At 41.2% G+C, this 570941-nt stretch overlaps 3 protein-coding genes across 8 annotated transcripts; 1 reads left to right on the top strand and 2 right to left on the bottom strand.

Annotated features, from left to right (window-relative positions):
- Window positions 1–53641: 53641 nt before the first annotated feature.
- C5H1orf105 (chromosome 5 C1orf105 homolog) lies at window positions 53642–83297 on the bottom strand (the record flags this gene model as incomplete). Its single annotated transcript, XM_057769130.1, has 7 exons — window positions 53642–53925; window positions 56621–56685; window positions 59093–59160; window positions 71594–71671; window positions 79406–79493; window positions 82256–82341; window positions 83247–83297. Coding segments are annotated over 7 exons (582 nt in total), but the record flags the coding sequence as incomplete, so codon positions are not given.
- A 246-nt stretch (window positions 83298–83543) lies between these two features.
- Pigc (phosphatidylinositol glycan anchor biosynthesis class C) lies at window positions 83544–85952 on the top strand. Of its 2 annotated transcripts, none has more exons than XM_057770137.1 (2): window positions 83544–83691; window positions 84543–85952. In XM_057770137.1, the coding sequence occupies exon 2, from the start codon at window positions 84758–84760 to the stop codon at window positions 85649–85651; it is 894 nt and encodes a 297-aa protein (XP_057626120.1). In that variant the 5' UTR covers window positions 83544–83691; window positions 84543–84757; the 3' UTR covers window positions 85652–85952. The 2 variants fall into 2 exon arrangements, with proteins under 2 accessions (XP_057626120.1, XP_057626121.1); XM_057770138.1 differs by lacking the exon at window positions 83544–83691 and adding an exon at window positions 83793–83943.
- A 13588-nt stretch (window positions 85953–99540) lies between these two features.
- Window positions 99541–562240, bottom strand: Dnm3 (dynamin 3). Of its 5 annotated transcripts, none has more exons than XM_057769381.1 (21): window positions 561912–562240; window positions 484323–484396; window positions 444762–444911; window positions 443528–443731; window positions 416551–416649; window positions 415815–415975; window positions 411540–411682; window positions 406198–406333; window positions 403967–404034; window positions 400805–400943; window positions 387048–387134; window positions 377659–377729; window positions 364812–364863; window positions 363962–363991; window positions 331975–332088; window positions 234779–234888; window positions 189099–189210; window positions 135862–136026; window positions 128188–128414; window positions 127088–127324; window positions 99541–99679 (listed from the first exon to the last, which is right to left on the bottom strand). In XM_057769381.1, the coding sequence occupies exons 1-21, from the start codon at window positions 562070–562072 to the stop codon at window positions 99643–99645; spliced, it is 2577 nt and encodes an 858-aa protein (XP_057625364.1). In that variant the 5' UTR covers window positions 562073–562240; the 3' UTR covers window positions 99541–99642. The 5 variants fall into 5 exon arrangements, with proteins under 5 accessions (XP_057625364.1, XP_057625361.1, XP_057625362.1 ...); XM_057769378.1 differs by lacking the exon at window positions 99541–99679 and adding an exon at window positions 103837–108487; XM_057769380.1 differs by lacking the exon at window positions 99541–99679 and adding an exon at window positions 122502–122771.
- Between the last annotated feature and the right edge of the window lie 8701 nt (window positions 562241–570941).

The following is a 570941-nucleotide window of genomic DNA, read 5'->3' as shown; positions in this document are numbered from 1 at the left end:
GTTCTGTTGTGTCCCTCCTGCACAGCATGTAATTGCTTCCTAAAACTTTGCCTCCATCCTGCCTTGATTTCATTCAAAATCTCCTATTGGCCTAAATGGCCAATAATAAATAAATAAAAAGCCTGCTTCAAGACCTTCTATAATTCAACGTATCTGATGGTTCAAGACTAATCTACCATTTTTTTTTCCTTTTAAAACTCAATTTTCTCACTGAAGCAAACTGTTTTCCATGCCATGAAATACTTGGCCCTTGTAAGACCATTTTATTTAATGCTCATTTGTTTGTGTTCTATCTTCACAAACAGTGCATAAATTTCTTATGAGATTGTGCATTTTATAACACAATAACTTTTTTAACAAGAGCACAAGGAATCCTTTTTACTTTATGATTTATGTAATCACACTAAATATAATCTGCTCTATGACTGAAATTCTTAGAAATAGTAAGATGTTACTAATTCCCAGAGGCCCTACCCAGCCAACTAGCTCTTCCTCAACTAATGACCACGAGGTTTTATTTGTATAATATAGTTTGATTTGGGTTTGGCTAGATTGTTCTGAGTTCCAGTTACCCTTGTACAACATGGAAAACTAAATTGTTTTTTTTTTTTTTTTGGTTTTTCGAGACAGGGTTTCTCTGCGGCTTTGGAGCCTGTCCTGGAACTAGCTCTTGTAGACCAGGCTGGTCTCGAACTCACAGAGATCCGCCTGCCTCTGCCTCCCGAGTGCTGGGATTAAAGGCGTGCGCCACCATCGCCCGGCGGAAAACTAAATTGTTTAAGAAATATTTATTAATTCTTCATTATGTAAAAAATACTAAGACAGAGACCTACTTATAGAGAGGGAGTCTTAGCATATTTCTGGACAGTGGTTTAGTGAAGTTGAATTGCAGAAAGTTTATAAAGGCATAGAATGAATAGCATAACAGAAAAGCCAATCATGGAATGCAATAATCAAAAGGAATTCACAGTATACTAACTATTCTTTGAACTAATGCATAATTAACAGCATCCAGCAGCAGCATATTTCAGGATACCTACAATATACTTCATGTGGTGTGAACATGTGTACTATTTCTATTGGTGACAATATATATCCTGATAATATTGCCACAGTCTGTTACCTACATTCATATAATAAAACAAAAGTGTAAATTTTAGTCAGAAGTTAGTGAAAGTGAAAGTGTAATTGTGTTTTCACCCAAGTTTTTAGAGTTGTAAAGGATGCTTACATGTCTCAAATTAAGACACTTTACAACAGATTGGGTCACAATTCCTTAGAGGGTCAAGAGGTCGATGTTGAGGAAGCCTAGCAGCAGTTTTTAGAAAGTAAATGGTGCCAGGCAGGGTGGTTCATGCCACAACATATGCTACCAACGATGAGACAGAAGGATTGCCTGAGAGTCTGAAGCCACCTAAGCTCCAAAATGAATTCTAGATCAGCTGGAATTAAAGAATGAAAAACAATCCAGAAGCATAAAATAATCATCTTTTTTAAAAGATCAGAGTACGTCTTCGTAATGGAGATGATTTTTCTTGGCACTCCTATTTCAGTTGTGTGTGTGTTCTGTTATATATATATATATATATATATATATATATATATATATATATACATATATATATATATTCATGAAACTGGGTTGCAATGTAAAATACGTCTAAATATGGATTGCACTCAAAATAATGTGAAAGTATCTTCACTAGGAGAAATGAGATGCAAAAGCCATGTTGAATAAAGGCCAAATAATGTTAATAGCTAGTGCCACGAGGTTAAGGGAAAAATGAATTTACGTTTTATTTGAGGGAAGAAGTAGATATATGATTGGGATATACAAAAGATGGTCTACATAAAAAGATGGGATGTATAAAAGACAGTACAGGGCTGGAGACACAGTGAAGACAGTAAAGTATTTGACTTCAACCATGAGGGCTGAACCTGACTTCCAGAACCCATGTTTTCAAAAACAGAAATTAGTGGTGTGGCAAGGCTTGTTTTCCAGCACTGGGAGCAGAGCCAGGCGTGTTGCTAGAGGCCACTATCTAGCCAGCCTAGCCTACTCATTCGCAGGCCAGTGAGAAATTCAATTTAAAAGGGGCGGGGGGGGTGGGGAGGGGGGTGCGACACCTAATGAAGTAAATCCAAAGTTGTTCTTTAGCCTACACACACACACCCCCACAGTGCCGGGAGGGGAAGAGAGAGAAAGAAAGGAGGGAAGAAAAGAGGGAGGGAGGGAGGGAGGGAGGGAGGGAGGGAGGAACCAAACAAGGATTTTCAAAGAGATAAGAATACAAAGAATATAGTTTCTTAGATACAGGGGACAGTCAGCCTTAGAACTGAACACAAGGCAACTTTAATCATCTGTATCACAAATCTTTTAATTTCAGTCTGTTGGTACCTATTGCTTGAAAGAAGTAGTGCTGGTGAACAGTAATACACCATTTATTGTGCACCTTGCATAAAAGATTTTAAGTCATAGGAAGGTTTTAAAGATACCATCTTCTATTAGAATAGACAAAAATATTTAAATTAAAAAATGTGACCCTTACAAAGGAATCCAAAGTAAGTTAAAAATAATTAAGCTCGGAAAAAGAGTACATTCACTGAACCTGTGTAATTACTGTACTCACAAGCCCCACGAAACTATAGGAGATGGGTTTTGTTGTTTAATACACAAGGTTTCAAAATTGGAAGATCAGGTGACGGGACCATAAGAATACACCCTTGAAGCAGGAAGGCGATTAAGGAATGAAGAGTCCCTAAAGTGCCTACATGCTGCTCTGGCAAGCCTGCTTTACCCTATTAATAATTCTGGCATAACTAATAATGATGCCAACTTTTACTCTCAAATATGCTCCAGATTGCACAGTAAGCAATATAGTCATCTTTAATACACCAGACACCTGAAAGCAGAACTCCAGCTTAGCAACAATGAAGGGCAAAATTTGATCCAATACGTGGCATGGAATTTTCACAAAGCCAGTTTAGGAAATGGGACCAAATTGTGTGTGTACACATGTTTGGTGCCAATGACAATGGGAACAAACTGTAACTTAGTAAATCTCCTCCCCCATCTACATGACTAGATAACACTGTAGAAGCTGGCGAGATGGCTAAACAGGTAAAGGTGCTTGCTGTGCAAGCCTGTAAACCTGAGTTTGACTGCCCCCCCCTCCCAGAAGCCATAGAGAGGTGTAGGTAGCTGTGTGGGCCTGAGTTTGACCCCCAGAACCCATAAAGAGGTATAAGGAGGAAAGCTGACCTCTGACCTCTGCATGCACATGGAGACCTCCCACTATCTTTCATCAGTTGCCAGACTCGTGGTTTATACTGGAAATTGGAAGACAGCTTATCTGAGGAAATATGATCATTCCAAGGTGTTGGTGGGTGGGTGGAGAGAGAGAGAGAAGACATGGAGATCTGATGTTTTTAACCAGTTCATTCTCCAGGCAGTTACATAGTCAAACGTCACACCTGACTCAGAGATAGTCAGTGAGCATCTTTAGGTTCACTGGGTCTCTCTCTGAAAGCAAATCTAAGCAGTGAGGATTTGGTGTGGGAAGTCCTTCTGTATATGTGTTGCTTTCATTGGTTAATGAACAAAGCTGCTTTGGCCGGAGGAAGGGCAGAATAGAGTAAGGCAAGAATTCCAAGCAGATATAGGAGGAAAGAAGGAGGAATCAGAGAGATGCCATGTAGCTGTCAAAGGAGACAGATGCCTGAGAACCTTACTGGTAAACCACGAGCCTCATGGTGATACATAGATTAATAGAAATGGTTTAATTCAAGATGTAAGAGTTAGCTAGAAGTATGTATGAGCTAACTGGCTGAACAGTATTGTAATTAATATCATTTCTATGTGATTATTTCAGGTCTGGGTAGCCAGAAACAAACAAGCAGTCTGTGCCTACAAGGACTACTGGAGGTTTCCTTTGTTTCCAAGTATGTGGTCAATTTTTGAGAAGGTTCCATGAGCTGCAGAGAAGAAGGTATATTCTTTCTTATTTGGATGGAGTGTTCTATAGATGTCTGTTAAGTCCATTTGCTTCATTACCTCCAGCAATTCTCTTAATTCTCTATTAGGTTTCTGTCTGATTGATCTGTCCATTGGTGAGAGAGGTGTGTTGAAGTCTCCTAATACTAGTGTGTGTGGTTTGATGTCTGCCTTGAGTTCTAGTAATATTTCCTTTACATAAGTGGGTGCTTTTATATTAGGGGCATAGATATTCAGAACTGAGACTTCATCCTGATGAATTGTTCCTGTTATGAGTATAAAGTGTCCATCTCGATCTCTTCTGATTGATTTTAGTTTGAAGTCAGTTTTGTTAAAAATTAGTATGGCCACACCTGCTTTTTTCTTAGGACCATTTGCTTGAAAAACCTTTTCCCAACCCTTTACTCTAAGTAGATGCCTGTCTTTGTGGTTGAGATGTGTTTCTTGCAAACAACAGAATGTTGGATCCTGTTTTCGTATCCAATCTCTTAGCCTGTGCCTTTTTATAGGTGAATTGAGACCATTAATATTAAGTGATATTAATGACCAGTGGTTGTTTACTCCGGTTATTCCTATTGTTTTTGGTAGTAGAGTTTGTATGTCTCCCTTCTTTGAGTCGTGCTGGTGAAGGGTCGCTACATGCCTGAGTTATTGTAGGCAGTGTTGGCTATGTTGGATTCCTTGGGTTGTGATTTTCCTTCTATTACTTTCTGTAGGGCTGGATTTGTGGCTATGTATTGTTTAAATTTGTTCTTATCCTGGAATGTCTTGTTTTCTCCATTGATAGTGAACGATAGCTTGGCTGGGTATAGTAGTTTGGGTTTGCATCCATGGTCTCTTAGTTTCTGCAGCACCTCTATCCAGGACCTTCTGGCTTTCATGGTTTCCATAGAGAAGTCAGGTGTAAGTCTGATTGGTTTCCCTTTATAAGTTACTTGCCCTTTTTCCTTTGCAGCTCTTAATATGCTTTCTTTAATCTGTATATTTTGTGTTTTGATTATTATATGGCGAGGGGATGTTTTTTGTTTTTTGTTTTTTGTTTTTTTTGATCCAGTCTGTTTGGTGTTCTGTATGCTTCTTGAATATTCAAAGGGAAACACCAAAGTATAAGCTCAGCTGCCTCCAAGACTTTCAGTCAAGCTGGACAGCCAACAAGAGTCTCAATCCAGTAGAACTTCATTGAAAGGACACTCTCCCACTGTTAAACTACCTGCAAACTACACTTCTCTCCGAGTTTCCAGGATTCATAGGCCATCACCCATGTCGGGGTGGGCTTTTGGTGATGAAGTTGTCGTTGAATAATTTCTGCTCTTTAAGCAACTCCAATAAAATTCATTGGTTCACCAAGTAAGACTTTGGTGATATCCTTACTTAAGTGTGTCATTGGTTCCTTTTCTGGGGTGAGTATACTTTTATTCACATCTTCCCATGAATAGTGACACACAAAACACATGTAAAGAGATTTTTTTCCCCTGAGGAGGCAAACAGACTTAATCACCTTCTGAGGAACCGTACACAAATACTATCATCTTGAAGAGTAGGATTTCAATATATAAACAAGGTGTGGAAAACAAAGAAAATCAGACCACTGAAGCAGCCATCTAGAAAACAAACGTAATCTGAAAACAGCTCTGCATGACAGGTATGTCTGTGAAAAGCAGTTACATACTCAATATAAACACTGAAGATTCATCAAAACTGTGATGTAATTACATCAAGAAAGTGAGGAATGGAGAAGAGCATAGATCTCATGGGACTTGCTAGTCCATGGAAGAAAAAGCAAATCCTTGGCCTCCTGTAGTAGGAAGGCTGCTTGTTTGTTCCCGACTGCCCAGACTCCCAAAATAACCACACAGAAACTGTATTAATTAAATCACTGCTTGGCCCATTAGCTCTAGTTTCTTATTGGCTAACTATTACATTTTAATTTAACCCATTTCTATTAATCTGTGTATTGCCACATGGCTGTGGCTTACTGGGTAAAGTTCTGTCTGGTGTTTGCCTCCTGCAGGGGCTCCATGGCTTCTCCCTGACTCTGCCTTCTTTCTCCCAACATTCAGTTTAGTTTTCCCTGCCTAGCTCTGCTCTACCCTATCACAGGCTCAAAACAGCTTCTTTATTAACCAATGGTATTCACAGCATACAGAGGGGAATCCCACATTTGCCTCCCTTGAAGTCAATAGTGTATACAATTTAAAACACAAAATAAGGAATAATTAGCTACTGTTTAAGACATGGAGCAAATGTCAGAATTGACTATAAGGGATGAAAGCAGTTGAACAGTGAGAAGCAGTAAGGTTAAGAAACTTATTTTTTATAATCTTACTGGAAAGATTTGATTCTTAGGTGTACATATAGCTGAATTTAGGAGAATATTTTGTCATCGTCATCAGGTTCTTGCTATTTATGGAAAAATAATATTTTAATAATGCTCTCCATCTTTGTATACCTTTGTACTGAGTATGTGGGACAAACCATACTATCTGCTATGATATATATATTATATTATATAATATATTATATATACATATAATATGCATGTAGGCCAGGTAATGGTGCCTTTAATCCCAGAACTCAGGAGGTAGAGGCAGGTAAATCTCTGAGGTTGAGGTCAACCTAGTCTGCAGAGCAAATTCCAAGACAGTCAAGAGTACACAGAGAAGCCCTGTCTTGAAAAACAAAACACAAGAAACAAGTGGAGATATAAAGCAAAAGAACATTTCCCTACTGACTCTTGTATTTTAGGGTTTTAGAATTCTCACTGCCATATGTAGTTTCAGAACTTCAACTTGCCTTAAGTTTCCTTTCTTGCCCATTATCTGCACGACCATCTTTGACAGTCTTTCTAACGGTTAAGTATTTAGCTGGTGATTGAGGAAAAGTCCCTCTGCTTTAGCAATTTAGTCATTATCACAGTTTGAGGCCTAAGTTGCGAACATCATTACATAGATCAGCCATTTCATCTTATCTTTTCTCCCAGGAAGATAATGTGGTGTTAAAGTGTGCCCATCTGTAAGCGTTAAAGTGTCAACGGGAAAGTGAGGATATTCAAGGTCAACTGGCATTGAGTTACTTTGCAATTTCTCTCTACTTTACAGCTGTCATTTACTTACACATAAGTGACTCAAACAACTTAGTCGAATTCATTGGGGAAGTCCGTTCCATAGGAAAGCATTAAATATTAATTATCTCTCATCACTAAATAATTGATGAAGAGTAACAGTGACGCTCTCCAGTAAGGTTGAGGGCTGTTGGCAATGCAGCCTTTTAATTGGATCTATTGGCAAGCTCAAAAGCCACTTTCTCCAGAAGGTTTTCCCCTCTGACAGAGCACTCCTTCACAAGGCCTCTACTTTGTGAGCTTCCACACTATGAATCATCACATCCTTACCCTCTGGTCAGTGTGTCCTCAACTGGAAAGGCAGGGATTGTATGTTATCTCACATCTATATCCATACAGTGCTCCGCACTATCCCCGCACAAAGGGGCATTCACTCAAGCCTATACGGAGAATGCTAATGACGGCAATTTGGAGAAAGGCATGTTTGTGTCTTAAGTATGTGTGATATTAAGTTGGAGCTTTGTGTTCACTGAAAAACGAGAAGTGAAGAAATACAGCCAAGCAATATAATCCTCATTATGTTGTTTGTGAACTGGAACATTAAAGGCGGACTTTTCAGAAACATTTGGCTTTTATTATGATTGCAAGCACTTAGTTTCATCTTCCAAGATAATACTGGAAAGCAAATTTCATCTAAGAAGTTTTAAATATCCAAGTGTTCCGGAGGTGGAGGCAGGAAGACAGCTAAAAGTGGAAGCCTCAGCTATGTAGTGAGTTCCTGGCCAGTGTAAGGCTCCGTGTGCAACTTTGTGTCAAAAGAAAACTGAAAGAAAAATTAAAAGTTTACTACTCAAGTATAGGAATGAGAAAGAGACTTGCCATCACTAATCAGAACTTAACTTTTGTTGGTTTGGTTTGGTAGCCTTAACAGTCCTGGAATTCACTTTGTAGACCAGGCTGGCCTTGAACTCAGAGATCTAGTTACTACTCCTGCTTCCCAAGTGCTGGGATTACAGGTGTGCACCACCACTGCCCAACTCAGAACTTAACTTTCAATGAAACATTTTAAATTACCATACAGTGACAGAGTTCATGATCACATTTTTCAAGCAGAATTTGCTTTTGTTCCTTCTCCATTCCCCCAGCCCTCCTCATCCCCTTTCCTTCTACCTCCTCCTCTCCACTTTCAACTCACTTTTGTCCACCCCACCTTGCTTCCTCAGCACCTTGTTTCTCCCTTTTATGGTAATTTTGTTTTTCTAGTCAGAATTTAAAGCCTTCTTTTTAACTACATGTATGTACGTGTCCGTGTGAGGACATGTCACATGAGGGAGGGGGTCTCACAAAAGTCAGAAGAGAGTATCAGATCCCCCTGGAAGTGGGGTTACAGGTGCCTTTGCCTGCGTCCAGCCTTGTGGGTGCTGGGAAGCAAACTCAAGTCTTCTGGAAGAGCAGCAAGTGTTCTCAGCCATCCCTTCAGTCCCCTCTACTCAGAATTGAATTTTTAGTCCCAATTTATCTTTTAGATCATTTTGGTTAACTTTAAAATTTGTGTGTTTCTAATTTTACCACTTCCAGGGTCTACTTATATGCTGAGAAATTCAATATGATGCATGTATTTGCGTGACTGCAATTCACTGAGCCTGCTTTTAAATCAAACACAGCTGCTGGAAATATTTTCCTAACTGAGCAGGATATTTAAATTTTTTTAATTATACCTCTTTGCAATGTTGCCAACGAAGAGGGGATTGGGAAAGGTTCACAAAGCAGCTCATTGTCTTTGCATATAATGTTCTTTGTGTGTTCACCTCCCCATGATCACAAGGCATTTCTTCTACATAGATCAAATCCATCTTCACACTCAGTTCCTTACTATTATGCTGTAGCCACAGAACAGGCAACTCCAGAAAGAACTCTGGGATCTGTACCTTACGGTGGCTTTTATTGTCGGCTATGTTTAGAAACTGTTCTAGAACACTCTTCTCCCGCTCCTTGATGCATTGTGTTTACAAGAGGAAATAAGATATCTCTATTGCACTATATTCAAGGTGTGGCTGTAAGAAACCTGATAAAATTCTTTCTGTTTTAATTCTAGTTAATGTTTAAGTTCTGCCACAGGGACAATTCGTATTCCCATTCTGGTGTGGAAAAACAGAACATAGTATATGTCACTGTTGGAATTATAACATCTGATATAACCATGATAATGCCTAGCATATATGAGGATACATAGATGATAGAGATTCCATCTAGTTATATATCAGATATTGCTGTATTATAGTATTTATGTCACTTAACTATTCTACTGGGTCTCTTTCCCTCATCAAGAAAAGTTCTAGGCCAGATTTTTTTCTTTTTTCTTTTTCTTTCTTTTCTTTTCAGTTTTTCAAGACAAGGTTCCTCTGTGAAGCTTTGGAACCTGTCCTGAATTTCCTCTGTTGACAAGCTGGCCTGGAACTCACAGAGCTCTGACACCTGCCTCTACTTCCTGAGTGCTAGGATTAAAAGCATGCACTACCATCACCCAGCAACCTAGGCCAGATTCTTATTTTCTGGTTTACTTATGCTTCTCATAGGTACACAAGAAATGGAAACTGTGTGATAGTTAGTTTAAATAAATCAAAGTTTAAATCCTGTAAGCCAGAAGCTCAGGGTAACGATATCGACACAGTCCTTTCTCTGTGTTATTGCTTGGAGAGTGTTCTGTCTTCAGTCCACCAAGATGCAAGCATCATGGCTCATGCTTCTAATTTAGCAGACACCAATGGAAGATATTAGGAAGCTCTTCCCACCAAGCTTCTCTCCCTAGAGTCTAACATCCCTTCTTTCTCTGCTCTTTTTCCAAGCTCCCTCTGTTGACCCTGGTTTGTGTTTCCATCTTTTGTATGCAAAAGCTTTCTCTCCGTGTTTATAATATACAACCTAGAATGTAAACGTCAATGAGGCAGACACTCCCAAAAGAGCTTTCTGATGCTGGTCAAAACGTTAATAGAATAAACAGCAGGCCCCAGGCTATAAACTGACCTATTTCAATAATCAAGCTGGGACTTTAGTAGGAAAGCATACCATGTGGGATCACTGAGCCTAGGTGCCTTTCCCTCTACCATGAAACAGTTCTGGGACCGAAATTCTGTGGCCCAACAGACACTACCCAATCAAATGTACATAACACTTATACATTGCAATCCTCAGATGTTTGTTGGAAAACAGAAACTTGAGGAAGAAAGAAGAAAGAAAGGAGGGAGAAATGAACAGAGAAAAAGAAAGAAACTTTTTAACACAGTTGATGTTTATTTCTGAGTTCTGTCATCTCAAAACTACAAATTATCAGTCATCATAAGTTTGGTATGTGTCTGGCCACAAATATATAAAAAGGAGGATGTATAAATATCTTTAGTGTTTTGTTTGGAAAAGGTATGGGAAAGTCTACTTTTGTGATCACAAATATGTCTGTTAGAGAAGAAATACTGGACACTCAAAAATGCTTTTCAGAGTTACATTTTATTTCCAGGTTGTATTATTACTCTGCTGTGAGAACATACATGTACATGACAAGAGAACAAAAGTTAAATGAGAAATAAGTATATCTGGGGTTTGGCTGACGTTTGAAGGCTCTGGTGAGCTGAAAACTGCAGAAGGAATTGGGGCTTGCTGGGCCTAAATATCAGACCATTCTTTAGGAAAATACATACAGGAAAAAAGAAGGAAATAAGCTTTTCCTAAGAAAGAAAAGTCCCAGCCAGCTCTGTTACTGAAATAGGTCAGTTTCGAGCCTGGGGCCTGCTCTTTAGTTTATTAGCATTTTGACCAGCATCAGAAAGCTCAGAGGTCACTAGAATGCTTAGATGTTCTTTCTTAATATTTTTACAACACCAGAAATCTGTTGAGATGAAAGGGTACAAAGAGAGAAGGGAGGGAGTGGGCTACGAGTGAACAAGAGACAGAAAGACAAGAGAGCATGGCGCTGGGATAATGAATGTGGCAAGCCTCAAGCTTTGAGTTTATCAGGGACCTAGGAGCCATTTCTCTCTCCTTCACAGGGACTCAGATGAGAGGCCTTTTGAAGAATCGATCTGTAACAGAAGGCAGCCTAATGACCATGGGAAGAGCTACATGACTTTTGCTGTCACCATCGATTGGGCAGGCAGCAGTCAATGGATAATTTTTGGTGTAAACTTTTATTCTTTTCTTTTTCTTTCTTTTCTTATAGATGAGTGCTTTGGGAGGAGTTAGGGGAGGAAAACTGTAATCAGAATCAAAAATACCTAAGCCGTGCAGTGGTGGCACACACCTTTAATCCCAGCACTCAGGTGGCAGAGGCAGGCGGATCTCTGTGAGTTCTGGGTTCGAGGCCAACCTGGTCTGCAAAAAAGAGTTCCAGGACAGACTACAAAGCTACACAGAGAAACCCTGCCTTGAAAAACAACAAACAAAGGAATGCCTAGAATTCGTGATCCTGGAGAAACTAAATAAGAAGGTGAACCCAAAGAAAAACATATAGGTATCCTCCTGGATACTGGAAGTAGACAAGATTGCCAGGCAAAATTTGGGAGCTTTTTGGGTGGGGGTAGGGTGGAGGTAAGGGTAGATGGGGAGAGAAAAGTGAGAAGGAGAGGAAGGGGAGAGCTTGGGGGAATGGGACAGTTGGGATAAAGGAGGGTTGGATATGGGAGCAGGGAAGTATATATCTTAAGTAAGGGAGCCATTTTAGGGTTGGCAAGAGACTTGACTCTAGAGGTGTTCCCAGGTGTCCATGGAGATGTCCCCAGCTTGTTCCTTGGGCAGCTGAGGAGAGGGAGCCTGAAATGGCCCTATCCTATAGCCATACTAATGAATATCTTGCATATCACCATAGAACCTTCATCTGGCAATGGATGGAGATAGTGACAGAGACCCACATTGGAGCATCGGACTGAGCTACCAAGGTCCAAAATAGGAGCAGAAGGAGAAAGAACATGAGCAAGGAAGTTAGGACTGTGGGATGCGTCCACCCACTGAGACAGTGGGGCTTATCTAATGGGAACTCAACAAGGCTAGCTGGACTGGGACTGATGGAGCATGTGATCAAACTGGACTCTCTGAACGTGGTGGACAATGAGGGATGAATGAAAAGCCAAGGACAATGGCACTGGGTTTTGATCCTACTGCACGTACTGGCTTTGTGGGAGCCTAGACAGTTTGGATGCTCTCCTTCCTAGACCTGGATGGAGGGGGGAGGACCTTGGACTTCCCACAGGGCAGGGAACCCTGACTACTTTTTGGACTAGAGAGGGGGGTGTAGTGAGGGGAAGGGGAGGGAATTGGGAGGAGGTGGGAATTTTTAATAAGAATAATAATAATAATAAAAAAAGAAAAGAAGTCTACAAACTGAAAAAAAGAAAAACAAGCAAACAAACAGAAAACAAAAAATGTGGAATGAGATAGAAGCTGAACTGTTAACTAGAATAGTTAGCAGATAAGAAAATCAAGTAACATATCCTAGGAAATAGTCAGGCCTCAGGCCTTCCTGTTAGAGTTGCCTAAGAAACCGAAAACACAGTCAAGAAGCAAACGCTGGCTTCTTCCTTTAGCAGCAGAGCTGACCGGGCAGAGTGGGGCTAGAAAGAAGTGTTTCTTCCGTAGTACGCTTGCTGTGTTCTAAGTGTGCTTGCTGGAACATCCAAACACTATCTGAGCTGCATAAAACAATTACAGAACTGAGTGTCATTGTCCTAAAAATGAAGGACAGGCTAGGCAGTCCCACCCTTACTGCCCCTTATCGGAGGAGACTTAAGTGATGGTCTCCAGACAGCCATGCCCCCATGAAGGGAATATACAGATATGAAATTAGCTTTATTATTAAAAGAATGTGCACAGGTATAATTAATTTTTCCTCCTTTTCAATCCATATTTAATTTTGGGTCAAAGTTCTCACCATTTCTACCCTATATTTCTTCCAAAGTTCTGTGCTTGCCAAACGGGCATTTCACATGAAGTTTGCAAACGGCTCTTGATTTCGGCCAGCTTTGTGGAGGAAAGCTTATCTTTAGGTCACACATGGCTCCATGACCCTCTCACATCACTAGGGAGAGTGCTTCTTCAAGATAAACCTGCTTTCGGTCGTGTACTACCTAAAGCTTTTTGTGTAAATAAAGCTCCAGGAGTAGACAGCTAGCCGGCCCTGTACCTCCTGCAATCCAAATGGGCGTGTTTTACTTTCTCTGCTTTTCTACAATGCAGTGAGCTTGCTTACACTACTCAACTCAAATACACACACACACACACACACACACCACCGCCGCCGCCGCCGCCGCCACCACCACCACCAAAGGGAACAGACGGTTTTATATCTTGTCTCTTTGCAGTTTCAATTATGGATTCCTTATTCTCTATTATTTCTATATAATTTTTCTGTTCATAAAAATCAAAGCAGTGAAAGAATATTATTCTCTTCACTTTCTACTCTATTGTCACTTATTATTAAACTCAGGTGCAGCTCTTTGACAGACAAATAGAGAGAGCAGAGGTAGAAAGAAGGAGCACATTATGCCATCAGAAAACAAAGCTGGCCTATCGGCTGGTGAGATGATTTAGCTGGCAAAGTGCTTGTCACAGAAGTCTGACAATTGAGGACTAGAACCCACAGTGGAAGGAGAACTGACTTCCACAGGTTTCTTCTCTATCTTCTGCAATGTGCTGTGGCACACACACACACACACACACACGCAATAATAATATAATATTTTAAAATGACAGACTAGAATTTTCAGAACCCATGCTGGCTACTCATGTCATATGTGACCTTAGGAAAAGTGCATAGATCAGTGGTTGTCCACCTTCCTAATGCTGTGTTCCTTTAATATAGTTCCTCAGGATGTAGGGACCTCCAAACATGAAACTATTTCATTGCTACTTCATAACTGTAATTTCGATATCATTATAAATCAGAATGTAAATATATGATATGCGACCCTTTGGGGGTCATGACCCACATGTTGAGAACTTTTTGCCTTGTTGTTTTTGAGACGGAGTTTCATTCTGGAACTCAACAACAATCCTCCTGCCTCAGGCTTCTAAGTAATGGACTTTCAGATGCCAGCTACCGACTCCCAGCAATACTTTTATAAAAGCTAAAGCTGAGAGATACAGAGCAAAAGCAGGCTGTCCTTATTTGAAAGTATCTAGATGTTTGTATTCTTCCTCGGGGCTACAGAGGAAACAGGTCCTTTATTTAATCCAGCGTGGCAGAGGAAATGATAGCACAGAGGTTTGTGTCAGCGAGTTCCTCCTTCCCTGCTCTCTCATCATGACACTACAGGTGGGGTTCTCCCTGAGATCACCATGAATAATCCAGGTGAAGGCAAGTCTGGGGCAAGCAGAAGCTTGCTGGCCCAAGGAGAATTTCCTGTGAGTTTCTGTGAGAAGAAAGAAGTTAACTTTTAAACATAGGCTCAGAGCTGCCCAGAGGTTTTTTGAGGATATAATCAGCAATGAACTTCTAATCAGACACCTCAGTTTATAAAGAAGCCAACCTGGAAACCAGTAACAATTACAACCGAAACCAACTCCTGCGTTTAACTCAGTACCTAGAATGATTTAGCCCCGAAGTGGAAAACAAGAATCTGAGTCTGTTATTAGTTCTGACTCAGACTCTTTGAGGTAATTTTCTTGTTAAAAGAAGTTTTTACAGTTATTTATTGTGTGTGTGTGTGTATGTGTACGTGCAATGGTGTACATCTGAAGTTCAGAGTACAATTTGTGAGAGTCGATTCTCTCCTTCCACCACGTGGGTTCCAGAGAAGGGACTAAGAGCATTATCAGGTCTGGTGGCATGTGCCTTTACCAAGGAGCCACCTCACCAGCCCCATGAATTAATCTCCTAACATTCCTGTGCTTTACTTTCCCCATGTGCAAAACAAGAGACTACCCAAGGGCAGTGGATAGAGACTGTATCACCGGCCTTCCTAAGACTAGCCGCTCTAACCCAGCCAATCTGCTGTGGGTCCCCTTTTGCCTAAACCAGCTCAAGTTCAGATTCTGATCCTTCAAAGAGTTCCATTTATATAACTATTCAGAGATGTTCAGCTCCTTAGCAAAAAGGAGTTCCATAAGTTGTTTTTCTATAATAGAGGCAGATAGTTTTTCATTGTTTTTTTTAATATTTATTTATTTGTTTATTATGTATACAGTATTCTTCCTGCAGGCCTCATTCCAGATGGTTGTGAGCCACCATGTGGTTGCTGGGAATTGAACTCAGGACCTTTGGAAGAGCAGGCAATGCTCTTAACCACTGAGCCATCTCTCCAGCCCAGTTTTTCATTGTTAAATCCGTTTCTATAGAATGATTAGAAATGACAAGTGCATGCTGTTGACTCTGCCCAACAGGGCAAGTAAGTAACTCGCGAGCAGCGGAGCGTTTGTTAACGGCTGACTTCCTTTTCAAACAACACTATGTCCTAATCATCAAGTCCAGGGATCACTTTGTTTCTCCTCTTGCACTGCAAGGTACTTACTGCGGCAGCTACCAAAGCCCTTTCTGTTCCTTGGGGGAATTTTATCTCACCGATCGCATGTTTCCATCAAACCAGAGTTGATCTTTGCATATCTCCCACCTACATCTCCACCACTGCTTTCTCAGCGGCTCACGTATATCCTCTTATCTTCTATGTCTTAACAGAAAAGAACTTCCCCTAACAGCATTTTCCTTATGAAAGAAAGATGAAATTATTTCTTTCTTGTTACCCAGATAAACCTCTTTCAAAAAAACAAGCAATCTAGTGAGGCGTTGAACAGATGGAACTCCAAATATGAGCCATCTAATGTAGTAAATTAACAAGTACATTACTGGCTGGTCTGGATGAAAAATTTCAAATCTATAAAATAATAATTACTATTACAAATATAGAATTATTATTAAATATAAAATTTTTATTATTATACATGCTGTGTTGGAGTTTCTACAGCTGTGAAGATATACTATGATCATGGCAACTCTTATAAAGGAAAACAATAAATTGGAGGCTGGCATACAGTTCAGAGGTTTAGTACATCGTCATGATGGTGGGAAGTATGGCAGCATGCAGGCAGGCATGGTGCTGGAGAAGTAGCTGAGAGTTCTAGATTGGATCTGAAGGTGCATTTCAGAATCACACACACACACAAAATAAACCAACAAAACAAAACAAAAAACAGGTGGAATCTGACAAAGGAGCACTCCAGAAAAAGGTGACACCACTCAGGAAGGGCCAGCATCCGAGGGGAAATACCTGATATTCTAATCTTCCTATCTTTTTAAAATTCCTACATGATCTATTAGCAAAGGTAGTTGTGGGGGATTGACTTTATGTAAATTTGACCATGGTGTGGGGGAATGAGGGAAGGTCATTTGTTACCCATAACCTCTGCTGAGGAATATTTGAGGGTGAATCCCATTTTGAAGGGGAGAAGAGTCATGGCTTCACAAGGTTTCTACAGAATTGACAGCAACTTATCCAAAAGATGTGTTCCTGAAGCTCTGCAAAAATGGGTTTTTCATAAGCTGTACGCTTGCAGGTCTAAGAATCTGTCATTTGTACGTTCATTGTAGAGTCTTGTGGGCCTGTGACAGGCACTTTAAAAGAAAATTCAGAGTTGGTAATACATCGGCCAAAACTTGGCATGCATCTCAAGGTTAGGTTTTTACAGGCTTCTGTTAAGGTCACTTTCACATTCTAATAACTGGTTCTCTTCTTCCACCACGTGGACTCTGGGGATTACACTCAGATCATCAGACTTAGTATAAGGTGTGTGGGCCAGAGAGGAAAAATTCCTCGTTTAAAAAGAGCCACAAGCTTTTCCTATACTTGAGGAAAATAGTTTTTGCAACAAAATGAGTTACAGCTTATTTCTTAGTTGATATGGTAACCCATGGTACCTCTCTGATGATAGACTACCTTGTGGTTTTCCAACCACCTGTTTTTATATTTTTCTAGTTCTCACTACAATTTTATTTTTAATTATATCCCACTGTAATCTTGATTGTTCACACCTAAAAGAAATTTTAAAGACTCATATATACAATATAGTTCAAAAGTTCTGATACCAAGGAATGATAGAAAGTGGCAATGCTTTCTGTCATTAAAATTTTCCATTAAAATGTATTATATCCAATAAAAAATATAAAACTTATTATATGCAAAAAAATAAAATTAATAACTCTCAGAGTCTTGAATCTGAGACAAGACAGCCTTGCTCTGGCATGTCATGACAGCCTGTACAGTACACAGTGCTCAAGTAGTGCGCACAGAACCAGGACTGGAGTGACATCACAGGAAACAGCAGCAGTGAGTACCCAGAGACACCTTAGATTCATTAGACGTTTGAATTAGTTCCCTCAACTTCAGAGACCCTTTGCTACTGTCAGATCCTTAGTGATCCCACAACCAGTCACCCTGTAGGTCAAGGAGCTGAGCTTTATGCCAACCTCTCTGTGAGGTAAGCAGATTAGATACAACGTATTCCATCAACTAAGAAGCCTAAAGCTTAAAGGATCAAGAGAATTCTGTAAGATGTTTCTGATAGTGACAGGAAAAAATATTAGCAGTCAAGGGTCTTGGCTCATATCCAGTTATGAATATTAGAGTGGCCACTGTCATAACCTTTAGGGCATGGCTCTCCTTACGTTCATGTGTGACAATGGATGTAAGGGAACTTTCTCGTATATTATCTATTTTCAGCACAGAAATGAGCCACCAGGATACCAGCTCTGCCACTCAGCAAGCGATTTCCCTAGCAAATAATATGCTGGCCTGACCATACTCATCCTACATCCCAGTAACTTCTCAGTATAGAGTTTCTCTAAAATTTTTCATGGGTTTATTAGGGGGAAAGTGTTTGTGTCCAAACCCCACAACAACGATTTGATCCCACAAGCAGGCAACCTCTATGGTTAAACAAGTTCTGATTTAGAATGCCCATTTTAACACTACAAACTTCTCAGATAGATGATTTCCCTCCTCCCACTGGGCCTATAGACAAGTTTATATATCGTCCTCAGTTCCCCTTAACTCTGCCCAATACATAATCAACATTAAGCAACTAAGCGAATGATTTCAGTCATCCTCAGACACCTCTTTCCCACAGATCCAACAGGACAGCCTCTTCAGCACCTTCAATCTTAGTTTTACCATTGCCTGTGATCCTGGAACCCACATCTAAGACTATTGTAATCTACTGCAGAAAAGCTGAAAGATCCAACAGCAGACTAAGAAGCATTAGATTAGAACACTAAGGAGGGTTAATCTGCACCTAAGACGTAAAACAAGTCACAGATAACCTGGTGACGTGCCTACTGAGAGAAAACAGAAAGAGTGCTGGTGTCCTGGCTCTCAGCGAGCTATGAGATTGGTATGAGCTTTCTGCCTTAGGAGAGTGTGACAATTCTAGTTGGCACATTCCCTCCTGCTTTGCTACGGGGTGGGGGATGGGGTGAGATTTTCATGACTTGGTTTAGGGTCTATTTGTGCTTGATGTTTCCAGAAGTTGGTGTCAGAAATGAGACAATGTCCTCAGCCGTGGTGGGAAATTCAAATTTCATGCAAGTCAATACAAGCTTAATTTCTGTTTTTGTAAGAAAAAGTTCCCTAAGGAACAAGAAGAAACATCCCTGATCTGATTGCTCATGAAGGAAGCATGAAGAAGAGTCGGGGGCCTGTAGTCTGCCCTGCCCCTCTGAGGAGCACCGCCAGGAAGGTGAGGAGATCTCTGAGACGCTGGCCACTTCCGGCATGGATTGAACCTTTCTGTGCCTATGGCTGAGTGGGGGTGGGGGATGGGTTAATAACTTTCCCGGGCCTTATCTTTGCCATCAAAAGCAGCCTGTTCTTTCCTCCTACCTCAACAGAGAAACCGTTTCCAGCTTGTCCTGAGTCCAGACCTGCTTTCTAAGCAACCCCTGCGTGGTAAGGAAGTTTAGGTCGTGCTGGAATCTTTTGTTTGCTTTGTAAGCCACCAACCTATTTGTCTAAACAGACGTCAGTGGAATATTAACTCTTGTTAAGACTTTAGTGCGAGTTCCTGGGAATTCAAACCATTTGCCTAAGTCTATTTTTTTTTTCCAGTGGATGTTCGACCTGCTTTTGAACAGTGCAGTAATTTAGTCTAATCTAATCATGCCTGCTAGAGTCACAGTCAAGTCACAGAATATTCTCTTGTAGGCGGCTTTGAATTATCTTTCCTTTTCAGGCTTAATCAATCCTGCCAAATAGACATCAGAGCTAACAAATGTGCATTGAGATTGGTAATGCATTCTCATAACCATGTGTGACAGTTCATTACTATCACCTCTTAAAAAATCATTTCATTATTTCTAGATGTATTTATTTTATGTGTATGAGTGTTTTTCTTGCATGCATGAGTGTATGTGTATGTATGTACACCATGTGTGTGCCTGATGCTTCACGGAGGACATCAGAAGAGGATGTCAGATCCCCAGAGATGGAGTTAGAGATGGTTATGGGATACCATGTGGATGCTGGGAATGGAACTCAGGGCCTCTACAAGAGTAATAAACGCTCTTAACCCCTGAGCCATCTCTCTAGCCCCAGTATTTACTTCTTATCCCCAAACACAATGCTAAGTACCTACTAGCAGCCAATACATTCCAGGCACCGTGGTAGACTCCGGAAATACAGAAACAAAAGGTATCATCCCCGCCTTTGAGATGCATCTGCAGCATAATTGGAGGAAAGAAGAGTTCTGTGACAAAGGCGCGGGAGCCACAGCCTGGAATCAGATCTGAACTTTAATTCTGAGCCTAAGCATATACAAATCCTTCCTAAGCTTCTTTTTTCACACATATAAAGTGGGACTAAGAGTCCTCTTTTACAAGGTTGATATGAGAACTAACGCTCTAAGTATCATACCTGGAATATGTTAAGAAAGAGCATGTTATCATCTGGGGTAAGCCTAGGGAACTGCTGGCACAATATCATGTCTTGTGCCTGAGGACAGAGGGTGGACATATAAGAACATGGTGTATATTTATTTAGGTATCATTCGGTTCTAGCTTAGTTTTTTTGTTGTTTAACTTTCAATTTTTATGTGCATTGGTGTTTGACCTGCATGTCTTTGTATGGAAAGTCGGATTCACTGGAACTTGAGTTACAGAGAGTTGTGAGCTACCATGTGGGTTCTGGAATTGAACCCAGGTCTTCTGGAAGAGCAAGCAATGCTCTTAACTGCTGAGTCATCTCTCCAGCCCATGACTTAGTTCTTAAACACTATGATTTAATTTTAGGCACCACGAGAAACACTTGTGACACTAAATCTAATCAGCCCATCTTCCCAAGGGATGAGGTCATGACATGACTTTGAATCTATCACAATTAATTGCCTGCAAGAGATAAACATTTAGAAGTCAACAAGATGACTTGATCTGTTAAGGCTTCTGCCACCAACCTTGGTGACATGATATGAAATCAGTTCCCAGTGCTCCACATGTTGGAAGAAGAGAAGTGATGTCTACAAGTTGTCTTCCGACTGCCACAAAGGAATAGCAGCACTTGAGCCACTCCCACTGAGAATAATTAAGTAAATAAAATATATTTTTTAAGTCTTGAAAAAAAGAGAAACACCTATAGTTATACTGAATAGGAATTGGGAGCGTCTGTACACATTTATAGGCACAGTGGGCTCTAGAAGAGGAAGCCTACATAGAGTAAGTACATTTCAGACCAGCTGTCTAACTTGGCTCACTTCGGGGGTGCAGAATTCAGAAACCTCACTGCCATCTATTGGGTGAAGATACTGCTGCCTCTCTGTTTCTGCTTCCCAGAATGTCTGAAATGACAAGTCTGTAACAAAAGTATGAATTGAGGGCCAAGAGAGACGGCTCAGCAGTTACGAGTACTTGCTGCTCTTGTAGAAGAGCAAGGTTCTGCTCCCAGAACCCATATGGTGGCTCACAACCCACCATAACTCCAATGCCAGGAGGATCCAACACCCTCTTCCGAGTTCCAAAGTCATTGCATGTATGTGGTGTAGTTACATACATGAAGGCATAATACTAACTCACATAAAGTAAAAATGTTTAAAATCTTTAAAAAAGAAATATGGGTTGAGATCTTTAAATGAAATAACCCCCCATTCTGCACGTATGTGGTTTTTACATTATTACTTAATTACTTCATCACAAAAAAGCCATGCTTGGGGAAGCTTACCAGTCATTTTGATATTAATTTCTGACCACCATTTCCTTCCTTAATTTCTCCCTGTACAGATAGATTAGTTAATCTAGAGATCCACTGTCTTCATGGAACCTCCAGTTCACTGAAAAAGACCTGAGTATTCCGACCTTTGAGTCTGCGATTACGTCATAGCTCTGGCATGTCCTTCCTCCTTCTCTTCCTCTACTTTTCTAAATGGAGCCTATTCTTAAAGAGAAAGATGACTTTCTCTTTCCTTACTCAGCAAACACCATCAATAAATAACTGTTGAGAACCTCCAGCTATTCAGAGTCTGCTGGGACACAGCCCTAGATCACTGCCTCTGCTTGTAAGGAGCACAAGGGCTAACCCGCGATTCCGTTCTTAACTGACATAACAAGCACATTTTACAGTGGAAACCATTGTCCACGTATATGTGTGTGGATGGTTTAAAATGTGCACATATAAAAGTTTCATACTGTCATATTACATATGATACATGCTGTCTTCTAGAATCTTCTTTTTTTTTTTGTTTTAAATGATGCTTCGTTTGACTCGCTACTATCATTTCATAGCCAGAGAGTGCATCTTACAGTTGGGAAAAAAATCAGTCTTGCTGAGATACAGGTATTGTGTAAACAGGTAATGACACTATGCTAATAGAAGTATGCCCTGTTTTTTCTATTGCTCATCATTGTTCATCTATGGGACTCATGGTACCTAGTCAATGAATGGCTTCCTGGTGGAAAAAACCAAGATTTGTTTCTCTTAATATTCTTTCTCTACCCTTCACTTCTGGTAGTATCTTTAATAGAAAAATATAATTACTAGATTATTGTTGATGATAATCACACACAGTTTTCATTGAACATGTTAGTTCAGGTTTCTGAGAAGTTGTTCTTAGTGTAAGAGATTTATTGGAATCAAAGCCAGTGAGAAAGATAAAGAGGGATGGGACACAGGAGAAGGTAAATAGAACAAGCAGACTATGATCTCAGGCTTACCAACCTAGTAGGGGCAAAGGAAGAGAAGTCAGAAAGATCTTTGAACTAAAAACAGTTTTTGGTCAAATTGATAGGCTGCTGTCAAGCCAAACTCACCTACAGGGAGAGTCCTTCATCTTACATGGAATGAGTGGGCCGTAATGGTCCCTGCATGGTTCATCAGTCAATGGCTAGGGGCTGCCTCCAGGAAGCATGGTCTCCTTGTGCATATGCTAGAAGATCCAAGAACAGCAGCTGAGTTAAGATCCCTACACAAGTCTAAGCGGTTCAGGTTCAAGTCCACAGCAGCATACTAGTGCTATTCTCACAGGCTGGGTTTTCTTTTAAAGTTAAAGAAAAAAGGATACATACATGCAGTGTTCCTGCTTTACCTTGTTCTGGGTTTCCCCCACTAACCTTCTTAGGCTATGTGGGCAGGTCTCGCTGGCTGCCATTCTTTAGGCTCTAACTGTCCTACCTCATGAGGAGATTTAGGATACTATTATTCCAGTTGATGTTTCTTAGGAGATACGGATGAGTGTTCCAGAAAATATGCATAGAAAAGCTGCTGACACTAGTGAGTCTCCATAGGAAGTGCTGTTGCTTGAGCCTTGAACTCCCCTCAAAGGCCTGTGTTTTTACAGATCTGGTCTCCAGAGCGGTAGCAATTGTGAGATGTTGAAAAGTGGGGCCTAATGAGAGGCATTTAGGCCACTGAGGCCTGCATCCTTGGACAGGCTAGAGAAACCAAACCCTTCCATTCCTGTTTTGCTTCCTGCTATCAAGATGAGTAGTTTTGCTCCGGAGTGCATTCTAGCCCATGCTGTACTGCTTCACCAGAGACCGAGAGCAGCAGAGGTCAATCAGGTACAGAACTACCAAGACAACTTTACACACTGATATTGCAGGTATCTGTTATAGGTATAAAAAGTTGACTAATAAAAGATTTCAAATCTTGACATCCCTATACCCAGAGACTTTGAATAAATCATTCTTTGTTAGTGACTCAATTTCTTCTTCCCCTCTCCCACTTTCAAATTCACTGAAGCCTGTAAGGCAAATTTTGGCACTTAGGAAACCTCAACTAATTTTATTTATTACTTTTTTTGAGACAGGGTCTTTTTGTGTAGTCTCATCTGTCTTGGTACTAGCTCTGTATGCCAGACTGCCCTCAAACTCAGAGATCTGCCTGCCTCTACCACCACCACCTGGCTACCTCAACTTATTCTTGAACCCAAATGGTATAATCAACAAAATAAAAACTTCCTTTTCTTAACAGACTGTGCAATTAATGATAGAGTCTGGGGTCAAATTTATTTTGGGGGTTCTTTTTGTCTAATGTCTAAAAGTAGAGCTGCCCACTGGGTTATTCCTGGAACATTCTGTGATAGGCATTCAGGTAGAGAAGTGAACATCCCACCTACCAGTAACAAGCTCTCTGAAGGAGACCATCATAAGTGTGCCTAGCTAGCCATAATTGGAGAGATCTGTGTCTGAGACTGCATTTTAGCTTGAGGGGCCACTTTGCCTTTTTGGCTGGATAGTTCACAGCCCTATCTGTTTCAAGCCTAGTTCTCTTCGCTATTCACGAGGAACTGTTAGGACTGTCAGTCAGGTTGATGGCTACAAAATTCTCTTAGTTCAACATCTTGCTTTAGCAGGCACTCAAAGTGCTACTCACGTGTAGTATCAGGAACTCTCACAGCGGGTGTGTGAAATATTTGCCAAATGCGTCTGTTTTGCCAGTGTGGAGGAAAATGCCTGTGTCTGCCAGCTTTCTGTTGCTGTAACAAAACACCCAGGAAACACCCGCTTTAAAACAGGATGCTTTATTTTGGCTCATAATTTCAGTGTTTTCAGCACATGACTGACCCAGAAGCTCTGGACCTACAGTGAGGTAGCTCATCACGGCAGAAGCATAGAACAGCGGAAATTACTCATCTCCACTGGCCAGGAAGTAAAGGCTTGGAGCCCGGAGGCAGGGGTAAAATGTACCCTTCAGGTTCTTGCCTTCAATGGCCTGCTTCTCTCTTCCCATACTTCCTTGGGTTTCTACCACCTCTCAATTTCCCATTAAGAATCCATAAATGGACCAAACCATTAATAACATCAGAACTCTCATGATCCAGTTACCTCCCAAAGGTCCCATCTTTGAACACTCTGAATGCCACTGTGTTAGAGACCAAATCTTCTATACACGAGCTGTAGGAGTCACTGGGGGGGGGGGTCTTAATTATAACAGTCTTACAAATAAAGAACACCTCAACCACTCAGACAATGTTCCTCAGCCTGAAGAGATTGTCCCTACCTCTCCAGGTCCCTAAATGAAGTAGTCTCTGGCTACAATGCATTCAGCTTTAGCAAGGTTGGCTATGGCTAGACTTTGCCTCAGGTCATTTTGAAGCTCATCCACTTGAAAGAGAACCCATACTTCAAGAGTCAGGCTTGAAAGGGTGCATGCTACACGCATGGCTGCTCTTATAATGGACTGGCTTGGTGGACAATCGACTTCAGAAGAGTAGCTGCTCTTTGGGACAAAGGTACAACTCCCACAGAGTGGAAAGGCCATCTAAAATACCTCCCCCTTCAAGTTAGATAAGACCCTGTTTCACAGTAACTCAGGAAATCTATAAGGATCTGTTTTAGTTCAATCCAACTGAATCTCACCCAAGGTTTATAGAAAACACAATGACCTAACCATTGGTATGTTGAAGGGCTCTATTCTATGTGTTCTCTCTCCTAAAGTTAATTTTCCAGTTAGTAGCCGGACTAACTAAATGTCCCCAGACTTCCATGAGACACTTTCCATACTATACAGATGGATTCTCCAATACTTGGCTCCAAAGACTTAACTTGTGTGTACTCTGTGATCACACCATTCTTTGGAGAATTTGTCCTTGGTCTGGTTTTATGATTTAGGGACACTCCCTGACACTTCTGTAGTCTCTACTCCTACCTGCTTGCTCATTCTTTGGCCTTTATTATCCACTTCGCAGCTAGTATGGCTGGAGTTTTTCTAGACAGGGCCGATGGTTTTCTTATTCTTCAGTGAAAAAGGATATTTTGCTTAGTGGTCAGGTTCTTGGCTGAGTGTTTCTAGAATTTTGGTATCTTATTTAAGAAGTCAATAAGAGTACATGTGATGGCAAAGTAGCAGGAAACCTTTATTCAGAGTGAAATAATAGTACAAATTAGACAGCCTGACCACAAGCCACATGCGTGAAGGCACCATGACTGCTGTTCAGTGTTTCCTTCACTAGGATTCAAGAGTCTGGGAACTTGGTTGTAACAGCTGAGGCATAGTGTGAGCAACTCACTAATTTGATTGGCAGATAGTTATGTAATCTTTTTTTCCTGTGCATGTCTCTTTCCATAATGCATCTAATGTTAATCATATGAATGCCCAATTATGCATAAGGATAATAAGGTAAATGGGGATTTTCCCTTAAGTTTATTATGAGGCCATAGTTTGCCTTGTGCCTAATTTCAAAAGTAGTTCACGGGGTGGAGAGATGGCTCAGCGGTTAAGAGCACTAACTGTTCTTCCAGAGGACTTGAGTTTCATTCTAACGCCCACATGGTAGCTCACAACCATCTGTAACTAGAGACCTAATGTCCTATTCTGGCCTCTGTGGACACTGTACACATGTAGTGCACAGACATACATGCAGGCAAAACACCTATACACATAAAGTAAAAAAAAATGAATCTTTAAAAAAAACTAAAACAAAAAAACAAAAACAAACAAAAGCCACAGTTCAGGCCAATTGGCCTTCCTACTCACTTACCTTGACGTAAACACAGTATAATTGAATAGAATCTATGTTTGATGGTCATTAAGGGGAAGAGAAACTTTTCCATTGCTTAGAGTAAGATGTGCATGCAGCTGACACAGGTCGGGGTTCTAGGTTGCTAACAGTAACTAGATACATTGTTTGGAGTGAGGTGTTTGCCCATAGTACATGTAGATAAGGGTCTCGGACTTCTAAGTGCATTAAGAGAGGAAGAATGCATTGCATCATCCAAACCAAGTGGGGCCTGAGGCTTCTAGATTATTCCCTATGACTGTGTCCTTCCTATTGAAGCTATATACAAATATTCTTCTGATAAGAGTCTTTTATTTTCAGCTTATCATGTTTGGACAGCAAGTGCTTCATCCACTCAGTCCTCTCCCTAGTCCAAATTCAATTCTTGTTTTTTTAATTTTTTTATTATTTTTATTGAGCTATATTTTTTCTAATCCCCCTCCCCCTTCTGTCCTCTTTCAAGATCCCTATGCTTCCAATTTTCTCAGGATTTCTTGTGTTTTTCTATTTCCCATGTAGATTAGATCCATGTATGTCTCTTAGGGTCCTCATTTTCGTCTAGGTTCTCTGGGATTGTGAATGGTATGGTTTTTTTTTTTTTGCTTTATGTCTAAAAGCCACTTATGAGTGAGTACAGATGATATTTATCCTTCTGGGTCTTAGTTACCTTACTATGATGCTTCCTAGATTTATCCATTTGCCTACAAATTTCAAGATGTCCAGGGAAAAGAGAGAGTGGCTGCAAGAAACTGATCAGCAACACGAGGTAATCCTTCATTCTATGACCAGACACCTCTTGCCACTGACTCAGTCAAACACTGCCACATGCATCTTCTCAGTGGAATTTGGCACCTACTGCTTTCCCATTCATCAGGTGACAATGACACATGCAGCCCTGTGCAAGGGAGCATCCAGAGGAAGGTGGCAAAGTCCAGTCTCCCAGGACTGTTACGTCAGCCCTGACAGAGGTCTAAGTAAGAGTGCTCAGGACAGCATTAATAGACTCAGTTATTAATAACAAAAATAAGAAAAGAGAAAAAGAAAATATGAATCTGGAAGGGATATAGGGTAGGGGCACTAGGAGGAGTTGGTGGTAGTGGAGAAATATGATCAGCATGCATTGGATAAATGTATACATTTTCAAAGACAAAAATAATAGTTAAAATAATGGTGGCATCCAGTCATTGCAGAGCCTCCCTGGTCCTGGGAGTTGAGTCAGGCTCTGGCTGCCTTCCCTCTCAAGGGGAAATGGGCAGCAAACATGACATTGTGGCTTCAGGGAGGGATATTTCATTTTCTGGCTGACATTTCATCGGCGGAGGCTGGGTAGGCAGGTACAACCCGCTCCACCCTTTCCTGGCACACAATCAGAGGCTGCCCACCAAGTCTTGCCCTGTGGGCATTTTACAAAGGGAGGGAGGATTCTGGTTTTTCCTGGGAGAAGGTCTATCAGTGCCATTGCATTTCTCCCTGGGAGACCTGAAGGCAAATGTCAAAGTTTCCAGAAAGCTGCCAGCTCACCTCCCCCTGACAAATGGAAGTACTACTGATTAAAGGCAAATTGCCTAAGAGGGAATTGTTCTTAGGTGACATCAGGTCTCCTTGCTTCACCAGGTGTGTGTCTATGGAAAGCAAGCAATGACGCTCATCTGCCCGTTTTACAGAATAGGAGCATCGAGTCAGCCCTTCCCAGAGAGGCTGACTAGTCACATGACCCTGATCTTAGGGCAGCTCGTACTGCACAAAGGATCCATGACCCATAATCACTCTGGTTGCTTTCTGCATAGTGGAAATGCCAGCCACAGGTCACTCTTGTCACTGGACAATGGAATGCCTCATCTCTCTGTACTAAGCCACCTTTAAAACTAAATATGTGAAGGAAAAAATCATATTCTCCCCTGTTTGGTAGTCTAATAAAACTGGTACGGATATAAAGGACTCTTGTGATCTGGACCAAGGTCTAAGAAAAAGCTGTTTTTCTCCAGAGAGAATTTGAATAAATGGTTCCTTTTACCAGGTCAGATATAGTCCTGATGAGGTCTTGGGGGCAGATGGGGGGAGGGGGGAAGGCTAATTAAAACCTGAGGGCTCCTCAGAGTCAATGGCCAGTGGGGTTTCCCTAAGCAAGACTAGGGGCAGTAGAAGTTAGTCCTGTATTCAGCCCCCTTTGGTACCTTTACCAAAGCAAAGGAAAAATAGGTTGAAGACAGTAATAAAGCAGTGGGGGGGGGGGGGGAACCCAGAGCCAAATTCACCTGTGGAGCCTGGTGTGTAGTAGGCATGAGGGAGTAGAAAACCTGGAGCCTGGACCGGGACTTCTGCTAATCAGTGTTTCTCAGACTGCCCCGGGGGCTTGTGAATCCATGGTAGACTTAAACATGGTAGAGCCTGTGTTCCACATCTTGTAGCTCTGTGGAGGGTCTAGGCACAAACATTTTTAACCAGCTCCTGGGTTGTTACTAGGGGACACATTGAGAGAGCCAGAGGTAGCGGGAACTAGCCAGAGGGATTCCTGGCGTCTGTTTAGCGACTCATTGGTTCCTCTTTGGTTTCGCTGTAGAGCAGGGGGCCAACGAGGGGGAGATAGGGAAAGGAGGACAGCGGGTGGAGGGGGAGAAGGACTTGGGGGGATAGGAGACGACAACACTGCTATTAAGAAAGCTGGATGGTGGTGACTCATGCCTTTAATCCCAGCACTCAGGCAGAGACAGGACGATCTCTGAGTTAGAGGCCAGCCTGGTCTACAGAGTCAGTTTCAGGACAGGTTCCAAAAAGCTACAGAGAAACCCTATCTCGAAAATAAAAAAAAAAAAAAAGAAGCAGATGTTGAGATCCACATACCTAAGTCAGTCTTGGCCTCATTTTACCTGCTGTATGATTCTGGCCTAATTGTGGGGTATTCATTATTTAGTTGCTGATGCCTACATGACTGTTAGAAGCTACAACCCCCAGTTTATAGTGAGAAAATTCAGAGAGAGCAGGACAATAACAAACACTATAAGATTACTGTGTGGGTTATGTGCTATCATCCATGCTAAATGTTAACCTGGACACCTAAAAATGCTATTTACTTTCTATGTGACCAAGGATCTGAAATCTGCTCTCATATACTAAAATTTTCAAGGGATTGCCTAAAATGATGAACTATCTTTCCCTCCTAAAGCTTACAGGGGAGAGAAATCTACTAGCCACACCCTCATTTGTCCTTTCCCCCACCCCATAGATGGACTCCCTTCTTGCAAACTTTCTGTCTCCAAAGAGCTGTGCAGCTCTAAGGGGCCCAGGGCATCGTGGGTGGGGCAGGGAGAATATACTGTGGAGAAGGATTCATGAAAGCAGTGGTACGCTTGCTTGCACTTGGTTAAGCTGCGGGTTGGGTATGAGACCTGACATCTCAAGAGAAAGCAGGCTGTTTGCAAACTCACCAGACCAAAAGAAAAGAGAGCTGGGAGAATGCCCAGCCCCAGAGCTGCACCAGCACATTCCTGCATGATTGACACTTGCTGGTGGCCTTTGTTTTTCCACCAGAGTTGGAAAGCAGGCAGTAGAAACTTGGCTAGTACTTTTTCTGACCTTGATGTTTTTTAAGCTTGCTTTTCATAGATCAGGACAGGCGGCTTACGGTAAACTTTCTTTAACCTAATTGATATTTAATCATCACCAATGAGTTGAGTAAAAAGTTGACGATTCAGTCTTTAGACCTTTCTGGATGAAAGTAAAATATTCTGATACAGGAATCATTATTCAGTTCTGGTCCGTCTATTCTCCTTGCAGCCCTTTTACTTTGGCTGCTGAACTTCCTTGTTGGTCCCCACACTGTGCCTTTGCTTTGGATCAGTAAGCACCTGCCAAGTCCTTGGTATGTTATAGCCCCTAGATCGGTGTTTCTTTCACCCAACCCCACCCCTCAGCCAGATGGATTAGGTTGAAATTGGTCTCAGAGCTCCTGCTTTCTCCCACTGTTCCCTGGGGGTTTGTTTAGCTGTTTCCCTTCTTCTCTTCAGTAAGAAATGACAAGCTTCAGATTCTCCTCTGATTTCCCAGTTCCAAGCATAGTGCCTTCTTGCTGATAACGCATCACTAAATCTGATGGCTATTTACTGCTTACTCAACCTGCTGGGGTGATTCTGTTGGTGTCTGTGGGACTGTGCATATGGGAGAAATGTGTCCTGTGCTGACAGAGAACTAAGAAAAAGGCAGAAAACACTGGGCCAGTCAGTTATGGTAAACACTGGGGTAAAAATCTGCTTATCACACTCCAGCATAAACTAGATCTTTATTTCTGGCTGTGTCTTGCCTTCTCCAGATTGCTTGAATGCTTCTGACGTCCCTTTTCAGAGAGCCTGAAGTGTGCCTTTGTCCTCTGATGTACAGGGTGACACACGCCTTCAAGGGCAGGATATCACTTTCTGTATCTTGAAAAATTCAAAGTTGTTTTTTGACTTTGAAGCTAAGCTTAAATCTTTAATCTTGACAAATGAGTGTGGCTGCATCCTTAAAGGACATCCAGATGTGAAAAATCTGGGTGGCATCTACCGTATTTTAGAAGTTTGGCTCTTTACCAGGCATACATGGTGAAAAATGAGGAAGTCAGGGTTCAAGGATTCCAGGCTGATCTTCAATTGGAAGTAGTGCAAGAGGCCATCTTGCCAGTCTCTGGCTTGGCCCCTCAGAAAGAAAATAAACTATGAAGTGATTTTATTAACATCACCATCTCTATGGCCATTATTTATTTTTAAAGGCCAAGACTTTAATTTAATTGATCTTAATTTAATTTTTAGAATTTAATTAATTTTCACATAAAAATTTAAAAATTAATTTAAGAAGTTAATTGATAATTACTAAATATAAGTCAAAAGATGCATATTTTCTACACAAATGTCAGCAATAATAACAAAACATATAGGAATTAAAAAGTTGTTACTGCTAGGCAATAGTGATTCCTGCCTGGAACACCAGGACTGAGGAGGCAGAGGAAGAAGGATTATGAATTCCAGATGAGCTGAGACTACATAGAAATACCCTGGCATTAAGAATTTTCTTAACTAAGGCAGGCTCATAGGATATCTCAAGGAGCAAGGGAAAATTATTACCTAGTTCGATTTGCTAGGAGGCAAGTTTAACAACATTGTCTTCAGTATCTTGTTATACATTAAACATTTCTCAGTGCTTTATCAAGGGATTGTGACTGCAGGGTCATGTTTGGTACAGATAGGCTGGGGTTAAAGTTGTAAGAATCATCCAGGTTCCTTGATATAAGATTATGCCATGAAAACTCCACTTCTACTGATACCAATAATAATATCAATGTCAAAAGTAGCATTATAGAAAGCTAATAGATATTCAGCTCCTGTCACGGAGACATTGGCTAAGAACCTGACAAAGTTGTTGTTTTCAAGTAACAGGCTAAGCATTCATAGTAACTTCATTTTGTAGATGTAGAAGGTGAGGCTTAGAGAGGTCCCATCACTTCCTTAATGCCATAGCCAGCAATGGAAGAAGACAAGGCACAAAACTAGACAACCTGATTTATCACGCGCTGCTGTCAACTCTTTAACTATAAGAAGCCAATCCATGGCAGAAGGGAAAGCAAACACAGTATGGGGACTCCGAAAAAATGAGTTTAGAAAAAAAAAGTAGAGAACCATTAGCAAAGAGAACATTAAGAAAAGCAAGTGTATATGTAAACAATTAGGCCGAGACCTGTCTTTTGTACCATTCCTGTGGGCCCCCTGACTCCTCTCCAAGCAAAACTCCTGCCTTTCAGAGATGGCAGTCCAGTGAGGGAAGTGAGCAGATGTGCTTGAGGTGGAGCCTGGGCCCCAGGTGGTCTGCAGTCCACAGCCATGTCCAGGACTTCTTGGCATAAAGGAATCGTACTAGGCTGAAAGGTGTCTTGCAAGAACACATACCATAGGATACATCCTTCCTAAGCATGCCTGAGCAGGAACCCTATCCATCCTAGCAGCGTAATAAATGGACAAGGTTTTGGTTGTGTTTTCAACTAATGGATGGTCTAAATCGTGGGAGAGTGGAAATAATGATCTACTTACCTTTATGTTTATTGCCCACACCCTGGCCAAAAAAAAAAAAGTGTTTTTGGCATGACACAAATAATAAATGTTCAAGTAATTAGAAATAATCCTCTTTGCTCTCAAGTATGTATGCGCCAGTCTGTGAGTGCACACATATGTGTGTGTGTACACCAGGCTTCTTCCTTTGGGTCACCAACCAGCTCCCAAATTATGACCCAGAGACTTATTATTAATTTTGAATGCTCATCTTAGCTTAGGCACGTTTCTAGCTAGCTCTTTTGACATTATTTAATCTGTTTCTCTTTATCTACCTTTGTCTCTCGCCTTTTTACCTTTCTTACTTCTGTGTATCTTATTTTCACTGCTTCTCTGTCTGTCTGTCTAGTGTCTGCCTGGCTTCTTGCCCTGGGTATGTTCCTTTTCCTTGCCTTCTCTTATTCCTCCTGCAGTCTAGATTTCTCCTCCTACTTAGTCTCTCTGCCTGCTATCCTGTTTATCCTTTTTCCTGCCTAGCTATTGGCCATTCAGCTCTTTATTAGACCAATCAGGTGCCTTAGGCAGTCAGGGTGAAACAAACGCAACACGTCTTTACATAATTAAACACACATCCTTATATCATTAAATAAGTGTATCATAGACAAAAGTAGCACACCTTCACACAGTTAAAGTAATGTTCTACAGCATGAACCAATGCAACACATATTTACATAGTTAAAATAATATTCTACAACATGTATGTGTGTTTTCACATGTGTATAAAGGCCAGAGGCTGATGTCAAAGTATTGTGCTCTATCTTCTGCACCTTGTCTTTTGAAGTGGTTTCCACAGGTCTCTCTGCTTGTCTCTAGACCTCCAGCCTGCAGGTGTACACCACCTGATTTTTTATGTGACTATAGAGATCCAAACCCAGGTCCTCTTGCTCATGGGGCAAGTGGTTTCCTGGACTGAACCCACCTTAAAATTTTTCTTCCTCTTTTTCTCCTAATATTACTTTTGGATTTTTTTCCGGGGGAGGCTTTTAAATGCCAAAGAAAGAAACGGGGATTCCCTTGGGTAGCTTGGGGCTTCTGTTTGTGCTAAGTTACTGGCAGCTTGTGGGAACAAGTTGGTAAAGATTTTACGAAGGTCACTCATGACTTGTTCACTGTAAAATCTTACTCAGATGTGGGATTTCTGTCTTTAGCTGGCCTATTGATCCACTTTTGATGTTTTTTCTGTGGTCAGACTGGAAAATACCAAAGCACAAAAGAGAATAAGGAGAAGCAGAAACAGCAGCTGCTTGCTAGTGTTCTGGGACCCCAGCACCTGTTGGCTGGAGCTCCTTTGGGTTCCTACTTCTACCCTGAGGAGCTGATTGACCCTGAACTATCAAGTTTCTAATCAGTGTGTAGCTCATTGGTGTTTCCATCATGGGGTACTTAAAGGATTACCTGGGGCCCTGTGGACTGTTTAGGGGCTGGAAAGACAGGGAGTATAGTAATCCAGGGTTGCTAGTCAGACCCACAGGCTCTGCATTGTCTAGATCAGGAAAACCGTGGCATCGCTTACCACTGAGCATCCTAAACTGCTTAGAAAGACCTAAGATCTTGACTACCCAGAATTTCCTGCTGAGGATCAGACTCAGCCTAATGGGTGCTCACAGGAAATGCAGCAGGATCATGTGACAGCCTCACAACCTAGGTCACTGAAGAATGTGACTCCTGACATTTTCTCACTCACTGTGGGAGAGCTGGAGAAATAGAAAGGAAGTGAGTCCAGGCCCTCACATGGGTAGGGGGGAGAGAAGGGCCCGGGAGGGGGGCCCTAAGAGGGACTCCCAAGAGGGTGGAGACACGATGGAAGCCCAGATTGCTTTTATTTGGGCCCCAATTCTTTACTATGCTGAATCTTGTAGATCACTTCATTTTTAAGACCCTTCAGTTTTAGAAATCGTTATATTTGTGTAAATGTGTATGGTGTGCTTATATGTGTGTAGGTACACATGTGTGAGTCAGAGAGTTTATGCTACATGTGTGCCCATAGATGTGGAGGCCTGAGGTCAACATTCAGTTTCTTTGACAATGGTACTCTGCTTTACTTATTGAGGAATAGTGTCTCTGTTGAACCCAGGGTTCACCAATGAGCTAGTCTAGTAGGCAGCTTGCCTCATGATACTCCTGAATCTTCTCCTGAATGTCAGGATTACAGGCAGCTGGCATGCCTGCACAGCTTTTATGTGGAGATCTGAACTCTGGTCCTCATACTTTCCAGGCGAGCATTTTACCCACTGAACCGTCTCTCCAGCCATTGTCCTCTCATCTTAAAGTCTCCTCATCTTTTAAAGCTCTCATTTTAAAAGTTTCTAAAAGTCCAAGAATTTGCTTTTGCAGCATCTCTCTTGATACTTATGATATTTTGGAGGAAGAAAAAGATGCTGTGGGATGAGAAGGAGAAGGAAAACGTGTTGGTGAAATTAGATAAGGGATATGGTGCAGAGGGACATGGCAAGTAAGAGCCTGTGGGAGGGGTACCTAAGCCAAGCTGATCCTGTTAGGGGAGGGAGGGAAACTCTCGGGAGAGGTGATGTCTGAGCATATCTATGGACAAGTAGCTATCAGCCAGGCAAGGAGGGGGAAGGGTTTCCTGATCCTTCGGGGTTCCTGCTTTATGAAAGAGTCTGCGAGACATTCTGCAGGATACAGAAGAAAGTGACTGAACTGTCTTTAATTTTTCCTGCTTCATGGAAAAGTCTGCTGGATACTAGGGGCCTGTAGGCTGGAAATGGATGCCCCAACGGTACAGAAGAACTTTGGGTGACTGTCCAGGAAGCAAGATGTCTCTGTCAATTCTAGAATTTTGGAAGTTGCTTACAATGCACTTCCTGTTTACTTAGGTAATATTATATCCTTCTGGAGTCTTTGATGGAGTTGAAGAATTTATAGTTATAGTTGTCCTTAGTTATGATAAAAGATAAAGTAGATATAAATGTTGTAACTGCAATTCTTGCTTGATAACTGTTTTGTTATATGTAATTTTAGTATGTTAAAGCCTTCATTTTTGTTTAAACAGAAAAGGGGAAATGGTGTAGGAGATCCTTCTGTTTATGTGTTGCTTTCATTGGTGAATGAATAAAGAAACTGCCTGGGCCTTTTGATAGGGCAGAACTTAGGTAGGCGGAGAAGACATAACTACATTCTGGGAGGAAGAAAGCAGAGTCAGGAGATGCCATGGATCCGCTGCCGGATATAGACGTACTAGACCTTTGCTGATAGGCCACAACCTTGTGGTGATACACAGATTAATAGAAATGGGTTAAAGCAAGATATGAAAGTTAGCCAATAAGATGCTAGAGATAATGGGTCAAGCAGTACTTTAATTAATACAATTTCTGAGTAGTTATTGGGGTGTAAGCTAGCCAGGTTGCTCCAACAAGCAGCCCCTCCTTACTACAGTTTCCAGCAGAAGGAAGAGGATGTGTATAGTGGTATGGTGATGTAAGTGTAGAGTGTATAGTGATGTAAGTGGATAATGCATAGAGTGTATAGTGATGTAAGAGGATAATGCACAGAGTGTATAGTGATGTAAGAGGATAATGCATAGAGTGTATAGTGATGTAAGAGGATAATGCACAGAGTGTATAGTGATGTAAGAGGATAATGCATAGAGTGTTAGTGATGTAAGAGGATAATGCATAGAGTGTATAGTGATGTAAGAGGATAATGCATAGAGTGTATAGTGATGTAAGAGGATAATGCATAGAGTGTATAGTGATGTAAGAGGATAATGCAGAGTGTATAGTGATGTAAGAGGATAATGCACAGAGTGTATAGTGATGTAAGAGGATAATGCACAGAGTGTATAGTGATGTAAGAGGATAATGCATAGAGTGTTAGTGATGTAAGAGGATAATGCACAGAGTGTATAGTGATGTAAGAGGATAATGCACAGAGTGTATAGTGATGTAAGAGGATAATGCATAGAGTGTTAGTGATGTAAGAGGATAATGCACAGAGTGTATAGTGATGTAAGAGGATAATGCACAGAGTGTACAGTGATGTAAGAGGATAATGCACAGAGTGTATAGTGATGTAAAAGAAGTTACCTCAAAGAGCCTTAAGTGAAGCTGGAGCTCTATGGGAGTTTGAGCAGAGTGATGGGGAGAGAAGAGGCCATCTGGAATTCCCCAGTGGGATGTGCTTAAGAACTTGAAGTTCTTGGGGGTAAATGAGGAATTACTGAAGTATTTTAAGCAAATATTAGCCTTGTTAGAACTTCAAGAGAAAATTTAAAAATAGTAACAATAGTAGCATAAGTTGGTATTTATTGAGCACTTCTTATATACCAGGCAATGTTTTAAGCATTTTTTTTTTCAATATGAGACATGTGGTCTCACAGAAGCCTTGCCCTAAACCACATAGTAGTACTAAGGGATAGGGTCAAGGTACAAACCACATGGACTTCCACCACCAACCTTGCTCTCAGCCACTAAACTATAAACATACCCACATAGCTGCATGTCTCCCATTGTTCTTTATCAGTAACACGCTAAACCCCAGCGCTTACCTCTTCCTTACTGTCCCAGTGTTAAACTAGCATGTTTGAACTTCTCGTGCCTACACTAGGGCTGTGACTTTGCAATCCTCTCCTCCCTCCAGGTTTCAACTCTATGTTTGGAGGGCTAGGAAATTCCGAATGAGCTGGATTTCTGTTTCCACCCTTCAGTGGCAGTTGTGTGCTCCCTCAAGAAGGCCAGCTCTGCAAGGTACTTTCCTTTGTCTCAGTGCTGACCTTTGATAATCTGCTAATGTCCCTAGTTAGGCTCAGTCCCCAGATTCCAGAATAATCTGTCTTCTTTTTTAATAGGGCAATAAAATGGGAAAATAATTTTATCTCACTTGGAGCCAGTTGTTTTGAAATAAATTTCCAGTTAATATGGAGCACTACTCTGAAAAATCAAATCATGGTTACATGAGAACTCATTAAAATTAAAAAAAAAAAGGATTTTTTTTATTCCTGGAGGGCAAATTTTGTGCCATTAGGAATCATAGGGATATCCTTAGCTCCTGAGATACATTCATGAATCTCGAATATTTTTATTCAATCATTTAATGATAATTTGCTGAACACCTGCTATATGCCAGGTGCCATGCTAGTTAGAGACGGAGGCATGCTTAAGTGTGAGGTGCTCACTTCCGGACAAATGGCGAATCTCAAGGTCATTTGTATTCTTTCAATGCAGTGTGTAGTGCTTTCATCTCTTGGAACACTTCTGTCTCCCCTAGGCTGACAACCTACATATAATTTTTAAAATTACTTTTGATTTAGTGTGTGTCCATGCACCTGTGCCCATGAATGTGCGAGCTGGGGTTCGTGGCTGTTAGTAGACACACATGTGGAGGTTACAAGATAGCTTGCAGGAATCAAGTCTCTCTTTCCACTGTGTAGGTCCCGAGGACCAAACTCAGGCCATCAGGGTTGGAGACAAGCACCTTTACCAGCCAAGTCATTTTGCCAGCCCAACTTGCAGGTGATCTGAAAACACAATTTCCCTTGAAATCCTTCAGCACTGGCTGGCTAGCTGCTTTGACTCTCCTGTTGGGCCACCTGACTGAGGCAATTTGCCACAGTTATCACTTCCTCCTACTCCTGAACCCCTTTGACTAACAAATGAGTCTTTCTTTGGCTCATATTATTACAGGTCTACTCGGGAATTACTGAACTGTGGTAACTTTCTTAAGCGAAAGCAAGCATTTTTGCTTTTAACAATATCCAAAGAATCACATCACTCAGAGAATCGGGAACAGAAATATTTCTAAAAGAAACATCAGTTTTTAGAGATTCTCTAAAAAGTCTATTTATTACTTGTTCATGACCCAGTGCCGTTTGCTCTACACACCTACCTGTCTAAAGAATGTATATGTTCTCCTAGTATACATTAAGAGCTCAGAGCCAATGCCTGAGGAGGAGTTACTGTGGAGATGAAGCTGGAGTGGAAGTCGCTCGTTCAGTCTGAAAACCCCTTGCGATCAGGCATTTTTATAGATAAAGTAAGACTACACTTTCAAAATAATAACTATAGGAGAGAAAGAAGGGAGTGGACACTGGCAGAGGAAGTGGAATAAGTTGTGTTCAGCATCATAGACTGAAGAGCATTGTTCTCTGTGACTGTCAGGACCCATCGTTCTCATTCCTAGGTGGAGCACTGCACGGAGAGCCACAGGAAGCGAGATTTGTAGTTATTTCCACATGTGCTCCCATGACTGCATTCTTCTTCGGGTCTACGTTTCCTTTCTTCCTCTTCTTCTCTCTACTTAGCACGCATCTTGTTTCCGACTTCACTCTGCTTATCCCCAATAGTGCAATCCTGACCTCCTTTCCTGTGCTCCCAAGAGTTGACAAACCAGTTCCTTGACTGACACCAGCACCTCAGTCATCACTTACCCCTCTAGTGACAGTCAGGCCACTTGAACTGGAAAGACAGGATGTACCTTTCACAAAGGTTTCAAAGGGAGATGCCAATCTTAGCTGCTCCTAAGCTCGCATCATTCAGACTTTCTGAAGATATCATTTATAGCGTTTTTGCATAGGGCAGCAGCAATGACACCTTTGTTTTACAGGACAAAGCTTTAGTCATCTCTGTCTCATCGCTTTCCCACACAGTGCCAGGCCGTGATGAACACGGTAGTACTGACTGCTCAGGCTTGCACAGTAACAGCCCAAACTGTGTGTCTCCCTGCCCACCCCTTCACCCCCTTCGCTGACTGTTTGGTGGTAGGTACATTTTCATTTCACAGCAGGTGTCCTCGGATGTTTGAGGCTTGGTACCACAAGTGGCCCCAGACTTAGAGGCTACCCTTAGTCAGATCTTCAATTATGAGGCAATAGGATGCTTCTGACTTCTAACTTCAAAAATAATGTCTTAAATCTTTAATTTCTTTCCATTTTTCAAATCACTTACAAGCTATTTCTATCTTTCATCGTTCCTCTTTATTTTTGATTAATATCACATAGGTCCCCTAATGGTGACACAATTATTTCCCCGGAATAGAATCTTATAAAGGGACATATAAGGTACAGTCATGCAGCAAATAGCTATCTGGAGCTGTGCATACATAGGTACGAAGCTAAGAGCTCTGACACTAGAGCAAATTTGCCTATTCCTCAGAGAAAATGAAACCTAAGCAAGCACGGTGTAAACGTCACATCAAGAAATTTAACTTTTCTGAAATTAAAATAAATAGCTGCCATTTTTATGTTCTTTGCTGATTTGTTCTCCACTTACTCATTCACAAATATTTTGGGGTCAGGTACTGTTTTGGCTAGGTTCATAGACCTGAACCAGGTCCTTGTCTTCCTTGTCTTAACAGTTCACTGATGACTTCAGGCAGCTTTAGTGATAAGCACTATGACTAAGACACGTAGACTAAGGGAGGAAGCATCCGAGATAGGTGGGTTATTACAAATAAATTGCCAAGTGGCTTCTCTGAGGTCATAACAACAGGTACCTGAGTTATGCAAAGGCATGAGCCATACCAACCTCTAGAGAGCTCGCAGTCCTTCCAGACAGTCATTGGGAATTTCACTGGATGATCCCTGCAGTTCCTACATAGAAGAATCTAGAATTTTACACTTTCCATCTAGGTCTTGCTTTCCAGCACCTTTTTGTCCCCTCTCACACTGCAGCATTTGTTTTTAGTGTATTGAGTCAGGGTTTCACTGTGTAGCTCTGGCTGCCCTGGAACTCACTGCTGGACCAGGCTAGCTTCAAACTCAGAGATCCTCCTGCCTTTGCCTTTGATTTCCAGTATTAAACCATCACCACAGCTGGCAAGCATTTGTCATTTCTAGCTACAAAGACTAGAATTAGCCTAGGAGCTTTCAGACGGTTCTCCCTATATTCAAGGCTCAGATCGCCAACAGTGTATGATCATATCTATAGATGTCCTGATGGCGCTTGGTAAAAGCTACCATCCAAGAAGGGTGACCCTAAGCTGCCAAAGAGTTCTCATCTGTCAGGGAGTTAGATGAGCACCCTGGTGTTATGGTTGATTTGTTAATGTCTAAGCCTCCATTCTTTGATCTAGAGCACAAGAGTACTCATAATAGATACTGTGCTGTTCTCGAATCTAGACACACAAAAGGGAGATCACAGCCCAAACCTCTCCACAATGAAATCTTACAGATGGCTGGCGTCTGACTGTGTTAGACATGAAAGGCTTTGACTGTAGCTAGAGGAAGGAGTTTATTGTGTGGGCAATGTAAACCTTTGTTTTGAGGACTTGCTTTTACTTCTACCCGCCGTTCTGACATTCTGAGACCACTTCATATTAAGTTGAAGATCTTTAACCTAGATCTATAAACTTTACTACCCATATGAATGGTGGGCTATTTTTTTAAAAAATACTTTTCTTTTGGTTTTGCTAGGCCAGTGGTCAGACCTGGGGCCTTGTACCCACTAGGTAGGCACTCTACCAATGAGCTCCATCCTTAGCCATGAATGACAGCTTGTAACTTAAATTCTCAGATGGAGACACACAAGATGTTCTTTTCTGTCCTTTGGTAAGTTTCTCTCTCATATTATGTACATACGTATCCATATATTATGGGCATAGATTTCAGATTTCTAAGCTTTATATAAGATCTCTTACTAAATTTGTCATCTTGGGCATTTTTCTTCACTAGCAACAAAATAATATTGCATATTTTAATTGATGGAATGCTAGATTGAGCAATACATGACAATGATTTGGAAAGCATGGCATTTAGATCTGAAAAGCAAGATGGGTGCAAATCAAGATGTCACGGCAATGGGAAAAGTAACTGAAAAGAGATATGGAAGGAGACCATTTTAGAAAGGAACGAGACACTGATTTGACTGATAGGCATACCAATTATTATTGGCTGATTTATAGTCTGAGTGGGGAATAATCTCTGGAGATACTAGAAGTGGGAGCCAAGTCAACAGTGGTGCCAAGTGGGTCAGAAAGGAGGAAGCTGATGAGTAAGGGGAAGGGAGCAGGCAAGGGGTGGATGCTAGGAAAAAGCCTAGAGCTAAAGGGCAGGCTTTGCTTCATTCCTTCTTGGTACCTGCAACATGTCTATGGGCGTGACAAAGGCAGGGAGAGGAGCCTGCACACGGTGAGCAGAGAGGTTTCAGGTTGATGCTGGAGATACACTTTAAAAAATGCTATGGATGAGGTTTCTAAACCATAAAAAGTCTTTACAAAGACTTGAACCAGTCTCTGTGCTATTTGCCCTGGATGTATACTTGATGAGTACCTTGGGTCTTGGAAAGCAACCTCCTCTTTCTGGAATTTCCCCACCCCTGATTTAGGTGCTTACATAGGCATTTTTCCCCTAAGGCCTAGCTAGAAGGTTACCTTAATAAAACCTTGCCAGTTACACAGTGTCAATCATATCTGGAATGGTACCTGTACCCTGATACAGTGTTCGTGTTGTGATGCATCTTATGTCTCTCTCCTTAGGCTGTCAGCTGCAAAGGAAAAACATCATGTAAAAGTCATCTTTGTAGGCCTGCCATGAAACATAGTATCTGGTGTATCCGAGGAACTCAAATGCTGATGCAGTGAGTCAATGGATGAATGAGAGCACAGGCTAGAAGTCTCTCTTATTGTCCTGTACTGCCTTTACCACTGTGCTCACATTTCATTATGGCTATCCTTAGCTTACAGTGGCTCAGTTAGAGCACAGACTTCTGAAGGACAGAACATGGCTGTATTCAGTATTGTACAATATCAATAGCTCCCAGAGCAATGCCTGTCGCTTAAGAGGTTTTTGGTGGATGCTTGAAGTGCAGCGTGGTTGGTATAACTTCTTGTTAAACTACACACACACACACACACACACACTAATAATAATAATAATCAAAACAATCTTATAGCTAGGCATAGGGGTTCCTTATCATAATTCAAGCCCTCTGGAGACTGAGGTAGGAGGTTAGTCAAGTTTGAGGTTAGCCTGGGCTATAGAGGAAATGCCAGGCTAGCCTAGGCAAAAGAGTAAGACTATATATAAAAAATACCTGCACAGGTTCAAGCCAGATGGGGTTCCAGCACTGAGACAGGGAGTAGACATGGGTCCCACCCCTAAACCAAGAAGCTATCTGCAATTAATACTGACTGACAAAAAAAAAAAAAAAAGATACCAGTTTTCTCCAGTGAGTCTCACTGAGTATACCAACCACATGGTAGGGTAGGCCCCATACCCAAGAGTGGTTGGCTAAAGCAAAAAGATCTAGATGATATTTTTGTAAACTTTTCATCTCATTTTGCTTTTGGGGGGGGCACGTGTCTTATTGATCTTTTCCTTGTTTAAGTTATGTTTTGTGGGATTTTGTGTGTGTGCTTTTATATATTTATTTATTTATCTTTTTTTTTTAGGAGAGAGAGGGAAAAATAAAACTAAGTGGGTAGGGAAGTGATGAGGATTTGAGAAGGGAAAATCATAATCAAAATACATTGTGTGAGTTGGGTAGTGGTGGCACATGTCTTTAATCCCAGCACTTGGGAGGCAGAGTGGATCTTTGTGAATTCGAGGCCAGCCTGGTCTACAGAGCAAGTTTCAGGACAGTCTGGGCTGTTACACAGAGAAATTTTGTCTTTAAAAAAAAACCCCAATATCTATCTATCTATCTATCTATCTATCTATCTATCTATCTATCTATCTATCTATTAAAAATAGAAGAAAATATTGTCACCGAACAAATTTTTAAAGCATCACCTTATTGTCTAGTAGCCTACAGGATGAGGAGATCAAAGGCCTTCTGATAACCCAGGAAGGGAATAATCTAAACATAGGGAACATCATAATTAAGTTATCTTCAAATATAATTTTAGATCCATCAGGGTAAATCATATTTAAGATAAAGAATTTATATTAACTTAGAGTTAAGTACCAAGTTCTATATAGTTTGGATCCAGAACTTACCCCCAATACCTGTGTATTAAGTGAAGTCTTTTTTTTTTTTTAGCTGCTGGGACATGGTAGAACCTTTAGTATTCAAAGTTGGAGGAAGTTAGGCCACTGGGAACATGACACTGAACTCTGGCCCTTCTTTCTGTCTCCTGGTTACTGTGAGAAGAGCATTTTTATTTCTATTGATCCTCACCACAGGCAGGAGGACGATGGGACCATAGAGACTGAACCTTTCTTTTCTTATGTTGGAGCCTGGGTATCACTCACAGTAGAGGAAAGTTAATTCAAAGGTAATTTATAAAATAGTCATTCTATTTAATCCTCAGGGTACTCCTATGAGTTAGGTGTTATATTGCATTCTTGATGTTATGAATGAAAACATTAAGCTGAAAAGCAGAATGTCGTTGGCCAGAGAGTGTACCATCTCTACTGGAACTTAGCTTGGAGCAGACCTAAGCTTATAGCCGGTGTGGCTCACCAGTTCTGATTAACCTGCTCCTTTGAACCATATCCAATTCAAGTACTCCTTAAAATTTGTTTATGGACTTCCAGGAAGTGACTCTGCTTTCCCTGTCTCTGTACACAGGCTAGACAGTAAGTACTCTCTGCTGCCGCACTGCCTCGATGACAGCATTTCTCACATTTATTATGGCTGTCTGTTAACTCACCTTTACCATCCAGTTAGACCACACGCGTCTCAAGGGTAGAAAATGTCTGTATTTGTTATTGTGTAATGTCAACAGTACAATGCCTTCTGCATTTGTTTTCAGTAAAGGATGAGTTAACTCAGATGGAGAGAAACCATAGACTAACTCATTGTCCTTTCTGACAGCTAAGTTTGCCCTAAAATACCAACTTTCCTTTATTATTTTCAAGCGAATCTGAATATTGCAACCAAATGACTTATTTTAGAAATTTCATGAGCTGTTTAAAAAAACACTAATATGTAAAAATAATTAATAGTTTTTAGTTCTAATTCATTTTCTGTAATCCTACTAGCTAAAACTAATTTGTTCAGATCTTCTTTTGTCATGTTAGATGCTGAACATAAGAATTTTTTAATATACATATATTTACATTGAAAACAATAACTGCATATCCCTTTTCTATAGATCATGATATGGTCACACTAAGAACCTCCAGGCTTACTATTTTTCTGTTACCAGACTCTCCTCCTCAGGTAGAATTTATTGTTTTGAACCCTGTCCAGACAGTGGCCTATACTACAGCTAAATATATGTCCAATATTATAAATTCCTGTCTTCCACGCTTCCAAACACCCTTTGTCATATGTACATTCCTCCACTTGGTTTTGGTTCAAAGCCTACCAGACTGTTTGGTAAAAGAAACCATAACTTTGCCATTCTATTGGTCACCCTAGCCTCTATTTTCCTCCCTCAGGCCTTGTCTGTCTGAATGGCAGTTATCATGCCAATACCATGCTTCATCTCACCCCTCCTGGCCTTCCCATTCCAAAGACATGAGATACTCTGGTAAGCCTGAGGATCTGACAGGCTGAAAGAACAGGGAGACATTTGACTGCAGCAAGCATGTGGTGTTTCCCACCCTGGGAAAAACCAACAAGATGAGGCTTGGTTTGCCTTGGCGTGTGACCAGTCTTATCCCATAGAAGGAGGAGGAGTCAAAAGAATGAATTACTCCTTTGGATGTAACTCCAACGGGGATGAGCTGATTGGTGAATAGGACATTTTAGATATTATATTGTACACACAAAATTGGTACTATTCACAACTAGAGAGAGTAGGAGCTCCAGATAAGTACTCATAACACTTAAATTCATATTGTAACATTGTGTGAGCCTGGGAATGTATTTCATCTTTTCAAGATTCAGTTTCCCTCAAAGCGATCCTACTGAAGTGAGGAACAAGACAAGGTTATCCACTCTCTTCATATTTATTCAGTATAGTACTTGAGGTTCTAGCTAGAGCAGTAAGACAACAAAAAGTGTTCAAGAGGATACAAATCAGAAAAGGAGTCAAACTCTATTTGCTGATGATATGATAGTTTACATAAGTGACCTCAAAAATTCTACCAAGGAACTTCTACAACTCATAAACACCTTCAGTAAAGTAGAAGGATACAAGATTAACTCAAAAAATCAATAGCCCTCCTTTACTCAAATGATAAATGGGCCAAGAAAGAAATCAAAGAAATATCACCCTTCACAATAGCCACAAATAACATAAAATGTCTTGGAGTAACTTTAACCAAACAAGTGGAAGACCTGTAAGACAAGAACTTTAAATCTTTGAAGAAAGAAATTAAAGAAGACACCAGAAAATACAAAGATCTCCCAGGCTCTTAGGTAGGTAGAATTAACAGAGTAAAAATGGCAATCTTACCAAAAGCAATCTACAGATTCAATGCAATGCCCATTGAAAGAACAATACTCAACTTCATATGGAAAAGCAAAAAACAATAAACCTAGGAGAGCCAAAACAATCCTGTACAATAAAGAAACTTCTGGAGGCATCACAATACCTGACTTCAAACTCTACTACAGAGCTGCAGTACTGAAAACATCCAGGTATTGGCATAAAAACAGACAGGAGGACCAATGGAACCAAATCGAAGATCCAGATATTAATCCATACACCTACGAACACCTGATTTTTGACAAAGAAACTATATATATATATATATGAAAAAAAAGCATATTCAACAAATGGTGCTGGCATAACTGAATATCAGCATGTAGAAAAATGCGAATATATCCATATCTATCGTCATGCAGAAAATTCAAGTCTAAATGGATCAAAGACCTCAACATAAAGCCGACCATGCTGAACCTCATAGAAGAGAAAGTGGTAAGTACACTTGAATCCATTGGCACAGAGACCACTTCCTAAATATAACCCCAGCAGCACAGACACTGAGAGAAACAATTAATAAATGGGACCTCCTGAAACTGAGAAACTTCTGTAAAGCAAAGGTCACGGTCAACAAGACAAAACGGCAGCCTACAGAATGGGAAAAGATCTTCACCAACCCCATATCGGACAGAGGGTTGATCTCCAAAATATACAAAAAAAAAAAACCTCAAGAAATTAGTCATCAAAAGAACAAATAATCCAATAAAAAATGAGGTACAGACCTAAGCAGAGAACTTTCTGTTTAGATGAATCTAAAATGGCTGAAAGACACTTAAGGAAATGATCAACATTTTGAGCCATCAGAGAAATGCAAACCAAAACAACTCTGAGATTCTATCTTACACCAAAATCAAAAACACTGATGACAACGTATGCTGGAGAGGATGTGGGATAAAGTGAACACTCCTCCACTGATAGTGTGAGTGCAAACTGGTACAGCCACTTTGGATATCAGTATGGCAATTTCTCAGAAAATTAGGAAATAACCCAGCAGTACCACTTTTGGGTATATTCTCAAAGCATGCTCAATCATACCACAAGGTCATGTGCTCAACTATGTTCATAGCATTATTTGTCATAGCCAGAACCTGGAAAAAACCTAAATGCCCCTCGACTGAAGAATGAATAAGGAAAATGTGGTATATTTACACAATGGAGTATTACACAGCAGAAAAAATAATGACATCTTGAAATTTGTAGGCCAATGGATAGATCTAGAAAACATAATATTGAGTGGGATAACCCAGACCCAGATGGACAAATATAATTGTACTCATTCATAAGTGGTTTTTATATATAAAGCAATCAAACACCAGCCTACAATTCACAATCCTAAAGAACCTAGACAACAATGAGGACCCTAAGAGAGACACACATAGATCGAATCTACATGGAAAGTAGAAAAAGACAAGATCTCCTGAGAAAATTGGGAGCATGGGGACCACAGAAGAGGATAGAAGGGGAGGGGAGAGGAAGGGAGGGGAGTGGGAAAATGTATAGCTCAATAAAATCAATATAAAAGGATTCGGTTTCCTCATTTATACTATAAGGATAATGATACTATTCTGTAGAGTAACATAAGGATGAAATGTGAATTCACTGATGGTGGATGCAGTATAAAGTATTCAATAAATGTCTATCTTACCACTTTTTGGGGATGTGTATGTGTGTGTTTATCTATGTCCATATACACGAGAGTGGAGACCAGAGATTAGCATCGAGCATCTTCCTTGATGGTTTTCAACATAGGATCTCTCACTAAACCCAGGGTTCACCAATTGGCAAGACTGACTAGCCAGTGAGCCCCAGGGATCTACCTGTCTCCCTCAAACCCCTAGCCGGTGCTGGCGTTATCAGCTGTTTATCTGGGTGTGTGAGTGCTGGCAATCAGAACTCTGGTATTCAAGCTTGCATGGCAGGCATTGCTCTGCTGAGCCATCTCCCAGGCTGCAATAACTTAAAAAAAAAAAAAAAACCCACCACATGGATTTGACATTAACTTAAAGGGTCATATTTCCTAATGTTATATGAAAATATGTTTGCTCCAATGGTAAGAGGTTTCAAACAGAAGTCTTGAGTGCTTTGTTGTATATATCCTTATAGAACCTTACTATTGAGGCAGATACTTTTTATCCGTTTTATATATTACAAGAAACAAAGCCCCATCAAGGTAGTTGAATCAGCTACACAAGTATGCAGTATCAAAACTGTGGTATGACCCTTGTGACTGTGTTAACCCATGATAATAATATTCCTTCATACCCACTGGAGACTCTAAATGATAGTTATATATGACTATATAGTCACATGAAGAGGGGTACTATTTAAAGAGGTCTTTAGTATTATTTATTTATGTGTGTGTGTCTCTGTGTGTGTATGAGCACACGTGTATGCGCACGTGTATGTATCATGTGTGCAGTCAGGGGCCTGACATATTGTTTGTGTGTTGGTCAGAAGACAACTTTGGGGTGTCAGTTCTCTTTCCACTATTGGTTCTAGAATCCAAACTTGGGCTGTCAGGCCTGGAGGGCAAGCACTTTAACTCAGTGACTCATATCTCTGGCTCAGTCATGAGCATTTTGCAGAACAATTGTCTTAATCTCTTCAACAAGTCAATGTCATGGAAATAGATTGAAGTACAGTTCTAGTTTAAGTAATGAGGCAAATACACACTGCTAATGACACATTTTAATTTTAATTTAATTTAATTTGAACTTAAAGACAGGAGCTGTTGTACAGGACTATCTTTTATGTCAGACATAGAGCATTTTCAGGAATTCAGCTGGACATGCTTGCAAAAGATCATCAAAGCCTAGCTTGATGACAACTGTTTTTTCCTCACAGAGGGGAAGACAGAAAGGGCCATGGAGTCCTCAGCTGAGTATCTAGCCATCCCTCCCAAGCACTTGTCTCTAATTCTGCCGTAGGTGCACATGGGGCTAGAGGAATAGGCTGGCAATGCTTGGAGAATGGGCTCCTTCTACAAAGCTACGGGGGGGTCCCCATCAAGAGTTGGTGCAGATCTTCCAGTGTGGCCTCTTTGAGGGTACACACAGTCCTGCCCACTGCTCTGGAAGGAAGTCTAATAAACTCATCGGTTCTCCAGAGTGAATTTGGTGGACTCATACCTAGGTTTGTGGTTGGGACCTTACGAAGAGGGAGTAGACACTGTTTGCACCTTCCCCAGGAAAGGAAATTTAGCAGCACTTGTTGTAATAGTCATGTTGAAGAATTTGAATAGGGATCAATGAGAGAAAACAAAGACTTTTTTATAATTCTTAAGTAAGACAAAAGTGATATGTGTTAAAGGAATTTGCTTTGGATTTTTGAGTCATATTACTTAGTATAAAACGTCAGTGTCTTTAAGATGGTAGCAAGTGCTGCAGTTGGAGTAGATTTGACAAAGTCTGGACAAGGGTGTGTTTGAGTGGGAGGAGTCATCAGTGCTTGTGTGCTATTTCTGCTCCTATGCGTACGTACATTTTTTCTATAATTAAATGAAGGTTAAATACAAGGCCTTTGGGATCTCTGATCTAATGGAGTGCTGTGCTGTGGTGAGTCTTGGGGTTTGAGTTCTGATTCTATTCTCTTCTACAAGTGTATCACAGAAAGAAAGAAAAACAAGTGATCAAATACAGACTAGTGAATGACAAAGTCCAGATTCAGAAAGATGGAGGCTGTCTGGGATCTAGCTAGAGTGTTGGTAATAAAGAAGAATACAAGTTCATGCATATGACTTCAAAAATACACAAAAAGCCAGGCATGGTGGTATACACCTTTAATCCCATTATTTGGTAGGAAGAGGCTGGCAGATCTCTGTGAGTTGGAGGCCAGCCTGGTCTACAGAGCTAATTCTAAAACAGCCAGAGCTACACAGAGAAACCTTGTCTTGAAAAAAAAAGAAAGAAAGAAAGAAAGAAAGAAAGAAAGAAAGAAAGAAAGAAAGAAAACCAAGTATGTCTATCATTCTTGGTATGACGTTGCATGCCTTTAATCCCTGCGCTTGGGAGGAAAAGGCAGGTAGAACTCTATGACTTCCTTGCTGGCCAGTGTTGCACCGTGAGACCCTGTCACAGAGCACACACAGCTGCAGAGGAAAACTTTATGATCAATTCTCACTTGAATGACAGAGCATCTTTAGTTGGCGGCAAGGCCATGACAGAGAGTGAATTAGGAATTTGACCGCTGAGGGAAACACTACAATGTCAGCCCATGCTTCAAGAAGCAGGACATCTAAAATGAGGTGTTTGGTTCCCAAAGCCACAGCCTGGGCTTTAGATTTCACTCTGAGTGGTGCAGTGGGCTGGGTACAAATGGAATGGCTGGAGTCATATCATTAGCCATAAAAATGCAACAACGACAACAACAACAACAACAATGAAAAAGCAAAGAAAACCAGGCACATCTATGTCAGTGGAATGAAGAATTTCTGTGGCATTACCCTGGGGAAGGGAGAATGAACACCTTGCAAAGCACTCTTGTTTAATGGTAAGAGAAGAAGAGCACAGATGATACAGAGAAAGAGGAATTGTCAAATGCCGAATGAGCATGGAACATTTGTTATTGGGTACCCAAACTTGACTTTAATGGCAAAACTTCCTGAGGGCCAGAGAGAAAATGTATTCTTTCAACTGAATACTTGCCTGAACTTGATAGGACTCAAGGTTTATGTCTGCCTGAGTGTCAGCAAGACAATTATGCAGACAGCTCATTGGGTTTCCAATGTCAAAGCTAGATTATCTCCTTGGCACCTTCAAAAGGTCTTTTGTTTCATCCTGTTCTGTTTTTGAGTCAGTGGAACTCTGAAGTAGTTCAAAATCCCAAGAGAACTGAAGGGTAGAGTTTGCAGAATCCTCTCTGCCACCTTCTGGCCTCTAGCCACTCAGTTCAACGTTTCGGAGCTTACCAATGTTATCACAAACTCTTTCTTGATTTTATACATTTTATTCTTTATACATTTTTTTCAAGGTGAGAATCTAGAGAATAAAGTTCCCTAACTTCTTTTCCCACGTTGGAATCACCAAGGAATGGCCCTTATTTATCGTCCAGTAAAATTTCCCTGAGATAGCAGATACCTGTGCCTCACTTAGCTTTTCTGCACTTTCCCAAACAGGTGACTAAGTGCCTTGCCAAAGACTTCACAAAGAACAAGCGCTAGCACACTGTGTGAGTGAGCACAGCTATTACCCTTCCAGTCTGCCTTGCTGATGACGTTCAATGATTGCTTCTTTGTTCCTGTCCAGACAGTAGGATGGTTGGTACTATGGAGAGCGTTATTACTGAAATTGCTGGGTGTTCCTTTGTAACTCATGTGCCATGCACTTTGTGTGTGTGTGTGTGTGTGCGTGCACGTGCACGTGTGTGTATTGTGTGTGTCTCTATCTGTGTGTGTATGTTTCTCCAAATAAAATGATAACTTCTTCAAAGGCGGAATCACAACACCTAACAAAGTCTACCTTCAAAGCCCCAAATTTATGGATCTTAGTTTGTGGTTTTCCAGATTAGTTAGTAAACCAAGACTGGCCTTGCCTTTATTTTATTTTAAATACATTTGAAATATGCCGGGTAGCTCCTATATGGATACAGTACAGCAGGAGATGTTGCTCACCTTGTTAGGTTTACACATTTTAAAAGAAATCAAACAGAGTTACAATTCCATGTATGAAATAACTGTTTAATAAAGTGCCAGATTAAGTTGGTTTTAAGAAGAACATAGTTGAAGACATGATTGATTAGCCTAGTTTGTGCCAGGGGTTAGTTTATCTTTTTTTTTTCCACTGCCTTCTTCCTCTGGATACTCAAGATTTCCCCCATGGCCTCCTGTATGAAAGTCAAGCACCAGATATTTAACACAATCTTGGTTATTTCTCCTTCCTGGTCTCTCCGTTGGTGTGTGTGTGGGTGCACGTGCAGATACCGTCCACCTTGTTTTGTGAGACAGGGTCTTTCGCTGACCTGGGCTGACTGTTCAGCGACCCCCAGGGATCTGTCTCCACCTTCCCAGCTCTAGGACTACAGATGTCTGCTGTCATACCCAGACTGTTTCAGTAGCTTCTGAGGCTTCAATGCCAAGCTTTCAAGGCAAGCATATTACTGTCTGCCCAAGCCCTATATCTTGATGCTTAATAGTTTTGTTTTTAGGTTTGTTTACAAGCAGTAATCCCATGGTTCTTCCTTTGTTGGGCAATACCACTCTTATCCCTGTAACACCCATCCACCCGAACAGCTGGAGCTGAGGGAGACCTTCTGAACAGGGCACCCCTGGGGCTCCCTGGAATTGTGCATGAAGACAACGAACACGAGCTGTGCACACAGAAGACGGTTAGGCCAGGCCAGCCAGCTACTAAGTTTCAGTTTCCCTCCCTGCCCCCATCTCTCCTTGTCTCCTTCCCCACCTGGTAGTCCTGAGCCAGGGGAAAGGACAAGTGGTCCTGATGAGAGGTAATGCCAGTAGAGCCTGCCAGACAGTCCAGAATTAAAACTGGGACCAGGTGTGACCATGGTTCTGTATTATAGAAAGTGAATAAAAAAACACAATACAAACTATAGCACAGATTTTTTGCTAAATGCAGCATTTCTTCCCATTTCTAATATAAAGGAATTATACGGATTGATTGTTTATTTGTAGATTTCCTGTTGGAGTATGGGAGGGTAAGAGAGGAGTATCTATGACTAATTCTGTAGACTTAAGTTAAGGAAGTTAAGAGCTTGTGTGTGTTTGCTTTTTTTCTTTTTCTTTTCTTTTTTTCTTTTCTTTCTTTCTTTTTTTTTTTTTTTTTTTTTTTTTTTTTTTTTAGCAGAATCAGGCTTTTATACTGAAATAAAAACATCTGCCCAGGATTATCCAATTTTCAAAATTAATCTGAGAGAGGGAGAAAGAGGAAGAAAAGACTGGTGAGAAGGAGGAAGAGAGGGAGAAAAGAGTTGGGGAGAGGAAGAGAGAACACAAGAGGGTCCCATCATCCTACTCAAGGCCCCCAACGGACAGAACCTCCTCCTTCTTGACTCCATTTCTTAAGGATGATGCTACCTCCTGGTAGTGTCTTAAGCTGCTGGCCAAGTCTTCATTCAATATGTGACCACTGTGGGGAGCATTTAAGATCTAAACCATAGCATACTGTCAACATACTGGTAAGTACTAAGATGTTCTTCTTAATGTAGTTCTTAATGTAGTTTGGAGAGCTCTAGATGAGTCCATCTTTATGAGATTTTGGAAGCATTTTATCTCCTAAACTACACAATGTCCAGATTACCTCCAAAGCCCTATATAATTGTGCAGGAGGTTAAGTAGTTCCCCTAAGTCACAAGCGCAGGCAACCTAAGTTCTTTTGCTGAAGCATGCATAAACAACAAACAGTAACTACAGAAAACTTTTCTGCGCTTGTTAAATTGTCTGAAATGATATTAGAATTCATGGATACTTTTTTTTTGAAGTTCCTGAAGTCTAATTGCAGTGAAAATAAGAATCATAGCCTACCAGAAACATAAGACAATGAAGCAGGTTTTGTTGTTTTTGTTCGCTTTGTTTTTCTTTGTTTTGGTTGAGTTCAATTTGAACTGGCTCATTTATCTGAGATCTCTTAATTTCATTCTTCAAAAGCTGTTGGCACAGGTTGAGTCTCATAGGTTGGTCTAGCATCCACTTAGTCAGGGGGGTAGGATTCCACTAGGCAGTTGCTTCCTAAGAAACAGAAGGGCTTTTTTTTAAATACAAAACCTCTTGAAACTTGATTTGGAACATATATGACCATGGATATAAAAAATCTGAAAGTTTAGGATTATTTTTTTTGTATTCCACACACTGTGTACATACAGATCAGCACAGATCTGGAAGCATACATTTTCATATAAAAATAACCTCACTATAAAATACAATCCAAGACTGGCTGAACACTTTATCAATTTGCAAGGCAATAACAGAGGTGTTGCAAGAAGGCAAGGTCCCAGCCACTTGAGATTGCAACCAGCAATCATTTGCCATTTTCCAGTTATTACTATCTGTGACATTAACTGATAGAAAAAAAGGAGATTTTCTCCCTTTTCTCCTTGATTCCTAATAAGATAAAGACATACAGGGCTCTAGGAGTTATCCCTGGTCCTCTTGCCTGAAAGAATAGGCTAAATACTTCCATTGAAAACCCATGACGTATAAGGAGAAGATTGTCATTTATTATAACATGCATTAAAACCTTCAGCAAAATAACAAAAGACACATATCATGTTCTGTGTTAATCAATAAATCTTTATATTTATGTAAAGTAAATCATTTTCTCTTTAGGAAAAAGTGGGAAGAGCTAGAATAGCAGCATGTAGGAAGGAAAGGGTGAATCATCTTTTGGGAGATGCGAGACTACGGGAAGGCACCAGCATCAGGACAGCTTGGAGAGGTGGCCTTTTCCCTGACAGTTTGGGGTAATTAGCTCTGACCACTCACTGCTTCACGGTCTTGTTCATTAGCTTCTTTCTGGGGAAGGAGAGGTCTTGAGTCTCCTGAGGAGTTTTGTAGGCACTGGACAACAGCCTGTGGAAGATAGCAGTCCTGGGGCCCATGATGGGCAGTCTGTAGCGAATGCTCTCTAGAACACAGTGCAAGAAGGGTACAGAATAAGGGGTTGAACACTGTTCTTTCAAAACCACAGAGTATCGATGGGCCACCAGAGACTCCTCCAGCCTTAGCAAATACTCAAAATTCACATAAGCATTTCTTTTAATAGAACCATCTCGTGCCAACAACATTAAACTTTTCTAAATCCGATTGAAGATGCCAAGTGAAATTTAGAAATAACACCCAAGAGTCAGGAGTATTGCCAACTACATTGAAGATAAAGCATATGTGGAGTTGTAATATTAATTCAAGGGGGAAGAGGGCTCATTCTCAGGAGACTGTTCCAGGACGCATGTGTCCATAGTCCTGTGTTTGAGAAAATAAACAGCCATGATTTTACAAACAGGCTACAGGAGGAAAAGGTTTAGTATTTCAAAAGGAACTTCAAGTTGCAAATAATTCTAAAGTCCTTACCATCCTGACCTCTTCTTCAAACAGGATTGGATTTAAAAAAAAAATGTTTACACTTAACTTTTCCAAAACACACTGCTTAGAGGAGATAAATCGTGCATGCAACAACACCTCCCCATTGGGAGCAACTGAATGACTATGGGGGTTGAAGCCCTGAATTCTCAAGTTTGCTTGATCAAGCCAAATGGGTGCTAAAGTGATTACATGTGTGAGAGTCTGGAGTGCAGTTCAGGCTTCTCATTGCCATTCAAACACAGCAACATTTCAGGTGGACAGACACAAACAGGTTGAGGACCAGCATTAGCTCCCCTTAGTCTCAACTGAGTACTCTTTGTATCCTGTCACACTTCTCTGCCAGGCGCTAAACACATGTTAGGTGGGTAACATAACACCAGGGCTCATCAAGAATAAAGGTCTGCAGGTCTCATGGGATCAAGGCAAAGAGAAATGAATTCAAAGTAACCTCCAGATACCATTTCTGATCCTGATGATAAAGTTTGGGTGAATTTAGGAAAATGTTAGAAATCACTGTTTTGACCTACAAATGAACTAGATAACCGTGTGCAGTGAAAACACCGGGATTCTGTATTCATAGCATGTTTGCACGTGGGCGGCAGCTTAGGCAATAAGTCGCAAGTACTGAAGTTCTGATATGACTAAGCTTGGCCTGCCAGTAGCTGTGGCTTGGTTCAGCTTATATTGTGTGAAACAAAATGCTGTTCTAGCTTTTAAAGTGGGAACACAGACACCAAACCCACAGAAAAAGACCAGAATCTGGGAGCAGGCATTTCTGGTCCTGGGCTACACTTTCCCCTATGCTTTGGAGGACACACATAACAACAAAGCCTAGCTCAGAGAGGTTTTAGCTGGCATCACATAGAGATCCCCCAACGTTCAGCCCCTAAACAGTTCTGCATCCACGTTCTCTACAGCTCCATCTCCAGTATTATTGTCTTAGATTAGACTCTATGGGCAAGAAAATGCCATGCTGATCCCATGTGCCCTCAGCTAGTTTTTATGCTAATAATTGAAGCATTCCCAGGGTTTACAAATTAGTGTTGCAAAATAATCTTGATGAGGGAAGAAGATATAAGTGTGTGTGTGTGTGTGTGTACAGACATGTGTATTTGATTCATTACTTTCCAAGACAAATTTGAGGGGAAAAAAAACCAGGTCCAAGAAAAATTCAAAATAAGTATGTCATTAGCGCAGACGACACAGACCGGTTGGGTGCGCGTATCTCCCAGTGTTCCCTTGGCTAGGGAGAAAGCTGAGCAGAGAACATTGGTGGTTTTTCATTGGGCGGATGCTTTTAAGCTTAGATCTCCATTGCTCCCTTTGGCCTAATCAAAATCATGACTTAGGCCACTAGTTTAGGATGTATGAGAAGAAATTCATGGGAACTGGGTCACCCTCTTTCACTGCAATGGAGTTGGATTTCCCACACTGGTCATTGTTTTGGGGACTCTGGTCTTTCCTTTGGCATTTGCCTGAGACATCCCTTTTGTTCTCAACTTTTCTTTCTAGGTGGCTTCTCAGTTCAGTTCTGGTTATGAACCTCTGCAACTTCCTAGGATAAAATAGCAACCATAACTTTATTTCTTTTACTGTACAAATCTAATGAAACAAAAGTTTCAAGTAGTTCCAGTTATTTGGGATCCATTTGATAGAAAAAAAAATCACTGACGCTTGGGCTTAGTTGTATATTTGTCAGTCCATTGCCCCCCGTCTCTAAGGGGTGGGACATAACTCAGTGTTGCAGTCTGGGATATGCTACTGTCTTTTTTGTTTGTTTGTTTTATAAGTAGTACTGGAACTTGGAATAGCACTGGGCGGATCTGGGGGAGGCAGTGCTTTAGGACCCTGTGGCTTTGTAGTGAGGCCATTTCAGGAACGCTGTGAGGCACTTGCCTTTCCACTTGGACTTGTGGCACCGGGACTGGGGGGGGGGAGCCTTCTAAACTGTGTCCCATCTTTATGGAAATTTCTTTAGCAAGTGGCTCATTAGTCAGAATTATGTGATATAAAAAGACCTTGGAGAAAACATGAAAACATGTGAGACCCTTGGAGTGGACAGAGTGAGCTGGAAGTTAAAAGGAGGAGGAGGAGGCTGTGCAATGATTCTAACACATCCAAAGGAAAAAAGGGACAGAGAACGGAGTTTGCCCAGAAAATATAGAAACTAAGTTTTCCATTCTCTGGCCCCGGTAGAGCATGTATCACACTGGAAGCACTTATTCTAAGAGAAAACAAACCTGTTGGGATGTCATTGCAGGGATGACTAAACTGCTGGACATTGGAATGACGAAGGAGCATCACTCTGATCGGAAGATTCAAGAAAACACAGTAGTCAGTTGACTAGACCTTAGTGAAGAGGAATTAAAGGGACTCTAGCTGGCCTGGACTGGCAAACAATGGCGCTGTTAGGCCTTGCCCTTCTGCATTCCCTCTGCCTTGCTGAAAAACCATTAGGTTACATTCCTAAAGCTAGGCCTATTCCCTTATTCGCTCACTTGCTCCTCCTGAGCCCAACTACCACGGTCCAGGATCAAAGTTTTGAAGGCCGGAAATCAAAAGCCCCTTCTGGCTACCCTAACACACCTAATCAAAAGAAATCAACTCATTATAACACAAGGTTTCCCTGTTTCCCTTCATAAACTGCCATTTTCCTACATGCGTGCAGTGACTGTTTCCTCTCTATCCAGAGGCAGGACAAATACCCCTGCCCCTTTCCTTTACTCCCTTTTCCTTCCCCCTCATCCTCTATCTCTTATTCCCTGCCCTCTGTCCCTCTGGGACAAATAAACCTCCTTTGTGCTGAGAACTTGGTCTTGGGGTTCCTGAGCCGACAGTTTTCCTCTCAGGATCTGTCTTTACACATACAACAGAGGCAGTCTCCACCCTAACATTTGCTGAACTACCTCCAGCCCCCCAGCAGCAGGGCAAAAGAGTTAATTGCCCAAAACTCACTAATTCTCTAGTGCCTTTCCTTGGTAGTATCTTAATGAGTTCTGATAAAACCTTCATTTCAAAAGTATTTTATTCTACTATAAGAACATGTAGAGTCTAAAACTAGTAAGGATTAAGGAAATATTCTCTAATTTCCATAAAAAGTAAGAAATCTTTCAAGTCAGTCATTTGCCCCTGAAAAGCAAACCTTGTTATGTTTTGGTTGGAGATTTCATGAGTTCTCCATTTCTCCTGGTAGCCAAGGCTGTGGGGAGGAAAGCCTTTTAAATTGTATCCCATTTTCATGGAAAGTTCTTTAGCAAGTGGCTAAATAAGTTCAAGTCCGTATTGTATAGTCATTCTACGTAAGTATCAGACAGAAGTGGTAGGCTTTCTTTCACTATTATGTGGAAAATGAAACCAACAAAAGTTTGAGAATTTTAAGATGATTCAATTCTTGGCCATAGTTTAAAGTAATGAGAACTGCTTGCTTAAAATAAAACCAATTAATGATTTAAGGATTAAGTGCTTCACTTAAAGTACAAAATATTCTCAATAAACCAGGGCAACAGGCTTCCAAGTCTCTTTCACAGAAAAATTAACTTCTGCTCAGAAATCCTTGATTCAAAAAGTTTCCTATTCACACTTTGCAGAGTATCAGAATTACTTTTATCATGATAAAAAGTATGAGTAAATGTTATTAGTGTTGGAACTTGGACTGCCCGGACACATGTTCCCTCTGTGACCTTTGTGTACCTGAGCCAGCGCTGCATGGTTTCAGGGCACCTGACTTGTGTCACGGTCTGGAACAAAAGACTGTAATGTCATAAAAGCAATCAGAACATTTGCTTCTGAGCCACATAAGATTACAGAAAGACTTGCTAGTTTCTCCCATCTTTCTCTCTACATAAGGGAGAGAATTAAATGTTGCCTTAGCATCGTATATAACTATTTTGTAAAGATGAGTCTGTGCTCACATTCCACCGTCTATTACAAGGCATTCAGAACACTGAAGCCTTAGCCAGAGTGAGTCCATGTTTGTTGTTGTTTTTAAGCTTTGATTGTTTTAGTTACTGTATAAAACAATGAGTTTCATTATGATGTTTCATACATGTTTAGCATCATATTTGGGCCTGGAGGTTGTTTTACTGAGGTTTTCATAATGAGGACATTATTATTTGTACACAGCCCCCCATGCCCCCAACTCCTTCCATGTTCTCCCTAGAGCTTTAAAAAATGAAGAAGTAAATTCTTCACTGTTGATAGTCAAATACAAGAAAAAGCTTAAAAACTCCAACTAATGAGAATTTGACTTGATTTCATTTTTGTTATATCTTTTGTATCCTGTGGTATTGTAGCAAACAACAAAATAGAATAGATAAGTAGAATTTAAATAGGATTTTCATTTAAATTGATGAAGACGATGCCTTGAGCTTGGAACAAATTGTGTGTCATCTCCCATATTTTGTGAATTTAGATATATATTATCAATATAAGAATTGTTATCTGCTTGAGGGCAATGAAGAAATAGCCTACCCACTCCTCATGCAGTTCTTAAGTTGGTGAAAAGGAAGGCTGTGCTAAGAGTAACTTTAATCATTCCTGTAAAGAAGTGAAATCATTTAATATATTGAACTTCTTGGCTCCAACAGAAGATACAACCACTATAATGTTCATTCCCAGGGTGTTCTGTCTACTGTCCTTTCAATCCCAATCCTGTGTCCCAAACAGAAAGGACCAGAGTATAAGTCAGATCCCAGCTTACATCTTTGGCTCACCTGGGATTCACAGAATTCTGGAAGGATGGTTTCTCATGGTCTGGGATTATGAAATTTTTCGGCTGTACCTGAGAAAAAAGGCCTGATTCAATATGTTGGCTGTAACTACACTCTGATCTAAACAACGAACTTTAGCAAACCTGAATTGTGTCTGAAACTGTTCACGGATCTCCTGGTTCTTGGTGTTTCTCTCCCTCATGGTCTAAGGCCTGCTGAGATCTTGTTGTACTCCCTTGCTTAAGGATATCCACCTTTCCTGATAAACTTGCATCTTCATGAGGTTAGGCTACATCGCTACGCTGCGGTGTTTGTACTTCTAGCTCCTAAATTGCCCATTTAAGACATTTTTAGAATTACTGAGCAAATGATGCTGATTTGAAGCACATTTGAAAACATGTGCCTCCTGCACAGGCTAGAATCAGCAGACTCGCGGCTTCTCTGGTTAGGAAACCACACTCTTGAGCTACTTTAGCTTGGATCCCAGCACTCCACGCTGGCTTCCTTCAGGAGTGTGTCCATCCACTCAGAACCCTCCCACTGAAGATGATTGGACCTATGTCATTGACATGGCAGTAACGAAACATGGGTGCAGGTGTTCACTCAGCCTACTAACTGAATGACTTGGGACTTAAATTCATGACACAATAAAACTACAAATCGTTATACGTCCAATACTGGTATAGGAGGTTCTTCTATTCATGTGTTGCTTTCATTGGCTAATGAATAAAGAAACTGCTTTAGGCCTGATAGGGCAGAACTTAGTAGGTAGGTGGAGAAGACAGAACTGAATACTGGGAAGAAGGTCAGAATGAGAGATGCCATGATCTCCTGCCTGAGATGGACGCTGGTTAGAATCTTGCCGGTAAGCCACAGTCACCTGGCGATACACAGATTAATAGAAATGGGTTAAATTAAGATGTAAGAATTAGCCAATAAGAAACTAGAGCTAATGGGCCAAGCAATGTTTTAATGAATACAGTTTCTGTGTGGTTACTTTGGGGCTAAGCTAGCTGGGTGGCTGGGAAGAACAAGCAGGCCCTCCCCTTGTAACACAATACCTCTAGAGATGCCTGAAAACCAAAAAATTCAATGCCACCTCTACCTGAAGGGTCTAGCATTTTTATTCAGATTGTTCTGAATCATTGACAGAGGGGAGATGAAAGAGGAAAAAGAAGAAAACGATCAGGAGTCAAGGAGTAGCTGGGGAGGTGAGAGCAGCAATGGCTTCAGTAAGGACCTACGGGGAGAAGGGGAGAGAATATGCCAGAAACAGGCCTTGTCTTTTCCTTAGATTTCATCTACATTCGACTCCAAAGGGAGGAGCAGGGAGCTTTCTATCCCTGTGGAGTTGCATGACCCACTCTGGCTGGTAGTATTTTATGCATAGTGCAGAGTCTAGAGGCACACAGAGCAAAGTTGCCAATGATGCCATTTTTGTGTCCGAGACAAATTGCATCTGGGTGAATCTAGTCATTCTTTCCACCATTATTGATTTCCTTAAACTTTAAGTGTACAGATTGATGGACATCACTTGATATGGGTATATAGTGTGATGATCAAATCAGGGTAGATAAATATTTCTCTATCCTGAAGTTTTAAAAAAGGTGACAAGCACATGCTTGCACTACTTTATTCAGTACAGTGTGCCAGGTTTGGTACTTAACACTTTCCTCTGCTAATTATTACTTTGTATTTGGAGTTTTCCAGTTCCTTGCTTTCACTGCACACAAACTAGCAGGGTGTCGTGAAGTGAAGCCATCCCACTGTGCTATAGACTTATAGGACTTTTCAGCTGCATCCATGCTTTGGCACCCATTACTCAAGCTCACTTTATTCTCGTCCACCCTTCTCAACTTTTAGTCATCTCTATTGGATATCCTGACCAACTTTTTAAAAATCTACATTTGAGAAAACAGGTGATAATTGTGTTTCTGCACCTGACTTATTTCATTTAATTACTGCAGTGACATCAGGTTGTTTAAGATTTTGTTGCAAATGAGAAGATTCTATTATGTTGCTGAATAATATTCCATTATGCATGTCCCACCTATTCTCTATCCTTTTATCCCCTTATAGGTTTCAAGGATGGATACATATTTTAGCTACTGTGAACAATATAGTAAGCAGCTTGCTTGTTCAAATGCCTTTTTGATGTGCTGCTATAAAATTCCTTTGACTCTATATTAGAAGAGGAATGGCTGGATCACATAGTAGTTCTCCTTTGAGTGTTTGAGGAATCACCATGCTATGCTGTTCTCCATAAATCATTAATTGCCAATCCCAACAATCACAAACATTCCCTTTCCTTCACCTATTTGCCAGTATTCATTATTTATGGACATTTTGGTAATAACTATTCTAATCAGAACAAGATCTGCCTTCACTACTTCCTAGTGAGGTAGAGATTTCCCCCCATAATTTGCTTGCCCTTCAAATTTATCCCTCTGAGAAATGACTGCCCATATCCTTTGTTCATTTATATTAGATTTTTTATTATTGAAATGTTAAGTTCCTTATATATTCTAGATATTAGCCCATTGGAAATGAGTAGTTTGCAATCCACCCATCCTCCAGGTGTCTCTTCACTGTTTCTTTTGTCATTCAGATATTTAGCTTACATAAAGATAAATATCAGTTAAGCCTATATAGTTACATAATCTCATGCATTTATGTTTGTTTTGTTTTCTGTTCTTTGGGTGTCTTACACCCTCCTCCAAATCACAGCTTATGAATATCTTAAGTAACTTTCCTGTTTCCTTCTAGTAGGTCTTTAATCTATTTTTCCTTTTCTTTTTGTAAGACAAGAGGAGTCACTCTTTTCTCTTTTCCTCATGAGTACCTGGTTCCCTGAGCAATGCCGATGAAGAGGCTGTCTTTTCTCCCAGTGCATACTTCCAGTTTCCAATTTTGCAGAATTCAATGCTGCAAAATCATGGGGCACTCTGTGCTGCTCACCAGTCTGTGTGTCTGCTGTGTGCTGACACCTTGCTCTTCTTGTTACCATGGCTTTGTTGTATATTTTGAAGTCAGAGAGCTTTTGTTTTGTTTGGTTTTGTTTTTTGTTTGTTTGCTTGCTTGTTTGCTCAAGATAACTTTTGCTCTTTGGAGTTCTTTAAGATTTCATATGAATTTAAAGTTTTTTTCTAGCTTGTTTAGAATGCCATCAGCAGTTCGGTGAAGATTATATTGAATTTGAAGTTTGTTTTAAGTAGAATGGATATTTTAACTGTTTTAACTCTTACAACTAATGACCTCTTTAATTTCATTAATATTTAGTTAAATTAAAATTATATTCATTAATTTTTATTGTAGATGTCGTTTTTATTATAGCTGTTGTGAATAGAATTCCTTCGATGATTTTTTTCAACAATTGTATGTTATTGTTGATAACAAAATACTGATTCTGTATGCTGATTTTGTATCCTGAACTTTTCCTGACTGTATCAGTTCAAATAGTATCTTAATGGTCTTTAACTTCCTCTCTCTCATTACATATATGTAGATATATACACATACATATATTTTATGGGAATACATATATATATGTATTCTTATCACCTACAAGTAGCAATAACTGTACTTCTTCCCTCCTTATCTGTATCCTATCTTTCTTTTTCTTACCCAGTTGGTTTGGCTAAACCCTCTGGGCATTAAAGAGCCGTGAGAGGGCATTCAAGGCTCTTCATTTTGTTATTTCATTGTCATTTTTTTGTATCGTGCTATAGTCTCTTATTTTGCTTTGAATTTTGTTGTTCCTTTTTTCTTTTTCTTTCTTTTATTATTATTATTATTGTTGTTGTTATTATTATTTTGTTGTTTTCAAAACAGGGTTTCTCTGACTAGACTGGTCTCGAACCCATAGAAATCCACCCACATGTCTATACTTCCTGAGTGATAAGATTAAACACCTGGGCCACCACCCCTTGGCTGTTACTCCTATTAGTAATCTGGAGGTTGGTTTTCTCATTCCTTGAGATATGTAATCTCAAGGAGGTTGTTTATTTGAAATCAGATCCCCTCCTCATCTAAAAATATAAGTGCTTATTAGTGTAAACTCCCCTCGTAGTATTGCTCCTGTTGTGTTGCTATATATTTTGATATGTTTGGTATATAATGGTGCTTCCATTTGCAGTTACTTAAAACTTTTGTAAATTTCCTTTTTATTTCTTCAGTAATCTATTGCTTATTCAATATTCTGTTAGTATATTTCCATGAATTTATACAATTTCTGAAACTTACTCTTTGTTTAAGAGTTTATTTTATTATAGCTAGAAAAAATATATCCAATCAGTTCAGTTTTCAATTTTTTTGAGTCTTGTTTTATGGCAAAACATATAATTCATCTTGAAGGGTAGGCATCACATTGTCTGAAAAAGAACCTTGGATGAAGGGTTCTGTAGTTTGGTTTTGTGAGAGAGACCTTCACAGGTGCAGATGACTTCGGATCCCAGTTCCCATGAGACTTTGACGTAAAGATGAAAGTTATAATGCTTAGAGTTGTTTCCTCATAAATTCAATATTTCTTGAAAAAACTGGAAGCAAGGAGCAAAGAGCAGGAGTGTGGGAGTGGTTTCCTGAGATTCCTCGAGAGATTTAAGGACTGCACTGGTGGACACTACCTAAAAGGAACTCACAGTGGCTTTTCTTCTTTACTAAAATAACTCTGTACCAATTAACCTGTGATGTCCACAACACCTGCTGTGCAATTGCGCTTTCAAATATGGTTTATTTTCTATACTATTGTAACATATTTGTTTTTGTACATTCTTAAAGTGTTCACTGTGAATTTTTAAGAAAATACATGATTTTTTTTTGTTTTTTTTGTTTTGTTTTGTTTTTTTGTTTTTTTTTTTTTTTGTTTTTCGAGACAGGGTTTCTCTGTGGTTTTGGAGCCTGTCCTGGAACTAGCTCTTGTAGACCAGGCTGGTCTTGAACTCACAGAGATCCGCCTGCCTCTGCCTCCTGAGTGCTGGGATTAAAGGCGTGCGCCACCACCGCCCGGCTTACATGAATTTTTATATGTAGACATGAGCTTGTTTAAGGAAAATGCTTTGACTTAGAATCTTTGACTCATTTTCCATTTATATAGGAACTCTGACTGCTCCTTGGACTGGAGACGGGGGGATGGGGGTTGGGGAGGAGGTGGAAATTTTTAATAAAAAAAAAAAGTAAAAAAAAAGAAATTTTCAATGTACAAACATAAAAAATAGACTTTTATTTTAACAAAATAATGAGAATATTTTAGAAAAAAATAAAATTTAAATGCGACTGTAATTATAATGTAATTATAATTATTACCAAATTCTGTAACAACTGTTAGGTCCACTTACTTATACTATAGTTTAATTCTTGTATTTCTTTCTAGCTATTCACTGATGAAAGCTGTGCCTTAAAGTTCTCATTATGACTGCATTGGGTCCTGTGTCTTCCCATAGATATACTGCTTGTTGAAAAAGAAGGATTCTTCACTGTCAGATGTATATACACAGATACATATACATACACACATCTCTGCACACACATGTACAATTGTGACATCTGTTAAAGTGATTACAGTGACCTTTGTCTGTTTTCACAGTCTCTCGTTGGGATCTCTGTTGGGATTGAATAGGTTTTTTTGTTGTTGTTGTTGTTCACTTTTGTGTTCTTTGTGTGGAAGATCATTTTCTATCTATTCATTCCCAGTCTATTTTAGTGATGAAGTGAATTTCTTGTACATGCTGTGTCAGTAGGTCTTATTTTTGTAGCGTGTAGCCAGTCTGTATCTTAATTAAGAAATAACATTCTTCCCAAGGGGGGGGGAACACAGTGAAGAAGAAATAGAGTAGATTTTGTGGGTAGACTGGGGGCTGGTGGGGATGGGAGCAGGAGGATTAGATGGGGGGTTGTAGAGGGAGGGAGTGCTGGGAGAGACGACTGGAATTGGGGGGCATTTCAGAGGCAAGGTAGAAATCTAGTGCAATGGAAACTCCCAGAAGTCCACCAGGGTGACCCTAGTGAAGATTCCTAGTGGTGGGGGCTATGGAACCTAAACCGGCCTTCTTCTGTAACCAGGCAAGGTTTCCAGTGGAGGGATTGGGAAACCAACCCAACTACAAAACCTCTGACCTACGGTTAGTCCTACCTGCAAGATGTGCTAGGGTAAAGGTGGCACTGAGCTTGCAGAAGCAGTCAGCCAATGACTGGTCCAAATTGAGACCCGTGCCACGAGAGGGAGTTCATGCTAGACACTGCCTGGAAAACCAGGAGCCAGTGTGTGGATGGCCCAGAGACCCAGGATAGAACCAACCACAACTGGAAATAAAAAAGTTACTGAAATGATTCCTAAAATATTCTGCTAAACCTGTAGACCAGAGTCTGAGAAGCATCATCAGAGAGACTTCATCTAACAACTGATGAGAACAGATGCAGAGAACCACAGCCAAATATTAGGCAGAATCCTGCAGAAGAAGGCTAGGCAGGATTATAGGAGCCAGTGGGGTCGAGGATACCATGAGAGCATGGCCCACAGAGTCAACTAAGCAGGACACACAGGGGCTCACAGAGACTAAACCAACAATCAAGGAAACGGTAGGGGTCTAACCTACATCCTCTATGTTTATGGTATGATTGTGTAGCTTGATGTTCTTGTGGAACTCTTAGCAGTGGGAGCAAAACTGTCTCTGTTTTACCTGTCCTGGGACCCTTTTCCTCCTACCAGTTACCTTATCCAGCTTTAAAATGAGGGCATGTGCCTAGTTTTATTGTAACTGGGCATGCCATGTTTGGTTGATATCCCTGGGATGCCTGCCATTTTCTGAAGAGAAAGGAGGAGGTGTGGACCTGGGTGCGGGGAGAGACTGTGAGGAGAGGAGGGAGGAAATATCATGGTCCAAATGCATTATATGAGTGAAGAATAATATTTTTGTAGAAAGAAATGCCATTTTTACAGTCAGAATTATTGAAAAGATTTGTTCATGCTATTTTATAAAACTCTTCCGATTATTTTGACTGCCATTTAAAAAATTTCAAAAGTGTATCATTACTGTGTATGGGTGTGCACACGTGTCACAGCATGCATGGGGGTGGGGGGGAAAACGCTGTGGAGTCAGTTCACCCCTTCCCTTTTCTGTGGGTTCTGGGAATCGAACTCAAGGTGCCAGACTTGTGCTTTACCATGGAGATATCTCACTGCGCTGTGACATGCTCTGTTCTAGTCTGCTTCCCTTACTGTGCAGAGTGGCAAGCTTGATCATTCTTTACTTCTCTTTTGGATATTTGATTTTTCCAATTGTTTTTTATGTCTTTATGACTGTGGTTGCTTTTCTCTTCCTCTTGGCATAGGATGCCCTTAAGCATTGTTTCTAATTCCAGCCTGGTGGTGATGAATTCCTTACTTCTTGCTGCTCTTGAAGTCTTTATTCTTAAAGGATAGCTTTGCTGAGTATAGTATTTTTTGGTTGACTGTTCTTCAGAACTTAGTATGTGTCATTCCATTTCTTCCTGGTCTACAATTTTACTGCTAAGAAATTTGATATCAGTCTAGAGGACTTTCCCTTAAATATTACTGAGTGGCTTTCTTGAAGTTTCTGTCCAATACAGTTGGCATATAGCATACCATGGTGAAGATCCTTCCTAGTAATTGTGTGTGGAGACCTGTGGCCCTTCTTCTGTAACTGGATGGCCACATTCCCCAAGATAGAGAATTTTTAGTAATTATTTTACTGAACAGGGTTTCTATGTCTCTTTCCCTTTTCTTATCATCCAGTTACTCAAAAGTGTGATATTTATTTAATAATTTCTCAAAGGTTTCAGTTTTCGTATTTCTTTATCCCCACCTTCCTCTCCTTTTTCTGTCTTATTTACTTCTCCTTCCTTCCCATCTTTTTCATTTTTATTGGCTGGGATATTTTAGGTTATTTTATTAGAAACATTTATTTTATGTGTATGTGTATTTTGCCTTCATGTATGCATGTGCACTACATTCATGCTTGATACCCCAAAAGGCAACAAGAGGGCATTCAATCTCCTGAGACTGGGGTTATAGACAGTTGAGAGCTGCCGTGTGGGTGCTAGAAATTGAACCCGGGTCCTCTGCAAGAGTAGCCAGTGCTCTTAACCACTGAGTTGTCTCTCCATGGCTGGGATATTTTTAAAGACCTATTTTTAAGTTTAGAAATTATTCAAGTAGAATAATTTTAGTCCAGTGTTAAGGTTTAGACTATTTAAAATCCATCTTATTGAACTCTTCTTTTCCACAAATTCTATTAGCTTTTAAAAATATCTCTGCTAAATTTTGTATTCACATCATTCATTGTTTCCCCAATTTCATTCACTTCTCTATATCTTCTTGATATGAGTGAGCTTTTTTATAGCCACTCTTTGAGGTTCTTCAGCAGGCATTTCATCAGCCTAGTTCTTTACCTATTGCTAGAATATTACTGTGCTCTTTTGGAAGCATCCACTTACCTTGCTTTATTAATAGTCATCATGATTCTGTTAAAATTTGAGTATCTTCCTAAGGGGCTTTCTCTAGAACAGTGGCTCTCAGCCTTTGTAATTCTATGCTCCTTTAATACAATTGCTCGTGATGTGGTGACAACACCCAACTATAAAATTATTCCATTACTACTTTATATCTGTAATTTTGCTACTATTATGAATCTCAATGTAAATATCTGATATGCAACCCCCAGAGGAGCCATGACCCACAGGTTGAGAATCGCTACTCTAGAAGATGTGTCAAGGAATGCCAGGTTGGCTTTGGGACTGATGGGAGCTATTGCATAATCTCCCTATAAATTCTTTGACGATAATCAGAAGCTTTGAGTGCAAGGTGTGCTGGATTGGGGTTCAAAAGAACTTGGGCTGGGGACACGGAGTAGGTGTGGTATATACAACAGTTATGGTGGCATGTCCCTCTATGTGGTCATAAAAACTACAGGAGTGGTAGCAACAATGGTAGCTTTGTGAAACACTGCTGGAGCAGCTCTGCTGCCTTCAAGGACCTCTGACTTTCATTGGCAATGGGGATCATGCAGCATGTGCCTCCAGTCTTGGTGGTGGCATGGGCCCATAAACGACTGGGCATAGGAGAAGAAGGTGATGGGTAACTACTTTGTCTTTCTTGGCCCCAGTGCAGTAGAGGCCCACAAGCAGTTGCTTTGCCCAGTGGTGACTGGAGCCCATACCCAGTTATATACACAGAGATACAGTGACAAGGGACCTCAGCACTAAGCCTATTCTCGTCTCAGACTGAATGGAGGCGTGGGCCTATAACCAGCCACTTGTTGGGGTTCAGCAGAAACGGAGGACTACAGCATACTGCCTGCCTCCAGGAGCTGCCAATGCCTTAGGTCTCTGGGGCTAGGACTCTTGTTGTCTCAGTTTTTGAGAGTGGTACCCTTGTCCCCCTCCATGGTAAAACATACGTGTTCTTTAGTGTAGGGTCTTATATGGGCTTGGTACTGTGGTCACATCAGAATCAAGTCGGTTTGTGAGTTTTCAGGTCCTTGTGCTGGTTTGGTAGAATGGCCAGTAAGTCATCAGAATTGGGATAATCTGAGATTTTTAATCCCTTGAGTATGACGAAGTTTGAACACTATCTCCTTTTTCAGGATGGGACCTAGTTATAGCAACCTTGTAGGTTGGGTTTGATGGAGAGATGTTTTCTTCTCAAAAATTAAGTAAATATACAGATTTGAGATTGTTCCCCTAGTTGGTCTCCAAGCTTGGAGGACTATGAAGCTTTCTGGTGACCAGGACTGCAAGGGTTTGTACTGATACGTTATTTATATTTTTCTTGTGGCTTTGTGTTGCATTATATATATATATATATATATATATATATATATGAAACAATTGGCTTACCAACAGCTACAAAAATTTTCACTCAAGTTTCTTTGTAAGAGTTTTATGGTTTCACTCATATTAAGGCTCTGATGTACTGTGAGAATTTGTTTTCAATATGTTATAAGGGAAAGGTACCCTTTCATTATTTTGCATATTTATATGCAACTGTCCCAGTGCTTTTATTGAGATGAATTTTCCTGATTATGATAGCATCCTTGTTCTAACAGGTCAATTGTTATGAAATGCAGGGATTTAATTATGAAATCTCAATTTCATTCCAGTGCTCAACATGTTTATTCTTGTATCAATACCACATTGTCCTAACTGTAACCTTGTAGTGGGTTTTAAAATTAGGCTGTGAGCCCACAAACTTTGTTATTCTGTTTCAAGACTGTTTTGGCTATTTTGCATCTCTTTAATTTTTACATAAACTTTTATATCTGCTTGTCAGTTTCTATAAAGAGGCTGTTTAGGTTTTAAGTGGTCACAACTATAGATAAATTTGAGGAGAATCACCATCTTTATAATAGTAAATGCTCTAATCCATGAAGATGGTATTTTTTTTTTCATTTAGTAGGTCTTCCTTAATTACTTTACATAGTTTAAAAAAAATTTAATGTGCTGATCTCATCTATTTTTCTTTAGTGTATTTTACTTTCATTTTGATACTCTTGTAAATGAGAATATTATTTTGGAATTGCTATTAGTGTATAGAAACAATTTGGTATTTGCATACAGACTTTGTGTTCATAAACCATATTATACTAATTTATTAGTTGTCATAGGTGTGTGTGTGTGTGTGCGTGCGTCTGTCTGTCTGTCTGTCTTGGGGGTGTTTTCTATATAGAATGACATCATCTGTAAATAGAAATAGTTTTGCTTTTTCGTTTCTGATGTATGGCTCTTATTTAGCAACTGTGACAGACCATTGTAGCTTTTCTTGTTGCCCCAGCTAGAATGTGCAGCACAGTCTTGACAAGGAAGAATCAGTGTAGATGGACATCCTGTCATGTCTGCTCTTAGGAAATCATCTAGTGTTGGGTCCTTAAGCATGATGTTATGTGTGTGTGTTGTGGTGGATACCTTTCACTATGCTGATAAAGTTCTCCTAGGGGTCGTCACATCCTCCCCTGCTGTCTTCATTGAAGGAGCTGTTAAGGCAGCGTGGGTGAAAGAGAAGCTACAGCAGTCAACAGTCCCTTTCCACGGCACAGCGAGGCTAGCATACCAGGCGTGCTTGCTGTCTTTCTCTGGTTTCTCAGCCAGCTCTGACAGCAGTCGGGAAGAGTTCCTAGGCACCATTTTGTTGGAAGGCTATGACTGTAGCAGCTGTAGCCAGCAGGGAAGCCATGGGCACATGGGTCTGCTCCTCTCAGGCCTGAGCTGGGGCAAAGTTCAGGGAAGGGGTCTTGAGAACAGGAGCTTCTGAAGTCCCAAGTGTTCCCGTTGGCCGTGGCCAGTTTAGCCTGAGGTCAGGGTACTCTAAATGTGATTTCAGGAATGAAAGCAGGAGAAATCCCAGCCCAGACCACAGGCAATGCTCACGTTGAACACTGATCTGTGGCGTGAGGAAAACCAACAGATGGCAACCCCAAGGGCAGCGTTTGCCACGAGCTGCGGCCATACGGAGGTTCACTCAACTCACCTTCACTTGTCACTCAGCTCAGAGTCCTTCCTTATCCGTTTGGTCCCTGGGCCCCTCATCCTTTAACCCTTCATCTTATAACCTTAGCCCTGGCTTTCTCAAGTCGAAGGAGCATTAGTAGATATCAGACTTAAAATGGTCCTTTATCACCTGCACTTTACAGTTAGCTAAATCACCCTTAAATCAAGTCATATCCCTATTCTAATCCTAATAGCCATGCTACCCTAATCCTAATCCTCTTTTCTGTAGCAACTCCGACACGTGGCAGCACTGCCCTTTTCCTCTCAGATCTCCTTTCCCATAGCATCCCTCCTTCCCACTATTTTCCATTACAAATTATAGTTATTCAGGCCAAGGGGCAGCTCTGGCTGGCCAAAGCTACTGCAGAACCTCTCTCCAGCCTTCTTCTGAGGCTCAGACTGAATTAATGACTAACTCCAAAGCAAGCAGCTTATTTCATAATTACAATGGTGGAGATGACTTTGTGTATGTGTGCGCGTGCATGTGTGTGCATGTACATATGTGTGTGTCCATTGTGTGTACAAGTATGTGTGTGCATGTACATGTATGTGTGCGTTGTGTGTATGTGTATGTGTTGTGTGCATTTTCATGCATGTGTGCATTGTGTGTATGTGTGTGTTATGTGTGTGCATGTGCATGCGTGTGTGTGCATGTGTGTATGTGTGTGTGTGCATGTGTGTATGTGTGAGTGCGTGTGTGTATTGTGGTGATATCATGATGAGGAACAGCTCCACATCCCTCAGAATCTCTGTGTTTGTGTAGCTAATGACAAGCCCCAGAGTGGCTCATCTCATCTCTACCTATCCTGGTTCACTTTTGGCTTCTTGAAATGGAAAGAGTGGCTTATATTGTATTAATAGATTCTGTTCTCAGGACCCACCGCCTCCTTTCTTGGCTCTGTCAGAGCTTTCTCTGTAAAGGGCCCCATCACTATTTCTTTGTACAGAGCTTCAGTGGAGGGAGGGGGAGTTCTGTACCTGGGAACTTCCTCTCTGTTTGCCTACCGTTTTCATTTCTCGACATGTGGAGTGGTACAGTTGCTTGTTCCTGGGCGACAGATTTTCATGCTCGTATTTTCTGGCCTACGGGGAAAGAGGACAAATATGAGTGAGGAGAGGATAAGATAGATACTCAGGGCAGAAAAGAGTTAAAAACAGGGAGAGGGGGGAACTTCCTTTCATAAAAATGAAATGGGTATTCTTATTTTAGCTGCTCTAGAGTGGCTGCTTAGTCTGGGATTTGCTGTACCTTACAGCTTCAGAAAGGGCTTAAGCAGGAGAGAGCCAATACAGACCAGGTGGTGGCCTCGGGGCCGCGTGCACAGTGACAGAAGTGCAAGGGCAGCTGGCACTGGGGATTCGGAGATAAAATACAGCAGGATCTCTGCCTTTCAGCCTGTGCATACGTGGCGGAAGGGCTGTGTTTCCCTACAGGCAGCACATTCCCCCATTTTTAAACAAGTTTCACCAAGTGACCCGGGACCTTTTGACTCCATGAAGACTTCCCATAAGTCTTTCTGCAGTCCCTCTGTGCAGCGAGCATCAAGACACAGCGGAACTAGAGCTGTATGTGTGTTGTGAGCCCCTCATTGGGAAAGCGAGGCTGTGCCAACCAAGGCAAAGGGACAGCTAGTGGAAGGAGGATGGGACGCCCTTCTGTTCCCTGTACAGACTGCTTTCTTTCTGACTTCCTGAAGAATGGGCGAGAGCCTCAGAGCATTTATACCTGAACAGAGGGCTCTAATGTGCATGTCTGGAGAGGTTTCCTTAGGAGGCAGATGAGAGTTTGGATCTAAAATTATATTGGAGATTTGATCTAACACCTTCTGTTGCACACTGGCTTCAGAGTAATGCAGTTCACCCACAGAAAGTATAGGGCATAGGTGGGAGGAGCGCCACAAAGACAAGCAAACAAGACTGTCACCTCAAGCTTTCTCCTTCCCGTCGAGCCGTGTATGCCCTGACTCATTCCTGTTGCCTGTGAGGTGTGGGAGACAGGAAAGGATGAACACATCTACTCAGCATGGTTAGTGTGCGCTGAAGGTAACTTTCATCCTGAGAGGTACATGGCGTTTGGAGTTTGAAGACTGAATACTACTAACAAAAGTTGGATTCTTCGGACAAATATTTAAAATACGTTTCGTCTTTATAGGACACGAGAAAGAATCAGCTCAGTGATTTGGCAGGTAAGAGCATGAATGCAAATGAATAGACTCAGTAATTTAAGAACCAATACTTCTTGTGAGGTCACTATATATGGGGTGGTGCCATATATAATACAGGAAGATGTGAAGACAATACAAATTCACTATTCATTAGGTACCCCTAGGTAAATAAGACACAGCTTCTTGTGTTAAGCTGCTCGTCGTCCAGCAATTAGCACGCCAAGTACCGCTGCTGTATTAGTTACCTTGCTCTGCACGATGACAAAACACCCTACAGAAATGGGTAAGGAAAAGGTTTATTCTGTTTAATATTTTGGGGATTTCAGTTCATCACGGTTGGGGAGACAGAACAGAGCCATTTGGTCCACGACAGCAAGAGATATTGGTAGCAACAAGTTCTCATGACAGTGGACCAGGAAGCAGACAGCTCATGCAGAACCATGGGTAGGTGTAACTCTCAAAGTTCAGTCCCAAGTGCTCTGACTTCCAGCTGGGACTGACTTTCTAAAGGCTCCGCAGCTTTCCCTGTGGTGCCATAAACTGAAGCACTGGACCCCAAACTTCTGGGGGGGGTCACTTCAGAGTCAGACTCTAGCAGTGTTGATGGTTCTAGGAAAGAAACAACTGCAGGAGGCCCCAGTGAAGCTGGGGGTCACTGCTGAGTTCTCTGGGAGTAATAAGCAGAGGGGAGGGTCTGAGAAGAGGAACAGGTCAACAGATGTGGCATTTTCCGGTACATGAGAAAAGGGGAAGGCACTGCAGGCCCAGAAAACAGTGTGCAAAACCTGGGAGAGTAACCAAGCAAATCATCCTTGGGGGTTAGAACATTCTAGTTGCCTGGTGGGAGAAAGGCTTGGGTGAGAAGAGGGACTGGACAGTAAGCTCTCTGTGTATGCTCCTTGGCTTTGAACTGAATCAACTCTCTGCCATGATTCCCAGGCACTCAGAGGTGCTCTACCTTGTAGCTAAGGCTCCACCATCTATTTCCCAGATTTCTGAGGTCTTCAGACCTCTCAAAAACTGCTACCCAAAGCATCAATGATGTCTCTGGGACCTTAGAAAGAAAACAGGGAACAAAGAGAAGGGACACTGGTGGTGGCTTGAGGTTTAAGAAGACTTGAATGGAGGGTAGCAGCTATGAGGAAATCTTTGGGCTGGCTCACTTGGAATAGAAGCATATATATATATATATATATATATATATATATATATATGTATGTATATATATTATCTTCTCTGTTATCAGTTACTCCCATATTTAAAGCCTTCTCGCCACCTCATAGAATACTACTAGGCCATTCATGGGTTGGGATCAGAGTTGGTGACAAGCCATGGGGCAAATATATTAGTGAAGTCCCCAAGGAGCAATTACTACCCACCCTGGCAATGCTTATATAGTCCCAGAACAAGGGCAGCTATAATCTTTGACATCAAAAGAATTAAACTATTCTCTAGATTCTTGATCTGTCCTTGTTAATTCATTACCCTTTAAGGCACAGCTTTTCCCCCACTGCTGTGATAAAATACACTGATGAACACAATGGAAGGGTTTCTTCTGGCCCACAGTTCCAAGGTGCAGTCAGCCATGGCAGAGAGTCAAGATGACAGGGAGCTGAAGCAGTGGAGGATACTGCATTGAGAGTCAGGAAGCAGAGCTCAGTGCATGCTTGCATGCTAGTGCTCCGTTCGGGATCCCCTCCTCACAATCAGCAGGTGTCCCCATCTTTATTAACACAGTGGGTAAACACGGTCTTCAGGTGATTCTAGATTCTGACCAGTTGACAACATTAGCTCTCACACTTTCTCAGAAAGCCCGCATCCTTCTCTGTCTTTTATCACCCTCTTAGATTGAGTTGGATGCCTACCTCTTTATTCCAGTATAGACTTGGTGAAACTTTCTTGACAGTTTGATTTATTCAAAACAATCTTTTTGTTCCCACCACCCGCTAAGAGTTACTTAGCTGCAAGAACTATGCCTCGTACACTGTTTCTAAAGACTGTAATGGGCACAGGTGTACAACTTAAATATTGAATGAATGAGTCATGATAAGTTATTTGAATTAACAGATGCAAATATAGACATATACATAAAGATTGCTGTTACGACATTGTATCACAGAGATCTTACAGGATAGTAGTGTTATTCTTTGTGTAAGGTGCTGCAGAGAAGCACAGGCCAGGAGACTGAAAGGCTCCATTCTAGACCGAGTTCTGCTACTTGGGTGATGTCAGCCAATACTGAAAGTTCTCTGGGCCCCACAGTCCCTCCTGATGGTCCCTGTGACTAAAAGGACAGAAATGGATTGCTAACCCGCCACCTCAGTGCCTGAAGAGCAAAGCTAATCTTGGCCATGCCTCAGCTCAGACCCACAATCAGCCAGTTTTGCTTCCAAGAAGAGTTGCTCTGTTCCTCTTTATCTGGAGGGTAAGTAGGCTCAGAGTTCCAGGAGGCAGCAGCACCAGGCAAATCTAAAGCTGACGTAAACCATTTTGGATTCCATGTGTGAGAGGGATCCTTTTCTTTGGTCATGCTTTCTTTCCCAGCCATGGAACCAAGGTCTTTCCCACCTGCACCATCCCCACCTCACTCTCCTTCCTAAGGCTGGCAGAGCAGCAGGAGCAGCAAGAGAGAGAGAACTGGCCAGGCTCATCGCCAAGCTCCTGGTGATATCTTCTCCCCAGTGAGAGACACTGAAACATTAAAGTGTCTCTTGCTCCTGAGCAGCTATCCTCAAGACGACAGACAGAAGTAGGAACAGGAAGATGACAACAACCTGAGGAAGCCCGAAAAGGTGTAACCAGAAGAGGTGTAACCAGAAGAGGTGTAACCAGAAGAGGTGTAACCAGATGTCAACCAGCCCCCGATGTTTAAGACTCTTCTTCATATTTCACAACTGTAAGATCTTATTTTAGGACAGTGTTTCCTGAGGTTCCTAAAATGTTGCTCAAGGCCCAAGATTTTGGCTTGATAAATAACTTGAAGTTTATTTCATTCTTCCCATCCTTACACACACACACACACACACACACACACACACACACACCTGTTTACATAACAAAAACTGAAAATGTAAGTGCCAGATGGTGGTTTTAAAAATAGACAGCTTGATTTCGGGATAACGATAATTTGCCTACATCCTTTCTGCTCTTCACCACATACAGCTTTCCCTTGCTTACTCCGGACTGAGCTGACAGGGACCTTTCTGGTTTACTCCTGACTGAGCTTACAGGGACCTTTCTGGTTTACTCCTGACTTAGCTGACAGGGACCTTTCTGGTTTACTCCTGACTTAGCTGACAGGGACCTTTCTGGTTTACTCCTGACTTAGCTGACAGGGACCTTGTTTACTCCTGACTTAGCTGACAGGGACCTTTCTGGTTTCCTCTCTCAAGTAAGCCACTGAGGAAACAGGAGCCCATAAAGTCTAAGAGGCCTATCTGGTAACTCATTCACTTAGGTGCAGAGGTAGAAAATTTTGTCTTTTCTTTTTTATAAAAGGGTCAAAGACAGATTATTTCTTCCCCTCAGGGTAACAGTGGATCCTTAGAGTCTACTTGAGGGCATACTTGTCTGAATACCTTTTAAAGACGGAAAGGGCTGTCGGTTTATTGTTCCAGAAAACCCATAAAAATAATTACACCTTTCCCCTCTATCTGAAAATATCCATGATTGCCATCAAAGAGTGAGTACAAAAGTTTCCCCCACTATTCACTAGAAAAAAAATTAAACATATAATAAAGAACCAGGTATCTATTATCCAGATTTACTATTATTCAAATTTAAGTTCTGTGACCACCATCATTTTATAGCAATCAGACTCATTATTCTAAAATTGTTTTTATAGTTGCATGTTCGATAAATATAAACAGGAAAAGGACTTAGGACCATATGAGGTAGTTTTCTTGGTGGCCATGACTTTCAAAATTTAGAATCAAGGAGAAATAACTGCTAAAGAGTTCTTAGTGGTGAGAAAATGGGATTCATTTTTTACTGTTTCCTAGCTCACCCTCTGAAATTGAGCAATGGCTTTGGCCAAAGCTTTTTGTCACAGCCCTGCTAAAAGCAAAATAAATAATACTGTCATGTTTAATCTGACTTCATTAGGTCAGAAAAGCAAAGTCGGATCAAAGAGAGTGGAGAGCCAGTGGGGGAAAGTACTGAGAGCGGGAATCAGTGTGTAGCCTGCAAGTCCTGGCTAGTTCATACTCGGCCCCACAGGTTGGCAGAGGAGGCTGAGAGCCTCCAGGTGCCTTAGCCCAGTTCACCCATGCACTTCCTTTCCCTCAACGTATAGTAAGTGAGCTTCTGGCACCTTCACAAGGTGAAATGCTAGACGAGTGTGGCTAGTGAAAATTCTGCTTGGTAAACATCTGAGGGAATGTTTAGGTTCCATTCCCTGCCTTCATTTGAAAGCTTTCCCCATTCTCCACCCCATGGGCATTGCTTTAGACCCCTCTCTCTCCATACATCCTATTCTTGCTGTCTGCCGCCCACTCCCACTCCCAGACTGCCCTGCCTGTCTTTGCTCTCTGTCTGCTTCTGGCACACTTGTACCTGCAGCTGCTGCATGGCCCCTGCAAGGCAAGTGCGGAATGCTCCTGTGGAATGTGGGAGTTCAAATCGTGCCCCTTGACTCTTGATGGAGAAGAGGAAGGGAGCCAGGTGTCAGAACCTTTGCACCTATACAGTGCCCAGGGCCTCTGGTTGGCATCACAATGATCAGCAGTTTCTTGGCAGGTCCCTGGCTTAGGGATAAAGAAGAATATCCAGTGTCCACAAAACATTCCACTCCCTTGAGGCACCACATAGCTTCTGTCTGGGAAGGAGCAGCTGCTGAGCCTGCATACATGTGGCAAGGATTGGTAGCTCATAGCATACTCTGGAGGTCTGACTTCAGGCACTGCGTGGTGCCTAACAGAACAAGGATCCTAGACTCCTCAGAGACCCTTCCAACCTTTCTCTCACGCACAGCAGTGAAGGGGCAGACCATAGTAAGACGAAAATGAGGGCAAACCCCATGGATTTCTCACTGTTGCTGGAAGAAGGGTTTTTGGGATTCCTCTTAGGTCTGCCCAGAGACTGGTCTTTCAGAACTAGTGTTGGTCAGGCTGCTGAAGGTTGTTGCTCCTAACTGCTCTCTAGTGGCCAGACACCAGTATTGCATACACCAAATGCTAGGCACTGCGAGAGGAAGGCTTCTAGTCATCTTTAGGAAAGCCACCTGGTGCATTGGTGTCTTAGTGTCTAGGCTGTACACTGAGACGCCGAGCAGACCTCTGCAGAGTGGAACAGGCAACTGAGAGCAGCTGAGAGCTTGCCTAAATAGCTTAGATTTGGGGGAGTGAAAGCTTCCTGTCTGTGGTCAGTCTCTGCTCTCTTCTCTCCTCAGGCTGTCATAGCAGCCTGGCTAGTTCAGGGTGTGAGGGGGACTACTGGAATGTCTGCTCACAGTTAGTGGCTTTATGGGTTGGCTGTGCTCTGGCTGGGCACAGCAGCCTTGCTCCCCTTCCATGGAGCTCTGACTAATTCTTGGGTATTCTTCAAGCATTTCCTGCACTCTCGGGCTCCACATCTTTCTGATATTCCTTCCTTTCCCTGAGTCTCTTTTGCTCTTTCTCTAAGCTGGCTCAGGATTATAGGTGTAAATGTGTTACCTTCAAGCCATACAGGCTCCACTTCCTCCCTTCCTCCGCACCCCTCCCAGCCTGGAGTGACCATCCCTACGACCTTCTCAAGCACTTTGCCCACTCTCTGATATTTCCGTACCACCAGTCTCATCTCATCTAGCCTGCCCCTGCTCTATTTCTGTGGGCAGCAAATGAGCTACTCTTTTCTGTATCATGTTAGAATAAATAAAAAGGGTTCAGTTAGCATTCAGGGACGACATGAGGGCTCCTAATAATTGTTGCTTATGGTAACTGAGTGCATGCTACGTGCTGGGCACTTGGCCCAGTGCTGTGGGAACTCTCCCTCAGGCACGACCCTGCGAGAGCCCTGAGGACGCCTATAGTCTTACAAGTGGAAGAATTCCTAACATCACCAGGTGTGTCCTCCCTCCCTCCACAAGTGCTGACAGCTCCAGCACCTCGGCTCAGACGCCTCTGTGCTGCACAGTGACTCTAGGGGCCACCAGCAATCAGTTGGATGGGATTTCTGCGGGAGGAGGGGAAGTGTGGGAGTTTTAAACCGAAAGCCCCACAGGTGTAGGGATTAGTTTGGGGAAGACATACATAATTCCTGTGGGCTGGGAAGAGGCTGGGTTAGTGTCTCTAGAAACCAGAAACGATTTCATTAGATGCTGAGAAGCTGTCTCTGAAGGACTTCTGGAAGACTCTTCCATCATTTCTGCTTTCCCTTTTTGGCATTTCTAACATTATTTATTTTTAGTTATAGCATGCTGAAATACTAAAATACCTGAGTCAGGGTAAGAACAAATAAAACCTGGTTTTATTTGTGGTGATACAAATTCATGTAATTAAACAGATAAATATTCATTGAACACTGATGATGTGCCAGGCACGGACTCATGTTAAGGCGACAGGAAATACTTTCACAGTCTATATTAGGGATCAAGGAAGAGATATAGTGTTCACAAAACATTCTACGCTCGAGGCAAGACAACACTGGGATTTAATTAAAACGTTCTGAGTACCTTCAACATGACATCTGGAACCTGAAGCAAATTTGGCAAATCCATATCCTTCTTGGATAAAGTCAGAACAGTGGCAGAGGCATGATATCTGAGTGATGAAAGCAAAAGGAAGTTAGAATCAGAGTCCATGGCTTGGAGACGCAGGCCCCAGCTCTTTCAGAGACAAGGCTTGGGGACTTGCACTGCCTTCTGCTCCAGTTCTATATATAGTCCTGCATAGCTCGGGCCATCAAGACTCAGGCCATGCAGGCTCTGGCCATGGTGGCTCAGGCCATGGAGCACTCCCACATGCACTCAGTCCTCTTAGGCCACTTTGGCTTCTCTCTCCTCTCTCTTTCTCTCTCTCTCGCTCGCTCGCTCGCTCGCTCTCTCACCAACTACAGTCCTAGATGGAATACAAGTAAATCAGGGAAAGATTGCCCCTGAAAGCAAAAGTGCACGTGATGAAATGCACCTTAGGTTTCTTCTTCAACGTGTCTGCATAGCTGTGAAATCTTTAACAGAGACCAAGCACGGATCCTTTCACGCCTGGCTGGGTTGCCTGGACTTTATGCCCCTGCACACTCAAAAATTTCCCTCTTTCCCCCACAGGCTATCTTTCACTGGCACATTCCTCCCAGCTGTCAGGTGACGTGGACATATGGCAGGGCCACACCAGTTGTCTCCGCAGGATTCCCTACCCTCCCACTGTTAGGGGCTGAGGCCTTGGTGTGGGGGTGGTGAGACACTGGGCATGCCCCAGCCATCCAAGGAATGGAAACGGAGTGCGATGCCCTGCCAAGAACACCTCTCTTCTTCAGGGAGAAGGGCTTCATTGTTCATTGTTCATGTGAAAGGAGCGTGGCGCTCATCAAGTAGCCATTGTTTCTTTTTCCTGCCACCTCCCTGGTCCTGGGAGGGGAGGTGAGCTGATGTGAGTTCCTCCACAGGCTTCTCTGCTATGGGAATGGGCTGCCTTGGATTTATTATCCCAAAAGTGACCAGGAAAGATAAGAGGGCCAGGTCAGTCCTGCTTCAGCACACGATAATCTCTCATTAACAGGACCTCTGTGTCCTGAGCGGCTTTGGACTGTGAGTGTGGTTCCAGCACAGTCGGGCCAAGCTGGGAGAGCGGTCCTGGGAGGAAGTGGCTTTGTACAGGCCCTTCCCCATCACTTCCTGGGGTCTTACAGGTCTCACCTCCATCCTCATAGCTGCGTTTCCAGAGTGTTTTTGAAGCTGGAATGTTCTGAGACGTATTTCACTAAACATTCCTTTACCTTTTCTAAACCATAATACTTTGAGTGCTTTCAACTATTCCCCTAAGGTGTTAGGGAAGTCACTGCCAAACAAATATTCTGGGACCTGAAACTCCAGACAAATGAAGAGTTTCTGTCCTTATAGACAGCTAAACATCAATTTTCCTCTTTCTGTTCCCAATAAGCTATGTTCCTGCCCTGTCCTCGAGAGCTGAGGACACTTCACAGGTCCCGTCCAGCCCGAGTTTGGTGAGGTAAGTAGACTGATTTCTCCAATCAGAGATTGAGATTGCTGCCTCCGTCTTAGAGCATAGCTGAGAAGAATTTCTCTTACTGCCATATGGAGCATCTAATCACTAAATGTGGCCTAAATGTGCTCAGTAGAGGAAGGGGCGGGGGTTAACTTATTAGGTGTCAAGCACTAGCAACGGAACATTTCCAGATTTTAGGAAACCCAGCATATCTGGGCCCCAGACTCACACATCAGAGACAACACTGACTCAGGCAGAAGGCAGGATGTCACCTTTCGTCAGTTTTCCCATTCATTGCCACCTCTACCTGACCAGCCTTCTCAGTGTGGCCTCCATGTGACTGTCACCAGCATATGAACTAATGACATAGCACAATTTAAAAAGATGAGTTGTCATTACTCACGATGATTCTTGAGGCACTGTCAGCCCTTAATACGTATATTACTTTGTTACTTCCAAAGCAAACCTTTGACTTATTGAACCTTTGATTGCTCATGCCAGATAAACACACACACCCCACAACACACCTGAACAATAGGCACTCAAGCGTTTGCTTTGAAGATACACAAATCCATCTATCAGCTTGTTGAGAATTATTTTAACGTGCAGACAAAGGGACGTCCCTACTGCAGTCATGTGTTTACAGACTTAAGAATGCACGAGAATGATCAACAGGAAAGGAAGCTCTCGAAAGCGTGCTTTTCCTAGCTACGACAAGCCTATGAACCAGCCTCTGTGCCTTCCTTGCTTATCCCCCCATGCCTTCCTCCCCTCCCTCCATCATATCTCAACCTACCTTTCTTCCGCCAGAGCAGCCCCTTATCATAACAACTAGGGACAATTTCATTACGAAAAGGGGCAGGGATTAATGAAGAACCCAATTATTTTAAATGGAAGCTGAAATGTCCCCTACATTCAAATCTTCAGTTTTCAGAAACAGAAATACGCTCTGTATTGATTTTGGGCATGCGGTGGGGTGGGGTGGGAGGCTCATGAAACTGGAGAAGGCCCCAAGTGAAAAACAGCAGCTACTCCTCTTTAAAGACAGGATGTTATAGCTCTAGACTTTTGATAGTTAACAGTTTGAAGACTGGAAACTAAACCAGGGGAGGAAAATGTGGAAGTATTTTGAAAGATAGTGTCTAGGTTTGAATAGTGGGGTCAGGAAGGAAGGTTATGTGGGTCTCATTTCCTCTAGCAAGGCTTTTACATAGCATAAGCTTTGTCCGAAAACTCCAGGGGCATTTCTAATTTCCATGACTTGACCTGGTTTCTCCAATGATCACATGCACCTCTCCCCCTTGAGGAGACGCCCACTGAGGTCTCTCTCACATATTTTGTCCCCCAAAGCTGGGCATTACCTTCCAGGGATGCTGAGTACCAGAGGCTTGTTTACCAGGCTGGCCTCACTAAGCCAAGGAACCTTGTCAAATTTTGGAACAAAGGCCTAAAGAGAAGGGGGAAGAGACAATTTTGCAGAGGTTATCACACTTAGAAAAAATAAAGATAAATCTTAAAAGAGGTCACAGGGCTGGAGAGATGGCTCAGCGGTTAGAAGCACTCTCTCCTCTTTGAGACAACCCAAGTTCAGTTCATAACTCACTCCTATCAGCTCACAATTGCCTGTGACTATAGCTGCAAGGGATCTAGAACCTTTCTATGGCCTCCACAGGTACATGCTTTTAGGAGCACATGCCTACACACAGACGCATGTGTAGATAAAATTAAAAATAAAATATTAAAACAGTTATAACACTTGACTAGTGCTGGCAAGACGATAAGCGAAGTGAGCTAATAACAACCACACAGCAATCAACACTCGACAAGGCATTTTTACACCCGAGTCTTTCCACCACTCTGTAAGTGGCCAAGAACTAATACGTGCCTTCTCTGGTTTACAAACCAAGAGTTCAAAGGGAAAATGGTGCTACTTCCTCAAAGCGACACAGTTAATAAATGGGTTCATGCTTTCTGACTTTTGTGTCCACTACATCCTGTAATCTATATATTTTCAGCTCTTTGAACTTACACCTATTCATAATTCTGTAATATTTCCAGCAATCTCTTGTCCTGATCTTCTAGCCCTGTTTCCAGACCCCAGGCACTCCACCCTCACCCTTTTTAGGTGGCAAAGTCTAGTTAAGAATCGAGCCTTGGAATCATCCACATTTGGGTATTTGATCTAGTTGCAATCAATATCTAGCTGCTTGACTTTGGACAAATAAAAGCGTATGATCACATCGTCTCTGTGAAGACCAGTGCCCAGAAAGCTCCGTGAGATCTGAGATATGTTTCCCCTGTGTAGTTACTGAAGTCTCTACCATAGCTCCAGGCCCGGGCAGGCACCTGTACCTGTAGGAAGGTTTGAATGCATGGAAAGTCCCTTGGCTGAGGCCTGACAATAACACAAGTTCAACAACTGCGGTTGTTCTCCCTCTTCCACGGCCCAGAATCTATCCCTGGCTTCTCCTCCCTTGGAGCCCCCAAAGGCGCTCCCCAGGCTCAGAGGACTCCATTTTTGAGCAGATCTCCGGAAGAGAAGCCGCCAGTAGAGGGCAGCAGCGTCTCCGTGCCGGACGCTGGGGCGGGGGAGCCCTGTCCACCCGGAAGTGCTCCTCCACAGAGTACCCTCCAACCCCGCGCCCCGGATGTAGAAATCGCTGGGCGGCTGCCCATCTCAGTCGTGCACCCCTAGGAGCTCGGTGCGGGTGGGTTCCGGCATCCATCACGTCGGGTCGGTCCCGCCGAGCCGAGGCTGGGAGAGGGGCGGCGGCGGCGGGCCGGGCAGGCCGGCTGGGTGAGTGGCAGCACCAGACGGGACCATTCCCCGTCTGGTGACGCGGACCCCTCAAACCCAGAAGTCCCAGTGCGTGAGGGCAGATTCCAGGGTGTCTGGCTTTTGGAGCAAAATTCTAGCCTGGCCTCCATGGAATAAAGACGGTCCGGCAGGTTTCTTTTTTCTTTCTCATTTCCTGAATGACCTTCATGTTTCTGACTCTTTTGAGTTTTCCTTGCCGTTTCAGTTAAGGTGATATAACACTGAAGGATGGTAAGCTCAGCTAATGAACAAGGGAGGTTTGAGTTCTTGGTTTGGGCTAAAACTGTAGATAAACTTTTCTGTATTGTGCAGATTATTGTTGTCATGAGACCGATAATTTACTCCGATGCCTTTGGGAACCTGGTAACAACTTTGTGTATTTGCATAACTTGCAAATAGAATCATGCAAAAATAGTACATAGCTTAGGTGTATGAATGCCAGAGTTAAGACTGTATTAGAGGAGATAACGAGAAGCACAAACTTTGATATTAGACTTCTGTTGGAATTTTGGCTCCACTTTGTTACCCTGGGACAAAAATACCCAACCAATGTGAAACTCAGCTGTTTTACTAGGTAAAGTGGGACGGGTACTAACTTGTAAGTTTGTGATGGTTAAATGCTAAATTTAGCGTTCTGAGTCAGTGATGTCATGCAGATATCAATTGTTAAGATTATATTTTAAAATTTGGGGTGTGATTTTAATGCCTCAAATTAGGTCACTGTGCACAATTGATTTAGGCTTTCAGTAGACAGAGTTGTTTTGATTGTAACAGAGTCCTACCATGACCTTCCCAGGCCTTCATGTATTCACAGACATCTCTTTTTCTAGGAATTCAGCCGAGTTGTCGTTCCTCACAGAACAAACCCATCTATTTCAGGCCTAGCCTGAATCGCAGCCTTTGTAAACAAGAAAGAAGCGCCTGTAGGGCATCAAGCATGGCATTTCCAGAGAAGTGTTAATTTGCAGCTTTGTCTAGAGAGAGAATCGCTTGGACTTCTCTGAGGGAGACTGAACCGGCCTGGACTCGGGGAGAGGATGAGATAATGTGTGCTCAACATGTCACGGACACCAAAGAAGTCAAGTGGCAGAAGGTTTTATATGAGCGGCAGCCCTTCCCTGATAATTATGTCGACCAAAGATTCCTGGAAGAACTCCGGAAGAACATCTACGCCCGGAAATACCAGTACTGGGCTGTGGTGTTCGAGTCCAGCGTGGTGGTCCAGCAGCTCTGCAGTGTCTGTGTTTTTGTGGTGATCTGGTGGTACATGGATGAGGGGCTTCTGGCCCCCCAGTGGCTCTTTGGGACTGGGCTGGCGTCCTCACTGCTTGGGTATATTTTATTTGATCTCATCGATGGAGGCGATGGACGGAAGAAGAGTGGGCGGACCCGGTGGGCTGACCTGAAGAGTACTTTGGTCTTCATTACTTTCACTTACGGTTTTTCACCCGTGCTGAAGACCCTGACAGAGTCTGTCAGTACTGACACCATCTACGCCATGTCCGTTTTTATGCTGTTAGGCCATCTCATCTTCTTTGATTACGGTGCCAATGCCGCGATTGTATCCAGCACACTGTCCTTGAACATGGCCATCTTTGCTTCTGTTTGTCTGGCTTCACGTCTCCCCCGGTCACTGCACGCCTTCATTATGGTGACATTTGCCATCCAGATTTTTGCACTGTGGCCCATGTTACAGAAGAAACTGAAGGCATATACCCCACGAAGCTATGTAGGGGTCACCCTGCTTTTTGCATTTTCAGCTTTTGGGGGTCTTTTGTCCATTAGTGGTGTGGGAGCCATACTCTTTGCCCTTCTACTGATTTCCATTTCATGTCTTTGCCCTTACTACCTCATCCGCCTGCAGCTCTTTAAGGAAAATATTCACGGGCCTTGGGATGAGGCTGAAATTAAAGAAGACTTGTCTAGGTTTCTTAGCTAAGCTGGGGACCTTCATTGCAGTATTAAGAAAGCTGAAAGACTTAGAACCTAACCAGTATAACATTTAAAGGCAGAGTTCCACTCTTGAAGCAGAGGGCTGTTCTGGGTGGTATAACAGAGATCAGAAGAAAGCATTTTTTAACCAAGGGCTTAGTGAAGGTGTTTGTCCTTCAGTTATTTTGTGAAAAAGCTTTCTGGTGCCATCATGAATTATTGTCCCTCTTTATTCCTTGTAACAAATAATGTAATGAGGGTTCTGCTTATTAAAAATAACACCCACTGAATTGTCTCATATTAAAAAATACCTGTATTTATGTGTATATGAGAGAGAGATAGTGTCTATGTATCAGTGTGTGTGTGTGTGTTCTCTTTCCCGTATGCATCTCCTAGGGATTCAACTCAGGCCTTGGCAGCAAATGTCTTTACCAGCTGGGCCAGAACACTGGCCCCGTCTCATGGTTTTTCTGAAAGCATAAGACAGACAAAAAGTGGTGTAAAGAATAGTAGGTGTGTGTAATCAGTTATCTAGCCTTTTCTATATACTAAGGGACACATTTATCTAGAGTAGTAGGTGTGTGTAACCAGTTATCTAGCCTTTTCTGTACACTAAGGGGACACCTTTACATATCTAGAGTAGTAGGTGTGTGTAACCAGTTATCTAGCCTTTTCTGTACACTAAGGGGACACCTTTACATATCTAGAGCCCGAATTTGAGAGTCCAGGATGGTGGTCTCCAGTTGTCCAATACCACAGAAGTCGTTTTAGTTCTTAGTGGATCGTACATATAGCCAATCAAGGAGAATTATGTGTCACAGAAACACAATGTTAGAGAGAGACATTGAGAGAAGCTGGAGAGAGTTCATCTGGAACCACTAGGCAACAAGAGGTGACATTTACTCTTGGAGGATGGCTGGTGAAAGCCCCTGAGAGCAGATAAGTGATGTCAGCAAGAACTGGAAGTGATGGAGCGAGCAGCTGTGTCCAGGAGGGCAGCTGCTACTGCTCCCAAAGTCGCTGCTTCTACTCAGTCTGGGCTTAATGCCTGTGGAATTTCTGAAAAAAAAAAAAAAATGAATACTTCGATAGCTGTGAATATGCTTTGTATTGTGGAATGAGCCTTGTGAGCTGTCTCAAATTTAATCCAGGTTACAAGCACATTTGCAAAACATGACTACATTTGATGCCACATCTGTTTGCCACGGCACAAAGGTGGGAACGTGATAGGGATTTAGAGTTACAGACATCTGGAGGAGGAAAGAAGGCCAGGGGGAAAATGAATGGTTCAGCTTGTTGATACAGTCACTTGGGCTCTCTGTAGCCCACTATGAGCACTCCAGTTTGTCTAAAGATGGGGCAAGCTGTGACGTCTCGAGTTAGCTGATTGTTCAGCTCTCAGTTTTCATCTTTAAGAATTGTGGCAATTAGATGAGCTGCGTGTGAAGTGTCTTGAAGAATGCCCAGCAGGATGCATGGTACTAATGCTGAATATCTCAAATGCAAAATTCTGAAACCAAAAATGTTCCAAATCGTAAAAGTTTTGAGCATCAGTGTTTTTTTTGTTTTTTGTTTTTTTTTGGTTTTTCGAGACAGGGTTTCTCTGTGGTTTTGGAGCCTGTCCTGGAACTAGCTCTGTAGACCAGGCTGGTCTCGAACTCACAGAGATCCGCCTGCCTCTGCCTCCCAAGTGCTGGGATTAAAGGCGTGCGCCACCACCGCCCGGCTCTGAGCATCAGTGTTATACCCTGTCAAAAATTCCACATTCTATACATTCTACACTGGGCATGAAATCTTCATGCCCAAATTTTTTAAGAAACATAAAATTGTCTTCATACTGTATATAAGGTGTACATAAAATAAGTGAATTTTGTATTTGGATAGGTTTCACTCTCAAGCTATTTTACGTAAAAAATTCAGAATTCGAGGAAAGAAAAGTCCAAAAATATTTCTGGTCCTAAGCACATTGGATAAGGGACACTGGGTGTGTCATGATAATTGGAATGTAGGGAAATTTGCAGAGGGCTGTGGCACAAAGTGAATCAGGTTCTTTCCAGAGTGGCTGGCTCCAGCTGTGAGAGCACACGTACTCTGCTGAAAGTCATTCCAGCTTGGCAAGCGAGAGCAGCACACTGTGCGGTGATGCTTCATGGTTTTCTCATTTTTCACAAATGTCTTGAAAAGGTTTTGAACTAAAGTCTGCAGCTACCATCCCATTCTTTTTCTGATGTTTGCTGTGATTGGTGAAGATTGTTTCACGATAAAAACATAAGTGAGTGATTGTCCCCCAAGATCATTTACACCGTTTCCTGAAACTTAAGGGCCCTTGGTGATGGGGCAAAAAAGAAGCAGGAACTACCGCGTGGAGCCAGCCCCAAAGCGTCCATCCACTGTAATGGACTGCGCATTTTGTGCCTTGACAGTGACCCAAATATTCCGTAGTCCACACGAATGGATGATAGGTGGATGTAGCAAAGAACTGTGAAGGCTGTAGTGTGCTTCATGTTTTAAGACATTGATTTATCTGAATAGGTTTCCAGTTGTCAGCTTTAGGAAACTCATGGCTGTGAACAGAACGCTTCCAAAGACTGAACCACTTGGAAGAATAGTGGGGCGAATGAATATGTCTGCTGTTTTTTCTAGCTCTTTTTGGTGACTTTTATTTGGACTCACCCATAACTCCATATTACTCATATTTGTGGTCCTGGAAAGTCAGTGTGGAGGTGATGGGAAATGGAGAGTTTGGGGTGCCCTTGAATTTGAGAAAGAAGGTGCAGCAGAGACTGTGTACTAATGGAGCTGTAGGAAGAAGTGGTACCTGTGGTGGTCTGAATGGAATTGGTCCTCATAATCTCATAGGGAGTGGCACTATTAGGAAGTATGGCTTTGTTGGCGTGCATATGGCTTTTTTGGAAGAAGTGTGTCACTGTGGGGATGGTCTTTGGGGTTTCCTATGATTAGGATACCACCCAGTGTCTCAGTTGACTTCCTGTTGCATGAAAGTGTAGAACTTTTAGCTACTCCAGTACCAGGTCTGCCTGCATGCCGCCATGCTCCCTGCCATGGTGATAATGGACTGAACCTCTGAAACTACAAGCAAGCCCCCTCAATTAAATGTTTTCCTTATAAGAGTTGCCATGGTCATGCTGTTGCTTCACAGCAAGAGAAACCCCAACTAAGACAGTACCAGGAGAATCCAGGGTGGGTAGTATTGTGTGTTCCAAAGGAACCTACTGCATTCTGGTGGTGGACAGAAGCCCAGGATGAAATGGACTGTAAATGACAGGGAGTGAGGTCACAGAGAACATACTATGTCCTGCAGTATCCTGTACTCAGCGGGAAACTCAGGGACTTTCCAAAAGAGGTAAGCTAAGCTACTATATATAAGTATTAGGAAACCTTGTATGCAAGTGAAGTCTAAAGACTGGCAGTAGTTTGGAGGCTGAACTAGGAGGCTGAGCATGGAGAGCCCTTGTGGCAATACTGGAGAAAAGTGGGGGTCTGGATGGAGAGTATGCAATGGACTTTGGAATGAGTGGATTTGGTGATTTTTTTTTTTTAAAAAAAGAAATTTGCTAACTTCACGTAGAGAGGAAGCAGAGGTGAGGAGGCAGGATAAGTACAGATACTCAAGCACGAGCGGACTGGTGTGTCTATTAACTGCCATGGGCTAAGCAGTGAGCCTGGGCATGGGGCAGATAATAACAACGGGATAGGCCACGTTTGGGGTTCTTGAGATGCCATATCCATGCTGAGGATGAGCGCTGTGTACTGCACCCCGAGCCTACTGGCTCAAAATCCTAAGCATGCTCTAGATGGATATTGAGACAAATAGAACCACGTGCTCTTTGTTTTGGAACTGGTTTTTACAGTTTAGTTGCGCCACAAGTGGGCAGTAGTGGAACTGGAAACAGGTGACAGATGGCAAATTAAGTAACTGGAATGATGAAAATCAAAGGACGGGAGGTGGCCTTCTGAACATGGATTAGCACTGGAACTCAGCCCAGGAGGAATAGTCAAAGGAGGTGTGACCATGGCCTCTAGCATCACTCAGGAGAGGGCTATATAGTTCACTAGTAGAGATTTACCAAGCATTCCTCAAACTCTGGAAAAAGTGTCAGAAAGTAAAAGTAAGTAGGAATTTGTTCACTGGATCATGACTTACAGTAAGTAGAGAAAACACTGAAGTGGCCTCAGTGTAAATTTGGGTCAAATGAAAATCCAATTTTACCAAATTTCTGCATTTTCTCCAAGAAAGTCTCACAGGCCAGGACTATAAATAAATTCTAAAAAGGATTAGGGAGAATGAAAAAAAAAGTCAAGCTCTGTTTGCTTTTTAATCCTGAGAAATCCTGAGCCCTTACCTGCTGCCATTGGGATGGCAGGACTAACTTGTGGCATGCCCATTGCCGGTGACTGATGGGAATTCACGCCCAGAAAACGATCCATCTGACCTAGTACAGCCATTGTTGGGAACACTCTTCATCCCTTAAACCCAGTACTGCAGCCAGCCTCAACTCAAGCCATATGTTCAAGATTCAGATTTCTAAAGTAAATATTCTATTCAGGAGGACACAACAGGAGAAGGAGTTCAGTAGTGTTATAATTTTTTTTATCTCAAGCTGTCGAATTCTTGTTTATATCAAAAGCCACCAGCTTGCTTTTCTACCATTTCACTCCTCTCTCTGAGCACCGCTTCTTGTCATTTGTTGTAAGGTACAAGGAAGGCTAGAGAGGGACTGTGCAAGTGAGAGCAAGTAGAGGAGGAGGAGAAGGAGGAGGAGGAGGAGGAGGAGGAGGAGGAGGAGGAGGAGGCGGCCGCCCTTTTGCCTACCTTGTTCAAATGGAGCTGCTATACTTTGGATCTTACCTGTCTGCCAAAGGCTCATGTGCTAAGTGCATGATCCCACCGGTAGTGCTAGATCTTTCAGGGACTAAAGGCAGGGAAGGAGGTGGAGTCTCTAAGAGTATGCCTTGGAAGGCATATTGGACTTCCCAGTAACTGCTTCCCAGTAACTCAAGATAAGCAGCTTTGTTCCTCCCTGGGCTCCCTACCGTGGCGTGCTGCTACTGCACAGGCAGAGAGTCAACCAGCCACGAGCTGCACCCTCTGAAACCGAGTCAAGGGAATTCCTTTCTCCTTCAGCTTGACTACCACAGGGATTTTTTTTCCCCAGCTGTGGAAAATTAAGTAACACAGGTGTCAGGCATTGAAATTGGGGTGGAGAGGATCAAGGAAGAATAGAACTGCAGGGGAGTTAAAAAATAAATAAATAAACCTACTAATTTTGTGTTGTGCTGTAGCCAATTTATGCCAAGCAGGGATCTGGAAGATGCGTGTTTGTGTGTGCCGTGTGACTCCCCTTGATAAGCAGGTTTATGTCAGTGTTGTGCTGTTTGAAAATCTATGGGCTGTGAACGTGTCAGAAAATTTTGGGGACAGCTCTGGCTTTAAACATTCATGCTGAGCATACATGAGGACACAAGGCTATCATTTACAACTTCCAAGCACAAAAAGGCCCAAGGACAAGAAAAAGTAAACAAGTCGGCAGAGGGCATCAGCTACACAATTATGTAGTATTTCAAATCCCTGGGATTCAGTGACATAGGCCTGGGGCACAGTGCCCTCTTGTGGAAGTTACAGTTATACCTCTGCAGTAGCGATTGTGGCTTGGAATTCTTACTGACTTGTGAATCATGAAAAAGGTCTGAGCCCCCCCCCCCCCCATAAACTCAGGAGGCAAATAGTAAACGGGGTCTTGATTAATAATAATCCCTACATCTGAGAGCACACCACAGTGTGCTGTGTTCCGGACGCTGTGCTATGCACTGTGTGTAGGTTATTTTATTCTCATAACAGTCCTGTGACGGAGATCCATTTTATAATTTAGGCGATCAAGAATCAAAGTGAGTAGCAGGAAACTGTCTAAGGCCATGTTGATAGGTTAGGCCCATGCTCTGCATTTCTCTCTAAGGCTATGTTGATAGGTTAGGCCCATGCTCTGCATTTCTGGAAGCTGAGTTGTCTCAAGGGCTAAAGGCTGACTAACAGGCTTTAAATCCCTCATCATCCCTGTACCCTATATCCCCCTCTTAGCAGTAATAAGATATTTAACGACTACTATGGCTATCTCTATGCACTTTATACCATTGGCAATTTATGATATTTGCCCTGGGAATTGATTCAGTCAACAAATACTTTTCATGTACTTAGTATATGACAAGTATTTTTAAATGTGCCTTGGGTAGATCTATAAATTAAAATGCTTAAAGATCCTCAACTTACAACAGTTTAGCAGGAGGAGACATATAATGGATGTAAACAGAAGGCAATGTGTGCTGCAAGAAGGTGAATGATGGCAAAGCCATGGAGGCAAGAGCAAAATTAAGAGGGTTGGGTCCTAGAAATCAAGGGCAAAAAAGTGACCCGCGGGAGCAAAGGGTGACCAACTGTGGTCAGTTGGAATCTAAGAACTAAGATCATGCCAGGCAGTGGTGGTGCACACCTTTAATCTCAGCACTTGGGAGGCAGAGGCAGGTGGATCTCTGTGAGTTCGAGGTCAGCCTGGTCTACAAGAGCTAGTTCCAGGACAGGAACCAAAGCTACAGAGAAACCCTGTTCAAAAACCAAAACAAAACCAACAAAACCAATAACAACAACAAAACAAAAAAAACCCAACCAAACAAAAAAGATAATACCATGTGGGATGAGATCATGTCCTTGAAAAGAACAGGACTTCGGTGGCTGAATTAACTTACTTGGAGTGGGTTTGAAAATAGAGAAATTGTAGCAGTAAAGCTTCCAAGACCAGCCAAGGACTAGTATAGAAAAGGAGGGAGAGATTAATAAAGCCTCAAAGCCCTGTAAGGTGCAGCTACTTGGGGTGGGGGAGTTACTGGAGTAGTATTCCTGGGTACGTGGGCGAGAGGAGATGGGATCTAACTGGCGAATGGAAGGACGGACGGAAAGAGAGTTGCGCCATGGTTCCGAGAGGGAAGGTAGGGTGCAGGACACGGATGTGGAGAAGCAGAAGATGAGGTGAGGAAATTCTTTTCTCGAGAGAACGGATGGTGAGAATGAGAGTGAGGCGGAGTGCAGGAGTGGGTTGCATTGGGGCAGCCGAGGGTTTGGGGAGAGCAGATCACACTGGTTATCCGGTAATATTTAGTGCTTCTGCAGTGGTTTGAATGCCCACCCCCCAACCCATAGGCTCACATATTTGGATGCTTGGTCCCTGTTGATGGACTGTTTAGGAAGGACAAGGAAGTGCTCCCATGTTGGAGGAGGTGTGTCACAGGGGGTGGGGCTTTCAAAAGCTCACTCTATGCCCAGCTGGTCTTCCCCTCTTCTGTTTGCCTCCTGCCTGTGAATCCTTCCGCTAGTGCTCCAGAGACTCACCTGCTGGCCTGTCACCATGCTCCCCTCCATGATGATCGCGAACTAGCCCTCTGAAACCGTAAGCCAGCCTCCAGTTAGTCTTTTACAAGCTGGCTTGGCCATGGCGTTTAACCACAGAAAAAGAGCAACAAGACGGCTCCTTTGTGTGTGGTGCTGATGAACTGAAAAGAAACCTTTCCACTTTACACGTATGTTTATGTTTTTCAGGCCATGTTTCCTCGGGTGTCACAAACCAGGGTAGGTAGAGTGTTGTTTATATTTAGAGTGGTAGATGAATCAAATGGCATGCCCCGGAGAGCAGACTGCACATACCATGGATTTTATTGTCTGGGCAGGGAGTTAGGCATTTGGGCACAGTGCAACAATTTCATAAAGCTTGAGGTTCCAGGGAGAAGGGGATGACTGTAGAGAAGCATATGGAGGTAACAGTGCAGGGTAGACCTAGGTGTCTAGGGGTTCTGGAATGACTCATCTTGACTTGGATAAAGACAAATGATACAATTATCAGTGATTTCAAGGCGGATAGTGTGCTAAGAGCGTTAGGGTAGAGTTGGACTTTGGGGCCCATCTCTTTATCTTGAAGCAGGTTTGTTCTCAGGATAGGGAGGTGTTATGATGGTTCACTAACAGGATTTATGGGCTCATTTTCTGGGTGACATGTATTTTGACTAGAGCCCTTTGGGGATAATCACAAAGACTTCCTAAGAACTATGAAAAACTCAACAACAGGCAGTGTGTTGTGAAGGTTCTAGAAACTGATTCTGGCAAGGGAACAGCTTAGCTGGGAGCCAAGGTGAAGAACCTTGCAAGGATTGTGGGGCCCTGAGGTAAGACATTCCTGCCTCCAGTGGGAGGTTACAGGCAAAAGGAGGCACAATAGAACCCACAGGAGGTCTGCTGGGGTCTGCTTAGGCCAGGCCAATACTTTTGGAGGCTCTTTCAGTCCTCAGCTCCCAGTGCCATCCCTGTTGGTTTACCTTGGGAAACAGCTGCGGTTACCAAACAAATGAGAGTGCCACTTCCCTCCCGAGTGTGTTTGTGTGTGAAACAGGAGGACTGCCAAAAGCTAGAGCTATGAAGCAGCTGTTTCCCAATGGCCTCACATATGCACAGCCTCTCAGGCCTAGCTCCTCTCTCTCATCCCACAATGGAGGTAAGAAAGGAGGGGGCTTGGAAAAATCCGTTGGTACTTTGCTTCCCAGGGCATCCAGGAGCAGCCTGAAGTTTTCTGCCCTGAGGTTTGCTTTGCCCACACTGGTACTGATTTCCTCAGTGCTGAAAAAGACATCGTCCCTTGGGGCTACTTAAAAAGCTGCTTCTGCTTTCCCAAGCTTGCTGGCAACTGCTCACCACCCCAGGATGGCCTGTGGCCTCGTGCTGGGCCCAAGTCACATTTGGACTCCGGTAAGTGAGAACTCTGTAGGCCTCCCACTCTTTTAAAATTACCAAATAAACAGATCCTTAAGGCCCCGGGCAGCCTTTGTGTACATAGCTGAGAATACTTTTTTGTGTTTAAAAGAGAAAAAGGCAGACAGAAGAAACTATTTCTTGGCTCAAACTTGTTCTGTTCTTTCTACAATGTTCACTCAGGCGAGAATCAGGAGAGGAGACTACAGTGCTGAAGAGTCCAGAAGACCAGCTTAAAGTCGTGGATGGCAGTTCAAAATGGTACTTTTTAAAATGTGCGTGGGAAGAGCCCTGAGCCCCCCCCCCCCCTTCATGGTGACCATCCTTACCTTCTGGGGCAGATGAAAACCTGTTGCATTTGTTCATGATTAACATAGTCATGAGTTCCACTGAAGTTGTTAACAGGCTGAAAATTGGATATGATATTAAGTGCCATGAAATTGAATTAAAAACAATATGGAAGTGGTAGTGTGTAGTCCTTACTCCCTAGTAGCCTGCCACCTGTTGGTTGTCTTAGCATTTGATCTTAAGGTGTTGACACTTGAAATGTAATCGTGGCTTGCAGTCTTAAGCAACAACAGTGATGAAAACAACCGGCGTATTCTATAACATGGAGGCAGCTGGCTGTGCCCTTCAAATCGGGGGCGGGGGCACGTTTCAAGGTGCAATGGTCTAAGTTCAAGGTGATTTACACAGATACAGGCTGTAGTTAGAATATAAAGAGCACAAAATTGGTTTTGGTTTTGCCATCCTGGTGTGTGTGTGTGTGTGTGTGTGTGTTCGTTCATGCAGGGGCCACAGGTCAATGTTGGATATCTTTCTCAGTTCCTCTCACCTTCATTTAAGGTAGATCGTCCACTGCTGTAGAGCTCACAAGCTGAGTAGACTGACTGGCTGGCATGTCCAGGGCTATTCCTGCTTCTGCTTCCATAGCGCTGGCACGATAGGATCTTTCCTCACGTGGGTTGTGAGGATATGAAGTGTGGTCATCATGTTTGCACAGCATCTCCCCCAGCCTGGTTTGAGTCATCTTAACTTTTCTGTGTGTTTCATTTTTAAATAAATAGATTTATAGCTAGACAAGTTTGCCTGAGACTCTCAGGAAACTGGATGAAAGAATTCAGTAAACTGTATCATACTTACTTGCTCAGTTATGAAATACATGTTGGCAAGCACAACATTTTTTTTTCAAGTCATGGGATAAGGAACCTTGAAATCTACCATGCTCGTTAAAATGTCCTTGCCTGTACACGAACAGCAGTGCTTTCTTTGTTGTCTTTGTTATGGTTTGAACGTGAAGTGTCCCCACAGGCTCATGCGAGGATTCAGTGTCTAGATGTCTGTTGGGATTTGAAGAAGTCATTGGCTCCTTCTATTGAGCTAATCAATAGATCAGTTCCTTGATTCATAATCTGATGGCCTTATTAGAAGCTGGTGAGGAGTAGGATATGAGGGAGTAGTGGCATATGCCACGGAGAGATAGATGCATGCTGTTGCCTGTCCCTTCTGTGCTTCCTGGTCTCCACATTGGAAGATGAAGGTTGGGACAAAGAGTTAAGGAGTTAGTTGAGGAAGTGCATCTTATGAAGCAGCTACATACTATCAACAGTATAGACACATTACCAAGCCTTAGCATAGTTCAATGCTATCTATCAACAGTATGAACACATTGGCAAGCCTTAGCATAGTTCAATACTATTTTGCCTCAACTCAGGCCCAAAGCAATGGATTCCCACACTTGTTCTGAAATCTTTTCCTCAATTGTATATATGGTCCCCGAGGTTGACATACGATTATTTAGTGGTGAAACTCTAAGAGAACTATTGGATATTTTAATATTTCCTACCTTTAGCTCTCTTTTTTCCATCTTGGGTGTTCTCAGTTTGTTGAGCTGTGGACCGCAGAACAATTGCCTCTCTGAGCTGGCAAGAGGAGTCTGCTGTAGTACCTCTTGGTTAGGCACCAAAGCAGGTGGGGGACTCTTTCATAATTTCAGTAACAGGACGCCCCCCTTTTCTCTCCAACACTTGAATGACTGAGAATCTTGCACCATGCATTCTTTTAGGAATGAAAAGTTTGGGTTTTGATTGGCTGGCGTGAATTCCATTCTCTCTTTGTCAGAAGTCACAATTGGTACCTTATGGAACATTAGGTCATGGTTGGAACAAGTGAATGAATGTTCTCAAGATCTCAAGAACATCAGCACTGGAATCATTAATGGTTTTCCCCAGAAAGATGACCAAACCTTTTATCATAACAATATGTGATAACTGCTGATTTGGTTATTTTAAAGCTGTTTTGATTCTGTTACTTCTTTGGTGCTCCTGCTGACTAAGACATTCTTATGAATCCCAGAGACATCTGATGCTTAAAGAAAGGAGTGGATACAAGGATCAGCTTTAAAAGGAAACACTAACTCCTCTTGACCATGCTGAGTTGTGATCAGTCTTGAAGACTGTAGTATCTTTCCTACTCTGTCTACCTGGTCATTGGGGGTCAATTCAGGTTGTAAATACCAAATTGTGAAGTAGTAGGGTAACACCATATCTGTATTTAGGTTTTAGACAAAGTGAAAAAATACCAAGTGTTTGAAAAAACAAAATCAACGGGAGGAGACCCCTCGCACTAACAACCTCACTTTGCTTGGCAAAGAGGTATAAAATAATCAGGAAATATTGTGTCTGGTATTATCCAGATCTGTCTAGTAAGAATACTGATTGAAAATTCAAGGGGCTGGAAAGATGGCTCAATGTATAACAGTATTTGCTTCAGTAACTTGAGGGCATGAGGTTATAGCTCAGCACCCATGTAAAAAGCCAAGTGTGGCCACATGTTTGCATGTAACCCTAGTGCTGTGTAGAGCAGAGGCAGGGGGTGCTTGGGCCTTGCTGGCCAAGTTCAGTGAGAAACCCTAACTCAAAGGAGTAAGGTAGATATTGATAGAGCAGAATATTGGGATATCCTCTGGCCTCTGGGAGTTCATAAACAGATGCATACTTGCACACCATGTGTGAGGATACACACATACACACGCAAACATAAAAACACTATTACATGAGGACTGAGGTAAGGAAAAGGCTGTATGGTGTGCATCATGTCGCACCAGCTCAGTTGCCCCGGGGCACAGGAGAACCAGTGGAATGACTTGCTTTAGAGTCTTTGAACTTTGTTGCCTGTAACCATATTCATCACCGAACCTTGGATATAGTAAAAAGGGAGGTGACATAGGATATGCAACTTGAAATCGAGAAGCTGGCTTGTATTTTTGAATGGAGAATTTAATATTTAAAAAAATGATTTAAATGGTTTCCATGATGGAAAGGAAATGGTTTTAATGAGGGGTCTTCTTTTAGAATAAGGAGGTCCTGCCCAGATCTTCCTCTTGCCTTCCTTTGCCCAGACTCCTCCAGGTCAAATGTAAGTGGGATTCTAGTGAAGTAGGTGGAACACAGAGTCCCAGAGAGGGGAGCAGTATTCTATTTAAACAGTGAAATGCGTTTTCATAAGAGCTCTCATCCGAGAAGTGCTAGCTGCTTTTCAGTTCAAATTCAGCCCCCGTGCATCTTCAAAACAGAAAGTCACAAATTAAATTAAAAATCTTTTGGTGCAAAGCTGCCAAACAGTTGGCATAATGTATTACATAACCCCCAAAGTAAGCATTCTATTTGTATAAATTTGGGGGATAGTAAAACAAAATTCAAAGCCTAAAATTTCAGTATTGGCATTATTTAAGTACTGATGCGTTAACAAGCTTCCTCATCCCTCAAACTTCTATTAACCCTGTTTCTTTGGCATTTTGCTGACATCCTAAAGAAAGTTGCTGAGGTGGCAACATTTCCATGCTTTATTGCACATGAATTTTAAGTGATATAATTTTTCTTTTTACCCCCAAATTTGTCAAATACATTTTGTGAGCTTATTGTTTCAGCTGTGCAGTTTCCTCTGTAATTGTAGTTGGTTGTTTTTACTCTTTGGTCTTTGACTTTTTGGGCCCTGCCACCTGGCTTTCAAATAAATACACAGAGAATTATTCTTACTTATGAATGCCTGGCCTTAGCTTGGCTTATTTCTAGCCATATTTTCTTAACTGAAATTATCTCATCTACCTTTTGCCTCTGGGCTTTCTACCTTTCTCTATTTTTGTATATCTTTTCTTTCCTTTTTATTCTGCATCTGGCTGTGTGGCTGGGTTACTGGTCCCCAGCATCCTTATCTCCTTGTATCACTCCCCTCTCTTCTCTTTTTCTTCTTCTATTTATTTTCTCTGCTTCATAGCCCCGCCTATCCCTCTCTGCCTTGCTATTGGCCATTCAGTTCTTTATTAGTCCATTCAGGTGTGTTAGGCAGTAACACAGCTTCACAGAGTTAAACAAATGACTGTTGGGTTAGGCACCGATCTATGAGTATAACAGACTCTCGTTAGGAATCATTCACTGACATTTTGTCATGTTTGGTTCTATCCTGGGTCTCTGGGCTGACCTGGCTCTAGCTCCTGGCCATCCAGGCAGTGTCAGATGTGGGCTCCCTCTTGTGGCTTGGGCCACAAGTTGTACCAGTCATGGATTGGACACTCTTGCAAGTTCTGTGCCACCATTGTTCTAGCACATCTTATAAGATTGCAGTGTAAAGGCTTTGTGGCTGGGCTGATGATGTCCTCGTTCCACTGCTAGGAACCTTGCCTGGGTAGAGAAGATGGCCACTTTGGGCTCTGAATCCCCCATTGCTAGGAGGCTTCATTAGGTCCACTCCTGTAGATTCCAGGGAGTTTCCACTGCACTGGGTCTCTGTATCGCCACTCAGATGCCCCCCAGTTCCAGTCATTTCTCCCAGTACTCTTTCCTGGCATCCCTTCCACCCCACCTGATCCCTCCTTTTCCCATCCCACCTGCCCCAAGTCTGCCAAAAAATCTATTTCCTCTTCTTAAAAAAAATATAGATAAATGAGATAAATGCATTTTCACCTTACTTGGCATTAACTTATATGAATTATTTTAATTTGGGTTATTTTTCTACAGGAAAAGAAATGAACACATGTAATTTTTTAATATAGAATAAACTTTATTTTTTAATTAAAGACACAGATCAAAAATAAAAGTTTTATGTACATATGACATAGTGCAAACAAAAGACCTTAAACACCATGGGTAGACACATTGTTGGAAACAAAAGGATGATAGGGTGGGGGGATGGGCTTAGGAAGGTCGGCCTGGAACTGCAGGAGGGGGTCGCCTAGTAAAAACAAAACAAAATAATAAAAAAAGAAAAACATGTAGAGGGAGAAGACAATGTTTAAATTATGAAATAAATCCAAATAATGGCATGCAAAAATATTCCACAAAAGTCTAATTCAAACTAAAGAATAAATAAACAAGCAAAAACCCAAATAAAGCAAGAGACCAGGCAGTCATGCAGGAGAAATAAGAGCACACCGCATGGCAGAGCTAGCAGCATTCCGGACTCTCCCAAGGCACTAGCAGCATGCTAAGGCATTTGTGCCTGTTCAAAAATGTTACCCTGTTAGACCGTGGCATTATAAATCCTTGTAATCAAACTTAGGTGAATTAGGATCAGTATTAAATATATCTTTTAGATTGCATACTTGATTTCTAACCCTAATTTTATGACTCTCCCAAGTTATTTCTGAAGATGTAAATGGTGGACAGGAATTGCTATAGGGTTCTGTTGACTGAAATCAGTTCACTCCCTCAGGCCTTCAGCTGGCACCTGACTAGTGAATTAGTTTTCAAAGTGAGGAAATTTATAGGTCTCAAGATCAAATGAGCAACATCATCCCAGCACAGCTGGGGAGCTAATTTACAGTTAGGAATTTGTAACTGAGAATCTGAGGTTGTGCGGTACGGCAGCCGAGGGCCAGTCTAGGAAACATAGTGGCCCGGGCTGGTTCTTGGTGGCCCCAGGATTTGTACGAATTCCCTCTGTCTTAGAGCAAGGAATAGTGAAAATCCTGATCTATTGGGAAGCAAGTCCAGGGTATACAGACTCTGGTTTTCTGGATACTTCTCCAGATTCCTAGCCTGCTTCATTTCTCATGAGTTGGGGAGTTGGGGTCCAGAGTTGTGCTGCTGCCTGGCATAAGCTGCTGGAATTTGAGATGATTTCCACCTCCAGGGGATACAGAAACCTCTATGTTGTAAGGGACAGCTTTGTAGCAGACAAAGGACAGGACAAAGAAGGACCGCCCAGTGGGTTCCAGCAGAAGTTTGCACTTCATTTCCCTCTTTCTAACTGAGTCACCGTGAACTGACTCTCGTGGCCCTGAGAGATCATCTCAAACCCATCCCTCTGTGCAACTTCACCTTGAACTACCTGGCCAGATATCGAGCAACATACTTCCTTCTTGTTAAGACAATAGTTGGGTCTATAAAAAGCAAAACCCCAAATGCTTCCTTTTGCTTTTTTTTTGAAATCTTCTGTGAGATGTTAATGGAACCAAACTGAGGGCACTTTTTCTTGAGGAGCGGTTACCTTTCCCAAAGTCCTGAATCAATTTTTCTCCAGTCCAATTCAATCTGGCTACGCTAAGGAGGCCTCCCATCTATTTAAATGATGAAAAACTTGTTTTTAGTTCCTGACCTTCCAACTGTGGGGGGCCTGCAAGCCTTGGGCTTTGAGAGATCTCGGTAATGGTATCCCTGGTGTTTTCATGAAGAAAGTGTAATTGCGTTTCTGTCAGGCTGAATGAGATTTATCACCTGCCCAGCAAACGAACTATTTTTGAGTTCTGAAGGGGCTGTAGAACACTCTAATTACCTCAGCATGGTGGGGAGGTGAGCCATTAAACCTAACAGCAAGTCCACAGTGCTGAAGAGACATTCTGTGAGCAGATGCCAAGAACACCTTCCCATGGGAGCTAGTTTGGTGTTCCAACCCAGAAACAGGATCAGACATATTATGCCCTAAAACAGACTTCACTGGCAGCAGGAAAATTTGCTTTAGACATCATGGTGACATTCCCTCAGCAGCTCCTTTCTTTTCAACTTCACTTACCCTGTATTGAACGTTCCTGTTGCTGTCAGGAAAGCACCATTGATAATAACAGCGTCACTGGATCTGTTAGTTCCACCATGGATCATGACAGGGTTTTTTTGTTTGTTTGTTTTTGTTTTTATTCCCTTTTCAGAATTCTATATTTATTGTTTGAAGGTAAGTGCTGAACATGTATGGTTTACATGGAAAGACTACAAAAGTCCTGGAGTACTGAATTAACAAATTTCAGAGCTCAATAAATATATTCACAGACCCATATAATGTAGTCGAGATTATACGTGCAGGTTATATTTTCTTAAATGTTCAGAAAAATAACTTCACAGATACGTTTTCCCAAACACAAAGAAAAAAGAGATGAAAACGTCATTAAAAATTACTGGTAAGAATGGATGACACCCTCCCAGCTCTGCCCCATTGCTACAATTTAGGCTGGTGGTGCCCTCGCCCTGGGATGAACTCTTGGACGGTTTTCTTTCTATGCTCTCTCTTGTCTGTGGAATCTCACCAAACAAACTCTGCTTGCTTGCTTTGCCAATCTTTTAGGTAGCTTAGCATCCCAGCAAAGATGGGTGAGCCGGAAACATGGGGAAGTGAGGAAAGAAAGGCAACAGGAATGGGGTGTCCTCACATCTTCTCTGGGGAAGTTTAACTTTAAACAGACCTGGCTTCTTCGTTCACCATAACCTCATAAGTATAATGAAATTAGCCAACACAGTTTTTTTTTTCCCCTGGAAAGGGGAGGAGAGAAAGTAAGGTAAGAAATGACGAGTTTCCACCCAAGGTTTGGTAAGAATCGGTGCCCGTGTGCACCTCTTCTGTTTCCATGCACCTGGTCTTTCGGGATCTCTGACACTTGAACTCATCACACAACTTTTTGTTGGTGTCAGTAACTGTAAAGTAATCATCACGTCCAATGGCTTTGCCTTGTGCCTAGTGTCCCCAAAGTGCTGTTTCCTGAAGCAGGTGACTTAGAACACTAGTTCTGTGGGACGGTGCATGAATGAAGCTTTTCTGATCAAGGAAGTTGGAGAAGCTTGTAGACACGATCACTCCAAGAGTCACAGTGTAATCTTATTTATTTTCTTTCAGTAAAAGCCATCTACATTGTAGCTGCCATCTCCCAAAGTATACCCACAAAATCACTCTTAGTGTCTGTGTACGAGCTTTATTACAAGCTCAGGAGAGGCACTTTGGAAGGCTTTGAATTAAGTCAGTAATTTTAGTCAATATCTCTTGCATATATACTAATTACTATGTCACTCCAGCACCAATAGACCACCCATTGTGTGACAGTCTCAAGAGTTGGGAGAAGAATGTGGGTGGAGTCAGGTTGAGTCTCATGAGACCAGATACTAGATGCGTTTCTCAAAGTGCAATTGAAAGGTTGCGGCAGAAAGATGGGAATCTTGAAACAAATCAAGCAGAGATTTACAATGATGACAGAATTGCTTTGAAAAAAACAAATGGAAAGGTGCCAAAGAGTGACAATACTGTCCTTTGGGTTTTTAGAAATTATTCTGAATATTATTAGCATACGTTAGAATAGTGTGCTTAAAACCAAACACAAGTGACTAGCCTGGTTCCTGCCCACGATCTCCCCCAGTAGGCCCCGTCCATTGAAGGCATGGCTTCTCCATTTGTGGGAAATGGATGGAGAAGGATACTGCAGCTGAGAAGAGCAATCTGTCCAGCTCTCTTTCCTATGATTATATAATCCTGCTCGTGCCTGGCAAATTAAACCAATATTTCTCTTTCTTAACCCCTTTATTGTCTTCACTTTGGTGGCACAGCCTAGAACCATGCATGGTTAGGAAGCTACCATCAGAACTAGTAACCAAGAGTGTTTATTATCTGGAAACACAACTAGGAAAAGGATTGTCTGTACCTACTGAGCACTTATCTTTTCTTCTTACTGGACACATTGCAGGTTCACTTCCTCTTTTGTGCCCCGTGAGCAGGTAACACACACTAGCCAGGTTCTCAGTGTTTGTCTTCTGTTGACCTAACACATAAGTAGGCTATCCTTGCTCCTACTTCCTGGTTTTTCCCACAAAGACTTCTTTTCCAGCTGCAAACTGTCACATGACTTCTTGGCAAAGGTTATACTGGGCTGCTGTCTGAGGCTAGAATCCTACGACCTATTATTTCAAATCAGTAGGAAGTCTCTCCCCCCACCCCCCGCCCGCTCCCTTCCTTTGATTTACCTGATCTGCTCTAGAAATCTCCTTCTCTTAAGGACAAGAATGCAAAACCCTATCACTCTCCACTTTAGTAAAGCTGGACGAATCTGAGCAAAGGGGCAATAGGAATTTACTTGCAGGTGTTTCTGAAATGCACAGGCTCAAATGTATACAAGAATGAGGAATTGGGGATTCCTTCAAAGGTAATAATTTATTTCAGGTTCGAAATACAGTTTCACATTTTCACAATAGGTACATGACCTTCAAGGATGATACAGGCTTTAGGAATTTGCTTCAAAAATCCCATTCACAGAATCCATATTAATCCAACATTAAGAAATTCCAAAAGTGCCAAAAGAGAGAGAGAGAAACAGTGAAAAGTATTTTGGCTCATGTTAATTAAAGAATAGACAGAGAAGACAATATTTGACTAATACATACTCATGATTCCTAAAAAAGCAAAAAAGAAATTTGACTCAGAACAGGGAGAGAAGAGGAATACACACAAGTCTATGAAACAAAAGCAGTGTATATGGGCTCAAACACCCAAGGTCAGAGTGTTAGGGTTTCTGAGAAATGATTTCCACAGATTGGCAGCAGTCAGTATAAGACAGTGGGGTAATTTTTGTATAATTTGAAAATATTATAAGTAAAGTTTGGGGAATTTAAAGGTAAAGGCAATAAGAAAAGTCATGCCTTGAGCGGAGTCACATGTGAAGCCCTTGACCAGAGGAATGCGAAGTCACTCCAGTACACCAGCACGAACAGACCTTAAACAGGAGATTCTCTGAGGTTCCCGTCTCTTGCTCTCACACACACAAATATTTTTACATGTATTTATATATACACAACTAACAATGCATATACTATATATACTTCAAAAACATCGTTAAAGTTTCACATACAGAGCACCACAAATTTAAACGTATCTGCTAGACAGACAGCCTATTTTTTGAAAGACAAATTGAGTTCTTTAGGAAAGCCTAAATGATCTGATGAATTATCCATTGTTTCTCTAAAACTGGCTTCATTCACAGGAACTCTGAGTTCACAGCTAGTAGTCCTAGACGAAATGACATAAAACTCATGACTTGAGTCTTATACACAATCATCTCTCACTGAACTAAGATAGTTTGGAGATCTGTTTAAGCTTTATTCTCCATCATACAGGGATCCCCATTGATTTAAAGTTATTCTACAGTTTTCCAAATGCAAAAGGTTCACCTGAAAGAGTAGCTAGCATGCCTCCAAGGAATTAAACAACCTGTTCCCTGCATGTGTGACAGTTTTGCTTGGAAAGATACATTTTTTTCATTATGCAGCTGACTCTCTATATTCTTTTAACTTTTACTGCAGAGAACAAACGAGCACACAGATCAACTTAGCTTCTTAAGAGTCAGCTCAACAATCCTCAAATATCAGAGTTTAGAGAAAAGCTTCCAAACCTTATCCTTTTTAGCAGAGTATTGCTAAAGGGTAATTCCTTTAGGCAGCAGTGCTGTGGGTTTCAATACTAATGACTATAGATATTACTCTACCTTATCATGGTCATCATAAGCTTTGTGCCCCTCAGGATATAGACAGTATGAGTTATAAAATCTTGTATATCTCATGTATGTTATGAGAAATGAACTACTGTAATCACAAGTTATGGCAGATCTTACCAACGTAGATCATACATTAGCACAGTTAAAAAATATATTCATATTCTTACATACTGAGCACAGATTTACACTGATATTTATGCTCATACATATACATATATATAATGCACATGTTATCACATTCATGCTTAATGGCACTTCTGCAAGTGCTTTTGAACCTACTTACTCAAAAAGGACACAGATACATGTTTACTATGTATGTAGTGTATTGCTGGAGACATGCAGAGAAAATGAGTACAGAGAAAACATCGACACTCATCATATACTGGTATCAGGTCCCATTTTGTATTTTAGAGTTATGACTACAGTCTAGAAATCACAGATTAATCTATGTAGCTACTTAATTCTAAGTTCAGAGTGCTTATACCACAAGAATTGTTTATTATGCTTTTGGATAGAATGAGTATGTATCTGCATGAACAGCAGAATTGCCAATGAATAGACCCTACTGCTCTTCTATATGCTATAAACACATCTAAAAGCAATAGTTAAGAAGGTTTTGTTAGATGATTTTTGAGAATGTATCTGTTCTAAATCAATACTATTTCATAGTTCATCAACAACTGAGTAAATGGCTACTCCAGTTAGCCAACATGCATGCAGAATTTAGCATGTGACAGTAAAACTGCGTTTACTTATCAAACGAGTACAGTTAATTTTTTTCAAATCCTAAAAACACTGGGCTTATTACGATGATGATGCTAGACAAGATAGAGCAACATCTATTGTGCTGATATCAGAAGCATCAGTCAGGAGATGAGAAATGGGATGGGAACTGGAAGGCCCTTCAGTCTTACATTCCCATCTTAAGGCCTGATGCGCACGCCACTCCGCAAACTCTGCACACACTAGAATGTCAGGCTCCACTGACGCTGCTGTCTCCTCTTAGCAGGATGAAAACCCTCCAAACAGAAAATATTCTGGAATGCATTGCTGAAATTCTGGGGGTGGGGTGGGCTGGGGAGTGCTGGGTGCCACCAGATATAACACAGTGGCAAAGAGACCAAAACTGTCCAGACAAATGGAGACATTTGGGACAGGGCATCTGTGGATCAAGAAGCAAAAGCCAAAGTTGACAAATGCCATTGTTTATGACCGTCTGAGATCAGCGGGAAGAAACTTGGAGAGACAAATCCCCAGTTTGCCTTGACATCGGTTTGTGCTGATCTGAGACCACACCAGTGGTTTTCTGCAAGACTTTCCTCTGACAGAAGGAAAATTTTGAAAGACAGCAAGATGCAAAACCACAGTAAGTACACAGCCAAACCCTGAAGCATGTGATTTGTTAGTTGCTTATTTTAGAGAACTCAAAGGAAGAAGCAGAGCAAAACCCAAGAGGAGGGAGTTTTGTTTGATTATGAAGGTTTGCTTAATGTTTTTCCATTTAGCTGGGTCACCTTTTTCAAAGACAATATGCATCTTGTATATGAGTTCCATTCACGGAGATTTTTTTTTCCAGTGGGAAAAATGAGAGAAGTGAAGAGTGATGATATTATGTCCCTTTTGTATGCCAAATATAAGTGGAATATAGCCCATTAGAATAAGTTCAATGCAGTGCCATTTAACTTGGAATTATTTTCTTTTTAAAATAATGGTTAAAAGTTTTTATGTCATACTTTAGGGCTACCTGCTTTGGCTAGAAACTGCACAGGAAATTAAAATGAAGTTCACATACAAATCATGTTTGCTGCTTTCAAAGGGAGACACCACAGTTAGTAAAACCTGATTTACTTCTGTGACTGCGGAATAATGTCATGGGACGCACAATTCAGTGAATGCTCATTCGGCTATCTGGGAGCAGTTAGCTGACAGCATCCCAGTTGGCTTCTAGCTGTTTCCTACATGTGAATCATCTGGCCATATGTAGTAGTTCAAAACTTAGCCTCAAGGCTAAACTACTAGCCTCTGGGCTAGACTGCTCTTGTAAGTTTTAGAAATCCTGCCCATTCAAAATTTGTTCTGCAGATCAATATTGCAAAGGCATTTTGGGGAGCAAGTTGGAGCAGGGCATCTGTAAACATGTGAGCTGTGCTCTTAAACCATGGTATCCCTGAATTTCCATACCAGGGATGACACTTTCAATGCAACTGTGTCATTACGCTGCAGGAGTTAAGAGAGGCTGGAATGGGTAGAGACATTAAAGTTATTTTAAAGGGACCCTTGCATACTCATCTATATGTAAACCATAGGAATCATGTATTAACTTACATTTAACTTTGCTCCAGTCAAAACAATAATCATAAAAACTAAATGGAGTTAGTTACCCATGTCAAAAAATCAACTGTAAAATTAAATATTTTTAATGTCAGCCTTCCTTCATTAGAGTCTATTAATTAAATACATAAGATAATAAATTATGTTTCCCCAGACACTTTTAGAAAGGTGATATTTTTGTTTCTTCCTTGAACTCTGAAAGTAGCCATATCTATTGACTTATTTTTGGTTCTTACCAAAAAACCCAGGCCCCAGGCATTGCTTCACTGTTGCTTGAGCTTCTAGCATGAAGCACACTCTACTGGTTCTGGGAGCCGCTCCCTAGAGCAAACCCTGCAGGCGTTCCCTCTACTTACTGCCTCATGCTCCTGAAAAGCTTCCACCTTCTGTAGCCCTAATTTTAAAACCTCGTTTCCTAGCAGTCTTATGAAATAAGGAGAAGAATTCTAAATAGGTGATTGTGGAGTAGGTAGTGACATTAATATCAGACAACAGAGTCTCTGCCATACTAAACAGAGAAACTTGTGCGGCTCGAAGCTTATTCTTATGTCTGTTAAGAATTGTTATAACTGCTCTGTAGACATCTGAGAAAACTTTTCAGACATATGTTGAGTAGATAAATGGTACCAAAGTATAGGGCTGCTATACAAAACTACCTTGGTCAGTTAAGGTTAACAGTTAACATGTTAAGTCTTTCTACAGGTTAGCAGTTCTTCATGTCAAACCCCAAAGGTCTGGCATACCATGAGCAATGAAGATGGGTGATGGATACATTAGTAAAACTGGCTACTTGCCTATGGATGTCCACACATGCACGTACTCATGGTTGACCGCAAAGCTTACAGAATATGTTGCTTTTGCAGAAATCGTTAGTGATTAATTGCCATGCCAGACACTCCATTTAGTCTAACAGTGAGGATTCTAGCGGACGGATTATAGTGGGGCGAGTTGGCGATGGGGGTGGCCTCCGGCTAGAAAAAGAGAAAGAGACAGGTAAAGAAACAGGTATAATAGCAGAACTGTTCTTTCAGGACACTGACAAAGAGCCATTGTGTGCATGCGCATGCAATTCAGGTCAAGAGGAGTAGTCCCCATCTGCAGAGACCTAAGATTGTCACCTTTGAGTCCTCCAGCTATCCTAACTTTCAATGGAGATTGTTTATTTTTCATTATGCAAATATTTATTAAAACCAAAGAGATTTCTTCCGATACTAATACAAATATGGAATAATTTGTAAGCCACTGGGGAACATACTGCACAGATCTCAGACAGTTGAGAAAAATAGTTACAGAGCAGTGATTCTCAAACTGTGGGTCACAGCCCCTTTGGCAAATCTCTATCTCCAAAAATATTTACATCACGGTTTATAACAGTAGCAAAATTACAGTTGTGAAGTCACACCAAAAATAATTTTATGTTTGGCGAGGGGTCACTACAACATGAGGAACTATATCAAAGGGTTCCGGTTTTGAAGGCTAAGAACCACTGTTCCAGAAGGTCTGTGCTGAGGTGTGCCCCCTCCAGGAACTAATGAGGCATATCAAGTGTCAACAATGGTTTTGAATCTTCGTCTCTGTCAGGATGTTAGTTACCACTTCTCACTGCTCTTAGCAGTGGCTTCCCCTAATTTTGCTCTATTTTGCATCTAATTGCAGACCATAGAAAATCAGAAATCAAGGCTTTTTTTTCTTTTCTGCAGGGGTTATGAACAGGCTAGGTGTGAGCACCCACGTAAGCTGCATGAGTGACAGCTCTATTTGGAGTCTTCCAGGGCTCATCAGGATTTGTAGTGGTATTAGCTACTATCTGGTTGGCCATGGCGTTTCTGAAAACCATCCACGTGATTAAATGTTATTGTACTTGAGAAATTCAACATTATGAAGTCATATTATTTATTCTTTGAACACATGTATGTTGCAACTGTGCTAATGAGCTTACTCTGTATGTACTATATACTTATATAGTGCTATATACTATATACTTTGGAATAGTGTTTTATATTTCTCTAATTCAACACATGACCTAAGTGGAATTTTTTTTTTTTTTGACTAATCTTCCCAGCTGAGATTTTTTTTTCAAAAGACTATTTTTAGAATTTTAGTCATGTTTCTGAACTGAAAGCACTCAGTTGATCGATTGGATACCCGTTTTCTGGGGTGAAACACCACAGTTGGAAAAGTTGAAGAAAATGATGGGGTGCCTCAAAACCACACCCTGTTTCCTGGTGGTTAGAGCTGGTCCTGACATTTGTGAAGGTCCTGATCTTGACAACTGTCATTTCTCAGTTAAATAACACACACACACACACACACACACACACACACACACACACACACACACACACAAGCTATAAGATAAAAGTCAAAGCCCAGAAGAAAGCAGAACAGAAGGGATATTGTTGATTTAATAGTGAGACTATTGACCACTTAGCATGAAGTCATGGACAGTCCCCTTTTCCTCCTATACCTAAAAATTGGCCAGGAAACACCAGTACATTCTACGTTAATGTCCTGTGCTAGTTTTACTCTTCAGCAGTGACTAGATTTTAAAAGGATACCTATTGGCAGAGGAGCAAGCATAATGGATGCTAGCTGTGCAGTGAACAAGCCCTTTTGCAGAAAGGCTTCTATGACCACCTGAACTGTTTGGCAATTCTCCACTGGAAAAAAGCAAGTTTCTTCATACGACTATGCAAAAACAATTTCCCTTTTGTTAGCATTATTCTCCCATGTTTGAGATGGCCATCATCCGTATTCTTTGAGCTTACATTCCAAGTCTTGAACCTGTACCAGTTTCTCTTTTGATGGGGAGGTCAGAGGTCCTACGGGTGTCATGCAGCGTTTACTGGGGTGTTATATGTATTATTGTTCACACTGACTGTTCAACTTTCTAGACTCTTCTCAGGGAAGGAGGCCCTCTCTGACCTACATTCCCCTTCCACTTGCTCCAGTGACAGTGTGGTCAGTCATCACACTAGATTCTGACTAGGGTCACATTTCCATCTTTACTGGTTACTCATCTCAGTATTCCCGAAGTGCCTGGTCCACAGCTTACCATCCACTTAGTGAGTATTGGGAGCTGGATAAATAGAAAAATAACCCTGGAAGTCAATAACACCTGATGTTATATCATCCCTTGGTCTCATCACATAGAAACAGTGTTTATTAATAGTTACAGTAGCCTACATGTTTTCCAATTTTTTAATTTAGATTGTATGGTTTTAAATTGTTTGTGTGTGTGTGTGTGTGTGTGTGTGTGTGTGTACACTTATGAATGTAGGTACCTGCAGAGGCCAGAAGAAGGTGTTGAATTCTCAGAGCTGAAGTTTCATCAGTTGTGAGTTACATTAGGAATAAAACTTGGGTCCTGTGGAATAGCGGTATGTGTTATCAACCACTGTGCTATCTCCCCCTCCCATGTTGTGTGTGTGTAGGATTGAAAATTGGAGATTATTCCTATGAATTATTTTATTATTCAGTACTTTAGTGTTTGGAATAGCACTAAACAATAGCATTGATCAGGCGGTGGTAGTGCATGGCTTTAATCCCAGCACTTGGGAGGCAGAGGCAGGTGGATCTCTATGAGTTCAAGACAAGCCTGGTCTACAGACCAAATTTCAGGACAGATTCCAAAGCTACACAGAGAAACCCTGTCTTGAAAAACAAAACAAACAAAAAGTATAAACAGAAAACAAATAAACAAACAAACAAAACCCTAAAACAATATCATCTTATCTCTAAGGAGTTTGACAAACAACCTATGGAGATGTATTTTTAGTAACTAAACAGTTATAAAATATAGGAATTGATAGCCAGAATTGAGACTTGAAGGATGAAGACTCTGCTGGGGTGTAATAATACGCTGATTTAGGGGATGTCAGGCTATGAATTCAGTGAGACTCAGGATACAGAAGAGCAGATTGGATTGTTATATGCAAACATGAGAGGTTAGACAAAGGCTTGTAACCCAGAGAGAAAGGAATGCAACTGAGATTTCCTGATCCTTTTGTTCTTGTCTTATATGTCACTTGCCAGCACTTTACTGCCTGAACTCTCAATACATTTAAAGTTCCTGGAGAATAGAGAATGCACATGCTGTTTTACTGTGTATATTAAGCATTTAGTACATTGAGATTCAGGAGCAATGAATACCATACTTGCTGAACTATAGACAGATGAGTGTGTAACTGAAAAGTGCCTAAACAAGATAGCCATTGAGGTTGGAGTCCAAGCTAGGTCAAGGTGAGCAGGTCCCATGAGGCCATGTGTATAACACTTTGGTGTTAGAGGCTTATATTTGAGACAATATGTTCCATAGAAAAAAATCCTAGAGTGTAGTAAGGAGCGGCCCAGCTAGCTTTACCCAAAATAATTACATGGAAACTGTATTCTTTTAAACACTGTTTGGCCCATTAGCTCTAGTCTCTTACTGGCTAGCTCTCACATCTTTGATTAACCCATTTCTAATAATCTGTGTAGCACCATGAGCTGGCTTACCAGGAAAGATCTTAACCTGTGTCTGTCTGGAGTGAGAGAACCATGGCGACTGACTGACTCGGCTTCTTTCTCCCAGCATTCTGTTCTGACTACTCCGACTACCTAAGGGTTGGCCTATCAAATGGGCCAAGGTAGTTTATTAATTAACCAATGAAAGCAACAGATTAGAAAGAAATCACTCCCACATCACTAGAGCAGAAGTTAAAAAATACATCAAGTACAGCTATAATTGCTCAATTATGTGGGTTTTATTTCTTATGGCCTGTCTGTAGGCTTTGTGTTTTTTTTTTTTTTCATTTGTAACTCAGTCAGAGAATACAACAAAGTGTATTCATACATTTGTGCATCATTCATCAGTTACTATGTGGAGCTGACTGTGCCATTCAGAAGCTTGGAATCTACTCTTGAGGGGCAGGGCAAGTGAACTGAGACAAACGTGCATGAGGTCTTCACGGTAGCACTGCATTTTAAATATGGAACAGCGAGTTGGGATTCTGTAGCTCGGCACCCGAGTGTACACTCTGATAGGCTTGCAACTGTGACAATATGGTTACAGCAAGGGCAACGGTGATTTGGAAGACTACACACAGAGTTTGCCGGTGGTAAGGGAGTGTAGACCCATGACAACCAAAGGGGACTCGAATTATGCGTGTCAGAGGGAAGAGTTTGATGATGGGAACGGAGAATAGAAAAAAAACTGAGGATTTTGATGGCAGAGAAGATTCTCATTAATCTCGTCAGCCTTGGACCGGACTTGGGGTGGGGGTAGCGGCGAACAGTGGTGGGCAGAGAGAAGACTAGGAAGATACAACTTTTCCTAGCTGTCAGGTCTGTTATTCATTCTGCCTACCATACTCCAGAAATTAGCATGATCTTTGGTTTGGTTCATAGTAAGTTTGCTTTTTTTCCCCCAAATGAATAAATTAGGAAAACCTGCTTACTTGTGAGCTCATTAAGGATGTCCCTGGGGCCATTAACTGAAAAAAAAAAAGGTGTAGTAGTGTGGTGAATTAATGACAGAAGAAAAAAATGGAAGGATAAGATACCACTATGGGCCTTCCAAATGATTTGGACATCTTTGGAATATACCCAGTTTCATATGAAAGGAATCCATATATGTGTAATATGTGCAATTAAAAATCCTGAAGAGTCTTGACCCACTTACTCTTTTGAAAGAAATGAATATTATTCTATTTCTAAAACAATAAGAAAAGCAGACTGTATTGTAAAACACTGCTAGGAAGAAACTTCAGACAAATTCTAAGATGTGTGCCAACTTCAGCACCAAGAAGGTATGTAAGGTTTACTGTTTAAATCTATTTCACTGGTCTGAATCCCAACCATTTCCATTTCCAAAGACATTTACCTCACAAGACAGTTTGTTTGGGGCAAACTTATTTGTTTTGTACCAAATATTCCTCAGTTGCTTTGTTAAGCGATGGGCTCCATTAAGTAATCCATTACATTGAAATGGAGCATCTTGTATCATTTAACATTTATTGAAACACTGTGTTGTGTGTGGGCGGTTTATGGTTATGATAGAAGAGCCATGTTTCTGCTTTCAAATCAAAGGGAAAGATGTAAGGCTTGAAGCTGTGGCTGCAGGGATGGCCCGTTTACAGGATTTTGGACAATGACAGTTTTTGTAAGAAAGTCCGGTGCTCATGCAGGGTGGGTGGCATTTTGGGCAGAAGCCTTCACTGATAAGGTCGAGAAGCCACCATTTGTTTCCTTCTCTTACTTTATTGTCTTTTAAGAATAGAAGTCTAATTCCAGCTGGCTTTCTTTTTGTTATCTGGCCTTGAGTGTTCATGATGTGAGGCCAGTCTTAATGGGTTCAGGGAGACTCCACCAGGATAGACTACATTGTTCACCAGCTTTGGGGTGGTGTGTGTGCGTGTGTGCAAGTGTGTGTGTGTGTGTGTTTAGGCAGGCCAGAGGTTGATGTTGGAGTCTTCCTCAATCACTTTTTACCTTAAATTTTTAGACAAGGAGTTCGTGGCTTTAGCTAGAAGGGCTGGCCAGTAAGCTCCAGGGATCCTCCTGTCTCCCCTTTCCCAACACTGGAATCATATTTCCAACACACATACCATTTTTGAATTTTTTTCCCCTTAAGTGTGGGTGCTGGGTACCCAAAAGCAGGTTTTTTTTGCCTTTTGTGGCTTAAGGAATGTCACCATGAAAGTAGAGAAAAGTATAGAAAGCCTGGGGTCTATTTGAAGGGTCTAAAGATAATATGATTCACTACATCTAAGAGATGACATATAGTCTAGCGTCAGAATAACAGAATATCCCAGCACTCGGGAGGCAGAGGCAGGCAGATCACTGTGAGTTCGAGGCCCGCCTGCTCTAAAAGAGCTAGTTTCAGGACAGCTAGGACGGTTACACAGGGAAACCCTGCCTCGGAAAACAAAACAAAGCAACCCCAAAAACCAAAAAAGAAAAGAAAAAGAATGACAGAATAAACTCTTGATTTTATATATATACAAATTTATCACTATGAAAGTAAGAATCAATTTATGGTACTTGAAATGAGAGCATAAGGAGAAAATTGGATACAATATTTGGTGACAATAAGTTAGTCTCTGAGGCAAATAGAAATTAAATGTGCTTTGTTAGTTTATTTAGACTGCTCTATAGATCTGATTTATGTTTCCCTGGCAGGTCTGATGGAATATGCCTACAGCAACAAAAGCAACCCAGCTTTTCAGTGATGGCTCATTCCCATTAAGTCTGTCTCAGTTGAAGATGAGGAAAAGGATTTTACAACAACATTGACTCAGATTATTTCAGGAGATTTACTGAAAGAAAGTGTATTTTTATCGGTTTATAAAATACACTGCGTGGCCCTACTTGCACTGGGTTGCCTTGCCGAAACTTAACACATAGGGAGGGTGCTTAGTCTTAGCACAACTTAATATGCCATGTTTTGTTGTTGCTCATGGAAGACCTGCCCTTTCCTAAACAGAAACAGAGGAGGAGTGGACTGGGTGGAGGGCAAACTGGTTGGGATGTAAAATAAACACACACACACACACACACACACACACACACACACACACACACACACACACATATATATATTTAAAAGTACACTGCATGGGGGCCAGCCTCCAAAGTAAATTTTGAGTAAGCATTGCAGGTCAACTCATTTTGCACTCTTTCTTTCCCCGTGTATACACAAGGCGCTCTGTTGACAGACATGCAAAGAAATATCATCACTGTTTGGAAGGCTCTTTTGTTAGGACTGAGACAGGTTAGTGGCGACAACAGCAGGTAAGTGCTAGCAGAGGGGAAGGGGCACTTGGAGTTCTGGCTGAGAGAGAGAGAGAGCGAGCGAGCGAGCGAGAGAGAGAGAGAGAGAGACTTCTAGAGCACAGGAAAAGTTGAGGGTCTGGTGTTCCAGGAATGGGAATAGGCGTCTGTAAAGGAAAGGAAGTCCGGAAGAGTGCTACTGTTTAGAAGAGCAAGTATCTCCCATCCTTTATCACAAGCATCACGTGACTTGTTTTTACCTCACATCCCAACAAAGTGATGAAACAAGTTGGAGAGCTTAGAGGGTGTTTCAGTGTGTGAAACTATGTTTAAAAGACTAGTTGTGATACTGTTTTTTTCTATGTTGGCCTCTGTCCTGTATCATTACCAACAGGTAAGCTGAGGAGAGGAAGGGGCTAAAGAAGATGGAGAGAAGTAAATACAAGAACAGACACTGAGAAAACAGAGGTAGGACATGGTTTTCCAGAGATTTACGGCATACTGCTATTGAGTTAAGTCAAATGACATTCCTTCCAGTGAATCTCTCCCTCCTTTCCTCTCCTGTCTCCTTCTTCCTTACAGTTCTTCTTCTCTCGCTCCCTCTCTCTCCTGGAAAGAGGTCTCCTGGGACTCTGTTCCATAGAACCCATTTCCATCAATGGTAGAGTACTAGACTCTTTCCTGTCTCTCTTCCTCCTCTGCCCTAACCTTCCCTGGTCTTCACCTCCCTCTCACCTCCGGCTCCAGGAGAGGGAGAATCTGCTTTTGTAGTCTGGAGGAAGGAAGTGAGGCTCGGAAGTAGGTAACCCGGAAGCGGCTAAGGGAATCAGAAGCTTCCACTTTTGGGATATGCAGTCCCTTGGCATTTGAAATCATGGAAAAGAGAAAAGCAGGAGCAGGGAGGGAAAAGACAGAAATCTGTTCCTCTGGTTGAAACAGTAAAACTCACATCTGCTTTAGAAAGGTGAGAGAGACCTTGAATGTGTTTCAGGGAGAGGGGTAGGGCTTGGGGCCATTGTTCAGAGAAGGTAACTGTAACTGGAAAGGTGAGCAGGCCAATTTCTTCTTGAAAAATTGTTTTACTGGAACAAAAAAATCAATCTGAATCGGAAGATTTAGAAAAGACCAGGCTGCAGCAACATTTTACTCCTGCCTGGTGACACCTGGTCAGTCAAGAGGTCAGTTTTAAATGCACCACACAATACTTTTCTTGCCCTTTGACTGGCAAAATGGAGACAAAGAATTGCCATGCACTCATGGCCTACTCAATAGTGTTCTTAAAAAATCCAGCAGGGGGAGCTCTAATATGCCTTAGAACTCAAAATTTAAAAACAAAAGAAAAAAATTAAAGCAAACAGAAAAACAGAGAGGCATTGTGCCTTGTGAGCTGCCATGTCAGTTAACAAGTATGTGAGGAAGAGAAATTAAATGCTCACTGAGAGGCCAAGTGACAGCACTTGGAGTGTGAGTGTGTGTGTGTGTGTGTGTGTGTGTGTGTGTGCACAGAGGGTCCCTGTCTTTTCTCTTTCCACAGCCTATTGCTGTGAAGCAGTTAAACAGGGCTAGGGTTCTTACAAAAGAGGGAGCGAAGCTGACTTCTGGGCAAGCCGAGAAGTTATTCTTTCCTTCTGAAAGGATCTTATTGTTTCTAGAGCAGCCTTGAACACTGGCTCAGAAACCACATTTGAAAACAGAATTTTCATTGTTGCTAGAAGGAGCTACCGAAATACTAAATGGTCGAGTCCCTTGCTCAGTGGCTTGTTAGTTTTTTTTTTTCCTTCAAGTCAGAAAAATGCAGTGTTTGTAAAAATTGGTGCTAAAAGGGCAAGAAATCATAGGTCCCCTGGGCCATGTAAAGAAAGAATTAGAGCTTACACACACACACACACACACACACACACACACACACACACACACACACCTACTGGAAACACAAAGAATTTTCTCAGGAAAACATTGAGGGGTGTATGGACTTAGCCGTAGTGAGACTAATAGTTAGCCTCCATTCAGGATGGCGGTTGGGGGTGGAATGGGTGAGCGGCCATTCAACATGATCGGAATGACTTAACCTAAAGGAAAACGTTCAGTCATCCCTTCTACTTTCTTGCCAATACAAAGTCAAAGCTTTTGTCTTACGCCTTGATGGTGTGCCCACACCTAAAATTTTTATACAAGCTCCTGCAGAAACTTTAACTAGACCAATTCAGATCAAGAGTCACTAAATAAAGCCAGTCTAGACAGAAAATCTATGGAAACCATATGTCCTTCAGGCGTCTGTCTTACAGAGACGGCCATCGCCCTGGATAAATCCTTCACAAAATATGCTCTTAGGAAACCAGAGCTGTACAGCCACATGGAGAAGAGCTTAAGATGACGACTGGACTTAGCGAAAATAGAGCCAAAATGTTTATAAATGCGAGGGTCTTGTTTCCGTGCACATCTGTGTGTAAACAGTTTGGAAGGATGGGCCAAGGTAGATATCATTTATATTTCCATTATTCTGGAAGGATCAAAAACGTTTACAGTTTTCTTCTTCCAGGCTCCCACAGAATGTTAGACAGAAGGATCTCAAAGCCTCTCTGTTCTCACCCGCAGAGAGCTGTTTTGAGTAAAACTGTACGTGGATGCGGCTAAAGAACCAGAACATTCTCTTCTGATTATTACCTCATCCTGCTGGCCTGCCAAGCCCAACTAGAAGGCAGGTGTCCACCATAAGTAACTAGCGGAAGACTGCTCTACATAATGTTGTGTGGGGCCAGAGTGACAAAGGAAATCAGATCAGGGATAAATAAAGGAGGGGGGGCTGTAAGGGATTTGCAATAAGAAGGGATGTTCCTAAACCTTGTTTTCCAATCTGACTTTGCCCTCTGGATGAGAGACAACAGTATGACCTTCCCTACTCTCACAGGATTGATTACACTGGAAGATGTACTTTCATTTTAACCAAAGGTAGAGATTCTGCAGGGGAAAAAGTAAAATATGCAAATTCCTATGATAAAAATAGCATTTCAAACGAGAACTGCAAACACTAGGGAGACCATGAAACACTTGTAAATTGCAAAGGTTCATTGGGCTCTCCCTAGACTTTCACTGAAATCCCCATTCTGCAGGGAAGGGCACTGGGGAACAATATAGTAGGACTGGTAAGTGGCACTGACATGAATGTCCCTATGTAATATCCCCTCATCCAGAAGACTATGAATTATCAGTATGTACCAAATAGACTCAAGGAGAAAAGGCCTTGAGTAAAAACAGAGCAAAAGCTGTGAGGCCATAATTGGAAAAAAGTCAAAAAGCAGCATCAGCTCAATGTGCGAGTTCACAAAAAACCATGTTTTTAAAAGCTAAAGATTATGACTCTCTTTCAAGTATTAAATATTAAGATGTTGACAGAGTCATTGGAAGTATTAAGGCAATGTAAACAATTACATTGTGGGGCAGAACACTAACCATTGTACATTATAGACAAACAATTATATCAACATCTACTCATTACGGATTCCTGAACTGAACCATAGAGCATCTCACTAGGTTGACTGAAGTCTCCTGATGAGTTTCAGGGATTTTTCTGAGTGCTGCTATTTATTGGTAGTTCTAAAACTTGAAGTTGGCTCTCATGCCAGTGGTTTACATACAGAATATGGATTCAGAATATGGATTTTATTTTGCTTTCAGTCCTAGGTAAGTAAAGGGAAATTCTTCCCATGCTTTGTCTAGTTAACACATTCACTAATGTTTCCTTAATTCTTTACCCCAGAAGCCAATAATTAAGATACTGTAAAACTTGCCTCACATGAAGGTTTATTATTTTAGTTATGAAAATAATTTGACACTATAAGGAGTGTTTTTTTTTTTTTTTAAAAAAAAACAGTGGCTATTTGGCTCAGTTTCTGCAGATTTTCCTCGTGAATGCAATCAGAGTAGCAGAGAGTGGGAATGTCTTATGCAGGCCCTGGGGCATGGTACTTAAAGGAAGGTTTACTTGAAGGAAAAATTTCATTTAGTCTTAAAATTAGCTCTGAGAATAATCACACTATGAAGTTAAAAAAATATAAATATATAAGAATGCATCTTATATAAGTATCCATTGTCAAGCAAACAACCCAAAAGATTACAAAATGCCCCAAATGTCTTTGTCACTGGGAACTGTATGGTATACTGCTATAATCATGTGGCTCTGATGCCTGGAGATGGAGATGGAGGCAAGATTAGGAATTCAAGGCTGGAGGGGGCTGGCTACATAGTAATTTCAAGGAAAGCATGGAAAACATTACAAAACAAAATAGCCAAATAAAAGGCTTTCTCTTCTCTATCATAAGAGTTCTCATGCTAGATGTAATATACAATACTCATAAGTACTTGCAAATGAATGCTAGAATGTAGTATGCAGATGAAGGATACATCCAAACTGTTGCTTCTGAATATCTAAAACCAAATGTGAGTGTTTACGTGGTGGAAGCAAATGGTATACTTGGTTGTAGAATAAGATCACTTCCCAGATTATACTACCTCATACTGCCCACCTCTTTTGTTGGAAGGAGTGTGATGGAGATGAGAGAGGATCTTACTCTATAGCTCTTGATGACCTGAACTCACTATGTAGCCCAGGTTGGTTTCAAACTCATGATCCTTCTGCCTCAGCCTCCTAAGTTATGGGGCTATAGGTATATGCTGTCATGTCCACCTTTGTTTTAACTTCTTTTAGTTTTCAAATTTCCCACTAAAGCCTTGGATATGTTTGTGGTAGAGTCTCTATGATGATCTAGTCTTTATTTTCTTCTCTCTCTGTTTTTCTACCAGCTTTCCCATCAAGGAAACAGGAAAAGGAGGGTGCTTATTGGTGCTTAATCTCTTTTTACCTGTACATTCATGGGGTTCCCACAAGAGCAGGGAGGAGAGTAACTATACTTTGTCTCGCTTTCTGGTGTTTATATCATCTCCATTATGAACAATTTCCTCTCTCTGAGTAATTGAAATCAGGGGGTTCTGCCCTGCCCCAATGATGTGGAGACATGGAGAATTTGGCTAATTGCCATTTCCATTACGCCCCTTCCCCCAGGCCTGTGGATGGAATGAGTTCATATGATTCGTGTGAACTGATTATTTTGACTGAAAAACAAGAGTGGATATTTCTCCGTGCTTATGGGAACGGTTAAAAATAAGACATTGGAGCATTTGGTATTTGTGGTTTTGCCTATCATGTGGCTCTGATGCCTGAAGAGCAGCCAGATGTGAAGAATGAACCATGCCATGGAGGGGGGTTCCTGAAAACCTAGTGGCAAGTGACAATATCCTATGTTGGAATTCCATTTTGGGTTAGAGTTGCCATGTGATCTACACATACAAATACTCAAGTGATGTGGCGTCTACAAACATGTACTGTCTCTCAGACCCAGAGCCTTCTCAGAAACCTTTGCTCTGGCACTGAAAACTCCAGCCTGACCAAAAGTATAATACCCCTTTGGCAGCAACATCAGTGAGCCAGATGGAGTCCATTTGGCAACTAAAGGGTGTAAATATGTGTTTAGATTCAGAGGGTCCCCCTGACAATGCTTACAATATGTTGGCATGAGTAAGCTAAGGAATTTCAATATCAGGCACTTTGGAAATTCTATGTTTAAGCAGCAGTAGAAGTATGACAAGCAGACAAAGCCATCCAACCCGCAGCTAAGTCCTCCCCTCCTTTCTTCTACTGCTGGAGTTAGGTGTCCCGAGCACATCCGTAGAGCAAGATGCTGCATTTACGGTTTTATTTTGAATTTCCTGGCTGTATAGCAAGGTTTGTCTAAATCTCACTTTTAATCTCTCATAGTAGCTGCTGAGTTGGAGGAATGGAAAAAAAAAAAAGCCTGTTCTCATAATTTGCTGCCTGGCTGAAAGTTAGACATAAAAGAGCCACGGAGTCATACATCATGAGTCTCTGAAGCCTTTGAAAATATCTATGCAGGAGTGTCTGAGTGTGGAGGTTTCTTGAAAATCATCCTTTTCTTCCAGAGAGGGGAATGAGAGACCGTGGTGACGAGACTCGAGTCCTAGCTGGCTTAAGTGTGTCCATGAGTCTGGCGTGTCTGCTTACACTGGGTGGGGTATTTTTCCCCTTTTCTCTGAGCTGACATCAACTTGTATATAGGAACATTAAGCAGATTCCAGCTGCTGACTAGCCACAGGAAAAATAATCCCAACTGTGCGCTCTCTCTGCCCAGTGCCTCCTTGGCCAGACTCCTGTCTTGGCTGTCTTCCTCTATCAATCGGGTGAAGCCCAGGGCACAACTGGGCACCCTAAAATGCAGAAGGGCTTGCATTACAGTGACCGAGCTTAGCAACCTAGAGTTATTTGTTATTGACATGGGACATGGAAGCAGTTGTGTTTGCTTAACTGAATGCCTGGCACCACTCCTGGGCCAAGCAGCTTAGGGTAGGATGAGGTGTCTCCTGTCTGCATTTATGTTATTTGTGTTTTGCATTAGGTAAGTCTTATTTTCCATTTTTGTTCTTACTCTCCTGCGGCCTAGGATATGTAAAATAGATGAGGGACACAATGAAAACAGAAAGGCAAACTGATGTCTGCCTAGACACTTGCACAAAGTTCACAAATTCTGACCTTTGGGACACTTGTGTGGTGTATGTGGGTCTCACCTAAACAGACTGCCAGTCATTTGGTCTGTGGCAGGATGGAAACGTCTGTATAAAATACATTCTACTTTGTTAGACCCAAGGAGGAACCCGCCAAGATAATCTAACCTTAAGCCATATTAGAAACAGGCTCTGAAGAGTGAAAACCTTTGACATTAACCATTGCTTCATTTCAGTACATTGTCATAAGAATTGAAACAGGACACTGGAATACGAATCATCACGTAAACAGAACGGGCTCTTGGCAGTACACATAATAGAGGCCTTAAATTAAAGTGGACGTTTGCTTTAGTGAACAGTGGTTGAAATTTTCGTTTCATTAAAGTACCATGAGCTCATCATTACAACTCATGTTGAACCTTTAGCAAATTATTAATTACATTTGGAGGTTCCAGTACCAGATTTTTTTTTTATATTATGGTTGCCTCACAAAATACCTGGAAAATAAGGATTTGTTACAATGACTCAAAGTTGTTCTGTTCTTAGCAATTATAGTTTTGAATAATATGAGTTTTAAAAAACTTTTAGATCCAGTTGCTAAAAATAAAAAATAGTTCCCTGACAAATCATAATATCTGATTATAATTTTTATTTTTTATTAAAGGAAGAAGGCTAGGGGGGAGAACAGAATGCTCACAGCTGACATCACAAATCACAAGGTGATTTCATCCTTTATCCAAACGACACTTGGCTGCTAAAAAATATCAGTTTTAGAGGGCTATTCAGGAGAAGAGCGGGAAAGTCAGGATGTTTCCATGTGTGATCAGAGGGGAGTGACACCCAGGCTAGTCACACGGGTTGTTTAATCTCCATGTACGCTGAGCCCCACGACTTCAAGGCTCGGCAGCTTCCTCCTTCACGGCGCCAAACCTTGACGTGCAGGGGATGCAAAGATATAAGAATGACGGGTTTGTGGTTTGTCCTGAAGTTCAGGGGGCTGGCTAATGAAACCCCCAAATAAAACGGATGTTGTATTAACTGTAATGTCTAACAGCCAATGGAATGGAAGAGTTGGGATTAGGGTTAGACAAGGCGGGCCACAGAGATCAAACATTGAAAAGTAAATTATGATGAAAGCCAATTGGCCTTAACTTCTGCAATATGAAGGTATCTGTAATGTCTTTGGAAAGAGATTTATACATCTTTCTGCATAGCTGGCTTAGTCATGAGGATGCTGAGATGTGGGGCTTCCCTGTGTGCTATCTTAAGTCAGGAAATCATAGAAGACACCAGTGAGAACCTCTGGTCAAGTCTTGATGTTGCCCTGAGGGCTGCCCACACACTATGGGGGCTTTACTTTGTCTTTACTTTGGGAATTCCCAAAGGACCATTTCTTGATTTCTGTCACCTAGGTGAGCTGAAGTAAAAACCAAATAGAAACCAGGCTGGGCCATTTTGAAAAAGAAGCCATCAGGGATGGTGAATGAGGGTCGGTCAAAGAAAGGGCTTCTCTAGTTCAACTTTTTTTTTTTTTTAAAGTGGAAGATTGAGTGATGAGGTAAATGAAGTCTCTTCATCCTTGGCTATAGGTCCCTCCCCTCCCCTTCTCTCCTTTGACCAGCAAAACAGCTTTGTCTGTAGCTTGGTCCAAGGGAATGGGGAGATGACAAGGGAAACCGGGCCGGGGTTCGCTGTTGCCAGGAAACACACACTCCGATTCAGCTCATTAGTTCTCTTAATGTCAAAGGCTGTGAGCTCCAATTAACTAATACCGCTTTTAAGAAGCAGTAACTGAAAATAGCTATGCTAACCCTGACGTTGGTGTCTGATGATGACTGGGATCTGCAATGAGAAGTGGGACTCCAAAGAGGTGGTGCTGTTTGCTTGAGACATTCTAAATAGAGCCCTGGCTGACGTGTATTTTCAAACAGAGAACTTGAATGGAGATAGTCAAGCCATGAGAAAAAACGTCCCAAAGATCACGGATTTGCATATACTCAGCTTAGCAATGACAGAAGCCTGCGTGCTAGTGAGTCTCCCTGGGATGCTCCCCAGTTCGGGTGGAATTGATTAAAACAGGCGTGCAGTTTGCAGTATTTCCTGCTCTCCCACCAAAAGGCTCCAAACACAGAGACCAGAACAGCCGACTGGAGAAGCTGAGCATAGCTGAGCCAAAATGACTCCAACACCTTGCCCCTGCCTCTCCCTCTGTACTAAAATGGAAATATACAGTAAAGACTCTGGTTAAAAACACAGTGCATTCAAGGTTCCTGAGCTACGCCAAGGGCTTGATGACCTTGAAATAGGGTGAAAATAAGTCACTCAAAATATCAGAAGGAAAACTGCCCAGGCACATAGTAGGGTGGCTGAGGTTTTGCCTCTAGAAATTCAGTTATCGTCTTTGTAACATGAAAGGCCCGCAGGAAGCCAGAAGGTGACCTTTTGTGTCCTGTTGTAAGTTCCTGGTTGAAAAGGAAGAAGGTCCCTTAAGAAAGCAAAGAACTTTGTAGGTAGGGAGGGTGGGGAGATTGGATTTTCTACTCGAAAAGCTGAACATTATTTTCCTGGAGATGATGGATAGGGGGCTTTCTTTCTTTCTTTCTTTCTTTCTTTCTTTCTTTCTTTCTTTCTTTCTTCTTTCTTTCTTTCTTTCTTTTTTTTTTTTGAGAAAATGGAAGCAAATTATGGAAGGAAAAGAATAATATATAGACAGTAGAGCACGGAGTTTCAATAAGAGCTTTCTTCATTTTCTCCCTCCCCCTTTCTTTTTTCTTTTTCTTTTTTGTTTTTTGAAATCTTAAACCTCATTTCTGGCTTGCATTTGGTAGGATTCCTGCTCTGGCTTTTATTAAAAACAGGCATGTGTTCAGAATCTTCCATCTAAAGCAAGGCTTTAATAGGCATCGGGACCCTGCCCGGCCTCCAGCTCTGCTCAGGTGACTCCCACCACAGGGATTCCCTCCCAGCCTGCTTTGCTGGCCCTCAATCTTGAGGGCTCAGCACAAAACAACCAGCTTTCCCTCTTTCAATTCAAACTCTTCGTTTCTGTTTTAAATTTGGGGCGGTACACAAAGTCAGATCAAGTTAAGTCTGGCTTTAACTTGAGAGCATTCTAAAAATTTTGAATAGCTCAACTGTTGCCCTACAAATTCCCCTATGAGCAAGTAAGGTCTTCTTAAACCTGGTGGCTCCCCCTCCTTGGCAATTCAGCCCGACTTACTGACTCCCACCCTTCTGCCTGCGTGCAAGCTCAGAAATACCAAAGCTAACTCCACCCTGCTTAGCAGATCAGTTTAGCATCCGAAAGCTGATTTTTCTGAAGAGCACTGGCAAGCTGGCTTGTTGGAAACCAAGAAGGAAAGCGGTCAAGCGAGCAGGCAAGACATGCACACTCATTCCCAAGTGCTGCACCGCCACAGGTCCTTCTGGCTCCTTCTCATAGCAAAACAGACAAAACAGTAGAGTTCAAGGCTCCCTCTGGACTCTGCCTTTGCACTCTCACACCCCTTCCCTCCCCTCCCCTCCCCCTTTCCCTCACAGCCTCCATACCATCCTGGCTCAGCAGCAGACGGCAGACACTTTCCCAGTCAATTTGAGGTTTTCTAAAACAATAAACTCGATCTTGCTTGTAGCAACATTCAATGTTGAAATGCATGTTTTTGATGTGGAAAGGAAATTCTTCTGCACACTGCAGAGCAGTGGTTGACAAGGAGAGTAGGGGTTTATTTCCCTGAGGGACAGCAGCCTGTCTGTATTTTCAGTTGTCACAACTGGGAGGAGGACACAACTGACAGCCAGTGACTGGAGGCCAGGGATGCTGTTAATCATCCTCCAAAGCACAGGAGAGCCACCATAGCAGAAATATCAGGCTCTGAGAGCCCCGGGTACCAACCTCTACTGTGGCGGTTGACCTTGGGCTCTCAAGTCAGGCTGCTAAGGATTGGAGCCTGGTGGAATGACACTGGGCAAGCTGTTTCACCCCATTGTCTATGTGTAAAATATAAATAATAGTCTATTTTATTGGATGCTTGAGATATAAAGGTATGTGGGAAACTTTTAGGATAACACTTATATTGAGAGTAAAATAGATATTACTTAAAATTTAGATCAGTTTCAGACAAATCAGAAGTCTACTACTATTGTCTCATCTTGAGATCTGAGCAGTAATACCCCCGTTTTCTTTATTTCCTTGATGAGGAACTTATATCTTGGGGGTGAATGCATCACCCAGATCTCACGGCTTCAAAGCTAAGTTATTCTTGCACACCCTTTTGTCTAGCAGTTTGGGGTTCTCTTTCCTCTGTCCATTACCACTGAAGCCTTGAGGATCAAAACACAAGCGCCACAGCAATAAAGATGCTTCGTGGGTGGGTGGGCAGCGCTGTGTGTTACAGCTCTCTTCAGGTTTTACTGAATGGGGCATGTGAATATTCTAATTCTTTGAACTACAATGTTTAACTTCATGCATGGGACACTTTTGTCTTTACATTTTCTGATTTTGTGGGGGGTAAAACTCCATCATACCTATGTCCTTGGAAAATGTCAGGAATGACTGTATATTGACCGCATGGATGAAGGTAAGAATCTAGCTTTAACTCGGGACATTTCAGGCTCCATTACTGATTAGTTTATATTGTTTGACAACTAGACCAGAAAATCTGCTTAGAGTTGTCAAAATTATTCAATTACACAGCCGTCTATCTGATACATAATCCTTAGGTCTACATTACAATCTCTGTAGATCAATTGGCTAGACTATTCTTAGTTTACATTAAAGTTAGTGATATTGGGGTCATAGTGCAGAGAGCAGACGGATAAAGTTCCTTGAGTCAATGGTTTTCTAGATTGCTTTGGGTAATGGAGAAGTCAAGATCTTAGTCCATGCACCCCTCATGACTTACACACAGCTGTTTCTTTCAAAGCCCTGGGTCGGGCTCTCCTACCCAGCTGGTAAAACACCATTCACCAGGTCCCATTTGCTTTGGTCTCAAAAATGAGAGATTCAAGTCTGTGCCAGTTGGTAAATGAGAGGCTCCAATGATCACACGGGGCTTCTAATAGGCTTAGGCACCATAATTTGTCTTGTGCTCACTGCCCCAACTGCCAGTGTAAAAATCACTAATATGTACAGTAAGATGTTTGCAAAGTTTTTTGGTTTTGTTTTGTTTTTCAAATAAATATGTCTGTTACACTGAGAAGAGAACCAGGGAGGACCTTGGGGAGCGCCTGCAGAACAATTTGCTTACCTCGGAACGCTAGGGGGCGCCCTCGTAGGTCTGGATGGAACTTGAGGAGGGGTTCCGAAGGAGTCGCTGCTGCTGGGAAAAGGAGGTAATGGGCCAGGGCGGAATGGGACTGGAGGAGCCCCAGAGTGGGGACCTGGAGAGGGAATGGCAGGGGCTGGTCCGCGGCCAGATGTGGGCCTTGTGAGGGGAGCACTTAGAGTTGGCCGCCTCTGGGTGGTGGGACTTGGAGGAGGTGACCTGAGAAAAGAGACAGTTTTCAATTGTGCAGTCTTTCTTTTGAAATTAACCTTTTAAAAAGCAGTTTTGTAATTTCCTGGTTGCCTTTTAAAATTAATTTATTTTTGGCTATATAACTTTGCTATATGTTATAAGATGACCATGTACAGGAAAGGATAAATACTGAGATTTTGGTTTACTTCCCCTCTTTCTGGAAACAACCAATAGCAGTTGCTGGTGTTTCTTTTAAACATATAGGTATGTGAATATTTTCTCATGTATATCTATATGATATATATATCATAATCCACACTCTTATCTTTCCATCTGGGAAAACTCAGCACTATTTTACTCTTTTAATAACCATGTGATGGTTTGAAAGAAAATGACCAAAGGGAGTGACACTACACTATTAGGAGGCGTGGCCTTGTTGGAGGAAGTGTGTCACTGTGGGGGTGGGCTTTCAGGTCTCTTTTGCTAGAGCTTCCCGCAGTGTGGCAGACCAACCATTTCCTGTTGCCTTATGATCAAGATGTAGCCAGCACCATGTCTTCTGCACACTGCCATGCTCCCCACCATGATGATATGAACTGAATCTCTGAACTGTAAGTTGCCACCTCAGTGAAATGGTTTCCTTTAAAAGAGTTGCTATGGTCATGGTATCTTTTTACAGCAAAAACAACAACAACAACAACAACAACAACAACAACAACAACAACAAAACTGTCAAGTTTCATTGTAAGGATTCATTAAACTTGTTCATGAAGGGAGCTGGCACACTTTGACCCCTGCTGAACTTTTCCTTTTTCCTTTAAGGTCTGTATCCTTAGAAACAGAGTGGACACAGCCAGTAGAACTCAGGTGCCATGGAGCTTCCTCCCTACCTGCGGGAATGCTGGAGCCAGGAGTCATCTACTGGAGGTGGGGCTGGGGTTGACACAGTGGCTGTGTTGATGTCACCAATAATCACAAGGGCTTCTTTCAGGGCTTGGTACATTCGGAGCATCTCATCTCGGCGCTGAGCCTGCTCAGCAGACTCCTCCATCAGAGTGTTTTGGTCCTCAGAAGAATAGAGCTGTGCTAGGAGCTCAGAGTTGATGAAGTCTTTAACCTGTAAGGAAGATTAAAATGAGAAGGAATAGACACAGACTCTGTGGCTATAGCCCAGATATGTGGAGAAGAGGGAAATGGCATACAACTATCTTATTTGCCTCTGTACTGGTGCACAGAAAGGTTTCCCCTCTGCCTTTGGACTTTCAAAACAATGATGGCATGATAGCTGAAGAAAGGACAAACCTTGCTACCACAAGAGTAGGGCTCGTTAGCTGTGGGAAGGTCTCGTGAGGCTGCTAGAAGCCATTTGACTTATGTAACAGGAAGGTCCCGTGAGGTGAGCAGCATTACTTTCAGTAGAAGACGCAAAGTAAGCTTTGTAGTTCAATAAATTTTCTATTCTGTAGCAGTCCTAATCCTTTAGCTAGATTTTTTTTAACCAAAATAATCAAACATTATTGAAGTTTTCAGGATATGGTAAAAGCAAAATTAGTACATATAAGTGGATATTAAATATTGATTATAGTTGCATATATATATATACGCAGATATATAACACTTATAATGTAAGTTGATTTTCAGGAAAGTAAACATTGTGTTTTCTAGAAGTTTACAAGCAAAGTCAGTTAACTGTCCAGAGGACTGGACATGAGGCTTCATCGATGCAACAGATACATAAACAAGCACATAAGTCTTAGTTGAACAATAACTTGTAGCAGGATGGGAATAGAAAGGGTATATAACAGAGAAGGAAAGAGGTCCAGTCCCCATGTATTATTAGATCTAAGCATCAGCCAACTGCTTTATATGACAGGAAGGAGGCTATATCAGCTGACCTATGATAAGATGTCCAGATATCATTGAATATAATTGCATGTCCATACTAAATATGAGAGAATGAATGTGCAAATCAATGAAATACATTTTCCAAATTCCTTTAAAGGTTATATGACTTAATTCACCACGTAGTGATTAAATAAAACTTCACAGATGCAGAAACAAACATAGGAAATATTTCAGTGACTTTTCCAAGGTCATACAGCTGTAAGTTCAGCCTAAAATCTTCTAACCAAATTCCTGAAAACATATATCATGAGGTTTAAATGCTGAGAAAAGACAATTTATATTTCTTCGTCTTCTCTTTGTCTTCATTTTGTTTATTTGTTTTTTGTTTTTCAAGAGAGGGTTTTTCTATGTAACCTTGGCTGTCCTGGAATTTGCTCTGTGGACCACGCTGGTCTCAACCTCAGAGATCTGCCTGCTTCCTCTGTGCTGGGATTAAAGGCATGTGCCACCACTGCCTGACTCTTTCTTTATCTTCTTATCATGTTGGTCATCCAGGGCCTTTTGTGTAAATGTAGACTCCACCATTGATCTATACAACCAGCTTTATGTTGATAGTTTAGAGCAGCTAGCAAGTATGATAATTAATTTAAACTAAGAAAAATAAGCCAATTTAAAGTTTCTAGTTCTTCTGTTATTTGAGAAAGCTACGATTTATCTGAATTACTTATATCTAGATAAAATGCCAAAACATTTTTGTTTAAAATTCAGAATGATGACAGGACACTAATCAGGTGCTCAGTTAAGATTCCTGGATTGTAGTTAAGATTATTATTCAATCTAAAACGCGGTTTCATGTTTTTTAATGGATTGTTTTTTAAATTGAGAACACTGGAAGAGGGCAAAAAGCGCAGGGCTGCAGGCAGGTTAGCTCCTACAGTTGAAGTCAATGGGTCACGTGGGTCAAGAGGACGGAATGTCTTCCTGTGTTCTTTTTTGTGTAGCAGTTGGGTATGTAGTTCATACCGTTGGAAGGAGGGCAGTCCAGTTTAGCTGGTATATAACCCTTAGATGTTAGTATAGTCAATCACTATGAATATAACTTCCAGTCCTGGTCCAAGACTTAAGATCACAGAGAGCTGGGTTGCATGTAGCTCTGTGGGGTCAATCCTGTCTGACCTTCATGATTTTCTGAGCAGTTTGGGGATTTGCAAAGACAGACTGCCTGAGAATATGTGTTGATGAGCCTTCAAGATGGTCTTATTGTGGGGAAATCAACAGAGTTCCCTGTAAACCAAGAGTGAATCAAAGGTGGTAGCGATGTAATGCACACTGTTCAGGGGACTGTCTGGAGGGTATAAAAAGTAAATTTGATCAGCAAATTTAGGGCAAAATATAAGATCTCTGGTATTAATGAAAAGTGTCTAAACTTTATCCATTTGGCAGTATGAGACCATGCAAGACTTTTGACAAGTAAGTGAAATAAATTATTAGAAAAATTAATCTGGTTTTAATTAAAAAAAATCACAAGCTTAGCAGTAGAGATAGACCCAATAGGAGGCTATGGTTTAATTCGTGGAATGATGATCGGTGCCCCAGAATGGAAAAGATGGGTACCTGTGAACAACATTACAAAGGAAAAGCCATCTGGTGGGGTCTGCATGAGAAGAGCAAGGGAGGTAATAACCAGTGGCAGGTGGCTCTGGCCTGGATAACTGACCCTCAAGTGGCAAAAAGGAAAGTCAGATTTTGAAGAAAGGGAGACAATTTGGCCTTAGGAATATTTCATGGTCTTTGAAGGTTTATTCCTTTCTAAACACACATGCATGTGTCCATGGAGGCAGAGACATTTGTACAGACCTTCCATGGTGGGGTGTGTGTGCGCACACTTGGATAAAAGGTGCAACTTAAAACTCAAAACCAGATGATTTCTCTGGCCTCAATGATCAGTGGGGTTGAGCTCTTTTAAAGCTTTACATCTTGCTGGAATACCACTAAGGTCCTATTAAATACAATTTTAAACCATGTTCCAAAAATAGTTCCTAAGCAGATCTGAAGTCTGAATCAACAGTTCAATTGTGGAATGAAATAATGAACCCTGATACTATACACTACAGCTTACCTGCTGGCCATCATGTCTTCATTTGTCAAGAAATGCTTAAAGACCCAGAATTGGTTAATGTTCTTTTTTTTTGAGGGGGGGGATGTAAGGAAAGGTTTAGGTTGTCTTCTAGGTAGCCTAGCTTACCCTTACCTTTCAATGCTACAACTAGATTTTGGAACAACAATCCCAGGTGATGAGGGTGGGAACATTGCAGGGGGGGGGGGTTCCAGATACTTTAGGGGTTTTCTGAGCCATCTGGGTGTCAAATATTTAAATCAAGGATTCTGCAATGCAATTAGAGACTGAGTAGACTTTCCTTATATAATAGCATTTGGAAAATACCTCAGCGAACAGAGCAGACCAATTATACTTGGACGGGATATTTGGAGCAATATTTATGCTTTTAATTATAACACCTTATAACCTATACATCTTTGTGTGGCTCACAAAAATTCTCACACACAGAATCCCTTTCCAGCTCAAACTCTGCAGGCTAAATAAACAGGCATTACCACACCATGTCCCAGTGCTCACTGTAAAGGAATGTGAGGTCATTAAAACGTTCCACATGTTTCCCTCCTAACTTTTAACCCTTCCCTAGTCCCCTGAAGATGTTTGGCTCTTTATCTTAAACTTCCTTTGTTATGACTGAGCCATTTTAACACTTTCACCAGGAGACAGTTGGGTTGCCTGGGAGACAGTTTCACTGAAATCCTGTCTCTACAGGGTAGTCTCTGCATGGAGCAGGGCGTTGTGGCTCATCACGTGTATAAAATTTTTCACTGAGTAATTTCACTCTGTTCATCTGGGGATATGCCACCCAGGTCATCACCCTCCTACCTCCCTTCCTTCTGCTCCCCCTGCCCCCGCCCCGTGGATTTGGTTCTGTCATTTTTCTTCTACAAAATACAAACTCAATGGATTCAAAATGCTGGGCAAAGGAGGCCAGAAAGATGTACATGCTGAGAGATCCAAAGTTTGGAGACGGGCAAAATATAAGAAAGAGGGGAGTGTTCCTTGGTAGGGGCTGAAGGTACGGAGAGCCTCTTGTGAACGTTTTGGTGGGGAAGGGGCAGTTGCTGGGTTTAGCCTCCCCACACGGATCATGGTCTGAATGCTAGAACAACGGTTTGGTGTTAAGGCAGTTTTGAAGCTAGGGCACCTACTATTACTTTCCCACCAAAGAGCGGATGACTAGGAGGGTCATGGTGCAGCTGCAGGGGCCCTGGGGCCTCTGCAGCACCCTTCAGAGTGTGACGTGCCTCTGGGTTTCACGACTTCAGTGTTCTGGTTTTAAAGAATTCATATGAACTTTTACATTCCACTGCGTATTCTGTGAGTCTGTTTGGATGAGAGACAGTGCTTTAAGGTTCAAGGCATTGTTTCTCATGTTCAAATGAACACTAATTAAATCTTTGAGTCATGGGAACTGCCCAGGGAGATCATCCTGTGGGGATACTGGGTGGGGGCAGGAGCTCTCTGAGTAGGACTGACTTAGAGATGCCCCCAGCCCCTTGCACCTTCTCTGCTGCTGGATTAGAGACAGCATCAGACTGAACTGTGCAGTCTTGGGCAAGGCGCTTAACCTTTCTGTGCCTCAGTTTTCCATGTATAAGATGTGGAAGAGAACAAATGTCCCTGGGGTTCAAACAAAAATAAAACCTGCCGTGCATGTTTTAGAATAAAGCTGGATTCCCACATTCTGTGATGGAGCACTCCTGGCGGGGTGAGCTACGGGGGCGACACCGTCGTCATGGGCCGTTATGTGCGCTGGTCTTAAAGTCCCACGCAACTTTGCTGCTGTGACTTTAACTCATGGCCGCCTGTCATAAACTCGCTGTTCCTTTGTGCCGCTGTTACCTGGTATGTTTAAGTAATGAAACAGCTGCTGGGTTTCAATAGACAAAGGCTTACAGTATGTCTGAGGCCAGGCATTTATTGCCTGGCTTTAAACTTCTTAAACAATTCCATATGGAGAGCTGAGTGGCAGAACACTTAATGTAAACTTTCAAAGGAAACTGCCCACTGAATCCTGAACTTTATGAAAGCTGGCTGAAACATATTCTTTTTCAGGAGGCCAGACAGCCATTCCCGCTTCCAGGGTGAAAGGCCATGGGCTAGGAAGACAGAGAGAGCCCATCTTCAGCATTTATTCATTCTGATGGAATATCAGTTCACAGAATAGGTAGAATTTAGGCTACTTTTCTTAGTTGTGGTTCTATTACTAATTCTTTCATTTCATCGATTCAAACTGAATTTAAAAAGCCCAGCTTCCCTGCATGGTATAGAGCAGTTGATTTATTGGGCCTGTTTCTTTGTGCCTTGAGCATTGAGATGCCAGGAGAATGTAAGTACATTGTTTTAAGAAGATTCCATTCTCTATTTGAAAAAGACATAATTTAGAAATATAGATACAAAATGTTTTTATCCATAGGAAAAATACAGGCACGATAATAATATTCAAGAAAAGTCATCGTCTGCCACTTGTTTCTCGTAGATGCAAAAGCTAAATGTCTAGCAGAGACTGCCATTACTTCCTAAGAGTGCTGCACGTCCTGATAGCTGGTTTTCTCCACACTCCTATTAGTCTCTGACCTTGGAGTTCAGGTCTTAATTGAAGTCTCCTTTCCCATGACTCTTATGTGAGGTCTCTCTCGAGATAACTGGCAGAGCTTTCCCTCCAAGAATAATATCTGTAGGTGGGTGTTTGGGTATTTCATTAAAGTAAGCAAATTCAGCAATGAGGAGCTGGGGAAATGACAATTACCCGTGTGGAGTGCGTTGTATGTTTTCATTTAATGTTTAAGGTGAAAGTAGAATAGATTTGCAGTAGGATTTTTTTTTCCTTCCTTTTAACTAATTTGTGTCAAGCTACTACTCGGAGCCACAGGCAGGAAGTATGATTTCCGGTGCTGATGACTTAATATAACGCAGAGCAAAGCGAGCTGGAGCCGAAGGCAGGACTAATGACTCTTGCTAAAACAGTGGAAAGATAAATGATCCCTAATCAGGAAAATGTTTAAATAAGCAAGTGCCTGATATACCACAGCAAAACAACCCGAATTCCTTTATGCGAAGTGAAGAGGGTAATTTTCAAGGCACACAGACTATGTGTTCAGGACTTCAGATTTGTCTAAACGGCTAGCAGCCACATCTGTCACACTGTCTGGTGGTTCTGCGAGGTCCCTTCACTTGCCCACTCAAGTTCCAGAAGAGACGGACTTCAGCTCAGTGGGACTGAAAAGCTGGACTTCAGGTCAGACGGCTGGCCCCTGAGCAGCCGTGGTGATATTTATAGTTTCTCCTTTTCCAGCTCATTGCTTACCTGCTGCGTGGACTTCAAAGTATCCTGTTTCTCTTACATGGATACACAAATATAGTCAAATATAAGGTTGGCCGCCTGAGAGCTCAGGGCTTCTTAAAATCAAGGCATACACAACTAGAGGTTATAGACAAGCCGGTCACGAAGAAGTTTAGAAACAATAATTCTCTGTGTTTCAAGATTTAATAGTGCTTAAATAAACAGCCATAATATTTCCTTACATTTGCCACAGCACCTTGGCTTACCTATCCTTTTGGAACAAATCCTTAAGGAAGACACCAACCCATAGCAGCCAATTGGTCACATTAGGTCAAGAGCCCAAGAACCAGGCTTAGTGCTCAGGTTTCTCCTGAATTTCAGTTTAGGGCTCTTTCAGCTTTGCAATCTGATTTTTTACTTCTCACAAGCCGCATTCATAATATATTTAAAACAAAAAACATAGGCACTTATGTAGATACAGAAAGTGAAGATACAGAAAGTGCTTGGTGTCCTATTTAACAAGATTCAGAAAAGGGTATTTTCTCTATTAACTGTTTTGTCGTTTGTACCTTGAAAAGTAAACTACCAAAAGAACAAAGCCAGACTGCACAGGTTAAGTACCACATCCAGACTGCCACCAACCAAAGAAGAAGAGGCCCAGACAAAACGAATGGCTACAATCTCTGAAAGATTGGTGGTTATAGCATCCTTACCTTAGAAAGCCAAGCTGAACTGGGCACAGTGGTTCACACTTGGAATCCCAGCACTTGGGAGGTTAAGGCAGGAAGGGTCCCCTGAGTTCCAGGTCAGCCTGGCCTACAGAGGGAAACCCTGTCTCAAAAAATGATAAAAGCAAAACAAAACAAAAACCCAGTATATCTGACTGCACAGTTAGGAAATGAGTAGTCAGTCCTTTCCTAGGTGAAAAGAACATTCCATAGTCTACAGGCGACAACAATGACCATATTGTTATAAATTCTCTCTGCGTGTGAGAAAGTATTAAAGCATTATCTTTGACTTTTAATCTCAAGGTCAAGTGTGGACATCTGATCTCATTGCTTACTTTGCAAGTCCATGAATATGGTATTCTTTACTCTTTTCTAGAAGAGAGCCAATTAGAAGAAACTTGGTGCTGTGGCTGGAAGTTTCCTCTGTGTTCTCTCTCATCCATTACCCACTTAGAGCGGCAGAACCACACACCTGGGCAGTAAATGCTTTGGTTATGCAGAAAATATCAGAGACACTCAAGAAAAGGTGATCAATTTCCAGATGGGGAAGGGGTTGAGATTTAAAAGGGGAGAGTTTAGAGTCACTTACATTATTGATCATAAGATGCATTATTGTTTTTGGAATTAGGTCTCGGATGCATTTGTTGATGATGGACATGTAGGAGTCCACGAGGTTGCGGATGGTCTCCACTTGCCTCTCCAGCTGCGGATCCATGGAGAAGTTTTCTGCTTGGCCATTTTCGTCATTTTCATTCTAACAGAAGGGGGAAAAATGCAGATTCTCTCATAGTCTCTCAGTATGAAAACAATACCAAACATCAAATGATGGATTTCTGCTCAAATCAGTCAGAACCTCACGGTTATCATTCTGCTTTGAACTCAGCGTGTTCGAACAAAAGCAAACATTCTGATGCTGAATGAACGTTGAGATGAATAACCAAATAAACAGCGCACCTAATGAGATACCTTGGGAGAATGACCTATGCTTAAGCCATTGGCAAGCTGCTAGAGGCCTGAGTCCAAACAGCAGATGCAGATGCAAACCTTTGGGAGCAGCCTCCAGGGATCCTATCGGTTAGAATGACCTTGATGTAGCTCTGGCTCTTCTGGCTTTGCTCTGTATTAGATCAGCCCAGATTCAAACCTCAGTCCCCTAGGACTGGCCAGGAGTCCAAATTTGAGATCTGGAAGATAATTCATTCTTTCATGCACTTTCTGGAATTTGCTGTATAAATGCTTGCCTCTGTCACCACTGTGGAGGGCTGGCCCCATTGTGGAAAAGCAGCCATTTTAACTTCCAATGTGTTATTCTTTGAATAAAGCAGAACCCTTTCATACACAAAGAATTTATTTGTGCAACATGAGCAAAGCATCTGTTTTCTATACTCTACGACTTGAGTTAATTAATTTTGGCTTATCCACCCAGAGGCTGGGCTGGAATGGCATCTTCATCATTAAGAGCTGACCTATTGCCTTGGCATTGAAATCAATTTAGAACAAATGGTCTCTATTTCAAGTCAGGTTGAACCATCTAAACCTCAAAACATCACACAGATATTGTTAGTGGTCTGGCTACTTTCTCCTATTTGGAAAGATTTAATTATGAATGTAAAGGGAGGTGATAATTTATTGCTTCTAACATTGGCTTGGAGTACTTTCCTTTGGAAATGTACGGACTTTGATCTGCCGGGTTTTCAATCAGCTCCAGGCCGAAGAACTGTACTCAATAACTGGATCTATAAACGGCAGTACATGTATGAAACTCAAATTTTTAGGCTACAAAATTATCAATAATAATTTCTATATCAGAAGTATCTCTTTGAAAATGTTAAAATATCGTATGCTTGCTCTAAGAATTAGTGGTCCTTTTCTGCTCTGAGATTGTGACCCCATCCTTTGCTGTGGGCTAACAGAAGAAGAGGATTTCTGGGGTAGCTGGGATACTGCTGTTCCATTTTTTTAAAAGTGGTATCTGGTCATGAAAGAATTAAATCGGTATAATAGTTATTTCTTTTTTTAAATAACAAGTTTGTGACAAACTAATATTTTAGATGTAAAGAGTCTAAAATCTTTCTAGCTAAAACCTTACGTATAAAAGCTTAACTACTGCTCCAACTACGCATGCCCCTCTGTTATCTGCAGAAGCCCCCTTCCCGGAAGCCCTCTCTTCTAGCTTGTGCAAATTCCTTTGTACTTCCTATCTGCGCCACCACTACCTCTTCAGCAAGCTCCGCCGCCCTCAGATCCTGCTCTGCTCCTTCCTCTGAACTCACATTCGCATGTGCTTACACTGTCTGCCATTCATCCTATATCTGTGCTCCTCCCACTAGAGTCTCAGATCATATTTCTCTATCCTTCACACAGGTCTCCGTGTTATCGGAGGCAGGGGGAGGTGGTTCATGCTATAGATGGGTGTACCTAAGTCAACAAAGATGCCCTAATGCACAGAACCTAGGCTTTTGTGGAGAAGGAGAAGTTTCCCATGTAAAGTAACGTAAGGTCCGCAAAATGACAGTACAATCCAGTTTGTTTCTCTGACCTACAAGATTCATGGAAACAATGGCAGTGATAATGTTTCATTGTCAACCTGGTCCCTCCCCCGGAGCCTACTTCCAGCATTCATTGTGTTTTATACACCATTATAAACACTCTGTGCAGAAGAGCTTCACCTCAGTGCTAGGCACTGGGCACCAGGGCTATTGGTCCTCACAGAGGAGCATGATAGAGCTAGAAGCTCTGACATCCATTCAACTAATGTAAAATGAGTTAGATTTCAAAAGCAGGAAGTATAAAATAACTATTATATCAATTCAGTTTTATACATAAAATAATACAGAATTTAAAGATTTCTAGGAAAATGTCATTAAAATACTGAGATTCTCAAACCAAATGATTGTCTAAAAAAGGAAAGCTTGAATGAACAAGACACACTGAACCTCTAGGAACAAAACTCTATTATTTGATTTCATATAGAAATGCGGAACCTCCCTATTCCGCACTACACTTAATGAACATTTTACTTTGCTTTTGTGCGTTTTGAAATCATAAGCAATAATGAAAGTATCAGAATGGACAGCAGACACGGGGCTAGGGGAGAAAACATCCCAGGACAGAGGCATAGGCTAGGACTGTGAATAGGACCCCAATGGCGCACGGAATAAAACCAAGAGTTGGCAAGTGGGTGTGCGTGAAACGAAGGAGCTTCTGAAGAGGAGGGAAGCAAAGCCACAGCCTACAAAATAGAAGACAATCTTTACCAGCTACACATCTGACAAGAGATTGATATCTAGAATCTATAAAGAGCTAAGAAACTCAAATGCTAAAATGCCCCAAATCCTCCAACCAACAAATGGACAAATGAACAAGATACTTCTAAAACAATGAAACTTCTAAAGCTACTAGTACAAGTGGCCAATACCTACATGACAAACTTCCTTAGCCACCAAAGAAAGGTGAACCTACACTGAGATAACATATTACCCTGTGAGAATGCTTGTTCCTACGGCAAAAACAAAACCCACAATAGACTTTGCTGGACCCTTGCACATTGCTCTGCCACTGTGGAAATCAGGATGGGGTTTCCTAAAAAAAAAAATTTAAACCATATATATATATCATATATATATATCATATATATATCATACACCCATACACACACATATATATACACGTGTATATATATATACATATATACATACATATATATGTGTGTGTGTGTGTCTTTTATTCTACCATAAAGAAGAATCAAATTATGCCTTTTGCAAGAAAATAGATGAAACTGGTGCACTCTATTAAGGGAGTAAACCAGACACAAACAGATAAGTATCACATTATCTCATGAAGAACTTTGGTTTTACATATACACTCATAAACACACACACACAGGAAAATACGGGGGGGGGGCTATTGAGTAAGAGGGACTGAAGAAAACTAGGGGATAGGAGAGGAGTCATGGAGTCAACATGGCCAAAGCACATGATAAACCTGAACAAGAACATCCTGGAATCCACTGATTCCAATGACAAATATTACATGAATTTTTTTAAAAGGTCAAATTCTGAACATTAAACATTAAAGAAATTCCCAAACAGCCAGTGAGATAATCTGACATTCTACTCAGCTTTTGGGAGTCTAGTAGACTTGTGGCCTCACACAAATCCTAGCTACTCTGGGAACACAATGGACACATTAGAGAAATCACGAAATCCAGAAGGCAGATTGATGTTGATTTCACACTGAAGCAGGAACTGGCCTCTCTGTTGTGTCCCAGGTGAGCGGGAAAGAGTCTGTAGGTGGGATTTTATTTTATTTTATTTTTTAAACCGAGCACTAGCAGCAAGCGAATGCTCCTTTTCTCTACCCCGACCCCAGCTCAAAACCTCTCGCCTCTTTCTGGCTGTGTGCTGTGTATGAGTTTGTATTTTTTTTCTTTGTTTAAATTATAGGATTGCAATTGGATTCTTTGCAGTCAGAGCACTGAAGTGACAGCTGTTTGTCATTATCCTCATCAAGGGAATGTAAAATAAAAATAGTAATTTGTCTCTGATCTTTGGGGCAAAACCAGAGTGGTCTGCAAACATTTAACCTTTTGTGTGCAGGTTCATTGATGCTGTTTACAAAATGTGGAGAAATACCGTAGAAACCTTCTTTCCTGGAAAACGCAACGGGTAGACTGTCTTGCTGCGTGTTTTTTTCTAAATAACTTTTGAGAAATCTAACTACAGCAATGAAAACAATCTTACAAATATGAAATTTATAAAGTTTCAATAACTTTTTTATATAAGTTAGTCACACAGTATTTAAGAAAGTCTTTTTTTTAAACAAAAGTTTATCTGAAGAAATAATGCCATATCTTTACGTAGCTTAGGGACAGTGTGTGGGTATCTTTCAGGAGCCCAGCCGCCTCTTCCACTGTGTGGGTCCCAGTGATTGAACCTGGGCTGCCTGGCTTGGTGGTAAGCAGTTTTACCCCCAGCCACCTCGGTGGCCCCCAGTTTTTAGTATAGAAGTTGTAAAGTATACTACTTTAACAGGGGAGGGAGTGAAATATTAAATGGGGATAATTTTCATTAAATCTTAAAGGCTCCATTATGGAAAGCTTGACTGGAACACCTAATTTTCATGTCTTTTTCATTTTCTTTTGAAAAATTTCTAAATTATGTCATAAGATTGAGGACCACTAGAACTATGCAGAGAGTAATGTTGAGATCAGCCCTTGAAAAGTGGAATGGTGGGTATTAAAAGTATCTAAGTAGTAATGTGTACATAAAAATACCAAGGCCAGGGACTCACTGCATCTTTTCTCAACAGTGGAGAACACAGGACAATATCCTACAGATTTATACACATTTTTTTCCAGATAACCAACAGTTGCCCTCTTTAAAACACTTAGTATGATTATACAGTTCACTACTACTTTAAACAAAGAGCAAAAAATACATATGATTGGACTTTTCCTTAGAGAACCCAGTCACCGTTATGAAAACACTGTTACCATGGAAACGCACCTTCAGTGTTTTCCAGGCCCACATTATTGGAAATGTTTTCACTGAAAACTTTCCCTACTTCCAGTTATTTGCCTCTAAGTTACGGCTTTCAAGGTTTGCAGCCACGCTTGTGCAAAGCAGACTGTGGACTATAATCCAGAAAGCCTATAGGAGGGTGGTCTAGGTGTCAGTCTGGCAACGAACAAGTATCACTGAATATTTAGTGTGTGGCATGGAACGGTGAAAGGCATGAAGTAGAAAAGCAGAGGCCCACATGCAAGTTCCAAGCGGACAGAAAGAAAAACGGAAGCCTGAGTCAAAGGCTGTGCTCAAGGGGCTAAGGGCACAGAGGACCTTAGGGTATATTTATGGATGGGAACGTTTGAAAAATGATCTCAGAACTTGGATGAGATTTTGGGCACTGCGATTGCAGGGCATGCCCGCCGTTATCCCTCGAGTCTTTTGCAGGAGCTTACTGGATATGGGGGGAATTTTCTGAGGAGCTGGGTTTTTGTTTCAGAAGACACCTGAGACACTGAGCCTGAGTGTCACCATGGGGGAAATGAAGGCAATCTTTTGCAGTCCTAGAAGTGAGTTCTCCAGGTAGAGCCCTTAATCCAAAAACCAGATAAAGAACCACCTACACCCAGCTCTGCTTTTGGCTAGCAAGAAAGTTTGACTACTACTGAAGGTATTCAGAGATTTGAATTGTGGTTGCAAACAAAATCTCTAGCAGCAGCAGGACACACATCTGCTAGAGGCATTCCCCAGTGCCCCAATGCAGGAGGAAACCCCAGCCCAACTGGACTCAGGTTACCAGCTTGTACTGACATCGACAGGCTAGACCAAGCTCTGTCCTGTCGTTTCATTTCCATTCTTCTTGAACTTTTTTTCAATTATTTTACCTCACTATTAGTCTTTGTTCTCCATGGAATGTTAAACACATTTCTAAGTAACACCATAATAAACATTTTAAAACCATGTTATTAATGTGAAATTCAACTGCTATTAAAATCCGTTGAATTTTAAAGACTTACTTAATTGAAAACAACAATAGCAACACAACAACAAGAAAACAACAGCAACAAATGACATTTTTAACTGACAAATGGCTTTGTGTCCTTTAACTTTCTCCAGCTCAAAGCTTCCTGAATATATTTTTGTATACTGCCAACATATATTTATCTGTCTAATAAATAGCTTGGATGATAGCAGAAGTGACTAACTGGAAAAGGGAGAGAGAAGGGTGGAGACTTTGGGTTCATAATGACATTCACATTTAATATCAGTAAAATTGTTCTTATAAGTAAAAGGAAATGAGGGATCTTCATACAACCTAAAAATCTTATACAACCTATCCTGAAATTCTCTTAGACATAATTCTTGTGTAGCTTTTAATCTAGCTCAATGCTTCTCAACCTTCCTAATGCTATAACCCTTTAATACAGTTACTCACGTGTGGTGATCCCCAGACATAGAATTACCTCATGCTACTTTATAACTGCAATTTTGCTACTGTTATAAATCGTAATGTAGATATCTGTGTTTTCTGAGGGTCTTAGGCAAACCTTGGGAAAGGGTTGTTCGACCTGCAAATGGGTCTTGACCTATAGGCTGAGAACCACTGATTTAGCTAGAAGTCTCTATTGCTTTAGGCAACAAATAGCTCATGGATATGAAAAGTTCATGTCAAGTATTTTTTAAATTTTAATTTATACATGTGTGTGCCATATCTGCCAGAGCTAGAGTTCTAAGTGGTTATGAGCCACCTGATATAAGCACTAGTAACCAGGCTGCAGTCTTCTGGAAGAACAGCTAGTGTTTAACTAGTGAGCTATCTCTCCAGCCCCTCATGCTAAGTATTTTAAACTGTAAATATTTATTTTGGGGCAATCTCAGTCCTTACAAACTGACTTTGCTTGCCATAAATTAACAACTTTTCATATAAACAATTGATAGTTGAGACCAAGTGTAAATACATGCTTTGAGAATTTATTCTCAATATCTTTATCTAAAGTGCACAATTGTAGGAAAATTTAAAGAAAGATGCATATGCTCTTTAACACACACACAGACATTTGCTGTTTGAGACAAGGCTATGTGATACAGCCATGGTGCCCAGGTTTACCTTAAATTCTCGATCCCCCTGTCTTCATCTCCCAAGTATGCCACTATGCCCAGTTAGCTGGCATTCTTAACCCTCACTAAGAAATGGATATAAGGGTCTACAATTTTGTACAGTAAAAAGTTAGTCTTGTTACAAAGTTTGAAATGAAGAAAAAAATATAAATTGTAAAAGAAAGCCTAGCAACAGATAACTGTTTTGTCCTTTAAAATATTTATATGGATGAGCTGTAAATTTAAAGAACTTATGGACAATAAAATTTGAATATTAAGAAAGCAGCATTGGAGCTATGGGAGCTCATAATAAATAAACTGTACTAAAATAGCACTGTAGCTATGCAGTTGGTATTACTTGATGCTTTCTGTATAAGGCAGACAATCTTTCAAAGTTCAATGTACATGAATTAACGTTTTTGCACACAAAAATTCTAAGCAAAAAGTGTTTTTTTTTGTTTTTGTTTTTTTTTTTTTTTTTTACAATGTTTGATTTTAATGGTGGCCACTCAGAGCAAGAATTTCAAACAAGCAAGGGACCCCTGACACCCTCCCCTCCCCTTCTTGTGACCTCGATGCCTGGTCCGTCTGACACTCAGCCCCGGGTCACCCCCAGCCCACCTTGGCATGCGTCTCTGGAGGCTGCACGAGTCCACAGAAGATGCAGAGCTTCACCAGGTGTCACAGCTCCTGACCTAGCGTCTCTTATGACCGAAGTGCCTGGCCTGTGCTGCACCTGGCGTAGCTGCCACCTTCATTGATCCAGCCTCTGAGACCTGTGTCGCAATATATCGGGGGTTGGAGAGATGGCTCGGTGGTTAAGAGTACTGGTTGCTAATTCAGAGGTCCTGAGTTCAATTCCCAGTAACCATATGGTGGCTCACAGCCATCTAGAGTGGGATCTGACACCCTCTCTGGTGTGCAGGCATACAGTCAGACTCATGTACATAAAATAAATCTTTTTTTTTTTAAAAAAAAATCAATGCATTAAATTAAAAGTACGCGATGGTGTGGAGTCAGATTCATGTTGTCCTAAAGTGTAGGAAAGAGCGACAATGCTTCAGTCCTAAATGAACATCCGTGTCACATCCCCTCCTCCGAGGCTCAGAGAACATCATGGAAGGTGGGGCATCGAGACTGTAAGAGCCAGAAGATGCGAAAGACTTCAACCATAGTATCTCTCACTCATAGCAGATGTGACTGCTTGCACAGGTCCTGCAAAAGACTCCAACAGAGAGGTGGAGGGAGGGGCATAAGAGGCCCTGCCCACTAGTCAGGAGCTATTGGCAGTTGACCACTGCTGGGGAAAGGGGGGGTCAGTTTTCTTCAGGGCCTTGGCCTCTGCTGGGTGGCCTATGTTTCAGAGGACGATGCTCTACACCTATGCAGGCATGATCAGCACAAGTCAGACTCATCTATGTATAAAGAGGACATGAAGTTTATACGGGGTAGGACATTGGAAGAACACTCCATGTGTATGAAAAGGTCAACACTTAAAATGTTTTTAAAATCTCATAAAAAGTGATGAAACTTTTTCAAAAGTTGTATAGCGGATTACCGGGAAGCCTAGGCTACACGATAAGAACATCTTAGTTATTATTATTATTATTTTCTTTAAGCACGAACTACTTGAAGAGCATAAGAGAAAGTATATTTCTTAGTGTCTCTATGTAGTCCTGGCTGTCCTGGACTATGCTATGTGGCCCCTAGCTTGTTTTAAAAGTAGTTTAGAAAACAGATTGTAACTTCTAAAAAAAATACTATCGTGTTTATGATTCTAAATAATTAGTTTTACAGCCAAGATCAAGACTTTTAAAAGAATAACTGGGTAATGTTATAGGTGCAAATGCTGAGTTAGTGGGTAGAGTCTTTGTCCAGCATATACAAGGTACACTTAGACCAGATGTGGAGGTGTATAGTCCACGCCACTTGTACTGGACTCTCAGAGTGGGCCATGTAGATGCCTTATCCTCCTGTTTCTACCTGCTAAGTATTAGGATTACAGGGATACCCTAGACCACTTGACAAATCTTCCGTGGAACTACTGAGTCTTCCCCCGGTCAATGATACAAACAGATTTCCACCTCATGAAGTGTTACAGCTCTGACTGAAAACGTTCCCCTTAGAATAGATCTCAGAGTATAGTCTACTGCCACTGCTTTATTTCTGGAGGACAGCCAGAGTCATGAAGCCACAGGATGTAAAGACTAACTTCCCCCAAGACCTCTCCAATGATCTGGGAGATGCCTACACCAGTGTCACCAGCAGTCACGGTTCTAGAGCTCCAGGCTGCTCTGATATGAGCACAGGTCTTTGTCACCAGTAGCTTCAGACTTGACCCGCCCTATGATATGTGCACCAGTTGATGTCATTCACAAAACTAATTAGGGACAAAGCTATGATAGGTTGTCTGATTCCGTTGCTCATACTCTGTTCTAAATGTCACTCAAATGGAAGTGACTCCGACATTCAAGGTTGTCCAGACCAGCTGTTTCTAGTGGGTTTGCCTAAAGTTGTACTTTAGGATTGCTACAGATAGGTGCTTAATGTTTTCAGTTTTATAATGTTCTCAGATATAAGTGCTTGAAGCATGGAGCCTTGAAATCAAATGAGTCAGAAAGATGCTACATCTCTTTCGGATTCATCTGAACACCCATATATTATGACCATGTAGCATGACTGATTTGTAAGAAAGATGACATTTCTAAGAAAACGAACCTATCCAATCTTTCATTTCTCTTTACTTCAAAATCATTTTGTTTAATTTGAATGAACTCATTATGCAAGCTAGAAAAGGGAAATCATAGTATTCATTAATAATACACCCAGAATTTTTAAAGCATTGCTTTAAGAAAGAAGAAACTTTAGAACTAATTGTAAATATATGTGAATATATGTAAATATATGCAAAATATATGCTTTCTTTGCAGGATTTTGATTCTTTTCTTTTCTCTGATAGCATTTCCAATAGGCCAGCCTGGTCTCAAACTCACATGCAAATAAGATGACCTTTTTATGCCTGCAAAACACTGGTGAAGACACACACAAACTTAGGATAAAAGAAGGAAATGTCATTTCAAAGAGGACTAGAAAGCATGCATGTCTAACTATATTGATATGTGATAAGACAGAATTCAGACCAAAATTAGTCAGAATACATAAGTATTTCATACTGATGAAAGGTGGAGTCAAGAGGGTAGTATAGTTCTAAACACATGCACGAAAACATGGGCACAGCCAAGGAATAGAAATTTAAAATATATAAATACAAAAAATTATAAACAGGAAAGGAAGAAGTCAATAATCACAGATATAGATACTATGATTTTGTGTATAAGCCCTAAAGATGGCACCATAAATCTCTTAAAATTAATAAATGCTTTTAACAAATTATCAGGATGTAAAACGAACACTCAAAAAATGAGTCTTTCCTCTATATAAACAATGAACTAATTGAGAAAGAAACCAGGAAGACAAACAGCCCCATTCACAATTGCTTAAAAGCCACACAGGAATAAATCTAACTAAGCAAGTGAATGACCTTTAAACTGAAAAGTTTAAACCACCAAATAAAGACTTGGAAGAAGACATTAGATGACAGAGAGGCCTCTTGTACGTTTGGGTTGGTAGAATCAATACTGTAAAAACAGTGATACTTTCAAACTGACCTATAATCTCAATGTGGCGCCCACTAAAATTCCATATAATTCTTCATAACATTATAAAAGGAAGTCTAAAATTCATATGGTCACACCAAAGGCCTGGGTTTTCCAAAATAATCCTTAGTAACAAGAAGCATGCTGAAAGTATCCCCTTACCTAGCTTCAAGCTATATCACAGAGTCACAGTGATAAAACAGCATGGCACAGAAAACAGACATGTAGACCAATGGGATAGAACAGAGGGTCCAGAATTAAAGTCATGTAGCTATAGCCACCTAGTTTTTGACAGAAATGAAAAACATGCACTTTTGAGAAAAGACAGCCTCCTTGACAAATTGTGCTGGGAAACATCAAAGCTCGCTTGTAGAAAAATGAAACCAAATCCCTCTCTCACCTGGAATAAAAAACAATTCAAATGGGTCAAAGATTTTAATGTAAGACTTGAAAATATGAAACGATTAGAGAAAAACACTTCAAGATAAACGCATAGGCGAAGAATTTCCGAAAATAACCTTCAGAGGCTTGAGAAGTTAAATCGATAATTTACTAATGAGATTACATTAAGCTTCTACACCCAAAAGGAGATAATCAGGTGACAAAGAGTCAATCTACAGAATGGGACAAAAACTCTTCGCCAGCTATGTATCTGATAAGATGTCAATATCAAGACTACCTAAATAATCCAACCCCCAAACAATGAAACCAATAAAGGACCAATGGCATGAACAGACAGTTCTCAAAGGACGAAGAACAAGCAGCCAAGAAACACACCACCCTGGATAAATGCCGAAAGGACTGTAAACTGGACATTCCACGGAGATCCTTACCTGTCCATGATTATTACAGCACCATTCACAATAACCCAGGTTTTGATTCAGTAGGTGGATGAATACAGAATATTTGGCACTTGGGCTGGCAATGCTGTCCCGAAGAACCATAGAGCAGCAGGAACCCTAGCTAGCAGTCATGAGACACCTCCTTTGGAGTGGTTGGTCAGAATACACCAAATTACTCCCAAGACAATGCAGGCAGGTTGGTTACCTGGAATGTCTTCACAGAGAAGTTGAAGGTAAGCCCATATTGCGGAAGACGTCACACACTTAGGACACAGGACTTGGGTTATTCAAAAGCTGTCTAACCTAAAAGCTTCCTTCCAGAAGTCTAAGTTCCATAGTTACCAGAGAGTACTATGCAAGTAGCAGGGGAGGAGAGCAATAAATACTCCTAGCCAGCATGTGAGCACTGCTATTAACTCTCACGGCTATCTTGTCAGGCTAGCCATTGTGGCTCAGGGGTGTCACAGAACAGAAGTAGCATTTTTCTTCATAAAGACTTGAATAATTAGAAGAGAATGGTATGAGAATGCTCAGTGGGACCAGGCAGAGTAATATGTATATACAATATGCATATATAAGCCCAGTACCTAGGAGCTGAGCAGGGTAATCATAAATTCAAGATCAGACTGAGATCCTAACTTAGACATAAGAGCTGGGACAGAGCTTAGTGGGAGAGGACTTGCAAAGCATGTGTAAGTCTCATGTGAAGGGGCTCGAGAAAAGAAAAAGAATGCTTTCTGGGAGCAATGATAGGGTATCTGGGAGTTTTCCACTGTTTGGCTTGAATGTGGTTGGAGTTCCCACCCAGAGCAGGTCACAGAGTAGAAGACCAAGAGATGTGTAGAGGCCAGTGAAAGTTCTGTGAGCATGGGCACCATGAATTTGGAATGAGTCCGTATATTCCCTATACTGGGTCTTTGTAGTTAGGATAGAGAAGGCAGACAGTAGAAAGACTCAGCGCTGTTGCTGGCTACAAGGAGCCTTGTTACAGTCTCTTAACAACTACTCAACACGACAAGGGGAGGCATTGTAGAAAGATGCCCGAGAGCACCGAGACCCAGAAAAGAGGGGAACTACCAGAGGAACTGCTCTACCTGTCAGATCTGGACCCCAGCCTGGTTGCTGGGAGAATCACCAGAGCGATACTGAAGAAAGCAGGATACTGGGGCCCCATCTACTGATCCTTTGATAAGTGGTCTGGGTGAAGCCTAGAGCATCTGCGTTTCTCAAAAGTGCTCCAGTGTGAGAACCTCTCCAGTAGGAGGACAGCCTGGGAAGGCAAAGAGCTTAAGTTACTGGAGGGTCTGCTGAAGATTTTATAGGGTGGAATAAAAATTTCTATTAATGATCTTGGGCCAAAAAAAAAAAAAATCCTCAGGAAAAAGAAGGGTCTGAGTTAACATAAAAGTTAGGATCTATGGTTTAAAACCCAAATGTGAGCTCAGCTAATTTCCACTGGGCAGGCGTCACCATTCCCAGACAGTCAAACTTGGCACCACAGCAGGCAGACGACTGAACAGAAAAGGGAAAGTCACCAAGTTTTCAAGAGAGAGCTGCCTTCCCCAGAACAGGTTGTGTGTGTGTGTGTGTGTGTGTGTGTGTGTAGTCTCTCTAAGACCCAGTGAGACTAAGGACAAGTGCCAAGAAGACACAGGGTGCTCAGGAAATCTCAATGTGGGCCATATCCGTGTTCAATCATCCAGAGAGGTCTCCAGAGAGGACCATGGGAGGGCCTGAGGCAGCTGTGGGATTTCAGTTGTAAAAGTTGGTCACAGCCCTGGTTTTCAGAGTAGCCATTTATGGCTCTTTTTCATAAATCTGGGTAAAATGTTTTTGAATTCCTTTACACTTCCTGCCAGGACCACCTTTTGAAACTAATGAGTTCCGCAAGTTTATAACCTGCTGGTTGATGTAGGTTTCCCTTCGCTTGCCCTGAACTTACTTCACTCTGTTCTGAAGAGTACCCGCCTTGCCCTTAAGAAGAAAGAGTAAACAGGATTATGAGGATGAGAACAGATTGGCTGAAGTAAATAGGGCAGAGAAGGAGCCAGGTGTCATGAGGGACTGCCGTCTACCTCAAATCCATAGCCTAGTTAAAACGGCAGGCTGAGTGGAGGCCAAGAGGGAGCAGTGTTCTTCAGGACAATGGTTCTGTTGTTCTCCTGCCCAGACCCTCCTGGGGGTCCTGCTTCCTGTTTGGAGCTCTACTGCTTAAATGAAAGAGAGAGTTTAAATGTTTAGCATATATCAAGAAAAATGGTGACATATCAAAAGCAGAACCCACAGGAAAAATAAGACAAAGTTGGACTTTTTTCTTTATAATTAGACATCTATTTCATATGAGAATACCTAGGTCTCTATGTATAAAAAGCAGAGATGACTGTCCCATGCTGACAATTATTAGCAAGACTGGAGACAGAAAATGAGGTCTTTTATTTTTGTTACGTTTCTATTTCTGAAATAATTTGGGGTTTATCTGTCCTTTGAACATGTCTCCCTGGACCATAAGTGAGGCCAAATGAGTTATTTGCTCAGAAGCATGTCATCATTTTGGTCTCGGTAAAAGGATGAGACATGAAATAAACACCTTACAAAAGAAGAGGTCCGACTGTCATAACGTTAATATGTGTCCTGTTTTAAAACTAAAAATAACAACAATTTTAAAAGGTTGATTTTTAAGGGCTGGAGGGCGGACTGAGGTATCAGTTGCCCCCTCCCCCCAGTCACCATCTAAGGTTTGTTATAGGAAAGTCTTGCATTTAATGGCAGATAGGGCAAAGGTATGTGCGGCAGGAATCTAGCCCTGCAGAACGTGCAGGAGGCAGGTTGGGTTATAAAACTGCTCATGAAAAAACTCTGTACCGAAGCAGAAGCAAATACATGAGCTCAGGGAAAAGAGCCACAGAAACTGTCTAGAAATATTTCCGTGAAAGACTGTGAAAACAGCCCTCCCCAGTCACGAGCAATGCACAGTTGCTGCTTGTACAAACAGCTTCACTTAAACGACTTTTAAATACCTTCCCTGCAAGGCTGCTGGCTTTGACCGACTGCCAAGAGCTACTTAATGCTGTTCATGTTCTTTTCTTTTAATTTTTCTGGATGGTCTGTACGACGCACACCAAGTCAGACGGCTCATACGCTAGAAGCTTCTGAAACAGCTTGCGAGGGAGTTTGGTTACTAACCCTCCATCCCGAATCCCACTTTAAAGCGCCTGAGTTCGGGACTGGGTTCCAATGTCAACCCAAATAATAGAAAGGGAGGCGGGTGGGGAAAGGCATTCAACAATTGGTAGGGCGATGACTGTCCACACTTTGATATCTTACTGAACAGAAAGTGTAGACGGAGGAATTCAAAGCTAATAATAGTAATGGCTCACTGACTAAATAATGAGAGGCAAGAGGACTTCTAAGAAGGCAGTTAGCCCCAGAGCGGTTCAGACAGACTTGCTTACACAACGGCTGGCTGCTCTAGGAGGCCACGAGCCAAAACCAACATCAACACCCCAGAACGCCAGTCGCTCAGAGGGGGCTGTGGAGCCCAATGCTGATGAGATGCATTGTGGGAATGAATGAGGAGTCAAGACCCCCATCCCACTTTGTGAATCTTGTGATGCCCCAGACCCTGTCTGAACCACCAGAGGGGCACCCTGCTGGACTCTGCTTGGGCCCTGTGATTAATGGGAGTGACAGGTAGCCAGGCTTTTCTAGAAAATAGGCTGGAGGTGAACCGTAGACAGTGAATCATTAGCTCCTAATACCCCCCCCGCCCCCCGTGGAGTCTCTCACCATTTCCACGGTATGGGTTGGGGTTGGGATGAGGGACCTAATGACGATTGCATGTGGAAATGGCTATTTTATATTTTATTTCAAGGAAAGAGTTACAGACGGTTTGATTCATTCTCACTCCTAAGTCTTGTGTTATCTTATAAAGGCAGTCTGGAGATGCTTGCGAGAAACCGGGAATCAAAGCGAGAGAGACTCCCTGCTAAAAGCAAAGTTGGAAGGTCGCAACAGGCTGCCAGCCAACGTCTTGGGCTGCCTTGGCCAGGTGTGGTCTTGCCAGTTGTCGCTGCTGCTTGCTGGTGGGGGAGGGAGCTGAGAATCACGCAGACATTTGTCTAGAATACAAATGCAAAGCTGTGTTGCACAGCTAAACCCAGTCTCACATGCTGTGAGATAGCTTGGGCAACACTGAAGGCATCGTGGCAGCCCCAGGGAGGACTTCCTCCTTTCCCCAGCTGTGAGCAAACAAACAAAACAAAACAGAAGCTGTGACTCTTTCCCCTCACTCCTAATACATTTCATTCCGGAATAACGATTTCTGTTATGTTAATAGATATTTTAGAAATTGGCATGGTCCTTTCTAGAGTTGCAGCTTACATTTTTACCCCTTCCTGGTTTTGCCAGCCATTTCTTCTGTGATCGGCACATTTACCGTCTTACTATGTAGATGCTGCTGTGTAGTGTGCAAGCCCAATGTAGTGGGTTTGCACACGGAACTCGGTCCCTTTGCAGACAGGGTGGTAAGGCGGCACAGCAAGGAGGTGGGGCGATTATTAGGCACGGGCTCCTGGGTGCGGCTCTGGGACTCAGGGCAGCAAATAACTACCAAGGAGAAGGAAGGAGTTCAAGAATTTACGACCGGCATAGCTGCTCATATGAGCCATAGGCTGATAGGAGTCTGGCTCAAGGCAATGTCTCCTTTCCACTCCTGATATCTTGTTCTCTGAGATTGGTGCAAATGCAGCAATGAATCACCTCTGCGAGGACTCTCTCAATATAGTAGCCTCCTGATTCAAGTGCAACTCTAGCCACGTCCTCCCTTTAGCAGGAAGGAGTTAGGATGTGCTGATAGGCTGAGGGGGTGGGAAAAGGCCTTCTCCTAGGAGGCCTGCTGTTGCTGGGGTTCAGTTTCAAGCACTGAAGGGTGCTTTGGTCTGGCAGAAAGATATGTGAAAAAAAAAAAACTTATGCCACATGTCAAAATAACTTTAGTTATCCTGATGAGATCACTTTCACACACACACACACACACACACACACACACACACACACACACACACACGTGAGATTTAAAGCCCCTCATTTTTATTCCTGAATCCCTGGAAAGGAAACTGTTATTCATGTGCCAAGGAACACAGCCATTCATTATTATTATTTCTTTCTTTCTCCCTATGTACCCTCCCAATAGGATTCAAAGCAGTCTGGGATGTGGGCAGCAAGCTGAGGGAGGAAAGGGAGGCAGAAAAGGATGGCCTTTTAATAGCCTCCACCACACTCATTCAACACAGCAGGAACCTTGTGTTTCAGACTCAACTCTTTCCTTCCTCTTAAACCTTTACTTGACTGTCTCCTGAAGCCATGCACTGAGGTCTCTGGACAGAGTTGGGAGAGGTGGCAAGTCAACAACTGACCTTTCTGAGAGGGATGAAGGAGAGGCCGAAGGAAAGTGCAGTGAGCTTGATTTGTAAATGAGCAAGCAAGCCAACAAACGAAACGAACGTCTTGGAGTAATTGTCTTATCAATAGTCTCCAGCATCAGCACCGAGTTTCTGTGCGTCTCTTCACACATGAACACCTTGCAGAACTCCATCACCAGGTCAAGCTCAGGAAACTGACATCCTGACTGTCCTGCACTCAGGATCTGGTTCTGGATGCATACCCACACATATTAGCTGTGTGTGCTTCAACTGTAGTTATTCTGCAGGGTTTTTTTTCCCCCCAGAATCACACTTGGGAAGAGGAGCGATCATTTGTTTCTTCCAGTGCCCCTTGCTTGGAATTCAGTTTCCTTGGCATTAATTTCAGTTAGTAAAATTGTTTTTTGTTGTCGAGAAAAATCACAGGAATGATGTATTCTTCTCAGTGCTGTGTCAGGAGACATGTGGTGTCCATCTGTCCTACCGCTACCAGAAACTTTTGTGATTTGGTTAAGATGGTGCTTTTTGAGGTTTCTCTACGATAGAGTTTCTATTTTGTCCTCTTGGGAACCTATAAGTATCTTCCGGGTCGTGTTTTGAGAGATGAACTTCCTCCTCTTATTTGACGTTTGCCTACTCACTTTAGCATTTCATGTATAACTGGGATAGTTTGTAAATGGCGATTCTTAAGTTTCTTTTCGAAGTTTATGAATGGATTAGCTTTGGTGACTAGGAGCTTCCCTTCTTACCATTTAATTTTCAGCTGTTTATTTATGTGGGTGCTCATGCTTATAGCTGCTGGGTCATAATCCACAGTGATGGCCACCCTGTTAGTGAGGTCACCCCAGATCTAGTCACTAGGAACCTCCCTCCAGGTTGTCTCCTGTATCCTTTTCACGTTTCTCCTATAAATGTTTGAGCACTTCCTTATTTTCTAGTACCGTGAGATAGTCCAGGCCTGTCTTGGACTCCTCAGCTCTACTCCTGGAATGCCTCCAAGGACTGCTGGCTTCTTTTATTGGAGACAAAGATAAAATAATCTTATCTTTTCCTGTGACTCATAGAGAGTACATAGTCCTCCCAGTGGAAAACAGAAAGATACTAGTACAGGCCCAGGGAGGAACAAGGACCCCGAACTTTCCGTGTTTGCAGGGAAACATTTTTACAACCATTCAGTACCAATCTGGGCACGATGGTAAACACCTGTAATTTAAGCACCCAGAAGGTCGAAACAGGGTGATAGCTGCCAGAATGCCAGTCTGCTCTACACAGCCAGACCCAGATGCTCAAAAACAAAACCAAAACAAGAAATAACTTCAAACTCTTCTAAGCCTAAGGAAGGATGGGGTGGAAAGCTTTAGGGAATCTAGTGATGGGAATAAGGGCCATGAAGGGCCACCTTCTGAGCCTAGCGTAGCCAGTACAAACTTGCAGCAGCTAGTTAGAAGCTTGTACTGGGCCGACATGCAGTAGAGCTGGTCAGTAGTCAGCCATGGATTGTGAGAGTGTTCATGGAGGGGGTTGTGGGAAATTATTGTCTACTGATGGATGCTGGGAGAGGGTGAGTCAGTATCTTTAGTTTGTGTACCTCTTACTGAATGCAACATGCTCCACTGAACAGTTTCACACCCAGGGGCAGTCACACAGAGAGCTCTGGTTAAACTCACTGGGTCCCAAGACAAGCCAAAAAGACAGAAAGGTGGAAAAGGACTTTTAGAGAGGAGGGACGGAGTTGACAGGGGTGGATGGGGATAGGTGAGAGCAGGATGTTTTCATATAACATGCTTCTATCTATGTGCTCCTAGATCTTTACCATTCACAAATATAATCTGTTCTAGAAAACTGCCATGTTCTCATTGTCTTCTGATGGTTTAAATAATAATTAAAAGTATACTAGACATTCCCTTCCTATCCTTTATGCCTCATATATATTTCCTATATCTTTGTCTGTATTTTATGTTGCATTTGAGTAGATTGCTCTAGTATATAGCACCTGGGTATCATCTATCTGTCTGTTTATCTATCTATCTATGTATCTATGTATCTATGTATCTATCTATCTATCTATCTATCTATCTATCTATCTATCTATCTATCATCTATCTATCATCTATCTATCTATCTATCTATCTATCTAATCTGTTTAATCTATCACATTCTGTCACTCTCATGCAAGCTCTCGCTCTCATTCATTTTCGTGCATGCTCTCTCTCTCTCTCTCTCTCTCTCACACACACACACACACACACACACACTCACTCATGGAGGATTTTGTTTATTTCACCTCAGAAGAACCGTGTTAACTGACATTTCATTGGTAACTCTAAGTCACTCACAGTGGGATTGCTGGCACTATCAAGCTTGTGGAATTGTTTCTGCTGAAGGGTTACTGAACATCTATCAGTATACCATTCTACATAACCCATTTCATTTAGATTCTCTTCAGCTCTATTAATGCAGTTTAATTTTTAGTGATTGCCTTTCTATTCGTAAAAGGTCCATTTGATTGCTCATAAAATATGTCTTTAAAATACAGTGCTCCTTATTATTTGTGATGGGCAAACTGCACCTTTAAACACTCAAGCCAAGTCCAAAGTTTCTCTCATATTTGCTGTCTTTTTGACACACGGGTGATGCCTTTTTCAGTGTTGGGCTGTGTGTTTATGTTCAGCTGGGTGGTAGTAGAACTATACCTCTTAGGGCTGACGAGGGTATGTTTTGTCGGGGAGTACATTATGGTTTTACAGTGCCCAGAGCCGTTCTAATGTGTGCCCATGTCAAAGCCCCTGTTCAGCTTCATTTCGGGTCATCTGTGCAACTCTGAGACCTGAATCACATGATGGGAAAACTATAAAGAGTGAATTCTTGAGGATGTTTTCTTTCCATTCAAACGCAGGCTGAGAGGAACAGCTTTCCTCGTTCTCTTTATCGGCAAGCGGACATTTGCTGATCTATCATTTCCGCTGGAGGTGGAGCTCTGGGAAGGCCCTGACTTACAATCTGTCAGTTCCTGCTATTGGTGCCTTTTCTGTTCTCACTATAGGACCCAAAGCTCTTGGGTATAGAGGTAGCAAATACCCCAACATCAGCTCTGTCTTCAGTGTTGGTTTAGCTTTTCTCTATGTTCTATGGTTTCTTCACTTGGGAATTTCTCATCTTCTCAAAGAAAAATTGTAACGCACACTTCTCACTTTTCCTTAGCATTTCTACCTGTCCTGAAGTCAAAAAGCTATTCTTCAAACAAAACAACACTTGCCATACATCAAGGTCTACATGTTTTTATTAATGAACCATAGTTTAGAATAATTATAACTTGGATGCTTCAATTGATGCTCATTCTTCAGATATTCTAAATAAAAAAATCTCAGTAGCACAAATATGCACACACATGAAGATATGTACTGAATACTATATTACAGTCAAAATGCTATATTAAGATGTGTTATTGCTAACACAACAGAAGAATTATTGATACTTACAAAATGTATTATAAACCATAAATAAAAAAATCAGAAGTTGAAATAAAAAGGAATTACATCATTTATTTTCGCAGATAGGATTTCTCTCTGTGTAGCTTTGGGGGTTCCTGGAACTCTCTCTGTAGGCCAGAATGGTCTCAAACTCATAGAAATCCACCTGCCTCTGCCTCCTAAGTGCTGGGATTAAAGGCATCTGCCACCACTGCCTGGCTGTAATTACATCTTTTTTTGTTTTGTTTTGTTTTTTTTATTATTTTATTTATTTATTTTTTGTTGAAAAAATGTCCGCCTCCTCCCCGCCTCCCATTTCCCTCCCCCTCCTCCCACTCCTCTCCCTGTCTCCCTGCTCCTCTCCCTCCACTCCATTCCCCCTCCCTCTCGAGTCTGAAGAGCAGTCCGGATTCCCTGCCCTGTGGGAAGTCCAAGGTCCTCCCCCCTCCACTGTAATTACATCTTAATCATCATTTTCTGGTCAAATTTAATTTGCGTTTCATATACTATAGACTTTCAATTGTCTTTGTGGCTAATAATCATTAGCATGTACTTTTTATATGAATCTATACTTTATATAAGTATGGGAGAATATAGTTTTCATATTTTACTATTGTAAGTTGTTCTGATATTTAGATCAACTTTGTCATACAATAGATTTATTGTTTTCTAAAAAAAATTAAAGGTAAAATCCTAGCATAAGTTTTGAAAGTCATATAAGTTGAAATGCTTATCTCTAAGACTTAAGTTTAGTGATCAGGGACTGGAGAGATGGCTCAGTGGTTAAGGGCACTGATTACTTCTTCCAGAGGACCTGGGTTCAATTCCCAGCACTCACATGGAAGCTAACAACTGTCTGCAACTACAAGATCTGTCACCCTCACACAGACATACATGCAGGCAAAACACTAATGCACATAAAATAAAAATAAATTAATTAAAAAACACAAGAACAAAAGTCTTTGCTCCAAAGCTACAGAGAAACCCTGTCTTGAAAAACAAAACAAAAAGTTTAGTGATCAATAATACAATCAGGAAAATTGAGATGCTTATGTCTACAGAGAGAGGAAGCCCACTGAAGCTTGTGATGATATCAGTGACCACATGATGTGTTTCAACTAAGGACACTTTTGCATATATTTTGATTTTGTCTTTCAGCATTAGATTAAGAAATGAATACATCTATGGAGAAAAATCTTGGGCTCCTGAATGCATATAATGCTTCCTCTATTATTTTCAGTCTGTGAATCTTCATTTCATTGGGAGACAGTGATACTAATGATGCCCACGACTGTCCTCACTTTTTCAGGATCACGTGAAAAGTGAAAATAAATTTCAATTATAAATTAACAGTGCTCAAATCTCTACATTTTAAGAGATGTACAAAGGGCCTACACACTTGCTAGTGTGATAGATTCAAATAGGAAGGTGTTCTCTAAGCACAGAACTAATTTGAGCATCTTCCGGGCAGGGGGACTATGTAGGTCAAGGGACAGAATGTGACAGAGCCTGGTGCATGTCTGGTTTGGGGAGGTAGAAGTGGCTGTTGGGCAGCTTGAGAATCAGGACTGTGGGTAGTAGGGGAAGGCAAGCAGAAAGAGATTGAGATGAGGGGTTGTTCCAGAAATGCAGAGATGCAACCTACCTCAAAGGTCTCCACTATGCTGCCTAAGAAGACATGGTGCATTTTTAGGGAGGTCAAATGGTCAGATCCCTACTTTGTCCCCTACTTCCTTCCTCATCTATCCTCCCTTTCTCCTTGCTTTGCTTTCTTATATTTATTAGAAGGTATTTTCAGGACTATTTGATCAACACTTAGTATTGACTCTTTTTAAGTCCTCCAAAGGATCGGAGTCACTCCAGGTTCAGAGTCGTCAGGCCCACCAGGAGCCAGAGGCCCAGAGCATGGTTTGTGTCTGGCAGGGTCTCCGAAGAACAAAGGCAATGCTGTTTTCCTTAGTACTGTGACTGAAGTTGAGTCGCCCAGATGAATTCTGTGTATGGTCAGAAGAACATCCACCCGTATTGGTTAGAGAATTCTGTGAGCAACAGCTGAGCACGTGCCCAAGGTGTCCCGCAGCTCCATCTTAGTGCACTTTCAACAGTTTGTGTGTTCTTCAGTGAACCCAGAGTGTCTTTAGGTCAGCAAAGGTCTTTACAAATAACTGGTGTGGAGGACTGAACAGGGGCTGACTAGATGCTGAAGGCCCGCTCAGGCCTTGCCTCTCTATTTCTAATTAGTACTGCTGTGAGAAGGGAAAAATGTTCATATTACAAATACAGCTTCTACTCAGTTTTTGACTGGGTTACATCCCAATCAACTCACCATGAGTTCAAATTACGGGGGCAAACCTCATGGAATGTGCCTAGCCTATGATACATTACGGTTTCCTCTTGTGTGGCTAAGGAGGAGGTGCATCCTGCCACTGCAGAGCATCATGGGTGGGGGGAGGTCCTGGTGCATATTTCTAGCCTGAGAGAAGCTCCTAATTCAGAATCCCAGGTATGGTTTCTACCAAGTGCACTATTACACTGACGGCGTAGCCAAGAGGCAAAATAGAACTGTTAGCCGGGAGGCTTCTGTAGCTAACTAAAAGCTACCCAGACTTCATTCACTGAAACAATCTTTCCATCTTGAATGAATTGAGAATTTCAAGATCCGGTCTCTCTAGCGTCGGTGGCAAGTTCTTGCACAAAGAATAATCAGGGATACTTTGTGAATTTTTACACTCACAGTGAGATCGGTAGGGGCAGCTTTCGGTTCAAAAGTGCATCCCCATTGTTCAGCGGACTATACGGGACCAACTGGGGAAGTCCAGTATCTCTTTCACACAGATGGACTCTGAGAAGTAATCTTAGACACCGGGGTGGTGCATGTCAAAGCTGTGCAAAACCGCAAGCCACTGGTGTGTATGATACCTTCTGGCAGACTGCTGGTCGCTGTCTTAGCTTCCTGCGCCTGTGTAATGATCTGGGAAGCTGGAGGGTTGGAATTTGTCGCTTAAGCTCTTCACCCTCAGCTGCCAAGAGGTGGACACACGCTGACCTCTACTAACACAGTTGGACCATGTTCCATACACGGTCCCGCTAAGCATGTGGCCACGCAGTTCTGATGAGGACATCCTGTCTCAGGAATGCAGTGTGAGGAAAACTTCACCACCCTCGACTTGTTTGGGTATTTTCTGTTCCTCTCAGTTCGGCTGAAGCTGGTTTTCCTTTTAGCCAGGGCTAAAACAGAAGGGTGTCTTGAAATGTTATGATTACATATCTCCCCCTTTGGCTTTCACTGGAAGAAAACAGATCTTATTTTCCTGAAAGCACACAAAACCTCCTGAGCGGAGACCTGGCAGCTCAAGTTTCAGCCCGAAGAATGCTTGTAGCTCATGGTTTATGCTAAAGATGCTGACAGATGTTGCCCAGCCTCAGGGAAAGCGGTCTGGTGAGGGAGTTCCGGGTGACAGACCATGTGGCTGCTTTGTAAATGCTAAATTCTTGTTGCTGAAAAATTTTACTTTAAGTGAAACTCCAACATCCACCGTATTAAAATTTTAACAGATATTTGATGAAAATCATTGCATTCCTCTGAAGCCTAGGCCTCAGAAATCACTAAGTCCGATTTTGCATTTTTTTTTTTTTTTTTTTTTTGCGACACAAGGAATTGTGCTTGTTCCCTGTAAAGGGTCAGATAAAGGCCAGACTTCCGGGATGATGATACTGAAAGCATTAAGTGAAATGTGAGTTCTGAAAACCGTTACAGGAATGCAATGTTGAACTTCTGATACATTTATTTCTGACGGCAAGTTTTCTTTGCCGATATACTAAAGTCTGAGTCGGGGGAATGGATGGCAACACAGGTCTGATCAGAAGCAGTGGAGTGTTTGAAGTGCTCTAGAGGGGCCGAGGGATTTTCTGGGAGGGTAATAATTCAAAGGGTGCAGTAGGTGCAAATGAGTCTTGGCTATCAGAAGGAGAAAGAGGTGAATGACACTTTTGTCTCTGGGAAACTTAGAATTTCAGACAGACTCCATTTTGGATAATTCTGGTCAGCCTGTCTCCTTTTCTGATGTTTATTCAGTTGGGAACGATAGAATGATATCCCCCATCTCCTAGTACGAGACTGCTCGGGACTACACTAAGCAGCTAGCGGTTGCTGCTCTCCACATACATGCAGATATAAGGGTTTCCTGCTGTAATAAATTCTGTCTAATATGAAAGAGAGCAAACCCTGTTTTTACAGGACCCTTTTCTTTTCTTTTTGGTCTTGCCTGGAATTCTAAAAGATTGCCTAGAAGCATTACTGCATAGCTGGGCTCCCGGCAGAATTGCTTTCCTCCAAAGTGAACTACTTCCTTTTTTCTGCTAAAGATAGCATCACAGGTAAGCAATCCTCTAAAAGGCCAAATGCAGAAACAATCAAGAGTCATACAGTGGCTGGTTCGCAAAAGGAAATTGAGCTCTCCAGACTCAATAGCTCATTAAATCATTATCGCAGAAGTATCCTCCAAAAAATAAACACACAAATGAGACAGTGTGCAATAGTATGGAGGATGGGAGTGGCTTCATAACGCCGCTGCTGTGCCACAAAGTCCTGCAGGACAGCCTGGCCCTCATCACCCAGCAGGAGGAAAAGCTCTTCTATGGCTTTTGCTTATTAGTTTTTTTGTTTAAAAAATAAGACTAATTAGCTGAAAAGTAAAACACAGTATGTTTTAAAGCTTTCGCTTATTAGATATATTAAGTGAATACAATGTGGAACAATTATAGGTGCTTTTATGAGAAGAAATCTGTACCAGATTGGCATTCACACGCAGCATGTGGGCGTGCATTACACAGTGCACACAGGCTGACTGGCTGTCATGTTTACTTTTTTGCCTCACTCTTTTTGGCCTTATGACGCATTGTCTGCACAAAGAAAGATTTGTATCTTCTGTGATTCTGACCCCAGCATTAAAGCAGTCCTTTCCACAATCATTGTCTCATTAGAGCTTACATAAAACTTCACACAATCGTTCAAACTAACACATCCCAAAGGCCAAATTACTCCAGTCAAACGACCCAAATAACGGATTCTCTTGAGGTTTAGAGAACATTGTAGTGAGTTCAACTTAGGGGATAAGTGAGAATTTTTTTTTTTTTAAATCTCACTTTCTAAAAATGGATGGTTAGTAATGGATTACTATATTCATATCACCTAGATATAAAAGTCAGACTGAGTACTTCATAATTATTTTCCTACTAAAATGAGTTAAAATGATGACAACCAGACCCAAAAGCTACATCATACCACAACAGTGAATCGAATAAACATGGCTCACTTTTTCTTAGGCAAAGTAGGAAGGGTCAATGAATACTCTAACTACAAATATTCTCTAGGCCTTAAAAGACCTAATAGTAGCAGAATCAGTCACTTTCTCAGGAAACCTCAGTGTCAGAGATTGAACTAAATAAGAACTTTATTGATTACTTTCTCAACTAAGTTTCTCAAGGATGCCTGTTATCGCAGTTTGCATGGGATGAAATTTAGACTTCAAAGGAGGTAGGTAATTTGCCTATTAGGTCTTTGATACAGGATCTGAAGCTCTCAACATTAGAAAATAAATGGACTATAGGGGAGGCAGTGGTAGAGGAGCTGGCTGGTAATATACTCACCAACATCCAGGAAACAGATCCAGCGTGAGTGGTGGTATCTGACTTTCCCAGAAAGTGTTGTGTGTGCAGATAACTCACGTAGCACACTTACGTTATTCATTTGTTGACAATGCTGCTGGGCATATAGGTATGGTGGTCCTGACGGCATTTCTCTAGAATCTGGACTTACCACTTACCTGCTTTACAAGACTAGGCAAATTACTTAATCTCCCCCAGCAGTAGTCTCTGCTACCATGAAATGGAGAAAAGAACTCCAACGAGTAAATATTTGCTGTAAGAGGAGAGGGGTTTTAGTACCAGCACTGTGCCTGGCCTGTGTTGTGAAATTACCAAAATGTTAGTTGCCTTATTTCTTCTGTACCTAAATATTTTTCAGTGGGTTTTTCATATGTTAAGCAAATTGTGGTTGACTTTCTTTCCAGCTTTTCAAATCTGGCTGCTTTTCAGACTTGCATTCATTTCTGTGCACAAACGACTCTGTGCCTGGATATGTGATAAAATTTTGGTGGAATTAAGATCACAGGTGTAGGAATGAGAAAGACCCGGGCCTGGACATTGGTTTTATTTATGCACTAAATGACTCCACACAGTTCTAAAGATCAACAGCTTAGCTGTATTCCTCTGTCAGTGGCTGTGGTGATGTGAATGAGGAAGGTCTCCCACAAGCTAATATAAGCTCATGTATTTGAACACTTGGTCTCCAGTGGGAAGTGCTGTTCCAGAACCTTTAGGATGTGGAGCCTTGCTGGAAGAAATACATCACTGGGGTCTGAGTTTGAGAGCATATATACTCACCCCATTTCCAGTTTTCCGTGTATGGTTGAGTCATGGTGTTCTAGCTTCCTGCCCCTGCCAACATGCCCCCCTGGTAGCCATGTTGTCACTCCCATTATAGACTCTAGCCCTCTGAACCCATGAGCCAACACAAACTCTGTATGAATTGCTTTCAGTTTTGGTAATTTATCACAGAAACAGGAGCGTGACTGCTTTTTTTTTGTTTTGTTTTGTTTTTTGAGACAGGCTTTCTCTGTAGCTTTGGAGCATGTCCTGTCCTGGAACTAGCTCTTGTAGACCAAGCTGGCCTCAAACTCACAAAGATCTGCCTGCCTCTGCCTCCTGAGTGCTGGGATTAAAGGTGTGCACTACCCGCACCCAGCTTTCAGTTTACTAATTTTTAAAAAAGATATTTAAAACTTATTTTTGCTTCCCACGCCCATGGGGACATGTGTTCCATAAGGCACATGTGGAAGTCAGAGGGTAGGAATCAAACTCAGGACTCCAGGCTTTTGCACCAAACGCTTCTAACTGCTGAGCCACCGCACTGACTCCAGTTTACCAGGTCTTTCTCCAACTGTGGTTAGCTGATTTCACTGGCTCTCTTGGTGGAATTTTTCGCGTCTGTGCTTGAACTTCATTTCTAGAAGTTACGGTTTTCCAAACCTGCTTGATTATCATTGCTTTTGTTGCTAAGCTTCTTTATTTCTATCTATTACGTGTTTTGGCTTTATTTCTGTGATTTATGTCCCTACTATATCTTCAGAGAGCCGATTCCAGACCTTTGCTCCTCATATTCTCAGTTGTGTCTCCCTTCCTCCCTCTTTACTTTGTTTCTCCTGATGTATTTTCTCGAGAACACTATCCTACAGAAGGCATAGGTGGACCTTGAGGATTTGTGTTGCTTCTGCTGGTTCTTCTGTAGGTACCACAAGCACAGGAGAAACGACTTTTTCACTGGATCTCATTTAGATCAGGCTGGCCTCCCACTTGCTATAGAGCTGGGGCTGACCGTGAACTCCTGACCCCTATCTCTACCTCACAAGTGCTGAGAGTATAAGCATGTGCCACCCTGCTCAGTCCATACCCGAGGTTTCTGATTCACACACAGTGTGAATCTGACTTTAAACTCAAACATTGGCTTAAAGGCAGATGCCTTTATTCCCCTTTCAGTTAAAGCCACAGTTAGCACGATCGTTCTCTTGCTGTGTGTCCTTGCGGATGCCGTGTTTGTCTCTAACATGTTCTTAGACCAAGGTGTAGCATTTCTTCAAGGGGTGGCTCTGGCAATGGCTGTAGAACTGGAAGTATCCTATTTCTTGAGATTCGTTTTGGCTACCATGACGAAGCCTACTTCATTCAACATTTTAATTATAATCGTATGTGACAACTTAGCTGGGCACCTGGTCTGCCATTATTTTGAGAAGAACCCTATCTGTCCCCATTTAAAACTTAACACCTCTTTCTTTCATCCACTTGATGCTTAGTCCTCTATCCTGATTGCCTGCTCTTGATCAAATGTAGAGAAGATGGTAGCTTTGATTTGCTCCAGTGTCTGCATAGTTCTTAAAATAAAAACCCCTTGACAAGAGCATATGAGATCTGGTAAGAGTTTCTCTAAACTTCCTACTTCCAGCCTCTTTTCCACGTCTTCACAAACGTCACACAACCCCAGCCATGCCCCTCAGTTTCCCCCATACTTTTTCTTAGCTAAATTGTCACTTAGCCTAGTGATCCTTCTCCAGAATTTCATGTATACTCTTCAAAAATCATCTTACAATTCTTTACAAAGCACTTTTTGACTTCAACCTTGTTTGTGCAGAAAACAATTAGGCATTCTTAGTGCCAGTTTCTAAGGTACAGTTCCTGACTTGATTATTATATAAGGTGGTCCTATGTGATGTTTTTATTTGCCTTTTATAGCACAGTTGGAGATAACTTCATGCATTATTTTCAGAATAAAACACAGTACCAGGTAAGCAGAAGGTTCTAACTAAATGCCTGTGCAATTAAGTGAGTTAGCACATCTGTACGTAAAAACTTAGCAATTTTGGGAGTGAGGAATGCAACTCAGTAAAGTCTTGCACAATGAGGTGACCTAAATTCCACCCCTCAGTACCCATGTAAAACATGGTGGACATACTGGTATGTGCCTGTAATCCCAGCAATGGGTAGTAGAGACGGGGCGTGGGGGGGGGGGGTCCCACAGCTCATTGGCCACGTTGTCTAGCAGAATTTAGGAGCTTCAGGTTCAGTGAGGGACCTGGTCTGATACGGTGGAGAGAACCTGAAGAAGTTATCCAGTACTGATTTCTGGTCAACACACACACGTACACATGAGCACAGGGCATCGACCCCTCATGCTGATTTTTCTCAATGTTTAAATCTTTAGCCATTAGTATTTTGGAGCGATTCTAGTCTATTCAGCCTGAGCTGAGTCCTGTCACAAAAACATTGAGAAAAGGAAACAAATTGCATAGATTCCATTTGGCAAACCCAGGGCTTACAGATCTGACTGTGGTTCAGCCTCTGGCGCCATCAGTTGGGCTCAGAATCAAAAGCCGTGGAAGCCGGTAATTAGCGAGGACTCTAGACCACTCTGTTGGCAACGGCAGGCTTCTTATAGCCACTGGGAAAGTGGGTTCAGAATTGCTGTCTATAACAACAGTGCTCCCTCAGAACGGATGACTGCAATTATAGGGCCTTTTTCGCGGAGGGACAACTGCAATTATTAAACATATTGAGATATCTGTCAAGGTGTTAATATTTAAATTACCAAGCCTGGCTACTCCCAAGGACCATCTTTGTAGCCCCTCTTCAGTAAGACAAGAATGGAGAGCACCTTCTCTTCCATTCCTAGTGGTAAAAAGGACCTTAGCCTAAGCATTGCAACCACCAAACGATTCTTGGCAAAAAAGGATACAATTTCCCTTCCATTGATTCCAACAGAAATTAAGCCAAGGATATGAATTTGCCAGGGTAATGAAAATGTAATTATGTAAGTCACATTCAGAGGATGGGGTTCTTTGAGTCTTGTCTGGCCAGGCTGTTCATTTCTTAAACTTGAGTATTTAATGAAAAGAAATTGGTTACACTTGGTTACACCAAAGCTGCTCGATTTGGTCTCAGACATGATCATTGACAGAAGGAGGCGAGAAGCTTGAAGAGAAGGGAAGATGATTGTGTTCCAAACTGACCAGCTGTGGGGAAGTTTATATTTTAACACACACACACACGTGCACGTACATATGCACGCAGGCACACAGTGAGTGACTCACAAGGAAAGAATTCTTAAGCTTTCTTCAGGGAAACTCAGTAAATAACACGTACAATAAAATGGAGATGGTGTTGTCTATTTCTCTTGGCTGTTCCAGATCACATAATAAACTCTCTCTCTCTCTCTCTCTCTCTCTCTCTCTCTCTCTCTCTCTCTCTCTCTCTCTCTCTCTCTCTCTCCTGAACACATTTATTCTTCCTGGGAACTCGCAAACAACAAGTCCTACTGTGGCTTCCTTATGATTTTTGCAGACTACTCTGTGTCCGGGACTTCGTGTGATAGAAAACTCTTGGAAGGAATATGGAAAGAAGCCTGCTTCCTGTTAGAGTGCTGAGTTTCTCAGACAGTTGCCTCTCTCATTCGCACTGCACTCCATTTCTCTGAAAGTCAAAGCTACATATTAGAAGCAAGGCTGACTGGAATTAATTCTCCCTGCCCTGTCCTTGGGAGAACCAATCCCTTTCGGCGTGCTCAGGACACACAGGGCAGTGACTAAAAAGCCCCCGCCTGCATGGGTTTACTGGAATATGGTGTAAATCATGGACTTTGCAGGCACTCTGGAGCCCTGTGCTGTTTAAACGCGGGGCTAAACTGACATAATCTATAATGGTTTCAGTTCTGCTCTTTCTAATTAACAAAAGCTTTTGGAATTCTGTTGTTTTTCAGTCTCTAGGAACATCATGCAATGAAAAAAAAAGGAAAAGCTGGACATAATAAAAATCCGCTCTGACTGATTAAAGAGAGCCTTGTTTTCAGGGAAGAGGGGTAAGGCAGACTTCCATATTCCCAGGCCCTGCCTAGAAAGCTTTGTTAAGGCACTGGCGTCTAACCAGCATGCCTTTAGATTACTTTATGTTAATTAAAATTCTGGTTAGTCCCAGAGGTGAAAGCCTGCATGTGTAAGCGACTTCAAAGGCTGTCCAGGTTACTGGCTATACTCCCTTGCTGTGGGCAGGATTGATCTGTGATAAAACTGACCACTTTAAATTAAGTGTATTACTTTATTACTACAGAGGGTTGGAGTTTTTTTCTCTCTCAGTGGATAGATGTATTTATAGGATTGTTGAAAAATTATCCATTTTTTAAATATCCCCTCTCCCCCTAAAATTAAGATAGGAATAAAAAAAGAAGTTATTTAACAGGAAAGAAAAGGATTGACTCCTATCTGAAATATTGCTTTCTAGATTATGAATCAGTGTTAGATGAAACAAGATGCATGCCCACTTCCATAACATGCCTATGTTCAATTTAGCTATGTGTGCATACGTGTGTGTGTGTGTGTGTGTGTGTATGTGCATGCCAGGGTGCATGTGTGGAGGTCAGAGGATTATCTTCAGGAATCAGTTCTCCCCTTTCACTGTGGGTGCTGGAATCACACTCAGGTCCTTGGCCTCAGGAGCAAGTGCCTTTACCCTCCAAGCCAGCTTCTGGCCCCACATTTACATTTTAAACTGTAGAAATGTTTCAGCACTGGTTTAGTGAGAGGAAACCACCCTGGAATCAATGAAAACCTGTAATATAATTTATTTCCCATTTTGTGTCATTTGATTGTAGATTCACAGTGGGCTTTTGCTACTGTTTGGCTGAGTGTCCCCCAAAAGCCCATGTGCAAAGGCCTGGTCTCTGGGGCCAGAGGTTCTGTAAACATTTAAGATGACCTTAAGGCTCTGGGGGTAGGACTCTTGAAAGGGATTCCCTTCTCCAACTCTCTGTCCCTCCTTTCCCGTACCTTATGAAAATTCTCTCTGATACGTGTTCCCACCATTATTTTCTGCTGACCCAAGCAGATGTCAAACCAGTAGGCTTAAATCTTGGATACTGAGAGCTAAGTAATAAGTTTTTATAAATTAATTACCTCAGGGATATCGTTATAGTACTTCGAAGCTAGCTGTACAATATTCCATGTTTGTCAGTGGCTATTATCAGAAGAAGCAGCCCAGCAGGTCTTGGGCAGGGGACCAATCAGGGAGACAGAAACAAACCACAAAGATGACAAAGAGGTTCTTTCCATATGAGGAGAATCTGTCAACTCACAATGACAATACAGTCCTTGAAGGATATGCTCTAAGACCTTCTATGGATATCTGAAGCCACAGGTAGTTTCTAATCCCATCTATGTGACCTTTTCCCAATGCATTCACACCTATGAGATTAATTTATAACTTAGATACAATAAGACATTAAAGGTAGCTAATGATAAAAAGAATTATAACAATATACTATAATAAAATTATTTACAAAAGTTATTTTCTATTTTTACAATTTTTTTCTCTGTAAATTTTCGGACCAGAGTTGACATATGTACCTGAAGCTGTGGGAGTGAACCTGGAAAGGGGGTGGGAGAAGCACTACACAGATGTGTGGACCCACATCTGCCTCTAAGTCAACTCAATTCTTAGGGAGCATCTAACTCAGAGATTGGGAAGGGGATCAGTCTTAATAGAAATGGGTTAAATTAAGATGTAAGAACTAGCCAATAAGAGACTAGAACTGATGGGCCAAGCAGTGATTTAATTAATATAGTTTCTATATGATTATTTCAATTCTGGGCAGCCGGGACGAACAAGCGGCCTCCTCCTACAGTGTAGCACTGCCTATGGTGGACTGGGCATTCCCACATTAATCGTTAATTTTTAAAAAATTGCCCATAGTCTAGTCTGTTGAGTGTTCCTCTTTCTAGGTCACTCTAGCTGTGTCGAGTTGACAAAAACTAGTCAGCGTAAGTAGTATAAAATGTAACATACTCTTTTGGTGTGTGTTCACATGTGAGTATGGACACACGTGTGCCATGATGTATCTATGTAAATCAGAAGACAACTTTGGCTGTTGGTCCTCACCGTTCACACCATGTTGTTTGGTTTATGTGTGATCCACAAGCTAATATTCTCCTTTCTCTGCCCCCTATCTCTTGGTAGTGCTATACTGTTATCTCTCCCTCCCCCCCCATACACACACACACACACACATATATATACACACATGTGTTTGTGCTGCTGCATTTAGCTTTATGTAGGCTCTAGGGACTTGAACTCTGGTCGTCAGTGTTATACACCAAATACTTTACTTACAGAGCCATTAATCTGCCCCTATATTATACTTTTAAAAACAGAACAATAACAAGTGTTAATATTACTTGTAATTATTCCAGATGTTTAGGTCACCAGAGCAGCCTATTATCTCTAGTGCCATTTCAATGAGCTTGAAATGAGAGAGGGTGAAAAGAATCATGAGCCCGTATTTTAATTAGTAGTGTGTATACAGTTCATGCTAGGCAAGTGCACCTTGGGATACCCTGAGCCAGAGACTCCAGGAGCCCTTCCCACTGATCACTGACTACAAGGTGATGAGAAGTAGTGGCTTAAAAAATGGTGTTTGTGGGGTGTCATTTAGTAAAATAATTTTAGGATTAGATTTTTTTATACCTTTTTTTTTTTTTTTTAAATTCTGGTGCCTCTCATTCTTTAACTACTAACATAGCACGTTGTTCACTAGAAGATCCGGATATACAGAACCCAGTGCGACCATGGTTGTTGACACAGCTTCCCCCTTCAGTAGGTTTGAACACAGTGTACTGTCAGCAGCCCAGGGAGATAGAAAAGCAGAGAACTTCCGAAGGGGGAACTTTCAGGTGTGTCCTTGGGGATGGGTAGGTGGTAGGGCACTTGAGAACACTGTACTAAGGGAGACGAAGGCATAGAAGCCAGAGCACGAACCATCATAGAAGGGAGAGCCAAGCTATTACTTGGCAATAGAAAACTCCAATGATGCTCATCATGAGCCTTGGGTAAACAGCGTATTTGGAAGCAGGTGCTGTTTAGAGAATGGGGAGTCAGCGTAACTTTTCGGTCCAAAATCATGTATGAAACTTTATACAAGAATGTGTGTGTGTGCGCACATACAAACAAACATACACACATGAAAAAGGAAAAGACACTGAAACAGCCAGCACTGCCTGAGAACTTACTTTGTCCCTGGCACTGCTTTACATATTTCATAAGCATTGCTCAGTTAAGCCTTTGTGAGGCAGGAGATGCCATCTAGACCTATGTAACGAATGAGGACAGGGACTCAGCATGAGACACAAAGTCACTGAGTGGTAGAGCTGAGATTTGGGCTTGAATTGGCTACTTAAAACCCTGCACTCCCATGTCCTGTTCAGAAGACTTGGTAGGTGTTTCAATCAGTGTCTCACTGCTGTGAAGAGACACCATGACCACAACAACTCCTATAAAGGAAAACATTTAAATGGGGCTGGCTTACAGTTCAAAGGTTTAGTCCATTATCTTTATGTCAGAGAACATGGCGCATGCAGGCAGACATGGTACTGGAGAGCAGCTAAGAGCTCTACATTCTGATTCACAGGCGGCGGGGTGGGGGTGGGGGAGATTTGGCCTGGCTTGAGCATTTGAAATTCCAAAGTCCACCCCCACAGTGACACACTTCCTCCAACAAGGCCATGCCTCTAATACTGTCACTCCCCTGAGCCTGTGGGGGTTATTTCCATTTAAACTACCACAGTAGGTTTGCAGTTGAAGGAGACAAACTGAGCAACAGAGGCTTTTTTTCCATTTTGGAGACAGACAAATGATTAAACTGGCAAATATCAAATAAGAAGATTTAAGAAATGAATCAATATAACCTACTGATAGGTAAGACCATAGGAGGTTGTGTCAGCTACAGCTTTAAGGAACGAGATTTACTGACATAAGTCAAACTCTTGTAATTAGTGTTAATACTATATATAAGTATATATAACATAAATTATGTATATAATATGTAATTATAAAAGTTCTGTAATAACTATTCACTTTGAAAATTTCTACTTCTATATGTATATATTAAAGAAATAATTAGAAATGTAGATGAGGAGTTATATATCAAGTTGTTTATTTTAAATTTAAATATGTTACTAAATTAGAAATTGAACACACACACACACACACACACACACACACAGTTCATGAACTCAGGACTCAAACCTTTCTCTAGAATAAGTCCGGACACTTTCACTTATTTGATGTGACCTTCTACTCGCTTACTAGCCACACTGAGTCTAATGGTCTTCACTTCTAAAAGGAGGGGCTGACGTTTATCTTATACTAGGCGTTGCCTTCAGCAGACTGTTGGAATGTTAAGCATAATCCTAAAAACAGACTGAAGCGATGGCTTGGCAAAGGGGCACAGCATCCCAGAGCCTAGAGTACTGAGGGGGTGGGTGAAGAAACCAAGGGACTTGGAGGGTTGCCCCCCACAGGATATAATGTTGTTATCCCTGTTTTAGGAAACCAAGCACACGCACGCATGCACGCATGCATGCACGCATGCACGCACGCGCGCACACACACACACACAGAATTTCTTCTGCTCCCCACACTATAGAATGTACAGACTGAACTAAGAATAAAATGCAATTACATTTAAGTTCCATGTACTAAAAACAAACAGCTCGTAACCTGCATTGCTGTATTATGCCTAGCCATGAAGGATGATGCATTGTTAGTACTCTGTAAATATACATCAGACAACTGGCTGGTGACATGTCAAGTGAGTCAGTCATGTTGATGAGGCAAACGTCAGCATTTTTGTCCTGTCTCAGCATCCATACTTCTCCTTTCTGGCCCCTTCCCTAACCTCTCTCCTTCATGTTACCACCCCAAACCATCATCCCTGAACTATGCTCAGATTCATAATTCCCAACTCATTTTTCCTATTATTTATATTAATTCATTGAATTGTTCCACAAATATTCCTATATATTCTAAATTCTATGTATGTAATAAGTTAACAGAACTAGAGGGGCAGGGCTTCACAGACTATGAAGGATAGTTAAGAAGATGTACAGCAGGCATGGCAATCCCTAAATCTTATCAGCTGGTAGAACAACACACAAATTACTGGCATAGAAAATCCTGGTTTTATCTAAATCTAAAATCTACTATTCCCCAACTGGTCCTAAGAATTTAAACCCTGCCTTTTTGCTACTTGGGAGGCCATTCTACTTGCTAGGCAGTTATAATACACTGTCTTTATTAATGACCTGTCCTTGAACCACGGCTACCATTTTATACATCCATGCGGACCGCTTGTTGCCTATAAATCTATAAAGGTATGAATTTTATGCTTGTTTCACTTCTGTAGCTCATCATAATCATAATCCTCTTGGCCCTTTGCATGGATTGGAAATGTGAAAGTATTAATATTCTTCACAAGGCGTGGCTGCTATAACGGACCTCAGGAATTCTGTTATGCTTGAAGGAAATGAAAACAGAAAGGCTTTATTTCTCTGCTTGAAAAACCGACTTCTCGTTAGGTTGAGCAATTTTATGTGGATGGCTTTATCTTTGGGCCCTGTCTCAATTGTTCAGGCTACACTAAAAGGACTAATCAATGATTGGCAAATAATATAGTCCATTGTCTTAGCAAAGACAGGTATCTGTCTGATGACCCATGAATTGAGGGGCTGAGCCACCTGGAAAGTGAAGAACAATGATGCTAAGGATAGAAAATTAGAAAATGTTTTCTTGATAAAGATCAGATGTCAGCTGATGCTTTTTTAACCTATTTTTAGAATACATTTTAATAAACACAGAAAATGTTTTCTGTTTTTTCCCCTTTTCATGGAATACCATTGTTAAAGTAGGCTTTTAGTGGAAACATGTAAATGTTACCCAAATTTACAAAAATCCCTCCCCCCCATTTAATAGAAGACATATGTTCATGAAAAGTGTTAGTAAAGGAAGTTCCTTAAAACATCCATAGATTTTTGATCTTTAAATCCTCGTTCATGTTTGTAAGCCCGAGTTAGAAATTCTGTGTGGTTACTGTCACACTTTCCAAGACAAAGTAACCACACAAAGGATGGGTTGTGGTGTGAGGAGGTGGAGTCCAGATCCCCAGCACCCAGGAAAAATCATTACAGCTTTGGGTATTCCAGCAACTAGGGCAGGGGGCGTGGAAGTGGGTGGAACCCAGGAGCTTGCTGGCCAGTGGAAATTGAACCCAGGACCTTCAGGTTCAGTGGAAGGCCCCATCTCAAACGTACAGTGGAGAGAGACTGAGCACACCTAATGTTGACCTCTGTCCTTCACAGGTGTGCACACCTGAAACATGAGCACACCACATACAGCTTGCACATACACACCTAGCCCCCCCCCCCAAGAACAGGTGTGCTCTCCCATGAAACGGGCACCACTGAAGCGTGATGGCAGTGTGGGTTGCAGTAAGAGTTTGGAGTCTGGATGGATGACAGTCCAGAACTCATCCAGAAATTCAGCCACGGAAGGGCTCCCTGCTAATCCTCAGAATGGGGAGGGGCCGCTCTGAAACCCTGAAACCTGAGGATCTGAAACAAAGACACTATTGAAATCCAGAGGCAAGGAGGAGATGTAACCTTTCAGATTCACAAAGGGGTCTTTCACTGCCTTTCAGTGAGAGAAGAACATATCTGCACAGGCAGGATTAAGGGTTGAAACCTGCATAATCATTGCAAAATATTTGTAATCAGCAGGATTACATGCTAATGTCAAGTTCGCAGTCTCAGATACGCTTCGGCTTCGACTTTTATCTCAATGTCTACTTCATTTCCACAATCATCTTTGACTTCCTCATGATAGTCTATTTTCTTAAGAACTTTAATTCTTATGTTACATATTTTTCTTCCTGGATATTCAGTTTTTAAAAATATTTTTTGTTTCTTTTCACCAGCCTTTATTTAGATAACATTCTTAACATTTGTTTATGCATTTTAAAATTCTTTTCTTAGAAAACTTGTGCAAAAGAGAGCAATGATAGAAAAATGAGGACGTGCCACAAGAGCAAACATCGAAAGGGAATAGAACATTAGCCCTAATGGAATAGTTCCCAAAATTTCTCTATGCAAATACAGTTAACCCATCTAAAGAATTCAAAGCAAAAGTGGGATTATGTTTTGTTCTCCTACCTCTTGTAAAAATTCCCATTTTCACATACACATACACTTTACCCCCCAGCATTTAATATAACCAATTATCTTTGAGGGCCACTGGTTTTGCTTTAAACACTGGTAGTTATGAAGAATGCTTCAAAAGATTTTCAAACAAATTTCTTGGGATAAATATTGAAAAAATTATAAAAATCAATGTTTAGGAGGGGAATAGCTGGGCTCCAAGATCCTAACTTTTTTTTTCCCTATTCACAGGCTTTATACATGTATACATATAAGCTCTTATACTTTTATTATTTCCAAATTTATTATTCTTTGCTTTATATTAACTTATTTCCTTTCCCAAAGTTGTTTCCTTCTCTCTTTTTTAAGATGTATGTTTATGTGTTTGAGTGTTTTGCTTACATATATGTCTGTGCACCATATGCATATGTGGTACCTGCAGAGGTCAAAAGAGAATGTCACATCCTCTGGAGTTGAGTTATGGGCAGTTGTGAGCTTCCATATGGGTATTGGGAATTGAACCTAGAACCTAAGGAAGAATACCCAGTGCTCTTAGCCATAGAGCCATTCAGAAGCTTTTAGGTCTTCTTCTTCATAAAAAGCAATACATCTACTTGAACTAGCTTTTCTCTTCCTTTGGCAATGGTTACATCTGTAAACGGAGACTTTTTGTTCATTTTTCAGCTGCCCAGACCCAAATAATCACACAGAAACTATTTTAATCACAACACCATTTGGCCAATAGCTTAGGCATATTCTTAGCTAGCTCTTACATCTTAACTTAAGCCATTTCTATTAATCTTTGTATCACCACAATGCAGTGGCCTACTGGTATGGTGTCTTTCTCCTTCAACAGCTACATGGTGTTTCCCTGACTCTGCCTTATTTCTCTCTCTATTCAGTTTAATTTACCTGCCTAGCTCTATTCTTCCCTGCCATAGGTTAAAGCATTTTCTTTATTAACCAATGGTAGTAAAGCATATTCACAGCATACAGAGGGGAATCCCACATCATACATCCTATGATATTTCCTGCCTAGTGTTTTTATTCCATTTCAAACAGTGTTAAGATAAGTACTCATTTCTGATTGAATACATTTTGGTATATAATTTTTCATGTAAGTACATATGTTTTTTATGCTTAAAATCTGCTAAGCAGTTGTACCTCAATTTATTGTGCTTTACTGAACTTAAAAAAATATTGGGCATCTTAAAAACTGAAGGTTTGAGACAACCCTGTATTGATCTAGTCTTTGGCTTCATTATTTCAAGAGTTCGGATAATTGCTACCATTTTTAGCAAAAAAGTATTTTTTAAATTAAGTTTTAAAAATTTGAAAATAAAAATTTTAAGTTAATTATGGATATTGTGATATTTTGTTTGTGATATAACAAATAAAGATTGCCTGAAGATTAGAGTATCGAGCTAAACCACTAGTTAGTTATAGACACCACGTAGTGGTGGCAAACACCTTTAATCCCAGCACTTGGGAGGCAGAGGCAGATAGATCTCTGTAAATTCAAGGCCACCCTGGGCTACGTGAGATTGACTTAGTCTAAAAGAGAAACAGAGCCAAGCAGAGACAGCTCACACCTCTAATCCCAGTACTTGGGAGTCACATGCCTTTAGTACTGGCACTAAGAAGGTGGAGACAGGAAGGGATATGAATGGGCAGAGAGAGGAATAGAAGGCGGAAGGAGACGGGAACTTACGGCATTCAGTCTGAGATTTTGCAGAAACAGCATTCAGTCTGAGGATTTGGTTTGAGCATTCAGAGAGGTAAGGACTCTAGTGGCTGGCTGCTCTGCTTCTCTGATCTTTCAGCTTACACCCTCTAATATCTGACTCTGAATTTTTATTTGATAAGACTAATTAGGATTGTGTTACATACAAATGACTTATTTTATTTGTATGTGTGGGTATGTGTTTGTCCTATGTGCTACGTGTTCGCATGTGCTCTGGGAGGTCAGAATAGGGTGTCAGGTTTCCTGAAACTAGAGTTCAGATAATTGGGAGCTTCTAATGGGTGCTGCAAACTGATCCCTGGTTCTCTGCAAAAGCAGCAAGTGCTCTTCACCCTGGAGTCATCTCTTCATTCCCAGAATATACTGTCTAAAAAAAATACTATTACATACTTAATAGAGTACAGACTAGTATAAATGTGAATTTTGTATGTAATAGCAAACCAAAAGGTTTGTGTAGCTCCCTTTAGTGTGATATATGTTTTATTGCAGTGATTGGGAACAGAACCTGTAATATTTCTGAAGAACAGCTTCCATATCTAGTGTTCTGTGGTTGTTTTTAGGTACACAGTATCTATATATCTTAGAACACCCTCCCTTCATCCAAAACGGATATTTTTGTGGGAATTTCAGAGGATGGGTAGCACTAAATCCTATGCAAATGTTTTCACTGATGCATACAGACCCAGGATAAACTTTATCAAGTGCATACAGTGGGAGATTAAGAAACCAATAAGAGAATAGAACAATATAAGAAAACACCATAATAAAAGTTAGGCAAGGGTGGTGTCTCAAGGCATCCTATTGCACTTTGCCTTTACATTTGTGTGTGTCTGGGGCCAGAGGGCAGCACTAGCGCCATCCTCAGAAATGCAGTCCTCCTTTTGAATGGGATCCTTCACTGACTTGGCCCGCATCAGCTGGGTCAGGTTGATTGGCCAACAAGACTCTTGTTTCCTTTCTAATACTGAAATTACCAATGCATATTCCTATGCCTGGCCCTTTGTTTGCATTTTGGGGATCAAATTCAGGTTCTCGTGCTTATGTGACAAGCACATTACCAGCTAAGCTATCTCCTTAGCTCAACCTTTCCACTAAACGAAGATTTTACAACAGTTTTTGGCATGCCTGATTGTTGTTGGTATTACCATTCTTATATCTGAACACGCTGCAATATCACGGCAGTCTGGTAAACTGGGATGGCTACTGAGTAACTAAGGAGAAGTCAGCATATACAGTATGGATACACTGGATAAAGGAGTTACCTATGTACATGTCAGGACAGTGTGGTACTACTCTGTCTTATCATGATACATAGAAGTAAGCATTTCTTACTTAGAATCTTCCACTTAATATTTTTAGATTGCCGTTGCCACAGGTAACTGAAGTTGAAGATCATGGGGGACTGAGTTGTACATATTTTGAATCAAAATTATTTCTTATAGCAATTGCATCCTTTTCCATTTTCCTTTTTGTCGAGAGGATGGACAAAGCCAGTGGGAGAAGTTTTAAACCCCGACGACTATAGTAGCTGCTGGTGATTATTGCATAATTTGATGACTTCACTAAGGTAAAGCATTCGGAGACATGAACATCTACTTTCTAGTTCCAAAAGAAAGCTCTTCACAGGATCACCTTCTAAATCATAGTCAATGATAGCATGCTTTCTAAACAGACATAAGGAACTCCATTTTGGATGGAGGTGTAGCTAAGTGGCTCAGTATTTGCCTTTCACATCAAGATTCTGGGACAAATTCCCTGTGTTTACAAGAAAACAAACAAACAACAACAACAACAAAAAGAGATGATTTTTATGCTCTGAGAAGGATTGAAGCATCCCATTTAAAAGTTGCTATGAATCACACAGAAGATATCTGCTGGAGTAAGAAAGAAAATATGTCAGAACAGCTCTGATCTCTGAAACATGAGTTTTCATTCACTAGAGAGAAGCCATTTCATTTTGAACACATCAGAGAAAATAAAAATATACTAATAAACCCTACTGACCCTTCAGAAGCCCCATACCACCACCCATGACCTTGTTTCAGAGCCACATGTTCAATCTCACATAACTCCAGAGTCTACTTGGCAACATCAATACGTTCAGGAAAATAGAAAATCTAAATCACTTCTCACAGTGTTCTACTCCCAACTGGACGGTTCTTTTCCTCCAACTGGTTGTGATTACTGTCAGTGGGCTCAAAAATCTACACATCAATAATTTTCTTTTAATGTCATTTTGCCAAAGTAGAACCAAAGGTTTTGGGGTGCTGCAGTGATTTGACAGAGTAGTTGTTTTCATAGCCACAGGAAACTGGAGCAACACTTAGAGGCCAGCATGTTTTCAAACATTCCTCTTAACTTTAGTGCTATCCTTACCGGTTTATGCATAAACTTAGCCAACTAGATAGGGGTTCTCTAGAATTCCCAAGAAAATATGTTATCATGCTCTTCTAAGAAAAATAGGGAAATCATGTACATTTCTGAAAAAAAAAAATACTAATAGAGTCAGCGGTTTCTATAACTGTTTAGAGTGCTTTCCTGGTCATGCATTTTAAATATTCAAGAGGGACGCACAGCACAACATCAACCTTTTGGCTCCTTTAATCAACCAATATTATAACACCAAGTGTCAGTAAGACATTGCCAGCCAGGGGATGAAGTATTCTGTGGCTCCCAGTGGTCTCTCACACATGGTAGAAACAGCAGCAGCAGGAGCAAGGGTCTATCATAAGAAGGTCAAATGAACCAGTACAGACTCAACATCTGTGCTCTTCAATATACATCTTGGCACCATTCCTTTGGCAAAGTCTGTCATGGAGAATGACTGGTAGACATCAGAGGATCACCAAATAAGTAAGCGTCTTTCCTACTGACAGGAGCTGGCCCAATCTACTGGCCTTGCTGAAAACATTCAGGAATCATCCGACTAAATGTTTTTAAATGGTGGAAAGCAGGTGCTTGGAATGGCTTCCTTCGCTTGCACGCTAAGGCCCTTTGGTATGTATGAAGTTATTGCATTTCACTGTGCTAGAGCCCAATACAGATACTGAAAACTTATTCTGATTTTAAAGATATTATTCAATTTCTCATTTTCAAGTGAAATATGGTCAATCTTTATACTTCGCCTGGGGAACTATAAGACTCCTTTAGCTTAAAAAGACTGAAGTTGGATAAATTTTTCTTTCAAAGGGTAATAAAAGAATTCTTTTTCTATAATGTAAAACTTTTAGAAGCATTGATATTGGGATCCAGGATTCCCTAAAGTTTACTAAGTCTCAGGAAATGTGCCTTCAGAGAAGATGTTAAATTACGTATAGTATTCAATGGTTTCTCTCTTGGACAGAGCAAGGAGCAAAATTTTCACCCGAAAAGCCCAGGTTTGCAGATGGTACTTCTGATTGACATTTGTACTCAACAAATAAGTTGCACAAAAGCAAAACAAGCTCTGTGAAACTTTTTCTCACATGCTATCTGCTGTTTGTTCACATTCTCAAAACTGACTCATGTCCTGGATTCTGGCCTTCCTAGTGAAGACATGGACTTCTGTGGTCAAGGGCAACTTGTCTAAGGGAAACAGAGACTCTACCCTGAGCAATTTAGAATATCACTATGCCAACAGATAAACATTTTCCAAAGGAAGAATAAGTAAGACTCACAAAAGAAAATTTTCCCAGAGTAACTGTTATTTTCTTACAAAAGGGAAATTACCCGTTTCAGGAGAAATAGCAATTGCTATTCAAGGAGGAATGTAAGCGTCTGTGTTTTGTTCTATCATATTCTATTATACCACTAATACAAGTCTAAATGTGTTTCTGTCATAGGAACCGGTGCTCTACATATGTAGTACGGAGGATGAACTCCTAAACTCTAAGCATAACCTAAAGATGAACGAAACAAACCCGTCACTGAGAAAATGAGCATCAGGTTTGTTCTGAACACGCTGGATTACATGTGGGCGTGTGCCTGGGTATGTGCTCTACTTACTGCATGCAGGGAGACGGGTCCATGAGCTCATCTAAAGCAATGTTCATTAGCCAGAGTTTACTTTCCTTAAGATCTGGTTAACATCCTGCATAGCAAACTGTCATGCACTCAGTAAACAATTAGCCTTCTCAAATCTGAAATGAGCCATACTTTACAGCTGGCTCTTGTATGTGGCAGGTATGTGGCCTTAGGGACGACTCAGAACAATCATTTCAGCATGAGAGGGGGAAAAAAGGAATCTCATATTCTCCTTTTGAAGAATCCAGATCTATACTCTGGAGACGGCGCAGCTTGCATTGCAGGGTTTTCCATTTACACTGAAATTTGAAGCTTCAGGAAAATAGCATACAGATGTGCTGTTTGTGATTTGAAGAGACTCTTTCATGCCAGAGACTACAGTCCGGAATATGATTGCGCTTTAAAAGTATTAGCTCTGTGTTTCTCACAAACTATCACTTATGCATAACATAAACAATTAAAAATAAGGCATGGGGTAATAAATACCAATATCCTCAAAGTATCCATTCTTCAATTACAAATCAAAACATCAAGCACTTGTATTTTTGTGAACCTCCAACCAATGCTACCTTCAACCAGCAAAGGAAGACCCTCCACACTATCATACCAGATGTTCATGGTGTAAATGGTGACTGCGGAGGCCCTAAGGCCCTATTCTAAAAGGCTTAATGAGCAACACTTTACAACTTCTGAGGGGTGTGAGTGTGTGTGTGTGTCTGTGTAGGATCATATGTGTATAAGCATGGGGTATGTGTGAATGTGTGTGGGTGTATATGCACGTGTATATGTGTACCTGTGGAAGTCCAAGGACAAATTTGGATATAATTCCTCAAGTTTCATCCATTTTAGTTTTTTGAGACAGAGCCTCTCATTGCTCTAAAAAGTAAGGGGAGGCTGGTTGCCAGAAAAGATCTGCTGGATTCTATGCCCTTAGGGCTGGAATTACAAGTACAACCACCATGTCCAACTCTTTACACGGTGCTGGGGATTGAACTCAGGCCTTTGTGCTTGCAAGGCAAACACTACTGACTGAGCTTTCCTCCTCCAGTCCCAAATTTTTAATTCTAATCATTCCTTGCATTTAATGAGTTGAAAAATCAATAAACTGTATCCACTGTAGTGTTATCCAGAAGAGCTTACTGAAGCTTGACACGACAAATGGCAAATGGGTGACTCTTGCCACAGGATTTTTTGGGGGGAGGCAGGGGAGGGATGACTTTATAAGCAAGTAACTCATCCATAAACTGCTAGAGAAAGAGACAAATCATGGATGTTTCTCCTGTGGACAGAGTTAGCGCCTTTCCAAATGTCGGTAGCTGGCTCCCTATTAGCGCACCCACAGTTAACCGGGGGCATGAATGACTCAAGTATTCAGGTCGTTCGCTGGTTGTTCTGCTTTCAGCCCATGCAACACATGGCATTCTAGACAGAGATTGGCTGAGATGCAAATGGTCAGGATAAAGTATTTAACAGTCCAAAAACTGAAATACCATAAGAATTAAAACATGAATTTCATGTTTTGTCCAAATATTTGTTCCTAAGTGCTACAGTATTAGCTAGAAATACTGTCTTTTACTTTGTGGGGAAAGACTTTATTCTTTTTTTTTTTTTTAAGTTACTTGCTTTTTTTTTTTTCTAAAGTGTACTATAAATGATGTGAGTTCCCCTATTTCTTTCTCTACAAATGCTGATCTTGTACATTTCTGGCAATATTTTAACTTTATTAAATATTATTGCCTGGGTCATGAGCAGTTATATCAGTGTATAAATTTATGAAGTGACATATTTTTTAGTGCCAACCATCTATGTTAATTTACTCCATAATAACACATTCCATCAAATTAAACTGCAAAATATCTCCCACATTTGTTTTACATTCTATACATATGGCTTATGAATAGCAAAATTTTGATGAATTCCAGCTGCTTCAAATATGCAGGCCAACTCTTATATAAGAGATTCTTTTCAATTCTTATTGCATTCACTGAGGCCCATTTTAAGTGGGCCACCTGGTAGGATAAAGGACCAATATATGAAGGGAAAACCAAACCAAACCAAACCAAACAAAAGCCTACTCTGCCTAACTTAAGGCCACTTTCTCCAAGAATATTGCTCTTACATTTCTAAATAAATGAGAAGTTACCCTAATCTTTTAGAAAAGTAACATCAGAATTTAACCAAGCTAGCAATACTAAGAAGCACCAATTGCTCATTTATCTATTGTAATGAGAACATTAAAATAACTTGTACCATTCGTGTGTGCTACCCGTTTTCATAAACATATACTGTTTGGTCTCCTCACACGCTCCCACACTCTCCCACTTCCATGCAGCTGGAATTCATCAAGGATGTAGGAGCCAAGACAGATGCTGACCCCACCCTCCTCCATCCATGTTAAGGCACCTTCAAAACCAGTGCGCCGATCCAGTTCAGTCTTGCCAACAAAGCCTGCCATGTTGCCATTAGGACTCCAGATTGGGGTTTTTATAACTGTATGTTAAACATGCATGCTTTGGTTTGGGGTCAGAAATGCCAGCTTCACCGAGTTTGATCAGGCGAGCAAACCCCTTTGTGACAAATTCTCCTCACCCAACCTTCCTGCCTTTTGGAGTTGACCGCTTTCTTTTGAGCAAGGTCTCTGACATGCCCCATAATCAGCTCTGAAAACACACTGTATTTCCTTCCCGAAAGGTCAAAACAGAGCTGCCACTACAGATAGCCATCCACACACATTGCCCCCAACATTTTCATGCCCCATATAATCCCTGTACAAGAGCAGAGGGCAGCCATTCCAGCGTGCACAGAATCAGCCTTGGTAAGACACATGCAGCAGGAGGGACTGGAGGGACAGAAGAGCTCCAAGAAGACAGAGAACTTACTTTGTTGCTTCCCTGTGCATGCAGCCACAGGAAGAAAAAAAGAGAGAGAAATATGTTAAATACAGATTTATTTTAAAATTATGAGGTTTTTCTTGCTAGATCAGAATCCAAATGAATAACTGAACTCTGCTGACATCCCATTGTATATATCCAGAGCTCACGCACAAGTCAAGGAATCCATGTAGGGTAAGTGAAATCATGCGTTTACAAGAGCAGAGATTCCTGCTTCCCCGCTCCCCCTCCCCTGCTTTCTACTCAGAATACTTGGGGTATAGGAACCAAGCCAGAAAGAATTGGTTTGAATTGGTAATAAGTGAACCGCTAGCATAAAAGGCAGAGAAGTTAGCATGCTGGCTTGCCTTTCCTGACAGCCCCTCCTCCAACATGCCAAGCAGTGGAAAATTTCATCAGTCAGTACGTTTTTTAAACAAGCACTGCATCCTTGGTTTCAAAGAAGGTGGAATTAAAATTTTTTTAAAAAAGGAAGTAAGTGCTAAGGAAAGAAGTGGCTGGCTTGGGGCAACAGAGGAAGCAGAACGAGGTACAGGTTCCATCTACACCATTCTTTTCTTTGGTAAGTTATGAGTTTTTGTCTTGGGTTGGCATGGGAAGCCAAGACTGTATAGTGGGGCTTCAGCCAACATAAACACCAGTCCTCATTCAATAAAATGGATCTGGAAAGGTTAGTCACAAAAACGTAGACATTTCTAAAAGCACCACTGTGTGTGGAGACAGAGCAGCCAGTGGTGAGTGGCAGGCAATGACTCTCCTGTTGCAAGTTGAAGCTGTGAGAGTATGATTTACTTCAAACAATTTAACTCACATATGGCCTAAAAAAATAAAACGGTGATTCATTACTCCCAGAGCAGCCCGAGTCCTTGCAAGGTCAGATCCTGTGGGGGAGACGTGATGGGATGTGAGCCTGGAACAGATCTGAGCTCTCCTCTCAGGGGTCCAGCAGAAACGTCTCACTGAGATGTGAGGTTGCAGAGAGCTGTGAGAGACGTGTGTGCACCAGAGGGGAAAACTGGGAGAGGAACAGGCCAGCTCAGAGAGCTGGCATCTGCCTTTCGGTTGAAGGGAGAAAACACACAAAGAAATATTCTGGGAGAGTGGGAAGGCAATGATCCCTGGAGAGGCTTTCCCTGAGCTCAGTGCCAGGTGGTGACCTTAAGAAAACCATCGCTCTTCCAGGGACCATTGCAACCATCATATTTAAAAAGGAAAATATAAAGGCACTGATAAAATCATGTGGAGAAGTTTCTTAAGTATCGTGGGTTGCCTCAGCACATTTATTAACACACCAACTTATCAGACACATAAATAAAGACAAGAATGAATGAAGAAAAAAGAATAAACAAAACCAAGCCCAAAGGAATCCTTCCTGAAGATGGTGCCAACCATTCAGAAAGGCAGTAAAGGTCCTTCTGGGGATTTTACCATGAGTAGAGGCTATTTTAGAGAATAATAGGACCTCAGCTCTCTTAAGAAGACCAGTATTTCTGAAAATACCTCAGACAGATGGAGTTTATTGCATTCCACAGCAGAGCAGCTTTTGATCTAGGAAATCAGTTTCAGGAGTTCAACCAAGTATTTCTACACACTAGGGGATGACTGGCTTCCCCACTCGGTGGCAGATGGCTCAACACGTAGCAGCAACAATGAAGTCACTGTGTAGGATGCCCTGATCCTTAAATAAAAGAAACACAGAAGCAGAGGACGTGGCACGACCTGGCCAGTTGATGTTTTGTTCGGTTAGTTCCCAATCATCTATTTGGTGAGAGGCGTTGTAGTCCTGAATGCTGGAGGATGTTTTAGAATGCTCCCCACTATTCTAGTTGACAACAGTATATGTTTAAACCCTTGGAACTGTTTTCCACAGAAAGACCTTTGGAACTGGACACACAGTGGCTCCAAATTCTGGGTGAAGCACTGCTTGGAAAACAGCCATGTGTAGTGAAATGTTGGGCCCTCCCATTTTTCAAAGACTGTCGAATGACGTGTATGTGTGGTCATCACGTTTGTAAATGTTTGGGGAAGTTCATGACCATTCTTCTTCTTCCTGCCTGGGAAGACACAGGGACCCTTTCTTTTAACTATTATTTGACATAGAGGAAAAGTCACTGTAGAGTCTTCTAAAAATAACTTATTTCTGAGGTGCCAAAGAATCTTAGTGGAAGACCGCTTCATCCTACAAGGAGTTGAAAAAAACGCTGCTTATAATTGCAGAGCTCCTACTTCACCGGGAAAGCTGGGGGTCAGAGCTCTTTCTCATTCTACCACTATGCTTAGCTTCTGAAGAAGCAGTTCACACTGGTTCACACTGGAGGGAACAGAAACCTCTCTGTATAGAAACGTGTGTGTGTGTGTGTGTGTGTGTGTGTGTTGCAGGGAATAGGAGCTCTTTAAAACGCTCAGAGGTTTCTTGATTAACTGACTTCACACTAAATCATCTCCAGGGCAAGTCTGGATCTCACGTTTTTCCATGGCTGGAGGGCCAGTGTCTGAGAGCAGGAGTGAGGCTTTTAGGTTGCCTGACAGGTCCTGCGCTAAGCTCTGCCTTCCTGATTCAACCTTAAAGGTTGGCCTGTCCCCCAGGCATCACAGGACTCCCTCTACACACTAGGCTCCCTAGACAGCGTGGAGAAATTTGTCTCTGATACAGTCAAATCCCAACAACAATTTCCAAAGAAAATTTAATCGTAACATTGAGAAGTGCAGCTTTGTATGCACATTTGGGAGGCTGAAGAGTGATAAAGGCCATGCAGGCCTGAACACAATCACCAGCTGCAGACTGGGAGCTAATTATAAGGCACCAGAACCTTCTTTCTGAGCAAGCTGCTGTTTGGATCTTAGAAAAGTGTAAATGAGTGGAGAGTTGGTCAAGGTGCCCAGTACACAGCAGCAGCAGGATTAACCCAAGAATGGATTTGCTGTCATCTCTACCCCAAGCCACGACATGGTTCGTGTTTCAAAATAATTGCAATTTAGAATTCCTGAGTGTCGTGTGGAAAGCCAACAATAGTGTGGCCAAAAGTCATGTTTATCAGATCGTGTTGCTCAGATCAATTCACTTTTATTTATAATCAATTTTATGAGAAAGGGTTTATACACATATGTTGGTAAAATAGTCTGAGAGATTTAATAGTTCCTAACCACTGGCACACACACACACACACACAATTTGTTTCTTATTCTGAAGTTAGCTAGACATTCCATTGAAAACATCTTCATTTTGAGACTGTGTAAAGTCCTGTATATTTAACATCATATAGTCTTATAGTGATCCTAACTTAAATTCAATAATCAAAGGAAGTAGAATTACAAGAAATAGGCGCAGAGGAGATTTTGTTGGCAAAGTACCGGCCCCATTCTCATGAAGACATGAGTTCAGATGCTCAGCACCCTTTAAAGTCTTGCTGTGGCCTGTGATTACAGTGATGGAGAAGTGGAGACAGGAGGATCCCTACATTTGGCTAAGTCTGCAAGTCTAGGTGAGGTAAGATCCAAAGAAGAGATAGTTAGAAAAGGAAAGGGATGCAAAAGGAAAAATGTGTTTTTAAAAAGAAAATCTCCAGAGAAATGCTTTAGGCGACAAGAAACAAGGTCACAAAACATTTTGATGTGAGCAACATAAAATAATCTATTACATGGAGACAATGGAAAACACAGTGGGGATATTATTTACAATTGTACATGTGAAACTGTAACAAACTAATTGGCCTCAAACATTATTTTATTCAAATTGAGTGATAGATATTTATCTAAATGATATCAAAATTATACCATGCTTAAAATGATGAAAATAGAATTTTTTCCTAGCTCAGTCATAAATACTTGCCTTGCCACCAAGAGAACCCGAGTTCAGAACCCTCAGAATCCAAATAAACAACCAGGCATGGTGGCACACATGTCTGTTACCTAGCAAGACAAGATGGAAGGCAGAGACAGACAGATCCCGGGAGGCTGAGAGCCAGCTAGCCTGGTCCAATTGGGGACTTTCTAGGCCAATGAGCAAGCCTGTCTTAAGCAAAAAGGAGGGAGGCATCTGAGGTTCAGCTCCCTCATGTTATCTTCTGACCTCTACATACATCATGTGTATACATGTATGTACACACACCATGCACACACACACGTGTGCATACATACATGCATGTCATGTACAGATACATACATGCATACATATGTGCATATCTAGCCAATCACATAATCACCCCTAAACACGCATAGTTTATAGATTAGGATTTTCTCCCCAGTCAAATAGAGATGTCTGTATAGAAAGCAGAACTATTTTTCTACCAGGGAAGCAACTGACTGATCTGTTAGTGACTCGGTGGTCCATTGACATGAAAGCGAAACATACCATTCAGAAGTTCTAAAATTTTGCTTAATGATATCAGTCTTTAGGCTAATCTGATTTCATCAAATCTTTCCGCGTGAACTACCTGAAACTATCACTTCTATATGTAATTCAGTGTGTTCACAAATGAAGTCTGTAAGCTGAACACCTGACTGGTCTCAGCAGCAGGCTGCCATCAGACAGCAAGGGCAGGTAGCTGTTGGAGCAGAACCTGAGAGACCACACAGTGCACACAAAACACCAACGCTATCCTTGAAGGAAACCGAGGAGAGCAACAGTAGGCACATGTTGCCAGCTTTAATTTTCCCTTCTGTTTTTTGATGTGCAGTGAAGATCAGTTGCCTCCATCTCCTAAGTGACTGGTCCCCATGTGTACTGGAGAGCACACGAAGGTTCCACTCAAAGAGTCCAAGCAAACTGTGCAGCATGACTCGAGATTTGCCTGAAATGCAGTATTAGAATAAAACATAGAAGATATTTCTTAGATTGGCTTCTTGTTATGTAGCTATGGATGAGCCCATGAATATATAGATTTATGAAAGCAGTTCATGGACAGATACAAAATTTTTCTTTTCCATAACTATTTTTTCCTCACCAACATGTGTCACATAATTTCTCTAAGCATCTAATTATTTCACTTAAAAATGTATAATTTAAAAAGTCATGACCTAAAACATACTTTGATATATTACCAAGTATATCTGGAAATTAGAAAACAGCAAAAAACAAAGCACAATTCTACTAGGCTATAATATAAACAGTGTGTGTGTGTGTGTGTGTATGTACATGTACCCATGTGTGTGTTCCTGTATGTTTGTGTAGGTCAGAGGTTGGTGTCGGGTGTCTTCAACAATGGCTTTCAACCTTATTTTTGAGACAGGGTCTCTCATTGAACCTGAAACTTTCCCGTTTGGCTAGACTGGCTAGCCAGAAAAACCCTGGGATCTTCTCATCTCTACCTCCTAGCACTGGAATTACCGGTGCAAGACACCAAGCTTAACTTTCATGCAGATTCTAGGGCCTCAAATCCGGGTACTTGTGCTTGTATAACAAGAGCTTTACAGACTGGAAAATCTTCCCAGGGCCTTATATAATATCTTAACCTTCATTGGGTACCAAAAGAAGTTGTTAATAATGAAAATGATAGCAATCATAATAATTTTATACATGAAATTAACAGTGTTCACTTAGGTATGTTTCTGTTTGCGTTTTCTTTACATTGTCTTACTGCATTTTACTGGCCACTCTATAGGAAACTTACCACTATTTTCATTTTAGAAATAAAAGGTGGGGAAGCTAAATAGGCTAAGTAGTCGGCACAGAGAGCCAAGTAGGCACTTGTGAAGGTCACGCTGCATTAAGTCATCAGGGGTCAATCTTAGCAGGCTAGTTCTGAGAAGAGATGTGGATTTGTGGCAAGTTATAGGGAGCAGCATGTTGGTGGAGAGGGATGGAGAAAGAAAGGATAGAGACAAAGAGAGGGAAGGAAAGGAGGAGGAAAGAGAGAGAGAGAGAGAGAGAGAGAGAGAGAGAAGATCAGAGAAAGAGCGAGACTGTGAAAGGCCGGCACACTGTGTTGGCTGGTGTGAGCAAAGACAACAGAGGGACTTCTGAAGTCTAATTTCAGAGATGTCTGTGTAGCATTACATTTTGTAAAGAGCACAAAGACAAGGTCTGTTTATTAACACAAGGAGAGAAGTGTCTCCCAGACACTTGAAGTATATTAATAAAGATAAGTGGGAAGAGCTATGTATTTTTTCTGTTCTTCACACTCATAGTGACATTATCCAGAGTCTGAATCAGACATAACTAGGGATACAAGTAATACTGACATAGTAGAAGAAGCTTTTATAAAAATAAGCACACACAATATAATCATTATGATGAATGATAGTGTACTAGTATTATACCAGCTGTGAAGTAATATATGGAAGACATCAAATTTTTAAATAAATAAAATAATAAATAAATAAAATCTTTCTAAAAGCACATATTTTGAAGCAGAATGGGAATTTTCTTTATCAGATACATTGGTTAGTTTTTGAAGAAATCTGATGGAGAAAAAAGCATCAAAATACTCATGTATAAATAATAAGGCAGCATCAGTATAGAAGGGGTCAAATTAAATTTAAAAGTATTTGTTTCACTAACTTAGAGAAATTGATGCATTTTCTTCAACATGGTATGCAATGGTACTTTTTAGATTAAAAAAAAATCCAACTTACTAAAGATTTATCTGGATAGACCCCAGCTCTTAGCAGAGATGCCTTCCAGCTGTCCACATCCTCCTGGGAATCACAGGCCAACTCCAGGAAACGATAGTCTTTGTATACATTCCTAGTGTTAAAAAAAAATACATGCATTTAGCTATGAACCAAATTCAAAATGATCTCAGAGCGCTGCAGACACTGATGACAGTTCCAAAGGTTAGTTCCCTGAAAAGCGCTGGATGAGAGCACAAGCTGCTCACTGTATTTTAAAATAACAAGTGAGCTCCAATGTGTACTTCTCAGAGGATTCTTTTTAGTAAATCATACAGGGAAGATCTCACAGTTATTTACAGTGCTGAGATTTAAACTAAAGAGCCTGTAGAAATAAAATTACAATCTTCCTTTTGCTCCAAGAGTGAAGAGGAAGGAGCTCAGTGGGGGAACAGTTACCTCGCAGAGGTGAGACCCTGTGTTCCATTCCTAGGTCCACAACACTGGGGATATGTGCTGATGGGTGGCTGTGCTCTGGAGAAAGCACTTGCCACTGTGCAGTAATTAGGTCAGTTTTCTTCCTATATAATAGCTTATAAAACTTGGAAAAGTATAATAATAATTCTATAAGTCTAAAAAAAAAAACCCAAAACCTACGACTTGGCTATATTCAGGGAACAGATACTCCTCTGGGTGTGAAAAGCCTGGTCACTCATACTGAGAGGTGAGTGCCTCTTGGTGTCAATTATAACCAGGACAACGCTGGAGTTTTCTATTTTCTTCCAGATAATAAAACGACACATAGTATGTAATGAATACCAAAACTAGAAATTTGGAAACGAGACAAAAGAACAAGAATAAGGATAACCAGGCATGTTCCACTGCTTATAGATAACCTTGTTTTCTTATAATTTTCCATTCTGACCATTTTTGATAGGGCTGAGCCTCCCTCTTTCTCCTGTCTGCTCTAGCATTGTTTTAGTCCCATGGCGCTGGGGTCTCCAGAATGCTGGGGTCTCCAGAATGCTGGGACTCCTGTTGCAACTGGGCTGCTCTTTTAACAATAGTCTCTCCTGGGCTCTCTTCACAGGGCCAAGCCTCAACTCTCTGCACGACCCCTTCAATCCAGGGCTTCAGCAGCTACTGAGGCTGTACCTTCAGCCATGATTTGCCTTGGTCTCTCACAATGCCAAGCCTCAGCTGCTCTCCATGACCCCTTCATGTCTTCAAACCCATACCAGCCAAGAGACTCTTAACAAGGTCAGCTGTCAGCACAAGGTACAACCTTGGCCACCTCTTGAACACAACTTCTGGGTGCTGACCCAGAGGAAACACTTCCCAGAAGATTTCACCTCAGTGATGCTGGTCTCTTCTTAATCATCACTAATTTCTCAATTCTAGCTGGCCAGCATCAATTGTCCCAGTAAAGCAAAGGTTTTACTGGTCTCTTGTTAATAGTGGCTGATTCCTCAGCCGCAGCTGACCAGAACCACAGATTCTTAATTTAAAAATCAAAAGTCCCCAATAGAGACGTTGCCTGCTTCTGAAGCAGCAGTTCTCAACCCGTGGGTCACATATCCTGCAGATCAGATATTTATGATTTATAATAGTAGCAAAATTATAGTTTTGAAGTGGCAATGAAATTTTATGGTCAAGGGTCACCACAGCATGAGGAACTGTGTTAAAGGGTCACAGCATCAGGAAGGTTGAGGACCATTGACCTAGAACGTCACAAGCTAGGCCTCCATCACCTGCACTGCTTTCAGCACCATCCTCTAATCCTCCAGGCCAGGTTTGAACAGCTCACTGGGCTGTTGAAAAAGCCATTGAAAACCCAATGAATGACCTTTCTGGCCTAAAGTTCCAAAGTCCCTCTACAATCCTCCCGAAAACAACTTGCTCGTGTCTATCCAGCAGTTCTCCACAGTCCTGTTACCAATTTCTGTCAAGGGATTACTGTGATGAAACACCATGGCCAAAAGCAACGTGGGGAGGGAGGGCTTTATTTCACTTACACTCCAGGTAATAGCTCAGCACTGAAAGTAGTTAGTTCAGGTACGACGAGACAGAGCTGAAGCAGAAGGCACGGGAGAACACGTTTTACTGGTTTGTTCCCTATGGCTTCCTCTGCCTGCTTTCTTATAGAACCCAGGAATAACCTCACCCACAATGGCTTGCCCACAGTCTGATCTCATAGAGGCAATTTCTCAACTTCGGTTCCCTCCTGTCAGATGACTCCAGCTTGTGTCAAGTTGACATAAAACTACCCAGCACAAGCTCTATTCATTTCATGTCCCTCTTTTTCACTTACTGTTACATCATGGTCATTTATATGCCATAAAGTCTTTAGAAACAGAAACATAGCATTCATCAGTATAAATGTATAATGATTTACTGAACCTTCTAGAGTAATGAAATAATTTCATCTTTGCTTTTGCCAACATAAATGGCATGTCGCCCATGACTCACATTTACTGCTATTGCTTTTTTTTTTTTTGAAGATTTCTATAGTTACAGAATGAAAATTTATGATTATTTGATGGATAGTTGGGGATATTACTGTCATGTTTTCAGAAAAAAACCAGTTCAGTTTCAATGGATAATAGCAGTATTTTTCTTTTCTGCTTATTCCTGTTTGACATGTTTTCGTTTGGGCTTAGCAGTCCTATTTCCACTAAGCCCAGAAGGCAGTCAAGTTTGAGTCTTCTGTCCAGACCTTGCCTAGAGTCGTACAGGTAAAGTCACACAGCTTCTCCACTTGAGGATCTCATGGAAACAAACAGCAATGTGAGCAACTGGTGACTTTCAGCTCGCCTTTCTGCCCCGCTCCCTATTCCAGGCAGCTGTGGTGTAACCCAGAGATGACGCAGATAATTTTGATATCTACACACTGCACTTCCATCTTACCACTAAGGAGTGCCTTCCTTTGACATGAGCCACCACCTCACCATTAGCTGTCTTCTGAACTATTATGTCAGGCTCCTTGCTGGTCTCCCAGCAACACACTGCCCTTTCCATTGGTTCTATGCGTTAATCCTTATGGCCTCCTGAAAACGCGGCTCTGTTATTTTACTCTAATGATTGTACGCATTTGAGAATAAAGACTACAGGTGGTGTCTTAAAGTTTTATTGCTCTGAAAAGACACCACGACCATGGCAATGCTTCTAAAAGAAAGCACTTAATTGTGACTGGCTTACAGTTAGGAGGGCTCATCTATTGAGATCACGGTGGGAAGTATGGCAGCACACAGGAAGACATGGTACTAGAAAAGAAGCTGAGAGTTCTACATTTGGGTCCTGGATTAGCAGGCTGCAGCAGGAAGAGCAAGTGAACTTGAGTTTCTGAAACGTCAAAGCCTGCCCCCAGTGACACACTTCCTCCAACAAGGCCACACCTAGTCCAACAAGGCCACACCTGCTAATAGTGCCACTCCTTATGAGCCTATGGGGGCCATTTTCATTCAAATCACCACCGCTGGTGTGCTGGCTCACAAAACCTGACTTCCAGCTGGCACTTGCTTTCATCCCTGGCGTCTTTGACACTTTGTTCTTCCCTCCCTAGCTACCACACCTCTTTGGTTTCTGGAAAGTGTCAGGTGTGTTGGGCCTACAAATGCAGCTGTAGGTACTGCTTTCTGTCCAGAATTCTTTGCACAGCAGTTGCTCCTTACTGAGGGAAGGGGGGTCTCAGCTCAGTCATCATGCCCACAGACATCACTTCTACAATGTCCCTACCAAGTCAGCTTCTTTTTCCAAACTTCTATTCCACCTTATTTTCTTCCCGTCTCTTATCAAGGCTCCAATTTCAGAATTGCATATCTTTTCCTCTGTCTTCTGCCCCTTCCTTCCTGCCTGCTTCCCTCCTCCCTATAATCTTTTATATACACTCTGCTATTTATTCTGATGACCGTCTGCTCTTCCATGCAGCCGGTACATATGAAGACAGTGCGCGCACCACGTTTATGCTCATCACTACTTCCCCCAGAGGAGTTTGAAAAGGTGGTGGCTTAATTTTACTCTGTTCCCTCTACACTGTCCTCTCAAGAGAAGTATCACCTCTTTTCTCAAGTCAAACCAATATTAGGATTGGTGCATGGGCATAGAAGGGCGTGAGTGAGAGTGTCTCCTCACTGCGGATGGAAAAGAGCTTTGTGCCCAGGGCAGGGCTCCAGGACAAGCAGCATGCAGCAGACCATTAGGAGCATCATCCTTTCATGATGTCAGAACTGTCCAGTGGGCCTTATCCGCTGCTCCTGAGCACCTAGGCTTGCAGAGCAAGGGTTCTCTACTCCAATGTAGAAAAAAGTCTCCCCCCCCACGCCTCCGTAGATGGATAGCATGCAGACTGTTTCCCATCCTTGATGACTATGATTTTGTCTCTGACTTTCCATGTTCATGAGAAGAGTTCACTCAAAGCACCCACAGCTGAACCTATGCCACAATGAACAAAGGAACACAAAGGCATAAAAAAGATCAAACAGCCAGAGAAAGAAAGAAGACTGTTGGAAAGTCGAAAACAGGACAACAAGGGCTTGGCAATGTACATGGACAGATTTCCTGGAACTGAGATGATTGATCTCTGTTGAGACTAGAATTTGCAGTTTTGAAGATCTAGTGATGGAAACAATCTAAGCGTCCTTCAATTGATGAATGAATAATGAAAACTTTGTATATATACACAATGGAATATTATTCAAAAGGTAATGAAGACATTAAACTTGTGGGAAAATGGATAGAACTAGAAAATATTATACTGAGGTAACAGAGATCCAGAAAGCCAAGCACAGCAGTTTCTCTTATTTGTGGATCTTATCTATGTATCTTTAGAGGTGAATATATATATCTCACTTGCAGTAACTGGAGATACCAGGAAAGTCAAAAGGGACCGTGGGGTGGGGGTGCCAGTTCCAGAGATAGAAATAGTAGAATGTGGTGCTATGCCAGGCAGAAACAGAAAAGATGGGGTGGAAGACTTGTCTGGAAGATGGGGAAGGGAGTGCTACACAGAGGGAGGAAAGGTGAGATGGGATAGATAACACTTAGGATGTTCAGAAAAATACTTTCTATTACACACAAAACATTTACAAAAATCAGTTACTATTTAGACCACAACACACACACAATACCAGACCGGACAAACTTTAAACATCATATTCTTTGCTCACAATAAATGGTTGTAGGAAGGGGAGGGGAAATAGAAGAAAGAGGAATGAGTTCCAACAGAGAAAAGTACAAAATGTGTGGAGGTGTGTGCCTTCAACGCTAGCTCATGGGAGGCAGAGGCAGCTGGACCCTCAGTTCGAGGCCAGCCTAGTCTATTGAGTGAGTTCCAGGACAGCCAGGGCTACACAGAGAAACCCTGTCTCAGAAAAAAAAAGAAAAGATAAAAAAGCAAACTTGAACTATGTACTCAAGGATAGTCCTTACATCACATACAAAGTAAGAATATGACTTACATAGAGAGTAATAAAATCTAAATACTTCCCAACTCTAAGGGGAAGCAGTGCACAGCTCCTGGAGACTGGATGACCCCAAATATCTTACTCTTTAGGAAAGAAAGAGAAAAAGGAAAAGTCAGTGTTTCTTTGTGGAAATCTTTAAAAGATTGAGACATAAAAGCAGATAATTCATGAAGGTTAAGATTATTGATGAAGCAGATAATAAAAAATGACACATAGGACAAACACACCCACAGGTGTTGTTCCCTTCCCAGGAGCTACTACACATAATCCTAAATATTGAGGAAATGGGGGAAAGTATGCAAGACCCCAAAGAGAAAAGGAAGGGTCCACAGCTACAAATATAGAAAAAACTGAAATAATATCGAAACCGGATGTTATATGGAACCCAGTAGTGTGACATCAGAGTATAAAAGAAATTAATAAAATCCTAATAATCTGCCATATCCAAAAATGTAACAAAATACATACTAAAGGCCAGTGAGATAGCGCACATGGTGGAAGGAGAGAGGCGACTGCAGAAAGGTCTCCTCCAACCTCTACGTGTACAGCATGGCGGACACATGCCTCCCCACATGTACGTACATACACACAAGCATACATACATAAAATAAACGTAGTTTAAAAACCACAGCACTATGATCAAACTAGTCACTTTGTTTAAAAGGCCATTGCTAACTTCAGGGTACACAAAAATCAACAGATTTTTCAAAGTACTAACAATAATGTAGAAACTGAAATGGGAAAATTAGGAGTAAAGCCTTTAAAATGTGTAGAAATTCTTAATCTGATTACATGGTGCCCAAAGCTAAGATTAGGCAGTTAGTAGGTGTAGGCATGAGACTGAGTTAACACCCAGAAGTACTGAATAACTCCCTGAGTTTTGTGACTTAACAGTGATTCTCCACCAAATCCTTAAAAATATTTCATTAGAGAGGCTGATCCACCTATAGCCTAAATGATGCTGTTTGTTTTAAAGTCCCATCATTGATAGTATAAAACAGAACCCAACGTTTTATTATCTATTACGTCAATGGCTTCTCACTTTTATTTGCATTTACCTAACATCCCCATCTTTTCTCTTTTGGCTTTTTTTTTTTTTTAACTTTTACCTCTTTTATTTTTCAAAGCACTTATTTGCTCAGAAATCCAAAAAGTATAACTGGACTTTATTTTTCATCCAAAGCTGAAAACCATCACCTCTGATTAGGACAGTCTCTGTGATGTTTATTTCTTGTCATGGCTTTATGTTTGCTCTCAGCTTTGTCATGCTGAGACCCATTTTGCTTTAAAAAAAAATCTTTATTTTACTATTTCCTTTGTTTACATTGAGAAATAAACTGCCTTTTTGGCTTTGACATTTTTCAGCAGTTCCCAGTTCTAGGTGAAATTGATCATCTTTCAGTTCGCACATCACTCTTGAGTTCATTTTTGCATAGATGATGCTCAGTTATAAAGCAACAACCCCTTGGGGGCTGGAGAGAGAAGACTCAGATGTTAGGTGCACTGCCTGCTCTTCCAGAGGACCTGGGCTTGATTTCCGGCATTCAGAAGGTGGTCTTCAGCTGTGTGTAACTCCAGTTCCAGGGCATCTAGTGCCCTCTTCTGCCCACTGTGGGGGCCAGGCATATAAGTGGTGCACAGAGGTACATGTAGGCAAAACACCCATACACATAAGATAAATCTACAAAATAAAATATCAACCTCTGACTTATCGAGGCATTTTGAGGCTGCCACTTTCCCCCACAGTACTGGCTGATTTGACTAAAAGTACTGGCCTAGATTATTTAAGCACTGCTGTTGTGTCTTTTAAGAACTTGACTTTGTTTTCACTTCTGGGTTTGCTTTTTTTCCATTTAAGCAATTATTCGGGAGGAACTTCGTATTTATCATGTTTATCTTGAGTAAATATTTATTGTCAGGATTTCCCCATTTGGACCATTTTTCTAGGACTCATTTCTGAGTTGGCTTTACAGCACAGCTGGACGTCTGGACTCTGGTGGGCACATCAGGAAATGCAGCATCTCAGGAGATGCGCAGAGGCTTCTTTGGGCCATCCTCGTGGGTATAGATGAGTCACTGATACATATTTTAATTCAGTTCAGTTATGAATTTTACAAGCTCCAGTAGTTTTGACTTTTGAGGTACAGCAATGGATAGAGGGAAAACTGGTTTTTGTTTTTGCTTTTATAAACCATTTTGTGAGAGAAGCTATCCCACTAAATCTCTGTGGAAACCCTGATAATTGGGCCAGAGAACTGTTTTCATAGATGAGGAAACAGATTCAGAGAGAGCTGGAGTACTTCGCCCAGATCATGGGCCAGATAAACAGTAGAACAAGGACCTCCCATTGCCCTTGGCATATGGCCTCTATACAATGACTGAATGTGTGAAATAATACATCAGGAAATGAAAACAGAATGCAATAAACCTGGACAGTGCTTATGTTTAAAATCATGTTTTCCATTTTTGACCAGATTCTTGACTTTTATAGACAACACAAAATATAAAACTTTAAAGAGAGAAGCCACAAGAAGTAGAGTAAGTAATTTTAAATAAGCTGGGATAGAGTTAGAGGAAATACGCGTCTACTTACAAGGATAAAAATCCATTGTTGGAAAGTTAGAAAGGTTACACCTTTGCTCTCGGGCCGAAAGGGTGAGAGGTTATTTAAAGAGAATAAAAAAAAAATGCAGTACTTTGAAACGATCTAATTAAATCACTGCCCATTCTCTAATTTTAGCTGCTGCTTCTTTCGGAACTACGTCCAGTGCACAGCAAGGGCTCCTTTGAGATGGGGAGGTCCTCTTGAGAGCCCCTGGCCAGCTGGAAGGCAGGAGAAGCAGAGTGGGCCCAGACTTTCCATACTCTGTGAGCAGCTCTGAGGAATCCAGTTTTGGATCCATCACACTGACCTTTCTCCAGAGTATTTTCTTTCAGGGCTTCTTCACATGGAAAATCTTATTTTTTCCCCCCTTAAAGGACAGCCAAATTCTTGAGAGGGAAAATAATTATCTGGTTGAAACATTAGAAGAAGGTCAAAGGCTTCTGGTGGCTTTGGCAGCATTGTCCCTACCCATTTCTGAAGCCTCATCTTAGGCTGTGTCTAGACAGCCAAGGGGAGCTGGACACAGGTCTGAGACACTGAGCTGGGCTGATTTACTGGAAGGCTCATAAATTCTGCCCAGGAAGCTTCCAGGTTCTCACCACATGTTGTAGCTGCAGAGATAACCCACAGCAATTTGTACCGACTGCATTTTTTTTTTTGTTTAGTCTATTTCGGCTGCAATCATGCAGATATGAGCTTCAGAACGATTCCACTCTGAAACCGAGTTATGTGTTTTACAGTTGGAAGAACTGAAGGTTGTCGCGATGCTGAGCAAGAAGGGGAGAAAGGCTCACCCCTGAGGTGAAAAGGGTTCGAAGAGCTTTGCTCAAGTGAACAGACTCCAGGGTGAGCTCATATTTTGATTAGATGTGAAAAAAAAAATGTCTTCCATGTCAAAGGAGTGCTTTTGCCTGTTAAAAATATGAAGCTTAAGTCCCTGGTTTCTTTTTTCAATGTCTCTTCGAACATCTGATACCAACTATTAAACAACTAAGAAAGATATTTTGAAATAATATCTTAACAAATTCATCTTCATAATTATTGAATTGTTTGATAAAGTAAATGTTTTTAGGAGTGGAGTTTGAATTTGCTGGGCCTCAAGGTCTACAGAAAGCTCCAGCATTTGGCACACATCATCAAACTGGTCCTCAGGAAGGCTACACAGCCTGACATAGAGAGGATATCAGGACAGCTTCTTCCTTGCCACCATTCAAAACCATTCCTTCCAGCATCTATGATCTGAAAGGTCATTCACGAGGTCTAGCTGACTAATTATCAATTCTTGGTGCCTAAAGAAATTGAACCATATTGTCAAATGTTTATTACTTAATTTTGGTTTTAACTAAGTGTTTATAAAATGTGCAGTACATAATTTAAACCTAGACTTGTCTGGTAAATTTAAAACAGGCTTAATATATTATTAAAAATCTTGACTTAGCCGGGCGGTGGTGGCGCACGCCTTTAATCCCAGCACTCGGGAGGCAGAGGCAGGTGGATCTCTGTGAGTTCGAGACCAGCCTGGTCTACAAGAGCTAGTTCCAGGACAGGCTCCAAAACCACAGAGAAACCTTGTCTCGAAAAACCAAAAAAAAAAAAAAAAAAAAAAAAAAAATCTTGACTTAATATGGGCACGACAGTGTAAGGTCTGTACTGTCAACACACAGAAGACTGAGGGAGGAAGATGGAGAGTTTGAGGCCAGTCAGGGCTACACAGTGAGACCATGACTAGAAACCTTTATGGCTTCATAAACATATCTTTCATGGCAAGAAAATGTGTGTGTATGTGTGTATGCGTGTGTGTGTGCATGTGTGTGTATCCCAAGTCTTCCAGTCTCCAAGCCATTACCATCAAACATTTCTCATCTGTATTTTCTAGACAATGTAGCATCCTTTCTGGTTCAATGTATTTGCTCCATATTCATATGGTTTTCTGACAGTGAGATGCAAACAATTATCCCAAACCTCTCAATGGAATATTATACTTATGCAGTAAAGGAGATCGGTGGATTGGGGGGTTATTTTTCATATTACCCTTGTCTCTTAATAGAGGCTTGGTAAACATAGTAATAAATAATAGAGTAGAATATAGCAAAGACCATGAACATCTGGTAACAATCTAGCTTGTACCATTTATCTTTGTGTGTGTGTGTGTGTGTGTGTGTTCATGCTTCTAGTGCTGAAGTTAAAGACATGGTGCTGAGGATGTGAACTCAGCGCTCATGTTTGTACAGTAAGCATACCTACAGAGACACCTCCCCAACCCTTGCTTCATTCATCTGACATGACGTTACATAAAGCAACCCCTCCGAATCTCAGTTCACTTACTAATAAGATGTGGCTATCATCTTTTTCAGGATAACTATGAGGAAAAATAAGATTATGCATCTCAAGACCTTACTGAACATAACATCCAGCATGTGGTAAACACACGAGCAAAATGCAAATTTGTTTTTAAAAATTAGTGTGCAATTTTTATGGCTGTCTTTGGAGATTTAACATGTGGCTTCCTACAAAACCAGGCTTTTAAACACAGGAGTATGATTTGCAGTTGTTAATGTATTTAATAGAGTTAGTTTGGACCCATTATTTCCTTTTATTAAGATATTTTAGTTCTCATTCTGGCAAAAATGTACCTGCAATTTTTTCTGCTTACAGTGACATAAATATTCCTATGGTATCAACCTACTCATTGGTGGTTATGTCACAGTGCAAAGGGTCCTAGAGTCACATGTTCCTTTAAGCAGTTGTTACATTAACTTTTCCTGGTGAGACCTCAACCAAGACTGTTTCCCCCAGTGTGGGCATCAACGACAGATGAAAGCAACCATACCATCCATGTCTAAGGCAGCTTTTCTTGCCTGGAATCCCCAGTGCACCCCAACACTGTTCACATTTAGCTATTTGCTGAGGATCATCCCTCATGAGAAGTAATACAAGTTATCAATAAAACTGATCAGCGTTCTTTCCAAGAAATCCACCAGATCATTTTCATTTGCAGCTGCAGAGACTCTTCCTCTTAACAGAGCTTGAAAAATGAAATGGCCAATCCCTCTGCTCGTGCTCTGTGCCCATGTCTTCTAATGCTTTATACAACTAAATATCTATAACCATTCACTTCAACTTCATCGCCACTGAAAAGTGTCTTCCCTTGTACTCCTTAATCATCAGTATGACACACTCACTTGCCTTAAGGACATCCATCTTAAGGCATGTTCACATTCTCTCCCACCTCCACTCCCAAGAATTGCCCCATTTATGTCAAATTTGTAGCAAAGATCCCTGAATTCTTTCTTCCATTCTCTTCTTTCAGTGCTTCCCCGGTGCTGCCCCCAGCCCACTGCCGCTGCCGAGAGTACAATGATGCTGCTCCTCTGAAAGAAAGCTCTCATCCAAGCCACAGATGTATCTCTTTCTGTACTTTATCACTCTATATCTGTATCCGAATTGATCTATTTCTGTATTTATATCTATGCCAACGCAAATGTCAACCCTCTGATTTCCTGTTGCTGGGTTTTACCACAGCACTGGCATTGCGGCCACTTGCCTCTCTCTTCAAGGACTGTTTTCTCAAGACTCCCATGAACTCAGTACAGTAGAGTGAGAACTCATGATAAAAAGTTAAACAGAGAAGAACCACCAACCCATTTTAATTGAGGTATAGGCAGATGTCAACTCAAAGTGATAATTACACACTATTTACTAAACAAACAAAATAATATCACACTCTGGATTTAAACTCAGTACATGAAACCAAACTCCATCCAGGAGCAAAATTCATACTTTTGTATGTCTTATTAAAAAATAGAAAACAACAACAAAAGGCTACATTGGTAGCATTGAAGTTAAGTTGGAAAATTACAAAGCTATACAAGAAAAATATAGGATTTTTTAAAATCAGGAGTTAATTATACAAATCAAATATGTCCTGGGTAAACTTAAGAGCTTGTTCTTAGATGAATTAAATGATGAAACAACACTGATATAAAAGATGAGAAAATAAAACTAGAAACGAGACCTACAATTCAACAGACCGAGGATTCAGAGATGCCAACTCTACTTTTATGATAGTAAATTTATAAGTATCAATTATGTCAATTGTGGGCTCTATTTCTAAGAACTACACATAAACTGAAATAATAAAATCATAAGAAATTAAACCTAAAGTATAAAAAGGGAACAATTTATTCAAAACAGTTCTTGTCTCAGCTTTGTCTTTTTACCTCTCCCCCTTTCAGACATGGGAAAGTTCTCTTGTGTACTAATTATTATTAGAAGTGTGGCAGAACAGAAGGACGGGGGAGACCGAGGGGACACGAGAGCAAAAAAGCCCCTCACTCTGGACTTGCCTTTGTCTTTCCTACTGACTGTGATTCAAGAAGCATCAATAAAGCTGACAAAATTTGCCTATGAGTGTTCTCCTAAGGACATCGTAAAGAAGGATATGATTTCACTTTGGAGGTTGTGTCTAACTTGCTCCACATAGACCAGAAGCTGACTATGAACTCAGACTTAGGACTCGCAACAGCTCCCCTGCTCCATCTTTTGGTCCAGTGTGGCATCATGCTTCATCTGAAGTACAGTAAAAGCCTCAACGTCTGCACTGGCTCCATCCACACTCTACTTTGCACCTCAGCCTACCACATTGTTCCCCATCAGCGGCTTCTTTTGCCATCAGGATGAAGACAATAATAAACAACCTTCATGTGGCTTGTGGGGTCATCAGTGCCTAGGTTCATATTGGGTCACAGTCTCCTCCCACATGTTCTAATTTTAATTTTAACTGTCCCAAGATTCTCAAAATGGAGAGGTCATACTGGTATACATTCTTGTACAGGCTGTAATTACCAGTTGTAATTAAGTGATTGTTTTTGCTGTTGATGTCCCTCATTATAGTAAACACTTTCTGGAAGCAGGAACTATGTTTGTCTTGTTGACGGAACTGAAGTACACCATCATTGCTCGGTAAATAACCCCCATTCATAAACGACCAACTGAAGTAATCCATCATTGCTCAGTAAATAACTTCCATTCATAAACGACCAACTGAAGTACACCATCATTGCCTGGTAAATAACCCCCATTCATGAATGACCAACTAAAGTACATCATTATTGCTCAATAAATAACACCCATTCATAAACGACCAACTGAGCTATACCAACATTGCTCAGTAAATAACCTCCATTCATAAACGACCAAGTAAAGTGTGCAATCATTGCTCAGTAAATAAATTGTATTCATAAATGACCACTGAAGTATACCATCACTGAAGCCTGAGCTGGCTCAGCCTCTTTCCCTTCTTAACATATTTTTCTTATCTCTCAATATAAAGATCAGTTCCACCATTTAAATCAGAGGCTATCTGTGTGCCTTTGTCTGGAAGCATCATGATTCACTGCCTTTGAGACAAGTTTCTTTGGTATAAGTTGATGTGATATATAACTAGTGCTATATCTTTTGTGTGTGTGTGTGACATTAGTGAAAAATAAAAGAGGACAAATAAAAAATAAACGTGACAGCTTAAATAAAATTTAAGAAATCAAGTTTGTGAAAATCACATTTACTGTGAGTGCAGTGCAGTGTTTCCCGAATACCCACCGGCCCTGGTCTGCTCTGTCACCCAGTGCCATGGTGCCTACCCATGCCAGCGTTACTCACAGGCATGGCTGAAGAACTGGGAGCATGGGTCTCGCTTGTAACTGGGGATCAAAAAGTAGGTAGTTTCAGTCTAACTGGTAAAAATTCTCATGATTGAAAATGCTTAATATTCAAATATTCTTCCTCAGATCCAAACGCTAATCTGATGTCCCGAGAAGCTACCAAAATAAAAATAGAAAAGCTGGGAGTGGCTAATGAGTGGGAACTTGATCTTCTGGCCCGGTTCCTCAGCCTTCATTGTTGCCTCTTCTCAAGAGGCGGGAGGCTGGCTGATTGGATTGGTGACTTTTAAAGGGGAAATTGAGCAAGCTGGGCCTGCAGGACGCAGGCATTCTCTCCCTTCCCAGATGTCCTGGTGAGTTGTGTCCTCTGGTGGAGCTTGTGGTTCCTCAGCTGTGGTTGGGATAACTGAGAGCTGAAGTAGGGACAAGAAATTTGGCCTCAGAACTGAAGCCATTTGTCTCCTGCCATAGCTGTTTGTTTCCTGTATACGCCTCTAAAATTGGCAACAGCAACAATTTTTACTTGAGAGGGAAGTCAAGGATGTGATGAAGTTGTCCTCCCCGCCCCCAACTCCACATGTGAGACAGGGCTTTGGTGGGGAGATTACTGGTGGTTGTCCTTTTCCAAGGGTTAAAGATGAAGCAACAGGAGGCCTGGGGGAAAATGCCCAGTAGGCAGTGGGAGACGTGGAGCTGGTGTCTCAGGCTAATAAACAACCACCACCCTGCCTGTGGTTGTGACGCTGGATGCCATGTGAATTTGTTTATTTTATTTTAATACAGCTTATTAGCTTTGTTAAGTTATTTCCCCATAGGAGGACAAGCCAAACAGCCACTGGTCATGTGTCTGCTCAGGCATAGCCAATAGCAGGCGAATTAGCCAATATTACAATATCATTAGAAAAAAGTTGTTGTTGCAATGCAAACTTCTTTTAGCCTGGAGCAATGGAAGACATTAGAAGGGGATCAAGGCAACTGGTGAAGAAAGCATGGAAAGAACCACAATTATTCTCAGTCTGCCTCATTTATTAGGTCATAAAAGGTTGTGGTAATGGCCTGCTGAAGCTGAACATTTTTAGAATCTGAAGAATAAATCCAGAGTGGTCATGGGCTCATGCCAGCCATGTTTTATCACATGTCAGGAAAGGGTACAGTGTAGGCTGTGTTTGCCTGCCCCCTTCCCTTCCACGTTTGTTATTTTTGCGGATGGTTCTTTGTGCCACCTTCCATTCGAGTTAATGACTAAATAATACCACTGACTATTATGTAAATAGAAAATATGACTCACTAAAACCCCTAAAGTATGAAAATTATGAAGAACCACCAACAAAAGGGAAGCATCATGTCTCCTGGCCAGTGTCCTATAGATCAAGAAGCCAATTAAACAAAATAAAATAAAGCAAGGCCAATCCCAAGATGATTGGCAGTTCAGGTTTATTTTTCACTCCCAAACACCTAGAGAGAGTTAGATGCGAATTAGACGCATGGTCCCATGGAGTCACATACAGTTTGACTCTGCTATACCTCACTATGAACTTGACACGCTACAAGCACGAACCTGCGTAGGGTTCTAGGTTATCTTCATACATGGCAGTAAGTTTGCTGTGAATAGTGGGTCAAATTAGGTCTCCAGGAAGCCTGGCTATTTGGTAACTTTTGTGGCGGGGAAAATTCACTTTGTGTATCAGTTTTCAATAAAACAGGGTGGAAATGAGTCTAAAAAAGAAAAGAGAAAGAAATCATATTCTTAATTTAAAAAAGAAACAAACAAGCGTTTCCATGGCAACGTGTGTTTTGCATGAATGAGTGATATTTAGCCAAACAGAAAATGGTGGCGGCGGCGATGCTCTGTGGTCAGGAGCTCCGTGGCACGTCTTTTATTCGTTTAGACCTTTGCATGCACTATTTACTCCCTCCTCTGACCTCACCATTGATTGGCAAGCCTCTACCCAGCCTCACACCAACCACTCAAATTCCCCTTCTTCTGAGTCTTTCTTGGTCATCATTAACTGCATTAATTATTCTCTCTTCTGTATTCCCTTAATGTCTTGTTCATACATCTCTTGAATTTAACTACCTTCAACCTGGGCCATCTTCACCCCTCAAGTTGGCAAACATACAAGCAAAGCTAGAATTGACTTGTAGAAAGTTAAGGATGAAACAGTCATTGTGAACTAATAAAAGCAGTAGCAGCGCATGTCTTCAACCTGGAAGTTTCTATCAAGGCTCCTCCATACCAGGTCTCTTTTTAAAAAATAATAAGAGGTTGCACTGTGTATTAATTACATGACATGCTCTGTGTAGGGGATGTCAAGGTATTTACTCTTGATTAATTTAGTAAATGTGTGTTGAGAAGCTAGACACCGGGCATTATCAAGCTAGGTTGAGGGGTACCTGCTGATTGAGAGACATAGGAGCCCTGTTCTCATGAATCTGATCTAACAGCTTTATGTATAGGCGCCATAGTGATTGGAATGTTGACCCTAATTATTTATTTAGATTTTACTGTCAGGGTACCAAGTAAATCCCAATGACATTTCCCTCTTCCTCCTAAAATGAGACAAAAACCAGACATCTGTTTTATTCCAGAAAAACCCCATCATTTCAACAATTACTCAAAAGACTGAAAATAATTCATAACCTAGATAAAGGTTCTTTAAAAAGCCCCCAGTGGTTTTTTGAATTTGTTTTTTAAATATGTACACTACAAAGGAGTCTTTGACTAGGCAGCTGCAAAAAAAAAAAAAAAAAAAAAAAAAAAAAAAAAAAGATTTCATGTCTTACGACTAACTTTAAAATTGAGATGTTTTTGCCTTCCAGGAAAATTCAGCAGCTGCAGGAGTATTTCACTCTCTTTCTTTTGTATTTTACTGGACTTAATTTTAAGTGAATATATATATATATATATATATATATATATATATATGAGAAAATTGTATGCAACACAGAACAAAACTATTGCAAAACAAGCAACAGCACATTTTTAACCACAAGGAAAACACAAAGGAAACCTCTTGTAAAAATCAGCCGAGGAAAGAGAGACACAGCACGTTCCTAACGATGCTCACCTTATCCCTGCCCAGCTGGGACAAGGACCCTCCCAAACCTCAGTAAAATCGACACTGACTCTGATTTCTACAGGCGTGAGGATACTCAAGGAGAGACTGAAAAGGCTTCAGGAAGCAGCGTAGAGAACCCGTTCAGATAAAGAATGCAAATAATCTCTGCTTTGGACTCTATGTAGGCAAAATCCGTCCAAACACAGTGCTGGGTTCAGGGTTCCAAGGGACAAGACAGTACTCATGAGTGAGGGAAATGCAGAGTGCCTTGAGGTGGCTGAAAGGTGGCAGATGATCCTAAAAGGCCGTGGGAAGGTGTGTTTAAGGTGACAACCGCAGAAAAACTTGGATATCCGCTTGTAGAATGAAAATCAATCAGCTCTTTCTCCATGCAAGCTGATTTAAAATGGTTCAAGGGTCCCAACATAATACCTGAAATCTTAAAAGTGCCCGTGGAAATCGCTGAAGACAGAGGCAGCATATTTTTTACTAGAACCCGAACCCAGCAGGACATGTTACCAAGAGCCAACAACAGGATTGTTTGCAATGAAAATGTCACTGCAGAGCATGGAAAACAACGACCAGAATCAAGAGACAGCCTATAGAAGGTAAGAAAATCCTTGCCAGCTATGTATATGACAAGCAAGTGACTCGTGAACACATAAATAGCTTAAATAAAACCCAACACTAAAAAATACAATCAACATGAATTAAACAAGTTATCAAAAGAAGTACTACAAATGGCTGCTAAACACATAAAAGAAAAGTTCGCTATCATTAGCAATGAAGAAAACGTAAGTCTAGAGTACAAGATCTTCCCCCAGTCAGAATGGGTGTTATCAAGGAAATTACTAATTATAATGTTAGTCAGGAAGTGCCAGGAAAAGAAATCTTTAGATACTGTTGGTATGGATATAAATTAGCTGAGCTACTGTAGAAGGCAGCATTACGATGCCTCAAAACAAAAGGCAAAGAAGCAAAAAGCCCTAAAACTAGAACCATGATATGATCCTCCTGTCCCACTCTTGGGTATGAACCTGAAGGAATCTGATCAACACACAGTAGAGCTGCCTGTGCGCACCATTTCTGATAGTTAAGTTATAGAAACAGCCTAGAATGTATAAGGAAATGTGTAATACACAACAGAGTATTATTCAGTCAAAGTAAACAATCCATGAAATTTTCAGGAAAGTAGATGGAATTATATATTGATATATTAGGCCAGAAAAACATTGCATATTTTCTATCACATGTTGTAGCCATCAAAGTAGAAATGAGAGGAAGACAGAAACAGTGCGGAGGGGGCCAGTGAGTCAAAGGGGACGTAGCCTAAAATGACCATTACTGCTAAATATCTGAACTCTAATAATTACTTATAACTATTCTCTACAAAATAGTCCACAGTGCCAAATGACATGCTATGTCAACAGTGTTAGCTCTGAAGGACTTTGTGGAGGTAAAGAGCCGACGCAGGAGTGTGCAGCCTTCCCGCCCGGTTTGACATAGTGACCACGGAGGGAAGGGGGACATTGGCTCTCATGTCACATAGCATCTATTGGGGAGTCTTTACTGGTGATTCTCTTCTTGAGATTGGCATCATGGTGGTTAATTTGTGAGCTATGCCGGAAAGAAACCAACTTCAAACGGATGGTTCTGGAATGCATCCCATTTTTATCTCTAAGAACATTCCATCAAATCCCAGGCTTCTCTCAAGTGTCTCACCTTCCTCCATTCCAATTCACACTGTATTTCCTTAAAAACATGTTGTTCTCCATGGAACTGTCAGCAGCTCCCTTCTAAAAATCCAGCGAGACTTCCAGTCCCATAGCTTTGAATTTTCCCCAACTGTGCTGATGAGGTCTTACTCTTCCGATTGCCACCTCCCCCGCAAACACACAATACATTCATTTCTAGTAATTTTCAATTTTGAATAGATTCTTTCCATAAAAGGAAAACTTGCTATTTCCCAAACTCACTCTTTTATCTATCCATGGCCTCCCCTGCTCGTCTCCAGGCGTCAGACACCACTCTTGATCCCGCCTTCCCTCCGCCACGGTAGTTCCTCGGAGTAACCTAATTGATAATGTTCAGCTTCAACTACTCCTTTTAGCCGAGTCTCTCTTTCTCTTTGTCACATTACCTCTTCTCCCCTTTCTTCATTATATGTGCATAAAACACAGATACTGTTAATATTCATAACCTTGGCTTTCAATGACTTTCCTTATATGATTTCATGAATATTTTCTTACTATTTCTTATTATTAACCAGGGTATCTTTCAGGATGACTTCTTGAACATTTAACACATATATGTATGTGAAAGTGTGATATAAGGCATGAGGTGTTACATAAGTATTTACTACCATTTTTAAGAAATGTCTTCACACAACATGGACTTATCTTTTTAAAAATGTTGGCAGAAACTTAAGATTAAGAGAACAAAATCCACCAGGAAGCTACTTCAAAATATCAATATTTATTTTCTCTTCCATTTATTTATTCTTAAACTCCAGGCACTGATATAACAATGAAAAAACAAAAGCTGACTAGAAGTACTACTAAGTACTGTGTTGAATAATATAGAGTAAGAGAGAGAATGTTGGTGGTTAAAACATGAAGCAGTGACATTTGAAAAGAGACATGAATTGAAGGGAGAGGGGTACAACTCACGAAGGTTTTAAGAAAGAACATTCCTGATGATTACAAAAGTCCACACACAGAGGCAAGTTTAGCACAGCCAAGAAACAAAGGGGGAAATGTTTCTGAAGTAGGAAGAAACATGGACTAGTTAGAACTGAACTCAGAGAGGCAGACGGAAAAGTCATGTAGCACTTGAGAACGAGATGGTTTCGTGTGGAGCTTGGTGCAGAGACATGGCAGGGATTTAAGCAGAGAACTGTGTGATACAGCCATGTGCATTCCAGAGGCATCTCTGTGATTGCTGAATGAAAAGCGTTGTGATTGTGGGGTGCAGAGAACAGAGAAAGCACTGAGCTGGAGAAGAGTAGAATGAAGACGAGGGGATGAAAGGACAAAGTTGGTTACTGAGCAAACCTTCAAAGGACAGCCAGCACGTGTTTCTGAGCAACTGACTGTGGAATGTGAGGAAGAGAGCAGGCTCAGGTAGGACCTGGATGTGCTGGGTCTGAGTGGCTCAGAGAATACAAGAGAACTACATCTGGGTGTGGAATCCAGGCTTCAGAGTTAAACTGGGCTAAGTAGGTAGGAAATAGGATACGGGTTTAATGCATAGGAGCAAGAAACTTGGACCCTAAGATATCTCATTTATTATACGATGGATACCAATGTTCTACCAGAGCTATCTGGGTACATCTGAGACCTTCAGCACAGTGATGTAGGGAGAAGGTTCTCTTCTTAGTGTTTCTATGACAACACTGCTCACAAGAGTATATGGGGTCCAACTTAAAGCTAAGACAGACAGCAACATTGAAATGTCCAAGCACATGTGTTTACTAGTTAACTGGTGCTGATGTGGGAATTACTTAAGAGCAAACACGTATACACTAGCAGACTCTATGTATGCCAATATGTAAAACTCCATGCATTGGGTAGAATATTCTACTATCTACTCAGTTAAATACTTTTTTTTAAAGCTTGTGCATTTCAAACGTATAAGATTTTATTATAAACATTATATATTAAAAAGGACATTAAAATATTTCTCATCAGCTTCCAACATCCTGTGAGTCCCAAGCTTTCTCACAGCGAAATTTTACCTTGTTAAGGAGACGAAACCCCTAACCTTTTATAACATATCTTCATTCCCTCACTAAAGGGAGAGAAGTGACCCACAGTCTCGCAGGATAAATGTTTAGAAAACTAGATTGCTAGCGAAAATAAGCAAAGCAAATTTTAGCAACAGAGGGATAAAAAGAAATAGGAAAAGGAAAAGCTGGCCTGACTCCATGGGCTAAGCATAGGCAGGCTGATCTCATTTCCTGGGAAAAGTCACAGTGACAACAGAGACTACCAGGGAAAGAACATTTTAACCTCCAAATTAAAGCGATCACTGTGGTCTGCAGGGCTGCCCTCTGGTCAGCATGTGCTGGCTTTATTATAGGGACGCTGCAGAACTTGAAAGGTGGGAAGCCAGTGTGCAGCGGGGACACAGCCTCAGACTGTGTGCTTATGCAACGAGTCACATGCTGTGACGCCTGACTGTCACTGAAGGCAGGATGCAGGAGGGGTGTTCATGAGGAAAAGGGCTAGTGAATCACAGACACCCCTGTGGCTTGTGGGAGAGCAAGTGGGGTGGTGAGCACCACCCTGAAGGTGACTTCAAACAGTGAGGTCTGCTATAAACCTTAATCTGTGATCAACACTTAGCATCTGTAATTGTTTTCTTTTTTTTTTTTTTACTAGAAATACTGACTTTGGAGAAAGGGATATTTCATACCTCAGGAAAATGGGCTGTGTAGTATTCATTATGAACCCCTATACCATTTTAATTCTTTAGTTCTTTGAACAAACTACGGAACTATAATTCTACCTCAGTGTAGGGATCACTATTATAGACTACATCTGAGAGTGAAGACAGCAACAGGGACAGCCAAGAGGTTGTTTTCCTTGGCACCAATCTCTCGACTCAGAAATGCTTTCCTGCAGTAGCTGGCTGCTTTGTCCTGCAATCATCGTTGCATCCAGACTGCACGGGTGACATCTACACCACCTCCCAGCCCAATGTGATCTAAGGCCACAATCCATAGGATTTTAGTATGGCCTCTGTTGTTAGCCAAGGTAAATTTTCTCCCGGGAGTTTACAATCTCAAGGAGTCGGGTAGACTACTGTCAAATGATCAAGTCACATTAGCATGTTGAGAACGCCTCATCTTTCCAGAGTGAGAAATTCTAATTTCTCTGCAAAGAACACAAAAACACAATTCACTTATTTATCAATTATCTTTGGTGACTTTATATAGGATATCTTCTGATTATTATTGATTATTTTTGCAATTGACTGGGAAATCTTAATGGCCCATGTCCTAGGTTGGAAAACACAGTTTTGTTCTGTTGTATTGAAGTTGAGGTTCTCTATTCTTGGTGCTGTCTATCTGAGCATATTGGCACATTTCTTAGATTCTCTCAAGACTACCTTGCAGAGACTCCTGAGTCCTTTTTACATGCCACACTTGACTGGAATCCAAGAGTCTATAAAAACTAGAGTTTGGATCGCTTTCCACAAAGCTCACAGGGCACCTCATGTTTTCCTCTTTGCAATTACTCTGCAATTTTCCTAATTACTACTAAAGTCCCGTGAAATCTTCGAGCGGCGTTTTCACCACCCAAGTGCCTCTGAGCGGCAAGGCTGGCGTTTGTGTGATATATTTCGGGTTATTTACACAGATGTTGAGACTGGGTCTGAGCACTGAGATTTAAGGAAATTGGGAACTTAAGAAACCTCATTTGTTGTAGTACATCACTGACAGGCAGATCCCTCTCTTTTCCAGTGCACTATAAGCCATAAATATGGATGATAAGGATCATTTGCGGGATATATTATCCCCAACTGCATAGCCTAAAATATCAGTGGTAAGGCAGTCAAGTTCTCAGATGTTGGATAATTTTTACCTCCAACCTATTTATTTCTTCCAAGATAATTTCCAAATCATTTTTTTAAAAAAGAAATGTTTTTAAGTTGAAATACACCCAGAAGCTCACGTTTTGAATGTTTGCTTCCCTGTTGGTGTCACTGTTTTTGGAGGCTGTGAAACTGTTAAGAAGTGGAGACTAGCTGACAGAAATAGGTCCCTAGGAGGTCTTTGCAGGTTTCACCCAGCTTTTGGTTTCTGTCTCACTCTGGTTCCCGTTCTTTCAGGGTAACAGGACATCATCCCACACATGGCCCAACTGCTGTGAACTGAGTTTTCCAACTTGTCTTCCTTTGCCATGATGACTCAACCCCCTGAAACTGTGAGCCAAAAGACCCCCTTCCCCCAAGTTCTTTCTGTTGGGTATTATGACCACAGCAAGGCAAATGTAACTAATACAACAATGGATTATTTATATTCCATAACAAATTAGATTTACTAAGAAACTTTACAGTAAGATCTTGTCAGTACTTGAAAATCTTGAATGTGGAGTTATCCCCCTGCTATTCTTTGCTGTTATATGAGTGTAGCTTCCCAAACAACTTGCAGAATGGCAAGACAGGCTTTCTCATGAAAGAGACTATTGTCTTCCATCTGATTTTTAGTTCTCAACTTCCTTTGTTAGAACTTACACCAGTGTATCAGATAGGAAATGAGATTCTTCATTTCCAATTTTGGAAATACTTTGACCATTCGGTTCCTATGAAGAATCCCAGGGGCAAGTTGAAAGTCTTGATAATAATAATAATGATGACACACATAAGTCTGAAAAATTATAATTAGCACGACTTCTGGATGCTAGTTTGGAAGAGGGTGTGCACACGCCATTCATACATACACATGCATATCATGAGATATTTTCTATAATTAATACAGTCTCTGTGTTGCAAAACTTAGAAAAATTACAATAAAATTTACATGTAAATCTTATCAAATAGAATTTGAAATACAATGCATTATAGTAATATATTTCTGGCTTCACCTAGATTAGGACACATTAGCAAAGTAAGTTACAAAAATTGTGGTGGAATATTTTGAGTTAAACATGTTTGCATTTTTAAGTATGTGCCATAAAGGTCACGTAAGTCAAAACTACTGTAAGGACTAATCGCTCACTCTGTTTTGCCCAGACAGCCCTGGTCTAATACCACATGATCCCAAATAATTATGAATAGTGTACCAGTTATTTTTAAGAGTAAAGATAAATTATGATCATGTCCCCTTGATGATGTGCTAGCTAACTTATTCTCGCAATGTTCTTGTGAGATAGGCTGACTAGCTCAAGAGCTGCCTATTCCATTTCTGAAAAGTTCCAATAAAAGAATAACATTCTTAATGTCTGAATGATCATAAGCCCCTTTCTGACAGAAAACTTGTTCTTTCTTTTCTGAGTCTTTTTAAAACACATCACAAACTCAGTTGTCTGGAAAGATCAAAAAGACACCATAGGACAATTTTCTAGACTTCCACAATTTTTGCCATGGTAAACATAAAATGCTTCAAGGAAACAGCCAATGAGAAATGTGTAGGAAATGAAAACTGTAGCAATGGATGATTGGTATAATATACAGCATATGGTCTCATAGGAGGCCGGTGCCCCTGAGGAGGGCAGCGCCGAGAGCTGCTTTCTCTGCTCTGTTGCCTTGACTGTGCTCTCTGGATTTTCTTGAGTTGGAAGTCAGTATTTGCTTCCATGAGTTTTAGACCAGCCAAGCTCTGGGGATGAAACACTAGTTGTTCTGTGATAAGAGCTGACAGAAGTAAGCAAGGCAAGATGGCTCTAGAAGAGGAGCGTTGAGATAACAACGCCTTCCTTGCTTTGCTCTCGCTTATGAGGGGGCTCGGCACCATTACGACAGGAAAATGCAAATGCTTTCCTTGGATCATACGAAGATGAAATTCAGTTGAAAATCACTACTGAGCAGGAATTCTAGTGACAAACTAGGAGAATTAGTGCTATCGTTCTATGGTCATGCAGAAGCTAATTGTGCCTAATATGCTCTTGAAATCTATCCAATAATTCAACATAATTCTGTCTGTTATAGGAGATACAGAGTATCATTGGATGATTCTACTTATGGGCCCTATACTACTGCTGTAACCAGCGCATCTAACTCACTTGTGTATCTACAAATAGCACCTGAACAGCAGGTCATGGCGGCTAAGGATAATTAGCCTGGTCTGGACAGTGTGGTTTACAAATTCAACCTTATATTTGTGACAGCCAAGGTCAGTGCACTCCATCAAGTCCCAGAACTGCTGCCCATTGGTCTAAAATGTCATGAGTACAGGACCGGAGAATAAGCTCTTAGAAGTGTCTTATGGTAATTTGCCACCTCCATGACATGTCATGGTCAGGGACTAATCACATTGGTAGGGTTTAGACAAATTTGAGTGTTTTAGCCTTATAAGTAAGTTTATGCACTGCAAAATACATACTTGCAGGTACAGTAGGGCCACAGTAATTGAAAATTGTAAGAAAACTATCTTTCAACACATGAAGTTTGAAAAATGTAGGGCTTTAGGATAACTATTCCAGAGGATTTTGATTTATTTTATTATTTATTTTTTATTTTGATTTTTCAAGACAGGGTTTCTCTGTGTATCTCTGACTGTCCTGAAACTCTGTAGACCAGGCTGGCCTTGACCTCACAGAAATTCACCTGCCGCTGCCTCCCTGTGTGCTAGGATTAAAGGTGTGCACCACCACCGCCTAGTTTGATTTGTAATGAAGGACATTAACCAGATAACCATATATTTATAATATATGGAATGTGTAAGTCCATCCAATAAGAGCTCAGTATTTCCTGCCTGTCATCACTCGTCAGACTTCTCAGAGTAAAGGAGAAGAAAGGGAGGAAGGGAGGAAGGCAGAGAAGAAAAGAGGGACTTGACATATTTGTCCTTTGTTCCTACAGCGGTCTCCCACTTTGGGGCCTGTCCCGTTTCCCTCTGAATAGAGTTAAAGTTCAGGGACTGCGACATTCTTGGTGATAAGCAGTCATCATTACTAGTCACATCTTTATTTCCCCACATCCTTTTCAACACACGAGCATCTTTCTCTTTTTCAAGCAATTTCTCTTTTTAACAATTTTCCCACTTAAGCCCCCTTTATCTGTACCACAACTCAAAGAGAAACGGTAAATAAGAGAAACAAATGCTCGCTCTGTGACGCCTGTCATTGTTTGGTTCTCTTGTTTGGGGATGAGTGCGAAGGGTCGGATGGCAGCTTTGGTTGCTAAGATAAACCTCTATTACCATGCCTGAAATGACTTTGACTTTCCAGATGTGTGCTTTGAGACAGCATGTAGGGGACATATTGAAGTTCATTGGTAAGCAGTACATTCTTAATTTGTCAAAACTAAGAAATTTAAAACCAGACTAACTTATGCAATAGGTTTCATGTCTCTTAAAGACCTGAATATAATTAATTGTTTAACTAATGTGACACCTCTAAATCATTATGTCAAGTCTTGCCTAAGTGCCATTTTATAATAATACAAATTAACAAACCCTTTGGCTGTTTCAGGATTTTCCAAAGCCTTTTCAAGGGTTTTCAAGGTCAAGGGAATTTTCATCAGATTAGCTGGTTTTTCACTTTTATCTTGTTAAAGTATACAAGGGTGTTTTCTAGATGTCATACGGTGTCTGATGATGTCATCACTTGACCAATCAGTGGAAGGTGAACTTACATACTCTCATGTGCTCTAGAAGTTTTAATGGCAGGCACGCACATTATCAGAGACTGACTCATTTGTCCTCTCGACTTCTGCTGTTCTTAACAGCTACCTTTGTTGTACTCACCATGACTTTTATAGGAAGACAACGTGAAGACAAATTTTCTCTACTGTGGATGACCGCAGCCTCCTCTAACAATGCTGAAAAGGAGACCAAGTTACCTAAGGTAGTGCTCTGTTCTAAGGAGAAAAAGAAAATAATACAAAAGAAACAGGACTAACCCACCAATCTAAAACAAAACTAACATCAAGGTTACCTTGGCCATCTCTTGGATTCACTGAGCCTTTAATTTACCCCGCCTTATGCAACTGACTGTCACCATACTGCCAGTTAAATTGTAGCATCATTTTAAAACCAATCATTAAGGATCATTTCTATAAAACAATCAGATATTGTAGAAATAGCCATGTCATCGGAATGACAGATGTGCCCTGTCAGAGCTTGGCAAAGTAGAAATGAAGGATCTGGGGAAGCAACCTAAGGGGTTGGTCAGAGCAATGAACGGACACCAAGAGTGCCCATGGCTACTGACATCCTGAGGAAGCTTTGTCAGGTGGCTAAGTGCCTGCCATGGGGGCAGGGGGCAATGAACAACCAAGTCAATATGAAGACGTTACCATCACTTTCTAAGAACATAGTTTGAGTTTTCCAACTAGAGACTTGTTGCTACCATGAAACACAAGTTAAAATATTACTTGTAGAATTTTACTTTCATTTGAAAATGAACAAATCTGAAGGGCAACTGCTTATTTTGCTTGTATTTGTCTGGTGTCAGTGCTATCTAATGCTTAGAGATCTTTATTGATGAGAAGGCTTATCAAAAACCACAAATCCTACACTTAAAGTGTAGATTTTAAAAAAATGATGGCTTGTTGTACAACAAATGTAGTAACACTTATTCTGACAAGCAGCGGATGCTTCAGCATGAATCAACGCATCTCACAGAGCTGCCCCAGTCCTGCTTACGTGCATTCTGTGGAAAGTTTACCACTCTCAAGACAATAGATTAAACTGGACTATATTGACATATTCTGGATAATAATTCAGTTTAGTTAGGGTATGAATTCATATGTGTAGGCCGACACGATAATCTGTCCTATAAATTAAATTTGACATTTTCACAAAACGGGTTGTGTGTACAAGCACTCCTCCGGCGTGCCAGTTGTCCCCAGGAAGGCACCTCTGGGACTGAACTGAACTAGCTGTTTTACTGGTAAGGTCCTAATTTTATTTGAAATATTAAACAGCCCATCCATAGTTTTCAAAACTCGAATTTGGGACAGGCAGTCATTATTTTAAAAATAAACAAAAATAATAGCCTGTCATTTGAAGGAAAATGTCCAGCACCATCTGCGGCCAGTGATAAAGTTTGGCATTAAAACATTGGAAACCTGACAGCTGTCACCACAGCTTGACAGCTTCCCCGTTACCAATGAGAGTAGTCATGATAATAACGAACATAAATCTTAACTACAGTATAGCACAATGTATAAACACTCGGAAGGCATCTATGAACTGGTGAGCAGTATTTTCCAAGGGACAGCTGTGGATGAAATTAGAAAGTCACTCCAAAGCGAAGCATCAGCTTAAACTGCACAGCAGACTGATGGATGTAGATAGCAAGTCACAGGGTTCACTGATGGCATCTCACACTACATGCTACTAACTTGAGAATGTACCACTTGTTGAGTTCTGGTGCAGCATCAATGTGGAAAACCCACAGTTATCTGGAAAAGTTATTAAAATACTCTTTCACTTTCCAACTATAGATTTCTATCAGGCCAGATTTTCTCCATATATTTCAACCAAAACAACATATTGTAGCAGATTAAAAGCAGAATCAGATACAAGGATCCAGCTGTGTTGTATTAAACCACACATTAAAGAGGTTTCCAGGATTGTAAAAACAATGCCACTTTTCTCACTAATTTTAAAAGTATTTTTCCATTAAAAACGTACTATTTGTGTTAACATGAAATGGCTACTTTTAAGTGACTTAATAAGTATTTTAAATTTTTCTCATTTTTATATCCTAATAATGGCTCTAACTGATGTCAGGCTGACAGATGTTTGTCAGCTGACTTTCTTAGGTTAACATCTGCCTATTCTGTTGGGTAATGTTCCTACTATGTGCAAAAGTCAATTTCAAGTGGCAATGTGAAGTCAATAGGAGTAGGCTCACAGAGTTCCTGATACAAGTTATAAAACACATAAAAGACTCTCTGGGGTCATTAATAAATTTTGAGTGAGAAAGGGTACCCAAACCACACTGAGGCATTGATAGAGATCTTGTTTATAATCTTCCCAAAGGATCAAACACATTGAGATATCTATGCTAATTCACTGGTTAAAATACACACACACACACACACCACACACACACTACAGACACATACATGCCACACACATGTGTACACACACATACACACTACACACATACATGCTGCACACATGTATACACATATACACCACACACAACATGTGTATACACATACCACACACATCACACACAGACCAAACACATACCACATATGTGTACACACACCACACATAAACACTACAAACATGTGTCCATACATACACACATCACGTATACATGTGTACACACACCATACACATACACACACACAGACTTAGGCACATACACCTTAAGCACTCAATATTCTCTAAAGCAAACCCATTTTGTAATATTCAAATGACTCCAGTTTATTATCTAATTGTATAAACCCCACACGGGCCATACTTAGGCCTGTAAATGATTGTAGTGAGGCATGGATTTGACATAGACACCGAAAGTGAAGGCAGTGAGATCTCAGTAATGAAAACTGTTCCTCAGCATCGCATTTTTTGAGGAATATCTTCCTGTATACGCAGAGCACTTTCCCCAGAATCCAAGAAATAAACACAGGCAGTTTCAAAATCGGAAAAGGAAAATAAAGGGGCGGGGGAGACACTCACTACAGCTAGACTTTGTAAATATTTTCTTTACGAAATCATGCATCTGCTTGGGGCTAACACAAAGCGTGACTATCATTCTCTACCAAAGTGTACGCCACGTCAGTTCCCTTCGCTGAGGGTCTCTGTGTTAATTAAAATTAATTACACACGCCAGGACTTTCCCCTGGATTAATGCAGTGAACTGAAGCAGAATCCTATCATTTAAGCAAGACAAATGGTTGGGATTTTCAGAGCAATTTTTTTTTCTCAGAAGGTATGGCCTCTAAGAACATTCTTTATGAGTATGTTGACACTACCATAAAGTGGCTGACAGAAAATAAAATAGAGTACATATGAAATATTAAGTTATGGAAAAGAATCCTGGCTTGCAGATTGCTACTTTTAAAGTTGGGATTACAATGAACACTTGATTGGGGGCCGCCCAGTGATCCTCACACAGCCGCGCATATCCAAGTCTGGGCCTGAGTTAAAGCCTGTTTACTCCTTCCACACGGAAGAGTTCTGGGCAAGGGTCTGCTTCAGCAGTGCAGGGCAGTGTATGGCCACGCTGGCGATGTGAGGAAACATTGTGTCTGCCAGAGAAGGCCATGGACCCATTATTCATCTGCCAATGGGATTTAAATAGCCATGGGCTTGAAGATTAATCCTCCTTGGATTTTTCATGCTTAGTCTACTGTTTGATACCATTTTATTCTCTTTGACAGGCAGACTATTTGACAGTATTTTGAAGGTCATCTCAAAAAACTTGATTATTGCAATTGTCACTAAAATATGCCCTTAGTTGGGAGACCTTCCAAGGTTGCCAAAGGGTTTGGGGGACTCAAAACATTCCTTCAGACTAGACCCAGCTAGGGAACTTTTCAAATCTTACTATTCACTTCTGAAGAAGTTCTTCGCACTGACCCAAACACCTGACCCTTCGGCTGCCTCTCTGATAGCCTCAGCCTGGGGATGCCATGCTACCCCAAACCACACTGCCTGAATGGAAGCTCCTGAACGTAAGTTCTTTTAAATCTACCCTTCTTGTGAAATAACCAGAATGAATTTTATTGAAAATAAAAGCCCACGTCAAGCCTGTTCACACCTAGAGATACAATTCCTTTCCCTTCAGAATGACCCTTGAGTCTTCAAGGAGGAAAAAGGAAATCTTTAATATAGAAGTCCAATCTTATTTATGAAGAGTCAGTCACATGTCTAAAAATTGGTCCTTCAGGCTAGTCTCACTCAAGATGGGATGATCCTCTGCTGAACTTTTTCTTGACACTTCCTGCAACATCAGCCCATGTCAAGGCTGTGTTTTAAAACAAATCATTTAGTGTTCTGTAGCGTGTGTTCAAGTAGTGATTGTTGCCCTATTATCAATAAACATTGGCTTCCTAAGTGGAAGCACACTCCAGTCCCAAGACACAGTGTTTGTTTGAAGAAGATAGTGGGGATGTGGTGGGCAGTGGGGGTGGGGTTTGCCCATCAGCAAATCAGTCTGGGAAATTCGCGGGGAGAGGGCGATGTGTTCTGAAGCCCTAGAAGAAAAGCAAACTTACTGCGAAGAACATAAGATCATTTTGTTCTTGAACTTCACAGCCATGTTGGGCTCATTTATTACTGCAGCGTTTGGACAAACTCTCTGGACATCAGAGCTTCAGACACTTTGACCCGAATCCCCAGCAGCTTAAGATACAACTCTATTCTAAGTCCTTGAGAGAAGGCTGGTTCTAGATTGCCAGCTGATTCTATCAATTCTTTCGTTTGAGACACGATAGGCTGTTGAGGAAAACAATGCTTAATTCTCTAGGAAAATAGATACAGACTACAAATAGGGGTCTCAGGCACAAAGAATCCTTCTGAAGCATTTTGATGACAAAAAGCCCTAGAGCACAAACTTCCTATTCCCCCGCCAGTAAAGGCAGACACAGTTATCCAAGTCGAAGATCATGCTCCTATTGCATTTCAGACTCTAATTTGAAAGCCAATAAGAGAAGAATATAAATTGATTGTTTCAAGCCACAGGCATTTCATACTCAAGCAATTATGCAGCTTTCCATGAGAATTTATCTTAGCTGTGAAATCAATTATCACTGACTTGGTTCATAAAAATCTCATAAGATCTTATTTTATTTTTTCCTTAGGATAGTAGGTGAGTGAAATAACTCAAGTGGGCAGTTAATTTTGGTTCTCTAACTATATCTGTCTCTAGGCTCCCCTTTGAAAACCTCTTTCTCCCACTTCTGCAGCACCTAGGATTTCCTAATGCTGCAATTTTACAACCAGAGTCACTCATAATGGGAATTTCTGCAGCAGCAAAAACTGGGAAACTATCATGGTGCCCAGAACAGAGTGCACATGGTCGCGGCTGTGTTGCAGTGTGGGGCTGACCCAAGCATATGGCTCACAAGTATGAAATGATCGCTCACCGATTTGTTAAACATCTAGCTCATCAAGGAGAGAAAACATAGCGTTTGCCTTTCTAGGCTGAGAGAATTCAATGCCACCATTCAAAACACTCACAACCAGACAGTCTGAAAAAACCTGTGACCCACGTGAGTCTGACGATCACAGCAGAGACAGAAGGGGAAACCCAGGATGAGAGAATGAAAATCCTGTCTTTTGGATCCCCTTCAAGATAAAATAAGTAAATAAATAAATAAAACACAGGACTGGGAGCGTATCTCAGTGGTAGAACACTTGCCTAACGTGCAAGGCCCTGGGTTCAATTCCCAGCACTGTGGGATGGGAAAAGAAAATCTTAGGTTTGGTACCTGGTTAAATTTAAGTGAGAAATTTTTACATTGTATTGTCTAGATGCCAATATTTAAAGAACATTTTTAAATAATGGAAGTAAAATGGTAAGAACAGGATTGAGACAATTTGTAATACAATGTCCATACTTTGAGGATTTGTTTTAAAAGGGCACTATCTTAGGATTTTGTTCTGATTTGAATATCAGTTATATGATATATAACTGAAAATGCCCAGGGTCTTGCTTTTAAAGGAAATAGTTCCCCTTTTTTTCAGGCTATTATACCCACTATCAGAATGCAAAGCAACAATTTTTGTTTTCAGTGTGCTAGGTCTGGGGTTCTGGGCTTCTAGATTGACTGACAGAATTCTTTAACAGCAAGTGACAACATTCATATCTTCTCCATAAAGCAGTAGAAGACTTCATGCTACTGAACTCTCAAATGGCCATAACTGCACTGAGCCCTGGGATCCGATCAATAAAGGAGGTAAGCAGCCTCTCCATGGACAGTAGCCTAAGGGTGAAGGTAGTTACAAATCCTGTAACAGTATTTTAATTGCTTTATCATGTCATTTGTCTTAAGATAAGAAAGCCATCTGCTACAGTGTCTACTTAGGCTCTCCAGCCCTTCAACATACTGTTGACATTTGTCGTAGGGACACTACTGACAACAGACTACTGCCTATGTGCTAGTGTTCTCTCTTGGAGGGAATATCACAGGTCAGATGGTCTCAAACTTGTGTGTGTCTTGTGTGTATCTGTGTGTGTCTTGTGTGTATCTCTGTGTGTGTGTTGTGTGTAGCTTTGTGTGTGTTGTGTGTAGCTCTGTGTGTGTCTGTGTCTTGTGTGTATATGCTGTGTATGTGTGTATGTGTCTTGTGTGTCTGTGTGTCTGTGTGTGTTTTGTGCGTATCTCGTATCTCTCTCTCTCTCTCTCTCTGTGTGTGTGTGTGTGTGTGCATATATTCATATATTCCAAGCCTGGGAAATGCCTTGAAGTTATGGAAAGAATACAAAGAACTGTATGGGTCTTTATAATTCATATATTCTTTATTACACTGATAGTTATTAAGAGGTTCTATTCTCAAGCTAATACGCTATTTCTTCCACCAGATTCTTGGAGTTAGAGAAGATTACAAACATCCCTACTAGAAGGGTGACCCACCTACCCACCCTCTATGGGAAAAGTGTGGTAACACACCATCTCATTTCTCTGTGTGGGTTTCTGAGATGGCTGCAGAATGAATCTTCATCTGACTGGGAAATCTTACATTGAATCAGACCACGAAGAACACTCCAAAGCAGAAAGCAATGCCTTACGCACTGTTTCAAGAACAATGGGATACAAACTATTTCATCAGGTGTCTTGTGTCTTTATACACATAACTGCACTGAGTGCCTATGTAATATTTCACTTCCTAATCTAGAGGAAGTAGGACATGTGTGGACCTACTAAAGTTCCATCAGCGATGAGCATTTGCCCTCCTGACTTAGAGAAGAGCCATTGCTTCCTTTCTAACAGAGACACAACATTCAACCACGTCCATGTGAAATATAACCTTTTAGAGCAGGCATTGTATACAATTTTAAGCACAGCATATTTGTTTAATTTAGCATTTTCACAAGCAACTAAAGCATGAAGCATGTCTTAATATAGAAACCCAGCCATAAAGGAATATAATGGGGAAACCTGACCCCAACCTCATTTTCAACTAACAAGTGGAAAAACAGCAGCCAGCAATGAGAATAAAGGGCTGTTCTTTCTGGAACACCTAAAGAGCATGCAGTAACTACAGGACAGCATTCTTTGACATTTATTGGGTGTCAACAACAAGCTGGGGACAAAGTGGAGCGGCGAGACATCCTAAAAATCACTTTCTATAGGAAAGGGGGACAGAATCGAATGGAAATACTTGGTGTTATTAATAAGCCGTATCCTGAGCCGGAGCTACAAAGCAGTGTCAAAGAAAGAATGCCTTATTTTAAAAGAAAACAAAACCTGACAACCCCAGGGAGTGTTCAGAAAATACCGCGCGGCTGCCCTGCCACCCCGTTAGACAGAAACGGATCTCAGCTGGCTACCAGAGCTGACATACCTGGGACCAAATGGGCCTTAGCATGACCTTCAAGCTGAAGACCAGCACAGTGAGGCCATTATGCAGACACACTTCCCCCGAGAGGAAGCATGGCATGCCTAACAAAATCAAATGGAACAAAACCCGAGGGAACATTCCAATCCATGGTTTAGACCATGCCACAATGAAGGATAGGAATTCTTCTACTTAGAATGGACTTGTGATGTATGGTGGGGCGATTAATGTGAGACCAGAGTACTATGAGGGGCCAGGTAGGTCCACACCCCGGGGATTTAGGACATCATCTTTGGAAGAGCCAGGAGATGGCTGGGAACTGCATATTCTTGCCTAAAGCATAAGCAGAATAAATCAGCCTGGGTGTGAAGCTCGCTCTTCTGGAGTCCCGGAGTCACCGTGACTAGAAACAGATCCTTCCTTTCATAAAGTTCTTAGCACTGGAGCCCTGTTTAGAATGGCTCTGAAATCTGGTCACCAGACTCATAAAGATCATATTAATTCACTTGGACACTGAAGGCTTTTAAAAAAGGGACGTTAAATACATCGATTCCCATGCCCCTGATGATGCGAGGCCACAGAGAAACAGTTTTAAACTTTATAGTGGAGAGCTGAAATAGCAAGGGAATGAGCTCCTAGCAATCATGCTGCGACATGAACAGCAAGGGCTAAAGCAGGATTTCAGGAACCGGGGAGTAGGAAGGTAGGCCAGTTCCACACAGCACTCTAAAGAGGAGACCGAAAGCATCCATGGGCATGTGTAAGCCCTGAGAGAAAACTGCAGAGCCTGCACAAGAAGTTCAAACTTTTCACCTTCATGGACTAGTTAAAGTCTTTAACTAAACAAGTCATAGTCTAGTTAAAGGCATCAATGGGGTTCCAGTTCACTCCCCACAGTCAGCATTCAAAGTCAGAAGCGGCTGGCAGATATTGGATCTGGGGCATGGTTCTGCCTCTGTGATCAGGGAAAGACATCTACCTCTTACGATTAGATCTTTAACCTATAAGGAAAAGAGGAGAAACAAGATTATCTCTAAAGCCCCAGGAAATTCTAGCAAGTCATGATACTTTAGCACAGATACTCTGTTACCAGCTCTGACCATTCCACAGGGACTCCCAACTTTGAGCCTTGTGTGAGTCTGTTGTTATGGAAAAGAGGAGTAAAATATAGACCACAAGAGAGATCCTTAGAAGTCATTTCTCTAAATTAACCAAGTTATCCATCTAGAGCAGCGGTTCTCAGCCTTCCTAATGCTGCAACCCTTTGGTACAGCTCCTCATGTTGTGACCCCAACCATAAAATTATTTTTGTTGCTACTTCATAACTGTAACTTTACTACTGATATGAATCATAATGTAAGTGTCTGTGCTTTCTGGTGGTTTTAGGCAACCCTGTGTAAGGACTGTTGTGACCCACAGGTTGAGAACTGCCGATCTAAAGGAAAGCAAGAGAACACTACCATTTCTGCAATGTCTTCCTTCAGAAGAAAGCCAGCTTAGAAATACAGCCTCAGCATCAATACAAGTGGGAAAAGATGCTGCTGATAGAGTTGCCTATGGATACGGACCTCAATAAAAACACAAATCCATGGCCTCTTCTCTACTCAGGGCACCAAGGCACATGTGCTTACAAGGGAGGCCCAAGTCCACAACCCTCCAGGAACAAAAGAGGATTGTGAATGTTTTCCACTTGTGCTCTCCTTCCTTTGAGTTTAGCTTTTTCAGAAAAGGTGGGTAACCGCTTGGGCAACATTTCCCATCAATTGCTCTGACCTATGCTACTTTATCTTTGGGATGGTCTTTTCTGGTTCCTCTACACCCGTTCACGATGCGAGCCATTGAGGGGCCACCTGCTATAATGCTAACAGTATTGATTGCGGGTGCATCCTGTGCTCCTTGCTACTCCAGCACTGCAGTGTAACCACTAGAGAGGAGTGCACACTATCGCTTACTCTGGTTAAATGTGATCAGACACACTGTAGGCCATTTGTCTTATGCATGATAGTTCTGTAACCACATTACATTTTTCTTTTTGTTATTTATTTATTGAGCAGTATAAAATGGATCTATAGGACACTCACTGACCTATACAATCACAACCTCTATACTGAGATGCATGACCGATAATGAAGAACCACTGAATAGACACATTGGGATGGGTAACAGACTAGAATTGGAAGAGATGAGAGAATGAGAGCTTACCACCTTTCCTATTGGTCTGGACATATCCTAGAGCCCAGACTGGCCTTCCATGTTACTGTAGCCCTAGCAGAAGTCAGGAACACAGTGTTGGGTTCCTATGACCTTATGATAATGAAAATCTGGTCATTTCAACGAAGGTGACTGAATGAAAATTTTAAAACCTCTTTCCTATAAGACATCTAAAATTTAAAAGTATTATTAAATCTAAGCTCTTTCCAAAATGAACAAAGAAAAAAAAAAACCCTAACATCTCCCTAGTTTTTCCCACCAAAAGGAAAATAAGTCTTTTTTTATTTTTGCTGTTGGATGAAATCCAAAGGTGGTCCTCAAATTCCAAGTACTCCAAAGGACAGGAACAGTACCTTGGAACTAATATGAGAGGGAGTCAGTACTCTCCAAAGGTCACATTCCTAGGCAAAAAATGAATTGGAAAAAAATAGTCCCCTACCAAAGAAAAATAACTGGCAAGCTACTGTGGTCTGAGCAAAAATGAGTCAATTAAACTGAAAAGTGGTACCAAAAAGTGAGTTACAAGACACAAAGAAACGTGCAGCTCATGAACAGAGGGTTCGATATATGGGGCAAAGACAAAAATTTCAAGCATGTATCTATATGAGATTTATAATGAGAAACAAGAAAGGGGTGACTATTGTGGAATATTATTTTAACTGTGTAAAGGGTGCCACATTTGTTTCTACTGTCTTTGTTAATGATAGAAGGATGTGTGTTTAATTATGTAAAGATATGTTACATCTGTTTCACTTTGCCTGCCTAAGGTTCCTGATTGGTTTAATAAAGAGCTGAATAGCCAATAGCTAGGCAGAGAAAGGGCAGGCAGGACAGGCGGGCAGAGAGAATAAATAGGAGGAGAAATCTAGGTTAAAACAAAAATGAATGAGAGAAGAGGAGGAGAGAATGAGGAAAATGCCTGGGGCCAGAAGCCCCAGTCAGTCAGGCATAAAGACAGCTATATTGGCAGAAAGAAAAGAAAAGAAGAAAAAATCCAAAGCAATAGATAGATAAAGAGAAACAGGTTAATTTAAGAAAAAGAGCTAGTCAGAAATGAGTCAAAGCTAGGCCAAGCGTTCATAACTATTAAGTCTCCATGTCATGACCTGGGAGCTGGTTGGTGGTTCAAAAAGAAAAAGCCTGGTATAAGAAAAGACAACAAACTTAACATCTCAGAGTTTTGAAAAGCCATGAGCACTCAGAATTAAGAAGTACAATAAATCTCAAGCAGGAAGCACAAAACAACGTGCATCCATATAAACAAATTATATTTAAATTTCAAAATACTAAAGATAAAAATGAGCTTGTAAGGAAATACAGATTATCTTTTAAAGGGAACAACAAAGGGACTGACAGCTGGCCTCTCCAGAGCAGGACTGAAGTAGGTCCTCGATGAGAAAGACCTTCAATGTAATGGGATAGAACCATAGTTTGCAGTTTGCTATTCAGTAAAAGCCCTATTCAAAAACAGGGTCAAGATAAAAGCACTTTAAAGAAAACAAACACAAATCTGAGGATTTTAACCAAGTAGCAACTGCTGAGAGGATTTCTTCAGGATGTACTCAAGAGTGAAGAACAAGATCAAAGGGAAACCAATTTAGTGCCAGAAGAAAGGTGAGCAAGTTACTTGGTAATCTTGTCAGGAAATCTAAACACTCATCGTACGTTCATTTGTGGCATATTCTATTGACTAAAGTAATGGAAAAACCAGGGTTGAATTCAAATATTAGCAACAACAATGTGGAAAGCAGAAGAGGTTTGTTGAAATAAAAATGTCTCAGGTTATTTTTAAAAGGTTAGAAAGACTAACTTACAACTTTAAAATAAATAGTAATATCAGAGTATTAAAAATGTAAAAGAGTAAATACAGTGTATAACTGCCAAACTTGAGAAGAATAAACCAAGAGCTCAGGAAGTATGGGCACCATATAGAAAGGTAAAAGGAAGATAAAAAATGAAAATTAAATTCACATAACTCAGTGACAATTATAAAATACAAATGGGCTAAAGTCACTAACTCCCCCATCCAAAGATTTCATATTAGATTTAAAATAAAGAAACTCAGGTATATGCTACTAAAAGAGATACACTGAAGATCAGAGAAGGTTAATAACAAAGGAAGCACAAAGGCATACTGAGAAAGTATTAACCACAATATATACTATATTGACACAAGACAAAGCGAATTTTTAAAAAGACCATTATGAAAAATAAGACTATTAAAAATAGTTCTTTAAAATCACTAGGATTCTGTTTGCTTAAGGTTTTATTTTCTCAAGACCAGATAAGCAAATAAAACAGACCAATAACTGCTAAAGAAATAGAAACTGTCATCAAAAATCTCCCAAACAGCCGGGCGGTGTGGCGCACGCCTTTAATCCCAGCACTCAGGAGGCAGAGGCAGGTGGATCTCTGTGAGTTCGAGACCAGCTTGGTCTACAACTGCTAGTTCCAGGACAGGAACCAAAAAACTATGGAGAAACCCTGTCTCGAAAAAACCAAAAAAAAAAAAAAAAAAAAAAAAAAAAAAATCTCCCAACCAAAAAAAGCCCAGGACCAGATGGTTTCAGCGTAGAATTCTACAAGATTTTCACAGAAGAGTTAATACCAATACTCCTCAAATTGTTCCACAGAATAGAGACAGAAGGAACATTGCTAAATTCTTTTTCTTTTTATGAGGCTATAATTACCCTGTTACCAAAACCACACAAAGACATTACTAAGAGAGAGAATTACAGACCAACCTCACTCTTAAACATTGATGCAAAAACACTCAATAAAATACTGGCAAACTGAATCCAAGAACACATCATAAAAATCATCCACCATGACCAAGTAGGCTTCATCCCAGAAATGCAGGGATGGTTCAACATATAAAAATCCATCAACACAATCCACCATATAAACAAACTGAAAACATAATGATTTCATTAGATGCTGAAAAAGCCTTCAACAAAATACAACACCCCTTCATGATAAAAGTGTTAGAGTGAGCAGGGATACAAGTAACATACCTAAACATAATAAAGGCAATATATAGCAAGCCAACAGACAACATCAAACTAAATGGAGAGAAACTCACAGCAATCCCACTGAAATCAGGAACAAGACAAGATTGTCCACTCTCTCCATATCTATGCAATATAGGAGTCAAGGTTCTAGCTAGAGCAATAAGACACCAAAAGGAGATCAAGAGAATACAGATCGGAAAAGAAGAAGTTAGACCCTCACTATTTGCTGATGATATGATAGTTTACATAAGCGACCCCAAACATTCTACCAAGGAACTTCCACAACTTATAAACACCTTCAGTAATATAGCAGGATACAAAATTAACTCAAAAAAAAAATCATTAGCCCTCCTTTATACAGATGATAAATGGACTGAGAAAGAAATCAGAGAAATATCACCCTTCACAATAGCCACAAATAACATAAAATGTCTTGGAGGAACTCTAACCAAAAAGAGTGGAAGACCTGTATGACAAGAACTTCAAATCTTTGAAGAAAGAAAGTGAAGAAGACACCAGAAAATGGGAAGATCTCCCATGCTCTTGGGTATGCAGAATTAACATAGTAAAGATGGCAAACTTACTAAAAGCAATCTACAGATTCAATGCAATGCCCATCAAAATCCCAGAAAAATTCTTCACAAACCTCGAAACAATGCTCAATTTCATATGGAAAAGTAAAAACCCAGGACAGCCAAAATGATCCTGTACAATGAAGGAGCTTCTGGAGGCATCACAATCCTCAACTTCAAACTTGACTACCAGAGTTACAGTACTGAAAACAGCCTGGTATTGGCATAAAAACAGACAGGAGGAGCAATGGAACTAAACTGAAGACCCTGATATCAATCCATACACCTATAAACACCTGTTTTTTGACACAGAAGTAAAAAATATAAATGGAAAAAAGAAAGCATATTTAACAATTGGTGCTGGGATAACTGGATATCAACATGTAGACGAATGAAAATAGATCCATATCTATCACCATGCACAAAACTCAAGTCCAAATGGATCAAAGGCCTCAAAACAAAACCAAGCACAATGAACCTCATAGAAGAGAAAGTGGGAAGTACGCTTGAATGCATTCACACAGGAGACCACTTCCTGAATATAACGCCAGTAGCACAGACACTGAGAGAAACAATTAAAAATGGGACCCCCTGAAACTGTGAAGCTTCTGTAAAGCAAAGGACATAGTCAACAAGACAAGATGGCAGCCTACATAATTCAAAAAGATCTTCATCAACCCCACATTGAATGAGAACTGATCTTCAAAATACACGCACAACTCAAGAAACTAGTCAACAAAAGAACAAATAATCTAATAAAAAATTGGGTACATACCTGAACAGAGAACTCTCAACAGAGGAATCTAAAATGGCTGAAAGACATTCAACATCCTTAGCCATTAGAAAAATGCAAATCAAAACAACTCTGAGATTCCATCTTAACATGTAAGAATGGCCAACATAAAAAATACTGATGACAGCTTATGCTGGGGAGGATGTGGGGTAAAGGAAACTCTTCTCCATTGCTGGTGGGAGTGCAAACTGGTACAGATGCTTTGGAAATCTATATGGTGATTTATAGGAAACAACCTACCTCAAGACCCAGCAATACCACTTTTGGTCATATACCCAAAGGATGCCCAATATACCACAATGACATGTGCTCAACTATGTTTATAGCATCATTATTTGTGATAGCCAAAATCTGGAAACAATCTAAATGCCCCTCTACCAAAGAATGGATAGGGAAAATGTGGTATATTTACCCAATGGAGCACTGCACAGCAGAAAAAAATAATGATATCTTGAAATTTGTGGACAAATGAATGGAGCTAGAAAACATCATATTGATTGAGGTAACCCAGACCCAGAAAGACAATATAATATGTATGCACTCATAAGTAGCTTTTAGACATAAAGCAAAGAAAAACCAGTGTACAATTCACAATCCCAGAGAATCTAGGCAACATAGAGGATCCTAAGAGAGACATACATGGATCTAATCTACGTGGGAAGTCGACAAAGACAAGATCTCCTGAGTAAATTGGGAGCAAAAGTGGTGAGGGAGAATTGTCTGTATTCTGTCAATCATGTTTTGAATAAACGCTGATTGGCCAGGCAGGAAGTATAGGTGGGTCAACCAGACAGGAAGTAGAAATGGGGCGATGAGAACAGAATTCTGGGAAGGAGGAAGCCCATTTCCCCCAGTCCTGCCCAGACCACCAAAGAAGCAGGATGTAATCTGCCTGGCTGGAAAAGGTACCGAGCCATGTGACTAACATAGATAAGAATAATAGGTTAATATAAGCTATAAGAGCTAATAAGTAGCCTGAGCTAATGGGCCAATCAGTTTTATAACTTATGGAGATCTCTGTGTAATATTTTGGGGGGCTTGCTGGCTGTAGGGTACTGGGCGGGACAGAAACCCCAACAAACAGGCCCTTCATATTACACAAAAGGATCATGGGAGAGGGTAGAAGGAGAGTGGAGAGGAAGGGAGAGGAGTAGAGAAAAATATATAGTTCAATAAAAACAACTTTAAAATTTTTAAAAAATAATAGCTAGGCCAAACTAGAATTTTCCATGCAAAAAGATTTTATGTTAATTATGTGTATGCGCAGATATGTATCTCTATGTGTGAATTTGTACACAACTGTAATGTCCATAAACACTAGAATAGGGTGTCAGATCTCCCAGAGCCAGAGCTACAGGCAGTTGTCAGCTGCCTGATATGGGTGTTGGGAACCAATCCTGGGTTCTCTGCAAGAGCAACAGGTACTCTTAGCCACCCAGTCATCTCTCTCACCCTAGAAATTCTAAGTGTTAATGAATACAAAATCACAGATTATCCTCAAAAAACAAAACAAAATCAATCAAAGAAACAAAAACAACCCAGCAATTGACAGACTTGCTCAAACTCACAACAAAGAGGGTGTGAACATAGTTGTTTATAACTTTTTAACTGTCTCCCTTGTCAATCCCCTTCGGACTATAATCTACATTCAAGGTTGTTTTCTTTTTTTTTTTTTTCAGTTTCATTCACAGTACTATTTTAAAGCCTAGAGAAACATAACACAGTAGCTGCCTTATGCCCTTGCTGCGTGTTTGAATGACTCACAATGAAAATAAGATAGCAAGAGCGTAAATCAGATCATGCAATCAACAAGCATGACTTAGAAACCTGCACCTCTAACTAGTGAAGACACGCTCTCCAACATGCATGAAGCACTTATGAAAATCCAGAATGTGCCAGACCACATTCTCTGACCACAATACAATTAAGTTAGAGACAAACAACAACAAACACCAAAATTCCATGCATTATAAAACATGAAACACATTTCTGCATAACTCAAAGGGAAGAGAAAACACTGAAAAAAAAGAACTGAACACTGATGAAAATATTATAACCAATATTTGTGGCAAGCAGCCAGAGACAATAAGGGTACCAGCTGGTGAGCTATACATCCAAACGAGGACTGACAAAGTAAACATGAGGAAGATATATGGCAGGAAGTGAAAAAAAATTGAAGTAGAAAAAAATGTACACCATAAAGAAAAAAATCTAAAGCTGTTTCTTTGACAATAACTCAAAACTCTGACAAGGGGATCACGGAGTGAAAAAAAGGGACAGTTTAATATCAGAGATAAAGATGCCAAGTCTCAGGGCTGGATGTTGGTGGTGCACACCTTTGATCCCAGCACTCGGGAGGCAGAGGCAGGTGAATCTCTATGAGTTCAAGGCCAGCCTGGTCTTCAGAGCGAGTTCCAAGGCAGGCTGCAAAGTTACAGAAAAATTCTGTCTCAAAAAAACAAGCCAACAAAAAATTCTCTGAAACATCTGCGATATTAAAAATAAGAAAGCAATAAGATACTTAGAGAAAATTTATTTGAAAATAGATTGAAGAAAAAAGTATAATTTACATAAACTGGTTCAAATAAAATATAGACTATCTCTACAATGTGCAATGACTAATAGATTAAGTCAGAGTTAACTGTCTACTTGCCAAAACCACCTTTTGATACTGGTGGTTCATTAGCCCCAGTTCCCGGCTGAGGCTCCATTGACAGTGGATGACGTCCGAGGGAAGAACACAAGTGTTTTTAGAAGTGTGGCCCCTGGTAGTTTCACCATGCTCCAGCGGATGGCCCCATACCCATTTCTATAGGGGCAGCTCCAATGAAACTTGGTGTGTTAGAAAAACATTACACAAATTTTGTAAGAGGTGGGGAAGTAGGGAATGTATCTGGGAGGAGTTGGGGGAGGTAATAAGGGGAAACAGGATCAAAATACACTGTACACTTATATGAAATTCTCAAATCTTATTAATAAAAATTTCTTTTAAAAACACCTTTCAGGCTAGATGATTTTAGCAATGACTTCAACCAAAAAGCCAATTAGCAATTAATCCCAGTTTTAAAGAAAATGTTCCAAAGAACAATTAGGGTTTAGTGCCATGTGATTTCATGAAGCTAAGAACCTTGAGACTCAACCTTGCCAACTAAGGGTATTTTTTGGAGCTCGCTTTTCCTTGTGAACATAACTGCAATAAAATACTAGCAATTTTACATCAAGAATGCGTAGTACATATGTTCCACCATGACAGTAGGAGAGCAAGGATGATTACTCATTAGAAAACCTAAAGTGTGCTTCACCATACAAGCAGATTATAGCAGGAAAAATTAAATAGCTTTGCAGGTGGAGATATTGATAAAAATTGATCAGCTTGCCTTGTTTTGAAAGTGTACAAAGTAACCTGAGAACTGAGGACTACAAAAAAGACTCCTCATCTGATATCGGATATGTTTCTAAAAGGACTTAAATCTAAAACCTTTCAAAGAATTCACTTTGAAATCAGAAACAGGATAGGGACTCCCACTTATGATCAACACTGTCCTGGCAGACCTGGACAGCACACAAACCATTCAAGGAGCTCAAGATTTCAAAGGAAAAGATAATGGCAAGTATGTTGCTTGGGGCATCCGTGTCCCGGCAGAGATCCCTGGGGGACAACAAAATTTAGTATCTTTTTTAGAATTCAAGGATTCCAGAAGATCTAGGTTTTCTGAAATTTAGAATATTACTTTGGTGACTCTTTTATACTTTCGAATACCCACAGTTGTAAATTTCTTTCTGTTCCAAGCTCTTTAATAACTGGACCTCTGGATAGATGGAGCATTACAATATGTTGACTTCCGGTTCCTAGAACTCCCGCAGAGCACACCCTTATGATGACTGTGGGATCTTCAGATTCTCCAGGGTGCAAGAGCTATGGGCAGTCCTGAGCTCTGCCCCGGAGAATCACTGCTGCTCTAGTAAGTTTCTTTACTCATTATCATTTTCAATGGTAGGTTTTTCTTTCTTTCACATAACACCAGGTCCTCCAAAGAGGAGGGGGGGAGAAACCCATTTCACAATTTCACTGAAGAGTGGTATTTAATTTTCCTTCCCCTTGATTCTTTAAATGGTTCGCTCTTGTGGTTTTTCCAAGTATTTTTGTATTCTGAGTCACTCTGAGCAACTGACTGGGAATGTAGGAAGAAGTCTCCTTGTGCTGTTTTGATTAACTGTGTGATTGACCCTAGGCTTGTCACTGAACCTAATCAAGTAACTTCATTTATTGCTAAATAAAGATAGAACGCAGCCTGGAAACATGGGTTAGAATTAGACCCTGCCACCTGGTGACTCACTTCTCATTTACTTACCCAGATTGGGCTTTTCCTGTAACATTTCCATTTGAGGGGAAAACAAAGCAAAACCCCTTTATTGTTTTTGTCTGACTAGAGCCATTTCCACCCGTTTGTTGTTTAATTCCACTGTTTAGTTTTAGTGAAGAGCCGGATCACGGAGTGATGGTCGGTGGTTAGCACTAAGTCAAGCCTAGATGCTCTCCAGCATCAATTAGAAGGAGAGAACAGGAAAATGCCACAAGGAATATGCAAGAAGGAACCTAGACCAAGGTCCTGACTCAGCTTCCTTCTCCGGGTTCAGGTCTGAGCTGGGTGATCTTAAGAAAGACAAAAGAATTGAGACTCTGCTTTCTAGTTTACAAAATGGTCATCCATCACCCTCCATTTTTTTAGCCTCGTGTACAATTGTTTTAATTCCTCACTCCCCAGCAAAAATAAAAACAAACAAACAAAGCCATGGTGAGGATTTGTAAATTTGTAAACAATAAACCCAGACAAGGACAGCCATAAGGTAGTAAAATGGAGCTTTAAAAAATGATTTGGCAAGAATTCTGTGCCTGCTGGAAAACCAGGAAATAAACCAGGATTTGAAGATTGTTCTGATTTGATGTTTTAATCTTTTGAAGCTATAACCCATAGTGGATGCTGAAAATACAAAACCAGCCTAAAGAAAACAAGTATAGTGGTGCTTGCCTGTAACTCCAACACTTGGGGGAGGTGAAGGCAGGAGGATTAGGAGGTCAAGGCCAGCCATGGCTACAGCCAAACTCCAGGCTAGCCTGAGCTACCTGAGATCCTGACTGGGAAAAAATACAAAATGTGAACGAAAAATTCTTAAGCCAAAAGCGACTTTACTGTCTTACCTTTGTTCTGTGTTAAAGAGAGCAAAGACGTGCTTGCTGGACATGAAGCCCTTCTCCACATCCCGGACTTTCAGGTTGTCCAGAGGAAGCATGTATTTCTTTTCTTTCTCCTGGTATTCAGGGGTGAGAGAGAAAGAAGACTTTAGCAAAGCAGCGCACCGACAGCAGCACACCTCCCAAACTACCACTCCATAACGCTTGATTGCATTACCTTGACACCATCAAATGCTACTTTTACACCAGCTACCAAGAGACAGGAGGGTTCAGTGATTCCCAGCACAAAGGGGTTGAAAGCCCAGGGGTGGGGGAGGGGGAGTGTACGGGAAGGACTCTGAGATGGAGAGAACACGTGCTCCTCCATCCCTTGCCCCCTCATGTGGGTCCCCTTAGATGTTTGGAAATGTTAGTTTGATATTAAGAATTTAGCCATCTGTTAATATTTAACAAAAATGTTCTGGTCCTAATTCAATGAGAAATGCCAGATGGATTTCATTTCACATTTTATTTGCAGCCTAAGCAGTTTTGATAGCCAGCTTTGGCAGGGGAGTGTGGAAGCCCAAGGACCCTGGTATGAAATACCCCATAAACTGAGATAAAACACAGAAAACCTTTCCTTCATTTGGGTCTAATATAAAGTATAGATCCACCAAAAGATTCTTTTACACAACTCAGAATATTTTTTTTTTAGCTTACTGGGGAAGAAAACCCCATTAGGATTAGATTAATGTTAATTAACACAGGTTCTCCTTTAGAACAGACAATTCTTTATAAAGACTATGGCTGTTGGAAAGGCGAGGCTTGCAAATGTGACCAAACCAAATGCCAAAGAGGACTGGCCCAGGGACAATGTGTGTGTTTGTGTGTATATATAATACAATACTTTGTATTATAAATACAATGCATAAAATAAAAACCCATAGAACAGGCAAGAGGCAAACACTTAGTTTAGGAAGCCTAGTAAAAACCTATTACCAGATCACATTAGCATCACTTGCTCAACAGTAGCCCTCTGTGTGAGGAAGACAGAGACGCCAGAGCCGGAGCACATACTCAGAACTCCGATTCCGACACATCTGTGGTTGCCTATGGGAACTGTGCCTCACACAGGATGCTTGCCAGGGGCTTTGCCGCTCCTCCAGCATACAGGCTGCTTGAGGGCTCATGGCTCAGGAGCAGAGCGAGTGCAGTGTTGGATTGTGGGGGAGGATAACACTGATCTTGCCACTTTTCTGCTCCTAAATTAGGGGAAAACTGAGGAAAGTACGTCAGAGTAGCCCCTTCCCCTCTCTCCTACACCCCCCACCAAAAATATATATATATGTAGCATGACTCTATACTTAACCACAAAAATAAGACGGTGGAAAGAAAGGGCAGCAAAAGTTGAAGGAAGCTGGTTGGAAAACAAAATGGTCGCTCTGGCAAACAAAGCCTTCAAAGCAATGAAAAAAGATAAAAGAAACTCAGCGGGAGTGGAGGAGGCCTAGGAAGAAGATGCAAGAGCGGAGAGCACTGTGAGCCCATTTCAGTATTTCCTGTATACAATTAATAATTTATTCATAAATGCATGGATATGTTAAATAGCAAAATAAATTACTTAAGTAAATGAGGTATCAGAGCTGAGTCCAACTTACTTAAAACACTTGTCAAACTATTTTAGGGCAGAATTCTAAGAGGCCAGTCTAGATTGAATAAAACCCTCTCCAAAACATAATCAAATGAAAATGCTTAAGACCCAGAGAACATTTTTTTTCTTTTTTAAAAAAATTGGATGGTTTTCAATGCCCTAAATTTAAGCAGCTGGGTTTTCTTAATGCACCATCCTATTCAACCTTTTGAAATGATGGATTGGCCTTTTTAATAGGAAATCTGCATCTCATTGTAAAGATGGAACACAATGTCCTTGGCTCGCGTTCTATAGAAGTAGGCCCCCCTTTGTACTCCAGTCTTCAGCATACAGTGAAGACTGACAAGCCTGCTGTTCACATCAGCTATTCACCGTTGGGGAAGACAAGCAGACGCACACAAGGAAATGGGGAAAGTAGAGTCTCCACTCCCAAAGATGAAGAATTAAATGCCGTATTTATCTAAGATTTTTGCAGACACAGTGCTAAATTATTTCGTAATCGTAAGTTTTAAGACTGACAAAGACGACGGTTTCTTCAGACTGACTTGGGTAATTAAATTGTAAGTAAAACAGAATTAAATGGAGCAGCAACAACACCAAACAATGAAACAATACATCATGTGTATGTCTGGTGGTTTGGGGTTCTGGTTAAAAAACAACAATAACAACAACAAAAATCTGGAATCTCAAATAGCTTAGACAAAAAGGCTAGAGGAAGGAGAGATATATAGAACTATAATTTCTAAAATGTAGTGAGACTTAGCACCATCTTAATTAAGAAATTTTCTAAGTAATCTGTCAGTTCTAATAACCCACTGTCCAACATGATAGCCACCAGCCACAGGCAGTTATGAAACTACTTGAAATGTAGCTGGTTAACTTGGGATATGTGTAAATATAAGACAGACTCCTGATTCCAAAGATTCAGCATGAAGCAATAAGACTAAAAATGATGTATTTGCTTGCATGTTTGCAAATGCCTGATTCTAAAGATTTAGTATGAAGCAATAAGAATAAAAATTATTTATTTGCTTGCTTAATTTTTTAAAAAATTACATATATGGGTGCTCTGAATGTATGTCTATGCATCATATGCAGGCCATGGAGGTCAGACGGCAGCATCAGATCCCCTGAAATGATAGTTAGAGATGGTTGTGAGCCACTCTGCAGGTGCTGGGAACTAAACGTGGGTCCTCTGGAAGAGCAGATATTGCTTTTTGCTAATGAGCCATCTCTCCTGCCCACCAGTAATAATATTAATCAATAATCTCAATGAAAATTGTATAATCTCATCAATATTTTTATATTAGTTTTAAGTTGAAATTATATGACCATGCTGGGGCTTTTATTAAACGTAATTCTCCTGCCTATTTTGTTTTCTTTTGAAGGTGGCTGTTAAACAAATACAAATGACACGTGGCACATAAAAATTTCTTTGAACAGCAATGAGCCCCGTGCACTTGCCGTCGCCTTCCTTACTCTCATTCACTCAAGCGCTCTCCCTTCCTGACAGCGTATTCTTTATGGAGCTCGGCGCCTTTCTGGTGTGTTTTCTTCTCTTGCCTTCTTCGTTATACAACTTGAAATTGTTTGACACTTTCCATGCTGTCCTAGGTCTCTGGTATCTACAGCACCAGGGTGAGAATTTAGTTCTTCCAAGTCTTCAATAGCTGCCCCTTATTTATAGAGAAATACCCACTAAACTCTCTCATGTGACATCTTCAGACACCTACAATTGGCCCCATCCTAATTTATCAACATTTCCCTCACTTTCTTTAAGAAATCTCCATTTTTAGTTGTGTACGATGAGCATCTGTACCACCATTTGGGATACGGGGAAAAACTGAGATCAGCCTGCTCTATGCTGTGAGTTCTAGGCTAACCAGGACTACATAGCAAGACCCCGTGTCAATGATCACAAACAACAACAAACTCCGTAATGACCAAACCACAAACAACAAACTCCGTAATGACCAAATCCATCTTCGCCAGACTATATAACCTAAGTTAGGCTTTTACTTCCTCTCTACTATGATCATGATGCTTCCAGTCCATGTCAAGCCCTACTCTGTGAGGTTTTCTTAGCCTATAGCTATGCCTGTCACCTCATCTCTCCCATTTCAGTGAATACAGAGGGACTTATCTATTCCATTTATTTCAAGATAGTATATCTTATATAAGATGCCCTCATTTTATAAGTGTATTATAGTAAAAATTAGTGTTAAGGTTCATCTAAAACTCAGACTGTCAAACATTTTATCAATAAAACGGGCTCCCTTTGCAAAGAAAAATGAAGTAGAGAATATTTTCTTATAAAAGGCACTTAAATTTTTTGATAATATAAATTCCAATATTGTATAGACATTTTGAGGTGGAAGCATATATAAAATTTTAGAGATTTATTTAATCCCACTTCTTAAAGGAACTTTTTCTTATTTTCAAAAGCTTCTGGGACTGACATCCTTTTTTTCAAACTTAAACAGTACTTTTTTCTTATCCCAATACAGGAAGATCACTTGCGTTATTTACATGTAGTATCCATGATGAGAGAGATGATTTGTTCAAAGAGAGATCCAGAAAAGGAGCATAGGAGATCTAGTGTTCTTTCCCAGTAATTGGGAAAAGCCAGAAGAAATCACCCAAAGGAGAGCCCTCTGTATGTATCAGGGAGAGTGACCCAGAAGAAATAGTATGCGCCCAAAGGAGAGCCCTCTGTATGTATCGGAGAGAGTGACCTGAGGTGCAAGTGAGTGAACCATGAGTGGCAGCAGAGGTGGCACAAGGAAGAGAGGCAGAGATCACAGGATGGTCATACTATGTGGTCCTTGAACTTGAAATCAGAGGCAGTGGGTTTGCCGAGTGGACAGTTGCGGCCCCTACCTAGTAAAGCACCATTTATTTGAGTACAGGAAGGGGATATAGTGGGTATGAGCAGGGGGCTGGGTGGCTGGGTATGTGGAAGAATAGTTCCTATGTATTCAGTGTTAGGAAATGCATATTTACTTAGCAATTTATGTAAACTGAGTTTCATAACTTGGGAACTATGTGAGTGGCCTTAGTTCTATTTTCTTATGATGAGACAACAAAACTCTTCCAGGAGGTTGATTGGGGACCGTGAGTTCTTCCTCATTCCTATCCAGTGCCTAGCAATGCACTGAACATAACTTCCATAGTAGATATCATAAACATCCTCAAACCGATTTTAAAATGCTGGGTAACAAAATCAAGTGCTGAGTTTTATAGTCACATGTATTTAAGAGTTAAGTAAAAAAAATCATTTATAAAAAATGATGTAAGGTCTGGTTTTAACGTCTTGTTGTTTTGTTAAAAAACGAAAAACAAAAACACCACCTGACTAAAATGACTTCAAGAGAAGGAGTTTTCTGTGGGCTTATGGGGTTGGAGGACTAGTCCTTCATTGCAGGGAGCAGTTCACAGCCAGGCCACCAGGAAGCTTGGGCAGAGGCCTGTGCGACTGGGTCTCCTCTTTCTTCTCCCTTTATTTCGTTTGACTCCAAGGCTGTATTCAGGGTAGGTCTCCCCTTTTCCCCTTAGTGCACCCTGTCTGAAAACCCCCTCACAGACACTTTCAGAAGCATGCCTTTCCAATCATCTGGATGCTTATCAATTCCACGAAGCTGGGAATCAAGACTAAACACAGAAGCCTAACTGATTGGCATGGCTTTAGACCACCAAATCTATACAAAGTTTAGGGCGACCGGCAGTGTTTATTTCTTTGTTTATCTTTGCGTTGCTTTGATTTGCTAGCGATGCCTCCTTTTCTGAAAGGAAACACGTTTCCAAGGCACCGAAGAGCCTGTCAACCCTCCTCCCCCACAAAGTCAATTCCAATTACAGAATGGTATGCAGGTCTTTCCTTAGCTCTCAGACTTTCCAATGCTTTTGTAGAATATCTAGAAGATAATTTTTTGGTGTTCATATTGCCTCTTCAAGTAGAGTGAAGCCCTGAGGACAAGGACCCCCCCCATGCCTAGCAGCTATCACACTGCTTCCTCTCTAGCTGTTGCTTAACACTCATTGTTGGTGCTACATCATAAATGAGATTGCAGCATGGCTGATCTACTTATACCATTATGTTAAAGTGTATCCAACCAAATGTGATACAAACACTTATTTTTCCTTCTTCAAAGATGGAATTTTTAAGGGCTTTACAGTAATTTTGACATGCATAATGTATGTGATTTTTCTCCAATCTAGACCAGTATACTTTATTTGATTCACACCAGTCTCAGGACTTTTGAACGTGACAATCCAAATACATTCAATAACAATTCAAAAACAAAACCCGCAGGGACTCTGCTCTTAAGAAATGCCAGCACCTAGATGAGAATGTACTATTGCCATTTTCCTAAGCCAACAAATCTTCTCACTGCATTCTAAATATTCATCCTTACATTCACAGGTAAGTGTAGCTCTCACCCCTCACCAAAGAAACTTCTTTTTTTGCCGCAGATGGAGGTTATCACAGAGACCCACAGCTGATTAAAATGTAGAGAATAAATAGTTGCCGGGTACCCAGGTCCGATAGACTCATCTACAATACCATCCCTACATCCAAGGTTCAGGGAACATCCAAGAAGAGGGGGCAGAAAGAGTACAAAAACCAAAGGACCAGGACAGAGAGTGTCTTCTAGACATTGGAAGATGCTGTACCCATGAAATCTCAACAGTATGGCTCCCTGAACTAGACTTATGAGGAATATTCCATGGGGCTCAGAATAGCAGTGCTTCATTGGCACTGACATTGCTAGTGCATCCATTCCTTCTCTCGTGCTCATATGACATCTGTCCATGTGTCTGTGTCTCCATCATTACAACTGCTGCACCATCCACAACCAGTCTGCTAAATGTCTTCTAGTGAGAGACTGCTATGTGAATCAGAGCTCTTCACCGTGCCTACTGCATCAGCTCTAAGACTGGTCCTTACAGGGACGTCAATAATGTACGCAAATGAAATGTTTTTATTTCTATGCACAATATATCCAGTTGCATCTTCTAAAGTCTTTGTATATAAGGAGGTGAACCTACAGCCCATGGGCTGGGTGCATCCCAGGACAGCCAGGAATGTGGCACAACACTTTTGTAAATGACAACATCCTCTTGATTGTCAAAAGGTTGAACATCCCTGACACTAGTTTTTTTTCAATAGGATTTTCTTTCTGCATCTGTCACTTAGCTTCCATTTGACTTGGAAGTCTTACAAAGCAGTATTCCACTTCACTTACAGTTTTTCTAAACATATTACAGGTACCCTTCATTTACAGACTTCCTATTTTAAGGACTGGAATCTAATCAAGGAAAAGGTTTTGTCACCAATACCAAAGTTATTTAAAAGTGGAGAATCCCTGACGATAGCAGAACTGGAATCGTGAGAAAATTCATCCATTATGCTCATCTAATCATTTGGAGACTGACTTCCAGACACGATTATGAAATGTATCTAGAACTCTCACATCGCTTGGGTTTCCACACACTTCCTTCTCAGCTGGCCCACCCACCAGTCCAATTCCCTAGTTCATAGGAGCAGAATCTTCCCCAGCTCCTTAGCTACCAGAAACTTGCTTTGCCTCTCCAGGTCTTCTACAAGAAGCAGCTCTATGTAGCTGGCTATGACCTCTGACTGTGTCAATACATCCTTTTCTCCCAAAACCAAAGACAATCCATTGGACCCTCAAATTTAAGCTAACCCTGTTATGCTCTGCCCGCCTGATTGGACACTTTGATGTACTTGTTAAAACCTCACAAAGGTGTAATGTGCTCTGCAGGGAGAAGCCAGGCTGCTGACAGGGCGGCTGAGCTCAGGCTTTCCTCAGCTGCTTCCAGGATTCCTTGTGTCTAAGTCTGCCCTCTTCACAGCATCCAGATCTCTACTACATTATTCTGTATCTCTGTGTTATTTTCTAAGTATCCAAATGCTTTGTTTTAGTGTGTGTGTGTGTTCTTCCTTTAACTATAACATACACTCCTGTGGGGAGGAGCAAGGCCTTACAGTCGTTGTTTTCATCATTAGCTGGATCCTTCCTTCCTGTTTCTCTGGCTTTGCTGCTATGCCATTTGCTCTTTGATGCACGCACACTCACACACACACACTCACACGCAAGGCAATATAGTAGACATCCAGAAAACACTTGCAGATTGAACATATGAGCAGTCCCCCCAGGGTTGGCTCAGTGCTTGGCCTAGATTAAGGACTCAGCGATGATGACTGACTTATAAACCAAAGGAAGAAAAAGAGGCTATAAAAAATATTGAAAATACCAAAATGCTGGTTTCACATGCTGTTGAAAACCAGGACCTGGTGTTGATCGCTATTAAAGAAGTTACAATTGTGGAGAAGTGTGAGTATGAAGTGCATATGAATGGCTTGTGCTTTTTATATGGATTTTAATCCCTTGTTTTAACCAGAGCTACACTTTGAATGGTAAGGAACATCTGTCCACCAGGGGGTTGTTGAGTGAACGTTTTTAGATTTATTCTCCAAAGCCGAAGAAACTATCCATGAAAAATGAATGGAGTCTCCTATTAGGCCAAGGAAATGCCACCATGTCTAGGCTGTCAGATTCGGGAGTGTTGGGTAAGCCCCTGTACTTACTCAAGATCTGGGGTGGAACCACACATGGCGTCTCTCCACTGGTAGGACAAGGACAGCCAGTGACTCTTGTCACCTCCCACCCTAATTGGAGGGGATGCCTTGTTCTTGGGTTCAAAATCAGCCTCAGGATCTACTTCCTCTATGAAGTCTGCCTGGATACCAGAAACTCAACCTTCTGACTGATAGAACCTCGGTTTTATAGTTCACTATGGGGAACCTTTCCTGGAAATTCAATCTAGCCTCTATAAATTCTTCCCTTTTTATAATCACCCATGGAGCAATTTATTGCCTCAATAATTGTTTTTCTATTTAAAGTAGCCACAGAAGATTCTAGTATTAGCAAGCAAGCATTCTGAAAATACACTAGCAATATCTAGTCAATTGCCATTTCTGTGCCTAAGTAAAAAGACAGCAAGGAAACCAGTAGCATTAATCAACAGCCCTTCACAAGCAACAACAGCTTGCATGAAGCCCATGCTAACATGCATGTGCACCATATACTTACATAGTCTTGCATTCCCTAAACTCTGCACTTAGAATCTTCACATGCTTATTAAATGAGAGATTTGAAGTTCAAGGTGTGAATGAGAGGGACAGTGCTTAAGTGGCCAAGCAAGAAAATCAAAGCTAACAAACATGAATAAGGAAAGGAGACAATGCCTAGAGTCTTGCACACACACACACACACACACACACACACACACACACACACACGTACTAGGCTGGCCTACAGCAGCAGTGGGCCTTGTGAGGTAAATTTCTTTAAAGACAAGCTAAATATCATGCTTAGTGTTTTGTAGTTTCTCAGTTACTAGAAAGGAATTTTTTTTTACTCAGCATGGCACCACATGCTGCAAGCCCTTTAAATTATCATATTTTCAGTGTTTGATGGTTACATTTTCTTCATTTCTCTCTGTGTTTTGAGGCAAGGCAATATATATATATACATATATATATATATATATATATATATATGAAACTTTTAAGTTTGGAACAGTGATGGGTTTACTAGAAAAAGCACATGACATGATGCAGATTCCTGGCATTAAAATGCAGAGACAAACAGTCTTCCATGTCAAGTATTGTGGGTGTATGTTAAATCACATGTGAATATAAAAGAGGCCACAAAAGCTGAAATTATGCTCGCTCACTCCGTAGCAGTCCACAGTTCAAATTAATCACACAGCATTCTTCATGCACAGTCCTTGGGGTCCTTGTATTAAATAAAAGTGTTATTTTGGCTGAGTATACCATATATTTGTAAAAGTGCAGCTTAATAAAAGTGCTCTGTTTACAAATCCAGCACAATTTTTTTTAACTTCTCTGAGAAAATGTGGGTCAGGAAGGCACAGTACAAATAAAATCTTCCTGACGATTCCCAGAACTCAGTGGATGAATGGTTTGAAATCTCCCTCCGTCATTTGTCACCAAGCTGCAAACAGAAATCAAAGCTTCCTTTCCCCTTCTCCCCTATCATCTCAGCACAGAAACACTAGGAAAAATGGGGGGCGAGGGCGCGGCACTGAGGAGAAAAGCAAGGAGGGGGCAACCCAGTTAGCGAAGTCTCTTTAAGTGCTTTGTGGCGGCGATTGAACTGTTCTGTGTTTAACTGTCTACTTTTTGGTCTGCTGATATTAACACAGTTTGAAGAGATGTCTTCTGAGAGGGAAAAGCAGAGCTAAGTGAGTCCCACATCCTTTGTCCTTGACAAGGAAGCCCTTCTCCCAGGGAATGAAGACTCATGGACAGGGTAGAGAGGCCCCTGTAAGTGCCTGCTAAGATTCAGCCCTGAACTTGAGCTGACACTTGGCTGGATGATGCTGAGACAGCTGGCTGACCATGCACCAATACTGGATCAAGCATGTCTCCACAAAGAACAGGCTTTGAACAAGGGGACAAGAACCACGATGCTTCTCCTTCATCAAACATAATGATGACTACAGGCCGACCCATTACTTTTTGGGTGAGGGGACTGAAACACACACACACACACACACACACACACACGTGCGCGCACATGCAGGGAAGGCGCTCACATTCTAAATAAAAACTTAGGAAAAGACAGAAGGAAGTGGGGGTACAAGCAAGCGAAGTGCAAAGCAACATTCCTGGGGAAGAACAGTGGTCTTTGCTGCTCAAGCATGCACGTGCAGATTAATCCACCCTCACTTCTAAGGGACAAATACACAGAAAGGGGAGTCTCACTAGGGATAGAGCACAGAAGAAATGACCCATGGTTTGTAGTTAGGGCATGGGGGGAGGGTCACACAGGAGTTCTGACATCAGCTGGGTGAGTCCCCAACATGTCATGTAGTTCACCTATCATGGTATTATGTGTAATTTATATCTCATGAAGGGTATGAGGTCAATAAGATCATGGGTCAGGCTATGCATTTAGGGACTCCTGACATGTACTAATTTCCTTTCCCTTGGAGAAAAAAAATGTTTTCCATCAGCTTGGCACTTAGAAATACAGTATTCCTCAGCGTATTTCTGACACTTGTAGGCCATTCAACTAGGAGGGGAGACAGAAAGTCGATTCCAACACGACCAGTATCAGGTCAATGTGTACAGAGCAGCAAAGTCATTTTAGCAATTTACTTGAAAACTATGCCTTATGACCCATAGGAGTGGGCTGCAGTGACACTGAGGAAGCGGATGTACTCATCTAGATGGTATACTCCTCATTCCTCCTGGCTCCCAGAAGAGATCAAGAAAAGGACTTGGGGACAAAGGTAAAATCTTAGAAGCATAAGAGCCAATAATTCTATAACTAGAGAATCATCTAACTCCTCTGACGGAGATATTCACACACCTAAAAGACAACTGGAAGCTGGAAGCAGAGGAAGGTTTGGTTTTCATGTCCCAATCCACATTCAGTCTTGTGTTTCTGCTGCCCTCGGAGCTGGACTGTATAGGCACCTGCTAATGTCTCCTAGCTCCGAGTTCTCCCTTGGCATCCTCAGAGGCTGCCTCTCACACACACTGTTTACTCTGCAGTATCAGCTGGATCTGAATAGGATGAGTGGGGACCGTGTGCTCCCTTCTGTAGACCCTGACGCTAGTAGGCACTTTAGTGTGCGCTCCTGTAGGACACTGCTCGTGCCCTGTGTCTCCAAGCTTTGTTTCATGTATAACTATTTATTTATAATACATTAACGTCTCATCATTAATTACCAATAACTGGCATATCCAGCTATTATACAGATGCTGAATTTTAGTTCTTTCATCCTTCTATGTGTAGAAACATGGAGTAGTTTAAGGACTTTCATAATGGATAAAGAAGAGAGGCCTGTGTCTTCAGTCTCTCCTAAGCTATTAATTGCTCGAAGTAGCTGCCGAGTCTAAGACTGGACTTAAAACATTTTGATGTGCTCCCCAGTTTTAAATAAAGCAAGACATTTAAGTCAGTGCTTCTTTAACTACAGTCCCCCGATTCCTACAATCTGTGAGTTCTTGTGACAATTTAAAGCAAATTTTATTTTGTTGTATAAAGTTTGTATAAGGTATTTCCTGAATTGTCAGGGGAACTATTTTATGACTCAGTGCTGCCAATTAATGTCAGGCTATATATTTGCACCAGGTCAATGACTTTTATATAATGAAGAAAAAAACATCAATATATCAGTTACATCCTATTTTCCAATGGCATTGCAGCACCCTGGTGGACTGAGATTTCATTCCAGTAGTGGCAGGAGAATGGTGGGTCACCAGACCAGGGTAGCCAGGTCTGCCAGACTAGAAACAACATTATGCCAGGCAGCCAAAATACCTTCCTCCTTGCTAGCTAATTCAGTTCCCTGAAAGAAGACCATCTCTCATATGAGTATAATAATTGATCAGGAAGTTTCTAAACAGTGCTGCTTTGTTTGAATTTGACCTGCAATTTTGTATATATTTTTGTATATATATGTACATATATCAATAACTATAAAGTATTTATATATTTTCAGATATATAAAAAGTTCATTTTATGTTTGTTCATACTTTAGCAATGTAGTAAACAAAAATAACGTGTCCACACTCAGAATGAGAGGTCTTTTCCTTTAAAGCAGTGATTGTCAGCCTGTGGTCGCTACCCCTTAGGGTGGTGTCAAACAACCCCTTTACAGGGGTTGCCTAAGACCACCAGAAAACATGGATATTTACACTGTGATTCATTACAGTAGCAAAATTACACTTATGAAGTAGCAACCAAACTAATTTTATGGTTGGGGGTCAACACAACATGAGGAACTGTATTAAAGGGTGGCAGCATTAGGAAGCCTGAGAATTACTGCTCTAGAGGGTGTCTTCTGTCACTCAAGCATAGGAAGCAGTGTTTGGGAAAAGTGTGGTTTAAATTCTTTGAGAAGGGTTGGGAGGCATACTCACTGTCACCTTGCAGTCACAATCAGTACAAACAAATGGCCTTGACTTAGAGTGGTTTGGAGTGGGGCTTAGAGCTTGCTTTGGTTTCTAAGCTCTCAGAGAATGAGAAGGAGGAAAGTGCAGACTTGGTTTTTGCCAAACTGAGGCTACACATGCCTGGGCAGACTGGCATCCTAGGAAGGCTGCTTTTTGTTTTTGTCTCACCTATACCGTATGCTGTATACCTATACCGTATGCTGTATACCTATACCGTATGCTGTATACCTATACCGTATGCTGTATACCATACCCAATACCAATCCCTAAAAAGAAAGAAAACAAATTAACACAACTTTCTGAGAACAAACAGGCAACAGATGGGAGGGCATCTCTATCCTCTCAGTATGAGCTCTTGAAATCATCTCAAGGACATGTGTCTAATTCACGCTGACAGGTAATTGAACCTGGGTTTAATATTTGTTGCAAGTTCTCTGCTTCCTCTAAGAAGCAGGGTTGGTAAAATGCTGAGTTGCTGAATTCATAAATAGACTCCAGGAAGAATGGGGACAAGAGGCTTTGAGACACAACAAAGTTCAGGCCTAAATAAAAGAAGAGAATGAGGGGACCCAAGGAAGAGGATGGAGAACAGAGAAAATGGTGATGCCAAGGGGAGAAAGAAAAAGTGTTTCTCACCTAGAAGATCTCCAGAAACTAGTGGGCAGGAAGAATGGGGAAGACAGCAAAAGCCCTCTTCACACTAGGTTTCAGAACAGAGGATTTAGTAGATAGGACAATGTGAACATAAATGCTGACATTTAGACCACTTATTCCCCTTTTCTCTCCCTCCTCCATCCTCCTTTTCTATCTGACTCTTACTAAAAAGTTAGACAATCCCTGGACTAGAACCAGTAGAACTTGAGGGGGGTCTCTAAGGAAAACAAAAAAAAGGAACGGAAGCTCCCACACATCGCCTATGAATCTGAGCTCTGGCACACCTGATTTTCTTTATTCCAGCCTATTACCCCCACCCCTACCTCTATCCCCGCCTCTCACAACCCTCCCCTCACCCCTGGTGCCTGTAATTCTTTGTTGCTCTCCTTCCTTTGCTGGAACATTTTCCTACACATCTCTCTCACCTTCTTGGTGGGAGTTTGCCAAGCAGCTCACTACCTTACTGTTATCAGGGCACTCCAGCCCTGTTCAGAGCACATGCTATGTGACTACTGAATAGCATCAAATCTCTTCTGAATAAAACGTCAATTTTTTATTTAGGATTTTATGAATATTTTGTGGCCGTCTGTCCCTTACTGTGACCTATGTGTTATGCTGGTATTAGAATTAGCCTCTGGAACTGATCTATTGGGAGCTCTCCAAGGCCAGCTGGACTGGGACTGAATAAGCATGGGTTGAAACTGGACTCTCTGAACAAGGCGGACAATGAAGGCTGATGAGAAGCCAAGAACAATGGCACTAGGTTTCGATCCTAATACATGAACTGGCTTTGTGGGAGCGTAGCCTGTTTGGATGCTCACCTTCCTGGACCTAGATAGAAGTGGGAGGACCTTGGTCTTCATGTAGAGCAGGGAATTTGGACTGCTCTTCAGTATCGAGAGGGAGGGGGAGTGGACTAGGGGGAGGAGAAGTGGAGTGGGGATAGGGGGAGGGGAGCGGGGGGAGGGGGCAATATGTGGGAGGAGGGGGAGGGAAATGGGAAACGGGGAGCAGTTGGAAATTTTAAGTAAAAAAGAATAAAAAAAAAAAGAAAAAAAAAGAATTAGCCTCAACTATAAATTTTGACAGGAAACTATAATTTATTCAGGTATTCTTGAATAGACAGCTGTGTGCATATTTATTTGATGCGAACTCATAGCTATTTGTTATGAGTTTTATGTGAGTGTCAACATAGGTGTATGTGCTTGGAAACGTGGTCTCCAATGCTGGTGCAGTTTGGGTAGGTTATAGATCCTTTAAGAGTTAATTTAAGGCCTGGCTACGGGTAGTAGACTGTGGGTGCTGGCCTTGGAGAACAGCCAGGCCCTGCTTTCCACTCTGTCCAAACTCTACTTTCTGATCATTGATAACGTAAACAAGCCGCCTCATATTCCCACTGCCACAGTCAGGAACTGCCCTTGCTGCCATATTGTGCCTGCCCCGAGGGACTAGATCCCTTGAACTTGAGGCTGCTCAGTCAGGTACTCTGCCACCAGGTTAAGTAACTTATGCACCATCTTTCTAACAGCATGATTAGAAAAAGGAAAGCTCAAAGAAGACTTGACAGTAGAGCATTATGTTTTAAGATAATGATGAAGAAAATGGGTCTTAGAATAACACTGGGGGCAGCCGACTTGTGTGAGGGTAGAGGGTTAGAAGAAGAAAGACCTCCAGAGTGGACTTCCATGATTTCAACTCAATGGTAGGGTCCGTCATTAAAGCAAAGAAAGTTGTGGACATGTGCACGGAGTTCTGTTTCAGAAAGTTATCAAAGAAGACAAAGCCAAGAATAGAGTTCAAAGGATATAATTGCAGTATCAATTGTAACAAGGGCATGTATAGATGGTCTTGACTGCCAGAGGGACAGATGAGTTAAGAGAGGGTGTGTGAGAAAGAAGGGGAAAGGGCCTCGGTCACTCCAACTTTTACAGGTGTGAGATAAGTTGGAAGAATCAGAAAAGGAGGCAGAGGCAGCAGAGGGAGATGAAGGAGGAACATGAAATATTATAGAAGTCAAGGTGGCCAATGTTCTGGTGACATCTATGAAACACGGTAAGATGTGGATTAAAAAGTCACTGCTTCACACTAGGGTGTAGAATATGGAACACAATCAACAGTGTTTTGTGGAGGGGTGGGGATGGAAGCCTGCCTGGAGTGAATTTAGGTGGTTGAGCAGAGAACAAAAACAGAGGAACACAACTGGCAGCAGAGACACACTCTGGAATCTCTAATTCTTGGGTCTCAACTAAAAGGAAACTGCATGTAAGAAACAACATTCACCTAAACAATCTGATTATCATTCTTTACTTATTCTTTGTGTCTTTCACATCATGCATCTCCATCCTGTTCATTTCCCCATTCCTTTGTATCTACCCTCTGTCCTCGCAACCTCCCCCTGCCAAAATAAAATGAAATAAAATGTAAGAGAAAAACAAAGGAAAAATCAATCTTGTCATGGAAGTTGTAGTATGACATAGTGAGTCACACAGTAGACCCTTTTATCCATACATCTTTATTTACAAGTGTTTATTGCAAAGAGTCCTTGGTTGGGTTTGAGGCCTCTGGTTTCTGCTACACAATTGATGCTGGGGAACTCCTCACTGGAACTCCTCTTGGTTGATGTTGCCCTGTGTGGTAGAAATCCTGCAGTTTTGGGTCTACAGGACTGATCCCTTCACATGTTCCAGCAGATCATAGATGGGATTACATTGGGGTAGGGCAACTGGTTCTGGGCCAAGGAAGTTCCAGGGTTGGTCAGTCTGCCAGCTCTCCACTGTCCTCACCATGAGGGTGAGCTCTCCTCATTGCCCTAATGAGTTGACCCCTTGCAGTGATGAGCAAGGTGTGGGGCCAGTTCTCATTCTTTCATGTCCTCAGGGTTGGATCTCCCACACCTATGCCTTCAGGGTCAACTTTCCTGTGTTGCCTAGGCATGGCACAGGGATCACTTTCCCGAGTGCTGCAGTTGATGAGAGGCAGGACCAACTCTCCCGTTCTTACAACTTCAGGGCCAGCTCTCCCACCTGCTTCAGGAGGAGTTGGGTGGTGGGAAACATCTTTCACCCGCCCATGACAGCACAGGACAGATAAGTAATAGGGACAGCTGTCTTACGCTCACAACTTCGGGGCAGACTCACCAACACCTCCACCAATGAGTTTGACTCTATTGTGCTGCCTATGAAAGGTGCAGGGCCTGCTCTCCCAAGTGTTGCAGCTGTGAGATCTGGGGCATCTCTCTCACCCTTATGACCTAGGGACAGGTCTCCTACCTGGGAAGGCATCTCTTCCCAACCCATGCCACCACAAGACAGATGAGTGATGGGGACAGCTCTCCCATGCTTACAACATTGGGGCTGGCTCACCACAACTATGCCAACGAGGTTAGCTCTAGAACAGACTAATCTTACTAAAATAAACATGAATATACTGATTTCTCCCTTCTCCTTAAAGAGCATGTGCTCTATGGCTGCAAGTGTAGGTTTCCCTGAGTCACGAGCACACGAGATTGCATGCAAAGTCAATGGCTCCCCCGAAGCAGCACACAGACGGCAAATACTGACATGTTGTGGGGAGGAGGGAAGAAACTAGAGTGTCTGGAGAATTCCCAAAGTGACTTTGTTGGACAGTGACACTCTGAACCTCTGGCAGGGGAGGCAGAGTGGGCAGGGAACTAATGGGATTCTACAGGTGTGTTCTTGCACCCATGACTTCATACAGCAGAAAAAACAGGTTTTTAATGATTGTGTCCCAGTCAGGAACTTTGTCTCCGCAAAATAATAGCTCCTGGTCATTTTCACAGAGGACAGAGCACAATGTGCCCAAAGTTCCCAGAACATAAGCCTGTCAAAGAACATGGTGGTAGAACTGTCATCAGCAGTAGCCAATCAGGAAGTAGCATTTGCAACTTCCCCTAATGAAGGAATTGACAGGCCAAATTTAGGGAATGCTACAGATTTATACTAGTTTTCTCTGAGTGGTGAAATGCTGAAGCGCTTTATAGCCTTTGTTGATTCCAGACTTTTCTTATAAAGTCTTCTTATAGAATATCTTTTCTGATAAATCCTCTAATGTTCTAGCAAGTGAGCAATCTGGCGTCTGTGATTATGAAGTCTTATCTTCTCTTTTAAAACCTCCCTATCCTGGCTTCAAAATAGCATCCTTACCTCTTTCTTTTCATTATCGTACACTTCCCTGAATGCCGCGTGTATGCCTAGTATTACATCACCTTGACACAGGCCAAAATCATCTGAGATGAGGGAACTTCAATAAAAAAAAATGCCTCCACAAGATCAGGCTATCAGCAAGACTGTAGAGCATTTTCTTAATTAGTAATTGATGAGGATGGATCCAGCCCATTGAGGGTGGTGCTTGGGGTGGTGGTCCTGGATTCTATAAGAAATCAGGCTGAGCAAGCCATGAGGAGCAAGCTAATAAACAACACTCATCCATGGTCTCTGCAACAGCTCCTGCCCCCAGATTTCTAGCCTGTTGGAATTTCTGTCCTGACTTCCTTCAATGTTGAACAGAAATATGGAAGTGTAAGTCAAATAAATCATTTTCTCCCTCAAGTTACTTTGGTCATAGTAATTCATCACAGCAAGAGAAACCCTAAGACTCCAGGATTTTTTTTTTAAATCTTAAATTGCATGAAAACTCCCCATCTCTCTTGTGTTAATGAATTTTTGTAGCAAAGTGTAGCCTTCATGGGAGATGGACTGGAGGCTTGTGGCAGAAAATATGATCATTGGTAGATGAAGAGTTTAGAGATTCTATTAAAATGTGTAGAGGCCACTTTACATATGTGTTGAGACAGCTAGACAGAGGCACACAACACCAAAGACAAGAGCAGGAAGTATGGGAGAGATCATCAAATCAGACAACCAGAGTCAAAGGCCTGTTCTTAGCCAGACCACAGCCCATTTTCATGATCTAAATGTGCCTTGTGCCTTCACTGACATGGGTTGTTAGAAGCAGAAAGGATTCTAGGTCCTTCCAGTTACCAGGGTTTCTCTGGGTGCACTTCAGGGGCCAACACAGAAACTGTAGAGCCCTGCAGTGAAAGGGCTGAACCCTGGGCTCCCTCCTTTTACCTAAAGCAACCCTAGTGCTATCTATTTAATGTGGGACCATGGGAAACTATGAGTGAATGATGGGCATTAATGCTCACAAACACACGAGAAGAGAGAGAGGAAAATTTGAAACCTTCAAATTGAGCTGATGCTGGAGTTTGGAGTTCCTTGCTCTGAAATTAATCTACGTCTCAAAATATATTCCTGTAGGCAATGAAAATACAGTATGCCCTGAAGAGAGTTTCCAAGTTGCTGCACATCAATCATGAGGAGTCTGCTGCTAACATGTGGCAAGCTCTTTTGTTATTATTGTTGTTTCCCTCAAGTTAATTTACCATCTGCCTCGTCCTCATCAAAACATTCATTTTAGCTTAATCCCCTTTCTTCCTCTCTGGTGGTAAAAGGACCTGACTTACTTTGAAATAAAGCAGAGTACAGTTATGCTTCCATATGCGGGGTGGTTTCCATTTGATTATAATAGAACTCCAGAATACCAAAAATAAATTTGGTGATTAAGCTCTCCTCTGAGATTCAAAGTCAATAAACTATTTTCAAATAAAATGTACTAAAATTCATTAAATACATTGAGGAATTACTGTATGCAAGCGGCAGCGCAAGCTGTGGTCTAGTGAACGAAACTGGGTAAGACTTTGCTCACAAAGTTGGCTACACTCTTCAATAAGAAGGCAAGTTACCCTGTGTGAGTCCAAAAGTCAGAAAGGTACCATCATCCTGAAAAGAGGTGAGAAAAGGCCTTGAAGAACTTTGGTAGGTATGGCATAGGGGAGAGGGTACTTCTGGTGATGAGAATGCTAAAGTACAAAAAACAAAAAAGTATTTCGAGAATGTGTCTGCTTTTTGGGGATTAAAGTTGTATTAAAATTAAAACATTGTGTAAACAGGAGACATCACAGGCTCAAAAGTGAGCAGGAAACAGAAATGCAGGATGTTCCAATGGCCCAGGGAAAAAGTGGTGAAGCAGACTGATGGCATTGGGAAGATCAAATGTATGGTTGATGGGAACTACACCTGGAACTGACTTCCAAGAACTTAAGAGAATGGCCGGGGTAGATAAAAGAGAGCAGGCAGACAGCTATTGTAATAGTCTGGGAGGAAGATGGTAGTATGATGTGGGATTCCCCTCTGTATGCTGTGAACACCATTGGTTAATAAAGAAACTGTCTTGGCCTGTGATAGAAAAAAAATAGAGGTAGGAAGGGAAAACTAAACTGAATGCTGGGAGGAGGAAGGTGAAGTCAGAGAGAAGCCATGTAGCCCCTCTAGAGCCAGATGAAACTTTAGCAATACACAGATTAATAAAAATAGGTTAAATCAATATATAAGAGTTAGCCAATAAGAAGCTAAAGCTAATGGGCCAAGCAGAATTTAATTAATACAGTTTCTGTCTGATTATTTTGGGTCTGAGCATCTGGGAGTAAAACAAGTGGCCCTCTTACTACAGTGGTAGCTTCTACTAAGGTCATTGGGGAGTAGATGAAGTTATGTGCATTTGAAAACCATGTAGCTGATAAAACTGGTAGGGCTTGAGTGACAGGTGATGTGGAGATGGTGCCCCTGAGATAGGCAAGAACAGATGTAGGTGAGTCATGCATTCAGTGAGAGTCACAGGTTTTAAAAAGTGATATAGTAATCATTAAAATGAGCTCTGTGGTTGAAGTACTTTGAATGTGCAATATTTTGAGAGGAAAGATAAATTTCAATGGATAAAACGGTCTGTAACATCAATGGGTAAACATGGCTATCTGGAAATTTTTCACGTCAAAAGAGGAACTAAGCACAGGTCATTTGCTAAGAGAGGTCACTTGCTATGTCTCACAGATAATTATACAGAAAGCAAAACTGATACTTAATAGGAAACAATGGGAAATGCAAACACATCTTTACTGACTTTGTTTGTGGGCTCATTCTCAACGAACAAGTGATGCCTCTTTTTAGATTTTTGGCCAGAGGAATTTTCTCTCCATCACATGTTTGGATGTTTGGAACTCTGCTAATGTTCTATTTAGTTCAAGTGGTTGGATGTTGGTACTTTGGCGCCATTGCCAATAATACAGTTCAACAAAACAAACCCCTAAATAGGGCTTAGTTTTTCTCTTTTTAAACATATCTGATTCTCAGCCCAAACCAAGATCGAACTGCTGTGTCTCATGTGGCAGACAAGTGTAATCGACTGACCACCACTGAAAGGACCTCCCCCAGTAGACTCCATGTCCTTCTACTAACCTGTTTCTCTACTCGGTTACCCACCATGCTCCTCACCATCGCTATTATTTCTAGCACTTTCTCTGAACCACATCTCTGTCCCTTCACCAATGTCTTGCTAGATCCTCCTTTCTTTCCAGGAACTGAGCCAGGGAGTTTATGTTGTTAACCAGTAATTAAGCAAATCTGAGAAAGATCTGTGCCGGGTTTCTTTGGGGAACGCTTGTCCAGTCATCACGAGGATGGGAGCAAAACAAGCTGACTCATAATCCTTTCACCCAGTTCACCTAGACTCAATTTGCAAATCACTCCTTTCTATGTGGTTTCTGCATGAGCTTCCCGAGGAAACAAGAAGTCAGTCGCTCAGGATATTTGAAAATCACTGATGTTGGATCCATGGCTTCTCTGGTTTTCCACTTTATGAATATATCCACTATCAGTTTAGGATTCCTTGGGGACTTGGTGATACAGAACTGAAGAGCACCAAGGAGCACTTCAGCTGTTATATGGTGAGGCCCCGTTGATGCGGTGAACAAAGCCTACAACATCCCTGCTTTCATCTTGCTTTCTAACGGGAGGTATAAACAACAAAGTATTAGGAAGTTTTCAGTGTTACCGAGAATCATAAATCATGCAATGGGGTCCACAAAGCCACGCAGAGGCTGTGTGAGTATATGATCATCTGTTTGCTGAATTAGGTGTGTGCTCGTGAAGGCATATAACTTTAAGGGGTGAAGGAAACCCTCATGAAGTGGCCAGTGGTTGGGGGAAGATCTGAGACAGGCCGAGAGGTGAGCAATGCGGAGATCCAAAGTGAACGTATCTTCTAGAGATGGGGGATGGCAGGTGTCCCATTCCCATCCATATAAGGAGTGTGTGACTGTGTAGGCATTCCTTATCAAAGCAGTTCTCTTCTGAATGGCATCCTTCCCTTCCCATTGCTACTGTCACTGTATTTTGCTTTTTCGCTGGGACACCTGTCTACCCGTGACTTTATTACCAAGGTAGCTGAGCAGTTAAGGAGACGGAGAGCCAGAGAAGCCAGAAGTCTTGGTTGCTACTGTAGAGCTCCTCAGAACTAGAGACCAGGTCTTCTAACTCCAGACTCCAGTTCTTTTGGTTAATAAGATTTTCACTGTGAGGATAAAAAATCTAATTGAATACTGCTCTTGCACTCGGGGTTCCTCACCGAATAAATGCTTACGTAATAATAGTACCAGCAATTCCTGCAACAATAAGGACTTTTCCTCTGAACATTATTAGTAAGTTTCCAGTGGTTCTGCTTCTGCTATGAGGAGAAAAGCGAAGAAATAAGGAGAAAGAAGGAAAGTGAGGGGGGCATGGGGCAGATACATGACAGTGTGACACCATCCGATGAACTCTCAAATAATCCCACACCTCTCTGAACCATTGTTCTTACTGATATGTTATCACAATATTTCTAGATTCCCACCAGTTCTGAAGAGGAATAGAATATGCATCCAAAAAGAAAAACATTTAGAGTCAGTGAGACAGCTCACCAGGAGAAGGTGCCTTCTGCCAAGCCTTATGATCCGAGTTCAATTCCCAGGACCCACTTGGTGGAAGGAGAGAACCAACTCCCATAACATACACACACACACACACACACACTCAAATAAAGAAAATGTAACAAATATTTCAACAAAATGTTTAAATTTTCTTCTCTTTCATGACACAATACTATTAATACATAAATGAAACGTTCGCCGCTGCCATCGAGCGGTGAGATCCCAATGACGGCGCTGTGATAACTTCATGTTTGCTGCTTTAACACAATCCCTCCTGAACTTCGGGCCCAGTTTCCAGCTGGCTACCCCATCTAGCCCTCAACCCTCTCTTCCCAGCTCAGCTGGGAATACGATCCCTGTTTCCTCTACCATTTGATCTTCCCCTAGAGAAGCAATGCTGTTTCTGACATCTGTTTCGTTCACATCTGCTTCTGTAAAGGGAGATAAGGCCCACATTGTCAGGAACTATCAACTCATCTGTCAACTAACTTGTCCTGCCACATGTCAGGCATTTCACTGCCCGTCTTTGCTGGGTGACAATGACCCAAAGGACTGATCTTTTAGTCCACCAGAGGATTTTTTTCTCATCCTCTGTGTATCTTCCTACAAACTTCTCACATATTGCGTTTGTTCCCAATAGAGCTGGTCAGTTTAAATTCACATTGAAATTTAGCTCCCGTGTCATGATTTCCAAACTACCAAAGCCTGGCATTTTCAAGAAATCTCCTTCCATCCACTAACCCTCAATAGCTCAACCCTGGGGTTAAACCTATAATCTGGGTGTTTGAAGAGACGGTACAGCTGTTACAGCTGCTAAGACGAGTCTAAAGCAAACAATGACCTCATCCTATCTGTCCATGCCCTTAAGAAATCCAATCTGGATTAAGGCCCCCTTGAAGACCACCTGTGAGATTAGTTAGCCTGATGCTTTGGGACCCTGCCCCGATGAGTCATGCTTCCCTAGCTCAATACATTTCACTTGCAATCTAGAAATAATAATAATAAAAAAAAAAGTTAACTTTAGACTGAACATCTGTAAAACACTGCCTGCTCGTGTGTATTTTCTCACGGTATTCCATATTGAGAGAAAAGATTAAAAGTCGATTTCCTATGTCAAATGCCCCTTTATTAAAGCCACAGAGGGAGGGGGGGCAAACATCAGAACCGCTTCTTCTTTGCAAGGCTGTTTTCCCCAACTGCTAGGTGAAGCTCCCACTGTCGCTCCACGCCTTTGCTCCCTTCCCACAGACCTCAGGTGGATTCAGTCCTTCAGGCCCACAGGGAAGAATTCTGATAGCTCTCACTCTCCTTGTCCCCAGTGTGCCAGGCCCATCACCTCCACGCGCACGAGAAATGCACACTTTCTCTTGGCTGGAAAGTGACTGTCACTCCCTTTTCTGCTCATAATTCTAGGCTAGTGCTTACACTTTGTACACATTTCCTTTCCACTTGCAAATTTGTGTCCCATATTGGAATTCTTGAGGCTTCTAGTCGATTGCCAGTTACAGTGTCTAGCATATTATACAAACTCAATACAGATTGGTTGAGCTGGTTTTTCAAACCGAGTCCTGCGTGCATATGATAATAGATCAAAGAATCCTGAAGTGAGCATGGTAAGAGGCTGCTCCTTTTTCATTCTGACGTTCTCTACCTAAGAGAAAATTCCACGCAATTTCTCTGGTCTTCTGGTCCACAACCTATATATTAATAATTTTTCTGATCTAATAACTTTAGACAAAACTGCTGAGTTCCCCTATTAAAGATGCTTTAGCTCACTTACAATGCCTCTTACAGCACCCCCTGTCCCAGAAGTTAAGAGTTATAGAACCCCAAATTCTTTCTCTAAAATCTTGGAAATATGCATGGTTGTGAATTCAAAATGTTTTCAGAATTTACAAAGGTAATATTATTTATGTGCCTCCCACACAGGAAAGCGGTCTTTAGGTAAAGCCTTAAAAAAATAAAAAAGTTGTCTTCTTGGTCTTATTACAGATCTACATATGACATTATCTTAACCAAAATGTGGAGAAGGGCTTGTAAGTGACTCGGCCCCCACATCCTTATGCTGATATTTTAATGTTGCCAGAATAACACCATGCACTCCCTTTCACACATTAAAAACATTCTTCATTTCACACAATCTAAACTCAAACCAAACTGATTTCGTTTTTCTCAGTCCCACCGTTTCCCTCTGACCAGGCTCCACAGCTATTTGCTGTCCACCGTTTGTCACGGGAGTTCGGGGAACTTTGTTATTAGCTTGTGGACTTATTTTTGTTTGTTTGTCTGTCTGTTTGAGACAGGATATCACTATGCAGCTCTGGCTGATCTGGCCTGGAACTTACTATGTAGATCAGACTGGCCCAGAACTCATGGAGATGCACCCACTTTTGCCTCCTGAGTTCTGGGATAAAAAGTACACACTGCCTTGCCCAGCTGTTTGTTCTGAGACAGGGTTTCAGTCTGTAGCCCAGGCTCATGATGCTCCTGCCTTGGCATCCTCGGTGCTAGCATCTCAAGTGTGGACCACTATGCCCCCGTCTCACTTTTCTTCTACATCGTGGCCCACTGAGGCCCCACCCTGTAATGGAATGCTATTGAGATCGTGTCCATAAAAATGACTTAGAAACTGGAGGTATCTCCAGAGCTCTCAAACATGAGGGAAACATTTCATCATTTTCAGTAGGAATGAAAATACCTTGTAAACAGTCTGGACCTCATTATCTAAAACTTATTTGCTATATATTACATGACTTTGTTGACTACAAAACTAGCTTGAGATAATTCAGGAAAGACACAGTTGTTTGCTGTTCACATGTAAAACATCATACAAAATCCAAAGATAAACAGTTCATTTCCTTTAAAGACATTCAATGATTCCTCCGCCAGCATGCTATACATTTCTTTACAGGGTTTGGTCTATTTCTCTCGGTCTTATTCCCAAGAGGAAGTAGACCATAAAATTCAGTTGAAAAGCTGAGAGCAAAAAAATGCAAGGAAGAATAGAACAGCATCATTTATTATAAAATTGAATTAGATTTTCAGAAATAATTTTGGGCAATTATAGGTTGTTAATAATCAAACTCAAATTTTAATATCTTCAGCAGAATTCACTGCTATAGTAATCATCTAAATAACTATAAATATCCGGGGCGGGGGACTTTGCCTTGTCTTGACCCCATGGAATTGTGCCAGAAACAATGGTCACAGACATAGTCAACAAATTCTTTGGGTGGTTAAAACTTGATAGTGAAAGCTATACGTTCTCATCAGTGTTTTTGATCTTGGCCATTCTTACAAGTGTAAGGTGGAATCTCAGAGTTGTTTTGATTTGCATTTCTCTGGTGACTAAGGATGTTGATCATTTCCTTAAGTGGAGAAGTTGTAAAGGGAAAAGGGTAAAGAGAACACTCCAGTATTGCTGGTGGGAGTGCAAGCTGGTACAGCCCCTTTGGATGTCAGTGTGACTATTTCTCAGAAAATTAGGAAACAACCTTCCTCAAGACCCAGTAATACCACTTTTGGGTATATATCCAAAGGATGCTCAATTGTGCCACAAGGACACATGCTCAGTTCTATTCATAGCAGCATTGTTTGTCATAGCCAGAATCTGGAAACAACCTAAATGCTCCCTGACCAAAGAATGGATAAGGAAAATGTGATACATTTACACAATGGAGTACTACACAGCAGAAAAAATAATGACATCTTAAAATTTGCAGGCAAATGGATAGAGCTAGAAAACATCATACTGAGTGAGGTAACCTAGACCCAGAAGGACAATTATTATATGTACTCACTCATAAGAGGGTTTTAAACTTAAAGCAAAGAAAACCAGCCTAGAAATCACAATCCCAGAGAACCTAGACAACAATGAGGACCCTAAGAGAGACATACATGGATCTACATGGGAGGTAGAAAAAGACAAGATCTCCTGAGTAAAACAGGAGCATGGGGACTTTGGGAGAGGGCTGAAGGGGAGGGGAGAGGCAGGGAGGGGAGCAGGAAAAATGTATAGCTCAATAAAATAAAAAAAAGAAAGTTATACATAAATGGTTATGCATACACACACATTATGTGTATGTGAACAAATAAACACACGTACAGACTAGCATGTATAAAACGTGCCTGCTTTCCCACACTGCCTTTTTCTTCTTTAAATTTTTCCTATTTTCACAAGGAGCAAACTCCATTTATAGGAAACAAAGCTTAGAAAGAATTCATCATTTTTCTCTGATTTACCCCAAGTGTGTTGGAGAAACTGTACGCGTTTGAAGCTGGAGACTAACAAGTGGTCTTTGGTTTCAGAAGTAATCCTGATAAATGGAAGTTCTTTGTCTAGTCATGGCATTAGCACCCATAACAAATGAGGAAGCCAGGGTTCTGCTTTTGCTCTCTTTCCATGGGGAGGTGGGGCTTTCAGGACTTCCCACTAGTTAATGTGGCATTCAGTCACTGCTCAGATCATTTCTGCGACAGTCACTGATAAGGGAGTCAAATCACTTCAATTTTACACACGGTTCTCTAAACATTTTAAGGGTAGCTTGTAGAAAGTGTGCAAGAATATCCTGTGGGAACCATCCCTTTGAATGGAGACTCCACTCTAGGCATTGACTTCCCAACAGAGTGGGAAACTTTTTGGGGATGAGGTCAGAAATTCTCCATCTAATTTTACAAGTAAATCTCTTGATTTTCCCCAGAGTCTTTTGTGGCTCTGGTTTTGTTGATGGGGCATTTGAAAAGTAAGCCTTCAGCTTCGTGCTCCCACTAAGCCTATGCCCACCCATCCCTTTCCTGAAAAACGAAGTGCTAAGTAGAAATTACTAATTGGCTTATACATTGGCTAGAGACGATGGTTCAAAGGCATACTCAGCCAATGCTGTCAAAGGTTAGATGTCAGCTGTGGGCTTCTCCAGCGAAGGGAGAGTCAGCTGGCTCATCCCACAAGCAGTTATGGGGAGGAACCCATAGCTGTAGAAAGGGAGGATAGCCAGGCATTGATCCCAACTGATGGATATGGACAATTTAAAGGTGCACTTTCCAGACTCGCTTGTCTTAAAATGCCGTTTCTGCCATTGCGCTGTGCCATTTGTTTTCATTTAACTCATTCTTTAATCTTCCAGACTTTGTTTTGGCATAATTACTATCCTGATTTTCAACCTTTGGATTGTTTTTTGATCAGAAACACACAGATTTAAAAGGGACAGGCAGGTGAAAACATCCCCGAGCTCATGCCATCCTCTGAGTTCATGCCTGTTCAGAAAACACATGTTTGCCAGCAGACACACCTTATCCAATTGTCTGTGCACGAGAATCCTGGGCCATAATGCACATACTACCTATAACTAAAAGTTTGGATTGAAGCTTCAGGGAGCATTGCTAGGTGCAGTATTCTATAGAACATCATTATTTCATGGTCCTCAAGGGCAAATGATTCAAAGCTCTATTCACAACTACAACAGGCCATGCCTGATTAGTTGGGCAGAAACAATCACTTAGTCTACATATGTTGACCAACATTGCTGTTAGAGCCACCACTAAAATGTTCTACTAAAAAACGTCTCAGTTATCTTCAGTTTTAGATGTGTGTACTGATATTTAATCTGTAATCATATCTGAGATTTCTAAATGTATTGTTTAACAACTTTGTTCTAACTCATCTCAACAAAGGCAAAAGTTTCAGGGAAGGGTCAGTTACTTAGGCGCCTCATGCCATAGAGCTCCTTTTGGAACAATTTAAAGGTGCACTTCCCAGTCTCGTTCATCTTAAAATGACGTTTCTGCTATTTGTTTTCACTTAACTCAGTTTTTATCTCTTTTTTGCCTTTTGTCTTTTGGTTACATTCATATAAGAGAGGCAGAGAAAGACTTCTTTGTTTAGAACAGTAGTGAAGTAGCTAGGAAAACATATTTCCCAATCCAATGAACTTCTGCATTTAAATTTTTCTCTATAGGGATTATATCATGTTACCATGAAATTCTAAAGTGCATTTAACCAGTTAGAAATAAAACAAAAGTCAAACAAAAGTTAGGGGGAAAATATTTGAGTAATCTCTAATTTAGAATCATTCCCAAGACGCAATGCAATAAGCAGGTAATAATAGCCTTTGCTTTTGAATGATACACACTATTTACATGGTGTCAAGGAAGGGCCAAGCATCCAAAAGCATACTTCTCACTTAAAGGAACAGGTGAAATTGACTTTACCATAAGAAAACAAAAACAAAAACACTGTTTGTGTCAAATGGTGATGGACGGTTTGCTTGCTTAACGGTTTCGGTTTAAATTAAATGTGCTCACGGAATCTAAAGGTGATGAATTTCTTTTGTGCCACTGTGCTCTCCTTAACAATGACTTTTTAATTGCTCTGTATTTTTAACTTTCTGTCAAAGCCTCTGGAAATGTGTAAGGCCCAGAACTTGCACAAGCTGAATGTTCCCATAGAGCGAGTATTCAGATGAGGAGCTGGGCAACACCAGCACACCAAAATGCCATGCCCCTGGAGCTCCTCGGTCACTGTGTGGACCACAGGCTGGTCCCACACTCAGTGTGCGTGGATCACATGCCGGTGCTGCCACACCTGACCTCACTTTTAACAGTGGCCTTTGACGAATCGTTGATGTTTTGACAGAAGGATTGTTTCTGAAGCAGGTGTTTTGCAAATGCTGATTTGGGCTTTCACTAGCACCACTGGCTAAAACGTAGGAGGTTTTATGCAGATCCTCTCTCTAAAGTACACCCTTACCTTGCTCTGGGGTTCTTGTATTTGTGGGAGGAAAAGAGTAAGTGGGCAGGACAATAGGTAAGGAGCGAAGATGGAGTGTTGGACTCGGCTACTTGTCAAGCCCATTTCCTTCCTCTAGTTCTTCATCCTTGGGAAAGTGCGCTCCCTTTGGATCCTTCATCTCCTTATTTTACTGGAAATGGTGACAGATTATAGAGTTTCTAAGGTTTGTCCCAATGTTGGGACATCTCCCTCTCAGATGGCAGCAGGAGTGTGTGCCGGTGACAGGCTAACATGGAGGAGGCTAAGGGTGGGTTCTCTTTCAGCCGGCCTGACCAGCAGACTGCACACCTTCTCCTTTCCGTTTCAGAATAGCATGCAAAGCAGAAATTAGAATTTTAGGAACATTTGTGCTAACGAAAGAAAATCCATTTGCGCTGTTAAAGGAACGTCTGTGAAAACTAGAATACAAATACACTTCTGCCTCCTTTCTGGACCCTTGGGACAATGCAATGCAAAAGGCTCCATTTCCTTAAACAGCACCCTCTACCTTGCCCCACAGCAACCCACAAGACATTCACTGTCCACCGCACAAGCTATCACAGCTCGGGAAACAGGGTGCTCCCAAATGGCCACATCATTTCCCAGAAGTCCAGTTCTGAGATGGGGGCGACGCCACTCCCTGCAAAGCCATTTTCCTTCACATTAAGTAAGTCCAGTGTCTGCACCACAGCGAGAGACACACCACCACTTTGATGAACAACTTCAGAACTCCTGACAACCAGCTCATGGGATTCTGGGCAGGAAGAGCCTCCAGCAGCAGTGGCCAGCCTGGATGGGCTGTCTAGCTGAGATGGGACAGATAGCAGGTACGGGGCCGCTTGCCAGTTTCCAACAAGGACATGGAAACTGGGAGGGAAGGGAGAATTTAAAATAACATAATTGATGTCCCTTATTCTGCTATTTGACTGTTCCATCTTCAAAGCACTTACCTTCCCCCGCTCACCCGGAAGTCTGGTTCTGCTACATTCGTGTGCATTGGGTAAGTCGCTGCCTACTAGCTATAAGTCCACTCCTGCAATATCACACAGTGAAGAGATCCACTAAGGAAGCTCAACAATTTGATCTTAAAACCAATGAGCCCTCAAGCTCCCTTCCCATCTTCACAAATACCATCTGCTGAAGACACACTTACCCAGACTCTGGTTTCTCGCTCCTACCTGTCTGACACATGCCGCCATAGCACATTTATCAGTGCCTTCTGGGGGAAAACTGCACAGAACTCAGATTTTAGGGATTGTATCAGTTTTGTACATGTGTAATCACCTTGGATGGCAGGATTTGGTTTTTTGTATACATTCATCGGACCCATATCTTTTAAAATAATGGTTTAAACTAGACACAATTTATCCAAATCAGCGTGGCAACCTCCTCCAGTCTACTCAGTCCACGTGAAGTAGTTAAGGATGTCATAAAACAAAAGAAGACCATCAGTTAGCTGCTCTCCTCCCGCCCCCCCCCCACACACACACTCTAGTTTGAAAAGGGTTAAAAAAAAGTTCCTTTCAGACAGTCATCAATTTCACCATGGCGGACACTTCTGCGAAACACATTAAGTCCAGGACTGTGGCGACGGACCATGCACATATTTTGGGCCGCCTCCAAGATTATCAGACTTTTTCCAGACATCCAAGAGGGACGTGAATGTGACAGAGATCCTGCTTAAGGCCTTAAAACACATTGGAGAAGGAAAAGTTACAGAGGTTTAGTTTCAGCTGGCTTTTGTTTCTTAGACAGCCGTGTTGCCCTGGCTGTGGAAAAAGCTAGTAACTACAGAGTGGTGATACAGTGAGAGGCCCCTCTTCGTGTCCCTGCCCCATTCTGAAGCTCTAACCAGCTGAGGTACTGCTTGGTTTCCCACACGTCTGCTTGTCTGTTTTTCATAGAGGGATAGATTCTGCCCTACCTCAGCAGCTAGAGTCACTGAAGAAATTATGAGATTACTTTTTTTCAGGGTTTGGAAACAATAAAATACATGGCTGCGGGTGCTCCCTTCTGTTTTCTTATAGTAGAAACCTTCAGTGTGTCCACTGTGAGGATTTGGGGATGGGAATGGCTGAAATCCCTGGGTGTGAGGATGCTCTGGACCAGTTCCTTCTCAATCCTCTTTAGCTCTGAGCCCTCCCCTCCCCTTGGGTGTGTCTGTGGTTAAAACTGAAATCCGCATATAGAAACTGCTGGACTCTATCTTAAAGCATAAGCTGATGTGTGTTGAAGCCTTGGAATTACCACAGGCAGGCATTACCTGCTTTCTTCTCTCACAGAGGCAAAATGTTCTTTTATAAGTCTAATTCATTGCACATGTGAAAAAAAATAAAGAAAAGATAAAGGTTTTCCCCCATTATCTTTACTTCTTGTTATGGCATGATTCCCTTTATCATCTTTCTGATTGACTCATATATTACTTATATTTTCTTATTCTTGTATTGCCTTAACATTCCCTTTGGCTCTTTGGGCATCTTAGGCTGCGGCTCAGCTTCCTCCCGTTTCCCAATTCACACAGCACCTGGAGGGGGAAAAGCTGTGCTTCCCAGACTCCATTCATCACTCCAAGACTTCCTGAGTCACTGAAAGTTAGCGGCCCACTGGGGAGAAAGACGCTGCTCACTCTCCTAATCGTACTCAGTCTGACATTGCTTTGTTTGGGACCTAAGGAGAAAGAGATGCCTGCTCTCTTTGTGCATCTCTCTGTCTCTGTCTCCCTCTTCCACCTCTCTCTGACACACGCACGCGCGCGCGCGCACACACACACACACACACACACACAATTTTTGATGCCATTTATCAGAAGAGTGATTTGGAAGCAGCCCAGTCAGTTTAGGAATCTAAAGGACTGGATTGTGCTACACTGAGAAAGATCACCAAATTTTCCTAAACCTAGGTCTCCTCATCTGCAAACGTTGGAGCAATGCCCATCGTGCTGAACTCACATTTTTACAACAAGAACCAAATGAAATAGTCTGGGGCAAGAAGATTCTCAGTTAACATCAGCAAAAATGTTACAAGTAATTGTGTTTGGCAGAGAGTTTATACTAAAGTAGTCCTACCTCATCCGAGGTATCATTTTTCATGATTTCAGTTATTTGCTGTAAACTACAGTCCAAAAACATGAAATGGAAAATTCCAGAAACAATAAATTTGGGAGTTTCAGACTGCATACCATTTTTAAACAGCACAATGAGATCATGCACTGAATGTCTTCAGCCTATCTTCCCAGGGAGTCAATCATCCTTTGTGTGAAGCATCCATATGGTATGTACTACTTGTTGGTGACTCTGTTATGTGTCACCTTGGTCATGAAGTGACTGTGGGAAGTACCACAATGCTTGTGCTTGGCACTTTTGGTATGACCTGTCGCTATTAAGTTGATCACAGTCCTTGGCATGCAGGCTGCACATCACAGCACACCATCACAAGGAGACAGAGAAATAAATTAAATAAGGAAGAGCAGTTTGGAAACAGCCTCATTAATTTAGCAAAAACCAGAGTCATGTATCTTTTGTTGTGATTATTACTGCTAATCTCTTATTGTGCTTATTTTATTAGCTAGACTATCATCGATATGTACGCATAGGATGATTACAAAAGCACAGTACACGTAGGATTTGAAACTATGCACAATTTCAGTCTCCCACTGAGAGTCTTAGAATATATCCCCCGAAGGTGAAAATACTATATTGTAGTATTACCTATAGCATTATTATAATTATTATTCTTAAAATGGCAAACCCCAAACAAGCAATGACTATACAGCTTGTATATTTTTGATGGTTGTATCTTACTATACACAATGTAAAGCCCTTTTTTCAGCTACAATTGTTTGGCCAATGGCTCAGGCTTCTTACTGACTAGCTCTAACTATAAATTAACCTATTTCCATTCATTTATATTTTACCATGAGACTCATGGCTTGTTGCCTCACATCTTGCTTCCTCTGCAGCTACATGGTATTTGACTCTGCCTTCTCTCTCTCTCTCTCTCTCTCTCTCTCTCTCTCTCTCTCTCTCTCTCTCTCTCTCTCTCTCTCTGTGTGTGTTGTGTGTGTGTGTGTGTGTGTGTGTTCAGATTTCCTGCCTGGTGTAGAGCCTTTTAAAATTAACTACATAAATCTAGTTTTGCAAGTGTGTGTGTGTGTGTGTGTGTGTGTGAGAGAGAGAGAGAGAGAGAGAAGAAAGAAAGAAAGAAAGAAAGAAAGAAAGAAAGAAAGAAAGAAAGAAAGAAAGAAAGAAAGAAAAACAGAAAGAAAGAGAAGGTATAGGGGCCTGTGATGTGCAGAAGCCAGAAAAAGCCATTGGGAGCTGGAGATTAGGCATTTGTAGGATGCTAGCTTGTTATGTTGGTGCTGAGATCAAAAGTCCTGTCCTCTTGACCATGCATCAAGTGTTCTTAATCACTGAGCCATCTCTCCAACCCCGCAAAGAAGTTCTTGAGATTCACTGACTTGCTCTGGGTAAACGGAAATGTCCAGCACTAAATAAAGTCGAGAAGTCACCAGCATTTGCTGTGCTGACCTACGCACTTTTTGTACGCCTGCTGTCACAAAGCACCCCAGACTAGGAGGCCTCAATGACAGAGATTTATTTTCCCACATCCTGAAAACCGAAAGTCTAAGATCAAGTTGTTGCCAGTTTTGATCTCCCTTGGCCTCTTTTCTTGGCCTGAAGGAAGCCATCTCATTGAGTCCTCAATGTTCTTTCCTCCAAATGCCTAAGTTTTCCCTCCTCATGACAATAAAATCAATTGATTATGTCTCACTCCTCTTAGCCTCATTTTAACACATCACCACTTGAAATGATATAGTTATCGTCTTAACTATAGCGATATTTTGAGGTGCTGAGGACTAAGGCATTGCCATACTGGTCTGGGGGTAGAGCATGGTATAGCCTCTATCAGGTCCTTTCTCAATTCTCTATTCTGTTATTTCTTCCATCATTACTTCTTTTCTACTAGAGTTACATGGGTCAATACATCCTCTTTGTTGTGTGGATCCATGTCCTCATTACTTCTAAACACATCTATTAAAACGGGTCATCATGCACAAATGTACAAGTGCTTTTAAGTCTGTGCTGTGGTCTGAAATGTAATATTATCATGGTTTTTATGACCCAATGCGTGGCAGTCTGAGAAGCAGAGGGAACACACACAGCATCTTGTCCCTTGGATGAACATAAGACATTAAACTGGCAAGATGATTGTATTTGCTAGAATTCTCCAGAAAGACCGAGTCAGTAGGGCTTGGATACATGGAGAGATTTATTTTAAGGTATTGGCTCACTTGATTGCAGGGGCTGTCGAAAATCTGCATACTAGACCAGAAAGCCTAGATCTAGGAAGAGCTTATATCCATCTTCCCCTGACTGTCAGCTGGGTCAGGAAGGTCTACCCTCATTATGGAGAGCACTTCAAGTCTGCCGATTTAAAAGCTAATCTCATCTAAATGCACCCAACAGTTTCATTTAGACTCAAGTTTGATGAACTATCTGAGGATGGGGGCATGACATCAGTAATGTGTTGTCCTGACAATTTGGCACACGAAGACAGATGTTGGCAAAAATTAAGGACTGGCACAACTATTTCTTCCTGGAAGCCTCATGACTTCCAGCCTCCTCTCTTCTCATTCTCAGCAAAGACTTACAAATGGAAAATTATGGAGCTACTCTCAATCAGAAAGAAAGCTTTTTGTGTTTGATTGATCTCCTTGGTAAATAGGTAGTAAGTTCTTTGGACTTCCATACCTATTTCTACATAAAACTACACTTAGAAATCTCATGATATAACCCTGGATAGAAATATAGAGCTTATCTTTGTAATACACTTGTTACACTTGAAAAGACACATGTGGTCTTTGTAGCCTCTAAATGGACCAATGTCATATTTAAAATCAATGCTGAGATTCTGCATTGTATATTTATAGATATACACTAATAATGAAGGTTTTAATTCTAGAAGGTCTACTCTAAACCTTGTATTTCTGAGTAAAAGCCTCAATACTGTTATAAAGAAGGACAAGAAGATACTCAAGTGAATCCATCCAAGATAATTTGTATGCTCCAAGTTATCATCTGTGATGACTCTTTACTCTAAAAACAAAGAAAAAGTAACCTACTTAGCTACCAAATTTAAAGTTATAGACAATCTAAATTCTTTTATTCTACATAAGAAGTACAAGTTTAAATATATATATATATAAATAAAATCAGATCAAATCATTTGATATGAAAGTAGCAGGTCCAAGAGTAGCTTCAGCTAATATGGAGTTTCCTAAATTGATTCCTTGAATTTCTTACCAAGATTCATTTCAATGCATTACTCATTATCCTCCTGCAACTCACAGACTTCCTCCATCTCCCTAGTGGGTCTGAGGTTGACAGTGTGCACCCCACTACCTGCTAGCCTATTAGATATCATCTAAGGCTAGAACATACTTGAGAACCACAGCTGCATAAGGGAAAGGTGACAACCAAACAGTCGAGTTTTGATGAGTTCTGGAGAGTCTGGGTTTCAAAAGCCTGAAAGTTAGTCCATTAATGTCTAAGAAAGGAATATAAATTTGATCCTATTGAAATAAACAGAAATCAAGTCCAAGAGTATAGAAAAAAATGTTAGCTGAATATTCATATCCATTCTAAAAAGTCTATGTCAGACCTTTTTAACTATCATTGATATTATTAGGTATATTCTTTTTGAAGTTAAATAATACAGTTTATATTATTTGTATCATCTTTTTAAAAGAAATAATACTCAGGCTGCTAGAAGAAAAAGTATCACCAAAACAATAAGTTCCTATATTTCAGTTTTAAATTTTAAAATAAATTCATAAAAACCATTATATTGTAAAGTTTCTTCAGCACAACACAGTAGCATGGGATAAAGTCAATATACACGGTCCTTGTTGAAATGGACCTTGTGCTGGGAAATGTTACACACTGCTAAAGTCTTTTTAAATAACTCGTGAGTCATTCATCTGAGATTAGTGTGGTCATTTCCCTTTTGGTAGAGAACTAAGAAAGAAAAATATGAAGTTTCTTATCATAAGATGGGAGAGATGTCAAAGACAGAAGCCTTCAGCACTTAGGAGACAAACTACAATGCTGCTTTATTCTGAAACTGCTTCATGTTAAATTTACTTATCATTATTAAATAAGTCTTTAACAAGAACTAAAGACTCATTGCATGACAACTTACTTGACATAGATCAATGACTTTTATGTCCACTAAAAAAAAAATGTAACATACAGTTTTACCCAATTTATAGTTATGGACTTCAAAAGACAAGTTAGTCTTGCAGTTATCATACATCACATAAATAAACAACTGAGCAATCAAACTTGGATTAGAAATCACCCAATGTACCTTATAGAGTTCCAACTAAGGAATTACACATATTTTATTCTAGTACCAACCCACTCAGAACATTACTAAATATTTTAAATAAAGACCACACATAGTAGTGGTCTCTTATTACATACTTTAAAATTAGACTTATACAGAAACAAACTTCATAGAATATAGCAAAGATACCCAGATAAATAATGTGATAGATGATACGAGAAATAATATAAGAGCCCATGTCAGAAAGGAACCAGGCTGTTTACTGTAATCACCACAAATTTCAAAAATAGATTCACATAGCACTGAAGATAGGCAAAATGTCTGGGATTGGATATCACACAAAAAAACTTGTTTCTATTGCCACTAAGAGGAATTCTTTAAAAACCTGCTTGGGTGACCAAAAACCATTCCTCGACCCAAACTTGTCAGCACAATGGTTATGCTTCAGTTGGTCTGACCAGAAGATCCTGAACACATCGATAAAATGCAACGCCAAGTCTCAGCGGATGTAGCACTTGAGGGCTCACGAGTAATCTAAACAAAGGGTCTGGAGAGAGCAGCTTGTGGCTCATCCTTTGGGAACATAAGATACCTCAGTTACACAATAGCAGTTAACAGAACAGAGCAGAGATTAAAACGACCCTCCTGCTCATTCTTTGCCCTAAACATAATATTTAATCATAGCTGAAGACTAAGCAGAAGCTTAAATTGTGAGTCTCACTTCCTGTTTTGTAATTTTTAATGATCAGTTCACCCTGGTAGAGCTGGGGTTGCATGGTTCTCGTGTCTATGTGTCTATTCAGGTGTGCTCTGCTTTATGCAATAGATCATTTCCAGACAGTGAGAAAGAGGTGACTCGCATGTTTATACGTCTGTGATTATTGCACTTTGGAGAAAACTAGCTCATTTGGACCACTCGATTTTCTTCCTCCACTGTCTGCCAGCCTGCTCTTAAACAATAGAAATGAAATGCAAAACTAAACTGGTTGGGAGGAATTACTAGATTTCTTGTAAAGTATAAAAGGGTTTCTGGACAGCTGTGGTCCCACACACAACTGGAAGGCTACATGAAGAGGACTGTAAGCTTGAAGCCAGCCTGAGCAACATAATGAGAACCTGTCCCAATTTACAAAACAAAAAAATGTAAGTTAAAAATTTATGATATAAATAATCTCATATTTGTAATGTTATAGTGGTATCTCCAGTGCACTTCTTGTGTCCAGTGCATACACTGGAGAAATTTATTTCATTCAACATTCATTGAAATATCCTAGTCATGGTGTTAAATCATAAGGATGCAAAGTTTGAAAACATGATCTGTACCAGCAGGAAATTTCATAGTAGATAAATATAGTAAGTATAAAGTATGAAATATGGTGTATAAAAATAGATAAATTCTCTAGACACAGAATATTTGAAAGATGGAATAAACAGTTCTTTGGAAGATATCAGCTATTAAAACTTACATAAAGAGAAAGCAATATAATTTCAGTCGAACTGTATCTATTGAACTGAATCAATAGTAAACACCCTTCAAGAATAAAGCACTAGCCATACATGGTTTCATTGGTGAGTTTTGATAAAAAGGAAATTTCACTTGTTCTTTATAATCTTTTCCAGAAGATGAAAGTAATGATGATACATTACCAACTTACAATTTTTTTTTTACTCTAAGAGTAAAACAGATAAAGTCATTAGGAGAAATAAAAATTAAAAACCCCTGTGGCTAACATGGAAAAAAACATTCTCAACTACATATCAGCAAGTCACATATAACAATGTACAACAAGAATTATATATCATGGCCAAGAATGATTTATTCTAGATAAATAAGGCTAGTTCAATATTTTAAAAGATCAGTTAATGAACCCCTTCACATCAATGTTAAAACTCAAACTAAAATATCACAATTTTATCAGCAGAGACAGAAAAAGCAATTAATAAAAATCTAACATCAATGATGAAAATATCCATCTGGAAACTAAAAATAGAGAAAACGTCTTCAAATCAATAATGAACCTCAAAAACATCTAAAGCTGACATCACAACTGATGGAAAAAAAAAAACCCACTGGATTATTTTCCCTAAGACTAGAAACAAGATAATGATGTCCTCTCTTACAACTCCTATCCAATATCATTCTAGATATATTCTAGATATATTCTATAGTTCTAGGTAATGCACTACGATGAGAAAAGGGAAGTAAAAGGTGTTCGTTTGTGTGCTTGTGTGCGTGAGAGCGAGAGAGAGGAAAAGAGTTTGTATAAACAAACTGCATTTGTTTACAGACAACATAACTGTCTGTGTAGAACATCTCCAAGATCAATACGATGAAAAAGGAACAAAATAGTGTGCCTTTAAATCAAATTTGTAAGATAGAAAGAAGATCAGTAAACTAAAATTGATGTATTATTATATTTATCATAATATATTAAATTTGAATGTGAAGCTAAAACATCATACCATTTACGTTAGTATCAAAAAATAAGAAAAAACAAAGCATATTTAACAAACTTCTCCCAAGATCTGTATGAAGACAATAAACTGGTAGAAGGAAATAAAAAAATTAAAGAAAAGTTCTTGTTCATAGAGAGACAAGCTTGACTGTATTCAGTTATCAATATGCCCTAGCTTGATTTGTGGATTCAAGGCAATCACTCAAAGCACAGTAAGTTGTTCTGTAGATATTGATAAATTGCTTTAAAAATAACAAAAATAACCAGAATAGTCAACACGAATACTGAAGAATGGAACTGACACTAAAGGTTTTTAGAAAGCAGGAGAAAATGAGAAGACGTGACATTGATGAAAGAACAGAAAGAAAAAAAAAAAGAACAAAGCAATAGCCCCAGAAATGGACCACATAAATCACTAAATAATCATTAACAAATAAAATCCAATGGGGGAACCCATAGTCATTTTGATAAATACTGTTAAAATAACCTCCAAATGCAAGAAGGGAGAGCTGTATGTAGCCTTGACTTATACTTTTCTTGTTTTTCTATGATGTGCCTGCATGTATTATATACTCCATGTGCATGTCTGGTGCCTGTAGAGGCCAGAAGGTGTCAGATCCCCTCAGACTGGGGTTACAAAGAGTTTGGAGCTGCCATGTTGGTACTAAGAATCAAACCAGGTTCTCTGTGAGAGCAACAAATGCTCTTGACTGCGAAACCAACTCTCCAGCCCCTGACTTACATTTTTTTCGTAAAAGTTACTCAAAATGGATCACTTGTTGAAGATTGAAAATCTTTATGAATAAATTTTAGAAAATAGCATAGGAAATAAATCTAGGAGAACATGGGTCTGATGATGACGGCTTAAATACAGCAGTAACAATCACAGTCCACGAAGGAAAAACAATTGATGTTAAACTTCCTTTAACTAGAAGCTGGTCTGTGAAAGGTTTCTTTCTTGGTTCCTTTTCTAATGCTGTGCTGGAATTCCCTGGCAAAAGCAACATAAGGATAAAAGAGTTGATTTGAGTCACAATTTAATGTATAAGCAGCTGGCCACACATTATATCCACAGGCAGGAAGGAGAAAGCAACAAGCTTTCATGCTCAGCTTGCTTTTTCCTTTGGATACCATCTAGGATACCAGCTTAGGGAATGATGCTACCCACAGTGGGCAGATCTTCCCATTCAATGAACCATTTCAAGACAATTCCTTACAGGCGTGCACTACCTTAGGCTAACTTAACTAGGACAATCCCTCATAAGTATACACAGAAGCTTGTCTCCTAAGTCTAGATTTTGCCAAGTTGAAAATCAGGATCAACCATCATGGTCACTGATTGAAAAGTCAAGGTCCAGGGCAGGAGAAAATGTTTGTAAAATGCAAACCTAGTAAAGAACAGGTATTCAAATATATATGAGGTTACTTATTTTAACAATACAAAATCAAACAACTAATTCATTTTTTAAAAAAATAATGTGACAACCATTTCATCTCCAATGTTCAGGAAGAAACTCGGAAGAAAGGGCAGAAAAAACATAGGAGGCAAAGGAAGCGGGGAGGTCCTGGGGTACATAGGCTCCAGAGCATAACATGCCAGTGTACTCATGACCTCAGAGTGACTGTGATTATTGTATAAAATTTGTACACAATTGGGCCTGTCACTATCCCATCATGGGCAGGAGCTTACAAGGCATCACTACTCCCTGAGAATTTAGTTGCTGCTAAGGGTTAATGGATGAGGGAGAGACATTTTCTTTAGTGGGATAAGCCACTCGTAAGGATACCCATACTCTTGTAAACAATACCTCAATTTTGCTTCTATAAGCAACTCAAACTCTGTGGATCATTGAAAAAATATTTAAATTATATGAAAGTTGAATGTGGGGATGAGTTGGAAACAGGAAAGGGATCAATGGGGATGAGAGGATAACAAAAGAGAGATGAGGTAAATATGATCAAAATACACTATATGCATGCATAACATGTCTTAATAGAATCTATTCTATACAATTAATATATTAATCAAAAGTACAAAAGCTTGAATGAAGATATGAACAGATACCTCACATAAAAATTCAGACAAACATTATGTGAGCCCATGAATGGACCACAACATTATTTATCACTAGGGGAACTGGAGATGAAAAAAGATGCCGCTGCAGTAAGATACCAGGATGCATCAGTGAGAATGACTGAAGGCTGAAAAACTGCTAATACCAAAGAGGCAGAGACAGAGGCAACAACAAGAACTCACAGTCAATTCTGGTGGGAATGCAAGATGGCGCAGCCCCTTCCGAAGACAGTCTGGTAGTTTCTGACAAAGCCAAACGATCCCTTCCCATAACATCTAGCCATTGTAGTCCTCCATATTTATCCAAATGAGCTCAAACCTTATGTTCACACAAAAACATGCATACAAATGTTTATAGCAACGTTTTTTTCATAATTACTCAAATACAGAAAGCAAACCAGATGCCCTTGTACAGCGAAATGTATAAATAAACTGTGGTTCATTTAGGGAGCAGAATGGTATTCATCAATGAAAAAGAAAGAGGCTCCTAAGCCACAAAAAGATGTGGTGGAACTTTAGATGCAGTGTTCTTAAGTGAAAAAGTCAGTCTGGCTGCATATCGTATCACTCCAATTACATGACATTCTGGAAGGGCAAAAATGATAAAGAATAAAAAGTGCACGGCTTGTCAAGAATTTGGATAGGAAAAGACAGCCAAGAAAGGGTGGGTGCATTTGAGACCATTGACGTTATTCCACGTGAGAGATAGTACATGAGAGCTGCAGGACCCCATGCCTTTATCAAGATCTATAGAATGCACAGCACCAACAGTGAACCACAATATAAACCATGAACTTTAGTTAATTATAATAATGGTTGCTAATAATATAGCTGATCGTAGCAGTGTATTGATACTGGCTTGTTGGTTGTGATGATGATAACATAAACTATTAAAAAGGGGAAAAGAGGTGCATAAATGGGTTCTCTAGCATTGCTTGAGTTTTCTATGGATTAAAAGGTCTAATAAATTTATATAATAATAAATTTATATAAACATATATTTCCCTGCTGGTTTATTTAAAATTGATTTGGGTGTGTGGTAGTGTGGGTATGTGATGTGTATGTACACATTTATATATGTCTGTACAGATGCGTGCATGTGTGTGTGTGTGTGTGTGTGTGTGTGTGTGTGAGAGAGAGAGAGAGAGAGAGAGAGAGAGAGAGAGAGAGAGAGAGGTCCAGAGATTGACACTGTGCCTTCCTCAGTCCTGCTCCAATTTAATTACTGAGGCAGGGTTTCCTGCTAAACCCAGAGCTTTCCAGCTGAGCAACTGTAGCTAGCCATCTTGCTCAAACGATCCAGTCTCCACCTCTAGAAAACTGCCCACCTGGAGTTACAAGTGGGAAGTTTTACAACCTGGCTGATGAGCTAAACTCTGGTCTTCACATTGGGGCAACAAGTGTTTGTTTTATCTACTGAACCACATCCTCACCCAGTACTAGAATATGCTTTAAATTTTATTTATTTTAAACTTTATTAGGCAAATAAATCACATTACACACCAAAATTAACTGGGCCAAAGCACTGCACAACTCAATAAACTATAGAATTAGTGTAGACACTCAGCATGGAGGATGTGGAGCTTCACACTGGATTATATGATTTGAGTGTCAAAAATGAGAAATCCATGGCAGAGTTAGAACTAGAAAAGCAGAGGCTTTTAAAAAGCTGATCAGCTCTTGGGGAGAGGAGAGAGGGGGCTCAAGAAACAGCAAGAGTAACAAGAATCTCACAAATAAGATTTTGAAGGGTGAGCCAGTATTCCATGCATTCCAAATTAACCTCTAAAGTTACTTAAATATTCTATAGCTAAATAAACGTTTAAGAATTATTTTTGCAGGAGATTCCAGAAGCATAAGAAAAAGCACACTAACTTTGAAGACTTGACTCTCATATCTGGTAATGGGAGAAACTCAATGAGTCAAAACTATGACAGATGCTGGTACCAGACACATTTACTTCCTATACCCCAACCCACATCATCTACTAACTTGACAGTCTCTAGCAAGTTACTTAGCCCTTTTATGTATTGTCTTTCTCATCTGTGAAGCTATTAGCTTATGCCTCAGATTGTAACGGTAATTTAATCTATGCGAAATGCTTAGACACTGCCCAATAAGATGCTGCAAGTGCCTTCAGTGCAAGGCTATTATCACTGTTATTATCCATATTAATACAGCTGTGACTGGAAGAAGTCCTCTGCCTTCTGAGCCTCAGTTTAGGTGACTGTTACTTAGGATAATGAGGAGTTAGACAAAGAATTAGTGGCAGTTTAACCTTCAACAAGGTTAGCATCTGCTAATCTAAACAGTAGGCTACATTAGTCCGGGGCAGTGAGAGGAGAATGTAGTGGGTTCTGAAGATGGGTAGGATTTTCCTGCAGCCAAATCAGGAAGAGAGGGATACCTGCCAAAATGTCACATGTGACCTTAGGAAGTACACTGACGTTAAGTTGTGAGGTCGTCCGAGTGAGTTCTCCTGATGCATGTGAGCAGGGACAGAACAGGGCAGGATCAGAGAAGGATGCACTATATTGCACAGATGTTTCCTCTCCTTAAGGTCACTTGACCAAGGCAAGTGGATTCACACACAGAGACAAGCTGAATGCGCTGCTTTCAGAACACAGAGACGTATACCTTGTGAGACCAGGGTTTATAAGCACATCTGTGGACATTCCTGGGTGCAAAGGATTAAGGAAGTCAGTTTACAAGGGTACCCACTTTTCTGAGAAAGAAGAAAAAGTCTGTAACTCCCATGATATTACATTCCAAAATTTACAAGCCACAGGTACCAGAGGAGTCCACACTAGGGTGGACAAAAGGTTTCTTGGAGGATAGAGGCCAAGAAGTCTCTTGGAGGAACAAGAAACAGCAACTTTCAGCTCAGAAAAGACAGATGCTAATGTCCCAGGCCTCTTGTAAACAGTAAAACCCCGTGCTAACCCTCTATGTCACCTTCGGGGGTGGGGGTGAATCACGTTGCACTTTTTACTATTTCCCTCTCCAAATAGGAGGAAATATGTTCTATTCTACCTGCAGTTGGTATTGCCTTACAGTGCTTAGCCAAGTAGAAACTGTATTTCATCACAACAAAGCTAAAAAAAAAATTGACACAAGGTCAACCCAAAGTCCACATTCCCAAAGCCTTGCTCAGCTCTCCAGGTCATGCTGGCTTTCTGGTTTATATCTCCACATTTCTTGGAATTCGTAACCGACATTTAAATTAACTCTTGTGCACTCTGCACTTTGAGGTAAAGTTGGTTGTAAGCAAAAACAACTTCAAAAGTCTTCAGCCCTTGCTCCCCTTGGGCCCTGAGCACCCAAAGACCTTCTATCATCCCCCAAATTCTGGAATGTCTTCCCGGAAAAGTGAACTTGAATGGCATTTCTGTCTAGTCCTATTTTTATTATCACTGCTGATTAATGATATTTAGTTTCTTGCTTCTCATCTTTTTTTAAATTAAATTTTATTAAAGCAGCAAAGCCAATTATAAAATAATGTAAAATTTAACAACTGTTTACAATAAGACTGCTTGGAATTAAAAAACAATTTTTATTTAAGATTGGGCCAAATTCCTCAGACTAGTGGGGAAAAAAAATCAAAATATGTCTAAGACGTTTCTAAAAACTTATTATCATAGTGGAACTAATCAATAAACCTCTCCACGTTATTTTATTTCCAGTTTCAAAATAAGCTGTAAAATCAACTTAGTTAACTCGATTAAATTACTTAGCTGTCTTTCTTATCTAGCCATAGTGCAGTGCTTGCAATATATTTACACTACTACCTCCCGAAAGAGCTAAACAATTACAGAACTCCAGAAGAATGACTCCTCAGTTCACCAATACACTAGAAACCCTTTGTTCACGCCAGGTTGCTGTATAATTCTCAATACAGTGTGACCTCACTTCCCTTAGAGACCCTTTGGAATTTGGCTCTCGTTTCAGCTTTCCCTCTGCCAAGCATATAGAACAAATTAGGTGAAGCCCTGTTCCGAACTCACCCCACCCACAGTGGTTCCAATAGAAAGCTGAATGCTTTAAATTCACAGTTCCACCTAAATGCAAAATGGTTTTTCAACCCCGAGTTTTTCTTTTGTCTTGTATGCTTCTCTCTCCTCTCTCTCTCTCTCTCTCTCCCTCTCTTTTCTGTTCCTTATGATTCAACTTCCCAGTGAGAAAATATAACTGAAACAAATGTACACAGCGAAGGGTCTAAGTGCACACTGGTAGACCGCATTTCAGGCATTCAGACACCCAGAGGGGGAACTTTCAATCTTGTCACCCACACACTTAAGGTCATGTGAGGAGCAGCCTGCAATTCTGTGTTAGCTTGGGTCCCAAAGCCCCTGGCGGTGGAAGGCAGATCTTCCTCCTCTAGGACCCACTGCATACAGAGATCTGCCCCATGTGTAGACTGGCAAACCTTTCAGACTTTTCTTCCTGCTCCCTTGTCCCCTCTGTTCCTCTTCTGCCACTGCTAGCTACTTCTATTGCAGATACTTAGCACTCTCTGACTGTTCTGCATTTTATTTGGGGAGGAAAGCAACTCCCAGATTAATTTACCGTACGGTCTTGAGTGTGCAAATGAAAAATGATGGAGTCCATGCAGGTTACCAGAGAGAACACATCTCATCTCCAGGCATGTTTTCTTATCAACTAATTAGGAAAAGTTATGGAGAGAGGAGTTTGGATTCTCCATTTGCAAATCAGGGGACACTAAAGATTGTGGAAGATACATAATGGAATCCTCTGTGGAAGACCAAAGCCTAGATCCTGCACTCCATAAATTCTAGGTAGACTTCTTTTTCATCCTCACTCATGCCCAGCTTATATTTTCCAAAATAATCTACCTTTTAAAATTGACAACAAGAGAAGAGAAATGTCTGAAAAACAGCAATGAAATTCATTTTAGAAGGCGGTTGAGACTCATCTCAGGATCTGTCTTTGCTCTTCTTATTTTGCTATTTAATACCAGGATTGAGAGCAATTATTTAACAGGGGGAAAGAGAATGCTTCAGCTTCTAAACAAACTTGGGATTCCTCTTTGTTAAACTCCCACCTTCCCAACTGCAGAAACACTACTATTCCTCTGAGGATGGGATCAATTCCATCTGGTGGGTGTGTTTTAGAAAAGCTGTGGAATCTAAATAGTTGGAAATATATTAACCCTTTCATCAAGTAGCATTTGTCTTTACTAATTTAACAATTTTGAATGCTAAATTCAGACTGCATGTGTAAGCCCCACAACCCTGGGCTTGGAATTGTTTGTGTTCTTAGTTGTTCTTAATGTCCTTGATGGGAAGGTTTCAGAAGCTATCACAGAGCAATGCATGTTGCCTGCCTCACAATTGCAAGCTTTCTGCTAGAAGCGCCATCCTGCTCGACCCTCAGTTTAATCTATCTTTGTGTCTATATCCATAGGAGATTTCAGTATCTGTCCTCAAACTCAGCATCCCCTCGTCCTCTGCGAGGACGCTGTAAATCTAGACAGCATTCTGTAAGGGCACATTTTTCTTTCTATCAAGAAATAATTGTCTAAGTAGAATTTTACGTGGAGGAGGGCAAGAATGTCTCAAAAACAAGCAACTTTTCCGTTCTAATGGCTGACATAACTCTAAGCACCTAAAATGTTCCTGCATACGCCGGTAGTAATGGTGTCCTGATGTGTGAACACTCTTTCCAACTGAGAGATTCTTAAGTCATGACACTGCTTTCCTATGGATGACTTCTTAAAGTAGAAATTATTCTCCTTGATCTTTACAAACCATCTTTAAAAAACCTCTTGGAGCTATGGAATGATTCCAAGCAATCCTTGTTCATGCTTTTTTTCCCTCATTAAATGACTGTGAGTTCACATAGACCAGGGACTGGGGTAAAATTAGCTTTGCATTCCCAGCACTTGGCACTGTGCCAATTTTGGAACCTTCTGCATTCCAGGCAATACGTGTGTCTCTCTGGAGTCAGTAGTGAACAATGAGAGTAAAGCCCCGGCCTCCTGGGGCTCACACTAAGGAACAGATGGCCAAATACATAAGTGATTACATTTTGGAATCAGTGTTCCAAGGGAAAATCAGAAGGTGCCATGGGGGTACAACGGGAGACAAGTCTAACTTCTGACTAGAAGGGGAATTCTGAAAATCTCAGAAACAAAAAATGTTCCAATTGTGTTACATCTTAGAGTTGAGGGTGTGTAGGCCCTCGGTGGGAAAGAGCTGGCCTAGACTAAGGAGCAGGGAAAGGGCTGGGTCGTGGAAGTCAAACTGAAGACTACGCTGAAACCCTGTGCAACTATAGCTCCTGGCAGATTTTAAGCAAGAGAGCCACAATGTCTTAGCCCTTTAAGACTGCCCTGGGAGTTGCTTGTGAGAAAGCCCCAGGGTAAGGGGTTAGGACAGTGAGAACCCCTTGCTGCTCCTGCTGAGCTTGTGACTGAAGAAACCAAAGGACTGTGGGCTGGAGATGCATGTCTTAAGTGGGCCAGAGATTTGTACCTTAAGAAAAAACTGACAAGATTTTAGAAACGGTTGAAAAGTACAAACCGAGGAAAGGACAATAGCTTGCTCTGCAGTCTCTACAAACAGAAGGTGGGTTCTCAGATGCAGAAAGCTGGAGGAAGAACCGGTTCTGAAGAGTGGAAGGGATGGGTACCCATGAACAATGGATGCAGAATAACAACAAACACGTGACTCTCAGACCTTTCATGTCATGAGAGAGCAATTCCAATCATATTTTATAGGGGGAAGTTGAGGTACCACAAGCCAAACCACACGGCGCAACTGAGCCAATGACCCAGTCACTGCTATTATTACTGTGGCTGCTGTTTGGTTATTAGCAATGTTAATACATTACATCGTTAATTCCTCAACAAGGAAACATCTGAATGTATTTATCAAATAACACATCATTTTAAGCAACCAATGTCTTACTAGGTAACAGACCAGACACATCCTTTACTGGAAGGATCCATGTTGTTTCCCTGAATTTGGGTTTTGAGACCCAGAACTGCTGTATGTTCCACAACCCACCACACAAATTATTTTAAGTATTTTCTTACCAAATATTTATTTATTAAACTAATATTTAATTTATAGTAATATTTTTAAACTGAATACTGTGGAGTTTTTTCAATATCAAAGAATTACATGTTTACATGGTGGGTAAAAATCAATATATTTGAATTTTCCAGAATTACCTGTGTTTGAAATATAAATAGTAATGGGCCAGCTACAAGCACTCATAGGTAGACCTTGTGACAACACACCAAGGTCTGCTCCTACCTGCCCCAACCTAGAACTGAAATATATCTCTCCTGAGGGAATATATGGAGACAATAGAGAGCAGAATAATGGGCACAACACATTCATCATTGTGTTATGTGTATGTACATATATATTCATATCCACATTCACGCGCATATAAACATACACAAATAAATATATTCTATACACACATAATCATCTCATCCTTCTCTGGACCTATTTCTTTCTGCTTTGGATACTGGCCATAGGACGCTGCCTTTCCCTGACAAGTTTTCCCCTTTTCTAGTTCTTGGTAAAGGAACTAAGAAAATAGATTATGATACTAAAATCAAGCTTTAAGTTAATATTTGCTCAGTTAGAATGATGATAGGAACTCAACTCCTAGTCTCAAAATGCAGTTGGGATACTCTTCCAATACTGATGCCTTCTGAAGCAATCGGCCACCAACTGTGGGGACCATTGGCAATCAGGACTTGGAAACCTTCCTTAAACAAGATGAAACACTGGACATGCAAAGTTCTCTGCTTTGTTTCCCTGGGTTGGAAATGCAGCTCAGTTGGTGAGTGTTTGCCTGATGGGCATAAAGCTCCGGGCCTGAACCCTAGCAATCCATGAGCCAGCTATGAGGCTGGAGGATAATTAACATACCACAAATCTAATCTTAGGACTGTGGGTTAAGAAGGCGCAGTAGTTAATTCCCAGGGGAAGTTTTGGGGACAGCACTTGCAGAGAGGGTACAGACACTCGGGCCAGGGGACTGTCATGTGCTTCGCTTATGAACACTTCTAAAGCAGGTCCATTGCCACTTAATTTCCTACGTTAAAGACCTTTGCTGCACTGCACGGGTTAATGCTCCTCATTTCCAATGGTTACAATGTTGTAGTCCATGACAATCTAAAACACAAGAAGCACCTACGTCTGCTCTCTCATGGAATGGGGCACCTCAACTTGGGATAACAACTGCCAAGAGCAGCCGCAAGGCAGCCTGATTCATCAGTACCGAGTTAATTAAGAAACAAAGGCACCAGGAACACACACACACTCATGACTGGCCTGGCTTTGCTTACTTGGTTTCAGTCACAAACCACAACTTCTTTCAAATAACCCCAGTTTATTTTTGAGGGGCAAAAAAATCCTGTCCTCAGACAGGATATGGAGGAGGAGTTAAGGGGTGATGTTTTACACATGCACATCTGGATACGGTCCAATTATTTCCCTTAAACATTCCCCCAGTTGTTTTCATTTTGCTGCTTGCTTTGGCATTCATAAATTTGTGAGATTAATTGTGTGTCAGCAGTCTGCAGGCCTGGAGCTGGGCACCACTTCTGTAGCAAGACAGCTACAAAACTCCTCTGTGGAGAAATAAATTCACCAAAAAAAAAAATGTGAAAAGAAAGCACGGACCTGCAGTTCAGTTCTGTTGCATTGGAAGTGGACATAAGAAGTACTGTCTTGACATACACACAACCAGTGAAGCCTCTGTGTGTGTTTCAAGCACAAGAAAGGATTCATCAAAAGTTGTAACAGATCCAGGACTGGACATTTGTGTTTCTTGTTTCCATCTGATAACTCTGAGAAGTGTAAGACATTGCACTCTCCTGGAAACAAGCCAACAATTAAAATCACTTTTGTTAAAGGAAACAAACGGAGCTAAGAGGTGATGGAAAGGGGACCTTGTTTTAAGCTGTATTTTGAGAAGTCTCTTACACTCTAAAAAAAAAAAAAAAAAGTTGCCGTATAAAGAGGGAAACTTGATACCTGCTGTCTAGGTGTGGAGACCTCTCAGCCTAGTCTGTGAAACCAGCAAGGGTTTCCTCCAGAGCCCAGAAAGATGCCTACACTTGGTTGATGCCCCCCAGATACCATCTGATGACAGAAAGACTGTTTTGTATGTGTAGCTATGCAGATAGTCTGTTCCCAGTTGGCGCTGTTTTGCACTGCATCCATGGCTGAGAAGCACGCCTGCTGTGTCTTGTGGTATTTCTAAAGGAGGACTCCACATGTTCTCATATCCACATTGCTGAGCATTCGAGACTGAAGTTCGAGAACTGAGGACATCACCATGGGAGGGAAACTGGGCTTCTCCTCTAACCCTCTGCACAAACACAAAAACATGCAGCTTTTGGAAAAGCGTTGCTCATTCCTCTGGGAAATCACTATGATTCAAACAGCTGGTATGCTGGCTTTGCAGAACAAGGAAGAAAGGAGCTTTTTATAACCTCCTATGTGTCTTGAAGTGTGCTGTGTGATGGGAATTTTCACCTAAGTCAAACCACAATCTTGGCCTGAACTATAAGAAACATTATGTTATCACATTAGACAACCCGCTGTCCTTAGACTGTTCAACTCTCAGGATCTTTCCTCAAGTAGATACATTTGAAGGTTGCTGATAAAAAGAAAACCACACACAGCATCCATTGGCCAACCTACCAATAGCAGAGTTCTAGTTACAGACTGTATTTCTTGCTGCATAGGCCTTAGCCAACAATTTTACTACCCATTCAGAGCCCTAGTTTCAGTATGTATAAGATAGTCATAGCCCCCTCTCTGACTAAGTCATTGTGAGGATTAAGAGGTAAAATATGAAGAAATGTTTCTCCTATCGTGGTCACCCTGTAGTTACTGTTCATACCTAAAAGCTTACCAAATCCACATTTCCCAGACTAAACCGGGAAAGTACATCCAGAATTAAATAATGTTTCAAGTGTTCCACATGAATGATCAAACAGTGAATCACCAACACACACACACGTCTTTATAATTATTACCTCTGCACATACACTTCCTGGAAATTACCTACGAGTTCCACAGACTGAAATCCACCAGTGCAGAAGATGCCAATGGCACCTGAAATCCAGCAGTGGCAATGTTATTTTAATAAAGTAATTCTTCTAATCTTGTTAACAGTGGCCATATTCACTCTAACACGATCCTTTAGTTTTCATGTTCATCTCAATTATTTGCTTTGGATTTGGGAACAATGCTTGTGAGAGAGCCAAGATTTTGAATCCAGTGTCTAATCACAAGAGCAGAGCACTTTGCCAAAATTATGTGCTAGCATTGGTCAGAAGGCTCTGTTACAGATTCTAACATCTTCTAACTCAACAGAATCTGTAACAGAGCCTTTCTGACCAATGCGAACACATCATTTTGGCAAAGTGCTCTGCTCTTGTGATTAGACACTGGATTCAAAATCTTGGCTCTCTCACATTAATCTTCAATTTTATATAGAATTTTAAAAAAAATAACAAATATTTAACATTAAAACATTATCTACTTTATTAGGCATTTAAATGAACAAATATTCAATTAAATGTGACCCTACTGAGTCTCTTTTGCATCAAAATAAATGTCTTAATTTTTTAAATTCTTTTTGACTCTGATAAATGGGTTTTAGTAACTTTAACAGTGCCATCACAGTTTTCTTTAATTTTTTTGTAATGTGCTTATGGATACTTTTGTTACTCTTTGAAATAATCTATAACATGGGTAAGCAATTAGAGTAGAATTTTATCCATAATTCCTAAAATAATTTGTGTATAACTATTGTTTTTTAATAAATTGGTGTTGTTTTTTTAAAAAAAAAAAGATCCAAAGGTAATGAGTGGCAATTAGGCAGGAGGTCACAGAACAATTATTATTAATAAAAGATTTGAGGGCACTCTTTGAGAGTGAGCTCATCAAGTTAATCACCTAGTAGCCCTTCTGCATCCAGGTTGACAGCTACTATTTGTGTCCTGGCTTTAGCCCTTCTAAGAAACTCGACACAGCCCATGTCGGCAGATAGAAGGAAATAGTTCTCTTCAGTCACAGGTCTCTGAAGATAGAAAGAAAATGCTATTTTTACTTTGTTCTATGAACTGAGACAACAAAGGATGTAGTCGAGTCCCTGGAGGTGGAATAATGACTCTGATTCTACTCAAAGTTTGCCTCATCTGGGAAAGTGACTGCTCCACCCTCTACTGTGCCATGTCTGTCCTTCCCATCACACTGACTGGGAAATCCTGAAGATCACTGGTGAGCAACTAATGGGAAAACCCAGGGAAACAATCTTACTTCTGTTCATTAATATCTCTAGCAATTTATTTGAAGTAGCAAGAGTATTACTTCATACACACACACACACACACCTATACGTGTCTCTCTCTTCTCTGCCTCCTCCTCTTTCTCTTTCCCCTTTCCCTTCTTCACCATCAGGGCATGTGTGATCTCATTATTTTGCCTCCCTAATGACTTCATCATCATTAATTTCTATCACTCTCTTGAGATCTCAATATAACCATCAAGCTCTTTGTCTCTTTTCCCTTTCATCTTCACGTCAGTAGACATACGCATGTGTAAACATACCCACTAGTCACTGTCTCAGGACCGCATACAGATCCTCACACATAATAGCATAATCAATGAGTGCTTATAATTGACTCCCAGTGGTGATGGCAATCTGTGGATACAATCTCAAGGTTTAGTGTTTTGGACTAGGAACTGGGTTTGTTTTATTCTTATCTGACTATCTTACTTACTGAGCACACTGAGAAACACATATAAATCCAAAAAGCAGATCCAAGGAAGCTAATTATGGTATTTAGTAAAGGGCAATGCTGAGGACAAGCGCCCCTCTGGGAAGAACAAGTGGAGACAACGTTCTCAGAGGCCATCGCATGGGCGTCCAAACCGTAGAACATCCATCTATCTTCAGGGTAGCACATAGGGCTTTCAAATGAGAATTAAGCAATTTAAACAGTGTATTCCCCACACTTCCCATCTCACCCCTCAGTTTCATTTTTTAATTTAAGGCCCCACAGGGCAGATAGTGAAATGCTTTATTAGAAACTTCTTTCTGCTTCACCTCAAAGCCAAAAAGAATACAAAAAAAAATTTAAAATGTGTTTCTTCCATGGATAAATACTTCGTTATCTGAATCATACAGTATTTCCCTCAAACTGAAAATATGTCATATTCAAGATTTTAATTTCTTGAGTTTCTTTTGAGGCAATTGTACCAGTTTATTAGGAATCACCTTGGAAGCAAAGAAGCCAAGCACACTGCACACACAGAGGGAAGGTGGTTACTCTTTACAGGTCTGTGGCCAACTGCAGTCTGAATACGTGACTCTTGTTCTGCCAGACACAGGAATACTTTTGAGCTGAGCCCATCACGCCCTTCACCTGGTCTCTGGTGGGAACAGCAGTGCTGTGAAAAACACCTAAATCTGAAAGGATATGTAACAAAGAAACACACTATTGTTGCGAGTTGAAATCTCTGGTGTGTATCTCATTAGCATGGTATGTGCTTTCATGAATTGAACTTAGTCCATACTGAATATGATAAAGAAAAATCAAGTCGATATGTCCACACCCTAAGGGTAATTCTACCATTTATTCTTAAAAGATATAAAGTCACTTGGATAAATTATTGCAATCATTTTGTAATATCTCCTTCAGAAAAAGTTTGCTTTATGGTCAACTCTTAGAGGTTTCTCCTGCGTTAGAGAGTAAAACTGAACCATGGTTAATATCCTTCACTCAAAAATTGCTGTGATCAATAGCATTCACAGACGAGTTTACCAGCCCTCCGCTTTAAACGCTGCTTTCTCTGATGTAAGGCAAAGGAACACACAATGAGAAATAGGAAGAAAAGGAAACATTAAGGTCGGTCCCAGCTCTCAGTATAACACTGGGGCATTTGTCTGCAAGAGCTGGCCAAAGACGATAGAACGCCATGGTGTAACTTGTCTGTCTTTCCTAAGCCAAGCGGCGAAAATCAAGGGCTGCCATCCAAACCTTAGATACTGCCAAGGAAAGAGTGGGAGCGGGTCTGAAATATTCTACGCTCACTTATGGACATGTTTACTTCAAAGCAGAGCGTAATTCACAATAAAACCACAGTTATGTGGGAGACTTAAGCCCTGTATTTAAACTTCACCTTACACTCCATTAATTTACATTTCCTTCCTGGGTTGATGGACTAAACCTAAGGAAAAAAGAAGGAAACTTTATTGAAGGAGGAACTACAATAATTTTAAGAAATAGCCTTTATCATTCAAAAGAGTAATCATCTGCCTTACAGTTAGCACATTGTATAAAAACATGTGCCATTTTTAGTATTTCTAAATCACTGAAAGTGGAAGATTGAGGTGGTTTTTTCCTTTCATGTGAAAATACTGTAATCTCAAAATTTTTTCCATCATGATTTCAAGTTCGACACTGACGATGCTGATTCCCTCCTAGTCAGGTACCCTTCAGAGAGTGCCCTGCTGCTGTCGTCTTGCCATGTCTTCATGTTTATTTTGTAGAAACAAAACTATATGCCTAGAGAAATGAACTGTTACTAAACCTTAGAAAGGAAAAATATAAATGAATATAAATGCTAAGATGCTTCTACTAATCTTTAAGATTTTTATTTACAAGTAAATTTAACTGTAAGTTTATTCCTTCTCATGCATTTCTTTCCTGGTCCCACTACCTAGCTGACGGCCACCGAGAACTTCTGATCAGCCTCCCTCCATTTCCCACTCGCTAGGATAACAAGCATATATCATCATGTCTGGGGTTCAAAAGCGGGGCTTTGGTCTACTAGGCAAGGAGCAAACCATCTGAGCTATGTGTCCACCCTTTTATTCCCTTTTCCATTTACCTCAAAGCCACAGGATTAGACTTCCCTTAGTGTAAGGATTTAAGGCTTTGGGGGTGATGCTTAAGTCCTATGCTCCTACAACCACGACTTACAACAGTTTGTTGAGTCACTGTGACGTCACTGCTCTCCATCTGCTCCACCTTCTCTGTTGCCACCTTCGTGCTAGCGTCAGCTATGTTCCGCACAAATGGTAGTTATTTCTGCGACATTCCTCCCCTCCCAGTACATCCTCCACACCACTACCAGATGCTGCGTAGGAAGATGTTCTTTACCACCTGATATGTGGATCCCCATTTTTGTATACAAGGCCAAAAGGATAAATACAACTATTACAAGAGATTAATTGCAAAAAGTGCCACATTTTAGAACCTGAAAATGTCTGTGTACTGTTCCCTCTGCAGCTTTTTAGCATCTGGTTGCTCACCAGGTGAGAAGGAATGCTTCCCGCCCATCTGGTCTGTCTTGCTGATACAGAAAGGCACGTCATTTGATGACCCCTAAATCCAGCTGTCCTCTGGCAGCTAGTTTCACATTGCCATGTATCTTCCTTCTTATCTTAATTTGCAGGTGGTTGTACCTGTCTCTATTGTTACAAGACCCACCATGTTAGCATACGGGTACAAGAGTAGATATTTACAGAATGAAAGAGAGAAAGAAAGAAAGAAAGAAAGAAAGAAAGAAAGAAAGAAAGAAAGAAAGAAAGAGAGAGAGAGACAGAGAGAGAGAGAGACAGAGAGAGAGAGAGACAAAGAGAGAGAGAGAGAGAAAGAAGGCTTGCAGGTGCCAGTGTGCAGTACTTAGACTTCCGTGCTAGGTACAGATAGTTCAGCAATGAACCATGTATCTGAAGATTGAGTTTCAACTCTTTAGCAGGTTCTCCGCTTGGTTCCTTTCACATGACAGACACATTACCCATAGTTCTTCCTATCACAGCACCCTGCTTGCTCCGTCTTACTCTTCCAATAAACCGCAAGCACTAATTTTTCACCCCATTGTAGCATAAGTGCAGATCCCTGAGCACAGCAGAGCACTGTGCGATCCTGGACCTGTCTCACACATATTTCCTGTACCAGGAACACAGTTCCTTGCCGTTCTTCCCTGTCTTTACCTACCATGGAGACTATAAAGACTAGAACATTGCAATCAAAGCTGGGCTATAACAAGGAGTGCTTGCCTACTATGCAGAAGACCCTGAGTTAGAATTCAAGAAAGAGAGCAAGCAAGCAACGAATGAAGAAAAAAAGAAGGGGGATAGAGAAGGGAAGGGAGGAAGAGAGGATACATGGGAGAAAGGGAGGGAAGGGAGAATTTCTAGTTACAGGATTTTAAGGCACTATCCTGTATACTTTATCATGAGAATTCATCTCTACTCCAAATGACCAAACAGTAAATACTGGTTAAATCAATCAAACAAATACTGCCATATAGACCCAGTGCCTTTGGGTGCACAGATTTTTTCTTTCATACCTCCTTCCTAAACATACTAAACATCACAGTTATATACTAGCAGACTACAAAGGACTTCTCCACACACTGAAACATCTAGCATTTGGTTATGAGCTTCGATATTTAAACAGAAAACAAAATTTCTCCAAAAGAAGAACTAATAAATAATAATGTAGACTGTAACTATCACAACAAAATCTGTCACCCTTTCGGAAACTTATGTCCATTTCAAGGAACAACTTATTCAGCCTCACCCACGCAGGGAGAGGAATAACTACTATTAGCCTATGTCTCTAACTGTAAACACTTCTTTCCTAGGGGGCCGGGCCTATATAGGAAGCTTTCTCTAAAATCACACTAGACCTTCCCAAAGCTTCTCCCTATCCTCACATTCAAGGACCTGAACTAACCCAGCACAATTTTTAAAGGAGAATTATATCAAAGCCCAGCAGAATTTCTGGTCACATTTAGGGAAATCAGAAGCCAAAAAAATCAGGAAATAGCTTAACCCATTTGAGTGATATGCATTTAGAGGTAAAATGCTGTTTTTCCCAAGACTTGGAGCCCAGGGTGAGAGGAAGAAAAAAACATAAATTCATTGAAAATGAAACATTTTGTTTTCCTCTGAAAAATGGCAAGCGATAGGATAGAGCTTGTAAGCTTAGACTTTGGGAGGGAGGCAGAGAAAGAAAGGCTTGGCTCTGGAAGCGCCCGAGCTCAGCCCACTCAGCTGGATGGGGAATGGTAGAAGACCCTTCTGTTGAAAAGAGTCCTGGAGTTGGAGGCGTTGTGCTGGGGTAAAGGGCATGCTTAACACGCATTGCTTAGTCCTGGATTCAGTCTCCTGCACAACAAATAAATAAAAGTGTCAGGGGTGAGGAAAATGCAACTCAGCGTTGAATTGCATCCTGGAGCGACTGTAGAAACAGGGAAGGGTGCTCGTATAGCAAGACTGCATGTGGCTGCTCCTACAAGGTTGCATGTGTTGGCAATAAGGGAGCAAGCCCTAATGGGAAACCTGAACTGCACAAAGCTTCATGAGTATTTGCCTTAAAGAAGATGGCTAATGTCTGTAGCCAAAGACTACTATCCAGTCTCCTTGACTTTTTAACCAGCCACTTATCAACATTCGCGCCTTTGAAAGCCTAGACACAAAAGAATGATGTTCAGCTCAAAACGTGGGCAGAGTTTCATCACCTAGAATGAGAGCCTGGAGTTCTTTGTGAACTCCTTTACCTTTGAATTTTGCTTTTCATCATTCAGACTCCAAAAATCTCAACCTAAATTTCAGATGTCTAAAGCATGCATCAGTGCCATTCCTATCAGAAAGACAACTGTAGGAGGAACTTGTCTCACCTAGGATTATCCAGGGACACCTTGTCTGTCAGCCTAAGGCCTGGCATGGGGCTTCCTGTACACAGACCTTTCAAGAAGCCAAAGAAGGCAAGATGGATGGGCAATAGAGTGTTTTTAAGTAAGTGGTGCCTCCCAGGGACCCCATGCTCTTCGATTGCAGAATGGAAGCAGGCCAGGGCATGTGGCTGCCTATGAGCATTTCCAACCATTCCAGCACCCTGTGGTAATCCAGACACAAACTTGGAGAGCTTCCAGAGGGCTGTTCTCAATCAGGCAATTGTCTTGATAATAGAACAATTGCATCCTCAGCTCTATTTAAAGCATCCACCCTCCCATGACCACTGAACCTTTTGTTATAATCTCCAGGGACCCCTTTTATCTTCACTTCACTGTTAACACACACAGGAAGAAAGGATGGGTCCTAATGAAGAGACAGTGTATCTCTTTATTTTTTTTTCATTACAGTGTGGTTAACATTGCAAGCAAAGTAAATACAGGAGGTTGTGTTGAACAACTGATAACTCACGGGCATTCATTTACTCATAACCAAGAGCAGGCCAGTGGAGGCACCACTGTGAGTCGTTGCAGGGTGAACAGTGTGATCTGGGTACTTAGAGCCATCAGAGGATACTTGTGTTATTCTGAAAGGAGGCGAAGCTGTACTCCTGTTCAGGAAAACTGTATAATCATTGTGAAACATAAAGATTGTAATTATTGCTGGAAAAGGACCGCCCATGCTTTCCCTTCGGAGCCTTTTATCTGAAGCACCTAAACCCTGAAAGCATCGGGGATTAATCTCCACTTGGTAGGAAATTGCACTGAGAAAAAAAAAAGTTTCTGCAGTATGATGTGCTATCAAGGCAGAGTTTAAAGCCATGGACCTCTCTACTTCATATTCTTGGTGTGACGTGTGGGAGCAAAGTCATGATTGTAGCTGGATTTCGATTTTCAATACACTGGTTTTGAGTTTTGATCAATTCTTTGAAGACAAACTACGTAGTTGTTTGTTCTAAGTAATTTAGTGATGATCCCAGCTATGTAAAAAAGAAAATAATCATGAAGCTTCCTTGTTGTTATATTTGAAAGTCCTTTCCTATCTGCATAGACTTGAGAAGTGACTTCAGTATAAGTCTTTGTTGTCCCTTTTAGCCTTGGCTCCTCCTTTCGCTATTCTGAAACGTTAGAGCAAAAAAGGCAAGAACGTTAGCAGAAAACACAAAACAGGATTGTCCATTTTCTATCGTCTCTGATAAAGCTGTAGGATACTGCAGTGACTTAGAAGGGAGAGAGGCTAGGTGTGAAAAGAAACTTTAATTATTCACATCAACTCCACAGGTATTTGTCAAGCGTACAAAGGTTTTCTAGGCGTCTTGCCTGTGCTTGGATACTCGGGAGTCAAAAATATATCCTTGCCTTCAAGGGACTGGGTTCTCACACATCTGTACCTTCGTGCCCACTACCAGAGATAAGAGAGCTGGCAGGACAGCCTTGCTCCTGGAGTTTGACACACTTGTACAACCTACGCTAGTGAATGCCATGTGGCACGTGCAATCAGAGTGAAGTGTATGTGAACCGTGTGTCACGAGACACTTTATTGGTTTGAAAATACACAGATTAAAGAAAGAGAAAGAATATGACGTCACCAGAACGTGGTTTGTAAGCACTTGCTGAAAAGCTAATAAGCCACGTAGGTGAGGGCCTCAGTCCTAAGGGTACGTCAGTTCACAACAGTCTTCATCTGAAGCTTGGTCTGATTTTATTTGCCAAGCATTTGACTCCTTCAACCCACACATATTTTGTGTTCCTGCATGCTCTAAGTCCTGGGAAAGCAATGAGAAAAGAACAAGTGTCAGTCTCCAAAGACACTGCAGTCTGGAAGAGACAGACAACTACCCAACAATACATGTTATTTCTAAATAAGAGCAGAAAGGACAGGATGCAGGGGAACCCGGGAAAAGTCGAAGCTGCCCAGAGGGAAACAAGGCAGTTTATGATATTGCATGGGACTGGAGAGATGGCTCATCACAATCAATTACTGCTCTTCCACGGGTCCTGAGTTTAGTTCCCAGCATCCATTTCCAGCAGCTAATAACCAGCTGTAATTCCCCCCAGTTTCAAGTGTTCTAATGCCTTCTTCTTGCCTCTTTGGGTACCTTCACACTTGGGGCACACACATAACTCCCACAGATATGCATACATACACACAAATAAAAACAAGAACAAATCTTTTATTGAGGCAATCTTTGCACTGTTCTTCATATGCCAAGCTCATAGTACAGCGTCTGGTGTAAAAAGGGTGACTAATGAAACTTTGGGGAACCAAGAAGTACTTTAAGCAATGTGAAAAATTCAAACAACACCCACATTCTTAACTTTACACAGCTCAAAAGTTCTAGAAGGAAGGAAAGCTACAAACACAAATCAACAGATGAAGGGATAAATACAATGTGGCACAAACACACAAAAGAATTCTGTTTATCCATGAAGAAGAATGATATCATGCTATTTTCAGAAAACTCGATGGAACTAGATATTGTTATAGTAAGCAAAATAAGGCAGATTCAGACAAAAATCATATTTTATCTAATAAGCAGAATCTAGACACACACAGCTGTCACACAGCCATAGCAGAGGAGGGAGAGCTCTAAGGGGAGGAGAAGAGGGAACAAGAGAGGGCGATGGGGTGGAGACAATCACAGTCTTTCTCTGGTGCTCAGACTATCAAGAACACAGAAAGAGGACCACTGTGGGGAGGAAGGACACCAACGGGGGTGGGAGGAAGAACAAGGGAAGCTCCATCAAGGCACAATGGTATATATGTGAAAATGTCATAATGACAGTCTTGTGTACACTAAGGAGATAAGGGGTTCTAATAAATACTGAAGGCTTATATGCAGTATTGACTTACTAATATTATGTGCATTGAAATATAATGTGTACTGAAGGGTTTACGCAATATTTGCTTTAAGAATACGGAAGGACGGAATACTACTTGGCCTACAATGGAAATCCCGTTGTAGGTTGGTGAGGAGACGGGCAAGCTGGACAAGTGGAGCAGGGCAACGGTAACCTACACCACTGGAAAGGAAGGATGGGGTTCTGCTTATGAAATTTTAAACTCAAAGTTAATGAATTCAAACTGTATTTGATAAATTATAGCAAGTCAGTAAAAGTTTTTGGGTAATGCGGTACTATAAAGGCAGTATTTGTGTGTATATTAGGTATGTAAGAATATCATTCCCTCTTTCTGCTTTGTGCATGTGTGTGGTGTGTGGTAAACACACATGAGTATACGGGTGTGTATTCACATGTATGTGTATGCGGAGACCAGAGTAGGACATTGGCTGTCTTCCTCTACAGCTGTCTGACTTACTGCCGTGAGACAGGATCTCTCATTGAGCCAGAAGCTTGTGGTTTCATTTAGACTAGCTGGCCAAAAAACTCCAGCCATTCCTTGTCTCTGCCCAAATACTGAGCCTACAGCATGTACAGCCTTGTGTGGCTTTTTGATCTAGGTGTTTGAGATTAGAACTCAAGTCCCCGTGTGTACATGGCAGGCTCTCTGACCCACTCAGCCATTTCCCTAGCTCTGTTTCCCACTTAAATAGAAACTTATCCAAGCTTTATAAAAGCATTAGAAAAACAATACAGAGAATTTCTGTTTGCCCATTACCCAATAAAGCTGTATTCTTGAAAGATTAATCGAGTTAAAGAAGAGTTGGGTCTGTAACACATACATACTTTAACTGAATTCACTCAGATTGCTTCTATAGATAGACTTAAAGTGGACAATTACTGAAACTAGATCTGGAGGAAACCTTGTAAACTTGGCTAAAATGACAGGGTTGCCTTTTTGCCAAGTACTCAGCCTCGGGACAGCAATACATGTGACGTTTGGACAAGAGCGATGAATTTGTACTTCAGGCTTTCAAACAAGAGCCTAGCAAGGCTGCAGCAGCTTACCTGCTTCTGAAGGTCCCAGGGTCACCAAGCTGCTGCCCTTAGGAGAGAAACCGTCCATGCCATCCCCCACTTTCCTCACACAGTGTGTCTGTACTCATCCCTCTGCAGGAAAGCGACTATGGCTTGGTAAGTTGGAACACTCCTATCAAAGGGATTAACAGGGGAAGACCAGTTCTCCAGTACAAGGCTCTTCCTCTGAGTTACACCTTTAGAGTCAAGGTTCATGACCCTAAGACCCAACACATTCCTTTCCTAATTCTTTCTAGCATGTAGCATGTGCTGAAGTGTCCCAAGATGCAAGCACCCAGCTAATATACTAGCTGTGAAAAGGCCTCAGGGCCTCAGAACCTGCTATCCAGGTTGGTGGGCTACCCCAGTCAGTCAAGCTGCTTCATATGAAGGAGTAGGACCAAACCCTCAGAAAATACTGAGGTATTATTTTACTTTCCTTTGACATGATTCCTAAATCAGAAACCACCAAAGGAATGATGGGAGAGACTTGGGTATTTCTGGTCCTCTGGCTGTAACACCAAATAACAACCCCAGAACACCAAGACAGCCCTTCACACGTGGGGTGTCACCAGCAGTTGTTGTTAGCCGGGTCCTTATTCCTACAGTGCTTATTCTCTTTGCCTTACCTTCTACGACCCAAAGAGGAACTCAGGGGTTAATAAAAGCTGAATTTAGGGGTAGGTTACTAGCCAGTGGGCAAGTTCCCGATAAGGATGAACTGGACCTTATTCCCTGTTCATCCTTTTTTCTCTTCTGATTTCCACTCCCTCTTACCTCCTCATGCCGTGGTGCTGTGAGGAGACCCGTGCTTGGACTTTTCCAAACTCTGGAACGTAGAGGCATATGTATTTAGTGTTTATAAACTGCTCACTGTGTTGGCACTGGAGAAAATGAATTCCTCTTTGCTTTTGTGGAAAAACTCAGAATGATATAAGGTCTCATGCCTGTGTTCGTTATATTTATAAAAGCCCGGATAGTGAAAAAACACAAATGTCTGTTACAGATGAATAGGCAAAGAAAGTTGAACAAATTGCATTTAATAGAATCTTATAAAACCTTAAAAATGGAGACAATCTTGTCATTTCAGGCCATACAGAAAAACCCTGATGGCCTCAAGCTAGCTAAAACAGGGCAGAGGCAGAGCGACAAATGGTGCATGATCTTACATATGGCACCCCAAAAGGCTGAACACAGGGAAACAGAGAAGAGGAAAGGAGTCATCTCTCGGGGAGGAAGAGATGGGGAAAATGCTAAGATGTTGGTCAAAGGCATAAACTTTCTAAGACAAAACGAATTCTGAAGAGCGAATATGAAGCGTGGAGATTTTAATGAATATTGTATCACATATTTGAAAGAGGCTGAAGCAACACCGAGCAAGTATGTCTTTTTTCTTTTATTCAGTTGCCTTTGAGGGTTTTCAGACATACACATAGATACACATGTGTGTTATTGGGGAGACGGAGCTTCTTTCACTGGTTTTCAGACATACGCATAGGTACACATGTGTGTTACTGAGGAGATGGAGCTTCTTTCACTGGTTTTCAGATATACACATAGATACACATGTGTGTTACTGGGGAGATGGAGGGTCCTTCTTTGAACTTATATTTTAGTGGTGACACAGTTTCATCTTATAATATATGAGTACTGTAATTATATCATTTCCCCATCCCTGTTCTCCTTCTAACTCTTCAAGTTTCTCTCTCACCTCCTCTTAAATTAATGACTTATTTTTAAATTATTGTTGTCATACACATGCATAGATCTATAAACTTGTAGTTGGTGATTGTGTTTGCTTTTCTGGATACCCAGACCCAAATAATCACACAAAACTATATTAATTACAAACACTGTTTGGCCTATTAGCTCAGGCTTATTATTAACTAACTCTCACTTCTTAAATTAATTCATTTCTGATGTGGGATTCCCCTCTGTATGCTGTGAATATAATTGGTTAATAAAGAAACTGCTTTGGATCTATAGCAGTGCAGAACTTAGCTAGTCAGGGAAAACTAAACTGAATACTGGGAGGTAGAAAGCGGAGTAAGGGAGAAGCCAAGGAGCTGCTGCCAGAGACAGACATGCTGAAACTTTGCTGGTAGGCCACAACCTCATGGTGATGCACAGATTAATGGAAATGGGTTAAATGAATACGTAAGAGTTAGTCAAAAAGAAGCTAGAGCTAATGGGTCAAGTAGTGATTTGAATAATACAGTTTCTGTGTGATTATTTTGGGAATCTGGGCAGTCAGGAAACAAACAAGCAGCCTCATTACAACACATTTCTATGAATCCGTGTATTGCTTTGAGGCTGTGGCCTACCAGTAAGCTTCCAGAGTTCAGGTGTCTTTCTCCTTCAGCAGCTACATGGTGTCTCCTTGACCCCCACCTACTCTCTCTATATCTCTGTTCAGATTTCCCACATGGCTTTGCTTTGCTAAGACATTGGCCAAAAAAGCTTTATTCTGACCTCTTGATTAATGTTATGTAGCTTCATGTAAGATGTCATGGTAATAAAACATATTCACAGCATACAAAGGGGAATCCCACATCATAAATTTATAAACCTGCTGAGTCCCTTGAGGGTTGCACATATGTGTGTGTGTGTTTAGAACTTGACCAGCTGGGATTGGGCCCCTCTAGATGAAAAGCTGCAGGCAACTAATGGCTGCTGAGAGAGACCTGGACCAAGCAGAACTTATGATGAACAGAGAAAGGAAAGTGTGTGAGATGATGAATACCTTGTAACACGTGTGTATTCAGACATCAGATTATATATCATAAATTAATATAATTTTTGTCAATACAGATAAAATTCAATATAGTGGGGGGTCAAAGACATCTAATTTCATAAATAAGTAGAATTGTACCAAATACTAGGCATATATATGACTTGAAATATATATAGGCACCTGTATTGATTAAATACTTAAGAATATTCCTGTATCTATTACTGAAGTCACCTTGTAAGAAACCATGAACCAACGGGAAGTATAAAATAATCACATAATGACTTGAGCACGATTCAAGCCTATTGGGGAAAATCATTCTGGGAAACCTGATTTTTATTCCAGTTCTTTAAAACATGGGGGTGGGGGAATTACAAGGTAATTTTGTTTATGAAACTAAATGGGTAATTAAAAACATTTAATATGATTCTAAATATTCTCACCTCAAAATTCAGGAAATAAATAAAGGTATACAAAGAAAACCCATCTATATCACCTCTAATTAATATTTTTAAAGCTGAAAAAATACATAAGGAAGTCATCTCTCTGTCTTCATCTAAAACATCCTTTGTGTGTTTGTTTCTGAGCAAGTATCACCATGACAATGTCTTACATGAAGCTACCTAACATTAATCAAGAGGTCAGAATTTATTGCCAAATGTTTGGAAGGCAGCCTTCATGAGTATTATTTAACCCAAAACTATGTGGAATGTTTTTTTTTAACCTTGTAAATCATGAATCCTTTAAGGAAATTTTCATAATTGAGATAAGATTACAACCATGCTGTTACATTATACTAGGTTTGAAATTTATAAAATAAAAGTTATGCCATTACATTATACTAGGTTTAAAGTAGTTTCCTTTTGGTAAAACTCCATATAAGTGATCACAGACAGAATGGAGGTTCGGAAGAACATGAGCACTGCTTTTCACAGGCAAAGATAGCACAGGTTGCCCTGTCTCCCAACACTCTAAAGAGATTTGCTAACGGAGGCCTGAGCCTAATGTAGACCTGTGGAAATGTTTTGAAGTAGACAAAGCATGACACTTAACAAACTGACAGATGAATTTCACAATTCCCCTCTAAATATGCTTTAGTTAAATTGTGGCCTCAGTGAATCAGGTGTTTAGAAAGTAAGATAACACCTCGCCCAAGTCTGAAGAGTAAATCTCCTTTTTTCAAAGATCATCAGTATGAGTCTACAGCTGGAGAGTCTCCTGGAGCATAGCAGTGATTGACTCCAAGAGGTTCTTCCTTTTGCTCAGTCCTTCTCTGATAGCAATTTACACTGGTTCACTTTGCTTGCTCTCCTTCGGAGGAAAAAGTGTGCTAAACACTCTTCTTACTCTGAAATCTAATGCCATTAATGGCAGTTAGGTCAATATTAATTTTCCTCCCTAGTCAAAACAACACCTTCTTTCTTAACCTACCTTGGGACTCCTCCTCCTGCTACGCACACCACCAGACCAGACCCTGGATTCAGGGCTATCTTATTGCTCATTTGTGATATCCTTTCTCAATTTCATTTCTTTCTTAAAATCTGGATGAAGAAATGGGGTCATCGCTTATTAACAAAATATAGCCAAAGCCAAACAGGGAGGAACTGCTCCTCTTGATTCTATATTATATCATATCATCACCCTATTTTAGAAACATTCTATATCTGGTATACCAATTACATACTTTTTTATTTTTTGAGAATTTCACATGAGTACTGATTGACATCTTTCCAACCTTTGTCTCTCTCTCTCTCTGCCCCTCCCAATCCTCAGTGTCCATCACTCCCTCTTATATTCATGGCCTCGTCTTCAATCGTCACTGTTGCAGATATATGCACAGAAATGCAGTTAGAAACTGTATTGGTTTAGGAAAATAGCAATAGTAGAGTCTCCTCGAGGGTCTATGACCTCTACAGCCACAAATAGCTGACTAGGATTACAATCCAGGAATAGATCCTCCAATTAAGTGGGCCTTATATCCAATTCATTAGCTGTCAGCTACCCCAAGATGATATGGCCATTATCACATCACTGGAGACATCCTAGAAGACTGACCATTGTTATGGTTCATAGGCTTCAGACCTGTTGTGATGAACTTTCAAAAGTATCCCTACAATGTCATAATGTTGTAGTTTGTTCTTGTTTAGTTGCTCCCTTGTTTTGTTTCATTTTAGGAGCTGGCAAAGAAGTCCCCAGTTCATGCCAGGTAAGTGTAGGTCACCATAATGCTGAAGCTAAGCTGAGAACTGGGCACTCGGGTCTTGTTTTGCTTTCTTTTGTCTTGTGCCTTCCTTCTGGTATTAGACTGTGTTCTATTTCTTGGTCATTACTTGAAAGATTTGAGTAGCACAGTGTATTTGAACCATAGAAGAGATTGGTGTCACTGCCTCATTAGTTAGGTAAAGACTAGAAATCTAAATCTAAAGTAAGTCATCAAATTGAGTGCAGAAAAGAATAGGCAAGTCAGTTTCCAAAGTAAATCATATTGTTTTGAGCACCTTGCCTGTTACTAGGCTACTTGTTAGGATGTTTTAAGTAACTCACACTTTACAGCACAAAATAGATCAATAACTTCACATGGTACTTTACTGAAAATCTACTAGACATTAGCTGATGGGTTGCATCTATTTCCAGGAGATACACAGAAAACCCAGCAACAGAGGGAGTTGTCAAATTCATGCATTGTCAAATTCATGTCATAAAATAATAGTGAGGCCAGGATCCAAACTGAATGTTTCCTAAAATTCTACCATATAGCATGATGATCATGATGTTTATTTCCAAAATGGATCTCATGACAGTCAACACTGAGTCTCATTCACTTAGGAGCACAGAGAAATATGTTCACATATATGCCAATGCATGTGTGTGTGTTATTGTTATTGTTGTTGTTTATATTATGGCATATGCATATGTGAGTGTGTGTAGAGAGGGGTGAATCCACGTATTTGGTAGTCAAAGTAGCATAGTAGTGCCTTTCTGTCACCTGCCTGCTTTATATCTTGCAACAAGGTCTCTCACTGAACTAGAAGCTCACCAATTCAGTCTAAGCTGCCAGGCCAGTAAGCCCTTGGGACTCACCTACCTCTACCTTTCAATGCTGATGTACACACAGTCGTGCCCAGCTCTTTAACGAGAGTGCTGGGGATTTGAACTCAGGTTCCTGTACATGTAGAGCAAACACCCTTACCCACTGAGTCATCTTCCCAGATTCACATATGTTAGATTCCTAAGTTGGACCCAACCCATGTGAAATATGAGCTCAGTTCTAATGTTGATCGGGGTCTATTCACTGGGTAAATCTGGGATAACAAGTCCCTGTGAGAAGAACTTACTGTAGAAGAAACCATGGCAAGCATCATTTTGTGCTGCAAACTGATTTCCAAATGAAAGCACTTCTTCCAAAGAGTGTCTGGTGAGAACAGTGTGAGCCAATGGGGGGCATTCGAAAGGAACAGATCTAACTGGACTGGTAGGGTGTGTTGGTTCTTTTCGACAGGTGTCCTTTCCATCCATCCATTCATCCCTTTTCTCAATAGTGTGGCTCTGAATACAAAGTTAGAGGCAAGGTGGTGTCGATGAGTCCCAAGTTCCACGGTTAACTTTCTGAATGGTACGAGTGACCATGTAACTCACTTGATTAATTTGTTTTCCTCCTCTATAGAATATGTGTAAACTTAATTAATTTATTTATAGTATTTATATATAAATAATGTAAATCTATAAGTGCACTTATATGAATATATAAATAATTTACATAAAAATCACTAAATAAAATATAAATATATATTAATTTTCATTGATAGTATATATGTAAGTTATTTATCACTATTAAGGATGCTACTGTGTAAAACTTGATCACAAGCATGAAGATATCCTACTAGAACCAGGACGCTGTTAACAGTTTTCATATATTATTTGGCAAGGAAAATGGCTGGAAAACCTCCAGCCAAGACTGACTAAAGCTAGCTACTGACACAGGTACAAAGACCCCAGAGTGACCAAAGGGAACCATGGCTCATTATAATACCAAAACTGCCAGAATGCACACCCTCTGGTGGAGATTAAAGATGCTAATGGCCCATGAAGCTGTATGTAGAACTATGTGTAACAGAGCATACACAGTAGAGCCAGTGCTGTGCAAATGAGCCCCGGAGCCCATGCTGTGTGACATAAGAGCCTTGCCATCTACACAGCATAGCCAGTGGAACTGCTCAACTCTCCCCAGCTCTAACTACTTCCTCCCTTGGAAGTGAATTTTTTCCTGATATCCTATTATGCTTGCTTTTGGTCCTATGTGTCAAGTGTTTAACTGTGTGTTCCCAGACACAGGAACCTGGAACCTTTGCAGAGGTACCCCTGAAACCCTGATAACACTGAGAGAAATGATATGGTTATGAATTTATAAATGGAGATGCAGAATGAATGAAGCATGGTTAGACAGCCTATCAACGCCACTGCTGGGAACCGAGTCTTCCAACTCTCAGGCACAGCACCCCCGCATCTCCCTTTATCCTTACCATAAACTACTGCAAAGAATGAATTAATAGTATGCCACTGAGGCAATTAGCTTTCCCTGTTATCATCCCCTTACCAGAAGAAAGAGGAGACTGGCATAGAAAAAAGAGGAGGGAGAGAGTATGGTGAGGAGGAGGAGAGAAAGGAGAGGGGAGACAGGAAGAAGAGGAAGGGAGGGAGGGAAGGGAGCTAAGAAAAAAAGAGAAATAAAGACTACATTATAATAGATATTAACCAACACTGGGGGAAATAAACAGAAAATCCAAAGCGTGGCTATCATGTCTTCCTAGACATTATTAGCCAATAAAAACATTCTTAACTATCTAGAACATTAAACAGAGTCTCCTAAAACCAGTTGGGTAAAATTAAAGAGAATTTCAAGTGTCTTAAAGCCCATGTTCCATGAGACAGATTGGCTGAAGTTGCACACCATAGGATGGGGCTAGATCTGGGTCACTAGCTGTCTGTGGCAAGAGTAACACTGTGGAAGTACACTGGGCTGATGGCCACACCATACACACCGGCGGTCAAAGGTTTTCAGAACCAGCAGCAGTCTATCTTGGTTCCCTGTTATTCTTGTCATCAAGTATCTTGAAAACCATTCCTGAAGCTAACACTTAGTGTTTAGTATGTGTCTGGACCATACTAAAGGCCTTTATAGATTAATCTAAAATACTGGGCTATTTTTCCCTATCTCTAAAAGGGATGGTCTAAAAGTAACCGAAACATCATCACCAGAGCCATTCAATGAAGTGAAAGCTCTTATTATCCTCCCCTTTAAGGTAAAAAGTCAGAGATGACAAGCAAGACTCTCAGGTAACACTGAAAAGCCAGGGGTGGATGCTCAACACAGGCAGGGCCTTCCTGACTCAAAGCACAGACTTTGTCCATGACCCTTTCACTCTGTTGTCTGATACAACAACCACACACACGACAGCAATACAACAGCAGCATAAACTAGCTAGTTCTGTTTAAATGGATTAAAGAATCATTTTAGAGAAACATGAACATTCGTGCAAATTCCTTTTCATCCAAAAGATCAACGAACTTGTTGTCTTTCTTCCTAACAGTTGTGTTTGCTTGTAAGCCGTCTTCTTCAAACCCTTTGCAGGCGGCGTTGCGTTCACCTTTGTACATTCCTCACACGCTGTGCCTGGTGTATGTGATATCATGAACTAATGAAGGAATGGGTGAACGAAGGGACTAGAGGTGAATTTTTTGAATCCTAAGAAAAGTGGCACTTTCCAAGGGTATTAGGACCCTGGACTATGAATTTAGTCTTGGACACATGGTGTGTCCAAGTTCAGAGTTCTCAGATTAAAAGTTAGAATAGGTGAAAACATGCTAAATAAGAGTACATAAAACAAACCTTAATAAACTCAGCCTCTTTGCTCTACCATAAAGTGGGACAGAAAATCAATTTATGAAAGGAAAACTTAAATTTACTTAAGTATATAATCAACTTAATTTTATAATCTGCTCCATCTCACTGACTTTCTCAAAGCACAAGGCGTCCTGAATTCAGAAACACATGCCCACATGCCCATCAATCCTCGACATGGGCCCGAATGACCCAATCCTGTTTATTAAAAAAAAAAAAATCCCCAATTGATTGAGTGGTCTTCATGCTTCAAATGCTAAGATTTTTATTGTTCACAATACATTTTTAACTTATTTGGGCTTGCTCTACCTTAAATGCCAACCTCATAACAAATTTAAACTACAGAAGAGTCATTAGGTGGTAAGCTTAAAAGGAAAGAAAACACAACCTTTCAGAATATTTTTCTGAAAATCAAAACAGTTCAACCATTTTCCTCCAACCTACTCCACCCATATGACGTTTTAAATAGCTACATTAAAATACTAGGTTAATTTTTTCCTTATCCCTAGAAGGGATAGTCTAAAAGTAACCAAGAGCCCACCACCAGCAGCAGTAACAACAACAACAACCAAAAAACTCAAAAAACAAAACATGTTTTCTTGCTTCCTTCTTCTCAAAACAGTGCCTGCCTGCCACAGCCTGGAAGCGGACCTTTGTCTTCGGTTCTAATGTCAGCACAAGCAAACGTTAAGCTGCGTGACCGCACATCAACAGGAAGCAAGATGACTCATCGCTCCGCAGAGATATCTAAGTCGAGGAGACTCAGCGAGCTTTCCCCCTTCTCAGAGGAGCCTGTGTGATGGATTAGGTTTCTCAAACTCCAAAATACATTTACGATATAGGATTTTAACATTTAATCCCCCGGCCATTCCCTTCGGCTTTAAACAGCTTGTTTATCTTCTTCTTGCAAGTACAAAACGCCAATGCCGAAATGGGAACCAGATTTCTCTAGGCAGCACATTTCGTGTGGCTTCCACATTTCTCCTAGCAGACATTCGAGAAAATTCCTCCTGGAGTGGTTTGTGAGGAGGATGGCATTTGCAGCGGCCTGGGGCCCGGTCTCAGGACACACGCCCGCCTGCCCCCACTGCACTACAAACAGCCTGTGCTGCACCTGGGCTACTGTGCAGTTGCCAAGTCCTTCATGACGGAAAAGAAAAGGAAAGATGGCATCGTGTAACCTAAAAACGTGACTTCTAATGACCTTACTTCTTAAGAAATCCCTTTTCTGTCACGTAGGAAAAATCTCATATTAACTAATAGGTGTTTATTCACAGAGACCACCTGGAAACCGCTATGGAGCGAACATAGAAATCACAGCCACCCCTGCCATCTACGAATATAAAATAAAAGTGGAAAGATTAGATATAAAAGCCTGAACAGGTTTTTTTAAGGCAGTTTTAAAGGATTCTGAATAGTACAAACAACAAATAATATGAAAGAGATGTCAGGTTTGAGTGAGGTGCCTGGAAATCTTTGCAAGGTTCTTTGGAGCTGGGACAAGGCTAATTTAAAATAAAGGGTATAATCGCTATACACCCCTACCAATATCTCTCATCCTCTGTAAAGACATTCAGTGTTTTGTCTCTTTTCCTCTCTCTCTCTCTCTCTCTCATACACATACACGCACATACACACAAACATACACACATACACACACACCACAGAGGGAGGAGAGGGGACAGAGCTGTCCAGACAAGAATTACAGTATTACTATAAGGGCCACAAGGAAGTGAAGACAATTTAATATAATTTGGGAGTTATTTGTTTTTAAACAATGCATAGGAAATGTTACATTTATCTGACTACAAATTTAACACAAAGCACAAAATATTAGAAAGTCTGAGATGTTCTTTTATTGGAAAGTCCACTTCATGTCTTGAAGAAGAAACAAGTGAGAAGGGCTGGAGAGACGAGAGACAAACTATAGGAAGCATCATAGGAAGCTAGAAACATGAGAAGGAAGGAAATAGTGGAAAGGAAAAGAAAAAAACAAAATAGTTACTTAGTCTACTGAATGCCTGCTGATCATGTGACCGAAAATAGCTATAGCCTGAATGTCAAATGTCTCTCACAAACTCCTACATTTGAACACTTGGTTCGAGCCGCGGGTACCATTTTAACATCTTTGTAGTTCGGCCGGCAGAGCTGGCTGGTGAAGGCCACTGTGGGAGGGGCGGATCCTGAGGGCCCCACTTCTAGCCCTTTAGCCAGGGTCTCTGTTTTCTGGCTGGCTGTAGCTCAGAATGTGAACTGCCACCTCGCGTTCCTGCCCTTATGGCTGCAAGTCACACACCTTCTCTGTCAAAGTAGAATGGATCTCAACTGAACCAGCCCTCCTTTAAGTCGGCTCTGCCGGTTACATGCTTACAGTAATGGCATGAAAGTACATAATGTACGTAGGCTGGGAAATGGACGCAATCGCTGCCTCTAGACAAAGCTTTACTCTTCCACAAAAGTGCCTGAGAATCCTCTTGCCCCCAAAGCACCGCCATGACGGCTTTAAAGCACCTACTATGAGAGCTGTTGCAGGGTGTCTTCTAAAGATCTGAGATTTTTTATCCATGATCAGGCCTTCCAACCTCCTTTGGACTTGACAGACGACAAAATGGCAGAGCTGACTTAAACCCATCAGTTCTGCCAGTCCATATCTCTCAGTTAAATTCAGGAAAGCAAGAGCTTCGTTTAACCTCAAAGAGGTAGGAGCTGTTCCACAGACATGAACTTTTAACATCAAACAGCCGAGGGTAGGCAAACGGTAAATCATCGCTGTCCTCGGTGACTGAACTGGCCGCTGGGTTTTCCCTGAGAATGTTCATTCAAAACTTCTACTTCACAATATGGTACAAAGGAAGTATACAGTGTGAAAGTTTACACAGTTAAAATAGTGTTTAACTAGCCTCCCAGTTCCTCTTCTGTAAGCATTCGCAAACACGAGAAAACTCCTCCAAACCCTCATGCACTAAATATGAAGGGGGCAGGACAGGAGCTCCTGAGGCTCAATTTTAAATGGCGGATTAACATGCTGGTAACCAGTGTGCTTTCACATAGAGCAAGTCCACGGGAGATGACAGAGCAAAGGAACACAACAAATCCTGCCTCCCTCCCAATTCATGTAACCTAAACAAAAGCAGTCGAGCAGTTATGGACTAGCTGGACACAGCATTCGCTCAAATGGGGCCCCAGCTAAGCAGTATTAGCACTGTGAGAGGCCTCTACCAGCGGTAACAGCGCAAGTGCTCCCAGGGAACAGAAATAAGGTTGATTTACAAAACAGAGGACATGACTTACTGGAAAACCAACTCCCACTAGCTTTCTTACTCTTTGCTGAAGGTTTTTAAAAAACAAAATATATCTAACTTTTCAAAAAGAAGCAACCAATTGAAATCCTGGGCTGAAACTTTGCAGCCTGGAATCCTGAGAAATGAAAGCCCACTGTCCTCAGAATGTTTCCCCTGACACCAAAGGCAGTTGTTTCACTTGTATTCACTTATTTTCTCTTCATAGAAAGCTTGAAAACAAACTCATAACAACCATGAGTGTCTCAATAATAACTCCAAAAGGTTCTTAAAAACACCAGAGCGGGCAAGATGAAATCCCAAGCAGCCATAGAATGGACGGACGGACGGACGGACGGACACACACACACACAGAGAGAGAGAGAGAGAGAGAGAGAGAGATACATAATCCATTCAGTCAATGAAATCCAACATTAGCTGTTTCAATCAAAAATTGAAGTGCACAAGGAAAGGAAGGAAATGATATATTAGAGGGCAAAGGACCAAAGTGAATGCTCACCAAACAAAATAATGCAAGTGTACATGTGCAGTGTTTGGCGGTAACTCCTCTGTAGAAATCCATGTGCTTACATTGTTGTATTTGTAGGCAACAGGTACATGGCTGAGACCCCAGGCTTCGGGAAGCAAAGAATCAGAGTTTGAGCAGTCCACCTTGTCTCAAAAATTAAAACACTATTACACTTACAAAATTAGGAGCAAAATTACACTGCCTCTTATCTAAGCTTCTGTTGTTAACCTTCAGCTCCTGCAGTAAAGCTCTCACCAACACAAAAGCATGAGGATGAGATACACACACCCTGAAATTAGTATCTAAGACCACTGTACATGCTTTACCCTTAAAAGAATAAAATTTCAAAACATGTAAAACATCATTTTAGGAAGGCAGAGGCAGGTCAATCTCTACGTTCAAGGTCAGCCTGGTCTATAGAGCTAGTATAAGGGCAGCTAGGACTACACAGAGAAACTCTGTCTCAGAAAAAATGAGTTACTGAAGAAGAAAGGGCTTTCCTTTGATATTGTTTTCATGCAGAGATGTTGCTATGGCCAGAGCTACACACACACACATACATATAACAACACAAATATGCATACATACACTGACAGCTATACAAATACACACATATCTTAGAAAGATATATGATTCATACCCATTTATAATGTGTAAATAGATTATAGTGCATTGTATATATGCACTGTATATACACAGTGTATATAATACATACACATATATGTGCATACCATACATATACATACACACATATCTTGAGGGCATATGAACTCAGGAGGAAGGTTGTTCCTTTTTTAAAAAAAGAATTCTCCAAAACATCATCTTAGGGACCTAATTTTCATACAGCATTTTTAACATAAACATATATACATACACATACATATCTTAATGGCATATAAACTCAAGAGGTAGGCTGTTAATTTTTTTAAAAGGATTCTCCAAAATATCTTATGGAGTCAATTTCCATACAGAATATTTTAAGATAACTGTTACCTTTTTTTCAGAATAAAGCACTTCCTTGTAGCTTGGACTGTTTTATAGGCTGGTTATATAGTCACCCTTTGAGACCATAAACTCTGGGAGGAGAACTTTTCTTTTGGAACCATACTTGCTGCTGCTGCCCTAGACCTTCAGAGTGGCCTCGGGGTCAGTGACAAGATGCAGTAGGTGCCTGGGACACAGAAGAAGTAGGTGCCCTCCAACAGAAGATCCTCTGAACAAAGCCTTATTCTGGGCTGGGCCCTGATCTGCGTTCTGCTCACACATTAATTCAGTTTCTGCTCAAAGAAACAACAACAGTAAAAGCATGCACGGCTCAGGAAGCCAGAGCTCAGAGCAGTTCAACAATGTGCCAAGGCGGCATGATCAACGGCAGAGCTGGGATTTGAGCCCACACAGTCCCGCTCGGCACCCTCCCTCGGCACTTCTTCCTGAAGCCTCCACCCTTATCTGCAGCCACAGAGAAGCCTGTCTTTCAAGGATATTGGATTAAATTTCACCGTGTGTGGGAAACACTAGAAAGAGCCTTGCATAAAATAAATTCACAAAGCAAAGCATTAAAGAAACAAAATAAATCTCTAAATACGAAAGTGGAGCACTTTCTTTCTGTCTGCTTCCAGGCTGATGTTCTGAGCATCAACCAAGTAACATGATATAACTTCATATGACATTCTGAAGCCATTTTTGGTGGCTTAATATTCAAATAATTTACTGGTTTCTACAGATACATGCCTAAATCACAATTAGATCACAGAAATTATCTGTCCATGTGATGCAGCTTGTAATTTTTTTTTCTGTTTTTTGTTTTTGTTTTTGTTTTTTTGAGACAGGGTTTCTCTGTAGCTTTTGGAGCCTGTCCTGGAACTAGCTCTTGTAGACCAGGCTTGCCTCGAACTCACAGAAGATCCGCCTGTCTCTGCTTCCCGAGTGCTGGGATTAAAGGCATGCACCACCACCGCCCGGCTATACCTAGTAATTTTTAAGGGGTATGCTATGCAAATTAGTATGATGTATATATAAAAAGACTCTAATATAGACAAATGAGTGCATGAAAATTTAAATAAATTCTCTGGAAATTGGACAGAATTAAGAAGTCAGGTAAAGCAACTGTAGTGTACACAACTAACTGCATGTGTGTTGGCTCAAATCCTTTTAGAAATGCATACAGTTTGTGCTTCCCATTTTGCATGTGTTATATGGTCATAAATCCTAAAGACAACACACCACGTATTACACAAATGGTAAACACACTTGTAGAACTTTCCATTACTTAAGGATGCGGCCCTGCTAAAGTGAATCACGACACTTCCAGGGATCCTGAGTGAAGCAGGATTCACACACTCTTTTCCTGTAGCCAGTATGTCTCTCATGCATTCCCGTTAACAGACAACTTTACCCCTGGCGAGAACGGGTTCTTCTGAATGTTTATGAGATATGCATATGGATTTTCCCCCCACTCAGTACTGGAGAGATGGTTCAGTGGGTAAGAGCACTTGTTATGCAAGTCTAGAGACCTGAGTTCAAATCTCCAATATCCCTGCAAAATGCTAGGTATGGCTGCCTTGTCTGGAACCCCAGCACTGGGAGGCAGAGATAGGAAGGTGATCCTGAGAGTTCACTGGCCAGTCAGCCTCACAGAAATGAGGAACCTTCAGTTCAGTGAGAGATCCTGTCTCAAGGCAATGATGTAGAGAGACACCCACAGTTCTGCCTTGGCTTCTGCATGCAAAGGCTGGGGTGTGCATACCGTCACACTCAGGTGCACAACACACACACACACATGCACACGCGCGCGCACACGCGCGCGCACACACACACACTAATTAAAAGAATCTCTCGCCTTTGGGTTATTCTGCATGAGTAGCCCTAAGCAAATAAAATCCTGGTATCAAAAATATCAGGGTTCAATATTCTCAAAATATACATGACCCAAGTGATGTGGGATTTCATTGGTCAATAAAGAAACTGCCTTGGCCCATCTGATAGGGTAGAATTTAGGTAGGCGGAGTAAACAGAACAGAATGCTGGGAGGAAGAGGAAGTGAGCTCAGATGCAGGGCAGCTCCTCTCAGAGGCAGACGCGATGAAGCAAGCCGCCAGGTCAGACATGCTGAATCTTTCCCGGTAAGACTGGTGCTACACAGATTATTAGAGATGGGTTGATCGGGATATGAGAATTAGCCAGTAAGGGCTAGAGCCAATGGGCCAAGCAATGTTTAAAAGAATACAGTTTGTATGTTGTTATTTCGAGGCATAAGCTAGCCAAGCAACCAGGAGCTGGGGCGGCAGGAACACAGCCCGCAGCTCCCACTACACCCAAGGACACCACACTTCTCTTGTCCAAGTAAACCAGTGCTCATCTGGAAGCTTGGGTATAGCATGAGGTTCAAGGAGACCCCATAGCACACAGCTTACATGTGCTACTCCTTAGTTTTGGAGGTGTGCAGCAGGCAGGAGATTGAATTCCTAGTATCCTCTCATCTGCAATCTGTCTGAGAAGGCCAGCAATAGGTTTTCAAGACAGAGCTTCAAATTTATTGGCGTTCTGAATCACGTATTTCCCTTCATGTGACTGGTTTCCATCCAGCCTGTCTTTGCAGGTTTGCCTGCCGGATGTATTGTGTTACTGGGTGGTAGAAATGGCTGCTCTGTACGCCAGTGGTTAGCAGAGCTTAAAGATGTAAGAGTATCTCTCTCAATTGATTGGAGGAAAGAATGTTCATAAAATATATACTACTTTTGGTTAGGGGTTGATTTCTAAATAAACAGACCCGGCAACGGAAATTCTAGAAACGGGCTAAACAAAACATGCATTCATGACTGCATGCTTTAAAATCAGCTCACAGTCTTTGCCTTTTGTAAGCTTTCCAGAGACCATAGATTTGGCTGCATTAAGTTTATGATGTATAGCTGTTCTGATTTCTCTTAGTTCTCAGTCACTCCTGGAAAAGCTTAACTCTCCTGAATATGCTGGACTTTCTTAGAGGCTGGCGATATTCTTAGCCTGCTTGGGGTGGTTAGGGATAGTGATTTGTGGGCAGTCACACAAAGGAAGAAGAGTAAAGAGCTTTGCCACAGCAAATGTCGTTTGACCCCTAACAAAATAGGAACTGCTAGAGACTAGAGGCCTGTAGACCCTCTCTCTGACTCCCTCCCCTCAAAGTGCTACTTTGCACAACATAAAGCAGTCTAAGTGGGGCTACCTTCCCTAATTTCCAATGGACTGAGGTCAAATAGATTTTTATCTCAGCTACAAACTGAAAAGGAATCACCATAGCTTGGTTCGATCATGTTTTTAACGCAAGATTGTATGGTCGATGGCTGCACAGGTGGTTCTGGCAACGAGAAGATTAGAAGACCAAAAATAAGCAAGGAAATATGGTTGCTCCCATGTTCATATGTATTCCAAAATGAACAGGGTCGTGTGGTTAATAGCTACAGTACAAACTCATGCACAAATACTAAAATTGTACTATGCTTTTTCTCACACTATTATCTCAGTTCCCGCATTTAATCATGGGAAAGATTTGATCAGAAACCATGTTAATAATCCACAGATCTTGCTTGCTTATGTACACCTAGCATGGTGCTGGAGGAGTCAAACATAAAAATTATTTCCCTACCTTCACTCAGCTTATATTCTATCTTGGGGGAGAGCAGTACGTGAAATAGGAAATAGTTCTGTAAATACCTAGGACAGGGTGACAGACGGCTGACATTTTAATAGCATGGGATATAAAAGTTCTAAAAATCTGGTGAGATACGCTTTTGTATGAAGTGGAAAAAAAATCTGTGTTCTGCTCCAGTATTTCCTGTGGTCACAAAATAATCTACTTATTTGAGTTTTGATTGAATCAGAACAGTAATATACACACGTTAAGGTTGTAATAAGGAACTAATACGTGTTATGTGAAAGGATTTTGTAACCTCTATAGAAGCTATAAGGGGGTCACTGAAAGATAGAGGGAGGAATCACACCAACAACTTGGAAAGACAGAGTGAGGAGGTGTGAAAGAGGATGATGAGTTTCTGTTTCCATGTCATTGAGTTGGAGCTGTTGGGCAATGGTAGAGCATTTACCTCTCATGCTTGAGGTTATAGGTTCAATCCCCTATGGAAACTTGTATACAGATTCTCTAATGCCATAATTTTAGCTATATCAATACATATTTAAGGCATACATATCCAGATAACACACACACAACTGTAAACACAAGTACCTCTGTTCTATTGTAAATGCAGGGACACACAGACACAACTCTCAGTCCTACTTCCAATACAAGAACTTCAAAAGTTATTAAAATCAGAATGACAATTGAAGTCATGTTTCTACAACATTTTTTAATGGCATAAATTTCATAGTCCTTCAAAGTGACCTCCTGAGGTAGCCAATCACTCTGATACATGGCTTTTGAAATAAGCAAGTTGAAGGACTGGTGCTAAGATGTCCTGCAGAAGGCCAACATAAATGACTTGCTTTGCCACCTCAGGCCCCATGTATCTCAGGTATTCAACCAGTAATTTTACAGGCACAGAAGAATCCTTGAGTCAATCCCAAGGCAAGGAGAAAGACTTCCTACGACAACATGACGACCTTCTCTGATGGAAGGAGATCGCCAACATTAACACTGCGGACACACCGAGTTTCTCCACTCTCTATGCCCAGTCCATCATGCTGGACAAGCACACAGCAGGTGACAGCAAACGCTCGCCCCAGCCATCTACAGCAAAAGCAACGCAAAAACAACTGGCCAGCTGGAAGCTCAGGGAGATGGGGGATATGTCTGCAAGACTTTCTGGAGACAATCATTTATGAGACTTTCAAAAGCCTCAAGGACAGCCCAAATGTAAGCCCCTGCGTGGGACTATTGTAAAAGCTTTCATTTGTATAGGTAGAGCCGTTGAGAGGGTCTAGCTGTGTGAAACAGCGGGAGGTCATGGAGCAGTCTGGTCAGAAGCACTTCTCATTTGCCCTCACAGAAAATGCCCAAGTCGTGCTCGCTTGACAGAAATGGAAGTGAGCAGAAGACCTTTGCTAGGTGCAGCAGAAACAGTTTTAAACCAGAACAATTGGTTCCCAGCAGATCCCTGCTCACCAGCTCCTGCCTACTGTAGGACTTAGTGCGACGAACACATTGGGAAGGATAGAGCAGCCTCCTGTAATCAGACCATTAGATCACGCTTAGTCACACTCCCATCATTTTCGGTAAATACATGACAGTGATGAGGGAGAATGCAGTTGAGGGACCTGGGCTCCCCGAAATGCTTTCAAATAGGCCCTAAAGAAAGACGGAGGCGAGAGGACACTGTTAGGAAGTAATTCCACTTGTTTGAACTGATTACTTCATCCATCCTATAGATGCACGCCTGGTGTAATATCTTTGCTCCATCATAAGCTTCTACATAGTACACTCTTACTTCAATCTTCACAAGGCAACCAGGGCTTGTAACCGCTTTTGAACCCTTAGTGGTATGTTCAAAAATCTCAAAACCATGTTACGAAAAAAATGAATACATTATGGCAGTTGTCACTTAAAGCATTTTGAAACACTCAGCCCAATACAGCTTTCTACTTCTAAACTGTATCCCAGAGGGCAGGTACGAATGAATTGTTTCGGCTCTAATTCTTACAACATTAACACCTTTCAGCGTCCAGTTGGTGAAATTAAAATTTAGAAAATGCCCCACATTGTGATCTCCGCAAAGCCAATGGACACAGCTCTTATTTGAGGCAAAAGCAATCAGCGTCCTATGGAAAGAAATTTAGAGGAGCCTCTATTCACAACAGCCAACAGCATGCATAACTGGAAACAGCTGGCAACCGGGAAGGAGCCCTCGATGCCAGTGTGCTGAGAGCTAGCAACCTGGCCCGGCTCTGCTTGGCCAATTTCAGCAGGTTTACTAAACCAGAGATAAAAGTCGTCCTCAGAATACCATGTAAACAAAACAAAAGTCTTAGGACAGAATCGGGAGGAACCAGCAGGATAAAACGATGCTGTCCATTACGGCGTGGCTCTACCAGGGGGAACTGTTTTTAGAACAGAGCTGTGGGTGCTTGAAATCTAAAGTTTAATGTTTCCTTAGGTAAAGCTATAGAACGGCATGCACGGAGCCAGCCAAAAGAGCCGAGGGAGACTAGGAAGGCCACATGTGCAACCAATTACTCATGGAGGGCCATGACAAAGAGCGTTTCTCCAGACTTTTCATGGGGGCTTCACTTTCAGGAAGTCGCTGTAATTACTGCTCAAGTCTAGAGCAGCCTGCAAGCTGCTGACAGATCCAGCGGAGGAGGAGGAGGAAAAGAAGGGGGGGACCCCCAACTTATCTGACCTTACTGAGGAATGAAACACAAGAAAACGCTATCCCAGAAAAGTTACAAAAAAAAAAAAAAAGCCTCCAAATTTGCCTGCCTCGGAGCGTTCAACTTTCTGTTTACTGTTTTATCTCTGCTCTATCTTTCTTCAAATGACTTCTCCAGCCTGCATCAGACAGCAAATTTGTACTTCTACTCTGAACTCACTTTCGGTTGGCCACAGCAGAACTGTACATCTTGACTCTTTTTTTTTTTTTTTACAGCTTTTCCATACTGGGGCCCACTTCCTGCCCAGTTGAGGAAAAAAATCTGGCCTGAAGATGAAATGACTGCTTAACATTACACGAAAACATCTGGTACCATTTTATGCACAGCCCCATGTCTGAGAGCAGGCGATTCTAGCGGTCTCTCCAGCGGCACAGCGCATACCCAAACCTCCCAGGGTGACATCATCCCATATATGGACTCTCCAGCCCAGCCCTCCCCCTTTTCCTGGTCCTAAATTCATTGCCAGTTCCCTAGTCTGCTGCAAATGTGCCACGTCAAGACTGGAAATCACAGCCCTTGAGTGTGTCTCAGTCAATGCAGCAGACAGAATTCAGGGGGGAAGCCGAATCAGCCCTGGTGCAGGAAGACAGGCTCTCCCCAGCCCCAGGACAAGGATTTTTCGTTCAGCGATGGAAGCTTCTGGAGATCCTGCTCCGTCGGCCCAGTGTTCAGACTACCTGTTCAGGACAATGCCGTTGTACAGTAGTCTGCACATTGGTTAGACTGGGCAAGGGCCAGCAACGCCATGGACGGCTGGGGACAAAATGTGCTGATTCCAAGGAGAGGACGGCTGGGGGCTCCTTTGCTGAATCTCATATCCAGTGTTTCTCTTCACAGGTTTTGCAAACTAGGGACCAAGAAGCCCTCAGGGACTCTGCCAGGGGAAAGGACTGCTGGAGGGAAGACGGCGGGTAAGGCCTCGGGGACCGCTCACCTGGTCTGTGATTTGGGGGACTTGGTAGGGATCCCATCACCTCTGTGAACATGCAGGAGACACTGGGCTGCATGTGTGATGGAGACCCACGAATTTAACTTTCATAAGAGCAACATTGTATGGTAAATAGTAACTTTTTTATGTTTTTTAAGTCTAAATATTGGTTGTTCATTCAAGTGCTTTCTTAAATTTAAAGGTCTTCCACTTCAAAATGAAAGAGGAAAAAAATTACCCGGCTCCAGACAACTAACAATAACTGAAGGCGACTTAGTTTTGAATGGTTGGAACCTGATAATTCAGAAACTTAAATTTGGGTACGAGTGAGAGCTATTCCAGCAACCTCTAACACACCAGGAATGAATGCATTTTGCCCTAAAGTGGGGGTGGGGTGGGGGGACCCCTGTAATTTTCAAAACCTTATATGAACAGGGAGCTTTCCTAAGTATTTATTTATATAATAGAAACACCAAAAATAATAGTGCCTAACAATAAAAGAAGAGGCGGCAAAGTTTTTGCCACCAGACAATACAGAGGGACTTAGCCAGAGATGAGTGCCAACCCACAACTCCCTGAGTCAGCAACTCAGGAGGCCGGGGAATAGCGCTCTATCTTTAGACAGTTAACTAGCCGCACTGAAATTGTTCTTTAAGACTGGTTGATACTTGCTGGTCAGCCGAGCACTCTGGCCCGTATTTTACAAGGCTCTCACTGCCCTGGCCTTTGAAATGATAAGACACTTTGTCGAGGAAGACATTGATAAAACAGGAATTTGTAAACGGAGGCAAAAGTTTTCTTTGGTCAGTTTCCAGCTGTCCTAGAGGTGAAGGAGGGGGTGGGATGGCGGGTGTGTGTGTGGGGGGGGGGGAGGGGGGCAAGAAAGCTGCCCTGAACTGAATGAAAGAGAAAATAGTAGAGGTGTCTGGGTTGCTAAGTGAGCTGGGGGATTTGTGTTGAACGCCAGAGGTGTTTCCCTGAAAGAAACTTCTGGGAAAAAAATGTTGCCGCCTTAGCCATAAACTCTCACCGTTCATTTACTCCTACCCTTAAAAAATGTCAGTACACATTCTAAGGAATGAAAGCATCTCCGGCTCTCTGCGCTTTTGGTGAAAAAGTGAATATCGTCTCTTTTGTCCTTTAAGTCTGAATCCTTGTCTAAGGTTCACATTCTACAGTAATCCAAAGATGAACACAGGTTCTCTTTAGCAAAACATTTTATTATTGTTACCACTGAGGTTCCTTTAAAATTACCCTTCAGATCACCCCCAAACCGGTGCATTCGACATAAAGGTTTCTGATGTATCATGACAATTAACTTAGATAAATGGTAGGGGAAATTTAGCTGTTTTTAGGTGAAACGGAAAAGGAATTGTTTCATTTTTCTACTGAGACTTGAAGAATTCCATCTTAATTATTTTCAATAGAGGAGTTGAAATTTTAAGATGCTCTCACTTTTTTTTTTTTTACATAGGAAACTGAAAACACTAATAGTTGATTTGTGAAAGTTTAATTGTTTCGGGAAACATGCTTTCCTAGCTAAAGAAAGCAGACAGCAAGCATTTGGGCCAGAGTTAAGATTTCCCTATTTTTAAGAGTGTATTTTGCTCTAGAAATGATGAATTGCCTGACTCGCTTTCATTTAATGTATATTTAATTTAAAAATTTCTTTTCATATTAATTGTCTTTTTTTTTTCTTTTTTCTTTTTTGCTTCAAAAAGACTAACCTTTCTCTACAGGTCACTTACCTACTTTCTCCTGGGGGACACTTTTTAGTCTGAAGATAGAAAGGGCTCACGGATGGCTCTGTAGTAAGTTCAACAGTAAAAATAAGAATTTCTTTGCAAACCCAGGAATCCTTGCCAGTACTTGGTGGCATCCTAACAAGCCATTTTCAAGGCAAATTTTAAGTAAATGAGGGTAATAGTACTTAATTTTAAAATATATGAGTTAAATTAAAAATCAAAAGGAAAATTCTGTTTGATAACACTGTTGAATGAGGGCAGGGTGCTGAGTCTGTATGCTGGTGCCTACAACAGCACTCACACATCATCATAAAACTGCCATGTGTTTCCAAAGCAATTAGAATACTGTATAATTTTATTCTGATATTACTTCCAAAGGACATACATAAATATTTTAGGGACCGTGGGATCTAGTGCAGAAGAAAGTAGCCAACAGTGACCATCTTCCACCGGACGTTATGGTGAGTCTCAATATGAAGAATGAAGCACTGTACGTGTTCAGAGAGTGAATGACTGACAAGCTAGGCTAGGTACTGAGTCAAAGGCATTTTTTCAACCATCTAAGAGAAAGGGAATTCTAAGCCTCATCACCATCACTTCACCTCCTACTTAAATTCTCAAAATATATATATTTTTTTAAATCGAAGAAAGTTTGTTTGTCCTGGGACAAAGTCTCCCACTGCTCACTCCCCTGCAGTTAGGTAATAGGCTTACGGTCCTTCCTGCTTGCCAGTGAGCCTTTGGTTTGGAGAATATGTTTATGTTTTTAAATGACCAAAGTATACTATCTCCCCCACCTTTTGCCTGTGGACCACCCAAGTAATTTACTCTATGAGCTAAAGAAAGCTTAAGCATAAAAGGTACTTAGGCATGAAAGACTTTTTGGTTTTGTTTTTCTCTTGGTTGGAGTCTTACGCTGATATGAGAAATAAAAAGAAACTACGGTTTGTTTAAAAAGTCTAAAAAAAATCACCCATCCACAAATGTCCATGGTCGCTAAAAGGAAGTTGGAGCTCCCAGTGACTCTCTAAAGGAAACACTCTTGAAAATCAACTTTTCTTTTATCTCCAGATAATAGCCTACCCATTACCATGATGTCCAAATAACAGCTATTAGACCAACACAGAGAGATCCCAGCTTAAAATAAGTGGGAGGCCAGGCTCTAACCTAAGGCAGGACACCCTGCCTCATATCCCAGATCTGATGTAAATATTTACCTTCTTTTCAAAGGGTTTTTATTGAGTTTTTTTTTTTTATCGGTTGTACTAAACAGAGATAATGAAATAAATCAAGAAAAATAGTTAAACCTTTACTTTGGCTCTTCTGACTTGTCATGCTAGTCAGTGTCGTAGAGTTGTTGTGGTTTAAGTGCACTGCTCGAGATGGCAAAGATAATTCTTTTCTTACATTTTTGTCTGGAGACCCAGCATCAGCAGCAGCTTCAGCACCACGTGCTATGACAATTACATAAGAGTCTTTCCAGACTTTAGGCTAAGACTTTAAGTGATAATCAAGTAAGTACGGCTTGGGACGCTGGGTGGGAGGGGGTGAGTCTCGTAGATTCTTCTGTCTTTAATTTTTTTTATCAAGCTTGGAGAAGGTTCAACAGAGCTATAAATTATCCTTGTGCCCCATACTTACTACAACCATGTTTTTTTTAATCTATCAAAAAAATAAATTGTCCCCAAATCTCATGAATAAAGTAACCATTCCCTCCCCATTTTGATTTATTTTTCTCTGCAGAAGAGATGTTACACTATTTCAGGCTCAAACATTTTGGATAACATGGTATAAATGAAACCGCTTCCTATTAAAGGACCCCATGTGCACTCACAGATATCTCTTCTTATTTTCCAGGTTGCATGCATCATTCCTTTAATTGCGCAGAGTAAACTGGATCAAATGATTTATGGGAGAGGGGAAAGTGATGCAGAATTATAATAATTGTAATTGCTACGGTATATTCTTTGAAAGGGAATCACTCCGTAATGATTTTCTGTGGCTCTGAATGAAACAACAGACCACACAGCATTTCAAGGTATTCCCTTTTTACATACTGGACTTGGTAATTACTTTAATTGCAGCTGAGCACTTCTGCTCTGAAGTGTTGGGCAGAAGCGCACATTTATTTTCTTGAAATTAAGTAAGTCCAGATACGATTGCATTCATTGACTCTCTGTTAAAAAGATATCATCTCTAGGTACTGAAAAACAAACTCAGATTTGTGGTAAACTGTCCTTTTCCCATTCTCTAAAGGGTATTTTACTATCCATAACACTTCTATTTGCTCTTTCTGTCTTAGAATTTCCAATTGAAGGTAAATAATAAAGCTTTGTTTCCTTTAAAGTTAAGATCTGATGTACACTCCTTGGATAACAATGTTTTGTTTAACTTTATTTTTAATGAAAATTTTCACTTTTTAGGCTTTTGACTCTTTGGCTATCTTGTGTTTAAGATGACAGAGAAGTTGTTAACTATCTCTCCATATGCAAATTGAGAAAGTATATTAAAGCAGCCAGCACTTTGACCCAGCGGGATTGCAGTTTACATTTTATGTTAACACCACTGATTCACATATGCATTCTGGATATGAGGCGAACTTTCCTTTTTTTTTTTAAACAATGTCAAAAACACATTTTATATACTGTGAGTAATAACATTCTAGATTATGTTTGATTCATGCCATGGCTTTGCTAGTTAATCAAGAGGAAGGCAAGCTCATAACTGTCTCCTGCTTGATTTTCATATGGCTACCTCGAAAGGAAAATAAAATTTTAAAATAAATTCCTATTGCTTGGAGACATATATTTATCTCCAAAGCCTGCTGGCTGGGTTGCCAGACACGTTAGGCTCATTAATCATTTGGATGTGGCTGCTGTTGCCATGTAGACGACAATGTTCTTTTTCATGGGCAAGCTTACGGTACCTATGTGCTAGGAGAAATGGGTGTAAGCACAGTTGTATCTAACTGCACTCCTAAGACAGGCAGAGCTTGTGAAGAGGACGAACTTCTGGTTCAGTGACTCTGTGCTCTGACTGCATGAGGGCCAGTAACAATAGGAATTGGATTTTTTTAAAAAATTAAAAAACAAACAAACAAACAAAACTTCTGTTAACTTTTTCCCTTAAAACTACGTGAGTTTTCTGTCTTTGACAATCATCCCTGTTAGTGCATTGGGATCAATTGTATGAGTATACTTTCTGAATAAAATCAAATGTCTAACTGCTTTTTAGTTCCATAATGTTTTAATGTTTAATTTTATTGTGTGTTTTTCTCCTTTCCCCTTACCCCCCAAATTCACCCAAATCTGGAAAACAGGCTGATTGTATCTGTCCATGAGCAAAGGAAACCTGAAGGACCCAAGGGCCTGGCTGGACAGAGTTGTCATGTGTCTGCCTGTCTACACTTGCTGTGCAGAACATCCGCTCACCTGTACAGCAGGCACAGACAGGCAGTCACATGACAACCCAGCCTGAATGACAACCAGCCATTGAAAGAGAGCAGCCCTCACACCATAGCATCTACACCAAGAGCTACAACCACAATGAGGGATCTGGGGGCCTGGGGTTTTAAACTGTTGGCTTATTAAAAAACTCGTATGTAACCTTTTAATTTTGATTCGCATATTAAAACCCACCCAAAGTTAAGTGAGTGGTGCCTATGAAACATAATAAAACCCATTTCTGAAACTGCTCCTGTGTTTTACATAGTCCTCTTTTCCTGCTGCCACGCCCTCGGCATTTGCTGTGCACTTCTCTGCTGCCTCCCCAGATTGATATACAAATCAATTCAACAAAACCAGTTAACGTCAGCTTGATGTTTGTCGGAGAATAAATTATTCTGCCAGTTCTCATCTAAAAATAATTGCTTTATATGCTGTTACTTTTAAATGGGGCGGGGGGGATGAGAGATAAAGTCAGGAGACATACACACACACACATATGGGGGACGGGGGGGGAGAGAGAATATAAAAAAAGAGTAACAATATATTCTGCATGGAGGATCAAATATTTCAAGTTAAGAAACTGCCAATTTGGACTGTGTAAAAACATATCTATCTTAAAATATTTCCAAGAGATTTCACATATTCAACTGTTTCCCTTCTTTTGATAAGAACATTAAGCCATCAGCATTTCCAGGTGCCATGATATGCACGGTAGTCATCGTGTTATTGTTCAACTTAGAAAGAGCTTGCACTGCAGTCACAGGGATGAACTATAAGGGCTGCTGTATTCGCTTGGGATCTACGCTTCTATTCATGTAAAAACTTTCACACTCGAGATTTTTCAGGGAAGTTGATATTTTCAAAGGGGCAAAGGGAGTTGTTGGTAGGCCTGCGTGGTGCATCCTAGCTTCTGAGGAAATCTCAAACCCTGTGTACTAATGGGAACTGGAGAAGTTACCAGAGCTGATTTGTATATGAACATTTTATACACCTAAGGGTAAAATGCAGGGAGATGGGAAAATTTAGAAAATTGTTCTACTTTGACCAGATTTACTAAAAGTATTTTACTTTTCAATATTTAAAATGTAACATTTTCTTATATTTTAATCAAGCGTTAAAATTGTAATCTGAGGCTACCCCAAACCATTTTGTAATGGTTAAAATAATTAAACATCTCAAGCAAACTTTTTCACCTGGGGAAGTCCATTTTTAAAATGAAAGACTTAACCTTAAGGGGCCTACAGTTTCCAAATTTTCTGAATTTTATGGAATTAATACTAAATGTGACAGCATACTTTCTTTAAGAGAGAAAAATAAACATGAGTCATACGCAAAACTATGACATGAAAATATGAACCAAGTTAAATGTCTTGTATGTAAACAATCTAGACTCACAGAAAATATCTTGTATTAAGAAACATCTATTTCTCCTCTATAAGACTCGTGAAGAACTTGCAGGATTTTTGCCTTAGAGGAAACTCTAATGACCACCCAATAGAACGTTGAATGACAATTTACCAAATGTGAAGTGTAAACAGGAAGTATAAACAGCCCATGGGCTATTTGCATAGTCCCGCCCGACTTTAAAGGCATTAGACAAGCTGCAGTAGGCACTAAAAGAGTTCTCCTGAGCAATTTTCTTTCTCCCTCTCAGGACAGGAATGCCCCCTACCCAAGGTGGCACGCGGTCCCAGTCAGAACACGAAGGAAGTAGGAGTCAACAGAGATCTTTCAAAGTGAGACACTGCAGGACATTTCAAATCATTTTCCCATAAATACAAAGTTACACTAAAAACCATTTCTGACCTGCTTTCAAAAGTCTTGACTGTTTTATGTACATTTTAAATTTATAAAATAGGGCACACTCGAGTTTTTTTTTTCTTCTGGGAAAAGGGTAAGATAAGGAATGTGGACTTTCCAGAATTTGCTTTTGCAAATAGCAAACAGTAGGAGTGGGTTTGTAGTTAAAAGGTATTTTTAATAAATTTGAAATAGCACTGGCTATTATTAATAACACTTATTTTATTTCCTAAATCATAAATCCTTGGATAATGCCAGAATTTGGAAATAATCAAGCTCATATTGTAAGTTATAATGTAAGTTACTTTCTTTACATGGGAAAAATACATCTATGAAGTCGAAGACATTTAAGCTCTATAAATTGGTGTTTGGTATTTATTTGGATGTTTAAAATAAAAATACCCACATTCGAGCTAAGTAAGCGATTTTGATAAGGACTGTGCAGAGTGGTCAGTGGGCAGAGGCTGACATCCTCCATCACAGGGGACCCCCTCCAGATGCTGCTCTGCACAATCTAGAAAACGTGAGTGAGAAGGCAAAGAGCTACAGACCCCTGTGCCTTTGGTCCCCCAACTTTGAACAACCAGGCCTACAGCTGTCACTTTCCTCCCTATCTTCCGTTGTATTTGTCTTCCATCAGAGCTACACAATAAAAGCAACGCGGAGTAAATATCCCTATAAGGGAATTGTATAATCTCCTTATCTAGCTATCCAAACATTTCTGCCCACAAAAATGAAGCCTGCAATTTCTTAAGAGTCCAAAGAATGTCCTGTCTCAATGCAGATTTAGATTTCCTTCGGTCGTGCAAGGGTAGTACGTTTCTGCTGCAAACGCTGTGTCCCCCGACTCTACTTTTCATTACCATTTCAGTCTCTATGCCGGAACACAGATGTAGAGTGATACCGGCAACCAGCCTCCCTGTATGAATGGGCAGTTGATTCTTTTTGATGAGTTTAACTCTGGGAAGACTTACACATTCAGATGCACATAGATTTACCCCTTTCTTGTTGTTATTAAGAAAAATGAATTTTTTTCCTTGAATCAAATTATCCCTTTCTCTCAAAATGTACCCTAGAAACATTTTCAAAGAAAGTTTGCCATTAGAGTATTAGTATAAAGTTATCAGAACTGACATTTTTTAGAAATGAGTTTTTGTTTTATTCTCTTATCTTCGTGAAATTTCCCCAAGAATTTATTGTGAAAATGAGTACTGAGAAATTCAGTTTTTACTCATATGATCTCAAGTCCAGGAAGCCATGTTTATAGTCAGAAGACTGAAACCCACTAACCAATTATGAAAATTAACAAAAAAATCTATAATTTAATAATTCCCTTTGGCCCTTGTTGATACTGTCCCCTGATGAAATTCCACTGTAGCTGGTCATTCACTCACTGTCTCAGACCTTCATTAATCAGTATTCTATCTATTCTTTTCATTGCTGGAAGCATCAAAATAAAGAGAACAACACAGCAGCTCCTGGGTGCACAGAGCGTACCTTCTTCGTATGTCTAGTTGCCCTATCATCTTCTAAAACGTTTCTCAGATCATGCCTACCAATTTCCATCACCCAGGCCAGCCTAGGATACCATGGCCTCTCATGTAATCATGGTACCAACTTCTAACCCCTCCCAGTCCAGTTTTAATTCTTCCAATTAATTCTTCACGAGTTAACCAAAGTGTGCTAGCGCTCTCTCTCTCTCTCTCTCTCTCTCTCTCTCTCTCTCTCTCTCTCGCTCTCTCTCTCTCATTATATATAACATACATATTAAACTGTCTGATCATGTGACCTCCAGTTCACACATTCCAAAGGCTCCTCTTACTGCGGCATTGACGTCCTTTATTTCTAGAGTTACTCTCCCTTTCATATCGGTCACTCTGGTTCAACCATGCCCCAGGACACTAACAGGACCTTCTCCAATCACTCAACTTAAAGCCCCTACCTCCTGTAATCATTTCATCTCAGACACTGTTTATGTCAAACACATCACTGGCTTGAGTTTTCCTAGACTCTAATCAGCATTGGGTAAGCTTTGTGGTTTGTTTATATGTTTTCTTTATTCAGATTGTCTCTCAAAAGAGCAGGCATCATGGACTCTTTGTTGACTATTTTATCCTGAGTGACCAGAACTATGCCTCACATATAACCAGGTTTCCAAAAATACCCATTGGGAAACGTTCAGGTGCAGAAGGGTGTGACACATGCACGGCACAGCTAGCTAAGTCCCCTGTTTTTTTAAGTCCCTCCTGTGGAGAAGGAGATAAAACATTCACTTAACTCAATGCCTGGGACACAGCAAGTTCCCCACAATGGTACCCACAATGATGGTAATGATCACCAGAAAACTCCAGAGAGAGGAGCAGGCCTGATGTGTGGCAGGAATAATGAAGACTGAAGTTCTAGTTATCATTACCACTACTAACATGGGATGCAGGGCTAGTTACCATTACCATTACTAACATGGGATGGAGAGTTAGTTACCATTACCACTACTAACATGGGATGGAGGGCTAGTTACCATTACCACTACTAACATGGGATGGAGGACTAGTTACCATTACCACTACTAACATGGGATGGAGGGCTAGTTACCATTACCACTACTAACATGGGATGGAGGGCTAGTTACCATTACCACTACCAACATGGGAGAGTCTTCTCTGAAAACCACTTGGCATTTGGTTTTGTCAAACATTCTGACCGTTTTGGCTGGACTAGTGTTATACAGGTACATAGTATAGAGTATATATTCTATACTTCTATATTTCAAATGGGATATTCTAGATTGGTACCACTAAAGGGAAAAATAAGGAGATAAAAAGAAAGACAGAAGCTAGTGTGCTGTTTGAGGGATGGACCAAAAGGGGAAAGCCTACCAAAGGCATACCAAAAGGGGTGTCCACTGGTAAATACTGCTGCATAGAGGGGCACACGGTACTCTACATGACATCACTAAAATTGCTGTCTTTCTCCTGGAAGTACTCTGCAAAGATAAGTGGTATAACCAACCTTATGGTATTATTTTAATGGAAGTCAAAGAACTATGTGGTAATCATCTCAGATCACAAATCTTCATATCTGAGCTCTGACCTCACCCTAATAAGTAGCTGCCACTAATTCTGTATGCCATGCATACACTGGCAGTGGGACCACGGGGAAGACAGACCATAAAAATGTGTGCATGGCCATTCACATGGCAAATTTCAGGTCTGGGGTTCTGCTCCATGACCTAGAAGTTCAAGACCTGAGGAAATCCTCTAGGAATGACTGAGAAACTGTCGAACTCTGAAAGATGGACAACGTCCTTCCACAGTGCACAGAGCTCTGGTCTGGGGGTAGTGTCAGAGAGTAAGATATAGCTAAGTGGATAAACTTTGCCAACTGTCTCACTACATTGGAATAAGCCCATGAAGATAATGTAGAAGCCTGTTACCTGGAACACAGGCAGGAACCTTTCCATCAGTGGCATGTGCATACCATGTGTGTACCATTGCTGTATTGTACTGGTAGATCACAGGCTTAAAAGCTCTCAATGGATTCTTGGGGTGGGGTTCATGCATCCAATGAAACTTAAGAACATGAAGTCGGGAGAAAACAGGGAAACTGTCGAGAACAAAACTACAATCATGCTAACTATAAATTAAAACCATCACTTTGATTTTCATGGTCTTACCATGCCAGCTTGGAAAGACCCCAGTCTGAAAACACCATTTCTAATTCCTGGTTAAGACATAGGAGAACCTACAGGCTAGAGGGGAGACAGTATGGAGACTTTCACTGAACAAACAGGATGTGAGCTCCCTTTTGTTACCTGAGCCTTGCCATTCTTCACTAAGAAAACCCAGATCCCATACACCTGATGTCATGACATGAAATAATCCAAATGAATGGGGAAGTAGATGGCACTCTGGTCAAAGAATGGCATTCTATACTCAGGGAGACTGTGGAGATACTTTAAGTAGCTTGAATAAATACGCGAGTATAGTAGGGTATATAGTATATGACTTACGAAGGACACTTGCTCACATATAACTTATGAGGAACCCTTGCTCACATATGACATATGAAGGACCCTTGCTTATGTGTGACTTATAAAGGCCCTGTGAAATCCCTCTGAGGTGGTTGGATCAGCAATGGTCCCTCTGCTCAGTTAAAAGACTGAGGCTCAGAGACGTGTAGCGATGTGACCCAGTACAGGTAGCCACAGCAAACCTACACTTCAGTCCACGCCCACTCACATCCAGTTCTACACAACCGTGTATTCCATTAGTATCATCCTGAAAAACAGCCTTGAACCTGTTCCTTAATCATGAGTATAGTTCTTAAGTCATTTATCTTTATTAAAAACCTGTCAAAAGTTAAATAAAACCGTATATATTCACAAACATAATCTATTCATTACTCAGCCTGTAGTTGAGCCTTGGCAGCACGCCCTTTGGAGCCTAAGCATCATTTATGACAGTGACTGTCACAGATGAGCGTTGTTAAGACTCAAGATACCTGTGGTGTGTTACTCAGCCCCACACTCCTCACGCTTCCTGTGTGAACCTAGTCCTCTTACCTTCCTTCCTACTTCAGCTCCCAACAGACCTCACGACTTGTTCACTCTCTCTCAAAAGAGCAAGGACCAGTGCTGTCTCCTCTCTTTTTTTAGACTGTGCATTCAGAAATGACCCGCAGAGGCAGGCAGCTCTACCAGGGAAGCCAATGGAGCAGGGTAAAGAAGGGCAGTGGGGTGAGAATGAAGGATGCCGGAGAGGGCTCTGTGCCACCAATACTAACAACTTGGAGATGGTCATCGTCCTTGAGTCGGGCATTCCTAATATGAAAAGTTGCCGTCATGTTTCCAGGCAGAGTTCTGAAAGAGGAACAGTAGCCACTGACTGAAGTGGGCTTTGTGCAGCTCTCTCCATTTGAACTAGTGGTGTCCCTTACCTGTAGCCACTACCCACGTTAAGTCATCATCTCCAGCCTTGGCCTGCTATGGCTTCCTAGTTGGTCTCCTTCTATTCTTGCCACCCACCTCTACCTTTTGAGAATTCCATGACTATCACACTATCACACACAGCCCCACAGAGATCCTAAACCACAAACCTAATCGTATCGTACCCTGTCAGAGTGCTTTAGAAGTGTTCAATCATCCTTGGAATAAAATCCAAAGAATTGGGAGGTGACTTATTAAGCCCCGAGCCCCCGGCATCTTTGTCCCTCACTATACCTACATTCTGGCCACAAGCTCTCCGGCGTTTTCCAGCTCTAAGATGTTTGCATTTATCATGCCCTCTGCTGGATTACTGTTCGACTAATTCTTCTGCACGACTCATCACTCCTGTCTCTACTCCACTGTGATGGTTTTCTTATTCTAAAGGCTGGTCACTGTCATCTTCTCCACCTTCCCCTGTTTCATTCTCTCTAGAGCCCTGAGTACTTGACATTGCTGATTGGTTGTTGGTTACATATAACAGCAACCTTGTCTGTCCTTCTCTCTTTTCTTGGTAGGCTCTAAAAGGAGAAAAGGGACCCTTTATTTGAAGGATCATTTACATTCTTCCCTACCTCAATCCCTGTACATTCACCTTTAGTAAACTGGCCACTTGACACAGGCAATATTGAAATAAACATGTTTATTTCCTATGTGTGGAAATCAAGCAGTCTGGAGAGAACATCAGCTGCAGTGGTTTTTGTAGGTGTCTTGCATCTTTAAAGGAGAAGATGTCAAGTCCAATAATGTGACTCTCTGGGCTCTCAAGGTTTCTTCTTTCCTAACCCAGAGCATCAGATGCCTCCCCACCCTTCCAGGGGTGACATAGGAGACCAGAGAGCCAGCCCTACAGCTACACCACAAGAGCAAAGACTCCCTAGATCTCTCAGGGATGCATGGCAGCCACACCCAGAAAAAGGTCAACTCTGAGTCTCCTGGAAATTATCCCAGTGAATTCTTTGTAAGGCAAGATGGACTTGGACAACCATGAACTTTGGAACTTCCAGAGCCTAGTAGCCTGGGTTCTAATTTCTACCTTGCTACCAACTCTCTGTGTGACCTTTGGAAGCTGGTTATCCTGATGGACATGATGTGGCCTTTATAAAGATAAACCAAACCTTGTTGAAATGACTTTCCAAAACAGTGACCTGCATTAGTGATGGAGGTGGTATTTGCTAGTTTTAGTGTTCCCATCTCCAAATAGCAATAATAAGAATACCTTTCCCCAAGTTCTAACATGGGTCAGTCAAATAACATGCAGCAAACACTGGCTGCCATTATTACAACTCCTAAGGGAAAACTTCAGCTTCCCCTTGTGTTACTGGGAAAGGTCCCAAGACTGATAATGAATGTAAAAGTATGAAAATGAATATCCAAATATTCAAGAGGAAATGTGTCTACAGTGTAACTAAGTCGCAAAGTAGATAATTATTTATTCTTTTGCATACATGGAAGAATCTTGGAGCTTATGCCATGATCTTTAAACTAGAGCGTCCCACAGGATGACAGGCACACATCACCAGGCACAGGAGAAACAGCATTGCTAATCATCAGATTCTCAAAATACCTCGCTTAGTCAGTGATCTATTGTGGTAAAGGGACACCGTGGCTAAAGCAACTCTTACAAAGAAAGCATTTAATTAGGGGTTCACGCAAAGTTTCAGAGGTTTAGTCCATTATCGTCATGAAAGAGAGCATGGCAGCAGGCAGACACTGAAGCAGTAGCTGAGAGAGCAAATCTGAGGCTGAGCCTGGCATAGGCTTCCGAAACCTCAAAGCTCATCCCCAGTGACACACTTCCTCCAGCAAGGCCACACCCACCCCAGCAAGGCCACACCTCTCAGTTCTTCTAATCCTTTCAAATAGTGTAACTCCCTGGTTGACCAAGCATTCAAATAGATGAGCCTATGGGGGGTCATCCTTATTCAGACACCCAAAATGACCAATATCACTTTTTACTAGAGGTGGTGACATGAGAATTTGAAAACAATGCTTTGAACAACAAATTCATTCTAACATTTCTGTAGAATTTGAGTTTCCATATCACAGAATCTTTCATGGGAATCAAGCCATCATCCAAAATTTTGCAACACACTGTTAGACAGAAGACACAGAGAAACGGAAAGAACCCTGAACCATGAACCTTATCTTTCAAGAGATGACAAAGGCATCTTTAATGTTTTCAAAAGACATCAGGCTAAGAAGGAGGGGCTTTGAACTCTGACACACGTCTTTTGTAGCCAGTAGAATAGGGATGATCTCACCTGTTCATGGTCCAGCTATCAAAGCGTACTGTTAGATAACATCTGTGTACTGCGTTACAATACCAGTGATGTCACTGGTCAGAGCTATTACAATTTCCAAAACACAGTTCAATTTCAATCCATGTCCTCCCGAATATAGCTCTAAGAATTTACAGCAGCTTAATGGCTCTATAAGCCTAAGGTGACACTTTTGTGCTTTTATAGCTGTCAAATTATACAACGAGCAGTAAGTCACAGGATGGCACTATGAACATCGAACATGAGCCAGAACACCACAATTCTTGTCATTTATGTTTTTCTAGAGATATCCAATTCTCAAAGAAGAAAATGTGTAGAATGGTCTGGTACTAACATGAAGCCCAGCAGTCTCACTGCTGCCCATGCCTTTCACTGGAAGTGGAGGCCACAGCAACCCCACGCTGCCTTACCCACGGCAGCGCCTCATTCATTTCACCTCTATGGCCTTATGTCTTTTCAACGAGTTATTCAATGAACGGTGCTTTGGTTACACCAATATCTTGATATTAACCTAAGGAAGGAAGTTTCCACTTCTTGGTCCATAAATTCACTTCTCCAAGCAGGCAAAATTGGACTATATGAAAGAAATAATCAGGAAAGGAAGTTCAATGGGAACACTGTAAAACTAAAGATCCATAATTTGAAAAAGAAAGAAAAGCAGGGCTTCTTTAAAACAACATTTATAGACAGATCTCACTGAAAAGAGGTACCAGTGTCCGGCTGTGCATCGCAATAGCCTCAGTCAATTTCACATTAGAGGGAACTGTCGCTGTCTGTGGCTTACCTCATCGTCTTTGTACCAGCACAGGCTTTCTGCAGTGAGGACGAACCAGTAGCCTTTCGAGCCTCCTTTCATGATGCCAATGTTGCTGACAGTCAGCCAGCCCTTGCGAATCACCTGCAAGAAAGCAGACATCAGCAGAACCATTGAGAGGAAGCAAATGGAGAGCACAATCTCAGGCGAACTGAACGAGATAAATTGCACTAAGAACAGCCTTGCCCGCCCTCCCCACACACACACTCAGCCTCCCCTGAGCTATTGGAGAAAGTATATCTTCTAAAATTTAGATGGCCAGTGGGAGGTCTTGTCCATTGGTGACCAAAACAAAAATCTCAGGCACATACGGATGGCAGAACAGAGTAGACTGAAGCGGACAAGACTGAAGCAGCCTGACTGGCTGTGCCGGCCTATTTATGGCAGTGCTGCTACAATTAAAACATATTTTGCTGATTGATTGGATAGACTTCCCATGCCTACCACTCCATCTCTCTCTCCAGGCTACTGGCCTATTTGTCTGCCTGGTTTAAAGCTCATTAAAACTTGCGGCAGACACTCATCAGCAAATGGCAAAAAAAAAAAAAAAAAAAAAAAAAAAACAAAAACAAAAACCAGAAACTCCAGCAACACAATTAGATCTGACCGAGGGAGAAAGCTGAAATCATGAACATTTTAGTGTGGGGCCTTTGAATGGTCTTGATTTATCCACCCCCTTCTGGTTGTTATTTACCATAGGGTAAAATATGCAGCATCTTAGAAAAATCACTCAATGGTTTTCAAATTCTAAAATATTAACAACTGGGTGCCAAGTTTGACAGAACTTAAAAGTGGCATTTAAGGACAAAATGCATTTTTCCTCAGAGTGGTTATAAAGTTAACGTATTCCACACATGGAATGGCTTCCCATATTCTCTAGGCTTTATTATCTCGAACCGGAAGTGCAGTTCTATAAGGGATTCTACATTTTCCTAGAGTTTAAAATTTATCCTATTTCAAAAACATTCACTGTCCTAGACATTATAAATATTTTTTACTTTCTTGTTGAATGACTACTGGTTCCTGCAGGCAGATGAAAATGCTCTAATAATAAGATTCTATATTTCTATCAAATTGTCTGTCGAAGTTTAAGAACGGCCATAGGAAAATCATGAAATACACCAAAGCTCTCACTGCCGCTTTTTCAAAATTCTCTCCATGTTTACAGCCCAGGCCATCCACGATTCCTTTTCAGCATCCCCAACTGTCCATTCTCCTTCCTCAAGGCCTTGTTGAGTTTACAAAGAGCATCCCTCCTGGGCCCAGACCAAGGTCATCTTTTAACACCTTCTTACACTCTCTTATAGAAAGAAGATGGCAATGCACCTCCAAGAACAATTCCTACCAGATACAAGGGAGTCATTGAAGTGCTTTCTAAAACGCACCAAGTCCTAGACTAGGAATTCTCTGAGTAAATCAGAACACATGCACATGGAGTCCAGGGACCTATATTTTACTCTATTACCCAGGGGATCCTTCTTCATACTGCAGTTTGAAGGCTATGGAACATACCCATACAGCACATAAAATTAAAACTCTGTCTTCCTTAGAGCAAAAGAACATGGCGAGGTTTCAGGAAAACAGATTTAAATATCTGACAAACTAGGTGACCTCATTTCTGAGCCACCTTCCAGGTCCTATTTCAGCACATTCTTCTCTGGGCAAGTCTACCACACCCTCCTCAAACTCCTTTTGTTGGTAAGCATCTCTTACTATATGATTTTATCAAAAGTACACATTTCTGGAGCTGCTTTTCCTGCCGAAGTATAAGACCCCTAAGGACACAATGGAATCACTGTACTATGTTCATTTTAAACTTAAAAAAAAAACTTAAAGAAAAAAGCATTTATGGAAGAAAATTCATGGCCCAGCGGTTGCAGGCAGCCTGCTGTATAAGTAGGTAAAGTAGTAATTTGTTGTTGTAGACCTGGGACAGTTCTTCTATATCCAAAGATACTGAAAAAAATCGCAATACTTTGATGAATTTTAGGCCCTAGTACAATGACACAGTGTCATTTGTATTCTGTAGAAAACCAAAAGAAAATAAAAGATTAATGTATGACAGGGCTCTCATGTGCACTCTCTCTCTCTCTCTCTCTCTCTGGAATTCTTTTAAAAAGAAAAACTAAAGGCTGGAAAAAGAGGTGGGCTGAAACTGAAGTAGGATGCTAGATTTTACTATCTCACTTTTCTGCAAATACAAGAAATAAATTCTAGGTATATATAAGTATACTTAGTCTTAAATTCTTAGACAGACAGGATGGCCCAGTGGGTAAAGGCACTTGCTTCCAGACGACTGGTACAAGGAGAGACCTAATGCCTGTAATTTAATTTGTTCTCTGGTCTCTTTGTTCATTCACATAAATTTTTAAAATAATTATGTAAATGTCTATTGTTTATCAACAACCTAATATTGATAGCTTTATTGCTACCTCTTGGATACCAAATTCAAGGAAGCTGACTTCAATGTGTGCAATAAATGTTATTAAATATAAGCTGTTTTCTTCTTTTCTAGAGACATATAAGTAGATGCTCCACTCCATCCTACATCCCAGTGAATCTAGCATGGTCCCTTGAACAGAGAGAGCACGTTTGGTTTATTCGTTTATTTATTCATTTTCTAAAGGCCTTTTACAAGCTAAGAAAGAACTACACTAATAACCCATAGTCTTAGCCTTATTCTTAGTTTTTATTTTGAAACAAGTCTCACTAAACTGCCAAGCTAGCCTTGAACTCACTCTGCAGACAAGCTAGCCCTTGAAATTGTAAGCTTCCTGCCCCGGTCCTAAACAGTCTGGTGAAAGGCCTGTCCCACAAGGACTACTTAAAGTGGTTTTATAAGCCATTGCAACGATACAAATGAGAAATAACTAGTGTGAAAATTAAAGTCAGGATGTGAAGAGGAAAAGAACTTAGTCTGCTGGAGAAATATCTAGGGAGTAAAATGAACAGGGCTTGCGGACTTGTGGCTGGATGAAGGAAAATCTGTGAGGTTACTGATGAGTAGCCAATAATCGCTAGCCACCGACAAGATTCCAGTTCCGGTGCTTAGTTTGAATTGAGGCACGCGATAGCAAAATGCACTCTAAATTCCAAAAAGAATTGAAAATACCTGGTTAACATTTAAATACTTATAAATAAATGACACTACATGAATTAGGTTATATAAACTCTATTTCCAATTAACTCATCTGTTTTGTTTTATAGTTTATCGCGGCTACTAGAACATATAGGGATTTGTTTATGGTGTTTAGAAAGGTTTCGCGATGTTTGCCTCCACCGTCTTTCAGAGCCAACCATTGTAAAATTCAAAAAGAACAGAGAAAGGGGACCAAATTTTAGAAAGTGGGGTGTTGGTGAATTCATCCAAGGCCATGCTGAATTTGAGGTACTTGTAGAAGACACATATAGGGTGATCTTATAGAGAAAAGGGGAGGAGTTAAGGCTGAACCTACAGACTAGAAGGTCCTCACTTTACACATGGGCGACAGACAGTTAACAGCAGTGGCTGGGGTGGAATCCGTGGGAGCACCAGTGTTTAAAAGGTGGCCATAAAGGACTAAAACAAAATCAGAAATACAGGCCGTAGGGTCACAGATGTCAAAGAAAGCAGAATCTTGAATTGACTTTAGCTCTGCCCATTTCAGCGCCATGGGGGATGAGGATGGCTCACTGAGATGAAAAGAACCAAGAGTAGAAATGAACAAAAAGGCTGAAGCGAGATCTTCCCAGAGGAGTTCAAGTCAGCATAGGGCATGGAGTTGAGGGGATGGAGGTGACCATGTTTTCTTGCTTTCCATGTAGGCAAGCAGAGAAAAGGGGTTGGTAGTGCTAGACAGATATAAAGAACAAGAAAGATGGGGGGGGGGGTGGAGAGCTGGCCTTGAGTTGGGCTGCTTGAGTTTGTGAGCCTCCAGCGAGGGTGAAAGAGAAGGCTGGATAGGAAAGGCTCATGTGGGTTCTTCAACAGGAAACAGGGAAAGTCCAGGAAGGTCATATTTGATCTTTTCCTCTATTAAAGAAGAGTCAAGATGAGTGAGGGCAGTAGAAGAGGGAAACGGGGGCAGAGGGGGAGACGGGGAATGGGACGGAGGGGAGGCAGGTGTGTGTGTGTGTGTCTCAGGAGGTGGAGCAGCTCTGGGACACTCAGCTACAGAGTGAGACTGAGCATCCCAGAGATAGTTCAGAAAGAGCAGGGTGAAGGTGGGGCGTGAAGAAACAGATCTTCAGAGACACAGTCAGCACTGCCATGTCCCAGACGCTCTGTGCATTCCTGACACAGAAGGTGAGACGCTAGGCCTGCCTGCTCAAGTTCTGAACTTCTATACCCAAAAGGTCTAAGCAATTTCAAAGTTTGGGACAAGAGTATGTAATTCGGGTTATCGATCCCCACACAAAACAGCTCTGGCAGGGAAATCAGACCCGGAATGGGGGTGGGGGAACCAACAGACTCATAAAAAATGAGGAGATAAAGAAAAGTCCTAGAGAATCCAATGAGCTGTCTAGCACAGTGGTTCTCAACCTGTGGGCCGTGACCTCTTTGGCAAACCTCTGTCTTCAAAAACATTTACCTTACTATTCATAACCATAGCAAAATTACAGTTATGAAGTAGCAAGGAAAGTAATTTTGTGTTTGGGGGTCAGCACAGCATGAGGAACCATATCAAGGGGTTGCAGCACAAGGGAAGGTGAGAACCACTGATGTAGGAGGCAGGAACAAATCTCAGCACTGTAAGATGATGGGCAGTAAAGTGCCTGCTGCTGCTGCTGGCACCATGGGATTCATCACTCAAGCATGCACCACGGTTTCCAGACACATTCAATGTTATGGCTGGAACACTGTTTACCTAACAGTGTTTAGTCTGGTGGATATAGTCAATGGAGCTCCTTGGAAACCGTGAGGTACTAAGAACAGTGAAAACGAGAGTGGTAGAGCATGTGCTCTGCACATGTAAGTCACTCTGGGTTCAATTCCTAGCAACAGACATACATACATACATACATACATACATACATACATACACACACATACACACATATATACATACATACACATACATGCACACACATACATATATACATACACACTTACATATACATACATGCACACATACATACACACATACATATACACACACAAAGATACACATACATATACACACATGCATATATAAATATACATATATACAAACATGCATACACACCATGCATAAACACACATACACACATGCACACACACAGTAAAGGCTTGACACAAAAATAAGAAAGATGGATTCAGAACTATCCCTATGACACTAGTCATTTGCATCCCAACCAGCTTGCAGGTACACATGTCCCTTGTCACTCCTTGGGAGGAATCTGTGGCACTGTCCTCAGCACTGAACACTGACAGCACTTCAGAGAAGTTCAGGATAGTTTGTCTTTTGTATAGGGAAGGAAACACATTAGCTACAAATAGATGGTAATCGTTATAAAATGGGAATTTAGGAAATTATTTCCTACGTTGTTTTTCACTAAGGAACTGAAACTGATTACTGAAATCAAGGTGGACAGACACAGGAAAAGACCCTGTTGAAACGGAGAGAACACAGGCGTGGTGATTCATCTTCATCATTCCATTACTCAGGAGACTGAAGCAAGATAGCCACAGGTTCGAGGTCAGCTTGAGCCATAGGGTGAAGGAGATCCTGCTTCAGATAATAAACAAAAACAGCAGAAAAGGTTGGAACGTAAGGGGTATGAGTACAAAGAGGTGATTTTAAAAAAAGAAGGAAAGAAAACTAAGGGAGAAAGGAAAAAATAAATAAAATTTGAATAGAATGCAAAGGAAACTGGACTAGCTCTAGCATCCTTATGTAGAAAACAAATAAAATGGAAGATATTCATTTTGTATCCATATTTGAGGTTGTATAAAGGACCGCTCATCGTTCAGCACAATAGCCTGGTAAGCCTCTAGAAGCCTGAGCATCAGATCCTGACATAAGGAAACAAGAACAAGCAGCCCCATAATTACAAGGCTCCAAGGGGCCTTGAGAGTGGAAAGGGCATGTTCTCATTTGTTTGGATGGAGAACACCCCACCCCCTTTTTTTTATTTACTACTACAAGTAACACCCAATCTGTTTTTGGTAAATGTAGAAACTTTGACAGCAACCACAAATCAGCAGTCAAGAGATTGGACCAGCTTCACTCATGCCCCTCATGGAAGCCTACCCTATGGAGTCCTCCGTATGAAAAGCAAGCATCGCCAGGGTTGGCAAACTCTCCATGTTGGGGGCCTAAATTCAGAGCCAAACCTCTGGCCAGCACACTAGATGATAGAAGGAATAACATCTCGGGGGAAAACAGTACGCATGGAAGAGTTCCAGCACAGTCAAGGCCTTGGATTTTATTTGTGAGCAAGGAGTTTTGACCTTGGCCTTGCTTATGGAAGACCATGTGAGCTTTCTCTTTTCCTTTTTCCAGCTATGCAGCTGGCTTTTACTAATGTAGTTTGGGAAGTAGTTGCAGGGCGTTTGATAGCTTGGCCTTAGAGGATTCTAAAAGCTCCTACCCAGTCTTACCCCACAGATGAGTACCTGCTTAGAAGAACAGGCCACATTCTTCAGGAGGGCCAGATGCTGGAGGCTGTATGGAACTAGCCAAATTATAGGTAAAGCCAATCACCCTGTCGATTTGGAAGAAGCTATAGCTGCATGGACAGGCGTCCTCAGAACAGACAGCCTGTCCCAAATCTGACCTGCAGAGACATTTGCAGCAGATGTGCCTGAGGCAAGGGTTTGATAACTGAGAAAAGGGGTTTCCTGTGTATAGACACATGGGCCACCAGATGTGAAGCTGGATTCGCTCTGTGTTGATACTGAATGATATCTAAGAGGCATGGGTGCACAGAATACTTGATAGGGTCGAGCCCCATCTATTAGGGCCACGCCTGGTTAGGAGGGTTAGATCAGTCATTCTTTTGTTTGTTTTAGACAAGTTTTCTCTGGGAATCCCTGGCTGTCCTGGAACGCACTCTGTAGAGCAGGCTGATCTTAAATTCACACAGATCCACCTGCCTCTGCCCCACGATTAAAGGTGTGAACCACCACCACCTAGCTTTTCTTTCTTTTTTTAGGTCAGCCATTCTTAATGATAGTTTGTTCCACTATAGTAAGTTGTCACCAGAAACCCAAAGCTGTGAGGCTACTTGGTCTTGGAATAGAACCACCAGAATCATGAGCCAATTACCCTTTCTCTTGTGATACCTTAGTGCCTTGGGCATTTTGTTACAGTAATGGAAAGCTGAATAACTTAATGAGGAGCAGGAGGACATTTTAATTTCAAATGCCAGTGGAGACCTAGTCAGCGTAGAGCTGCTGAAGAGAGGCCACCTGGACCAGAGAGCGCCCTTGACTGGGGCTGCCTGGGGAGTCGGAATTTGACAGAGGACTTTAAACCATTGTTCTCCAAGCACTTGGGTTTGGTTAGACTCCTTTTAGAATATAACCTTTTGGCTGTAATTCTGGAAAATTTCATAGTAGGAGGGACTTTATAGTCACCTCCAGGCCATGTCTATTTGGTTGACATTTTCCTGATGATACATAACGTCTTTAACACATCGATGGTGCCACTTGATCATTGCCGCATCTCTGACAGGTCATGAAAAGAAACTGGTTGAATATGATTTGAAACAAGGTATAGAGAAAGGAATAAACATCCAACCTTGAGCACAGACCAGCCTCGGAGTGATTTTACCAGCGCGCTGTTTTGAATTACTTTCGAGTCTTTAGTGCACTAGTAGTTTTCTGGGAATTCCCATGGGAGCCATGCTTAGCTTTGGAAGAGTAATGCGCGAAGCAATCCCACACCAGTTAGGATTTAAAGGGGTATTTATCTTGGGGGTAAAACTTACAAAACACCAACCGTCAGGAACGGAGCCTAGTCGCTGGAGCAGGAGCCAGAACCAAGCACTGTAACCAAGAGAGCGAACGGAGGCTTGCCGCTCTTTTTTAAAGATAAATAGACCACGCCCCAGTGGGCTGGTATTTCAGCGGCTATTGGCTGAAAGGCGCTTCCGCAGCACAGTGGGCTCGTACTTCAGCAGCTATTGGCTGAAGGAGCGGAAAATCCTCCCGCAGCAGAAGAGTGGTGTCGAGACTAGCAGAGTCCTGGCCTCTTCCCTCAAAGGGAGTGGTGAAAGCCAATGAAGCAGAAGGTAGGAGCAGTCGAAGGAAGACCACTAAGGATTGTGGGGTAGAAGAACTGACTATCTCCTCCCTTGCTCTCCCGGCAAGAGTACAGTGACTGTTCACACTGACAAATCCAGAAGATGAACAGGGAAGCGGGGTTCACACCGTCCTCTTCCTCACCTTTGCCCTGTCCTCTGTAGAAAAGCCATTATGAGAGACAAGTCCAATAGGAGAGGAAAGTCCCAAAGATATATCTCACTTAAGAGTCACCTGGGCACTGTTTCCTGGGAACCTAGAGATAAAACAGACACTATGCAGGGGGCCTTGAAGCAAGGAGCACACCAGGGGCTCCTGGCCCGGAAAAGTCCTAACAGTGACTGACTTGACATAAAAAAGAAGTTTCAGTGTCTGATAGACTAACCTTACAATTGAGGCAAAGAGGCAGGAAAAGGAGACTCTGAGGCAAAACATGTACCAATTAAGACAGAACATGGAGCATTTGAGGAAATGTCCTGTAGTTCAAAGCCGAAGCATCTGCCATCACTCTGAAGGACGTGGTTATGTGACACCTGTGTATTTGGGTGTCCCTTCACTGCTTTGGCTTTCTAGGAAGTCAGAGTATAACTTTAACCCCATTTCTAGGAACCCGAGGACAGTAACAACAGCCAGCATTGACTCGTGTGCCAGGAACTGTGCTAAGTGCTCCACACATCCTCTGATGCCTCCTTTAATCCACATAATGATCTTCTGAGGGAGATAATATTTTCCTTATGTGGCAGAGGAAGAGACTGAGTTCTGGTTACTTTCTGACTGCCAAGCCCATGCTACTAGCCAGCTACTAACCAGCAACTAACCAGGAGGCTTCCCTTGCAGGGCCCATGCCCTGTGTGCTACTTTGCTCCGCTAGGAAAAGCACATTTTTAGCATGTCACTGAAAGAAACTTTCCCTGCTAGTTCAGCCACAGAGACCATTCCTCAGCCCACAGCCCAGATGAGGGAGTTGGCTACAATATGGATTCTAACGAGAACTAGAAACAATCAGACATCATTGAAAGTGCAGAGAACTGTCTGGGAAAGCATCTATTTCCAATCATTACTACCTGGGTGACACTGGCCTTGCGTACCCTGTGTTTGCTTTGAATGCAATCTAGACTAATAATAGCTGTAGTGTAAAGCTGTTGTGAGACTCATTTGAATTAATATATGATAAGGGTTTAGATCACCACCTACTAGCAATATGGGCAGTATGTATGCATTTATTTCCACTATTATACCGCATTGTAGTCTAAATTGGTAGTAAGATATAAAGTTGTATTTCTTTATTCCTCAGTTTCCCTATATCGCTCCTCTAGTTTCTAACAATAAGAATGATAATAAAAACTTAAGCTGACATCTGCTATTGCTTCATTAGGACAGGCCTAGTCTTGAAGTTCTTTTTAATATACAATGAACAAAGGGTGTTGAAAAACTGATGTAGGTTAAAAATAACTGGACGGTGGAAATAAAGTCAATCACACAACATAAAAGGAAATGGTGTTGGGGTAGCCACTGGGAAATCCCCAGGATGAAAGCAGCTCACCTATGTTAGATACAGACCTAACAGAATTGACTGAAAACACATTACACAGTACAAACAGAAGCTGCTGGTAGTAAGGAGCCGATTGTGAACGTTGACACCAACTCTCCTTTCTATCTGAACATCTCCAGCTGCCAACTGACGACCCATGGTGTCTTCCCTGTAAAACCTGACCACTGCTTCGCTGCCCTGCTATAAATTTCCATTGCACACTGATAAATAAAGCTCAGTGTCAAACAGAGTCCCAAGTCATTGTTTCACGGGATGAACTCATCGGGTAAGGGACACAGCCCTTCCCACTTTGTTTTCTGGACTGCCCCAGTCTCCTAGGACAACTGCTCCGGTGCCTCCATCCCTCCGTTCACAGTCCCACAGAGGCAGCTGATGTTTCTCAGGCCATGGGGGTAAATTCCACACTTCTGGGACTCCAACTTTTGTGCTACCTAGGTTCATAGCGTCACTGCTGGAGAATTTCTTCCCTTTTTTCACTGTACTGAGGAGCTCCTCTAGGCACCGTTGCTGCCCCCAAGCACTACTGGTTTGAAGATGTTTCTTCTCAGAGTTGACTCACCTAAATCTCCCTGAGATTTGGCCCATTAACCATGATGGAAATCAGGGCCCCACTTTCTTTCACGTTTTTCCCCTGTGTATCTTTTCCATGTGCAAAGCGGTGCCCTTTGAAGTTGCTGCGCCCTCCATGTGGAAGAGATTCCACGTGATACAAAACAGAATGGGAACCAAGTCTGGCATCTATTTCTCTACATTCAAGGAGAAAACTACATATACACAAAGGAGGAGGGATACCTCCCAATTAGCAAGGCCTGAGTAAGTATGGACATTTTACTAAAAACAGTCCAGAAAAGAGAAAAAACAAACTCAGAAGAGAGGAAATTATTTAATAATTAGCTCGTTAGCACCTAATATGTGTTAGAATGTACATGGAAAACTCAAGAATAAGCTGAAATAATAACAATGGAATAGAAAAACAGGCCCAGTGCCTGAGGAACTAGACATTGAGCGAAGACTAATGCAGATTAAAGACACAATTGTCACTGGTACATTAAAAGAATGGTGACCATATGGAGTATTAGAAAAAGCATACTTGAGATTTTAAGACCATGGGTTAAAACCGAAGGGAGTTGGGAGAACATGGGGGTTGGGGTGGCACACAGTATGGCCATTAAGCAAAACAGAGTTGCACCCATGATGAGCCTGCAAAGAAGGCCACACTTGGCTCTGCAATCGTGTGAAGAACCTTGCTTCATATCTTTTGAGGTGTTTTTAAAGCAAAGCAGTCATGTAGGATTTACTTCACATAAAAGCTCCGTTTTCAGCTCCAGTTTGGCAAAGAGATTAGAGAAAAGAAGCAAGGAGAGTGGGGGACGAGGGGGGTGGCTGCTGCAGAACCCCGAGACGCAAGAGTGATAGTTTTGACAGGCCCACTGAAAGGGGGTGTATGGGGATGTAGACGGATCAGAGGACTGTTTAGGAAGAAAAATTAGTATGGCAATGATAAATTAGATATGCAAGATGAGAGAGAGTGAGGTGTCAGGGATGAGTCCCAGAGTCTCAGTCTTTGAAACTGTGCAGACATGGGAGGCACGTCCACAGAGAGGGAGAGGAATGCGGGTTTGGGGAAGGGATGATTCAAGAGTGCTGTCTGGACATGTCCCTGCAGGAGTGTGCAAAATGGACCCTTGGCTGCAAAGTAGCCTAGAGCAGTGCTATAGACTTGTGAATCGTTGGTTTGTGGCTGTGACTGAAGCTGTGGGTGTAGGGGGAAGTAAAAAGAGAACCTAGACAAGACGCCCCTGGTCTGCACCTTAAGGACAGGCAGCATGCTGGGTAGAAAGGATGAAACAGGATACCGGGTAGGGGCGGGGCTGGAAGGGTGAGAGAAGAAAGAGAATACCGCGCACACACTGAAGTCACTGGAAGAGAATGCCTTACAAAGAGGATCAAAAAATCTAATGTCACCATGAGGGAAAGTAAAATTAAAAGTAAACATTTGCATTGGTTTGAGTAACACAGAAGCTGTCAAAGAGATAACATTTAACCTAGTAGGGCATCAACCTGGGCAACCCAAAGGGTCACTGGAGCTAAGGGTACAGGGCTGGGTACTGAGTCTCCTGCTGTGTCTGGCCTTATCATTGAATTTTGGGCAAGAGGGAGCACAGATTCTGAGGCAGGTCTTTAGTGTCTCTTTGGCAGTGAGAATGGGATAGAACTCATATAAAAACATCCAACATAAAAACTGTGTAGTCTGCTTTTATATTGACCACGTTACACCAGCAAATGTTTCATGGCCTGATGGGTAAGGGAGGAGGCAGGGGGTGATGAAACTGAAGTTTGACCACACTAATGTGTCTGTAAACAATGAATCAGTTCCTTCCTGGCACGTTCTGGATGCAAAAATAAAAGCTCCGAATCCCTTCCCCTTTTCCTTTCTTAAAATTAGTTAAGAGTTTGGTGCAACCTGGTTTGATCAATTTATGGGCTTAAAATAAGTTCCATGAAAATTGTGGTCACTACAGGCAAGGAACAAGATTAGCTGTCTGTCATTTGGGTGGAAGTCAGACCTTAATTTATTAGTATTAAGTAATGGGAATTTGCCAACAAAGCCCAAGGCCTAGGGTGCCAGTACAGCTACAAAAATATATTTACCCCCACAGTACCTCTGAAGAAGACAAAACTCTTAGGAGATGCTCATTGTATCCAGACATTAGTTTCTAGCAACGATACTGTCCTACACACCACACACTCATGATGGTCCCTATCAGCACAAGAACTGGTGCTCGGAGAAAAGCACATCAGTTAATCCAGTCTGGAATTCTGGTTTTTCATTTCTTTCAATGTAAGATCGCAAGATCTGAGACCTTTAGTTTCTCACATTTTAGGTGACTGATTGTCCTGTGAAATGTGTCCGTGTAGGCTGTAAAAATATCGATAGCATAAAAGCCAACAGTTTTCCATGACTAGGGGTTTATATTTTGTAAAACCACAGAGGTGATCTTTATCTGCTTGACTGCACTATCCACATAAGAGCCAGGCCCTAAGGCGGTGGCTCTTAACCTTCCTAACGCAGTTCCTCCTACGTTGTGGTGACCTCCGACCATTAACTGATTTCTTTACTACTTCCTAGCTGTAATCTTGCTACTGTTATAAGTCGTAATGTAAATATCTGATATGCAGCCCACAGGGGTCACAACCTGCAGGTAGGTTGAGAACTACTGTCTCAGTATAGTTTATAACTTCCCCTGAGTGATGCCCCCATTGCCTGTGTCTGATCCACTTCTTCCCATCATAGCATGCTATGAGAAAGAGAACTACCTCCCAACACCCCCTTTGCCTCCTATCTTAGACATTTTTTTAGCATTCTTTAAGGAGTTCTCTGCTACTAACATAAGGGGATAAAATGATAGGCCTCCTTCCTGCGAACTATCTTTTTTCCTTTCCTCCTGCCAAGGTTCACAATAGCTTAAATACAGAGCAAACATGGTACCCGTGGACTTGGGGTCACCAAGAATATAAGAGTATTGTATAGACTGAGGGAATTTCAGAGCCAGTCTATGCTCTAAAGCAGACAGAGTTTGGGTCTCAGGAGAGATGTGGCAGCGGTAAATGGGCTCAAGCCAGGACCACATAGGTGGTCCTAATATTAGAAATGCATGTTCAGACAGATATAAAAGTCAATTTAAACTAAACGAACTTTACAACTCCTATAAAGCTTTCCCATCTCCCCCTAAGAATACAATGCTCATTATTATATAAAAATGATAATGGGAATGGCGTACAACATTTAAAACCAATTACTCCAGTCTGGAAGACTGATAGCCAACCGACAGAATCAAATAGTAAGTGAAGACCCGTGAAGTCAAGATAGCAGCTACAGAAAGAAGATGTACCCATGTACTGAACTGATGAACCTTGAAATCATTACATTATGAAGTGATTATCTGCTTAGTGTTTCTAAGCCCTGTAACCTAGTTCTCATGTTGAGGGGTAGGGTTAGAACTCAGAGAAGTAAACGATCACAAGTACTAAAAGAAGCAGAATGATCCAAGAAGCACAATAGCTGGTGTGAGGAAGCGAGCTTCCCCCTTAGTCTGGAAGTTTCTACCATGAAATCATGTTTCAACTGGAAGTCGAAGAAATCTTTGTTGTTGTTGTTGTTTGTATGTGAGTTCATGTATGTGAGCCTTGTGTATGCCTGGTTTCTGCAGAAGTCATCAGGGGGTGTCAGATCCCCTAGAACAGGGGTTACAGGCAGTTGTAAGCTACCATGTGGGTGCTGGAACCTGGGTACTCAGGAAGAATATCAGGTGTTCTGTCCAGCTCCTGCTGAATAGTGTGGAGAGGAGGGAGGGAGGGTAAGGAGGAAATAACAGGTATCAAAATCCTGAAGTAGAAGCATCCATAAAGCCCACTGCCTACATTATAATTAGTGGGAAAAGACACAATAGCTAACGGAATCAGAGCAGTAGGTGTAGGCCGGATCAGGAGGAAACAGGTAAGACTTCAACACCATTGGGAGACCTCTAGACTTCTCAGGAAGATGGCAAGTTGTCTTGGTTCTTGTTCGTGTTTTTGTCACCTTAACAAACACCTGAGGAAACAGAATAAGGGAAGAAAGACTTGTTTTGGATTATGGTTTGTGGGATTTCAGTCCACAGGTCTCTTCCCCTTTGTATATAAAGAGTTCTGTCCATGGTTCTCTTGCGCTTCGCCTGTGGACTTACAGCAAGGCAAACCAGCATGGCCATTGAAGCATAAGGGGGAGAGGATGCTTACCTCACAGCACCCAGTGGACCACGCTGATAAGAGGCCAGAACAGATGTGTGAGAGGTACCCTTCAAAGTCACACCCCATCAACCATTTTTATTCCAACTAGGACCCACTGACTGGAGTTAGACCAACTTCCAATAACCTTCTCTGATTTTGAATGTATGCATGGAGAATCCACTGATTAGATTACAGTCCACATAACTGAGCGGTCTTGGCGGGTTTTACTATCTCTGTGACTCATGGTCTAATTAAGTAGATAACTTAGCCAGATGGAAATCATTAAAGAGAGTGAACAGGGAAGTGATGGGCTCGGATTGTTTTGCAGTGTCTTCTGGAAGCTGAGGAGATGGGTCAGTCTACAAAGGGCTTGTCATTCAAGCATAAGGACCTGAGGTCAAGCCCTAGAGCCCAGGTGGAAAAGGCACACACTTGTGATTCCACGCTGGGGAAATAGACACAGGCAAATAAATTCCTGAGGCTTCTGGGTCAGCCAACCTAGCCAACTCAGTGGGTGCCAGGCAAGCGTCAACCACCAGGGTAGATGGGGGCCTAAGAAATGAATGGCACTGGAAACTGACCTCAGGCCTCTTACATGCCTGTGTGTGTACACATAACTAAAATTAAGTAAGCACACACATAATGCACAATAAGGAAAATCTCTCTCTGGCTGCTGTGCAGAGACATAGAAGTGCAGCAAGAGATATAGAAAAACAAGCAGATGCTTCAAGTGAGGCAGAACGATGGGCTGACTGAGAAGCGATCAGTAGCAAGCATGGTGGGATTTATTTCAAGGAGAATGTGGTGTGAAGGGAGTGCAATGAATGAGAGGTCGCCTGAAAACTGGACGCCCTGCCCCATGAGTAAAGGAACATTGTCCAATGCTCTTTTTATTCCCAGCACAAACTCTGGATCTAGATCTAATTGACAACTGCTGGAGATTAAATGCTACAGGGGAAAGCATGTTTTATATGTTCACGCACCAACTCAAGGTGAACACTTGGGGGTGCCCATTTGTTTCTCTCATTTTTAGACTATATGGGGATAAAAATCATATTGTTAATAATTATTTTGTTAATGTCTCAAATATTTTTAACTTCTAAAGAATATTTGTAACATTTTTTTCTAGTGTCTAGAGCAAATGTTAGTAAGATGTAAAACGAAGTCTTTGACTGACTCCAGCATGTCCATGGCTTCCAAGGTATCATAAAACTTGAACATAATCCAACTATGTCATGTTGAGACCGGATCTGTGGGCCTCCCCCACCTGGTGCTATCACTCAGGGCAAGATCCTCTGTAGCCCCAATCTCCTCCTCTGTTCAGGAAGACAGTAGTTATCTATTTCCCAGGAGGAGTGAGGAAGCAGAAAGCATTCAACACCGCACGTTTCCTTACTCGGTGGAGAGGAATAATATCAGTCAGTGTTAGCAGAGAGGACCAAGGAAAAGAGCATGAAGGAGAGAAGAACCCCACCCATGAGCGAGACTGGGGATCCTATCTTGCTTGCATGTGGCCATATTGCTGTGCAGGGCAGATAGATAAATATGCAGAGTCTTAGAAATTCTGGTACTAAATGAATCTTTGCTGGGAGCATGAAACCGGCAAGAAGCAATCATTTACCTCGGTTATCCACACTCAATAAAGAAACGGTACAGGACGTGGGCTAATTTCTTTCTGCTCCTTTCCTGCTGTGCTTCTCGACCTCGGCCATTTCTGTGTCTATAAAGCTAGTTTTTTTGTTTTGTGTTTTCCTGACCTTGCCCTTGCCTTCTGATGGGATTGTGTTTCCTCCCCAGGTTGCAGACTGTCTTCTCACTGCGAACCTGCCTTACAGTACTCCTCTTCCAAGAGGCCCTTCCGTTCCCTCTTCCCAACGTGTCCTGAAACTTCCCTGTCTCGGTGACCATCTTCCATCACTACAGTAGCCATCCTTTTCCTTGTCCGTCTCCTGTTCCTGTGCTGTCCTGACCATCACTAGACTGTAACTATCATGAGAATAAGAACTACTCTGAATTATTGCCAGTCCACCCCCAGAGTGGTGCTTAGCCTTAGCCAAGGAAGGATGAAGAAAATCAGCAAATACTGAAACTCCTCGGCAAGGAGTTCCTTTTGTCTCCTCACTTCAGGTCAAGCAGGACCCATAAGATATTGATGCCTGATACAGACCAGCCAGGAAATTAAAATGTGACCACAGACACTCATAAGATAATCCACCAAGGACTCAATGTGACCCAAGAAGTACTGGACAAGTATTTGTAAAAATCTTTGGGCATTTGTGGCAGTTAATTTTGATAAAGGTGCTTAAAATTTTATCTTCAGAAAGATGGGCTTCAAGATGGGTTAGAGACATTTGACCTTCAACTTTTTTTAAAAAAAGGAAAGCAGGGAAGAGAAAGAGATGATTATAATATGTCCCCCGAAGAACTGTTGCAAAAACTCAATGAAATGATCCATGGGAGTTTGTGGGTTCAAATCTAAGTTTTACCACACACTATAACTGTCACCTTGGACCAGTCACCTAACTTCTGCAAGTCTCAGCTAACCTCAATCACAGAGCCATTGCCAACCAGACTTTTTGGTTATTGTGAGAAATAAAAAAATAAATGGAGAAGTACTTGGAGTAAGGCTTTATATAATAAGTTCTTAACACATATTAGCTACTATCGTTACCCGCCAAAATGAGGATGATGCTATGTGACTCTGTGTGGCTGTCAGAAGAATAAGGCTCAGACAAGCTGCCACATATGAATGGTCATTTAATAAGCAGAAACTATTGATATGAGTGTGATTATTTGAAAAAAACTATTGATATGAGTGTGATTATTTGAAAAAAAAAGGTATTCTAGAGAATGATGGGTACATACAAAAAATATATGGGACAGTTTTAGGTAATGCAACTAAGAAAAAAATTAAGGAACCCACCTCTGGCATGATTGTCATAGACAAGGAAAACAGTTCAGGACCCACGTGGCTCTTTTCTCTCTGAAGATTTGATGTGAATATTTATTGTGCTCATTGAGTTTTGCATGTATATCTTGCTTCTTGCTTACTTGCAGTTGGGTTTTCTCAGCTCCCATCTTCTAAAGGAGCTAAGAGTGTATTGGCCAAAAGCACACAAGCACTCTACCAATGGAGCTACGTCTCCAGTCCCAAGTTGGTCAATTATTGATAGAACAGTTCTAAGCCAGAGGAAATCTCAGTACTCAGGGCTATTTGTAAATGTACAATAGACACATTGTCTTGTCAGGCTGTCCAGGAACTCAGGGAGATAAATGAAGAACTTAGTGAATTAAGATGACAATAACATCTGTCAGAGTTCAGATAGAAGCCATCCTAATTGTTAACCAAGCATAACTGAGTGCCTATATAATGCTAGGTGGAGTTTACTACATTCAGAACTGCTTTTTATTTCAGAGATGCATGAAATAAAAGTTGTGTTGACATATGTAGATGGAAACTAAAACAATGACTATAGGTAAGCTACAGATGAACTATGTGTAAGGATGATAGTCAAGGGCCAACTGTTTATGACCTCAAAACTAGTAAAGCGTAAGTAGACATGAGAGTTTCCCTTCTGGATATGAACATTACAGCCATTATTTTATAGATGGTTTATGTATCTAGCCATTTAACTCCAGATGGAAAGCACTTTTTCTCTTCTATACAGTCATTTATTACACATTGACTTGAGAGAGTTTTATGCTAGACACATATAATGGCAACAACTGTCCCCAACCTAACGGAGCCCACAGGTAACTGAAGGAGATGGGCATCCATAACTAAATACATAAAAGTAGGGTGAACAAAACATGTTTCCTTGGGAGCATGGAGAGTAGACTGCAGAGAGTGTAGAAATCAGAGACAAGCTATTTACGTTGAAGGAAATGAAGAAGTGCTATCCAAGTAGAAATGAAAAGAATGATGCTCCAGACAGAACAGACATGGGAAAAAATCCCAGGAAGAAAGGATCCTAGAGCAGTGGTCCTCACCCTTCATAATGCTGTGACCCTTTAATACAGTTCCCTGTGTTGTGGTGACCCGCAACCATAAAACGGTTTTCATTGCTACTTCCTAACAGTAATTTTGCTACTGTTATGGATGCTAATGTAAATATCTGATATGCAAGATATGTAATATGTGACACCTATGGGGTTGTGACCCACGGGTTGAGAACCACTGGCCTAGGCCATTGGCCAATCTGCCCAAAGACCAGTGTTTTCAGAGCATAGAACCTGGATTGGCAGGGCAAAGAAAAGGACAGAATTGGGGGCTGTGGATATCAGAATTTGGACTTTATCCTAAATAGTAAGTGTTTTGGAACCATCACAAGCTGAGAGGCCTGTGTTCTCACCCAGACTCACATCAGAACAAAGAGCAGGAGAACATGTCAAGTGTTTCCCTTGTTTGCCATTTCAGCGCCGAGTTTCAGGGCAAGTGTGGGGGCTTCTGGTTCAAGTCAGTCTTTTCCTTACTTGTGGATTTTAATTACCCATGTTCTTCCTGACTTCCACAATCATGGCTAATTGAAACTGGGCTCTAACTCCAGGGAATCCATGAGGAAACCTAATAAGGTATGTAGCAGATGAAATTGTGATTTCTATTGGAAACTGAAGCCCCTGTAAATAACAGGCATTTTGATTTCTGTGGGAAACAGAGAGGTCCTGGCAAATATCAGTCATCCAGAGCAGCTCCGTTGGTAATCCCCTAAACCAGTTGCAGATGTCGGCTCAAACAGCCAGGACTGTGCATCTGTAATTTTAAAATTGTCTCATATTTCTAAAACTCGACTCCACATGCACCGGAAATCACTGACATGAATTATGAACCCCAGGAAGAGAAGAAGCATAAGAAATGCCAGAAATGATAGGAGCTGATACTCAGCGTGGCCGGGCTGTGTGCACAGGATGAGTAAGTGATGACATGGTTCCTTCCTCCAGGACATGGACCCTCCCGCCAGATTTCTGAAAATGAAAATGCGCAAGTGGATGGACCAAACAAAAGGAAGCCATTTAGAGATGGTTGGGTTCCCAAAAACAAATCCTGCTTTTCCCCTTCCCCTCTGCCACTTCACAAACAGGTCAACAGGAAGGCCAGAGTGCTGGAAAAAGAAAAGTTTCTAAAGGGAGAAAAAAAGTTACCAAACATAATTGTCCACTAAAAATTCCTTACTTTAATCAAGAAAGTCGATTTTTAGTAGAATAGCGAAGGAAATCATAAAACAGCCTATTATTAACCCAATATTTTAGTTCTTCTCCATAAAAAAATATCATTAGAGACCCAGAACTTAAAGAATGCATATTGTCTGATAAACAAAGAATAATCAGGGACCACTAAAAATAACTTCAATTGTGATGAGATACTATTATTATCTGTCTTGCTTGGGCTCCTCTTTATTTGTATTTCTGTGCACCGTTTCCAAGGCTGTGCTCCATCCGTCCAAGCAATCTCAGTGGCAGCCGATCTAGTAACGTGCCCATAGGGGCCATCCATCACAGGCTCTGTGTAAATAACTTCACCAGAATGGAAGACAAAACTTTCAGCCAATTACTTAGGAAAGAGGGAGTTTGGTGCTGGGCTTTAAGGAACCAAGATGTGATTACGAACTCTGGGCGCTCATTTCCTGAATGGGGAACATTCATCCTGGGGAGGTTAGCCTGGCGGAATCCCATGGGAGTGGGGAGGGATTGGTTTCTGAATCAAAGAAATCGCATGGTAATTTTGAGGCTGAGCATTTCATTCCCTCATTTAACTGAAGCTCTACATAGTTACATTTTGTTCAAAAGATCATCTATAAGTTATACTCCTTTTCTAAACGTCCATAATTTAAAAATGCATTCTGCTTGGCAAATAAAGCCACTTTGGTCTTTCTAGACTTAAATCTCCGAGAAGCATTAACTCTTGAGCTACTCAGACTACTCCAGGGAGGTCACAATCTCGCTGCACCACACACGATTCCCTCCCGCCAATAAAGAAATAAGATTCCACAGAAACCACGACGGACTAGTTCATTGCAAACATTTGGGGGAAGGGAAGGGGAGGCCTCATGAAAGGGTGGAGGGCTTACAGCACATGGAACTTGAGACAGATCCACGGAGCTACCATATGGAGGAATCTACAAGCCATTGTCTTCTATTAGGATTCTTGAACTAGAAAACAAGATTTAAATGTTTACAATAGTTTATGCGAACTGACATTAATGTATTGATATTTAGGTACCTGAACAAAGACTCCTCAGAGTTGTAACATCTGAACAGAGACTCGTCAGGACTGTGACACCCCAGTGAAGCTAGACTGGGGCCCAAGGCTAAACAAGATGTACTCCCCTGCCTGACTACTGTGGGTTTTGCATGAATGTCCTTTTTTATGAATGCGTGTTGCAGGATTCTCTAATTGAAATAAATTAAGGACTGAACTAAAAATGCCTCTGTTGGTGCTTCTGAGTTAAACATTCTAATGCAGGAAAGGGGTCAATGATGCTTTTGTACCAGATGAGAAAAACCCATGCTCTAGGGACAGAAAGTGCAATCTGCCTCAGTCATGGAGAATTTTGGAAATATTTACAATCGGTGGATTTGATTTCAGTATGGGAAACAATGATCAAGAATGTAAACATGGACAAGAATGTCTCAGCTTCTGCTGACTTTCGTTTTCACAGTCATAATGAGCCGGCCCTCTGCCCAGGAGACATTCTGGTACAGAACATGGATGTCAACACTAAGAAGTTTCCCAGGGCTTCTTTATAGTTAATGATGCTTGACAGTTTGTCTTATTCTAATCCCTTAAATTACTGCATTGAAAGGACTGGGGTCCTCTAATAATTATAAAGTTGGCATTGCTGGGAAGTATTCTTAGCCCATGAGCTGGTGGCTGCCAGCCGGCCAACAGCTGAAAGTTGCCTGGCTTCCTTCTCCTCTCACCAGTGAAGAGCCTGAGAGCTTCTGTCTTTGTACAGCAGGAATGGCCACTACTCCCTTCCCACACAACACACCAACCAGCCTCTGTCCCATCTAGCAAACTACAATTTGAAGTTCTTAGCTGCTGGGAATCTCCCTTTCTCTAAGAATATGAATGCTATTACATATTCATTCTTTTCTGTAGATGACTATTTTATTTCAACCGATCTGAATTTGAATACTAAGAGAATGAACTCAGTTTCTAAATGTTTGCTTTGTCTCAGTAGCCAGAGGGCTTATGTCAGAAAAATATAGCTACATGGTAAAAATATTAGTAGATGAGGCCACAGGGTTTTGCTCAGTGTGGAAAAACATGACATGAATGGAGCTCAAATACCATTTCTGGTGAAGACTCCCAAGCATGGACGAATGCCTGTATCTTCCTCACATACATTTTAAAGTCAAACTCCAACATCAAGACTAATACTAATAGATTAAAAGCACTTTCATTAAAAATCTAAAACACTTAATAAAATCCATTACTGTTTTATGTTATTTTGAACAGAATAGTGTATCAAAACAAAGATATAAGTATGCAAAGTGTTAAAAGTTGAAATTATGTGAAAAAGCTATAGGGAATCCTATAAATCTTACTAACGTTTTTCACAGAGAAATAATTAGAAAACGTAACTCCAAACACTCCATTTACAATTATATCTCCAGAAAGAACTGTGAGTAGCCTATGTTATGGAAAAGTAGAAAACATTGTCAGCAATAGACAGTTATCTGATTGGAAAGAAGAACAGCATCAGAACAAAAGAAGATTTGTCATGGGTTAATTTATAAGATTTACAAATAGCCAGTCAGAATCAAAATAATGTTCTAGCTGGAATATGATAAGATTTTAATCTTCAACTAAAAGAACGAACAATTTACAAAAGGAAAAATATGTTTGAAAAGGAATGATAATGAATGGGAATGGTATGATGTATTAAAATAGAGAGAGAGCTGCAATAATTAAAAAGCACGTCATTATACAGTGAGAGATGGAGGCACACAATGAACAACCTAAGCAGAGAGTCCAGTCAAAAGGCTCATTCTTGACTGAGAATGAGGCCAGAATTATTCTGCTACTTTGCTGCCGTACTGCCGAGGGTAGCACTTTCCCAAATATCATAAAACAAAAACAAAAAATGATGGCCCCTGCCTGATTCAGGGGTGGCTGATAAACTGCTTTGCCAGGCAATGGCTAGCCGCAGAGCAAGTGTTTAACAAGTGTGAGTTGGAGTCAGCTGTGGAGACACAAACTGTCGTCCCAGGGCTCGGAAGGAACCCCACAGCAGCCTGGGCTACAAAGCAAGTTCCAGGCTAGTGTGTGTTCTGATCATTATACTATCACAGATGAAATCATTATATGAACAAGATAATCACAAACCAGTGGTAATAACATAGACCATTCATTCTATTACACACGTACATTTACTCACTTAGAATCAAGTAATAAATGGCAAAGGGAACTGAGCTAGAGGCAAGAACCATATTCCCTTTACAACAGCCTCTTAGAGATAGATTCATTTATCGTGTCCCTGGGGCAAAAGAGGAAACAGAAAAATAACGATGCTTAGTGGCACCTGCGGCCAGTGAGGGGCACAGCCATGTGCTGAAGCCTGGGAGTCAGGCTGCAGAACCCACGCTCATAGCCTTCATGTTCTGCTCTGTACATTGTGCCCACTTTGTACCATGTGCCTTGATGAGCCCTTCCTAAGTGGACTCCAGAGACAGTTGCCAAGAATAAATTCATGAAATGCAAATTAAAACAACTTTGAGATACCATCTTACACCTGTCAGAATGGCTAAAATCAAAAACACCAATGATAGCCTTTGCTGGAGAGGTTGTGGAGAAAGAGGCACACTCATTCATTGCTGGTGGGAATGCAAACTTGTGCAACCACTTTGGAAATCAGTGTGGCGATTTCTCAGGAAATTTGGGATCAACCTACCCCAAGATCCAGTAATACCACTATTGGGAATACACCCAAGAGATGCCCCATCAAATGACAAAAGTATCTGTTCAACTTTGTTCATAGCAGCATTGTTTGTAATAGCCAAAACCTGGAAACAACCTAGATGCCCTTCAATGGAGGAATGGATGAAGAAAGTGTGGAATATATACATATTAGAGTACTACTCAGCGGTAAAAAACAATGACTTCTCGAATTTTGCGTGCAAATGGATGGAAATAGAAAACACTATCCTGAGTGAGGTAAGCCAGACCCAAAAAGAGGAACATGGGATGTACTCACTCATAATCGGTTTCTAGCCATAAATAAAAGACATTGAGCATATAATTTGTGATCCTAGAGAAGTTTAATAAGAAAGTGAACCCAAAGAAAATCATATAGTCATCCGCCTGGAGAGGGGAAGTAGACAAGATTGCAGGGCAAAAACTGGGAACTTGCGGGTGAGGTGGCAAGGGGCAAAGGGGAAATGGGATGAGAAACATGAGAAGGGGAGGATGGGAGGAGCTCGGGGGATTGGGATGGTTGGGATATAGGAAGGGAGGATATGGGAGCAGCGAAGTATATATCCTATCTAAGGGAGCCATCTTAGGGTTGGCAAGAAACTTGACTCTAGAGGGGTTCGCAGGTGTCCAGGGAGATGTCCCCAGCTGGTACCTTGGGCAACTAAGGAGAGGGAACCTGAAATGACCCTATCCTATACTGATGAATATCTTGCATATCACCTTAGAACCTTCATCTGGCGATGGATCGAGGTAGAGACAGAGTCTCAATTTGGAGCAACGGTCTGAGCTCTTAAGGTCCAAATGAGGAGCAGAAGGAGGGAGAACATGAGCAAGGAAATCAGGACCACGAGGGATGCACTCACTCACTGTGACAGTGGAACTGATTTATTGGGAGCCCACCAAGGCCAGCTGGTCTGGGACTGAATAAGCAGGGTTGAAACTGGACTCTCTGAGCATGGCGGACAATGAAGGCTGATGAGAAGCCAAGGACAATGGCACTAGGTTTCGATCCTAATACATGAACTGGCTTTGTGGGAGCTTAGCCTGTTTAGACGCTCACCTTCCTGGACATAGATAGAAGACCTTCGTCTTCCCGCAGGGCAGAGAATTTGGACTGCTCTTCAGTGTCGAGAAGGAGGGGGAATGGGGTGGGGGGAGGAGAAGAGGAGTGGGGATAGGGGGAGGGGAGTGGGGGGAGGGGGCAATATTTGGGAGGAGGGGAGGGAAATGGGAAACGGGGAGCAGGTGGAAATTTTAATTAAAAAAGAATAAAAAAAAAAGAAAAAAAAGAATGAATTCATGAACTTCAGGAAGGGGAAGAAAAAGACCAAAATATATTTAAAGTTAAAAATTGCTTTAAATAATTTTTAAATGCTATAAGCATTCAATATAAATATTAGTATATTTATATTAATTTATTAATATAATTAAATAATATTATATCATGATTAATTGATAAAATAATATTTTTAAATGCTATAAGCATCCAGGTGAATAATTTTTATTGATCTTGGGGTGGAAGTCTCCTTTCTAAATATAAATACTATGGAAGAGTTGAGAGAAAAAGAACAATACAAAACTAGATTCCAAAGATGGAGCGGCATAGAAGCAGCCAGCGCACGGAGAGTGTGAGGGAAGTGAGAGACAGCTCAGTGACACAGAGCAGGGGAGATGGGAGATACAGCTCCAAGTGTTCTCCAGCATCAGAGGAGAGGTGTGGTCAAAATCAAATATTTCAAAAGAGGATTTCTGAATGATTTCAACATAAAGAAATGAAGCCACTAAGAAGGCACATTGCCAGCTACACACATACAATCATCACACACTGTGCACATCTGTTTGAATCTCAGGCTGTGCCTCTCGGATACTTTACTATGCAACAAGTGCAAATATTATACCTTTTATAAATTTCTAAAAGAAAAAGAATAGCAGATATCACTCTAATTGGAAAATCTTTCTCAAAACATTACAAAAGTTAAAAAAACAAAAGTCAGTAAAAGAAAATTGTTAATAAGTAAAACAAAAGATCAATACAAAAGGTCAAAAATAGAATATAAAAATTAAGTTATAAAGTAAAAGTATTAATTTCAGGAAACATAAGGAAAGGCAAGAATGGTTCACACCGCAGAGAATATTCATTGTCAGTAAGGTGACACACTTCTCACACCTTCTGAAGGCAGAAGCATGTGACCCAGCCAAAAAATGGTTTCCATACACCTAAGTACAAATCCAGAAAACTCCTGTGGAAAAAAAAACAGCAAAACAAGTATATATTTCTTAAATTGTCTAAGCAAAATTAATACCTTTTATTTTACAATAAACAATTTAAAAACTAAGAGGTAGACAAATGCTTCCTCTCTTTATAACACATAAAAATACCCAAATTTAAAAGTAAGGAAGGGAAAAATACCCAAATTATTTTTTTAAAAAAACTTAAAAGTCAATATGAAAATGGCACAGAGTGTCCCTCCGAAGGATAAAGGGCATACCAGATCTTTCCAAACCCAGAAGAACCAACATCCATTCCAAACACAAACATGAAAAGCTGCTCCATAACCACCAGTAAGTGAAACACAAATTGAAACAGGAATGTATTATCCTTCCCATCAGACTATGAAAACTTATATGAAGTGTGCTTATCCAGAGCCAGGGGCTCAACTCTCGTATGTATGTCACTGTTGGTCTATTGAGGGTGTGGCAGTTTGGGAAGCACGGCAACCATACAAGGGAAACAGTGCCAAAGCCTTCTTCATGATAGTGAGGAAGGAAGTACAACCATCCAAACACAGTGAAACTGCAATGAGGCCTGGGAAAAGCAGAAAGTGGACCACAGGCACTCCTGAGGGATGGCATAGGAAGAGTAAAGAATGGGGGGGTGTGAGGTAAACAAGACTTTGCCTTGGGCCTGAGATAGGCCAATCAGAAAGAGATCAGCAGCAGCAGGGAGCTTCTTCACCATGCTGCTGGCTGAGTTGGCATAAAGCAGAAGCTTCTCTGAGATCCGAAGTCAAGGTTAAACAAGCTGTCCTTACAACAAGGACTCACTACTCTGGGATCAAACAACCGAAAAAAATTCCTAAACACTCAAGGGCCACAGGCGGGAAGATCTTAAGAAGTCGTTATCGATGCAGAGGAATGTTCAGGTCTGAAAATCATGATTCATAAAATGGCTTCTTTATTGAAAGATGCATAGATAGGTAGGTAGATGATAGATAGATGATAGATAGATGATAGATAGTAGATAGATAGATAGATAGATAGATAGATAGATAGATAGATAGATAGAAGATAGATAGATAGATAGATAGATAGATAGATAGATAGATAGATAGATAGATCGATCGATCGATAGATAGATAGATGATAGATAATATCTAAGTTCCAGGAAATTTTTGAACCATTCAGGTATTTACCACACTAGGAAAGTAAAGATAACTGGACATGTACAATTGATGCTCATGGAAAGGTGTATCCTCTTTCTGTCCGTCTGTTCCTCTATCTCAGCTTCTTGGCCGCCTCAAGGTGAGCAACTCAGCCTTACTCTGCCCTCTCCACCAAGGCTCAGGATGGTGAAAAACAAAAAATCCAGTAAAGCATGGACTGAAACTGAGTCCTAGTCCTACTTGCTTCCGTAAGTTGTTTCTCTCGAGCATCTTGTCACAGTGACAAAGTCTTCACTTTGAGAGTGGGACAGCCATCTTCCTGACCTCATGGAACTGTCACAGCACACTGAATCAGGCTTTAATTGTATCGAGCTATCAAGATGCTGGGGTTGTTTGCTACTTGTTAATGTCTCCTGGTTTATGCACAGTTCAAGCCACTCACATTAAGTGGTACTTCTCTCTCTCTCTGCAAAATTGCAATGCAGTTTTCCTCTTGACCTTCTATGTTGACTATGGAGGAACCTCAGCTCAGAACAGGTTCAGTTTTATATATCTTCAGCTTTATGTCAGTTTCCAGCTATAGACTAGAAGAACTGTCTTTAAGACCATAGGATTGCTGTTATCACTAGGTCTCAGATGGTGCCTGGCACTCCCTACCACCTAACAACTTCCCCTAAGCTTCCTGAAATCCCCCAAGCATCCACTGCAACTGACTATTCTTCCTTGGCATGTTCTCTCCATGAGAAGAACCAGCCTGCAGTGACTCCTTAGCTGAGGATGGAGTCTTCCCTGTAGCCCTTCTCCTTAATGTTGTCTTCCATTCTGCTCCTCTCTGGGTTGTCCAACCTTTCTTACCACCTCTTGATCTTCTTTTCAGTTCCCCATGGATTCCAATCTTTTATTCATCACCCTTTGAACCTTATATTTCTTTCAATGTTGTCACCCTTTGGAGCTAATCTCATCTCTCCCATGACTTTGATAACGACTTTAAATAGCTACAACTCTAAAACACATCCCTCTGCGCTACATGACTCCCGAATTCCAAGTCATAACGATGTCCACAATAAGCACAAACAACTCCTACCGTCTTTTCTTACCCCGTCTAATTTATCTTCCTTATCTTCCCTTTGTCAGTGAGTCTGCTCAGTCATAAGCCTGGAAGGGCAACTCATGCCTAAAAATTGTTCAAACCATATTTGTCTGCCTCTGTATGCTTCCTTATACCAATATTTGCATTTTAACATGTTTCTTCAAAAATAATATTAGTTCCAGCATCTGTACTTGCACACTCTTTGACACTATTCTCTAGATTTCCATGATAGAAGAACCAGTTGGTATCCCTTCCCTTTTAGAAACCTACCAAGAGCTCTCCTGTACCTTGAAGATGCTCTTTTTCTCTTCTCAGAGACACATCCATCCAATCTCCCATGATGTGTTCGCTCTGGCTTCCAACATTGTGAATCCAGACGCACACTCAATGGCCATTCTGCTTCGAGTCTGAATCCATACCTAGCCTTCCATGGTCCTTTCCTGTGCCCAAATCAGAAGGCTGAGAGCAATGGAGTCTCAAGCTCTTGTCCTAGCCTCCAATTCATCACAGGCTTCTGAAATTCTTTCTGTTTCATCAAATTCTTGAATTTATTAGCATTGCCACTAACTCAGAAATATCTATAATTTCTTATCCAGAACACTTGACTAGTCTCCGTTCTCCATCTTGCCTCCCCTTCACAATCTCCCTCCATCCCACAAGCAGCAGGATGCTTCTAAAATGTTCCTGTGACTGTGCTTAAAACTTCAGTGTCTGCCCTCAGGAAATGACAATACTTTGATGGAACTCTGATCCTCATGGCAGTAGACAAAATGTCTTAAGAAAAATGTGAACAACAAAATGAGATAATGTGAGACTCGGAGGAGGGAGTGTAATCAGACATACGGGACATGAAAAGGCTAGCCTCTTGCAGAAGTGATGCTTCAGTAGGACTTGAGTGAGCAGAAGTCTAGAGAATTTAGTAGAGCTTATACTGCTTACATACCAACATCCCCAACTGGACCCTGAGTACATCTTACTGCTCTAAGCATTGCCACAGGCTTTGGCATATTTAGATTTTTAAATACACATCTGATGAGCACAGAGACAGCTGAAGCTTCCATTGAAATTGTACAAAACTCAACTTTATGTAAATTGCATGATTATAAATTTTTTGTGTTGCATGTTGGCATCAATTTGTAAGTCAACTAAAATTTCAAGGCAATAAAAACGAGTGGAGTAGGACTGGCTTTGTGTTGTTTCTGTTGTGTAGTTTTTACCTCATACCCTGTAGCCCCGAGAGGATAGCAGAATGGACATTACCGCTTGAGAGACACCGTGGGACCTTTCAGCTTTATCGTACATTTAGGGTGGGATCTAAAGGCCCTGGCTCTGCATCTATTCATAGGCAAAGCTAATTTTATACAAATCCAAGCAGACATCAAATACCTAGATTCATAAATAAAACAAATTTAAGTTGTGATAGTGTACTTCTGCTAAGCAGACAAGTATAAAAGGTCTTCTTAAAAATATGCTCTTGTGTCCCCCTGAATATTAACCTTCATCAGGCGATGAAAGAAGACAGAGACAGAGACCAACATTGGAGCACTGGACTGAAGTCTCACGATCCAAAGGAGGAGCAGAAGGAGAGTGAGCACGAGCAAGGAACTCAGGACTGCGAGGGGTGCACCCACACACTGAGGCAATGGGAATGTTCTATCGGGAACTCACCAAGGCCAGCTGGCCGGGGACTGAAAAAGCATGGGACAAAACCGGTCTCACTGAACATAACGGACAATGAGGACTACTGAGAACTGAAGAACAATGGCAATGGGTTCTTGATCCTATTGCACGTAATGGCTTTGTGGGAGCCCAGGTAGTTTGGATGCTCACCTTAATAGACCTGGATGGAGGTGGGTGGTCCTTGGACCGCCCACAGGGCAGAGAAACCTGCTTGCTCTTTGGGCTGAGGAGGAAGGAAGACTTGATTGGGGGAGGGGGAGGGAATGGGAGGTGGTGGCGGGGAAGAGGCAGAAATCTTTAATAATTAAATAAATTAATTAATAAAAAAAATACTAAAAAAAATATATGCTCTTGTGTTATAAATGCCTGGATTTGATTCTGGAAAGTAAGTTATTAAGAGTCATAAACTAAGAGTTGCAAACTGAGATTATTTCTTTTAGTTGACAGCAAAATCTGTCCTGAAACAAGCGGATTTTCTGCTTTCATTTGGCCTCCCTGCTGTGCCTACTAACTTGTTTCACTACACAAATAGGTTACACTGGTTGACACAGTGCTCCCTCTGATCCCACAAGAATATTGGGTCCTGCATGCCACAGTATATGTACTGCTTTTCTAAAGCATTAGAAATAAAATAATTCTGGATTTTAAGACTTGAGTGACCCCAAGTACTATTTTCCAACATGCTCCTAATTCTGTTATCTTGGGTTACAAAATCTCTATAATGTGTGGGATTTGATGTTCTTGGCAAAAGTGAAGTCGCAGAAACACAGTCATGACCTTAGCATTTAGAGCGTCTCTAATTGAGAGCAATGCAATTTCAAGCTTCCTCTCAGATCTTATATAAAGTAGGTACCTGAGCCATCAAACTTCTGCATTTCCTTGCTGTAGCTTCTGACCTGTGTAAACTTTTTCTTGAGTCAGGGTTTCTCTGTATAGCTCTGGCTGTCCTGAAACTCACTATGGAGACCAGATTAGCCTCAAAATCAGAGACCCACCTGCTTCTGCCTCCTAAATGCTGGAATTAAAGGCATACATCACCACCAACCAGGGAGGAAACCTTTATAGGTAAACCCACACCACATGAAGCCGCAATCTAGACATTGTGGGCATTGGAATAATTTGTTGTGACTCCAAAATTTTTCAAATACTTCATTTTCCTCATCCTATAACTTCTATAATTATATGACTAATTATATTTCATACATCTTCATCTAAATGTTCCAAGTAGCACATGCCTTTTGGAAGCAAGGATTGTTCTCTTTCTAGGGTATGTGTGTATCTTCTACTTGGCTGTGGAAGCATCCTTATGCATATAGTTTGGACTCTCGTAATCACCCTGTAGAGATTCCCTATTTGATTCATTCTGTATCCCACTGGACTGGATCTCACTATGTAGCTCAAGTTGGAAGTTGGACTTGAACTTGTGACAATCCTCTTGTTTCCTCCTCCGGCAAACTTCCCCCACATAATTTTACAATATATATATATATATATATATATATATATATATATATATTCTTTCCAATACACATCTGAGCAAGCTTGGGATCATTTTGGATAAATCCCCATGGTTACTAAAGAGCATGATTAAAGTTGAATACCTAGATTCAAAGCTTGCTTTTTCCTAAATATTAGGGGCAAATACCCGACTCATGTGCCAACCTCCTTCTCAACCTGTGAAGTTGGGAGGACAAGCTTATTTCCTTCGTCGTACAAATGAGAACACAGCTTCTGTTTAAATACTTCTCAAATAGTTTGAACATGCCTTTATACTTCTGTAAAATGTATTAAAAGATTCAAATCTGCAGTCATATAAAAAACAATGTAAGTTTGCTTTGGGATTTTTATTCTTAAAAAATACAAATAATTGGAATTGGGTAAGCTTACAGATAAATATATTAAAGTTATATAATCAGTGTTCACCCACCTTTTAGAAGCATCGTGTACATTTATTGAAAACATCATTATACAGGGGAAAGAGAAAGGCTTATTGTCTCAGACCAACAAAGCAGAAAAAGAAGGGGGTGGAGTGGACATTGTTAATGATTTTAATGATTTTAAGGCCCGTTAAAATTAGAGAAACATCAAAGCACCCACCAGGTTAAGGGTTTATTATTACAGCATCGTAGGGTTTACTAGTTCATACCTTTCAGTCACAGCGAGTTATTAGCAGTGAAGGATAACCCTCCGAAGAGGAGTTTTGTTTCAGTGATAGGGTGTTATGAACAAGACAACCTAAGTTTTCTTTAAAAAAAAATTAGTAGCAAGCGCTAGTTGAGTTAATCAGTTAAAGACAAACTGTGCCCTTGGGAAGCTAAATAAAAAAGCGACAGTAAAGCTTACAGAACTTAGCTCGTACAATTTGCCTTGAAGGCGGAAGATTGGTTCCCTGAAATAGCAAAGAATTATATGCTTTAGTTCAGAAAAAAAAAGTTTTAAGATAAAGTCTGTTATTACCTCTTCTCCTTTCAAAACAATGGGAAAAAAACATCTAGAGCAGAGGTTTCAATTTGTTCAATAATTGTACCTCTGCGTTAAAAAAAAAAGCTTTTAAAAATCATCATTGTTTTGACTTGAAAAGAAATAACAATGCAAATATTCATTATCACATAAAACATAGAAGAAACAGCAAACTGCCGGAGTTAATACAATCTCTGCAGAGCGCTATTAGTCAGACAGCAGGTCAGCCCCAAAACTCAAAAAACTCAAGTGATCAGAAGGCCTTAGCAATGAGCATCATCGTCAAGCAATAGAAATTTGGCGTGGCAGAGTTTGAACCCAGCTCTGCCTTCCTTCTGGGCTCTCTTCACTGTTACCAAGCTGTGCGAACGTGTGAACTAGCCAGCAGCACCCGGAAGCCCATGCAGCAACTCACCATATTTTCACCCTTGAACTGCCTTGAATTCAATGTTAAATTAAGTTCGGTGGTAACAGAAGCAAGCAAAAGAGGACACAAGGAGTCTAATGCAAAACGCACAGCAAATAGCGGGGGTTACTTAAGGTGAGGGGGTAAGGTTAACTGCAAAAACAGCCAAAACAAAGTGCAAAGTTTGCTCCAAAGACTTTGAAAAGCAAAAATAAAACAGAAAGCTGCATCTTAAGCAAAAGTTATGTGTGATTAATTTGCATTTAAAAAAACTTGTCAGTCAAGCAGTTTAGTTCCGATGCTTTGGGGCATGCATGCACTGGGTCTCTTGCATGGTTCCTACCTGATTTCCAATTGTGCTTTTCTTGTGAACCTGACTGCTCCTCTGCTGAGCACTGAGAAAAGCAAAGGAGAGCAGCACTGAAGAAATGCAAGATGTGTTTTGGTGAACATGTAACAGGCACAAAAATACATCACATACTTTAAAAACTCAAGGCAGAAGTCATCGCTACAACCCAGGCCCGTCTAATTCTGGAAGATAAAACAACCCAGTGGGATTTCTTGCAGCAATTAGCAACCACCAACAAAAACTATACTAACTCCCTGTGGAATAAACCTACATTAATAACAATGGTTTGATGCGTTGGGGGGAGGCTTCCCCTGGTGTGCAAAATAATGGGAATGGGTATCAAATTAATACTTAATACTTAGTGGTATATATACCACTTTCTGTGACATAGGTATTATTTTTCTGCTCAGTACCCTCTACTTCCAACAACACTGTTCTACTCAAAGGCCAATGCCAAAGTTCTTGCTATAGATTCCCAGGCCTTCCTCAATTTGTGTCCCTTTCTGCCATTTTGACGCATATCCTCTTCTCATTAGCTTACTCATTGGTGAAACCCAGTCACCGTGGCCTTTGCCAGAGCCACTCGGCATAGCCCTCGACAAGAGGCTTCATGCTAGCTTGCTGCTGCTCTAAAGATGCACCCTAACTTCTCTTAGGACTGGAGAGGGAGGGGGTAGGGGGAGGGAAATAGGAGGAGGGGAGGAAGTGGAAAATTTTAATAAATAAATAAATTTATAGAAAAAAGATATCTCTCCTATTCTTTTGCAAGGCTCCCAACATCTCGTCAAGTGTTAGCCCCAACTTATCTTGTCAGTGAGGCCTACGTTGATCACAATTTTACTGTGGGCCTGTGCTTTCCTTCAGGTACCCCCACCTGCGGTCTCCTTTGTTTCTCATTGTGACATTTCACCGTCCGACCTGCCGTAGTTGGTTTTGTGTCTGTTTATCCACACACACCCTTCCACATCTAACTGGAAGCACCCTGTGAGCGAGGCTCTCTCTCCGGGGCTTACAAAGCTGGCAGCAGAAGGTATCTATTGAATGAAGAGTCCCTTGAGGCCGCTGCTATTATACTCCCCGCTTCCCAGGGAGCCGGGAGGAAAGGTTAAAATCAGCCATCACTCTTAACAACTTAGCCCCAGAGCTTATTCTAGTAAGCATGATGTTATTCTAGCTCTCAGAAGAGCGAAGACTTCTGCTCGGTGGTCCAGAGATCTGTGATGAGAAAACACAACTCATCTTGGGTATTCTGGCAAGATTAGCGATGCCCTACCCTCAGTCAGTTCATCTAAAGTTTATAGTAGCTGTTTCAGAGGACAGTGGGATGGTCTGCGAGAAAGAAGGGACAGACTAAAGCCAGAAGCTCTCTGCTCAGTGACTGGATGTTATGGTTTGGTAGCAAGATAGAAATCAAAACCCCACTCAGAACAGTTGTTCAAACCAGCAGCTTTTTGTAATCTCCCCTGATGTGTTTAAGCTGCTTGCCTCCACCCAAACTCATAAAAACCACACTGCACTCATCTGAGGCCAGGCAGGGTGGGCAGCGGAAGGTAACACTACATTTTTGCTCACTGGAGATATTTTGTGTGTATTTTTGTTTTTCATTACTAATTTACTAATTTCAGTTTCTTTCTGAAGAAAAAAACCCTAGTTTTATAATTTTTAGATAAATGCCCAATTCCCTTCATTTCTTTTCAACCATTCCTTTGAGGAATCTCAGCCTACAGTTCTTAGTGTTTTGTAAGCAAGGATGTAAAAGGCTTGTTCTGTCTGTGGCCAGGATCTCATGTGCCCACACTGCCCTCTGGCTGCCCACCAAGCCTGGCACACTGGGTGTCTCAAATACTTTTCCCTCTGAACTTCAGTCTCTCCCTCTGTCACCAAAGTCACCTTCCCAGAGGCCCCCTGGGATTGTCCCTCTTCTAGGAATAAACAGGAAAATGTCTGCTGCACAGTGAGTGTGCCTTGGTTATGGTCATCTTCCTATATATGATTTTGTTTTAAGGGGACATGTCTTTAACAGACCTCTAATGAGTATAATCACTTTAAAACTACAACAGACCCAGAAGCAAGCTTTTTAATAAATCCCCGTGGACTTTATGTTATGTCTAGATTTCCTTAGAATAAGTTGGGGAAAAAGAAGCAGAACCCAACCTTGGGTGGAGCTTGATCCCATCAAACCACCGTTTCTCAGTGGCAAAGTGTGAAGGTGTGAATGGTCAGGGGTGTGGGTGACTTGGACAGAGGGGGAAGGTGAACTGAATGAGTTGTTTCTTAGCTTCAGGATTTTGTCTGTCTGGGTGGTAAGTTTTGATTTCCATTTGGGGTTTTCTGCAGTGTTAGAGATGGAGCAGAAGACCTCCGGCATGCTGGGCAAGGACTCTTCCACCGACACACTTGCACAGCCTTCTTAGGCTTTTCCTAGGTCCATGCCTCCTGGCTATGCAGAGTTCCTCTCAGCGCTTATTAGCAATATTAGACAAAGGGCATTTCCACTACCAGGGTTTCTGTAGGGAACAGCGCCTGTTTACTAACCACCATTTACACGGTCACATAGGAAAAACAACGATTTTATGACTCAATCTAAAATACTCTAGGGTTAGAATAAACACTTTATACCTAATGAATACCTTTTTCTTTTCAGTAACTGCCCCCATAAATTCAAACATATGGCTGGTAATTATGTACTTAGGTTGACACAGTTGTTCCATAAGTAATAAAAAGGTAAGCTATTTAATTAAAACACACCCATTATCATAACTCTTGATAGCTTAATGACTGATTTATTTAAGAATGTGTTCATGATAAAACATGAAGAATTTAAGTTAATTTGAGTTCTTGGATTTCTTGGATATGGATACTTAACTGATCATCTTAGCTATTTTATAAAATATGCTCATAAACAATATTTTAATTTGACATAAATCAAAAATTTTAGTGCAGCAACCTTGAAAAATGGTCCTTTTAGCCAAAAGTTAGTTCAAGTGAAGAACATATGTGTGTGTGCGATATTTAATATATGCGCATATATATGTAAAACACATATACATGAGTAATAAATACTATGCACAATATATAAATATGTGTTATATGTAAATTATATACTGTGTTTTTTATATATTATGTATAATATTTATTACATATATGCACACAAAATACAACAAATAAAGGATAAGCTTTATTAAAACAAACAAGAGGATTATTAGAAAGAAAAAAAGAGTCTCATTTTCTGATTTTGGATAAAGTTACCTCAGATTTTATTATATCTATCAATGTTTGTTGTTAATTCCTTAATTATTCTTTACACACAGGTTACTGTGCAAGGGTTTTCCAGATACTACAGCATAAACCATACCAAGTTATTATATCTATCAATGTTTGTTGTTAATTCCTTAATTATTCTTTACACACAGGTTACTGTGCAAGGGTTTTCCAGATACTACAGCATAAACCATACCAAGTTTAACGCATTTACGCTTGAGAAATAATTTTTAAAATAAATAATAAGAAATTGAATCTTTTATAAAATTAAGAGTCTATTAGAAGCCATCCAAACAAAAAGAAAGCTATAGAACCTTACTTCTTCCCTTCTGTCCTCCTCTGCTTAACACAAAGACGGAAGTATCAGGAGAGTGTGCCTAGGAGGTGTGCGACCATTTGTCAGCTGAGTCCTATACATAGGGAATACTGACAACATTCAGGGACAAGGAGCGTTACTTCAGCCTGCTATCCTGAGATTTTTATAGAAAACTTGAGATATAAATGTTAACATAAGAAGACATACATTCACTGTATCCCATAGGAAGAGTGTAAGCAAAGCCGGGGTGTGGAAAAATGAGGATTCAGGGAAGCTGCAGGGGAAACTTCGGTGGAGTCACGGACTCAGTTTGTAAATGACTTTAAAATCCTTCTAGACCAATAACTGTTGGGGTCAGTTACCGTGAATTTGGTCAGCAAAGGACAACAGATAGCATTCAGTGTTTCTAGGCTAGAAAATAGTATGAACAAAGAGTTGCTTTTAGAAACATTTCTTCCCCAAAATGAGCATTATTGACTCTGAAGGCCGGAAGTCGGAAGCAGCCAGCCCAGGGCAGCTCCTTCAAATGTTGGAGTCATCCTCAGCATTCAAAGCCAAATCAAGCTCAGTTCATGAATCCTGCCTTCTGAGAAGCCTCCAGTTCTCTCTCCTTGCCGTGAGCCCCCAAAGCCTTCAGTTTGCGTCCATGCTGAATAAGCAGGCTAGTGTTAGAGGCAGCTCTTTGTCGCCTCTCCAATGTTCTTTGATAACAGATGGCACTGTATGTGTCTTACTACCTTCTAACACATTTGTCATTGATAGTACCAAACACAAAGTTTATGGTAGTTTCTTAAGAAATACATCTTTAAAGTTTTATTTACTTATTTGGGGAGGCATGTGCATGCAGCGATGCATGTGTGGTGTGCTGCAAGCACAATCTGCTGGAGTCATTTCTGTCCTTTCATCATGTGGTCCTGGGGATTGAACTTGGGTTGTCAGGCTTCGCAGTTTCTCAAGAAGTATTTTTGGGATGTTGCTTTTTATACCATAGTTATGAATAACCAAACAAACGAAGTTTAGCTGCAAAAGAGATTAAATGCTCTGAAGAAACATGTAGGAAAGCAACAATAATTTATTTGGGGACTACAAAATGCTAACACTTGCTGGGATATAAAGTTGCTGGGATAGACTAGAGAAGGCTGATGACAATGTAACAAGGTGAAGAGATGAGTAGAAGACAGAGATAGAAGGCTTCGGAAATTTTGCTAATTAATTCAGACTTTGTCCTAAAAGCAGTGGAGAATCCCAGGAAGGATGAAAAAGACCAGGACAGGAAGCAGGGAAACTGTTGTAGTTTCCCCATTAAGAGGATAACTTTGGTAAAGCAGTGATGAGAGAAGCAAGAGGTCAAACTCAGAAACAAAAAAATGGAGATAAAACCAAACCAACTTGACAAGGACGGAGAGAGAGGCAGATAGAGAGTAAGACATGCAGAGTGACATCCTACTTCCGGTGTGAGCAACTGAGTGCCCATCCACGGAGAAGGGAAATGAGGGAAGAAGTGGAGATTACGACATGGAGATGCACTCAGGGGATGCTGGGTTGAGGCTTCTCTTGGACATGTAAACAGAATGTGTAGGAGGAAGCAGAACATCATGTATAATTCGGGAAGAAGACCCCAGAATTCAGGTCTGGATTCAGAGTCTGCCAAGAAAGTTGGTAACTGAGCACAGGAGCCAGTAAGTTTGGTCAGGCATAATGCATTGAATAACAAAGGAAGCAGTCTAGGGAAGAGATAATGCAGAGATGAACAACCCCTAGAGACAACTGAAAAAGACAGGCTGGAGTAGAAATAGGAAAAGCAGAAAAGAGTATGTGGAGCGGGCAGATCACTGTGTGGAGGGTCCAGATCTCTTCAACAGGGACTACTCAATGGTGTCAAATGGCAGACTCAGAGCTATCCATTGTTAAAGTATTTTGTCCCGGACAAAAGCACACGAGAGTGCTGTGGCAGAGACCAGAAATGTAGGGGTTTAAAAGGTGAAACATAAAAGAGAAGGAGGAGGAGAAGCATATAGACTCTTAGGTCAACTTAAAGGGACTCGGGTGCTGTGAGGAAAAGGAGAACTCACGAGATGCATGGGCACTGGAACTAAAGTCAGGAAACGCATGTAGCCCTGGCCTGCTTCAAAACAAACAAACAAACAAAAACAAAAACCCAAAACATGGAAATAGCAGAAACCTTAGCAATGCGTAGACTCGTGGGTGGAGAAGAGGCAGCAGAATGCCCTTCTCTATAATCTAGTGGCCGGCCTTGGACTCATTTAGGGGTAACTGAGAGACCTAATTTCTCTTTTTCTCCTGAGCTACCGCAATAGGATATCATCAAGTCACTAGCAAAGCAGGACTCACTGATGAAGGATGTCATACCATAGCTGAATTCAATGTAGTGTAAAACAGTGCTGTCCATCCAATTCAGTGGCCGATGGGCAGGTGTGGCAATGAAATTTAAATTTTAATATTTTTTTCATGAGCTATTTCACCAGCACAGCTCAACTGTTGAAGAGCCACATGTAGCTAGCGGCTACTATACTGATCAGCAGGCTTGAAGTGCGCCTGTCATTTCCAAGCTTGTTGGGCACATTGTTGTGGGGTGAAAAAGCTCTATCAGAGTGTTCTTTCATGTTACCCCCCCCAAAGACAAGACCACTCCTGACAGGTCCAGGAGTGCAACTTACCGTGTATAGGCCTGGCTCCATCAAACCAGATTGAATCAAAAGGGGGTGAAGGGTTTCTGTAGGACCTTAATATTCTGGATAAATATTATGTGGGAAAACCTTACAGGACTGTGTGAGAAGTGGGGGATGATAAAACAAGGATCATTAATCCCCAAGGTTAACTTTAAGAATGAAGACAGAGTTCTTAAAAACAACAGAGTGGGGCCGGGCGGTGGTGGCGCACGCCTTTAATCCCAGCACTCGGGAGGCAGAGGCAGGCAGATCTCTGTGAGTTCGAGACCAGCCTGGTCTACAAGAGCTAGTTCCAGGACAGGCTCCAAAGCCACAGAGAAACCCTGTCTCGAAAAACCAAAAAAAAAAAAAAAAACAACAGAGTGGATGTGTGCTACGCAGACCCAACGATCCATCTACAACACAACCCCTACATCTGACGCTTGGGGAAACGGCAGCATCTCAGCAAGATTGCGGGATGGGTGTGGATATTAACCAAAGGACTATGGCACCTGGTACCAAAAAGTATTTTCAAGATACGACAGAAAAGCTGCACCAGTGCAATCGCAACAATATGGATGCCTGGATAAGACCTACACGGTGACAGCACCAGCTGACATGCTAGCAACCGGACTGAGAGCAAACTCACAGGACTCCAGCCTAGATGGAAAGCTAATCAGTGGTTGCTGAAAGAGGGAGAATTGTTGTTTCTGGGAATAATCTCCCCTAATAGATGATTCAACCCCAGCTGGCCAGCCCTAAAGGTATGCACATAAGAGTAACACTAAATGTACTAATAGGAGTATGTCGTGCATGCGTGCGTGCGTGTTTGTGTGTGCATGTGTGCTTGTGTGTGTGTGTGCGTGTGTGTGCATGTGTCCATGCATGTGTGTGTGCGTGTGTGCGTGCGTTCATGTGTGCATGCATATGTGTGTGTGCATATGTGTGTGTGCATTTGTGCGTGTGTGTTTGTGTGTGTGAGAGTGTGTGTGCATGCATGCGTGCGTGTGTGTGTGTGTATGTAAAACAATTGAAGAGATCGTGAATCTGAGAGGGAGTTTGGAAACACAGGACGAGTTAGAAAAGAGAGAGAAGGGGATGGAAATGATATATAGTACTCATTTGAAATTCTCAAATTATATAAAAATTTTAAATTAAAAAAATCAGGTTTAAGACTGGAAATCCACTTATCTTTAAAATGATGTTTGGAACACTGGAGTTCATAACTCACTGGAATAGGTGATGGCTTTTTGAATTTTTAAAAATCATTTATTTTATTTTGGGCGAATTATATTGTAATTACATCATCTTCCCCTTCCCTTTCTTCCCTCCAATTCCACCTATATATCCCTCCTTGCTCTCTTGCAAACTCATGACATCTTTTTAAATTAATTGTTGTCATATACAAATATGTGCTAGTGTGTATGTGCATGTGTGTATATACATGCATATGCACACACACACAACACATATATATTCCTAAATACATAAATGCAACCTGCTTGTGCATATAGTGTTACTTGTATGTATGTTTTCAGGGCTGGCCGTTTGGTACTGGATAACCAATTGATGTGCTCTTCCCTGGGAAGACTATTTTTCCCATTCTCAACATTCTTTATGCTAAAGTGATACTTTCCTTGCTTTCCAAGTTGCCCAAACTTAAGACTTCTACCAGATAACTAACCCAGTCAGTGACCAAACATTCAAACACTTTATTATTCAACCTGCATGTGAGTCCCACCCAAAAAAATCTGTTGTACTCTAATAGACAAGTTTGGCTGCACAAGAGAGAGGTCTCCTTGTGTAAAAAGTGAGAACAAGGAACATCATTACTCTAAAGTTAATTTTGTTATGGGGAAACATAAAAAAGAACGTAAAGAAAGGGCTTTGCTTGCCCTGCTGGCTCTGGTATTTAGTGGAAGGTTTAACTCTCTGCCTTTGATAAATGGCAACAGAGGCATTCCACGGGATCAGGAAAGGGACACAGCGAGTGTCACAACCCCGGCATTTTCATGGTACTCACATAACAAGATCTGAAATAAGCTCACTGTATCGTTTAAAGTGTGAGAAAACAGGTGTTCGGATCTCCTCAGCAGACGAGAAAGTACACTGACCTCGGGTCTGATGCTTACAGTGGGGATGTGTCTTTAACGGACCACGTCTGGAGCCTCATTTCTCTTAAACCACTAACTGCATAAATCTCAGGGGCTCGGGAGGCAATTTATGTCTAAGAGAGAATGCGGGAGGGCACGAAAACTTGAACTTTCGCTTCTCAAGACACTCAGCAAAGGCGTTTGCCCTTGCGTTCCAACAGTGTGACTGGGGAGAATACAGGAACATGAACTAATGAGCAGCTGGCCCTGTTCTTATTTTCTCAAATAGCAAAGACTGCGTAGGTTACCTAAGAAAATATAATCTAGGGAAGTTTCTTCAACAAGGACAAATTAAATCTCTGAAGTCATGAGGAAAGTTGATATTTTCATCTGAAATGCTGATCTTGTAGGTTGAGAAATGATATTGTATAGTTGAAATACCAAGCTTTTAGAAGCCAGGAAATACCAAAGCCAGTCTTCAGCAGAACTTACTGAGGCTTATTGCACATGGCACATAGTTTATGGACTGTGTTGGACATACAGCTGTGAGGTTTAAAGGAAGCCCCTCAGACTCAGTAGAGAACAAATTCTACAGCAGAAAGAACCCTGGGATGTCCTGAATGGTATCCTAAAAATAGATTCTGATCATCTGATTCTATCATTTTTCTGTTAAAAAAACAAACAAACAAAAACCTACAAACTTTTAGGGAAAAAATCAGCTCCATTGCAAACACGATTCCATGCACCTACATACCTCACCATCCCACAAGCCTAAGAGCTGGTACGCTAGCGTGACAAGTTGTTAAAATTCTTATGAACCGAGGGCCTCTGCTTCAGTGCTCAACCTTCATTTTCTATCTTTGGAACTAAGAAATACTTACATAATTGTCTTCAAATATGGCTTGACTTTTCTTCCTTGATGGAAACAGCGTGCCTGCCAACTTTAAAATTTATAGCTACAACCATATTTTTTTAATTTTTAAAAGCACCAGAAAATACCACAACCCTTCAAAGTGATTTTGAAATGAACATTTCTTCATCTTCATAGTTACCCCACGTCACACTGAAATGTACTCAGCATACAAATGGAAAGAACATTTACCTTTGATTCTTAGTGCAAAACATTATCTTTGATGGGATTGCTAGAAAATGAGGAGCAGAATAAACGGAGGCTACATTTGATCAATGCACGCTGTATGCGTATATTAGAATAGCATGCTGAGAACCATTAATATGTACAGTTAATACATATTAATGGAAAATTAGGTATTGTCTTTGGGATAATGAAATTAACAGCTAAAAATATTCTGGATATAATCATACATAAATTATGATAAATTTTAATACAAAGTAACAGTAGGGGCAAGGGAGACAGTTCAGTGGGTAAGAAGTTTGCTGTGCAAGCATGAGAACTTCAGTTCAAATCCTCAGTCCCCACTCAAAAAACTACTCAAGGCTGTAGAGCTGGTAACCTCAGCATTGGGAGTTGACAATAGATGACTCCCCGGAACTCAGTGGTCACCAGTCTAGCAGAAATGGTGGTCTTCCAGTTCAGAGACCCTGTCTTAAAAGGAATAAGACACAGAATGATAGACAACCTCCTCTGGCCTTACATATATGTGCATGGGAACATGAACTACATACCCACACTTGCACACAACATGAGAGAGAGAGAAAGGAGAGAGAGAGAGAGAGAGAGAGAGAGAGAGAGAGAGAGAGAGAGAACTGTGAGTCTCGTAATCAAGTTCTTTTGTTTTTAATGTATGGAAAGAGGAGGGAAAAGGGAAGGAGAGGGGGGAATGGGACAGACAGAAAAGTAGAGGGAGGGGAGACAGAAAGAGGGATAGAGAGGGCAATATACAGAGAGAGACTGAGGGGAGAGAGACTAATCCTAACAGACTATACCATAATTTATAACACTTTCCCAACTAGTTTTTAACTTCATTGATTTACCTTCTCAGGGGAACATAAGACAGGGATTAGTCCTTGTTCTGTTTGTTAGACCAGTAAACAAACAAACAAACAAACAAACAAAAAGGAGTCAACTGCTGGCTCCCAGACCAGTTCTTTAAAAGCAAGTTTGGGGGAGGAAATATTTCCAATCTTCTAGAAAAGTTTTAATAGCTCTTCTTCTTTCACCTCAACACAATAAAGGCCATCTCTCTGAAAAACAGGAGCTGTCTTTTATACCAGAGAAAGACTGCATCAAAGGCCATGTCTAAAGGTTCTACATTTGAAATTTTTCTTTGAAAACCTAAAAATCAATAGAATAGTATAGCCCTGCAGCCTCTGAGGCAATATATATATATATATATATATATATATATATCTGAAATTTATTGAAAAAGAAATAAACTCTAGCCTATCAAAAGAAAGAAAATAAAAGAACAGAGAAAGGTAAACAGACAGACAGACAAACAGAAAGACAGAGAGAGGAGACGGGTAGATACTGAGCTGGGACAAAGGAGTTAGCTGAGTAGGGTTTCCCACACCTCTATACAGCACTGATGAAGCAGAGGCAGAAAGATCAAGAGTCGGGGCCATCCTTGGCTACATAAAGAATTAAAGGCTAGCCTGATTGTACATGAAATCCTGTCTCAGGAAAAAAAATAGTGTGTTCAGTAAAATGTAAATTGTAGTAATGTTTTTGTGATACATTTAAGTCTCGAGTCCTTCCTAAAAGCACTGGGTCGCTCCATCTCCTTGACTCGGGGTGTGACTTGAGGTAGCACAGTAGCATCATGTTCACTTTTGACACACTGCATCTAGCTTCTGTGCACAGCTGCCAGGTGTTTCTAAGACTCTAACTGGCAGTTGCCCATCACAACAATCAACTTTGCAGGCAGCATTCCTGTTACTTCTATGATGGAAAGAAAAGTTCATCTTTTAAACTCCTCAGAGAAGCCAGTGAGACAAAGGAAGAACTTGTTATGTTAAGGTCTTACATACTTGTCGCTTCCTAGACAACCTTCTGAAAGGCAGATCATAATTTCTTTGTCTTTATTTCTCCTCTAGAGGAACTAGAATAGAATCACCTGGGGTTCACTGACTATAAGAAGAGCTGTAATAAATTCTCAGAGATCTTTCTAGACCAAGAAGGAAGAGATATACGTTAGACGTTAAGTGATTTTGCAGAACAAAATGAGCAGAAAATGGAGAGGGGCATGGGAGCAAGAGGGAGAAGACAGGTTCACAGGAAAGGATCATAAATCAGATGCCTATCTGGAGGGAGGAGTGGTCAGAATAGCTGAAAGGACAACTGGACAAAGAAACATGTTTATCTCAGAGCTCTGAGAAGTTAACCCTAGCACACTGATGGGAATGGCCAGGAAACACTGGCGTACCTCTCAACAGTAAGAGTCACCTGATGAAAATTAGACCGATACCACTATGTCAGCCATGAAAGCTACAGCCTTAATCAGATGTGATGGTTTTCTTTGGGTAATAAGATTCTCCTGCCTAAGACATGCCTATAAATCTCCTGGGCCACTATTTAGTTTAGATCATATGGTCTGTGTATATTTCTTCCAAGTCTGGGTATAAAAAAATAAATTGGGTTGATATTTTGCTGTGTCTTATTTTCCTTGTCCCTGTACTTGAACATACGGTCAAAGTAAAAACACATAACCTCTTCTATTTTATATCTAATATAAAATAGGCACTATTTTTTTCTCTTTAGATTGTAACTACTTGTTTGCCATTTTAGAACTAGAATCATGCTTCTTCAAATGTAACAAATATTAGTACCATTAACAAGCAAGAAAAATAGTAAACTCAGAACAAAATGTAACATAATGAGTAACTATTTGTATACATGACCTGTGAAGAATAGCAATATAGACAAATGTATGTAAATCATATACATTCTATAAAAAGGAATATGAGCATCTCAACAAATCACATCTAAGTTTTGAAAGGATGTTGTTGCTTTTGTCTTAAGGCCTCTGGTGTAGGGAAGTCTAAACAGTTTAATATTTTGGATCTAATGAGTTGCTCATTTGAGCTTTACTTATATGTCTTTATTTATTGATTTTTGAGACGCACTCTCACTCTGCACCTCAAGCTGGCTAGAACTCAGTGCAGAACAACCTTTTTGGCTTTGCCTCCCAAATGCTATGACTACAAGTGTGAACCACCACAGCCACCTGGGATTGTATTTGATGTTTCAAATTAACTGAAGAAAGAATATTACCTTGAATTTTAATGTGCAATTATTTTTGCTCTTCTATGGGAGTTCAAGTACAAACTGAAGGTCACCTTCCAAAAATATAATGAGTATTGAAGACACATGACTTTGTATGCTGCAGAAGAAGCTAAATTACCATCTTTATCAAGAGAATAGTAAATTTCCCTGCTTCATGACTATGTAGGTAGGTGGGCTCAGAATCATCCTGGTACAAACTGTCCTGTCCAAAGTCAATAGAGCTGGTGTGGAAATCAATAATGTATGTGTTTATAAAGCAACAGTAGGGATGCATGTGACAATCGGTTGTCTCACGTACTTTGCAAAGCCGATGAAGTCTTCATGGTTGGTATTAATGTAAGAGACTTGAATGTCAATCAGTAGCAGGACCTAGAAGACAAAGAGAATCACTGTCATGACAACATGGGAAATTGCCCGTATTACTTCTTGGTATTTAGTTTTTAAAGTGATTTTTTGATTAGAATAACAAGTAATTTTTCTTTTTTGGAGTCCTTTGCACTCTAACTTTGTAAGTGAAAATCCTTCATGGCAGGTAAGTCTGAGTCTCCCATGAAAGAGAAGCGCATTGTGATTCATAGACATGAACTTCTTTCTGTCATAGTCCAAAACCTAGAATTATTCTCAGGAAAGGCAAGCACATATGAGAGCAAGATTATCCTTTGCTTTTCTTCACTTTTTCCACTCTTTTCTCTTTAAATACCCTCTAGGTAACAGAAATATTTTATCTATCAACTCAGAAAGGAAATACAGAAAGAACTGAACCTGCTTCAGACGAGTGAAGTTCATTATCTGACTAAAACTCCAGCCAAAGTTCACTTAAAACATCATCTCAACAAAGGATGCTTCCCTGGCATTCCTGCCTGAATCACGCATCACTACGGTCCACCACTGTGCGCTGCCTCATCTCTTGTCCACCACTAGTTCTTGACATGGAGGAGATTTGGCATATTCTACACAGTGCTCCCTCTTAGGTTACTTGCAATTTCTGGGGTCTGGACTAGTAAATTGAACAACGTAGTTATTGGTGTTATGAAGAAATGGATGGAGCACATGTCTGAGGCAACACAAAAATGTTTTCATTGTTAGATATCTAGAAACCATGCGTCAGTGATATGAAAGGCCTCTTTGTGGGAAAATGTTCAATGGGGGAACCAAGGCCTGCGTGAGGGATAGACAAGCAGAAATTGCCAGATGAAGGCTTTCCTCTGGAACTTCTCTTACTATGTTTCTTTTTGTTCCTTTAATTGTGTAATATCCTTTTTTGGATACTGAGATTTGGTGGCAAGTTAAAAAAATTTAAGAACCCCTGCCTTGTCTACACTTTCATTTTTTATTTTTTTTAACCTCTTCTTTGAAAAAGAAAGAGGAAGAAGAGGAAGACAAGGGTGAAGAGAAATATGTCACGTAGTCCAACCTAGCCTTAAGCTCACTGTGTATGTAAGGATGATCTTTAACTCCTGACCCTGCTGTCTCCATCTCTGGTGCTGAGGATAAAACCTGGGGCTTTATACATGCTGGGCAGGAACTCTACCAGCTGGGTTGCTTCTAAGAGCCACAGTGAGTGCTTTTACCCTATGTAAAAGCACTGAAGGTAACCAAGGGCACCAGTGTCAGCATAACAGCCAATAGGCATGATGGGTGTTTCCTTAGGAATATCCCCCCTAATTCCCACCACCCCTTACTTCCCTTATCCAGGCCCAGGCCACATCCCTATACAATAACTCAATTATGTACAGAGGCATTAACCATAGAAGTGTTGGTGTGTGTGTTTACCCCAAATGTGATGAATTATTTGCATTGTTTTTTGTTTGGTGACTGTCTCAAGAGAAGCAGGTACAGTCTACAGTCATACCCGCCATAAATGCATTCAATCTCCTCAGAAGCAGGGACAATATTTGTCTTATTCCCCAGAACTAAGCATGATATGCAAAATAGATGCCCAGGAAATGCCTGTGGCTTTGATTTTGTTAACTATCAAGCTAGAAGAATAGTCTCTTCTAAAGGGAGCCATTTCTCCCCGTGTAATTGGCACATGCCCAGATTTGATTGATTCTCACGCGGTACCCAGCACCATGGGATCTGAGGCTTTACTTTTGTGGCTAATCGGAACTGGTCATAAGGCGAAACCTTGCTGAGAGTCACAAAGAAACCTGCCAAAACACAGATGAAGAAGATCACCCTGGTCTACTCTATGACCAAAAGAAATTAAGCCAAGACATAGGAACTATTAGGGCAGTAACATCCCATTTTCATGAAAAACTTTCATATCAGATTCAAATTTAATTTTCTTTCTTGAAAAACACTGAGGAATTATTATTAATTTAGCTATAGTTACCTCTATTCTCACACTAATCAGGTCAGATTCTCTTAAACATTATGTTCCTAGACTTATTTGCGGAGATTCCTTACCCATAGAGTATAACGTTTAAGTACAAATATACTGTTCTAGCATAGAGAGCAAAATATCCACGTAATCGCCAGCGCAACCCACAGCTATCATGAGCACCCTGGACGCAGAAACACATTAACTTGGACTGCAGTGTAGGAAAACAGTGAAAAAAACAAAAGTTATGGCTGTTCTCATTCATATTCCTGGAATTTGGGAGTCTGTGTTCACCCTCGGAAAAGGGCCAGGTGGCATGTGGGGGAGGAAAAGGAAACAGTACATTTTTCTCCCTCACATTTTCACTTTCTCAGAGTTTCTCCCCTTGGTTTCATGCAATCGCCGAATAGTTAGTTGAAGAAAAATAAATTTACCACCTATAGCCGCAGTAACTCACCAAACCACTTTTTTACGTGTAGTTAGAAATGTAGAAACATCTAGAAGAATAGCTGGTGCATATGATGCTTGAAAATCTTTTAAGAACAAAACTTAATATTTATGAGTTTTCATGTTTAATTTTGAGTATTCCTTCCTATCCCTCAATGTTTCCTGAGCAGGGGTGGTTAATAATTCAAAAAAAAATTTTAAAACAAATGGTAGGAATGTCCCAAGGAATTTCAGAGACATGGAGAGTTGAGAAAATGGGACAATATCGAATGAAATGTATCAAAAGTACAAGGCTCAAGACAGCACACAGTCCAGAATTCAAGCAGGACATCTATCCAAAATGAAATAATTAAATTTCCAAAACATGTTTTTCTCCCTTGCTACACAGGTCCAAAGCAGGAGTGACCACAAGTTTCTAGAGGTGGCAAATATCTGTCAGGCCCTGGGATCGTTACTTTAAAAGGAAGACCTAAATCCAGACAGGTGGCTCAGTGGTTAAGAGCACTTGTTACATAATCATGAAAACTGGTACTTGTACCCCAGTATTCATAATAAGATGGGAATTTAACATGTGCTTGAGACCCCAACTTCAAGAGAGACATCGACTTCATTGGAGCTTGTTGGCTTTCAGCCTAGACAACAAAGCACTAGCTGAATTAGGAAGCTAATGCTGGGACCCTTTAATACAGTTCTTTATGTTGTAGTGACCCCTGACCATAACAGTATTTTCATTGCTATTTCATAACTGTAATTTTACTGTTGTTATGAATCATAATATAAATGTTTTTGGAGGTAGAAGCTTGCCAAAGAGGTAGTAACCCATAGGTTAAGAATCACTGCATTAGCCTCATATTCAGAGAGAGACTCTGCCTCAAAATAACAAGTGGAAAGTGCTACATAAGAATATCCCATGCTCTCCTCTGGTTTCTGTGCACATGTAGAAGTTCGTATACTTGTATACACACATGTATATATACTCACTCACATATGTGCATATACACCCCCCACACATACATGTAAATAAGTACTTTAAAAAAATAGGGAGACACCTCTCTCCCCTCACTTAGAGAATGGACTGATCAGTACATTAAAGAGATAAGTGGAAGGAAGCCTTCCTCTGAAGCCAAGAAAGGCCATCATTTCCCACCTCTCTGTGCCCTAGTGAATGAAGAACAGCTCCAGTTAATGCTAGGCTTTAATCTGAAACACTCCTCACAAGCTCACGCTTTAAATGCTTTGTCCCCATCTCACAGTGCTATCAGGGAAGTTCTGGAACCTTGCTGTAGAGCCTGGCTGTCCGAGTCACTAGGGTGGACCCTTGGCAATTATAACCAGCCCTGGCTCCAGTTCAGTCCTTGCTTCCTAGTTTGTCAGCATGTGAACAGATTGTCACATGCTCCCGCCACCATGAGCTGTGATGTTTTCCCATATCGTCCCACTAAAATGGACTGAAAGCCTTTGAGACTGTGAATCAGCATAGGTGTTTCCTCCTTAGGTTGTTAATCTCCGATAGTGTGGTCACAGCAATGCCAAAGTAACTAATACTGAAAGATTGCACTAGACAAGTAGGGTTGTTATGGACCAGTTGACCATTGTAGTTCCTGGGCATTAGAAATGGTTTATGGGCCGGGCGGTGGTGGCGCACGCCTTTAATCCCAGCACTTGGGAGGCAGAGGCAGGCGGATCTCTGTGAGTTCGAGACCAGCCTGGTCTACGAGAGCTAGTTCCAGGACAGGATCCAAAACCACAGAGAAACCCTGTCTCGAAAAAAAAAAAGAAAAAGAAAAAGAAAAAGAAATGGTTTATGGGAGGAATTTGAAAATTTAGAGACATGGGTTAGAGAAACCCTAGAATGTCTCAATTATACAATTATTATATTCTGGCAAAAAATTGTCTCTGTTTGGCCTGTGTCTTGAAAATTTTAAGGATGGATGCAAAAGTAAAAGACTGGTTATTTGGTGAGGGGACTTCAAGACAGCATAGAATCTGGCTGGGTAGTATGGTTTACTGCTGGCTGATTTTAGTGAGATTCACAGTAAACATCAGGATCAAAAAGCAAGATATGTGGGAAATGGAAAATGCTGTTCGGGAAGAAAAATGAGCTCATTTGCACTAGCAGATAGATAGCTGCAGCTTTTAAAGAATTTAGAGCCATTAGAGAAAATCCAAGCACTCTACACAAGATAACAGGAGTTCCTCAAGAATATTTCAGACATTGGACATATTCTACTCATTATAGATCCCAGGTATAAAACTTTAAACTCACTTCAAAGACTTCCCCTGAATGAGCAAGCACCTCCAGAACACCCTGCTCACATAGAACCACATCTGAAAGTACATTTGTGTTCAGCCACCTCGGCAATCAAAGTCACTACAGCCACAGTCAAAGAGGGCCTGACTGTTGTTCAGAGAGTACAACTTGGCATTGTCCGTGAAATGCACGTTTTGCAGACATGCAGAACACAAGACTTATGGGGTCGTGGAGGCTTCCACCATACTCTGAGAAAAAAGCCATGAGACCAGGCATCACACCCCAGGGTCAGGTTCCTTGCAGGAATACCCTATCATAGGAAGTCTTGAGCATGGTGACCGAATTACAGTGGGAACTGAAGGATGGCGAGGTGTCAGGAATGTGGATCAGTTGTTCAACATTTGGAAGAGGTAGAAACAATGAGTGGAGTCATTCCAAGAAAGAAGCTTTTGAGCACTGAAAATTTGAAGACCATTAGGCCAACGCTACCTGAGCCCACTGGAACTCAGATAATGCCATTATATTCCCTAGATGCTGGAAATAGAGTTTTTTGTATTTTCTCTTCTGGACTTTAGTCTCGGTTGAGTCCAATTTTTCCTTACTACCCTCTCTCCCTGCTATTTTGCTCTGAACCATTATGTATTGGAAGTAAGTAACTCTCTTTTTATTTTACAGAAGTTCACAGCTAAGAGACTGTCTTGAGCCTTGAGTCTGAGTAGAGACTCTGGCTTAGACTTCAAACAATGTTAGAATGTGAAGACGTCAGAAAGCTTATGGTTTGATCAAGCGCGCCTTTCATCATAACATGCCATGAGCCTTTGGTGGTATGGGTGAAGTGTTGGAGTGTGAATTTGCCTCCCTGGCTTATGTTCTGATGCCTGTTCCCCACATGATGGTGGTGTTGTGGAAGATTGAACTTTAGAATCCTAGCTGGAAGGAGTGTGTCACCAGGGGGCAGTCTTTGAAGGCTATAACCGCCCTCTGTACAGGACTACCTTGTGAGCCGAACTGCTGCCTTGTCAAAATTTAGGTTGTACCTGCTCACCGCAGATCATCACAGCTGGGCTTGTGGACTATTGGCTTTCCCTCCTTTCCCTCCTAGAAGGGGATGGGGAGGTTTGTGGGACCCCTACCTGAATATCCTCCCAACCTTCTCTGAGAAGGGCTAGAGGATATATCTAGGGAAGGTTAAGGGTCTCCATCTATACTACCACAGAGGAGTCCCTACACCATCCATGCGAGGTGTAGACCTCCTACAGCGGCTGCTAAAGGTCGCCCATTCTCCTGTTACAGCGACTCCCCCATTGCTCTGTAAGCAAGCCTAATAAACCCACTGGTTCCCCAGAGGGAGCTTCGGTGGAATCCCGACGTGGGACTGTGGGAGGAAGGAATACAAAAGAAAGCTTCCCTCTGTTGGGCTGTTTCCGTGGGACTATGTTCACGGTGACACAAAGGTAAGTCACTGACAGGGACGGAGAGCTGTACAGGAATCGCTCATTTCCTCCTTACAAAATGGCCATGAGTTAACCACCATTGTTTAGCCTAAGGATGCAGAACTATATATAAAGAATGCAAGTGGGGACAGTGAAATAATTCAATAGGCAAAGACACTTGCATCATGCCTATGACCTGAGCTTGACCTTTATAACCCACGTGATGGACAGAACTGATTTTCACAGGCTGGCTTTTCCAAACATATGTCATGACAAACATGAACCTACACACACACACACACACACACACACACACTAAATATTTTTAAAGAATCCAAATAACTTAAAGACGTTACATAGAAAGTAAGAGTTAGAACTTGGATTTGAGATCAGGTAGTCTAAGCTCAGAGGACACCATCTTAATAACCATTAGAGCTCCAGGGCACCGTGGGTTAGCCTGCCATACTCCACAATTGTGCAGTGATTCACCTTGACTCAATCATAGCCTTTGAAAATCGTGATCACTATGCTTGTCTCTGAGTAGCTCTAGACCACACCCACCCCTTCACACAGCCTCTCAGCACGCTATAAACAGACAGCGCTATTAGGCTGCTAGCAGTGTTAGGAGCTGATCCTGAAGCCAGGACTGTGTCTGACTCTTCGATATTAGCATGACATAAAACAAGTATAGTCAAATCAGAAGTAATGTCTTTAGTGCTGGTGGCTTTAGAAGCTTATGTCTTCCAATGCAAATCTTGGGGTCCACTTTATGTTGCTGCAAGTTAGGACCATGCTCCAGTCAAGCAAGTGTAATGTGAACTTAGGTCTGTGTAGCCACTGGTCTGTCTGCTTACTCTTCCATGACTCTTGGGGCTGGTTCTTGGACACTGGGGCCTAGTTGTTCCAGATCAAATGCTAAACTGAATATGTCATTTTAGTGAAACAAAAAAAAAAATAAAAGAATGAAAAAGGAAACATGGAAGTTTCAACACCTCACCTACATAGGTCACAATGGTGGCAAAACAACATACTACGTTTCTCAGTATCAGTTTTACTTAGGATCCCTATGAGTTTAGTTTACACGTCATCATTTGAACGGTATAGGATAAAAACACAAGTCAAAGCATCTTGTTTATTTAAGAAGGTATGCACAGCTGATGATTGTTGTAGAAGGAGAGAGCCGCTTGTTGTTTCCCAACAGAGACCAGGTCTGTGACAGGGAGTTTCCACTGTCAACTTGACATGACCCGGGATTGCCTGGAAAGAGTATCTCAATGAGGAATAGAATATATCAGGCTGGCCTGTGGCCATGTCTGGAAGGGACTTTTTTTCCTTGGTTACTTGAGGTAGAAAGACCCACTCTGAGTGTGGGCATTTCTCAGTCAGAGCCCTGATCAGACAAGTGTGAGACTGAGCAAGGGCCACACATTCCTTGCTCTCTGTTATTGACTGTGGTGATGTAACAAGCTGTTTCCAGTCCCTGCCACCTTAGGTGTTCTGCAGTGATAGATTAAACCCTGGAACAGTAAGCTGAAAGCAATCCTTTCTCTCCTAAGCTGCTTTTTGTTGGGGTTGTTTTATCACAAGCAACGAAAATAAAAAATAAGACAGGATCTCATGTATCCCAGCCTGCTCTTGAAATGGCTACATAATAGAAAATGAGCTTGAATTCCTAATACTCCCGCCTCTACTTCCTAAGTACTACAATCACAGGATTTTATAGGACTGAGCTGTATTGGTCCAATAGCAGCAAAGACATTAGATGGGGACAGTTTGGGCCTATATGTCTGGTTCCTGGCTTCATTTCACTGGCTTGTGAGTTAATGCTGGCTGAGTTACAATACCTCTTTTCTCTATGTTGGGATGTTATCCAAGATTGTAAAAGCTGGAAAACAAGTGGAAATTATAAATAGTGGGCAATTAATTTTAAAGCACTCTGATAAAAAGTAGTACCAATCAGTCCTGAGCTCAAGCAGAGAAAGCGGTTTTTGCTGGGGTCCCTCACAAATGCCTCAGCCTGCAGGCTTCCGGCACTCCCCTCATTTCCTACTTTCCCCCCTCCCATCTGCACACTCATGCTATGCGAGAGTACATGTCTCCCTTACTGGGATTCCTACTCTCTATTTTTTCCTCTTCTCTTTTTCTTCATTTTTTCCCCCTTCCTCATTCCAGCCCACCTGATAATCCCAAAATCTTGGAATACTAACTTGTGGGGGGCACTCGGAGATCATATAGAACAACATCCCAGTTCTGCTCATGAAAAGAACAGTCCTAAGAAGTGATTTCCACAAGAACACACTGTTACTTGGGAGAGAACATGGCCCAAGTCCAGCATTCGCTCCACACGATGCTCGCAGCTGTGCCGTGGAAGAGTGTTTGAAAGCCTTAGTATTTTCCATTATCGTGTTGATAAGTAACTAAGAAAAGGCCATTTTGACATAAGAATTTGTTCTTCTTTTCTCAAATAATGTATCCTCCCTTAAAAATTATCTTTCCAAGTCAGTGAGGGTCCAAAGATGGCTTCAAGGTCATTCCTTAGAAGCCAAGTGAATTAGTAAGATAGTTCTGAATGTTTAAAATATTAGTTCCTAAACATCTTTCTCCAATGTAGATTGCACAGGCAAGTTATAAAAACCTGTAAAAAAATATTTAGAAAAAAATTTAATATCCTGGAGTTTATATACAAATCCATTAATACATGAGAATTTCATCTAATGAAAAAAACAATATGGTATGTTTCTGGATTAGCGGTCATCTATGAGTGGTGTGGACATGCTGGAAAGGTTACACACGATACTGATAAAAAGATGAGGGGAAATAACAGAGCTTCCTATTTGGAAGGCAGGTTGTTCCTGGTTATTGATTTGTTCAGAGACAAGGTCTTACACTGCAGCTCAGACTAGCCTCAGACTTGAGGCAATTCTCCTGCCTCTGCCTCTCCAGTGCAGAGACTGCAGGTGTGAGCTCCCACACTTGGCTCTGGACTTGTATTGTTGATTTTATATTCAGTTTTAGATTTCTGGAGACATTGCTAAATGTCCTTATATTTTATCCAATATTGGTATAGTAGTAACTCATATATAATTCATGAAAAATAAAAGTAATTATGATATTGTTATGTATCACACTGTTTTTTCATTGAGGACTAAGCTACCTACTGGTGACAACGAGGCACCTTGGTAAAATCCTTCCACTCCCACAAAGGCCCTGATACCAGGCAAGAATTTACTCACCTGGTCCTTGGTCTTCCCTTCTCGCTCACGGATGTGGTTAGCAACAATCCTTTCTGTTTCCTCACAAAGTCTGGGGAAGTTCGCCAACTGTCAAGAAAATGAACCTGGGCATTAATACTGCACAACGGTTGTACCATAGAAACAGACCAGAGGTGCTGAGGCAAGGCTGCCCCTTCTGAGAGCAAGACAGGAGACATGAACTTCTGCAGATTAACCACAGCAGCTCTGACAACTGGGAGAAGACGCCTCAAAGCCAGGACAGCCGTTGTCTGGAAATGAAGCTGAAACCCGGTGTCCTGGCTAGTTTACTGTCAGCTTGACAGAAGTTGGGGCTCTTTGGGAAGTGGGACTTTCAATTGAGAAGATTCCTTCATAACATTTGCCTGTAGACAAGTGGGCAGTGCATTTTCTTAATCAGCGATTGATGCGAGAGCCCTGCCCACTATTGGCAGTGTTGCTCTGGGCAGGTGCCAGTGAGATGCATAAGAAAGCTGAACACGCCATGGGGAGCAAGCCAGTGAGCAGCACTCTGGCGCTGTATGTTTTAATTCCTGCCTTCAGGTTCCTGCCTTGACTTCCTTTGATAATGGACTATGGTGTAGACGTGTAAGCTGAAATAAACCCTTTCCTCTCCAAGTTGCTTTTGGCCATGGTGTTTTATCATCGCAATAGAAACCCTAACCAAGACACCGAGTGGATGCATCAGAGCATCAAGCAGAGGCTTGGCAAGACTTTCTGACTCCTGAAGAAATCAGAGAGGAAGCAATAGTAGCTTTGACAGAGATGGCAACAGTGGAAACAGAAAACAGGCATGCCCATGGCTAATTCAAGTAAATGACTAATTCCAATTATAAGAAAACACATATACATAACAAAATAGCAAAATAACAAAATAGCATAATACAAACAGTAAAGGATGAGATTCAATGAACATATAGTAGTCAATATGAAGAAGGCAAACATTAAACCGAATTAAAAATATTGCAGAGGAAAATGGTAAATGTTATGTCATCAGTTTGTTGCTATTATTTTTATAAGATAACAGGTGAACTTAGAGCCTGAGGCCAGCATGGGTTAGCTGAGAGGTTAGGTCAATGAAGGCAAATTTCCTGGAAAGAAATTTGGAAATGTTTACCAAGAATCTCAAATACATACACAAACTCCCCTGGCTCACCCTTCATCCCTCACCCCTCTCTCTCACACACATACACACTTTAACCTAACAACTTCCCAGGATTCTGAGGTAAAATCATAAAGACTTTTATTACGACATTAATTGGAATGGCAAAATGAGACAAACAGGAACTTAATACCTAAGTATCGATGATATTAAACAAATCAAAGTAGATCCACTTATCAGTGGCCATTGCAAAATATGTTTTTAATTAATACATTTATTTACACTTATGTACATGTATATCTGAATGCCTATGTGACTGTATGTGCTTATGCATGGATGGGTATGTCATACCTGTACAGACTAGAAGAGAGTGTTGGTGTTTTTCTCCAACACTCTCCGCCTTTTCTCCAAAGCACTTCTCTCCCTGAAGCTGGGGTTTACTCTTAGCTAGGCTGAAAGCCAGCAAACCTCAGCCATGCTCCTGCCTCTGCCCTCCTCAGAGTTGAGATCTCAAACATTTGCAGAAATACCCAGCTTGCTACCGAAGTAATGGGATCCAATGTGCAGTCCTCTTGGTTGTATTGCAAACATTCTTAACTGCAGATCCATTGTCCCAACCCCTCAAATCACATCCTCATGCTGTCTAATGGCACGGCGTTCACAGTGTGATATAAGGGAAGAACACTGAGCAGCCAGATAGGTAGTGTGCTGAGGCCAAAACACCACCTTGAATCCTCAGATACACTAAGAACTTCAGCTTTTGAATAAAGTTTCCTCAAGCTTGGAAGAGGTTAGGAAAAGGCCTCCCTGAGAGACGCTGCTTGAGGTCACCTGGGTCACTGTGCACAGTGATAGTTTGCATCTTGCACATTTGTTTCCCGGAAGGATAAAAGCCCCGGCCCTTCATGGTGCAGAAGAACAAGGTCTCCGTCTCTTAATGGCACAAGTCTGCTGCCTGTGAGCAGAGAGCTGAACAAACATGATACAATATGAACAGTAGTAACTCATTCAACTCAGCACAAGTTCATCCTCTCAAGAGGTTTCTAGAGAAGAGTATTTTATACCACTATAAATAGAAAATAGAAAAATAGAGAAATCTAACTGCTTTGGTAACTCATAAGCACTTACTCTATATGCATAAAGACCCAAGTCGATCTTCCAGAACCATGTTTAAGAAAAGAAATCCAGGGATGGCAGCACATGTCTGTGATCCCGTTCCTGGGAAGGCTGTAAATGGGCGGTCCCTAAGGCTCACTGGCCAGCAAGGCCAGCCTGCATGACAAGTCCCAGGTCACTAAAAGAGTCTGTCTCCAAAAGTAAAGTGGGCAGTACCTGAGGTTGTCCTCTGACCTCTACACTCATGTATACCATGTGTGTGAATATATATATATGCATATACATATATATACATACACACACAAACACACACACAATCTTTTTAAACTTGTTCTATCCACTGAGCTCAACTCAACCATGAAAGCAGTCTGTAGTTTTGTACCAATAACTGAAACAAAAGTAAACAGACTAAATTCTTAGGGAAACAAAAGACAAACAACAAAATCCTTGACCTCACATGTGTGTGTGGCAGGGAATGGAAGAGGGGGAGGATTAGCGACAACACCAGGCAGTGTGAGCCATAACCATCACTGAAGGCATCAATGAAATGAATACATTTGCTCTGAGCCTGATCTACAAAGGATTCTGGGGGAATACAATTCAAAAATGTTGGTTTTCATTGAGAGTTTTGTGGTGCTCAGTTCTTATGATGCACACAGAAAAGGGGACATCAAAGCCCTTCTGGCATTCAAAATGAATTCTGACTAGGCTCTGTGACCTCCACCTCATAGCTCGCTTACCAGGAATGGCTGAGTGTTTATGCAGCCCTCCTTCCTGCGCGCAAACACACTCTGTCCTGATTGCCAGCTTCGTGTCCGCCTCACTTCCACATCTCTTCATGTGCAATTACAATTTCCATAATCATTGGAATCATTATAACTCTCAAGGTCTTCTGCTCTGGCGTTCAAATTCATTAAAAGCCTACACTGCAAAGAATTCTAATCGTGCCTGCCTAAATAGTGTGGCTCTAGAAAGCACCATATTTAGACCTTGATTTCCCACTAATTACTTATATTCTGTCAATTATTTATGAGGCATCAGTGAAGGAAGGCTTTGCTACGGCTACAGACATTTTCTATCCTTGATTTCCATCACATCCCTCGCTAGGCAACCGCCGTCCACTGGCCCTGTACTCACCATGTCAGAGCACCTGATGGCGAATCTTACAGTGCCGAGAGGCTAGTTAACTATGTAAATATGTAGTCACACAGCATGGAGAAGCCTACCATAAGAATCTCTCTTGGGATTTAATGCCCTTGCATGAGACACAATCTGTCAGTCACACTGTATGTCGACTAAATGACAAATTACTTCCAAATACCTTCTTGTTTAGATCTCTTTATTATTCTTAAATAATAAAGATTCAATGAAGAAATAATACAACTTTTTTTTCAGAATCCAACCCTTGAACATTTGATTCTGAGAAAATTTCAGTGACACATGTCCTGAGAGAAAGTAGCATTATAATAAAAAAATATATAAAACCGCATCTTAATTATGTTCAATATTTTAAGTGTTATGTGGAGTTGCGTATAATTATTTTGGGAAACCTCGCTATAAAAATTTCAGTATGAACCACATTTTTCTCTGGGGGTAAAAGAAACACTTGAAAGGTATTTCCATCCTATAAAGCAAAAATTACAGACTTATAAAATTTACTAAACATGAATTAATCAGATCGTAAGAGCCAGGCAATTCAGTTTCTCCTGGGATAGGCATGAGCCAGCCAAGGCCTCAAGAGTAACTCATCTGATGCCTCAAGCAAAAATACAGGTTGTTGGGAAATCATTGTTCATGGACCTGTAGCAAGGTTCCCAGAGAAAACAAACCTAAGCTAGAACAGTTTCCTTCATCTATTTGATCCGACATTGTGAGTCTTGCTGCCAAAGATATGGGCTCTTTTTTTTTTTTCATCTAAAAGCTATAAACTTTCAGATGTTGGCCACTGGTTATGAACTAACCAGCAATTATGACTGCACTGCTCACGAAAACATTTCAAATTTATTTCATTTTCTGTGAATTAAGAACACCACCCTCAAAAGTCCCTAGCAATCCTTTATGTGTGTCTGACATCTTGTTGGATTTATTCAGGAGCTGAGAAAATGGTTGTCCCTGAAGAGAGTGCTATGAAGACAGGGAACTATGTCCACCCACGCTCACAAAAGCCTGGAAATGAGGAGCGATTTTAGTGCAGAGCTGTCAGGAAATGGTGAGGTTCCTCCTCACAGCACAGAAGTAGCCTCTGTTTCACAAATGGCATTTGGGAAATCCACAAAGCTGGTGAGGGGAGGGGAAAGGAGCCAGCTCCTGGCGAGAGGGACTTGGGTAATGTGAATACAGAGCAAGAAATGTGTCAGTTGCCCTCCTCCAAGTGGGCAAATTCCAAATCTCTAAACCTCAAATACTTTCTGCAACTAGAGGGAGAAATGATGAGGTGTGTGATGGAAAAATCTTTAAACAGAAATAAAGAGAACTTTGGCGTTATTCAGCAAAGGCTAAGAAACTGAAATGTCGAAGTCCAACCTTGGATGGAAGAAGGCTGTGCTGTTGTCAGTGAAGGCACGCTTGGTCTCTTAAGGAATGCAGAAGACATTTAAACAGGTCAGGGTGGGGATGGGAGTTGACACTGTCTCCAAACAGTACCTGAAGGTCTCAGGCAGGGTTTTGTCTTCCCTGACATACGAGTTTATCTTTGGTAGACACATTAATGAGCAGTTAAGTTGGGAAAAGAAGAAAAACAGAAGGTAGGAGGGAAAGCTAAGCATTGGAGCTGAATTTCCTATAGCATCCAATAAAAACTTCAAAAAAAAAAAAAATAACCAGTCTGATTTAGGGAAACTGAAATTTAAGTCTCTTACACAGAGTGAGAGTCCATCAGCATGGCCCCACTGAACGGATCTGGAGCTCTGTGGCTGTCCTTTTCACCCTACATCAGTCATGCTACATCGAGAACACGTGGATTTCTTTATCCAGCCAATTGTACATCCAAGGGCTGGAGAGATGGCTCAGAGGTTAAGAGCACTGACTGCTCTTCCAGAGGTCCTGAGTTCAATTCCCAGCAACCACATGATGGCTCACAACCATCTGTAATGAGATCTGGCGCCCTCTTCTGGTGTGTGGGAAGCAGAATGTTGTACACATAATAAATAAATAAAAAAAAACAATTGTACATCCAAAATTACTATTGGAAAAAGAAGGGTGATCTAGGGTTGCAAAAAAAAAAAAAAAAAAAAAAAAAAAAAAAAAAAAAAACTGAGCTCAATAAATCAAGTCCCCACTGTGCGAGCTCATATTCTCAGGGTCCCTTCATCGTGTAACGATATGAGTCTTGTGAAGTGTTATTCACAGAGTCCCATGTGCTGAAAGGAAAAGAAGGGGGTAAGATGAAGACCAGGGGTCTCCTGAGTGTTTTGGAGATGGAAAGATTGTGAAACCATATCTAGAAAATTCAAGAAAGCCTCTGATAACATGACCTTTGAATGCCTGAAGGAAGAAGTAAACGTTTGATTTTTGCAGCTGCTTCAGTGCCCATAAAGGAATGCAAAGTCCCCACTGCCATGTCTCCTCAGGACACCGGTGCAGCTGGAATGGAGAAGAGAGAAGAGTTTAGAGATGAAAGGGGGCACGAACACATGGTCAGGACTTCAGATTCTCTTCTTTAGTTTATATGGACCCTGGACCATGTACGTACTGACCCAACATGTGACAGAATTGGGCATTTCTTCAAGCAGCACTTTTTAATGCAAAATTCTTCTTTGGGTTTCTTATGGCCAACTAAGGTGTCTTCTTTTTTACTTGCAAAAAAAAAAAAAATTTCTCTAAGCAGTGGGGAAAAGAATCAATTAATTGGTATCATAGCTATCCAAGAATGTAGTTTCCCAAAAGGCCAATAAATGGCACAGTTGCTAAACTGTGGTCAAAAAACAAGTTGTTCCTCTCTGTGCTTCCTGCAAAGAACTTTAGAACCTTGAGACGATGTGCCAGAGAAGAGGAGGTAAAGGAAGGCAGATGAAAACTGATGCCCACCAGAAAAATTCCAAAGTTGAGATGTCCCTGGAGAGAAGCCAAATGGCTCATAAAGCCCTAATGTCCCTGCCTGGTTACCCCTGTGCCCCAGAAACAATAGTGGAAAAATATCGGAGAAGAAATGCATCCCCCCAGAGGAAAAAAAAAAAAAGCTTTGTGCTGTGCTGTTTGAGCATACATAAACCCCAGATGTTTTAAACTAATGTACGTTTATATGGTGTAAGGAAAAAATGTTAAAAGATTTTACACGTACAGCAATCAACGTGAGGAGTTATAGATGAAAACAATGCTTTAAATACATATGTGGACAGGTATGTGAAACTATAATACAGCTAAAATAACTCTATGTTTTATGTTGCCTGAAGCAGTCTTGTTTTACTCTCATAATCATGGTGAAAGCATTAATAGCACTCCCTTTAACTCTCAGGAATGTCCTGCTGGACAATAAATCATATAGTCACTTTTTCAATGCCTCGTGTTCAAAGGGGTCAAATAATGAAGTGTTAGCATTAGCACATGTAACGTTAATTAGGATTCTTATCTGAAAAAAATTTAATTTTAATTATACTAGTTCCAAAATAAGAGGCTAATGGTAGACTTAAGGCCAAAAATTTGAGCATCAAAATAAAACATAAAGAATGACAGATGTTTGGATGAAAACCTGTCCAGATGTCATCATTTTCAAAGAAATGACTAAAACACTCTTTTGAAACCAAGTACATATTTCTTTAGCATCAAGGGAACTTAAGAACATGTAAATTTTTAATATGTATTTATACAGTGTCTCTCCCGGGGGGTTAGTCATTGCAAGTGGTTCTGGGGTCTGGAAGATAAAAGGCAAAGCTCTTTGTTATAAATACACTTCTAATCAGCAAGAAGAAGGACTCACATGAACAAATGAACGCATGCAAATACCCACACCCTAGCTCAGGCATGATGAGAGAAACAGACATGGGTTAGCAAGTGAAGCGTGGAGACAGGAGTAAGGAAAGGGGCCAGGAAAGGACTCACAGAGGCCCTCCAGGAAAGCGTTTAGGAGATGATGAAGAGTGTACTGGATCTCTGTAAAGGAGGAATGACGGAGGAAGACGGGAGAGGAAAAGAAGACATTCAAGACAAAGAGAATGACATGTACAAATGCCAAAGGCATTAAACGTCTTAGAGGGGCAGTGAACAGTTGTGGCCATAACAAGCAGTATGACAACAAGCACAGCTGAACGAGTACTTAGAAATTAGACAGTGGAATGCAGACCTACGTGATTTAAACCTTATGGTCAAGGCTTGAATGGGTATTAATTTTAATAAAACAAACAAAATATAGGTCTGAATTTTAGAAAGGCTACTTTGACAGCATAGAGGAGAGTGAATTGTGGGTATTGAGCGTAGAGGTCAAAGGCTCAGGAGACCAACAGGACTCTTCAGAACCTAAGAAAGGACATAACAATGTAGCTGTAGTAGTTAGGGACAGTGTATTGGTTTGAATCTGTAATGTCTCCATAGACTCTGTTTGAAAGAATCAGTCCTGAGTTTGTAGCACTACTGTGAAGGCTATGGGACTGACCAGAGGAATTGCATTGTGGGACATGGTCTCTCAAAGTTATATGTGCCATGGGGTCTAGTCACAGTCTCTGCTTCTTGGTTTATAAAATATGAACAGTTGCTTCATATATCCACCACCACACACCTTCTCAGCCAGGAAAAACTGGATTTTTCTCTAAAACCCCGAGCTAAATGAAACCTTTCCTCACCAAGCTACTGATACAGAGCACTTTGAAAGGCCTGGTCTGGAGGTGTCAACGTGGGACTCATCGACATTTTCAGCTTTAAAGGGAAGTTGAACAGTGAATTATGATCTGCCAACTAAAACTACAACAAGAAAAGACGGATGTCCGTAACCCAGCTGGGTGGGATCCCAGGGTTTACAGGGAGGCAAGGGTAGACAGACATTGAGAACAAGAGAGGGAACACTCAGAGATGGAAGAGAGTGAGTGAGAGAGAGGCATGGCCACTTCAAAACAAGAGTGACATCAAGAGGAAGAAGAGTGCCCAATAGTTACAGCAGCCAGGCCCCAGTTGACCTTGATCATGAGTGTCTCCATAAAGTGGTAGAACACAAGCCTGACAGAGGTTGAAGAATTAACTGGAGGAGAGGACAGTGAATAGGCTTGAGGTCGGGTTTTTCCGAGCTATAGGTGTGTGCTGGCCTTCTTCAGGTGACAGAGCATGTGACTGTACAAACAGCAGAAGACTCCTAGGAACCAGTTTCCTTAGGAAAACACACATGTATCTTTGGCCAGGGTCAGTGTCTCATCAGAGATAAAGATAAGGCAGAAGGCTGCTCTGAGTACAGGAAAGCCTGAGGGATTGGAAGAAAAGAAGCCAATCTCCTGGTTTACGGCCATGAAATTATCATGTGAAGGTGAAGAAGAGAGTATTTAATTTAACGTCCCTGTATGGAGAACATGAAAAGCCACTCATTAGAATCCACTGACATGTTGCTGAGTAGCATTAAGATTGCACTAAGGTACAAGCCTCAGTATGTTGTGGCACTCATCCAGAAAAGGGGCACTTGGTTTCCAAGCTTCTCGGGAACTTGGGGTAAAGACAATTGGCCACTCTCAGCATCCTTTGAGTTTCAACTTGTAAAAATGTTAAATCAGGCAGAAATTAAGTGACTAATCAGCAAATCAAAAGTGTCTCAGTCACCCAATTCTCTCTCCGTCACAGTGGGCTCTCTGATTTAAAGATTCTATTCTTTTGTTTTTGAACCTAGGTCTCAGAGACAAAGAGGGCAGTAACTTTCAAATATCCTCTGAGCTCTTCCATTAATTTTTTAATTGTCTTTTTAAAATCTAAAGAAAGTTTAAGGGGTGGCCTGGATCTTCTAAGACATCTGTCTATGATGCCAAGGACCACATGAAGTTAGGGGAACATGATCTCAGGAGGGACTGAATGCTGAGTCTCAGGAGTCAAGAGCAGCAAAGAACAGTGGCTGTTGGCTGTTAGACATGAGCTCTGCACGGACAAACACTAAAGGTGAACTGAGAATGAAGGAGAAAAATGTAAGCCACCTGCTGTGGAATACTTCTTCTGTACACACTGTAAACTATGCTGTGATTGGTTTGACAAAGAATATCACTGACCAATAGTTGGGCAGAATAAGGTTAGGTGAGAAAACCAGACTAAGGACACTAGGAAGAAGAAAGGCAGAGACAGGAGAGTCTCCAGGAGAAGCAGAGGAAGTAACATGTGCTGGAGGACAGATAACGTCACGAGCCATGTGCCAGCACATGGACGGATAGAATGGGTTAATTTAAGTTGTGAGAGCTAATTAGTAATAAGCCTAAGCTATTAACCAAGCATTTATATTCAATATTAAGTATTCATGTTGATTATCTGGGAACTTGTGGATAAAAAAGAAAAGTCCACCTACAGTCAACTTCTAAAAATCCTGATGCACCAAGAGAGGAGATAGGAACTGGCTGTGAGAACCAGAAAGTGGAGGCATGTCCTGGTACCACTTGGGCCTTCATGGAAAGCATTTGCAGAAGAATAGTTAAATCCTGTTTGGAATCCATGGCAGGAGAAGTAGGCAAGTGTCATGCCTAATTTCAGGCCATTCAATATTTCCTTAGGTTTGTACCAAAAATTTTACATCCATGAAGAAATCTCTAGGGCAGATAACAACCTCGGGGAGAAATCTAGGCTTTCTTTGTTTCACTTTATTGTATTTAAAGCAAAATATAGAATGTTCTGGGAAGACAGTAAAAAAAAAAATACACGGAGATTGATGCAGAAGTTATGATGGAAAGGGAGGTTCAAAACGGGGGAGCAAGAATAGGAGCCAGAAACTGTTTGGGAACAAGCTGTCTCATCTCAGGCTTACTGTCACTTTCCCAGTGAGTTGGATAAAATGGGCAATGATAAAAAAAAATAAATAAATAAAAATAAAAAGATTCATATATACCATAAACACTTTATATAACTGAAAACATAAATGTATACATATGTGCCAATCTTTTGATGTGACACCAGAGCCTGCTTTCTGCATATGCACCCACTGATTCGAGTTACGCCTCTTCTGTCTTACATAAACCACATCCTTCATCTACCATCTCCAGTTCTGCTTTCTTTAAAGAGAGGGAGAACGTGAACACACTTGTTAAATAATCTGAATGCAGGAACTCCACATTTTTATAAGCACCCAGCCAACTGTACACACTGTTTTACTAGTATCCTGTCCATACCTCACCAGTAGCACGCCGTTCACAGCTAACAATTTGCAAAGCCCTCAGCTCAGTTTTCTGAGAAACCAGACAACTTTTTCTTCACAGCACACCTAACAGAGGCCTTTGCACAGACCACATCTGTGTGCTGAAGCTGGCAATCTGGGTGGCTGGTATGGGGTGTGGTACTAGTTAATCCTAAGGTCAGTTAAGAAGCCAATCAAGGGTCCTTTAGATGCACAGGCAAAAGACAGGGAGCCCAGAGTGTGGAGTAATAACTTATAGCACCATTAATAAAAACCCAGAGACAGAAATTGGGGTTCAACCTGAAGGTCAGAAAGGTAGAACAGCCAGACACTGGCTCTTACCTCTACCTCGGTCCGTAATGGCCATTCTGCCTCCAGGAATCTCACCATGAGACTGTGTGGGAGCTGTCTCCTCCCATCTTATATTCCTCTCTAGGGCTGGGATTAAAGGCGTGTACTACTACTACCCAGTTTCTGTGGCAAACTAGTTTGACTACTGGGATTAAAGGTGTGTGTCACCACTGCCTGCTCTGTAAGGCTGACTAGTGTATTTGAGTTGACTTTTGACTTAAGTCGAGCATGTACTCTGAACTTCAGGCAAACTTTGTTTATTAAAATACAAATGAAATATCACCACAGTAACTGGCTTCCAACACATTGAATGCTGGTGTTCAAAAGATGGGTTTCTTCCCCGTGTGCTTCCTCTGCCCCCGCTATCTTTAGCACCTTAACCCTTGGGACTTTTGCCATTAGGGAGGAAAGAGAGACCTGGACAGCAAGGCTCACAGAGGAGCTGTAGGAATTCCACAGCTGGTGTCTCGGCTTCTAGTGACTCCTAGATACCATGCTCCTTCTTGTCTCTTCTCATTCAGAATTTATAGCTAGAACTCTCACTTCCTTGCTATGTTCCGATCTTCTTTGTCTGAGCTTCTCTTCCAGGAGCCTGGGACCAATACCCTTTGCCTTTCCTACCATTTGCTGCCAGTAACCACTCATAAAGCAAAAACAAAAACATGTGTCCCAGAAATGCCCATGGTCCCTGAGTCACTGTCATAGGTTAGGCCTGCTTTCCCCTAAAAACTACCACTAACTCTCTTTTCCAGTACAAAATATTTCTTTAAATTTTTTATGGTGGGGCACACCTTTAATCCTAGTACTCACGAGGCAAAGGTAGGCAGATCTCTGCAAGTTCAAGGCCAGTTTGGTCTACAAAATAAGTTCTAGGCTAACCAGGGTTACACAGAGAGACCCTATCTCAAAATAGAATTAAAGATAAAATAATAATAATAATAATAATAATAATAATAATAATAATAATAAGAAGAAGAAGAAGAAGAAGAAGAAGAAGAAGAAGAAGAAGAAGAAGAAGAAGACTGAGGAGTTCCATCTGGAAGGAACCTTCATCTGGCGATGGATCGAGATAGAGACAGAGACCCAATTTGAAGCAACGGACTGAGCTCTTAAGGTCCAAATGAGGAGCAGAAGGAGAGAGAACATGAGCAAGGAGGTCAGAACCACGAGGGGTGCACCCACCCACTGTGACAGTGGAACTGATCTATTGGGAGCTCACCAAGGCCAGCTGGACTGGGACTGAATAAGCATGGGATGAAACCGGACTCTCTGAACATGGCGGACAATGAAGGCGGATGAGAAGCCAAGGACAATGGCACTAGGTTTCGATCCTAATACATGAACTGGCTTTGTGGGAGCCTGGCCTGTTTGGATGCTCACCTTCCTGGACCTAGATAGAAGTGGGAGAGGACCTTGGACTTTCTGCAGGGCAGGGAATTTGGACTGCTCTTCAGCAGCGGAGGGGGGGAGGGGGCAATGTGTGGGAGGAGGGGGAGGGAAATGGGAAACGGGGAGCAGTTGGAAATTTTAATTAAAAAAGAATAAAATAAATAAAAAAGAAAAGAAAAAGAAGCAATATATAAAAAAGTTTAAGCTTCTAAATTTATATATGTGTGTACACAGACGTGCATGAATCAGGTTTCTACAAAAGCCAGACAACGGCTTTAGGTCACTGGAGCCAGAATTACAGGCAGTCATGAACTATCACATGTGGAGACTAGGAACTGAACTCCAGTCCTCTGCAAGAGCAGTGAGTGCTCCTAACTGCTAAGCCATCTTCCCAGCTTTCCCCGAAAAGTATTCTTTTAATTGTCTTAGCAATTTAGCATGTTTTCTCCATATTCTTCAGTGAGATGCCTTTCAAACGGGCAGTCTCTCCCCAACAACTCTCCACTAGAGATTTAATATTTATTCAAAGCACAGAATATAGGGTGATGTAGAAATGACCACTTACAGATGAGCCACCGTTTGCTGAGGGCTTACTGTGATGAGGCATTGTGTTCGGTGTCCATAGACTTGGCATCACTCTGTTTAGTCCTCACTGTGCGCTCTCGGGCATCATTCTTACTCCCTCTGACCTATTAATTTATGTGTGACATGGGAAGGCAGCTATGCTCACCACTATACTACCAATGCGCTCTGATGTGTGACAAGGGCTTATTCCAACAATGACACCATGTCAGAGAGGACCAAACATAATGATGCCTAAAGTCTCTGAACTCCTACCACAAAGCTGCTGTAAATATGCAAAACAAGTACAAAGATGCAGACACGCAGAGGCATGGCACATTTGAGACATCTTCGCACTTGGATTGAAAGGTACATACAGAGAGAAGTCAGATGTTTGAATCTGTGTCACCAGGCCTCAGAGGCCACTTAACCATGACATTAATTACATTGTTTTCAGAATGCCAGCCTAAAATGGAATTATTAATAAATTTCAAGATTTTTATTGATACACACAATGTCAATGATGCCCTTATCTAGCAATTATATTCAACCACAGACCATAGGAATTTGTTTATGACATTCATCTAATTGTCCCAAAGTGATGTTTATCTATTTCAGACAGCAAGGAAAAGGATTCGACGGCTAAAACACACTCTTCCTGAGCTAAGCAAAGATGTTGCAGGGCATGATGGGAGACTGTGCTCTGCTCACTGCAAACACACTCTTCGTGAGCTAAGCAAAGATGTTGCAGGGCATGACGGGAGACTGTGCTCTGCTCACTGCAAAAGCATCTTCCACTATAAATTGGCGGAGTCTTTTTCCTTGTGCAGACACAAGTGTCTTTCTTGAAGTGGAGTTAGGAAGACAGAGCCGTCTGAAGGCATAAGAAAGGTGAACGAATCAACAAGACACTTGCTGGGAAGTTAAATAGTCCAAACTTACTTTCTTGGTACACTTCTTCACAGTGTTGATCAATTCCTGCATCACCAGGTCCACACTCTTCAAGGACGGCCCTTTCAGCTTTACTATCTGCTTTTTTACTATGGCCTCGAAAGCCATGTCCGGAGTAAACAGCCCTGTCCTGAATGTGAGAAAGAGAGCAGCAGATTAGATTTCAGCAGCTGAGCAGTAGCCAACAGCCTGAAAAACACGTTTAAATTGACATTCAGCTTAAGTCAAGCATGGACTGGACCGAGTATCAAAGGTATGAAGGTAGCTGAAGCTACAGACCAGGCGTTAAAGTGCTTGCCTTGAAGCATGAAGACTTGAGTTTGGTCCCCAGCATTCACACACAAGAAGACAGGACTGTGGTCCACGCCTGTGACCCCAGAGGAGGGAAGACAAATACAGAAGGACCTCTGGGTCACTGTTCAGCCTTGGAAAGATGAAGGCTGAGAAGAGTTCCTGGAGAATGACAGTTGAAGCTGACCTTTGGTCTTTGTGTGCAAATGCACACACTTACATGTGCACCTGTACGAAGCTGACCTTTGGTCTTCGTGTGCAAGTGCACACACTTACATGTGCACCTGTATGCCCCCATGCACACATACACACGTGCACACACACACACCACAGAGGCACAATAGAGCAACACAGAGAAAGAGCAAGAAACATGACTATGTCCATACACAAAACATATATAATAACTAGTTCTATATATCACACCTTTATAAAAACTTTTTTTTTTGAGACAAGGTTTTTCCATGTAGCCTTGGTTGGCTTGGAACTCACTCTATAGACCAAGCTGACCTCCAAGTCGGAGATCTTCCTGTCTCTGCCTCCCAAAGTCTGGGATTAAAGGCATGCACCCAAAGAACAGTCCCTGGGTGAGTGCTATAATCCTATCTTTAATAATCCTAAAACACGAGTTAGCATCTAACAGTGATGCCCGAGCACTGAGAAGAAGAGCAGCACTTCCAAGCATGTGCCAAGCTCTGGGCTCGATGCCCTGCACCACACACAAAACAGCCAAGCATGTTCCCATAACCTACAAAGTAATGTTAACTGTCATTTGTCTCAACTCATTGTTTCAAAACAACAAAAAGGAATGTAATCAGGCCTCCGTAACAGCATGTTCTCTGTCTGAATTTTTTCAGGGAAATAAAATAATAGGTCTGTACAGAACACTACAAACATTATTCTTGATATTACTTATCTAAAAATGCCACATAACAATGATTTTCACAATTTTCGTATAGAACTAGATACTGTGAGTAATCCAGAGATAGCTTGATGCCTAGGGAGGCTGCTGTGTGCCTGTTATATTCAAGAAGTGCGCTGTTTTACATGAGAATGTGCATCTCTGTGTTGGGCTGTCTCTGGGGAGGTATTCTAAAACCAACACTCAGTAGATGACAAGGGTGATGGACTAAGTTCCATCACCATCCCTAAAGGATTTCAAAAGCAGCTCTCTCCTTCCATGTGAGCCTCCTTTTTATACAGGAAAGCAGTAGGACCCCAGAGTTTACTTTCTCCAGGAGGCTGCACTACAGAGACCTGACTGGGTCTCAGCCCAAAATCCTTGGGTGCTAAAGGAAGACCGTGACTGTCAAAGAGCCGTCAGTGTCACTTAGACGATGCACAATGCCTCGATGAGGAATTTATAAAAACAAATAGCCAAAATAGCAGGAATCTTCCTTTTGTCTAAAATGCATTCAAAGTTGATGTCATAATAATGCTTTTCTCCTGTGAAGCAGGAACTTAGGGAAGTGAATATAAGGATGGGGGCTTATGAATGTTTTATAAACAATGGAAATTGGGACTGGGGGATGGTTCAGTTGGTTAAGGACTTGCCATACCAGCATCAGGACCTTAATTCGATCCCAGTGTCTAAGAAGCTAGGTGTGGTGTTGTGTGCCTCTAATCCCAGTATGGGGAACAGGTAGAGACAGGAGGGTCCCACTCAGAATCTGTTCCCAACATAATCTCATCCTGGCCCTGTGACAGATGCTGAGCCACGACTGAACACCAACAGGAGGACCTGCTCTGTCACTGAAGGTGATCCATGAACCAGGAGCCAACAACCTTAATGGGATTAGTTTACACTCAGGACATTTCTATTAAACATGGGCTTGTCAATTCCTATTTAGCTTACTCTACATGGAATCAAGAATTTTTTAAAAACAATTTATAGCCTAGTTCTAGACTACATTGCTATGGAATGAATGCGTATGTTTTCCCCAATATCCACGTGTTGAAACCCTTTATACTTGATGTCACCACAATTGGATGACCGCACTGGGAAGAAACTAGGTCATAAGGGTGGGGATCTCGTGAATGAGATTAGTGTCTAATGGAAGAGATCAGAGAGCTTTGTTCTCCTTCAACTACATAAGAGCATATGGATTGGAAAGTATTTGTATTGAGTATATGAACTGGAAAAGGTCCTCACCAGACCCCGCCATGCTGGGGAACTTGATCATGTGCTGTCAGCCTCCAGAACTGAGAGACAAATTCGGTTGTTGATAAGCTAGCTACCCAGTCTGTGACGATTTGTCATATAAGCCTAAGAATACTAAAATATAAAATAACACGATAATCTTCCTCTGAAAAGGGAGGAATTCAGTTTCTAGCTCACCCCAGCCCACGTTCTGTTCTTGTCTCTTTGAACCACACTACCCACAACAGACAAGATGCAAAGCCCCAGCTCCATGAAGACTGGGTGCACACTTGCCATCTCTATAGCTTGACTCGCACTGCTCCTCCATCCTCAGCACCCTGCACTCTAACCCTTACCCTCTCTGGTAAAGGTTACCCTGGCACAAATTCCTCATACGCATGTATCCATGCAGCTGCATGAGTACGCAAACACATGCACGCACACACACATGCACATACACACACACACTCAGAGATGAGAAGACTCAGTTGTTATTGTGAAGAGTACAGACCATTGATGTAGAAACTTGTATTTTAATTATTAATAAAAAAAAAACTTTCTCTAGAAATAGAGAAATATCGCTGAGTCAAAACCAGGATTTCTTCTTTCTGACTTCTGCTTCTCTAGTCCTCCTCTGTTCTGATGATGAAAAATGACTTGACCAGCCATTTGGAAATGCTCATTTTCCTTGGTAGATTGAAGACAAGGAAATTGGAATCACTTGCCTGATACCATGTATGTTTTTGATTGCGTAGCTTATTTCTCTTCTCAATTCTTTCTCATTGAACTCCATCTGCAGATGCAAAATGAACCACAGTTATGAGACTTAATTCCTTTGGATAATATTATTGGATGGTATAGAATGAGGATAACTTGCCTTCATTATTAATAAATGGATATGCAAGTCTTTTGCAAGCTCAACCCAGATGGTCAAAACATCTGTTTATATGGAGTTCAAGGCCACATGGAACACTGGGGATTTCTGGTTTCAGTGGAGCAGAGATTTGGGCTCTATTATATATGAGGGGTGCTGTGCAGAAAGAATGCCTCCTGGACATAAACCCAGTCACTCATTTGAAACATGGAATTCCTTTTGGCTGAGTGTAGTAATGTGGCGTCCACGGGAGGATGCAAATATGAGAGCATCTCCTGATGGGTGGCAGCAACACAGCTGTTAGTTCTCCCTGGCCATTTGAACCACCTGACTGTAAGCCTCCTTATAAAAGGAAATTAATAATACCTCATCAAGCCAACACAGGATGCATTGCTGTATAAATATTTCCCAGAAGTCCCAGGCACTACAAATCTACTTGGAAGGAGGATCAAAGTGTCAGGGAGCTTAGTCCCAGAGCACACATCCAGAGAACACCAGATTCAGCTTTGACCGGGCTGTAGCCATTGCAGCCTCGCTCTGCCTGTTTCCCCCTTACACTCTCTGTCCTGGAGCAATGCCTTGCCATAAGTCTCTATCATATGCCATGGCTCCACAGCTCAGAGCCTTTACCATTCCTTCCTTTGTATCATGAACACTTCCACCCCTGCCCCTCCGGCTGCTGCTTATCTAGCTACTTATCCTTCCAAAGGCAGCTCAGAAGTCTGGCTCCCTTGCACACTTGGGCTGGGATTCACGTCCGTGGGTGGTGTTTCCATAGCACTCCGTGCTGAAGTTTGCCACTTTACTTAGCACATTCTAATAAAATTATCTGTTTACCCACCATCTTCCCACACCAGTACACAAACATCTACCCCCTCGTATGCCGACAAGTGGCACGGTCCCTATGCTGCTGAGCTGCCTTGCTGAGCAATCAATCCCAGCAAAACCACACAACTCTTGTTTCTTACCCACACACTGACAGTTTCCCTCAGTTCCCTTGTCCGACGGGCACCATCACTTATCCAATGGCAAAAGCCAAAACTTGGGGAGCAATTTTTAATCTTCTGGTTTCTGTCTCTTGAATCAACCCAAGCCTATCAACCTAACCTCTAATCTACTGCTCTCCATTCTCTCTTGTTACATCATTTTCCCCAAGAAACAAAAAAAAAAAAAAAATTACATTCCAGACCTCCCTTGCACAAGATTCCTTCCAAGATCATGCGCCTAACCATGTGTTTGTAATTTTGCTTTCTTCCTCTTTAAGGGACCCCTGATATTATAGAAGTTTCAGGAAGAAAAAAATAAAAGGTCCATCTACTTGTAGCTAGGCCCTACTCTTCTTTACCATTTTTATTGCTTACCCATTGGTGACCTGGGAGGCATAGTATTCTTTGGGGATCATCAACCCAATTCAGTTACATGTCCCTGTTGCTTTTCATTGTTAAATGTGAACCCCTCACTGCAACCAGGAAAATCCTGGATGAACTGGAACTTTCTTGCCTCTCTAAATTCTTTCATCTTCCTCTCAGCTGGCTTTCTATCTGCTGTGTCTGCTCTTGGCTATCATACGTATTCCCGTTTTGTGACTTCACCTGAGGACACAGCCTCTTCCCTGAGTCAGCCTCTCCTAGTGATTCTCATAACACTGACCTCCTAATGCTGTGCTGGTCACAGCTCACATGCCCTTCACTCAGAGAAAACTGTCGAAACATCCCATGAAAAAGGACTTTCGCACCATGTTACCACAATAACACTTGAAGTTTTCTTATGTGGTCTACTTTTTTCATTTTCTGTATTTCCATACTAGACAAAGTTGCCCCTTCTCTAGTTTAATCTCTGGAACTTTGATACATAGGAGAATCTCAGAAATATTTTAAATCAGAAAACTGATAAATGTCATGGAAAACTCAAACATCTTGAAGTAAACTATATGAACTGAAATCAGAAAAGACTATTTTGAGCACCATGGGTTTTATTCCAAGAACGATATTGGTCCTAGCACATCGTATTACACCAGGAGAGCTGCGAAAGGGGATCTGGGAACGATGCAAGGCAACAGGAGAGAGAACGTTGGCTACAAACCTTCACTATCTCAAAGGGAAAGCGTTCGTGGAAGATGCGATTGATCTTAGCACCGCCAGAGAGCTCTAATGTATCCACTTGATCCCCCGACCCTTCGATTCTCTTCTCAAAGTCCACAGCGAACTGCTGGACCATCCTAGAATTGAGGAAGAGAAATAAACTTGAGTTAAAGTTAAAGTTCTGCAGCTCTCCTGTTCTTGACTGATTTTACTGAGGGCGGGTGTAGCTTAGACTCCTTTTCTGGTGTTCTTAGTGGCACCTACTGGTCAAGTTAAGAAGGCATTGCAAGAATACAAAGTTGCTGAGATTTATTTTAGACATTTTAACTAGAGTAAATATTTTAAATATCTTTCTCTTTAAGTGTGCTCTGTTCATTGTGGTTAGAACATGAAATGGTATTTAAGGAACGCTTGAATTAAAAATTAATGTAATAAATCTTAGGTAGAATAGTCAAGTGAACCTCTACTCCTGTGACGTCACAATTCCCACTCACAGCTCCTGCCACTCAAACCCCAGCCAGGGCACTGGCTCCTTTTCTCCCTCCAAGTGTAGACGCCTCAGTCTCTCTCCTCATTCTCTAAATTTGTGCTGGGTGCTCTAAGGTTGATCAGAGCATCAAAGGCTATTATATATAATTTTTCCAGACCTTAAGATGTAGCAACATTTCATAAATAAAGCTTGTCTGAAGATCAGAGAGTAAAACAGCCTCACTGGTCAGTCTTACAGACCAAGCAGTGGTAACACACACCTTTAATCCCAGTAGCCACACTAGTTGCTATAGAAACCGAGTGGTACATGCCTTTAATTTCAGTGGTGCACACCTTTAATATCAGAACGAGAGAGGATTATAAAATGGGAGGAGACAGTTTTCAAGGTCAGTCTCATTCTGAGATTCTTAGAGACAGGATCACCATTTCAGACTGAAGTAGTGGTAAGCGCCAGTAGCTGGCTGTTTTGCTTTTCTGACCTTCAGGTTGAACTCCAATTTCTCTCTCTGAGTTCTTATTAATGGTGAATCATTCAGCTACCATGACTCATAGGAATACCTTGTCCTCATGTGCAACTGTGTGCTGGTCATGTATTTTTTCTTAGCTGTCTTGGATCAACACACCTAAAACCTGAACCTTTTAACTTCTTTTAGTCCTAAGCCTTCTGATTCCCATGCCTTGGCTTAGGCCTCAGTAACCCCCTTTTGGATACTAAAGCACCTCCAGATTTCCATCCTGATGGTAGGATTCTCTCCAGGTCGGACGTCACAGTGCCACAGTCACACACACACACACACACACACACACACACACACCTGTTAGCACAGGCTCCTCTACAACTAGCTCTGGCTTGCTTTCCAGCAGGTTCCCACAGTTGGGGTGACCCTGTTATCTAGGATTATGCAAGCTGTGGCCATGGTTATTCTTGAGGCCTCTCTCCTGCCCACCCACATACACCTTCCCATTCAAACACAAAGAATCTCCTGGCCAGTCCCCCAAATGTACCATGTCCCTGTGTTTTTGTGCACATCTGGGGGTTTATTTATAGCACTATTGACTCCATTCCCGCCTAACTTCCTTCTGGTCTCAAGGCGCAGCTCCAGTAGTAACTCTTCTGAGAAAGCCCTCATGATGAGTGGTCCTCAGCTACCATCATCGCCTACCACCGCCCAAAGGATGGGGTCTCCTGCCTCTTCAGCCTGCGTCTAGAAAACACATTCACAGACCACACACCACTGCTTCTTTCCCTGTCAGTCATTCGCTGAGGGCAAGAGCATGCACTAGGCTTATCTCTGTACAAGCAATAAGTGTATAAGAGATGCTTAATAAATATTTGTGCTATGAAGTAGTTAATTGTCTTAGGCTAACTGGTTGAAAGAAAAGAGAAAGGAAAAACATTTTTCCATCTGTGGTAACTAGGTTTGTAAATTCTAATTCTGACACATTAGAACTACTACTTCCAAATTCAAAATCTAATAGAAAAATATTTTCTAAGCACCTGAAACTCGTGTCTTTTTATTGTCTTGGCTATATACAAGTTAAAGTAATTATAAATTATTTAGCCATACCCGAGTATCAACTAATGTTTTTAATGGTGTTGTTAAACATCTGGAAGGTTGTGGCATATGTACTGAAACACTAGAAATTTCCATCTCCGTTGATCCTTCCCATACCCTCCTCTTGGTGGTACTGAAATAAGCTGTCCCCAAATTCACTCTATTCTCTTACCCTCCCTCCTGCTAAACCTAACACACCCTGCTCATACTTCCGGGCCTTGAGCATTCTCTCCCCTGGGAATTAGTACTTCTCACATGTACCTGACTCCTCCTCTGTGCTCCAACATTCCCTCCTTCTGATACACAGAGTTTGTTAGAGTCTAACACAAATCATCATTCACACGCATGTCTTCATGATGCTCTCCTAGAGAGCAAAGGTTCCCATGCATTGCCGACGCCATGGTGGGTGATGCAGAGCCCGGGTCTGAGGAGAGTGCATGGAAGTGTGGCAGGAAGAGGGGACGAAGGGACACGCTGGGAAAGGTGAGAGCACAAGAAGATGGATCAACTGTCTAGTCAACAACAACCTAATGGTGAAATATTCTGCAGTCAAGATCCATGACGTCAGCCGGGCAGTGGTGGTGCATGCCTTTAATCCCAGCACTTGGGAGGCAGAGGCAGGCAGATCTCTGTGAGTTCGAGACCAGCCTGGTCTACAAGAGCTAGTTCCAGGACAGGCTCCAAAACCACAGAGAAGCCCTGTCTCAAAAAAACAAAAAAAAAAAAGATCCATGACGTCACAGAGGCAAGGACCAGTCTTCACCTCTGAGCTTCAGACGGATGTTGAGATAATGCATGACCTCAATATAAATATATTTCTTTTCTATGTAACTTGAAGAATTTTATGAGTTTAACCAAAGTCAAGAAGAAGCAAACAGACTTGGGAAGAGGTCTACTCATACTTTCTTCTTCTTCTTTGGTATGGTATTATTTCTGAGTGAAATATTACCTAATGCAAATAAGATGTCACTGAAACAATTTGAATATTTAACAATCTCTACACTAAAAAGACAGAATTAAATCTCCTTTTGTGACCATCACTGCAGCAACAAGCACAAAAGTGGGTCCAATCCCTCTGTGATGCCTTGCTTGATATCACAGACAATATCTTCTGACCAAATCAAAAACACTGAATGCATTTCAAAGCATTCTCTCACATTTGAAGAAAGACTGTCTCTCCTCCTCTTTCCAAAGATCTGAGACAGTAGTACAATGCAAGATCTATGCCCATCTGAACGGATGATGAAGTCCAAGTTGTAGGGGGACACTGCAGAAGCCATCAGCTCAGCAAAGTAGCCCAAGTTTACAGGAAGAAATGTGTTCCTTACACTGAATGTGTACAACAGGAAAGCACTAATGATATCTGTGTCCGTGTGAGCACTCACTCCAGAAGGTTATCACCAAGCTAAAACTGGACAATCATGGCAAAAAAAAAAAAAAAAAATTGCTAGAGCAGAAAGTCAATTTTCACCCACCAAGCAGGGAAGAAATAAGGCAAATATAGGGAATAAACTATTGGAGTGTAGAGGGTAAGAAGTGTTTATGCGCACAGGCACTGGAGAAGCCAGGAAAGTTAAACACACAGGCTTGTCACTTCAAAGGAAGGAGATGTTTGCCTGCCTTCCTCCCAAATGCTGAGAAAGAGTGTAGTTTACGACCTGGTGATCTTGTGCTATCTCTAGGGCCAGGCCTTACCAGAATCCCCCACAATATTATGTTTGTTTATCCCAGACTTTTCCTCTCTAAATCTTGCGCATTGTTTTTCGGTCCATAAAACCATCCTTGTGAGAGATGTCGCATGTGCTTTACATCAGTCGAAGTGGCTTCAGTGTTATCTTAGGGCCAGGCCGATCCTGACTCCCCCAGGCATTATTTTTACCTCAGTCATTCTCCCTAGACCCTTATCGTGAACATTGTTCCTGAGTCATCAGAACCCATCTTTATGGAGCATACCATATGTACTTTGTAAAGGGTTTCAATGTAAACATGTCTTAAACTTTGTTGTACACTTGGGACTGAGCTAATGGTCATCAGGAAACTCTTTCCAAAATTGTGCCGTGCTTAAATATGGCTAAAGTGAACCACCTGGTGTCAGACTCTAGAAGTCTGGCCCAGCACCAGCTAACTAAGTAGTGTTGAGTTGAGTTTCGTTCTTGACTCTCCTCACTGCTGGCTGTCAAGCATACAGGGACCACCCCAAAACACAGTGAAGAGGCAGGAAGGGATCTTACATACTGAAGACCGGGTAAATGAAAAAGAAACTAATTTTTCTTTGATGTGCAAGGAACAAAGGTGCTACAACACAGACCAGAGAAGTGGTCTAGTTGAAAAATGTTTGCTACACAAGCAAGAGGACCTGAGTTTAGACCCGAGCACCCACATAAAAAGCCAGGTGCAGTAACGTGTGCTTGTAGTATGCTAGTGGAGGTGTGCGACATAAGAGGGTCTCTTGGGCTTACCAGCCAGCTAGTCTAACAAAACTGCTGAGCTCTGAGCTCTGTGAGAGATCCTGTCTCAAAGAAAAAAAAATGAGGTGGAAAGCAATCAAATAAGACATCCAATGTTGACCTCTGACCTACACTCACACCCCCATGCCCTCACATACATATACATACACATACACATACAGGGATACTAGATATCAGTCTTCCAATTGAGACAGACCTAGTGCCACTTGAAGCATAAGGGTGAAGAGACAGTGAGGTCAAGAGGGGTCAAAGGAGAGATGAAAGGAGCAAGCATTCTCTAACTCTGCTATCTTGCCCTACCAACCGAGGGAGACGATGGGGGGTGGTCAGGAAGGAGTAAAAACTCTATGTGAGTTTGTATGCTTGAAGTTTAAACAGCCATATTAAAATCATTACCAGAAAGGAAAAAGCAACTGAAATGTGCCCTTATTTTCTATGGTTTTTTAATTAAATATTTCATTCTCTTTCTATGGAAATATACATACAGGCAATCACACGAGAACTTGAAATAAAGATAATAAAATAGATCTACAGATTGAGTTATAAAATACAAATGATACGCTCATCTCTACTTACTTCTGAGGCTAAAGGAGGAGGAACCCCCCTTCCAAATTATCATTGCTAGTTTTACCCCCTGACTGGATTCACGAGATGGACAATGGGTTAAGTTTATAATAACAGTAAAATCAACACGTGTTCCTTGAGTAAACATGACTCAAGGGTCCCTGTATAACACACAGAGCTCACTGCTTCCAGAAAACAACACAACAAACAGACGAAGGCAAAGCAAACAAGGTTCAAATGAACAAAGAAAGAGAGAGGTGACCCACTGCAGCAGAGCTTTGGTCTTCCTCGTGGGGTCTTCCGGTTTGAAGTTTTTGTAGGCTTCTACTTCGTGTTCTATGGAGAGCAACTGTCCCTGCAGTTTGTTCCTGAAGTTGGGCAGGGTGTCTCGAATATGGTTGGTAAGTTGCTAAACAAAACACAGCAAAACCAGACGTGTGTGAGAGTGAAGATCAGCTCATGAGATAGACTTCCGCCTCCACCGTTGCTCTTGTCAGCACCCCCTTAGAACACACATGTACATTTGAAATGGACAGCATCAGCGGACAGGAAGAAGCAATGTCCACTCCTCTGCACTGTCTTTAGAGACGCTCAAAAGTCCTTCAGTTAATTACTCACTTGGGTCACCTTTTCGTCCTACCACACCCTGCTAAAATACACCTGAAGTTACGGGTGGGGCTGCCCTGTACCGCATTAGCACTGGGTAATTTAGGATGCTGTACACAGAAAGGCACATTTAAGACCTTTAATCCCAGCACTTAGAAGGCAGAGGCAGATGTTTCTCTGGGTTTGAGGCCAGGCTGGTCTGCAGAGCAAGTTCCAGGACAGCTGGGACTACACAGAAAAACCCTGTATCGAAAGACAAAAAAAAGAAAGAAAGAAAGAAAGAAAGAAAGAAAGAAAGAAAGAAAGAAAGAAAGAAAGAAAGGAAGAAAGAACGAAAGAAAAGGAAAAGTACTAGAAACGTTGCAATCTGAGAGTCTCCGGCACAACCTGCTCTTTTCATTACCAAACGGATGAGCATCCTGGTGGCTCACAGGTGGTCAAAGGTGCTACAGGTGGCTGCCAGCTGTCAGCTTTCTCTGCACTTTGGGTCTCAAGTAGGCCCCTTCACTGTCTTGTGTCTCTCGGTGCCATCTAGCTCTGACTGGACACCACTCTATACCTTCAAGGAGATGGCTTTAAAAGTTCCATGATTAAGCAAGGGACAGCTCTCTGCTACTGGCATCTCTACCCAGTCATTGATTGGCAATGCCTCTGTCATCAGTTTGCACCTGAAACTCAGCAGAACAAATGCTTCCAAGAGAATCTAATGGTGTGTGTTTAATTAAAGACATCGTGAGCGAGAAACACAAGTGTCCAGCTTTCTGTCATGTCTTCTTTCTACAATAAGGTTTTAAAAATCTAAATTAAAAGAAACAAAGATTCTTGACCCGGTGAAGTAACATACTGGTAATAAAAAACAAAGAGGTAACAGAAACTTCAGAGCAACATAGGAAAAATGAAAACAAGAGAGAAAGAAAAATAAAGGAATACTAGCAAGAATAAATATGTCAAGACTGAATGAGTTGTTTTAACTTGTCCTTTTGTTTATTTTCGCTTATTTGAATGGACGTGGGAATTCAGTTAACCCATGGGGTCATTTAATTGTCAATGATTCATGGCTCCATCACTCACTACTAAGAAATGTGAATTGTCTTGGTTCCTGGACAGGTACTTCAGTTGTGGCTATGGAAAAGGAAACAATCGAATGAAGAGAATTGTGTTCCCAATAGCAATGGCACAGAAGACAAGGTCCTAAACGTAAGAATAACAGCAACTGTGAAGAACAGCAATCGCCTGATGTCAAGTGGGCTGTCAGAAAAGAAGAACACTTGCTTCTGTTTGTGCTTCACAGACATCTCAAGAGCAGAGCAACATTGTATTCTCTCTTAGCATTCTAAAACATGGTTCTCCTCCACTTCCTTAACCCTGGCTCCTCTGACTTATCCTGATCGTTTTCAGGTGCCTTTCCCAACTCCTGTAACAATCCTTCTAATCAGACAACATTGACATTTTCAACTATGAATCCTCTCCCACTTTTCAGCTCAGTGAATGTTCTATCTTAAGACATCTCGTTCTGCCTGTGGATTTGGCAAATATCCAACCAACTGTTCTTGCTCACACATTATCTCCAAACAGAACTTCTTATCCATGCTGTAGGCATACATGCTTAGCCATCTTCTGGATCTATAAATGACACGCAGTCTCAACACACCCAAATGAACTACTTGGCAGCAACTGTTTGGCTTTGTGGTGGCCTCAAATGCCCACATGTTAAAAGCTTTGTCACCAACCTGTGCAAATATTGGAAGGTTGTTAGAACGTCGAGGACACGGGGCTAGTGAAAAGAAGTTAATTGCTGGAAGCTTGCCCTTGAAGGACACTGAGACTTTTGTCCCTTCCTTCCTGGACACCAGGAGGTGAGAAGCCTTCTTTGCCATGAGCTCCCAGCGTGATGAGTTGTGTTGCCACAGGTTCATCACAATAGAATGAAGTGGCCATGGACTAACATCTCTGAAACCACGAGCAAAAATAGGTCTCTTTTCCTTGTAAATTATTATTTTATCATATCAGTGAAAGCCAACAAACATACTCATCTTCTCCTACAGGTCTCCAACATCCTGACAGTCTGGGAAGTTGGAAGTTAACCTAGTTACTCATCAATGGTTCTACATCACCCATCACAAGCTCCTCGGGTCACTGAGTTCTCAATTCTCCTCATCATTTCTCAAATCTACTAGCTCTATAAAGACCAAGATACCATATTTTTTCACATTATTCTTAACTGATCTCTGCAATTTTAGTCCTAACTGGTCTACAATTAATCTTCCTACCTATGGTTTACATTTCCTTTAAACTCCCCAATATGACTGGTTTCTTGCCTTTACGAGGGGTCTCTTGAAGACTCTCTCACCTCGAGACAACAGCAAAATTCTTTATTTCCACTTGTGAACATGAGAGGCCCTGGTCTGCCTTTCCAACTTTATCTCTCACTGCTCACACTCCCTTCTCCATGTTTTCCAGCCACAATGATATTCCTCTCAGTCCCTCAAAAATGCCACGGCATTTTCCATCTCGCCCATACCAGTTATCCCTAGGAGCCACAGCATACATCAAACCACTGATGAAGTTATCCTGATCTCTCACAGAGAGAATACATGTGACACAACAGAGAGCAATTATATAGGAAAGGAAAGATCTTCAGAACAAAATCTAATCAGATTCCATTCAACGTGAATCCAATTATGTCCTAACTTGGTGATCATCTGTAACCTAAATGTCTAATCATGTCCTTCTGGTTTTCTCTTATTCAAAACCTACTTTGTTTCTAACTTATATGTCCAATTACATTATTGAATTTCCCCTAGGACACTTTTTAATCTTTTTATAACTTCCTTAAGAGAATATAGTGTTGAAAACAGTAACCTAGAAAGTGTTATTAGCACTGGCTACATTGGTAGAATATTGTGGTTCTGGCATGACTGACTTGTGCTGCTCTTTAAAATTTATTGATGTCTTAAGTGATGCAGCCAAATGCTGCCTTGTGGCTTCTAAATGCTCATTTGCCCTTAATTAAAAGGCAGAAATTTACGGTGGTCAGATAACATCACTTAAATGTGTATTGCTAATCTTTATTTTCTAAAAGAAAGTTGTTTTGCCCATGTGCTTCATGTATATTATCAGCTCTTGTTATGACAACCTCCACTGATTCCTTCAAAGGACCAACATTGGGACACTTGTGACTACCTGACTCATTGGCACATTAAGTATATAGAGAAGAGTTTATATAGAAACTATTAGGGCATTTGTGACAGAAGCTACTCGCCATATAAGGTCAAACCAGTGGAAATTCAAGAAGGAAGCCTGTATCCCATGACCACCCATGCCTGCCACACCTTTCAACCCCAATATGGAAAGAAGATATGTAAGAAAGTCTACTGAGAACTTATGGGAACCGTGTCTATGATTCATGGGAGAGGGTAGACTGGATGCCAGTTCCAGTGCTATTTATTGTGAGTGAGTATGTTATCTAGAAAAGGTGTTTTAGATTAGTGGAAATCAATAATTATTTCATCAAGATTTATTGTTTCAATATTTTAAATTAAGAAGCTAATAAAGATGTAACAAAAACCATAAAAAAAAGTTAATGGAAAATCTAACCTAACCATCACAGCTTGGCATTTGAAACAAATCTACCTTGTCCGAGCTGCAGAAGTTTAGCTTAAGATACGATGTATTGTGAGTGAGTGCATGCTCACACCTGTCTCCTGTTTGCTGTTCCTAAATCACTAAGTTTTTTTTCTTTGAATACTGTCAACAATATTGAGGTGAATTCAATCCAATGAAAAAGGCAATTGTGTGGGTCTAAATAGTGACTTTTAAAATTATCAAAAGCAGAGTGTCTTGTCTGGGAAAAATAAATTTTGTAATAAAAAATGTTAATTCTAGTAATCTACACATTTTATAATTGTACTTACTGCTTGAAATAATAATTTTACCTGATTGAGGACCTTCTGGAGGTGGGGTGTCCCCATACGATCAGCAATATGTCTATAAGCCGGGTGAGAAAGAAAAAATTTCCTTTCTGCCAACATGGCCGCCTTAATGTCCTTCTTTCCATCTATATCCTTCTGGCTTCTGTTGACCACTCCCACATAGCCTGAAACGAAACATAAACCTATGGGACTTGGCACAATTCCTGTCATTTATTCTAGAGAAACTTCAAGACTCTCTAACAGGTAAAATTAATTTTAAGGCCCGAAGACTGAGCCCCCTTACAGCATGCCATCCAAGACCTTGCTAGTCAGTAAACGCCCCTGATTTGGCTATTGATAAATTGTTGAAATCAACAGAATAATATCCCTCAGCTTTTAAAGATTTATAAACTTTAAGAAACTATATCTCAACAACTGTATCGTATAACAGGCAAGTAAATATCTGACTTAAAACAGATCACTGTATATTTGTGTAGCCTGTGATGAATATTTATAACCTTGCTTCAAGCTCCTTCCTTTCCCTGTTTTCCTATTCTTGTTATTTTAAGAAATAGTTCTCCTTTTGAAATATTCTTTAACACAACACTTGGGAACATTGTGCCATTCCATATAAAGTATAGTTAATAATAAATCACTCCCTTCTAATGGAGGAAGCAGTAAAGCCAAGCCTCCCTGTAGCTTGCCAGCCATTTCTCTGCCATAATATAAAAAGCAGGCCTTAGAAACCACAGTACATTACCCCTGCGAAGAGGCAGCAGTTTGTTCTCCAGTACGTCCCTGGCATCCGTTCCTTCATCCATGAGATCCAGCTTTGTGATCACGCCAATGGTCCTCAGACCTGTATCATAAACAAACACAGCTGTCACTACACAGTTTGCAAAACAACAACAACCAAAACTAACTAAGTCAAAGGGCATAAATATCTCAACACTAAATGGAAGGCTCATATTCCAGGCCCTTCTCCTGTTTCTCTCTTGCTTCCTTTGCTTCTAGCTTACTGTCACACCAGTCTGGTGATTATCGATGGAATGCCAAGATGGATTATACACCTACTTATCCATGGGATAATTTTCCATCCAAGAGAGGAAAGCAGGGACATCACAACAATACTTCTAAATACAGCCACGTGTCACTTAACCACAGGGACATTCTCTGAGAAATGTGCTATGTGTAGAATCCATCACTGCGCAATCAAACATCCCAGAGTATGTTTATATAAAGGAAGTAGCACAGGGCGGTGTCTCAATAGGGCCTCCCGTTGTAAACAAGAGATGCAGTCAACATGAGATGCCTGAGCCTGCAGCCAGCCTAAGACAGAATAGGGTTCTATAGTTGACATGTATGTATACACATGTGTAGGGGTGTGAATGTTCATGTATGTACTTGCATGTGGACATCCAAAACAACCTCAGATGCTGCTCCTCAGACACCACTGACTCTCCCCTTTTTTCTTGACCCAAAAGTGATGGAGGAGTTACTTTCATTGGTTCATAAAGAAACTGCCTTGGCCCATTTGATAGGCCAGCCCTTAGGTGGGTGGAGTAGACAGAACAGAATGCTGGGAGGAAGTGAGGCAATCGCCATGCCTCTCCTCTCTAGGTGAGACGCAATGAAGCTCCGGCCCAAGATGGATGTAGGCTAGAATCCTTCCCGGTAAGCCACACAGATTATTAGAAATGGGTTAGTCAAGATGTGAGAGTTAGCCAGTAAGAGGCTAGAACTAATGGGCCAGGCAGCGTTTAAAAGAATACAGTTTCTGTGTAATTATTTTGGGTAAAGCTAGCCGGTGACCAGGAGCTGGGAGGCAGGAAGCGGCCCGCAGCTCCTTCTATACATAAGCTCTCTTGTTGGTCTAGAACTAACTAAGGAGGCTAAGCTAGTTGGTCAGTGGGTCCCAGGAATCCATCCATCTCCACTTTCCATGCACTGGGATTGCAAGCATGCAACACTATGCCCAACATTTTGCATGGGAGTTCTGGAGCTCACACTCAGGAACTATGAGGCAAGGCAAGCACTCTACCATCTGGGCTGTAACCCAGCCCCTTGACACTTCTCATGAGGAGAAAGAGAAATCAAATAGCTCTTAATGAATAAATCAGTAAGACAGTCATATATATAATGACAAAGCTTCATGCACATACATAATTGAATATGTGACACCCTCGTGCACTGTCAGAGGAATGGATGCGTTCACAGCAACATCACGACAAACACAAGGAAGGAATGTCACCATGGCATTGGGAAGGCTTGGCATTACTGGGCCTGGGAATTTTTAAGTTCCATAATGAGACCACCACCATATATATATATACAGCTCACCATGAATGGAAATGTTGCTATATAGCATTGTAACTATATGAGTTAAACACAGCAGAGGTAATGAAAAAAGCAGAAAACTTCATTATTTTTATTAATATCCTTGAAGAAAAAGAAGCCTTTGGATTCATGAAGAATCAAACACACAGAAACACTGAGACAAAGCAGAGATGAAAACCTAAGTAGAAAGGTAGGAAGATGAAGTTGATGAATCATTCCAGAAAACAATAGAAAAATGCCTTTAAAAATCAGATAAATTACTGCAAAGATACAATGTCTGAACAATTGGTGACCCACAGAGAAAAGCCCATGCAGAAATATTCAGGAGTTGAGAAGAGCCTATTCAAGACAGTGTCCCCACAGTGAAAGATATGAAATTATAAGTTGAATGAACTCAGCAAGTGCCAGCTCGAAGTGAAAACATATGCAATTTGTCATGTCAGTGTAAGATTTCAAACCACCAGAAACAGAATGTTCCAAAAATTCTGCCAGATGAGTCTAAAAAGGAAGCCGCATGAAGATGGTTGGGAGGCCTGGCCATCTCGGCGTTTCCAGAAGCAAACTGGAAACCCAAAAGCAACAGAGAAATTGTTTCAAACTTCTGAAGGAAAAAAATATTTAACCTAGAATTCTAATTTTTCAATAAGCATGATAGTAGAAAAAATTTGACTGTAGACTTACTAAATCCCAGAATATTTAAACTCCTTTTCTTTTTTATGTGCCCAGTAAAGTACAGACCCTACAAACGAGGGGGCAATTTAAGGAAGAAATGAGAATGAGGATCTGTGTGTGAGTCTTCAGCAGTAGGTGCACCTCTTTTTCTTGAAGGCACCAAGGCCAATGGAGTAGCCCATGTTGGGTTTTGGGGGATCAGAGGGTCTCTTGGTTTCCCAGGTCTGTCACTGAGGTTTTGTTGGATAGTCTACAGTTCAGGGGAAGAGCATTGTCCCCTCAAGGGGCATAACCTCAGATATATATAATTTGTAATTTAAGTAAATATAAAATAATTCCTTATGACTTTTTCAAACATCTTCAGTGTAACTTATCCCTCTTCTGTCCCCCTCCCTGTGTTTAGAATGAATTCCCCGTGTGTGTGCAAGTGCCTATAGGTATGAGAAAGTGGTGTGAGGGCTTTTAAGTTGAATAAAAATTCAGAAATGTCAATATCAAGAAGAAGCAGTATAACTACATTATAGAGAGGTAAAGAGGCAAATACAAAATGCAACAGCTACAAGGTTTAGGGACCAGGAAGGATGGAATCAAAGATTTTATCAAAAGGGGAGCAGTGTCTTCTACCATTACTCTCTCTCTCTCTCTCTCTCTCTCTCTCTCTCTCTCTCTCCCTCTCCCTCTCCCTCTCCCTCTCCCTCTCTCTCTCTCTCTCTCTCTCTCTCTCTCTCTCACACACACACACACACACACATCGACTGATATATACATATACATATATATAGGGGGGAGGAAGGGAGGGAGGGAGAGACAGAGATAGAGATAGAGAGATCTTAAATGTGTATGTGAATATGCCTTTAAGGAATATAAATGTATAATTTTAATTTTAAAAGCTGGCTAAAAAAGCATCTCTTTCCTACTCCTGTATTTCTGAAAGAGGCAGCCAAGTCTTCAGTTTATAAGGTGTACCAAAAATGGGGAGGAGAAGAGGCCTATTTTCTTTTTCTTCACATTTTGTTCCACAAATAGGAGGCTTAAAATAATCAATGAATGAACTCCTGCTGGCAGAATCAAGACCTGCATTGATGGATCTCAAAAAGCCATTGTCAGACAAGATTTCAAAGGCTTTTGAGGCTCGCCCTGGGAATTTAAAGACCTGCATAAAGCAGAACACATTGTTGATCCCTGATCCTGAGCCAGTCTCATTAAGAGCTCAAAACGAAAACCATATGAGATGGGTGCTATTATTTTCTCAATTATACAGGTTGAGGAAAAATGAGAGGAAAAATATTCTTGCCTAAGGGGTCACAGCCTCGACACATGGAGCTAGAGTTTGATGGCGCTGAATCCAACAACCTCATTCCATTTTCAACCACATTAATTTTCTGCACCCCAATTCTTAGATTCTATAAGCAATTAGCTGTGTTATTTGACAGCTTAGTCATAACAACTAGTCCCACTTGTCTATAGAGCTACAACTCAGAAGTCTGGAGACGGGAGTGATTTGCAGATTTTTAGCATCTTTAGTGATGAAGGAAGAGCAAGTTACAGGTTAAGACACTCCTGACCCTCTTGGTAAAAGAATAAGTTCAGAGCTGATAAATTTTTTACTTTTGTGTTTCTGCTGTGCTTTTTCTCCAATAAAGAACAGGCACTATTTTGTAACTGACTGCCTTTTCTTCCCCCTGGAATTCCAGAATATCAGGCACCCTTCTCAGTGGATTCAAATCAAAACTACCAGCATTAAAATTCACCTTTACTTTGACCCTGCTCTTTTGAAGATCTGTGTCTCCAGGAGGGAAAAAACCCAAGTTCTAAAGGGATCAGTGCTGAAGTTCACCATTCTTCTGCAGTCCTCTGCCAGGAGGTAGAAAGGAACGGGGACCAGGATGCGGTTGTGACAACCACACATCCTGATTCCTGATCTGAACAAGGACCCACAAAAGAAGGCTGCTTTAGACGAAGTTACCTGCTGGCAGGAATCCTTCTGAGGCGAACCAAGGAAGAAACATAAGAATCATCCTGTTCTCTGCAATAAACATTTTTGGTATAGAGTTCAAAAAAAAAAAAAAAAAGAACAGGCACTATTGCTGAGAACCAACGATTTCTGGGAACAACCTTGGGAAGACATAGACACTTCAAAAATCTGTTGCTTATATAGACAGGAAGCTAAGCGCACTGACTTAGAAACAAGCCTCTCACCCCTCCTCAGCTCTGGGATGTTCATTTCTTCATCAGTAGGAAACTGCACCTGCCAATTGGGCAGCACACGCCACAGCGCCCTGCTGCCCAGGGGTAGTTATGCAACACTCCTTGCAACTCTCCAAAGACAGACTTTCTGAAGTTGTGAAGTCATTCCAGCTCATCACAAAATGGAGAAGTTAGCGACTCTGGAATCTAAACTAGAGTAGCAGGAGTCTAACAACACATAAAAATATCAACCAATGGCTAAAACCAGCTAGAACCCATTAGGCATCTGTCAGGTGGAAGATGCTGCCAAAATCTTTTGGCAAGACAGGTAAAGAAAAAAATAATCCAATTTTACAAAAGTAGAAACTTAGAACTGGAAACCTTCTTGGCAATCAGTCTTAGAGTAGGGAAACCTAGTTTGTGCTTCCAAAAGGCAATCTTTGGGGCATTAAAGGGAATGTTACAATTATCCAAGGACAATAAGGTGTGGCTTCCCAACTGATGTTGTTACAGATGCTCAGTGTTGAGGCAGGAAAAGCTAAACCCTGCTAGACAGACTTCAATGTGAAAACTATGAGAGTTAAGAGCAAGACACCTCCATGTTGTGTACACATGTGTGTGAATGCATGTGTGCATGCAGTGCATGCATGTGTGTTGCTTCCAAGAGCTCAGGGCAATTCTTACATAAGAACCACCTGTGATGGTGAAAGGGGAGGGACAACCAGTTTGAAGTCTGCTGAACTTCAATAGAAATGGTTATTCCTATTAACGTGGTGTCATCCTTTCTTCCTGGTTTGCAGCCATCAACTACCCTGACAAAGGCAACTTAAGGAAGGATGTGTATCTGGGCTCACAATTCGACGTACAGGTTATCATGATGGGGGATTTAAGGCAGTAGGAGCTTGAAGCAGCTGTCACATACATCCAACAGTCATGGGTAGCAAGTATGCTTGTATTTAATGCTTAGCTCAATTCCGCCCTTTGATATGGTCCAGAATCTCTAAGGGAAAGCCCCACCCACAATCAAGACAGGGCTTCCCACACCAGTAGACATAACCAAGGTAGTCCCCTACAGGTATGTCTAGAGGCTCATCTCCCAGATGATTCTAGATCTTGTCCAGTTGATAGATAACACATTAAAACAATCACACATAGTGTGCCCCCAGGAGAAGCTGTCAATAGGGACCTAATCTTCAGATGACTTTGCAGGGCCAAACAAATTGACTGAAAGAAAATATTCAATTCTAGCCTGCCCTGGCCATCTCTACTCACCTAAGAGGGTGGGACAAAGGCTATGAAACACTTAAAAAATCCAGAAGCATGGGCTTACTGAAATACTGTGGCTAAATCATTGGCTATAGTAGAATACTTTCTCTCACTCTCTACATTATCCAATGCATTATGGAAGGCTTATTTATCAAAGTTCCTACACACAGTAGTATATCTTGTCAAGGAAAAGGTATACTAAAAGACAAGAAAAAAAAAAAGCACAGTTGCAAGAGGCACAACAAACATCAGAACCAGACCCAGATATGACAGAGATGCTCAACTTAACAGACTTGGAACTATTTTAAAATGAGATTACTATCCTAAGGACTGCAATGAACAGTGCACACACCTGCAAGAACAAATGGGCTGAAAGGGGCAAGTGCTGGGGAAAAAAAGACTCCAGAAGCAATGCTAAAGGTAAAAAGCACTGTAGCCGGGTGGAGGCAGAGGAAGCTGGGTCTATGAGTTCAAGGCCAGCCTGGTCTATGGAGTGAGTTCCAGGACAGCCAGGGCTGCACAGAAAAATCCTGTTTTGAAAATTAGAAACAAAATTTAAAAAAACATTGTAATAGAAATGAAATAAAATTGCAAGGTATTCATGTTACTCATAGCAAAATCCAGTGTTGCTTAAAGGGAGGCTCGGATTAGCTGCATATATTGCTAACCCCAGAGCTTCTACTCCAAAGGTAAAATACAACAGGGATGCGAAGAAAGCAAAGGAAATGAATCATATAAAACGCTCAATTAGAAAATAAAGGGAAGAAAAGAAAAATACAAAATAGGAAAAAACAAGGACAAGGGCAAGATATAGGAGACATTAATTTCAAGGTAGCTATTAATTCAGTGCATTAGTAATCACATTAAACATCAATAGCTTAATTGCACCAACTCAAAGATAGAGGTTATTAAACCAGACCAAAAGATAGGCTAGGTATCGTGGTACAAGTGGAAAACAAATCAACAAACAAAAACAACACACTCAAAACAGAGAAATTTGTATCCACACCAGTCCCATTCCTTACCAAAGTCTACAGCTTGAGTGATTCTGATCTTCAGTTAAACTCAGTTGTAATATACCTCCTGCCTAGCTCCTGGCCATTCAGCTTCTTATTAAACTAGTCGCAGTGATACATCTTCACACAGTGTGAAGGAAGATTCCACAACATCCGGTGACTTTTGTGCCGCACAGGGCCGCTAGTCTCCCTCTCCTTATCTTCACAATGCCGCTCACTTCTGCTTCGCTTCTCCTTGCCTTCTTCATCAACTCTATGTACCCGTCAAACGTCATGTCAGCCCTACCCACAGCCCTTAATCAGACACCCACAAACACGATTCAGGGCTCATTCCCTCTGCCTTCAAAATTCTCAGATACATTGAAATCACAGTTCTAAAACAGCAAGAGTCTATTGTGCCATACATGAACTACACATAATATGTGTATATGAAGTCATCCGTACAAGCGGCTAACAGTGGGGATTTCGTTTATGAGCCAAATTAATTAATGAAAATGCAAAGTTGCCTGTTTTTATTAGGATCATACAGAAGTTGAAACACAGTTTCTAGAGAAGTTCCCTGATAACTTCCTCCCATGATACCTAGATTTACTGTCAATACACAGTGATTTATGATGAGGACGCTGCCATTTCCTCTGTTCATGTGTGCTAATAGACTGTACGTTGTGTGATTCTTTTCATCAACTTAGGAAGTGGAACCAAACCGAGCCACAGACAGCATTATCAGTTGCTAGGAAAGCAATCTGGAACACAGTGCATAATGATACAAAAACAGTAAAAATGGCCATTATAGAAGTCATACAAAAAATATACACAGCAAGATTAAAAACATACTTTTTAAATTCGATGTACTTCAGTTAATTCATGGTTTAGGCTTAGGTGGGGTTGGGATGAAATAAATGTAATTATTTCTATTTGGTAATGGTTATGGAACATTTTATTTTCAAAAGCAACTAGTCCATAACAAATAGGAAGAGTTTAATCTATTTTTTTCCATAGGTTTTTCAAGAGTTTCATTTTCTTGTTACTTCTAACTCTGCTGAAAACACTTTTCATTTTCAAAGTCATCACTTGGTATTATTTTTTTGTGTTCCTTAGTAAAATGTTAAGTACACAGTATAAAATATTAAGAATCCATGATAGCAGTAGAGATTCTGTCTTGTTCCAGTTTGCTAGGATAGTCCAGAGACAAACCAAGTATTTGGAAACTGTAATGTCTGTGAAAGGGGGAAAAATAAATAAGAAAAGAGAGAAGGGAAGAGAGAAAGAACAAAGAACAGAAAGAATTAGCTCAAAAACAAGAAAATCTGTGTACAACGTGTTTCTTTCAGAGATGTTATACTCCCAAACAGAACTGAGGCATGAAAAAGAAAAATGATCTATGTGTTCCTAAACCTCCTGCCGTGTGTCAGCTGAACATACTTCCTTCTTTTCCACTGGCATGGGGATAAACTAAATTTCCAAGTCTCGTTTACAAATAAGTAACAATGTGCCTTATGTTGTTCCTGTGGTTACGATCGAGTTAAAAGGATTTAGACAGAACTGGCACATGCCACGTTTAGAATCGGTCTCTATGTTGGTTCCCACAACTTTTCCTAAATATTATTTTGCCTTTGTCTTGCTAAACAGACTCAGAATGGGTTACTAAGTCTCTAAGGGTGGCAAGATGGAAGGAGCTTGGATATCTGGATGACACCATGAAGAAAAACATGTCTAGGATGGCGGCACTTATGCCCGAGTCTACTTATTGCTGTACATTGATAGGTGTGGTGGATCTTTGAAGAGGAGAGTGATCATAATGAACACCTGACATGGGAAGGTTACACAGCAGAGAAACAAATACTGCAGGTCAGTTAGAAAGCTCATCTCTGTTCTGTAATGATTGTAAGCCACATACATGTGGTAACTTGTACTATAGGGAAGATCCAGAGTGCTCATTTTTCTTGATTGTTCCTTGCCAGTTAAAACAAAGAATTTCAAAAAGATATTCATGCAAGAAACTCATCATTTGTTAATACAAGAAACTTATCATTTGTGAATAGAAGCAAAAGATTTAAATAAATCTATAAATTTGTGTTTGTTGGTCTTTTAAAAGCTTACAAGTTCTTAAGAGTCAAACGGTAGAAAATGAAAGTCAATATTAAGAATTTTCCATTAAGCAAATCAGCAATAATTTCTGCCTCAAACTATACAAAAATAATGTGTGTGTGTGTGTGTGTAGTGGGCATATCTATGGTGTGCATGTTCTGGTGTATATGCACATGTACTGAGGCTGTATCTTGCACTTGAACCCAGAATTAGCTGATTCAGCTAATCTAGCTAGCCATCTTCTTCAAGTATCTCCTGTCTCTAGCGTCCCCCCATTGTTGGCATTATGGGCAGGCTATCACACCTACTGAACATTTACATGATACCAAAGGCCTCATCTCTGGTCCTCAAGCCATAAAGTTCATGGCGAGCTTTATTCACTGAGCTGCATCGCTCCAGCCTTAGACAGACGGCTCTTTCCTAAACTCTAGGAAACTGAACAGGCATTAATAGGAACACTGCTTCAGACCTCGAGCAATGTATTTCACAGGAATGTGATAGTGAGAAAAGAAAATCAAGATAAATTTTTACAACCATTTTCCCCTTGGTGGTTCAATCCAGACTCTGAGTAGAAGGATACCAGCCAAGGAGACATCGTTAGTCATGCTTAATTCAGAAGACACAGACTAGCGTTTAAGGACTCTGAGACAATAGACTTTGCAGAACAATGCACCAGATAAGAAGGAGCCAAGAAGAGAAAAAGCTCAAGAAATTTTCATGGCGGTTTTTCAAGTCTCTGGAAACAGTGTTATATGTTAAGGTAAAACTCCTTTTGGCTAGTGAGCAAAAGGAAACATCTAGAATACTCTAAGCCAAATAACTACCAGAGCTTTTCTAAGAATGGGAATCATTTAAAATCCTAGCAGCAAACACAGAGAGACCTATGGATGATGAGATGCTAGAGACACTAGATGAGAAACTCTACTGCAGACCAACCCTTTGAAAACATGAAAAACGCACATAAAAAAATCCAACTGATCTTTACGCAATATAGTTACTTTCTAATACAAAGCCCAGCACACTTTTAAAGAACAAAATAAAATTCAGAACTCAAATAAAGTCAAGCTCAAAATATCTAATGTTTCGTGCTTCAGAGGTGGCTCAGTGTTAAAAAGTGCTTGCTGCCCATGCAGAGGACCCAGGTTTAGGTTCCAGCACCCATATCAGGCATTTCACAACTCCCTGTAACTCCAGCTCAAGGAGTTCCAGTGCCCTCTTCTGACCTCCGTGGGCACCACACTCATGAGTGCACTCCTACACAGATACACATACATATACTTATTTTTTTAAAGTAAATCTTTGAAAGAAATAAATCATACATAAACCCATCAGAAAGCTTTCTGTATAATTCTAAAATACTTGGAAATTAGGGAATAGGCCTTGAAATAACCATGGATTATAATAGAGGTCACAAAGAAAGTTCAGAATACAGATAGTACTCAACTTACTATGGTTCAACTTAGAATGTTTTTTAAAAATTATTTATTTGTATGTATTTGGGCATGTGCACACATCCGCAGCACACATGTGAAGGTCACAGGAAAACCTTCAGGAGTCATTTCTCTCCTTTTTCCATGTAGGTACCAGAGATTCCAAGGTCATCAGGCTTGGCAGCAAATGCTTTCACCCACTAAACCATCTCACCAGCCCAAGGATGCCTTGATTCTATGGTGGTACAAAGCCAGACACACTGAGTAGAACCCACAATCTGAATTTTGCATCTTGATCTCTTTCTGCTTTACATGTCTGTAGTACAATACATGATCTTAGGGTACTAAGCAATGATAGATATCTACAACTTCTAGGCTGCCAAGAAGTAAACAGCTGGTTCTCAGCAATATATTTTGATACTAAGCTATGTCTTTCCATATATTAAGTATATTGGTGGCATTTAAAATTTTTTGTTATGTTCAACTTGTGCTGGTTTATCAGCACATAGCTTTTTCATATCTGCACTCTAAATGACATGAAATTAAAGCTCATCATATCAAAACATCTGCAATATAGCTATACTAAAGTGCATAAGATTTCAAATGCTATTACCAACAAGAAAGTTTTAAAACCAATAATCTAAGTTTCTATCTTAAGATATTAGAGGATAACAAATTAAATCTAAAATAAGAAGTTTAAGTATTAATAATAATAGTGGAAGTGGATGGAATAGGCTATAAATAAGTAATAAAATAGTCAATTAAATCATTATTGTCTGTGTTACTCTTTAATTCAACTTTTACTGGATCCCTCAGCCAAAGCAAGAAGTACAAATCAAAAGCATAGAGTTGTAAAGAAAGAGGGGTCATTGTTTGTTTTTCTGTTTGATATATATGAAAGAAAAAATTGTACACAGTATAATTCTATGTGTAGAAGATTTCAAAGAACCAACAAAATCTATGAGAGCTAAACAAGCTTATTAAAATCACAGATTACGAAAATAAGAACAAGATACAAAAATAACTCAAAGTCCTATACACTTTGGGTATGCAATTGTGCTTCGCAACACAACTTATAATGATGAAATGTGTTCCCGTGTGTGAAACTCCTCAAGATGAGCGCTATTAGCCACGTGAAATCGGGTGCCCAATGCACAGCAATGGTATGGAGAAACTAATCTTGAAATTCTATGTACATCAAACTAATTTAAATTTGAATAGCTTCATGTGGATAGAGGATAACAGATAGGATTGTAGGAACTATAGATTTAATTATTCCAAAGAAAACTCAGTAAACTTTTTTGTAGAAAATGAAAAACTGATTAAAATTTCAGATGGAAGTATAGTACGCCTATTATAAGCAATAATATATACGTGTGCATATATATAAGATCTGTCTCAAGCCTTGCAATGAAACTTCAGTAATCATGACTGTGGAAAGTAAGCACAGGAACAGTCACACAGACAAATGGAATAAAGCAGCAAGTTTTATAGAGATAGATTCACCAATAAATATCAAACATATAATACACAAAGAAGCATATACATACATGAGTGACTTTGGACAAAGATATCCGTGTCATTCGATGGGAAGGGGATAATATGTTTAATATGAATGATCCCAGAACTGAGTCTCCAACCTTTCACTGCACGCACACACACACACAAAGGATCACAGACCCAAGTTTAAGCTAAAACTATAAAACGTTTAGAGGAACAGCAAAGAAGAAAAATATCTGTAAACTTAGAGAAGATTCAAGAAACATACATACACTGTGTAAGAAAAACTGGTAAAGTGAACATCAAAATTAAAACGTGTTCTTCCAGGGCTAGGTTATAAAACTGCAAGCTATAGAGCAAGAGAACTCAAATGTGTAATGAAAGATTTCCATCAAAATGCATTTCGAAAACCTTCTAACTTAATTCTAAGAAGATGACGCTTTAATTTAAAAATAGACAAAGGAGTCAGGGAGAGAGAACTTGCTTAGAAACTGTGTGTTTTATCTCCAGCATGGAATAAGTGAGTAGGCAAAAGAGAGAAACAAGGAAGTAGGCAAAAGACTCAAATAGACATTTCATTAAAAAGTAAATACAAATGACTAAAAATGACACAAAATGATTCTCAGCATTGCAGGTCAGAGAAAGGCAAGGCAGAACCACCACAGGGGCATTCAAATGATAGCAAGTAAAACTAGCAAGGTCAAATGTCAGCCAGCATATGGGATGTGCAACCTCTAACTGGTTATCCGTGTAGTGGGACTCTTCAGATGTTCATGTACATTCATATATGAATCCCTTTCTTGGTTCTTTTCCCAGGAAAAATAAGATACATGAACTTAGAAACGCTGTACATTAATATTTGTACAGCTTTACTTATGAGCATCCCAAACCATAAATAGACTAAATCTGTATTCACAGGCAAGTGAATCAGCAAAACACACTGCACACACAGGGAAATACAACTCAGCAACTCAGAAACATGAACAGCAGAAGCCTGCAGCAGTGGGAAAGGCTCTCAAGAGAAAGTCAGATGTAAGGAGTGTTGATGTACGAACCCACTTCAGTGAAACTCTGGAAAGACAGATCTAATTTACAAGGACAGAGAGCCGTTTCTGTGGTTTCCTAGGGCCAAGAGTGAGGTGTGCTGGTCAAGGCTGATGTTAGCACAAGGAAACCTTTGTGGCTATACCTCCCTGTGTGAGACTCTGGTGCAGTAGCCCCAATTAACCCCAATGAATTGAGAAAAGAGAGAACAGGGGTGATAGAGGTATTACATTTGTATCAAAGGAACAAAGAAATAAAACAGATTTAAGAGCTAAGTCTAGGAGAAATCTCTGAGCACCAATGTTTATATATAGAAGTAACTAGAAGCAGATAGTCAAGAAACAAAGAATCTGCTAAAAAAATCTTTGAGATTTCAAACTGCATTTAATTCTGCAAGTTTGTATGAGAAGTAGGCAGGTATTAAAAATTGCATTTCTCCCATGAAGGACAAGAGCCACCATTTCTACTTCAGCTACATCATAAAGGAAAGTGAGCAAGGGAGAGACTTCAGGAGATTTTTTTTTCAGTGCCCAAGTTCACACAGCTCGTAAGTGGGAGAACTAAAATTCAAACTCTGGCAGCAGGGCTCCTCAGTTTGTCCTGGTGACCACTGGCTCTGCTTTCCTATGTAATTATTGTGTTGTTATGGTTTCACTAGTGTAAATTCTGATTAAGGCAAAGTTTCCTGGGAACATGTCTGCTATTTCAGCAGAACAGCATGTGCTTTTGCTCCAGCACACTGCTGCTTCCTGGTCTTGCCTCCCTGTGAATCCCTTCACTGTCCTACCTGAATTCTTTACTGCCACCAACTGACCCCAGCACACCCCACTGTGGTCTAACCAACTCTCACTTCCTTCTGGCCTTCATGCAGCCCCAGTTCTCTCCTTTGTGCATCACAGGAGACAGCGTGGTCTCCCAATGCCATGAATCTCTGGACTGAGCAAAGAGGTGGTGTTGAACCATTATTCAGTGTTTCCTCAGCCAAAATCTTCCTAATGCACAGAAAAACACAGCTTTAGTGATCAACATCATCTGGGCATGGCGCCTGTTAGTCCTCCTCCTTGCTGCCATCCACCAAAGCCTCCATAGCCAACATCAACACACACACACACACACACACACACACACACACACACACACGTTTGCTGAGGGTTTTAGCACCCTGATCGTCCTCACCACCCTCAGTTCCAGCACTACCCAGGCAGGGCTTATATGTGAGGGTGATGATGTAAACAGTTCTCTGACTCTTTCATTTTTGGGGTCCCCCACTCCTCCCACTCACTATTTTACCTGTATGCCCTTTAGGCAGTTTCCCCTTCCACAACCACATCCTACATGAGTATAACCTGAAATTGTCTTACCAGGGCATCAAAAGGGCTAACATTCTACTATCTAACCGCAGTTCCTCCTTTCCCGTTCCTGTGCTCTTTATAGAACTGCATTGTTGTTGTCCGCTGTCATCCAGAATCTCAGCCCTGATATCCTTCATTTCCCTAAAACTTATTTTTTTTCAGCCTCAATTCCCTTGGTTTTTTTCCAAAGACTTATAGTCCTTCTCTTAAACTACTCTTAGAATATCCTCAGTTCCTTTACCTGCGTTATCATCCTTCTAACCAATCTCGTAAAATTCCTACCCCCAAAGTTACCCAAATATTTCCCCTCAACCCTCCTGCTCCTGAGTATCTCAGGAACTGTTGAAGTTGGGTGCAAATGGTTTCACCCTTCCACAGTGGCTGTTTAACATAGTTCTTTTCAAATGTCTACACTCCCACCCTCTGGACCCATCCTCAACCCCAGTTCAGAGCTTATAGCCTTTCCAGATATCTACACTAAGGGTTTGGGGTCTATCTGTGCTCAACCTCCCTTACTTCATTCAACTCTGTTGGGGGAGGAGTTTTATTATCCAGAGTATACATCAAGCACTCAAAAATGTTGGAAAGATAGAAAAGTGTGAGCAAGATGAGAGGGAGAGAAAGAGGGACGGAGGGAGGGGAGGGAGGGACGGAGGGATAGAGGGAGGGAGGAAGGGATGATAAGAAGGAGATCTAGAAAAGCAGGCCAAGAAAATTCAGATGTTATAAACAGAAGAGTTAGAGGGTTTCATTTGGTTAGTTGATCAGGTTTGGTCATATTTTATTTACACTGCTAAGAAACAACTACATGAATTGATTTGGGTTGTCTATTTAAGGGATGGCTGGCAGAATGTTTTCAAAATAACATTTGAAAGAGTTTCTGTATTAATAGAAACATTAAAAACATATGATCCTATCAGAATCTAAGAGTCGCTCGCTTTCAGTTTCTCGCATTCTCTCTGTCTCTGTCTTTCTCTGCTGTGTGTGTATGAGTGTGAGTGTGAATGTGTGTGAGAGCGTGTGTTTGCAGTTCTAGTGGTTGCATATGGCTTCAGACAAGCTAAGCATGCACTCTCACTAAGCAGTGACCCCAGCTCTCTTTTTACCTCTTTTGTGTTTTTCTTTTCGTTGTCATTTTTCGATAAGGTCTCCCTGAGCAGCTCCAGCTGGCCTTCAGTTGGTTCTGTCACCCAGGCAGGTCTTGAACTTACGATCCTCCTGCCTAAACCTCCAGTCAGTTGGCCTTACTTACCTATGCAACCAGGCCCAGTTTTAGTTGTATTTTTTATTTGAATTTTGAAAAAGGAAAGCCCCGAAAGCACAATTATTCTGTAATACTAAGATCACCTCCGTTGTTTTCAGTTTGCAGAGTAAAGTAGCACATCCACACATTACTGTAAAGAAAAACTCTGAGAAAATATTCATGTGGCTAATTTGCAATTAAATCAGCAGAAAAAGGGAGGAATGGGTTTTAAGTTTTTATCCTTTCAGTCTTTTCCTGCATTAAGTTTCTCCATCCCGACTCCACAGAGTAGCTAACATGTCTTTACAGTGACCCCCAGTGGTGACGGAGTGAATGTGTTGTTAGTGACCTGCATCTTCCTGGGCAGATGTGAGTCCACTTAGCAGCACAATGACCTCTCTCTCTCTCTCTCTCTCTCTCTCTCTCTCTCTCTCTCTCTCTCTCTCTCTCACACACACACACACACACACACACAAACATTCTCAAACTCTAGGCATATTCATGTTTTATGACCATGGCCATCTTATTTCATCAACCAAAATAGAATATGTACAAAATATACATTATTTAATTTTTTTCTGATGAAAACTTTACTACAGTATGTCTTATCCTGCTTTCTGTTGCCATGGTAAAACACTGACCAAAAGTAATTTGGAGGAGAAAGGGTTTATTCCATTTTAAGATTACAGTCCATCATCAAGAGAAGCCAGGGCAAGGAATTCAAGACAGGAGCTTGAAACACAAACCGTAGATGAATGAACGCTGCTTACTGGCTTGCTCCTGGGCTCAAGTAGAGTTTTGTATCTTAGACAGTCCAGGTCTACATGTCTAGATATGGTACTTGCTCATTACAGTGGGCTGGGTTCGTGTGTGTGTGTGTGTGTGTGTGTGCCACATACATAACTTGAACTCCTAGAGCTAGGGTTCCAGGCAATTGTGAGCTTCCTGACATAGAGGCTAGGATTCAAACTTAGAAGCCCATTTAAAAAATAAAATAAGTCTGCCCCAGCCATGCAACTGTCAACCACATTCAGAGAGACTAGTTTGGTCCTATTTGTTCCTTCCCAGTCCAGCTGGAGTTGGTGAGCTCCCATTAGCTCAGGTAGACTGATTCAGTGAGTGTCCCTATCATGGTCTTGACCTTTTTGCTCATATTCTCACTCCTTCCACTCTTCAACTGGACTTTGGGAACTCAGTCCAGTACCTCTGGTGCTAGTCTCTGTTTCTGTCTTCATCAGTTCCTGGAGGAATGTTCTATGGTGATATTTAAGATATTCATCAGTCTGACTACAGGTCAAGGCCAGTTCAGGCACCTTCTCCTCTATTGCTTTGGATCTTAGCTGGGGTCATCCTTTTGAATTCCTGGGAATTTCTCTAGTGTCAGGTTTTTTGCTAGCCCCATAATGGTTCCCTCAATCAAAATATCTCTTTCCTTGCCCTCATCTCTGTCCTTTCTCCATCTCAACTATCTCCTTCCCTCAAGTTCTCCTTGCCCCTCCCCCTTTTCTCTTCTCTTCCCCTTCTACCCTCCCATCTCCCCCCACCACTATATACTCCCAATTTTGTCAGGTGATCTTGTCTATTTTGACTTTCCAGGTGAATCTACATACGTTTTTCTTAGGAAAAAAAATAATAAAATAAGGTAATATGTACACAAGTGCTTTTTTTTTAAAGATTCCCCCCACTTTTTATCATTTCTTTTTTGAGACAGGGTTTATCTGAGTAGCCCTGTCTGTCCTGTTACTTGTTCTGTAGACCATGCTGACCTCAGACTCAGAGATCTGCTTGCTCTGAATGCTAGGATTAAAGTGGGCCCTCCTACATGACTTGACAATGAAGAAAATGTCCCACAGACATGGCTGCAGGCCAATCTGATGAAGGCAGTTCCTCATTTGAGGCCCTCTCTTCTTGAGTGTGCCAGGTTGACAAGGAAGACTAGCCATCACACACACAGCTCTAAATAATATTCAAATTACTTTTTTTTTTTGGTTTCTTCACCTTTATCCTCATTTAATCATTGCTGTGAATGTGTGTGTTTGCGTGTGTCATAGTAAGCAAGTGAAGGGTCGGAAGACAGCTTTTGAGAGCTGCTTCTCTCATTTCTTTTTGCATTTGAGAAACACCAGTTGGGCCATCTTGCTGGTCTTTAAGTTGCTTTTTCAGAGGCTGAGGTGAACGTTCTTCACTGCTCTTAGTCATGCCTGTTTATGCCAGAGATGATTTAACTCTTTGCAAATGGGCTGACTGATAACATCAGATTTAACAAATGTATCTGAATTGCAAAAGCATAAAACACAGATAAGATGAAAAACTTGCAAAATTAAATACCTGCAATGTAAAGTTACAGCATGCCTTTAAATGTCACATGACTGACTTTGGAGTCTAACAATAATAATCCATCTACTTCCTGTGAAAGTTCACTGAGAATGTAAGACCTTATGCTTTTATGGCCCTTGATGTCTGTAGAGTAAACACCCGATTTTTTCCCTTGTTCAAGCCTAGTCAGTGCTGAATGTAAATAATTGAACAGAAGTGATCTGAACAATCCTTCTAAAGCCACAAGTCTTTTGATTTTAGTCAATATTGTTAGCACTTATTCATTTGTGAAAGAAAAAAACTGACTTTATAGTTTTCAATCATGTTAGAAATAAGCTCGAAAGAGAATTATTAAAATGAAAATGTGCTACATACATTATTTCTCCTTACAAAGCAATACATACTCATATCTATTAATTTAATATCTGTTATTAACTGGAATCTATAGGGAAAGAGGGAGGGGGAGGGAGGAGGAAGGAGACAGATAAGAGCCTTCTTCCATAAACTAAGTAAAACTAGCCTTCTGTTGAGCTAAGTAAGGTCAATTATTATCCAATTCACAAATTATCTCAAGAGAAAATGACTCAGTCTTTCCCAGTCAGAGGCCTAACATTCTTCAAGGGCTGATTTTGTATTCCAGGAAGATGTGTAGCCATGCTCGATTCAGAGATGAAATTCACTTGTTTGAGAGATAAATCACCATGAAAGGAGTTTCCAGACCCATCTACCTCCCCATAAGAACTTTAAACAGCCCTCTATAGAGATGACAAGCTTGCTAGGTAACACTAAAATACTGCTGTGCTCCAAAGATAAAAAAGGACAGCAACACTCTTCCTGAGTAATGAACTTGTGTTCAAGTAATAAATCAGTACCACCACAAGACGTGGTGTCTCTTCTTGATGAATTGCCCCACTTAAGACCTGTAAGACACAGATGACCACCGTGAACAGAAACACGCCCTGAACAGAAGGACAAACATAGTGTCACTATCCACAAGCATTAAAACCTATCGAGAGAGGTGGGCCTTAGGCCAGCATAAAGAAACTCAGTGTGATGTTTAAAGTCATCTCCCTACTCATCAGTCTTTGAGTCTCCTTTATCTGTGTCCTTATCCTTCCTTTCATAGTGTTGAGGTGGAAAAACGATACAATCTCCTGTAACCAGCACTTGAACAGTGACAGTGTATCTCATCCCCACTTCCTTAAATCAAGCATTTACCTGGACTATTTATCCTGTCTTTCTCTTCTCTGCATTTAAGCCGTCACTGTCTCTCTTGTCAATCATTCCCATCATCAACACACAAGGATGTTGTAACATCTCCCATCTTCGAAAATGTCCTCTTAAACTTTCACCAGCATTGCTGCTACACTCTTCCTCCTGTCCACAGAAAACTTAAAAATGCTCACTCCGGTCCCTGTCTACTTCCTCATGCTTAGCATTTGTTGGACCCTAAGGATGTTTTCTTACCAAACCCTTCTTGTCAAAGTCACCAAGGACTTTTATGTGCCAAATGCAAAGACCAATTCTCCAATCCCAACTCCATTAGTGGAGAACCTAAAATTCTAGCTTATATTCCGAGACTAGAGATAGCGATGATGCAAAACCATTTATTTCACAGTTCCTTTCTTTCTGTTTACCACTGAATTCTCTAAACCTATCGATGGAAGAAAATAGAGAACAAAGAAGACCTCTCATACATGGGATCAGATCTACAGCACTCTGGGCAGTTTAGATCCAAGGTTGAACATAGACTGTGAAGACCTGACCAAAAAAGAGAAGCAAAGGAATATGGTACCCTCCCTTTTATGTCTTTCAGGTGAATTTATGCCACTTCATTGGGTCATAAAAGAAATGCCACTATCTACTGCTACTAGTTGCCATGTTCTACTTCTGGCTGTGTTATTGGGCTTCCTCACAGTTTCTGAGATGTAGACCTGGTTGACCCACCTACCATATCACTCTCCTTAACCTCACTATAGAATTTGGCAAAATCAGCAACATCCTTCCCAAAGATCTCTTTGTCTCAGCTTCTAGAATACAATGCCTACTTAGCTCTCTACCACTTCTCCATGACTTCTATTTATCTCCTGTTGCTAGAGGTCTTCTAGGCTCCTTCTCTGGATCTTCTCTTTTTTCCTATATACATTCATGTCGTAAATGATCACATCTGCAAGCTCAAGCCTTTAGATATTGCCTGAATGCCCCCTTGGGCCTGTTGTAACAAATGGGTGGCTTACAACAGCAGAAATCTGTTTTCCTAAAACTCTGGAAAATGCAAGTCAAAACTCAAGATGCCAGCTCTGCCACATTCCCATTAAAGCCTTAGGTGTCGCGGCGTAAATGAATGGAAGTCGGAAATTATAATAAAATATTTAGCTTTAATTAGGGAAAGACTCACAGAACCGAAGTTCCAGAGGAGAACAGGAAAGTAGAAGGGGCGGCTGGGAACATGCCCGCAATCTTTATAAGTAGAAAATATCCTCGGGGGACCCTGCCCCCTGCTAGCAAGGTGATTGGCTGGGTCTCCCCTACATCTCCCCTTTTTGTCTAAATAAGATAGAGCCAAACCAAATACAACTATATACAATAGAAACAAATACTAAACATTCTATTTCAAAGAATCTAAATAATGTAGAGAGTAACTACAATTATCTAATCTTTAACTCCGTCAAAGATCTGAGAAGGAAATTAATATTACCTAACAAACGAGAGATATCCAAAATGTGCAACAATTGACAGAGACAACTGACTACCTGGGCAATCACCCAAAGTCTCGTTTGTAATGTTGAGTCAACCAACTTTGGCTAAGACCTAACATAACTGACATACCATTATTAAAGGCAAGGAACTTTTTTAGAACTATCTTACCCTGTCTTGGCAAGATAAGACAATCCTGTTTTATCCATTTTTGGATATTTTGTATCTTTGTCAGCAGTTGAGGTATGGGCTTTCTTTAACCCAAAGGCCAGTTCTGCCAAGAAGACAAGCTCCCAGTGGAGTGTCTCTGGTGCTCAACGTTCTCTCGGGAGTAGAGTGGTGTTGCCAGGAGTAATTGTGTCTCGTTGGCACAGAATTCTAGGTTAGATTAAAGGCCATTTTTTTACAGTTCTTCGAAGAGGCTGAAGATCATACTATCTATACTAAATATAATCTCTATATATCTAAAAAACCTGATTAACCTAAAAATAAATATGACAAACATATAATTCTCAATACCTATCTAACTTGAAGACTAAGAAAATAAACAACTGTGCAATATATGAAGACAATGATCTTTAACTGTAAACAATGCCATTACATATCAAATGTAAACAATGTTATTATATAAATAGTATCAGAGGTAGAAATGTACATTGCAATATGGTAGATGTATCAATACAATATAGACAAAGTTATAAGCATACTCTTATACAAAAAAAGAGGTAGGAACACTCACATTTAATATTTAATATATCAATATACAAGAAACAGTACCAATACAATTTTTTAAAAACGCCCACAATCTTTATAAGTAGAAAATATCCTCGGGGGACCCCGCCCCCTGCTAGCAAGGTGATTGGCTGGGTCTCCCCTACACTTAGGTCTCTAGGGAAGAATTTTTCTTTGTCTTCTTCTAACTTCTTATGACTTCAGTCATCCTTTTGCTGTGGCAACGTAACTCCATCTCCATAGGGCCTTCTTCCCTGCCTCTCTGTGTCTCAAATATCCTTCTTCTTATGTCTATAAGAATACAAGGGCCTAAACCCAAGATTCCCTCAGGATCCTCAATTATACCCAAAATATGCAGACTACTTACCATACTTCTTTTTCAGATGTGTCTGTTTTGAACAAGATAATGCACATATTTATAATTAACTTCTCAACATAAACTTTCTAACTATATATTTGAATATCCTTCAGTCATACTTTGATGAAAATGGCCTCTCTGTGTCAAATAGTCTTAATTTAGTATAAAGTAAAACTGTCTAAAATAGACTACCCCTCCAAAGAAGAAGTGTATAATTTTATGCCTTGGTGGATATAATTCTAGTTCAGATATCCTTGAATAAAGAAGAGTCCCTTGCAGTCTAAGTAAGTCAACATTTTTAGTTAGCCAAGAGCAAATTTTTACAAAAGATATATATGGCATTGTGAGGAGAGACCACTTACACAGCCAATCAAATCAACCCTGAGGACCAACAGGCAAACAGATGTCACAGCTAGGCTGTCCTCACCATGGACTCAGAGGCTTCCGCATGCAAAGCTTCTGGCTACTGTGAGTGTGCAGAATGAATGGTGTCCGTTGGAATGCTGGAGTCGATACCTCTGCAAAGGCCATGTTTCCTGAAGCACTAAGAACATTGCCAAAAATGCCAAAATCAAGTTTTTCAAAGCTGGGTAATTAAAGGCAGGCTTGCAATGATCTGAAAGACATTTATCCCAGAAAAACAGATGAATCTTAATATTAAAAAAAAAAAAAAAAAAACCTGCTCTGGTGCCATCTTCAGTCCCCTGCTTTGCATTCATCTTGAAAACCAAGACCTCCATGAGCAGGGTAAAAACTGGCATCTTGGTGAGCCTGGACAAGGCAGATGGGGCAAGAAGTAACAAAAATACAATTCCAAAACAATTGCTATTATTTAACCTGTAGAACAGTTCTCTAAAATTTGCCATTCCTTGTTGCTCCTCCAGCCAATAGCCGCTGAGATACCAGCCCATTGGGGCGTGGTCTCTCTCCCTTTAAAAAAGCAGCCACTTCCCTCCTCCCTCTCTCTTACTTCCTGCTCCGCTTCAGGCGACTAGACTCCCTTCCTGATTGCGCAGAGGGCTGTTGTCTGTGACGGTGATCTGTAAGTTTTTTTCCCTTTTAAATAAATAGCCATTTTATTAATCATAATTCCAAACTGGTGTTTGTGACTTACGCCTTCGCTTTCAATTCCTGTAGCTTTTCCTGATTTAACCTGACTGGGAGCCTACTTGGTATGGAAGGTCTCTATCCTCAGGGAGTGTTTGTCAAAAACAATCAGTGGTAATTATTTAACATGGTAGCTGCTTCAGGCAGTTAGAAAAAGTGGGGCAAAGAAGCAGATAACCAAGAACTCAAAGTTTGGGATAAGGGGTTCAAAGGGCCCTTTTTATTTATTTTTTTTTTAAGATTTATTTATTATGTACACAGCGTTCAGCCTTCATGTATGCCCGAAGGCCAGAAGAGGGTGCCAGATCTCATTACAGATGGTTGTGAGCCACCATGTGGTTGCTGGGAATTGAACTCAGGACCTCCAGAAGAGCAGTCAGTGCTCTTAACCTCTGAGCCATCTCTCCAGCCTCAAAGGGCCCTTTTTAAATGTCTATACAAAACACAATCAGGACAGAAATAGGAAAGCCCTGGATTTTCACCTATCTGGGCTCTGTATTTGCAGGAAGTGAAGGGAAAGGGGTGGGCCTGCAAACTTGGAGCTCTATTGCCATATACAGGGAAGCCTCCAGCAAATAACATAAGGCTGATATAAGGCAACTGCTGTAGAGTCATTAGCCATCTGTGAAAGAAACTGAGTGGCCCTGGCGCGGCTGCATACAGCATAGAGTGCTGGTGTAGAAAAGTACTAACCAAACAAGGAACATCTGCAAAGAAAATCTCGGGGTGCAGAAGGGCTGGAATCTGCCCCCAGTGCTGGCCAATTACATTACTCAAACATCCCATCCTCTACAACAAAAATACACATGAAGAAATTATGACTCATGCACATGAAAATAACCAGCTAATAGAAATCATCCCAGAAGACATCCAGACATTAATATTAATGAAGACTACTTTAAATTTGTTCAAAGGACAAAGGGAATCATATTTGGAGAGCTAACAGAAAGTGTAATAAGGCGTTTTGCCAAATATTACTAGAGGGAATTTGTGTGTGTGTGGAGCTGGGAGTTGAACCCAAGGCCTAATGTATGCTGGTCGAGTTCTTTGCTACTGATCTAAGCCTCCAGTAGAACGTGTGGACAGGGCACAATGACAGGGGTACTGCAAAGCCAATATAAAAGGATGTGTTTGTACTTCATTCTTTAGGAGGTAATTTATGTGCAAACACTAATAGTAGTTTGTTCGCTAAAAGTTAATCATCATCCTAGATATCATCCGAATGACCGGCTAAGGAGAAATGCAAGACTCAGTGAACTTGGTGTCTGTGACCCACCATCACTATCCCATCACCTCCCACACCACCACCTACATCAGGCTAAGTTGGGAGATGAAATAGAGCAAAGAGCCAGCAGGAAGAACAGCAGAGGCAAGTGTGAGTGGCCCCCTGACCAGAGGGGTGGGACTAAACTTTGGAATGACTTTCCGTGAGTCCTCTGTCTCTTTGACCTGCTATCTAAAGACCAGATAGAAGACAGATATTCTAGATGCTAATCCATTGCCTTTTCAGATTTCTGGCTATCTGAAAACAAAAACCAAAAGCACAAATTAAAAATTCAATTCCTGGTTTTTGCCTATGTGATAGGTAGTGGGGCCACTTAAGAGGAATCAAATAGAAACTGATTATCAAAATTCTGAATAATTACAGTAAAAAAATTATCACAGAGATTAAATAGCAAATGTGAATAGACTAAAGAATCAACAAACATGAATATAGGTCACTTGAGATTTTTCTTCCCAGTCTGAGGGAAAGAATGGAGAAAGATAGAGGGTCAGAGATCCATGGGCATTCTCAAGCATATCACCAAAAGATGTGTAACGTTAGGGAGTCTCAAAAGAAGTGAAGGAAAAGGTGCAGGGAATAGTTGAAGAAATGTCTAAGGGATTTCTAGAAGTTAATGGAAAATATATATTTACACATCCAGGAGGCTCAGAAAACTTCAAGCAAATCCACTAACACCCGTAACTATACACATAAAATCAATCTATGTCTTAGTTAGGGTTACTAACACTGTGATGAAACACCGTGACCAAAGGCAAATTAGGGAGGAAAGGGCTTTATGTGGCTTACGAGTCCACCATCCTAGGGGCGGCACCACCTACAATGGGTTGGGTCTTCCCCGTCACTAATTAAGAAAACGCGCCTACAAACACAACCTATGGAAGCAAATTCTTAACTGAGGTTTCTTCCTTTCAATTGTACCATGCTGACATTAAACTAGTCAGAGCCACCTATCAGAGATGAAGTTTCATAAAAATAGCAAAAATAACATATCTACTGCATTTATTGACTCTTCGAAGAAGCACAGCTGAGTTTTGACTGCAGAGTTAGGGATAAATCATAGTTATGGAATAATAAAAAAAATGTCAACTGAGAATGCTCTTTCAAATTTAAAAAGTGAGACACTCCCAAATGAACAAAGAGTGAATCTCTTACTAGAAGACCCTCCACAGTACATTCTAGTCCTTAGAGAAGATGCTAACTCAACTCCTCATAGGTAAATAAATGGAAAGGATAACTACTAGTTGCATAGCCAATATAAGTTTGTTTTGTTGCTTATTTATAACACTTTATTCCATATCTTATTTGAAAGACACCTACAAAGGAACAGTTATATATTTATTTGGGTAGGTTTGTAATGTACAGCATCTGAAGTGCCTAGAAAATACTAGTATTGCTATCAAAAACCAGCAGAGTTCAGTGTACAGTTAAAATTAAGGTGACATTGATCCAAACAAAGTTGCCATAATTTAGTGTTAAGAGTATTCTTAGAGAAATCACTAAAAAAGATAGCTTCAAAAACAGGTAAGTGAATGACAAGAAACTGAAGTGACACACTGGGATCTGGACTGTAACACAAAGAAAGACATTATCAGAGCATCAAAGACATAGGATATAACATAAAAAGACAAAATAACAGATATAGATTTAAAGCTATGAGTAACGATACTGAAATTAAATAAATTAAGCACTCCAGTCAAAAGGCAAACATTAACGAAATTGATTTTATTACTCCCCTAAGGCTCATGGATCATCCAGAAAGAATGTAAGGGTTGGAAGACAGGCAGGAATGCTTGACAATGCCTTCTTCTAAGCAAAACACAGCATGGCAACTCTTCCTCTAAGCTTCAAATATATTGAGCATATGGCCTACCTTAGACCATCTCAAGAAAAAATATCAATTCTAGCAGCTCAGAAATTCTACCAACAGAAACAGCCGGGTCACAGCCCAGTTGTTGCACGGCGAGCTTACTAACTGCCAGATTCCAATCCTGCACATGTTCGGTGTTCCACTCTCTCAGTGAACAATAAACAGAAAGCCATCATGAATTTGACAGAGGTCTCTAGTATCCAAGACAGTGATCAAGGCAACCAGAAAATATTGCACTCTGAGATGAATTGCATTATAAAAGAAGAATCTGAAAAGTTCTAATTAAGATTCTTAATCATTGTACTCATGAAACCAAGAGCAGCATGCTATCTGTAAAATATAAAAATAACATTCATAAAAGAAGAAAGTGCTCTTCGAACTTCAAAAATTCTAGCAGAAATGAAAAATTAGAGGTTAGAATCTAGTTGCTAAATGAAGCAAATATGTAAAACCGAAAAGACTGAGAAGTGGATGTTAAAAGAGAAACAGTCCAAAAGGAGAGAATAAGAAATAGTAAAAAATAAAAATGAAGAGAACAAATAAATGTGGGCAATTAATCATAACAAAAGCTGGAAGTGCTAGAGTTGAGGCCCATACACCTCTGTGCTGAGAGCACACAGCTGAGAGGTTTTGTTTATTTCTTTACAAACACACACACACACCCACACCAAGGTATTCCAATAAGGTCTTTGAAGAAAGATTGTCATTTCTTAACTCAGAGAAAGGGAAAATTAAAACATCATCAGAAGGAAGAGATGTTTCAGAATTCTGACATTCAAATAACAAACAAAGCCCCTGATTTTATAATATATATCAAATAAATACAGACTGGATAATGTATGTTTGTTTTTTAAACTTTTCCTATTTTCAAAAAATAGTAAGCAAAAGACAATAGGAAGTATTCTAATTGTGACATTTGGGTAACTCCTATAATAACTAAGTAAATGGAATTCTCCTAGTGCAGAAATTTACTTTATTAGCCTTTAAAACTAAACACTCAATGAGGTTTGAAAGTGCCTATGTTCTTGGATTTCATTTAGTGACGTTTTTAATCATGTGGCATTTGGCTGTAGTCCCTAATTATTCTTCTTTCAGCACCTGAAATATAAAATTTTTACCAACATTGACCTTGTTGAATTTTATGATATTAAGTCATTAGAGTTTGGGCTACCTATAAACATGGCCAAAGCTCTTGCCACCTTGCAATGATTCTTTCTCATCATAATGGCCACATACTCACCTTGAGGATCAACTTCTTTAGCTAGCTTCAGTGCATCCGAGTTGGCAAGATCGGTGTTGGCCGGGGTGACAGCCAAGACCAGACAGTTCTCCCTCGTGATGAACTGCATGATCATATCTCTGATCTGATGCTCAATATCTGGGGGCTGGTCTCCCACGGGCACTTTCGTTATTCCAGGTAAGTCGATAAGCGTTAGATTTAACACTGCGTGGGGAAGAATGGGAGAGTCTGACAGATACCTTCTGTCCAAAACATACCCACAAGGTTGTCTAAAGACACCCAGGTGGCTGCATCAGCTGCCACTTAGCTCAACTTTACGTGTTGTGTATGTGAATGACTCCATCACAAGTGAGGAGAAGGAAAAGCATTGAATAGGAAAAGGGGTTGCTCGTTTCCTCTATTTTTACATGATTGAGCTAAGCCAAATGATCATCTTAACATAATCTGGAAGGCATTGATTTACATGCCTGGCAGTTTGCTGAGAGAGCTGCCATCCCTCACTGTCAGAAAGAGGCAGCTATAATTAAAACACCGAACAATACGTGCATATGCTGTCTGCCTCTCTTGTGTATTGCCTTCAAGTGGTACAAAAATTCTCAGGCTAACAGCTGCCCTTCCCCTTCAGAAGCATCATATGTTATTTGCAGAAGGTTAGCCACTTAGCCTACAGGAAAGATGTGAGCCATTTATGGAGCTTTGGGTGGAGTGAGCGGGCTATACCAGCAGACAGTGGCAAGGTGCCTCCAATCCAACCCGACTACTATCTCCTAGATGAGGGTGGCAAGTCCCTATGGGAATTTATGATGACTGTCTCGGGATAGAAATCACACTTGGATCCTCAGGAGTAAAATTAATAGAAATATAAAATGGCTACAGGGAGATCAACAGGGAAGGATTCAACCACATACCTCTAAAAATTTGGCAAAGACTAAAGACAATAATAATAATAATAACAACAACGATAATAATGATGTAAGTTTTTATGTGCCCAACTTCTGATTTTTGAAAGTTTAGAAATTTTTAGAAGGCATTTTTCTCAGTTCCCAAGTCAATTATGATGTTATCAGCCCCTCCTGCCACTCTCTAAATAGTCTTAGCTCTTTGAATTGTACCAGAGGTCCCACGACCCAAACAGCCCAGAGGCCCAAAGTGTTTGCATGTCCTATAATGAATGGGAATTTCTCTAGGGAAAATTTTTTGAGGAGAATAATTCAAATTTAAACATTATGCTTACCGTGTGGAGAGTAGACTCGTAGGTTGATGGGTATAGGGGAAATACCCTTATTCATTCCCGTCACTCGGTCTGTTTCTGCTTCAATCTCATGGCGAACTTCATCAAAATCTGTAAATTTTTTTCCTTTGCAATGCAGAAATTCAGCATATTCTAAAACAAACAAAAAACAAGAATTACAGACCAATCTCACTCATGAACATTGATGCAAAAATGCTCAATAAAATACTGGCAAACCGAATCCAAGAACAGATCAGAAAGTCATCCACCATGACGAAGAAGGCTTTACCCCAGAGATACAGAGATGATTCAACATATGAAAGTCTGTCAATATAAACCACCATAAAAACAAACTGAAGAAAAACAACCACATTATCATCTCATTAGATGCTGAAAAAGTCTTCGACAAAACACAACATTTGTTCATGATAAGGGTCTTGAAGAGAGCAGAGATACAAGGAACATACCTAAACATAATAAAGGCAATATACAACAAGCCAACAGCCAACATCAAACTAAATGGAGAGAACTCAAAGCAATCTCACTGAAATTAGGAGCAAGACAAGTTTTTCCACTCTCTACATATTTATTCAATATAGTTCCTGAGGTTCTATGTAGAGCAAAAAGACAACAAAAGGAGATCAAGGGGATACAGATCGGAAAAGAAGAAGTCATACCCTCACTATTAGCTGATGATGTGATAGTTTACATAAGCAACCCTAGAACTTCTACCAAGGAACTTCTGCAACTTAAAAACACCTTCAGTAATGTTGCAGGATACAAGATTAACTCAAAAAAATCAGTAGCCTTCCTTTACACAGATGATAAATGGGCTGGGAAGAAATCAGAGAAGTATCACCCTTCACACTAGCCACAAATAGCATAAAATATTTTGGAGTAACTCTAACCAAACAAATGGAAGACTTGCATGACAAGAACTTTAAATCTTTGAAAAAAGAAATTGATGAAAACACCAGAAAATGGAAAGATCTCCCATGCTCTTGGGTAGGTAGAATTAGCATAGTAAAAAAAAATGGCAATCTTATCAAAAGCAATATACAAATTCAATGCAATGTCCAGCAAAATCCCAGCAAAATTCATTACAGACTTCGAAAAAAACAATACTTAACTTCAAATGAAAAGGCAAAAAATCCAGGGTAGCCAAAACAATCCTCTACAATATAGGAACTTCTGGAGGCATCACAGTCCCTGACTTCAAACCCTACTACATAGCTACAGTACTGAAAACAGCCTGGTATTGGCATAAAAACTGATAGAAGAATTAATGGAACCAAATTGAAAACTCTGACATTAATCCACACACCTACGAACACCTGATTTTTGACAAAGAAACTAAAATATAAAAGAGAAAAAAGAAAGCATATTCAACAAATGGTGCTGGCATAACTGGATATCAACATGTAGAAGAATGAAAATAGATCCATTTCTATCTTCATGCACAAAACTCAAGTCCAAATGAATCAAAGACCTCAACATAAAGCGAACCACACTGAACCTCATAGAAGAGAAAGTGGGAGTACACTTGAACACATTGGCAAAGGAGACTACTTCCTAAATATAACCCCAATAGCACAGACAATGAGAGCAACAATTAATAAATGGGACCTCCTCAAACTGAAAAGCTTCTGTAAATCAAAGGACATGGTCAACAAGACAAAACAGCAGCCTATAGAATGGGAAAAGATCTTCACCAACCCCACATCGGACAGAGGACTGATCTCCAAAATATACAAAGAACTCAAGAAATTGGACACCAAAAGAACAAATAATCCAATCAAAAAAAAATGGGATACAGACCTAAACAGAGAACTCTCAACAGAGGAATTTAAAGTGACTGAAAGACACCTAAGGAAATCTCAACATCCTTAGCCATCAGAGAAATGCAAATCAAAATAACTGAGATTCTATCTTACACCTATAAAAATGTCCAAGATCAAAAACAATGATGACAACTTATGCTGGAGAGGATGTGGGGTAAAAGGGAACACTTCTGCATTGCTGGTGGGAGTGCCAACTGGTCCAGATCCTTTGGATATCAATATGGCAATTTCTCAGAAAATTAGGAAACAACCTACCTCAAGACCCAGCAATGCCACTTTTGGGTATATAACCACAAGGACACGTTTTATTATTTCTGCGGGGTTGGAAAGGAAACACAAGACACGCGGGGTCCCACGTAGGTAAACTTTTAATGGGAGGGACAGGAGTGAGGAGACGAAAGGGGAAAAAAGGGGGAGGCGGGTTGAGATGCCCCGCTTTTAAGGGGGCTCTAAATGTCTGGGAGAAAATGTCCTGCACATGCGTGGCTTTCCATTGTGCTGCTGGGATTTGTGGTCCACTGGGAGGCTGTATTCTTTGCACATGTGTGGCCTTGTCTCCAAAAGAACAGCAACATGTATTCAGTTGTGTTCATAGCAGCATTGTTTGTCATAGCCAGAACCTAGAAACAACCTAGATGCCCCTTGACCAAAGAATGGATAAGGAAAATGTGGTACTACACATGAAGAAAAAATTTAATGACATTTTGAAATTTTCAGGAAAATGGATAGATCTAGAAAATATTATATTGAGTGAGGTAACCCAGACCCAGAAAGACAATTATAAAATTATTCACTCCTAAGTGGCTTTTAGACATAAAGCTAAGAAAATGCAGCCTACAATTCACAATCTCAGAGAACCTAGACAACAAAGAGGACCCTAAGAGAGATATACATGGATCTAACCTTCACGGGAAGTAGAAAAAGAGAAGATCTTCTAAGTAAATTGGGAGCATGGGGACCATGGGAGCGGGTAGAAGGTGAGGGGGGAAGAAGGGAGGAAAAAATAAATAAAAGCTGGCTTGTCCATTCACACACACACACACACACACACACACACACACACACATACACGCACACACACATTCACACACATACATGCACACACACACACAAACCCAAAAACCACCTATTTCCTGTTACTTTATACCAAAATAAATTTTAATTAAATAAAAATGATTTGAAAAGCACTGTTTTCTGGCTATGACATGGCTGATGGAATCGTGAAACACATCAGTAAACTGACTGCAGCAGACCTGCGTGTGGAAGTAGGCCGTGAGAACACAGGGGTTGGTTGAGAAGAAGCGTGTCTTTCGATGTTTGTGGGGACAAAGAAAGCAAAAAGGATTGAGTATGTTTATAATACATGATGAACTGCGTCAAATTGTCAATGTTAAATTAATAAGAATGTAATGACAAAATCGTGAACAGCACAAATGGGGGCTTCCTTTGTTGCCACTAGATGGCACCTACTTGCTGTCTCCGCAGGGACCTAACTGATGTCCTTCAAGAAGATTGCCAAGCCGATGAGATTTTCAATTAGATTTAAATTAGCTCCTGGACTCCTGAAAACACTTTTATCATGCAACTTGGAGAGTCTACATGTGCAGAATCATCGGAAACCTCTGCATCCCACAAAAGGATTTGGGGACGTCTTTATTTACTTAGTTATTTGGCAAATCTTCATCAAAATCTACTTGAAGAAACTAGGGCTTAATAGAGGACAAGAAAAATCTCGTGGCTCCCAAGGTTAATATCTAATTAAGTTCGATAGTAGCAATGCGTGCATGCCAGATGATAAGGGTGACGGAGACAATAAAATGACAGGGGCGCCAGAGAATGTGGGACATTTTGGAGTAGTGTTCATTTGAGTAAGGCTTCTTTGATATAATAAAGCATGCTGGGCTTGCTGAGGGGGTGTGAGAAGGCCAATATGGCTGGAGATAGCGACAGGCTTGGATGATGGAGAGCCGTTTTACGGACTTTTATTTTCACCCCCAGTGATATGGTAGACTACAGAGGGCAAGGTTAGAAAGAAAACACAAGGCATTTGAAATGCTTATTGACACTGGCTGCTATGTTAAGGACAGACAATGGGGAGCCATAGGAAGTGGATGCTAGAATAATCCAAGTCACAGCTGAAGGGGCTTGAAGCAGAGGCGCCGAAGTGAGGTGTTAAGAAATGGTTGAATTCTAAAATACTTAGAAGGAAAAAGAAATAGGATCTGATCTGCTAATGGGTTTACAAGCAGGGCTGCGGGAAGAGGTGGTGACAATAGCTTCACGGGATTCAACCTCAGAAATCAGAATAATTCTGAAGTAGAAGAGACTGAGAGAAAGGGGTTGTGACAGGATGCAGGAGGAGGCAGGAGGCAGGAGTTTGGGTAGAGACTTACTGAGTTGCACACCCACCCCAGCACAGGAACACCTGCTCCAGCCAAGTGTTATTTATACTAAGGTTGCCTGTTCTGTTTAATCTAATGTGTGTCGACTCTGCAAACTTTCCAGAAGATGGCGGTCAAGTGCTTGCAGGGGAAAAAGGGAGGCTTTTTCTAATTAGCATGAAAATGCCTCAGGGGTTTCATTCCTGAAGTCTTTCATGCAGGGAGAAGTCTGAGCTAGATAAATATATACACATATATATCCTTTGCCCTGAGAGAGCAAAGGATCAGCACACTGGGCCCTAGTGTGATAATCAGGAAACGAGATGGTGAGGTGAGCGAAAACTGGAGAGGTGAGCTCAAGTCCTGGAAGGAGAACTTCCTGAAGGAAGTAGACTTTGCACTCCGCCCTTCAAGAAGCTGGAAAGTGAGAGAAAGGCCTGGAGAAAGGAATGGATGGAGGAAACGGGATTACAGAAAACTGAGAAGCCGGGACAGAGAGACGATGATCAGCTAAGCTTTTAGGGAGTTGCTGGCAGGACAGCTGGGGCAGAAGGTGAAGTCAGGAGAGCTCTTTGTAACACAAGCAAACTGACAGTGCATAATTCAGCCTTACAGGAAAGGTGAGGAGGTGAGCATGAGAAGAGACAGGTGCTGAAGTCGTGTCTTAGGGAGGAGACAAACAGAGGTCAGAGGGGAAAAGACAAGCCCACCAGCACATCTGTGGTGGAGCAGGAAGGAAACAGGAGAGGTTGGAGTGAAGGTGATGGGCGTGTAACACCCACCTGTGACCGGGAGAGCTTGTCCTGCTTGCCTGAAGTCAAGGACTTTAAAAACATTCCTGGGGTCAGTAATAAGACTCAGTGCCACCAAGGCTGAGGACCGGAATATAACCCTGGAATTCACGTGGTAGAAGGAAAGCACCTACTCCCACAAAGTATCCTCTGACCTACACACACACACACACACACACACACACATAAATAAATAAATGTATTTTGTTTTTAAATGGAGTAGAGAGATGGCTCAGTGGTTAAGAACACACATTGCTTTTGCGGAGAACCAGGGTTCACCTCCCAGCTTACACATGGCAACTCAATTATCTGTGACTATAGTTCCGAGGGATTCAGTGCCCCTTTCTGACCTTAACAGTCATTGGTGTTGCACATACATTCATGCAGACAAAACCCTCATAGACACAGAATAAAAATAAATCTTAAAAATTAAATAAACTAAATTATGTCTACATATATTTTCATTGGTTATTATTTGTACAATAATATTATTTCTACAACATAAATTACAGAGAGAGGGGAGAAAGAGAAAGAGAGAGAGAGAGAGAGAGAGAGAGAACACATACGAGCCAGCCATAAAAAAATTCTAAAATGGGTTTTAAAAAAAAATTACCATAGCAAGAATGTCAATTTGTACTTAACATGACCTATAGCAATCTCTGGGCTCAGATCTGCCTAGCATTCTAGGAAATCTAGTGGGGTGGTGCTTACAACACACTTAATTTTCCTGTGGAGCCAAACCTTACAGGATGGGAAAGAATTGATGCCTTACAGTTTGGAATATTCAATCAAAACTAGCAGGCCTGAGTTGTCGAAGAGAACCTGTCTATAATCCATCTTCTACTTCAGTCAGAGACTCACAGGTCGACATTCCTTCGTATCTTAGCACATGGTGAGGGTTGTCAGACACACCTCCCACCTTCTTATTAGAAAAACCATGGTTTCCATGACTGCAGTTCATAGCCATGGGCTGAGTTCACCTAGCAGCAACTCCGGTTGCCCGGTCTGTTAAGGGATGTGTTCACCTAGCAGCAACTCCGGTTGCCCGGTCTGTTAAGGGATGTGTTCACCTAGCAGGCAGACCACTGGCGAGTGGAGAGCAGAGGCAGTGGGAGCGTTTTCATACACTTGCCCACTGACGCTAGGAAAAGGGAGTGTCAGCCAGCGTAAAATGTCACAAAACCCAAGTAAATTCTCGTGAGTAATGCAAAGTCTAAAATGTTTACCTCCCTGCTATCCAAAACACAAGTATGTGAAAAGCTCAGAGAGGGTTATCACCAAACTATTGCACCGCTCAGGGAAAGAAGGTCCGTATGAGTCTGGGAATGAAGGAAATTCTATCTCTAGGCGTAAGCTAAACTCCATAGAACAGGTTTTTGAGCCACTGAATAGAGAGACTTTAGGGACCTGGCAAAAGTGTGCCTTCTGCAACTTTTGTATACAATGGTAAACTCTTTTGCTTGGAGGTCTACAAGGCACAATCTCATTTTGCGATTTTTGAGATGCATTCTTTCTCAAAGAAAAGCAGAGTTCCCAGTGATGAGCTCTCCGGCTCCGTCCACAGTGTTCTATTCACTCCAAAGGCTGTTATACAACCGGTCTTTTTCTCCAACAATGCCGGGATCGATCTGAACAGACAGTGCGTTCAGCATCTTAGCCATGAGCTGACATAAAAGATGAAGGCTGTATGCACATGAGCCTGAGACTCCTGGACACATCATGCAATTCTAACTTGGGGCGGTATAACCTGCCTCACAGAAATTCTCGTTGCATCTTCAGTTTCCCAGAGTGGTACCCTTAGCTTTAAATACCGGTCCTGTTTCCTGAATGTGAGAGGAGCCTGTCCTGGAGCAACGATAAGATATGCTTCAGAGCGTGCAATGATAATCATGGGAAGAGTATTCTCAGAAACAGAGCGATGGCTCTTTTACTTCTAGCTCCCTATGCAACAACTAGCACTGTCATTTTGACTGAAAATGAAAAAACAAATGATGCTAGATTAAACAGCTGACAAATTGTGTGGGGGAAGATGATTGGCATCGGTCCAGTCGTCCAAGAGAAGCACAGCATGACCGTAAGAAATGAAATGTTTCCAATACGCCCCTTCCGTGGGGAAAACACGTATATGCTTCAATTACTCAAGGTTAACTAGCAGGCAGCGATTATGGAGAACCAGTAGACAAGCTCTCAGCAATCCTTATTCTGAAAACTATGGTCCTTGGGATTCTATCTGTGGCCTTAGTTTTGAAGTATTCTGATTACGCAGTTTTCTGAGGAAAGGATGTCAGTGAAAATAGAATGTGTGCATCACATAAGTTAGAAACAGTCACAAGGCAATTAGCTTGGTTTTCTGGATGTAAAGTCTACCTTTGTATGACTATGCTTTCAAACATATTTTCTCAAATCAGAGGCCACATTGTATGCCTCTGCCCTTCTCTAAAGACTAACATAGTTAGTGAACATCGCAGAATTCCTCCTCCATTAAAGGAAGCTGCTTTGCATGGACCGCTGAGAAATGGCAGTTTTAAAAGCAGCGTTTTTACCCAGGCGTGAAGGCAGGGGCTAGAATGCTGAGTTAATTAGATGAGTAGAACCCAGACACGAAGCAAAACTCAACTGTATTTCTGAGGTAAACAAAGAAAAGTTTAGCATGGGTGAGGGGAGTCTAAAGCTGCAAAAGTACCTCAGAAAGTCATTAATGGATGAAAAGCAAAGTTCCAAAATAGAAGGATTTAAATCAATGGTGCAGGGTGGGAGTAAGGAGAGCCAAGCTTTCAGAGAAGGTAAGTCTCTACCAAGAGAGAACCAGGGATCAGGCACAGAGGACTAGGGTGCAATATCCAGAGCCTACTACTCTCAGGGGGCAAGTAGGAAATCGAAACAGAACTCAGGATCTGAAGTGAGCCAGATGGTGACAGGGAGAAAATCGAGATGGGAATTCAGTCGTGAGAGGTAAGGCTGAACCAAAGCCAGGTGAATAGCATTCAGGCTCAAGATTAGTTACAGTGCCACCTCAATACTCAATTGTCGCCTTGCCAGCTGTGTTTCCTAAGGGTCAGCTGGATCTAGAGCCTGGGTGGGGCTGAGTCAGCATGTCGGGGCTCAGTGTCTCTGCAGACACAGGTAAGGGACTGCTGCGGAATATCACTTCTCAATTGTGCGAAGCTATGGGCTGATAATCCACAGCTTATTCTTATATAGGTGGGGTTAGCACTACATCCCCCGCAAGGAAGCTTTACAAATGAGACAGAAATCAACTCTATTTCCTATTTCTATTATTCATAAAAAGCACAAGAGCTAAATCAACTTCCAAATACTAAAACCAGAAGCAGCACACCAAGGAATGTGGTGATCATTGCCAGGTTTAACAACATCTGACTGGACTGTCCCCTTTGCCCCCAGACATTCTCTTCCCCTGACTCTATTACTCCCACTCGGCCTGTTTGGTGACTAACCCAGATCCTTGCCACATCTCACACTTTTGTGTCCTTCCTACTTTAAGACAGCAGCTCCCAGGCTTCCCTCTTGAACTTCTTCTCACCTTTACTGTTGCCATTACTGTCCTTCCACCAGGTGATCTCATCTAATCTCAGGGCCCTGAAAATGTATACATGACACACCCATGCATAGACATATGTGTGGGTGTGTGGGTGTGTACTTGTATGGATACATATGTATATGTGTGTCCTAAATTCATTTCTCCAGCCTCAGTTCTCCCTTGACTTCCATACTTTTCTGTGTCTAATTTTAAGGATTGACCTTTTCCACTGGACTAATAGACTTCTAACAATGATCCCACATAAAACTCAATTCCTGACTCCCATTGCCCCAACCCCTCATCATTCAAGGGTTGCTCTCCAGCCAACCTCTGAATGTGTCCACATCTGAGTCACTACGAGATCCTGGCTTGCATTCCTTCTCCTCAGCTCTTTCCCAAATACTTTCTCATCTCCCCCGGCCACCAAGCTTCTAAGGCCACTCCTCCTCCCTCCTGGACTGTCAAACAGGAAGTCTAATTGGTCTTCCTGGGCACCACTCCTCTTCCGCTTGATCCATTCTCAACCCAGCATCTGGAGATCAGGGACTCTTCTACAAGTTCTTCTTCAAGAATGTTCTTCCTCCAGACCTATGCACACGTGGTTCCTTTCTGCCATTTGTTTCTCATCCAAAACATTAATCCTTTAGACAGGCTTCCCTAGCCAGGCTACATGAAGTCACACTTCATCACTTTACCCAACAGATTCTCTTGGTACACACGGTCATTATGTGGTTTTGTTTATGTGTCTGTTCACTTTTATTTGGTGTCTTCGTCCGCTACAATATAAGCTCTGTGAAAACTAGAAACGTTATTTATCTTATCTGCAGTCATCCCCCAGTGGCACCAGTAAACTACATCTACTGTGTAATCTGGATATATTCGTTGGATTGATGAATAAACAGAGTAAAAACAGTGAACAAATCAAAAATGTGGGACAAGGCTTGAGGTTTTTAAATGGGAAAATAATCTCAAATGCGGCTTCTGGTATATTAAGACTGAGTTATTTTTTAAATATCCAAGTAAACTTTTAAGTAATCCGTTAGAAATAGGAGTTGGCATTTTAGCCCAAGAGCCATAACTGTGGGAGCCACAGATGAACTGAAGCCATAGAGTGTCAAGGTTGTCAATGGGAGAATAGGAAATGACACCAGAGGCGTCTTGGGCAGGTGCAACCTTCAAGGTCAGACCATGTGTTTGCAAAGATGATGGAGGGGTCAAATAGGAAAACAAGCAATATTTGTCACCATGGAAATCTAAAATACAGAGTAAACTTCAGGAAGAGAATATTCAATTGTTCTGAAAGATGCTGAAAAGAGAAAACAGTTCACATTATCATTGGAACTGATTTTAAAGTGGGCACGTATTGCTTAGTCTCCAGCAATAATAAGCAATGTTCTATGCATAAGCTAAGTATCTATTGTTATTTCAGTGACTTTTGTGATAAAATACTTTGTCTAATTCTCTGCTTTTTATTTCCCTATGCCTCTTCCCTTGTTGCCAAGTTTATAGCCATGGGTTCTTGCAATTGCCAATGCTTTGCAGTTTTTAAGAGCTAATTATTTCTATTTTCTGCACAATGGCTTACTTGCATGTGGATAAGCTCACCATGAAAGTGTAGTGCCCACAGAGGCCAGAACAGATCACTGGGTCCCCTGGAACTGGAATTCCAGGTCTCAATCCATCATATGGGTGCTGGAAACCAAACTTCAGTCCTCTACAAGAGCAGCCAGTGCTCTTAATTATAGAGCCATTCCTCAAGACATAATGCTTTGGCTTTTAAGCCCTATTCCCATTTTTAGCTCTATTTTATTCTACACTGAAAAAGCTAACACAAGGCATGTGACCCGAGTCTAAAAGAAGACCAGAAGAGCACAAAGGAAGGCCAGTACCCCAAATCTGTGAGATTTAGAATGTAGACTATGTTGTGTCGATTCTGGCTCCCTATGGATCTTACCTCTTCTTCCTGATCATCAGTTAAATTTCAAAACTGGAAACATCAAAAGGAAGGTGCTGAGGGACTGAGTCCCATCTGTGAATGACCAAGTGTGCAAATTCAGAAGCAGCAAATGAGTTAATGCAGCTCCCTAACAACAGAAAATAACCTACTGGGTAAAGATCTGTGGAGTGATTCAAAGTGAAATAAGACTGTCCCGAAAATGAGTCTGATTTTTAGACAGAAAATACAACAGAAATTATGTGTGTAAAGTAAAAGTATCATCTCAGCACAAAGTCCTAGATGCAAGAAGTCAATTTAATACATGAGATCAAGTACTAGTCAACCAGAGACATAAGTTTATAACTATGCGATCAAAACCACTTTCAAAGAAGATGAGGAAGAGTGTGCAGTGCTGGCATACAGAAATTAAGGTAGTCTTACCATATAGCCTTGGCTGGAACTCAGAGAGTCACCTGTCTCTGCTCCCTGAGTACTAGAATTGAAGGAATACACTACCATGCCTAGAAGTTGCTCTCTCTCTCTCTCTCTCTCTCTCTCTCTCTCTCTCTCCCTCCCTCCCTCCCTCCCTCCCTCCCTCCGTGTCTCTCTCTCTCTCTCTCTCTCTCTCTCTCACACACGCACGCACGCACGCACGCACGCACACACACACGCACGCATGCACACACACACACTTCTATTTTTCTATTTTATACACAGGTTGACAACATTCCATCTAACTAACTATAGATCTTCAGTATACTTAACAAGATCCTCAGATACCTTTAGGATAAATTCTTGGGAGTTATTGTTAGCTGAAAAGACAGCTAAGTTGATTTTTGTGAATGTTGTGAGGTTGTTGGTAGAAGTTCATTTTTTGCATGTAAATGTCTTTTTTCTGCACCATTTATTGAAAAGATTGCCATATCTCCTTTGTACCTTCATAGCATAGCAGCTAGCTACATCTGTCTAAGTACATTTTAACTCTATTCCCTTAACCTATGTATCCATCTGCAAATGTCATACTACTAATTATTAAAGCTTTATTGGTCTTGAAATAAATTATTAATTCTTCAACTTTACTGTTGTTTTACAAAGCTGTTTCAGCCAATTTGCATTTTCAAATGAATTTTAGAATCATCCTCTCAGTTTTTATAAAAACAAATTTTAAATTTTTACCCATAAGGACACTCAGAAAATTTTTTCTTCTCTGGCCTAAGCTACAAAAACATATATGGATGTGTGTGTGTGTGTGTGTGTGTGTGTGTGTGTGTACAGACAGAGAGAGAGAAAGAGTAAGTGAGAGAGAGAGGGAGAGAGAGCATAGTTAGCTAAAATAATAAAAGAGTTTTTTGACAAAAGCTTGCTTTAAAAGATACATTGAATTTTAAAAATATCCTAGTCTGTGGAAGTAGCTTCATTGGCTTCATTGGTAGCATGTGCTGGCTTAGCATGTATGAAGCTCTGAGTTTAGCTGTAACAACCACGTGAATGGTGTGGTGGCACATGCCTGTGATACTAGCACTGGGAAGTGGAAGCAGGAAAATCAGAATGTTTAAATTGTCTTTAGCTACATAGAGAATTTGAGGCTCACCTGTGCTACATAAGACTCTGCATCCCAAAGGAAACCTAGAGATCCTTATATTTCCTCTACACTCTGTCTTAGTAGAGCCATCACGTCAGTATTGTTGGGGGTCTTACAAAAATATATATCATCAATTGTGCCTCATATAATATCTAGCTAGTCAAGGCAGAATAGTAAATTCTTGAGTATATTTGAATTGATTGAATAAAATTAAAATGCAACACACTTATTTTGACAAGTATCTTTGTTTCATAAATGGCAAAATTATCTGTGACTCAGATCATAAATTTTACTGAACCATTTCTTGAAAGGTTTTGTTAAATAAAATAAAAAGCTAAGAATTGGCAAAGATTAAAGAAAGCTCAATGGGACCTATCTATTAATATACAAAATATCTAAATAGAAATAAATAAATTTATAACATTATAAAGTCTCCCTTACGTGGTCATTGGGGCTTTTTTGTTCCTGGTTTGTTTTTTTGTTTTTATTATTCTTCTTATTCCAAGACATTCTTGCAAAGACACCCAGTATTTAACACAACCGTATATAGTCCATCATCAGGTTAATTGATGCTAGTAAAACCAATGAGGCACCAACAGGGGAAAGCAAATTGAAGCCAGGATCTGACTTATGTTAACTGATTTATGTTACTGTTTTCCAATGCAGCTTGCATGGATATTTGTCCTTAGCTATTACACTCCCCAGTTTTCTTGATGGAAATTTAGTAGAAAATCTATAAGTTTACTCACCTCTTTTAAAGGAGATTCCAGCATGGAAAGTAATCAATAACTTTTGCATAATACAAAAAATTATGGGAGTTGGGGAAAAAAGATAAAGAGAAGGGCACTTAACCTGGAAAGTCTGTGGAAACTATTTCTTGGGATGAAATGTCACCTCAATACATAAACAGCTCTTGAAGATGACCCAAGTTTGGTTCCCAGCACCCACATCAGACAGCTCACAGATTCCTGTAATTCTAGCTCCAAGGGCTCAGACACACCTTCCAGCCTCTGCATGAACCGGTACAAATGCAAACACATGCTTATACATATATTCATAGAAAGAAATAAAATGTTTTAATGTGCATCTTATGGGTAATAATGAAAAAGATAATAACAATGTAGTAACTGCCCAGTCATCTAGATATGACATCATATGAAAAACTCATTTGGAGATACACTCTATTACACAATGACTATTATTTAATACTAGCATTGTCTTTCTTCCAACTATAAGTTGATACATACATAAATCATTCCTAAACAAAAGTAAGTTTCCCCTTCCTCATAGAGTCAGTCAAGCCTAAACGGTATTCTACAGTGACTCGGGCTCATGAGTCACAATCATAGAGTCAACCTCATGATTGTGAATGCTGTTTCTTCATCATGCAATCTGGGAAGTCATTTCAACTTCTGCAGGTCTCAGTTCCTCCCTGGGAAAACCAATGTTTCTTTTCTCGGTCGCTGTTAAGTACAAGAAAACAACCATGTCTGCTTCAGGTACTGAAGCTACCCAGTGACAAGTGACATGACCTCAACAAATTTATAATAAACAAGTGAAGACATTTAAGAAGTCCCTAACTCAAAAAGGAAACTGCAAACACTCATGTAAGGATCTAAATAGCAAATGATTTGATCTCAGGGAGGTTGCAGGTTCAAGAGAGTGGTCTAAGATTTAAAGATGAACATCTGGCTCTCAGGTGCAAGGCACTCCTCTCCACATCTGTGATCTACACTCCCTCATGCTCCTCCATCCTTAGCTTCCAGACTCATCTCTTCACACTCTGCTCTCCACTGTTGCTTCTTTCCTCTGCCCTCAAACCATGGCATTTACAGATGTGAGGGAGTCACACGTCCCAGCCTCTATGCCGTGTCACGTTTCTAGGATAATGGATGACTGAGTCAAGACCCTGGCACTTTTCACCACACACAGTAACGTACAAACTTGCATTTACTAAAAACTTTGCAAATAATTTCAGGGTCTTTACAGAAAATGTCATTCCAACAGCTTCCCTGCAGGGCCATAATCATCACGGTTATAACCTGTGCCTACCCAAACCTAATGCGGCAAGGGTCCACTCATACGCCGCCGCCTTCATTAAAACCCTTTCATCACTCCACTACAGGGAATGTTTTTCTGTTGTTAATATTTTAGGGCATTGTAAATATATTATTTATGTGATTATATAGGTAGAAACAACCTCAAAAATTCTGTTACAGCCAGTGCTCTCATTTTAAAGATAAGGAAATTCAATCTAGGAGGCTGAGTAACACGCTCAAGAATATTCAAGACAATATGCTTACACATTCCACAGACGAGTAGCCAATAGTACATATGTGTCCAGAGAATCGGAACTCTATCTGCTACAGTTTCAACTCAGCGTTCCTTCTGCACACAGGAATGACTAAAAGAACAGATGAGACAGTGCCTCCAGGTAAAAACTGAGCTGTTGACTGTTTTTCAAAGACTCTGACATCTTGAATATTCTTTGGGGATTTTCTCTTGATGCATTGAACTTTGTTGTCTCATTCGGAGTGAAACAACACTTTTCAGCAAAACCTTTCCTAAAAGCTTCCTTTTAGAAGTGGCTGCTTCTAAGGTCTTTTCATGTGCTGTCTCCTCCCCTTCTGGACCAATTGGTTATAGACTAACTAGAGAGCCCCGTGAGCATGCTGTGGCTCTCTCTAGTAAGAAGTTTAATATCACAAAAACATGTACAACCTTCAAAATCCTGCTCTGCATTTCTGACATGGTTTTGAATTTTTTGGTGAGCAGTAAAGCCTTCAATCATACATTGAACTCCTGAGGTTTCCAGAACTCAGACTGTTTCCCGTGCTGTAATATAATATTACTTTTAACTGACAACTGGGATTTCTAGCCATAGGAAAATCTGTATCTGCTAAGAAAGTGCAGGTATGGAAGCATAACCCATTCTGTGACACTGAAGAGCTTAGCCGGACTGGACTAAGAAAACAAATCTGTGATAATTAAACAAAAGATTTAATATAACTCAAGAAAAAATAAAACCACTGCTGTAACTGACAGGTGAATGGTGTACTGTGGTTTTTTTCTGTGAGTTTCCAAAGTGGAGAGGTAATTTAAAGCTAAAATTGTCCATACAGGATTTATGGGAACAGAAGAGTCTGGACTAGATGCATGAGGATATACAGAAGAGGGGGAAAGTCGAATAAAGAAGTTGGGTGTCATAACTCATGCCTGTAATCCAACACTTGGGAAATTAAGGCAAAAGAATTGGGAGTTTAATGCCAGTCTGGTTTACACAAAAGAAATCACCTCAACTTCAAGAGAGAGAGAGAGAGAGAGCCAAGAAAAGAAAAGAGAACATTCAATATTATAAATCAATTATTAATAAAATCATAAAGACAAATAGCAAGTGAATTAGGGCAAACCAAATAAAAACTGTGTGTGGAATGCATAAATGAAGACACAGAGCATTGTGGAGGAGTGTAAGAGATGGAACGTACCCCTCTTCACCCATAAATGTTCTGAGATAATGCACATAAATCAATATCTCCCATTTTGTACAAGAATGTAAAAAATTAGGCCATTATTTCTAAATGATCAACATAAAAGAAATAGCTGGAGTTTGATGAGCACTTCATTTGATTGCTAGAAGCTGTTAGGAAAAAAGTTTTCTACAGGGAACAAAGCTGAATTGTGACAAAAGCTGCCTGATTCTTCTTTGTTAGAGTCTTAAAAGAAGAAATTGAAGAGTTAATTGAGGGTCATTAATAAACAATGATAAGGGCAAGTTAGAAGGAATGGTAGTTATATACACATACATGCAGCATTGCCCTTCACAACCCTGATGTGAATACTTCCTGATTTTAAATGCAGTCATTACATAAGATAGAAAGTACTGCATGCAAAAATTCATATTCATCCCAAAGATAATTTAGGGGGTGATTATACAACTTACCATAAATTGTACCACTGATCACATTCAAAACAAACATGAAAACTTTTATGCATGTTTTCTCTTTCCTTTTCTCTCTCTTCTCTCTCTCTCTCTCTCTCTCTCTCTCTCTCTCTCTCTCTCTCTCTCTCTCTCTCTTTCCCTCCCTCCCTCTCCTCTCTCTTTTGAGACAGGACATCACCACATTATAGTTCAGCTGGTCTTAAACTCATGGCAATCCTCCTGCCTCAGACTCCTGAGTACTGGGATCACAGGCATGAGCTGCCACGCCTAGCTCGCTACAGAAATTCTTTTACTTTTATCTGCAATATTTTGGGTTGGGTTTATTTCTGCGCTTTGTTTTTGTTTCTCCAGTTTCCTCTGGGATTCTTTTTCTCCTGTGCAGCATCTCCTTCTGCTCCAGGAACAACGCATTCCTTGTCAGCAAAGAGGGCTCCAGTGCAGCAGGGGAGCTCATGCGGGGTTAACCTGATTAGGAGGGCTGTGAGTTGAGCAGTCCATCCCCCAGTATGTAGTTCACTTGCAGATGTTGACTGACTAGGGAATCTGCATCCAAGCCTTAAGATCAGCATTACCCTCTACACTTATAAGCATGGATAACAAAAATTCAGCACTCATTTGTGGTCATCAACCCTGCACCCAGCACCCAGCACCCAGCCCCATGGCTTAGCTTGGGCTCACCTACCTACTTCACTATATATTGCCAGAATGCCACACACTGCTTCTTAAAGTGACGTATTTCAGAGGCTTTTAGGATATGCATACCCTTGAGTTTAAAGTGAACATGAAAATTTGAACTCTCAATTTGCGTGATGTTTTTAGGATTTTCTGGGTCAAGAGAATAATCGACCTTTCAAAGATCACCTCAGGCTACTTAAAGGAAAAGCCCTACACATATAACATTTTTTAAAATGTTTTTTAAATTTCTTTTAAAAAATGTTATGTAAGTCATGGAATAACTTGCCATACATTGTCTCATGTTAATATCCACAAAAATCCTGGGATATTCTTATCCTGGCTAAGCTATAACTTCTGTGTGGCCCAGTTTCCTCCTATAGAAAATGAGCATAGTGATGGTATCTTAAATAGCTAACAAAGCCAATGTTTTCCAGAAGCATTGTCTTTGCTTTTGTTTCTCTTCTTGTTCCTACAATACAATACTCTGAGAAAAGCAACTCAAAAGATAAAGGGATTGATTTAGTTCCGAGTTCAAGGTACAGTCCAACATGTTGAGGAAGTCAGACCATATAAGTTTAGAGCAACCTATCATATTGCAGTCACGATCAGAAACAGAGAGCAATGAATGAAAGATTGCTGCTCAGTTCCTGTTCTTCAGCTACATAGTTCAGGTCCCCAGCTTGGGGGATGGAAATACCGTAGTGGTAAGTCTTTCCAGCTCACCCAAAGCAATCAAGAGAGTCCCCAAAAATATGCCCAGAAAACCATCTGCTAAGAAGATCCTAGAATCTGTCATTCGGTTTGTCAACTTGACACCCAAACATATCACTTTGAAACCATAACCTTCTACCCTTTGTCCCCACAGGATCATTACCACAGATGATAATGAATTTAAGATGAATTAAGACCAAATTTACAAGTTCCCACCGTCTTTAGTAATTCCAACACTTTAAAAGTTCAGTCTCTTAACTGTGAGCTCTTATGTAATCAAAAACTATCTACATATTTCCAACAGACAATAGCAGAAGTAAACATTCCTATTTGAAAATATAAAAGTACAAGAAGAGATTATCAGAATTAAGCAGAATCAATCTTTAGCAAGATAAACATCAAATTCTGAAGCTCTATATCCCACATCTCATGGATAACCCCACCTGTCCAACCCTACCCATCCAGCCCTCAATATATAGATTTCTTCCTGGGCCAGCTCAACTCAGTATATAGACTTTCTTCCTTTAGATGAAGTTGCATCTTCACAATATGGATCCTTGAGTGGGTGAGATTTTACTTTCAAGGCACCTTTCCCATTGGCAGTGAACACAAAAGATTTGTGCTCAGTGGTGCTGTTTAAGAATCACAGCTGCTTTCTCAGCACCCAATGGCTTCTCTTCTGTCTTGAAAATTTCTTCTTCCAATAAGTTAATCCATTATCTCTCAAGTCAGCTTCATTCATGTTCTCCAAATGTGAGCAAATTGGAGCCATATTCTTGTCTAGACTATCATGTGAATGGCCCCATCACAGTTTCTGATTAGAATCCATGTCCCCTTACGAAATCTCATGAGCCAAACCTCCACTATCAATAATGCTGTGTTCTCTCAGCATTATTGTCTCCCTAGGTAACCACAAGAATGGACCACTAAGCTCTGCTTCTAACACACTAGGGCATTTCTAACTCAAAATACTAAACTCTTCCACATTCAGAGACAAAAAGTTTCCAAAGGCCTAAAAACCACATGGTCTGCTTTATCATAGTAATGATCACACTACTCAGAGCCAATTTCTGCACGAGTTTCATTTCTAGTTGCTATGATAAAATATTCTGACATAGAAGAAAGGGAGGCTTATATTAACTCACAGTTCAAGGTACAGTCAATCATGTCAGGGAAAGCAATGCAGTATGAAATTGCAGCAGGTAGTCACACCATAGTCATAGTCAGAAATGGAGAGGGATGAATGCATGCTTGCTGCCTAATTCCCGTTTTCCATTTATACAGGCCAAGATCAAAGACAGAGAATGGTATAACCCACAACAGCCAGGTCTTCCCACCTCAAGTCAATCACAATAATCCCTAAAGGCCTGCCAGGGACTCATCACTAAGTTGACTTTAGAGTCTACCAAGCTGACAGTAAACACAAAACCATTATAGTTTAAAATGTTCCCTATATGAGTTAATCATTGAATTTTTTAAAATGTATTCTAAGATATGGTTTATGCTATGCTTCAAAGCAGTTCATATAAAAGTAAAATTATGAGTAGGACGCAAAAAATACTATTTTAAATACATTCTTACTTTTGTCTTTTCCTACCCAAATCTGTGACTTTGCAAAAAGTCATATTGACTTCTGGTGTGAAAGGTCCTTCTGTCTATGTGTTGCTTTTATTGGTTAATGAATAAAGAACTACTTTAAGCCTATGGAGGGAAGAACAGAACTAGGCAGAAAAAGCTAGGCTGTATGCTGGGAGAAAGAAGAATGGAATCAGAGAGAAGCCATGGAGCCTGCCAGAGACAGACACTGTTGGAATCTTGTCAGTAAGCCACAGCCACGTGGTAATAAGCAGATTAATAGAAATGGGTTAAATTAATATGTAAGAGTTAGCCAATAAGAAGCTAGAAGTAATGGGCCAAGCAGTTATTTAATTAATACAGTTTCTATGTGATTATTTCGGGTCTAAGCTAGCCAAGCAGCCAGGAACCAACAAGCAGTCTCCCTTCTCCAACAAACTTCCATAATTACTAACTCTTGACCTTTATGATAAATTAAAAAAAAAAAAAAACAGGAATCCGCTATATGACAAGCTTTGATTCATAGACATACGTTATTTTATAAATATATGTTATTATCCTGGGTAAGCTACAATTTTTCTACTCTTCAGTTTTTTTGTATGTTATGAGAATAATAATCTGTGTTGGTTCTATTGTGAGAATTAGGTAAGTCAAAATAAACAAAAAGCTTAGATGATCACCTAGTAGACATGTAAAAACTAGTTACTTGGGGTTAGAGAGGTGGCTCAGCAGTTAAGAGTACTGAATACTCTTCCAGAAGCCCCAGGTTCAATTCCCAGCATTCCACATGACAGCTCCCAACCTTCTGTAACTCCAGTTTCAGGGGCTCTAATGATCTCACACAGACATACATGTAGGTAAAACACCAATGCACATGAAATAAAAATAAATAAAAACACTTTTTTAAAAAGCTAGCTACTATGTAAAGCTAACTGTTAAGGATAAAAGCTGTTGTGGCTTTTCTAGAAACAAAGAATTAAAGATTCAAATGAAGGCAGAGTGGGACATGCCTACAAGCATCAGCAACAGCCACCATAATTCTCGCTTGGGCAACACAGCGCATAATTTTGATCCAGGTATTTGAGATTTCCCTTGATGTAGTGATTGTTTGTTCTGATGAGAAAAATCATAATAATAAATGTAATCCTATTTTTTTCACAGCATAGCTCAAGAAATAAATTAACATAAGAAAGACCTTTCTTCCACTCCCACTATAAAAATCCCTTGAGACCAATATTTTTAGTGACAGACCAATTTCTTTATTAATCAATGGTATTCACAGCATAGAGAGAGGAATCCCACATCACTCTCCCTTCATTGTACTCCCTCAGCTCACCTCTATAATTTACTTTTCCTGATATTTTACCCATAAGTCTGAATGCTCCTTGAAAATGTAATAGTGGAGCACATTTTTTATATTCATTAATAGTTTTCAAACATGGATACTAACTGTCAGTCACATGTGGTCTCTGGTCATTTTCCTGATCCTTAGTAGCAACTTCAAGTTTTCACTACTTTTAACTCAACTTTTTCTTTGTACTCATTCTCAGTAGAAAAGTCTTTGTGAAGACCCTTTTGAGAAGCAACTAGGATGCTGTTTTTGAACTTACTGATCTTTCTTTCACCTATAAATGGAACTGTTGTCTAACTTAAGCTTTCCTTATTTCTTCAGAGAACCTGTTTATGTTTCAAGTCCAAGTAACTGATTTCAGTCTATGTCCTCTTGGAACTTCCAGAACCAAAATCTCTCAATCTCTTCTGTATCTTAATTTGTCCCCCTCTCTTATTACATTCACTATCCTGAAAAATACACTGCCTCATCACCATCTGAAAAAAATGCAGTCTCTTTACCTAATCACATATTAGCATCACCTATTATAATTAATGATTACACATGTGTCTGGGGCTGAATCACAATCAGAGTGGGTTAAGACAATAGAAATTGTATTTTATTTTTTACAAGTCTGTAATCTAGTACTCCAAAATTAAGATATTGGCAAGACCATTCTTTCTCTGGAGTCTGAAGAGAAGATTGTAGCCCAGGCCATCCTCTTAGCTGTGGGTGATTGTCAGCAACCCTCACTGTTCCTTGTCTTAAGAATTCTTCTCTCCCATCTCTGAGTCTCCTGTCATATGGCATTCTTCCTGTGTGTCCATGTCCAAAGATCCCTCACATCATAAGGGAACCAGTCTCTGTGTTTGAACCTGAGTTGATCCTTCATCTTATCTTGAGAAACTGGTGCACTGACACATTGAGTTTGCAGAACAGGAACTTTGATAAGACACTATTCAAATCAGTGTGCTCACTTCCTGACAACACTCTATACCTTCTGCACCAGATCTACATCCATTGCCCCATCTCCACTTCTTTCCTTTAGATCCACTGCTTAGAAACAGAGCTGACTAAGACCAGCACACACCTAAACCCCAGTTTAGCCTTCCTAAGTGGCCTGGCTGATCTGACGCTGATATTTAGCCATCCTTCACAAAGCTCTACCCTCACCTTCCTGTTGCCACTGTGTAGGCTTTCCTCATCTCCATGGGTTGTGCTTGCTTCTCAAACTTCAGTGCACAGTCACCTTGAGATCTCCCTCTTACAATGATTGCTTGAATAATTCTTTGGAGATTTTTATCCACTTAAGAGATTGAAAGACAACTGTGTGTGACTTACAAATCTGAAAATTGAGTCTAGATTTTTATTCATTTGCTTGTATGCACTCCAAGCACCTCATCCATAATTTTCCATGAATAAACCTTCAGGTTCTTTATTTATTTGAACTAAGCAACACTGATCTAATAACCCTAATTCTCAGAAGCCTAGTAGTAGCTTATCCTTGTTTCTACTTACACTTCTCTTTAATTTTAGTGCATTTAACAATATAGAAAAATATACTGACATGAACAAAAGGTAACAGTAAAATCAGTTGCAGGAACCCTTAATAAGAACCAGGAATATCTAATTCATTTCACCCCCTACTTTTATATCTTACTCTTATCCCTCTCCTCGTGAAAGTTATTTTCCTTTTTGTGGTTTCCCTTTTGATATTGTCTTATTACATATGTATGTTTATATACATAGGTATCTCCAAGCCATATATCATATCATTTTGCTTATTTGGAGCTCTAGAAAAGTGAAGGAATTCACCTGGGACCTACTCTAAGTCAACATCCAACATTTTATTCCTAAGATTCATCCATGTTGATATGTATGACTGTAGTTCACTAGTTTAGGTACCATTATGACATTATACCATGATAATTAACTAGAAATATATAACATAAATATATCTATCAGACTTTACTTCCTTAAGATTTCTTGCCCACCTTCTAAAACCTTCTACAAACATGCAGCCAGAAAAGTTCTTGTCACATCTCACTGATCTCATACTTCATGGTCTCATCACCATCACAGCAATCCATCAGCGTGGAGAGATGCCTGTATCATCCCCTCTCTCTAGCAGCTTTGATAAGTCCTCTTTGTAGGTGGACTTTTCATTAGACTTCCTGTCTCATGTTCACCAGGACATACTGTATTCTAAATAAGTCTCATTGGTGTCTTCCCTCCAAGTTTTTACCTGAACAATTTCCAGGAATACCACTCCTTTCTTTGTTCTTCCAAATAGAGATACACACAAAGACATAGACACACACAGACACACACACAGACACACACACACATAGAGACACACACACGGAGACACACACAGACACACATAGAAACACACACACACACCACACACACACACACAGACACACACACCTTGATATGGCTAGTTTCTGCTCATTAAGACTCAGCTTAGGCTCCTCAACACAGAATTCCCCACTAATTCTGTCCTTGGCACTCATCTGTATATCATGTATCCCCCCATAACAGTTCCAACAGAGAGGTTATTAGTTATGGCTCTAGGAAGAGAAACAAAATGAGTGTTTAAGTGTAGATAACTTTATGATTTTATTGGCTGCACTGTACTGTTTTGCCTCTGACTTCCTTGCCAGTTCATTGGTCCCATGAAACCAAAATTACCTCACATTTGTCTCTGACTCCCCCTTGTCTGCACAGAGCTTGAAACAAAGAATGTGACATATTTATTGGATGGTTATCCTGTATATCCGTGAAAGTAAAGGTACTGCATTGTCTTGTTTTGTAAATACACAGTAGTCAAATATTGTAAAATACAGCAGTGAATAGCCTCAATGTCATTAACCAGTTCATTATCCAATATATCTATCTGTGCAGGCATGAATGGTGCCTGATTGTATGGCTAACTGGTAACACTTCCTGAACAGCTCGCTCAAAAGAGGATAAAAAGAAAGAGCCTGCCCATCCAGAGCTGCAAGAGAGAAGCGTGCATCATACAGTAGTACCTATCTATGTGCTTCCGTTCTTTACGCTAACACACGGAGTCAAGTATTTTTAAACTGGCTAATCAACCGAAGCTATTCTAACAGGATATCCCTACTTTCACACTGTGGTGAAATCTTATTAGGAAGTTAAACATCCCTAATTTAAATACAACTTCTTAGCATCAAGTCACTATAATTCATTAATTCTCCTGAGAATGTATTTTTAGTTTTCTCGGGAAAAGTTGCATAATAAAGTGCTACCCCAGTTTCTCAACGCTCCTTCTCCTGCTTGAAATGCCACTATGTGAAAGTACGTTCTCATCAAAAACTCATCCATCTTCCGGCAGCATTTTCCACTGGTACGGTTTATGATGTTCTGGACTTGATATGAACAACTAGTCTCCTTGCAGAAACGAGCAAGCGTCCTAACTGAAACAGAATGTGATCAGACACAAGATGATGTCACTGCCTCTGGAGGGTCAGACACAAGATGTCACTGCCTCCTGAGGGGACTGCTCATCGGCCTCAAGCAGTAGAGTCAACTATGAGCACTGAAGTTGACATATCGCCATCTTAATATGATTTTATTTTCCTTTCAGCATCATGGGGTATGCTACTAGGTTACCCAGAAATCAAAGAAGAACAAGCCTGCGATAATGGACACAGTCTCCCTGCTGTTCCAGAAAATCCATGGCTCTATTCTGACCACTAGTGTTTGCTATCTGACTCCAATAATTTAGACAAAGATGGTAAGATGGTTAAAACCACAGGAGAGGTGCTGTAACCAGGCTGGGAAAGAAAATCAGGACCTAAAGTCATCTCAGTGGGCTGATCTGCAGTTAACCTTAACAAAAGATATTTACTATAATCATCAGTGCAAAATTCTGCTCTTCAATGAATAATACCAGTAAAGGAGTTAGGCAACGCTCAAAAGAGAACAAAAGATCTGTCATCTATGGTTGACTACAAACTTATTATTATTCAATAATAAAATATCTCTATTTAGCTGGGCAGTGGTGGCACATGCCTTTAATACCAGCACTCAGGAGGCAGAGGCAGACAGATCTCTGTGAGTTCAAGACCAGCCTTGTCTACAAGAATTAGTTCCAGGACAGTCTCCAAAGCTTCAAAGAAGCCCTGTCTTGAATAACCAAAAAATAAAAAATCACTATTCAAAAGCTCACATGATCTAAGACTGCACTAATGACAGGCTGGTGTCCTGACCTCAAGTTCCAACCATCCAGGGCTGTACAACCATACTCTACACACTCACTGCAGTGCTGGATGCACACATTTCAATTGTTTCATTGATAAATTGCTCTTCTTCGATTTATGAGCGCCTAGTGTATTACTCCTTGCTGACAAAATGGCAATCAACACTACTGAGAATTGTCAGTGACAAAATAATGGGCAACAGTCTACATCTCCTCTGTTCCTACCACAGATGAAAACAAAAACGAAATGAGTGTTTATCTGGGTCTTCTTTGAAGCCTTTGAGCATATTTATAACTCTCCTTTTGTCTGGAATCTGTTTCGGTTGTTCTCATTGGATTCCATTACTATGGGATTTGTGATCTTTGGAAACAACATGGTGACTTTGTTTTTCATGGTACCTGCACTTTTACAATGAGACTTCTGCATCTTTCATTGGCTGCACCTTTTGGGATGTTTCAGATCTGTCTACATTGTGTGGACATTGGGGAATCTGTTTGCCACTACTCCAGTTTGGCTGTATTGCAGTCTGCAGTGAAATAATCTTTTTGCACACTGTGAAGATGTGCTGCTCTCAGTGGTTTAGTAAAGAACTAAATGGGAAGTCACTAGGCAGAAAGAAGCTAGGTGGGACTTGCAGACAGCGACATGGCAGTGGGATAAAGAAAAGCAGGGTCACCAGGAGATGTGGGGAGAAGCAAGATAAATGTGCCATACTGAGGAAAGGCACCAGGGCACATGGTAGATTGTAGATAAGAAATATGGGTTAATTTAAGTTGTAAGAGCTAATTAATAACAAGCCTAAGCTATCAGCTGAGCTTATATAATTAATAGTAAGTCTCTGCGTGGTTATTTGAGAGCTGGCTGGTGGGACAAAATCTTCCACCTCCAGGGTCAGCCAGATGGTGCCTGAAATTTAGTCTTAGGGTCACTCAGTCCTGACTCCATGTTCATTTGTAGCCAGGAAATGGAATCAGCCTAGCTATCCAGCAGCTGATGAGTGGATAATGAAGGAACTCTATCCAGCTCTATAGAAAAATGAATTACAAAATTTTCAGTAGAACAGATGTTCAAGTTGGAACAATATTTTAATACAGGCCAGGTAGTCAACAGTTGCATACATTTCAGTTGTTTCCTTGACAAGTTACCCTTGAGAGGTGTGGGGAGGGGCTCTAGAGGAAGTAGCATAGCAAAACACATGTGATGTGAAGGTAGACATGGAGTATAGTAGCAAAGAAACATTTAAAGGGGGATTGGAGAAGGAAAATTGAAAAGCTGTGGGTACTTCACGTAGACTCTGTATTTCAACACTTGGTCCCCAGTTGGTGGCACTGTGTTTGGGGGAGGGTATGAAACCTGGAAGAGAGGCAGCTTTGCTGGAGGCAGTAGACACTGAGGATGGGCTTGGAGGGTTTATAGTCTCACCCCACTTCCTATTCTAGTTCCAGCATGCTGACAAAATGTGGTGGGTCAGCTCCTTGCTCGGGCTGCCTACTGCTGGGTCTTTTTACCATCATGGACATTTGGCCTGAAACTGTAAGGTAAACGAAATTTTAAACTCTCTCTGTACTCCAAGTTGCTTTTGGTCATGGTATTTTATCACAGCAACAAAAAGGTGTGTGTGTCTGTCTGTCTGTCTGTGTGTGTGTGTATGAATTGTGCATATTTATGTGTGTGTATGTGTGCAAGAAGAGCTGAGGTCAGAAAACAACATCATGGAGCCAATTCTTTCCTTCCAGGGATCAAACTCAAGCCACCAGAATTTCTTTTTTTAAAAGATATTTTTTCATTATTATTATTATTACAAATTTTCACCTCCTCCCATTTCTCTCCCCTCCCCCCATTGCCCTTTCCCCTCCCCCTCCCTCTCCAGTCCAAAGAGCAGTCAGGGATCCCTGCCCTGTGGAAAGTCCAAGGTCCTCCCCCCTCCATCCAGGTCTAGGAAGATGAATATCCAAACAGATAAGGCTCCCACAAAGCCAGAACATGGAGCAGAATCAAAACCCAGTGCCATTGTCCTTGGCTTCTCAGTCAGCCCTCCAAGTCAGCCACATTCAGAGAGTCCAGTTTGATCACATGCTGCATCAGTCCAGTCCAGCTGGCCTTGGTGAGCTCCCATTAGATCGGCCCTACCGTCACAGTGGGTGGGCACATCCCTTGCGGCCCTGACTTCCTTGCTCATGTTCTCTCTCCTTCTGCTCCTCATTTGGATCTTGGGAGCTCAGTCAAGTGCTCCAATGTGGGTCTCTGTCTCTATCTCCATCCATCACCAGATGAAGGTTCTATGGTGATAAGCAAGATATTCATCAGTATGGCTATAGGATCGGGCCATTTCAGGCTCCCTCTCCTCAGCTGCCCAAGGAACTAGCTGGGGACATCTCCTTGGACACCTGGGAACCCCTCTAGAGTCCAGTCTCTTGCCAACCCTCAAATGGCTCCCTTAATTAAAATATATATTTCCCTGCTCCCATAGCTACTTCTCCTCCATCCCAACTATCCAACTTCTCCAAGCTCTCCCCATCCTCCCCTTCTCACTTCTCTCTCCCCATTTCCCCTTACCTCCGTCCCACCCCCACCCCCAAGCTCTCAATTTTTGCCTGGCAATCTTGTCTACTTCCAATATCCAGGAGAATAACTACATGGGGTTTTTTGGGGGGTGGGGGGTTCACCTTCCTATTTAGCTTCTCTAGGATCATGGAATTATAGGCTCAATGTCCTTTATTTATGACTAGAATCCACTAATGAGTGAGTACATACCATATTCATCTCTTTGGGTCTGGGTTACCTCACTCAGGATAGTGTTTTTTATTTCCATCCATTTGCATGCAAAATTCAAGATGTCATTGTATTTTACTGTTGAGTAGTACTCTAATGCGTACATATTCCACACTTTCTTTATCCATTCAGGTTCTGGCTACTACAAATAATGCTGGTATGAGCATAGCTGAACAAATGCTTTTGTAGTATGATAGGGCAGAATTTCACAACAAGTGAATGAATTTACTCACTAAGCTATTTTGCATACTGGCCTCCAAAAACTACTTTATATTAATATTTTAATTGATATAATAATTATATGTATTTATGGAATAGAGTATGATTGTTAAATACATGTATATAATATATAATAATGGTATTTAGCATTTCATTTCCTTAAGCATCAATTAACTCTTTATATTAAGAATCCAAAAATTCTTCTATTTTTTTAAATGAAACATACAATAAGTTGTTGTAAACTACATTCACCATGAGGTGATGTAAAACATTGGAACTCATGTTCCTCTAATATAATTCTGTCTTGGATCCCATTATCTGCCCTCCCTCTGTACCCCTTGCCCTCACATGAGACTTTTTAAGTAGTTAGAATTCAAGCATTTTAAAGCTTTGAAGTCCTTCTTGCCCCAGAATAGACTATTATGTAAATGCCTAGAATTATCATCCACTCTCACCAAAGTCATGATATAATAACTACCTCTCTGAATTGAGACATTGAAACAATATAAGGAGAGGCTTTTATTCAGATGTTGGCAATAAAATCAGCGCTATTAATGATGAGAAAGAAACATAAATTACCAGCTCACTAATAAAAGAATCCTTCTTTAAAAATATAAACGCAGTTCCTAACTCATAGATGGCCCTTTGATTTCCACAGCAGCCGAGGAAGCTATGAAAGTTACCCAGTGATTCACATCAAGAAGCAACAGTCCTAACGACAGTCAAAAGGTTTATTAAATTTCATGTAAAATGTTCACGTCATTAAATTTTGTGGAATACCAATTTCCACTCTATTGTACTCATGAAAGCTTAACCTGGGAATTTCTGCATAAGATACCAAATTCAGACTTCACTGGAGATGGAAACAAACCCATCCAATCATTGAACACACATGTATACCAGTGTTTGTTTATCCCTTCCCAGGCTATACTCTGGTGCTTGAAACACAGATACAAATAAGGCATGGCTCTTAAATTCAAGAAACTCATGGCAATAAAACAGTCTGACTAACCCCTAAACACCAAGCTGTGGTACAGTGTGGCAGGTGAAGTTAGAGAAGCTGTCCCAAGTAGAGGAGCACAGGCGGTCCAAGGGTAGGAAGCTGACCCAGAAGACTTAGAGGAGAAATGGCACCCGACCTGCAGCTGCCTTCACAAGACATCAGGAAGAAAGGGTGATGAAAGATTCCAGACCCCAAACTTGGATGATAAACACTGTGTTCTGATGTGACAGTCCCCTCTGTATGCTATGAATATCTTTTATTACCATTGGTTAATAAAGAAGCTGCATTGGTCTATGGCAGGGAAGAATGTAGAAGGTGGGAAATCCAAGCAGAGATAGAGGAGAAAAGAAGGCAGAGTCAAGGAGACGCCATGTAGCTGCCAAAGGAGAAAGACTCCAGAACCTCACTTGCAAGCCACAGCCTCGTGGCGATACATAGATGAATAGAAATTGGTTAATTTAAGATGTAAGAGCTAGTTAGAAATAAGCCTGCGCCATTGACTAAACAGTGCTGTAATTAATAGAGTTTCTGTGTTATTATTTGGGTCTGGACAGCCGGGAAATGAACACACAGTCTCTGTTTACTGTGTTCTAAAAGAAAGTTTGGGCTGGGTCAGAAATGCCACCTCAGTTTGCAAAGCACTGGCCTAGCACACATGAGTCTCTGGGTTTAAACCCTAGCACCACACATACTAGGCATGGTGGCACATACCTATAATCCTACCACTGGGGAGGTAAGGCAAAAGGATGGGAGAGTTCAAGGTCATCCTGAGTTACAAGTGAAGATAAGGCCAGCCTGGGGTCCATTAGATCCTTTCTCAAGGAAAAAATAAACTAACTAGAAACAAAGAGTTAACTATACATACTATCTGTCCAGGAATCAATTTGCAGTGGTTCTCAACCTATAGATCACCACCCCTTTGGGGTCAGACGACCTTTCAACAGGGTCACATTATAAGATAGCCTGAACGTCAGATATTTACATTACCATTCATAACAGTGGCAAAATTACAGATATGAAGAAGCAACGAAGTAATTTTATGGTTGGGGTGATGTTCACCACAACATGAGACTGTATTAAAGGATCACAACATTAGGAAGGTTGAGAATCACTGAGTTAGATCATCTTTTGGAAAATTATTGATTCCTGGTTCAAAATATCAACGTATGATTCATTACATAGTATACCATCAGCCTCACTTCAAAGAAGTAAACATCAACTATGCTGTGCACTGGCCAAGGTCACACAATAAATCAAGAAAATCATGTTCTTATACTCATTTGCTGGTTAAGGGGGAAAAAAATCTGCCTCTTCAGAAACATGCTTATGCAGAAGCATAGTTCCTTACAAATAAATCTTTTCAGAGAACAGGGATGTTTTTGCCAAACATAAGCATAGTTAGGAACAGAAGGGTAAGTACACGATAAATGGTCTTTATAATGCAAAGCATTGCAATAAAATATCGCAAAGTCTGATTATTATTTCAACACGTCTGCTACTTGATAACGAAACAGGTGCCCAGTCACATCCATGCAAAGTGCTAGGTACAGGAGACTGGCAATATTTTTCCACCTTCAGATTAAAAAGCACGAGTTCTAACTACATAATCCTCATGTCTTAAATGAAGGGCGTAGTATCAATCACTGCCATTAGAACTCAGAGCTCAACACCAATTCCACTATGGAGTCAACAAGCATAAAGCCGGCCAGTTCACATCAGAAATAAATGTAACCTTAGCAAATGTGTATGAGAAGACACACACACACGGGGGGGGGGGGGAGATTCCCCAATGTCTCTGTGGCACCCAGAACATAGGAATAAAAGTGACCCAGCTCATCCTCCTTCCTGCATTCCAATTCTGGGAAAAACAGAGAAAGCACAGCAGCATCTGCACATGACTGAGCTACAAACTCACAGCAGTTAGGTAGAAGAACACATAACATTTTAATGGCTTCACGGGGATATGACAGATATAGAACAAAGTGCACATATTTAAAGTGCACAACTTAACAAGTACATACATGTGCACCCCATCACCATAGGCAAGATGGAAAAACACACTCAGCACCCCCACCACTTCCCCAGACTCTCTTCCGCCAGAATGTCTCTCCGCTCTCCCCTCAACCAGAGATGTGCTTTTTGTCACTCTGGCAGCTCCATTTTTGCATCCTGACCAATATCCCTAAATAAATTACATAATTAAGGAAGTCACATGATGGTACTTTACGCTGAACTCTTGAATGTCTGAATACTAGGAAGTAGAATCGTTTTGCAATTCTGTTGTAGCTTACAAATCTTGACCTTAGTACTTCCTCTACCTGGGTTTTGTTTCAACCACAAGTGTTGTTGGGGGCTTTGGTCGGACTACCACTCTGGAATCTGGCTCCTTCAGGAAATGCCTGTTTGAGGAGCTATGTCAACAGGGCCCTGGTGACAGGCTGGAGCTGTTTTCCTTGGCAACGCTTCTTTCGATGACTGTCTTATCAGTGAAGAGCTGCTTTCCTTTTGGTCATTGACATGATCAGACCCGTCAGAAGCCTGTTCATCGGGAGCTCATCTACACAGAGGGGGCATTTTCACCTTAGCATTGCCCGTTGATCTGTCATCTCCTCTTTCCATCCTTCTGCACCCAGAATACTTAAGTGTGTGTGCATGCATGTGTGTATGCATGTGCGTGTGCATGTACGTGTGCATGTGTGTGTCCATGTGTGTGATGGTTACATTTTCGTTTTCACCCCAGCTTACTCCTCCAGCACCTTAGTGTTAACTTCTACTTTCCTTATCCATTATAAATTGTTCCTTGTTTAAAAATTTAGTGGAATGGTTTAATCTGTCAGATCTTGCACAATTTGGCAATAAGTCTTTTGTATGTGTGTCACAGACTAGTACTTTTCAAAGTGTTTTCAAATGTGTTGTTCTGCTGCTCTAAAATGTGTGTTTGTCTCATCACCTGTCAAACAGACCTAATCGTTTCTGTTCACAGCAGGCCGAGTGATCTAAGGATCAGAAATAATTCATAAAGCACTCTGAACAGAGGAGAGATGGAATTACCTTGAGGTGGCAACCTCAGATAGAGGAGAGCTGCAATCAGCTGGGTGGCATGATTTAAAGAGCATAAAAAAGTCTCTGCAAATTAAGAACCAACACCAATCAAAAGCAACAAAAACATGAAACTGCCTCCTTCCCCATGAGGAGCTCCACCGGAAGAGATTAATCTCGGTACCTGGACAAGGAAGGCCTCTCATCTTGTTCTACTGAAACACAAAGGCCTTTAGACCATCTGGGCTACCTGCTTCTGAGTGTGAAGCCGTTTATCAGATGCCCTTAGGAAGGCTTTCAAGGTAGAAGATAAAAAGCCAGGCACCTGAGAGACAGGCAGAGGCTGAGTAAAGAATGGTAGCAGAAACATCTGGTTGGGATCAGAGGAAATAAATCTATTTTGCTCAATGAATTCATGATCTTATTTTGCAGACACCTTGATATTCTTTATAAGTACTAAGGGAACTATTGTTATTCATATTCCTAAAATTATTACTGATAATTGTTTGAGTCTAAAGTCAAATCAAGTGTTAATATTTGCTGTGCGGTACTGAATTTTTCTTAGCCTGTCATGAAGAGATGTTAAAAATTTTAAACTATGCAAAAGGATCTAATCCAAATTGACTTAGAAATCTTGATGAATTATGTGTATCCCTTTTATAAATGTATATAGACATAAAATCTGCCAGGGGAAATTAACCAATGGTCACGTAGCAGATGTTGTGCATGAATGCCTGAACACACACACACACATCTAGAGATACACACAGATATACATAGGTGTATACACACAGGTACAGGTACACACACCACACAGAGACACAGAGAGAGAAAGAGAAAGACAGAAACATACAAAAGTACTCATAGGCATATACACATACTGAGACACACAGAGAAAGATTTACACAAAGAGACACATACAGAGAGAGACATAGACATATACACAGAGAAAGAGATAAACATAAGGTACATACATAGACACGGAAACACAGTTCTGTTGCTTAAAACTCAAACCCAGCTTCCAGAACCAAAATAATTTGAGTTTTAATCAATAGAAATAGAGAAGAACAGAGATGCAACAGGAGGATTTAAAGCCTCCATCCAACACCAATGGATATGCTAACAGGGAAGGGAAAAATCTACCAGGGCTCCAACCCTAGACAAAGACCCACAGACATCTAAAGAATGCAGAAAGTGTGAGAAATAGCCTTTCTCAGGAAAGATTGGTTATCCAATACCAAGTGGTCAATCCTGAAATCATATACATACAGTTACAGTATATGGACTAAGCAGGTTGTGTTTATAAATTTATGAATATATATGATGAGTTGGTAGAGGGAAATGATGAGATTATATTTTATTTTCAAAACTAAAAATGTATTTTAAGATAATAAAAAATAAATTATTTGTTCATGTGTAAACCCTGTTCTTAGGAATCACAAACCCTATGGCCAAGCTACCATCAGAGTTAACAGCTCTCTTTCCCTGTTCCTGTCTTACTCTTTGTGTGTGTGTGTGTGTGTGTGTGTGTGTGTGTGTGTGTTGAGACAGTCTCATTATACAGTTCAAACTCACAACAATCCTCCTGCCTCAGACTCCTGAGTACTGTGATTACATGCATAAGCCACTTTACCTGGCTTCTTGTCTTGCTTCCAAAAGCTGCCATTGCTTGTCACCTTACCACTGCCACCAACTGAATCAGATACACGATAACCGTCCACCAAACTTCCTAACAAGGACATTTTTACACGCTTCTCACAAGCTCTGAGCGACTTTCTCATCCTGCCACGAGCACAGGGACGAATGCTGATCAGCCAGCACCCGTTCAGTCCAGCTCCCAGACCACAGATGGCTCTTGTGAGGTCTATAGGGATCCTCACTTGCTTCCTCAACTACCACAATAACTGCTTCCCTGGTTATTTAAAGGTACTTAAGATCATTTAATTTTTCATTTAAAATTACGGCTCTAAACCACATATTTATTTGATGTGTTTATAGTTTTAAACAAGTACTCTGTGCTGTTCTCAGTTGCAGTTTCCTCTAACAACCCAGCTTTGACTCCAATTAGGAAAGTTGAAAGCAAGGTACATATTTCAGGACTAAAAGAAGTCTCCTAAGAAGATGCACTGGTGACCATTTACACTTCTCACTGCCTCTGTTATTACTGTTAGAAGGCCAGTATTGGGATGGCCTTTCCAACAGATAAAGTCTGATAAAGCAAGCAGCAAGCAGCAACAAGCAGCAATTCTGATGAGTTCTCAGGACTGACTGTCCACCTGACAAACATTGCCACTGGGAGGCAGCCATGCCCATGAACTTGTGAAGATGGATTTTTAAATTGTCTTAGCTTGATGACTACAAATCCAAGTCCATCCTCAGTTCAAAGGCCCTCCTACCTCATCTCTTTGCCACTTAAAAATGTCTGGGCTCCTGGGTAGCTTAGAAGCATCAGGATTGTTTTGTGTGAGGGGGGAGATGGCTAAGTGGGTAAAATGCTTGCGTGGAGAGATGGCAGAAGGAAAGCAAAGAAGAGTCAGAAACAGCTCAAACACTTTAGTGATGTTAACTATTTGATTATTGTTGCCACCACAACCACAAAGCAATGCTGAAAATGATCCTGGCAACATTTTTATGAGCTGAGATAGAAGACAAGCGATTTTCAATGTGGACATTAACAAATAGGGTTAAAGATTAAGGCAGCCTCATCTCTACTTCCAGCCATGAAAGAATATCAGAAATAAGATTCACCCTCTCATCCTAAACAACAAAAGAAAAAAAAACCAGATTTATGAGAGAATTATGTTCAAGCAACAGACAACAGGTAAACCAAGAGAGCAATTCCTGGAAGAAACAAGCAAGAGGGCAGCTTGAACTTGTTCCAGCGTATTCCAGAGAGAATGTCAGTCAATCTTTCAGCAAATGGAGAGAATCAACCAGATCTTAGTGATCCTTCAAAGAGGAAGACACAGAACTCTGAGTTTAGAGAAACCAGGACATCAGGTTTGATCATTGTGTACCATACATGTAATTCACCAGTAATATTTGCAAATGAATGAATGCAGGAGTGCATGAAACTTACAACCAACATCTATTGCTATTACTTCTCCTTAGATTAATGTCATTATTTTATAATTAAAGTGGTATTCTTTGTATACGCTTTTCATTTTGCTCATTTCTTTGCCCAAAGTTTGTTGTATATCTCTTAACACTGCCATCTGAGCAAATACAGCTTAGCACAGGTCAGGCTGAACTCTATGCCTCCACCTTAAGGTGGTGACTTCAGACACTGCTTGCTTGGTTTTACTCTATCTTAAATGTGTAATCTGTCTTTCTAGACTTCGGATGTTGGAACATCATTTCAAACATCCTACCTGGAGGGAATCAAACACCGTAATAAACAGCCATGCCAACTTCGATAGAAGCCCTCTGCTTCTATGTGTATCATGTAAAACTTCTTATCCTGCCTCAATTCAAACATATTAATAAAATGAGTATCTCTTAAAACAAACATGCAAATAACTCATCCCCTCCAATATAAAAAAAAATGAAAGCTACAAAAAGTGTGTGTGTGTTTATGTACTCAGGCTTCTCTTTGGCCACAGAAACTCGGCTTTATTATATGCATACTTACTAGTCACTATTCCTGGAGATAATTAGAAAAACATGCAACACTGGCATAGAAATAGGAAATGTGTGTGGATTAGCGAGGGATTCATTCAACTGAATCATTTCCCTTCCTAATTAGCATGATAGCCAAACAAAGGCTGCATCAAGTGTAGCTTCTGTGAGCAAGGATATCGGTGCCATGCTCTTGGTCTCTGCTATTGAAGAGCGGACGCCCTAGGAGGATGAGACACAGATACACCAGTCTACAATAGGCCAAGGTCAATCCTGAGACAAACAGCCAAGTACAAGGTCAGGACAGCACACAGAAGAGAAGGGCTGGCATTCCCTGTGGGACAATGCTCCAGGCCACATCACTAAATAGCCACCTCCCTTATTCTTGCTCATTTTACTGTTTTTGTACACCTGTCTTCCTTGGTCAAATAACTTCCTAATGTTACCCCCATAGTTTTTACCTTCTGTTATTACCTTATCCAGAAAGTATTTAGGGATGTGCTAACCACTGAAGGCATTCACCTTAGTGTCCCAAAGATGAACTAAACACCCAAATTACCCAAGATAAACTCATTCAATATCCATTTGTGAATACTTAGCCATTCTCAATTTAAACATATTCTCTCCTGTTGAACTCTATAGTAGTTGGTATAGGGACTATGTCTGACACATAGCTCTGCACCACCCAGGAAATAGCTTTCAGATGAGTAAGAGAAATCCATAAACATTTACCACACTTGTTTTTTTTTTCACTACACAGAATTTTAATGTGAAACTAAATTAAACATACAAATATACAGTAAAGCTAATGGCAAAAGCAACCTGGTAGTTTAAGGCAAGTTTTAATGGAGATGAATTTAGAAAGGATGATGCAATGATGTAATTTTAAATATAGATTATGAAAAAAATATGAAATTGCATCAATAACTTAAAGTAGTTTTAAAAGTCTGCACTATGGAAAAAAAGGGGTTTATGATCTTAATGCCAGCATTAAGACAGAAGCAGTGCAGAGCTAATAAAAAAAATTCACTATTTACAGAGAGATGGCAACAACAAAATTTAATACCATGTCATCTGATTTACTGGTGGACTGAAAGCTCTTGGCTAAAAGCAGAGAAAATGTACCACCAACATGTTGTTTTAAAAAATAAAATTAACTGCACTTGTTAATCCATTTGCCTCTGTGAATGTCTGGCTTTCTTGCAGGTCATGCAGAGAACCCGAATTAAGTTCCCAGCACCTACGTCAGTTAGCTAATAACTGTGTTTAACTCTAGCTTTGGTGGCACCCAACACCTCTGAACTCTGCAGGTACCCACACGAGAGAACACATACCCATACAGGGTTATAAGTACATATGCATAATTTAAAATAAATCATTAAAATAATACTAAGAAATTTAGGTGAAATTTCAAGATTATATCCTTGTTTTTACTTTTTATTTTATGTATATGTGTTATGCCCCTCTGTGTGTGTGTCTCTGTCTCTCTCTCTCTCGTGAGTGTGTGTATATGTGTGTGTGTGTGCACGCGTGCCTGTACACCAGGTCTTGCACCTGTGGTGGTCAGAACAAAAGATCTCCTGGAACTGGAGTTACAGATAGTTTTGAGCCACTGTAGGTAGGTGCTGAGATCCAAACCAAGGTTTTCTGCAAAAGCAGTAAGTGCTGTTAACCACTCAACAATTTTTCCAACCCAATATTATACCCTTGTGAATCAAAACAAACCCATGCTCTAGCTAACTATATTTATGCTTATTTAGGAGTCTACACTAACATCTAATAGATGGTCCCCTTAAAGTCTAACATAGATATCGATAGACATACACAGAGCAAAATCAAGACATTAAAATAGTATAATAATTAAAAGCTAGTATATGAGATACATTTTATTATGAGGAGTTGAATATGCAGTATACATAATAAGAAAAAAACATTTTCATAAAGAAAGGAGAAGGTCAAAGGAAATAGATCAAATGGAAATCGCAGCTGGCATGCATTAGATTGAAGACCCCTCCCCGGGCCTGAGTCTCAGATTGCTTTTGACACATCTTACAAAGAAATGATTCTTCCTAAGTCCTTTATAAAAATACTTATAAAGTGCTAAAGAACCTCAGTTCCTGCCATGCTTTCAGTGACATCCACTTAAAAGCTCTACTCTTCTGTCATGTTCTCCTTCCATGCCTCCGGTCTACAATGTTGCTGCCCCCATTGGCTTTCTTCTTTTTTTTATTGATTTTTATTGAGCTATACATTTTTCTCTGCTCCCCTCCCTGCCTCTCTCCTCCCCTCTTCCAAGGTCCCCAATTTATTCAGGAGACCTTGTCTTTTTTCTACTTCCCATGTAGATTAGATCTATGTATGTTTCTCTTAGGGTCCTCATTGTTGTCTAGGTTCTCTGGGATTGTGATTTGTGGGCTAGTTTTCTTTGCTTTATATTTAAAATCTACTTATGAGTGATTACATGTGATAATTGTCTTTCTGGGTTACCTCACTCAAAATGATGTTTTCTAGCTCTATCCATTTGCCTGCAAAATTCAAGATGTCATTTTTTTCTACTGTGTAGTACTCCATTGTATAAATGTACCACATTTTCCTTATCCATTCTTCTGTCAAGGGGGCATTTAAGTTGTTCCCAGGTTCTGGGTATGACAAACAATGCTGCTATGAACATAGTTGAGCACATGACCTTGTGGCACGATTGAGCATCCTTTGGATATATACTCAAAAGTGGTATTGCTGGGTCTTGAGGAAGGTTGTTTCCTAAATTTCTGAGAAATAGTCACCCTGACATCCAAAGGGGCTGTACCAGCTTGCACTCCTACCAGCAATGCAGTAGTGTTTCCTTAACCCCACAACCTCTCCTGCATGAGCTGTCGTCAGTGTTTTTGATCTTGGCCATTCTAACAGGTGTAAGACAGAATCTCAGACTTGTTTTGATTTGCATTTCTGTGATGACTAAGGATGTTGTACATTTCCTTAAGTGTCTTTCAGTCATTTTAGATTCCTCTGTTGAGGGTTCTCTGTTTAGGTCTGTACTCCATTTTTTGGCTTTCTTGTTTTTAACTACTGCAGCAGCACTGGGGTCTTCACTCCATTTCCTGCTGCCCTTTTCACTCACTGCACCTCCACACCCATTGGCCCCAGTGTTGAAGTAGCAATGAAAATAATTTTATGGTTGGGGGTCACCAAAATATAAGGAACTGTATTAAAGGGGTCACAGTATTTAGGAAAGTTAAAAACCATTGCCTTAGCTTTCCTTTTTTACAGGTATTGTTAGCAGAGGGGTTTTCATATGTCTGTTAGGCTAAGAAAGCACCCCTTAATTCCTAGTTTATTACAAGTTTTCTGAATGAATGTATAATGCTGAGCCTACTGAGATGATAGTGTGAGTTTTGTTAATTTTCTTAAGTATATCGACACAATGCATTATACTAATCGATTTTCAGAAGTTCAAAAAATAATCTCACATTTCTTGGATAAAACAAGATGATTCTAGACAGTCAGAAGTTAGAACTCAGGGTTGCTAAAATGGTCTTGAAACTAAATAGCAAACTAAAAGTGCCACTTTCTAAATTTAAGAAAAATAATATTACCATAGAGCAAAGGTATTTAAGACAACATGGTATTGGTACAAGAAGAGAAATAGTGATCAATTGATTAGAATTGAGAAGTCAAATATAAATCCACATAGCTACAGTCAGTAAAATTTTGACAAGGATTTTAAGAACACATGAGGCACAAAGAACAGTCTTGTAGACAGATGATGTGCAGCCACTGGTTGTCTCTGAGTAGAACCTGAAGTTGGACCATTACATAATATTCTAAGTTTAATTATACGCATGTGTGAGTATGTACATGTAAGTAAAATGTCCACAAAGACCAGAGGAGATATTGAATCCTCCTGGACTTAAAGGTACAGGTGGTTGGAACCACATGATGAGGGTTCTGGGAACTAAGCTTAGGTCCCCTGAAAGAGGAGGAAGTGCTCTTAAACACTGAGCTAACTCTCTAGTTCCTTAAACGGTTAATTTTTATGGCAGAATAGTCACACATATAATATACACACATGCAGAAAGACTATACACAAAAGGAGTGTTCATGATAATATGAACTTAAAGAGATGGATTACAATAAGCAAATATCTTCTTGGCCTAAGAAAATTGTGCTAAAAATCTGTATGCATGTAAGACTTCATCTTCAATGCAACCAAAAGAATCAAAAGAACAATGGACAGGAAAGCATTCTTGAGAGAAATGCAGAGAGCTGCTCATACCAGAGCAGCTGTAGCAGTGAGTCTGTTGACACATCTAGTGCCCACGAATAAAAATGACAGTTGCCATGGGGTGTGCACATCACACAGTAAACATATTTACTAATTAATTACCTGCTTTAGACGTGACAAGCTGAAGTACAAGAGGTCTTCGGGTCACGATGCCTGAGCCTCGAGGAAGAAAGTCCCTGAAAACAAACAAGAAATCATAGATGAAGGCATAATGGGATTTTAAATTGGGCTCTACGGTAATTCTTTTAAACTCCAATCTTTTAATGTGTTCCTTCTTTGTCTCAAGAACACTAGTCCCATCTATGAAAGAGGTATTTGCGAAGTTCAAAGAGAAAACGTGTGTCAGCAGCTGATCTGTTATTGCATAATTTCCTCACTAAAAAACACCGCTCATTTACCTAGGTAGGATTAATAAAGGCTTGTCTAAGTGTCTGCATGTTGCCTGTTCATTTTCACTTTCAGAGAAACTGCATTAATTTTAAAAATGGCCTGATGCTGAAATTAATCCCAGATCTTCTGCAAAACCAGTATTGGCTCTGGCTTCAACATCAATATTAGTGCCATAAAATGCTGGCCATAATGAAGAGGGTGAATTAAACTATATTTTCTAAATATCCTCAAATTTTCCACCAATAAAAATACCCACAAAATGTGGTCTCAAATGGAAGCAATTATTATGTTGTAGAAATTAACACTAGCAGGAGCTGGAAAGATGAGTCAGTGGTTAGGAGCTCTAACTGCTCTTCCAGAGGACCAGAGTTCAATTCCCAGCACCTACAAGGCAGCTCACAACTGTCTGTCACTCCATTTCAATGGGACCCAACACCATGGCAAAACACCAATGCACATAAATTTAAAATAAACAAATAAGAAATTAACACTAGAAAAATATTGCGATTTAAGTTTTTCTTATTGTTCCTAGTAAGTGGGAGATTCTTTGGAGAGATCATGTTGAAAATGACATGTTAACATAGAATGCACCACACTAATAAACTCCAGCAAAGAAAGCATTGCATTAAATTACATGGACAACATCACATGTATCATTATTGATTCTACAGTGTCAAAAAATTGATAAACACTGGCAACACAGCTTTTTGTCTGTGTTGATGTTTTGTTCAATTGTTGTTATGTATTGGGTATTGAACTTGGAGCACTCTCCCACTGGGGTGTGTGTGTGTGTGTGTATCTTCTTTTCACTTTTACTTTGAGACAGGGTCCCACTAAGTTGCTCAAACTGAACTTGAGCTCACTCTGTAGCCCAGACAGGCCTTGATGTTGCCATCCTCTGGCCTCAGGCCTTGACCATATTATAGTTTTTTAGCATATTTAGAATGCCTCGTACCTATAGGAGGAATGCCACAGAATTCTATTAAAAATAAACCGACTCAATGACTCAGGCTTTCTAAAAAATGAAGTTTTAGGATCATCTAAAAGTTAGAACTCCAGATGCCCAGGCCCCAGCCTCAGTGATGCATACTCATAGTGCTCGTGGGGAAAGTCTAACCCCTGCAAGACCCTAATGCTCGCCGGGGTTTGCCCAACAACTCCACGGTCACACTGGCATATGGCAGACACAGAGGTTTCAGAAAGAGCATCAGCACAATGAATTTCAGTGCCACAATGACTTTCGAAATAGACAAAGGTCAAAGGAAGTATTCCAAAGCACAAACCATCAGAGACACTGATACTTTCAGTGGAGGGTCACAGAGACAAAAATTAAACAAATTTCTTTTTATAACTGTTATTTTGCAAGTACTAAAATGTATTTTGAAATAGTCCATCATAACGAACAATCCCTAAACTAAGATAATGACATTTTCCTTAGCCCCAAGGGCTGAGAACCATGTAGAAGTCATTATATGCTGTTGAAAGAGGAGAATGAGAGATGTTTGTGCTTGAACTTAAAAGATGTCACTTGAAATAAGTAGTAATTTTTATTCGTAAAAAATACATTAGTTAAGCATAGTGATATACATCTATAGCCAAGAAAGGCAAGGCAGGAGAGCCTTGAATTCAAGGCCAGCTAAGATGCACAGTGAGACAGCCTCAGACAAAGAAACAAAAACACAGAACAAAGCATCTATGTTCTGTGCCTACAACCAAGAGGGAAGAGGTTCATTTGTAAGTCAAAATGAATGAAGGGAAAACAAAACACCAGAGTAGAATTCTAGCTGAGAAAAAAATCTGTGTTTCTGTGAATGAAGTTTTAAGCTTTAGAGATGGCAAAGAGGAACGTAGGGTCATAAATGCCTGAATACTGCCATTTAAAAACTGAAATTTTCTCCAGTAAAAGAGGAACAGAAAGAAAGGAAGGCAAATGAAACTGGGTATGTTGACTTGACACCCTCATGCAGGAGCCTGTTTGTGCTCATGTTCGTGACTGAACATTTACAGGATATAGACTTACCAACAACTCCACTGGAAACAACTAACCTAAAGGAGAGAGCATGTAACACTCTCAACCAATAGTTTTCAGGCATCTGGCTGAAAGTAAACTAACTGATACACTAATACCTCTCTCTACCTTCCTTTTTGTCAATCAAGCCTGACGTTGCATAATGAGCAATAGTGGATTCAGACATCCAGCCTGCTTCTCCCTCACAGCCTGCCTCTGATAAATACTCTCACCAACGATGAAGACATTGAGTAACCATGTCTGGCTACCTGGAATTCTCTCCTGTTACACAGCCTATGATATATAATAAACCACTAGAGAGAAATCTCTCCCTAATAAAGAATCTAGTACCCTGAAAATGCATCTCATTCTGATGACGCAGCAAAATTAGAACCACATGCCCAGAACCTTCCTGTTGTGTGAGCTGAGGGCAGAGGGCCTCAAAGGAGAGACAGAGAACACTGATTTCAATGCCAGCTCCACCGTTGCACAGGCAAAATTCTCTTTAAGTGTGTTCAGTAATTATAACTACAAACCAGATCATATGGCTTAAATGAAATGCAGCATATGACAACCCATTACAAACCCAAGTACCGTAAAACTGCGCATCCATATTGTCATAATTATTGCTACATTATGGTCATAATGTGCTCCCCTTAATATTGTAGAATTTTCTTGCAAAATGCCATAAATCCCTATTTGTAAAATGTTAACACTTTATGAATTGAACATGAGAGAAGGGGCCACAGACCCCATTAGAACGACCCTCTTGGTGCAGAGCAGCTGCAATGGTTTGGAACACTCGGTTTGTTATCCCTGCCTCCATCCACACCAAGCCAGGCACTGATACAAACAATATTGAATAATTCATTAGTCATTGAGTGCAATCGTTTACTTGATTTTCATTTCTTCCATGTAATACACAGTTGGCTTTTTGTGTCTCGTAAGCATGTCTTATGGGGAAATAAGTTTACTGCACTAAAGTAGGGGAGCTAATGGCTGTACCTCTAGCAGTACTTTTAATTTAATGCATGTATTTTCTTTATTATAGTCTAGTATAGACATATGAAGAGATAAGAGGGACCAGAGATCCCATTTAACCACACACACCCATCGATCAAGTGCAGATCTATCCAGTCTTTGCATATGTTTTTTCACAGTAAGTTCATGCTTTTCTTATTTTCATTACTTCTAAGAAAAAGTTTAAAAAAAATTCCATCATCCCATGTAAGAAACAGAATTGTAGCATTTCTTACCAACCTTTTCAGAAATTGAGTTGCCAAGAAATATTATTTTTTTCATCAATAGGAAATGGTTGGACTTCGGAAGCCCCAAGAAGAGAGCACAGCTGTTGTCTCTGGGATGGCTACCTCCAACACAGAGAGGTAAGTGACCATTAACCAGATGGTCTGTTCAAGAAATAAATGTCTAGCAACTTTTTACAACTATACATGGAGGTACAACTCAGACTCTCCTAGAAGCTAATTCTTGTAGTTAATTCTATGATATGTAAACTTGGTCTTGAAGAACTACATACAAAGGACTAGACTAAGCACGGCCATTGCTATAGATACGCTCTGCACAGAGTGCAGATCAACACAGAGCAAATTGCATCTACTCTGCTTACATGACAAAATTTTAGAGTGGAAACATGACATAGGAGGCACTCCACAGTTTAATTCAAAGGCCTAGGAAAGCAGTGTAGAATAGACCATTAAGTAACTGTAAATATTAAAGGTCAGGAGACAGAAAAAGAAGTAGACCTCAGAAGTGTTCATATGATTGTGTGTGCTTGTTTCCATGGAAGCAACAGAAACCAAGAGGGTGACTTTTAAGTTACCAGATATACATTCCAGAAAGAGAGAGAGAGAGAGAGAGAGAGAGAGAGAGAGAGAGAGCTGAAATGGAAATGAATATTAGGAAAACAGACACTGGCCAGTCTCAGTCATTCAAGATGGTAGTGAGAGTTGGGTCCAAGACACTAATGACAGAAAGGAAGAAAAACTAAATTTCAGAATTTAATGGCTGCTTTAATGTGGAATATAGGATTGTGGAAAAGTTATGATAAATATCACAGTGGTCTACTAATCAAGACACAAAATTCAGGAAGAGAAAGTATTACCATGTACTACTATTAGCACCTCTTTCTCTTTCCCCCTCTCTCTCTCAAGCTCTTGCTCAATATCATATTATATATCATATTGTATATAATATTATATAGTATATTATTATTATATTAATCTATATTTTTAAAGCACACAACATGAGAGACACAACACACACATCTGTAACTCTAGTGCTTGGGAGGCCAAGGATGGAGAATCATGGATTCAAGGTCAGCTTGAAATGTGTAGGGTGCAGTGAGACCCTGACTCAAAATTAATAGATAATAATAATAATAATAATAGTCACACTACTTAAATTTCTCTACTGATATGTCTTGAATCAATATCACTACAATTCAACTCATTATCACGCAACATGTTTTTCATTCTTCACTCCTGGTTATAAGCAACATCATCTACATCCATATATGTCCAAGCAGTATTTGAAAGCTAGACTCCATTGGCCTCTGTCACCTGCTCCAAATTGGTCACCAAGTCCTGCTGTTATATCTTTTTAGCATCTTTTCAATCATATTTTCTCCTTTACTTTAATCATTACAGGTAACCAACAAGTAGGCTATAATAATACCACAGATAATTTCTCTGAATCCAATTGAACACTATCCAAGCCATCCGTGATATCACTTATAGTGATAAGTCCCATATCATCTTTTTTAGATTTTCAGTTATGACTTGACTTTCCATTTTCTTTTAAATGAAAGCCAAATCTTAGTATTATCACATATGAAATATTTTATCTCTTAACACTTCTCTAAATACATCTCAGGTATAGGGCTCCTTGTGTTTCATCTAACCTTCTATGTTGACTAAACTTGAGCTCTCTGCTCTGTGTAGGGTCTGTCTTCTTTCCTTAGGCCCTTCCTTGGCTCCAAAGCCAAGCTCTCTGCCAACAAGCACTGTTCAGTTCATAGCTTTGTCCCATCAGCCACATGTGTTCCTCCAGGTCTCAATTCAATGCCCAAGTATTTAATTAAATGTGTTTAATACTTTCTATCTCCTCTTCTGGGAAGACTCCTGGTTGCTTCTTAGAGTCTTAGCACACAGGGGAAGTAGTCTTGAATTTACTTCTTCAACTGGAAAACACCTAATTATACAAATGAAAGAACAGCAGAAGATCTTGCAATTTATCCAAAATTGGCTGAAATCATTTAATTTGTTATTTTAATATGCAATTTTAAAATAAAAAAGTATCACCAAAGTACAAAATACGGAACATAGCATTGACCCATATTACTCTCTGTATGAAGACTTGGAATGGATTAGAAGAAAATAGGGTTGTTGTTTTTTTATCCAAGAAATATCATACTTCTAAAAGTGAGTCCTTAAAAAAAAAAACACCTCTTTTAAAATGATTCCTTCAAGTATAATTGTCTGTCTTCTGCAACAATCCCTACGAGGCCAAAATCTCAAACACTTCACAAAAAGGTGAAGCAGGTAGGAGACAGGAACTGAGGAAAGCAGAGGAGAGAGAGACAGAGAGAGAAGCAAACCCAAGCCGGTGAGAACTAAATATTGCCTGCTCTGACCCGATGAGCACCAAGATCCTGAACCTAATTCTGCCTCTGAACACAATGTGCGGTGGAAACGCTTCTGCATTTGCGCGCCTGAATCCCGGAGCCTTGGCAGCCACTACAGTGCCACTTCAGCTCTAGCAAGTAACAACGCCAAGAGCCACAGACTTTTTTTTTTTTTTTGAAAATTTCCACTGCAGTTTCCATCCCCCACATACACTGTTGGCCACATTAAGGATGTTAGCACTTATTTATTTGTAAAAGATCACAGGCTGTTGATGCCAGTCACTCTATAAAGTACCCATTACCAACATCACTTCATTTGGGAAACAGGAGAAAACAACTACAGGAAGAATGCTAACTTTCTCTATCCAAAAACCAATATCCATCCACAAAACTCAAAATTGCTAAGCAATACATTTTCATCAACTCAATAATCGTGAGTTGATAGTTCCCCCTGAAGCATTTAGAATGTAAAATTTCTGTATCCAAAATCTAGGAACTAAATGAAGACAGTCCTCAGTTTACAAATACTATGCCTTACCTACCAGAGGACACACATTCAAAGAAAGATTTATTTACAAATTTTTATGATGTAGGAAGTCCTGTACGATGTGAATATGTGCTTCTCTCATTGATTGATGAATAAAGCTGTTTCAGCCAATAGCCAGGCGGAATAGAGCCAGGCAGGAAACCCAAACAAAGATACAGAAAGAAAGAAGGAGAAGATGCTCTGTTAGCCGTTGAAGGGGGAACATGGCAGGGCATCACCAGTAAGTCACGGTCATGTGGCCATACACAGATAAGTAGAAATGGGTTAATTTAACTGTGAGAGCTAATAAGTAGTATGCCTAAGCTATTAGCCAAGCAATTACAATTAATAGTAAGCCTCTTAGTGGTTATACTATGGATGGTTGTGGTGACTGGCAAGCGGAGAGAAACTGATCCAGGCAAGATGGAGCAAAGTCTCCATTTGCAGTTCTAGCATCAGATTAGCGAGTCTTAGTACAAAGTAGAAATGCACCACTTCTTTCCCAAATCTCACACCATTCCTTACTCTGTTCAGCTAATGTGAAGATAAACAGCATGAGAGAGCACGAAGTAGGCTGCTAGTTGCCTACCCAATGCCCATTTTTCCTTTCTTATTAACACAACCCAAATTTCACTGGGGAGGGCAACATGCCTAACTCTGATAAGTACTTTGGCCAGGATCCCCCAGACTGCCTTGTGAACGCGGTGCCCCTCCCTGTGTTCTGCCTAGGAAGATGTCTTTGGAGATTGCTGAGTGGCATCCGATGGTTCCTATAACAGAGCTTGATTCGCCCAAACATACACTTTCTTTTTCTCTTCTTTCTTCTTCCTGTCAGTTATCTGTGATTCCAGAGCCGCAGCAATCAGATCCACCAGGCAAGATGACCCTGCAGATGGAAACCTCATAACCACAACAGCAGAGAAAACCCGTCAGAAAGAGCCTGGGGTGGTGATCACATTACAAGTCAATGGACTCGACCTGACTCTTCCTGGGAAGCAGAGAGAAGGAGAGATGCTTTGCTTGAGGCTACTGTTAGCAATGTGCTTTTTATCGCAGCCTCCTTATGAGAACATTATTTGATTTTCCCCCATCGAAAATTTCCCTTTTAAAATCCGATATCATAGATTTAGGTATATCAGCAGATTTGATGTACACATTTGTTGCTTAAACTTAAACAGAAGATTCCTTCAAAAACCAATTTTACCTCCTTGGAGGACATACCAGGCCTATTAATAACATTTGATAGCCCAGCACATAAGAGAACTCAGAATATTCAGTATGCAGTCTTTTAAGCCATGTTTTTCTTCAGACTTTCCAAAGGAGAAGAACACAGAGAGAATTTCCTTCCCAAGAAAAGATGGACAGGACCAAGTGAGACCCTGACCTGGCCTATCCAACAGGCAGATGACAGATTTCTGTTGCTCTTTTCCCATGAGGCTGCACTGGGTCTCAAACCTTTCTATTTCTAAACAGTAAAGGCTAGGAAAGGCCCACCTGGAACAGACCAAACCAGACAATGAAAAGACAGAGTACAAGGACTTTTTTTTTGTTTTTTTGTTTGTTTGTTTGTTTGGTTTTTATTTTTGTTTTTTGTTTTTCGAGACAGGGTTTCTCTGTGGTTTTGGAGCCTGTCCTGGAACTAGCTCTTGTAGACCAGGCTGGTCTCGAACTCACAGAGATCCACCTGCCTCTGCCTCCCAAGTGCTGGGATTAAAGGTATACGTCACCACCGCCCGGCAGTACAAGGACTTTTTAAAAAAATATTGATAAATTTTATTGATTCTTTGGAAATTTGATATCACACACCCCGATACCATTCATTTCCCAGTCCCTCTATATCAACCCTTCACTCCTGCAATACCCCCAGAAAAGAAAATTTAAAAATTAAAAATATTAGTTTAAACAACCACTTTGCTCCTCCTTCCTTCCTGCCTCTCCATCGTTTCTTCATTTGTCCTGTTGGCATTGGGAGCTACGGTGTGTCACAACATAGACCCTTTCCTCCGCTCAGCTTTACCTGCCACTCTGCACTGCAATGAGTTGTTGGTCTGCTCCAAAGCCTCTGGCTTTGGTTCACCATCAATACTGGATCCTCACTGGAACTCCTCTCAGGTGTTCTACTGTGTCCCGAGTCAGGGAGATCCCGTGCCTATGGTTCCACAGGACCAGTCCCTTCGCATGCTCCAGCAAGTCGTAGATGGGGTGGATGTTGGAGTAGGCCAACTCAAAGCATGGATGTGGGCTCTAATATTTATTTCCTTACTTTAAAAGCATTTACCTTATATGTTAGCTTTTCCTTCATAATCCTTTACCATTTACTGGTATTTTAAGGAAGGAAAGAGTAAAAGGGGGAAATCACTCAATACTAATTGCTGATATGTGTGTGTGTGTGCACAAAGAGGTAACTGTAAGAATTTTGTTATTTTTTATTATAAATTGTTCATAAAACTATGTTCCAAATGAAAATTTATGGAAACTATTACTAAATCTTCAAATTCTAAAGTGTATTAATGGCAGCCGATAGAACTTATAAGAATAAAAAGAGGTCAATAAATTTCTTCTGACTAGCTAATAAATAAGTTTAAGGACTAAAACTCAGACCCATGCAGATTCCAAGTTGGCATGGCAGCTCACCCGTACTTCCAGCCTTGGAAGACAGAGAGAGACTCTCTGGAGCAAGCTGGCTGGAGAGACTGGCCAAATTGGTGAGCTTGTTTTGACTGAGAGAACCTGCTCCAGGGGATTAAGCCAAAGAATGATTGAGGAAGATTTTTTTTTTTTTTTTTTTTTTTTTGGTTTTTCGAGACAGGGTTTCTCTGTGGTTTTGGAGCCTGTCCTGGAACTAGCTCTGTAGACCAGGCTGGTCTCGAACTCACAGAGATCCGCCTGCCTCTGCCTCCCAAGTGCTGGGATTAAAGGCGTGCGCCACCACCGCCCGGCGAGGAAGATTTTTTTATACCAGCCTAGGGCCCCCAAATTCAGAAACAATCATATGTACATTGAAAGTAGCAAGCAAAAGCACCTTGGCCTATGTACTGCCATTTTGGCTTCAGACGCCATTTTAACTGTAAGATGAAATAAAGTTTAGGTTCCCAAGCCACTGGGGAGCTGAGAAGTTTCCAATGGCTGACAAACCTCCTCCCTGAACCATAGAAATAATCATTAAACATCTTTAGTCCTCTAGAAACCTGGCAGTTCTTAACAACAGATAGAACAAAGGAATCTGATTGCTTGCACTGAAAGGCTTGCATTGTATGTTGGTTGACAAAGACAGAAAACACAAGGAAAGTGTTTTAACTTCTGATTGGTGGAAACTTGACTGTAATTTCGCAAAAAAAAAAAAATGTTTGTGATTTTTGTGCTTATAAGCCCCACTTCTGGCCCTGCTCCGGGCTGTCAGGAGAAACACGGCTCCTTATCCTACATCCCTGACAGATGGGTGATCACTTATGTGGTGATTTAATAAAATCTTTGGAACCCATAAGTGCCATCTCTCCCCTACCTCATGGTGCATAATGGGCTAGGTATAACAACATGCACATGGACACAAACATAGGTGAGTACTCACACATATATGAGGTAGGTACACTCACACATATATGAGGTAGGTACACACATGCAGACACATGCATACACATAGAGAGAGCAAGAGAGAAGGAGGACAAGGAGGAGGAGAAGAAGAAATAATAAAAGCTCATGTTGAATACATCTGAAACAATACCTGGTATCAAACATGTCCGTATCTGTAGCTAAGTAAATGCATCGGCTCACTAAGAGAGCTAAGCGCAAACTGAATAGTCCCGTGATACTGAGGTGATGTTTGCCAATAAATGAGTTTAACCAAGTTTTTCTAACTGAGTTACAAAGATAATATTTGGTTTTCCCAGCACTCTGCATATTAGAAATTGTAGAGGGCACTGAAGTACTTATAGTAACACATAGCGCACAGCAGGAGGTCAGAAAATATTACCTCTGTTTTTTTTTTTTTTTTTTTCTGATTTTCCAAGACAGGGTTTCTCTTTGTAGCCCTGGCTGTCCTGTAACTCACTCTATAGATCAAGCTGGCTTCAGACTTAGAGATCTGTTTGCTTCTGCCTCCCGAGTGCTGGGATTAGAGGTGTGCGCCCACTGCCTGAGGAAAATATTAACTCTTATCACAACCTTCAATTACTGCTGGTTTTTTTTTTTTTTTCAGAAGCATGGTAAGTTATCTTGATATTTTTTTACAAATTGTTTGGTCATATTCTTAAAATGGGTATCTCTCCATATCAACAAACGGTGACAGTCTATGGCTAGCAGTAGGCATTTGGTTTATGGATAAGTTGCATCCAGTTCCTTACACTATGTGTAAACTGTGAGTTGCCTGAGAGAAAAATCAATCAAAATGATACCACAACCATTCACATTTCCTCCTGCATCCTGGGGAGTCACTAACTATCTAAAGATGAGGCTCCTGAGAACGCTCTAGATTGTTCTGTTACCTTACACAGGAAAAGGTTAATTCAGAACATGGAATGATCTCGAAAACCAGCAAAAGACTCAGCACACATTCCAACCACAGTGTGCTCAATGCAAACACAGAATGAACCGAACAACCCCCCTGGCATCCAGAGTATTCCACACACATGTGGCAACTGTTATTTCTAGCCACTTAACAGCGCCATTGCAAAGAGCTCAAATTCTTAGAAAAGAAAAGAGCCCCATTCCCATGAGGAGAGGCATTTATTAGCCCTTAATGGCCCTCTTTCATTGCCTTTCCACTGACGCATCTCTAATTGTTCCAATTATAATTTCAAGTAAAATAAAACCCATAATGGTAAAAGTGTGTAGATCAATGTGTGCATTGTGACGAGGTCTGTCGCCGCATGCACCACACACAAGGGCATGGCATCGCAGATCTGGACAGGCAATATCACAGTGGAGAGGGAGGAGGTGGTGTGGGAAGGCACAGGGCAAGAAGTCAGCTTGGGTGCCAGCTGTGAGCTCACCACACCCTTTAATCTGTAAGAGACCCAGTTCGGATATCTCTAAACCGTGAGGACAGCAGGGATATATTCTCATGCCCCCGTTAATTCTAACAGTCTTTCAGCCTCTGAGACTAACTGCACTTTCTAAGCAACCTTGTGGTTTCCGACTACTGACTTTGTATTTTCTGTGCTCAGAAAATTAATTTTTTAAAAAAGTTTAGCTGTGTATCTATGCAGGGGAATGAATTGAGGTTAAATTACTTCAAAATCATGAAGCACAAATTATTTTTTTTTAAATATTTATTTATTTATTTATTATGTATACACTATTCTGTCTGTGTGTATGCCTGAAGGCCAGAAGAGGGCACCAGACCTCTTTACAGATGGTTGTGAGCCACCATGTGGTTGCTGGGAATTGAACTCAGGACCTTTGGAAGAGCAGGCAATGCTCTTAACCACTGAGCCATCTCTCCAGCCCCCACAAATTATTTTTTTAACCTCTGAATGTTTTCCTCCACGGTTAGGATTTAGGATGTCAGGAGGAAAATAAACACCAATTGACTGAAAATTAAAACTCCTGAAATTTGGTAGAAAAGAAAAAAGAAACCTTTTGACTAAGTATATGGGATGAAAATTCCTTATTCAAGAATTCTAATACTAAAATCAGTAGTCCTCCTTTACACAGATGATAAATGGACCGAAAGAAATCAGAGAAACATCACCCTTCACAATAACCACAAATAGCATAAATTGTCTCAGAGTAACTCTAACCAAACGACTTGTATGACAAGAACTTTAAATCTTTGAAGAAAGAAATTGAAGAAGACACCAGAAAATGAAAAGATCTTCTACGCTCTTGGGTAGGTAGAATTAACATAGTAAAAATGGCAATCTTACCAAAAGCAATTTACAGATTCAATGCAATGCCCCTCAAAATCCCAGTAAAATTCTTCACAGACATCGAAAGAACAGTACTCAACTTCATATGGAAAAGCAAAAAACCCAGGATAGCCAAAAACAATCCTGTACAATAAAGGAACTTCTGGAGGCATCACAATTCCTGACTTCAAACTCTACTACAGAGCTACAGTACTGAAAACAGCCTGGTATTGGCATAAAAACAGACAGGTGGACCAATGGAACTGAATCGAAGACCCAGATATTAATCCACACACCTTCAAACACCTGATGTTTGACAAAGAAGCAAAAAATATTAAATGGTAAAAAAGAAAGCATATTTAACAAATGGTGCTGGCATAATTGGATATCAACATGTAGAATAATGCAAATAGATCCATATCTATCTCCATGCACAAAACTCAAGTCCAAATGTATCAAAGACCTCAACATAAAGCTAGCTATGCTGAACCTCATAGAAGAGAAAGTGGGAAGTATACTTGAACTCATTGGCACAGGAGAACACTTCCTAAATATAACCCCAGCAGCACAGACACTGAGAGAAACAATTAATAAATGGGACCTCCTGAAACTGAAAAGCTTCTTTCTGTAAAGCAAAGGACGTGGTCAATAAGGCAAAACGACAACCTACAGAATGGAAAAAATCTTCACCAACCCCATATCAGACAGAGGTCTGATCTCCAAAATATACAAAGAACTCAAGAAATTGGTCATCAAAAGAACAAACAATCCAATTTTAAAAAAAAAATGGAGTACAGACCTAAATAGAGAACTTTCAATAGAGGAATCTAAAATGGCTGAAAGACACTTAAGGAAATGTTCAACATCCTTAGTCATCAGAGAAATGCAAATCGAAACAACTCTGAGATTGCATCTTATACCTGTAAGAATGGCCAAGATCAAAAACCCTGATGGCAACTTATGCTGGAGAGGTTGTGGGAAAAAGGGAACACTTCTGCATTGCTGGTAGGAATTCAAGCTGGTACAACCCCTTTGGATATCAATATGGCGATTTCTCAGAAAATTAGGAAACAACCTTCTTCAAGACCCAGTAATACTACTTTTGTGTATATACCCAAAGGATGCTCAATTGTACCACAAGGTCATGTGCTCAACTATGTTCATAGCAGCATTGTTTGTCATACCCAGAACCTGGAAACAACCTAAATGCCCCTCAACCAAAGAATGCATAAGGAAAATGTAGTACATTTTCACAATGGAGTACTACACAGCAGAAAAAATGATATCCTGAAATCTGCAGGCAAATAGATGGAGCTAGAAAACATCGTATTGAGTAAGGTAACCCAGACCCAGAAAGACAAATATCACATGTACTCACTCATAAGTGGCTTTTAGACATAAAGCAAAGAAAACTAGCCCACAAATCAATGTCCCAGAGAACCTAGAAAACAATGAGAACACTAAGAGAGACATACATGGATCTAATCTACACGGAAAGTAGAAAAAAAGAAAAAAAAACAAGATCTCCTGAGTAAATTGGGAGCATGGGGACCATGGGAGAGGGGAGGGGAGAGGAAAGGAAGAGAGTGGAGAAAAATGTATAGTTCAATAAAATCAATTTTTAAAAAGGGAAAAAAGAGAAAAAAGAATTTTAATACTAACAAATAAGATCAACAAAATGTCAGAATGTTAAATTAGTTACCTATCTATGCAATTTAATCACCTTTGTTATGATGAATGCAAGCCTATGACTCTCACTCACCAGATGCCACGTGCCAGTGCCTTAGAAAGCACACACAAATTCCCACTCCTTTCTCTCCAGGGCTTGTTTTCAAGAAGCTAATGCATCAGATTCATATCTTATCTTTGAGCTCACAGTATTTGAAGCACAATCACCTATGTATTTTAAGATTGGGGTTGTGAGGAGTAAATCAATTATGAAACCAATTTTTGTGGATCATGACCAACATATTTTTATAATGCAAAGGGAAGGAGCAGAATGCAACCAGAAATACATAGGCATGCTATGTATGTCGTAAAACTTTGGTCTCCATTTTATATCCCAGCCCATGATGTGGGGGGGGGGGGGGCACAATGGATACAAAGGGGATATAAAGAGCTAAATGGGGTAGGGATTGGAAGACAGGGTAGAGACAGGAATACAAGAAGGGGCAACAACCACTTAAGACCTTTTGAAAAAGTCCTGTGGAAATCTATGGTCCCGGAAAATGCATATTCGTAATAAGGATTTAAAAAAAAATTTGGAAACCTTCAGTCCTTCCACTTGTGTATGAAAATATATTGTGGCATCTTACATCTATCCTAACTTTGTATTTCATCATAAAGAAGTTATCCCTGAAGAAAGGGATAGAGAATTTTTTAGAGATTTAAAGCGTTTTATTAAAGCTTAAAAGTCCTAAATTTTTGCACCTTAAGTCCTACAGGAGCTAAGGTTTCAAGAGTGGTTCAAGGTAAGCGCTGATGAAAACATAAGACTTGAGTGACGACTAGGAGGACCGACATTAGCACGCAGATCCTGGGGGGCGGGGCGAGGACCGACATTAGCACGCAGATCCTGGGGGGCGGGGCGAGGACCGACATTAGCACGCAGATCCTGGGGGGCGGGGCGAGGAACGACATTAGCAAGCAGATCCTGGGGGCGGGGCGAGGACCAGTATTAGCATGCAGATGGGGGGCGTGTCCCAGGCATGCAGGAAAGGATGAAAACAAACTGGAGAGTTGTCCACCTGCTAAAAAATTCCATTACTGCAAAATGTGGAAGATTTTAATGCATTTCACTTTGGGAGAAAAAAAGCAAATAAGGATTGTATTAGATTCTTCATGTTAAAATATATTATTAGTGAGAATTTTTTGCTAAAGTCACTTAACAGTCTGGTTCGCCCTGGTCATAATACGAAATGTAGTGGGACCCAAAGGACAGCCTTTGCAAGAGGCTGGGGGGCTTTGTGATGAGTCCAGGTTATTTAAAGGATTATTTAATAAGGAAGAAATTTAAATGTGATTTTAAACAAAGGGTGACCGAACTACGATTATAAATATCTTAGGAACATTTGATGAGCATTTCTTCAGCATGTCTTTAACACTAGAGGTAGCGGACGAGGTTAACTACTCCAGCAAGAGTTCCTTCTCGTAAAAGAACGTGGTCAGGCGCGTCAGTCCTTCACATCCTGAGACCCTACTCCCCCTATAATGGTTTGGGCTTCTTAGCACTAAACACTCCGCCATCCCAGCGGTCGGCTGCATTTTCAGTCACGAGACCACAATACTACTCTACACGCGTGCGACCCCTCACCATCTACTTATCTCCAAGTTCACAGCCCAGTCTATCTAGGCTTTTGGCTCTATGATTAAGATAAATAAGTAGGTTTTTTTTTTTATCTCTCCAAGTTGAATCTACTCAGTACCTCCCTTGCCACTGCGGGCGGGAGGAGGACAATTTTCTGACATAGCATTAGATTAAAAGGTCCTCTTCCCGATTTTTGAAAACTTTTCCCTAAATCCAAGATCGCATTGAGGAAATGATAAATAAATTGACTGTTTTCTTCCACACCACAGATGATCTTAGCTCTCTCAAGACACGGCTCCATGGTGTTTCCTAATGCAGCCCTCGAAAACGTAAGTTCCTTCTCTTTAAGGTACGGGATTTAATGCAGTGCACACAGCCAGCCTGATTTAATCAAAGCAGACCTTTCTGTACTTGGCCAATTAAGAAGTGAGAATTATTTTTAGACTCTCTGTCACTGCTTATACGAAAGAAGGACATGAATTTTGAATGATTAGTAAGCATTTTCCAGGTTGTCTGGTAAGGCTGAGAACATTCTGAAATGAATGTCTAAAGACTTGGGAGGTATGAAAGACACACAGACACGTGCATTATCAAGTATAGGTGCATCTGTAAGAATGTATGGATATGTATGTATATAAGGTTATACACTGCCCCACTAGAGTTAAGATGTAAGAAATACCACATCATTTCATTTTGCAATTTTAATTCAATTTATCCTTTAGGCCAAGATTCAGTCTTGTGAGTAAAAAGTCTAGGATTAGATTCTTTGACTCTTATGATTAGAACCTCAAAGGTGTTACAATGAAGAAAAAGAAGCAAATCTTGTCTGGGGCAGTCCCCACATGGGATGTTCTTGTCTATATCCTAAGGCTCAGTGAGAGGTGACTTAGTTCCGCTGATAACATCCTCTGTTTACCTTCTCTGGCAAGTCGGCTATGAGGATCTTCCCCAGACAAGCAGCTCCCCTTAAGACTCACAGAGTCATTACCACTTCAGAACCCTCTAGGCACCTGTCCAAGAGAGCTCCAGCTTTAATTACCCTCCCCCACCCCAAACACACTCGCAAAGGCTGTGCTGGAACAAAAGGACATCGTGTTAGATGAAATAAGCCAGGCACAGAAAGACAAACACTGCATACTCTCACTCCAGCGTTCCCTGTCCAAGCTGGAAGTAAAATAATAACTGAAGTCTTTGATCAGTTAAAAAAAAAATACCCTCTTCTTTTCAGCAAAGATTATCACTCCTGAACACATTTCTGTAGCATCAACAACACTGCAGGCTGTTACTTTGATTTGGAGCCATTGTCTGGAGTTCAGACTCTGGTTTGTAAAGGACAAAGCATTTCTCAAGGCAGGAATTCGGGCCTCGAAAGGTTTCAAAGCTAATCCTGCAACAGTTACCATCACTTACCTTCATTTCACAGAAGTTTAACTCTATTCAGTGGCAATTACCAAACAATCACTAAAAGACTCATCCTTTCTCAACAGTGAAGGAAGCTCAGTGGGCCTGTGTATCTGATTTTAAACAACTTCTGCTACAGATTGCCTTTTACAGTGTAGACACTGAAAGGAAATGATACCATGCTTTAGAATAAAAATGATGAGTATTTGCTACTCCAAGGTTAGTACTGTTTTGCTTTGCAGTATCAAAGTATAGTCTGGAGTTTAGGGTTTATTATTTTAAATCTATTAGTTTATTAATTGATTTATTATTGACTTATATTTATTATCGATTAATCTATTGCTGGATTTATTACTAAAACTCTGACTATGTATAAAGCTCCTTACCATCCTGTAGGACAGTACTGACTAATAATACACTATGGAAATGTAAGCTTCAAGGGATGTCTAGGAAGCTGGGCATCCTCCTCATCTGTAAATGGGTTTATAGCACCTGTTATTCATCATAGTTCTCTATCTGCCAACAATTTATATTAGAAGCACCAGGACTCAGGCATCCTGCAAACAAATGAGAAAAGGCAGCTTGCAGCCAGTATTTCCTTGTTAGCCTCGCTTTAATGTAGTATGCCAAGTACTTAAGCATTCCTTGGTAGAATCTTCACTCGACATACCAGTTACTGAATGGCAATAAAACATAGGGATGTCACTCATGGCTGTTAAAATGGGGCCTGATAATCCTATACAAATTATGGGATATTGCCTTATTATGAATAATACTTTCATTGCTATTCCCTTTGGAGGCATTTCACAACCTGTCTGCCTCTTCTTCTGTTGGCTTTATTTGGGGTACCACTTCTCTCAGGCATCAGCATGCCTGCCCTTACTCATACTTTTCTTCCTCACCCCCAGTCATCAGCTTCTCTCTGATGATGGGTATAGATGGCCTCTAAGAATTATTTAGAAGTGACTAGACTCTGGCAAGTAGCCTAAATTTCTCTCTTGAAGAGCATCAGTTGCGAGGACTCTGCCATGCTGTCTCAGTTGCTCTGTGTATATGTCATTCCCTTTCTGCCTCTTAGGGCTGTCTTCTTGGATTATAAGGAAATATCGCATATGTAAAAACAATTTCCATGACAGAATGCATAATGTTCCAACTGTTTAAATTACAGAAAGTTTGACTTTCTTGGTTGTAGCTAGGTAAAATATGATTGCAATAATGCCAACTCCCTGTGGACTCTAGACATTTCAAATTATTTATGACACACATATATTATCAGTATTAGTTCTCTGGGCTCTAAAGGTGTTGGGTATGATTCTTACTACTTCCCTGTCAAAGGTAGTGAAAGATTGGGAGGAGTCAAGGAACTCATTCTCCACCACAGCTAATTACAGAGCTCTGGCTAGAGCCTGATGTCCTGATCTCCAGTCCCTACCTTTTTCTAAGAAAGAAACGCCTTCCACAGAAGTGCCTCCCACTTCTTTCCCAGCGATCTCTACTCTCAGAAAAAAAGCATTCCCTCATTGTCTTAAGGGAGATATACCAGGGCTTATCCCCCATCTCTGACACTGAGGGTGATCCTTTTCCATTGGGAGAAAGTATCTGTATCGATCATTAATTACACTAGAGAGAAGAAGGCTGGGGTGGGAGGGACCCTACACTTTTACTTGGAAAAAAATGTCAGGGCTCAGAACCAAGCCCTTGGTTCACACTGTAGTGTTCACAGAGATGTAGCCCCATTAGAGCACAGTCTACAGACTGTTGTGTTTAGAGCTAGTGCATTTCTCAGAGGTCTTTGAGAGACCTCAGTTCATCTGTGCTCAAAACCCAAGGCCCCAACACCAATTCTCTGGCACTACCTACAGCCAGCTGTTTGCAAACTCTGCCTCTCTTCCCCATTTCCAATCTTTTCTCTTCAGTGGTTTTTATTTATTTATTTTTTAATGTCCCAGCTTTCCAACTTTGGAGAATAATCAGCTGATATGGATTCTCCTCTGTATGCTGTGAATTCATAAAAGTTAATAAAGATGCTGCTTTGGCCTAGAGCAGGGCAGAATATAGCCAGGCTGGAACAGTTATATATAAGGAGAGTAGGCGAAGTTAGAGAGAAGCCATGTAGCCACTACAGGACAGATGCTAGACACTGGCCAGAACCTTACCTGTAGGCCACAACCACGTGGAGATACACAGATTAATAAAAATGGGTTCGTTTAACATATAAGAGCTAGCCAGTAAGAAGTGTAAGCTAATAGGCCAAGCAGTGTTGTAATAATACAGTTTCTGTGTGGTTATTTCAGATCTGGGCGGCTGGGAAATGAACGAGCAGCCTCCGCCTACAACCAACTTAACCAAGGCACCATCTCTCCATCCTCGTTGCACCAGCTCCACCTTCCTGAGCTCTAAGCCTCCAAACCCCTAAGCTGCCATCGCCAAAATCACTAATGATCCCATTAAAAAATTTTAATTTTAAAAAACCTTGGAGTTATCTCACTTCCTTAAACAATATGTGAAGTCACTGGCCTCTCTTTCTTCCCTTCTCCTTTCCTGGCACTTTTCCTATGGTCTTTTTTCTCCTTCAGTTTGTCCTCAATTGTCTCTTTCTTCCTTCTAGAACTTTCTGTCAGCCATTTGCCTGTTCCCTCTCATTCACTCCTTGACCACAGTTACTATTCACAAATCTGTAGCCCAACTTCCCAGACTCCTGCATATTATATCACCACTTTATGTTTTGCTTTCTGATGCAGAGATGAAACACACTAGCTAAAAGCAACTTGGGGGTACCGAGGATTTCTTTCAGCTTGCAGTTTCCAGTCCACTGATGAGGGAAGTCAGTGCAGGAAGTCAGTTCTTGAGACAGGAACCTGGAGGCAGGAACTAAAGCAGAGACCATGGAGGAATGCTGCTTACTGGCTGACTTCAGGAAACTTACAAAACTCTTTTTCTGTACAATCCTGAACTTGCCTGGGGATGGCTCCTCCAGCATCAATTAAAGAAAATATTCTACAGACTTGCCCATTGGGCCAATCTGCTGGAGGCAGTTACTCAGCTGTGGTTCCCAGTCCAGCACACACTGCATCACAGGCATCCACACTCCAGAGCTCGACACAGTCTTCCTGCTCTGAATCTATTCCTCTGTGCTTGCCTGCTGTGATTGTGAATGGCACCCCTGACCACTCAGCCTTGATCTTCCTCCCAGTGCCAACCCTTCCAACTGAAGCCTCCTAATGTATCTATTGCCACTTCCTCCCCATTTGCACCCCCTCCCTTTGCTAACTGCTGAGCTCCTCACAGCTCCTGCACCTCCCATCTCCTTGTGTCCCTGCCTTTGCACACACAGCCGCCTTTGCATGCAAAGTCAACTACTATATCAAGTTCTTCCCCACTAGCTTTCTTTTCTTTTGAGACAGCTACAGCCTCTGACCCCACAAGAACATTTCTTATCCAACTAAGATGGTCTACAATGTCCCAATGCTGTGCACACACATTGTTATAGAAATCTTTGCTATAAATTTCTTGTTTATTTCCCAACCAGACTTTCATCTCCCAGGAAACAGAAGTCACATGTCCTTCATCCTAGGTTTTCCAAATCCTAATAAGCTTCCTTCTGCATCATAGTCTCCGTTAATGTTTGTTATTGTTGTTTGTTTTGTTTTGTTTTGATGAATGAGCAAACCAAGCCCCAATAGCATCCATTGTCCACACTGTGGTGCTCCCTGCCATCTGACACATTGTTTATCACTTCACTCAAATATTGTTGCACTTAGGAAAGCTGCCCTGATTCCATCCTCACTCTCATTTTTTATCCCCCCCCCCCCCGACAATTAACCTGATCGCAAAGTAGTCAAGGAAATGCAAGTGCTTGCTCTCCTGCTACTGTTGTGCTGAGAAAGGGGGAAAGTCTCTCTCATCCCCCTGGGAGCCAGCACTGTCCTCACCTATGACTCTTTAGGAAGGTGCATGCCCATTCGGAAGAAAGGAAAAGCAGCACACAGCAGAAACCTCCCTTCCATTCAAACAGGGCTGCAGCCCACAATAGAGCTTTCAAAAGGCCACACAGATCCCTGTGTGGTGTTGCTCATGAGCCATCACATGGCAGCACTATGGAAAATGCCACTGTACCAGGCAGGGCAAAACAGCAGTGAAGCCCATCTGCCTGCTGTTTTCCTGCTGATTCTACGCTGTTACACGGCTCCTGCTTTCAGCTGGGCAAGGAAAAAGACTGCGGCACAGCTAGCCATGCCCCCCCGAGGAAATGCTGGGACCTTTGCTGGGGAGCACAGTGCTCCAAAGGTGGCCGTGCTCTGCCAGCGCCCATTAGCTTCAAATACCACTCACGTCATCCCTTTCTCCTCAAGAGACAAAAGCATGGCCCCCTGCCCAATTAGAACCAAAATGAAATTGCTATTGGAAGCAAAATAGATAGACAGCCGAAAGGAGAGTCCTGTCACTCAAAACAAGGTTAATCAATCACGAAGAAAGAAGAACATAAATAATTTTCAAGAAAATGCTTACAATGAAGGGAAAAGGAAAGTTAACAAACCCAATGTGATGTCACAATAGACAGGTAGATGATAATGGATTAGAGATATGAATATACACATAGCCATATACAAACACACAAGCACATACATACACACAAACTTTTAAACCATATACTATTACACTCTAACATAACAGAACATCAAAATGTTAAAGGTGGTTAAATCTCAAGTGGTTGGATTACAGATGACTTGCTTTTCCTTGTATTTTATGCACTGTTTTCTAAATGTTCTTTTAAAGTCATATGTTTTTAAGAATACTAGTTTTTAAGTGAATCAGTAGTCTCCTGATGAGATCCTCAGTCTGTAGGTCTTCATCAGTATATTTCATTTTTGTTTATAGCCTGATGGCTCAGAATAATTTCTACTTGAGTCTTACTGATGCTTATGAGAGGGTCTATAAGGGTCTTGGAACAGAAGATCAGTAGTGTGACATCTTCAGATATTGAATTTAAGTTTCCAGAAACCAGGTGCAAGATGAAAACAAGAATGAGGAGTATCTGAAGTTTTTTTTCCTATTAAGCAGTCATCTAAAGCAAAGTCAGAAAATCAAGAAAAATGCTAATATCAGTCAATCAGAGTGAAAATCATATTTATATTCTCTTTGTCTATAAAATATAGAAAGCCAGATTGCTAACATTAAATGAAATTCTTATCAGAAGCAACATAATTTCCAGATATTTCTCATATGCCACAGACCCATGGCCTGACCTATGCAGATGCTGGAAGGGTGAGCCCTCTTCTACCTAAGTCCTGAAAATGTTACAGACAATAAATGATAATTTCAATGGAAAAAGATTCCAGAGAAATCTAAATATTCATCTGAAAGAAAAATGAACCTACAAGCTTTACTATATCATTTGGTAAACAAAAAAAAAAAACCAATTTGAACTTTTGATTAATTTTTTTTTTCTGATTAGTTTACTTGATTTCACCAGCCAATAAGAACAGAAACAATATTCAACACCCAGATATGAACAGGAACAAATCAAGAAAAGAACCATGATGGGTAAAACTCACTACCAAATGACTTAAGGAAGCTCAATGTTACTGACATACACTGAATTTTATATCTTCTCGTGAATGAATGGAATGATTTGTAAAATTTTATGTTTGTTTGCTTTTAGTTCATTTAGCAAATGTCTTAGTCAGGGTTTCTATTGCTGTGGTATGGTAAAACACCATGATCAAAGGCAACTTAGAGAGGAAAGGTTTCATTTCAGCTGAAAGTTTTACATTCCAGTCCATCACTGAGGGATCAAGGCAGGAACTCAAACAGGACAGGAACTTGGAGACAGGAGCCGTTGCGGGGGCCATGGAAGAATGTTGCCCTTTATTGTTTGGTCAGCCTGTTTTCTCATAGCATTCAAGATCACCAGCCCAGAGGGTGGTACCACAAACAGTAAGCTGGGTCCTCCTACACTGATCATCAATTAAAGGGATGCACCACAGGCTAACCTAGTGAGGACATTTTCTAAACGGAGGTTCTTCTTTCTAAAATGACTCTAGCTCATAGTGGACCAATCCCAAATCATAACTCAGAGACTCATAGTAGTTATGAATGCTCTACCTTAGCTTAGGCTCACTTCTTGCTAGCTCTTATAACTTATTCCAAATGCTTCTCTTTATCTACGTTTTGCCTCAGGGCTTTTTACTTTTCTTTCAATCTGTATGCCATACTCCATGTCTAGCTGGATGTTTGCCTGGCCCCAGGCATCATCCTCTCTTTCTCTCCTGTTCTCTTCTCTCCTCTCTCTCTCTCTCTCTCTCTCTCTCTCTCTCTCTCTCTCTCTCTCTCTCTCTCTCTCTCTTCTCTCCTCTTATCTTTCTCCTCCCAGTTATTATCTCTACTCACCAGCCCCACCTATCCCTCTCCTGCCTAGCTATTGACCATTCAGCTTTTTATTAATTCAATCAGGTGCCTTAGGCAGACAAGGATAAACAGCAACACCGCTTTACATAATTAAACAAATGCAGCATAAAAAAATGCAACACATCTTTACACAGTTAAAGTTCTAGTCCACAACACTGGCCTGTTTCAAGATGACATAAAACGACCCAGCACAGCCAACATCCATTCACTAAGGCATAGCATATACTAATCTTGGTTTTCAACCAAAGAAGTGATTCTCCACAGCATTTTTCTGATCAAAAATCAAAAGGCTGACAAGGGATAGACATGATTATCCATCACCGTCAAACCCCTTGACAGTTGTTCTGCTTATTAAAGGTCTAGCCTAGAATAGCTGAGGTCAGTGAAGAGAAAAAACTTCAAGTGAAGGTAGATTCAAGAGAAGATATATGTAACCTGGCCCACACAACTCAGTAAACTAGGGGCCGTGAGTCCTGAGAGTATTTTAGCCATCAAAAGGTGGCTGACATTGGGATCAAGGCCCAAATGGTCAATTTGAGGTTATAGATCTGAATAAAAGTCACACATGCAAAGGGTGACACAAAAATATATTTGCTGAATGAGGAAACATAACCCTATTTCATGTAGGAGATGCAGGCTGGCTGGAAGTTCACTTTAAAATGACCCAAGGCTCCAAACTGAAAGAGTTCACAAAGGGATTTATGAGGGCACAGTGAGGGAGGCTACCCTATAAAAGTTTCACTCTGCTACCTGCAGGTTTATAGTTTATGGTTCATAGTGACAGGTCAGATATATTTGTATTAACATGTACTCTACTTTGAAAATACAAATAATCTGGAGAGCATGGAGGAATGTGACTTTTAAAGAAAGTGTTTTAACAGAAAAAATGAAGGGATTTTTGTCAGAGAAGTTACTGAGTATGTAAAATGTCACTATGTAATTGAGATTGTGAGACATTTATAAATATAAAAGTTTTAGCTATTTGCTCCTATATGTCAGTGGTTCTCAACCTTCCTAATACTATGACCCTTTAATACAGTTCCTCATGTTGTGATCCCCAAACATAAAAATATTTTGTTGCTACTTTATAATTGTAATTTTGCTACTGTTGTAAATCATAATTTAAATATTTGAAATAGAGGATATCTGATATGCAACCCCCAAAGGTAATCATGACCCACGGGTTGAGAATTGCTGCTATATGTAAATGAAATGTTGGCTTAGTCCTCAAGCTATGTTATAAGAAAGTACTAGGTCAAAAGTGTTCAATAATGGGGCAGACTTTCTGTAATCACAAATACACGACAATGAGTGCTAGCAAAATCTATAAAGCTTTAGAGCTCGATGGGTATACTTTAATGTGTACAACTTTTATAAAGTCCTTAAGGATATCAGAGGATCTTAGGATAGAAAGAAAATCATACTGAAGGGACTTGAGGGTCAGAGAAAATGGAAAGAACCAAAGTCTGTGAGATTTGAGGCAAAGCTGCTGTGCTCCAGGTGATAAAGCCATGACCTCTGAAGGTACAAGTTAGCATTTCTGAGCTTTGTGTGTCTATGCGAGAATAAATGAACAAGGAAATAAATAAAATAGTGACTTGTAGAAGCCAAGCTTGTCACTGGTGGAATGGGGAGTTTCAGGTAAGGAAGAGGAGAGGGCTAGAATTACCGATGTTCTAATTGATTAGATTTGGAGGCAAGAGTATCAAGTGATGATTAGCTTGCCGTAGTTACAGATGTGCTCTCTCTCTCTCTCTCTCTCTCTCTCTCTCTCTCTCACACACACACACACACACACACACACACACACACACACACTTCCTCGCAGTCAGTTGAGAGGACATGGAAGCAGCTGCATGAGAGGAGCGATGCACCAGCACCAGGGTCCAAATTTTGAATATGAATTTTATATCCAAAAACAAACTGGGACTTCATAACAAGACAGCTAACTCCAGAACCAGCACAGGAGATATAAAAAAAATGCTTCAGGAACATCTTGTAAAGACAGAAAGTTAGTGCTCAAGACATACACACATGTCCACACAAGCTGATGGGAATATATCCGAGGATTCCCAAAGGACCACCTTGAACACCAAAATTAAAGCGCATCACACTATGACCTGAAGCATGCAATGGATACCAGTGAGTGTGCTGATATAAGTCACTGGATAAATGAACAGGGAGAACAGGTAGGTCTCCCCTGCAGATTCAGTGTACATAGATAAGGCTGCCCCAAAGGAAGTGGAGTATAAATAACTCCCTTCTCCTTAAGATAGGATTGAACATAGCATTCGGTGTGGAGAGGGAGAAAGTCAACAAAAGAATTCCTCAGCCAGGCAAGGATGCCGGGCATCCTCATAGGTAGGCCATGCCAACAGTGTGAACCTCGATGTGATTAAAGCAGCCGTTTCCCTCTGCAATGTTTCTCCTCCCCCAAATATTATACACACACACACACACACACACACACACACACACACACAAATATCTCAGTTAAGGGACATTCTCCATGATGTCTAAAAGAGGTTCCCCAAAACTGCCAAAAGACGTACCAAAACATGGTATGTCTGAGAAACTCTCACCTCTAAGAGAAGCTGAAAGGGATGCGATGGTAAAAAGCAATGTGGTCTCCTGGATATGAATAAATACGCACTTCCGCTCATGAAAATGCATTGAGTGATCATTCCCACCCCGGTGCAAAACACTAAGAATCAGTGAAAAGAAAGTATTTGTTAAAAAGATGACTCAGGGAGAGATAAAGATTAAGGTACCACAATGGCTGCTAAGTTCACCACGTTCTGAAGTGGGAGGCTCAGACCTGGTTGGAGGGGAGCGGGGTGGGGGTGGGCAGGGAGGGATGTCATTGTGGCCTTTTCACTCCGATGGGTTGCCCTATCTTCAGTAGGCTGTACCCATCCAAGATCAGCTTTGTTGCAAAACACATAAAAGGCCCCGTTGTAACCAGCGATGATGTCAGCATGTCTGCAGTCCCAGCACTTGGGGACCGGGGCAGATTCTGAATTCACAGTCAGCCTAAGCGACACACCAAGACCATGTCTCAAAAACAATTTTATAATTAGGAGGCAACTGTGTGGAAAAATTTTCAGAAATCAACTATTCTTAAAACAAGCTTTTTTCTTTTTGTAAAATTAAAGTATAATAACGTTGCCTGCCCCTCTTCCCTTTTTCCTTCCAATACCTCTCTTTCCCTCCTACTTACTATAATGTTTGAATTCTTTTTCTTCCATTGTTATTGTTACACATATACATATGTTTGCAAAAATACAAAAGTACATCCTGATTAACCCATTTAATCTTGCTTCTATGATTGTGATTTCAAAGCTGACCGCATGGTTGGTATTTGGATAACGGTCTCATCCCTGGGGATGCCTAACTCTCCTGCTTGCCGCATCCCTTAGCTGCCTGTAGTCCTTTGCCTGTGGGTTCTCCTTCCACCTCGACCATTAGTGTGACATCTAGCACAACTCCGGCACCTAAGGCTCTAGGAATATTGCTGAAAATAGGGTGGAAAGATTGCAAGAGCCAGAATACAAGGATGTCTGCTGTGAGGTTGCGTCTCCTAGGAAAGATCAGACTTCTCAGTAGCCAAGCAGGACTGTGTAGCCTGTGCTGTCTTCCCTGCCATCCTGGAGCAGAATTGCTTACAGTGTTGCTGCTGACATTGATCGCTGATAATTGAGACCACACATACAAAACTGAACATTATTATTACTCTACAATTATCAACTACGTCATTTTCACAATTCCCAATCACAGCGCTAGAGACAGTATTCAAAGGACCAACTTAAGGCTATCTTTCCCCAGTGTTCCTAAGTTGTTTTCAGGCTCATTACACTGACATCCAAGACTTCCCATGAATTCCTTTTCCACTCAGAGAGTAAGGGAGCAGGTATCAGCTACCTTCTTGGAAATACATGTCAAATTCACAATTGAAAGTGACCTTATCTGGGAAGTTAGCAATTCAACTTTCCATGAATTTGATCATGTTTCATTTTAGCTCTTGAAAAGCGTCTGGTTGTTTTCTAGGAAAATGAACTAATCAGGTTTTTTGTTTTGTTTTTCTTTTTTCCTGCTGGCCAGAAATGCTGCTTCTACCCAGACTTACAGAATAAGCATGTCTCACAGGAATAGAGAAATCCTGAAAAGGCTAGGTCTGAAAATAAAACCAGAAAACGAATTCACTATGAAAGTTATTCTTAGCCCCTTCCCACAGTACAGTGAACAAGCAAAGGTTCAAGTAGAAAAAGTGGCTCTCAGGCAGGCTAACTTCAGTGTTCAACGCCTGGTCTCTTTGGCCTCTGAGTGGCAGACCCCAAGATCATTGTTTGACTCACTAATCCTGTGGTAAGTAAGGGGAAATGCTCCAGGGGCTGGGGCATGCACACTCTTTCCCCCACTTCCTTATACACCAATACTTAGCACTCTGGGCGTCACCATAAATCTGAAGGTCTGGCTTCAAAGTCCAAACCAGAGCAACCCAAAAGAAGTCTGTGATGCGCCCAAGTTGATTTTCCATTCCTGCAATAAATGCCATGATCAAGATCAACCTTGGGAAGAAAGGATTCATTTCCACTTTATAAGTTGCAGTCCAACATAGAAAGAAGCCAAGGCAGGAACTCCAGGCAGGAGCTTGGTACAGAAACCAGAATGTAGCTTCCTGGCTTGACCAGTTAGCTTTCTTAGAGAGTCGAGAACCCCCTCAAGCTAGGCAAGTCCTCAGCTGAGGGGCCCTCTTCCCAGGGGCCTGGGTTGTGTCAAGTTGATTTATTCTTTATCTTATATTAATGTTACTCTTGCATTTCTCCTTAGATGCTCCCCTCCTTGGTATTTTGCATATTTACCACATTTTATGCTCAGAAAACTATTTAAATAAATACATTTTTTAAAATAAACTTCCCTGGTCATAAAACTTTCTCTCCTATTTAGACCATTCATAAGTAAATTTTCAGACAGATTTCCTGGGTTATTGTATATTAGTCATACAAATCAATGTGGTTTCTTGTGACATTTTCATACTTGCATATAATGGACTTTGATTACATTCATCCCAGATATTCATTTTTTTATTATAGACCATCCTCACTACTCACAGCCTACTAAAATAGCTACTTTCCCCCTAAACTTCTTCCAAATTACTTTTTAAAAAAAGGCCTAAGCGAAGAAAACCCTAACTACACTACTTTGATACTCTAGCAAGGCAAATAACCTGTTTATAAAAACAGATGCTAAGAATGGGTTTATAACTTATACACCCAACTGTAAAAACAAATTCACATATCATACACAAAACAATAAAACAAAATATTAACTTCAGAATACCTACTCCACAGAAAAAACTCACAGACACCTTATGTATTCAGAAGGAATACTCACTCATTCATAAGTACAGTCTTGGGTTTTAGTTCCAGTCACTGACTACAGTGTGACCTTGGACTTGACACCTTTCACCTTACCCTTTTAAAATAAAATACTGGATTCATGGCTGCTGAAGCTTTCCTACCACTGTAACCCATGATTTATGGATAAGAGCAGTGGTTCTAGTGGCCTGAATCTCTAATGGGGCTGCTTCAAATTCTGCAGAAGGCTTAAAACATCTAGCAGGTAACTGGACTTTGCCTTCACTGAGTAGCGGTATCTCTGATAATCAAACTGCCTGACAAGTTGAGCTTCTTCTGTCCTTGTTTCTAAGATACTGTTAGTCCCCAGTCACACAACACATTAAAATACAGTTCTATGATAAGCAGAGGGAAATAACATTCCGCAAAGTGATGTGCAGCAGCTCTTTCAAACATCAAACACACAAGAAGTAGAAAAACAAAGACAATTCTATGTGCAAAAAAAAAAAAGAATAAAAAACAAAAACAAAAACAACAACCCTCACTTTCAGAGATCTGCATGCATCTCCAGTAGAGCTTACAGGGCACTCACTAATCAGATGCTTTGGAAACAAAATCACTAATCATGCATTCATTACCAACGATCTCACAACAACTCTTGGGCTATAAAGAGTAAGACATCTAACTCTGTCCCATCTTACGTCAAATTCAAACCACAGGCAACCAATCATAAGCTGTGAGTCTAATTCTCCTATTATCATTCTAAAATTCCTAAAAGTGTAATGTAACTAACAAGTAAAATACCAAGATAATGATTCCAGACAGATTCCTTACACAGCGGTGGCAGAGGGACAAGCAATCGATGTGTAAAGTATGTGTTAACTGCAGCGCCACTGCTACTTGTCGATTTTGTGTGCATGTGTTCCCCCCAAGGTTCCCCCTGGACTCTTAAAACTAAGCCCCTAGTTATATTTCTCCATAGGGAACCTATGCCAGCCCCTCGTTATCCATCTCTGTTCTGTGCCCTGTACTATATGCTCATTACGTTGACACCTGACTTAATGATTAAACTTACACAGACCTGGTACTGACATGGGGACCTATTTATGGTGATCTTAGCAACTCTAATTTCTTAAAAGGCCTTGCACTCACTTTTTCTTCCCATCCATTAACAACCAGCGTTTCCATTTATAATCGCACAAAGTGGTGAAAGCCCCTGAAACCCGGTGAGATAAACGTACATGCAGTAGTTTTCAGCTCATTATATTCATTCTCTTAGCAAAACATCCAACATACAAGCAGAGACAAATCATTCTCTGGGAAAACGCCAGCACTCTCAATAGCTTGTGGGAAACTTGATCAGGCCCTCCCCAACCTTCGCAGCTCAGGGTACAGTGACTTCTCGCTGTCACTCTTTCACCCTAATCCCAGCTCTTTCCTGCTCTTTCGGGGACATCAGAGCAAGCTTAGGGTACTCTAAGCCCACGCTCACGCTCCGTCCTTTCCTAGCGGCCCCCATTGTGTATCAGCTTCTCCTCATCCTCTAGACTTGGATGGTCACGCTGGCAATGCACACTTTAGGAGGCAAACAGTAGCACACTCATGTCCCGAAAGCCGCTTGAGGCCATTTGGAGAGATGACTGTGAGATACAGGTTACAGCTTGGTGTTAAGTTGGGAACGTAGACCCCAGCCCCTCGCATCTATCCTAGCCCCTAGGTCTGAGAGTTGTATTGGTCTGGACTCCAAATCCTAGCATGCCAAGTCTTGACCCCTGGCGTGGGGGGGGAGGGGGTCAGGACCACTCCCACAGGACATTTAAGCCAACTCCCAAAAGAAGAACACATGGTCTCTTTTCCTTCCTCCTGGTGGTCGTGTTGGTGGCCTCCCAGTTCCCCCTCGGGGCCACTCGAGAGTGCAGGAATCCCATTAAACCTGGATATTTCTTAATTTGGCTTGTTTTGATTTGGCTTGATTGGGATTTTGCATTAGCAGAGAGCTCGCATTAGGAAAAATTCCTAACACTTGGGAGGAGCCCACCTCTGGATGGGCACCTCTTCTGACACAAACTTCGCCCCCACTCCCAGTCCCTAGACACATGAGGAGACACAAACTAAAAAAGAGAGAGTAAGGCACTCTAAGACACCATGAAAGAAGCCCAAACGTGGTACAGTTCCTGGTCATGTGACATTTCACAACACCCTCTTCAGAGGTCTTGACTATAAGAATATGGGCCCAGGCCAAACACAACTGTGTGATCTCTCCTTATTTGTCTCCAAATAAAACCAGGGTAAAATAAATAGGGGCCTCATGCAGAAGAGAATGAAGATAGAACATGATAGTCAGAAGAGGTATATTCCTGACTAGGAAATAGAAACAGCTATAGGATTCTAAACAATCTCCTGATTTTTTAACTGGGGGGTTATATCCAGGTCCTCATTATAGACTCTTTTCATCATCAGGTAGGCATGAAGCATCTTCTAACTCAGCACACATAGACCGTTCCCTTAGTGCCTCACTGTGCACTAGAGATTGCCCAACCATGGGGGGGAGGGGGAGCAATGACAAAGAAATCCAAATAACACAGTCAACATTTCCACAGGACAAGGAGGAGATGGGTAAGATATGACCCTCACATCAATGGCCCTATTTGTTCTCTCTTCCCAGTATCCTTTGCTAGAGCCTTCACACACTGACTCTAGGCTTGGCCACATCATCTTTCTCCAGACAATGAGAAGGAGCAAATGTGTCAGAAGCAGAAGCCTAAAGAGTTGTTGTACTTTAAAGACTTTGCCCTCTTGGTAGTCTTGGGAGCCCTGTTGGCATCACATGACACATGTAAGCTAAAACTGGAGGCAGGGAACGTATAACTGAGCCATCCCGTTCATCACCAGGCACCCAGCTGACCCAGCAGCTGTGCATATATGAGTGACTCTCAGCAGGACTCAGCTGAACTCTGCTGAGCCCAGCCTGAACTGCTGATCACACAGAATCAGGAGTCAAACCAATAGCCACGACATTTGGGGTAGTTTGACCCAAGGCAAACAATTCTAACAGATAGGAAATGTAAAGCCTCCAGGGAAACCACTCGGTGTGTAGTTAATACTTAAGTAACTAATATGAGGAAAGTAATAACAGGCCTAAGGAAAGAACTCCTGGAAAATAAACAGACACTACAGAGGAAATGATGCCGTGTTCTGGGACAAAGAACTACTCCGAGAGGAAACAAACTTAACCAAACTCTTCTGCTCTCATCCTTGTTGCAAGTCTCCAAAAGGAACAACAGGACGAAATAGAAGTTGATTTCCCACTGAGAAACTTCCATCAAAAGCCCTTGCTTTCTCCTAGAGTCCAAGAAGTTATCAGCTCTGGAACCAGGCAAGACCTTGAAGACATAGTTGATGGGGGAGAGTTTTGTTTTGTGTTGATTTTATTGGTTAAATAAAGAAACTGCCTTAGCCCTTTAACAGGACAGAAAATTAGGTAGGCGGAGTAGACAGAACAGAATGCTGGGAGAAAGAAGCCAAGTCAGGGAGTCGCCATGATTTTCCCACTCCAGACAGATGCAGGTTAAGATATTTCCTGGTAAGCCAGCTCGTGGTGCTACACAGAATATTAGAAATGGGTTAGATCAATATGTAAGAGCTAGCCAGTAAGAGGTTAAAACTAATGGGCCAAGCAGTGTTTAAAAGAATACAGTTTCTGTGTAATTATTTCGGGTAAAGCTAGCCGGATGGTGGGACGCAGCCCTGCAGCTCCATCAACACATAGTCAAGTCGTAGAAGTGCTTAACTCAACCGTACTCAGCATCCTGTGATCCCACAGCAGTCAGGCTGAGGAGATGACAAGACACTGACCACTGACACTACAGGGGTGACAAGCACACTGAGCAGGACAGCAGCATCAGGCTGAGGAGATGACAATACACTGACCACTGACACTACAGGGGTGACAAGCACACTGAGCGGGACAGCAGCAGCATTAGAGTGCAATAAACCTGTACCTAGGGAGAAGCCCCAAAACTCAAACTGAGAAATAACTTTCACTTCACACACCCACACACACATTGATTACTGTTCATCATCAAGTCTACTATAAGTCTTTATTTGTTTAAAACATGTACTTGTATAAGCTTAAGAAAATAGAAGGTCTTGAGTGGTAATTTACTGAGTAAAAATATTCATCTTTACAATGTTCTTTTTGATAGAGCATAGATGTTCAATGGTAAGAATATTTATTTTACAATAGTTTAACTGTGGTTATAAATGAAAGTCTCTGCCAGTGGCGCACAGCTTTAATCCCAGCACTTGGGAGGCAGAGGCAGGCAGATCTCTGTGAGTTCAAGGCCAGACCATTTTATAAAACAAATTCCAGAACAGAGAAATCCTGTCAGAAGAAGGAGGAGGAGGAGGAGGAAGAGGAGGAGGAGGAGAAGGGGGAAGGGAGGGAGGAAGGAAGGAAGGAAGGAAGGAAGGAAGGAAGGAAGGAAGGAAGGAAGGAAGGAAGGAAGGAAGGAAGGAAGGAAGGAAGGTAAAAAAGGACACCTAGCCAGGCAGTGGCGGTGCATCCCTTTAATCCCAGCACTCAAGAAGCAGGGGCAGACAGAATTTAAGGCTAGCCTTGTCTACAGAGTGAGAAGCAAGGACTACACAGAGAAATCCTGATTCAAAACCAAAAACAAACGAATAAATAAATAAAACTAAAAAAATATGTAGGGGAATATTACTTTAACTATGTAAAGGTGAGTTACATTTGTTTATGCTGCATTTATTTAATTTTGTAAAGATATGTTGCTGTTTACCTTGCCGGCCTAAGGCACCTGATTGGTCTAATAAAAATATTGAACAGTCAATAGCTAGGCAATAGAGGGACAGGTGGAGTTGGAGGGCAAAGGGAATAAGTAAGGGAAGAATCTAGGCTTGGGATAAAAGAGTGAAGGAGAAAGAGAAGGAGACATCCTGGGCCAGCCAGTCAGGCAGCCACCAGCCAACCAACTGTCTGACTCAAAGTTGAGTGCAGGGAAGGGCAAGGGGATCTGGGAGGGGTTGGGGAAGGGAAAGAATATACGCAACACTCATCCTCAAAGAACTAATTACAGCATCTAAATATATATCAGTAAAGAAAAGGGAAGGCTAAGGAATTATTCTAAATTGAAGTATTAAGAGACATGACAGTAAAGCATAATGTGTGGTGGTGACTGCCTTAGGCAAGAGGAAGTAATATCTGAAAAATCTTACTGAGGTAAAAGGTATGTTTAAATACAGGCTTCATATATGTGGGGTTCTACAGACAACAGCTATTCTTAGGAAACACGTGCTGACACGCTACTAGTAAAGGGTGTGGTACCCATTGCTGATTCTCAAGTGGTCAGGGCTTGAAAGGACAGAGATGGAATGACAAAGTAAATTTTAACAAACTAGGGTTTGTTTCAAAACTGTTCTTATGAACTTCTGCCAGTTTTAAAGTTATCTAAAAATAAAATAAAAAATATCCTAATCTGGTAAGAATTCATTTTATTATGTGTGTGTGTGTATATATATGTATATTTTACATACATACATATATTTATTTATTTATTTTTTAATTTCATTTTACATTCCAACCCCACTCCTCCTTCCACCCCACCTCACCTCTCCCCCAACCCACCACCCATCCACTTCTCCCAAAGGGTAAGGGCTCCCATGCAGAGTCAACAAAACCTGGTCCATTAAGTTGAGGCAGGACCAGGCCCCTCCCCTCTGCATTAAGGCTGAGCATGAAATCCCACCATAGGGAATGCTTCAATAAGTTACCTCACTTAACAGGGATAGATCCTGGTCCTACTGCCGGGGTCCTCACAGATATACCAAGCTACACAGCTGTCAGACATGCACACACATGCAGAGGGCCTAGTTCGGGCCCATGGAGGTTCCACAGCTACTGGTCTAGAGTTCATGAGTTCCTAAGAAATTGATTCAGCTGTCTCTGAAATCTCCCTTTCATGATGGTGACCTCCCTTCTTCACACATTCCCTCCTCCCTCTTTTCGGTTGGATTCCCGGAGCTTAGCCTGGTGCTTGCTTGTGGATCTCTGCATCTGGTTCCACCAGTTATTGGATGAAGGCTCTATGATGATAGTTGGGGCATTCATCAATCTGATTACAGGGAAAGCTAGTTCAGGCAATCCTCTCCAACATTGCTAGGAGCGTAAGGTGGGGTCATCCTGTGGATTCCTGGGAATTTCCCTATCACCAGGTTTCTCCCTAACACCATAATGACTCTCTCTATCATTGCTCTCCCATTCTGTCCTTCCCCCAACTTGACAATCGCATTCTCTCGTGTTCTTATCCCTCATCCCTTCTCCTTTAGTGCCCCACCTTGCTCCCAGTTTACTCGGGAAATCTCATCTAATTCCCCTTCCCAGGGCGATCCATGTGTCCCTCTCAGGGTCCTCCTTGTCACCTAGCTTCTCTGGAGTTTTGGTTTATAGTCTGGTTATCCATCCTTTGCTTTACATCTAGTATCCACTTAATGAGTGAGTACATACCATGTTTGCCTTTCTAAGTCTGGGTTACCTTACTCAGGATAGTTTTTTCTATTTCCATCCATTTGCCTGCAAATTTCATGTCACTGGTTTTTAAAGCTGAGTAATAATACTCCATTGTGTAAATGTATCACATTTTCTTTATCCATTCTTCAGTTGAGGGGCATCTAGGTTGTTTCCAGGTTCTGGCTATGACAAACAATGCTGCTATGAACATGTTGAGCAAGTGTCCTTGTGATATGATTGGGCATCCTTTGAATATATGTCCAAGAATGGTATCACTGGGTCTTGGGGTAGATTGATTCCCAGTTTTCTGAAAAACCACCGTATTGATTTTCAAAGTGCTTGTACAAGTTTGCACTCCCACCAGCAGTGGAGGAGTGTTCCCCTTACTTCACATCCTCTCCAACATAAGCTGCCCTCAGTATGTTTGATTTTAGGTCTAGTTATTATAAATAAACCATTTTGAAGATTTGTATCTGAATTGTTCTAGAACATTTTTATACTGGTTAACTAACCCTTCTTGAGGAGACTTAAGTAAGACAAATCTTTCCGTAAATCCTGTTTCTCAGATAGGTTTCTGGGCTGAGGCTAAGATCTCTCCTCCTCAGCAGGCCCTGGAGGTCAAAGGTGTTTGTGGCACACTGGGGCATGGTCTTGAGTACTGCTATTAATAGTTCATTCTGCATGGACCTGTTCACACATGTGGCAGGGAATCCAGAATAATACTTCACTAATAACCTCATCCTGCCTCTCCAGCTGTCTAACCCTGGCTGTAAGATGGTGCTTGTGTCTTGGCCTCACCCTTTGGCCTAGAGTCAGAGAACTTCAGTTCACTAACTTCACCCAGTTATGACTGACAGCCATTCCCTTCAGGCCCTTTGCACTGGCCTAACAGGAAACAATAAAACTAAGTTGGAAAGTCCTTCTTCTCAGTAATATCGTTCACTGTCCACTTCTTTGTAATTCAAGCTACTGAAAGGACAGAGGGCATCCTAAGTCTAGTCTACATTATATCTAATGTATATTCAGAATCACAATAAAGATTTTAATGATATTCAAGGAGTCACATGTGAATTTCACCTTTCTGTAGGTAGTTATTTGTGGTTCTGTGCAAGAAACTAGTGACGTAAGCAATTGTTTCTCATCTAATTGATGAAAATGGCAAGTGGGCAGATCAATAAAAGACGACCAAAATTTTATTATGATGCAAAAGAGATGAGTCACAGAATGGTATCACAAGTGCCCTCACTAAAGTAAGTATCTCTATATCCCAGGATTTGGGGTATACAGCAAAAAAATAATAATAATCTTATTAACAACCAAAACTACTTTACAATAAGTTATCCACAAAGTATTACAAACCTATTTTTAAAAAGTCCGTTGAAATTCAGAAGAAAAATAAAAGGCACATAGTATTCTTTGGAGGTTTGTTTTACTGTTTTTGCTTTACTACTCATGCTTTATTATATATTTTAAGAGATATTTTAATAGATCTCTTAGTTGAAAAACTTACAGAAAAATGCACATGAGCTTTTTGGATTTAGAAAACTAATATAACTAAACAAAAAAAAAGTAAATTGTAGCTCCGTTACCCATCAATTGTCAACATGAATATTTTAGCACAGACCTTTCCAGACATGTTTACCCACATGTTTTCATGAAAATGTTACCACACTCTACCTACGGTTTTGTAGCTTATGTTGCTAACTTAGCTGTATAATGCTGTGCTTTGGCAATAAACACACCTCTTCACCATCAGGTTTACAGGCTGTAGATTAGACTATTTTGAGATTTGCCAAATGTTTGACATTTAACTTGCTTCTGTTTTTTGCTAGCACACACAACGTTATTAATAAATACACAGATATTTGTGGTTGTTTTCTGGCACAGACTTTCCAGTGCTCTTTGATATACAGAGAGCTCTCCATAATAGGCACATCTGGATACCTGCTAAAAGCTTCCCTCTAGCCTCTTGGTGACAATCCTCAACCAGTTCACAACACATGGCATAATAAAGAATTTTTTCCTCTGTAATTTTTGTATACAGGAAATCCTATAAAATATACCACGATTTCATATTATTCTATTTAGTAAATTATGTTCATAAAGGAAAACAAAATATTGTCTCACTGGCATACACTAAGTACATATTGTTGACAGCAACGTTCCTAAGCAAAGGAGAGTTTTGTCCATAACCAATATACATATGCATCCAATAATTAAATGCTTATCTTGCTCAACAGAACAGATCACAGAAATCCCCTTCTAGGGTTCTTAAAACTAAAAAGGGTCTAGAGAGATAGCCTCAGCAACTAATAGCATTTATTGCTTTTTTAGAGCACCGGGGTTCATTACCCAGCACCCACAGGGTTCTTCACAGCTGTGGTGATTTGAATGAAAACGGACCCCATAGGCCTTATTGGAGTAGGTGTGGCTTTGTCCCAGAAAGTGTGTCACTGGAGGTTGGTTTTGAAGTCTCAGATGCTTAAGCCAGGACAAGTGTCTCACTCTCTTCCTGCTGTCTGTCAATTCAGATGTAGAACTCTCAGGTACTTCTCCAGTACCACGTCTGCCTGAATGCTGTCCTGTTTTCCATCATGATGACAATGAACTAAACCTCTAAACCGTAGGCCAGTCCCAGTTAAACGCTTTCCTTCATAAGAGCTGTCATGGTCATGGTGCCTCTTCACAGCAATAGAAACCCTAACTGAGACACATAACCATTCAAAACTCCTGCTTCAGGGTATCTGATGCCCTTTTCTGATTTTCATGGGCACCAGGTATGAGTATAGTGCACACACACAAACACACACACACACGCACACACACACATACAAGCAGGCAAAACACTCAGACACATAAAATAAAAAATAAATAACTCTATAAAAAAAATTTAAGCAAGGGTGTACTGCTCTTGCAGAGGACCTGAATTCAAGTCCCAGCATCCATATGGTGCAGAGAGTGGGGGAGCTCAAGACCACTGCATCTCCAGAGCATCTGACTCCATCCTCTGCATTATATAGGTACATACACGCATTCAAGTACACATGCCCACATGCAGACACACATACACATAATTTATAAATAATATATCTTAAACAAAACTAACATAACCAACTAACTGAAAAGAGGTTTAAAGGTACCTACTTCTCTTTCTCCATCTTAAACTAAAAAGTAAAAGGATGAGATGACCAGAGTCACGGTAAGTCAACTTATTCAACAGATTACAGAAAATCACGTAGATGTCAGGTCTCGGCCTTGCTATGGAGCACTAGCATGACCTCTGTCAAGTAGCACACAGGACTCATGCAGAAGGCAATGGACTTCCTGCTAAATTACAGTGCTGGAATTCTAAGCGTCATTCCATTGCTATTCGCTATCTGCTTATTTATCCAAGTCTTGAGCACTCCCTTTGTGCCAAACCCAAGTCTAGGTGCTGAGACAATGGACATGGCAAAGGCCCTATATAGAGTTTACACTGTAATGAAGTACACAGGCGCGCGCAAACACACACACACACACACACAGTTGCAATAAGCACTATGAGAATATTAAAGCTAGTCCACAGAACAGAGTCCCAGAGAAAAGATAACTGCAATTTTAGCAAAAAGTAATTCCGGGTCATCCTCCCAGGTAATAGGATGAATGCATTTTCCACCTATACAGAAGATATTCAACACAAGACCTCAAAATTCAGGGTGTTTAACAGGAAGGCATGTGCATCTCACATCCTTGCTTTTTCTGGTTTATTCTGCCTTTTTTACTTTGGAGCAGCCTAGTTGTCTTGACCGCGTGCACTATAAAGGAAAAAATTTGCTTCATAAAACACTAGGGATTATGCTAGTTGAACCTCATAGACTCTGTGGATTCACTAGCTAGTCAACTACTGCTTATGCTTCATTTACTCTGCTTACTGCTCTCTGTTCGGAAAAAAAACTCAATTAAAATTGCTAGCATATCACCAGATTACCAGTGGGAGAAGTTTAATTTCAAAGACAGCCAAGTGTAAAGAAAAGACATATGGAATTCGGACCCTGAGTACATAAAGCTGCCTGAACGGTTTTGCAGCTGGCACATCTGCTGTGTGATTACTGGCTCTTCTGGAGACTTAGATAATAAACAAAAACAAAATCTATCTTAAGAGCCAATCTAGAGGGCTGCAGAAACCTCCCAAAGCTACAGCAGCACTCTAGAGTTTATAAGGCTCTGGGTTCAATCCCCAGCATGTAAAAACTCTAGCTGGAGACCTTTGCAACAATAATTTTATAACTGAAAACTGTTTCTGTCACTTAGCCAAATTCTACGTGTATTTTCTGGTCACCAAGCGGGACAACACAAGAACGAAGTGCCTGGAAGCAACCTTTCTTGTCAGACTCAGACTATACTTGGACCACAAGCATGCAGATAATAGCCTGAAGACTTATTATTAATTAGGAAAACCTGGCCTTAGTTTAGGCTTTTTCCAGACTAGTGCTTATAACTCGATTAAAAAAAAATTTAATCTATGTTCAACCACATGGCTCAGTTACCTTTTCTTAGTACAACACATCCAACTTGCTCTGAGTCTGTTGGAGAAATTGCATGCCTAGATTCCTCTTCCCAGAAGTCCCACCTATACCTCCTGCCTAGTTATTGGTCATTCAGTTTCTTTTTATTACACCAATCAGAGCAATCCATCTTCACACTGTGTACAAATACCCTACAACAGTGTCTTCCCTAGACCGCTAAAATGTTCTTTTCCCAGACTCCCTTGTAACTATCCTTCTTGACTCAATTTAGGCCTTGCCACAGATGTACTTCCATGAGGGCAAATTGCAGTATTAGGCCTCACCACTGGAGGCATTTTGAGGAGACTTGGATTTAGAGAGAAATTAAGGGAGGGAAAAGCATAGTGATGAAGACTCAGCCAGGAGAGTGCTCAAAGTGCATTGTGTTCACAGCAGTGTGAGCCCTCAATCTCAGATAATGTAGAACGTTCCAGAAGACCACTGTCAGCTCCTAGCTCCTACCTAGTTGCAGCTCAAGTGGAGTCGTATCTAAGATGGCAATTGTCCTACGGGTTTTCTGAGTCCCCAGCTTCTTATAGACAACAGAGGCGTCAGTTCTTCTGACCCTACAACGTCTTTCTGAGAGCCACATCTGGAGGCCCAGCCTAGAATCTGATCTTCTTTTTAAATAAGTAGATTAGTAATTATATTAATAATTAGTATGCACCTAATTCCTTGTGGGACATGTTTTTATTTTTATTCTATTTTTTCTTGAACAGCTACAGCATTCCTTACTGTCTTAATTCCGTTTCCATTGTTGTGATGAAACACCATGACCAAAAAGCAAGTTGGTGAGGAAAGGGTTTGTTTGACTTACACTTCCACATTGTTGTTCATTACTGAAGGAAGTCAGGAAAGGACCTCAACTCAAACAGGCAGGAACCTGGGGGCAGGAGCTGATACAGAAGCCATGGTGGAGAGCTGCTTACTGGTTTGTTTTCCATGGCTTCCTCAGCTTGCTTTCTTATAGAGCCCAGGACCACTAGCCCAGGGATGGCATCACCCACCATGGGTTGGGTCCTCCCTCATTGATCACTAATTGAGAATGCCTTATAGCTGGACCTCATGGAGGCATTTCTTCAACTGAGGCTCCTTCCTCTCTGATGACTCTAACCTGTGTGGAGTTGACACGCACAACCAGCCAGTACACCTATTATCTGCAGATGAACTTTGAGGGGTGTGTTATTAAAACAATTACCTGGAAACATTCAAGTAACTAAATACTTTTTTGCCTTCACATACTCAAGCAACCTAAAGTGGTCCTGACTGAAGTACATTGTGTAGTCAATTGTCAGTCTTGCCTGTAAATCAGTAGTTCTCAACCTGTCGGTCACGACCCCTTTGGGGATACATATTAGATATTCTGCATATCAGATATTTACATTAGAATTCATAATAATAACAAATTTATAGTTATAAAATAACTGAAATATAAAATTTAAAAAAGTACGGTTGAGAGTCACAACACAAGGAACCATACGAAAGGGTCCCAGCATCAGGAAGCTGAGAAGCAATGTTCTAAACAGCAGCAGAAAGAAGTCCAGACTGTGAAACACAGATAATTAGCACTGAAATCATTTTTCAGTCATGATGATTTGAGATTTGAGAACTAAAGTAAGGGGAAGAATATTCAGCCTCCATTCCTCACTTTTTTTGTCTTTCTTTTTCTTTTTTGATTTTTCAAGACGGGGTTTCTCTGTAGCTTTGGAGCCTGTCCTGGAACTTGCTCGGTAGACCAGGCTGGCCTTGAACTCACAGAGATCTGCTTGTCTCTTCCTCCCAAGACCTGGGATTAAAGGCATGAACCACCACCGCTTAGCTCCTCCCTCACTTCTTTAAACAACTAAAGTAGTGTCATTCATTCAGCAGACTTTACAGATGTGCTAGATTGACTGAATAGGAAGAAAAGGGATCAATCAAGCTGGTAGGTAAGCCAAAGCTATGTTTGTTTGAACCAGGACTAGTAGGTTGAATTATGAAGATGTTCTAGAAAATTAAAGTTAATAACACAGAAGCCATTCACTTTACTCCAGAACTATACAATTTTATTTATCTGCAAAGATTTGTTAGTTTGACCAGGGATACAGAGTCAGATTTGGTACCAGAAATACTTTTGTATTATTGGGACCTTGTTCAGGCAGATCCTATAACCTTAATGAGTATATTTTAACAGGAAAAACAAGCACATGGAAAACCAGAAGTATTCAGAGGAAATTATGCATCTGATTGGATCTCTATCATTATGAAAAGTTATTACAGCATTCCAGTTCTTATAATATGTTTATAAAATTCCAACGCTGAGTCCCCTACCTTCTGCTAAGTGTGCATAGTTCTGGAGTAAAGTGAATGGCTTCTGTGTCAGAATCAATGGGCCAGGTGAGCTCTGCCTCTGTCTCCAACACAGCACTCATTCATTCACCAACTCTTGAGAAAGGAATAGTTCAGCACACCCTTTCTCCGGCAGTGTGGTAGGTGTTGGGAGAAAGAAAGCTAGTTACATCTTCTCATGAATAAATTCCCAGTCTACCCGAGGGATGAGAGATCAGTTTCTCAACAGGTTGAGTTTTTCCCCCAACATTAAAAAAATTTAAATTTGATATTAATGTTTCTGGATTATTCAATTTGTGAATAGCAGCCCTTCATTAATTACCATGGAGAAATATAGAAGAATAGGAAAATAGGCTCCTGACCCTAAGGAATATGATTTAAAGGAGAAAAAAGTCTCACTTTGTTTTTCAATTTGTATTAAGAAGAATTTCATTAAAGCTTCACAAACTGTCACTGATTTTCATTTTGGGAGCTTGTTGAACATCTTATTTTTAGTGCTCACATAATTCCCCACGGAGATTCTTTGATGAAACTGTAACTTTATCTTCCAGATTCTCTCATTGCTATACTTCTCAACCAAAGACAGTGTAACAAGTCACAGTGGCTGTGCTAAGCACCCCTGCCCTGAGTGTCTTGAGTTCTCGGTGAGTAATTAACACAGCTGGGTTTCGTACCTGCAGATAGTCTGCAAAAGACACCCACTCTCCCCTGCAGTCTGCTCACAATCAGACACCCCACCTAGACCTCAGCCGCAATCCCAGCCCTGCAGATATGAATGAGGCGATTCACAGTCTGTGAATCTGAATCCCTCAGTGCGGCAGCTGGAGGTCAAGGAATTGGGTTAATAAGAACATGGCACTGGGGCGACAGCAGAGCAGGGCTGGGCACAGGCAGGCATCAAAGGCAGAGGCAATTTTACTCTCCATGGCAAGCAGGAGTCATGGCAACAGTGAGTTCAGGCCTCATTACCCTGCTTTTGTAGTTTTCAGGAACTTATTTAGTTCATAGTTCGTACCTTCATCACATTTTTATTTTGGCATCATCTTTAACTAGTTCAATGGTAAGCTACACCTCTGCCAAGAATAAAAATGGGGGTTGGAGAGAAGTTTAGCAGTTAGGGGTATTTGCTGGTCCTCCAGAGGACCTCAAGTTCAATTCCCATCACCCACATATATGAGAGCTGACTATCATCTGTAACTCCAGTTCCAGGGGATCTGGAATGCCCCCCCCTTTGGGGAATGCTCCTATGAGCACCAGATGTGCACATGGTACACATACATACAAGCAAGCAATATACTCATATGCAAAAAACAAATCTTAATATAATTTTTAAAGAATAAAAATGAGAAGGAGATTAAAGGCAAAATTCAAGATCACCCAATCTCACCTCGTTTAAAATATTTAACTTGCCAAAATGTCTTTTACATGTGATGCTCTGAGAACACATCTGTGTTAGTCAGTGTTCTGCTGCTGTGAGGAAACAGCATGACCACGGCAACTCTTGCAAAGGAAAACATGTCATTACAGCTGGCTCACAGTGCAGAGGTTTAGTCCACCATTGTCATGGGGAGAAGATGGCAGCACGCAGGCAGACAATGTGCTGGAGGAGGAGCTGAGAATTCTGCATCTTGATCCATAGGCAGGAGAAGGAGACTGCCACCCCAGTCCTAGCTTGAGCATATGAGATCTCAAAGCCAACCCTCACAGTGACACACTTCCTCCCACAAGACACACTTCCTAATAGTGCCACTCCCTATGGATCAAGCATTCACCAAACATGAACCTGGGGGGCATTCCTGTGCAAACCACCGCAACACCTAAATAAAAGTTTGGGTTATGGAAAAGGAGAATGGCTACAATTTTAGTTATTTTTGTTCATTTATTTGGACTTAGGACCCAAAGCAAAATTCTGTGGTTTAGTTTTGAAGACTAACTTTCTGTCATAAAGTAGTGCATTCCTGAAGTCTGGTTAAATTAAAAGTGTTCTTTAGACTCTGACTCAAACATGATATAGTCTGTTATTTTCCTGGCCTTTCCTTGCCTCTCTGCAATGTTCTGTCATGCCTCTCAAATTTTCCCAGCACACCTTAGCACATACCTTTGGAGATAAGTTATCTGGGAACTACAGGACTCAGGGGCCAAAGCTTCGACCTGTATATTGCCTTGCAGACAGTAGGGGCTTAGCAATTGTCAGATAAACTGGAGAAATAAAGAATTCACTAACTCTTAACTGTGTAGAATCTGTCTCCCTAGAGAAAATAATTTTAAATGTTCTCTTTGGCAGAGAAAAACAAACAACACAACCACTAAGTTTTAATAAAAAGGGAGAGGTTGGGGTTTATAATTTATACTGTCTCTGAAAACTCAGTAGGATAATGGTGGTGGGGAGGTGGAACAGAAATCCATGGTGATGTTGTGGAGTTAGGAATGCGAAAAACATCCTGCAGCTCTGTGCACTGAACAGGTACCCATATCTCAAAGGGATTTCTAATGTTTTGCTGCATGTTCACATAGGGCAAATGATCTGAGCTGTGGTCAAATTTTGTTTTATACATAAATGCCAAGGATTTCGGCAATATACTAAATTCCCTAGGAATGCAACAACTACATAAATTGAGAGAAAAACTACTCTGTTTTGTCTGAAACACTGTGAGGAACTGTTAAATGTGTTGGAAAATCTGGTTCATGACGTAAATGCCCCTTAAGGGACTTGAATTGCCAAAATAGCATGCCTATTCTTGAGGCTCTAGAGGGGCAAGCAACAAGTCCTTAGCTGTACAGTCTCTTGCTTTCATGTGTGGGGGTTCTTCCACCATCCCCCCAACCTCTACCCACCTCACCTCTACCCCACACCATCCCCACCCCACCTCTCTCCCCCACTCCCTCCCTCTCTCTCTCTCTCTCTCACTCTCTTTACCCCCCCTCCACCGCTAGTGGTAACCCGCCCACTGGGGCGTGGCCTCTTATACTATGTATGCTGATGCAGGGGATGTGTCTGGCCTCTTATACTATATATGCTGATGCAGAGCATTGTCTGGCCTCTTATACTATATATGCTGATGCAGAGCATGTGTCTGGCCTCTTATACTATATATGCTGATGCAGAGCATGTGTCTGGCCTCTTATACTATATATGCTGATGCAGAGCATGTGTCTGGCCTCTTATACTATATATGCTGATGCAGAGCATGTGTCTGGCCTCTTATACTATATATGCTGATACAGAGCATGTGTCTGGCCTCTTATACTATGTATGCTGATGCAGAGCACGTGTCTGGCCTCTTATACTATGTATGCTGATGCAGAGCACGTTTCTGGCGTGGCCTCTCACACTATATATGCTGATGCAGAGCATGTGTCTGGCCTCTTTTCCGGCCCCTCCCTCTATTTCAGTTGTTGATTTCAGTTTCTGATCTCCACTCCAGCAGAGGATTCTGATTTGTGAGTTTACCCCTAAATAAATAACCATCTATTTCTCAATTCTGAGCTAGTGTGGGATTTCTTTTAAGCAATCGGCTTCATTTGGCACCCCATGTTGAACACCAATTGTTGCGGGGTGAGGGCCTGCTTGTTCTTCCCGGCTGCCCAGCTAGCTTAGCCTTGAAATTCAGAAACTGTATTAATTTAATCACTGCTTGGCCCATTAGCTCTAGCATCTTATTGGCTAACTCTCACATCTTGATTTAAGCCATTTCTGTCAATCACCACAAGGTCATGGCCAAGCAGAAAAGTTTCAGCAAGTCTGCCTCTGGCCATGGATCCATGGCATCCCTCTGACTCTGCTTTCTTCCTCCCAGAATTCAGTTTGGTCTTCTCCACCTACCTAAGTTCTGGCCTATTGGGCCAAGGCAGTTTCTTTATTCATTAACCAATACAAACAACACACAGAGGGGACTCCCACACCAATGACTTGAGTATATTTGTGATTAAGCAAATGGGAAATGAGAAAATGAACAGCCAGAAATTCTCAGGTCAAGAATTCTTCATTTGTATGAGAGCTTGGAAAACAAAACAAGCAAACAAGCAAGCAAAAAACCACACACACACACACACACACATGCACCACACACATGCACCACACACACACACACACACACACACACACGTATGATTTATAATTTAGAGAGGAAGAATTCCAGAGTAAAGCCAGCACTGTTTGACAGTTGTCAGTGACAGGTTCACTATCTGGTCCATCATAAACACCTGCCCTTGAATGACTGCAGCCCATAAACTGACCATCTTAGGACACTTGAACTCAGCTAAGGTTCTATGTGGACAAGGTCCTATATGGAAGGCAGCAGGTGACAGGGGCTGAGGACTGAGGAGGTAACACCAGATGAGAAGGGCAAAGAAAACAGTACTCAGTCTACATGCCAGGGGTGTTCACACACGTTCTTTCAGAGAGGAAAGAAATGGTTTGTGTTTCAGAACATTCTCAAAGTATTTTTCTGCAAAACACCAAACTGTGTGATATTCAAAACCATACCCCTGAGAAAGCATATTGGAATGTACTCCACTCCAAAACGGTAGTTTAATAAATTGTATGAGGGCATCTTCCATTCCTTCTCATACGCAAGATAGAAAATCAAACATTAAGTTTTTCGTTACAGAGAAGCTACCCCTTGCTAGCTGTAGCAAGCTCGAGTTGCCAAGAAACACGTAGAAGAGAGCTAGCTGTCCTTTCTCTGTGCTGGAAGAGCTGTCTCCACTATGCCATCTCTAACTCGGTCACACATGACTGAGGAGATGCCATCCAATAGGTGGGTCTGGCATTCCGAACAGACTGGCATGAAGCTATTTCTCGCTCAAAAGCTTCCACTCATTCACGCAATGTGCACACTGCAGCGATGAGGGTGAAAACAGGAAAAACCACTTGGCCTGATACCAAGTGCTCTCAGGGAGCTTTGGTTTCTGCTGTTGGCCTGAATGAGGCACACAGAAGATGGATTCCTGGCATGCCAGAAGCAGCCAGGACACCCTCCCTGGGAGGATGGGACCCAGGATACAGGGGAGAATTTAAATAGTCAACCCTAAGAAATCCTATCACTTAAGAGATGACCCCCTCCCCAGCCCTTGTTTAAGCAGTAAACCCTCCTGTTACATGTGCTTCACCAGTGAAATTCTTTTTAGTCTGGCAAAACTGGAAGACAAAACAAATATTACATTTGAGCTGAAGGGTAATGCATAAAAGTTACTCAATGTGAGAAAATACTGGAAATAATTTATTTCATTTTTATCTTATAGTTCACATAATCTATAAAATCTGAGATCTTTCCAACAGATTTAAAACTAAAAATTCAAATGTTAAGGAAACATTATGTCTTAGTTTAACCAACAGTGGTTTTCTTTTGTAACTGAACATAAGACAATGTGCATCCTAAAAGTGTGGTATCTTTAATAGATAGATATGACAGGTTTTGACAAATACAAACATATTAATCAAATGCGTGACATGTGACTAAGAGGACTACATGCAGAAGTCAAATTCACACGTGGCAAACACTCTGGTGTGCAAACATGCAGATCCTGATTCTCCTGGTGGCCCTGGAAGTAGACACTAACTATGACACAATCATTATTCCCAGGCAGAAGGAAGTAGACACTAACTATGACACAATCATTATTCCCAGGCAGAATTAGATTTGAATAAAAACAGATCTAAGGATGGGGAGTAATCATTCAGTAAAGTGCTTGCCTTGAAAGAATTTAGGACCAGAATTCAATCCTCAGAACCCATGAAAAATTTGCCCGATATAATGCCACGCACTTGTAACCCTTGCACTGGGAAGACAGGGATAAGCAGATCTCTGGGGCTTGATGGTCAGATCAGTCATCTGGCAAGTTCCTACCAGTGATAAATCCGATCTTTAAAAAAAATAGAAAAATGGACAGCATGAGATGAAATGTTCCCAAGATTGTTCTCTGGTTTCCATGCCCACACATACACATGTACACACAGAGACACTTGCAAAGCTGTTGTAAAGGGACAGAAAAACCTAAGTTAGCAATACTGTAAACATATAAAAACATCTAACGTTAGTATAGAGTTAATGTACGTAAGTGTATGAAAGCTACTCCATGTGCCCTGCATCTCTCCAGGGCATGGTACTTGCCTATCTATTAGTAGAAAATGTATGACCAGGATGAACCACAAAAAGGACCTACTATATTCCAAATATTCAAGATTTGAAGCATGAACAACCATATTGATATTCAAGATTTCAATGAGAAAAGGGGATGATTATGGTGAGACCTAAAAAGGAGTATTGATAACCAGTAGCCATCCATTTCTACAATGAACTAACCAAAAATGTATTAAAGCAGTCACCTTACAGGTGGGTACAAGTTCGTTCCAAAGCTGCTCACAGATTCCTCTTCAGTTCCTCTGCTCCTTAGAGAGGCCTGACCACAAGATCTGTCTCCCATCCTTACTCAGTCACTCCAAGCTCTCTGTCCCAAGTGATGCGTGGAATTCCAGGTGAGTTAAAGGTTATACTCCCTGTACAGTTATACACATCACTTAAAGGTCTGGGGACTAGAGAAATAGCTGAAACTGTTAAAAGCACTGGGAAGATGGTGTGTGTTTAGCAGTGTGCTGGCTTGCCACCACTTGCTAGAAAATACCACTTATAATGAAGAAGGGTTGAGGGGGGGCGTTCAAGCCATGGTCAGGTGGGCCTGTTGCTTCAGGTTCTGTGATGAGGGAGGAAACACCTAGAAGGGGAAGATCTTACCTTGTGCCTTCCAGGAGGCCAGGAGAAAGACAGACAGAAAAGGGTGGACTCACAATACCCCTTCCAGGACATGTCCCCAAGGGGGTTACCTCTCAGCAGAAAATCTCCAATACCTGAGCTTTCAAGGGAACACTTACTCAAACCATGAAGTTCGTATCTAGGACATCCACAGTGCTAACTGAAAAGTAAAAGTGGGGACTTCTTTTTTTAAAAAGTGAAAAAAACATTTAAGCTGGTAAAATAGATGAGAGAATTACATTTAAATTTCACCTAACCAATTCCTCCAGATACATTGTGAGCTCTTTGGACAGGTTTTTGTTTTGTTTGGTTTTGGGTTTTTGTTTTGTTTTGTTTCTCTTTCTTTCTCTCATCCTTGGGTCAACTATGGCTACTGTATGTCTCAGGCAGACAGCAAACATTGGATAAACGCGCGGCAGAATGACTGAAAACCAGAGGAATGGGAAGGGCAAAGGATTCTAGGTGGGGAAGAAATCCTGTGAGGAATGACACGTGGGAAAAGGGAGACCCCAAGAATCTTTCGAGGATCCTTACCAGTGCTGTGTGGATGGGAGCAGTGGGTTCCCCAGGAAGCAGCTGGATGCCAGACCGTAGCAAGCTTTAAATCTCTTGCTAAGAAGTTAGGGTTTATGAAGCAGGGAAAGGAAATGCTCGGAGTGGTGCTTGATGGGAACCGCAGCGGGAGTATTTAAGGTGGGTGGCCGGGCGGTGGGTGACTTTAGAAAACTAACCTATTAATTAGGTAAGTGGCTGGTTATGGGGAGCAAGGCAGAGAGAAGCTTTGAACAGACCTATAGCAACATACATAGTAGGGCACCGGTGGAGAACAAAGGTCCCACTGACGCAGCGGCCACAGCATTTAGAAGGTAAAGGGACAGGGGAGATGAACACAGAAGTGAAACCCAGCCACACACACAGGAAATAGGAAGTTATTTATTAGGGAAGACGGTGATTCTATTAGTAAAATTATGAGCATTTAACGTTGAAATTTCAATAGCCATTTGAAACATGCTAAGGACAGCCACACTCAAGATGGCAGTCACCTGGCCCACCTGAACCCGGGTGACGGTTGAGGTCACAGAGAACGGAAGTCTTTGCTCTTCATTACCGACCTGCCAAGGAGACTGGTCAGAGAATGAGGTGTCCAGGTTCACTTTTCCCCTAACTACCAGAGCGTTTACATAGTTACTATGACAACCTCCGTGTTTGGGAAGTTGCCTATTCTCCTTCTCTTGGTCTTACTTTAGCTTTTGTTCATCTTGGCCCTACTTCTTCCCTTCTGTTCTCCTCTATCTCTTTCCTTTATGCACCTTAAGTGGTTGTTGAAATACGCCAGTGAAAATGAGTGTGAGACACCATCTCAAATCCTTTGCATGAAAGAAGGCCGTCCGTTTTCATTTTAAGAAAGGGGCTAATGGCAAAAATTCACTCAGCGAGCATACTTAGCAGCTCTACGGAGCTGGATTCAATCCCCAACACCCAAAAAAGTACAAGACCATTTTTCTCAGTTAATTAAACCCCCTAGATTTTTTTAAAGACAAATTTTCAAAGTGATTAATTCCATCACAGAACAATTCAGCCTCGCAAAAAAAAGTCTCATTCTCAATTAGAAATGCCAAGTTCTACAACCAAAAAGGAAATTTAACCAAAAAGATGAAACTTTTGGCAAGCAAAGCTGGAAATTAAAGTAGCTCTAATGTAATTACACTAAACAATAAGAAAACATTCCTGGCAAACATTCGATTTCTATGCCGTGTTTAAGGAGAGGAGCTACTGAATAAACACAACGACGGAGCAATGAGAAGCGAGCCCCTTTCCAAACAGAGGTGTCTGTTAGACATACAGACTATCATCTCTTTGTGCTTCTCGTGGGGCAAGCTTAATACTGAGGCGCCTTTTCTCAGCACAGGGGCTTCCACCAAACACACGATGCTCCCACAAGTCCTAACTGTTCAGTAGACAACTGGGAGTTTGTCCGCCAGCTTGGCAAGCCTCATCCTAAGCTCTGTTAGCTGGTTTTAACCAGTTACGAGGCCTTGTTTCCCCTCACTGGCATTGGTCCCCAGTGCCGAGGAAGATGGAGAACTGGATGAAGAAGGTACAGGGAAGATCTCAATCATTTCCTTCCACACTGCGTGTGCCCTCCGTTTGCCACTCATGAAGCCAAAGCAGGAAATCAAAAGTCAAAGGCCTTTGGTTATACGTTTTCATTATTTATCTAAAACATTATAGGTGGAACATGCAATGTTGTAGGTAGAATTGGTGTTCTTACAGTAAGGGACAGGCCAATTTTTGTGTAAGCATTATTTTTAACCTACCATTCATTAAGAACTACAGATACTGTATGCACTTACTTTGGGGGCCTGAAAGAGGAATTAAGATAGTGTATATTCTCTCTATCCTGCAGACACTGAAAGCCACAGCAATGCAAGAGCCTGTGGCCTCTCAAGCCCTTGGCTTCTTGCACACATAACAGTGCATCTCTCCATGATTCTGTGTGCAAAGAGTGTGTCCCTTTGACAGGACTCTAAGAACCACCTATCATATGGACTACCTGTGGTCTTCCTGAGGCTTCTCAGAAGAGTCCATATCTGTTTCTTAAACGATAGAGTTAACCAGACTCTAGTTCAAGGAGAATGAACACCAAAGTGAGCAGGAGTGGCGGGAATAGAGTGGACAGAGAGGCAGATGGCAGATCATGAAGCAAACAGAAGTCACGCTGAGAAGCCGTGGAATGGGGACTGTAGAACAGCTTGATAAAGCCTGCACGATGTTGGTCTTGACTGACAATGTGAGGAAATTTAGACCCAGCTAGCGACACATTCCTGAGCCTGGTTACGGTGGCATTTCCGGAAAGGAGAAGCCTTGCCCGTAAAATGGGTGGTACTTCCCACCAGAGAGCCCAGATAGAAAGAGGTCCTGGAGAGGAGCAGGGGCACCTGCCTGCCTTTGCTTCCTCCTAAGCAAGCGTGGCTGTCACTGTAGTAGCTGTACTTTGTAACATCAGACTCCAGCTTCTTTCCCATCTGTCCAGTTGAATATCAGTGGCTTTCCAAGGAGCTCTAGGCCTTCGGTACTAGGTCGAGACTGCAGGGGCATCCAGCCCCTGGGACTAAGCAGCTACTGGGTTTTTGTCTCTCTGTTGTTCAGAAAACCCATGTTGGAATAACCCAGTCCTGACTATGACTGTGTAATGAACCCAGTCTTGTGGACTCTCTCTGATTATGTGAGTATGTTTATGTGGATCTCTAATCTCTCTCTCTCTCTTTCTCTCGTATTCACACACAAATGCATGTATGCATGCACATACATCCCTTGGGTCTCTTCCTCTATAGAAGCCTGCCTAATACAGTCTACATTCCAGAGAGCCTATTGGATGTCTGTTGACTTACGACAGGAACAATTTCACATATATTTAAATGGTTTTCTCTACAGCTCACATTTCCATCTCCTTGGACATCGTTGTGTATTTTAATCTTTACCATTTTCTCCTTCTCTGTCACCTGCTCAAGCTGGAACTTCCCTTCCTCTCCCCTGCCCCACAAAAAAGCCACACACCTCTGGTGCTCAACAGTCAGTGCCTTTCAGAATGTAGCATGCGCGAGACACCCCTTCAGGGGTCCCCTGGATCCCATCCCCCACACCTCAAAAACACTCTGCTTCCTCTGCCACCCTTCCTTTTTGCCCCATCCATGCCTTTTCCTTCTGGCTCATTCCCACTAGCAAACAAGTGCCTCCCACAAAACAAAGAGCCTCCACAAATTTTTAAGCTCCTAACAGCAATTTGTGAGGATTTCAATTTTCCTAGATCCTTCCCAACAGGCATCATTGTTCATCTTCTTATTATGACAATCCTAGTAGATACAAAATCTTATTTCATCGTGGGTTTCAGATGAACTTTCCTAATGAGTGCTCCTTCTTCTCATGTACATATTAGCATACGTATTTTGGGGGGATTTGTGTGTTCAAGTCTTTTGCCATTTGTAAATTGTGTTATTTGTCTTTTCACCGGTTGAGTTAAAAGTTCCTTGTACATCTAGGTTATAACCCCTCACCAAACACGGGAGTTTCTGGTTTACCTCTATCCACTTGTTTCCTTTCATGTCCTTGGTAGGTAGGGCCTCTCTATTTGGTTAGGTTTTTTTTTGGTTGGGTTTTTGTTTTGTTCATCGTCTAAGATATATCTTTTAAATATTGACAAACTCTAATTTAATAATTGTTTTCACTTGCCATTTGTGCTTTAAGTGCAATAATTAAGAAACTATTAACAAAAAGAGTCATCATGATTCAGATCTGTGCTTTCTTCTAAATGTTTCATAGTTTTAGCTCATATTAGTCTTTGATCCATTTTGAGTTAACTTCTATATGTGGTGTTAAGAGAGAGATGCAAACTCACTCTTTTCCATTTTAATATCCTGTTGATCCAGATCTATTTGCTAGATTGTCTACTCTTTTCCCCCATTGAATTGTCTTTGTATCCTTGTCAAAAATAAATTGAGCATGCATGTCATTGTTCACTTCTGGACTCCAAATCTACTCTTATTTCATTCTTTTGCTGTCTACCCTTATGTCAGGAGTGCACTGCTTTGTAGCAGGTGTTTTAACTCAACTGTGTGAGTCCACCAACTTGTTTTTGTTTTTTGTTTTCAGAATCATTTGGGCTATTTTGAACCCTTGCAATACCATATGAAGTTTAAGAGCAGCTTGTCGGTTTCTGCAGAAATAGGCATTTTTTATAGGATTGCCTTGAATCTACAGGCTGATTTGGGGTACTCTTGAGGTGATATTTATGTCTCCCAAATAACAAGGGTATGATATCATTCCATTTAGTATGTTCTGTAATTTCTATTAGTGAAGTTTTATTGTTTAGGGTATAGAGTGTTAAGAGTAAAATCATCATGATGTATTTACAACTACTAATTAATATCTTCAGTTAAACTCTCTTCTGGGTCTCAGAGTCCCCTTGATAACCACTCACATGTGCTACAGGTTCCAAAATGCCCAAACTCATACGCTGGATGAATGATCCTTATTCGTACCTTTTAGGAAGTGGCAACAATAAGATAGTCAAATCTAAAAACCTAAGAATTTTTATTATTCTTTGGTTTGGTTTGGGGTTGTTTGCTTGGTTAGTTGGTTTGGTTTTCAGGGGATTAGGGGGTTTTGAGACAGGGTCTCACTATGTATCACTTGTACTTGATATATATGACCTATAAATCAGAGATCCTCTGTCTCTGCCTCCTGAGTGCTGGGATTAAAGGTGTGTGTCACACCACCACACCCAGCACATCTTTCTCTTCTTATCTAATTTATAAGCCAATCATAGTGTCTCTATTTCTAAAGTTTTGTAGAATCTTTATATTTCTCTCCATTTCCACCATTACTCCATGACAGAAGACACCTAGACAACTGGAAACGATTCCTAGACCATCACTTTGCTGTAGGCCATTATCTTCACAGAATCTACTGCACTGCTGGTCTAAAGGGAACTTAACAAGACTCGTGTAAGTAATTTTGTATATTTTAATGTTCAAATAGCTAACTTAGAAAAAGGAAAGTAAAATTAAAATTATCAAAACATTTTTATTTAACTTGAATACTCCAAATTTATCTATTTCAACAGTTAAGCCATATAAAAATCATTAAAAAGACATTTTATCCAGAAATGGTGGTACATTCCTACAATCTCAGAATTTGAAAGGTGGGACAATCAGAAAGTCAAAGCTTCCCTCACGTTGAGGCCAGACTGGGGTACATGACACTATCTCAACTGTTCATCCCCCAGCAAGTATGTATGTCTCTGTGTGTGTGCGCGCGCGCATTCATGCATGTGTGTGTGTGTGTGAACTTTTATAATTAGGTATGTGCTTTAATGCATGGCACCTCTCAATGAATGTGTTTGCATTTCATCAGAAATCCTTGATTGGTATTGAAAGTTTATAAAGCCTTAAGTTGGATGTAAACGGAGACTGTTCATTTGTTTCCCAGTCACCCAGACCCAAATAATCACACAAAACTATATTAATTATAACACTGCTTGGCCTATTAGCTCAGGATTCTTATTAACTAATTCATACATCTTAAATTAACCCATTTCTATTAATCTGTGTAACGGCACAAGGCTGTAGCTTACTGGTAACGATCCGGCACCTATCTCCTTCAGTAGCTACATGGCATCTCTTTTAGCTCTGCCTACTGTCTCTCTATCTTTTCTAGCCTGGTTATATTCAGCCCTGCCATAGGCCAATACAACTTTACTCATTAGTCAATAAAAGCAACACATATACAGAAAGACATCCCACATCATCTCCCCTTTTCTGCCCAAATAAAAAGGAAGGTTTTAACTTTAACATAATAAAATTACATATAATAAATGTTATCAAGCAAGAACTACAGTTACAATATTTAGTCTGTTTACATTTGGCAAATTAAGGAAAATGCTCTATTATCTATCCTATCTTTGTGAGTCTAAACTTTTATATCTAATTTATCTTTTATCATAACTAAGGGAAACTATAATTATATCTCTTCTTCAATTCCATCAAAGACCCCAGAAACTTCCAAAACTCTAGTTCTTCTGTAATGCTGGGGCATCCATCTTCAGCCTACAGGCCCATAGAACCTGGCAGACTTTTACATAAAGCAGGAAATTTAAAAGGCTGTCCTACCTATATTGGCAGTTTGTCAGTCACTTTCTTCTGGCCCCACAGAATGTATTGCAGATTCTTTCATAATGCAGGAACCCTGAAGGACTGTCTCACCTTCTTTAGACAAGTTCAGCAGTCATTTTTCTGTGAATCCTGCATGTCCAGTTCATACAGCATACTGTCAAGCAGCCCAGGCAAGAATAGTTTCTTGCCCAAATGGCTAGCAAACTCCATAAGAAGACTCTTCGATGCCCATCATCTTCTTGAAGTAATTGGTGCTGCCATGTCTCATTGTCAAGAAAAGTCTAAGTTCTTAAAACCTTTTATATGCTATTTTTTGTAGGTCTTTGAAGTGTTGAAGATTATCTAACTTAAATATATATATAGATAGATAGATAGATAGATAGAAAACCTAACTAACATGACTAAAGTTTGACTATTATAGATGACTATTAATCTATTATTTCCTAATTATACATTACATCTTTAAATAAGCTGCACAAATACAATACCATAAACAAAAGTAGAAATACTTATACATAGTACAACAAATTGACCTTAAATTTGTATCAACAGACCAAGATCCATACCAATACAAAGTATTCATCTTTATATCATATCTCCCTTTAAATAAAAACAAACATTTATAAACAATCATTTTGGGAATTTGGGCATAGCTTTTTCCAAACTGTTTCTTGCTGTTTGTTGAAGTATTTTTTGGGTTCACAGAGACCTTTTGGGGGGGTCTTGGTCCATCAAACCACATTAGCCTGAGAGGAATCCACAGGTTCTCATCTTCTATGGAAACAAAAGCAGACCCTCTTTTCCAAAGAAATATATCCTTAGACTCAAATTTTGAAGTAAAGATACCTTTAAAATATATATGTTGGTTTAGCTTAGCAGCTTGTAAAATGAAATATCTCTCTGTAGTTAGCTCATTCACAGTCAAAAAATTTAAAGAAAACACAATAATATACATAACCCAGACTCTTTGTGTATTTTCCATCTTTACGTGGCTTTTTTTACTCTATTGCTTTTTAATTTTTTATTATCTTTATTCCTTTAATCTATGACTGTCTGCATTCTTGTCTACACTCTTTTTCCTCTCTCTCCCAAGACTATGTACATTTTTCAAACACACTATGACTCATTCAGAGGTTTGTTTTTGTCTGTATCTGTTTTTATTGCATATTTGTAATCATTTTCTGACCAGGAGCATTGTATTTGTTGTTGTCGTTGTTGTTGTTTAAATGCTAACTGGGCATGGCTAGGACCAACTCCACAGTTCTGCATGTTGGCTCCCCCCATCCAACATGGTGGAGGCATGCTCACCATCCCAACTCCAAGGACACAGCAGGTCCATGTTGCCATCAAGCAACTAGTAGCACACTCCTCACAAACCCCATTTAAATGCAAGACCTCCTGAAAGAGTCAGAGCCAACATGAACCAGGAAGTCTTCTCTTAAAGAAGCCCTGCAGTTTTGCTGCTAATGCTGAGTCAGGAAGCCTTCTCTTAAAGGAGCTGTGCCTCTGCTCGCCACCAACAAACAGAGCCTATCTGAAAAAAAAGTAGCTACCAAGAAGCTGCACTTGGCTCCCGTTTTTGTGGGCCTATAAGCACTGTGTTTTTTTTTTTCCTTAAGCTTTTTTTAGGTCTTATATGGATCCATGCCAGACACTGGGTGTCATTTTGTAAACAGAGACTGCTTATTCATTTCCTGGCCACCCAGACCTGAATAATCACACAGAAACTATATTACTTGCAACACTGCTTGGCCTATTAACTCAGGATTCTTATTAACTAATTCATTCATCTTAAATTAACCCATGTCTATTAATCTGTGTATTGACAAAAGGCTTGGCTTACTGGTAATGATCCGGCATCTATCTCCTTAGGCAGTTGCATGGCATCTCCTTGACTCTGCCTACTCTGTCTATATATCTCTTTCAGCCTGATTATATTCTGCCCTGCCATAGGCCAACACAGCTTTATTCATTAGTCAATAAAAGCAACACATGTACAGAAGGACATCCCGCATCAGTTGGGAAAGTAGCTTCATGTGCCAAATCACTCTCGAGTTTTGCAATAACTAAATCCACTGCTTTTAACTGCAGGCTCGAAGTAATTAAAATTACATACAGTTTCTCAGGCATATTCACTACAGTGGCACCTTGGGGTCTACAGCTGCTACTCTTTTCAACAGCACCTACCTAGTCTATTCTTTCTAAACTGTAAATCAGATTATGTCATTGCCCTGATTAAAATCCTCCCTTCTGTGTTTATCACTGTGCTCTGGATAAACTCTAAACCTATTTTGGGCACCAATAAAGCCTACCTAGCTTCCTCCGGCCACCTTTCCCTGTCATGTTTCTCACTCTTTTCTGGCTGTGGTGACCGTGACTTAAGTTTCACGAACACTCAGTTCTGAAACGCTGCAGAAACTTGCCACATAGTGTTCCTTCTGGGGGAACAGTCCTTACTCCTCAAATTCTCATGGCTGAGTCCCTGTCGTCCAGCTAAAGTGTCACCTGGAGGTAGCTTTCCTGGCATGTCTCTACGTTCCTTTCTCTCATGCTCGTACTTTATCCCAGTCATTGCTGTCATGGCATCTAGGCCAAAGCTTAGGTGTCATTTACTTGATAATTCTAGGTCTCTGTTAGCACCATGATGAGAAAGATTGTGTTCCTATTTTCTTATTCATGTCTCTCTGATGCTTAAGATAGGGTCTGAAGCTCAGGGAGTGCTGAAAGGACCACATCGTATGTTGCAAAGCAGTCAAATGTGGTAAAGTCTGAAACCTCTCCATTTATTTGTTGGTTAATTCACTCAGTATTTATTTAGAAGTCTCCAGGTGCTGTAACTGAAGATAAACAAATACAAGAAGGTCTGTTCTTAAGGAATTTAAAATTTAGTAGTAAAAGCAATAAAGATAATTTGATACAATATAGTAAGTATAATATTAAAAAAACATGAAGAGAATTTTGGATGCCCAGAAGAGAGACAAATACCTAGAAAACAGTGTGTGGGAAGTAACTGAGGCTTCCTACAGAAAAAGAGATTTGAGTGAAAGATGAGAAAAAAATGGCCATGAGCCATGCTACTGTTTCTATAAAGAGGTCTACATGAATGAAAGCAAGGAAACTGGTGAGTGTGTGCAGGGTGAGACTAACCAAGACTAGCAGCAGATAACCCTGAGAGGCTGGGCCATTCCAGGCCTTGTATGACACACCAAGAAACTTAGGATCTAAATTAACATTAGGAGCTGAAGTTTTATGACAGTCGCGTCGCTTAGTTTGAATTTCTTGCTGTGTCTATTAGTTTTGCACCACTATGAAAAATAATATCTGATACAAATCAGTGTCAGGGAGGAAAGCTTTGTCTTGAATCACACTTACAGAGTTTCTGTCCATGTCACTTGACCCCATTGTTTTGGGTCCTGTATCAAGGCATCACGCCCTAGCAAAAGCAAAAGCAATAAATAAAGAAACAAAGCTGTTCATCTCATGATAAGCAGGAAGCAGACAAAAGGGGGTCCTAGGAGACCCTGTAGTAGTTTGAATATGATTACTTTCCTGTCCTGGCTATTTTCTATGTCAACTTGACCCAACCTATATTAATCTGAGAGTACAGAACCTTGTGGTGGTTTGAAAGAAAAATGACCCCCCAAAGGGAGTGGCACTATTAGAAGGTGTGGTTTGGTTTGAGTAAGTATGGCTTTGTTGGAGGAAGCATGTCACTGTGGGGGCAGACTTTGAGGTCTCCTTCACTCAGTGAGACACTCAGACCACTTCCTGTTGCCTTTGAGTCAAGATGTAGAACTCTCCACTACTTCTCCAGCACCATGCCTGACTCCGTGTCACAATGTCTCACCATGATGATAATGAACTAAACCTCTGAAAATGTAAGTCACCCCGATTAAATGTTATTCTTTTGTAAGAGTTGCATGGTCATAGTTTTTCTTCATGGCAATCATAAACCCTAAGACAAACCTCAGTTAAGGAAATGCCTCCATAGGATTGGGCTGTAGGCAAGCCTGTAGGGCATTTTTTAAAATTAGTAATTGATGTGGAAGGAGTCAGCCCCTTGTGGCTCCAGCCCCTTATACCACCCTGGGATGGTGGTCCTGGGTCCTATAAGAAAGCAGAATGAGAAGTCATGAGGAACAATCCAGTAAGCAGCACTCCTCCATGGCCTCTACATCAGCTCCTGCCTCCAGGTTCCTGCCCAGTTGAATTCCTTGACTTCCTTCAACAGACTGTGACTCAAGATATGTAAGCCAAATAAATCCTTCCCTCCCCAAGTGGCTTTTGGCCATGATGTTTCATCACAGCAATATAACCCCAGCTACGATGCCCCACCCCCATAGGGCCATCTATTTGAATACTTGGTCCCCAGTTGGTAGGACCGTTTGGGAAGGATTAGGAGACATAGCCTTGCTGTGTCACAGAATTGGGTTTTGAGGCATCAAAAGCCTCCCATCATTTCCATGTGCTCTGTCTTCTGCTTGCAATTCAAGGCATAAGCTCTCAACTGCCCCTGCTGCCAGGCCTATACTCTACCAACATGAACTCTAACATTCTGAAGCCATGAGCCCAATTCAATAGTTTCTTTTATAGGTTGCCTTGTTGATGTTGTTTGATCGCAGCGGTAGAAAAGTAACTAATGCATATCCCCATTCGAGGTTTGCCACCACTAACTCAGATTTCTGAGACCTCACCTCCTAAATTTTCCACTTCCCAATGGTGCCCAGGCTGACCACCAAGACTTCAATACATGGGCCTTTATAGGAGACTCCAAACCTAAACTATGGCACATTTCAATCCCATTATGGCTGTGTGAGGCTAGATTGAACAGTTACAAATAGAGAAGGCATTAATAAGTCTATTGTTATGGGGCAGGAGGTCAATGATGATTGCTTTAATCCAGTGATTGTAGGAACTCATAATTAAGCGCAGATACATTTGGAAATCAAGTTAAGTACGGATTATCAGCACCCTCAACAAGGGCGGTTTTGGCGTGATAACAGGAGAGGACACACCAAATCGCATCTGCATGGCTGCAGAAATAATGAATCTGTGGAAGTGGCAGCTAGCAGCTCCCTCCCATACCTGGCTGTTTATCAGAAACTTTCCAAAAAGAGCTTTGGGAAAGCCCAGCTTGCTCACGGGCTTGGTTCCAGAGCCAGTGTACAAACTTCCATGAGGGGATCTCAGGAACCTTTCATTGTTCAGTTCCTTGGGTAAATCTTACACATGTATTCATATAGTGGTTTTGGGGGAACAGGGGCCTGGGATGGACCACCTTTTAAGTAACGTTTTCCTCTACCATTCAAATCTATGTGTGATGGAAGGTAAAGCTAAGCCAACTGAAGCAGGCAGAAGCTAAAATGGTGGACTCGTGGATATGTCTGTATCACTCAGGAAAAAAAAAGAGAGGGAAACAAGGCTGAGAGATGAGAGGACTATAGAACATAGACAAGCGCTTTAGTTTGACAAAAGCAAGAGCTAATGAAGCAATTTTCTTTCCTAGGTGAAAAACAAAAGTTCTTCCTTAAAGCCAGGATTCTCATTCTCAGTACCAATCCATCTAAGCCACATCACCAATTTAACTAGGGAAAACTCAATAAAAATTAAGCAGCTGCATTAGTCTGCCCAGGCTTCCGTAACAAAATGCCACAGGCACAGTGGCTTAAACAACACTAATTTATTTCTACTATCAAGGAGGCCGGAGATCTAAGAGCAGAACTGAAATCACTCTTCCCGGCTTGTAGATGGCTGCTTCCTTCTGGTGCTCACGTGACTTGCCTTCTTGCGCCCACTGGGGCCTCTTCTATTAAGGCAACAGTTCTTAACGTGTGATCATGACCCTGCTGGGGGGGTGGCCGACAACCCTTTCATGGGGGTCACCTAAGGCAGTCGGTATATCAGGTACTTACATTACAATTCGCAACAGTAGCAAAATTACAGTTATGAAATAGTAACAAGAATAAGATTATAGTTGGGGATCACTACAACTTGAGGAACTGTATTAAAGGACTGCAACATTAGGAAGGTCGAGAACCACTGTTTTAAGGTCACTGATCCTTTTAGGACATGACCCCACACGTATGACCTCTTTATTACTTTCTTACAGACCAATCTCCAACATAGTCACACTGGGGATTCTGACTTCAGTATCTGAGCTTTAGGGGGTTCAAACATCTAGTTTATAGCAGCATTGGAACTAATATTGTCAAAGATACAAGATACTGTGCCGGATGCTAATAAACAGCTTTCAGTCCACCTCGGTGATACAGAACTGATGCTAAGCCAACAGAAGGAAACATTACAACTACTAAGCAATGGGGGCAGAGCTGTAAGTTTTAAGAATGCTGGAGATCAAAATCAGTATAGCCAGGTGGTTAGATGGGGTGCTTCATGGATGATCCTGAACATGTAATAAGAGTAACATACTTATTTATCTTGTATGCTGGGATCAACTTCGTGCATGCTAGGCAAGCACCCTGTCACTGAGCTATATACACAGCCATGGTCTTTCTTTAAATTTTGAGACAGGGAAAGCCTTGACTTTCTCTGTAACCGAGCCTTGCCTTGTATCCCCCTTCCACTGTCTCCCAGATCTCTAGGATTGGCCTTTGCCACCAGGCCCAGCTACAGTGAAAGACTCGATTAGTTGGAAGTGGCAGGAAGATGTATTCCTTCCTTCTGCCGATGTACTGATCTGTGTAAAATACACTACATTCTTCCAGGGTCCCAGTCAAAGTTGAAAATTATTTAGGATTCCTCTCTCCAATTTGTCTTCATTTAACTTGGGTAATCACAGACTCTCTCTCTCAAATGACCCTTTTTCTGTTTCCATAAAAAAAAAAAAAAAATAAAATAAAAAACACCGAAAGTTCATGCCTCCATCACCACTATGTCAGTCATTTTTCTCAGTGTCCCTGATCCATCCAGGTACCCCATCCAGGTACACTACAGTCAATGTGTGGTCATCTTCATCTCAAAGTTGTCATCACTGGGTTAAGAACTGGTTTCTCATCTTAGCAGCCCAACATAGGACCCAATTCATTCTGCCAGGTATCTCCCACCATTCCCCCATCTAAGCCAGATGGAATATTTTTTGTTCCAGAAGAACATTTTTACCCAGCGCCTTTGACTCCATCTTGGCTTATCAGATTTATACTCTTCGTACTATTTTTGTTTGTTTGTTTTTTGAGACAGGGTTTCTCTGTATAACAGCACTAACTGTCCTGAGACTTGCTCTGTAGACCAGGCTGGCCTTGAGCTCACAGAGATCTGTCTGCCTCTGCCTCCCAAGTGCAGGGATTAAAGGTATGTGCCACCACTGCCCAACCAGATACATACTCTTTAATGGGCATCTTAAGTCCCAGCCCTTTTCATGAAATCTTCCTTGGATTCTACATAGAAATGGGATCTTCTTTATTATCTACAACACTGAAGGCCTAAAGATGCCGAAGTCCCTCTGCACCCTTATCCTCATCAATAATAATCCTAAATGCTGTGCACTTTATACTTTAGAAATGAGTATCCACCAAAAGGTTTAGGCCTTGGTGTAGTGTTCAGAGGTGGGGACCTGAAGGAAATGATTGGTTCACAGGGCCTTAGTCTGACCAATGAGTTAACCCGTCAGTGGATTGATGATTGAATAGACTATTGAAAGGTGATGGAAACTACAGAAGGCGGGAGCAGACCCAAGAAATCTCCTTCTGCGGGGAGGATGCCTTTGAAGGGCATTGCTTGTCCCCAGTGCCCCCATTTCCCTTTTCCTAGCTGTGATGAGGTCAGCACCTTTGAAGGGTATTGCTTGTCCCCAGTGCCCCCCATTTCCCTTTTCCTAACTGCAATGAGGTCAACAGCCTCGTTTGTCACATGTTCTCACTGCCATGTTTGCTCTACCTTACCAAAGATGAACAGTAACGGACCTAGCTGACTACGGACTGAATCCTTGTTCCACCTCACCAAAGGTCTACCTCAATGGAGCTAGCTGACTATGGACTGAACCGTTGACACCTAGGTCAGAATAGAATTTCTCCTCCTTTAATTCTACTTGCTCAGGCATTTTTGTTAGAGTGACTAACATTAACACAATGTGACAGAAACTACCTTAAGGGCTTCACATGTCTTACCTACTTTACCCCTCTATGTGTCTAGTGCTAGTGCTAACCAGCTAGCTATACAGACCCACCATACAGATGAGGAAGCTGAAACAGGCAAAATTAAATAACTTCCCAAGGCCATGGAGCTACAAAGTAGCAGAGTTGCCACGTAACCCCGGGCAGTCTGGCTTTACAAACTACATGTTCTTCTCTTCAGATTTTAAAACACAATCTGTGCCAGTCTCCCACTCCATGAAGGAAACTATATACATTTTACGACTGCCTTTCCATCCCCAAAACAATGTATTTCATAAGGTAGATAGCACATTCGGCTTGACTATCCAAATTCCTTCTGGTTATGGAGCAGCACCTTCTCCTAAAGTCATGCTTGCACCTCTGTGGTCAGAAATGCCTGGTGTGAGCACAAACGGACAAGAAGAGAGATAAATACCAAGTGGGAAGAGTGGCAGGCAAAAGCCAGAGGCATCAAAGAAAACTCAAGAAGAGATGTTAATGGTGAAGGGGGAGGCATTAGCTTTGAGATCTTGAGAAGAGGAAACATCAAAGCCGTGCTTTGGAAGTTTCTACCTGAGGCCAGAACAGTGTGGTGGAATAGTTGAATGTGGCCAGAGGAAACAGGATGCTGTCAGTCACCCAAGTGTGAGATGGGGAGAGTCGTCACCAGAACTGTTGAGATGAGGATGAAGGAGAGGTACATCGAAGAGAGTTTTGATATGTTTTTTACACAGGATTTCAATGTAGCCCAGGCTGGCCTCAAACTCACTTTGTAGCAGAGGATGACCTTGAACTGTTGGTCCTCCTGTCTCTACCTCCCAAGCGCAGGTATGGCAGGCATGTGCCATTTTTATGCTGAGGGATTGAACCCAGGGTTTCATACATGTCAGACAATCATTCTCCTGAGTAGCCACCCAGAGGGTATTTTGAATGGAGAAATCAGACATGAGATTTAGGAAGAAGACTTTGAAAACAGAGTAAATGATAGATATGCTTTCTTGAGTTTCTACGTTGGTACATCTCTAAAGGACATGAAGGTTAAGAAGTGGAATGATTGAGAATGCAGGTCTCAGGGAGTGAGATGGCTCTGCAGGCAAAGAGCCTCGCCACTGAGCCTGAGGACCTGAGTTCCATCCCTGGGACTCAGATTGTTGGGGGGAAGAACCAACTCAAGCAATCTTTTCTCTAACCTATCTATACATACACACATGTGTGCACGCACACACACACACAGAGGTAAGCATGAGAATTTAAGAAAATATTTTAACATCAGTTTTTTTTCCCAATACTACAGTTCGCCTCTATGACAGTCTTACTTACATCTGTTTCCTTCAATGAACTGTACCATAGCAATTGCGTTTCTCTCCCATACACTAAGAGCTACTTTTTCTCTTAGAATACCAAAAAGGATAGACCCAGGGAGGTCTTAGCAGTTTCATGTATCTGTTATCTACCTAGATGATGCCTAAAAAAATATAGATTTTTTTAAAAAAAGCTGAGCCCTCTCTGAAACCCATTAAGCTCAGTCACAAACTATTTCAAAGAATCTTCAAAGTGTTTTTGGCAGAGTCCTCCTCCCAGTTGCCACACACCTAGCAGCCAGTGACTCTGCAGTCCCATCCCCTGTCCCCTATGGGTACAACACTGCCTAGACATCTTTAGCTGCTAGAGTGAGCAGTCACCCTTATGTGAAGTTGAAATCTTTTTGTAATTTCAAATCCTTTGTTCCAATTATGTTTTCTAGAAATATTCAGCATCAAACTAAGATATCCCACCAACGACTGTTTTCTGATAAACCCTCCGAAGAATTGAAAGGTTGGTAAATTGGTTACAGTCTTTATTCTATGACAAGATACTTGGCAAAAACTATGAGGAAAGAAAGACTGATTTGGGCTCATGGTTTGGGAGTACAGGCTGTCTTGGCAAGGAAGATGGGCCAAGAGTGCGAGGCAGCTGGGCACGCTGTGTCTACAGCAAGAAAGAAGAGAGACGAATGCTCATGCGCCCCGCCCCACCTCCTCTTTTTCCTTCAGTCTAGGACCCTAGTCCATAGAGGAGTGCCTCCAGTCCCTCCTCAGTTAAGCGTCTCTGAAAGCAATCTCTCAGACAAACCTAGAAGTTTGTCTCTTAAGCGGTTCTAAACCCTGTCAAGTCGCGATAATAAAGGTCACCGCTACATGCTTTCCCTCATGATACCGGTGTTGCGCATATCAGATTCTACTGGGTACCGAATTTCTGAAGAACTGACTGCTCCCAGAGCGCCTCCCACAGCTCTGACAGAGTGGACTCTCAGCCGACAACACAACCCATCTGCTAAGCTGTGTTCAAACAGAACTCAATTGCTCCTGTCAGCGAACTACAAGCAAGTTTATTAAACTCTCTCTGCCATCAAAATTAAATTTCACATAATGAGAGTATAAACTCGGGGCCGGGAACGTGGCTCAGCCAGGAAAGTGTTTGCCAGAAGAGCATGTGGCGCTGAGTTTAGATGTCTGTAAGCATAGCACTGGGGAGATAGAGGCCGGAAGATCCCTGAAGCTCATTGGCTATCCAGTCAAATCAGGGAGCTCTAGAAAAACAATTAAGAAAGACACTGGATATTGATCTTCGGTCTCCCCACATGTGCACACACGTGCACATGTGAACAACACCCAAAGAAAACATAAGCCCAGAAGTAATATGGTAGGCATGAAGACAAATGACGTATCTTAAGAAGCCGCAATGAACAAACGGCAACTTTTATTACATATGACTAGATTTTATTGCATCCACATTTAACTTTTTCAATTAAATGACAGTAATTTTTTTAAAAATCATACTAAAATGATCTCCATTTTAACTCATTCTCATAGGATAGGATGATATAATGGGAATTGTGCCTACTATCACAAAAAGATACATTCAACCATTTAAATGCAGAATCAATAAAGGATTAAAAGAGTATTAGATTTAAAATGGTGCAGACACATTCAACAGCTTTAAGAAGAACCAGAGTAAAGACTAATGCTGCCTAGATGACAAATAACTGTGATTGTCACCTTAGATATAGCTGGGTGCCTACTTAGTCAAGGCTATCACAACCAACTACTTTGACACTATGGCCCACTAATAGGTTGCAACCTTTGTGATTAAAGGTTATTGTCAATAGGGTCTGGAGTTACCTAGGAGACAGGCCTTCAGGTATGCCTATGAGGGATCATTTTGGTGGCTCTAACTGAGGCATGAAGATCCATCCTAGAAGACACCACTCCCTGAGCTTGTGTACTGGACTGCATGAAAAGAAGGCTAACTGGGCTGTGGCTACAATGCGACCAGCTTCCAAAAGCTCCTGTAGCCATGACTTCTCCAGGATCATGTAGCTAAAGCACTCATTTAGCTCCTGCTGTATGTCATCATCACATTATATAAAATAATAATAACAGGCATATATATTGGGAAAATAGACAGGGAACCAGCCACATAGTAAGAACCCTGCAGAGGCACCCAAGGTGGGCACTTGACACCAGAGGAAGCTGAGGAAGACAAGCCAGCAGTGGAAGGTACCATTTTGCTTCACCTGAGATACTTCTTCAATGCTGACAAGGGACAGACCTCCCACCGGTATATACCAAATCCACAAACTTGAATTAGAAATGCTCCTAATTCTCATCGCAGTTAGACTTCTGGCAGAGATAGAAAGATGGCTCAGTGGGTTTGGGCACTTGTCACTCTGTATGTGTGTGTGTGTTTTAACATTTCAAATAAAAATGGTGTTCTTCATATAACAGAATCAAATGCCTTCCTTAAGACCTATCCAGCCAACAAGATGGTTCAGCAGGCAAGGGAGTCTGCTGCCATCTGACCTGAGTTCCATCTCTGGGAACCACTTTGTGGAAGGAGAGAAACAACTGTACATGTTGTCCTCTGACCTCTGTGTTGTGACCACCAGCACGCACGCACGCGCATACACACACACACACATGCACACAACATAAATTGGTTTTAAAGTAACAAAGTCAGTCTATTCTCTAGAATGGCTGCGAAGTCCATTTTCTTACTGCTGTTACTAATTCTATTATATTCATTGTCTCCAGGAGTCACCTTGGGACTCCTTGTGTGTCAACTGAATAGTTTTCATTTATAAATTAAATTAACAAAATATGCTTTACTACCCTCTCAGGGAACTTGTAAAGATTAATGAATTAATAAACAAAAAAGTGCTTTGAAACTGCTGGGAGAAGTAAGTTAATTCAGTGTATGTATATGTATCTATTGAAAGAACACAGCCGCATTGTGCTAGTGCTGAATGTGAGCGACTGTTTCTCTCAGGAAGCCCCAAAGATGCCCTAAGCTGGCAAGGTCAAAAATGTATTTTGATGCAACTTTAATTTTGTTACATTTACACACACACACACACAAAAAAAAAAAATCATTCCTACATTTTCTTTTATTTTGGATGGGTTGGTTTTTGTTTTCTGTTAGCTTGATTTTGGTTTTGCTTTTTATTTAGTTTTGTTTGTTTTGAAACAGGATCTCACACTCTCCATATTACCCGGACACATGAAACTCATAGCAAAACTCCCTGCCTCAATTTCTCAAGTAACCAAGCAATGAAATTATAGGAGGGAAGCCAAGCGGTGGTGGCGCACGCCTTTAATCCCAGCACTTGGGAGGCAGAGGCAGGCAGATCTCTGTGAGTTCGAGACCAGCCTGGTCTACAAGAGCTAGTTCCAGGACAGGCTCCAAAACCACAGAGAAACCCTGTCTCGAAAAATTAAAAAAAAAAAAAAAAAAAGAAAAGAAAAGAAATTATAGGAGGGAACAGCCATGCTTGGCTTATGTTTCCAATGTCCAAAAAACACAGTGCCATAATTTATTGGATGTATCTTTTGGGTCAGATACAAGGCACCATCTCAGAATTTACACACACACGCTCACATACACACCCCCAAAATTAACTCAGATACGTAAACTAAAGCCCAGGGAGGTTAACTCCCCTACTATACTAGTGAGAATCAGAGATGGGACTCAGACTCAGCCAGCCAAACACAAGCCCTATGGCCATAATGCAATGGCTTCTTCTCAAAAGCTGCTTTCCAGGGGACTCTAAAAACACACAAACCATGAGCAAGATTGGTCACTGTGCTGGACAGTTTTATGTCAACTTAAACACAAGCTAAAGTCATCTGAAAGGAGAGACCTTTTATTAAGAAAATATCTCCCACAGATTGAGTTGTAGGCAGGCCTGTGAAATATTTTTTCAAACAAGTGATGGGGGGAGGGGGGGCTGGCACCATTGTGTGTGGTGCCATCCTGGGCAGGTGGTCCTGGGTTCTATAAGAAAGCAGGCTGGGCGAGCCATGAGGAACGAGACAGTAAGCTGCACTGCTCCACTGCCCCGTATCAGTCCCTCCTCCATTTACTGCTCTCTTTGAATTCCTGGCCTGACTTCCTTCTCTGATGAACAGTGCCATGGAAGTGTAAGCCAAATAAAAACCCTTTCCTCCCCAAGTTGCTTTGGTGATGGTGTTTCATTGCAGCAGTGGAAACTCTAGCTGAGACTCACCCATAAAATTACTTATTTAAGTGGATCTGTCTTTTTTTATTCCAAGCCACTGAAACAATAGACCAAGGGCCGCTTCAGAAACCCTAATTCTGTATGCCTATATATGCCACTCCTAGCTTCATCATTTCCTTGAAGTGGGGACATGATATATGTCACAAAGAATCACTGATGTACCCTATCTTTTCAGCACCTGGAAATAGAGATCTCTCTGCACATTAAGGATTTAAAACAATATTGATGCTTGTTAAAAACTATTGAGATTACTTATATAATGATATCAGGCCTTAATGCCTCTCAATTCACTCAAAGACTGCAAACACAATAAAAGCAAGAATGTGAACCAGGATGTGTATTTGCTACACAAATATATCTTTTACCTAGAAATTCATCCATTTCTTTAAGTAGTGGACCTATTCGGTTCTATTATTTATTTACAGTTTTTCAGAAGCATGCCTTGGTTTAAGAAGAGCCCTGAGGGAGACTGTGACAGGCTTAGCTCTCCAGCTGATGCCAACCTAGACGTTAACAACCAGTATGCGATTTGGTCTTCTAAATCTCATACTTTATTCAGGGGTGAACCACCTCAGAAAAGTATCTTGTCTAAATCTGAGAAGCACTCTGCTCCCTGTCTTCATTTCCCCTCCTGTGTGGAAAAAAACAATGTGTTGTCAGTGCTGGCGCGCTACCATGAGGAATGATCCTGAGGAGTGTCAAGAAGTCGGGTTCAATACTGCAGAGGAATGGGGGACGGAGGAGGCAGGGTGGCGTGAGAGGGAGGCACTCAGAAACAATGGGAGGAGGGAGAGGAGACAATGAAAATGAAGGCAAAGCTACAAGTTCTGAACATCAAGTTCCAAAGCCAGCTCGCTAACTTTTCATGACCTTGGACAAATCTCTCGGAAATGAGTGAAAATTAAACCAGAGGGAAGTTTCATACATCAATCTTTTGTGACGCCAGTGTTCTCACTTCTGGAAAAGGAAGAGAAGACAAACTATGCACAGCCACATGTGTGCAAAATGCCATTCCAGCGCACTATTAATAAATATGCTCAAATGGTGAAAATGCTTTCTGAAATATACATTTTATTATGTGCTTATTAAGATAGGGTCTCACTATGTAGTTCTGGCTAATCTGGGACTCCACATGGAGACTAGACTGACCTCAAACTCACAAAGATTGACCTACCTCTGCCTCTAGAGTGCTGGGAATAAAGGGATATGCCACCATGCCAAGCAATACACGTTATATAAAATCTTTTCCCTTTTTTCTGCTTTTCCCTCTCAAAGTAAATGCTTCATTCTGAAACAAGAAAATGGAATTCCTCTTTACTATTAGTGCCTTGGGGGGATGTGTGTGTGTGTGTGTGTGTGTGTGTGTGTGTGTGTGTGTGTTTGCACATATTAGGCAAATATTCTATCACTGAGATCCTCCCCTCTACCCTAAGTTAAAGTTTTAATCTCTCCGTGTCTTTTCTTTCTGCTCCTCTCCTCTCAGGCCCTCTGTAATGTACAGTATCTCTTTGTGATTAAAAAGTCAGTCTAAATTCAATGGCTTGTTGTCAAGTCAGACACTGAAACCCAGATCACCACCTCCCTGCCTTGACATTGATACTTCAGTACGCGTAGCCTTGAGCTAAAATAACACTGGTAACCCACATATTGTCTACTTTCCACGTAAATCCTGAATCAATTTCAGAGTTGCAGCTTGGGGAGAACTGGTTTATTTTAAAGTGATAGGCTGTAAGCTTTTATCCCAATTAATTGATAGTAGAATCAACAGCCTTGATCTTATATATTCATTTGCAAGTTAGGATCTCACACTCTGTCCTGTCATTTCTTGTATTTTAGTTTTATCTGTTATTAGTATAGGGGGATATGTGCGGCATGACACATGTGTGGAGTCAGAGAGCAGATTTATTGTGGGTTTCATGGATACCCAGGTCATCAAGGTGGCAGAGCAAGTACCTTTCCGTACTGAGACATCTTAATGGCTTGACAGTTCTCCACACACACACACACACACACACACACACACACACACACACACACATTCTTGGTGTTTTATATGTTCACTATATTTAGAATTCAATAAATAAATGTTCATTGGTGTTATCTCTATATTTCTCAGTAATTTCAATAAGAGTCACACCCAAGGTTAAGTCAAGTTTTGTGATCTACATGAACAGCTTGCTTCTCTGCCTCTGAGTTTTATCCCCATTGGCATTTGGACGTGAAAACTATAAGAACTGAGAGGTGTGGAGACTACATAGCAGAGTCCAGACCTATACACACAGGAAGGCCTAAACTAGTGTTGGCCTGCTCTTCCCTCTATTACTGAAACACGTGTGTGTCATAACCCTTTGGGTTTTCACATCAATGTTGATAATATCAGAACTTGCAATGCAGGCTTAGATGGGGAAGTGGAAAACCTCTGTCCATATAGAATATTAGATTATTCTATACAGAACATTAGCTTTTAGCTCTCTCAATTTGGCCCTGGTTGGAGAGGAAAAGTCCCCTTTTCCTGGCTGCCTTTGGTCCACTTAAAAGTAAGGCCAGCGTAATGAGTAAAAGCTCATCATTTAAACTGCTTAACAGTAGCCACAGAGAAGGAGAGGTCTAAGAACAGCCTCACAGCCTCACGCTGCCGGTTTGGGCAGGGTTTGTCTCCGAAGCTTGGCTTCTGTGGCAGAGGTAAGAGGTGGGAAAACTGTTAGGACATAGGCCTTGACAGAGATGGGTGATTGAGATCATTTATCTCCGAAGGAGTTGGTACACTTTCTCAAGGTGGCTGTTATAAGAGAAAAACATTCCCCTCCCCCACTTTCTCTCTCAGGCTTCCCAGCTTCCCATGAGACCTGTGCCTCTTTCACACACACTTTGACCATGAAGCCACCTTCCGTGAAGCCCTCACCAGATCCATACAGTGCTGCTTGAGTCTCCAGCCTCTAAAACCTTTAGCCAAATAAACCTCGTACTCTATAAAATTATCCAGTCTCTACAATGTTGTTACAACAATAGAAAGCATACTAACGTATAAATCAAATATTATATTTCATTGATAGAGAACCCAAAACCCTATGTTCTAATGTGCCTAAATACTGTTCCCATTCCTCTGAGATTATGGAAGGCTGCCTGCCCCACAGTTTTAGTTGTGATGAGATGGTGGTTTGGGGGACAAGTGTCAAGACAGAGTTTCACACTACAGCCCAGGCTGCCCTCAGCATCTCAGCATTCCAAGTACATTAGAGGCATGAGATGCTATGCCTGCCCCAACTTCATTCTTTTGACCATTATTTTATGTGTGAATTATAATTGGAGAGGGTTCTGTGCACATATACATGTGTAGGTGCATGCCAGAGGCGGACATCTTAATCTATTGCTCTCCCTCTAATTTTTTGAGATGGGTCTCTCACTGAACCTGAAACCTTCAGTTCTGATGAGGCTGGCTGGGTATCAAGTTCCTGGGATCCACCTGTTTCTGGGGTTACAGTCACTCAAGGACATGCCTAACTTATTGTGAGTACTGAGGATCCAAACTCAGGTCCGCACACAAGCACAGCAAGCACACTTAATCGCTGAGAAGCTGTCTTCTCAGTCCCCCAGCTTCATTCCTTAAAATGTTAAGAGCATTTTTATATTGGTTAATCATAAATAAATCCAAAACAAAGATATTCTGTCAAAGCCACTTCACTTAGCCCTGTTTCTTTTCAGACATTACTAGTATTTAAATAAGAAATGTTGGTGTGGTGGATAAGCCCTACTAACTGTGAACCAATAATATTCTTAGAAGACATTATATAATGCTGATTCAGCACACATAGATTCATAATTTCAGGTTCCACCGACGCGTTAGATAAAGAACCATTCACATTTTTTATATTTTACTGAATAATTCCCTAGAACTTCCTAAGCATAATTTTCAATAGGCTTCACATTTTAATTGTCAGCATCCATTAACTTAATAAGTATAATCCTAAGAGCCATTTCCTTTTTAAAAATCCAGAAACTTACATGTTTTGCTATTTTAATAAGATCCTTCCCCTCAATACAAATGTACTCTGGTTTAATAAGTTTTAACTTGTTCACAATTAGAGGACTCTTACTCAATTTTAAACATGTTCATGAAATCTGTCAAAAGAATTGAGAAAAGGTTAGTGGTTGAGCCACATAAATTTTAGATTTAATTATCTGATCATATCCAATGACACCATCACAGTTTCCCTCAAACTGGATAGCCAACATCTTTACAAACCTCATGAGTAAACAGATAAATATTGTTGAGAAATTTCCACATTGAAACAAACTCCCATAAGTACAGTCAATGTTTAAAAATCTTTTATCTGGTTTCCATTAACCACAAAAGTCTTAGAATTGGAGGTCTGTTTACCACTCAGACTGGAATAAAGAACATGGAATCTCCTGCCTGTATAATTAGCCTTATACAACTAATGCTGCTATCAAGTGTATCATTAAAAACATTTGCACATTAGCAGCTAGCACAGCTCTCTCTTAGCACCTCAATAAACAAGTTGTATGCACTCTAAACACATACTTAAGGAAACAACCAATTACCTTTCAGAGTTATCTTCAGGAACGTCTAATACAGTAAATAAAAATCTGTGTCTTTTAATCGATACTTCTAAGCAGGTAGACGTACACAACAGAATAGGAGTAGACTTATCAATACAGCAGTTTTTAGTTCATGTGCCCAGGGTTATAAGACCAATAGGAAAGATGCTGAAAGTATTGACCAGAAGGATCAGGCAGTATGGCACACGGGCTTTAAAGACTAGATTAAAGAGCTCTGACACCTCAGGTTGAACTAAAGTTTTTACATTAACTCAAATTAGCCATGAGTGACTTGTTCAAGCTCATTACATTTTAATTTACTGTTAGGTAAAATGAAATGAATGAGCATACCTACCTATTTGGAGTTTTATGAGGATTAAATGAGATTATTCACATTAAAGCACCCAAGATAGTATCCAGCATGTGGCAATCAGAAAATCCCAGCCATTGTTTTCATCATGACTGCCCTCTAAGCCTGCATGTTTAGAACCAAGCCTCTTTTCTCTTTATGCAGGTGGCTCAGGCCTGTAAGCCCAGCTCCCCGGCAGCTGAGAGAGGACTATCACAAGTTCAAGGCCTGCCTAGGATACAGAGTGATTCAAGTCTTTTTGTTTAAAAGGGGAGATGGGCTGCAACTACAGCTAAGCGGTGGAGCACCTTCCTGGCATGCACAAGGCCCTGAGTTCAACTGGAAGGGAGGCAAGAAAGTTCACATGAATACACAAGTAAGAAAGCAGCTGAATAGATTCGATTCTTCCATTTACAAACTAGACGAATGGACAGATTTGAGCCGGTAGGGAACCCCTATCTTCCTTCAATCCATGGCTTCACTCTCTGTGGATTAGACCCATAGACCTTAAGCAGCTTCTCACTGCCAGCATATAGGCTCCCCTTGAACAATCAAAACAATCTAGCTACTCACACTATATCACATTAATATGCAAATTTGTCATTTCAGCAAGAACATCACAAACAAGGAGTTCATTCATGATGCATTTTATTCATAATACACTCAAACTTATCACCCCAAAATCAGGGTTGTTTTTTTGTTTTGTTTTGTTTGGTTTGGTTTTGGTTTATCAAGACAGGGTTTCTCTGTGGCTTTGGAGCCTGTCCTGGAACTAGCTCTTGTAGACCAGGCTGGTCTCGAACTCGCAGAGATCCGCCTGCCTCTGCCTACCGAGTGCTGGGATTAAAGACGAGTGCCACCACCGCCCGGCTACTTTTTTTTTTTTTTTTTGGCCCAAAATCAGTTTTACAGATAAAGCTAAATAAACACATTTACATCCAAATGCGTTCAATGGTATCTAGAAAAAATCAACATAAGCAAATAATTTTGGGGAGAAAGATATGGTTGGCTACTGAAGGTGTATTTTTAAATGGTCAATAAACCAATCAATAAATGCAACAGTATTTGAAGAGAAGAAGCTTCATTCAGAAGCAAACAATGTACACAACTGAAGAGCCTGGAGCTTGATTATACTCTATCTCACACCGTTGGTCAAGCAGTAAAATGGAAACAGCTATGAGGAGAGAAGAAACAGTGCATTTTAAAGAACTTTATATCGGTTATAAAATTCCTGGTTAGTAAAAAGTTAAGAGGTTAAAGTGAAACATGAATACCTTTTAAAAAAAAAATCCTGGGCTGATTTACTTCTGAAAATGGAGAGATTTTTTTCCCCTAAGGTTGAGTTATAATTAGAAATTAGATTCTTCAATAATTCAATGACCGAAATCTTGGTTAAAGTCAAATGACCTTCTAATTAAGTTTTTTCCTTAATATATAAGCTGTACTAGGCAGATGCCACCCTGAGGCTAACAAAGACTTTATGTGCTTACTTAATGAGCATATTCTTCTATGTTCCTTATTTTCTTTATCATCCCAACAGGAACTACTAGTAAAACTTGATAAAGTACAGCAAATTACCGATGCATTCTGGTAAGTGCTCTGATTTTTATAGTTACTATTTTTCACTTAATTGTGAAAAATGTCCAAAATTAAATATATTCCTCTACTGTATCTCCTCTTTCATTCTCATTACAAAAGAATGCAGCAAGCAAAGGGAAATCAGCACACTTGCTTTATAACGTTAAGAAGACTGTTCAGATTTTCAAACCTGGAGAGCAGAACTGAGACATGTGCATAGAATTTACATTGAGTTCAAAGGCACTCACCAAGATATACTTAAATGCACATCCAAATAAATTATAAGATGCATAAAAACATGGCTGTTGCATTTGAAACACAATTTTAATCTCTAAGGTTTTTAAAAAATAAGTATTATTAAATAGCTCCTTGCCTTACAGAAGTCTGAGGTGACGTAGGCAAAATGTTTTGCTATCGCTATTCTCATTGAGCAAAATGAACTATAAAAACATGGAGAAGTGACTAAGGAGGCTAACTACCCAAAGGTAGCAGCCACTTGCCAGCAATTCCACTTTTTATCTTTCTAGTTCGTATTGAAATAAGAAAAATGAGGCGTATCTCCTGAGAGGTGGCGCATCATCGGAGGAAAAAAGCAAAACGCACTTTAGGATGCTCACACCCCAAAATGTGCGAATCGTCAGCGTTACAGTTTACACATTGCCAAGCAATAAAAGAAGGGGGTGGAGGACCGCAGTAGGAACCCTCTGCATCACAAGTACCTCGACAGCCAAATAAAAGAATAAAGTGCAATCTCCGAAAGCCCCCCCCCCTTCCCGCCCCAGCCCACCTTCTTCACTGGGGCACATTCTACCTGGTTTACTACTGGGAAGACGATTTCAGCCTTCATGGTGCGCTCCTCACGCAAGGCCATTAGGGTAACTAATCCTCCCTGAATTGTTCACTAAAAGAAACGTTGATTCTCTACTTAAAACGACAATAATTTTTTATTTGTTTTTAAATTGGGAGACATAAAGAAAGCCATAACTACAATTTGGATTCTGCATATTAGTTTGAAGACCAGCGAGATAAATAAGAGCTTAAGGAACGCAAGAGGATGCTGGGGGGAGGGAGGGAACACAGAGAGTGCGAGAATGATGCTGGTCAGTTCTGAGATGATGCAGGAATGACAAGGCACTTGAACGTGACAAGTCCATGGTTACCCCCGGAGGTCTCGGGTTTTCAGTCATGTCTGAGCAGTGAATGGGTGCACACTCAAACACACCACCGTTTATTCTTCTGCTCCCGGGGCGAACGGTAGGCATGCTAGCATCTCCGGATAAGCATTCACCACAGAGATTTCTGGGTCCACACACCCCGCCTCCCCAGCTCGGGGCAGGCGATGACTGTCTCAAACAGTAGAGAGATTGGAGAGCCAGAGCGAGGGGAAAAGAACAGAGGAGGAGGGGTAAATCCCCACAGCAGAGCTGAAAGCTTCGGGGAGGGTGACAGGAAAAGGAGGAGGTCGTTGAGACCGAGGAAGAGACCAGGGGACTGGAAAGCACCGAGCTGCGCATCCAGGCTGCCAGAGGCTTCCCAGCGAGGGAAGTGGATCCTGGGGCGGACCCCGACTCCCCCACCAAGGGTGGGGAGGAAATGGCTTTGTATAGCAGGATGAAAGGCAGACAGGGGGTCACCACGGGGTGGAGGATGCGGGGACGAAGGATGCCCAGAGCAGGGAGGACCCCGCCTGCTACAGTGACACTACTGCTCTGCTCCCAATCCGCCACAGCCGCTAGTCCACCCTCGGGCTCCCCACACCGGTCCACGTTCCAACGGCCTGGAGCAGGGGCGCCCCCACGGCCGCGCCCCCACCGCGCTCCCAGTGCGCTCACCTGCCCACGAAGTTCTCGAGCACCGAGCTCTTGCCGGCGCTCTGGCCGCCCACCACGGCAATCTGCGGCAGCTCCAGCAGACAGCTCTGTTCCAGCGCCGAGAAGGCGTCCTGCAGACGGTTCACCAGTGGGATCAGCTCCTCCATCTCCCGGTTCCCCATCTTGCCTGAGCGACCAACTGCACCACAGGTCTTCGCTGAACTCTATGACCTGGCAGGAAGCCCGGGTCTCGGGGAGCTTGCTTGTCGGGGTGGTTGCTGCGCGGGGCTCAGACAGCTGAGTCCCCGCACAGACGTCGGATCCCGCTGCCCGCTGCTAGGCTCCTGACAGCTAACGGCCCACAGCGCGCTTGCGCAGGCGAGAGATTGCGAGGGAGGCGTGGCCTAGTTCCACATGGTTACGCCCACACCACGCCCCTCGCCTGCTCCTCCCTGGAGTTTCCAACCCTCCTGCCCTGGCCAGCCGCGCATGCACTGCCTCCCAGCTGTGGCCAGATGCCACCGCCCAGGTTAAAGGGCAAAGTTACTGCCCTTGATCAAATCACTCCCATATGGCATTGCTATTCTTTTTCAAAGAGCTACCCTGACCAAACCCAGCAGAAAGCACAGCCATCAGCTATCAACCGAACACTGTCATCAGCTGCACCATGCACCACTACCACCACCACCACCACCACCACCACCATTGCACTGTACCAGAATACATTTCCCAACAGGAAATCTCTTGTTTCATATCCCACTCCAGAACCCCAGATTACTGTGGGAGGCAGAGATAAACTAGCCTTTTGGAGTCAGTTCTTCCTCCATTGGAGAACTAGGTTTTTTAACCTCATTATTGAAATACTCACCTTTACCGGCCTGTCTTCCTCAGCCTCCTGTAAGTTAACATGAGTTCCTTGAACTTTCTGTTCCCTACCCCTTCAATCTACCATATACATTCGGGCCTTTGGGAACCCTTGCCTTAGCTAGCAGTCCTTTTAGCTCCTGGACAGGACAAAGAGATTAACTGTGAAGTACGTCAATAACCATGCAGTCTGCACTTGTTCTGTTAAATTCAGCACACCAAAAAGGTTCGGTGCCTAATGGTGGATATACAAGAATAAATGGTCATATTTCTTCACCTCCTTACAGCAGTTCTCTGTCATGTGCATTTTGAATATTGACTGGATTTAGTGTGCAATGTTTTCTTGTCTTGCACATACTGTACCGGAAGACTGTCCAGTGACTTTAAGTAACATAAAGGTTAGAGACGCCATAGAAACCTCTGTTGCCTCCTGCATCCTAGAGTTGTCGTTGGCTTCGTCTTCACACTATTGCCCCTCCGGAACTTCAGCAAGGAGTCTGACCCTGCCTCGCACTTACCTAGCCTCAGTGGCTCTCTGAAAGTGTGGCATAAGACTTCATGACTGCCGGGCGGTGGTGGCGCATGCCTTTAATCCCAGCACTTGGGAGGCAGAGGCAGGTGAATCTCTGTGAGTTCGAGACCAGCCTGGTCTACAAGAGCTAGTTCCAGGACAGGCTCCAAAGCCACAGAGAAACCCTGTCTCGAAAAACCAAAAAAAAAAAAAAAAAAAAAAAAAAAAAAGACTTCATGACTGCTTCTACCTTGCAATTTTCATGCCTGTGAAACCAGTACCACATGGACTACAGTGCCACATCCGGGATGGAGCCTGGCTCCTTCGGACCACTCTTGCAGAAACCTCTGAGCTGACCCTGTGTAAACATTTCTCTAGGCCATCGTTCTCCAGGAGCTGGTGGCAGGGAAGGTGTGGATGGAGGCTGGTCACACTGTGTCCTTAGTGAGGAAGAAGAGAGAAACAAATGCTGGCCACCTAGTTTTTTTTTTCCTTTCTATGCAGACATAAATACCAACATGTGGAATAGCCCCACCTTAATTAACCTAACCTAAAGAATCTTTTAAAGACATGCCCACAGATTTGTGTCCAGGGTGATTCTAGATCCTGCCAAGCTGACAGTCAATACTAACCATCACAAGTCATAGGCCTCCCAGTGTGGCCGTATTTGACCTAAGGAAATGATTGGTGATAAATGAAGTCATGATGGTGGAACTCTGGTTTGAAAAATCTAGCGTTCGTGTAATAACACGAACCCCAGAACCCCAACCCCATCTGCCAAGTGATGACACAGCAAGAAGACAACCACCTTCCAGAGAGAAAAGTAGCCCCCACCAGGACAGACTGGCAGACATCTTGACCTTAAACTTCCTAGAACTTTGAAGAATAAATGTCTTTTTTAAGCTATGCAGACAATGGCATTTTTTATACAGCTCAAGCTTACTTCAGACATAGGGTTTACTTAAAGGAATATGAGATGAAAATCAGAGAGTAATGATTCCATCTGAAGAGAGTCATGGATAGCGACTTAAGAAAACATGGTCCTTACTGGGCTCCTCCCACACTCTACTATATGCTGTGTAAAATAAAGCTGAGTGCACTAGTCCTTGTCCAGTCTTCTGAGCTCTAACATAGAAGACAATGCTGCTGAGCATTAGGAAGAAATTATTAGGGGCTGGCGAGATGGCTCAGCAGTTAAGAACACTGACTGCTCTTCCAGAGGTCCGGAGTTCGATTCCCATCAACCACATGGTGGCTCACAGCCATCTGTAATGAGATCTGGTGCCCCCTTCTGGTGTGCAGGTGTACATGGAAGGAATGTTGTATACATAATAAATAAATCTTTTTTAAAAAAATTATTAGCCAGGCAGTGATGGCATACACCTTTGACCCCAGCACTCGGGAGGCAGAGGCAAGGGATCTCTGTGAGTTCCAGGCCAGCCTGATCTACAGAGTGAGTTCCAGGACAACCAAGACTATATAGTGAAACCCTGTCTCAAAAACAACAACAATAAGGGGGAAAAAAGGAAAAGAAATTTTAAAAAAGAAAACATATCAACCATGGAAACTTCAAGTCAGTCCTGTTGGTTTAGTTATAAGAAGTCATTCAGAATTGCTCTTGGCTTTCCATCTTGACTTCCCTTTCCCAGATCTGCAGAAACTTAGCACCAAGAAAGTCTGGATCCGCACAGAAATAGCCAAGGTCCTTCAGGGGCATTGATTTCTACTCATACATTAATGTGGGTGAAGCAAATAGGAAACAGAAATACAAGAGGGAAAGCAGCTGGGACAAACTGACAGGAAAACAACTTCTACTGTCCCAATAGACATGAAATCTAAAGAGGGAGTCTTCTCAGTGCCCAGTTTCCTGACTGTATCAACCACACAGTCACCTCAACCCTGTCACAGCACCAGGGATGGACGCCAGGTTTCATTCTCTGGCTCTCACAGTTATGCACCCACTACCTTCCTGGTAGTTCCTAAAGGTCCAGAGCCCTTTTCAGCCTTCGTGTGTAAGAAGTTAGAACTTTGATAAAGCCATCAGAACATTCATCTGTGAGTATTTTACTTCATGGTCATTCTAAGACATGACCTCGATGCAAGATGCCGCACCACATGAGAGGGGCTCTTTTTAAATTGATGACATCCCCCCAAAAAGTCACACTCCATGAGATACAGTCGCACTTCACCTTAGGTAAACAGAACTTTCTCCATTTTGAAAGTTCTACCTTATTCATAGGACCTAGTTCCTCATAGCCTGGCTATTTCCAAAATTAAATCTATAAATAATAAATATATGTGTATATACACAGATATATATTTTTTAAAATATGCTTCAGGATGAAAGCATGCCCTAAGAGAATTGAAAATATACCTAGAAAAAATATTTAAACTCTCAAAAATCACATACTTGGATATATGAGTTTAGGGATTCATGTTCTTAACAATCCATCACATTATTACGAAGTCACATCTTGTTTATTTCCCACAGTGCACAGCACAGTATTCAATAAAATTTTATGAAGCAAAGCTGAACCGAAATTGTAAGCCTTTGCCAAGCTATCCGTTTAGTAACTGGGTAATAATACTTCTGCTCTGAATACTATTTGGGATCTGTTGGGACCCTTCGCTCCCTTCTCCAAAGGTTTCCCCCTTGTTTGCATTTTAGACCTTCTTGGAAATCAGCCTCCCGGTGAAAGCTTTTTCAGTCTTGCTAAACAGGATGAGCACTTTAGGCAGGCAGACTCTCAAAGCTGCAGCGCCTGTGTGACAGTGGCTTTGGCTTGTCTCTCCTTCAGCTTGGCAGGCTGATGAGACGCCAAGGACTCCCTACCGTATGGCCCAGGCTCCTCATCTACTGCCAGACATCAAAGCTGCAGTGGAAGACTTCCTCCAGCCTCCTGACCCAACGGCTTCTGTCCGTTGGGATCTGGCAGATGGACACTCCCCAGTAGTCTCCTCAAAACATGGTTGAACTGGCACACATGCAGGGCAGAAAACAGTGGTGAGCGAGCTTAAAGCAGTGAGAAAGGGAGGTGGGCAAGAACCCTCTGGGGCACATGGGCATGGCTTAGCACACCATTCGTGCTGCATCCTACCCAGCAGGTCTACCCCTTCATCTGGGTCCCTAGATAGATTTAAAGCTATTCAGTGCTTTAAATCTCACTCATGGAATTGTATCTTTATAATCTACAATTGAATTGTTGAATTGACTTCCCAGTAATACTGGTGTGTGTGTGTGTGTGTGTTTGTGTGTGTGTGTGTGTTTTAAGCTAGAAAGGTCCATTTAAAATTACATTTATAAATTTTTCAATGACACAAAGAAGCGATTAAAATGTTAAAGGAGACTCTCTGTGTTCCCCCAGACCGAATCCCCCAGCCTCATCCCTAGCACTGCAACAGAACATCAGCTGCCTCCTCCCTTGACCCCTGCCCACATCTCCTGTGGATCCCACAGACCATCCCCTCCTAACTTCCCACCCCCAACTCATCACTGTATTCCAGCCCCCCAACCCAGCCGTGCTCTCTTGCTAAACCACAGCTCATGCCTGCCAGAAAACAGGCTGGTAGACCTTCTCCTCTCTCTTCCTTCAGACCCAGGACCCAAGTCTCATTCCCAACTCTGCAACAGAACACACACACAGCAGCCTTTCTTGCACTCTGCTCCCATCTCCTGTGAATCCCAGAGCTCTTCCCCTTTCAATCAAAAGAAAGTAAGGGCGTGCACAAGGGCACATGTGTGCGTACGCACACACACATTCATACACACTCATACACACACACCACCACCATCACTATCCATATTGTTTCACCATTTAGGTGTTTCATTTTTATTGATAACCCACAACCTATTGTGTGGGGGGCTCAACCATTCGGTTTCATCCATTCTTCTATAAAATGAGTAGTTGGGTTATTTTATTTGGAAGACCCTTACAAATTCAGTATCTGAGCATTTCCTCAATAAGTCACTCTAATGAAAGCACGTCTCCATCTATCCTCTGTACATGATAAGGAATGAAATGGGTGATTTTTAAAAAATTTTTTCCTCTTAAGAAATTATGAATCAGTTAATCAAGGTGCTTGAACAATTTGATTTTATATGCGAGGATAATGGACAATAAACCCTTCAAAGAATTTACTATGGAAGGGGAGAGGGGAGAAGGGAAGAGGAGTGGGGGGAAATGTATAGCACATTCCTATCCAAGCAATTAAAATGATAAGGAGAAAGAAAGAAAGAAAGAAAGAAAGAAAGAAAGAAAGAAAGAAAGAAAGAAAGAAAGAAAGAAAGGAAGGAAGGAAGGAAGGAAGGAAGGAAGGAAGGAAGGAGAAAAGAACTTAGGTAAATTCATGACCAAATAAATAAACAGCATGGTCAGCAGGGAAGACAAGAGAAAGAATCAAGTATCAGGCCCTGCACGCTTAAGCTACTTCTAAAGGGATCTCAGGGGTGAGCACTGCTGCTACACAGACTGGGTACTCCCATTACAGTAGGCTTCTAACTCAGAAGTAAAGCCCCGTGTCAAGTGGAGTGAAGACTTCCTCACAGTAACAGGGACTGCCATCAAATAGGCTCTGTCTTCACCAAACCCTTCCTGAGCTATCTGCACCTCTCTGAGACCAGGCCTAGAACTGTTTCCAGGCACAGAATGTGTCTGCAGTTGTTCTCTGCAGGCACGGCCAGGTGGGGCTCTGCCTGGAGCTCTGTCAGAAGCCAGCTGGGCCACAGGAAATCATGATCATATTGCTAAAGGTCTGATAGGTTCTTTTCAGTTAGTTGTTACTGCATGGTGGAAGGATCATCTAAAGCTTCTGAGGGCATGTGGTGGATAAGGTAGTCAACAGTAAAAAGATTCCCGATCCCCAGGTCTTATCTCCCAAGGTAACTCTCCTTGCCTCCCCCTGTATTTCAGATGCTTTGAAGATTCCAGGAAATTACATCTTCCTCCATACTGCTATTTCCAGGAATAAAACCTTAGCCAGAAGCAGGAAAAAAAAGAAAAAAGGAAAGGAAGGAAGGAAGGAAGGAAGGAAGGAAGGAAGGAAGGAAGGAAGGAAGGAAGGAAGAATTTACTACATTGCTAAGAGTAATAGAACGAGTTTTGAGGTGCTCGGTGAGGTTGATGCATTCTTCCTGACTCAGAAGAGGCATAAAAACGAGGAAAACATAAATCCACACACCTATGAACACCTGATTTTTGATAAAGAAACAAGATATGTAAACTAGAAAAAAGACAGCATTTTCAATAAATGGTACTAGTCATACTGAATGTGTGCATATAGAAGAATGCAAATAGATTCATATTTATCATCCTGTACAAAACTCCAGTCCAAGTGGATCAAAGATCTCAACATAAACCAGACATACAGAACCTGAGAGTAGAGAAAGTAGGGAATAGCCTTGAACACATTGGCACAGGAGACGACTTTCTGAACAGAACACCATTAACAGAGGCACTAAAATCAACAATTAATAATGGGACCTCATGAACCTGAAAATTTTCTATAAGGCAAAGGTCACTGTCAATTGGACAAAGCAGCTGCCTATAGAATGGGAAAATATTTTTACTAATTCCACATCTTATAGAAGACTAATATACAAAATATTCAAAGAACTCAAGAAACTAGATATCAAGAAAACAAATAACTCAACTTAAAAATGGGTTACAGATCTAAACTGAGAATTATCAATAGAGGAATCTCAAAAGACTGAGAAATGCTTAAAGAAGAGTTCAACATCCTTAGCCATCTGGGAAATACAAATCAAAACTACTTTGAGATTCCATCTTACACTTGTCAGAATAGCTAAGATCAATACATCACCCAAGTGATGGCTCATGCTGGCAAGGATGTGGAGCAAGAGTAATGCTCCTCCACTGCTGGTGGGAGTGCAAACTTGGACAGCCACTACAGAAATCAATGTGGAGTTTCTCAGAAAATTGGAAATTAATTTACCTCAAGATCAGCTATACCACTTTGGGGCATATACCCAAAGGATCCTCCATCCTACCATAAGAATGCTTGCTCAGCCATGTTCATTGCTGCTTATTCATAATAGCCAGAAACCGGAAACAACCTAGATGTCCCCCAACTGAAAAAATGGATAAAGAAAATGTGACACACAATGGAATGTTACTCAGTTGTTTAAAAAAATGACATCACGAAATTTACAGGCAAATGGGTAGAACGATGAAAAAAATCACTGTGAGTGAGGTGACCTATATTCAGAAAGACAAATATGGTATGTATTCACTTATACATGAATATTAGCCATTAAATAAATGATAACCAAACTACAAGCAGTAGACCCAGAGAATTTAGGTAAATAGGAGTGGTCTATGAGGGACATAAAAATCTTGCTTAGAGGGAAATTAGAATTAGATTTTATGGTCAGACTGAAGGCCTTGGGGAAAGGAGGGGGAATCAGGTGAGGGAGATCAAGTCAGGGAAAGATGAGGTGAAGAAAGAGAATGAGAGGAGAGACACTTGGACTTGGTGAGGGGCGGGCATTTCCAGTATGGTGTGAAAACCTAATGCAATGGAAACTTCCTGTAATCTAGGAAGGTGGTCCAGGTGAGAGCTCCCAGAGATGGAGGCTATGGAGTCTCAACTAGACATCTCTTGTAGCCAGTCAAGACTTCCATTGGCAGAACTAGGTTGCATTCAGTTGAGTTGTTGGTCAAGGGGGTCCCATGGAAATTCCCAAATAACCCAGACTCTTGCTAAGACAAAGCATTGTTCTCTGAAAACTGGTAGTGTGATCCTATTGCCAAGGACAACACCCACTCAACACATTGAACATGGAGAAGTCAAACTGGTGCCTACATGGAGCCTTTACCCCTATATTGTAGTCTGGTGTGAGAAGGTACTCTGAAGGCTACCAAAAGAGAGATGTGAACACCAACACAGCCACAAAACCTTTGACCTACAATCTCTCCTATCTGTAAAATGTACAAGGACAAGAATGGCACAGAATTTGTGGGAGTAGCTAACCAATGTCTGATTTTACTTAAGGCCCACTCCAAGAGAACGAACCCATACCCAGCATTGCTTGGGTAACCAAGAACCAAAGACTAGATAATCCAACAACCTAGGGTAAAACCAAACATGACTGGTTTAAAATAAATAAATATATATAATGATTTCTAATGATATTCTGCTTGTACTCACAGATCTGTGCCTTATGCAGTCACCATCAGAGAGGCTTCCTCCAGCAGCAAATGGTAACAGATGCAGAGACCCACAGCCAGACATGATTCAGAGAGAGGGTTTAAATGGGAGGTTTCCATCAAATCCCTCCCCTCAGAGCTCAAGGAATCTAGGGGAAAAGGGGACAGAAAGATTGTAAGATGCAGAAGGGATGGAGGATACTGTAGACCGCCTTGGCGAGTTACTCTGTCTAGGGTCTGTAACCCGCCTGGCTGATCAGTTATTCCAGGGTCATGGAGAGGTACCACCTGAAAGACATGGGCTGATAAGAGGAAGAAGGCTAGGCAAATTTGTCGAAGCCTCCGTTTATTGGAGTCATGGTTACAGCTTATATAGCCCCTGGATGAGGAGCTTGGAGGCTGGGGCATGGGATCTTGCCACGTGGTCCACGCCAGTCACATAGGCCAAGAGGTTACGATCAGTCAGGTCACGATTCCTCTGCCAGGAGTTCACAAGTTGACACACCTAGT

The sequence above is a fragment of the Chionomys nivalis genome, chromosome 5 (genome assembly GCF_950005125.1).
Source record: "Chionomys nivalis chromosome 5, mChiNiv1.1, whole genome shotgun sequence".
Lineage (NCBI taxonomy): Eukaryota > Metazoa > Chordata > Mammalia > Rodentia > Cricetidae > Chionomys > Chionomys nivalis.
This window is presented reverse-complemented; position numbering and strand designations above follow the sequence as displayed.

What these genes read in the sequence shown, in the direction of transcription:
- Pigc (XM_057770137.1), top strand. Translation starts at nt 84,758, where the DNA reads ATGTGTGCTCAACATGTCACGGACACCAAAGAAGTCAAGTGGCAGAAG.
- Dnm3 (XM_057769378.1), bottom strand. Translation starts at nt 562,072, where the DNA reads ATGGGGAACCGGGAGATGGAGGAGCTGATCCCACTGGTGAACCGTCTG. An exon ending in TCTATCCAGATAAATCTTTA is followed by an intron (nt 136,027 to 189,098) that starts GTAAGTTGGATT and finishes CCCTTCTGTTAG; the next exon opens with AATGAAAATGACGAAAATGG. An exon ending in GCGCCCCCTAGCGTTCCGAG is followed by an intron (nt 108,488 to 127,087) that starts GTAAGCAAATTG and finishes CTCTTTTTCTAG; the next exon opens with CCGGAGGCCACCCCCATCGC.